This window comes from Balearica regulorum, chromosome Z (assembly GCF_011004875.1).
Source record: "Balearica regulorum gibbericeps isolate bBalReg1 chromosome Z, bBalReg1.pri, whole genome shotgun sequence".
Lineage (NCBI taxonomy): Eukaryota > Metazoa > Chordata > Aves > Gruiformes > Gruidae > Balearica > Balearica regulorum.
Genome location: NC_046220.1, coordinates 30393953 through 30928996, shown reverse-complemented (window position 1 = coordinate 30928996; position 535044 = coordinate 30393953). Strand labels below are relative to the sequence as shown.

Genomic DNA, 535044 nt, shown 5'->3' with positions numbered 1-535044 from the left:
TCCTCAGGGCTCACTTCTTGGCCCTGTTCCATTCAATATTTTTATCAATCATCTGGAGGCAGGAGTTGGATGCACTGTCAGCAAGTTTGCTGATGATACTAAGCAGGGAGATGCTGTTGACTCGAGCAAGCAAGAAGAGGCCTTGCAGAGGGATCTAGATACATTGAAGCATTGGGCAGTTTGCATCTTGGACCAAGGAATGCCAGGCACAAGTATAAATTGGGAGAGGAGTGGCTGGAGAGCAGCCCTGCAGGAAGGGATCTGAGGGTGCGGGAAGACAGCAGCTCAGTATCAGTCAGCAGTGTGTCCTGGCAGCCACAAGGGCAAACCCCATCCTGAGGGGCATCAAACACAGCGTAACCAGCCAGTCAGAAGAGGGAATTATCCCACTGTATTCAGCGTTGATGCGGCCTCACCTTGAGTAGTGTGTGAGCTTCTGGGCCCCACAACTTAGGAAAGATGTGAATGCATCCAGAGGAGGGCTGGTGGAAGGGCTGGAAGGCAAGTCCTATTAGGAGTGGCTGAGGACTCTGGGTTTGTCTCATTTGCAGACAAGGAGGCTAAAGGATGACCTCATCGATCTCTACAGCTTCCTGAGGAGGGGAAGTGGAGAGGGAGGTGCTGATCTCTTCTCCCTGGGATCCAGCAGCAGGACTGTTGTAGTTTAGCCCCAGCTGTGGGGGCTTTAACATTTGGTCAGCCCTGGAGTGGTCAGGCAGTCGGACTAGATGATCGTTGTAGGTCCCTTCCAACTGGAACTAGTCTAGTCTAGTCTAGTCTAAATCAATGTTTGTGAAAGCCAGAAGACCACCAGAAAGTGGTCTTTGCCACTTCTGGAAGCTGTTGCACCTTTGGAAACCTTAGCTACATTTCCCACTGGCAATCCTTTCTCTTCTGGGACATTGGCGAGCATCTCTTCACGGGCTTGTGACGGCTGTGCTCTGGGTTGTGGCCACTCAGGTCTAGAAGACCTGCAAGCTCAGGGATACCACCTCCTCTCTGGGCAACCCACTCCAATGCTTCATGATCCTCACAGGGATTTTGGTTTTGATTGACTCCTTATCTATCTCCAGCCTGAACCTCTCCAGTTTCAGGAGATGCCACCACCTCTCACCCTCCCACCAGGCAGTGCTGGGATGAGCCTGCCGTCATCCCTCTGCTGCCTTCCTCACGGGCACCGGGCTGTGCTGTGAGGTGCCCCAGCGCCTCCTCTGCTCCATGCGAACCAGCCCTGACCCCACAGACCCTCCTTGCCTCCCCTCAGCCCCTCCGCTTTGTCAGCCTCCCTCCTATTTCCAGCACCCCAAATGGGACGTGGTGCCTGCATGAGGCCTGATGGTGCTGAGCAGAGGGGATCAGATCACCCTTGTGCCCTCTGGCTAGGGGAGAAAGATGGGAGAAAACCCACGAGAGCGAGCCAAGTGCTGCCTGTGACCCCCGTGGGAGGAATCGGGGGAGCCCAGAGGGCTGGCCAGCAGTGCTGGGGTGTGGGGAGAGCCTGTGGCACTTTGTCCTGCAGCCTCCCAGGGAGGCTCCAGGTGTTACCGAGGGAACCCCCTTGCTGCATGTGCCCGGTGACGTCTGCCCCGGCCAGAGCGACCTGGTGGGGCCCTGGGAAGACATGGTCCAGGCCTCAGTGACTGCCGTGAAACACCGATGCTGAGCACAAGACAAGAGATGGGGGACAGAGCGGGCACTGGTGTTGCAGTAACGCCAAATGCGTGTGCTGGGGCTGCAGCACTGATGGGACGAGCACTGTGGTCAAGGATGGCCCCTTGTGCGGTCCCTGAGTAATGGATGGTGACGTGCCCGAGTGATGGGTTCTTTTGTCACCAAGGGATAGCTGTGATGTCACCTAGCAACAGATTGTGACCAGGTGCATCTCACTGCTTATATCCGGGCGCAGAGTCCCACCCAGCTGGCTCATGTGCAGACTCCGGCTGAGCAGTTTGCAAGGCTGGAGTGTTGAGCTAAGCCTTGGTGCTGGTGGAGTGCTCAGGAAGTTGTTCCTGTGCTCAGTCCCAGAGCCATTAGAGGACTTGCCCTGGCCCTGCCAGGCTCAGTCAGCCAGGGCACCGCGGACGTGTGCTCGCAGCAGCAGAGGTGAGCTGGGAGGGTTTCCTTCTTGGGGGACCTGGGGATTTCTTCCACCCCCTCCCCGGGCCAGCCAATGACCGTGGCCTCTCTTCCCTTTCTAGCGCAACACCCGCTGCTGCAGCGCCGGTCAGAGGGGCCAGTTTGACATCCCCAGCTCCTCCCAGCCCACCACAGCATGTGGAGAGCATGGCCACGGAGGTAGACAACCGCTGTCCAGTATGCCTAGATAGCTGGGACGATGCCGCCTACGTGATGCCATGCTTCCACAGATTCTGTTATGCCTGCATCCAGCGGTGGGCTGACAGCAAGCCCGAGTGCCCCCTCTGCAAGAGGAGAGTGCAATCCATCGTGCACTCAGTGCGAGCTGATGATGATTTTCAGGAGCATTTCATCACACCACCTGCAGCATCATCAGTTGCTGGCCACCAGGCAGGAGGAGTTCCTGGCCGTCCAGCTGCCCACAACCCTGCAGCAACAGAACCTGCGCCTGTGGAGCGCCAGCTGCCCGGGCCTCCTCTGGGTGGCCTCCAGCCACACACCTGGGCGTTTCTTTTCCAGGACCACCCTGCCCTCCTCCAGCTCCTGCTGCCCTGGGTGCGGCAGGAGCTGGGAAGGATCTTTAGGAACCGGCACTCACGGGCAGCCATAGGGGAGGACCTTGTCATGTCCGCCCTGGGCCTCTTTGGGCTGCACGAAGACGTCCTGGTCCGGCTGCTGCGGGTCAGCCTGCAGCATCACACAGAGACCTTCGTGCAGCGGCTTATCAATGTCGCCATGCAACGCTGCAGCAGGGAGGCCTGCCACCTGCTGGATCTCGAGGACGGCCATGCTGCTGAGGAGCGGGAGGACAGCCCCGCGGCTGCCCCTCGTCCTGCTGCCTCCCGAAGGGGGTCTCCTGCCCCTGGCCCAGCCCCCTCCGGCAGCCCTGCTGGAGCTGATGAAGAGGAGCGCCCCAGCACCTCAGCCGCTGCTCTTCGTGGGGGACCCAGCAGCCGCCCCGACGCTCCCGTTCCCACCCACGGGGAGCAGGAAGAGCCGCACGCAGCTCCAGGGCAGGCCGTGGCAGGTCCATCCACTGCCAGCCAGGGCAGAGACCGCTCCCCTGGGAGACCACGGCGACCCCCGAAGAGAAGGGCTGGCAGGTCCCAGGACTCTTCCCAGCCCCCCAAGAGGCCACCCCGGCGGCAAAACTAGAACCGTGCCCCGGGAGCTGCCAACACCAGGGCCCGGCCAGCAGCTGGGGCACGTGCCCCACCCCTCATCACCCCACCTCCATCCATCCATCTCCTCACCACACCCTCTGCCCCCACATCCCCCCTGGGGCTCTGCTCTCCTACCAGCCTGCGCTGCCCAGTGCAGCCTCACTATGGTGGCACCCACCCCAACCGCTCCTCCTGCACAGAGTCACAACTTGGTGCTGCTCTCTGCATCAGCCCAGGGTCGCACCCTGCCAAGGCAGGAGCCCCAAGAAGTTCAACAAGGGGCAGCGCAAATTCCTGCCCCGGGGAGGGACAAGCCCAGGCACCAGCACATGCAATGGGCTGCCCAGCTGGAACGCAGTTTTGCAGAAAAACACCCTGGAGGTCCTGGTGGCCACCAAGTTCATCAGGAGCCAACAGTATGCCCTTGCCACAAGGAACGCTAACAGTGTCCTGGGCTGCATTAGGAGGATTTTTCCTAGCAGGTCGAGGAACACGTTCCTTCCTCTCTCCTTGGCAGTGGTGAAGCCACACCTGGAGCACTGTGCCCAGTACAAGAGAGAGATGAACATACTGGAGAGAGTGCAGCAAAGGGCCATGAAGATGTTGAAGGCGCTGGCCATCTCTCCTCTGAGGAAAGCCTGAGTGAGCTGGGACTGTTTAGCCTGGTGAAGAGGAAGGCTCAGAGGGGATCTCATCAATGTATTAAAAGGCCTGAAGGGAGGCTGCAGAGAAGATGGAGCCAGGCTCTTTCCGGTGGTGCCCAGTGACAGGAGAAGGGATACTGAAGAGCAGTCTGGACAACATCTTGGGTAAGCGTCTCCAGCTGTCTCTGGTGGAGCAGGCGGCCTTGACAGCATGACATCCAGAGGTCCCTTCCAGCCTCAACCTTTCTGTGATCCTGTGAAAGTATTTGAGTTGTGTCAAGAATCTATTCTAACAACTTCATTTTGGTTATGTCAAGTGAAGAAAGAAAGGAAAGTAGTACAGTTCTGCTCTGCTTATACTTATGCGCCATCCTCAGGACACGTACCAGGATGTGTGACACCGGTGCAGTTTCTGCTACTAAGAAAATGGACTGAAATCTAGCGCTGCTAGGAAAGACCCATAACCATTGTGCTATGGAATAAATATTTTCTCTCTTTTCTGCTGATCTTGTAGTTCTTATTTCAGTTGAAAATGTTCAGTCTTCTTGACCTCACTTTGTGAGTACTTCCCAGTGTTGTCCTTGCCTTCAAGGATAAAAAAACCCAACAAAACACAACCAACAAACTTTGAAAATAAATTATTCACAAGGGAACATCAACAACAAAATCACTCATCTCTACTTCCATTATTAGAAATAATAACATATCACGGCCAGTTGCATGAGCTGGTAAGAATGCTTTGGGTACAGACAATGTGTATTTTTTCTGGTATAAGGTATTGACAATATACTTCTGGAAAAAAAGTTTCTCATATACTTCCTGCTATCCAAAACTAAATGAAGTTCAGTGGTTCAGTTAGGGATGCAAAGGGCGGGATCCAAAATAAGTTGTAAAATGATGACTGCGTACATCACTTAATTCTAATCCCTTCTGTATTTGTGCTGAGACAGTTAAATTACATCAGATAGCAATGTCCTGCTTTTTCTGTCCTCTAGTGCCATGGGCTTATCCATGGCCACACGCTTTGAGGTGCTCCAGCATGACCTCATACACAGCCACTGATGCTTCCAGGGGGACCCGCTGCAGCACGGACTTATCCTTGGGCCACAATCCCTTCAGAGGAATACCTGCTGCGGCACAGACATAACCCCGGCCACAGATGCTTCAAGATGTACCTGCTCTCGTTTGGACTTATGGCCACAGGTGCTTCGGGGTGCCCCATCACACACCAGATTCCATCATCCAAGAACAGGATAAAATACAGAGGAAGACAGCCCCTGCTCCAAAAGCTGGCTGCGCAAACAAGAATTGTTGAGTATTTACCTTGAATGTTTACATTCTTAGGGGATTAGGAAGTATCCATAACAATGGGGCCTTGTTAAATTGGGAAAATATATTGAGGTGGAATGCACGCTGAAAGAAAGAGGAGAAAAAAATGCCTCAAAAAGAAAGTAACTTCTAATTTTTTTTAAATTGCTTGGTTAGATATATTCTCGTCACTGTTAATAACAAGAGACACAAGGTGCTCGTAGTTCAGCATTTTTTGCTGTATGAATAATGCTACTGCCAGGTATTTCGGTTAATGTTCCCACTAGAAGAAAACTCCTCCTCTTTCAAAGGCAGTAGCTCAAGCAAACTTTGGTTCTGTAACCCTCCATGGTTTGAATAATAAAAATAACAATTTCAGTATTTTTTCTTTAAATTTAGAGTCATCCTTCAAATGTTCTTCTTGCATGGCATTTATTGTGGACATTCTTGGAATAAAACTAGTAGCTCAGACCTGATAAAAAAATGCAAAGGCTTGCTGCCTTTCTCCTTTACAACGTTACTAGAGATGGAGACGAGACCCTGGTCTAACGATGCACCTGCCCTATTGCTGACAGATAGACGCAGAAAAGGCTGTCAGTATGTCACACTCTGCTGTCTGCTTATGTTAAAACCACAATGCCACCAAGGAAAAAGTCCACACATTCATGGGGTGTGCCTGGAATATTTGGGGCATGGAGGCTCCCCCATGTTGTAGGAATTTGGGGTTGGCCCAGTTAGTTACAGCACTCACTATCCTTATTGACAGGTGCTTAGGGAAACGTAGCCATCTACAGCCTCCCTACTTGACCCCCCTGTGTGTGAGGGGTTCTTCATATGAGTTCAAGTGCCCAAATGTTACACACATACTACCCAGAACTGCTAGAGATGAAGAGAAGCACCTTTCTGAGAGAAGCACCCATTCTTTTTTGCTTCTGAAACCAAGGGAGTCGTACCTACTCTTTGCAGTCCCTAAAGTCAAAGAGTTATGTATGGCACGAGGCAAACAGGTAGATTCGGGTTGACAGGAGTATGAGAGACCGTGCACATGTGAGATTTTGTACGCATGTGTAGGTCTAATCTCTTCACCGTCTAGTATGCCAAGATGCGTTCCGGGTAGTGTAATTCTACCTAAATCTGGTCTGTCTGCTCTCTCCCGGCATCGCACAGCTGACTGACAGGTGCACATGAAATCCTCAAGTGGAGAGATGCCTCTGTAGATATTGCAAGTGAGTAAGGTAAAGACCTGATTGCAGCCGGAGTGTGAATCAGTAGCCAGACATCGCTGCTTTTAGGTCAGTTCAAGTACTGCAGTAACAGAGACCAGGAAACCAAATCCTGTGATTTAGAGAGCACAACAGCCCAGACTCCGCGGCTGCGTGTACTGCATTATCTCATTTCAGTAGCAAGACAGATCTCATCCACTGGAAATCTGACCCTTCTGGGCTCTTCGTTGAGAAGTCAGGCCTCAGCAGGCAGGGTAGCATAGAAAAGACACCATCCTTTCTTAGAGTGGGGAAAAGCTGTTTCTTTGAGACAGTCAAAATCATGGGCTGAAGTTTTCAATGCCATAAGACAGGCAGCCTCTTCTCTCGTTTACCTTTCTTCCCCGCTTCCCTCTCCTTCACCACCTCCCAACACACCCTTTCCAGAATCTTTATCAGCATCTAGTGAAGCCGCTGTGAGTGACGATCACTCTTCTCCTTACAATGACAGTAGCTAAATCCTCCTTACAGGTCAGGATATTTTAGCTCATATTCCGGGGAACAAAAGGTGCCCCAAACGACTTGGGGCCAGAACTTCAAATTGTGTGCGTAGTGCAGGATCTGGCTGATGGCTTATGCAACATCCGTGAAGAGAGAAGAACATTGCGTGCCAACACACGCAGTAAGCTGGACTGAGCTAGGGAGAGGGGCGTAGGCAGAGCCACATTGCAGCTCTGTGAACACGGCCTGTTCAGAGTCTCGATTCTCTCCTCCATGAAAGTCACTGAAGAGTGCGAGCAGCTCAGAAGCAGATGCATCATCAAGCCACAGGTGGCTATGATCAGGTGTTGTGTAAGACACACCTAAGACACAGTTAAGCTACAATTCTTCTAAAGTTTCTACAAAGCTATCTGGATGAACGGCCATTTCCAAATTGCAGTTTGTTCTGAAATTCAGCCTCATTTCTTGCCTTCAGCTTTATAAAGAGAGGCAAAAATACAAATTCTTCAATAAGAAATGTATCACGAGTAGTTTTAAGAAATTTTATTTCAAAATGGACTTACGTGTCTGAAAAGGGAGCTCACAGCAGCAAAATTAGCTGTATAATTACGTATGCTTATGCTGAGTAACTTTTTTAAGTACCTCAGAATCTATGTTCCAGAGCTCATAAATTAACATACCACACTCTTCCAGCAAGATTTACGGCTTGTCACCGGGAGAGCAACAAACCAATTTTGCCAAAAGTTTTGGTGGCACTGAGAACGCCTAGCTGAAAGTGCAGTGCCATGTAGCGAACGCTGTCATAATTGATATGGTGGCCTGGGTTAAAGAGAAATCTTGGTCTGAACCTTTCTGAAACTCAGACTAGGGTCTTGTTTGTATACCTGCACAAATGTTTCTAGAACTTAACAACCCCCAAATATTTATGAAATAAATTGCTAATAGAGACCATTTGGCAGGCCAAGCTCAGTCTCTTATTGCACTTATGATAAAATGTGCTATGGATTGGTAAATACTTCAATGTTGAAGCCAAAGTGTTCAGAGATGTCAGTCGTCTTCACCTTCAGAGAAAAAGCAGCTTACTCCTCTCTCTCCCTTGCAGTCACTTGAGCATCTGGTAAAGTCTGCTGGCTGAGCAAGTGGAGTGATTTTTTTGAAAGTGCTTAGGAACATGTAACGGCTACACAAATAGACGGTGTATTTATTTTGGGAACCTGCTGTTCTCTCAGGGCGGCTGTGAATTCTTCAGTGGTGTTTTATCATCTGCTATAAGCACTGGGCTTATGATTTTTACTGAAGACACTTAGATTTGCAAGAGAGCAAGACAATTCTGTTATTGCAGCAACTGAAACAGGTTTTGGTTAGATACTGCTGAACTTTTGGGGCTTTATTTTATTTCTACTTTTGCCTCTTCTCTATTTATTAATTATTTTTGTCTCAAAGGCATTTGGCCCTTAAAAATGATATTGGAAAACCTTTCGGCCTTGACTGGGGCAGCTTGAGCCAAAACCAAGCTGCAGTCACAGTCAATGTTGAGGAGCTGGCCTCTCAAGTGCTTGGCAGCCGTTTCTAAAACCGTTCTCCACCGTGCTCTCTCAGCACCTGCCCACGCTATTGAGTTCGAAGCAGGAGCAGACTTTTGTCCCTCAAGGTCACAAAGGAGTTCTCCTGACATCCTCCTGAACCTGAATCTCACTGGAAGAGTACGTGTCATTCCTTTTAACTCCACTCTCTCTGCAAACGTCACTCACTGCCTGCCTCTTTGCACTGCAAATGAGCAGGGATGTCTTTTTGACAAGGCCCAGCAGACTCACTGAATAAGGCATAAACAAAGACTGAAGTTACAGAAACTTTAGTTAACTTTTCTACTGTAACTCATCGCAATGGATGAAGGTCCTTATTCATAAGTCTTTCTCTTTGTCTGGAGTATTTCCAGTATGTAAAATAGGTACCGTATAAACACGCCTCTTGCAATATAACCCCTTTTGCCTTAAATACATTTATTCGATTGGAAATGGCACAATCAGCAGCATTTCTTACATAGCCGTGTCTAGATTTAAGGTTAGTTAATATCCAAGGCAACAGACCTAACAAAAAATACATAGAGATGAGATCCACAATACGCTCCAGAAACATGTATATGCCTTGCATGTATTTATCTTCCTCCTCTTTAGGTGCTTAACTGAAGAAGCATTCTTCTCTTCTTTGGCTAGTTCAGTGTGTGCAGTTAAGATCTACAAGAGAGACAGGAAGTCATTGCACTTTGATGTCAAAAATATCCAGAACCGTTCTGTTTCCTGAACTAGAGATAGCTGTATCTTCATACACAGAATTATTAGCTCTCCCTTAAAAAAAACAAACCAAAGCAAACCAAAATAAAAGCCCAAACAAAAAAACACTCCCCCTTTCTTTTTTTGGACCTGCTAAGTAAGGCTTATTTCTTGCTCAATTCTGCCACAATTATTCATTCAAATATCTCACTGTCTGAGAGGTGAGTTTGATTTACATGCAGCTATTTTCTTGGGAGACTATCCTCTTCCTGGTGAAATCAGTGATGAAATTTCTACTACCATTAGCTGATCCATCTATAATCATCAGCCAAGTAAAGCTGGTACAATTCAATTTCTCCTCTTGCTATCAAACTTTCTGCTTCATGCAAGTTTCTCTGGCCTGAGTTTAAGGCTGACAAATCTTCTTGAATATAAGTCTCTGTAACTGTTACCTTTGTTCATATCACCCAGCCTTAAAGGTGTGACTTTTCTCCCCACCTTGTCTTTGAGGAAGATTAATTTATAGTGAAGAAGCTACAAACAAAATAACATCACCAAAAATAAAAAAATAAATCATTATTTCTAATGAAAAACAAGCCCTTTGCTTTCCTTCTGCAGTTCACAGAGATAATTCTGGATCATTTCTGGATAAATGTCTTGAGTCTGAATCACCCAACAGAAAAGAAAATCACCTTTAAAGAAAATAATTGTTCGCAAGTAGCAATTCTTTTTCTCAGTCAGTACTGACAGGAATCACTCTGTTCCCTTCATTGGCATGTTTAAAAATTGTTGCAAAGCCCCCTAGTATTTCACAGCTACATGTTTCAAATGCAACCCGTACACTATCTAGGGAAAATCTATTTTATCAGCTACTAAAAAACCCCAATTATAGAAATAACAATTAGTACAGCAATGTGCACAGAAAGGGATTAAATCTATATATAATTCACAGATCCTTTTGCTGTTGCAGATGGAGTTTTGCCAATCTGAAACTTCCCAGACCATCTTGGAGAGGAAAACGCATGGGACGGTGCCGGCTAGGAGCAGCTCAGGACACCATGGAGGAAGCCTACTCCCTTACTATCGATCCACAGATGGACCTAAAGGAAAATAGAAACCTCAATTAGTGGTCAGCAAAAGGCTGTTACGGAACAATAGTGAGCTGACTACTTCATTAAGGGTATTGCACTGGGCAGGTTTGAGGTTCCTTCTTCACGTTTGTTCTTGGCAGTTCATCTCAACTTTCAAGTCACTGGTAGGGCTGCACACAGTATTCATTCACTGGGGAAGGATGATTATCCTAAATGGAAACCACCTGTGCCCTGCAACTAGAAGATGAGAATCACTGTCCTGCTCACTTTTGTTTTCTCATCTTTTTGCAGTGTATATGAGGCATTAAGTAACTTGATTTAACAGGGCATTGTGGGATGGAGTGGGAAGTGGCATTGCGGTAACCCCAGACACATGTGCTGAGGCTCCAGTGCTGCTGAGTGCTGTGGGTGAAGATGGCCCACTGTGACATCCCCAAGCGATGGGTTCGGATGTCACTGAGTCCGCAAGTGGTAGGTTCTGACGTCACCGAGTCCCTGAGAAATGAGTTCAGATGTCATTGAGGAATAAGCTGCAATGTCTTCATTGGCTCTGATAGAGGATTTTCCCCAGCCCTGCCAGGCTCAGGCAGCTGGGGCACCCCAGAGGTGCGCTCGCAGCAGCAGAGGTGAGCTGGGAGGGGACAGGTCACCCCGGGGAGCTGGGAGGGTTTCCTTCTTGGGGGACCTGGGCATTTCTTCCACCCCTGCCTGGGCCAGCCAATGACTGTGGCCTCTCTTCCCTTTCTAGTGCAACACCTGCTGCTGCAGCACCAGTCAGGAGGAGTGGCTCAACATCCCCAGCTCCCCCCAGCCCACCGCAGCACGTGGAGACCATGGCCACAGAGCCGGACAACCGCTGTCCAATTTCCCTGGACAGTTGGGAGGAGGCCAGCTACGTGACACCATGCCTCCACCAATTCTGCTACACATGCATCCGGCAGTGGGCTGAGAGCAAGCCCGAGTGCCCCCTCTGCAAAAGGAGGATCCTCTCCATCATGCACTTGGTGCAGGCAGACGACAAGTTTGAGGAGCATGTCGTCACACCACCTGCAGCAGCACCAGTCACCAGCTGCCAGGCAGGAGGAACTCCTGGCCGTCCAGCTGCCCACAGCCCTGCAGCAACACGACGATGGCCTGTGAGGGTGGTGCCTGGGGCTCCTCTGGGCGACCTCCAGCCCAACACCTGGGCATCCCTTTTCCGGGACCACCCAGCTCTCCTCCAGCTCCTTCAGCCCTGGGTGCGGCAGGAGCTGGGACTGATCTTTGGGAACCGGCATTTACGGGCAGCCACAGTGGAGGGCCTTGTCATGTCCCTCCTGGTCCTCTTTGGGTTGGATGAAGATCTTCTGGTCCAGCTGCTGAGGGCCTCCCTCCAAAGCTGCACGGTGACATTTGTGCACAAGCTTATTGATGTTGCCATGCAATGGTGCAGCAGGGAGGCCCACCATCTGCTGGGCCTGGAGCACGGCCATGCTGCCAGGAGGTGGGAGGGCAGCCCCGTGGCTGCCCCTAGTCCTGCTGCCTCCCAAGGAGGGTCTCCCATGCCTGGCCTGGCCCCCTCTGAATCAGCCAACAGAAAAGAAAATCACCTTTAACAGCCTTGAAGGAATCAACGTGGGTGACCTCCTCAGCACCGCAGCAGTTGCCCTTCGAGAGGGTCCCAGCAGCTCTGCCCCTGCTCCTATACCCAGGGAGCAAGAAGAGGCGCAGGAGGAGCCCCAGGAGGCTGTGGCACGTCTGTCTACTTCCGGCTGGAGCCAGGAACGTTCCCCTGGGGGACCACGGTGACCCCCAAAGGGGAGGGCCGGCAGCCCCGAGGCCTCTTCTGCAGCCAAGAAGAGGCCACCCCGCTGGCAGCACTAGGAGAACACCTCAGGTGCTGCTGAAACCAGGGCTGCTGCAGGTGGGGCACGCGCCGGCCCTCAAGGGCTCCCGGCCCTCTCAGTCTAATTATCAGAAAGAAAATAAAGGCTTGAAAAATGCAGAAAAAGTCTTGGTGTTACTAACAGTGCAGGTGGCATTGCTATCCCCCCCTGTGCTGCTTTCTCCCCCTTTTCCTGGGGCTATGCCCACTGGTTCCTCTTGCTGTCCTTAGCCAAGCACCGTGGGGCTTCTCCCTCTGGTCTCGCACAGCCTCGTTGCCCTGCTCTGACTATCTGCGCTCCCTGAGTGCATCTCTCCCCAGAGCACAGCGCCGTGGATCTTGGCCTTCTGCTCTTGCAGGGCCCTTTCCCTTCAGCAAGGTGCCATGGCGCCTGGCCTTGTGCTCTCGCAGGGGCCCTTTCCCCTCAATCGAGCGCCATGGGTCCTGGCCCTATGGACCTGAAAGGCTTCTCTGCGCTGACCTGAGCGCCATTGAGTCACGCCGGCTGGTCTTGCTGGGCCCTCTTTCCCCTCATTCAAGTGCTACGCGGACACAAGCTCAGAAAGATGGACATGCTGCTGCCCTTGAGCACAGGCTTTCTTCCTGCTCTTCCAGATCCAGCCTTGGTGCGGGCATTTCCTCTCCTCTGCTTGGAAATGACCCCTCTTTGGCAGATGAGCACCGTCAGCTCCCCAGCGCCCTGGCCACTACCCCCACCACCCCTTCCCATCGCGTGCTCTCTGCAGGACTTCCCCCAGCACAGCTCCTCTCTACTGTGAGTGAACCCTGCAGAAATGGCAGCGCATCTCCCCTCTCCTCCCCAAGGCCCCCCGCCTCCTCTCACACTCTGCTCCGTGACCCCTTCTGCAGCCAAGCCGGCCATGCAAGATGAAGATGAGGGGAGGCACAGAAGGTGGCTGCTGGGTTTGGCACCAAGAGCTGCTGCCAGGCCCCAAAGGAACGAAAGGCTAAAGCTCAATGAGAGTCGAAACTGGCCAGTGTTGTGTCAGACAACAAGAAAGGACTTTTTAATGATGGTAGTAGCAAGAGGAGGAAAACACTGGGCCGATACTTGATGAAGATGGTCCCCTGGCAAACAGAGATGCAGTAAAAACGGAAGCATTCAATGCTTTCTTTGCCTCAGTCTTTAATACTAACGATAGAGCTTGGGCTGCCCGGTCCTCCGAGTTGGAGGACCACGACTGTGGGAACAGTGACTCATCATTTGTGGACCCTGAAATTGTGGGGAGCCGGTTGCATCCGTTGAATGTTTGTAAGTCCATGGGGCCTGGTGGGATTCATGCCAGAGTACTGAAGGAGCCAGCGCATGTTATAGCGGGATCCCTCTCAGTCATCTACCAAAGGTCTTGGGCACCTGGGGAGGTCCCTGCTGCCTGGAAGCTGGCCAACCTTATTCCCATTTACAAGAAGGGCACGATGGAAGACCCAGGAAACTACAGGCCTGTTAGTACCTGGAACAATGATGGAGAAGATCCTACTGGGTGCTACTGAAAGGCATTTCAAGGACAAGGCAGTCGTCAGGCACAGTCAGGGCAAGTTCACCAAGGGAAAGCCCTGTCTAACTGATCTGAGATCCTTCTACAATAAGGTCACCCGCCTAGGGAGTGAAGGGAGGGCAGCGCATGCAGCTTTCCTGGATTTCAGTAAGGCTTTTAGTCCCTCATGGCATCCTTCTGGTCAAGTTGTCCAACTGCAAGATAAGCAGGTGCACAGTGCGCTGGGTGAAGACATGGCTGAATGGCAGGGCTCAAGGGGTTGTAGTGAATGGGACCATATCTGGCTGGTGGCCAGTCACAAGCACTGTTCCTCAGGGCTCAGTTCCATTCCATATTCAGTGTCTCTTCCATGCTCCCCAGGGCATAAGTCCATGGGCCCTGCTGGGATTCATTGCAGAGTACTGAAAGAGCCAGTGGATGTTACATGCTGGGGCACACGTAGCTGCTGGGGCATGCACCATGGCTGAGGATGGCCCATTATGGTGTTTCTAAGCAATGGGTTCTGATGTCATCGAGGGATAGGAGAGAAGTGATTGTAACTAAAATATAAATTCCCATAATAAGAAATCTAGTAAAGCGTGCCTGATGGGTTGTTAAGGCTGTAAAATTGGAGTAATTTGTTGGTGGTAGCCAGAGGAAGAAGGCAGAGGGGCTATCGATACCCATGCAGCTGACAGTTTGTACAGGTGCGTGAGACAGCATGCATGTTGGGGTGAGGGGGGCAGCGAGACGGCAGGCCCCCAACAGCGCTACCCCGCGCCGGGCAGAGTCCGTTGGCCCGCCCTACCTACCCTCCCTCCTGCCGCGCTCCCTCCCCGCGGCCTCCCGCGAACGTGGCAGAAGAGGCGTGCTGCTCCCCGAGGCCGCCATTTTGGAAGCAGGGAACAAGCAGCAGTAGAGCCACGCCGGGCGAAGAATGGCACCCCCCGCCGACACCGCAGGACGCGCCTCCTTGGGCCCAGGGGCACCCAGAAGCACCCGGGTGCGCGCCAGTAGCGCGACGGAAGGGGCAGGCAGCAGGCTCCGTCGCCAGGCAGCGCCGCAGGAGACGTGGCAGCGCGGGGCGGGGCCGGTGCGGCGCAGTGCGCGGGTGCTGCGGTGCTACCGCTGCTGGGAGTTGTAGTCGGTGGCGGAGCCGGTCAGTCCCTCCATTCATCGCCGGCAAGGCCTCGGGCGCGGCCTGCCCGCTAGGCGAGCGCGCCCGGGTGGGCCGCGGCGAGAGGAGGCGTTGGACTCCGGCGCTTGGGTTCGGTGAGGCCGCGTGTTGTGGCTAGCAGAGGCGACGCGTTGGCATCCGTCGTCCCTGGCGGCGGGGAGGGAGTGGCCGGAGGGTTTGGGCTGGGCTTGGTCGGGGGGCGGTGTCGGCGCCCGGAGCGGTGGCTTACCCGCGGACCAGGGAGACGGCTGCAGCCGTTGGGGCTTGAAGCGGCTGTGGCGGGTTCAGAGGTTAAGGCGGCGGTGGGGACGGCAACGTGGAAGGTTGTGGCAGGCAGGGCAGGCGGTCGCGGGGGGGCCACTGAAGTGTTTCCCTGGGGGTGTGCGGGGGGGGGGGGGGTCGGGGGGAATGCTGGCGGGGACCGCACCGCCCTTTCTGGCCTGCCGGCCTAGGCCGCGCCACTCTGGCGGTCCGTCAGCGCCGTGGCCCTTCGGGGTAGCTTGCTGGCCCGACCGCGGGTGCGTGTGTGTGTTTGGGCGCGTAGAGGTCTCAGGCCGAGGTCCGGGAGCCGTACCAAGACCTCCCGCCCGGGCGCTTCTCCTCTTTGGGCAGCACAACCTGTGGCTGCACGGAGTCAGCACCTCACCGGGCTCAGTCCTGGAGAGTTGCCACGGTTCTGACCCTGCTAAGGGCAGTCTGGCTTATTCTCCTATTCTGAACCGTCTTGTCCTTCTAAAGGGCAGCAGCAGCTCCTGTCCTCCCTGCTGACAGGAACGTGCTTTGGGGCTTATTGTAAGGTTAGGGTCGTGGGCTATGAAGGCAGATCAGGGTCCTCACGGCAGGACTCCTTACCGTTTCAGTGACTAGTGGTGTTGCAAAGACAAGCGTGGACCAGCACTCCATAGAATTTCCATTTGGCTGGTCCTGATACCTTGTTAGGTCATGTATATTGTTCTGCTCTTGTGAGTCACCTTCTGAGTGATCAAGCTTTCTCCAGGCACTGTGTAGAGAGTTCAGATGCTTGCCCTCAGGGCTGTGTGTTCCAGCCTTGCAGCTAGGGATGGAAATGCTGATTCTGGTAAACCCATGTGGTTTTAGCTTGAATTAGCATGATTGACAGTGGAAATCCTTACCCTTGAGGATCTATTGGTATCTTACAGAAGTGATGCTTCAGGAAGTGTATTTGTTATTATAATGTCTCTGGAGGCATTGTTCAAGTGATTTGCCCTTTATTTATATGTTTTACTTAATTTTATCATCATGTGAAAAAAGCATCGTTTCTTTTGGGGGAAAATCCTCTGAAAGTCCTGGAGCTGTTACATCACATCATATGATATAGCTATTGCTGTAAATTGGTAGGATGTACATGGTTTTGTTTAGCTGTTTCTTTGATGGTTTTATGTAGTCATGTAACACTGTATACTAGGTCAGTAGTTCTCTGTGGTCATCAGTGATCTGGAACTTAATAGTCGGTGGAGCTACATAAGCTTTGTGATATTTAAAATAAATATTTCATTATAAGGATGTGTGTGGTCTGGAACAAATCCTAAGGGTTGGCAGTGTCAGTAAGAATGTGGGAAACAAAATAATTCTCAAAGATCAGCAAGCTTTTAGAAAAACTTCCTATTTTTTATGGTATCTATGGACTACAATAACTCTGTCTGCAGTAGTCTCAAGATGAGGCCAAACCCTTCTGGCATGCCTGGTATTTCAAGCTGTCTTGGTACTGCATTAAGTCTGAGGCATACTGGATTCTGCTTGGTAAACAGACTTTTTTTTTTTTAATGGCGGTATTGTGATTAACATTATTTATGCTATGAATATAAATCAGGTATAGGAGAGTTTTGTTCTCTCTTTTTCCTTTTATTTTTTTCTGTTTCCTGATTACCACTCTTTAAGGCTTTGGACTTTAGAACAAGCCATTTAACACCAAGTGATTAAACTGATGATCCCTCTATGCCCTTCCATTGGCTTCAGTGAGGCTTTGTATGTCCTCTGGGACCTGGCTGCATTTAACAGACCAGAGTCTGAAGGAAGTTTTATACCTGCCTTTGTGCTCTCCCTTTCTAAAATGGAAGAAATGAATGTAAGGAATTTTTCAGATGAAACTTTAGTATATGAACAATTCAACTCTGTTGTTGATTTGTGGGTTTTTTTTAAAGTGTTGTCTTTTTGGTTGCTGTCAGCTTCACTCCGTTTTTAATAGCAGAAGGTTTTCCTTTTGTCATTTTCTTTCTTGTTTTCTTCTTGGTCATTCTGTTTTTATCTCTCTTGTTCGCATCTTCATGAGTTTTTGGGCTTTTTTTTTGTAGGCTAGTATGTGCCTACGAATCTCTCTATTAGTTAATGCAACTTATGATGCAACGTTTTATTTGAAGAGATTGTTGCACTGGGCATGGCTCCAAACAATTGATTTGTTCAAATAAATAAATAAATGACTGCTCCTTATTCTGGACAGTTGTCAACTTGTGCTTAGCTATTAATAGTGTGTGTAATCAGTACTGTTCCATACAATTAAAATAGTTATGCCTATTATGATTAAAGATGAGAAGTTTAATAGCATTTGAATTTAGTATTCCAGCCGTTGTTTTGTTTCATTTTAGGCTCTGTTTAGAGAATAGTTTTGCCTCTTAGGGTTCTTGAGTATATTACGGAGTTTTTTTTATTAACAGGAGCATCTACTGAAATACAAGAAGCCATTAAATAAGGATGACTGAAAATAAGGCCTCATTATAAACTCTGAAGTATGACTGCTTTCTAGATAATGTGTTCTTATTCATGTGAAATTTGCTAATCTCCATTTGTAGGTGATAGTTAACTGTGAATTTTTATATTTTAGAGTAATAACCTGAAGAATGCTTTTGAAGTATGGTTATATCGTTAGGATTATTGCCGAATATTAATGCAAATGTAATTACTTCCTATTAAACTTAAGCCAAAAGATGAATAATTTGCCAATTCAGCCTTTTAGTCTCCAAATAAAATTATTTCATTCCTGCTTTTAACACAAGCCCTGTTAAAATTAACAGTCAGAACTTTAGCCTGGTTTTCACTATACACAGGCCTTGCATTTGGGAACTAGGTTAATGGCTGAGATTCAGCTGGTGAGAACCAGTAAAATACAGTTACCAGTCAATGAGGGGTAGACCTTGTGGGTATACTATTATTTTCATTGTGTAATGTGGGAGTTTAATATCATCCCTATAGTGTCTTCATTAGTACTGAGAGGGTTTATTTATTTTTTTTAACCAAGTGATGGAAGCAAACAAAATGTATGCTTCTACTTCTTAAAGGGGTTATTTTAAGGATGACTCATCATTGGCAATGTAGGTTTTTTTCCTGTGTATTTCTCTTTTCCATATCCCTTTTTTACTTTAATGTAAGGATAAGACAAAATTTTCTTCTAGCTAAATGTGGCAAGATTATGAAATTTATTAAATCAATTTATCATCACAAATCACTAGATGGCAGTACTGCTATTATTTTCACCTAATTGCCCATGCTTCAATTTGCCTATCTCAATTTCTCCTTTATGTCTTCAGTTTAGTAACACAAAATGTTCTGGTTTGCAAGAAGATGAAAAAGTGACTTCCTTATGAAGTTAGGCTGAATTTTCAGGTGGTATTTGCTGCAAACTATGTGTTTGTGGCTTGGACTATGGAGAATTATTACTATTACTATTTTTTTAAATCACTGAAAAGACAGTCCAGTTCCACACCCAGCAGTCATTAAGGATTTGCAGACTGATCTTGGGGAACTTTTTCCCTGCAAGTCCCATAAGGGAAGTTGGAAACCCTCATTGGAAACTTCGTTGAGGACTGAGCACTGTTAAAGTCTGTGGATTGCTTGGGTTTTTTGCCCTCCATGTTCTTCTTCCACCCCAATGCTTCCCAGTTTCTCATGTGTAACTGGCTTCAGGTAAGTCATTTAGATTCAAGTGTTAAACCATATGTCCTGTAGGATCAGTTTCAATTATATGTAGTGCTGGATTCTTTCAACACTATGAGCTATTAGCTTGAAATTACACCTGTCCGTACTTCTTGCTTTCCTTACTTGTATATTCCCTCCTCTCACGTCTCATCTTTCTCCTTAACCTTATTCTTTTTTTCCCAATTATTTATGTTCTTTTCTTGCAGCATTTGCAAACTACAACTGGCTTATGTTGAGAATTCAGTGTATAGAAAGCTGTTGTTTGTGCTGGCTTCATGTTAGTCCCTGCCAGATCAGAAATTCACAGTAAGATTATTGGTTGTGTAAAGGGAAAAGGATAGAGGAGCATTTAGGCTTCAGGGCTCTCTAATTGGCAGCAGGATGCGTAGATGGAAGGAGAAAAGAGTAAAGAAAAAGTTGAGAATTGGAAGAAAATACTACAGGCTATTGTGGTTGTACATTATGTGAGAGAATAATTTGTAAACTCCTCTAGCAAAAGGTAAGGAGAGATGTTCTTTTCCCTAGCTAGTGGTAAAACACTAACTGATTATAGTGGACAATATATGAAAGAGTATGGGATGTATTAGGGTCAAAGGATAAAATTTAAGCCAGAACAGAAGGGAGATAGCAGTATACTCCTGACTGGGCATCACTCTGAGGGTATACAGCTTACTGGGGGACACATTGCCTGTGGGTGCACACCTGGACCTGCATAGTCCAAGGGAATGTAAATAAGCCCTACAACTGGCAGGATTTTCCTCCCAAGCGTCCATTTCCTGGTCAGGCTGGATTTGCAGATGGTTGGCTCTCTCAGAGAGGCTTACAAGTAAGAGGAGAAAATGTGAAATACTGATTTTTTTTTTTTTAATTAAAATTTTTAGTCAGTTTCATCATATTTCAGCAACCAACTCAAAATTTTTGCAAGTTTGGGATTGCTGTTTCTGTTTAATGATCGCTTCACTTTTCTCATTGTTAAGTTAATAGACAAAAGCAACTACAGAGTTGTTTACATCTCTACTAATTCCTAACTTCCAGATGCTAGTTAGGTTACTTTTTGGGGGGTTGTTCCCCCCCCCCCCCCCCTTTAATAGCTCTGTGAAGCTTTGAAAAAGCTTTCCACAGAGTGGCTTTTCAAAGAATCTGTATAACTTTTTCAGTCATTCTACATGGCCACAGTATTTGTTTTTTAGTAAGCACCTCTCAGCAGTTTTTAATCATGGCATTAGGTAAAATCAAGCAGCAGATTAAAAGAGCCTTGATAAAATGTTTCTAGGAGGTTTTGGTCTTTAGTGCTTTAGTTGCACAATGGAAAATTCTTCGCAGTGTATAATTGGAAGAAGGATTACTTTAGAAATACTTCTGTGAGGGGGAATGTAAGCTCCTGCAGCTTGACTAAAAGACAAAATCTTATTATTGCAAATTCTTCCACTTAGTGAAGTTTAATGGAGGACTCTGCAGTTCCTTTCTGAGGGATGATGAGATGTACTCATTCTGCAAGCCAGTCTGTTCTCCATCAGGCAATTACTGACTCCTTCATTTAAAAGCTTCACTTCAGATGGGATGAATTGAAGAGGTACTTGGAACCTAAAATCCCTCTGTCATTAAGAGTGCTGCACATAAACCACATTTACTTGCTTTCTGAGGCTGGGCTCAAATGTTTAATCTTGAATTACTTATGCAAAGCATACTGGTTTGTAAAAGGGACTATAATTTCTCCTTTGTGATTTTGATGCTTTCATTTGTTTTTGAGGCTCTTTGTAAGCTTGTCAAGACTAACATTGACATCCTACTTTTTGTATTTTTCAATTTGGTAATAACAGTAATTTTTCCTCCATATTAAAATTGAGTTGTATACATATTTAAAACAACAATGAGGCAATGAGGGTTTTTTCTTTTTTGAAAGAGAGGAAAACCCCTGTATTTTTGTAGGTGGAGTTCTTTTTATATACACATGGGTACTTTCACTCAACACGTTATCTAAGCCTTTTCCTTTGTTAATTGTTAAAGAGAATAAGCTGGCAGTCCTCAGTAGCTGCTGATATAATGGATATGATGGAAAATGTTTGCTTCTACCTATTTTTCATACATAAATTCCTTTATATAGGATTTTTGTGTCATTAAAATTTCCTTATGAATTGTTACATCAGGGAGTGGTACAAATCATTTCTGTCTAGTTTACCAGACTTGGGCAGAAGCAGGGGTCTTTTTAGCTGCCTCTGCACTGAAGAACAAAAATCTCCAGATGTTCATGAAAGTCTTAATTTCTTCCCCCTCTCCTTTTCTTCTCCTAAGCACTTTTACATTAATTTAAGATTTTTAAATAAACATATAGCTTTATCTTACCAGACATAGTGTATTTTAAAGTTTTACTCAAAGATGTTAAAAGATACTTCAAACATAATCTGGCCTTCAAAATAAAAGCTGAAGTTTTCAGTTACTTTCACTTCTGATAGTCACCAGAGCAGTATGATACTTGGATTTTACAGGTACTGTCTGTACTGGAAAACTTGTTCAGTGTAAATTAATTTCTGTGTAATTTTATTCATGTTATAAGTGAATTTCAGCTGGTTTCATGTGGCTTTTCTGGAGTTTTATTTAGCTGACCCCAAAACGCTGATCTTTTAAGGTAGACAAGGTCATGGTTAGAGTTAAGGTCACAGAGTCAGGAGTCCTGGGCCCTTGCCAGCTATGCCACTGTTCACGGTGTTTGCACTCAAGTGTGATGGTCAGGACCATCTGCTGAAGTGTTTAAGCCCGAGAGGGCTACAACTTTGTCGGTAGTTGTCATTCTTCTCTGGTAGAAGGGGGAGACTTCGGTCCTCTGTTTTGCCTCTTGCCACCTTTTGCATCCTGTCATGCATCAGCTCTGAAAATAATAAGTCCTTGTTGGAATTACTACAGCTCAATAATGCAGCAAAACACTACCCATAGTTAAGTTTTTCTTGCAATGGGGTATGGGTTTTATGATCTTTAATTACTTCTCTATTATTGCCTATCTAAGTACCACCAGTATATATTGGAAGCAATAACTGGGCATGCACAGTCAGGTTTTTAGAAGAAGGCTTGGCGTTTCAAGTATTATCAGAGTGCTAAAAATAAAGGGAAGATACAGGAGAAATGACACATACTGGATAATTATGTACTTGTAATCAGTAAATTTTTTCTTTTTTCTAGAGTTTGCATTTGAACTACTTGCTCTGTTCAGGATTGTAAATCACTGTGTTGTGGCCTTTACATTCTAATTTAAAATCTTTTCCCTTGTTTCTCAAGATACGCTTTTTTTTTTTCCCCTCACAGCTTTTCGTAGCTGAAGGAAAATGATGGAAGAGAGTGGAATAGAGACAACTCCACCTGGTACGCCCCCACGAAGCCCAGCAGGGGCTGCTGCTGCTGCTACACCTGTCTCATTAGGTACAGAAACTTCCTCACCAACTTGGTCATGTTTATTCATGTCTTTTGAAGCACAGTAATTCATCCAAAGATGTTGCAATCACCATAATTACAGTGGTCTTCTCCAGTCTAATTGGAAAAATTTAAATTGTTGCTTTATTGTGGAAGTGTGCTTCTTGTCTGACATACATCTGACACACAGAATATTTTAAACATTTTTTTATTCTTGAAACTCTTTTATGAAGTCATGTGGATGCACTTGTGTTTTTTAAGGATGTGGGGCCAAGGAAATAATACTTTCTGGTACAGCGCACTGTTAGATGAGCAGCATAGAAGGGAGTTGAAACAAATTTACAGTCTTGTCAGGGATAGTGGCAAACCTGGATAATCACTTGGTTTTTAATATTGTGAGTGGTAATCAAAGCACTTAATCTGATTTTTCAAGAATCTGAACACCATATTCTGAATATCAAATATTCAATTTTCTGACATATCTGGTATTGTTATCCTGAGTCACGCTACTGCAGTGGACTCCAAAGTGGGGTGCCCTTAACCCCAGAGGGTGTGCCAGGCAATCCACTGGGGTACAGGAAGAAAATATTAGAGCTTTCAGTAATATTTATTTTATCTAAAATAAGAAAAATTAAGCTTTACTAATATTTAATATACTGCTCGACACTGGTGTCCTCACTCAGTTTGTCCGTACATTGAACATTCACATGTCCTGAGGGAGAAGTGGATGTTCCATGATGCTAAGGGATTGACACTGGCACCCTCACTTGTTAACACACTTTCATCATGTTGTGATGCCTTGCCATTTGTGTGCCGCCTTAAGTGGATTTATGGGTTATATTATCTAGTTTTAACTATACTAACCCTCACAAAATGAACAAGTGACTTAAAAAAAGATTCGTGCAAAGAGACCACAGATAGAAAATACTGCTAAAAAAATTTAAGCAGCAGCAAACAAAAAGAATATGGAAAAGCTGACACTTCTCTGACTCCCAGTACAAGCTTTTTGCCGTTGTTTTTACCTCATAGTGTGGCTAACAATCTAATCTGATTTGACAAAAAGTTGGCCAAAAAAATTTCAAAATTTTCAAGAGAGGAATTTGAAATATTGTTATGGTTTAGCCCTCCCAGCTTCTCATGAAAATTAACTCTATCTGAGTGGAAAAACCAGGAGAAATTTAAACTTACATCTACCATTGTTAATGATGAACCTTGCCTTAAGTGTATATTGTGCCTTGAGATATTAACTAAGGATAGTGTGAAACCACTATGATTAGCAAGACATTTAAAAACTAATCAGAACATGAAAACAAACCTCTAAAAATATAAAAATCTATTTTGTAATGTTTCAAGTCATAGAGTACTCAATCCAGTACTTAAAAAAATTCAGCAAACTTAATGATAAATCTTTAGAAGCCTCTTTGGAGATTGCTTACCTAATAGTGAATACAAAAAGCTATTTACATTGGGGAAACACTTGTTCTTCCTGACATGGTAAAAATGTCTGAAATAATAAATGGAAAACAATATGGTCACAAGTGGCATTTGTCAGCAAATATTGTTAAAAGACACACAGAAAACATTGCTGAAGATTTGAAGAAACAAGTGTTAGAACAAATTACAGCATGGGGCGTTTGCTGTACAGATGTTCCTAACATGTCTCTGCTTATGGTTTTTGCTAAATTCTGTTTCAATAATAAAATACACAAGGAACTACTATAATGTCAAATGCTAAAGGAGGGATGTGCTGGAGAAGCTATATCTTCAACAGTAAATGACTTCTTTAATAAAAGCAGTGCTTTTATTAAAACTGTGTAAGTGTAACCACTGGTGGAGCAGTTGCTTTGACTAGCATAAAAATGGACTTTAGAATAAGGTTACAGAGATATCACCACACATGAGATTTATTCACTGCCTCATTCGTAGTCAAGTTATTGCAGCAAAGAAACTGGAGCTGGAAGTGCACAAAGTGCTACAGGATGTCATCAATGTGCTTAATTTTATAGAAATTATCTTTAAATAGTATATTTTTTTAACAATACTTTGTAATGACATGGGAGGTGACCATGAAATTTTTTTGTATTGCACAGAGGTTCGCTGGTTGTCATGTGGCAATGTGTTTAAAAGAGTTGTTGAACTTAAAGATGGCATGAACTCTTTTTCTTTTTACAAAAAGACGAGTCTCCCAGATTTGCTGATATTTTCTGTGATGACAAGTGGCTGTCAGCAGTGTGCTACCTAGTAGATATTTTTAAAAAAAAAAAGGGGGGGGATTCATAATTTGTCCCTTCATATTAAAGGTGATGTTCTAACAAGGAGTGATACAGTAACTACTTTTTGTAAGAAAGTCATGCATTTGAGAGAGCGTTTTGAAAATTGATATTTGGAAAGATTTCCAGCGCTAGGCAATCCTGTTGCCAAAATCAATGCAACTGTCACGTATAAAAACGGTCCAATTTGTACTGCAAAGAGAATTTCCTGACCTGTGTAAAAGTCTTCCAAATGAAGAGTTTCAGTGGGTTTTGAACTCATTTGTTAAAAATAACAAAGTGCAAACCTTTTGATTTGTTTGCAAGAACAATTGATTGACATCAGGGAAGGCGGAGATTTGCTAGCTCCGTTTCAAGAAAAACCTTCGTATAATTGGTGAGTGGGAGTGGAAAACAAATAGCATGATTTAGTAAGCACAGTGAACAATGCACTTCTTCCATTTGGATCTATATATCTTTGTAAGGTATCTTTTCCAGCTATGACAGCCATTAAAGCCAAGTATCAAAATAATCTGAACATAGAACCAGGCCTTCAAATTGCTGTTTTGTGAGATGTTAACCCAAGATTTAAAAAATAATGAGGCTTCAATCACATTGCTCACACAATACAATTATTATTAATAATTTTTAATGTACGTTAACCGTTATTAACATACTGTATTAATAGTATATTCATAAAACAATTTTCAGCAGGATCAGAAAAGTTGAAATTTTTAAATTAATCTTTATCTCATCCTTTTAAAATTTCTATTGTGTATGTTTTATAATATGCATAATATGCTAGTACAGTGGTACATGTAAATAATTTATAAATAAAAAAATTACATATATTGGGGAGGTGCATGCTCAAAAATTTTTTTATTGATAGGTGTGCATGATTAAATTTGGAGACCACTGCATTAGTGTAACTTGGGATATCATTTGACTGTCATTGATATTTAGGCTGAGGCCAGTTTGACGTTTGAGCTGATCCAACAGCTTACTGCTGTCAAAAATGGTAATTTCCGGTTTTCTGACTTAATTTTCTGTTTAAACTTGGTTTAGAGAGCAAAATTGGCTTATCCAAAAATCAGCTGAGGGCCAGACTGAAACAGAGAAAGCAAAGGGATTAGGAGGCTGAGTGCCAGGGAAGAGGGGGCTGCCTGATGTTCAGCCCATCTCATAGAACCATACCTCTGAGGTAACTCCCACCCTCCTAGATATTATGAGTGTACGTTTTAAGATTAAAGATGGACACTTCCTGCATCATCATTATTTCTGTTGATTAAGCAGTCACTCAAACAACAGCACTAGCTAGAAATTTCTGAGGCAGACTTCAGCTGCTATAAATTCAAGATAAGTCAAATGTTGAGTTATGTTTTTAAGCTTATGACAAATAGGATCATGCAAGAAAAAGAGATTACAAGATACTATCACCAAAAATTGAGCACAATTGGTATTGTATGCAAACTCAAGCAGAACTAAAATTCACTTTGAAGGGAAAAAAAGCAGACCAAGTCAAAACATATTTGTAAAATATTTGAACAATTATATAACTGAATTTTTGAGATTAAGGCTCAGCATTTCCAAAATTTCTTTTTTCTTCTTTTTCCCTAGCTTTGTCCAGTCCCCTTGCTACACCAAGCATGTCATCTTCTCCTGCATACTCACCACCTGTGCCAGCTGGAGTGCCTTCGCTTCCTCCTCCTATAATGACTTCAGCTTCTCTTCCAGTTGTGCCTTCTGCAACGGTTTCTACTATTGCACCACCTCTAACTCCTGCCCCACCTCATGCTGCCTCTTCATCTTTTAGTACCTCCATGTCCCAGTTCTCTACACCTCCTCCATTAAGCTCTGCTACTGGCTCTAGTCTTCCTGCACCTCCTACTGGTCCCCCCATTTCGGGATTTTCCATATCTTCAACCTATGATATTACCAGAGGACATGCTGGTCGAGCACCACAGAGCCCACTGATGCCATCATTTTCTGCACCTCCAGTCACAGGTAACTTTTTGTATATATGCTTTCATGTTTGTGAGACAGGATGAGGGATCACCTGGGTGGCTACTTCACGTATCTGCTAGAGTCCCGCAAGTTCAGCTTCTTTATTACTCCGGTTACGCTTAGTTAATGTAGCTTCACTCAGGAGAAAGGAGAATAGCCTTTAAAGTACAGTCATGGTCTAGGACAGAGAGTCCTCTTTAGTATAGTTCTGCTAGCACTCAGGCTCACAGAAAAGTCTATGTTTGAGAGCATTATTTTTTGTTAACTTGCACAGGAAAGCCTGGCTGAACATGTATACATATCTGTTGCTTAGATCAGAGAGTCAATTTCAGCCGTTACATTTCCACAGAATGATACAATATCTCAGGCTGTAATCTCATAATTTTCAGGTTTTTGTTCTGAAAAGCTGTCTATAAGAAGCCATCCATCACATGACAGCAGCTTCTATTTTCTTGTTTCCAGGTTAGAAAATTTCTTACTTCTCTCTCTTTGTTCAGAGAGCAACACCCATTCCTCTTTTTGCTTTACTGAGGCCACCTCATGAAAATTTGAAGACAATAAAAAGCACGACTGTTAACTGACATGCTAAGAAAAAAAATAATTGTTTAATCTTATACATAATGTACAGGCAATCTTGGTTCTATTAGCAGATATTGTTGAACTTACTTACAGTAGTTATATCTGCTAACCTTTAACAAGCATAATTGTTCTGGGACCTTCAAGAAATGAAGTGAATCAGCCCAGTATTATTCTGTTCTTCCTGCTTATTTTCCTGTTAAACAATTGCATGTTGCTACAGTATAACAAATTAAATGCGGTATAATAAATGAACACTTGAGTCTTATTTTTCTGTCTTACTAGGTGTTTTGGCAGATCCTATTACTCAACAAGCAATTTTCTCATCACCTTTGGCTCCTGGAACTGGTTCTGCAATTACTTTTCCTGAGGAGCATGAAGACCCCCGAGTATCTACTGCCCAAGGTGGAACACCTGCTGGAGGACTGTGGGGGTTTATAAAGGTATGGGGTTTTGTATATTACGACGAATTACCATTTTTTACTGGCTATAAGACATTAGATTTTTAACTGCGTGTTACTACTGTCCTCATGTGCAAGGTGGCTGTTTTTAATAGTGATATTTGCTGAAACTATGCTTTTGCTCTTCCTTTATGTAGAAGAATGAGGACTACATAAATGCAGGTATTCTATGTGTTCATTTTAGTGCTTGTGACAGGAAGATATACGTACCTAATAGGTTTGTCACATGTTCTTAAATCACATGAAGCTTCAGAACCTCTTTAAGACCCAAAAGCTAATTTTTATTTTACAGCGACTGGATGCAGAAAAAGATAGTCTCTTTTACCTCACCAGAATTCTTTGCATATCCTGTTTCTTTGTCGCTTCCTAACAGACTGAATTTGCTTTCTATAGGATGCAAGTCCTGCCTGTTTTAAAACAAACACGTCTCTTCAAGGAGAGACGAATACATATTTATCCCACCAAGGAACAGTTTCTTAAGAAGTGTCTAAGATATTTTGTAGGATTTTTCTATTTGCTAGAAGGCATGGAGTATATAGTGCAGAACAGATACACCTTGTGGTGCAATCTAATCATACAGAGGAAATAAGCAGCAACATCAACTAGTAGAATTTCATTAGCCTGTAACCTTTTTGGAGCTGTGACAAATGCTACATATAAGTAGCATCATTAAGATTGTGGCAAAAAGATCTAAGGACTGTATGTGAACACTGAACTGTCTTCAAGAGCAACACCATTTTCTGTACTGTGTCATACTAAACATGAAGGAAGAATCAAGAAGATTTATGTCCAAATGGGATTGAAGAGTTTTGGAGGGACTTTCAAGGCCTTTTGAACAAGAAAATCTGGGAAAATAGGTTGTGTGACACATGACAGAGCGAGCCCTCCCTTAATCCAGGAATACACATTATGACAGTGATATGGTCCTAAAGAGCATGATTAATCCTCCATCAGTACAATGATAGCAGAGTTGTTATGCTGCCCTTGTAAAGGAGAGGTGTCTTCTCATGATCATAAAAACACATCATCTTTCTTCCTTTAAGTAATAATGTCTTTCGGTCATCATATTCCTCTTAATATTTGCGATAGATGGTAATGTTCCAGAAGAGAACATTTTTCTTCGAACGTGATTGTGTAGCCCTTTTGAAAGTACCAGAGCTTGCAATTGCAAATTAGTTGAAAAGCCAATCTAATCCACATTACTGTTGTTTGTATACCAGTAAGATCCAAAATGTGTCCTGTTTCTATTTTTTGGAGAATGTGTATCATTGACTTCAATAATAAAATCTAGTTTTTGGTTGAAGTACGAAGCGTTCTATGTGCTCTGCGTGTTCAGTGACTTCTGAGAATTTCCTAGGTGGAAGAATGAGGAATCATTAGTTGTACTGAAATCATCAGGTTTTTGATGTGTGGAAGCACACATCAGTCTGGTTTTTTTTTTAAACATCAGCCAGAGTCTGTGTGACTAACTAGTAATTGTTACAGAAATGCATCCTGGATTCCCCGTTGAAGAGCTTACACAGTAGTGGCAACCAGTTATCTTTACTTCTGTTCTTGAAGTAGTTTGAACTACCCTTTTTCCTCTGGTGTTCTTTGGAAATCAAACACCTTTCTTCCAGGTTTTCTTCAAGCTAGATCTGACAATCTAAAATTGACAAATTAGTGGTCTAGAATCAAATGAGACTGTTTTGGTTCCTTTGATATGTCAAAGATGGCTAAGCAGTCTCATAGGAGTTCCAAGATTGGTTTCTACATAACGTATCAGAGGCAGGGTTGGATACTATTGCAGTCATTGCACCTGACAGCTTTAATATTAGACAGAAAGCAGTCTGTTCACTAAAGAAATTTTATAAAAGGTTTCTGCAAAGTAGTTTCCGGTGATTTATCTCTCAATTATTCACTATTGGTAACTTTCTTCTTTCAACCTGTGATCTTACCTGAATTTAAATAAACATTTGATGAGATACATTCATTAAGACTATTTGCAAGACACTGGACAGTGTTTGTCTTTATATTTAATGAACTTTTAGGTCTGTCAGCAGCTCCACCTATGATTTGGCTGGAGAATGTAGAACATTTTTCCAGCAATGTTTAGCATCTGTGTATAAATTGAGGACTTCCAGCTCAATGTACTTGTTAGTAATGGGCCATTCAAAAATAGGTCCTATTGTCTTTAAGAAGGTCAGAAAAGGAAGGCTCTTCAGCTTAAGTTATCGCAGTTTAAATCTAGCTACCTAGTCTGATGATACCTATAATGAGCATTGGGAATCTACAACTATGCTAAATGCTCAAGACTTCTCGTCCCAGAATAGGACTAGATCAAGCATGTTGCCCACCATCACTGATGGGGCTGTTTCTGCATTAATGCAGAAGAGGATGGTAAAGACTATATTTGAACTTTATGTTGTAACTGAAAAGTCATGCACTGATAGTTTCAGCTTGCAGCATTTGTGCTGAGGAGTGATATACAATAAGTTACAAAGTGTAAATGTGGTAAAAAGACCATATTTGGGCATTTTTTGGTTGGTTTTGAACTGTAACACTTTGAGGTTTTTGGGGATAAAAACAGAAGATAATATGGAAATCTATTTGCTTAAATTTAGGGTGTAGCTGAGAATCCCATGGTGAAGTCTGTTCTTGACAAAACCAAACATTCAGTGGAGACCATGATCACAACACTGGATCCTGGCATGGTTCCGTATATCAGTAAGTATTTGTGCCAAACCATTAAGTAATACATGTAAGTGTTAGAGAGGTTAATACAATAGCACTCTGCACTTGAGGTTTGTACATGTAGTGCGTTAATTCAAAGTCACAGTAATGCACTGATTTCTCAAGTGTATTGTCCAGTGAAACTCTCACTCTGGAGGCTGACTTTTTATGTGTGTCTTGAGGTTTATTTGACTTTTGTATTCTGCTATAGTTCAGATAGCAGCATAGTAATATCCTTTAATTCAGATTGTGAAAGATGAGAAAGTTACATAGAAAAAACAGTGAAGAGACCTTATCTGTAATCCTTAAGTTGCATACTGTTTTCTCTCACTGTGTCTCTATTTAAGCCTTATGGAGTTGATTTTAAAATACACTGTATGTATTCTGTTGGATCACATGCTTAAATGCTACTGTGTAAGCTATCACATTAAAGTTAAAACAAGCCAAAAGGTAAGCATACTCAGAGAGACATAGGACAGAGGTGTTTACATCGCTATTGAGGCTTTCTTCTGATTTTCATCTGTTCGCTTTTCTAGCCTAATAGTATTTATACTATTTTTAGGAAATTCGGCAAACTTGAAGCAGTTCTTGAATCAGTTAGTAGGAATGTTAAATTCTAAAATGGTCTAATGAAGTCTGAAGTATTGCTGAGCATTGAGCATGGAATGAAAAGCATAACATTTCAATTACAGCTTGAAAATTAATAGGAAGGAACAGCATTATGGTATTCATCATTTTTTGTTTTACTAGAATACATTGCATGTCACACATAACTGACCTAAGATTACTACTTCATTAAAATGGGGAAACAAATGACATAATTTGTCAGGGTTGTGGTTAGGTTTTGGATTTTGGTTTGGTTTGTTTTTTTTCTTGTTGTTTGGTGTTTTTTGGTTGGTTTTGGGCTTGTGTTTTTTTTCTTCCAGCAGTCGGTAAGCAGTCTCCCTTCTTAGTTGTCCCAGTAGTGCCCTTTGTCTGCATGTAGGTGAGGCTGGTCAGGAAACTGATAAGGCTGAGAAGAAACCATTAAAATGTTTTTGCATTTTGTTTTTCTGAGCCTTTATTCAGTTGGATCTAGTCTGTGATCCAGCTAACCACATTGCTGCGCTATTGTACTAATTCAGTGGACTATATGTGGAATGAAAGGGGACCATATCTCATATGAGGAAAGGGTGAGAGAGCTGGGTCTGTTTAGCCTGGAGAAGAGAAGACTGAGAGAGGATCTTATCAATGCTTAAAAATATCTAAAGGGTGGATGTCAAGAGGAAGGGGCCAGACTCTTCTCAATGGTGCCCAGTGACAGGACAAGGGAAAATGGGCATAAACTGGAACACAGGAAGTTCCATCTGAATATGAGGAAAAACTTCTTCACTTTGAGGGTGACTGAGCACTGGAACAGGCTGCCCAGAGAGGTTGTGGAGGCTCCTTCCGTGGAGATACTCAAAACCCACCTGGATGCAATCCTGTGCAACCTGCTCCAGGTAATCCTGCTCTAGCGGGGGGGTTGGACTAGATGATCTTTAGAGGTTCCTTCCAACCCCTGCCATTCTGTGATTCTGTGACTGTGTCAAGGCAGCTTTTGAATATTGCGAAGAATGGAGACTCCACCATTGCTCTGGGCAACCTGTGCCAGTGCTCGGTCACCCTCACAGTAAAAAAGTTTTTCCAGATGTTCATATGGAACCTCCTGTGTTTCGGTTTGTGCCCATTGCCTCTGGGTCTGTCACTGGGCACCACTAAAAGAACCTGGCTCTTTCCTCTTTGCCCCCTCCCTTCAGGTACTTGTATACATCAGTAAGATCCCTCTGAGCCTTATCTTCTCCAGGATGAACATTACCGGCTCTGTCAGTCTTTCCTTATACTCCAGTCCAGTGGTTGATCTAGCTCAGTATTCTGTCTTCAGCAGAAGCAACAGGAGATGCTGAATGGTAAATGACAGTAGATATGGTGACTTCTGCAGGCCTTTCCCCTTGTATTCCATCATCCACAGCCATTGGACTAAGGATGACAAGAGGCACGTCCATACCTATTACTCTTAATGCCTGCTTGTGGACATGTTGTCCATTAATTTGTCCTTTACGCTTGTTGATGCCACTTTATTTATGCAGCTTTCACTGATGTCATATTCCATGTTTGAAAAAAAGTTTAAGCTGTTAAGAAAACTTGTCACAGCAGGGACAAGTTTTATGAAATGTTTTTGCATAAATTGTTTGACAATGAAAATGATCCATCTGTGGTAAAGGCAGATGTGAGGTATAATTGAGCTCATCTTGAGTCTTTTGTAGTAGTTTTAGATTTCTTTTAATTCATGAACTGTTTTGTTTTATTCTAAAAAAGCTTAGTGAAAACTCATCCTTCTTTATGGAGATATTGCCATGTGGAAATCTGTCAGAAACACTTATAACAAAATATCTAAAAACAAGATAAAGCTGTAGGGAGGCAGGCAGGCAATAAAATGATACTGATAAAATTCACAGTCCGACAACAACTAGAAAGTAGTTTTATAGCTTATGTAATTTGACAGCTAGTCACTGGAATTTATGAACTGCATCTGCATTCTTGGTCTTTTTCATAGGGAAGAGTTTGTGTGTAACAACAACATTCCTTGCCACCTCCCAGTGGTTTGGTAACACCAAAACATCCTTAGAAATGGATGTCTCTCTTGTTCTCCTAAATCCATGAATTGTCATCTTTAATGCGTGGTATGCTTTTTTTCAGGTGCTGAATAACCATCAGTTCCTGTTGTCTGTCATCTGTGAATCACTTGGCTAGTCATGTATTTTTTAATTTTTTCTGCTCAGGAAAGAACTTATGTACAGTGCATGAGAAAGAAGACCAGCTGAAGTATAGGCTTAAGATGTAGAGTGTATTTGAACTAGCTTATAATAGGAATGAGAAAAAATACATGCATATATATATATATGTATTTTACAGAAACTGGGGGAGAACTGGACATAGTGGTTACTTCTAATAAAGAGGTAAAAGTTGCAGCAATTCGAGATGCCTTTCAAGAAGTCTTTGGAATGGCTGTTGTTACTGGAGAGGCTGCACAGTCTAACATCGCACCCCAACCTGTGGGCTATGCTGCAGGTTTAAAAGTAAGCTGATATATAACAATACTAAAGTACCTCCAATGCACAAAGACGATGTGGAAACTATAGAATCATAGTATGGTTTGGGTTGGAAGGGACCTTAAAGATCATCTAGTTCTACTTTACAGTAGTTTCAAGGTGTATCAGGCATTTATTCTTAGTCTTTTACTAGCACACCCTGTTGGGAATGTTAGAAGTTAAGAGACTCTTTGAGAATGAGTTGTTTCCCCACTAGTTCTGTTGATCAAAGATAGTTTGACCAACGCTTGTCGGGGATCTTCCCCAACAGATCTGTGTTATGTTTAAAAAGTAGGAATTCACTGTGCAGCCTTGTAAATGGCTGTGCTGGCCCAGAGGAAGTGTTAGCAAAGGATGTTTCACCAGATTTTTAAAATGTACATGTTTGTCACCTGTATCTAGGTGGAACCACTTCCTTGGCCAATAACTAAAAACTCTGAAAACAACTATTTAGTATTCTGTTTCTTAAATGTGAGCAAATAATTTACTCATTAAAAAGGAATTATTTTCTCCTAACTGCTGTGGCAGTGTTCACAGCTGAGTAAAGCTTATCCTCATAGCAATGTATTAGCTGATACAATTTTATACTGAGGTAAAGGAGAAAGATATATATGTTCATTTACCTGTTTCGCTATTGCACTGTAGTAGTATTTGTATTACGGCTTCAGAGTGATAACAGGTTTGAAGCAAATGATTCCTACATCTTAATTAGATATGTACCACAACAAAGAGATTTTCTCTGTTGGTCTTGCAAAGTTGATCCAAAGCTCTTAAAGGATCTAAACCCAGCAAATCTTAAGCTGCAAAGTGAGTAACGGAAATATATACTAGTGCTTTAACTAATAGTGAAACTTGGCACAGTTCGGGTTAGGAATTCTTTGCATGCTAATCTAGGTCATTTTCATGGAAAAATAACACACTAAAATATTTAATTAGTTTTTCTGTAGTTTTTGTTACTGGTTGGAATTCTTATTTGGGAAAAGCTATAATGCTTTTCATGAGTTTTGGGTTTTGTTTTTCTAGTGTTGAAATAAGAGTCAATTTTCAAAATCTCTCATATTTTCTGTTTAACTTGAAAAGTATGTTCTAGATTTCTTTTTGCATTCATCTGTAAGCATTGTACTATGTTTTGATTCAAAGAGAATGTTGTCTAACAGTTTATGTTACCATTTAGGGAGCCCAAGAAAGAATAGACAGCTTGCGTCGGACAGGAGTAATACATGAAAAACAGCCTGCTGTATCAGTAGAAAACTTCATTGAGGAATTGCTTCCTGATAAGTGAGAACTTTAAATATATTTGGGGGGCGAGGGGAAGGAACATTCTTGTGGACTCATAGGGGCCTATAAGGAGTTGCTGGCAGTATCACTTGAGCAGAAGGAAGGTGAGAGTCACAGCCTTCAGTGTTGCTTTGGTAGACTTGATTTTGGTGATGATGTTCACATGCTACAAAGATGATGCAAGTGAAGTACTTCTTCCTGTCTTGCACCACTGAACTCTTAACATGAAGCTTAAAATTGGAGTTGTACATTTCTTTTTATAGCAACATCCTTGCTTCCCATGCTTTAAAGAATAGAATACAATTTATATGTAGACACATATATAATATGTATGAAGCAACTAACTACTGTTAGTTAATTATTTTTCTTTTAAAGTCTTTTCTGATCCTTGGCCTTGATTTTGTGTTTGTGCTTTCCCTGGAATATGTTTCTCTTGTGGCAACTCAACTGTAAAACTGTTACAGGAATTGAATACAGTGAGGTAGCCCTTGGTTTGATTTCGATCATGTCAGTGTTGGATCATGTTAGTTTGTTGATAGGGAGAAATGATTTAATGTTCTTGAAAGCTAGATAGGGAACCATTTTGGGTACTGCTTCAGTAGCCTTTACTGTGTCTGCTACAGCAGGCACCATCTTTTCTGAAAGGTTCAGAAGTGTTTCTCTGAATAAACCATTTAAATCATTGTTACAATATTAGATCTACCAGAAAATCTGAATATAGAACATGAATGATAAATAGGTTTATTTTTTTTATTGTTAGGGAAGGTTATCTTAATGAGAAACATTCTTTCAAAGATTGAATGAAAACTGTAGCATAATAAATACAGGCAAAAGATCTTATCTGCACTCATGCCCACCCCACCAGCTTTCTTTGTTTCTTTGATGTTTCATGTATTTTATATAGTTTTATGTATAGTATGCATTTTACATGCATACGCATGCACTACAATTTTTTATATATATATAAAATATATCAATTCATATACATAAATATGTATATGCAAATTTTAATTGAAAAATACTGGAACACTTTGAGATAACACTATTACATTATTTTTTACATTTGTAGAGTTTGTAAAATGGTCATAATTTAACTGCTAACATGTTTTTCAATTGAGTGATACTCAGTAAAGGTAAAGTACCTTGCACGTCATTGCAGATGGTTTGACATTGGATGTCTGATTATTGAGGATCCAGTTCATGGAATTCATCTGGAAGCTTTTACCCAAGCAACACCAGTGCCTTTGCAATATGTTCAGCAGGTGAGGTTTTAATTTTCTTACCAACATTGGATTAACAGTTGAGACATAAGACTTAAGTTTTCATTTCATTTGTGATGTCAGTTCTTACTGACAGTAGTTCTACTTGAATGGCTTAATTTATAAAATTAAAAACTATATAAAACTTACAGAAAACTATTTTTGTATCATGTTTATGTATTACCTAAAAATCTTTGGGCATTTCTGGCAAAGCAGTTACTGATCAAGAGTCTCATTCTGCAATACATGGCACTTGAAAGCACTAGGTTTACTTTCTTATTAATGAAGAATAAATATTCCAAGAAGAAATTAAACAAGAGGAAATATTAACCAGGAAGAAATTAACCACAAAGAAGTACTCCCTCAAAAAGGAAATATAACTTTAATTATTGAAATATTGTCATCAGTCTGGTTCCATGACTCAAAATTAACCCTCATGAATCTTTACCTAGATAAGAATACTCATTCTTCCTCAGATGCGGAAGGAGGTCTTTGCAGCTTAAGTAATGCACTAAGCAGCTGCACCTAGGAGGTGCAGTAAGCACTCTTATCCATCCGAAGGCTTGATTTCCTTTCTTTAACTTACTTCGCATATGTATTGGAGTTTCATCTAATGCCAACAAAACTCTGTAATAGTGAAGTGTCTGTGTGCACACATGCACATGGTAGCAATTCAGTGAAGTAGCTAGCACTTCATTTAGGTACAAGATCTCAATTTACAAATTGAGATCTTTCCACTCAATTTTTAATAAAGCTCATAAAACCTTGGTATTTATGTTGTTAATTAGCAGCAAACAGACAGCATACAGTATGGATTAGTATTCTCAAAACTCATTCCTAACACATAAAGGATACCCATTCTTCAGATCTGTGCTTGGACTTAATTCTACCATGAACATACAAACTCTCACCTAAAAGGCAAGACTGCTATCCTCTTCTGACTGCTATTCTGACAATAATGTAAAATTTCTGAAATGGAAAGGTGTAAATCTTGGAAATATTATGGTTCATCCCATAGAAATAGTGCAGTAATGTGCAGTTCTTAAATATCACCAATAGAAGTTTTTAATGAAATTGTTTACATTTCTTTGGGCACACACTGGGAATTACTCCAAACTCCAGTCAGTGCATGTTGCCTGACAGCAGGCACTGTCATACGTTAATTAACTCTGGTGTGAAAATTCTTTTTAAATAAATGTTTCCGTGAAGAATTTCAAATTCTTGGCTTTGATCCTTAAGCTCAAATTGGGCTTTGATCCTTAGGGGGTTGTTTTGGGGAAAAAAAATAGTAACTGTTTAATTTTTTTTTTTTTGTAGTACCAATTCCAATTGAGTGAACATTTGTGGGATTGGTTTTAGTTCTTGTTTTTCAGAATTCTTACAACTTTGAAAGCTGATGAGTGGAAAAGGAGAAATACTGCTCTGTCTCTCTGTAGTTTTCCAGAGTGCTTTTCAAAAAGAGTGGAGAAAGATGTGAAGCTACAGGAAAAGATGTTAATTAAGCAGATAAAATTTCATTGACTAGATGATCATTAAAGGTCGCTATGATGCCATGAAAATAGACACAGCAATGTGAAGTTACTGCTTAAATAATTGTCATATTCTCTATGGAGCATTGATATGAACTGAAAGATTTTTTTTAAACATAAAGCACAATACATATCTTTAATTTTTGTTTCACAGAAAATTCTCTATTTTGTCATTTTAAAAGTATAGTTAATAGCTTAAATTTGAGGGTTTTTTCCCTTAGGTAAACATGCTTTGTAACTTTGAAAAGTAGTGTTTACTTCATAATAGCAGGAAACGTTCTTGTTTTAACTCTTATGCAACCTATTTAGTGTATAGCTTGGCATATAGTACAGATTCAGTGAAACTGGAAGCCTTTAAACTTGAATTAGACCAAACTCTGCTCTCCTATTCAAAGAAAACTGTCCTTTTATATGCATCAACAGCAAAACATAGCTTTGTTTCCTACTTTCAGTGTTACATTTTTCCTAATCTTGCTATTATATATTTCAGTTAAGTTGCGCATAACGTGCGGTGTGTCATTGGGCTTTTCATTGTGTGTGTGTGCACCAGTTGTTCCCACTATGTCTCTTCTAGATCAGAGTGGACTTCTCTCAGGGATGTGCAAGAAATATACATTTGTATAAATCCAGTCCAATATCTTTACTCAAAATCTAGATTATGACAGGAAAAAAACAGCAATTGAATAGTTTAAGACTAAGAACAGAGAAGAAATATGTGTTGGGCAGGCAATGTTATTTGTTATTTACAGTACAAAAGATTCTCAAAATTCTTGCTAGCTATGTGTTTTATTGTTCTGTGTAGTGGAAATAGTGGTAAAACTGTATAGAATATATACTCTTTTGTTAATGTCTTTACCAATAGCACAGTTTTCTGAGCGCATATGAGACTCATTGCTGTTCATAACTCTAAATATTACTTGAGGAAGTGAAAAGGTGGATTTGAGGGCTTGCTTTGAGAACCTTTTTCTGTTAAGAGGCCAGATATCTTGTTTTTTTGCTGAGCCAGAAATTGCAACCATGATGGGGAAACCATTGCAAGGTTGTTTTTTTGTTATTTGCAGTTTACTGATTCTTTAGCAGTAAAAATACCAAATAATTAATTGATGAAGTTATATGCAATTGTGGATCATAATGGAGATACCGCAATCAGATATTCAGTCCCTAATTGCAGCTAGATGCACTCTTATTTACTTCTTACTGCCAATATGTTCTGACTAATAAGGAAAATTTCCTGTTCCTTTGCTTAAGAAATCTGCCTTTTATGTACCTCTTGATAATAAGTTATGTCGATATTGGAGCGGACTGCATAATCTAACAAACTTATATGTGCTGTTATGCAAGACAGCAGTTTAAGGAAGGCTGGAACACGGTAATGAACTTTGATGTGCTGTAGATGCACTGCAGACAGACTAACTCAAATATTTGTCAAATTATCTGTATGAAGAATTGGGCCCAATATGCAATGCTATGAAGAACTGACTAATACTAAGAGCAGTCTTACTGAGGCTAAAAGCTTTCTACCCTTCATTGTATGTGACAGTGACCAGAGGCGGTTGCCTAGGATGAGCATCAGACCAGATAAATGCAGTGATACTTCCCCCACTGTTTCCCTTCTGTTTCCAACTTCAGGGAATTACAGTATGTAATCCCCTGTGATCTGACACAAATATCTTGGTCCTACATTTCTGCCAGGCTCAGCCTTTCTCTTGTATTTGGCTACTTGCCTGCTTCAGAAGGACACTTCAACTGTTTTTAAAACCTTTGGAGGGTAAGAGACATTATATAAATATGTATTGTTACTGATTCCATGTGTTGGCTACTTTAAGAGAGAAAACTACTTCCTGGTAATGGCTGAATGTCTTTACTCTCTTAAGCATCATATTTTAGTTTTATACTGTTAAGATGTCATTTGGATCATTATATGTACAAGTCCAAAAAGTATAATTGGCTAGGCAAATTATGGGGCAGTCTGAAATTTGGATTCTGATACGCTTTAATTTGCCATGTCGTCCTATTGATATAAGAATGATTACTTATGAGAGTCAGTAATAGTGAAGATAGAAACAAAACTACTCATTTCAAACTCTTTCAATAATCACTTCTCAAAATGTTACACAGGCTAAGAATCTCACTCCTCAGGACTACAATCTGAGATGGTCAGGCCTGTTGGTGACTGTGGGCGAAGTGCTTGAGAAGAGTATAATGAATGTCAACAGGACTGATTGGCACATGGTATTCACTGGTATGTCCCGTCGACAGATGATCTACAGTGCAGCTAAGGCTCTAGCAGGAATGTACAAACAACACTTACCACCCAGGACCGTTTGACAGAAGGCTGATCCATGACACTAAGGAATACTGGGTTTGATTCTGGAATTGAAGTGAAAGCTACATATTCTAATTCTCAGAGGATACAATGCAGATTTGTAATCGAACTGTAAACTGTGTTTTACTTACTGAGAAATGAAGGTAATTTCCAGTAGTGGAAATGAGCAATTGCAATTTTTAACTACTATATAATTTCCAATATGATTCACAAAACAGGAAAATAGAACAAATGTATATTTATAACTGGGACAAAAATAGCATTAGTTTGTAAAGTGGAATGTGCTATTATTTGACACCTTATTAGGCATTTGCTGAGATATTTTAGTTAGTATACTTTTTTAAAGAAAGGGCACATTGCTATTTCTATTATATTAGTAATACAAACATGTTGACAGCATAACATGTATGTTATATATGCATTTCAATCCAGAGAGACTACTTTTTGTATTAAATGTTTTCTTGGGGCCTGTGCTTAGGTAGTACGTATATAAGTTATCAGGAGTGATGCTGAGTAGTTTTTACAGCATGAGTGAGCCGCTGAAGAAGAGCACAAATCCATGCCCCATTGGTTGAAGTCATTGTTAAATAATTTTGAAATCTCATTTTCCATGCTGCATCTTTTTTTCTTTTTGTAAAAGTAATGAAATTCATGTCCAATTAAAACACTAGACAAATTTCAAGTTGCTTCAGTTTTAGGTCAGGTACCATATATGCATGAAACTATTTCCACAGTTTCAACAAAATAATTTACTCCAGTGCTTCCAAATTTTGTATTTTGTATGGAATTATGTAATTTCTTCTGTCAAGTTATGGCTGTCAGCATTTTGATGTGGAAAATGGTGAGATGTGTATCACTTGCTTTGCTGTCCTGAGTTTTCTAAACATTTGTAAGTCTTAAATGCATTCTTGATGTCATGAGCTCACTGTTTCTTATGTAAGTCTTCAGTGGTGTCTGATTTTTTTCATGGCTATAAATGCCCTCTTTCCATGCTCACACAATCTTAAATCTTTATTTAGAGATATGGAAATAATTGTGAAGAAAATATTTTGATAATAATACTTTTTTTAAGAAGTTATGAATAAGCAAATGCTTTTTGTTTGCGATAAAGAAGCAGTTTTTCAGAATATATTGCTTTGCCTTTACCTTTCTTAGATGCTTTCAAAGAACATTTTTATATACAATATACTGTTAAGCCAGCTCATATTTGTACCCAGTGAAAGCCTGTCTATTTGCAAATAATATATTTTGCCTTAATTGGCTTACTCTGTAAATCACTTGAATAAATGTTTTTTTCCTAGAGGATGCTATCTATTTTAAAGGTTTATTTTTTAATACAGCTGATGAACATCTGTTTATTTAAATTATATTTGCATTTTCAACTCACAAATTTGGCACATACTTAAATGCCTGTGTTGTCTGAAAAAAAACCCAAAACAAACAGAACCTGGTGCTTGAGGTCTCTCGCTGGGAGCACTTCTTCATATCGTAAACTAAAAGGATGATACAGGGACTTCTGTTTGTCATTGTTCAGTAAAGGCTTGTATTGTAATTTCAGTTTGCAGTGTATGGTATGTTGGATGCTGCCTTTTTATCCTGTGCTTACAGCATCCTCCATGATGCAAAGGAAGAGGACATGAAATCACCAGTAGGTGTAGGTCCCCTGGCATAAAACTGAAGAGGAATTTCCATTTTCTTTCTTGTTTTCGTGGCCTTGGCCTTCATTGTTTTTCAGAGGTGGTAACAGTGGAGGTAGAAGGCAGCTTCTCGTTTTGCAGCACCTGGTTTATTCTGGTGACATTCGCCCAGCATTCCAGCTATCTTACGAGGCTGCTAATGTCCCATACTCCAAGGCTGCCCTGGCCTGCCTTAGAGAATATTTAGTCTCTCTTCTCCTGTAGAAATTTGCTTTCTTTATGCCACTGCCCGGCCTTCTCTCTGTGTACTTTCTCCTCATGGTTGGGTGCTGGGATATGATGTGATCAAGTGAAACTGTCTTTCAGAGATTCGAAATCTCTGGCTCGATGAAGGTCTTTTGATGTAGTTCAGCTGCTCATCCAAGAATTAAAATAGCTCAACTTGGTAACTCTCAGTTAGTTCCCTCCCTTTACTGAGTATTGTATGTTTATGTATAAAAAAGTAACATCCTCATGTATAAGCCAGGAGCTCAGCTTCTTCCCTGAGAGGCCAGGGAGAGGAAAAATGACTGCAATATGCTCTGGAAAGCTAATATAATTTGAAATTACTTCCTATCTGAGTGAAGTCCTTTTTCAGGGTCTGAGTTGCAGTTGGCATGGATGAATTCTGGAGCAAGTTAAAATAACATCCAGCTTTTTACCATCTGCTGGGTCATGTGGGCAATAATAGGAGAGGAACCTCAACAGGTAGGACACTGACATCCTGTGTTAAATTTATATTGAAATCAACTTAGAAAAGCAGGTATCAGAACACCTGGAGAAAAGAAGACTGAGAGGGGATATTACTAATGCTTATAAATATCTAAAAGGTAGATCTCTAGAGGAAGGGGCCAGACTCTTCTCAGTGGTGCCCAGTGACAGGACAAGGGACAATGGGCACAAACTGGAACACAGGAGGTTCTATCTGAACATGAGGAAAAACTTCTTCAGTTTGAGGGTGACCGAGCACTGGAACAGGCTGCCCAGAGAGGCTGTGGAGTCTCCTCTGGAGATACTCAAAACCCGCCTGGATGCAATCCTGTGCAACCTGCTCTAGCAGGGGGGTTGGACTAGATGATCTTTACAGGTCCCTTCCAACCCCTACCAATCTGTGAATCTGTGAATACATTTGGCCACATAAAGAAAATTCTCAACAGCTAGTCATCACTGGATGCAGCTGCAGAAGCCATTTCTGCTACTTTGTTAGTATAGGATAAGTTGCTTAGTATAGTATAGGATAAGTTTGCTCAAATACAAGTGTCAAACAAAAGATCAGGAAAGCTTTCACATTTGAAGATGGTGGACATCAAGGATTGCTGAAAATGGTTCTGGAAATACGTCCAGAAGGGAGGGAGACCAGCTATATTAATTGCTGTGTTTTATTTCCGCATTTGAAATTGCTGTTTTAGTTGTTTACTGTATCTTTTGTAGCAAGCAGTAGTGAAAGCAGTTTTTCCATGATCATGGACTTGTTCAGTACTCTTATGATGTTTTGGAGGTACTTGCCTCAGCAAGGAAATACACATTGATAAATGACATTGTAAAACGGATATAATTTGGCCTGACCCACTTGTATTGTAGCTCCTGCCTCACTGCAGTCAAATGTAAAAGCACTATAATCAGCCAGGAGGAGGAGGCCAGGCTGCGAAAGATGGTCTGCATCTGTCGGTAAGCAAAAATGTAGTAATAACTGCATGCTCTGCTATGGCGTTGGTGGTATTGGTTGTTTTTGCTGCACATCTTTATAATGATACTGTCATTTCATTCATTGCCAGCATGTGGTCAGTTTGGTTTCTTGGGATGGGAATGTGACAGAAGATTGCACCTGTGCTTCTCAGCACTGCCTAATCACTATTTCATGACAAAGATATCCTGATTAAAAACCTTCACCTGCCTGTGTGCATGCCAAAATGTGTAATTGTCCATTATACTACCATTTTTTAAAGAGCATTTCAGATAAATGTGGCCAAATTCTTCCAGTCTGCATTAAATTGAAGCAGGTCTACACGATCTTTAAACTGAGGCACTGTCTTTAAAATCTTGGAGATAGCTCATCAGCTCTGCTATTGCCTGGTACCCTAAGCAGGCACACTTGCTGCTTTTGTGCAGCCCCTCTCATGCTAAGTGTTCAGATGCGCTGCTCTGCACACGTTAAGGTAGTGACTCAATGGCTGGATTTTAGTTGTTGTTAGGGGAATTAGTATTTAGCAGAGCTGTGATAAATCTAAGTTGAACTTAAGAAGACCTGTATAGGATAATAAGAGATGGATCAGTCTTCAGAAAAATTTTATATATTTTATATAAGATTTTATATGTAGGAAGAATATTGACTTTTTATTCTGAAGCTGAAAAATAGTTTCAGGACTTAACAAAGTTGTTCAAAGAAATGAGAGCTAGCACCTGCTGGCAAGTATCGAAGCCTCTGAAATTCCTTCATTAAGTGATGCCAGCTCTAAGAGTCAGTCTAAGAATTTTTGTTTCTTTCTGTAAGTGATGTTTTAGTAGATCAGAGAGAAGCTAAAGATATTTTTCCAGCTTTTTCATTCTAATTGGTTTTCTTGAAGGGGAAGAAACCTGCTATGTCAACAGCCATCCTGTTAAAAAGATATTCTGTGTCACACAGACTTTCTGTGACAAGTTACTCGTAGTGGCAACTATTGAACTTTCCCATTTGTAGTAGGACATTTGGGTAGTTTTTATTATCAATGAGCTTAGGAAATTCTGATATTTTTTTTAAAAGTATTTTTAAATAAATGTACTGTGCCCATTTGGTCCAACTTCACAAGAAGTAACTCTCCACAAGAGGATAATATTTAAAGAAACTAAGCAGAAAATGTAAAAGGATGGTTCAGCTAAGGAATATTCCCACAAATATTCCCATGCAGTGATGAGGCTGAAATCTTCAGTGGGCTGAGAGGTTCCCAGCAGCAGAATGAATGAATTGTGAAAGCTGGGCCCGACTCTGTGACTAGGAAGCAGGGAGACCAAAACTGAGAAAGAGAATTTCTCAGAGGCTTGCTGCAAGCACCTGGTTTGCCTGCCTGTCTGGTTCAGAAATGAGTGTTTAGGAGAGAGTGAAATATTTAGACTTAGTTTTATCTCTTTTTCCCAATATTCTGGTCCAATAGTTAGTATATCCATTCTGTAAAAAAAAAAACAAAACAAACAAAAAAAAAACCCAAACCAAACCCCCAAAAAACTCCATTATTTTGGAAAATCCTGTAGTTTGCTTAAAAGTTATCCAACAGAGGTCCAAAGTGAAAGCTTTGCAAAAAAAAAAGCCAGATACTTGTCTCAGTAGTGGTATCCTCAAAATGAGGAATGAGTGCCTACCAGTTACAGGTGTACCTGTGAAGCAAAGTGTGCATGAGGTGGCAGCAGAGATAAGCTTACATTTACATGTGCTAACTCAATCTAGTTACTGCAGATGACAACAGAAGGAAAAACGCAAGGATGTATTTGGGCTCTGGATACTTTTAGGATGGTTGATACTCTGTGATGAAACCCTTGGCTCTGCTTTTTCAAAACACTTGCTAATTGTGTCAAGATACAGGCAGCAAAAGTGTGGCTATGTGTGCTGCATTTCCACCTTTAACTTATCATGGTGCCCTGCCCTAAGAATACACAATACAGAATAGCAAAGGTTAAAATAAGATGTATGCTGCAAATACCTGCTGGGTCAAATTCAGTCCTGTTGCAATTTATTTGATTTCACTAAAGATACAGCAGCCATTAATAAGAACAAATAACTATTGCTTATTGTTTTCAACTCTTTGATGTGTATAGGTAATTTGCAGAATAGATACAGTGGCATACCCTCTCTGTAAGATTAGGCAGATGAATTTTAGGCATGTTGTCACAAATGAGGATTTTGAGGGAGACTGTGACTGGGTTATCAGTAGAGAGGAGCTAGAAAGTTAAGTGTGCAAAAACTGCTTTGCTTGGACAAAACTTTTTTTCTGGACTTTATTTGCAGAGTCAGTAGTCTGAACAGTCCTGGTTCTGGCAAGGATAGAGTTAATTTCCCAAGGAGCCAGGACAGGTGAGCCAAGCTGGCCGGGGGCTATTCCATACCATGTGACATCATGCTCACCATAAAAGGGGGCTAGTCGGGCAGGGGCGGGTTCGGCGCGGGTTCGGCGCGGCGGGTTCGGCGTGGCTCTGGGACAGGTCGAGCGTCCGGTCGGTGTGGAATCGGTAAATCGTTTTCTGTTATCACCCATTGTTACTATCTGTTATCAGCACTGCTGTTGATTGTTTCCCTCTCCCTTGCTGTCCCAGTAAACTGCCCTTATCCCAACCCTCGAGGCTTTGCCGTTGTTTTTCCATTCTCCTCCCCATCCCGCCGGGGGAGGGGTGAGCGAGCAGCGAGTGGCACTTAGCTACCGGCTGGGGCTAAACCACGTCTGGGGCTAAACCACGTCAGTCCTTTTTGGCGCCCAACGTGGGGCTCGAGGGGTTGTGATAACGACAAGTCTGACCCAAGTGTGTTAAAGAAAATTGTCATAAGAATTTATGTTATTGAAACAGTCACTGGTCATAATGATGTTCTGTTTGGTTACATGGCTCTGGTTTGTAAACCCGTGTTTACTCTATGCAATCCCTGTGGTGCTGTTTATCACCTCTGGGAGAGGGGTTCCTGTTCTCATATTGTTGTATTGTGTGATAATGACTTATGATAAGATATCATCGACAGTCATGAGTCTGAGCTGGTATGCGTATGTAGCATTTCGGTCAGGCCCGTACCTCAGTCAATATCGTTCAGAATTGATTAATAATTGCACCCAATCTATGGGGAAGACGGGGGGGATACCTTCTCCCACTCTTTCACCTCCCCTTTTCCTTTTTGGTTGGTCACGACAATTTTTGAGTATTTTGAATACCCTTGGAATGTTCAGGCCAGTATATTCCTATTGCTAGGTCCCCTGAATGTTTTCCAACTCCTGTTCAGGCTTAGCAAAAATCTTTTCAAGAGTACCACCCAGGGATCTTCCCCAAGACTGAATGGTCAGGGCTGGCATGGCATGTGGGAGAGTATGGGCGGGTATCTAGAGACCTTTTCACCCCCAATGGTTTGGAGCTTCACTCCTGAACAATTGCAAGACCCTGATAAAATGGTAGAATATTTGAAAGGAAAATGCTGTGGGGATTCTAAGGAGACACAACTTACTGTGCTGTACTGGGCCCTGGCCACAATCTATCAAACACTGCTTGACAGTAGACAGCACCATCCAGAGGGAGAGAGCGGACCCACAGGCACTGCAGCTGCCCAAACCCCTGCAACAGGCACTGCAGCTGCCCCAAACCCCCGCAACAGGCACTGCAGCTACCCAAACCCCCGCAACAGGCACTGTAGTCGAGCCAAAAGATCAACCCACACCAGTATCAGTATACACAAAAAGAAATACACAAGGAAATCAGTTTGCTTAGTGAAAGATGATGATGAACCGGGGCCATCACGAGAACAAGAAGAAGAGCCAGAACCAGAAGTGATTACTCGATCCCTGTCCCTGAGTGAGCTGCGAGATATGTGGAAAGATTTCAGCCGCCTTCCAGGGGAGCACATTATTACCTGGCTGCTCCGCTGCTGGGATAACGGGGCCAGTAGCCTGGAATTGGAAGGCAGGGAGGCCAAGCAGCTAGGATCCTTGTCTAGGGAAGGGGGCATTGACAAGGCAATTGGGAAGAAGGCACAGGCCCTTAGCCTCTGGAGGCGACTCCTGTCAAGTGTGAGGGAAAGGTATCCTTTCAGCGAAGATGTCATATGTCGGCCAGGCAAGTGGACCACTATGGAGAGAGGTATCCAATATCTGAGGGAATTAGCTGTGCGGGAGATGGTTTATTATGATCCGGACAATGCACAGTTGCCCACAGACCCCGATGAAGTCCACTGTACCCTACCCATGTGGCGAAACTTTGTGCGAAGTGCACCACCGTTGTACGCCAACTCACTGGCAGTAATCGACTGGAAAAGTGGAGAGGGACCCACGGTGGACGAAGTGGCTGGCCGACTCCGGCGGTATGAAGAGAGCCTTTCTTCCTCCCTCGTCTCGGCTGTGGAGAAACTGTCTCAGGACGTCCAGCAACTCAAAGAGGATATATCTTACTCCCCACCTGTACAGACCCGCATTTCAGCTGTTAGGAGTAAGCATTTTTCTGCTCCAGAGAGGGGATATAGAGCATACACACCACGAGGTATCCTGTGGTTTTTCCTGCGTGACCATGGAGAAGACATGAGGAAATGGGATGGGAAGCCCACCTCAACCCTGCGGGCACGTGTACATGAGCTACAAGGCAAGACAGCTGTAAAAAGGGACTCTTCCAGAAAGAATGCTGCTCCAGTTTCCACCGGGCAGCCCCCCAGACCAAGTGGAAGGCCAGATCGCACTTCTGATCCTCTTGAAGGGACTTCTAAGTCCTTTTTGCAAGAGGTGAGTAGTGACTATGACAGCAGGATTAGAGGGGCCCTGCCTCCAGCCAGGTGGAGGAAAGGGACAATAGGGTTTATTGGACTGTGTGGATCCGATGGCCTGGCACATCGAACCCACAAGAGTACAAGGCCCTAGTGGACACTGGTGCACAGTGTACCCTAATGCCGTCGAACTATGAAGGGGTAGAACCGATCTCTATTTCTGGTGTGACGGGGGGATCCCAACCGTTGACTCTGTTGGAGGCTGAAGTAAGTCTAACGGGGAATGAGTGGCAAAAGCACCCCATTGTGACTGGGCCAGAGGCTCCGTGCATCCTGGGCATAGACTACCTCCAGAAAGGGTATTTCAAAGACCCAAAAGGTTACCGGTGGGCTTTTGGAATAGCTGCCTTAGAAGCGGAGGAAATTGAACCATTGTCTAGTTTGCCCAGTCTCTCGGAGGACCCTTCTGTTGTAGGGTTGCTGAAGGTTGAAGAGCAACAGGTGCCAATTGCTACTACAACTGTGCACCGGCGGCAATACCGCACCAACCGAGACTCCCTGGTTCCCATCCACAAACTAATTCATCAACTGGAGGGTCAGGGAGTGATCAGCAGAACCCACTCACCCTTTAACAGTCCCATATGGCCAATGCGGAAGTCCAATGGAGAGTGGAGGCTGACGGTAGACTGTCGTGGCCTGAATGAAGTCACACCGCCGATGAGTGCTGCCGTGCCAGATATGCTGGAACTTCAATATGAACTGGAGTCAAAGGCAGCCAAATGGTATGCCACAATTGATATCGCTAATGCATTTTTCTCGATCCCTTTGGCAGCAGAGTGCAGGCCACAGTTTGCCTTCACTTGGAGGGGCGTCCAGTACACCTGGAATGGACTGCCCCAGGGGTGGAAACACAGCCCCACCATGTGCCATGGACTGATCCAGACTGCACTGGAAAAGGGTGAAGCCCCAGAGCACCTGTAATACATTGATGACATCATTGTATGGGGCAACTCAGCAGAGGAAGTTTCTGAGAAAGGGAAGAAAATAATCCAAATCCTGCTGCAGGCTGGCTTTGCCATAAAACAAAGTAAGGTGAAGGGGCCTGCGCAGGAAATCCAATTTTTAGGAATAAGGTGGCATGATGGGTGGCGTCAAATCCCTATGGATATTATCAACAAAATAGCAGCCATGTCCCCACCAACCAACAAAAAGGAGACACAGGCCTTCTTAGGCATTGTGGGTTTCTGGAGAATGCACATTCCGAATTACAGTTTGATAGTAAGCCCTCTCTACCACGTAACCCAGAAGAAGAATGATTTCAAATGGGGCCCTGTGCAACGACAAGCTTTTGAACAAATGCAACAAGAAATAGTTCATGCCGTAGCTCTTGGGCCAGTCCGGGCAGGACCAGATGTCAAAAATGTGCTGTACACCGCAGCCGGGGAGAATGGCCCTACCTGGAGTCTCTGGCAGAAAGCACCAGGGGAGACTTGAGGTCGACCCCTGGGGTTTTGGAGCCAGGGATATAGAGGATCCGAGGCCCGCTACACTCCAATGGAAAAGGAGATATTGGCAGCCTACGAAGGGGTTCGAGCTGCTTCAGAGGTGATTGGCACCGAAGCACAGCTCCTCTTGGCACCCCGACTGCCAGTGCTGGGCTGGATGTTCAAAGAGAGGGTTCCTTCTACACATCATGCAACCGATGCTACGTGGAGTAAGTGGGTTGCACTGATCACACAACGGGCTAGAATAGGAAGCCCCAGTCGTCCAGGGATTCTGGAAGTGATCACAGACTGGCCAGAAGGGAAAGGTTTTGGAATGTCGCCAGAGGAGGAGGCGACATGTGCTGAAGAAGCCCCACCATATAATAAACTAACAGAGGATGAGAAACCATATGCCCTCTTCACTGATGGGTCCTGTCGCATCGTGGGAAAGCACGGAAGGTGGAAGGCCGCTGTATGGAGTCCTACACGGCGAGTTGCGGAAGCTGCTGAAGGAGAAGGTGAATCGAGCCAGTTTGCAGAGGTGAAGCCATCCAGCTGGCCTTAGATATTGCTGAAGGAGAAAAGTGGCCAACGCTGTACCTCTATACCGACTCATGGATGGTGGCCAATGCCCTGTGGGGGTGGTTACAGCAGTGGAAGCGGAGCAACTGGCAGCGTAGAGGCAAACCCATCTGGGCTGCCCCACTGTGGCAAGATATTGCTGCCCAGCTAGAGAAGCTGGTTGTAAAGGTACGTCATGTAGATGCCCACGTACCCAAGAGTCGGGCCACTGAGGAACATCAGAACAACCAGCAGGTGGATCAGGCTGCCAAGATTGAAGTGGCTCAGGTGGATTTGGACTGGCAGCGTAAGGGTGAATTATTTCTAGCTCGGTGGGCCCATGACACCTCAGGTCATCAAGGAAGAGATGCGACATATAGATGGGCCCGTGATCGAGGGGTGGACTTGAGCATGGACACCATCTCACAGGTCATCCATCAATGTGAAACATGTGCCGCAATCAAGCAAGCCAAGCAGGTAAAGCCTCTGTGGTATGGAGGCCAATGGTTGAAATATAAATATGGGGAAGCATGGCAAATCGACTACTTCACGCTCCCACAAACCCTCCAAGGCAAGCGTTACGTTCTTACAATGGTGGAAGTAACCACTGGGTGGCTGGAAACATATCCTGTGCCCCATGCCACTGCCCGGAACACTATTCTGGGTCTTGAAAAGCAAGTCCTGTGGCGACATGGCACCCCAGAGAGAATTGAGTCAGACAACGGGACTCATTTTCGGAACAACCTCATAGACACCTGGGCCAAAGAGCATGGTATTGAGTGGGTCTATCACATCCCCTATCATGCGCCAGCCTCTGGGAAAGTTGAAAGGTGCAATGGGCTACTAAAACCCACCCTGAGGGCAATGGGTGGTGGGACCCTCAAACACTGGGATACGCATTTAGCAAAGGCCACCTGGTTAGTTAACTGTGTTGGTTTTGCGTGGCAAGGTTTTGGTAGCGGGGGGGCTACAGGGGTGGCTTCTGTGAGAAGCTGCTAGACGCTTCCCCTGTGTCTGATAGAGCCAATGCCAGCCGGCTCCAAGACGGACCCGCCGCTGGCCAAGGCCGAGCCAATCAGCGCCTCTGTGATAACATATTTAAGAATGAGAAAAACAGTTAGAGAGCACTTTTTGCAGCCAGAGAGAGGAGTGAGAAGATGTAAGAACATCTGCAGACACCAAGGTCAGTGAAGAAGGAGGGGGAGGAGGTGCTCCAGGCGCCGGAGCAAGATTCCCCTGCAGCCTGTGGTGAAGACCATGGTGAAGCAGGCTGTCCCCCTGCGGCCCATGGAGGGAGGATGAGGGGGTGTAGAGATTCCACCTGCAGCCCGTGGAGGACCCCACGCTGGAGCAGGTGGAGACACCTGAAGGAGGCTGTGGCCCCGTGGGAAGCCCGCGCTGGAGCAAGCTCCTGGCAGGACCTGTGGATCCGTGGAGAGAGGAGCCCACGCCAGAGCAGGTTTGCTGACAGGACTTGTGACCCCGTGGGGGACCCACGCTGGAGCAGTTTGCTCCCAAAGGTCTGCACCCCGTGGAGGAGACTCACTTTGGAGAAGGCCGTGAAGGACTGTCTCCCGGGAGAGGGACCCCACGCTGGAGCGGGGGAACGATGAGTCCTCCCCCTGAGGATGAAGAAGCGGCAGAAACACCGCGTGATGAACTGACCGTAACCCCCACTCCCCGTCCCCCTGTGCTGCTGGGGGGGGTGGAGGTTGAAGCCGGGAGTGAAGTTGAGCCCGGGAAGATGGGAGGGGTGGGGGGAGGTGTTTTTAAGATTTGGCTTTATTTCTCATTCCTCTACTCTGTTTTGCTTAGTAATAAATAAGATGAATTCCCTCTCTAAGTTCGGTCTGTTTTGCTCGTGATGATAATTAGAGAATGATCTCTCCCTGTCCTTATCTCGACCCGTATGGGTTTTTTTCGTTGTACCTTTTCTCCCCTGTCTGATGAAAGAGGGGAGTGATAGAGCGGCTCTGGTGGGCACCTGGCCCTCAGCCAGGGTCAACCCACCACATTAACACTAGGGGATCTGCCAATCGAGCTGGCCCTGCCCAGTCAAATTTCCCACGCCTAGTAGAAGGGGATAAAGTTCCTGTAGTGCACATGAAAAATATGTTGGGTAAAACAGTTTGGGTTATCCCTGCTTCAGGCAAAGGCAAGCCCATCTGCGGGATTGCTTTTGCTCAGGGACCAGGGTGCACTTGGTGGGTGATGAGAAAAGATGGGGAAGTCCAGTGTGTACCCCAAGGGGATTTGATTTTGGGTGAAAATAGCCAATAAATTAAATTGCATGATGTTAATAGCGATATACTGTATCAATGGTATGACCATAAGAATCACCCAAAACTAATGAAGGATGGACTTTGAAACTGAACAAAGTGCCACGATGATGGAACTAGAACTGCCTTCAACTGGTGCCCAGAAACTTTATTGAAAAATCACATCTTTGACATCCAGACTGTGAGCATGGACCATACCAGATACACCAGCTGTGAAGACTCCGGATGCAGCGTGCAACAATCCAGCAGCACGCACCATTGCCCCTGCTCTGAGAGACTGTAATGGCAGATGGAACCCAAAACCATGGACTAAATGAACTCGACAGACATTTTAGAGCGATGGCCCATAGAGTAAGGCAATGAGTTCTGTAAAATAATCTGGGCATGACGCAGATGGTATGGAATAAGGGGTGGATGATGTCCTGGTTCTGGCAAGGATAGAGTTAATGTCACAATGAGCCAGGACAGGTGAGCCAAGCTGGCTGGGGGCTATTCCATACCATGTGACATCATGCTCACCATAAAAGGGGGCTAGTCGGGCAGGGGCAGGTTCGGCGTGGCTCTGGGACAGGTCCAGTGTCAGGTTGGTCGGTCGTCGGATCGGTAAAATCGTTCTCTGTTATCACCCATTGTTACTATCTGTTATCAGCACTGCTGTTGATTGTTTCCCTCTCCCTTGCTGTCCCAGTAAACTGCCCTTATCCCAACCCTCGAGGCTTTGCCGTTGTTTTTCCATTCTCCTCCCCATCCCGCCGGGGGAGGGGTGAGCGAGCAGCGAGTGGCACTTAGCTACCGGCTGGGGCTAAACCACGTCATTGCCTTAGGAAGTATATACTTATCCCAGCTCTTATGCTGTGGCCTTAGTCAGACATTGACTTTAGAAGTCGCTGCAGTGACTTAAGGTGTTACAGACCTGTTGGTGGAGGTTTCTGCTCCTGCAGATTTCCTAGCAGAATAAGCTGTCTCTACTCAGGATGAGCTGAAGTTACCTGGGGCGGCTCTCTGTTTTAGCTGCAGCTAGGCTCAGTTTGGCAAGTTACTGTTCTGGGCCTGGCCTTGGTTTTTTCATCACAGCACCATTTAGAGTGGCATGTCTCTGTTAAAAAAACCTCGGTTACAAAATTCCCCACACACTTGTTGAAACTAATCTGGTAACTTTCACCCAGCTGCCCCTCTCAAGATTTGCAATAAACATCTGTGATGTTTAGAATGGAGCATGTGGAGTCTCCTGAAACAGCAAATACAGTTTGGCGGAACATCTTGATCCAGAATCAGAAACAAAACAGCCTCAATGACTGCTCATACACTTTCTAGAATGTTGTCCTTTAACAAAAGGTTTTTAGAAATGCCTTCCAATACCAGTTTTCTTTTTTAGATACCTGCTTAATTTGGGCAAGATAGTGAGCAATGGCAGAAAAGGGCAAAAAAAAGAATGAAATAGGAAGGATGTGAAAGCAATCAGGAGAGTACCATAGAAGTAGGAACATCTAGTGAGGAATGGAGGGGAAAGTGTACAGCAGCTTAATAGTCTTTTATTCAATGCACTGGATGCAGGAGATGGTAGAGGGTAGTTGAGAAATAAGATGGGAACATGGAATAACTTGGATGTGTCTGCTACTGCTGATTTGGGGCAGCTTTAGAAGAGAACCAACACAAACATACAAGTCTTGCAGTAGAGAGGTTTAGCATAATTGCGATTCAGTATCTGTGTTTAATGAAGCCTGCAAGTTGCCTTTGATGTTTACCCCTTGCATGCAGCATAGGGTAGGTTTTTCAGTGAAAGTTTTTCAAGTGGGAGGTTTTTTTGAAGAGCTGTAAGTATAAACCTGTGAAAACAAGAATTTTAGTAAAAATTCTTACGGATATTTGTAAAAGTCACCTTTTTTTTTTTTTTTCATAATGGTATGAAGTGATATAAACTTTGCAGATGGAAAATAGGAGTTTATCATTGCACAGTAGTCACTCTGAAAGATAGACCTCTGTGGGTCTAGTTTACAATCACATTTAATAATTTTTGACCAAACAATTTTTTTTAAAAAAAGCCTTTCTTCATTTCCTACTGTTGGCAGACAGTGGAACGAGCAGCAAATGAGAACATTCTGTATCCCATCAAAAGTTGTTAACAGACTTGAAAACCATAATAGAACAGCTTCAAACTTGGTTAATTTTCGAATGTGGATTTTAACTCCAAGAATTAAGTCTGTCTGTAATCTATCAAGAACTCCCATTTTGACATCCTGAATCTCAGACCATTTGGCTTTTACTTTATGGCTCTGTTCCATTCATAGTTATACAACTAAGTAAAAACTATTCACATAAAAGTAATAGTGTATAGAGCTATAGTTCCTAAAAGGAAAAAAATCCAATTGGTTTGATTTATCATCTCATTGTGCAGAATTCTGTTCAAAGCTTTAGATACTCCAGCCAGTTGACTTTGTAAAGCAGCCAGACTATGACCTGGCAATTAAATTGTGAATACACAGTGCTGCAGAGGAATAACAGATCCAAAAACACTCAGCTGCTGCTTCTGAGCTACTGCAGTGATTTTTCATATACTGGAATCAAAGTAGATGTAGCTTTAAAAATGTTACAGGCAAATTTAAAATATTTTGTGTTGAGAAAGAGATTTCCTATTAGCTTTGCATTCTACAAGTGTGAGTGAATGTAGACATGGACTTTCCTGTAAAATAGGGAAGTACCTCATATAGTAGAGGAGAGAGCAGGTGAGTTGGTTTTCCAAGGTTATGCTGACTTTATTACAAAATTACACAGAATTCTGTATGTTGATGCCTTACATTGTGTGCAGTTGAGTCAATTCTGCTCTGAATTTCATAGTACTATTTCTTAATGCAAGAAAACACTTACCTAACAGGATACTAGAGGGAACTTGTTTCTTTTCAGCTTGATAAACAAAAAGCAGCATAGCCCTGCTTGCATGCTAAAACTAGTTTAATGATGTCTTCTAGTGAGAAGATGAGTAGATAAGATATATAGGCTTAATTAAACTCTCTTGACAGGCTATATTTACCAACTTGGGACAGGCTGTGAACAGAATGGCATTTAACCGCAGTGAGAAGCACCCTAATTTATTTTTTCCTCAAGTATCAGGGAGCTGTTCTGTCTGCTTTTACAACACACCACACATAAATCCATAGTACTTAAGGATCATTTTCATGATCTAATTCTCACAGTTGTGGGAACAACTGTTGCAGATAAGTGGTGGTTGTTCCATGAGTTCTTGGCAAAGTGCAGGAAGTTGTATTTTGTGTAAGGAAGAGTACTTCGACCAGTAGTGGGATTCTGATATAGCTGTGCCATCCAACAAGAGGTAAAAAACAGTATCTTGCAGAGCAACAGGTTTAGAAAGTCTTCCCAGACAGGCCAAACAGTTATCCTGCAACCAGCGATATACTTGAGATGTTGCTGTAGGATACTGCAACTTGGTTTTTTTCCAAAACCAAAACCAAAACAAAATCAACAAATGTGTCTGAAGAGGAAAGGACAAGGGAATATTTGTTTTGAATGTAATGGGAGCTACTATAATTAATAATTGCACTGTTACATGGGTTTTTTCATCTGCGGATCTCAGAGTATTTATAAAAATGCACATCCCAATACTTAGAAGGTTGTAAGCAATATAAGCTCTCCCTGTCCTATGTAGATGCAGTCCTTTGTATCTGCAGAGCTTATTTTCTTGGACATTGCAATTCAGTAATACTCATAGAAAATTTGGCCTTAAATTGATAAGTCTAAGAAAGTAAAAATATTACTGGGGAGAAGGTGTTTTGGGTTTGTCTTTTTGAAGTGCTACAAATCCCATGAATCTATGAGGGCAGGTTCTTTTACCACCAGTGACAGCCAAGTAAGTGAGCAAGTTGGAACCACTGCAAGATTTGGAGTGAGCTCCCAATTTCTTCTTTCTTTCTGGGTTCTTAAGTGCAAGCAAAAACCAAAAGCTGTTGCCTGCAGATCCCATGGCTGAATTCGGGTGGATTTTGGAGCTTGTTTCTGGTTTCCATTAGCTGTACACAAATGCATGTGTGGTGGGAACAGTACTTTTGCCATAGGAAGCTGCAGAAGACCTAGCCGATGAAGAAGAATATAGTATAAAGCTGAGGGGGAAAGGAGGGATATAAGCCTAATTTAAGATGGTATAGAGTAAAATAATAAGGATGAGGAGTTGAAGCTGTATTTTGGGGACTAAGAGTGTGAAGTAAAGGGGGGTGGAAGCATGTGGGTCAGATGTGATGCAAAATTCAGCCCCTCTTGATGATGGTATGTGTTGCCATATCTTCTCTTGCCACTGTAACCATCCAAAATAACCTTGGAAGCTACTGCATGAGCAACTTTGTTTTTCTTACTTATTCTTGGAGAACTGTCTGATACTGGGTAGGAAATTGTTGAACGTATGCATTTACAGATTAATTGGTACAGTGAAACAGAATAAAGACTAGCTTTATCTGATGCACATGAAGCAGTACTAGCAAAGTCTGTACAATACCTCCATAAAGTCATGTGTGTGAATGCACACAGTTTTAGACAAAAGAAACAAAAACAGTGCTACCTTTTCTTAGGTTCATTTCTAATAGTAAAGTTTCTCCTAGTATGAAAGGCAAAGTTTTGTCATTTTGCCCAGAAAAGGCCTTTGTAACATTTTGGAGTGTTCTATTTAATTAGCTTTGCTAATTTTAGTTACCTCTCACGGCAGCCTGTTTATATTACCTACTATTTGCTCTCTGTTTTCTTGATGTGGAAGCCCACCTCTCCCATTTCTGTTAAATGAAGCAAGACTGTTTTTAGTCAAACTCTCAGTCTTTGCTAGTTTAAATCAGTGTTGTTGTATTAACATAAGTGGAAACATAGAAGATCATGCAGGCTGATGAGGTAGTCCCATGTTTTCATGATACTGATTTGGTTGCATGTAAAGACAGCAGGTCATAATACACTTTTTAGAGTTCTGCAGAACTGGGTAATACCAAACCATTGCTCCAATACAATTAAAGGATATGAAAAAATGTTTTCTTTGCAGTTTGTTTTGACTTTTGAGTTACGGCAAAACCAAAACAAACTGGGTTTGAATCCACAGATAAAAAGTTGAATGAAACCTAAGGTTAGAAATGTCTCATAGTTTTGGGAGCTGAAGAGAGTTCATATGCTGCCCGGTATTTTGTAGCCTCAGAAGTTACCCTGGCTACTCATTGGCTGTGATCAAACCCACCCTTCTAGTTAGTGCAGCTGAACTCATCTGGCATTAAAAAGAAGAGCTGAATAAACACTGTTTTGTGAGAGCAGATCTCTCCAATCAGTGTTGACACATGTTTTCAGGATGAAGTTGAGCAGAACATTCTGCCTCTGCCCATATAGCATCCTTCAAACTGTGGACTTGCCTAATTACCTTTAAATTTAGTTTTTAAAAGAAAGCCATATTTCTGCTGAATTTTTTGAAGACATTCAAAACACTCATAAAATTGCTACTTGTAGAGGAATTTCTCGCAAATTCCTAGTAGACTGGTACAAATAAAATAGTTACAATAATATAGTTTCAGTGCATATCTTTTTATTTGCTTAGCTTTGTATAGTGAAGGGGAAAGGTTTCTTGGTAAAGAATGTAATTGTATATCCTACACATCTTTAGTGCAGTAGGCACTGTAGGAAAACAGCTCAGAGGCAGAACACATAACAGTCATCTGTAAGCAACCACAACCACCATGTGACGTTGCATACTCTACCTAGATATCTACATAAAAGAGACTGTTGCTTGCAAAAGTACCAGAACAAATAAAAGTTGTGTCTACCCACGTTTAGACTCATCCCATTGTGTTTGAGTATCCTAACACATGAAAGATTCTATTTATTTATCTCTTACTTTATTCAGTGAAGATATAATATCTATGGGAGGTTACATTGAAAGAATCCAAATATTTGACATTCCTCTAATGGGAGGTGATTCTGCTCCTCTACTCCACTCTTGTGAGACCCCACCTGGAGTACTGTGTCCAGCTCTGGGGGCCCCATTACAGGAGAGACATGGACCTGTTGGAGCGAGTCCGGAGGAGGGCCACAAAGCTGATCAGAGGGATGGAGCACCTCTCCTATGAGGACAGGCTGAGAGAGTTGGGATTGCTCAGCCTGGAGAAAAGGCGGCTCTGGGGAGATCTAATTGCGGCTTTCCAGTACCTGAAAGGGGCCTACAGGAGAGATGGTGATCGACTGTTTGTCAGGGAGTGTAGTGACAGGACAGGGGGTAATGGGTTTAAGCTGAAGGAGGGTCGATTTAGATGAGATGTTAGAAATTCTTTACTGTTAGAGTGGTGAGGCACTGGAACAGGTTGCCCAGAAAGGTTGTGGATGCCCCATCCCTGGAAGTGTTTAAGACCAGGTTGGACGAGGCTTTGGGCAATGTGGTCTAGTGGAGGGTGTCCCTGCCCGCAGTAGAGGGGGTTGGTACTAGATGATCTTTGAGGTCCCTTCCAACCCAAACCATTCTATGACGTGGGGCTGTTTGCTGAGCAAGCTAGAGTGCTGTACATGGAACAGCAACCCCTTTCAGTTTCACTATGCCAGTGTTTTGGTGATGGCAAGTTCATATGGAGCAAATGCATGTGTTTGCTTCCTTCCTTCTTTGCATGTATTTAGCAGTATTCATATGACAGCCTTAGTGCTGTACTTCTAAATGGATTTTTGGGTTGTACTGGGCTGAAAGCATTTGGCATTTTAAATTTTGTATGTGTAAACCCTCACTGTGTATTTTCTTCTGTGTACTCCTCTAAAAGGGAGATAAGCTACTCTGAAACCAGTCCTGTAATTATCCACTCCAGGGATACCAATGCCAAGAAAGCAAGGGAAAACACAAGAGGTGCCAGACCCCTGTGTCAGCGGTGCAGCTGTGTGTACGTGGGGTGTCTCTGCTGAGCATGAATGCTTGTCTACATCTGCCATGTTCTGCTCCAGCCAAAGCCAAGGGCAGAAGATTTTACAATTGCTTCTTTTGAGGGGATATTGGTGTTATTTCACAAGCACAGCTGATGAAAACTTCAAAATAAAGATAACGTAAGGCATATGAACATTATGTGAACATGGTCTTTGTGTTTCCTAACTTTCTCACACTAGTTATGCTGTCTCAAAATGAAGCACTAGTAGTTTTGTTGGTTTTCCGGGTTGGTTTTGTTGTTGAGTTTTTCTTTTAACCAGGACACTTCTATGGTTCTCTGTTTTATTTACAAACTCATGTTATCTGCAAACCTCTTTATCAAGCAGGAGAGCACAAGAAAAACAAAACAAAAAAAATTGTGCTTCTGACAGATTTGTTCAGCTGTGCTTTTAACTCTCATTTCCTGATTTGTATTAGTTCAGCCATCCTACTCTATCTTTCTGTTAATGTCTCCTCAACCCAGTCTGATTCACTGAAACTCCTTTGCCTCACCTCCGTTTCTTCTTTTAATTATCTTCATCTAGTTTTATTGGCTTTCTTCCATTTTAGAGAAATCCTACTGCTGTGGTAGGCCTGTCATCCTCTCCCTGGGTGCTGTTAGTGACCTCTTGATTCCTCCAGCCTTTGACAGTGTTTCACTCTACCCTTACGCTTTGAAGAACAACTCAACAACTCAGTCAAAACTTCATGCTTTTTCAGCCCTCTACCTTTGCCTTCAGCATCTAACAGCAGTGAAAAGGGCTGATCTGACAGTCACAGATAGATGCTTACAGCTTCAGGTTGTCCTGATGTTGTGTTTCTGTGTAATGTTTTTTTCTCATCTACTTGAGCAGGTCTTTATATATAGCAAGGAACGGCTGTCATTTGATAAGAGTAAGAGGGGGACATGCAGGTAAAGAGTCGTGATTTCATACAGAGGAGGGCAGTGTTGTTCACGCAGTAACGACCACAGTAGAGTATGCACAGGAGACAGTATGAGGCTGTAGTCTAAGACATGTCTTTGATTTCAAAACCTCGGTTTTGGCAAGTTTTTAATACATTCACCAATTTCCTGCTGGTCTTTGGCTCCCACACTTCAAACCTGCCAAGTGAGCAAGAAGATAAAACCTGAGGATTTCCAGAGCAGCTGCATGTAGATCTTTAAATGGTTTTCGAACCATATTCTTTAATTCAATTATCATAAACAGAAGCAGAAAAAATGATTATTGCTGTTTTCTGAATGATTCAGGTATCATTCCTGAAAAATAGGTATGGGAGAAAGGGTCAAATTGTGGTTTTGTTGAGTCAAGCTACAGCTCATTTAAGTAGCCAGCAGAACTAACTGATATGTAGTATATATCAGATGCAGTCAAAGCAAATATGCTGGTGAACTAAATCCTGGTAAATCCAAAAGTATGAACGCTTCAGAAAGAGATTCATGGGGAAATATAAAACACCATTAATCACAAAGATGCAGATACAACTGTATCCCTAAATACTGCTAGAAAATGGAAGCCTTAGCATGCGAAGCATCACTGTGTGCTGAGTTGTTCTTGTGTTATTTTGTTAAGGGTCTGCTGCTGACCAGTGTCAGAAATAGGAGGTATAGCTAAAGGGATCTTTGACCTGGCCCAGCATGGCTGTTGTGATCTTGTGTTGCAAGACAACCACTGACAAAATCATCTCAGACTCTCTAGAGAGGTTGACTAAGCAAATGGGTTTTCAAGTATTTCTCCATAATTTTTTCAAAAGCTAGAAATCAAACACTCATGCGGCCTATATTCTAGTTCTTATTCATGAGAGACTAAGAAGGTAATAGGTATTTGTTTTCTTTGACTCTACAGAGCAGTGTCTGTACCTTTATGATCACTTAATCTGGTGTACTCTCATTTATTTCTCTCCTTTCTTCTGAAAACAAAATGCCTCCTGGCTTCCTCCTGTTCTTTTCTCATGTTCGCCCTTTTGGCTGCCCAAGTTCCCCACAAATGAAATATTTGGGTTTTACTACTAGATACCAAATAGCCTAATGCTTTCCATTCATTCATTTTCTTGCTTGTCTGACAAGATAGCAAGAAAGCAATTAACTAAAAGATAACATTTGCACCCCAAAGCCTGCACCCTAGGTTGTTTCTGCTTCCCCTTGGATCTCAGATTCCTGCAAGGTTGCACTGTGGGTGGACAATCAGTAGTGGACTGGAAAGCAGCCGTGTTATCAAAGCATCAAGTAAAGAAATGGCTCCTGTTTTCAGTGAGACATTTGAGGATGAATTCCAGGAGGCAAACCTGCTCTCCTCCATTTTATTGTGGAGGGGAATAATTTGAGCCCATCTGCTCTACAGCAAATCCAGATCGCAATTTACAGCGGTGCCAGTTCCCCAAACCAGCCTAAATTGCAATCATTACAGACTTGTCTTGTACTGTCAGTTACTGTCTCAGTAAGCAAGGAAAATACTGTCCAGGCCTAGTAAATTATCACTAAAATAAATATTTATGGAAATATATCTATCAGATCTCCTAAAAGAAAAGATATTGACAGGCATTCAGGAGGTATCAGAATAAATAAAGCATAGTATAAAATAAAATTAGGAGATATGAAGGGCTGATACTAAGCACAGGCAAGCAGTCTGAGTTTGGTGACTTGATGATACTTTGTGGTGGAAGAAAGAAATGTGAAAGGGCTGAGGAAGGGCATGAAAACAGCTTAAGTGACTTTGGATGGGACAAACCAGCTCAAGGACAGACTAGGCGAAGCAGAGGAAAAGTATATGTTGCCTAGTCTGAAGTTTGCCTAGTGTGCAGTTTGCCTAGCATGCTGCTACTGAGGTTTGGTAACACACCTCCCCTTTGCGTGTGCAGACTCAAACCCACAGAACAGCTGTTGAAAAGGGGGAGGCAGGAGGAGAAGGAGAGACAGCAGAAGAACTAGTCAGGGATCAAGCATTGTCTGGGAAGCTGGTGTGATGAGCATTGCCATCATTTTTTGCAACATAGGACTGTATAGCTTGAGGGTGGCATTGCAGCTGTCAGATCCCTTCCTCTGTGGTCGCACTGCACAAGCGTGTTCATTTGTCAAGCTCAGCCCTGAAATAACATTTCAAGGCTTTCGCCAGCCACAGAGTGATTACATCCAAAACATGTCTTTGTTTTGGCCCTCATGTGCTAGACTTAAACTATGCCAGACATCATGAGGCAAAGCACAGTATGGCAAAATCAGTGATGCTTATGAGTGTGCTAGGGGTTAAACACACTGCAGGGCTGTGCTTGAGCCTTTCCCTCGATTCTACTTATTTACTAATGTAAGTGTTGCTTAAAGACCAGTTTACTCATGCTTCTTTAACAAAGGAACCTCCTAGTCTAGTCACCACTGACAAAACTCTAGGTATCTGGTAGTTACTGGCCTGGTTTAAACTGGCCCACCAAATGAAGAAGCTGTAGTGGCTCAACCTATAGAAACTTGGGCAAAACAGAGCAGAAATTGTATTCTCATCAATCAGAAGTCTGATTGTTTGTATTACTTTGATCATATAAATATGCACACATATGTATGTATATGATCATATATATGTATAATAATTATTAGATATTTTGTAGATTGTTTATAGTATATAAAAATATGTAAGTATAAAAAGGGCAAATCAACCTTCTCATTTGAATACTTTGCCTTTTTTTTCCTCCTAGACTATGAGAACTGTGTAGAAGGGATTACATTGCAAGCACAACTCTAAACTATAACACACAACCTTTCATGGCACCTTGGGCTCCAAGGCAAGGAAAGTTTCTGCAGACAGGAAGGAGAGCTGGCTTTGCTGTACTTTTCTTCTGTTAAACCAGACTAGCACAGACATACTACCAGTGTTTTGGCACTGTAGGAAAGACTGGGCCTTAAATTGTCGCACTGGTTTAAGATGCTGCTAAATGGGATGACGACCTGTTTACGTGATTACTTCTGACATGACAAATACTGTTAATGCTTTCATATCTGAGCAGAGATATAGTAAGACAAATGTAGAATTACTGCTTTTTGGCTTGTTTCTGTGCATGTTCTGCATAGTGGACATATGTGTTTGGGGGAGCAGAAAGCACTGCAGCAGGAATTTCATATTTCATTTTTCCCACCATATGAACTTGACCCCAACTCATTCTCTGGTTAATTAAGAGAACTCTTGCCAAAGTCATGTGGAAAATTGTGGTTACTTTCTGGGCATTTGACACTTGATGAAACATAACTACTCATTTTCTTCGGTTTGTATCTTCAAATTGAATGTTTGAGCCATAGTAATGAGGCAGACCACAGGCTATCTGCTTGAATAGAATTAATGTGCTGTTGCTATTCTCAGTAATGCATTCTGACAAAAAACCCCATGGTGTATCTACTTTCAATAAATACTGGTATATTGCTTGTTTGAAGGTCATTTTGACCTCCCTGGAAGGCTTGCTATGCAAAAGCCAAATGTGTGTCCTTCCTAAGGATCTCTGTGTCTGCAGAACCAAAGCACCGGGCAAACGCTTGTCAATGCTGTCTGGCATCCAGATGGTAACAGTTCACGTCTCCACATGATGGCGCTGGATGTCAGGGGACCACAGGGTCTAGCCCTACGAGGAATAAAGGACTTTGATTAACCAGCAGTAGGGAGATAAGCTGTCTGCCATGTGGCAAATAAATGTTAAACATACTTTAAAAATCTGAGATCTCCTGGTCAGTCACGAATCTGAACACTAATGGTAATGAAAAAGTACATTTAGCTTCTTTAAATGTTAGCAGTGCAGTAACTTCTGTCCAAGATTGTGACGTGTTTTGAAAATTGTTTCCTACTGTTTTCCTCTCCTGTAGCTGGTTAACTACTGGTAAAAAAGTAGTCTTGCAGTGTGAGGGGAATGTAATAAAGTCCTACTGAATGTTTCTCTTCAATTGTTTGGAAATGCTCAGAGATTAAGTTTTGGTCCAAACAGATGTGAAAATACTGAAAGTATTTAGGCAGACAATTTTAATCTGGACCTGGAGGTCTTATAAGTAAAATTGGCTTTTTAGTCAGTTTTGCTTTATAGCTAAACAAACAAAAAAAACTCTGATTAAAAAATCAAAAAGATCATTCCACCATGATGATATAACTTCACATCTGCAGGAAATCTCTCAATCTCTTATCCTTCCTTCTGTGAGGGAATCTTTTTTCTGTAGATGTTTCCTTAAACATTCAGCTCTTTTCAGGGCCTCAGAAAACTTTTTGCTTCCTTTTTTTTGGCGGGAGATATTTTTATTTATTTTGGGGGGCATTTTTAGCAGGTAGTTCCAAAGAAATCAAAACACACTAGATAAACAGTGGTATACAGGTATTTTTAAATTAAAGAAATTAATTAAAACCAGGGGGTTTTAATAGTGCTCTGTATTTCAGATTTAACCCACTCCGAAGTAGCACCTTGTAGATCCTTAGGCAGTTTAAAGGCATATAAAACCAGGGAAGCATAACTAATCTACAAAAACTGAGTATTTAGTCCATTGTATCAGGCTTCTGGAGAAAATACTGGAAATAATGCTTATTTACTGGAAGATCTTAAATAGAGGCTGTAGCAGATAAAACTAATGCCCATTACTTCCCTTAGCCATATTAATCAGTATCGCTTTTCTCTTTTCCAGCTCTGACTCCAAACTGCTATGACAATGTCAGCCTTGCTACATTGACAGTGCTTCTCCTGTAAGTCAAATAATATGCAAAAATTAGCAAAAGTCTTATCTCTTTTATACAAGAGAGACTTTATTTTCTTGGATTTTGAACTAGATGGAAAAGAAAATACCATCAGTTTTCAGTATTTTTAAGAAATACATATGGGAAAAGGCAAGTCTATTTAGTATCTCAGTGTTATGGCTCTTTACAAAGGCATTTAGATAGATAGTGTGCATTTAGCTTACAGATAGCCCATTCATTTCACTTAACTAGATGTACCTGGTAATGTTACTCAGAGCTTAGTCATTGGCCTAGGCTAATTATTTCTCTGTTAATCAAAAAGTAAATGTCAGGTTATTTTCTGTTCCTATTAACCCCATGCCTATTCCTGCTCAGGAATATACACTTTAATACAAAACTTCCACTTCCTTCAGTGTGAACTGGGATTCTTGGGAAACAACACAAAAATGAGTGTTTCAGACACTATCTGTGGCATTTACTCCCATCCTGTCACTACCATGGAAATATAAATTATGGTTAACAAATAGTCACAATACAGTCATTGAACAAGAGGAAACACCTGGATCCAAGCACAGCTGGCAAGGAAACACGCGGCTCTTGTCCATTGCAGACAAATGCTGAGAGGTTGCATGATCCCAGAGTGGTTGTGAGGAAACCCAATTCCTAACACTGTCTTTATGGGAAAAATGCCAGTGATCATGCATTTGAGAACAGATCTCTCCAGAGGGAGTACCCATGCCCACCACACACAATTTAATTGCATGCCAAATTAGGGTCTTAAAAAAAAAAAAAAATCTCTATTTGTATCTCCTTGATGGTATGCAGAGGAAGGGAGCTGCAGGGAAGGTGGAAGTCAAATCCTACCCCAGTGTGTTTTTTCAAGTGTCAGAATGTCATGTTGTCTTGAATACCATGAAAACCGAAGAGTCTGAAATTCCCCACAAAGACAAGTTCTGGGAGAAAAACAGCAATCTTCCAAAATAAAAATAAGCAAAATACACAAAGACAGATGGATTTTGCTATAAATTTTCTATTCTGATATAATTTCTGCCATGACTGAAGTGATTCACTCTACTGCTGGTTATATATCTATACTAACAAACCTGTATATATCCTGTCATGCACACTTTCTTTCAGTCCAGAAACAATTTTACAAAGAAGTTGTCCTACTCCTTTTTGAATATTTCTTCACAGTTTGTCATTAGAAATTGAGTATCATGTCTTCATATAAGTACTGGTAAGAAATGCTAAATAAGGGAGTAATAGCATTCCAATACTTTGAAGTAGGGAAATATGAAGATGAAATAGTTTTAACAGAATTTTGAAAACAAAAGGAACAAGTATGCAACCCCAAAAATATCTATAATTAGCATGTTCACATTGCAGAATTTTTCATCTCTCATTCATTGATTGTAATAATAGCACAAAATTAGAATGCACTAATCCACATATCTTAAATTTTATGTTAGCTTATTTTTAACATATTATAATTATGACAATCTGAACTTCAACCCATTTCATAGGTAAAACTGGAAAAAATCAGACTAATTAGTTTATTAAGCAGAGACACCTAGGATAGATTGTGGGAACTAGAGAAGATGGCTCTCCTAATGCCAAAGTTCTGCTTACAATTCTATATTAAATTAGAACCATGTTTTCCTGCAGTCATCTCGTGTTTTTTCCAGAACTGCACAGACTTTCTGGGGAAGTAGAAAATAATGAAAATCAATGTACCAACTGACAAGATTTATTGCACAGCTTTTTCTGATTGCTTGCTTAACATTTTTCCCAACAGATATCAGTAAGGATTTAATTGGTTAATTTTTTTATTCAGGTAAACGTCTAAACTATCTTTTGATGCTGGACTTGCCCATAACCAACAACGGCTCATGGGACTCAGAGGCTCATCTGTGGTCTCTGGAGATGGATAGCCATATAAAGGGACACCAAGGACCTAATTTAAATGTTGTCATTATCTGGAGTACTTGTACTCATCCTGTGATCAGATACATACTTCCAGGTCTTTCCTTTCACTTGTTAGTCAATTCTCAGCTACAAACATATTTTTTTTATTTGTCCCTGGGTGCATAGCAGGGGTCTCTACTCTAAAATTGAACCCCATTTCAGTTACTTGTGTCCTCAAGTTTTCTCACTTTTTATATGACATCTTGTTCTCTCTTCACAAATATCTTTGTGGTCTGCCTCTCCTATTAGTTTTATTTTATAAGTGTATTTCAGATTTTCATGTTCTTACTGTCTCTCATATATGGACCGGAGAAGAAATGCTACTAGCGCTAGCATGCTCAGCTCTTCCAAGGGCTAATATCCAGTTTTATTCTTTATTTTATTTTATTTTATTTTATTTTATTTTATTTTATTTTATGCCAGCAAAAGACCATTGTACTTATACTTGCCTTCGGTAAGGGCATAAGCTGAAAACTGGAAGTAACTTTAGATTGTTTCTTAGTTCTTCCAGATCTATCAGCTTAGTTTAACTGACTTAAAGACTCAGGTAGAGTCCATCCATTGAGAAGATAAAGCTTATCACCAACCATGTCTCAAGGATCCAAACACAGAGCAACCTATTGCCCTTTGTTCTATTGTCCTACTTTTGTTGTTTTCCTCCAAGGAGACAATGACTTCCCTTGGAGATAACCTGAATCTTGTCTTCTTTGTCCACACTCCACAATACACTTATGCTTGACCTATTCTCCTCTAGCACTGGGGCTTTAACAACGTCATTTGTCAGAAGGCCATTCTGTGTTGCAGTCTCTCTTGAGCCTTTGGCTGCCCAGTTCCTCTTTTCTTGAACCCTAATCTCTGTTTCGTCAAGATTTGCTTCCTTTCTTTTCTCCCTTGATGCATAGTTTTCTGTCAGTTGCTGCTCCTTTCTTAGAGGAGCAGCAAACCTGTTTCCCTACTTCGCTTGATCTTTTATTTTTCTTTGACTTTGTGATCAGTTTTCTCTCAAAAGTTACTTTCTCTTTTTATTGCTGTGTACTGAATCAGCAGTTGTCTGTTGCCTGTGTAGTTAAGTTTCATTGTTTTCTCCATCACATCTTCAAGCCCATATCTAGTTTACTATTGTCTCCAACTGTGATCACACTTGAGACCATGAATTTCAGTATGCTTATGTGGAAAAGCAGTTTTATCAGGTACCTAGTTAAGGTTGACATATGTCCTGCAGGATCTGCATCCCATTAACCTCTTTGGTTTTGGCTGCCTTAGAGGTCCTTCTTGGTTTTTTTGTCCCTAACTCCCAAGAAACTATGACATTTTCTTTAAAGATAATACGTTTCTGTAAGTGCATTTTCAAAATCAATATTGGATGAGTCCAAATGTTGTTTTTCTTTTATATTGTTACTTTTGGTCATAAGGACACTGGGAAAACAGAGAACCTATCCACAGATGTCCAGTGGATATCTTAGCAGAAGAAACACAGCCTTTTTCATCAGAGCATTACAACTGCACCTTAAGGTCAGTCAGTCACAGATTCAGTGATTCATGGTAAGTGGTACACAGCTTTCGTGTGAAGGTTGCTTGTGTACTATAAAGGACATCTGGTGTGGAGCTCAAAGCATTTCCAAACAAACTTATATCTGAAGATGCAGTGTAAAACAGCTTCATAATATGGTGTCAGTATTTCTTGGTGGGTAAGTTCAGCAATGACAGTGATTTATGATACTGCTCTTCTGAAACCAACTAAGCCCCAGGACTGCCAAATTAGATGAAGGTGCAAAGAGAAGCTCTCAAAATAAGGTTGTGTGGTTTCCCTCTGTGTGAGTCAGAGCACCACTTAAGAGCCTCCAACTACTCAAAAACACACCTGCTTTTCTTTCCCAGCAAGCTAAGACAATGCTGCAAACATAAGCTTCACAATTGTTTCAATATTTTATATCTTAGGTTTAAATGCAATTCACGTTAAATGTGGTTTTATCATCTGGGAAGCCTTAAGGGCTACAAAGGTCTGATGTAATCAGAAAGCTTTATTGATAAATGCTTATGCTTGTGCTCATGAAGGCAATGAAAGACTCTTTCAGTAGCATTTTCAGTGTTCATTGCAGCAAGCTGCAGTTAAAAATCACCCCAGTATTTTTCCTGTGCCTGCCTTTCACAAGACTGCAGTCTGCCCTTTACAAGGCTGAAGGTCAAGATGCTGGAAGTTGGCTTTCAAAATACTGTATCATGCAGTGGTTGAGATTAATCAGAACAATTTAAGAATATTGAAAAGATTTTTAAAATACTGTGAATAATTTTGCAGCTTTATGATGTATAATGAGATCTCCCAGAACAAGACTTATCCCTCTCTTTTTTCCTTTGTATTTAATCTTTGACATATCAGATATATCAAATGAATCACAGAATCACAGAATAGCCCAGGCTGGAAGGGACCTCAGAAGGTCACCTGGTCCAAAATTTGTGGGAACAGGAGCATCATGTGATTATCCAGCACCCTGTCCAATCGCATCTTGAAAATCTCCAGTGATGGGGACTCCACCATATCCCTGGGGAGGTTGTTCCAGTAATTGATTGTTCTCACTGTAAAAATTTGCTTTCTTAGTTCAAGATAAAATGGTTTGCATTTCGTATTAAAGTAATTTAAAGAGGACAGAGAATATGAGGAGGACCTTGGATATTCCTTTTATTTTTCTTTAAATGGATAAAGTAACATTCTGGGGCTGTAGATTTAGCATATCATATCAAATTTAAAAACGTCACAATCCTATTTTTCACTCTGGAGGTATGTGATAGAGAAGCCATCTCCCAAAACTCTGGCACTGGAGTTTTCTCTTAAGTTTTGTTCTTGTGACCTTACAGTGAGAATATAAGAAAAATGAGGCCTCTAGGAAAAGGTGAGGTTTTATCTTCTTATTCTCCTGCATGATAGCAGATGTACAGACAGCTCCACCAGGACCAGAACCAGGGCACTTCACAGTTGACAATGTGACTACTGGAGCTGCAAGGGGTGTACAAATAGCGTAGAAAAGTGTGAGTATGGATGGCTGGGAATCTTGTAGCTTGCCGTAATAATTGTGGTCCTTTACCAGAAATGTCTTCAGTTTATGGCATGATTACAATCTGCATACCTTAATATATCTTTGTGTTTGCAGATATGCACACATCCTGTTAGCTGGTATTTTCTTGTGACTTCTTTTCCAGTATTTTGAGACTCAGAATACTACTGTCCCTTCCTTTCAGTCATTAGACTCTTGCTGTCATGTGCACTTAACTGAAACCATGGTTTTGCAATTAACTGTCCTTCAAACCTCCCTCCCTTTTTTCCTGCAGCTTTTCCCTATCTCCTCATACAGCTTCTTTTCACCTCTCTTCACACATGCAGCCTAACTGTGAACTCCTGAAATCACTCTGGCCCATCTGTGACCAGCTCCCTTTCAACTTTGATCTATTACAGTCCTACTGCGTATCTGCTCCTTGAGGTATCGACAGCTGTGGCACACCCGTGGATCCTCCCATCTGTTTTACTCTCTTCCTTTGTCCATCTCTAAGGAGAGGTGACTGCATTGTCATTTTCATCCCCAGCTTTGCAGAAAGGCTTAGGATGCAGTTTCAAGCTGCAGCTAAGCCAATCTAATAATAAGCTGCTGGTGAAAGAGACAGTCCTGCTTCTCTGTCTTCAGGTTCCTCCCTGTGTGCCCATCTCCCTTGAGATGCTAACTGATCTGATGAGAACATTTTTTGTTTTGTTTCATTTTTTGTTCCCCAGATGGATTCTCCATACCTGATTTATGCTGTAGTTGCACAACAACTGTGTCTGATGCAAAGGGAGTGGTGGCAATCTTCGGGGCTGGACAGCGGGGTGGGGGCGAGTTTACCCCTTTTTGGCTGTAGCTCACACACTGACTTTGCTGCAGTGTGAAAAGTCTCTCTCAAAGCAAGAAGTAATGGCTGCCTACAGATTTTTCCAGGATAAAAGATCATCAGTTCCTTTTGCCTGGTGGCTGCAGTGGAAGAAAGTACCAAGTGATATGGGCAACCCAGACAAGATTGTAGGAGGGAGTGGAAAGGAGGAGGGTTAACTACCTTTCACTGCTGCCTGTCCAAAAGCAGTCTATAATAACTTAGATTCTGTTTGTGATTTTGGTAATTTTTTATTACTGTTTCAAAGCAAAAGAAAAAGGCAGAAAAAATTGTGTCACTTCAGTTCATTGCTGATTTTTTAAATATCAGCGTAAACAAAGTGAAGGCTCTATAACCAATCACTTTTCAAAATAGCAATGAAGATGGGTTTTATTGATGTAGTAGCAGATATAATACGATTCAAATTAAAGGTTATAAATTGTAGGTGTATTTCTATTAGTAAATGACAAATTTGCTGACGTGAAAAAATGTAGTAGTACATAGGGAAGTTTTCATGCTTCTGAAATATCTTTTTCAATGTACATTTGAGGACCTGGCATATTTTTCCCTTGTTTATCACAGTCCAAGAGCATGCTACCTTTTGTACAGAATCCTTAAGATTAATTTTAATTAATGTGTTCAAAGGAAACCCATTACATTTGTTACCATCTTTTAAAATAGAATTAAATCAGTTGCCCCAGTCATGTAAATGTGAACATATCTTGAATGTTAATTAACTGCAGTGTTAAATAGCTCTATTGTCAGTCTGTGTGTGTCTCGTTATGTGGGCTCACATGCTTTTAGCTTTAATTAAGTAGACTAATTTTATTTTCAGAGGATTATAAATTCCACAAGACAGGACAGTAAGAGGTAGCATTACAATATGCTAGTTATTGTGCTATTTGGAAAAAAGAATCGCATAATCTTTTGTCACGTGAAATCATTATGCTCACATTTGAAATTTATTGTTTGCAGACTTTGTGCAAGTAGTATTCTCTTACATTAAATAACTGCTTTTATGAACATTTACTTGAATTACCTGATATTATATTCTGTTGTTTTCTGATGCAAATACATAACATTTGTGTATAATATTATATCAATGGCAGCATTTAGCTGTGGGGAAAATAAGTTCCATTTCGCCCATGTCAGTGTGACCTGTTGTGCTGTTGGGTGTGTAAAACATTCATTATGGAACTTCTGTGTTTTTTACTGAAAAAGCACTGTCACATTTGGCATTTCTGCGTGAGCCAGCAGGATGACTTTCATTCCTTTAAGGCCCTAATTTAACCGAAACAGTGGATAAGAATCACTCGGGCGTTACCAGCTTCCTCGGCTGGAATTCTGTAGCACATTGTATAGAAAATTTAACCGTATGGGTTTATTCTACCTCTTCCTTTCATGACAGACTCTCAAAGGATGACATCATTGTGAACAGAGGCAGCTTTTGTAAAGGAAGCAGGATTCTTGAAAAGGAAAAACATACTCATCATCCCAAATTGTTCTAAAGGTCAGCAGTTATATTGCTGGTACACTCAACCACTCTGCTGAGACAATCCTGCCTCCCTTCTCAGCAGTAGCTCTCAGTTCTGCAAAGTTATTGAAAATAAGGACCAAATCTAACAGCAAGAAAGCTAGCATCCTACTCATTAGGCTCACACGTCTCTTCATACTCATTATTCCAAAGATCTTCATGTTATTCTGAGATGACTTTTAAGACAAGTGCAAATGGCAATGTTAGGTTGCATTTATAATTTCTTAAACAATAAAATTTGTTCAGTAATGTTACTCTGTTGTTTTGTTTGTTTGTTTTTAATGAGACTTAGACATAAAATGTGCCTCGACTGACATTACTGAACTGCATTATAACAAATCACAATTCCAATATAATGCAGTGATGTCTTTTGGAAGGCATCCTAATTCAAGCTCTTAATCTTCAGCATTACAGTTGTAAAATTGCACATTGCTTGTTTAATGACTAGTAAGTCTATGGATTAAAGATAGAACTATCTGTACACTTTTATTCTGCTGCATCTATGCAAAGTATAAGTTTAAATCAGTGTTTTTCTGGAGCTGCCAGTGACAAGATGTCTAGTATTCTCTTATGTGCAGACACCATCCAAATTTTACACAGCTGCCTGCATAAATCAACCATAGGAAAAGAAGAAGTTTTTATAAACCTTTATGTTTTGGCAGCAGAAGTGCTGTCATGTTATGTTAGGTGTCACATCTAGGCTGCATTAAGACCAAATTAGGAAGTAGAGAAAAATGCAAAGAAAGTAAATTAACTTTGAAATCCTGGCTCTTATGAGGAATTATGTCTATCATATTAGGGGTTTTGCTCTTTTTTGGTATTCCTACAGTGCACACTAAAAAATACAAATGAAGGAAAAATAAATCAATATTTGTGCGAGATAATTTGCAAACACAGCTTCTACGGTACTAGTGAAAAAGAGTGCATTGAATACCACCTCTGGTTTAAGATGATGGCATATGGCACATTCTAGGTATTACACTGAATTCTGTGGTGGCTGATCCCCATTCCTGACAGCCTTCAACGTCAGTCTGAGGTGAGTGACTCAATTTGCACTTCCAAGTAGTTTGAAGCAGGACAGCGTTTGTCAGCTTTTGTGGAGATGCTTAGGAGGAGTCTGAAATGGGCACCATGAGGCACAGTTGCACAGAACTGAAACACAGAAATAGGAATGTGAGAGTTTGATTTATGGCTACCTATATCATACTGATGCTTTAGATACCTCCAAAGAAGGTGCTGCCACCCCACAGCTTATCCTTGTTCCCTTTTCCCCTTCCCTTCTTGAGATACAGCAGACCTTCCTGCCCTAATGCTTGCTACTTTCACCCTGTTCTTAGCCAGATTTTAGAAGTCTCTGTAGATTAAGATCATATAAACATATGTCAACATTGACCATCAGAATATGGATGATATTTACACTGAAAGCAAAACAAGATCTTTCATGGCTTTCTCTGGCCAAGCTGGAATTCCAGGCTCACTGGTTTGTGCACTGGTTGGTGCTAAAGATTACAGCAGTAGATGCAAACATGAGATAACCACTTATGTTAGGACAGCAGAGCAGGGAAGCTACACAGTGTCCTAAGTAAAATGCAGTTATAATATGACTTTTCCTTCAGTCATCTGAATATTTTACCCTCTCCAACATTTTATCCTTCCCACTTTGCCTTGGCAATGGTGGATACTTGCTGTCCAGGCTGAGGCACCCTTTAGAAATGCTCCAGTTTTTTATTGTTTTCAGTTTTAATTGGTCCTGTAAAAATAGTTTTAATATGTCAAACCCAACAGATATGGGAGAGCTCAAGCAATTGCCATGGAAAATGCTGGCTAATATTTGGATCACAGATATGAAATTCCAGTGTAAAAGTGTGCTAAATAGACAAGGCAGGGAAACAGGCCGTGTCATGTCTTCTTCTGAGCTTACCATAGGGGAGCCATGTGTGCTCCAGATAGTTTTACTAATAGGAAGTTAGGAGTCATGTTGCTTGCCTGCTACCCTCAGAAAATGTCTAAACTACATCATTATTATTTTGAATGACCTAAATTAAGGAGGATATTCATGCACATTCACACACCTACCAAAGAAAACATCTCCATGCATGCACAAAACAAGAAAAGCAATGGAGTTAGTTACCCTGAAAAGGCAGTGCAGTTGACTCAGAGGGGGCATGAATATAGCAAGTGGGTTTATTTTGCAAAACGTCTTTTGTGGGGGAAGTAAGGGAAGTGGTAGTGCTGCAGGGCCTAGGAGGATGAGCAGGGACTGGAACCTCCATGTTCTCCAAGAGATACCTGATGTGACTCTGTGCCTGCAGTCAGGATGTTCACAGCACTTGCCAGAATCAGCTCGTACTTCCAGTCAAATGCATGTCACAAGGAAAGATGCTTTCAGATGTTAGTGGCAACTAAAGCCATCTGCAGGGGAAAAAAAATATGATTCGGTGTGTTAAGCAATTTAACTGGTGACCTGTGGGCCAAACACACCTGGCCTAGCCCCCCTTCCTGGTGGAGAAGAAGAAGGATGTGCTGGGCTGCAAATGCTGCCATATCAGTCAAAATCTTTCTCCCTTGCCTGACACAGAAAGTCATGTCTTGGCATTGGCTATAAGTGTTTGGGGAGCTCAGCAAAAACATCTGGGAAAGCAACCTCTGCAGCAAGAAGCAAGTTTGCAGGGTCCTTTCCCCTCTGTGTATGTATGGTGGTGGATGACCTGCAAGTGGGATGCCTGCTATCGAGTATGTGACATACCGCTGCTTGCTTAACAGGTGGGAAGCAGCACTTCAGGGCCCCCACCTCCATCTTCCAAAAGTAAGTAACAGATCTGTGAGCAGACAAAAATAGAAACACACTAAAAAGTTGGCAGGAGTGTCTCTTTAGTCACAGTGAATGTCTCAGGATTGCATTTATGGCTTTTAATCAAAATTTGTTTGTTTCCTGAAAGGCTGACTTTATTTACACTTTTTGAAATGGATATAGATTTTGGAACTAAAGCACATCTAAACATTAAATATAACTATCTTCAAGACTCCTTTTTCAAAAAGTTGTTAAAACAACTTTATAGCAAAGCAAGTCAAGGCTATGGAAAATATTTTAATGATATTGGCTGAGAAAATCTTTCTTTGAAGAGCACTAAAGGAACTTTCCTATTAAATATCTGGAGATGCAAATTAATCCCATTACTAGTGCTGTAGGAAGTTACCTGAAATACCAATGTATTTCTGATATTTATTTCAGAATTTTCCATTATTTCCATTCAAAAGCGTTTGTGAAGCATAAGAATCTAAGAGTTTGCAGCCTCTGGTGTTGGAAGCCAGGATATGATGCAGTCATTGCAAGCCCTACGAGAGCTGGCCCTGTAGCATCTCTTAAACTCAAAATTCACACCCAAAAGCTTTAGCTGCCTAAAGCAGCATTAAGGGGACTATAGGAACCTGACTCTGAAACTAAGATCCAAAACACTCCCTGGCTAATAACTGCTTGAACTTACTAGGCTGTACTCCTGTCTTGGTCAAGTTGTACTCCCAACTTGGTCAGAGACACCAGAGGGCTTTTCCACTTATTTCCTGGCTCCTGTTTTAATCTTACTGGGACCAGATCCTAGCAAAAGCACTGCATACGTCTCCTCTGGGGTCCAACTCACACAGTGTGGCAGCAGCATCTGGCTTTTATATGTTAACCAGGTAGCTCCCAGGATTATTTCTGATTATTTTTTTGTTTAATACAATGGCTACTTAATATAAAATGCATATAGAGTGATAGGAGCAAACCTCCCCTTCCGTGGAAGTTCCTTCATTGCTGGATTATAGATTCACGCTCTTATGATCTTCCTGTAACAAATGAATCATGCCTTCTTTTCTTGCAGACTTGCTCTGCTTCTTGGAGCTGAATGGATGACAACTTTTATCACAATGAGAATTGTTTAAAGGGAAGTAGGTGATTAAGAGTTTCTTCATAACAAAAATGTACACCCCAGAAAGCACACCGGCGTGCCTGGATCACAGAGCAGTGGTGCTGCAGTAATGTGCTACTGAGTCTGTTAGACTTTGTGTGATGAGTACTTAAATGCAATATATAAAGCTTCTGTCTGATGTTACGAAATCCCTATGCGAGAAATCTTCTGGGAATGTAATCCAGCCTCTTTTGTCAAGTCTTGTCATGAAACTTCCAGACAAGGAGGGGTTACTAAACCTTGTCAACTATCCTTCCAGAAGTTGTTTGCTTTAGCAATGGGGTGAATTAAATCTAGCTGTGCAGAGTTCAGGTTCAGAAAGTGGCAAATCCCCAGAGAATTAAAAAGGAAATTACAAGTTGTCTCTTTAAAGTCACAGAATGAGCGATGGTGATGGCACTAAAAGGGAAGCATAGGAAGGGGCCCTAGGACACCCTTTTTGAAGTTCTTCAGAGCAATAGATTCTGAGGGATTCAGAGGGTGCAGAACACAGAGTCAGACTCACCTATGCCCACGTGTGCAAAGGAGAACAAGGAGCTGAAAAATTCTTGCTGAAATGTTTTCCTGCTTAGGCAGAGGTATACCCTGATGTGAGCATAATGCATTCATACGCCAGACTGCCTTATGGTTTATACTGAGGGGTGTATCTGTGTAACTACTCTGCAAAGCAATGTGCTGGCAACTGAAATAGTTGTACTCACACAGAGTATTTGTGTGTGCCGAGCCTCAGTCACTGGATAGCCCTTGTTAATTGTTTACCTTGCAAAGGACAAGGTGCTGAGGGAGACCCGCATGGAGGTTTTGATGTGACAGCAAGAGGAGGTGCTTTCCTCGTTGTTTATAGCTGTATAAAGCCAGAGTGTGAATGGGTTTAAGACAGACCACCCCCAGGGTGCATGGATGTCTCTGGTGGTCTGCATGGGTGTCCACAAAATTACCATCTCTGTATTGTGGTAATCTGAGTGGCAGCTTTGCATCATGTCTGCAAGCATATTTTGTCATATTATATACCCAAAACCATGGTCCCACGCTCCACAATGTTGACCCTGCCAACCACAATGCTGTTGGCAGGGTGAATGTTTTAAAATAGAGGATGCTTCCACAGGAAAATCCTCAAGGGGCAGAGAAAGGAAGATAATTCTCGCGAGCTTCAAATCTATTGTCCATACCAGAGGCCTGAAGGAAATATGAGAGGAGAATAATAACCCATATTCTTTTTTTGGTCTATGAAAATATGTGATTCTGAAAACTGAAGTTCCCTGTAAGAAATCAAAACAAATCACATTCTGTCATCCTAAAATGGTTTGGGGTCTCTCTGTGTGTGTATTGTGTGTGTGTGGTTGCTTTTAAGTAGAAACTCTCAGAAAAAAAACCAAAACAAAACATAAAACTTTACTTTTTTTAACTGGCCTATCTGACTGATATTCTAAAACTGACTTCATTTTTCTCATGGGAAAGGAAAACAGGAACCTTCCTGCTTTGGTTATTTTCCCTCAAAATAAAAAGCAATTATATCAAGGGAAGCTTTAGTATGTGGCAAAACCCCCTAGATACAAGGTCAGAAGTTAAGCAGTAAATGTTACAGACTATATCCTCTCCCATTGTAAGGTCAGTTTATTTTCTCAAGACGTACACCACTGGCATTCATATAATCCACTACATTTTAAGAAGTGTAAAAGATTAAAGTATTTGGATGAAGATCACAAATTGTAATCAATATTCAGATGACTGATAAAAGGAGTGTTAATTGGCATTAAAAAGACAGATCACTCACAACAGTTAATAAAGAAGAGAGAAGCACTAGCATGTCTCATTTCACAAAGGTATGGGAATACCCTGTGGTTGGTGTTTTTTGGTTGTGGGTTGGTTGTTTTTGTTGTTGTTTTTTTGTACACCTTTTGAATGTTAATGTTCTGCTGAAGATGGTTTCAGACAGGCTGCGAGGAGACTGCTGTACTCAGCCAAGCAGAAGCCATTGAAGAGTTGCTGAGGCAGAACTGAAATTACAGCCTCACTTTAAAAAAAAGACAGTATTGTCAGCTAATTACTTCTAACACACAAATAGGATTCTCATTCAAGTTTGTGGGGGTTTTTTGTGTAAAATTATAAGCCTTCAAAAGGTAGCTTTTGAACTTGGGTATTCACCGGTTCCTTGGCAGTCCCTGATCCTTTTTGCCTAGAAATACAAGAAAGGTGCAGAAGAATGGAAAATAAAGATACTTCTAACTACCTGTAACTGCTGCAGTGGGAAATGGGTCAAATTGCCTCTCAACTTGATGAAGGTATTTGTTTCACAGAAATTGATTGTCTAATTTTCTTCATTTATTTGATAGTTATAACCTTTATATTGCATATGCCTGGCTAATACTATTATGTCCTGCCTAGCAGATCAGGATTACTGATGTTAGACTTAAAAATAACAATAATTAAATGAATGCATGCTGATATATTGTTGTGTATTCCCTGTTTACTTTCTAGAAAGTATACTACAGTTCATCTTTTACTGATGCCAGAAAGGGTAGTATAAAATCTATTTCTTGTCATTTTGAGCTGCAAATATTTTTTTGGTAAGGATTTATGACTGTTAAGACAAAAAATTTTCAACTTGCTGATTCATGTAGGATCCAGCCTATAAGGATATTAGCCATGTTAGTGACCTTAAAAGTGCTGGCATTTTTGGTTATCTTATTACTACTATACATTTAAGGTATTGACTGTGGAGAAGGGTTGCAATACTGATGCCTGTGTATCCGTACATCCTCTTTTCAAAAGAAGAGTGTATACAGAGGAAGGAAAACAGTCTGTTGGGTGCATATTTCAAACCATTGCACAGATTCCTGGATAGAATATTGATATTGATGTTTCACAGATTCCTACCTTCAGATCTTCACAAGTGGTATCTCATAAAGCTACCAATAACTTTAGCAAATGCAGTGAGTAATTCTTTGACCTTTTTTGTTCATAAATCATCCTCACACAGCTTATGTAGAGGGAGTCAAAATATTATGTGTGCACATTAGCACACTAAAAGTGAGCTTGCATTTTAAACATTCCACTGCATCAAGTAAAAGGGAGGTGCATGATGTTGGAGAGAGTCTGCAGAAAAAAGAATGGATTTCTTTCTAGCATTGTTTTATTGCTAAAATTAACCCTATCAATTTGCTTTAACAATGTCAACAGCTGAATGGTGCACCAAGGGGCTCTTTTGGCACACATAGATCTGTCCTTAAAAGCTGTTGAGAGATGATGAGGATATGTGCCTGCAGGGGAAAGGCAATTTCAGCTTGCTATGACATTTGTTAGAAGAAAAGGATGAAGTATAGGTGAAAAAGGCATTGTTAATATATCCATTTAGACTACGCAGCAAACAATAGTACAGGCTACAGTATGAAGGAACATAAGACACACTTGGGTACAAGAGAAGGGCACGTGTAATTTAATTTGTTAGCCTGGTACTTCTTGTAATGAAGTTCTGTTTATTTAAGGTAGGTTTAAAATGTCAATCGCAGCAACTGAGCTGTGAGTGCATGGAAATATCTTTGCTCAAATAGTTTGTGTACAGACATTTGAGCCTGAAGAAACTTGCCATGTGTTTTTGTAGCTAAGGAAGTGAGTAATCAGTGAAACTAGTATGGGTGGTATAGGAAAATCATGCACATGGTCTTGGCACAGCTGTGTGCTTTCTACATTCCATGAGGTATTTCATAATGGAAAACCAATTGCTCCACTAATATGGGAAACCTGCAGATCAGGCATATGTTGTGAAGTACCCAGTGAAGTCACAAGACCTTACAGATTAGGCCAGTACATCTTGAGTGAACACGAAGGACAAAAGAAATTCCCTGAGTGTGACTTAAAAGAGGGAGGAAAATATTCTATTTAATGTGTTTAAATGTCTTGATGTTTAATGTATTGATGTGTTTATTACTTAATTGTAATTTTTAATCGATCAAATTTTACAGGACCAAAAGTGTAAGTGGGCAAGATGGTAATTAAGTCAGCAAAACTGTATAGCTAGCTGCACTAGCAGGAAATTTGGCCTTGTGCCTAGTCAGCAAGGCTGCAAGACCCTGTGACTGAAATGATTTTCTGCTGGCCAGATTCCTTCTTTGAACTTTCTTGTTTCAGAGGCTTTTCTGTTCATTTTATGTGATTTACACAGAACATTGCACAGTGAATGATCTGTCAAGAAATAGCAATAAACAGACACTGCCAGTCTATATGGTGTTTCATTGCTAATGTTTTTAATTAAAACATTTGCTTTAAATTCATGCACACATAGATTGTGTATGTCACAGTTCAGTCTGGATTTCTTCAATAGTTTCTTGAGTTCCTCAGTATTTTGAAAGACAAAGGGTCAGCAATGCTAATCTGCGTGTACCTCCAGCTATGTTGGAACAATTTACAGCAACTGAAGGTCAGCTCCAGAGCTTCTCTGTCTCGGAATATTCATGCCTTATTGCAGCTACATGGATGAGATGATATGTGAGTTTATGAACAGGTAGGATACAGAAACTGTCAAAATGGGTAGAAGTAAGATTCTACTCGGCAGACTGGGAAGTGATTTCCTACAGTCTCTTTGGCTGTGACTACTCACCAACATACAAGTCTTTCATGGTAAGAACATAAGCATACGGGTGTTGACACAAAATGCAATTTATGTTGTATATGGTAATAAAGAGGGGGCAGTTTAAACAACAGAACAAAGCCAAATTTAATAGTAACTATGTTGTTTCTAGAAGTGCAGATCTTAAAGCGATTCTTTCTATTAGTCCTATTGTTCTCAAAGTAAGAAGTTTTAAATTATTTATCACCAGAATTCATTATTTCCTTCACCAGCTATCACCCCTCCAATAAAAGTCTGTCAGCTTTATTAAATTGGTTGTTCATAAAGTTTTAGTTCTCTATCAGACAGTCCTCTGCATTTTTTATCAGCTGGCAGCTGAGACATTCTTTCCAAAGACTGGAAGGTAACATTTTTGATCTTTCTATCCTTTCCATCATAAATTAGATCAGGTAATATTAGCCATGCATTTCCAATATTTTTGTTGTTTTAATGCTTTCTCTATTTTGTTTAAAATACAGAATAATCCTGACAATATTCTAGTATGACTGTGCTTTCTTAATCCACTTATACCTATTTACTGTTGTTACTGAGGCATGCTTATAAATCATTACTGACCCCAGGCCAGTGACAGAGTGGTTATAATCATGTAAAAGTTTCACCTGTGCATGCTATATTGTGCATTGTGTTCTTCTACTTTCTTTTCCTTCTTCTTACCATTAACACAACATGTTCTACTGAGACAGCATTGTCCTTCAAGCAGTTTTGAAGCCTTTCCTTTCCAGGGGACACTATACAGGTAATTTCAGTGGTGCTGATGACTATGCCTAAGCTGACCAGGCATCCAGCAGTGCTTCCCTCCCACTGGAAGCAAAATCCAGCTTGCAAGGGAGGAGGAAGTAATGGTAAGCAGACACCCAGACAGACAGTCCAGGGAGTAGATGTCCCAGGCTGGTGCTAGCACAGTATAGGCTCTGCTGTCTTGGAAACAGCCAAGTTCACTCCCAAATCCTGCTGATTATCTTGATGTGGTGGAGCTGGTGACATAAAAAACATTTTCTTACCGTGTTTTTAAGCCTGATTCTGATTGTAAGTAATAGGATGAACTTGAGATAAATTACTACTTACTTCAGGCTGCTTTCCTAAATTTTCTCTCATTTCAAACACAAATTATTTTTACCTTTCCTTCATAAATGCTGTAGTTACAGACACTGAATGGTTGCTGCTGTCCATCGTGTGGGACACATGCATTTTATTGGCCTGCAGCTGATCCTGGTTCATCCCAGCTCAAAACTGGTCATTGTGTATAAAACCATAAGTGCATTTCAAACCCCCCTCCCCCAGATTAAAGTAGCATCAACTGCAAGTCCATCTATCCTGCAGAAAGGCATGCAAGTTGCCATTTCTGTGGGCTACCCGCTGCAGCAGTGTGATTAAACTCCTTGTTTTTCCCCTTGCAGGAAAGAAATGTTCTACCCAAGTCCAAATGATCTGGTAGGTAGGGAGAGGTTACTGCCAGCTCACGTTCTAGTGGCATTTAATATTGGTGGCTGGATTCTGCACTGCCAACAGAATGGTACAGGATTTCTAACAGGTGTCTCTCACAGGGGCAAGTAGACCTGCTGTCAAGTTCTTTTCCACCTCATTTTTCTCCGTTAGGAGAAAGTTGTATTGAAGTAAACAAAAGGGCTATTCACAGTTAACATTGCTTCCCCCTTGCCCTACAGGTAGCAAAGTGCATCTAAATGGCTTCTACTCTGACCTCAGCAAACTGATGATGAAAAGAAGGCGACTGTGGGATTATTTGTTTCAGCTTCTCTGGATGATGGATGGAGAGATATTCACTGCCACTTTGGTGCCATCTGGGAACATGACACCAAATTATAGCATGACCCTGGAACAGAAAACAACGTTTGCCTTTGTAATTTTGTTATTTATTTTCTTGGGAATCCTCATTGTTCGCTGCTTCCGAATTCTCCTTGACCCCTACCAGAGTATGCCAACCTCAACCTGGGCTGATGGACTTGATGGACTGGAGAAAGGCCAGTTTGACTATGCTTTTGCTTAGAGATTGAGAATTATGGAGGCATATTTACCACTCTGATAAAGAGAGAAAAATCCTGGAATGTCTCTTTATTTTGTTTCTGGTTTACATTTTTTTCAAATATCATAGGAGTTGCAACATATGAATATGCACACAACGAATTTGATTGTAATTAAATACCAAGTCAAGTTAAATTTTTGTAGGTAGATTAGTGAATCTCCTTGTTGGGAAAAAGATAAAGGTTGCATTAGCAGAACTTTTCTTTAGAATACACTGGAACAATAAGTAGTGTATGTGATCTCTTATAACCAGTTAAGTGACAATAGAGCATGTCTTCTCTTGCATAGCCTTTTTATCATTAACAAGAGTCTGCGGAGGAAGGTATCTTACAAATCATGTAAGAATAAGTTTCTATGATCTGTAAGAAGTAAATTAGCTTTCCAAGCTCCACAAGACTCTTCTCACTCTGTCTCCCACGCTTCTGAAGACAAGTGAGGAAGTGTCCCCTACCATAAGATAAGATTGAAAAGCTAGAAAACTTCAGGAGAAAAAAAAATCCTCCATGTTTTCCCAGGTATTCAATAAGATGCTCTTTCTTAGCATTAAGCAGTGATTAAGCTACTTAGTATTAATGAATCACTGACTGTAATCTTTGTTGTGAATAAGATATGTAATAATTTTGGCCTATCTTGTCTTTTTGTGCCCAAACTGAGTTTTATTAAGATAGGTTTTTGCATTATTCTAATAACAGCTTATGCAAACAAATTTCAGTCTTGCATGTATTTCAAACCCTGCATTTCCAGCATTCACTCAGTCTCTTTATTCGGTGTGTAGATCATATTGCATCATTTTTGTTTCCTAATTGGATGACTGAAACATTGGTGCTAAGAACCAATAAATAACCACCACTGTCTTTACCTATAAATGTCTTTGAATGTATTTGTACAATGAAAACTCATTCCTCGAAATCAATGCAAACAAAAATCTATCTGCATGATTGATTGGGGCAAGAGAGATTTAAAAAACTGCACAAAATTTCGTAGAACTTCTTAGAGTCCAAGTGGATGTTTCCAAGCATTGCTTAGCAGCATTGAAATACTATAGTGGTAACAACATTTGATATACTGCCACGAGGGAAAAGGCCACGCTCTTGAACACAGAAGAGTCTTGAAAAAAGTCCTAGTGTTGCTGGGCTTCTTAAACATTTCATGGAGTGGGGAAGGGAAGGTGCATGCTGCCTGTTTTCAGACAAAGCTTTAGATTTAGCTATTTTACTCATACTATAATAATGACAAGCAGATAGGAAGTTTTCCTTTGTGCTTTGGCTTGCAGCCTGTAATGGAGGAACAAAGCCAGCCCTGTAGCTGGTACAGCTGGGGCTGTGCTGACTCATCCAAGCTGAGGCTCTTACTCTAGCCATGGCACTTCAAGCTATTTATTTCCCTTTGCTGCTTGTCCTGTCCATCGGTTAAAGGTTGCAGCTATTTGTAGCAGAGGCAGTGGAAGGAGGGGTGGCTCTGTGCCCTGGCCTTCACAGTTCACAGGAGGGCAACCAGAGCCCCAAACGCAGCTCCCTGCTGAATTCACAGAAAGAAGCTGGGCTCTGTGATCTGTCACTGCTGAGATAGGAGCACAGCGTGTTGCAGGGGTGGTAACCTTCAAGACGGAGTAGGCAGAGGGGGACAGGAACACAACTCTGTTCTCCAGAAGCCATGAGGTACTGGCTTTAGCCAGGTGCCAGGGCACCTAGATCAAAGCAAACTAAAACTTTCAGATCATTTCCCGAAGATAAGGACAGTGTGGCATAAAAGAAATGTTCCTGTCGTTGCACCAGTGCTGCCTAACACGACAAATGTATTGTCAATATTTATGAAGCAGCAGTAACAGCATTGCTTCCTCTGAGATTTCTCTACTGTGTCAGGGTGTCTTTCTGAAGAGTCTATAAATTTTATTTTCTTTTAAAAAGAAAAAGACTTTTCCTCATAATCGCCCCTAAAGAGGGCGGTGATGACTCTGGTCAAGAGAATGTAGCACAGTGTTCAAATGAGGCAATTTGATTCTTGTGTGGAGTTTGCAAGTTGCTAACTGAGAACTATTTTGGAGACTTAGCTAGCCAGCATCTCCGGTATGTTTGGAAGCATTCCAAGGATATATTTTTGTAAACCACTGGGATAAGTCAGTCTACTAAAGGGAATTTAATACTGCTGGGCAGTCACTTTAAGTCAGCCTATTTGTGGATGTTGCTAAATTGACGATAGCAAAGATAGGAAATTCACACCAGTTTACCCACTGCCGCAGAGACTTTTTCCTTCTCACTCTCAAAGTCTAACAGGAGTTTTCTGAAGACATGTTGGCAATTCAGTTTCGTGATAGCTCACTTTTCCTTTGCCTGGAGAAACCAGACCAGACTTTGAATGGAAAGAAAACAATCCCAGTCCACAAAGTAGCCTCTGGCACATCACTATGCCTCACAAGAATATGTATTTGCTGTGGAGTGACCTAAAATATTAATGAGACTGGAAAGGGAGCTAATGTGTGCTAATGCAGCTGTGCTCAGGCAGCTCTGCAGCTCTGCATCACTCTGGTATAGGCTTTTGTTTATTATATCAGTTTCTGCAGAAAATCCTGTGCAATCTTTAAATAGTTTTTTTTAGTATGAATATTTCTTGATATAATTTAAGCAAATATACTTTACATACTGTGGAGAAAGAAGGAATATGTGTAATTTTTTAATAAATACCACATTTATGTTAGTTTGTTCAAACTACAAGGAGTTTAATTCAGAGGGCTACTGGGGAGAGATAAAGCCAAATAAGGACAGAGTTAAAACTCTTTATTGGTAGACACCAGGGAGTGAAGCTGTTTTATTCCAATAAGGATTTCAGGACTTTTATATTTCAGTCATGACCCTTAAATGAAAGCAGTGGCCTAACAGCATGGAGCAGAGATGGGAGTCTGTTCTCAGCAATGTCTGGGGTGCATGTATGTGAGAACAGACCTGATGCTGCTTCTCCACTGCAGTCAGAGGTTTGGGTGCTACTTGTGCAGACATGAACTACCTTCAAAGTAGCTCAGGTGTCGGGAATGATACAGCCACAGAAATCCACAGCTCTGCACACTCTGCAAGAGCCACGTAGGGGTTACTGCTGGATATGTACACGTGTGTTGGACCTGCAGTGAAATGCATCTGCCACTGCCATGCAACTAGCAGGATCTGAGCTCTCTTTCAAAGGTAGGTGAAGTTGGCATCCAGCAGTACGGCTATGGTAGCTGGGAGAGAAAAAGAACCCATCAACTGACTGATGCAGTTGGCAGCAGGGCAAACCTCACTCACCAGATATATGGTTTATAGAGTTGAATGGACTTTAAAGTTTACAAGAAAAGAATTTTGTGTAAACAAGAGGAAATATGAATACAAACTTGTCTTATTTTTACTTTTTGTTCTACTGCTATATACTCTGAGCAAATGCATAACACTTGACTTTGACAAAGCGGTCTGTGAAGCATAGCTTAGTCAGTTGTTATCACACATGCTCCCCAGAGAGCGGCCTGGAGGTACCTGATGTGTGGCTACATGGCCCTGTGAGCCTAATGGGATTGGCGTACAGGGATTTTGCAGGTTTGGATCTCTACACAGAGATGCTAGAGCTAGACATATGAGATGTGGTCTCATGGGACACTTTCAAGAAGGCTAGCTTTGGAGTTGCAACCTCTTTTCTGATCTGTAGAGTACTTGGTAGGAATTTATACTCAATTTGGTACAAAGATAAACAAACTTGCCCATGATAATGACTACTGAGAAGCAGCCCACAAGAACTGCAGGAAAGAAGCTGCAAACCTTTGATCTGCAGCATAACTGAGTCTGTGGCCATGACCTGAATTTTCTCCAACACAAAATCTTAGTGTTTTTCATTCTGGTTTATTGAAATATGCTTAGTTTGTATAATGCAGCAAGTGTTTATTCATACTGATGTAGTTTGCATGAAAATAAAGCTGTTGGTTTCCCACAATGCACATTCTGTTTTCAGTGCTTCTGGAGTTCTGCAGCAAAGTTTTGGACTTTTTTTTAATACATAGATTGGGTGTCATTTCTGCAGCATTTATATGTGAAGCTGCTATGGCTCCTGTTCTTTTGTCAGTGTCACTGTAAAAGCAGCTGAAACTGTAGCAATTTTTCTTTTTTCCTTCTTGGCACACTAACTAATCAATCCCCATAATGCCCTTAGATGTCTGCATTGTTATCTTCATGGTCTAGAAGGAGCAGCGAGGAGTGAAAGGTCTTTTTCAAGGCAGAGACAAAGATGACTTATTATCAGTGCTAAGGCATGATCTGTGAAGCATAGGCTTCTGTCCTGCGTTGAAGTCACTGTGTGCTAGTGTGGTGGTTTAATCTTGGCTAGACACCAAGCCACTCTATCACTCTCCTCCTCTGCAAGGCAGGGAAGGGAGAAAAATAAGATGGAAAAAAACAACCCCAAACTCTTGGGTCAAGATAAAGGTAGTTTAATGTAGCAAAAGCAAAAGGCTGTGCATGAAAGCAAAGCAAAAAGCAAAAGAGTATTCTCTACTTCCCATCAGCAGGCTATGTCCGGCCACTTCCTGGGAAGTAGGGCTTCAGTATGTGTACCCCTTATTCCAGAAGACAAACATTGTAAAAAAAACACAACGAATGCCCCCACCCCATTCCTCCCCCCTATCTCTCAGTTTCTTATTGCTGAGCAGACGTCATATGGTATGGAATATCCCTTTGGCCAGTTTGGGTCAGCTGTCCTAGCTGTGTCCCCTCCCAAGATCTTGTCCCCCCCCCCCAGCCTGCTGCTGGGGAAAAAGAAATGTTGGAGAGACAGCCTTGATGTGTGCTGGCACTGCTCAGTAGTAGCCAAAACACTGGTGTGTTATCAACACTTTGCTTGCTATCAATAGATAGCATAGCACTGTGAGGGCTGCTGTGGCGAAAATTAACTCCATCTCAGCCAGAACCAATACAGCTAGTCAACAGGGTAGTAGAAAATGCATCCTGATATAACTGTAAAACATAGTAAGTCCTATCACACTTCCTTCTACTTCGTATGAGCTCTGTTTTTTACTGTGGGAGAACTACTGGTGTGGCAGCTGCACCCAACCTGCTATTTAGACCAGTGCAAAATCTCCAAGGGAAGTGGGGGATTTGGTGGAGTGCTGCGTCCCAGCAACTTAATAACCAGGGCCAGAACTACACTGTACTTCCATGTCATGGATTTGATTTTCAGTGAGATTCTTTACTTTTATCTGCATTGGTTTAATAACTTACCTTGGCTCTTAAAATTGGTATTAGAAGTTTAAACACAGAAAAGTGATACGGAGAATTACATCTAAGGAGAAAACTGCTTTACATAAAATGAAGCCATGGCAAAAAAAAAATTCAGATTTGACTGTTTATTCCATATGAGAAAAAAATAATAAAGGCCCAAGTCAGAACATCTAGGGATTACACCTTAGAGTAAAGTATATTTAGTAACCCCCAGTCTGAGACAGGAGAAAGACTCACACATAATGCCAGCCCCTCATCTTTGTAATTCCATCACTGATGCTGGTGATCACTTCAGACTCCAGTGTAAATCAAAGCAGACCTAAAGGTCTTTAATATTGTGACATTAGTCACAGCATCCTTACAACAGAAAAAGTAGTGTATTTATGAAGTTTTTGTAGTTGGAGGGTCACATTCTTAAGAGCTGATCCCCCTGGCTTTGGCTTGATCCAATTGACTTCAGCTGCATTATTTTAGATTAACATCAGTGCAACTAAGAATCAGGCTCCAAATTTCTGAACACATATAGCTGCATCACAGAACTGGTAGTGCTATACTGATGTTTAATATATGTGCAGTCAATTTTTTTTTTTTACCAACTAGTTTTTAGGAAAAAACATCATTGGTTGTTAAGCTTTATCAGTCCTATAAATGCCATAACATACTATGGTGACAACATGTTTTCACAGGCTTTCTGATATGACAGAATGTACCTTTATTCATAGTGTTTGCTAATTAAGGGGCCAGTCTCATAAAGCAGGCATTAATTTAGCATTGATAGCACCATTTCTATTCTATTACTCTGTTTTTCGTTAGGTTTTACAACTGGTTGAGATGTTTGTTTGTTTTGCTTTTTTATTCGTTTACACTTTGGATAGTTTCTGGCAGAGAAATTCTGTTTCCTATAGAATTTTGATTTGAGGTTATTGGAACGTTTTTACTAGTGCCTTCTAGTCAATTTGGATAGATACAAAATATGTCACTTGTGTAAAGTTTAACCAGCTGTTAAAGAAAAAATCTTGCTGATACTTTCTGTATTTTGTCTTTTATGGTCAACAGCAGAGTCCAAAGAGTTTGATAACCAGAAAGGAGTGGCCACAAAACATTACTGCATATATGGTTATTGTGTAAAATGAGATGTCTCCTCTGTTTACCATCTGGATTTCTTGGTGCCAGGAGACTGCATTACACATTGCTGCTTCTCTTTCTTAAAAATGAGATAATTTTTTTTCTCTTCCTACCTTGTCATTTCATATTTTTCTGCCTTAGGTTTTGGTTTTGTTTTTTTTCCTGTAGTTCTTCCTTCTGTTTGGGATTCCAAGCTCGGATGCCTCTGTCTGCTTATTGCCCAAGCTTTATTTCTCCCAGAAAGGGTCATTTCCAGGTGCAATCAAGCAAGAAGACATGCTGCCATGGCCAAGGTAGCAAAATATACAATTAAAGAATTGCAGCAATCAATAACAGCTTTAAAGTGGCGGAAGAATCGCGATTTTGATCTCTGTCTTCCATACGTCCATGACGTAGCTTACGCGCTACCTGGTCAAAAGTATTATTCTTAGTCATTGTAGCTCTTTACTGTAAACATGGACCGGTTACTTCTGTTAATTATGGTTAACTTCAGAAAACAATGTGACTGGGATGTGTACAAAAATGCAGCTTCTTCCCCTGAAGTACTATAATACGTTGGCCCTATATATCTCACTAGCATTATCGTAACACAGTGTAAGGTTACCTTATGATGCAATGTTTTCAACTTTTCTGGAGCTTCTCTCTAGCCTGTATAGAAAAATGGGTGTTATTAAATTAGGAGAATGCTTATATATGCAATAATTAAAATGAAAAGTTTGAGGTAACTACAATGTATAGTTCTGTGGAATTGGATTAACCGTAAGTACTGGATGGTCCATGTGTTGCTGGTTACTTAGCAAAAATAATAAACAAAATCACAATTTGTTAAATGTATCCTGGAGATTAAGACACAGATGGAGAGAGTTCTTGCCTGAAACAAATGGATAATGTAGAAATACCATATAGAATGGTATATCAAGACTAGGAAGTCTCCAATGTGTTTAGAAAATAATTATTCACAACTGCTACTTATTACATTTAAAAATTGTTTATCATCTCAGGTATGTAAGTACTTCCTTGACTTCAGTGCGCTGAAATTAGCTTACATGCCTTGAAATGTTTCTTGGTCTGTTAAAACTCATATTTATCAAAAGATTAAAATTTTCTGATTGCATAAATGCAAAAAATAATCCAATGCATTTACGTAACAAAGACATGGTTAATCACATACAACTAAACATGTGACAGTACTACCTGAAGCAGTCACTGCTTGGACATAATGTATAGAGCATGTTTTTTTAAGATGAGAGTGAACAGCATAAAATCCTAATGTAAAAAAGTACAATAGCTGCTATCTCAGTATGTGTACTTGAAATCACTCATCTACCCTTCATTGTGGAGTTTGTATTTATATCTGCATTACATAGACATATATAGTATGTCTACTATGCTTGCAGTTTGTGTAGGAAAACACAACTAAACTTTGGAATAAGAAAGAAGCTCAAATGTTTCTAGTAGCCTAGCCACAGCACTAAAAAGCATGGTTTGGCTCAGCACTGAACAGATCCTGGATACCTTCAGCAGCCCTTGCTAAGCTCTTTGTCAACACCAAGACACAGATTTTACAGTTAGATGGGATAAACTTCACAAGAATCCCCAATCCCTCTGGACTGTAGTACTTGCCATAGTCCATGTAACTCTCAGAGTAAAAAAATCCCTGTGCCTCTTCTCTGTGATAGTTGTATATTTGGATGACTGTCAGGATGTAAAAACAAAAATGAAACCCTGGAAAAGACCCATTCATTCTCTTCATAGAACAAAAAGAGTGTCTGAGAAGCATGGAGTAATGCTAACATACAAAGGATGCATCAACACCAGAAATCAAGAAAAGATTTTGGTTTTTTGGGGTTTTTTTTTTGGTTTTTTTTATATGCACATTAGTAGCAGCATTAGCAAAAGTTGTTGATAAATACATAGAGTCACAGAATCACAAAGGTTAGAAAGGACAAGGGGAGGTCTGGTTAGATGAGGTTGCTCAGGGCTGTGTCCAGCCGGGTTTTGAATATTTCCAAAGATGGAGATCCCACAGCCTCTCTGGGCAACTTGTCAAGTATTTGATTGTCCTCAGTTTAAAAAAATCTTATTGGAATTTCCTATGCTGAAACTAGCGTGCATCACCTCTCATCCTTGTGCAGCTCCATCTTCTCTGCACTCTCCAGTGGGGTCAGCTGTAGGCAGCAATAAGGACTCACCTGAGCTTTCCCTCCTTCAGGCGGAGCAAACTACTTCTTCAGCCGCTCCTCACACATCAAGTGCTCCAGCCCTCTGATCAGCTTGGAGTCTGCTGGACTTGCTCCAGTATAGCCATACCTGGGGAGCCCCAAACTGACCACAGTTCACCAGACGTGGTCTCACTAGTGCAGCATAGAGAAATATCAGTGTCGTGGACCTGCTGGCTGCACCCTTGCTAATACAGACCAGGATGTGTTTGGCTGCCTTCGCCACAAGGGCACACTACTAGCTTATGTTGTTTTCTTCACAGCAACACTGTTCAGTAATTCAAATGCATTTTCTTGCAATGTAAGGATCACACTGGAAGCTCGACTGCCTGAAGTCTACTGCCGTGGAGGTTATTTTCTGGGGGGTTTTGTTTCACGCAGGCAAAATTAAATAGTAGGTGGATTTTTTCTTTGAAATTTTCACCTGTGAGTTTTCAAATTAAAAATCCAAAGAGGCAATTGTAGGTAATCTAATTTTCCTCATTTTCTCTTTGTGGAGAAGTATAAGGGCTTATTTGATGATTCAGTAATGGCAGTAGGAAAATAAACCTATTTCCTTTTCATTTATAGCCCCTTACAAATCTTCCTTGCAGTCCCTACCCATTAAAAAAAACCAAAATAAACAAACCACCTACAACCCAAAAAACCCACCCCAAACCAAAAACCAACAAAACAAGAAAAAACCCCAGAAAGAAATCCAACAACGGGAAAAAAACCCTTTTCTGCAATCAATTTCAATGGCCACTTGGGCATGCAAGGATAGTTCTTGTCTTAGCATTGGTAGCTGAAAATGGGAAGAGGACTGGTCTGGAGTTTACTTACTCTTCACAGAGCTATTTGGTAAATCCTTTCTAATAACTTGAGTAGCTAACTATATTACTTACTTTGGTATAGCTCATTAGCTCTTCCTATACTCTTCCTAATATGCTTAGACCATTTTGTCATAAACAACATTAACACTGTCAAATACCAAAGTATTAGGTAGGAACTGATGGCAGAACTGATCTTTTCCATAGCAGAATAGGAATATTGGTTTATGATATAATGGTTTTATGAGTGTTGCCTATGTACCTTTTCATTCCAGGAGCTAGCTTATGAGAGCAAGGATTAATGACAAATCTTTATTGCTCCTGAAATGCAAATCCACCTACAAGTAATCATAAAGCTGTTTTTCCCACCCTGTCAAACACATATGTCAAATGCTGGATATACCAGAGATTGTTTGGACAAGTTTTTTGGTTTCATTTTTCTACATACAGTATTTGGGCTTTCAGCACTTCCACTCTGCTTATACTGTTTAGATTATATGCACCCGGGGAAAGTGCCTTTCTGTTGTACATGAAGAAGTACAGCTACCATCTATAGTTTGAATAGCAGAGTTACTAGAAAGAAATATCTGTGCTGAGTGAGATTAGGTCTACATAACTCAGTTTTAAGAGAAGTAATTTTTTTTTCTCTACAGATCTCCATTATTCTTTATTTTTTTCCAGAGAAAACAAGAAGATATATAAATATTTTATTGAAAAGCTGTCATTTTCTGCTATTTTTCTTTCAAAAATTTGGAATAGGAGAGGAAGAGAAAGAGGTGCATATTTCTCAAATCCTTCCTGAGAATAGGGTTGATGGGAGATGTCTCAGTTAGGACCCATCTTCTCCCTCTTTAGTTGTGAAAATTCATTATTTCTTTGGTAAAGCAATTTTGAAATCTGCAGGCCCTCCACTGAAAAGAAAATTTCATCTCTATAGAATCATGACACAGGAAGGTCAATAAGCTAAGCAAATACACTGCGAAGCAGAAGCTGCTAAGAGAGGGTGGTCTGCTCATGAGCTGTGGACTACTGATGTAATTTTATTAAGTTTATTTTGTTAATTACTATTATTCATCTAGACCACTAGACAATTTCATTGATTTCAAATTCCAAAATCAAGACAAATGTGTAAGATCTGTATTTTGACTTTGCTTATTCCAGGACTATATATGATTTTCACTGATATGGTCATATTAGGGGTAAAGAAAGTTCACATATAAGATCAATTCTGCGTGGTTAAGGCCGAGTCTCCTCAGCTCTAGGCTGTATCATACTGAATGTAGATTATATTTTTAGAGGTTGAACTCCCACCCAGGAGAGCACATGCAGAAGTGGCAGCATATAAGGGACTTATCACAAGATAGTTAGCAAACAAAACACACCTCCTGCCAGCTGATCCCCGCTTGCATAGATTCAAGAACAGAGCTGGACGTACAGGGAATTACAGACCTGAAAGTCACAGCACACACAAAGCCTAAGAGAGAAACTAAGACAGGTACTATGTTTCTTTCAGATAGGATAGCCTGGTCAAGGTTGCTCTTCGTAGTGACAAAGTGTTTATGATGCTGAAGGGCTTTTGTAGGCTACGGCTGTCAGTGTGGTTTTTGTCAGGGTTATCATAGAGGTGGGAGCACTGATAGTCTGTTTTATTTGTTTACACATCTGTTCCTTTGAATTGTGTACAATAAAACAAAATTGGACTCCACAAATATCCTTCTGTGCCTGATTATAGAATCAAGGACAGTACAAACTGCTGGCCTACAACAGCAATTGGGAACTTGATAATTAAAACTAAGGTGTTTTATAAATTGAAAAGAGTTAAACATTATTGTTAAGGCAAAAAATCCCTTCTTCAACTTTCAATACCAGATGAAGCAATCTCTTTTGCACCTTGATAACTATAGAGAATTAATTATTTGATTGCTTGTTACCAGCTCTATATAAATAAACTACAAACTTGTACATAGATCTACCAGAGTGTGATATCAATGTAGTATAAACAGCAAGCTAAAGCAGAACACATCAGAAGCAGCACAAATCAGGAAGAAATATGTCCAGGGAGACAAATGAAAGCCTCTTCTGACATGTGCATGTATGAGTGAGAAAGAGACAAATATTAACTCATGTGCCCTATGCACAGTGGACATTACAGAGGGGTGAAGGGACGGGAAAGAATACAACCTGACAGATTTCAGAGAGGTATAGACATTGGATGCAATACTCTTACCTGGAAAAAATGAACCATTGTACTTTGAGCTGAGCTAAGACTGCAGGAACAGAGAGCTGCATTTGACAATTGCAATGCTAAATTTGATGGAATGTGAAGATAGAGTATAATTTTAAAAAGCAGCTATTTCTATTTTGTTTTAAATTAATGGGATTATTCTATATGCAGTGTAATCCATTTCAGGCTATTCATTTGCATCTTCCAGTTTGCCAATAAAAAGCATATAGAAAAAAGCTCATAATTTGTCAAAATTTTTCCTATTCTTGTCTAACATACCATGAGCAACTCAGTTCAGAGCTTGTTTTTCTTAACATTGTTCTGAAACATCACCCTTGTTTATCATATCTGGTTAGCCATGCTGAAGTGCAGTATGCAATTAATTTCAAGCTAAACAATTTTTACTGTACTAATTCTGTCTTGAAAGTCTATGGGGGTAGATCAGAAGTATTCTATCCTATCAGCCATAATGAACCACTTCAGATGGCTCAGATGTGCTAGTCACATCTTTAACATGAAGGATAGTATTCAGCTAGCCCTGGGGTTTGTGCTTTGCCATAAAGTGGGCACCACATTAGTTGAGTCTATTTGATAGTACAGTTTGTAGAAGGCTTTGTAGAAGAGTTACCATAAAACTAAAGCTAAATTGGTCAAAGGCAATTTGGGAGGGAAGGATGCCTAGATGGATGATGGAGAAACTGGGCCTTTTTTCACACTGTATCAATAACCTTTAATAATATTCCAAAAGCGGGTATCTGCACACTATAGGCAAGGAAATATCTGCCATATTTTGTGAGTACTTGAATGAACATTGATTTGATTTCTGTGTGTGAAGTCTTAAAAACTAAAGTAAAATAGTGGTTATTGAAGTGCTTTTTCCCTGACTAAAAATGTGATTAAATTTGAACATTACAAGTAAATTGCAGACATACTACAGTCCTTGAAGTCCTGATTACAATTTTCCTGTGAGTATTAAACATTTACTAACTCCATTATTAATAGTATTCAGGCAGCTACTTTTAGTTATTTTGTACACCTAGTAATTTGTTTCTTCCCACTTTTAAAAAGTTACAAATAATACAGATCTTTTGACATTGGTGATAACTTGGAAAACAAGATGTAAAAATAACAATCCTCCAGTATGTCTAATCCATTTAACTACTTCACATGATGTTGTCAATTAGTTTATGTGTTTCCCCTCCGTATTTTAATGATAATATTTCACATTTGCAACATATATACTTGGGTGTACTAGATATACCCATTTTAATTAGATAATGTGAAAATTAAACTGAAAGGGACAAAGACGTCCAGTGTTATTTTACATAACTAATGTCTATCTTTAGCATATTGTGTAAGAATTGGAAAATATAAGCACAAGCCTATAAATATGGTAAGTTGCCCAATTTTCAATCTTTGCAGTGCTGGATTTCAAAATTGGGTGATGTTTACAAATTATTCTGAATGTGGGGCTATATTTGCGTTTGGGACAGACTTTGAAAAACTATATACTCACTCATAACAGATGTGAGGCTGCTGCAACTATACTGTGAGATCTCCCAGTTGACTTCTGAGGAGGTGCTCACTTCACCTGGTGTAAATGTCAAGGCTGTTCTGTGACGCTGTTATTTCCCAACTGACTCCCTTTCTTCTTTCCTTGAGCATTGTTTCCCTGTTCTTGCAAAATATGCAATAAAGTCCTTGAGTATCTGGTTTTTTGAACAACTCTAGATTTATCCTTTGGAACTAGAAATATTTTAAGACATATAATTGGATCTGTGCTAGCACCTCTGCTTTTCTACAACAGTATTTGCTTAAGCACTCTCCCAGCCCCTTGTTTTGGGCTTACCACAGTTTGGTCTGGACTTGAGATGGAAAATACCAGTGATTTAAGACTTTCCTGGCATCTTTCAAATAGTGGGATCAATTGGTGTCTCCTGTGGTGCATGGAAGTGCAGCTAGACTGTCTCACTTTCTCTACAGCTCTCTATAGCCCCAAGGAACAATTTTTTCTGTCAAAAGTAGCTGGAACAGTGTGTGCAATGCTCCATCACTCCTGCTGCTGACCTCTGGAGAAAGAAGCACAGCTTCTGTATATTTATTTCAGCAATTTTTCTGAACATTCATTTCCTGTAATCTGAGTTCATGCTGGGCTTTTAATTGTGTTTTTAAGCTTAAATGAGGATAAGATTAAGCAAAATCCTTGAAGGGGAACCTTAGCCTAAGGGACAAGGCAGTAGTCATGTGCTGCCACTGGTGGGGACGCTGTCCAGGGTAAATGCATTGTATATGTGCTATTATTGGAGATTTCTCCTCGTGTTCTCCTTTTTTTTCAGCCTCTCCTTACAAAATGTAAAACCAATGATGATACATCTGGACTGTAAGTATAAAACATTTAATGCTCACATTTAGACAAAATTTCGTTGCCAGTCTTGACATTTATGAGACTAACTAAAGTTCAATCTTTCCTGAGCAGAAGATTCCTTATTCAAAAGCAATTGTTACAGCAGCAGTACAGTTATTTTAAAAAAAACCAAACCACTACATTTGGCTCAATTTATCATTCAATTTAAGGTTGTAATAATGAATTAGACAGAAAAAAATAAATAAATTAGACATACCAGTGTAAACCAGTGCAATTATTTGCTAGTGTAACTATGACCTAAATTACTCCTGGCAGTAGGCTAGGTGTGGAAAGCATGTAGGAAAACTCTTTGGCTCATGCAGATTGGTTTGGCCATCCTTCCTGGCAGTACAACTCATGCACTGACGGTAAAGGTGGCTGAATTTACTGAATGAATTAAAGTATTCCCTCCTAAACAATGACGATAATCATTTTTGCAACACTTCAGAAACACGCATTTCTATTAAACAATGAGATGCGGACCAGATAGGCTCTGATACAGATGCATGACAAGGTGTGAAACAGATTTCTATGTGTTGACAGCAGGCTGATTAATTTGAAAGCATACATTTGCTGGGTGCAAAAGTTAATGAGCAGGTCACTCCCTGACTGGATGGAGTATATTGGATTTCACTGAGAGGGGTAGCTCTTTGCTCACAGTTGCTTTGAGGAAAAGGATAAATTCTCTGGCATGGTCCTATCTGAGGAGAAGTAAATCTGTCATGCAAGGTAAACTGAACAGCACAAAGGAAGAAGGGTTTATTTTCACCACTCATGATCCACAGAGCAGTGCTAGCAATTCCTGCAATTATACTAGGAACATGAACAGGATGACACACTGGGGTTAGTGGGCTGTCTATAATACGTAATGACTACAACGTCTTGGAAAGTGATAGACAGAATCCAAAAAGGGCACATCATTATGGTCAGAAAAAATGCAATAGAAAGACAGGGAAACATAGCCAGATTGAAAGAAAAGGGAAACAATCAATCTTACACATACTTAAAGAAGTGTGCAACAGGACCAAACCTACATGTACACACACAAAAAAAGAAAGTGGAGTAAAAGAAAGTATACCTCAACACAAAGAAACCACAGGAAACTGTGTCGTTACACTGAGAGATCACCACTATCATTGCAAACCATTTACTATTCATTAACAGAGATCTGCAGTGCCTGACCACCATTTTAAACTCCACCTGCTCTTGCAAAATGGAAGCTCAGCATCTGTAGCAGTACTGGCTATTTATGATTTGTTTGCCAAAGACTACATAGTGCTGAAGCAACAGAGATCATGTACTGTTTTATGTAAACCTGGCCATTTTAGAAAGAACAAAGATTGCTTCCTATTTCTCTGAATGTATCATTTCAGAGGAGGAGCCATTGTTTCCTGGGATTTTTTTGTAACAGAAGAGTTCAAGCAAACCAAGCAGTCTTTAGAATATATACTGAGTTTTTAAATGCAAATCAACGAAGCTGTTAGATGTTTCTCAACCCATATAAAGTTATCTGAAATGGGTGTTGTGAGGGTTGTCTCTATGGTAGCACTTTCTGGCATGTCCTGGCTGTTTGCAGTAGGTGATGGTTGAGGATGTGATGGGCGGAGATGCACAAAAGTGCCTGTGTTCTGATATCTGTTAAGCTGTTAAAGAGCTCTTTAGTAAAAGAGAGTGTTAAGACTCTTTTATAAAAGGCTTAATTTAAGGAAAAGGTGCAACTTGCAGTTCTCTATAAATGCCACCTAACAACTTGGCTATCACATCAGTAATAGCATTTTCATCTGTATTTAACCTCTCACCTGAAATAGCACATCTTGGCAGCAGCTAGTCAGAAAAGTATTAAAAGACATGCTCAGTTGGCATGATGGGTTTCTGACTAGAAAGCCTGTTCAACTTCAGGGTAGGATACACTTAGTTCAGCTGGGAGGAAGGGGGAGAAGGGAGGCGATGTCTAGATGGGAGGGATCAGCTGACTGACTGGTTGACCTTGAGTGATGCTCCCTAGAGTTCCAACTATTGCTATGCAATGGTGAGGGTTTGTAAGGAAACCTGAGAGAGAAGGGAGTAAGAAGGTAGTATGTAAACTAGAAGCCATGAGAACAACGGGGCTTACCTCCACTGCAGCAGGAGGCCCAGGCTGACTAAAGTCTCTGACTCATAGCCCTGTTTTTGAGCTGGGGCAACTGCAGGTGTTTCTGATTCTTAGCAGAACAGCTTTAGTCCTAGTAGGACAGAGGGAAGAATGAATGGTATGGGCTGATATCTGAATGTAAACTGAAATCTCTGGTGGTCTGAGCTACAGTGGTGGGGAAAATAGCCCCTTTGACTACTTTTCTGTAAATCTATTCAGGGTTGTGAGCTTTGCAACAAGGCTGATGGTGGACTGTAACTCCAGGGAGTGGGAGACACTCTTTCTTGTGGTACAGATCAGTAGTAAGGATCTGCAAGTCCTCCAGGGGACAGCCTGTGAGCTCTCTGCCCCTTGAGTTTGCACTGATAAAGCAGGATGAATGTCTTACTCTGTCAATTGTGTGACCTCATAGACAAGATGGATATGTCACGGCAGAGATGGCACTGACCACTCTTTTTTTTTTTTACTCCTTTTTTTTATCTCCTCCTCCCTCCCACATGGGGAGGCATAACAAGGAAAGAGAAAAGCGCTTGTGGACATGGGATTGCCCACTCAAAGTAGGCAGCTGATGAGAAAAAAACCTGTTGTTTTGGGATACTTGCTGCTTGTAAGGGGCAATCATCCTGAGAAATGCAGAACTGGTCTAAACTTGTTTGAATTTTTTTTTTCTTTCATAGTATCAGCAAAAGAGGTATAGACTCCAGAAGAAATGACAGTCCCAAATTTGCTGCCATTTAAGGGTGCTGAAGGTCTCAGCAAATGGTATTTTGTGTTAGAGACTGGTCAAGGTGCAGCTCTGGGAAGAAAAAGGCTGTGGGACCTTGAGGTATGGCAGGGTTTGCATAAGGTTAGGGAACTGTGAATACTGAATGTATGAAGGTACATACCAAACTGAATGTATAGATGCTGTGGGATATTTTCCTCTAGGTAGAACATTTTGGGGGTCGCTCAGCTGGCAACCATAAATCATGTCCTATACTCATGTACAGCTGCTGGAGTGTGCCTGATTTTATGCATACATCTGTGTGCGCATGCATGTGTGTGTACATGTACACACACACACACAGACACTCTGAGGTCATGCAGTCAAACAAGATTGTAGCCTGCTGTTACAAACTTATACAAAATGTCTGCTGTGCTTTACCTACAACTAGGGCTAATATGCTGACTGCCTGAGACTAATATTTGGCTGTTCCTTTGCCTAATCATTTCAGGTTTGTTTGCCTCCTACTTCTATGTGCTTCACACTTAATTTACAAGTGGCTAAAAGCCAGTTTCTCTGAGAATATGGTCCCTTTGCAGAGGTTTTCAATTATTTATGCCTTTCTTCAACAGTACATCTATTGTTCTTCTGCCTTGACTGCAATGAATCCTTGTTTCCTCTATGTGAGGGGTATTCTCTGTTATACAAGGATGCTCCATTTTTCACAATAGCTGGTCTCAAATTACCAAAAAGCTAGACAATTTTTGTAGGTGATGATTTAAAGAGATCTTTGTTGGAGCACATAACTTTGGTGCAGTGGGCAGAGTAATAAATCTCACAGAAAGAACTTACGTGGGGCAAAAGAGTGACTGATTCCCCATCAAGCTGTGAATATTTGCTGACCAGATTATTCAGTGAAAATTATCCTTAGATAGTGGTGCAAATCCCATTTTTTTTAGGGATAGAAATGTCATGTGCACGGGTAATGCCCCATGCTATTTTCTTCTTTTATCTGTCTGCAGTCTCTGTTTTTGCTTATCCTCATAATTTTCTTCACAAGTGACCAGATGTCTAGCTTTTTTAACTGGTTTTAATTAACATTTTTCTTTTCTCTTGGCTTGCAACTTTCAGGCCTTGTTCAGAACAAGGCTATTCTGGCCATGCTTATAGCAAGCAATCTTGTTATAGATCAGTTATGTTGCTTCTGCTATGACTTTTTCTCAGATTTCTATACTCTGCTCCAGTTTAAATCTACAACTTTTCTCTTAGCTGGTGTATTACAATGTCTCTCATTTTATTCTTCTCTTTAAATGGTTTTTCTATTCTGACTCCTCTCCTTCAAGCACTGTCTTGTTGCTTGTCTTCAATCAACTTTCTTCAGCTGTTTTTTAGCTTTTATTATAATTACTATAAAATGTCCTCTTTGTGTTTAGAACATTTGTGGAAATTTTCTCTTCTTTTAACATTGATCCCTTATCTACCTAAACAATCTTTCTGTCTTCTATCTTCCTGAGATTGAAAACTGAGGGAGAAAGAATTTAACAGAGCATCCTTTTTTCAAAAGGATGTTAAAAAAATAAATAGAGGTATCACATGCATGTTCTACTGGACAATGTTGAAAGTCACCTAAAGCTTTAAGCAAGGAGTATTGATACAGATGGTAGATGAAACAGCAGAATGATATAAATGAGCACAAATAGTAGTTTAAACAAAATGTGTCTTTCCCTTCACATACTTAATTTTATTTAATGAACTATTAGTCATAGTTGTCTAACCATTTTTAGCAGTGAACTTTCTATTTGATGAATTCTGCATGTTGGTCAAAGGAATATGCTGTATTTATCAACCCTAGGCTTTTGCTGGGTATAACTTTATCATCAAATCTCTACATAAATCTTATGAGACCACTTTTCCTGCAGTTTTTAATAAGTTAAGTGAATCTTAAATAGGTAAAGCTGAAGGGGAAAATGATCCTTCTGTCCACAGCCATCAACAACAGGCAGAATTCTTGGCACATATGTATGCACTTCTGCTTAATAATAGAAATTTTTTTGCAGCTTGAAAGCAGTACAGTTGTCCAACAAACAAAAATTGTTTCAATCTTAGTGTAGCTAACTGTCCATCTCAGAATTTCCAGTTTACTTATTTTGCCATATAAATGGGCAAAACTGGTGTATGTGAGTGGGAGTATATGTATGCTAAGTACCTATTCGCCTTCCTCTATTCCAAAGCACAAAACTAAAACGAAGAGCCAAAGCACCTTGCAAGTAAGGAATTGATCATAAACCATGTTAGGACGCTTCTCTAGAGAGTTTGAATAATTATTTCCAAGGGTAAGGTATGAACGGACAAACACTTTTAAATCCCTGCTCTGTTTCCAAACAGTAAATGCAATTTTTAAGTTAGAGGGTTTCTATATATATGAGCTATTCTAACATGACACATCATTTTCTAAGCCTTTCAATTTTTTACTTTCTAAAAGCAGCCATGCCTGACTGTAAAACTATTCCTCCTAGGCTCCTTTTCCTATTGAAATCAGGAAAATTAGCAGGTGATTTTTTTTAACGTTCATGGAGGGTGGTCACAGACTGCCCATCTGTAGGTCTGTAATGTGTTGGTGCTTTGCAAAGGTGTGTTTATACTTTTCATAAAAATACTTGTTAGTGCAATGGAAGAGCGATGAAACTGTAGAGCTGTGTCTGAAAAATTATCCTAGTGTTATTCAGCAATGAAGACTGCTGTACTAAATTTGTGTTGCTGCTATCAGTCACTTGGCACTTTTAATATTTTTACTTACTCTGTTCATATGTAAAACTTCACCCACTGGTAAACTTACTCTGCCAAAGTTGTTTTCTAATGTTGAAAAGGCACTATTATTAATGCTGTGAAAGCATATGATAAATGCCTGCCCAATGCAAAGAAATTGTGAACATGCCATTGTAGGCTTAGACTCAATTTTGCTGCTGTAAGTGGTTGTTTTAGCTACTGAAAACCTGATGCTGAGAAGTTTGTAACATGATGACATAGAGGCAAGCGTTGCTTTTGTCCTAAGTAAGTGAAATAATAATTTTCTTCTTTTGTACCACTAGACATGAGTAGCTTCATTGCTATAGTTTCTTTCTAGTCATTTAGGAAAATCACCTATCAAAGCAGGCAATTAAATAGCTGTGCTTCTTTACCTATAATCTGGATAAAAGTGCTGACCCTTCTTAGCTAAGAATGTATATTTGCTTCAACTACAGTAAAAAGAAGTCTGCATGTGAGGAACTTTGGGATCCTTGCATTTTAGGGAGGTCGGGAAGACAATCTGACAGAATTACTGATCCAGACACTAATTGTTCAGATAAATGACATAAATTACCCAGCTTTCATGTATCTTCTGTTATATAAACCTCTCTTTTAAAAATGAACTTGAGTCTGGTTGCCTTGTAGCTGGAGGGAGAAACTGATAATTAGGGAGAACAATATAATAGAGCTTAACAATGTATAAGTCAAGGAAACATTAATTCCTTAAAATGCAAACAAACCCCCTGAAAAGTCAGCCAAAAAGAGGTAGGAAAGGGTGGGAACCAAAACAATGTTGTATTCTTAGAATTTGCTATGAAGACATACCCAGCACGCATACTCACCAGAAATCTCCCTTTAGACAGACACACAGAAAAGAAGTTGTCTGTTGAGCTAACATATTGCTTAATCAAGGTTTCACAGCCATTTGGAGAGTGATTAAATTTTGACTGAACACATCTGACTATTGTAGAAACCTAAGCTCAGAAACCAAGCTTCTGCAATTATGTTATCTGTCTCCCTTGATTTTTAAAAGTTTTACATTTTCAAAAAGGGACAAACAATATTGCAGATAAGCTTCCACAGAAATAGAAGGTAGAATACAGAAAAGGTGCTGATTAGAGTATCCCATTTAACATCACATTAACTTGAGCTCTTTTCTATGTGGCCAACCAGCAGGCCAAGAAGCCTTATCATAGGTATGTAGATCAGACACAGATGTGGATAATGTAGATCAACCCTCACTTATTGTCTTTTGCACTTGTGGAAGGGAACTGAGTGGAGAAAAAAAACCCAAAAAAACCCCAGAAAATGCTGATGGGCAATTTCCTTCCAGTACCTGAAGGGACCCTATAAGAAAGCTGATAGGGACTCTTTACAAGGGTATGTAGTGACAGGACAAGGAAGTAATGGTTTTAAACCAAAAGAGAGTCGATTTAGATTAGATATTAGGAAGAAATTTTTCGTGGTGAGGCACTGAAACAGGTTGCTCAGAGAGGGTGTAGGTGTCCATCCCTGGAAGTGTTTAAGGCCAGGTTGGATAGGGCTTTGGTTTCGTGGAGGGTGTCCCTGGCCATGGCAGGGGGTTTGGAACTAGACGACATTTAAGGTCCCTTCCAACCCAAACCATTCTATGATAATAGAAAAGCTATGAGTTGGAATTGCTCTAGTGCAAGTAAAAAGGAGAAGAAACCAAGGCCCATTTAGTTCTTCTCTGTGAAAGACTTCTATTGAAGCCATTCTTCTGTGTGTAACAAAAAAAGTTATAGGTGGCTTTGCAGTTTCAGCTCAAACTCGGCTGTTGGCTGCTAAGAGAACTTCGAACATGATTTTGGAGTCACTTTTGGCCTATTTGATCTCAGCAAATTATGAACTACAGCCCATGCATTCTCAGCTGGAGCCTCCAACCTCCTCAGTGAGAATATAGGCAACAGTGCTGGGAAGATATACCTTAGAAAATAGTGAGTTCCACTCATGACAGAAATCCTAGCTATTGTCCTTTCTTTTCTAGGTTCTTTGGGAAAACATGCACTCCGCCTCTGAACCATAGGGGAGGAGCAGCAAGAAAATCAAGGCTTTGGATCAGCCTTACAGCTGGTGTGGGTAGAGCTCAGCAATTTCTAAGACCTTCCTCTATTTGAGAATATTTTGAAAGGCTGTTTGCATTCTGGCTGCCAGAAAGAACTCAAGCTGAGTTTCATTCCCCTCCCACTGCTTTTTCAGTTATTTACAACTGACAAGGACTCAGAAAAGTCCCTTGGTTGGCACATTTGAAGGACTATGAAGTTCTGGTTCTCCTGCAAAAGAGAGTAAGCTGCAGAACTCCCAATGTACTCTTGCCCAGAGTTCATGCATCGCTAAATTAGTGTGATCACACTTCTGAGCTTACATGTTGTGGCTTCAAGACAGATTTTTACGTAACCCATTGATACCTATATAGTAAAGCTGATAAAAGTCAGAATTCCAGCTGGAAACATCACTGACTACAGCAGCATACTGTACTATGTTTATAGATGGGCTAGGGACTTATGACTACCTGCAGTATTCAAATCCTAGACTATTTGCTAGAGCTTTTCCTTTCTAAGGAAGAAAGAGACAGTAGTTCACAACTAACTCACAATTAGTCCATGATGATTCTTGTTAACAACGCTCATAATGAAAATCTAGCTCTTTCAGAACATGTGCCAAGGAGAAATTTCCAATCTGATGCTATAGCAACTACTCATTGCTTTGCTTCATGTGAAAGCAGATTTGTGCACTCAGTTTCACTTCACTATTATCATAAGTAGCAACTAAAATGAATTAGAAAGTTCTTCAGTTTTGATTCTTATCTCACCTGTAACAGTGCAAAGTAAGAGCAAGTCAACAGGTGGATTAATTAATTAGAGAAATTTAATTCATTTATCAGAAAAAACCCAAGGGTTTACAGCAATGAGCAAAACATGTTGGCAGAAAAAAATGGATGAGTATAGCTATTGTTCTTGAGATGGAGGAGTCTGAGATGTAATGACTTTTTTAATGTTCTGGACTTAAAACTGCAGAGGTTCAGAACAGATTTACTAGCAGGTCAGCTGTACTTACCTTTCAGGGTGACCCCTCTTAGAGGAACTGGGGAGACAGCTACTCATGGTCCCCTCCACTAGCATCTGGTCCTAATCCTTTTGACTTATTAGTTGTTGTCAGGTGTCCTATCTCCCTGATAAGTGAAAGGGCTTTGTCAGTGTGCTGTTCAGATAGCATTGTCTTAATGGAGATTGATAAAAGGACTGTGAATAGTGTATGTTGCTTTGGGCAGTTGGTACCTATTTTGGAGCACACATAGTCAGTATGGTAAGCAGCTGAGTGGCAGACCACTATAATGTTGTAAGAGGACATTCCTAAAGCAAAATTTCACTTCCCTCTCATAAGGTGGAAGCAAAGCTATACTATATCTAAATACCATTTGATATGACAGTAAACATACACCATTGTGGTTGAAACACGTAGAGAAGCTTGGACAACATTGTGCAGTACAAAAGGTGCAAAAGGAAAGCAGGTGTAATTAATATTGAAAGCTCTGACACCTGTAGTTGCTAGTGTGCTGTGAAAATAAGACTAATCTCAACAAAGAAGCCACAAGAACTGGATTCTAGTATGTTGAATTGATGGAAGAGTTCATCACTACATTCAGTGGGAAGAAAGAATAATATTGCTGAGGGCTTGAGGTATGTTTGAGTTTATTTTTTTCAAAAGATGTTCAGTGGTGCTCAGGTGCTACAAAGTAGACATGAGAAACGTTCTGAGGGGAATCTGAGCTTGCAGTTTGAAGTAGAAAACTTATGACTCGATGGTCTCTAACATGATTTTGAGAAATTACTGCCTTATTTCATCAGAGCATGAGGACATGCTGAAGTCCTCTGCTGCAAGCAGGACAACTAAGTTTATAGTTACATCTTGTTGAACATCAAAAAGATTAGACAGTGATTTTGACTTATCTGTGAATTTTGAGTGGTTACTGAGTTCATGATGAATGAATGAACCCACATGAATTCTCTGTGGATTTTGAATCTATATTACTGCATTTATGACTCTCCCCTCCATTTAGAAAACAGAGGCTCTATGCATTCTTACTGCTATACATTAACTTCAAAGCTATGAATTTGTCAGTATATTTATTAAATGTCCAAAAGTTCTTCATTGAATAGTCTTTTAACATGCTGTCACTTCAGATTCTTGACAGAAAATGGAAGTGTGGGAGGGCAGTTTATTATCTCACAATTCACCTTTCTTTGTTGGCAATGTCAGTATTGATCCACCATGGAATATTTATTTTGAAACCTGAGGTTTTTGCAAAGTATAATCAATTTCAAAATGTTAGGTACTCGCACTTCCCTGATGTGTGAAATATTACTTGATTTTTCAATAAACTGTACTTTTAACTATGACTTATGAAATATGGAAACTAGTTCAATTTTCTGGGAATATGGAAGATTTTGATGCCTTATATAGAATTTTAAACCAAACAGATACAAAATTATAGATATCTATACATCTTTGCAAATGCAAGCTTCAAATTTACAGCTTGTGATCAAATCTAATTTTACAGAAAGACATTCTTTTCCAAATTTGCTTTCCATATAGTCATTGTTTTGTTGAAAGTGGACAGTGCATCTTCAGTCACTCACAGCAAACCATGGCACTGTGCCCTAGTCCTCCATTGCAATATTAATGCTGACTTACTGCTTTTAGTAGTTACCTGTGTCTCATTTAACATAGTCAGGGTACCTAGCTCAGCTGAACTGCTTTTCCCTAATAGTTTACCTCTTTCCTAAGGTCACTGTGGTACCCAGTAATATGTTTTTTCCTCAAAAGCAACTAAAAAAAAGTCTTTTCTTAAGGTCAATTTTTTGCTTATAATTTGTCCCAGAAATGGGGGAATAAGAAACCTAAAGGATAGGTAAGATTTTGGACTACAGTTTTCTTTTAGACTGTAGCCACATGATTTTTAAAAATGCGTCCAGGAAATTCAGGTTTGAGATATTTATGAATGTTAAGAAAAGGTTTTTCAAAACACAAAATATACAAAAATATACCCCAATGCTATAGAAAATTAGCATATAGCTACATTATTAGTTTGAAGCAGGTGATACATTAGGCTTGTGATGAAAAATTTTCTGTCTTAGAAACAGATATATTGCTTTCTCATTCTAAGATATTTTGAGAATTCATATGCTGCAAACCAGTGACTGAATTAAATGGAAAGCCACATGGCTCTGATCAGCCAAAAGAAGGCTGTACTCATTAAATATTCAATCCTAAGTGTGCTGTCCCTGAAAACAAAATAATATAATAATGAAGCTCAATGTCCTCACTAGCTTTGCCATTTATGACTGAGTATGGGTTGAATCATGACAGTTTTTCTCATTGTTATGAAAGCTCAAAACATTTCTAAAGAAATATTTTCCTTCATGAAAATTGATGTTCCCTCAGTAACTTCTGTGGGGAAACAATAACTTCTAGAATACTTTTTTCATGGGTTAAATCTTAAATAAATCATGTTTTGCAATCAATTTGGCAATTGATTGACTTTCAGGGTGCCTGTATGGAGCTATATTTCTGACTCATCATACCTTTTCTCCTAATCCTTTTCTGCAGGACTCACTGCACAGAGGTATTACGCCTCTTGTAATGCACAGTAGTTCCTGCTTGTCTTTCTGATTCAGTTCCACCACATAGAACAAAAGTTGGTTTTTTATTACCCAGATAGAATAAAAATACTTTTTTAGTTGGCCTAGCTGTCGTTATCTTGTCCTTTGCAATGCATGAGAGATGGAGAGGAGCTGAGACATCTGCTAGGTTGTAAGCCATAGCCTGAACTGAGTCCTTCCTGCTTGTGAACAGATGGGAAGTAGTTTCTACCCAGACTCACGGGGCAATGATTCATGCAAATTGCCTAATATTACTATGCTTCTTTTAAAATCATAATCTTATCACCCATTGTGGACAATTTGCAATGAGTGTAAAAATTACACTATCCTGAGAGAAATGAAGCAGGCTGTTCACCTCCAAGAGCCACTTTGATTAGGAGAATGAGCAGTAGACATGGAAATAACATTTTTTTCCTGTAGGAAATGTGAGGCTATGAGAGCAGGGGAAAAGAGTTTTCTTGCTAAATGTTAAATTGTTAAGAGCCTGAGCACTGCTTTGGCTGTGTAACAGTTGCTGGCTCTCCTTTGGTGGCTGTTAGGAGATAAGAAACTAGCATAAGACTCTAAAACAGCAATGACATTGAAAGCAAAGGTGGCTTGTTAACCAGACATATCTGGTTGTAGTTCCATGTGACAGCCAACAGCAGCAGCAGTTCCAGTGGGGACAGGCTGTAGCTGCATGGTCACCATGACACCAATGGCACAGACACGAAAAGCAACACAGGCCAGAGAGTAAGAGGAGGTGATTGATGGTTAGAGTGTGAAGCGATGATGCATCACCTCCTGTAATTGGAGAACATTTCTCTTAATGTGGTAATCTAACAAGGCATTGTGCATGTAATATGCCACTGTTTGTAATACCAGATAGGGAAAATATGGTTATGATATAAAAGGGTATCCTTTTAGCTTCCTGTTACAGAAGATCCTAGAGAGAAAGGATTATATTAGACACCTTTAATGTGCACACAGTGTGTTGTGTATAAAATCAGCTTCTGTTAAACAGTTGGTGAGCTTTAATTCCACTGGGAATAGACATGCTGTGAGCACTAATGAAATAATTTTTCAAAGAATCCAGCTGTTTCATGTATTCTAAAATATCATTGTAATAAAATAGATATTTTCAAAGACCACTGATACCTTGTTTTACTAGAAACAGGCTATGAGGTTGTTCAGCTAACTGAGGGCTTTATCTAAAACCCATCAAACATGGTGTAATATTTCTCATTTAGTTCACAGGGGGTAGGCCTCTGTGGCTAAAGTGTACTATTCTGGGATATAAAAGATTTATTATTAAAATGTATATGAAGAAAGTAAAATACTTTTTATAATTATGCCTTCAAAACCTGAAATTACATCTCATTTTTTACTCTTCTTTTACAGAAGACGAGAAAAAAGCTCATTAAAACAGTTTCTATGATAAGATTCCAATTCACAGTTTTGGTAAATAAATTTCTGTTGGGAGATGAAATTACTTTCATAGTGATAGCAAAATATAGAAATACAAGTAAAATTATCCATTGCAAATGACACAGAAAAACATTTTAAGGTAACAAAAAACCCAAAATGCAGCTTTCCCGGATGATTCATTTCAACTTCTGGTTTATTCTAAGTGTTACAAAAGACTGGGGTTTAATGTTGTTATTTTATGGGTATACTAAGGTGGTATCTCTCAGTATCAACAAGCCACCTACCAGTCCCACCTGGATCATTGTGAATCATGTGTTCCTTACAACCACAGGTAGATGTTAATCGCAAGCAGAAGATAAAAGAAGATTTTTAGCTGTTTGCCTACAGTTTCTGTGCTCACTGGTACAATATCAGGCAATTGTGATTTCATTAAATGCTTCTTCAGTTTCTTTCAGTCTTTCTGGCTAATTTTGGAGTGTGCTATTATCTTATCCTTCTTTCAGTTCAGTTATTTTATAACACTCCAATTAGATCCATCTGTCAACCTTGCACTTTGTCTTGCCTTTCTTGTACACGTGGAAGGCTCTGCCCTTGTAGATAAGAAATGAGCCATTTTTCAGAGGATCATTTACCACCCAACAGGTGCTGCTTTCAGGCTTATACCAGGTTTCTAATTCTAAGTCCTTGAAATTTGGGTCAGCAGAGGCAGAGTTATAATGGGCTCCCAATCCTTTGTTTAATGATAGAGGCATTTTATTTTTATGATTTTATCAAGCCACTTGTACCAGGGTAAAATCAGAAATGGTAACTTACTATGAATATAATTTTGGATCCACAATCTTCATTTACAGTACAGATTTTGTGGAAAATGGTGATGTATTCCTTTCATACACAGTTTTAATTCTGACTTTTTTTGGGTTTTGTTTTTTTGTGAGGTGGTTGGGGTTTTTTTCACTAATGGTCCTAGAATTGACATTCAGCAAAGAAGTTCCTTTTTTATTTTTGGAAGTAGTTATAAATTAATTATACAGTAATTACACAGCATATCTTGTTTAGAACCATATTTAAAAAATTAAATTCTTAGTCTCTTTAAGATTTAGTTGCCATTAGTACAAACTTATTAATTCAGGGAGGACAAAAAAATATGGTGATTAAAATTAGTATATTTTTATGTATTTCAATTTCTTCTGAGAAATTAAATATTTTCTCATTCACCTCAGTGGACAACCTCTGTCATGTTTACCCTGGGCACCACCACATGTAATATATATCTGAGTTCCTGTAGTATTAGCTTAAGGGACAGTTTTTTAATGTGTTTGGATTGGAAAAAAAACAATGGAAAGTGGCTATGTATTTGTGCATACATACATATATATTCACACATACAAATTACATTTTAAAAAATGTAGCTCAGATTTAGGCATAAATCCTGCCCTCACTGAATGCAATGGAAATGTTCATATTGATTTTGAAGGAAGTAGAACCAACTCCATCTAAATTAAGATGTCAGCTTTGTAATGAGCAGTTTTTACAATAGAATATGTGGGAGTCTGTAGGGGTAAGCAACACAAAAAGGTTAACCAATTTGGAATGGTAAACAAGTATGATTTTAATTAACAGTTTGTTGAGACCGTGGGTGGATTTTTTGGTCTTGCATTCCTCCTTTTTTCTTCAGGCATTAGCCAAATTTCAAAGAGACTATTGTTTAAGTTTATTTGTGATTCAGTGGCTGACGAAAGGAACGCTGTATTTCTCTATTTCTGTACTTATTTACACTCTGTAAAAGCATATTTTTGTCTTAGCTGTGGCATGCCAGGTCAGTTAAATAGGAATTTCAAGGGCTGCCTGGAGGTGGAAAGAACAGTGACCAATCATCATCCCATGTCCCTTCCACTTGCTCTGGCAGCTAAATAGCACGCTTAGTACTGTGCTGTCATTGGGAGCTACAAAGACAAAACCTCCCCGTCTCCCAAGCAGCCCTCCCCCCAACATCATTTAATTGTTTATTGCAATTAAAATCTTTGCCTGGAACTTCCAGTAAGCTTCCTGAAGTCCAGGTCTTATCCAGTTTCCTTATATGACATAATGTAGTGACCAGATGCCAGATACCTCTCTCCCTTGAAAAATCTTGTCACTTATTCCAGAACCTGAACAGAACGGTTAAGCTTTGGAAAATCTGGTTCCAGGTTTGGAGGCTGGTTCTTTTAGAAGCTTTGAATGATGGGCTTTATAGACATCTGGATTTCAAGGAAAGAACTAGGTAGTTTCTTTAAATTTGTTGTAAGCTGTAGGTCAAGATTCTCTCAGGTTTTGTAGTTCAGTCCCAGATTTATTTTAAGTACAATTCAGGTAAGTACAACTTTGTCGATTCTTGTAATTTTTTAATACATTATATTTAGTATGACAGCACCTTGTAAAATTTCACCTCTTTAACCTGAGGGCTGAGTGAAGGGAAGAGAATTATTTGCACTGCATAGGCTACTATGACATCTGCCAAGTCTATCTGAGGAAAAGAGATCTGTCCTATGGTTCTAAATAGACCTTGCAATTTACAAGCAAATTGAATCCTGCTCATGTCCCTTCACCTCTCTGTGTGGAGTGATACCTAGCTAAAAGGAAGTCCTCTGCATGCAACGTACCTTCTAGTTTCATAGCAATCTTTTGTAGTAGCTGAAGTAGCTTACAAATAATTTTCTTAGTACCTTTTCCTTACGGTTTTCCATAGTATATGGTATACACTTCTGAGAGAGAAGAACGTTTACACCACCTGGGTAAATGAATTACATGTCTCCAAGGTGTTGCCAAGACTTCAATGCTATCCTGCTTTGAAAGACAAAACTGGCTAAATCTGATCTGCCGACTTCCTGCAGACTGCAAGATATGGCTAGATCCAACATTGGGAATTTATGTTTAGATGAGCGCTAAGGACATTTTGGTTACAGCAGAAGACACTTTTGAGGATTAGGGGATGACTTAGGTTTTTACTTTGATAAATTTAACTTCTGCTTTTTTTTCTATTGCCTTTCATTTTTCTGAAAATATTATTTCATTTGGCTGTTGTAGATACTCCATGTATAAAGCAAATGGATTAAAAACTTCAAAATTGTTCACAACAGACAACTACATGTACACAATATCAGAAGGATGTTGTTTTTCTCTTAAAATCACACACACACATTTAGAAGAGAGGGAGGCATATTCTGCATTGATCACATATAAAAAGTAAAAATCTTAGCTTAAAATGACTTGGTAATAAACTAATGTTGAGGAAACTGTGATTTAATATGGAAGTGAACAAGGAAGGGAAAATCAGTTGCTATTGTTCCTAGCGTGGAATCTTTGCAAATTACCTGCTCACCAATTAACTTCACCAAGGTTACCTGGGAAAATGTTTGTGCCCCTTTAGCATTACTTTAATGGGGCTATAAATTTAGTCAATGGCTTGCAAACAAGCAAATCCCTGTGTCCCAGTTCCCTTCACTTAGACTAGCCCAAAAAATACTCCTAGACTGCTAAGAACTTAATTCAGAAAGCTCAGAGAAATGTGATAACTTGAAATTACTTTGTAAAAAGTATGCCTCCAGCAAAAAAAATCCCACTAATTTAAACTTATATACAATTTAAGAATAGTTTCAGTATAATCCTGCTTAGGGGCAGGGATAAAATAAAAAGCACTTAAGTCCCTATTTTTTCCTGTGATTCTATTATTCAAATTTTCAGGTTTTCAGTTAAAATTCTGAATTCAATCTGCATATTAAGATGGAAACAACCCAAAACTTAACTGATAAATTTACAGCTGCTCAAACTTTGGGGTACTATTCAGACAGGTCTTAGAGGAAATTGACACAGTACATTAAAGCAGTTCAAGTATACATTGTGCGGATTTAGGATTAATAGAGAAATATCTTGATTTGTTTTAAGAAAATCTGAAAGAAAATATGTTTTGTCTTTGCTACTGGTGAATAAGAAAAAATCAACAAAGCTGTTTTTCCAGAGAAAGCATCATTCTTGCAGTAATTCTGTTGGGGAAATAAGTAGAAAAGGGTACATATCAGAGGAAAAATTCTGAATAGTCCTAGGATTGAGAAATGTTCAACGAATTTGTCAATGTCTTGTTTAAATTAGCAGCATTGTAGAGTCACTACTAAAATGACAAAAAAAAAAAAAAACCCCAAACCAAAAAGCAGCATCCTGGGACCCTGCTGTCTTTCTGTGAGCAGTGTGGTGGTTTTGCTCCCTTCAGAACTGATGCTGCATTTAATTTTCTGCCAACAAACAAACAAACAAAAACAGCTTAAGTAAGCCACAAGCAATCTGCAGCAAAACTTTTGTAAGATTATAGTCATTAAAAATTCTCAGTCAGGGAGTGCTTCATAAGGACAGAATAAATTAACACAACCAGTATTTATGTAATCATTAGATTATAGATTGATAAGATCTTTGCTTGAAAGAGGAAGCAAGTTAAAACATGGAAGTTGCTGGTGGGACAACGAACTGCTAACAACCAACCGCGTGAAGCAGTAACGTGTACACTTACAGGGTATTCTGCTAAAGCCGCACGGTCCTTGTACACCCAGAAGACCATGAGAAACAATATTTCATGCACTCATGTCAGTGCCATTCTATTGTGTTCAGATCTTCCCACAGTCCATGAACAGAGGAAAAATCCTTAAAAGTTTCAGGATATTTTCCCCACTAACCCACTGGAGCAGTAAAAAATATCCAAGGAAGACCTCTAAACCTAAGAGCAGAAAAATCTTGGGAATAATTCTGAAATAACTCTTCAAATGCATGGGGTGTCTGAAACATCCTGCTTTTCTGAGTCACTGGATGCTGAACAGCTGTAGTCTGCAGGATAATTAGGCGATGAAGACAAATTATAGAGGCCTCTATGCTCTCTGACCCTTTGATTCATTTGGGATATATTAAGTCTTTATCTGGGCCTGAAATTTTAGCTCTGCATATTTAATTGACTGAGTCCTTTCATATTGATTCCTGCTTTATGCATAGGCAAGACAAATTTAGCTCATGTACATGAATATGAAATATCACCTTGGTATGCTATCACTCACCACCTTTTAATTTGGTGTATGACCTTTCTAATAATTTATAATTAGGAAATAGTATCGTAGATACCTCAAGTGTTCAGGTGTGGTGGGTTCACCTTGGCTGAGGGCCAGGTGCCCACCACAGCCGCTCTATCACTCCCCTCCTTCACTAGACAGGGTAGAAAAGGTGCAACGAAAAGCTTGTGGGTTGAGATAAGGACAGGGAGAGATCATTCACTAATTGTCGTCACGAGCAAAACAGACTGAACTTAGAGAGGGAATTCGTCTAATTTATTACTAGGCAAAACAGAGTAGAGGAATGAGAAACAAAATCAAATCTTAAAACACCTCCCCCCACCCCTCCCATCTTCCCAGGCTCAACTTCACTCCCGGCTTCAACCTCCGCCCCCCTCAGCGGCACAGGGGGATGGGGAATGGGGGTTACGGTCAGTTCATCACACGTTGTTTCTGCCGCTTCTTCATCCTCAGGGGGAGGACTCCTCTCATCATTCCCCTGCTCCAGCGTGGGGTCCCTCTCACAGGAGATAGTCCTTCACAACCTTCTCCAACGTGAGTCTCTCCCACGGGCTACAGTCCTTCATGAACTGCTCCAGCGTGGGTCTCTCCCATGGGGTGCAGACCTTCAGGAGCAAACTGCTCCAGCGTGGGGTCCCCCACGGGGTCACAAGTCCTGTCAGCAAACCTGCTCTGGCGTGGGCTCCTCTCTCCATGGGTCCACAGGTCCGGCCAGGAACTTGCTCCAGCGCGGGCTTCCCACAGGGTCACAGCCTCCTTCAGGTGCCTCCACCTGCTCTGGCATGGGGTCCTCCACGGGCTGCAGGTGGAATTGCTACACCCCCTCATCCTCCCTCCATGGGCTGCAGGGGGACAGCCTGCTTCACCATGGTCTTCACCACGGGCTGCAGGGGGATCTTGCTCCGGTGTCTGGAGCACCTCCTCCCCCTCCTTCTGCACTGACCTTGGTGTCTGCAGATGTTCTTACATCTTCTCACTCCTCTCTCTGGCTGCAAAAGCGCTCTCTAAATGTTTTTTCTCTTTCTTAAATATGTTATCAATCACAGAGGCGCTGATTGGCTTGGCCTTGGCCAGCGGTGGGTCCGTCTTGGAGCCGGCTGGCATTGGCTCTATCAGACACAGGGAAAGCTTCTAGCAGCTTCTCACAGAAGCCACCCCTGTAGCCCCCCCGCTACTAAAACCTTGCCATGCAAAACCAACACATCAGGCTACTGAACAACAGAAAAAATTTTGCTTGAGACTCTTTGAACTGCAAATGCTGCTTATCACATAATGACAATAAGTGGCTATACCTTTCATTTGATCTAAATTGAGTCAGCTTGATATTAGCTTGGGCAGCCAATTTGGAGAAGTGTTGAAGTTGTGCTGTGGAAAGATTCATCCTAATCTGGGGCTCTGACAATTTAATTTTTCAGGGCTGAACAGAGACTGGTAGGATTGCTTTAGATTTTGAAAGTGTATATTCCATAAAGGTGGAATGTTTTCATAAATTTCAAAAGGGCTTAACCTGAATTTTCCTCTTAAATAGTCAATTGGCTATTGCAGGTAGGTATAAAAGGTCTTAAATTTTTACACTGGAACATCATATGCTAAATAATAGTTTGTAATTGTTGGTACATTGGCACTGGTAATATTTGACATTTAATAAGGCATTAAAAGTTCAGGGAACAGCATGAATAAATTTTGATAGTCATTACAAATGGTGCATATGTCAGCCAAAAATTTGTTCAAATATATTTAATCTGCCTAGTATACTGAACTGACTTCTCTTCAAAAAAAGAGAACTCATGAGATGGATAAACTGAGTTATGCTGCATTTTTGGGCCTCATGCTCTATTCACTAAGATAAGCAATGGAATTGGCATTCAATTCAAGTGAGGCAAGTCCCCTCACTTAAACCCATGTAGTACTGGCATAACATGTTTGTCCTTAAGCGTCTGTCTGTCCTTCTCCAACATGGATAATAAGTCCAATGATCATGCTACAGTAGTTAATGTGAAGGAGACAAAAATAATGGGACATATGTTCAGTATATGACATTTGAGACTTCTGAAAAGTCATTTGTCTTACTTCACACTTCACAGGCTGTAACTTATTTAAGAACCACCTTCTGGCATGTCTTCTTTGCTTTCTCACAATTTGAAAGTGAACACTCTCTTCTGAGGACAGTCATCGCTCACATCCTCAATGTTCCTGTCTGAAATAAAGTTAATGTCCTGCCTTGTAAACAATCTGCACAAGTGAATTGTTCTCATGGGAAAAAATCAAATTGGACAGCTTTGTGACAACCAGACCACTGGAGGTCATGGGAAATCTAGATTTTAATATGTTACTAAAGTTTTAGAGCTAGCCCCTTGCTGCTGCAGAGTTGACATAGATCTGTTGACTCCCAGAGAACAGAACTGATTGACATAGCTAAAATTCTTACCTTGAATTTTCCTTAGAGTGTAATGTCCTGCTTTAATCACCTTTTGGCCTACGGTGCATCTTTCAGACCAGAGAAAAAACTACTGTTTTGCAGTTTGCTATGTATTGAAGCTGTATGTTTTGAAGATCATAATTTTCCTATTTCTACTCATTATAACCCCTGTGTTCTCCTTCACATAGTGTCAAAACCAGCTGCTTGGTGGATAGAGCTCCTAGTGTGAAATTTGCTCCTTATGGAGGGAGGAAAGAAATGTGGGAACATAAAATACCTTGGCTTTCATCAAGACATTTCTTTGCCTTCTGCATTTAAATACCAAGTACTGTCAAGTGTGAGGCCCAGCATGCCTGCTACAGGTGCCTTATATAACCCAGGGCTGAGTTGGTCTAGAAATTTTGATTGTTTTTTGTTGTCTTGCGAAGTGGCTGGTTTTCAAGGATTTTGTCTGTTTTACCAGTAGAGATTCTAGTATATTAGTTGTGGCACATTTCAGATTGGTTTTCAGACTTTTCTCCATGCTTCCTGATTCTCACAATTCTCGTGTGTAGTTCACTTGTGTGGTCTTCTGAAGGTGATTGTGTTTAGCAGCAATCATCACTGTGTTTTCCATAGTTTTGCTCTATTCCATATGGCTTAGCAGAGGAAATATAGTAATGATTTGATAGACTACAAAGGCAGCAAATGTCTTTATTAATGGCAAAATACTTCTCATTATCATTACCTACTTAAAATCGAATATAGCACACCAATAAAGCAGCATCTAGTTTTATCTAGATGTTAGAGAATATGTGACACATCTCACCCTTCACTCCAGGGCATCAGAATTATATGTGTAACCCTGAACAGGAGAGGACTTCTTTTGACCAAAAAAAAAAAAAAAAAAAAAAAAAGGTATAGCTTTTATGGGATTTATTCTATTTTCTGTTGAATTTTAAATTTGTCTTCAAGTTCTTTTCACTCACTGTTTTTGTTATAACACTTGAATTTGAAGTTTGGACAGCAAATTTTACTTTGAAGCCTGAAATTAAAAAAATTGAGAAAATTAAATTCCTGGAGAAAACTGATCTAGTTCACTGCCTTGCTTTTCTGGACATGTGAAAATATGCGCCCCAATCACTTTCTAGGAGTACGTAGGCTAAGCTTTCTTTCAGATCAACTGTCTCTGATCAGGAAAGGGGGTGGGGTTGGAACTGGAAAAAAAACAATTACACTATCAGATTGTAAGCTTCAATTTCTTTGATTATTTTTTTGGCCCATCTTTTCCTTCTATTCTTCTTCTTCTTTCTTTTGTATAACATTCCCTCAAAACTATCTGTTTATTTACTATTGCTTTGAAATCTTGAATTTACAAAAAAAAAAAACCACAACCCAAACCAAAAAAGTTGGATATGTCTTATTTCACACTATTCAGTTACCTGAAGAACATTTTTTATAGATTTGAAGTTCAAAGGTAGCACAATTTACCATATAAAAGGACAATAGCCAACAAATAATTTAAGAGTGCAAATTAGGCTTTTATAGTGAAATGCTGGGTATCTCAATAGAATATAATATAAACACTGCTTCCATAAATGATACTGAAGTAACACAATGAATAAATGAAATACTCTTTTCCGTATAAAAGTAAGATAGTAGAAGAGGTCTGATCTTTGCTATGATGAATTATGAAACTTTGCTATAACTAATTATAAAAATCTCCTTAACTATATTTTTTCAGGCAACAATACTAAACTCTAGTGTATTTCAGGAACTGAAGTCTAGAATAATAGTCACATGAGTACAATGGAAATCTAGCTAAATCTAGGAAATCTAAATAAAATAATTTATTTTCCATCTTAAAAAGGGATTATAACACCAGAAGAAAAAACCCTCCTTAGATGCAGATGCTAACTGCAACAAAGCAACAGAGAAAACCAAACTTCATTTGTCTAGTGCACTAGCAGACTTCATTCAAAGCCTGTGGAAGGTAAATAAAACATTTCACTGAAAGGTATTGGCTTTGGATCAGGCCTGTTATAAACTAATTCTCTTTGTCTTTCAGTCTGAATGTTGACATTTTTTATATACTAGTGGAGAATGCAACATTTTTTGTGGGGGTTCAAAATTCTCGGGCAAAAATACTCAAAAACTCACCATTACAGGCACAGTGTGATGGATGCTGTAAACATCTATTTCTGTGCCTAATATTATGCAAGGTAATGTGTGGAATCCATGCACACTGCTTGGAACACATGGGTTTTCAGAACTCTGTTACGTTCCATCATGCTCTAGTACATAACCTGACAGCAGAGCCTCGAGGCTACAGAGTCACTGTGGGTGCATCCTCTTTTGTGTTCTAGGTGGTAGTGAAGAAATGTCATTTCTTGTGTAGACCTGCCGTACAGCAGTCTGTACCTAGACACTTGCTCAACTTAAATTTAGTGATTTGAACTGGTGGGATTACAGTATGAGAGTACCAAACAAGGCAAACACAGGAAGTGAGTTCATACCTAAATCACTGACTTTCAGCTGCTATAGTATTTGTTCTGTATACAGTGGTGTGCAGACAGATTTTTGACATTTAAAAGATATTTCTTTTGTTGTCCCTGTTACATGCAGAAGGACTGGATGATTTCCATTTTAAAGGAATATCCATCAGTTTTGTATCTTTGCAGTTGACAAAGCTATGTCCTACAGATGAAGTTTGAAATCTATTTAATTATATTCTTTCAGTGCTTCCAGATCAGATCAAAATTCCTCCTTCATAGTTCATACTACTTCTCAAAAAATAATCCTATCACATGATTTATAAAAGTTACAGAGTTGTTGATTGCTTTGAAGTAATGCTAACTTTCATACCATTGGATTCTGTAAAGAATGTCAAATATAACTGACAAGTAAATATGGAAAAAAAGTGTAAGCACAATAATAAGTATAAACATGCATTATCTCAAATTACATTAGCTGTTCATTTATAGTTTAATTTGCCAGGAACATTTTCTCAGAAAGTAATGACTTGATTTTTTTAGTACAAGCCAAACTCTTAATTGTTTAAGAATAGTAGCAGAGGAAAAAAAGGATTTAACGAAGAAGATATTTGTAATTCCATCAACTGAAAAAACATTAAAATTTTTGTTTTCCTCCTGCTTTGGGTACTTTTATATGAGATGCTTGAAAGAAGTGGATCTGCTCCAAAAATTTAAGTCCTTGTACCCATTGATAGACCAAACTGCAAGCATTCACAAACACATGACAACATGTGTCTTTGTCCTATGGTCATCTGGACTAGGTTCCTGATGTACTTGTGTGCACTGATTGTGTTACCAGCTGCCTGAATTTTAGTTATATGATGAGAGGGATGGAAGAATGACATGAATGGGAAAGCAGCAGGAATTAATATATCAGAAATATTTCTGTGTCATGATTCTGGCTGACTGGCATCTGAGTGACTTTTAGACAAGAAAAGGGCAAGTAAGGGGACAGGGAACAGGTTCTACCAGTCTAGATGTGGCCACTGTCCATCTACAGAATTTTATTTTATATTTTTGCCTTTAAGCATTTGTCAATACAATAATATTTATTTTCAGGTATCTGATTTACTATTACATAATATATCATTCATATTTGTCTAAATACAATTTATCTGTTAAAACCCAACAATTTATGATGTGTCTTTAAAAATGCAGATTAGAAAAAAGCTGGATGTTTGTATATTTTCAATGGAGATACAGAAAAAATGTGCAAGATGAGAAAAAAGCAAAAGGAAAAGATTACTTAAAATACATGTCAGGAAATTTAAAGAACTAGATGAGACATTCCAGACTGTTTCAGATAACTCAGGAAAGTCAGAGAGATTCCAGTGGACTGAAGAAGGACAAAGAGTACATCTTGAGAAGAGAGGAATTATCTTGGGAATTAAAAGCCAATTGGCTTAGTTATCCAGAAATATACTGGAAAGATATGAATCAGTTTGCAAGAATTTAGGGAGTAATAATAACATAAAAGATAGTCAACATACTTGTATCAAATAAAAAAATCATATCTAGTGCTGTTCTTAGGTAACATATCTATCAAAGAGGATAGGAGAAAGTCTGCATTGATTTCAGTAAGACTTTTAACAGGTCTGTGTGATGTTTTCCTGATAAACTAAGGAGGTAAGGCTTCATGAAATTAGAATAAGGCAGAACTATTCCTGATTGTAGAACAGCCCTTAAGCAAATTTTTAATAATTTTCTGTCAGACTGAGAGATATCTCAGGTTTATGGGGCTATATGGAAGATTTGGGGACAGTCTGGTCAATTGGAAGACAATCTGGTCTTTTCCAGGCCTTGCTTACATTGTAACTGCTGTAATGACAGAGGAGTGCATTTATGATCTCTGATCAACAATGAGCTATGAGGGTCACAAGCACAGTGTGAGTAAGCCAGAGATTGATGACAAATTGCTTTAAAATCAGGTAGGTGAATTCATAAAAGATAAGCTGCATATACATAGCATACAATATTACCATTAGGAAGCACCCTTGCAAAATGAAAAATAACTGCCCATGTAGGAGTGCTGTAGGAAAGAATCTGTAGGTTGCAGCAGATTACAAAACAAATATAATTAAAAATGTAAAGTATTAGTTAAAAAAAGAAGACATTTCCTATGTATTTGTGGTATTGCTACATGGAAGATGTGGAGGGTTACAACGCTTTGTTCTGGCAATGCCTTGGGTATATAGAATGTCCAGCCTAAGATGCTGTATAAAGAACTTGATATTGAGGAGATGTTAGAGTGATTGTGTCAGAAGAGATCTGCAATATGCAATTTTAAAGGAATTAAGTTTTCCTAACCCAAGTAAGAGAAAGCAGATAAAGGGCATAAGTTTCTCTGTGACCCTGATGACTGGGGAACTAAAGAAACACAATGAAGGGCCTGTAATTAGCTCTCCATTATCTAGGATAGTTAGGGATGTAGGTACCTTAAAGAGAAGAAATATCTGGATAATATGAATACTATGTGATACACAGAGAGCACCCACACTCAGTTCTGCAAGGCCATCTTGGTTGCTTTAATGCAGTTCCCAGAACTCTAGCTCTGGTGAGACATATTGGCTCAAATGAAAGGCAATAAAATTGCAGAAACCATCCAAGTGCTATTCACTATGTCATGTTTTATCAGACTTTTGTAAACTAGAGTAGTGGGGACCACAGAAGAGAGATTCCCAAATCTTTCAGTCTTCTTGTCTTGGGTGTTTCTTAAAAGTCACTGAAGTTCTGTGTTGATTCTGCAGGTAGTTTAGCTGTGTTCATATGGCAGGGCTCACAAACTAGTAAACCCTACATACCCCAAACTGTTACTTCATCAGACTGACTTTGGGGTGATTGTCAGCTAAATACCCAAAAGTTGATTGAAAACATCCCTTATCCACATGCTCTTTGCCCATGTTGCCTATCCCAGTCTGCCAGACCATTTGTTCTGTGGATCTATACCATTCCCACCAGAAATAAAATTACTAGTGTGACCATAACTAGTATGATAGGAAAAGATCTTTATCTGAATATCTTATTATCAGAGTATCCATTTGAAAATAAACACTACCAGTAATAATCGTCTTTATACTACACTTCTTTCCTGCTCTTCTGCTGAGAGTATAATTCAGCATGATAACAGCAGTTTATGTCCCTTGTTTCCAAATATAGACATTTTCTATTTGGCTATATGAAGAAAACTGTTGTTTGACAGACAGAGTTTATCAACCAAAAAATCTACTTTATTATTGTTAAGACATTTAGCAACAGTCCCAAGACAATATATGTCTAAATCCTAACAGAATCACTGTCAATAGTGAATTGTTCTACATTAACAATGAAGTTATGCAGTATGTTCCATCTCTATATTAGATTGTTATTTTATTAGATTGCTGTGTATGATTAAGTTGAACAGCTTTAAGAATTTAAAGTATCAGCATCAAGAGTTTTAAGCATATTCTGTCAACATCTTTATCAGCCAAACTGGATTTGTCAAAGTTGCTTTCTTCTGTGTAAGGACTTGTAGCAGGCAAAACAGCCTCTAACTGCACTGTTGATACTATTTAATATGGTGGACAAGATAGCAGTATGTGCAAGCTTTTTTTTTTTTTTTTTTTTTTTTTTTTTTTTTTTTTTTGAGGGGGGAGGGTGAGAGCGACAACAATGGAGAACTCCAGAGAAGATGAATAACGAGGAATGATACAACAGACTTCTAGATTATTTGTTAGTTTTTCTTGAAATGAGGATTGTCACAAAGCCCTCTTTGCCACAACACAAGACAGTTCTAGTTCTTCATTTCTGGTTCATTTCCAGATCTTTCTTTTCTTCTGTTCCCAGGTCATAATTTCTCCAAATATCTTATGCCTTACAAATGCACACCTTCCATTTTTTTCTCTCTTTTTTTTTTTTTCTTCATTTGATCTAAACCAACTCTCCTTCACCATGTCCTACCAAGCATGGGGATTCTCAGTCTTTACATTTTTTTTGCATATATACTAATGAATATTTGCCCTTTCATAACACTGAAGTATATTTCTCCCTACAGAGTTAACTATCCCAACTCTGTGTAAAATACGAGTAGGAGGACAACAGTGTTTGGACAATATTATACCCAACAATTCAATTTGAATCCTGTGAATCCTTTGATTTTGTCCATAATCCTGCATAGAGGCTAAATTTTTTCCAGTCTGCACACTGTTTCTTCACTGAAACATGGAGTTTCTGTGTGTGTCCTTCAAATGCAGCCAAATTCCTTCAACCTCAGCTGATTCCCAGATCAATGGAATTTCTTTGTTGTGAAAGTGCATTCCATGTTCTTACCTACTTTGTCAGTAGAGTTCCTCTTTCTATTGGACATAGTAGCTTTGAAGACCAAGACTGAAAATCTGATCTTTTCCTTATAAAGAAACTGTAGTACTCCAAGCAGAGATATGCAGAAAAGTACAGAACTGAACTGGACTCATTTCTTGAACTTCAGTTTGATTGTTTGATGAAGTTTTCTACTTAAAAAGTCCTCTTCAGCGCCAAAATTGGGAGATAGATGACAAAACCTTGACAGCATGATTATTGATGTGTTGGGTCAATGACAGCATTTCTGTGTGGTCTGGACATAATGAAATGAAAACTTTTTGTTCACCAGATTCTTCTCATGCCCAAACAGAAATGTTAGACTTCCTACTGAGAAACACTTTTCTCCAAATGATTCTACCTGAGGCCACTGAATGATCTGTCATTTTAGCACTTAGCATTTCTTCCCATTATTATCTCAAGGTGTTTTTCAATGCAGACAGTTTTTCAAGGCAAAAACTTAAAATAAAATTATGGAGTTTATGAGTTATTTGGCAATTACCCAAAATAAGATGGAATGTTGTTCACAGGCTGCCTTTATTTGTCTATAGTTCTGACTCTGCTCCACTAACTGTACTGTGAAACATCATCAAGGAACACAAACTGCATAAAGCAGAACTTGGAAAAAATTAAGTAAGGATGGATTTAAAGTTTAATCAAATTCTCTCAGTAATCACCCACTGCTGACAGATCTACAGTCAGTGAAAGATCTATTTTATCTTTCTGCTAATGCAGATTAATCCGTTCTAAGCTCTTTCAAGCATTTAGATCAGTACTTGCTATGAGGCTTTCAGCCTATGCCTTACTTTGCCACTACAGATTAAAACATTGCTGACTGTGAATTTGCTCCAGATTTGTACATCCAGGAGGCCTGGAGATATATATATATAATTAAATATTTCATTTAATTCATTCTTTGTTCCTTTGGTATGACCCATAGTCATTAAATTCTGAGTACTATACCACTGACCTAAGTCCAGGCTGATTGCCCTAGAGAGAATCAGAGAGACTCTCTCATTTTGGCGTAAGTGCTCTCTTAAAAGGACTAAAAAGACAATTTCACTGTTAAGAACTTTCAGCTGGCCACTGACACAGCACAGCACTGACAGTCTTGAAATCCCTTAGTGATGTATGTCTATTAGGGAATGTTTTCAGTAATCTTAAAGCTTTCTATGATTTTGGTTTGGCTTATGTACATCTTTTCAAATACAGCTTTGTTGATTTTCCAACTGTGGTCTATTACTTCTGTCCAGCACTGATAGAAAAGTATGTCCTTCTGTTTGCTGAATCTGCTTTATGAATGATAGATCTGAGTAATTCAGGGCCTGACGCAAACATCTCAAACTTTGGATGTATCAAACTGAGAGTCAGTGTGGACATATTACTAGTGATTTGATGAATTTAAACTTTGAAAAGTTTCAAAAACTGAGGGAATTTATTCATATAAAGTAAAAAAATTAGCTGTGAAAACATCAGTCTTTACATTTATCTCTTAAAGAAAAACAAAGTTAATGGATATAATGTATTCTTATTGAGGGCTGGAACACCTCTCCTATGAAGAAAGGCTGAGAGAGTTGCAGTTGTTCAGCCTGGAGAAGAGAAGGCTCTGGGGAGACCTTGTTGTGGCCTTTCAATATATAAAGAGGACTTACGAGAAAGATGGAGACCTTTTACCAAGGTCTGTAGTGACAGGACAAGGAGCAATGGTTTTAAATTGGAAGAGGGTAGATTTAGACTGGATATAAGGAAGACATTTGTTATGATGAGGGTGGTGAGGCACTGAAACAGGTTGTCCAGAGAAGTTGTGGATGCCCCATCTCTGGAAGTGTTCAAGGCCTGGTTGGACGGGGCTTTGGGCAACCTGCTCTAGTGGAGGGTGTCCCCGCCCATGGTAGGGGGGTTGGAACTAGATGATCTCTAAGGTCCCTTCCAACCCAAACCATTCTATGATTCTATGATTCTGTTCTCTAGTGAGCTATGAAATTCTCATTTCAAATTCCTACTGCATATTATTGAGTTATTTTTTATGCATAACCCTTGCATTTATCTAGATTTAAGAAAATCAACTTTTACACAATGACGTTACTAATAAAAGTGCAAATAATAGAATGATTGCATGTGTTTCCAGAAGATCATTCTGTAATATTTAATACTGTAACTATTTAAAAAACTTCCATCATGTTTATATTCTTTCAGAAATTTATTCTATTAGTATGATATCCTAATTATTTCTGGGAAGAAGTTGTGAGCTCATAGATAGTATTAATATCCAGGAGGCATTTTGAAGGTGTTTTTTTGTTTGGTTGGTTTTTTTTAAATCTAAATCTTTAGTCTCATTGAAGAAAGAAACTTCAGACACTGGCATTTGGCAAACTGGTACCTAGAGTTCTTTAGATATGCTTTTGACCAGCTGAGTCTCTCTGTCCATGGGTCTGACATTGGTCTTGGCTTGGAAACTGATTCTCTCTAGGACTGACGCCCTTCACTGTAAATCCTTGCTAGTAGTGCTAATTTGTTTGCATTTAGCAGGTGGAGGGGACTCAACTAAAGCTAGATGTGGCAGTTCTCCCCAGTGGCAATGGAAGAAGAGCAGCTCCTGGCTTACCTGGAAGCTTGAATTCTATCTGAGCAGAGTGAGACTCCCAAGTCCATAAAAGGCTGTGGGACTGCCTAAGAAAACCAGAGGAATATTGTCATTTTTCTATTAACCTCTTTTAGGTTAGTGTAAGTTCTCAGGAAACTTACTTTCTAAGTTGTCTTTTCAAAAATAGAGAATAGGAGTGTATCATATATCTTTCAAGCTTGCCATTTTTACCTCTTTGCCATACAGTGTACGGTCATCCTCTTGCTTTTGAAAGCAGTATGTTATTAAGACATGAGAAATCCCAATCTATCAAACCAGTGTTAGAACGACAATTTTGATGTTAACTTCAGAGAAGAGTTTGCTGGGTTGGACATGAATGCTTTACAGCAGCCTTAGCCAGAACTCCTGGCATCAGTTAATTTACACCGACAGGAGATTACGAATTTTAGACTGTGAGTGAATTTCATTTTGTTTGCTTCTTAATCAGATTGTAGTAATTGGGGTCAACAGCACTGCTTTCTTACAAGCTGTCAGCACAATTACCTAGCATTTGGTATTCTGAACAGACATTGTGCATATTTGTAGGACTGTGTAAGTAAAAACAGGTCTTATAAGACTATGATTGCAAACACGTATGTGACATAGCACTTCTTACTCAAATCTGATATTTTCCTTATGTGCTACTACAGTGTTTACTGTTTAGAAAACAAGCCTAACATTTCAAATAAACAAGGTCTTGCTGGACTAATATGTATGCTCTGTCTGTGCTGCAGAACACAGCAGCACTTGGCATATGAGGCAGAAAATGTTACAACAGTTTAACAGTTTAGAAACGTTTACTTTGCTTAGTAACATGTAATCAAAATAACAAAAGCCACATCAAATGCCAAGTTCATATTGCCAAAGAAATCAGATAAAACTTAGACCTACTAATTTGCTACTGGTCTAGTCTTTCAGTGAGGACTTATTCAATAGGTCTGACAATTTTCAGTGAAGGGCCTCTAACAAATAGTAGCTTAACCCCTGCCCCCCCACTTCTGAAAATGCTAGAAAATTGAAAGACTGTCCTGGTGGTCAATCAACTACAAACCATCATGCAAAAATAATTAATCAAATCTTTTACAATACTAACTTTATGAAAGAAAAAAATAAAAATATGCAATAGTGTGGTTGTGTCCATCCCGATAAATTCCTATAATGACCTTAGGTATAGTTGTGGCCTGAGCCACTTAACCTTTTCAATAATTCCTGTCTGAGCTTCAGGAACTAGCAAGGGCTACAGATCGTTCCAAATGAGTGCTTTCCTTGCAGCCCCTGTGGTTTGGAGACTACAGAATTTAAGAGTATGTTGAAGTTTTCCTTGTCAATTTGTTTTAGCATCAGATAACAACCTGGACTACAATTAAGCTAATAGTATAGATGCAACATTAATGTGATGGCCACATAGCCAAAAATGTAGGCAACCCAGTACCTTCTGCAGTACACCAGGTAAAAACAGTAAGAAACTAGGTAACATTCAAGAGAAGTTTGGCTTGCATACAGTAGCTGAAACCAAAGAACAATATGTAGCATTTTCTAAGTGATTAGCAAATACATAGACTTTGGGTTGAATAATTAAAAACCGGGAGTATGAATCAGTGTCAAAGATGATTTTTATGAAACAAGAGTCAGATTGTTACAAGAAGCTGCATCTTTTTTTTAAACAACTCTTTGAAAAATTGCAAAGCTTGGGGGAAAAATGTAGAAATGGAAGCTGGCATTCTTTTAGATTAAGTGACAGCATGTTCAAGACGCTTTTATTGTAACAAAGTAAGACATAAAGGATAGCTACCTGCACTTAAATATTCAACTTGAATTAATTTTTAACATTTCATTAGGACAGAGTTTCTTTAACTGCTGCAGAAATGGCATTACCATTAATCAAGTAAAGTCATCCTAAGCAATTTACATGAAGCTATTTTTTTCACTCAAATGCAATTAATTTGGTTATTTATTTCCTTTTAAATCAACATTATAATTACATTTTAATCATAAAAGCCACATTTTACTTCATGAATTACAGCATGTGCATATATACTCTTGTATAGTAGATGCATAGATGTCTGTATATTCTTTGTGTAAACTAGGCTATATACTGTATGGGGGCATCTGCTCAAAAAGCTAAGGAAAAAGTCTTTTAACAGAACATATTTTGAAAAGAAAAAGCAAATCACCACTGGGTGCCACTGTTCTTCCTTGCCAGCTTGTCCATCTTGTCTATCACTGGAGAATGATTTTAGCAGTAAGGACATGATCCAGAGCCCATTCAGTCAGTGGCAAAACTCACAAAAACTTCAACAGCACATGATGAGAATCTAAAAGAGATGTGCCTCCTGCATAACTATTATAAAATATGGTAGTTGCTTGTGCAACAAAAATCTCTGGAATTTTATTCCATTGCTGTACATGGTTTTTGAAAGTAGCAGCTTATAAGAGCTAAGTTGGCAAGCATTTGGCATATAAAAAAATTCATGCTCTGGTCCTGAATTCCAGAGAAGGCAATGATCAATCTTCTGCTCACTTCAGCAGAATCATAGACAGACTCTTAGAAACCAGTTCTTCATATGTGTAGTGAAGCTATAGAGTCTCCTTTCATTCAGAGATGTATGTTTCAAAGCATCCAAAAGAAGCTGTAATTCTGTTTTGTATTCCTTGTAAACTGCACTATTTGCCATGCAATAACACTACATTATCCTACAAGGAGGATGCACAGTGGCTGCAATTTAGTAATACTGGTATTCTTCCTCTCTTGGCTTAATTCTCCAGTGCTAATACTGTTGATTTATGAAGGACTCTGAGTACTTAGATAAGCTGTTTCCTGGCTATGTGCCTTCCTTTTCTCTGTCTCCATAGAGCCCCAGGTCATGAATGAGAAAGGGAGAGCATTGTCCTAAGTTTTAAAAATCAGGTTAAAGCTAAATACCTTTGGCATTTGAGAGATCTTTTCTGGATGCATATGTTACACAATATTATCTAAATGGTACAGCAAAGCTAGAAATACAATGTTCAGAAGTACATTAACTGACTAAGGAATGTAAGGCCAGACCTGTAGAGATTTTAAAATGTCTACGAATCCAAATAGTAGGTTTTTAAAATGCTTTAAGGTCAATGCAAGGTAGATCCAGAACATCCTGGGCATTGGCATGTTCAGCTTTTGGGGATCCCGTGTCTAAAGGAATTACCTGTCCTGAGCTAGATATATAAACATCTGTGGCAGACACAGGAAGGAGTCTTCACCTTAGAATGGGGTTCATAGAAGTCAATAAACTGAGTGGAAATTTGCTTAAATTCAGCTTTGGGAAATACTGATAAAAGCTCTCAGCTCTCAAAAGTAGATGGGTGCCTCAATCTACTCAAGAATATTTCCTTATATAAAGCAAGGTATTATTCTTATAGAACAAGTGTTCTTATTGCTGGGCTACATTTCAGCACCCAACTGAATTTGCTCTAACTTGCATAAAGGAATATTAATTGAAAAAGAGATATTCCATATTCTCTATCTTATCTCTCCTGCTCACTGAGGTTCAAAGCCAACAGTCTGGTGAATTGGGTGTTTGGGAAGTTTTGCACATTTCTGCCAGAAACACAGGGATGCTATAGTTAAAAGACAAGTGTAAGGGATTTCAAAGTTCTCAGTGGCATCGTAATGTTGGACATAGCTATTCCATTCCATCTTTAAAATCTAAGATACTTTTTGAACCTAGCCTTTAGTACTGTGTTGGTTTTGCGTGGCAAGGTTTTGGTAGCGGGGGGGCTACAGGGGTGGCTTCTGTGAGAAGCTGCTAGAAGCTTTCCCTGTGTCTGATAGAGCCAATGCCAGCCGGCTCCAAGACGGACCCACCGCTGGCCAAGGCCAAGCCAATCAGCGCCTCTGTGATAACATATTTAAGAAAGAGAAAAAACATTTAGAGAGCGCTTTTGCAGCCAGAGAGAGGAGTGAGAAGATGTAAGAACATCTGCAGACACCAAGGTCAGTGCAGAAGGAGGGGGAGGAGGTGCTCCAGGCGCCGGAGCAAGATCCCCCTGCAGCCCGTGGTGAAGACCATGGTGAAGCAGGCTGTCCCCCTGCGGCCCATGGAGGGAGGATGAGGGGGTGTAGCAATTCCACCTGCAGCCCATGGAGGACCCCACGCCGGAGCAGGTGGAGACACCTGAAGGAGGCTGTGGCCCCGTGGGAAGCCCGCGCTGGAGCAAGTTCCTGGCAGGACCTGTGAATCCATGGAGAGAGGAGTCCACGCCAGAGCAGGTTTGCTGACAGGACTTGTGACCCCGTGGGGGACCCACCCTGGAGCAGTTTGCTCCTGAAAGTCTGCACCCCGTGGAGGAGACTCACGTTGGAGCAGTTTGTGAAGGACTGTCTCCCGGGAGAGGGACCCCACGCTGGAGCGGGGGAACGATGAGTCCTCCCCCTGAGGATGAAGAAGCGGCAGAAACACCGCGTGATGAACTGACCGTAACCCCCACTCCCCGTCCCCCTGTGCCGCTGGGGGGGGAGGAGGTTGAAGCCGGGAGTGCAGTTGAGCCCGGGAAGATGGGAGGGGTGGGGAGAGGTGTTTTTAAGATTTGGCTTTATTTCTCATTCCTCTACTCTGTTTTGCTTAGTAATAAATAAGATGAATTCCCTCTCTAAGTTCGGTCTGTTTTGCTCGTGATGATAATTAGAGAATGATCTCTCCCTGTCCTTATCTCGACCCGTAAGTTTTTTCATTGTACCTTTTCTCCCCTGTCTAATGAAAGAGGGGAGTGATAGAGCGGCTCTGGTGGGCACCTGGCCCTCAGCCAGGGTCAACCCACCACAAGTATACAAAATATGGTTTAGGCTTTCAAGGATTAGATAAAAAAAAATGTTTTGGTATATAACTCTTATTGAAATTCATGTCTGGGGAGTGTTTGGTGATTGGAGTCTATGTGTTTAATAAATTGTTGCAAAAGGGAATGTACTTTGGCATTTCTGAAAATACCTTCTATGTATTTTTCCTATCTTTCCCAGGACAGAGTCCCCAGTACTGTCTACATGCTAATGGTTGAGATGATAGTATCAAATACAATTCAGATATAATTCCTCTGTATTTCATTGCCTCCTTTTTGTTACTCTTCTTTTATTCCATCATGAAATGTATAAGAGCCAGGTTACTCCTTGGACTATAACACTAGCTGAAGGCTTAGCTATGTTAATTTCAAGTTAGCCTAATACCATTTACAAGAGTCCTCATCTCTTCTCTTGAACAGAATAATAGATGCAGTTATGCAAAACTGACTCACTTAAAATATGAGCAGAAAGCAGCAATTGTAAGGCAAAAAAGAAAGGGTTGTTCTAGGTTTACAGAGTGAAAAAGCTCTGATGAAACTATACATAATAGGGCTCATATAAATAAGGTTAAATATTTTATAGGCTGTTTATTTTGTAAGACTAAACTATACCAGTGAGAACGGGACAAAACAGATGAGTCTTTCAAACAGCAGAACAAAACTCCACATAAAAATTATACCTCTGCACTTAAAATTTCCAAGTGGCACAGAAACAAAGTGGGTATTTTTGGAATTTTATCATAATAAATAACCTAATTTCAGATACTCAGATCATTCAGTTAAATGTTTTTTTAAGTATAGGTATTGTGTCTGGATTTTCATAATAAAACGTTTGTTTAGGTGGGCAAACTTACTTTTAGTTAGGTATAGTTGTTTGAGTGCATTTCAATTAACAAATTAATCTGTGGGTGATTTAATCTGAAGGGGTATTTGTTGAGTATTAATGTAATCAAATATACAGCATTTCCAGTTGGAGCCAGAGAGAACCACTTGTCTTCGCCTTGCAATCCTTGGTGTCACTTGAACTGCTCATGTGACAACAGTCTCATATGAAAAGAGACAATAAGCATTGTTGGCCTCACATATTAATAAATAAGAGCCACAGTGTGTGCAAACAAAGGCTGCTTCCTGGAACATTGTGTCACAAGATTCCCAGGGTCAATCCTGATGGCTTTACTCTGATGAAAAGCTCTGTTGAAATCAATGGGCTTGATTCTCCTCACATTAATTTTACACTACTGCAGTGACATTACTATTACATAGTCCCAAATTCTGATCTCAGTTTTGTTAGTGTAATTCAGATCAGAAATGACCTACTGATCTGAGAGCTATATCCAGTGTCACCCTTGGGCTCTCTAAAAAGGCTCATGTGAGCCAGGAAAATGGGCCCAGCTGCCATTGGGAATCTTTGCAGAGCTGTAATTAGGTAGTAAAATATGTGTGAGTCACCATAGAAGTAGTGAGAGAAGAGCTCTTAAGGTTTTTAAACGTGTGTCCCACTTTTCCACTGAGCAGGGAATGAATGGAAAGTACTATGTGTCTGTGTCTGTGGGGCTTACAACCCCTCTGCTTTTTCTCTAAACTCGGACAAGTTACACTAAAGAAGAGTATTTTTGCTTTCTTGCTTGTGTCCTTTTGAGTGCCTTTCTTGCCAGAAGGGTTCACTTTTTGGTTTGCTAAGTAATAAAAGATAAAAAACTATCACATAAAAGACAGACAACCAGAAGCAGGACAATTCTCTTAAAAACAACAGGCACTCCTGAGGTTTGTACCCTTAACTGATACTGGCTGCTTTCTAAACATTTCTAATATTTATTTTCTAGACTGCTAATAAACACATACGTGTTATTCCTCAAAAAAAAAATGTTAAAAGAATGGTCTTTGATAGCACGTCTATTACCTAGGAAAACCTAAAATAATCTGGTTAACCAGTGTTTGTTCATGTCGGGGGGTTGTACTAGGTGATTTTTGAAGGTCCCTTCCAACCCAAACGATTCTGAAATTGGGGGTGGGGGCGGGGGTGTGTGTGATACTACACTGAAATCAGCTTTTTAACCCCTCTGTATTATTCTCCTCTCCATTACTCATCCATACAGCTTGATTCCCTGTTATAGTACTACCCCATAACTTCCTTACATTATTTTGGTATGAATCTAGTACAGAGTGCAGCGTTGTCTCATGGGATATTTCCCAATTAAAAGCAATTTGGTGAAAAAAGTAGTTGGAGCCCTAATCTTAATGGACAACCTGAGGAGAAAAACAAGGGGAATTTCTCTTTGGGAGTACATTTTACCAAGAAGAAGGAAGCCTGTAATAAACCAAGTCCTAGTCCTGAAATCCTTCTGGGGTTTTATACTTCTAAAACTCTGCCAAATGTACAGTAGAGGTTGTAACTAAAATATATCATGCTATTGTAGACAGCTAGTACTGACTGATCAGTGCTTGTAAATGAGCTGATCGGCAGTCTGTTCACTCTTACTTAACCTTAAAGTTTATGAGAATGTCCAGACAATCAAAATAAAAGTTTTGTGTTTTTCCAAAAAATATGTCACTAATATTTCACCACTAGCTGGTGCAAGTGAATAAAAAAAAAATAAGAGGCATGAGTTCTTACCAAGATTCTTATCTTCCTTCAGAATGACTAAATACCATGGGTTTCTGTTGTCTACTTTGTCTCCAGCCTCCATCTCTAATGGATCTGAGCAGACTGTTCAAGTTCCAAGAAATTCCGTTGCTCTTAAGAGCCCCAGAAAGTACATCTAAGAAGGTTTGTTTCCTTTTGGTATTTGACCACTGTCAAACAGACAAGATTAATGCTAAGAAAAGTAGCAATGGAACTTTCCTTATCTCTGATTTTATTATTAATTTGGACCTGCTTGTGTATGCATCAGACTCCTGAAGACTTAACCAAGGCCTAAGGTAACAGATACAAATCAGTAATATCTACATGTGCGAATGTATCTAATTCGTTAAGGGTTATCAATATGCCCATATACACATATACTATATTTAATACTAATATAAATATATATATTTAGTAGTAAGGCCAGTTGTTGCCCCCTGAACTGGAAGACGGGGAAGAGGCGCAGAATGAAGACCCCATAATCCAAGGGGAAATGGTTAGTAACCTTGCTCACTACTCAGATACACAAAGTCTATGGGGCCAGATGGGATCCACCCAAGGGTACTGAGGGAGCTGGCGGAAGTGCTCATCAAGCCACTTTCCATCGTTTATCAGCAGTCCCGGCTAACCGGGGAAGTCCCAGTTGACTGGAGGTTAGCCAATGTGACACACACCTGCAAGAATGGACAGAAGGAGGATCTGGGGAACTACAGCCCTATCAGTCTGACCTGAGTGCCAGGGAAGGTTATGGGGCAGATCATCTTTAGTGCCGTCACATAGCACATACAGGACAACCAGGTGATCAGGCCCAGTCAGCATCGGCTTATGAAAAGCAGGTCTTGCTTGACTAACCTGATCTCTTTCTATGACAAGGTGACCCGCTTAGTGGATGAGGGAAATGTGGTGGGTATTGTCTACCTGGACTTCAGTAAAGCCTTTGACACAGTTTCCCACAGCATTCTCCTAGAGAAACTGGCTGCTCATGGCTTGGATGGGCGTATGCTTTGCTGGGTAAAAAACTGGCTGGATGGGCCCAAAGAGTTGTGGTGAGTGGAGTTAAATCCAGTTGGCCAGTCACACGTGGTGTTCCCCAGGGCTCAGTACTAGGGCTAGTTCTGTTTAATGTCTTTACCAATTATCTGGACAAGGGGATTGAGCGCACCCTCAGTGCCCTTAGTCTGCGGATGACACCAAGTGGTGTTGGTGTGGGACTGTTGATCTCCTTGAGGGTAGGAAGGCTCAGCAGAGGGATCTGTTCAGGCTGGATCAATGGGCTGAGGCCAGTTGTATGAGATTCAACAAGGCCAAGTGCCAAGTCCTGCACTTGGGTCACAACAACCCCATGCAGCGCTACAGGCTTGGGGAAGAGTGGCTGGAAAGCTGCCTGGCAGAAAAGGACCTGAGGGTGTTGGTCGACAGCCAGTTGAATATGAGCCAGCAGTGTGCTCAGGTGGCCAAGAAGGCCAACAGCATCCTGGCTTGTATCAGAAATAGTGTGGGCAGCAGGAGTAGGGAAGTGATCATCCCCCTGTACTTATCATAGAATCATAGAATGGTTTGGGTTGGAAGGGACCTTAAAGATCATCTAGTTCCAACCCCCCTGCTGTGGGCAGGGACACCTTCCACTAGACCACATTGCCCAAAGCCTCATCCAACTTGGCCTTTAGCACTTCCAGGGATGGGGCCTCCATAACCTCTCTGGGCAACCTGTTCCAGTGCCTCACCACTCTAACAGTAAAGAATTTCTTTCTAACATCTCATCTAAATCGACCCTCCTTCAGCTTAAACCCATTACCCCCTGTCCTGTCACTACACTCCCTGATAAACAGTCCCTCACCAGCTTTCCTGTAGGCCCCCTTTGGGTACTGGAAAGCCGTAATTAGACCTCCCCAGAGCTGCCTTTTCTCCAGGCTGAACAATCCCAACTCTCTCAGCCTGTCCTCATAGGAGAGGTGCTCCAGCCCTCTGATCAGCTTCGTGGCCCTCCTCTGGACACACTCCAACAGCTCAATGTCACTTGGCACTGGTGAGGCCACACCTTGAATACTGTGTTCAGTTTTGGGCCCCTCACTACAAGAAGGACATTGCGGTGCTGAAGTGTGTCCAAAGAATAGCAACGAAGCTGATGATGGGTCTAGAGCACAAGTCTTATGAGGAGCGGCTGAGAGAACTGGGGTTGTTTAGTCTTGAGAAAAGGAGGCTGAGGGGAGACCTTCTCACTCTCTACAACTGCCTGGAAGAAGGTTGTAGTGAGATTGGTGTTGGTCTCTTCTCCCAAGTAACAAGCGATAGGATGAGGGCAAATGGCCTCAAGTTGTCGCAGGGGAGGTTTATACCGGATAGTGGGAAAAATTTCCCCACCGAAAGGGTCGTCAAGCACTGGAACAGGCTGCCAAGGGAAGTAATTGAGTCACCATCCCTGGAGGTATTTAAAAGACATGTAGATGTGGTGCTTAGGGACATGATTTAAGTGGTGGACTTGGCAGTGCTAGGTTAACAGTGGGACTTGATGATCTTAAGGGTCTTTTCCAACCTAAACGATTCTATGATTCTATGATTATCAGTACGATAACTATAGCCCATGTCTATCTAGTTCTGCCTGTCTACTGTGTCTTTTTCAACACAAGACTGTATCCTTGGAAAAGTTTCAGTTTATTGCTAATAGAAATGAATACAAGCACAAAGAAAGGGAGAAAACTGCATATTCACTAGTAACTTGAGAACTGCCTGATTTATTAGTTGTTCAATTGATTTTTCCTCTGAATTATGCTGACTCCTCTTTCTGTGTCAGTACAAACAACGACGAAATTCAAGGTCAAGTTCACATTAACATTTGAGTAGAATCATTCCTCCGTCCTCTTTTGCTGATCTGAATTCATGACATAATTTTAGTTTTTAAGAAAATAAAGATAACTATAACAATGACAAGTTTATCTCCAGTTTCAAGCAGACTATCTCTCCCAGACACTAGCAAGTATAGTTCTCTATCACAGATCTTTACAGGTGATCATGGATTCCATACAAATATAGACTAAGCAGATTTTTAGTTAAATGCTGAAAGCCTAACACATTGTGCCATATTCCTATCCTGCTGTACTACCCCTGACTAGGGAGATTACTGAGAATACCTTTGACCCTTCATTAAATCGTGTAATGGCTCCAGAATACTTGATATAGTATAAATAAAGATTTATGCTTGGCTGTGGCAGTACCATATTTAGGCCAGTGCCCATTTAGACTGTTTTCCCTCTATTTCTTTGTGAGTTCAGGTCTATAAAAGCAATACGGTATTTCAGCTCGTGCATTTCTAGGGGATTATTGTACTTGATGGGTGGTTAAGCATCATTCGATGCATGCAATGATTGCCCAAATATGCACTGCCTATTGTGTTTTAGTGTTTAAATAGAACACTGGATCTAATGAGGATAAGTTTGTTTGAAGTAAGGTAGTCTTAGCAGCAGTGTTTATATGTGAAAGCGCATAAACAATATTATTTCCATAGAGCCAAAATTCTGTAGAGCCAATTCCTTCTCTACAGCTAGTTCTGTCTGAACACACGCTTAAGTTTTGTGTCATACCTAACTGATCATAGGATCACAAAATCATAATTATTAGTGACAGAGAAACCTATTAGGTAAGTCCCATGGGGACCAGCATAGCATCACTGACATAGTAATCTCTTATAATAAATGTAGTCATACAGCTAATGTAAGTAATTGGAACTTTCTATCTCTCTATCCAGTTAATTCTGCCTGAATGCAGGCTTAAGTTTTTTGTTATACCCAGATGATCAGAGAATCCCCAAATCAGAATTATCAGTGATAGAAAAAGCTATTATGCAAACCTCCCAGGGAGAAGCATGGCATCACTGACACAGTAATCTCTCATGATAAATGCAGTTATACAGCTAATTTTAGTAACTGGGACTTTTTTCAAATAAATATGTTACTTCTGAGGCCATTTGTATCTGATGTCACTACAAGAGAATGGTTCTGCAGCACGACTTCAGCTTTGTTAGTGAGGAAGGAACATGAACACTGGTACAGCAGTGCTGTATTTGGAGCAGCATATTGGCTTAAAGAGAATGGCAAAGATATAACAAATCAGCTTTTGTTCTTGTTTTTTCCAGGCAGGATGTTTGCCTCTGCTAACAAATTACATAACTGATGGCTTTGCTTAGTCTTAAATGTCTAGCTCTCCGTGGTGTGAATGGCACACAGAGATATGCTTGTGCCTTCAACACACAATATAGTTTGTGTTTCTTTCTGTTTTCCTGTGGATTTTTGGGGTTGGACAAGTAATTTATATCATTTTCCATGTGAAACTTTTCAAAGAGATGTGTAGGCTGTATATTCATTGGAAACTAATCATAGGTAAAATGACTGCCAGTTAGGCTGGCATGTAGGAATTCAACATGCTGCAATAGAACCACACACAAATACAAGCGTGTTGGTGTCATGCCCCATGTACACGTTGGCCTGTTCTTGTCTATGATCAGTAGAACAAGCAGCGTATCTCAAGATTTCTAAATCAGTAAATCATTGTATTATTCCACACATTTCTGCAGAAGATGATGGACTAGCTTGCCTGCCAAATCAAGAGATTAAAGAAACAAATGCTCTACAGCAGAATGGCTCTGCTCTCAACAGCCAAAGGTATCTGAACTCCTGCTGTGGACCAGGTCAGTTTCACTGGGAATCACAGGAGCAGTGGGGTCTTGCTTCTCTCAGTACACAGGGTTACAACAGGTAGACACAGGAAGGCATGCTGCCTGCCTACAGATGTTTTCCTTCTCTTCTTGTTGAAAGGTGCCTGACTGGAGACAATCAAACAAAAGGCTAAAGCTGACCGTTAGGCTGTATTTTGACTGAGTCTAGACCCTGAAAATCTGGTGTGACCATGTTCTGTTAAATGCTTGCAATGGGGATCTGTTCTTCCTTAACCAGTTGTTAAGTGACAAGCAGCAATTATCTGATTGTGCCTCTGTCAAATGGCTGCTATTAACAGAGTTGTATTTGCTTGGTCTTTCTGGTACAGACTATGGAAGAGATCTCTGGGTTACAAGGAGAGGCAAGGGAACTCCTCTTGACTGCAGATGTATGACAAACCTTTGCAGGTGTCCACATTGACCAGACTGTCAGGAAAAGGCAGATCTGTATGTTGGCATCTAATCTCTTACTGTTATCCTTGGCCTTTTCATCACCTCTGTGCATTGCCAGCTGGTTTGCTTGATCCTGTTACCAGTTCCTGCTACTGACACAACACTGTGTAGTTTAGAGTTTCTCTGTGAGAGATTATAGCCCTCATATCAGGCCAGTGCTGAACCTAGATTCTGACACAATCCTCCTTTAGATGTGAAAAAACCCCAGATCTATCACTTTTTTATTGAGGCTGAAATATGTGTTCTGTTTTACTTAATACCAGACAGAAGAGTGCAAGCAGTGAAACTAACAGCTGGAGATGGGACTGAAAATGGTGAAGTCCCATATGAAGTTTAGGCTTCTGGTGGCAAGGCGGAGCGGGTCACAGTACAGTAAGAAAGGAGAAACATGTGTTTGAGAGCATGTACTTGGAAAAGCTTATGGAAGGGTTTGGAGGAAAATCAGGTATCAAGTTTGTGACTGTAGTGTCTGCACATTTTTGCAGCGATTATCTTTTGTTATCAGTATTCAGGAAAGGTAATTTGAGGTCTGCCTTAGACCTCAGGACATGGTGGCGAGGTTGACTCAGATCATTTTAAGGTAAAAGGCTGCAGTAAACACAGAATCATAAAAATGTCAATCCATCCTCATAACACCTGCAAGAATTAACTATCACTTCACTGTGTGCAGTCAGCAGTTGCCTAATCTCAGTATCATGTATGCCACACAATAGCAACTGAAACATGTTAATAGAATAGGGAATTTTAGCAGGTAGAATAAGACAGAATGAAACCAGAACACCAGGATTTACGTACAGCATATCTTACAGTGCTGAAAAACAACAACAACAAGACCTTAAATGTCCACAAATAACAAGGACCTTAGATTTTTTTGTTCTGAAAGATGACCTACAGCATAATATCTGATAATGCTTAATAAACGGTGATTTAGCATTCAGATTCAGAACATTACTTTTTTATTTGCACTGACCAACTTCCATCACACACAAGTGTTTTTAAGGTATCACACTCCAGATGTGTTAACATATACACACACGGCCTAAATATGGACTGAAATGCTTGCCACAAACATGTGAGTAATAGAGTGGAATGACAAAAAAAAAAAAAAAAATCTATCAGACACCTACCTGATCCATAAAGATGAGTTTTAGCAAATAAGTCTGACTTCACATAGTATTTTATCAAAAAAAAAAAAAAAAAAAAATGCTGGTCATATTAAAAAAGGTTTATGAATTTTAAGAAAACAGGAAGTCTGAATATAGTTTTTCTAGATTAAAAAAACTGCCTAACCCACTGAGAAACTGATTAATACAATCATACAATCTCACCTAACTTTAGCTGCCTGAAAGGTAGATATTGGAGTTCATATCTGTGTAGGCTTCATCTCCAGTCAATGGAAAGATACAGATGAAATCAGAGGTTTGTTCATATGCTTTCAATGTCTAGGAACTGTCTGTGCTGATTACAAAGAGACAGAATTTGATTTTTAAACCAGGTAGCAACTGCTCATACGGCTCAAGTTAAATGAGAAGAATCCTGTGCTCAGACTCCAGAACTGGAGTGATACCAGAAGACAGACAAATACAGTTAGTTTTAACATCTACAGTAAGAATATAGAGGATAAGGAGTTCTAGTATTTTATGACCTGCAAAAAAATCGCATACAATATTTCAGGAAGAGTATTCAGGTTCATACAGTAAGCAGCTACACACTGGAGGAATGTTTCTCTAACTGGCTGATGCAAAGTAAAACATAATATAATGTGTGACAGAGATCTGTACCATTGAATCTTCTTGTATTAGCAATATTAATGCTTTTGAGCACCGGCATCTTTTGGCCTGGTGCAAATTTAAGAAAGGATGTATTTAGTGCCCAAGGTAAGAGATGGCCTTGTTTCTGTGTGGGTGAATTAGTGCACTTCAGGTAGATCTAACACAGAGATAGAGCGTGCTTGAGGATATAATGCAAATTTGCCACAGTCACCATTAAAAATACTTTGCCAAATATGTTTTTCATAATGAGAACCCTATAGAGATTTCCATTCATAAAAGATAACACTTAAAACACAGAAGAGACCACCACGGAAGAACATTTAGCAAAGAGGGCTGTGGGAGAGATGAAATGGAAAGTTAAAAGATCATCAAAAGCCTTTTATTTAATATAAGTAATACATTCTGTAATAAAAAAGCCTTTTATTTGAAAACAATCCTGGTGGAGAAAGATATGCAGATCTTATCTTGACTGCATTGATTTCTAGATCCTGACATTTTGGATTCCTGATACATATATCTACTTTGAGTGATTAAAAGTTTTATTATTCCTCTCAAAGGATAACTCAAAGGCTAGAAGCTACTAAAATTATTTCCACAATGATTCTCTGGCTTGTTCAGGCCATAGCCAAATCATAGCCAATATTCAGCTATCAATGGAATTAGTGGAAACTGTGCCTAGCATGACAGCTTTTGATTAGATTGTACTTTGTCCTTTTTTACTTTGAAGCATTTTAATCTAAAACCTCAAAAGCAGCTTGCTGAGGAAAGAAAGCGAGGAGGAAGGGAAAAAAAAGACTTTTTTTCTGTTTTCCTAAATTAGGCATAATACCTAAACTAGTTTGACCAACTCTGCATACTTCTGTGTCTGGAAATACCTGCTCTAGGCAGCGGTTCAGCCAGTATTTTTAAAATTCTTTTATTAGTTATACTGTCAGCAGCACTGGTGTAACTCAACCCTGGATGGGATTTGTGAATTTTGTATGGTTTAGCTGAGACTTGTATTTGCCACAAAAGTCATCTGCCCTGTCCCTGTGGTGTAACATCTCCCAGACTCACCTGGAGCCTTCTCTTTATTGGATTTTGAAGACAGTACAGATCAGATTTTTGTTTGCCAACAAGTGAAGAAAATTATCAAAATTGATTTATGAAATAAAAGGGAACTTGATACGTATATGTTTGTCTTTGTTCTTTAATGATTTGGTCCTTCTTCAGTACCTGAGGACATCTACAGACTCATACCACTGTACAGATCACAGGGGCTATAAATATTAAACAGCTTATCTCTAGAATGAAAGGAAAAATGGAACTATGAGAAAGTATACTCTGTCTCTCATTTCTGAGCAACTTAATGTTTCATAAGCTAAGAAATGCAATCTTGATTATTTATTTATTTATTATATTCCAGGTCAATTATTCCAATTATTCTCAATTCAAAAACTTTTTCAACAGAGATGACATTGATATGTTTGTCTTATTGTAGCTTAAGGAAACATGGAAATTGAATCCAAAATGATGGCCAAGTTTTTGTGAATTCAATTCCAGGAGGCCAATACACACTTTATGTCATAAACTTTATTAAGTGTTGCTAAATCCTCTTACAGCTTAAGGGCAGCTTAATTTTCTTAGCTTTTCAATAGCCCTAAAACAAGTTCTGCTTGGTTTGTCCCACTAGCAGACAAGTCGAAATTCCTGTAGAAGTCCTCTGTGAAGGCTGTTTTGCCCAGGAATATTTGGGAAAAAAAATAAAAAGGAAAGTTTAAAAATTAAATGGATTATTATAACTTACAATTAGATGACACCAGATTGGCGTCACCATTCAATATGCTTAAGGGCAGGGCTGCTACCTAGAGAGACCTAAACAAACTGGAGGACTGGACCGACAGGAACCTCAGGAAATTCAGCAGCTGCAAAGTCCTGACCTGGGACTGAATAACCCCTTGCAGTGATACAGGCTGGGGACTGTCAGGTTGGGGAGCAGCTCTAACGAAAAGGTCCTGGGGGTCTGGGCAGACAGCAAGCTGAGCCTGTGTCCAGCTGTGTTCTGTATGAACAGGATCATGGCTAGTCAATTAATGGAGGAGTGTCCTCATCTATTCAGTACTCATTAGACTGCACTGAGATACTGTGTTCCATTCCGGGCCCCCAGTATGGCAAACACATAAACAAACTACATCATTAAGTTTGGCCAGGGACCACTGAGATTATTAGGGCTGGATCATTTGTCCTGTGAATGGAGGCTAAGGAAACAGAGCTGATTCAGCCTGGAGAAGGGCTGGCTCAGGGGACACCTAACAGCAGCCTTTGGTGTGTGTGTGGGGCTACTGGAGATATGGAGCTGGGCGTTTCTTAGTGGGGCATGGTGGGAGGGTGAGGGACAAGAAGGGTAAAGACCAGCTGTAAGAGTGCCCTTCCGCTAGAAGGCTAGGCAAGCAGTGGCACAGGCTGCCCAGGGGGATTGTGCAGGCTCCCTCCATCCTCAAAGGATTGCCTACCCCATCTGGATGAAGACCTGAGCAACCTGGTCTGACCATGGCTATGAGCAGCACAGTGCACCAGATATTTTATTTCTTAAACACATAAATATTCCTAAATAAATAAAATGTCTAAATAAACTTTATCATTATATCTCTTTTTTTTATGTCTTGCAAGCCTTTTAGTAGAATATCCTAATTATAAATCACATATGACCTAGTTTTCCCTGTTGCTTTTGCTTAATATCCCGGTTCACTTATCTTGAATGATACATGAAAGTAGCTTGGCACTGGCTGTGCAGGCTAAGAAACCCAAGGTTGTGCTCTTGTTTTCTCTCCCCATCTCTCCTCTGATGTGAATGTTTTATTAACTGCACAACCTGCTGCTGTTAGTTAATATGCACTGAAATAAATTTGATCGCACACCCCATGTAAAAGGAAAATTGCATTCTCTGCAGCTTTTTCTGGTTCATCAGTCAAATCTGAGCCAAAGGAGCATGTTGCCTTTTCTGGCCCTGCTGTGTTCTGTGCCACTGGGCTGCCATTAATCAAACTGGGCTGTCAGAGCAAACTCACAAACTTCAGAGAAAACCAGTCTCGCAGCTGACAACAGCCTGACCACGTGCCTTATTAGGAAGCTGGTAATAGACTATGGGAAACTCTTTATAAAAAGGTGAAGAATTTGAAGCAGATGATACTGAGTGGTCATGCAGGTAGTCATACCACCAGAGGGGAGCTAAGCTGCCAAGCCTGAAACTTGCTAGTACAAACCAGTTTTCATTTAATTTTCAGTTTTCACAAAAACATGACATCTGATTTCTGCACGCTGCTCAGGGAAACAGGAAAATATTCCAGCATCTGTCTTAGAGCAAAAGCAGCAAGTAAAATCAGCAACACATCTCAGGACGTGAGCTGCAACTGCAGAAAGCTCCCAAAGGAGAAAATACCTCAATGCAAATAGTGGAAATTTTTTAAAAAGCCAAATGAGCATGTGCAAGACCTCTTTCAAACCTCCCTCTCCACCAGACAGTGTGGAGGGCTCTTCCTCTACCTTGAGGGCACAGGCAGGGTGCAAGGCTGTGTGTGGCTGTGCAAAAGCTGCTGCTAGTGGTGGCATGCTTGCCCTAGGCTCAGGCTTCCTGCCAGGAGGTCCAGCTCACCTGTGCCTGAAATGTGGGATGAGGCCCTGCTCAACAGGAGGCCAGCAAACCAAGGCAGTCTTGTGAAGATGCTCTGACAGATGTGCCAGGCAGCTGATGTTAAAGGCAGCTTGAGTCGCTGTAGCACTCAAAGAGACGGACATCTTAGTGCACAGTCATGCCTTCCTCCCCACAGCCCCTTGCTAATCAGCGCTGGGAGCTGCCACCACCTGCCATGGCAGTGCGGTCAGCACGTGAGGCCTTGGATATTTGCCCCCGCTTGGCATCTCCCTCACTTCAGCATTGCTACCGCTCCCTTGGTGCTGCAATTTCCACAAGAGTTACTGGCTGTGAAAGGCTGTAGCTGTTTTATTTTGTTTGTTTGCCATTTATTGCGTGCAGCCTGTTGTGTTCCTATCCAAGGGTGCAGCTTGGCAGCAGAGGAGGCCACGGGCTCGGCTTGTCCTTGCTGGGAAGGACGGGAGGCTCCTGACAGAGCAGGGGGCTGAGCCCTCCCTGGGGGAACCTTGTGGTGGGAGCTGGGACAGTAGTGTGAAGAAATGACCAGGTGAGGAGTGAGCCCTCAGGGACAGCTAAGCTTGCCAACCCATGGGAAAGAGGAGGAAGCATGTAAGTAGCCAAGTACCTCAGAGGGGAGAGGAGATGGCCATGGCCACCTGACTGTGACAGCACTGAACCCGCAAGAACCCAGCCAGTCGTTTTGCTGCTGGGCTGCAAACAGGCAGAAGAAAAGAACATGGCCTGGAAGGCACAGTGAGAGAATCTGTTTACAGTCCTTTTACTTCTGTTTCTTCTCTGTTCGACAGCCTGTGTCGGTGGGGAATGCTCGGCTTTACAGGTGAGATGGGGCACTCCAGTGTGAGGCCTCCTCAGTTTGGCCTTGACAGCAAACAAGCTTCATCCAAAGGTATGAAAGGTGAAACAAAAAGCCAATGTCCTCTAACACACACTACATCCACCATTAATCAGACACAGCAGGAGGTGTATCTCCAGCAGGTTATGTGTACAGCATGTTTTCATTCAAATAAAGAAGCCCATACTTAGGAATTGTGTGGAGCTGCCTTCCCATGATAAATGGTGAAAATTTGCATGAATACCCAAAATTAAATTTACAAAGTTTCATATATTTGTGTGAGGAGAAGCAGCTTGCTGGTCTCCAACAGCAGAAGCTCTAGACCAAAATCTCTAAGGGAGATGATGTGAATAAAAATTAACAAACACAAATCCAAGTCTAAGGTTAAACTGAAAAAGTAGCATATGGGAATCCTAAAATAGCAGGCTTAACCATGGGAGAAATTACAGTTGTTTGCAGTGGTTTTGTTCAGGAGTGAATCCACAGATAGCAAAGCACCAGAAACTGATCCTTCTGCAGCTGCACAAACCCTCAGTCCTGCGGATGAACAGAAGGATCTATGCTTATAGCTCAGCTGACAGCATGTTTGGTGAGATAATGGAGAGCTGCTTTTACAAACCACTAATTCTAGGCAAAAACAATTGCTGCCATATTTAACTTCAAATAGATGCCCAGTGACAGTCTGTGTAGGTGCAAGCAATTAACATATTCTCTGCATGGTGTGAATTGCTCCTGTCACCAATGGCTGTAAAACTGAGTGTGAAGGACAGCTTACTTGAAAATCAGGTTTTTATGGGACACATAATATAATTCAAGGGGGGAGGAATCAACTTAAATGTTTAGCAGTTCAAATAAACCTTTTTTTTTTTTTTTTAATTTAGGTTTATGTGGGGAAAGATGGTGCCTATTACCATAGAATCATAGAATGGTTTAGGTTGGAAGGGACCTTAAAAGATCATCTAGTTCCAACCCCAAATATATTAGTTCTCTGTGCAGAACAGCATCATTTCCAGTTTGGATTAATGGGAAGTGATTTCAATGGATTTTAGAAGAAAATAAGTATCCTGAGTGCAGTTCTCCATTTTTTTCTCTCCTTTTAAAAAATGCTTTGCAGAAAATTAAAATATCAATTATATTTTTAGTCTGACAGCTCTAATAAGACAGAGCTATAAGACCAAGTGTCACAAAGAGCATTTGGAAATAGCTACTATTAAAGCAGAATTTTTGAAACAATAGTATATGCCAGAAACTAGGTATGTTCGAGGATAACTTAACAGAACCAAGATCCCAAGTTTTAAAAACCTCAAGAACTGTGAACAAACGTCATCTATGGTAGCTAAAGTAAAATAAAGAGATTTGTGCCAAATTCTTTTTGCCTAAGTTACATGTAGTCATTTAAGGACAGTATTTCAAAAACTAAATATTTGTCTTCCTTGAGACTGGCTATGTGATATTTCCTGCAGAACATTTGCACAACGAATCTAAAGATCCACTATTAACTGGAAAATGATCTGACATTGATCCAACGCATGCAGGTTTTTCACTCAGGAAAATTCTTTTAAAATGTTAAAGTAATATTTCATAGCTGCAGATGCAACTATTTACTCAAGTTCCAAGGAAGACTAAATTAAACACTTGGAAAAACCCCCCAAAACCAAACCAAAAGAAGCCATGCTTTTAAGCAGAGCTCACAACCTGGCAAAAATCAGCAGGCCACATTTGAGAACAGATTAATTTATCCTTAGCTAATTAGCCTGTAGTTCAGCTGAACTGCCAGCACCACTAACAGTCAAGACATATCACAATGGATTGTTCTGTCTGTCTGATAAACTCATTCACTGAGCATGTTGATTTCTGGCTGTGCATGTACAATAAAATCTAGCCAGTCAATAGTGCTACTACTCATCTAATTCAGGTCATTTTCTGCCTTTTTGTTATGGCTTATTATGTGCAACCTACTTTTTGCATCATTCTTTCTAGTTTGAGGAGTCTGGCAGTCAACCAGTATGTTCTAGTTCTTGCTCTGCTGCTTATTATTTGTATAGTATTAGCAGCTCTGACTTCCATTTGCCCATTTGTAAAATTGGAATAGTATATAAAGTCTTTGGGGATCTTTTAAATTATAAAGTAGTTCTCACAGTGTTAACTACATACAGTGCAAGGGAACATAAAACTATAACCTTCAAGAAGTACACTGTGTTCATTTAATTGTAATGATGTGCTGTGGCAAGCATAAAGTTTAATTTTGATCTGAAATATGTACAGATATAAAAGTCATCATTCAGCAAGAAGTCAGTACCTTTTGTCTTTTCAGTTTACAAAGAGATTAAAAGAATCGAAAATTTAATGGCAAGAGTTTGAAGATCGTGTAAGTTTCCTTTTTATTCAAAATTACCTAATAATGTACATATAAATATGAAAAATATTGAAGTCATTCTATAACTAGTCTACTATAACTAGAGTAGGCCTTTTTTGACATAACTATGAATAAATCACACACTTGCTAAACTACTGCTTTCTATAGAATCAGAGTCTGTTTTCATTTATATCAACCAGTCATTACTGCTGACATTAACGAGAACCAAATCTGGCCCTTTGTACTTAAAACTTAACAGTATGCTGAATGTTAGTCGAAATATGGAGACAGCTTGCTTTGAATCAAGGTACACAATTAAGTTTAACTGAGTTATTATTTCCTAAAAAGCCAGTTCTTAGATTCAGAGCAGCATAAAACCTTTTCAGTTTAATTTCTGGTTTTGTTAACAAATAAGGTAAAATTGAAAAACTATTTCTTTAAAACCTGAGATAAATTATATCTTGCTACCTGCAGAATAAGAATGGAGAGTGTACTCTCTTTTTAGGAGTGTAATACAACTAGAAAGTAAACATACTTCTCACTGTGAGCAAACAAAGAAGTACTGTTCATTAGATTACAGCAAAAAGGAAACTTTAGAGAACTGGGTTAATCATGGCAGTTAGACAGTCTGAGAAGAGACATAGGAACATGACTTCCACTAACTAATGTCATGACTAGGACTACACATACAAAAACCACATGCAAACACATGCACATGAGAGAGAGTTTGAGAGAGAGAGATGTTTATTTACTACAGCAACCTTGGGCTGTAAAGCGGGAGATGGGAAAATTTTCCATGTCATTAAAAGGACTTCAGCGGTGACAAAAGAATTTACTCCACCACTTCCTCCTTTCTTCATTATCTTTTCTTTTTAAACAAAACTTTCTAATAGATAAAAATATTGTACAACATAGGATTGGAAGAGATCTCAAGAAATATTTTGTTATTGTTGTTAAGGTCCTGGCCTATCTTTACCTCTTGGTTTTCGACAAACGCAAGTTTAATGTGTCATGAGGACATAAATATTAAATCCGACAGTGCAGGCTTTCAAACATGTCCTATTGGAAAAATATAATACCATAGATTTCACAGATTATATATTTGTCCAAAACTGGCATTAGAAATTGGGAAAATAATAATTGTGTATTCAACTGACTGCATTCCCTGGAATATGACATTGAAATAAAATCAGCTAGCTACTGTGAGGTGAAGCCTGCTCAGGCAACATCAGTTTAAGCCATGGAAATCAGTCTAATAACTTGAGAGTCATATGGTGTAGAAAAGAGCAGAATTTTGTACATGAAGTCCTTTTTTTGGCTTTTCTTCAGGAACACTTATTTATAGCCCCATTTTCATCCAGCAGTCCTGGGTATCATTTTCATCATCAATACCACTCAGGAAACATCTTTGCCTTGAGCAACCCAGCATTGTCTCCAAAGCTGAAAATAAGAAGAAATGTATAGACAAAATAGCTTAGATTTTCTATAATCTTATTTTCAAATATTCTGAGTTTTATGCATGGGGACATGGCAGTTCAGGAAGAAAAAAAAAAACAAACCACAAAACGCCAACAAAACCAAACCCTGTCTTCCTTTGCCTGTAAGTGCAGCAAAATCCTCAGGAAATAAAGTGTCTTTTCATAACTATGTTAAGTTAACAAAAAAAAAAGAACAAAGGCCAAGAAGCAGATACGTCATATAGGCTATAGAGTGAACTCCTTCCTCACCAAGAAATACTGGAAATTACCAAACAAGGAAGATGATGTATGTCCTGGTTCTGGCAAGAATAGAGTTAATTTCACAAGGAGCAAGGACAGGTGACCCAAGCTGGCGGAGGGCTATTCCATACCATGTGACATCATGCTCACCATAAAAGGGGGACTAGTGGGGCAGGAGAGGGGTGGCACAGTTTCAGCACGGGCTGAGCGTCTGGCTGAGCGTGGGTCAGTCCTTGGATTGGTAAAGTGTTCTCTGTTATCACCCATTGTGAATATCTGTTATCAGTACTGTTGTTGATTGTTTTCCCCCTCCCTTGCTGTCCCAGTAAACTGCCCTTATCCCAATCCTCGAGGCTTTTGCCGTTGTTTTTCCGTTCTCCTCCCCATCCTGCTGGGGGACGAGTGAGTGAGCGGCCACGTGGTGCTCAGCTGCCGGCTGGGCCTAAACCATGTCAATATACAATAAAAGGGTGACAAGAATCATACTATGTGCTGTTACTTCTTTTCAGTCTGAAAACAACCTTAACAGCCGCCATCTGAAAGCAAGCCCCTGAGTGTTGCATATTTCTGAAACTACAGGCTGAGGCTATTTGACTTCGTTACATCATTGCAATTTTACAACCATTTTCATTGCTTGGTCTATGAATGTTTTGCATATGTATCTTTGCTTTGTACAGAGGAAATTTCGCACCCAAAACCTCAGTGACAGGAGGATTTAGGTTGCCAAACTAGCAGGGCCAACTCCACCTTTAGAGGCTGATCTCCCTAGTTACATCCAAGCATATTCTCCCAACAAGAAAAAAGTCAGATTGTACACTTTGTCCTCCCTGCCAGCATTTGTATCGAGTTACTCTCTCAAGTACAGTTGTTCTGAGTTTACACAGCCACATGACCTGTGTAATTCAGTGCAATGTTTTCTCAGCTTCCCCACTGACAAAATATACACCAGAAAGAGGCTGGATGTTTAAAGCAGTCTTAATACAAATTTACTTTCCTTGACACATTGCTTATTCTGGAAATTTTAATTGCTCTGTAGCTGGTCTAATGATAAGCGCTTATGTTTTTATCCTATTTTCCTACTTTGACAGCATTTGTTACATAAGTGACTTAAAATTAATGAACCGCCCAAATCTTAACAGATGGATTCTCATTCAGACTTTCTTTGTGCTGTTTTTGATTTACTACACTATCTTCAAACAATCATTAGGCAGTTTTATATGACAGGTTCCAGAGCCCTAGCACCTTTTTCTTTTGTTCCATATCTTATAGTAGTTGTTCATATGGGAAATAAACAAAAAAATCTTAACTGTCATTCATTCCTCTCATATCCTTATTTGCCTTTCCTGCCACAATCTGGAATCAGTGATTAAATGCCTCTATTACACAATACTTAACCTGGCCAATACCTGATATTGTCAAGTATTCCATATTTAATATGTAGTAGAATATCTGGTTATAGATATACAGTTGTTAAGAATAATGTAGTTTTGTGGTTTGACTTTTTAATCTATATAAATGTGAAAAAGTATGTTCTAAATGAAATTCTTTAGTGGCAGAAAACCAAAACTGTAAAGCAGTGCTATGGGGAATAAACATGATGAGTTAGAGATCTATGTGCAGTTGCAGGGCTATGATCTTGTTGGGATTGTGGAGCTGTGGTGGGATGGCTCCCATGACTGGAGTATTGCAATGGAGGGATACAGGCTTTTTAGGAGGGACAGGAAGTTGAGATGTCTGCTTCTAGATCCCTCTAGAGTCCTGTGGGATAAGGCTCTAGAGGGAAGAAGAGCCCAAGAAAGTCGGTTAATATTTAAGGATCATCTCCTCCAAGCTCAAGAGAGCTCCATCCTAACAAATAAGAAGTCAGACAAAAATGCCAGGAGTCCTGTGTGGATGAACAACTAGCTCCTGGCCAAAGTCAAACACAAAAAGAGGAAGTCATGCTTGACCAACTTGATAAACTTATATGATGAAGTGACTGACCTGGTAAATGAGGGGAGAGGACTTCATTAAAGCCTTTAACACTGTCCCCCATAAGATCCCCATAGACAAGCTATTGATGTACAGGCTGGATGAGCAGCCAGTGAGGTGGATGGAAAGCTGGCTGAATGGCCGGGCCTAGAGAGTGGTGATCAGCAGTGCAGTCCAATTGGAGGCCGGTGACTAGCACTGTACTCCAGGGGCCAGTACTGAGTCCAGACCAGCATCTTCATTATTAAGCTGGTCGATGGGGCAGAGTGTATCCTCAGCAAGTTTGCAAAACTGGGAGTGGCTGATACACCAGAGGGTCATGCTGCCATCCAGAAGAACCTTGACAGGCTGGAGAAATGAGCCAGTAGCTCAACAATGAGTGGTGCAATGTTCTGCACCTGGGAAAGAACAACTCCATGTACCAATACATGCTGGAGGCACCCAGCTGAAAAGCAGCTTGGCAGAAAAGGGTCTGGAGCCCTGGTGGACACCAGGATGAACATGAGCCAGCAATGTGCCCCTCCTGCAAAGAAGAATGGTATCCTCAGCTGTATTAGAGAAAGTGTTGCCAGCAGGTCGAGGGAGGAGATCCTTCTCCTTTATTCAGCTCTGATGAGGCCGCACCTGGAGCGCTGTTCTGGGCTCCCCAGTACAAGAGAGACATGGACATATTGGAGAGAGTCCAACAAAGGGTCACAAGGATAATTAAGGCACTGGACCATGTCTCCTCTGAGGAAAGGCTGAGTGAGCTGAGGCTGTTTAGCCTGGAGAAGAGGCTTGGGGGATTCTTATTAATGTATATAAATACCTGGAGGGAGGGTGCAAAGAAGGCAGAGCCAGGTTCATTCCAGTGGTGCCCAGTGACAGGACTAGAGGCAATGGGTGTGAGGTGAATCACAGGAGGTTCCATATGAACATCAGGAAACACTTTTTAACTGTGAGGGTGACCGAGGACTGGAGTAGATTGCCCAGGGAAGTTCTGAGGTCTCCATCCTTAGAGATGTTCCATAACCATCTAGACACTGTCCTGGGCAAGTGGTTCTAGGTGGCCTTGCTGGAGCAGGGAGGTTGGAAAATGAGACCTTCAGAGGTCCCTTCCAACCTCAACAATTCTGTGATTCTGTGGTACTTAACCGATACAATTCCTTAACTGCTTTTAATGAGCAGTTAAAAAATTCTCTGTATTACAGACTGCACACTGACTGTGGCTTGACAGCAGAAGAATGGCCATCAGATTTAGTATTTTGGGTAATAAAGAGAATCCCCTACTTGTACCCACCTACACTACACATCAGTTTGGTTCACAAGTGGCTCTAGTATGCACAAACTCCAGATTCTTTTCAGAGGGACCTAAACTGTAAGCTGTGTTCAAGATGCACCCCAGCCTCTAAGTGGGACATACAGATTCAAAGCAACAACTGTGGAACTTTGTGCAGCTCTGGGATGTATGTACAATGTGAATGTTAAGTTCAGAGGGGCAGAGTAAATTTAGTCTAAAGTAAAAATCCCAAACTCCATCATGTGTTGATGGTGGCGGTCTCAGCAACACCACCTTTGAGTTACTGTTTGACTCCTGTTGCACCATATTTCTTGCTAACTTAGACATAGCAGAAATACCAATGATTATGGCTAGTCTCTCTAGTGTTATGGTAATATCACTCTTAAAAAAATACATCAGAATTGTAACTGGGATTAAAAGTGACAGGTTTGGCTCAAATTATGGTGAGAGTCTTTTGTGACATTTCAGAACACATTGTGCAAAGTTCTTGCCTTTATGTTGCTGGAGGCTAGCACTGGCTGTTTTGATATTTTCTTAAGAGCAGAATAGCATTGTTTCATGGCATTACAGGACAATAATAGCATTAGTTAGCCTCTGGAACCATCATCCATTCTGTTGACATTATCTTTTGGCTCTCTATAATGGATTTAAAAATCAAACAGGAGTGTTATATAACATGCACTTTATAACATTACTGTCTTGTTATTAAAGATCTCAGCTGACTTCATATGTGTAAGCAATTACTTTATAGCTGCTCTAGAGAGAGCTCTCAGATGAAGCTTTCATCAGATCCTCAGGGGCTATGTCTATGTCTTCATTGCTGCATTAATTCAGCTGATCTGCCGCTGAGCTTGGACATTTGTGGTCTGCCACATTGCAAAGCTGTAGTTGCTGTATCCTCAATGGCATTGTCATCACTCTGTTAGGACAAAAAATGGCTGCACTCTAACATATCACAGGTTCATCTAGCCCAGTGTCCTATGTTCAGCAGTCACAAGCAGAGATATTTGGGAAAAGTGTAACAGCATACTGTAGCCATACTTCTTCAATATTCCCAGCTATCAGTAATAGCCAGTTCAGGTGTAATTTAAGATATGCACCATAAAAGTTGGTATCTTTTCATTTAATAGTCCTTGAGAGATAATTCCTGTCAATTTGTCTGATCTTTTAAACTCAGTTTTTTTGAGGGAAGGGAGATGCACAACATCCTGTAGCAATGAGTTCCACAGCTTAACTGCATGCTGTGTAAAAAAGCCACCTACTTCTTTTTGACTAAGTACTTCATAATTGCATTTAATGCACATTCACTCTTGTACTAGGAAAGACAGTAAATAATCATCCTCTATTTGCTCTTTCTGTTTAATGCATGGCTTTATAGTCCTTAATTATATCCCTCCCTAGTCATTTGTTTTCCAAGCTGAGATATCTACACAGGAAAACTATTCCATATCTTTGGCCATTCTTTTGCCCATTTTCTATAATCTTTGGTTCTACTATATCCTTTTAAGATGAGTAACATCTTAAAATCATAAAAAATGCACACAATATTCAAACCTTAGGTATTGTAACGCTGCATTATGTATGGTAAAACAGTGAGATTTTCTGTCTGTTCCCTGTTTTGTTTTTCTGTTATCAAGAACTGATGTAATGTTTTCACAGAACTAGATAAACTATCATAAACATAAAATCCCAATCCTGATTGTTATTAATCAACTTGCATTCACTGTACATGTAAATTTAGGATTTCTTTTTTCCTGTGCCTCACTTTGCTTTTATCTACACTGCATTTCCTCTGCTATTTTATTGTCCAGTCACCCTTTTCCTTCTCTACTTATTTATAGCTATTTTTACTGTCCTGAATAACCGTAATTTAAAGAGAAAACTTTGTCACCTCCGTTTGTCACTGTTTTTCTCAGATAATTTATTAACATGCTGAACATTCTGTCCTATGTCATTAGGACATATTCCTTTTCTTCATAGGAGTATGAGCTATCTATAACTCTTCACTTTACTGTTTGATAGTTCTCTGTTGTCTGAGCTCTCAGCAGGGGAAGGTACTGGAAGTCTCTCAGAACTGAGCGATTTACACGGCAAAGTCATTGCAAATTGAGTGGTTACTAAACCTAGCGAAAGTTGCACCTGGTCCCAAACTGACATTTCTTCTTAGTTTAAATACTCCTTGTAATGCCCCTGAATTGTAAAGCAAGATTTACAAGAGCTGAAGGCCTTATCTAGCCACCATAATCTGTCATACTATCAGCATAATGACTCTGGGAATCAGTTCTGCCTATAAAAGACTGGCATGCTTCAAACAGTCTCAAGCGTCAAAGTGTTTCGTACAAAACACACTTTGAAGTTTAATCATGACCATAAACACTTATTGCTTTCCTTACTGTATGTGTTCAAAGATCATGTATTGTGTATGCAGTGCAATGGCATTATATGAAAGGACTGGGACATTTTTTTCCCCACATTTTTCTCTTGTCTATATCCTGCAAAGATATCCTTCCTTAATAGGATATACTGATTTATTTTTGACTGCCATAACTTTTAAAAGTAGAAACCTACTTTGTCATCTAGAGGCCTTAGTGATCCTGGAAATGAAAAACATAACAGGAGACTACAGTAGATCGGGAGGACAGGAGAATCAGGGAAGAAGTGGTCATTATACAATAATTAATTAAATACTTCAAAAAATTTTAAAACTTTTAAGTAGTCCAAATAACTTGTAATCACATAATTAATGTTTAGAACATTGAATAATTATTTTTAAAGTTTTCTTTCAAATTTGCATTGGACTAACTCTGTAAATAATGATTTAAACTCAACACGAGAATTGCAAAAAGCTGTTTTCTCTCATACAACCTGATGTAACCTCTTACAAATTAGGAGTCTTTAGAGGTCATGTATACAATGGAATTACATTTTCAACTAAGTATTCAAATTCTTTTTACCATTTATTCATCTCTGGTGTGGTAAATAACTGGGTGATTTCTAAAACATACAAGCAGAAGACAAAGCTCTTAGTAAGCCTAAAGAGCAGAAAATAGATACCTATTCACAGCACTATGTACTTGCGTATCTTTACAAAGAGGAGACCTTCTACAGGGTTCAAATTTGCAAGGTGGGAAGACAGCATGCTTACTGACCAGTAAGGTGTCTATAAACCTTTATATACACTGTAAAGTGTATATAAACTAGCACATGAAGATAGAGAGGGGTTGAAGTTGCTTTCATTTCAGCAACATACTGATTTGTCCAGTCATGTTATAACCTTTACAAGATATGTCTTCTCTCACCTGTATTTGGCAATGCCTCTGTGCAAAACTAGAAATACTTCAAACTTGGTCTTCCCTCCTTCAAAAAGGAATCATATAGAATAATTTCTATCATACAGAAACTCCTAAATTAAAAGCATGAAAGTCTGGATGGCAGAGCTTTTTAATATAAACTGTGAAGGTCATCTCTGTTGTCCTCCTGAGAGGCAGGTAACTACCTCCTTTCATTTCCATGGGGTATTCATCCAGAAGATAAATGAAAGTATGCTGTTTTGAGATATAGAGGTAAGACATTTTTCACAGCATTTCTCACTTCAGAGAGAGAAAGATGTTCTGACTGAGAAGCATGACATTTTAATATGCTTGTAGATTGTACGTGCATGGTCTTTTGTCACATCTAAAATTTCTTTGAGGTCTTGAGGGCAAATTCCTTTTCTCTGTTACACGGAAATGAACTTCATATTTTTCACTGAATGTTCAATAAGGAGATCTGTAATAGGATTCCCAGAGTTGTGCAGCTCTGGAGCACAAATGACTGGGTTTACATCAGAATGGTATCAAAACTGTTATCTGAAAAATCCCCCAAATGGGTTCTCTGTGTAACTATTGCTCTCATGCTACACTGCAATGCCTTTTTGGCTCAACTATCATTGTGTGCCACAATACGTTATAGAAGACACAGTTCAGGAATACTACCCATAAAAAAGAAGAATAGGAAAATATAGAATTTGAACTACTTTTTGCCAGAAGCACTGTAGAAGCTCATGCAGAGACAGAATAATGTCAATCTGAAACAAAGCATCTAAACTCTCAGATTAGCAAATATGACTTTATTATTAGTGTCAAAAAGCCCTGAACTCCACTATTGCTGCTGCTCCATCATTTCTACCCTGTCAGGTGGAAAGCTTAGACTTCCAGAATTGACTTTCAGAGAAATAAATCTTCTTTTCATCCAGATGCCTTTCTCACTTTTCTGTATGACCTCCAGAGACTTAGGTATTGTTTCAATGCTCTATAAATAACAATATGGTTTGCTTGATTAAATTTATTAGCAATGCATGTAAAAATTTATATGCTAATAAGATGCAGATACCAGGTTCTTAGCAACCTGCTTTTCTCAACCCCTCTTTTGTGAAGGTTAAGTTTCTATGCTGTGCTCCTTTATATTTCTTGTGGATTAGTGGGAAGGAAGGGGACTTTTAGCCACTAATTCATATATCAGTATGTGAAATCGTTGCTATTTGGTTTACTCTCAAAAATGAAAAAGTGCTTACAAATGCACCCTTTTGCTTTCTTTAGGACTTTTATGTACAATAGATTTGAGATTTGTTTTCATACTGTAATATTTTGCACAAACAGTGTTTATGCCATGCCTTTGCTCTTTTTTAAAGGGTGTAGCTAGTGCAAGTAACCCACTGCTGATCTTGTAACTTTATAGAGTAGACAAGGTTTTTGACACCAAATGCTGGAAGCCATGACAGACAGAATGGCCCATCTCATTAATATCTAAAGGGGAAGACCCCAACACGTCAGAGAATGGACTGAAATTTTGGGCATTATTTTATAAACTGAATTCAGTGGCAGCCAAAGGAAGCATGACCAGCAAGAAGTAAAAATTGTGAGGTGGGCTACATGGGAAAAAGGGGAATGTTTCTTTTAGAACATAGGGCCATTGAAACTGTGCCAATTAGAAGGCTGGCTTTTGCATTATTTTGTGTACCTTAGTAATAGTATGACTTTGGAGGGTGCTGAATGCAGGATTGTATGTAAAGAATGCAAATACAGGCTTTTCTCAAATAAAAACTAATTTAGGTTGTACCAGACACCCTGAAAAAAACTTCTTGTCTACAGATGAAGTCTGTAAATTTTGCTTCTATAGTTTAAGTAGGCAGTAGTAAGTGATTTTGGTTCTACATTTGTGTACTACCATAGCCATAGTCAAGGTTAAAGACTATTACTTCTACATGCTTTGATGGTAATAAGAAGAATAAAGACCAGTGTGAATATACAAACTGGGTTTTCAAACTGCTTTAGTTATCAGCCTGCTTGGATCAGGAACACATAGAAGGCAGCTGTCAGAACTGTTGCTTGACTCACAAAAGCCATGATTGAGGGAGAGAAAACTTGATACCCGCTTCATGCTTTTGCTACTTCACTTTAAGGATATTTAGAACAAAAGGAAAGCAAATGAACTACTTCCTAAACACAAATAGATAAGGTAGGGAATTAATGCATCCTGCAATCGAGTTTATATGTGTGGGATCATCCTTCCATCCCACCATTTCCTGTCATGCATTAAGCATCTATATTGCTAAGCAAGAAAATAAAAGAAAAATACTGGTATATTCCTTGGCAAAAGATGCAGACAATTATCTTCCTTACTGAAAAGCTCTTCAATCTTTTTTTGTTTAAATTGCTTTGGCCTACAGTGCAGCTCTGTGGTTTTCTTACTGTCTGTTTGTTTTTATCATTAGACCATGCTGGAAGACACCTAGGAATCCATTTTCTCTTAAATGATCTCTGCAAGGGAATCTCATGCAGAACTAAAGTGATCCTTACATTTGCTATTTCTTGCTGAGGTTTGTACGGTAGTCTATTGTGCAATTAGTAAATCAGTGTTTATTTTTGGTTCTTTGCTCATGTCTCCAGACAAGTTATTCTTTCTTTTATTTATTGGAGTCTTCTGATTTAATTAGTAGAGTGCTAACACCACTGTCTTACCAGAACGAAAGTCATGCAGAAGTTCTCAGGAGGTGATTATTTAAACTTGTGGAGTGCTATGTATAATTAATACTTTTCTATCGCCACTCTCGTTAAGCAAGTATATAAGACAGAGAGACATATATAGTGCACTGGGCAACTTTTTGTCTGGACCGACCCTATAAGCAAATACTTTGAAAATACAGGAATCCTCTCTTGACTCCAAAATATACATGGTCCTAGGGGAAGGGAAGCCTATATAATTGATCAGCACATTTTTAATGAATTTTCTTGTGATGATGTAATTTATATGAATTACTACAATCCACTAGGATTTGTAACCAAGCAATTTCAACATTATGTCCAACACGATATCCGCATCAAATGTTGAACTGGCCTACCTGTGTTGTGCCAAAAACTACAGCCTTATCTCCACAAGCTTTTTACAGAAGATAGCTCATGTAACAGTCTTCCTACCATAAGAAGTACCTCTTTGGGAGCAAAAGCAAAATTTCAACTTGTAGTAAGCTTATTGAGGAAAAAAAGTATAGATTATAATTTAGTGCTAGGGTTTCTGATTGCAGGTTTTGGATGTGTACTTCCTTTGTGTCTCACACATCCCCTTTTATGCTAGAGTTTGCTTAAGAAATTCTGTTTGTTTTCAGATGTGGAACTAGACTCCATGACTTGTTAAACATAAAGAGCTATGATGCTGTAACAAGGAAATTCTGAAGAGTCTGGTTTGGTTGTCAGGGTGTTGCCAAGCCATTTCTGTTTTGCTTGAAGATAGAGGCATGCTATTGTAAAACACATATATTATACGTACTTGTAGCACTGCTGACATTTGATCTAAAACAGCACTTTTGTTAGAGTTTGGGGGGGCTGTGTAGCATACAGCTTTCCTCAGCTCTTCATCATTTGACACAGAGGGTATTGCAAATGCAACTTGATCACTGTAATAAATATGCGCCTGTCTGCTAGTGGGTGCTTGAAGCACTGGACTATGAATATTTGACTGCTTCAGAGTTACTCCAGGCAGCTACTAGTTAGAAAATTTTGTGTAGCTGTAAATTGTACAAAAGCCAAGCCTGAGTTACCAGTTTATATAGTTTCCTCTAATGCATGTATATCACTATGATGTCTGCAGTGTATGTTACAGATGTCCATGCTTTAGTAAGATGATTCTTTTATGATTCTTTTGCAAATACAAGTCAGAGAAGTGTTTTGTTTTGTTGAAGGGAGGGAAACTGTGGGAAAGCACTGAAAATCTGTTGCTCTGAATAATCTTTCCTGCGTCTTTGCTGCACATTTGGTTGAGTTAAAGCAGAACCTTACCACTGTATTATACAGCCAGTGAGACCACTTAGCCCAGTTTGCAATGCCCCTTCACCTGGATATGAGATTTGTATTTGACAGTGGAAAGACAAAAAGACAGGTTCTCTGACAGTATCAATGGAATAAAAAAGTTATTCCCATAGCCTCTCATTGGAACACAGATTACAATGACTGTCTTCTCTTAACCAGCACCACAGCTGAGCAAACAGTAAGCAAAGTGAATAGTAGGAAATCTTTATCAAGCAACAGCTTTAACCACTGTTTGGTTCTGCCAGTGCAAGGAAGGAAGATGGTGGAAGAAAACAGCTGGCCACCTATAGCTGCCACAGATTTTGAAATAAAATTAATGTCTGTGCAGATGTAGTGATGCTGGCACTATTAAGCCCACTTTTGTGGGAATGCATATAGGATTTATATTGATTTATGTAAATGTGGGAACTTCACCTATGGCAGTGGCAAGCCCCACTTTACAATGAAAAGCTGGAACTAAGTGGCATGGGACAGGGAGGAGACTGCAGAACAGGGCAGCGAAGTACTCATGACCTTTACAGGTTCTTACTTTTGAACAGCCCACTTGATATTTTTTATAACTAAAACCAAAAAAATTAAGCAATAAAGCCAACCACTGCTGATTACTAACTGTAAGGGTACCTAAAAATATTCTTATATGTATCGCTACACATAAGAGGATTCTGAGTTTTCAAAGTTAACTTTATGGGTGCAGGTGATTATTCCAAACTATAGCAAGAAAAATCAGAGTTAACATCTCATTTAAGTGAGTTAATATGCATAGTATGTGTGCAGGCAACTGCTTCCTGGTAGTAGCAAGGGTGCTTTGCTGGATTATCCTACATCTCAGTCAGGTGCTTACTGTGTTACTACAATATCTGACCTTCACTCTTTCTCTCTGATGCCAGCATTGCTTTTTCTGTGAAGGTTTTTCTTGGCAGATACTCAGTAGCATTGCAGAATCTTTAGAACAAATTAACAGCAACAAAATCATAGGACTGATCAAGTGGTGTAACGGCACATGTAAAAAACCTGTAAGATTTCAGGAAAGAGCTTGGTCCAGTACCCCTTGAAACCATTAAGACCTTCTGCTGATTTCACTGGAAGATGATTTGCCACCAGGAAGAGATCATTAGCAATTTTTTTTTTTTTTTTAAGTTGACTAATTATTAAATCATGGACACTATGGCTCTTCTCCCTTTTTATCCTCCCAATTTTTTCTTGATGGCCTAACCTGGCCTGCAGGTTAGGCCAACTTAGTTCTCTAAGTCCTATTGTATAGTGACTGTATACTGGATTTTTTTCTATTATCCTTTTTTAGCAAAGACCACCATAACTTTGGGGATTATTTACTTAAAAGTTCTTGTTTTCTATTCCCAACAAACAAGGATTCAATAGACTTTGAACATGACTTTCTATCACAGTTAAAAGTGTATGAGAGCTTCAGTAGGGATTTTTAATAATGTTATACTAAATACTACTTGGATTGAATCTTTCTATTGCAAACAAAAATATGTCTCTTCAACTTACAAATATCTTTTGGTGTGTAGTTTAAGTACAACACTGCTGAGACTTTTCCATTGTTGACTAAAGTGCGAGGTTAGCATTTTTGCTATTTAAGACAATTATAACTTTTCCCTTTCTGTCAACATGACAAATAACCAACATCACCTTTACTTCAGCAAAGTGCTTATGCATTTATGTCATCTGAAGAATGCAAGTTCCATCAAATTAAACTATTTACATTCTTAAAGTGCTACATATGCTTAAGTGCTTTTCTGGATTGTGCTCTGGTAATTACTTTTGATCTCTGCTAACTTAAAGGAGGAAGGAAAGTCTCTATCCCCCATCCATTCGAGAAAAGTATACAATAAACTAGCAGCACTCTTCCTTTTGAACCTCTTTCTGTTTGCTGCTATTCCTCTGTTAGAAAGAAGTTCTTTAGTCTCAAAGAAAGTGGGAGTAATACAGATCAAAGCCCTGCTTGTCTTGTGACATTAGGCTTAAACTCTGCCACTGTCACAAATTATCACGTTCTCATCTGCAGCAGTGCTTACTATATGCGAAAGATTGCATTGAAACTTTTGGGAATAGTCACTCTTACAGGAATCTGCAATAAAATTGTGAAGGAAACCGGTATGATGGTAGTTTCTGTATGCTTCTGCTCAATTCACTGTTACACAGCCTGATTAAAAACAGACTTAAATGCAGAGACAGTAGTGGCTTTATAGAAGGTTTAGGGAAGTTGTTCTATACTTACATGCTTAAGGGGTTTGTTAAATAAGTTTAATAATGCTTTATGTTTTCCTAGTAACCCCAGACCATTATGAGATGGTTCTTTGCCACAGTAGAATATTGCAATCCTCCCACTACTGTGTATCATACAGTATACTAAGACCCATCATGTCAAAACAAAGCCAAATGTCAGTTTTTAATTAGCCATATTAATAGTAAAGGCTGGTTGTCACAGACATGCTACCTTAGACTTCAGCAAAGTAGTTTAGTTTGTATTTATCATTTTGATGAGGGACTAGATTTAAATTCTTTGAGCCTTAACAAATTTTAAAATGCCATAAAGATGGGAAAGGGTTACAAAGACAGTTGATATATAACCCTTCTGCCTCTAAAAATTTAATCACTGTAAAAGAATTAGGTGAGACTAGAAGAACTTGTTTGGCTGCACAGTGTCATCAACACTCCCTGACTTGTTACTTTCCATGCTGGACCTAGACAAGCAGAGGTAGATCAAATCTTTCATTAGAACAGGAATGTACACAATTATGCAATAACCTTTGTCAGTGACCTGACCTTTTCAGGTTAGTTTCTCTCTTCAACTGAAAAGGCACTAGATATTTCTAACCTACACATTAATTTAGTTGTGCCATTGTATGCTAATAGAGGGTCTGCATGTCCTTTACCATTTGGCTAATTAATGTGGTGTCCTAGCAATGGCCTGTGAGTGTGGGCCTGTGCATGAAAAAGGGAAATGAAAAAACCCAGAACGCTGAAGCTCATCAGTTTATTATGAACAGAAGACATGACTTTATAGTCATTTCCTTGCTACAAAAAATATATATAAACAAAGTGTGAACTGTAACAATAATTATACATTAAATCATATGTAAATTGGTTCTGTTTTTTTCCCCCTGACTCTTATCATTCACTGAATTATTTGGTAACATTTTGTTCAGCAAAGCAGTTCAATGGTTCTTTGTTGTCTAAGCAAAACAGATTCAGCACCTGAATCTCAAACAGGTTGTAGGTACCTCGTGCAGACTTGTCTATCTATCTTGGAGTTTTTGACATGACAGCACTTCTAACAGGGCTTCAGTTAACTTGTGCTAGATTCATATCCCTCAAGTAGTACAAAGAATGCTACCCAAGCAATTATGAGGCTACTTATGAAGGGCTATGTATTTCTCAGAAAGAAACACTAGCCCTCTCATCAGCATGAGAGGCTTTATAGTGAAACTTGCTCATGATGTCACAGTTATGACCTGGAATGGCAGACTTAAATGTTAGATGCTTTAAAATAACATCCAAAATATTTGCTAAGGTGGGAAAAGAGTATTCTTTGCTATCTGTAGGCTCTAACTCTGTTTAAATCATAGAAGGAAAGAAGAGCTAAGTTGAGTGCTAACAGTATGGAGGCTGTGATTCTCATTCACTACCTTCTGGGGCATATATAATTCCTCAATGAATTCAGTAGGAATTTTCCTGTTTGTAAAGAGTTGTAGAAGAGGCCCAAACGTGTTACCATTGGAGCACAGTAGACAAATTGTCAGAAACAGAAGAAATATTAACTGTACTAGTATTTGCAAAGGTGGATTAGTTATTTCCATATGAGATATTATCTGGTTTTCTACAAATCTTGCTATCAGTTACATTCCCATCCAATATTTTCTGTATTCCAAGAACTTCTGTTTACATTGCATTTAATCAACTGTTAGCTTTATTGCTGCTTAATGACTACTTTGCTAGGGCCTAATGGTTGCTCAAACAAATTGTGGTTTCTCCAAAAATGTGTAGTTTCTCTACTGTGAAACCTCTAAAGTTGATGCCAAGCTGCAAACAAAACAGCTGTCCTAAGACTGCATTAAATTAACCTGATATCTTCCTGTAAGGACTTCCTGTGGAAACAGCTTTTTGTATTATATCAGTAAAGTGGGAAAACGAGATACATTTCTGAGAAGACACATATTTGTAAGTGCCATTGACCAAACAGGCCTCTAACCCTTGCAACATGAATGTCTTGGTCCATATTGTGTTCCAGCATTGTTTGGGGAAACCCTTAGTCTGATTAGGTGGTCTGGCAAAGTACTCAAAGGATCATCCAACCTAGACTCTGCTGAACTGGTGATAAGTTCTTGGAAAGGACACTTTGCAAACCAGTCCCTTCCAATTTATGGTAAAGAACCCGTTAGTTCAAGTTGAACTAGCTGATTTTGTATAATGGGAGAAGGTCATGCAGGTGTCTTTCAGGTGACCAGAACTAAACCTGTTTTGTTTCATACACCTTTATTCAACCATGTATGCATGTTGTGCTGGTTTTGGCTGGGATAATCTTCTTCATAGTGGCTAGTATGGGGCTATGTTTTGGATTTGTGCTGGAAACAGTGTTGATAACACAGAGGTGTTTTCATTATTGCTGAGCAGTGCTTACACAGAGTCAAGGCCTTTTCTGCTTCTCACACTACCCCACCAGCAAGTAGCTGGGGGTGCACAAGGAGTTGGGTGGGGACACAGCCAGGACAACTGACCGAAGGGATATTCCAGACTGTATGACATCATGCATAGCTACAAAAAGTAGGGGAAAAGTTGGTGGGAAGGCTGCTGCTCAGCACTAGCTGGGCATCGGTTGGTGGTGAGCAACTGTTTTTATTTGCATCACTTGTTTTTCTTGGGTTTTATTTTTCTCTCTCTTTGCTTTTGTTTCCTGCCCCCTTCTTTTCCTTACAATTTATTATTGTTGTTGTTGTTATTATTATTTCTTTTTAATTATTAAACTGTTTTTATCTCAACCCATGAGTTTTCTCACTTTTATGCTTCTGATTCTCTCCCCCATACCACCAGGTAGGGGGGGAGTGAGTAAGCAGCTGTATGTTGTTTAGTTGGCAGGTGGGGTTAAACCACAGCACATATTTAAGTGTGCTCTCATTCATTTCAGGAAGTTACAAATCTGTCTAAAATCATACGTGTACTAACCAAGCAAAAGCAATTCAGATTAATAAACTGATAATTTCAAGACTTGGCCATACATAAGAATTCAAAGAAACACACGATTTTTTATAACTAGTCCCCTTTTGACAGGCTTATGCAGACCTGAATGCGTTGACAGCTTTCTGGGTTATTTGTCTTCCAAACAAAAGTGAAGACGGCTGTCATAGTGCCCCCAAAGCATGTATCATAGCCGCTGTGTTTTTACATTATGGAATATCATGTGCTGTTTGGGTTTTGTGCCATAGGGGTGTTTTTGCTTCAGAAACACCACATTTTCCTTGTTTTTACTGAAGAGCTGGAAAACTAGCAATAATATAATGGGCTGAAACTGGAGGTGCATACTTGCTGAGAATTCTTTCACACTGTTCCCCAGTACAGAGTGTCTGTCCCAAGGCTAAGTATTGAGTTTCCCATGTGGGTGTGATGACTTAAACAGGTTTCAAAGCACTGAACATGACTTGTCTAAACTAGGTCTTTCCAGTTAACTGTGCCTTCAACTAATTCCTACTCCACTTAAGAGCTGCTTGCCCCCGTAATGCTGCTACTTATTTTATCCTACAGTAATAGCCTACTTTTTTGCTACTGTTGAAACCTCCAAACCAAGTCTTCAGTCCCATTTACTATTTCTACTGTAGCAAGGCCTGGCAGCTCCTTTCATGCTTCAAATCTCAATAGTGTTGTACACAAAGAGATTTCTAAACTTATAGCTCTTCTGCTATATTTACTGTACTGAATAGAAGTTCCTCCAACAAGCTTCTGATTTCATATATAAGCAGTTAAAGTCATGACTTCATACCGCTGATGTGGAAGAGAAAATTAACAGACTCTCACTCTCAGAAAGGGGGGGATGGGAAAGAATCTTTCAGAGTCTTTGTGTATCATAAAAACTTCAACTGTGACATACGTGGACCATTTTATTTGGCATGGTTGATGTTTAAGCTAAGAAAAGTGTGCCTGTGAGAGAGAAAAAAATTGTCTTGTTTTAATGAGATGAGCTTTTTCAGGGGGCACACAAAATTGCTGGTCTTTATGTATTTGTTTTATTTATTGTTTTGTACAATGTTGTGCCAGCAGTGATTCTGGAGACTGACTGAGTCAGCAGGTGCCACAAATACAAAATAACGATGGAAAAGAAAAGAAAGGGCTCAAGAATTGCTTTTTTACACTCCTTGGGATAGATTAAAAAGACGTGATATCTTTCTCTTCCCTCTTTATCAGAGGGTCTTTTGCTTTTCCTAGGTATACATTCAGAAGCCTCAGAACAGTTTTTTTCCGAAGTGGAACATTGACTTTGGAAAGAAGCAAATGGGAGTATCCATAAAAATCTTTGCAATTTGTAGCTATATTTATGTTTCATATTGTGCTCAATTCGTAGCTAATAAAATAATTATGAAAATACAGTATACTCAAACAATATACTCTTTCTTGGTGGAAAGAAAAAAAATACCTCACAGTAATTCTGTAGTTTGGAGAAAGAAAGAACTCTCAGTTCTTTCTCATATGCACACCCTCTACAAGTAGAGTCATATTAAGTCTCATCTGATTTGATGTTGATTTACCACAGAAACTTCAATAAAGACTTGATGCACCCAGTTTTCAGTTCTTCATTTGGGTGACAGCTTATATTTGGGTGAAACTTTATACAGCTGAAGAGCATCAACATTTTAAATTAGATTTTAAGACTTTAAAAGGGAGATTTACATATTTTATTCCCATAATTTCTGAAAATGGACTAATCTAACTTTAAAGTTTGTAGTACTCTAAGACTCCCTTTTAACAAGTAAGGGGAAGCCTCTTTATCAGTTGTTGGTTGTCAGGCTAAGAATCTATGGATTGGTTTTTGCCTTCATTTTCTTGCTTTCAGTTCTTAAACAGTGCTGGCCCATTGAGAATACTCCACAAAAACACTTAATTTATCAGAAACTGGTTCTGAATATTTAAGTATGTGATAATCAGTTTTGAGGATTTGGTCCACAAAGCAGGTAAGAGAAATAATACTGTTCTTAGCTGAGGCTTCATTTTTTTGGCGTGCTTAATAAGATATCAAGATATCAAGACCTATGGGTCTTGATAGTCAAGTGGAAACAAGCTTTATTAAAAAATCCAAAAAACAAACAAAAAACCCCCATCAAGACTCCCCCCCCCCCAAAAAAAAAAAAAAACAACCCACAAAAAACCAACCACAAAAGCCTGTGTGTTTCTGTGAATGAAATTTAAGCTGATATGGGAAAGGATTCTACTGTACTTGTGCTGTTTGCTTTGGCTACTATTACAGAAAATATTCCAGTGGTGAAATCAAAGGTTAAATGTAACTGGCAGGAAGTTATAAAGGTGAATTGCATAAGATGTTGCTGAATAACAGGAGTTTATAACAACTATTGCTCCTGTTCAGAGTCCTTTAATGTGTTGTACAATAGTAATATGTAAAAGACTGATTTTAAAATTTAGTGTGATGAGTTTTTCAGATTGAGATGGTACACATTTATAGGAGTAAGTTTCATGGGGAGGTAGAAATGAAGACATTTCATCAGTTTGAACAATAGGGTATTATATGTTGCTTTATCTAGACTAGTGTTTCTTTTGAGTTCCCCATGTTAAAGCAGTTTGGGAAACAACTGAAGGAACTTGTATATAGCTAGTATAGCTTGTTGCAACTGCAGAATGAAATAGCTAAGCAAATTTATTGATGCTATACATCTCTGTATTTTACATAGTGAATATGTAGCAGCACTGCTTCTTCATAGTCTTCTGTCCAAGCCAGTCAAGAATTTAATCAAGACTAATTTAACTATTGAATTGTTGAAATATGAAGAAAGCTAGTAATATATTCTGAATCTTTGCTTTTATTATACAATGTGAGTACAGATAGGAAGCTTTTCTTCCAACATGGGCAACCCAGATGCAGGGTATCTACTGAGCTAAGACACTTGATATTTAGTATGTATCCTTGTTAAGATTTTTAAACTAAGTGCACACAGTTAAAATTCTTTTTTTCTGACATGAGACATGTCACATTCAGAATTGTGGCCTGATGTATGGGAAAAGGAAAGGAACAGGGATCATCAGATCTCACAGTTTTGGAAAGGGCTAAGGAGTAGCACTGCCATTTCAAGAATGGACCATCACTGTATAGCTCACCTTTAACTACAGTATAGTTTAGTGCTGTTTTGTGACCTGGCTGCTCCATGTAACTCCACTCTGAGTTTGTTGATGGATCACTATCAGACGACTTTTCAGATAGCTCTGTTGAAAGGAGACCATTACTTACTTCTGGAGATGACTGAGCTAGCTGATGGGCAGTAGTAAGCTGAAAAGCCGCCTCTGTGAGTCTCACTGTCAGTGTGTGAGATATATTAAGCTTGCATGACAAAGTAATTTTAAAAATAAATTACATCCACAGGTCACATTGTTAAGAGGAATGCCTTTCTATGCTATTAAATGCAAAATTAGACCTTGTGAGATGTATGACAGTTATTTAACAGCTTAGAGGTGTAAGGGGAGATTTTCCACTGAAACTGGCAGAAGGAATTCTAATAAGCAAATTCAGCTAATTTAGTAGTCTTCTGTAAAAATAAATAAACACTTGTATTAGTCACTATTAATGGTAAGGATATAATTTTAACTCTAAAAATTTTTAGCTTTTGGTTTAATTCTGACTACCATAGACAGCTTTTCTCTGTTGTATTTAATGCATTTTAGCACTAAGATTTTTCAGATCTTTCAGCAAGAGTGAGAGAGTCCTTCTTAGCACAAGAGAACACACTGAGGTTTGAGATTAATTAGATGTAACCATGCAGATATTAAATTTCCTATGGCATTTTTCTTTCAAGTTCTAGGCCTATTGAGTTTTCTACTTTGCCCAGAGACTAATATAAGCTTTGTGGTTACAGCACAGCCACTTTATAATGAGCAAACCAAGGAAAATTTTAAAAAGTCCATACAGATGTAATTGTAAATATCTACAATAAAAGCTGTCAAGATACGGTTCTATCACAAATGTTAAAGTGCATCATAATTTTAAATATCCTTTGATGCATTCCTTTATATAGATTTTACATAGGCTGAATGAAACTGAGATTATTGTCAGTTCCACTGATGATATTAGCGTAGCTATACTGACAAATTTCAATTTCATTCAGCAAGCTCAGATTACAGAGAGAACTTTTCATTTAGAAATGACATACTGGACATGATTTCATTTAGAATACTGTATTTGTCTCCTGATAGGATTATTTCCTATTAATTTCTTTTAAAAAAACAACAAAACAAAACAATAAAAAAACAGTTGTGAGTACAGAATTTAAACACATACTTTACTGTGTCAAAGCATGACTGGTACTGAAAGAGTACTGAAAGAAGGCCTGTAACACCAGGCATTTTGTAATTAAAGAAACGTACAATTAAATAATTCTCAAGACTCAGTTATTGTCCATTTTTTTCCAGCTTACATGTTCTATATGTGCAATTCATTAAGATAAATATGCTCAATTTTTTCAGAACTGGCTTTGTCAGCTGTCACTAGCTAGAAGAGTTAGTTAATAAGTATTTACCATAAAGCACATTGCTTACGTAGCAGAGTGTGGCATATGAAAATATAATTTAGCTAGTCAAACAAAAATGGTATTTATCATGATATATATTTGGTATACAAATCATATCTAAAAAATTTTTATTGTGTATAATAATTATAAGGTTTTGTTCTTTATCGTTTTTTATTCCATTATTCACCAACAACCACCTTTTAGTCTTACGTGAAACAACAGCTCACTTTTTAAAGGTGAAGCTGTAAAACTACATATTTTCTTCATTTAGCTCCCTGGGCAGTGTCAGGGAGGATATCTGTTCATTAAATAGTGTCTGCTTATTGCTAATTCTAATTTGGACCACAGAAGCACAGAGAATTAGTTTCAGGCAGCACCTAGCAACATAATGTTTAGAACTACTGACTAAATTCCTCCTATGTTTACAGGAAGAGTAAAAAAAAAAAAACAAACTGCAAATTAATTTTAAGTGTGCAGTATTTGTGCTACTTTCTACTTCAGTCTTTTGATGGGCATAAGAGTTTTTTTACTTACTATAAAAGGAGCTCTGCTAGGCCTTTCATCAAATAGAGATTCTGCTTGGCTGTGTCCCTCTTTTTTACTACCTTATGTACTGTTAACCATAGAGAATTTGTAGTCATGTTTCTGCATTTCAGATCATCCATCAACTGGACATTCTGCAATTGAATCTGCTTGAACCATGTAAAATACTACCAATTTTGGGGTTTGGGGATTTTTATTTTCTTGGTTGCTCCAATGCATTACAGTATCTAAACAGAATTACTGCTTCTGCAGTCCTTTTCAGATCAAGAAATCTCATTTGTACTTATGTACTAACCCTGCTTCTTTGGAGCTAGGCTGTTACAGAGCAGGTCTCTAACAGAGGCTCCCAAACTTGACAGCATTAGGAAGATTCTTGTAGGAGCCTCACTGTAGGAATGGAATAACAGCTCTTTTCACCCAAACATATCATCTATCCCATTCATTGAATGATTTGGGGAAAATATATCAGAATTTTCTCCTTCAGCCACCTGTTTCTTTAAGGCATTCTGCCAAAAAGATGCACAGGATTCAAGCTTGTTTTGATGACTGATAATAGAAAAGGATGATTCTGAATTTCAAGGGCTGTAATTTAAAATGGATTATGTTAGCTGCACAGAGACGTTGGTGTTCAATAAAAGAAAGCAGAAATCATAATTCACATAGAGGTATTGGCTTGTGTTGAATTATTGCTTATGCTTTGCCTGCTATCAGTGAGTCTGTTTGCAGTGAAAAAAAGATAAGGAGTTGCCAACCATGCAGGTTTAGGGCCTGAATCATCCCAAGTATAAGAAAAAACAATTCAAGCCGGAGCACGAGCCAGAGGACTCAGGGGAAGGGGAGAAAAAGGCTGTGTAAACACAGGCCTGGGGTAGAAGCCTCCAAATGAAAATTAATCAGTATACAAAGGCTACATGAGACTGAAGGAAACAGAAGTGAAATTAAAAACAACATTAAAGGAATCTGAAGAAGGAAGGCCAGGAATTTGAATTTGATGAGCAAAATGAGACATGTCCAGTCCTTGACTGGAATTCAGCTTTCCTCTCCAGGTGTAATGTTCTCTGATATTGTTGCCTGAGGCTGTCTTACATAGGATTTATAAAACAGCTAAGAATTCTATCATACTACCATAGTAAATTCAAATTTAACTGACAGCTAAGAATCACCTGCTTGTTGTGTTTCTGCCTTTATTTAAACTTTCCCAGTTTAAATCTCTTTTTTAAATGTTATTTTTATATGCTATATCTAGTCCTGTTGATAGCTGATACAGTTTTCCACAGTGGAATTCCCCTTCAATTCAGATGAAGAATATAGGATTTCCCATTTTCCACCTATGGATTTCCTGATTATCTGGTGATTCCAGATGTACAAACAAAAGCCGAAATTGGGGGTGTTTTATTTTAGGCATGAAGCCAGTGTGCTTTTCCAGATTTAGCCAGTAACTTTTTGGCCTCTGTTCTGTTCTGATTATAAGTGAGGCATATCAATGTTGCCTAACTGTGCATCGTAACAGTGAGACTTAGATTCAGTGAGACTTCATGAAGGTTTGGCAGAACTTGTTTCTGATTCATCAGAAGTGATGATGGCTTGAAAATTGTTTTTCAGTCATGGATAATAGTTTTGGTGAGTTGTTGTAAATTGACTGTTCATTTGGGCAAATATGAAGCAGAGCACACTGGTGAAGAGATTATATACATGTCCATGTTAAAAACATAGAATAGTATGCATCTGTATGCAATCTAGTAATTAAAGACTGTCTCAGTACATTTCCAAGCAGTAGGAAACATTCACTTCTACATTTGCTGACCTATAGTGTTTAAATGAAATTTTACTCCTGTAGTGTTTATATTATGGACTTTTCCCTAGGAAAACTCTTGCTGCTAAGAGGTGCTAAGGCCACCATGGTTTTGTTGAATACATTTGTTGTTGATGCACACTGCTAGACAATGTTATAAATATACATATATATATATATACCAAAAGTCCTTTTAGAAATATTTGGATTGTTAGAATGCAGCATTTTGATATTAAGAGTCAATTCAATTCAATTTTGTCGTTCAGAAGCCAGTTTTGCATCATTCAAAACAAGCAGTTTATCTTCATATATGACAAATGCACATCTTTCACAAAAAGTCAATGGTCACTGAAAAATGTCCAAGTCCTTCTTCCTAAAAATTTTGTTAATGATTCTCAGAAGGAACAAAGGTCTGTGGAATAAAAATTAATGGTGTTATTCATGAATCTAACAGGATGAATGTGAGCTACAATGAAAAGATTTAGGAATAACATTACTCTTATTATATTTATAAGACATAGTGTCTGGCAGGCCTTGAAAGTGTACTGATTTTGTCTAAGGCTTTTTTCATCTCTGAAGATAAACATTGTATGTCACCTGATCCCTACAACCATGGATGTGTGTGCTTTTCTGTCTTGTCAGTTTAGTGTTCATTGCATGTGTTTCTTACTTTTTAAAGAAACTGCATTGTGCAAAAAAAAAGAGAGTATGGTTCCACTGGCACAACTCAAGCAGGAAACTGACCTCACTATTCTGTAGCTAAAGCTAAAGACTCTATGACAGAAAGCAAACCCCTAGAGGTCAGTATAATCATAGTAACATTAGCACAGAGAAATCTAAGTTTAAGTAACATTAAGCGTAAAATAAGCCAATTTTAGAAAAGACCTTACACTTAGATTATGATCTGTCCTTAAGTGACCCCTCTAAAGCCATACTGAATATCACTGATAATTCTTGGTACTACAAGCCGTCATTGTACATCAGAACACAATGTCAAAAGGTTGCCAAAGTAGAACTGGAGCTCTGAGAGTTGGTCATCTTTGTAGCCAAGAGACGGGAATGGGATGAATTGATTCACTTGGAGGTGGAGTGCCTCCAAGGATAGGCTAGCTGGTGCAGTAAGCAGTGAGGAGCATGCCAGCCCTTGTAAGGTAAGAAGGATAGTATGGAGGGAGTCAGCAGCTGAGGTCAAAGCAAGCTGGCTATGGACAAGGAAACTAACCAGAAAATAAGCTAAAAAGAAACTGTGCTTGTCACAGTGACTTGGACAAGGTGACAAAGTTTGCTAAATATAATGGACCTGCTATCCATATTAAATGGTTGAAGCCCTTATATTAGTGACAGCTACAGAACAGACACTGTGTTTTGTCTATGTATTGCAAACACTGTCTCAAAAGAAGCTTTCTCATACACTAAATGGAAACAGATCACTTGGAAACTCTCTCATTCTGAAAGAGTAGGGCAAAATGCACTCCCAATATTCATAACAAATGCTATAGCAAGGGCAAAGTAAGCATTAGATGATCCATCTAGAACAAAAAAAAAAGTTTTGTAGTATAAACTAAATTGTTAAGAATATTTCACTTTAATTTATAAACACTCTACACTACATATGGTTCAGAAGAAGTTTATGACATGGCTGTGCTGTAATCTTGCACATGTTGATGGAACTGAAGCCTGTAATACCTACGTTCAGTAACTGCATTAAAACCCAGATGAATTTACTACCAAACAATGCACCATGACATGAACCAGGAGCAACTCTGCAAATGTCATAGGGGCTGTATCTAATTATGCAGCCTAGGATTTGGACTTCTGGCTTTTATGTGGTTCACTAAGGTTCCACAAGATGGTTGTATTTGTTCCCATGGGAATGTGCTATATATTGCCAGCCAAGAGAACAAACCATGTGGCATAATGGCGCTGGGACTTCACTATTCTCATGTTCATGCTTTGCAGATTATGTAAAGTTCATATTGAGCAGATTTTCCAAAATATATTTAAAGCATTTAATAGGTGTGTCCTCTATAGACAAAGTGTAAAGCTGATTTTTTGTGGTAGTGACTAAGTGACAGAATACACAGACACTTAATGCAATTGCCTCAGCAAAACCATCTCATGTTATTTCAGATATTTTAGAGTTTGCACAGGCCTGTCAGATATGATACCCCAAGAAAATAAGGAAGACTCATGCTTTTTTGAATTTGCATATAAATGCCATGTGGGAAATCCTAGGGTGTCTCAAATGTCACTAGGTGCCTGTGTTTAGGCAACAGTATCAAACTTTCACTGTTCATATATTCCCTTACCACTGATGCTTACTGGCAGCATATGAAATAATTCAGTTTTATCCCTTTTGTTGGTATGGACACAGTCTTACCTCATTACAGTAGTTCTTTGTGTTAACTTCATTGAGTTTTCAACACTACTTTTCAAAACAGGGAAAATTCCAAAACAAATTGTATAAGAGCTTAGATAACAATGGCTTCAAAAGAGAGCATTAATCACGACCTAGCCCCTGGTGCCTGAATAACTTTCAAAAGGAGATAAACAGTGTTTGTTTTGTGGTTTTTTTCTCAGCTCTACTATCCAAACTTAACTTAAGCCTGGGGCAAAATGACCTTTAAAAAAAAAAAAAAAAGTTGAAGCTGAGTTAAAAAAAAAAAAAAGAAACAAGGAAAGAAAAAGAAAGTCTGTAATACTCAGAGTCAAAAAGAGTAAGGCGGCCTGCACCAGATCTCATCCTAGCCCACACCAACCTCATAGTGTCATGACATTGACTTCTGGAGGATTGTGTTGAGGCAGTTGAGAGCAGAATTAGTCCAGTGCATGATACTGGAAAACCCACTGAATTTACTTCAGAGAGATTTTTAAGATATAAAATTTTAAAATAACCTAATATCCATTGTTGGAAATATGTTATTTGGGTATATAGAAACTTATTTTCCTCTTTCCCATTTTTGTCACTGAAGTAAGTAATCTTCTGTTTATGACATGACAGTTTTTTTGACAGCACCTCAATATGATGTCACTGAGAGATGATCAACATCTGAACTAGGGAATAAAGAACTAGAAAGGAGGGAATAAAAATTTATTAGGTTGAAATATTATTTAGTATGGGTAGAGTTCTATTTTTGGAGAAGAGATGTTATCAATGAGACTGTAAAAAGGCATTAATGATTCAATTAATTTCTGACTATCTATTTATTTTTTACTTTATAAAAAGGTGTTTTTTCTGAGTATTATATAAACCATTTGGTTGAAAATATTTTATATTGTCCTTTCCTACACAAAGACCTATAGATGTGAGCAGGATTTCTGTATATTCATGTGGGAAAAAATAATGTGCTGCAACAGCATGCTATACAGAATAACTCAATAACAGAGTAATTCACTTTTTTTGCCAGCCATGGCCACTTTCAATATACGGACATTTATGCAGGCAAACAGTGATTATTTTAGATCCTCTAGTTAGTTGCCTGGTAAAATGGAATGAAAGAAAGACATTGATAAAGAATTTAAATTCTTCATTCAGTATTTGAGTTATCAAAGAGTCCAGAAAATCTTTGTAAATGTCTGCCAGAAAAAATGGGGTTATATATTATTAGCTAATGTACTATAGGGTGCACTCTGAGAATTTATATATATAAAATAAACCCACTTATTATATTTTGACGAGGTAATACACACATTTAAAAATAATCTCAAATTTTCTCTGATACTTATAGAGAGAGATCTCTTTCTACTAGAAACACAAACCCATTTTTCTGAGAGCTACTATTATATTGATTCTGCCTTCTTTATTTTTCCTGATAACTATTATTGTATATAATAATATTTATATATATTTAATTATTATTGCTCCATTCTATTAGGAGAGGATTTAGGGTAAAGCATCCAACTACATTGGCAACAGAAAAGGATTCCAATGAACTACCACTTTCAATTTGTACGTAGATCTACCTGGCAAAAGCAGAAGCCAACCTGCTCTTGCTATGGCAACATAAGAAACTGTGTCCCTGGCAGCAGAGTCTGTGTCCTCATTATTGAGGGACTTTTCACAGGTGATGTGCTTTTTACATGAAGCCCATCTTCTTAGCAGCTCTCTGCTTATAGCAATTTCTGTGTGATCTGATTGCACAGGAAGGGAGAAAAAGCAGGCAGAAAACTTCCCTCTCACATTTGTTGATGGGTAGCCTGCAAACTTACAGCTGAGACCCATTTGTAATTGTCTACTTTCACAACTAGCTTCAGAATGCACTCTTTTTGGTTTCTACACAGTTACATGAATACAGTTTTTCATATATGTGATTCTTGTAGAAATCCTGTTCTCCTGTGTGCTTCTTTCACATGTTTTGCCTTTATTATTTTGCAAGAGGTTTGCCCTCAAGAAGTAAATGGACTGAAAACAGATGTGTGAAAACTCAGTTTGTTGCTTGCCCCTGTGAAGGTCAGTGGCAATCAGTGCCTGGGAGAGTAGATTCCCAGGCAGACCATTGGGTGACATTTCGTCTGTGCAGTTCTTTCCCACAGTTTATGGAGCTGATTCAAAGCTCATGGAATCACTGGGAATATTGCAGTTATCTCCTCTATGTCTTAGGTCAAGTCTTCCAAGTCTCAAAAGAAAAGCATTTGTGGCTGGCACAGGTTATTTCATTAGAACACTTGTGTCTCTTATGAACTGGGGAGTGCTTTTATTGATTCAGACAGCATGATCTGGGAAACATGTGACTGTGGCAATGCACCAGAAGGATTTTCAGAAGCACCTTCTCCTCCTGCCACTTTTCTTGAGCTTGTGACCTCTGTGACAAGGAGACAGCTGAGTGCCTCCTGCTCTCTTTATCCCAACGATTTCTTCTGCCTTCATCCCAGTTTGTTTTTAGTTAGACAATGTAAAAACTATGACGTCTTCATCATTTAGAATTTGTTCGTTGTGGTTTTCCCATAATTTCCTCAAATACAGATGTGTTTAATGCAAGTGCATGTTTGTATTGTTAGTTTGCACTAACCGCTTTTTCTTCTTTAGAAATATAGAACTTTCCCTTGAGTGCAAATGAAACAATTGGTTTGAATAATGTCTATTTAGTAATACAGCTATTGCAGCCATGATGCTGTAAAAATATGAGGCAGGGCAAAATTTCTAGGTAAGGTAGTATCTTTTATTAGACCAGCTAGTTAGTACAATTAGAAAAAGCAGACAAACTTGTAGGCACACAAGCCTTTCTCCAGATTTGAAACTGCAGTCTTACTTGAGTTCTTTCTTGTGTACAGTATCCAAGAACTGCCCTTTGGCTACACTGATGTAGTCCTTGAATTGTAGAATATTCATATTTCCACTACCTCTGCTGTTTAATTTCCATTCAATGAGTGGTTCTGAAGGGCTATATAGGTTTTCTTTCTGAAAGACAGACTTTATTATGTTATATAGTCAAAATAATGCCCAGAACTGGCATTATATCCACTTGATGATGTCCAATTCAATCTACAAATTTGAATGGTGTTAGAAATGGCTTCCTCTTGAATGCAGGGTGTTCTTTTAATAGGTTCAGGGAAAAAATGCTCAGGTCTTCACTTATTCGTATGTTATGAAGGTATTTATCTGGACAGAAAATTCAGGTTTTTGGAGAGGACAGACTGTTCAGCTCAGAATGGTGGGGTTTTTAGATAGATAATATAGGCAAGCAGAATGGTTTCCTCAGTCCCTGCACTAGACTGATGGATGGTGCTGTGATTTTTTTTTCTTTCCCCTGACAGTTTGCTTTTTGCTGTGGTAATCTGTTTTGTCTTACACCTGTTTTAAGGCAGAAGTTCTCCACACTGAGTCAAAATCTCAAAAGTAATAGTTATGCTGTTACAATGACTGCTATCCACTCAGCTGCAGTTGAACTAGGAGAGAGCAGAGGTGAGGGTGCATAACATACAAGATTCTTGAGCTTGCTATTCCTTAGATTCTCCTAGAGTAGAAGAGCTCTGCTTTTTTTTAAAGGAAACTTCATTGCTTGTTCTTGTTTTTCCAATTTTTGTAGGAACTCTCCCAGAGGAAAAGCGTGGGTTGTATCAAACTCCGTCTGACCCAGCTGTGATAACCATCTTGCAGATCCTTATGGCACAGAACAAGAGTTAGGGACTAAGACCTTAGGGAATACATTTGAAATGCTGCCAATTTAGCCAGTTGCTTCCTATTCCTGAATTAAGCTGCAATCTTGTCAATCAAGGAGCTGGATAGTATGGCAGCACAGTAAAATGTGATCCAGAAAAGAAGAGTTACCATAGTAAGAAACTGCTGAATCTATATTAGAGTATTTGTTTTGCACAGAGCAGCAATTCTTTTTGCTTACTTTATAGTGATGTTGTTACACAGGAACAGAGGCACTAATGACAGCTTTTGAGTCACCTGATTTAGTCCTCCGAAACAGTAATTTTTAAACCCTGAAAAAAGGTAAAAGCACTGAACTCCAAGGTTTGGGTATTGGTTCCCACCAGGGGATGGGATGAATAGCAAAGCTGTTGTCTTGAGCTGGAAAGACAGTTCTGAATCTTGAAGGCAGAAGACACAAGCCTCCTCCTTTCAAAAATTCATTTTCTTTGGAATAAAAAAACAACCAACAACAGAACAAAACAACTCTTCATATTTACTAGCAAAATGATGTTTCAAAAATCCAGAAAGTGTCCAAGTGCCTATTACTCTAGGTTCTGGGGAAGTGGGAAACTTTAAAACACTCCTTTTCCAAAATTAATATGAAAGTCTTTGCTGTCTCTGTTTTCTGATGCTGAAAAAAGAAGTAGAATGTAGCTGCTTCACAGAAGTCTGAAGTACATAATTTCGGTAGGCACTGCAGATATTTCGAGTTTTAGTTGACACATACTCAAAAATTTGAGAGTTGAGTTAGAAACTTGACAAAGAAGCTTGTAAGATTTTCAGGATTTCCTATGTTCAGCAGGAAGAAATTTTTTCATGTCTGTTCCAATTTTGCTGAAGAGAATAGAAAACAAAGTTACCTTTCTCTTCTTTGAGTTTTAAATTAGCTGTATCCTTTGAACTACTTCTTGTTCAGGTTGGCCTTCATTTCAAAAGATCTGCTATTCCTTTGCAAATTCAGATCAAGTCTGGAAAATGTTCTGATCAATGTAGATAATCAGAAAAATGTTCATCTTCATTAGGTAGATTATCCAGCACTTGAAACTTAGTTCTGTTTTACAGAAGAAAAAGAAAGAAAGATGATGACGACGATGATAATGATAGTAATAATGCCTGCTTTTATTTGCTTCATAATAAATTGTAATGAAAAAATATTGCAAGGTAATGAAGCATTCAATTGGAAAGAAAGAGGAAAGGAGATAATGTGAGTATAAAACTGGCACAAGAGGAAAGTGATAGAAATCCTCAGTTCTGTTTATCATCTAAGCAGGGAATCACAAATTTTTCTGCTAGGACATTTTAGATCTAGAAGTGCCATGTGAAAATCTGAGCATTTTCACTGATTTTAATGGAAGAACTGTAGGACTTTGGATGTGATTTAGGTGTCTGGATATCTTCCTGCTCACTTTGGAGAGGAAATAATAGACAGACGGGCATAGTTCCTTTAAGCTAAACCAGGTTGTAACTGAAGTAGGTGAAGTTGCACCTGTTTACAACAATGTGGTTCTAGGCCTGTGATAACCATGCCAGATAATAAGGGGAAAGCTGATATAATCATGCATATTTACTTTTGGTATCTGGTAAATGCCAAGAACAATTCACAAAAAAGCCCTACAAGATTGCTAGAGATAGTCAAGCAAAATGATTTTATTTATTCCATAAAAAAAATCATATTTCTTTTATAAAAGAAAGTGATTATGAGAAAAATTATGATCAAATAGACTGAAAGAATTGTCTATCCAAGTTTCAATATCTCAGCAATAGAACAGACAATGAAATAAACATGGGAATTGCGGGGGTTTTTTTCAATAAAACAGGCATCTAACTAAAGAAGCCTCAATACAGGCTTCTATTTTGGTAGGAAAATAGCCTAAAAAGAATTACAGCATGACTGCATAAGCAGTGTGAGTTTTAAACTTATATTTGTGGATGATGATTAGACATTATGTGGATGGTAATTAGACAATATGAACTCAGAAATCTTATATCCCAGGTCCTGGGCTCACTATAGATATAGGACCAACTTAAAGGAAGCTGTGAAGTGCAAACACTAAAGAAGAGGTGGTCATATTACTCATATTAAAAGTTTTCAGCTCATATGTGAAATTCAGTATTTATTCTGAGTTAGCAAAAGCTCTCAGTGATTAGCTGAACCAGTCACCAATTTTGAGGCATTGACCATGGTGAGAAAGGGTTAAATGTGTTCTCCTGTCTGACAAAGACTGATCATGCCTCACCCAATCCAAATATAAGGGAAATATGAGTAAAGAAGTGAGAAGAAGAAACCTGGTATGATTTGAGCAGACCTGAGACAAAAGCCCCAGGGGCCTGTAGGTCTGACAAATACTAATTGGTTTTTGAACAAAGTCAAGCCCCAGGAAAGGGCAAAGTGTTGACAGTCACTATGTATGTGGCGGTCACTATGGATGTGACTTATGAAGACATGTACCTATTTCCCATTTATTTTAGTGGTATTTAAAGAGGTACTTAAATGTTTTCTTTAATAGTGGTAATTTTCTAAAGCAGGAGCTTTCGTTCCTTTACTTTTGCACTAACAGGCAAAAAGACTTTCTCAAGAAAAAAATCTTTCTGTTGAATATGTCTTTTAGTTAGTTGGTCAAAAATCTTAGGACAAGCCTGATCACTATTGACTGTGATAAAAAAATACTGCTTGCTACTGTGAAGGTAAAGAGTTAATAAGCTCTTAGAAAATGTCTGTCTCCTGGACCTGCTGAGTGAACTTGAAGGTAGCGCAGATATATTGTACCTGAGGTATCCAGCTCTAGACTGGACATAGGAAAAATAACAGTCTTATCAGCAAAAATACTTATTTTAGGGTAAAAGTTCTCAGAACAGCAGAGATGTAACTAATGACTGTTTGTCCAAACACTCCTGGGAACTGTTTTTTATATGTGAATGAAAAAATCAGATGGCAGCAGATGACAGTAAACAAACACAAATGCTCTCAAAACATAGCTGGAAATTGTATTTTTCCATATTATGATTGAAAATGTCCAAACAGCACTACTGCTGATGCTAAAAAATGATGCCCTTGATAGAGGTGGTAAGGTATTGTTTTCTTTATCAAGCTTCATATTACCAAATTACATTTTTAAACTAGAATGTTTATACACAATTATTGAGGAAAACAACTTCAAAAAAAATCTACACTGGTCAAAACAGCAAGGCTAAAAATGTTGGCAAACTCTCATGTTGCTTACAGACAAAGAGTTTAGGAAGAGTTCTATTACAAAAGAAGATGGTGATTGTAGACCTTTTTTTTTTCCTTCTGAGTTGTTGAAGATGGAGGAGTAGGAACCACTGAACTATCATTAAGGTCATTAAATAGCACTTGTTTTCTTTTAGAATGGAAGAGGAGGCTAAAAAAACCCCCCAAACATGAGGAATTAAAATTAAATTTAAAAATTGTAAGGGAAAACTGTTTCTTTATATACATGAAAAATATTTTATTCTGTGGTAGTGAATAACATATGAATCAGTGATTTCTAAAGGTTTGACATTTGAGCAAAAAGATGAAGAGTCAGATCCTGAAGTCTTTATTCAATTTTCCCTAGAAATAAATATGCACTGATGCCTTGGCATGCCAAAGGGGTAAAATGTGGTGGGAGAAAGGGGGACATGGAGGAAACGGAGAGGGAGAGGGAGAGGGAGAGGGAGAGGGAGAGGGAGAGGGAGAGGGAGAGGGAGAGGGAGAGGGAGAGGGAGGGGAAGAGAGGGGAGGAGAGGACATCAAGATTTGGGGTGAAATGGCATAGGCCTGACGACAGAATAGCAAAGCTCATTCACTTTGAGTGGCCTGTAAAGTTATCAAGTACAATGAAGAACAATTAGGTGAAACTACTTGTTAAGTGCTTTTAAAGAACAGACAGAAGTCAGTCTGCTTTACTTCAATTGGCACAAGAGCCTATGCGAATGGAAGAACAATTGGTAAATTCTAAAGAATAATAATTTTCCCTAAAAAAAAGAAAAAGAGAGAGCAAGATAGGGAGGAAGTTTTAATCTCTAGTGATTTACAGAAAACATAATAGAGGAAAATGCAAAAGCCTGTGTCCTTGGATGTGGATCTTGAAAAGTATGATATGAAGATTTTAAACAAACAAACAAACACAAAAAACCCCCACCCCCCCAACAATTTATTTTCCACTTCCTTAAATAGTGTTTATGAAGTCCATTCTCATCTGTTTATGTGGACAGACCCTATTGGACTCCAACCTTCAACAACTCACCCCCTGAATTTATGAAATTCTATACTCTCAAAACACTCATCATATTTGGCCATGAGAGCTGCAAATGTTGTACCAGGTGCATGACACATGGTTAAGCTATCACACTTCATAGCATAACTTTTCTATATATGAAAAACCTTTATCTTCGAAAGGAAAAGGTGATAAGATTAAATGTCCTTTGCAGAGGTCTAGGAAAGGTGTTTTTTCTGAGCTTATGCGGTATTCCAGGACTTGGCCTTATGGCCTTAGATATTCAGACAGTAATCCTTTCTCTTTGGTTTAACTATTTAACATAAAAGTTCTAGACAACAATTGAACAAAAATATTTATTTCATGTATTCTCTAAGAGTTATGCAATGAACCAAAAATTATAAAATTCACAGAAAAGGTCTAAGGACATTGTCACTAACACAGATTGTTGATTGATCAATGACATGGTAGATACTGATGTGATTCGTAGCACACTATAGTTGTTCACTAAATTACAGCAGTGCGTGGGGTATGTTGATGTAAATTTTTAGTGAAGTTACCTCAACATGTATTGTTTCAAAAAGTCCTGACTTGAAAAGGAAAAGAATATCTTGTTTCAGAGTAAAACTGTTATTGTTCTGGTTGTTTTTCCAGATGCCTGAAGGATATTGTGGCATAGTTACTCTTGCCACAGGGATGGGCTGTCTGTTCTGTGGACTACAGGCCTCTAGATTTTCATCTTAAAAGCAATGGAAACTATGCCTAGAATTTTACGTTAGGAATGATTGTTCACATCAATCAAACTGTTTCATTACGATGTACAGTGTGTGACTGTGATTGCAAAAGATAGTCTTAAGGGCTTATTCTTATTTATAAATTGCTAACTGCTATACATCACATGTAAACATTATACATATGTTTTATATGTATATATAGATATATATGCCTAAACATACAGGTATATACATGTAAAGAATGCACTCACACAAGTATATGATTAACATATTGTATGTTGCATTTATATTATATATAATATGTATAATTTAAAATTACACACATATGTATGTAATATTTTCGAATGGAAGGACCTAATTCAGTTGTCTTTATTTAAATAAAATTTGTTTCATCCTAAGTACAAAAGGATCTTTTCCCTGAGTGAAGAATGAAGAATTTAAGTTGCATGGATAATAAATATTTATTAAATGTGAATGCTAAGAGCAAGGTACAATGCTTAAAACATTGATAATTCTAATATTCAAGGTGCTATTGAATCACTAAATGCAGCAAATACAGGACCACCAATACAAATTGGGAGGCTGGATATTTTGGAGGGTGTTTATTTCAGAAATTCCTATATAATGAAAAGATTTATTAATGGAATGGAAATATTCTTTGGAATACATTGTGCAAAGTTCTGAAAAGTAAAGTTTCTTTGTCATTATTCAACTTTACCCCTAGTTATACCTCCATTTCCCATTTTTGCAGGTCCTTGACTAAGACGACATGGGTAAAGAAGCAGTCCACCTAACAATGCAGTTACAATGCCACCTGAGAAACTTCAATAAAAAATTTAAGAAGTGCATTATCTTGTATCTCATGTGCAGCCTTTTAGGAATTAAGCCCATTCATGAGCACAACCTCTTCCATCCCAAGAAACTGCTGTCCTTTGTTTATTGTGGAGCATAATGCAACTGATGATTGAAAATTTCCCTATTCCGGGTTTCTACAGGCTGGCTACCTTATTCACTTTGTTCTTTAAAAATAATGCATTATTCATAATGATGCTTTCAAATCTGCTTTAATCTGCATTTATGTGATGAAGTATATGCAGCTGTGAACAATCTTTCATTTAGCTTCAAAATAATTTGGCATTATGCAATAGTTTACAGGGGTTTATTAACACAAGTTACAGATTATTTTGATCAAGATAATCTCTGTTAACAGCTAGTCTCTTTATTACACAGTATTTTTTCCTCCTGTAATATATTTTATTCTTTCTTTGCACCAGGTGCAGTGAATAGAGAGTACTTTCATGTGCTATAAATACAAAAAAACCCCCGCTCACCTTTCTTTTATTATTGTCTTCTTCCCTGGCCAGTACAGCCGTATTTAAAAATATCTATGATATAGTTCCACTGTGAGCTTTGTAGTTTGTGGTTTTTGGATTGACTATATTGCTTCTTCATGTCATATTAGTGCAATGTGAGACTATTTAAATACTGAACAGTCTTCTTGTAACTGTATGCTAGAATTCAAGGGTGTTTTGTTTGTTTTGTTTTTGAACAATAGTGGGAACACTAAACCAACATTCCATTAATTTAAAATATTCCTTGGTTTGGAAGAAAGGAGAAAACATCTGAGCTCCAGGGAGAATGCTATTAAATTTTAATTTAAAAAAATACTTAAATATATGCAGAAGTCTGCTAGTGATAAGTGTATTATTGTATAATCAAAGATTTTCATCTGAAGGAGGGGAAATCATTTAAAGGCTAAAATCACTTAATAAGATGATGCTCCACCCTACTGAGCATTATATTATTTGATAACTGTCTAACTGTGATCTTTTCCCAGATCTGAGTGCCTATTAGAAATGATGGATTTTATGGCTTTATCCATGCATGAATGCATGGACATGCATGAAAAACATTTTAACCGTTCATGATGTCCAGAAGACAGAGCTTGCATTTTGAGGAAATATCTTAGCTTCTCCTCTCTCCTCCTAACCCCTTGCTGAGATTGAATTTTTTGTGCTATGTTTCCAGTAAGAATAATGCTATAAGATTTGCCTTGCCAAAAATCTAAAATAACACCCTTGTCTTCAGCATTTTAACTTCATCTCTATTACTACTTTGAAAAGTGAACATTCTCATTTAATTAGACTGATACTTGCATATATTATGTGCCTCTTTTTACCAGTAATGTTCTTTTTATTATGACTGGATTAAAATCTTCTATTAATTTTCCATGGTTTCTCAGTGGAAAATGATTTGGGATTTGTTTTTGAAAGCTTCTGCTGCCTATGAAAACATCCCAGTATCAAACTGCAAAAGTTCATGTAGGGAAATGCTTGGCTGGTGCCTAAGTCGTAGCTTAGGTAACCAAGCTGACTTTTCTATGAGTTGGGCTTCCCAGCCTGACTTCATTGTTCATAATACCTGGTGGCCTTGAAACCACCAGAATCTGTTCCCTGAGAAGGAAGACTGCTATGAAGATTCGTAGATGAAACCCAAGTTGTCTTTAGGGAAAAAGTGGGAAAGTTCAACCTCTGAACTACAAATGCTATGATGTAGAACACTGTAAGGCTTCCAAATTGAAAAATATTACTTTGGAGTTTCCCATCCCAAACTGGAGATTTTCACTGAGGGGAAATGGGGAAGGAAATAGGCACACTCTGCCCCGTCCTCACCAAATCAGCTCAGAGATAATATTATCGCATTTTATTTCCAGCAGCACTGCTAAACCAGGACAGTTTTGGGAGAATGAGTGAAAGTCTCTTAATTTTGGTCCATCACCTCCAGAACTGTGATAATTCATATTAGTTGCATTCTGCAACCATCAGTGTAAATGTTAGTCCGACGTCTTTGAGAGAACATGCCAATCTCTGTTCCACTGCTTAGCCTATTTGAGAAGAGAGATATTTACCTATCCTCTCAAAGGTGAAACAGAGTAATGCATGAGTAGATGAAGGGTACTGGAGAGACAACTAACAAACTTTTGATTCATAAACCAAGCCTATGTGAGATAAGTTAAAGACAATTAATACTGACAGAAATCCCAAGCCTATTTTTTCAGAGATTTTTCAAAGCTGAACTCAGTAGTGAATGCTACCAAGTCATATCCTATGTTTTTGTGACTAGGACTTAATCATGACATCAACGTTATGTTAGATCGCTAATCTGTGTACACAGATGTGCCTGGTTGGAACACTCATGTGTGGTTTCTGCCCTTCTCATACCTCATAAATGCATATGAGGAACAGCCAGGAACTCTGCCTTATGTTCCTTGAATTTTCTCCTTTGGGGATCTTCACAAGGCTAGAGCTTATTTCAGTTCTGAGCTGGAGATGAACTGTTGTTCAGCTGTTCTACGGATGAGGAAACTATGGTACTATGTTTCCTTTCCTCCAACCTATGTTAGTAGAGCCATTCAGTCAGCTGTAGATGAACTGGCCACATGGCACTCAGGCATGACACAGCCTGCATTATGCTGTAAGCATGCAAATGTAAGAACAGTTCTTGCCTGTGAGGTCTAGTTGCTCCAAATTGCTCATTCTTGATTGTTTTTGCTCTGCTCTGCTTTCACCATCAGCTGGATTCATAGTTCACATCAGCTTACTCAAGCAAACATTCCAGTTGTATTGCCCCCCCACACACACACCTGAGAAGATGGAGTGAAAAAAGTGGGGGTATCTCAGTTACCAGCACAGATCCAGATTACATCTAGGCTTTTGTGTTTAGAACATTATTGCCTGCAGCATTTTAGAGAGATTCATCACTGTTGCTTTCTGATGCACCTGATATAGTCAATTTCCAGTGAATAGAGTAGTGATTCCATTGGGAAGTACTACTGCGTGACAAATAGTTAAGAGTAAGGCTTATATTTTTCAAGTGCCTGGTTTTGTCCAAATGAGTGCATTCATTATTCTTTTTTTTTTTTTTTGTATTTTCAACTGGAAATTTTTCTCCCATGAAATGGGAGACAAAAGTTCCTGGTAAAGCACTACCTCTTGTCCTGTGTGCAACAATTTTATCTGATCTTCTAACCTATGCTTCATGATGAATACTGAGTAAAGTATCACATTTCTTTACAGCTTTGTCTGGACCACAGTGATAATGATCTCTTCTTGTGAAGATATCTCTTGCAAGGCAGCTGCTCTCCTTCACTGTGAAATCTGCCATAGACTCCTCTCCAACTACATTCACTGTGTGATTAATAATATTTGGTGCCTGTTCATAGATCCTACATTTTGGACATACACCCTTCTTACCGTCTTTCTTTGCTTTGACATATGTCGAATAGTACTATTTAAAATCTCAGTTTCTTTTTTTTACACTCTATTGTGCTATTTACCTTAGAATCTGCTTATAATGTGCCACTTCCATTTCCTTACCTTTTTAGAAAAACTGTCCATGTGCTTCTTTTCTCTGGTTCCTTCTCTATACCACCTGTCTGATGGACTTGTGGTCAGGAAGAGAATACAATTGATTTGGTTTTGGAACTTGCTTCCATTTCCAGTCAGTTCTTTATGTACCTTAAATAACACTTTTACTTTTTTGTCATTTTATATCCCTGTTTCATTCCACTCTTGATGGCTGTTAGGTCAGGAAACCTAGCCAGGTTTCCTTTTCAGTGACTTTGCTATCAACAAAATGAATATACAGTGGAAGTCCAGTACAACCATTATCATACAGCATCAGATAGTTGCTACTGAGGGGTTAAAACTTGCTCATTATCACTTTACATTCTGTTTTCATGAACATCCCCATTTTCCAGGGTTAAAAGCCAAATGGAAGTGTAAACTTCCATCTGATGTATGTTCACAGTTATGAAAGAGAAGTTTGAAACACGACACATTATTGTAGAAGCACAGAAGACAGAAAAGAAGTATAAAGTTTCAAATTTTTGTAATATCTTTATTTTTGGAGAACTCAGGACTTCTGAAGGTAACTGAAAATACTGTGTTATTGACAGAGGTTTCTGGAGGTCAGTTAACAACCCAGCACAGCAAATGACTGACTGTGACTGTTCCTGACACTGGTGCCTGTGGACTTCAAAGAATAAAATATCAAGGTATGTAAATAAATCATAGGAGCCAAAGGTCTGGATTAAAACCACCAAACAAACAAACACCACCCCCACCACCACCCCCCGCACCCCCCCCTGCAAAACTAAAGCCTTTCTCTTATGAGTGGCAGGGCTCTTTCACACTTCATCCTCCTGGGTGCTTGGTTAAAAGAGCAGCTGGACCTCAGAAACATACCATGTACTTTCCTTCCCTTCCCTTGTTCTTTATTAATGAAAATATTTGGATAAAAAGGGATCCTTGTTTCCCAACAGTTTATCCGCCTCCCCTGTTTATTCTCTACCTGGTGTCATAGTCCTCTGAGTTTTGGCAGTGTAATAATTTCCATAGCAGTCCTGCTGTGACGTCACAAACAGAGGATTAAGATTTCAGACTTTTAATAAGTAGAAAAAGAAGGATGAATACTTAAACAAAGACTCTGTCTTCAAGTAAATATCCTTAGCAGTGTACAATAAGGAAAGAAGAATAGGGGAAATCTCTAATACCAGGGCAGAACTGTATAAGAACAGTGTAGCTTTTTCAAACTTTTCCACACACTCCCAGATGGACTTCAGAAATGCTATTGCCTTTTGTTTTTATCCTCTGCTAGGAAGCTGGTTCTGTATTTTTTGGGCAGAAGAAAGCCCTTGGCAAAGTTTCAGACTTGAATGAATTAGATTTTAATGACCTTTTTGTAGTGCTAAATGGCAAGATCCCACCTTAAATATAGGGCTGGATTCCCAAAATAGGTAATGCCGAGATAATTCCTCTCAGAGGAGGCAGAGCAAGGTGGGTATGAGGTGGACTGGGGAGAGCCAAACATTACTGCTGCTCAGCATGTTTAGGGCTGTGAAAAAACATCCAATGTGAATCTAAGGAGACCATCAATTATAGTAGTCTTTAAGGTTATTCTAACCTGCATTGTGGATCACACATTTCTCTAAAACAGATAGGTGGGTTAGACAAATTGGGTGAGTTAGTCAAGCACATAAATAATTGAGCTTGTAAGATTTTAATTAAAAGCAGTATGAAGCCTATGAAGCAATTAGAGTTTGAAACCATGAATACAAACCTCCAGGTGTAGCTTACATACCTCCGATGCAAGTTAGAAAGAACCACTAGCAGCCAGATTGTGGCATCAGTATTCCCACAGGGTAGTTATTTATTCTCCAAGTAGTCCCTTTGAAACTGAGTGTGTTTAGAACAGCAAAATCTGTTCTAAATAGCTAACGGCAACAGACCAGGTGGGAAACAAGATCCCTCTGAAAAATTGTGGTTCCAGATTTTTCTCATAACTGTGTTACAATTAAAATAAGGCTTTAAGCGAGGTGTGTTTTTACTATTGCCAGAATAATATTTCAGTGTTAGCTGTCCAAGTCATAGCATTTCACACGACTTCATTGATAGGATGGTACAGCTATAGCCCTTGTGAAATCTGCATTTGTTACTGATTGAACTTATAACTTGCCTGAGACAAAAACGTACTAAAATAAGAAGCTAACCATGAGCTAGTTTTAAGACCTGCAAAACATAATGTGCTGTTTTCCATGGAACATGAACAATAACATGTTCCACCGCACTTCTACAGATACAGTAGGAACAGAATTTTTAAGCTTTGGTTAAAAGAAGCAGTGCACAGTTTAAAAAGACTGGTACTTTACATAGTATATTTGATTTTCCAACAGTGATAGTGTCTTATGTGAAATGCTTCTCACCAAAGCACTGAATGGCTTACTCCAAAAGTACTACTTGAGATGTTCTGACACTGATCATTTTCTTACTTACACTGGAGTAAAAGAAATCTGCCAAGCATCTGCTTTAAGGGAAAACCAGGTCCTTCATACGTAGTACCTTGCTGTGCATATGCAGTTTCTTATACAAGTTCAGTAGTCAGAGCAAGGTATAAGGTCACTATACTCTGCTGCTATGAGTGCCCTCCACAGTTCTAGTTAGTCTTGTATCAGGAGCAAACTAGAAGCGTGCTGTGTTGCAATATGTTGCTGGATGCAAGAGCTTTCCAGAACTCCTTCTTGTATCCTTCTGCATCACTGGGACAAAGCTGTCTGCCTACCTGTATGGTTTCTTTCTTACTTCCATTTTAGAATACAAGATGTACACACCGGATAATCTATCTGCTGTTAAGGAAATAAGTCCTAATTTTCTGAAAATAAAGCACAAAAATAAAAGATAGCCCTTGAGTGGACTGGATTAGCAGTCTGCTACCATCTAATTCAAGCAGGTTTTCAGGACTGCATTTGCATTTCATGTATATATTACATGGATAAATTAGTAATGCTGTGATGTGCTTACTTATGCATGCCTGTAGCAAGTTATTGTGTAATTTGCCTATACAGTGGTTTCACTCGCATATAAAATCATTACAATTATATTTGTAAGTTAAGTGTGTATTTATACACATATGTGGGATAACTGTATACACATTTTTTTTACTATTTGGACCATAAATTTTTTTCAAGTGAACATTTATCTTACTCATTTATCCACCTAATTTGCGTATGTCTTCCTTCTGGGTGAGAGCTATTGTAGCTTGCAAATTACTTAGTTCTTATCTACAGTAGAAAATATGTTTGCGGGCATTTGTATAGCTCTATACACCAATTTGTGTAATCTGGTAATGTCAAAACACTCACACCTTCTCTTCATTACAGTTTCTATTCCTGATGGTTAGAGTGCAAACCCCTCCACAGCTGAGGTATTCCCTGTAGCAGTTTAGCTATGGCAGCATAGTCTAATCAAACATTTCTACAGCTTTTGGAGTAGTTTTCGGGTGGATATTGAATTCTGTGTTACTATAGGTGAATTTACAATGGTTAACATTACTAGTTCAAAGCTAGCCTGTTTTTCCCTACTCTATGCTAAGCATGATCCTATAGACATATGCAAAGACAACTAGGGAAGAAAAAAAAGGGAGAATTTAACGCCATTGGGGGCATTTGGGAACTTGGGTGTGGGGTGGGATGTTGTTTGTTTGTTTGTTTGTTCTTTCTTTCTAAGAAATTCATTTCTTGGTATAAGATGCTGTGTCAAAGGCAAGGAGAGGAAAAATGATAGCTGAGGTGATTGTTGAAGTAACATTAAATTGTTTTCTCTGCTGTGTCAGAGTGGAAGAATCAGGTCTCTTAATTGTAGATCCATTACATCATGGCAAGTGGTGGCAGGTTGCAACTGCAGGTATGTGGCCTTAAGCCATGGGGTAAACCCCTCTGTACAGGCACCTATTGTTGATTAGTTGTGTGCCACCATAGCTCCCATTTCCCTTACCAGCTCTTCTTAGTGTCTGTTCCATATACATAAACAGTCTCTCTACTTAATGTTTTCTGCTCAGGGAGCAGGAGCAGACCAAGACAGGATGAAGTAGGGAACACAAGCTCAGCAGAAAAAGTTATTATGGTATTTGTGTAGCAAGTAGATGACTGATGGTTATGAGACACATCCCAGACTGGGTAAAGCTAGAAAGGGACAAGATGCTGAGAGTGTAAGAAGAGAATAATGATGAGTGAGCATGACATCGGAGTGGCAAGACTGAGGTTGAGTGAAAAGTGGATATGAGAAAAGAAAATTAACATATATGCCTTTCTGTGCACTTGTGTTAACTAGTGTATTTTCAGGGATTGAAGGTGCATGACCATCACTCATAGCATATAATCAAAGTATGCTATGGAAGCCCTGCTATAATAGTCCTTGAGATTCTTTAATTGAAGGAAATTTGGTAAAGAACTTGGGAATTATTTGTTCACAGGAACCAAATTATCAGACAGCAGTAAATACTTCAAAGTCCCCAGCCTCTCAGAATCATTGGAAATCAGGACATGAGATTTAGTGTGCTGAATAGGAAAACTACATTTATTTAGACAATGTGAAAAATAATCCCTAAGGACTTAAAAGAGGGATTGTCTTTCCACAATAACATGTGTGCAGGTGCAGGTGTAAAGGTCTTTGAGTAGGAGTTACAGAGTAGACTTTTCTTAACTATGGACAATGCAAGAATATACGTTTTAAATCTCAGACAGGGTCCAATATAGAATCATAGAATCATAGAATGGTTTGGGTTGGAAGGGATCTTAAAGATCATCTAGTACCAACCCCCCCTACTGCGGGCAGGGACACCCTCCACTAGACCACGTTGCCCAAAGCCTCATCCAACCTGGTCTTAAACACTTCCAGGGAGCGGGCATCCACAACCTCTCTGGGCAACCTGTTCCAGGGCCTCACCACTCTAACAGTAAAGAATTTCTTTCTAACATCTCATCTAAATTGACCCTCCTTTAGCTTAAACCCATTACCCCTTGTCCTGTCACTACACTCCCTGATAAACAGTCCCTCACCAGCTTTCCTGTAGGCCCCCTTCAGATACTGGAAAGCCGCAATTAGATCTCCCCAAAGCTGCCTTTTCTCCAGGCTGAACAACCCCAACTCTCTCAGCCTGTCCTCATAGGAGAGGTGCTACAGCCCTCCGATCAGCTTCGTGGCCCTCCTCTGGACTCGCTCCAACAGCTCCATGTCTCTCCTGTACTGGGGCCCCCAGAGCTGGACGCAGTACTCCAGGTGGGGGTCTCACAAGAGCGGAGTAGAGGGGCAGGATCACCTCCCTCGACCTGCTGGTCATGGTTCCTTTGGTGCAGCCCAGGACACGGTTGGCTTTCTGGGCTGCAAGCGCACACTGCCGGCTCATGCTGAGCTTCCCATCAATCAATACCCCCAAGTCCTTCTCCTCAGGGCTGCTTTCAATCCATTCCCTGCCCAGCCTATAGTCGTGCTTGGGATTGCGCCAACCCACGTGCAGGACCTTGCACTTGGCCTTGTTGAACTTCATGCGGTTTGCACGGGCCCACCTCTCCAGCCTGTCCGGGTCCCTCTGGATGGCATCCCTTTCCCTCCAGCATGTCGACCACACCACACAGCTTGGTGTCGTCGGCAAACTTGCTGAGGGTGCACTCAATCCCATTGTCCATGTTGCCGACAAAGATGTTAAACAGTGCCGGTCCCAGTCCCAACCCCAATATGATTTTAGGGTAGTCCTAGTTTGGATTAGATTGGATAGCCTGCTGTCATTCCTATTTTAGCAGGATTCATTTAACTGTTTATTCCTGAAAGGTTAGACTTCAAAACTACTGCTTATGTCTCATGTGGGGCTGAAGGACTACATGGAATGCAAAATCAGCTTAACTTACCTTTGTAGATGTGTAGTGATACGTTGCAGGTGGGCAATGTAATGCTGTTTCAGCGGGGATAGCGGCTGCTGCAAGCTGCATTTCAAGCCTGAAGCTGCACAGGGTCATTATGGGAATGAGTGCTCCCCAGAGAAGAGATGCATACAGTTTCACCATCTTTCCTTTTGCTGTGGAAAGAGAGGATGCCATAGAAACCACTCTCTCGTTTCTGATACTTTTTGTTGGTTCTTTATCTGACTTTCAGAACAATATTGTTCGAAGAAAAAGGTAGGGATTAGCCCAATGTAATTTAAAAAATTTACTATGTATAGTGCCTCCCAAAAATCTTAAATATTGAGGATCTCCCTGCTCAGACTGGACTTCACAGATTTCAGAGGACTCTTCTGAAGAGGGATATTTTCTTCTGAACGCTTGCCATAATATTGTTCCCTATGCATTACTGCTGATGATTGCCAAAGCAGTTGCATTGCAGTAGTCCTTTCTGCAAAATTTTAAAACTCTTTTGACATAAAATAGCTACACCAATATTAAAAAACATCTATTAAAAAAAATCTGGAAATCCTACAGCTTTGCAATAGTAATAGAACCATCAAACTGGACTTTGCCTGCAGCTTCCACTGAGGAAGCAAACTGAGAATTGTGCAGGCAGGGTGATTCAGAGAGCAGGAGTCTTTTCTGGAAAGCAGAATAAAGTTGTTACGAGTTAATCCTTGGATGACCAGAGGAGCTGGATTTAAGCTATGTGTTCCTATAACAGCCTGACAGCTTGTTTTGGAACATCATCTTACCTTTTTTTTTAATTAACAAGGATTAATGAGGAAAAAAAAAAAAACCCACAACACAAAACCAGTGTAACACTATCTGAGAACTCAGACATTAAAGGATCTGAAAGAAGAGAATTTATCTGGTGAGCATGTTGTGGGTTTCTGACATCATTGTGTTTTTTCATCAGGCTGCTCCTCCTCTCTCACCTTCATGAAGTCACATACTGTGACTGTCTTAGAAATACAGTCCTTGTTCTGTAATGGTTGGGTTGTTTCCATGTCTTGCTTCTCTTTCATTACTCTTCTTTTTCCTGAATCATTACAATAGCTTTGTTCTGAGGATAGTTGGGGGGGGGGGGGGGGGGGGGGGAAGTATTTGGGTCTGAAAATCAGAAGAATGTGGAGCTTTGTGGTGCCAGGTTTAGTCTCTTATATCAAGAAGAGAAACTTTATTTGAAATTAGATGAATGAGGGATCTTACAGGGATCTTACATTTTTAGAACTTGCTCAGCTCCTTTCACAGACAAGAAGTTAGTTTCTAGGAGACGCAACTATTATTTGATTTACACGTTTTTATCAAGTGTATTGCAACTAATGATCAAATTTATTGTGTTTATCATAGGAAATGAATACCCCTTCATTTGCAGTTTCAAGCTTTCCTGAGAAAGTATTGTTTGGATGAAGCATAGATCTGTACAGAACCACTGTGAGCTTTTTGATGAAATATTTTCATTGGTTTCAGTGGAAGTTTAAGTAAGGCACTAAGGGCAGTTCCTGCAAAAATCTTATAATGAGTACTGCCTGATTTTCTTTCAATTCTAGAGTGCTTGCTGAATGTTCAAAACCTAAACTGATTTGGACTGTAACTTGTGGTCCTGGTTGCAAGACAAGTAAAATATGTTCTTGCCTCTCAGTTTGCAACACTATGTTTTGAGGCATTTTAATAAACGTAATATAGCTATGTATGTCTCTGTATTTGTAGTCTGATCTGGGAAAGGAGAGTCTTTAAGCCAGTGTGTAGCCTCTTTAAGCCTTTTACAGCATCAAATTTTGAGAGAGCAAGAGTTAGTAAAAAAACATGCATTAACTTAAATGAGGCAAGATATGTAATATATCTTACAATATCTAATATATCCAATATGGCAATATTATAAAACCATTAAATGCTGTCCTAACTGTGGAAAGAGTAGTGATTATAAATGGTTTTCTTTAGTTTTTAATTTTGGAAGTTTGTTTTCATGAAGTAGCAATCTACTATTTTTTTTTTCATGTGATAGAGAACTGCATGAATCAGAAGTTGTATTTTAGCTTTCTAGCATTTTGATGCTATAGGAGTACTGCTGTCAGAACTTTGTCTCTGGAAGTTCAGTTTCATGTTTTAATTCTCCTGTAAGCCCTATCTGATGGGGTTTTTTTTAAACAACATCAGGTAAAATTATAGTAACCTTAGTACATTTTCTGTTAAAATCAAAGCTAAATAGAAATATGTGACCTAAATATTTTTATGAAAATATTTTCTGGTATTTGCTTTAGTGCAATTATTAGACAATATAATTTTTCAGCATTGTGCTGAAGAAGAATAATTATAAAACAAATCTAAATTTTCTGTTTTCATTGGTCAAGATGAAAGGAAAATCAAATCACATAAATAAGAACAGTAGTTTTGTCTAACAAAAACATCAAACTGTAGAAATAACTGTTCAATTTGTCATATATGTTTTCTTTTTAATTCTTAATTGTGGAAGAGTATAGCTTTTTAGGTCTTATGAAAAAAGTATTCTGCAGACAGTTTTCTGAGCATACTTACTAAAATTAAGGGATTGAGTCATTGCTAAAATTGGTAAATCTTTTACTGAGTAACTTTAGAAGCTTCACTTATACTTTCAATTAATTTTATTATTTTGACTATTATTTAATTAACTAATCAATCCAAACAATGTCAAGTGCTGTGCAGTCACATGACATGCTGAGCTAAAAATTATTCTGGTCCTTTCAGAACTTGCAGTTTTACAAAGATACAAATTCAACAGTTGAACCAAAATATGGTACACCCAGATCCAAATCTCACCTGGTAAACTCAGGGGTAATATTCGGTTTAGTAGAAATAAAGTCTGTTGGTACTGAGAACAGAGACATTTTATTCTTCACAGAGAGTACAAGGCAGCTTAGAGCCTGACAGAGGTTGTTGAAAGTCATTCTGCTGTGCTCAGGCATTGCAGCTGGTCTAAAATTTCTATCATTGGATCTCTGGCTAGTGGAATAATGTACATAAGATACAGTGCTATCATGTCAGATGCTGTGAGGGGCATATTAAAGATACTAGAAAACTTGGAGCTCGGAATTTTCATGGAGTTTTTTAATTTGTGTGGTTGATAGGCCTGCTATTTTAATGTACTGTAATTCTTTAATTATTTCTCTGCATTACTATGCATTTGTGTAACTGCAATAAAATACAATTATGAAATGTGTAATATGTGGAAAAAAAATCAAATATGTTCACTGATTCAAAATACACAACTGTCTCTTACACATAGAAGATAAAAAAGAATATTAAAAAAAGCCAAAAATCCTCATGCATGTTACATTATTTCTCTTTCCTATACAAAGTTTTATATGGATCTGTTTAGACAGGCATTCTAAGGAGTTGGATTGTTTTGCTTCTTTAGGTAAGTAAAATGAAATGTATTAAGAATTAAATTTTTTATTAGAATGTTAGTACACATTGGTGAGTTACCCTTATATCCAAATAGCATACAGTTAAGGGGTTCACAATGTGATCAGCAGAAAAAAAAGTAATGCCTTCAGTAACAAGAAATTATGCACTATGGTAATCAGTCATTTTATCAAAAGGAACCAGCAGGAATGCTAGACCTCTAAGGTTAGTCTTATTTTTAAGAGGTGAAGTATGTATATCAATAATTCACATCAGAGTTGCCTACAGTAATGAAATTTTGAAAGTGTTTATAAATTTGATGTGGAGAGACTGCAGAGGCTAGGCATGAATTAATCTAGAAGAAATGCAAATGACCCTATGTTGCCTTATTGAGCAAGCTGCAGTGGGGAACTGGATATTAACACTGTTGGCAACCTAAATGAAACATTTCATAGTGCTTTATCATCAACAGCACACAGGCAAGGGTTTTTCACATACTGCTGCATTTATATATACTGTAGGAAGTTACCTACTTTCAAATCCAGTACATGCAGTAATATCTGCAGAAAAACACTAATGTGGCTCCACTGCAAAAGGAAAAAAAGGCTAAAGCAGTGGAAGCAAGACTGGTTAAGTGTTTGAATAATGTGGATACTAGTTTTTCAAGGCAAGCTACTGAGAAATATAGAGGCCAACAGTAGAAATAGAGAGCCCAGCAGTAGTGTCTACATGGTCTCATGAACGAGGACTTGTTTTAAACAGTGTGGAAATATTTTCATAGTGCTCAATCTGCAGCTTTCGCTCCTTAATGTGTCACAAGGAAGGATTCCTGCCTTATATTATTGCCATCTTCCTCTGAAGAATATCCAGGCTGATAGTATTAGAGAACAAATAATGTTTCTATAATATCATGAAGATCAAGATACCAAATCCACCACAGCATCAGGAAAAGAATTCCTTATGTCCTTTAATTTGGACTCTAAACTCTTTTTGTTCATGTTTGCACAGTAATATCCTCACTGAAATTTTATTTCATATCTTGGAACTCCCAGATGCTCTAACAATGCAAATATCAATATTATGAAGAAATAGCCATAGTAATAATTTTCTAATTTGCTTTAAAAAGGGGGGAAAGGGCTCAGAGGCTATTAAACAGCTTTAGCAGACAAAAACACTTTTCTGTATGCGACTGAAAGATTTTATCTCTTTTTCATGCTAAATTGTACTTGTTTGTTAATGATCACATTCAGATTTCTCTTAATAGGGAGGGTTATCCATATTAAAGAATAATATGGGATATCAAAGACACTCAGCATGTGGGAACATGCAGCCCAGAAAGCCAACCATATCCTGGCTGCATCAAAAGAAGCATAACCAGCAGGTTGAGGGAGGTGATCCTGCCCCTCTACTCTGCTCTTGTGAGACCCCACCTGGAGTACTGCATCCAGCTCTGGGGGCCCCAGTACAGGAGAGACATGGACCTGTTGGAGAGAGTCCAGAGGAGGGCCACGAAGCTGATCAGAGGGATGGAGCACCTCTCCTATGAGGACAGGGGTTGTTTAGGAGTTGGGGTTGTTTAGCCTGGAGAGGAGAAGGCTCCAGGGAGACTTTGTTGCAGCCTTTCTGTATAGAAAGGGGGCTTATAAGGAAGATGGAAAAAGACTTTTTACCAAGGCCTGTAGTGACAGGACAAGAGGCAATAGTTTTAAACTGAAAAAGCGTAGATTTAGACTGAATACAAGGAAGAAATTTTTTACGATGAGAGCGGTAAGACACTGGGACAGGTTACCGAGAGAAGTTGTGGATGCCCCATCATTGTGTGTGTTCAATGTTAGGTTGGAGTGGCCTTTGAGCAACCTGTTCTAGTGAAAGATATCCCTGCCCATGGCAGGGGGGTTGGACTAGATGATCTCTAAAGGTCCCATCTAACCCAAGGCATTCTATGATAGTTGTGTGCTTCTCCATTCACAAGATAACAATCTACTTCAGTTGTGATTTCCTGTTTGTTCCCCCATAAGTTTGGCCTAAGAAATTGATTTAACCTGAAAAGTGTTAAGAGTTACTGCTGCTGAGTAACAAGATGACTTGCCAGACTATGCTACATAAAGGTGCTTTCCTTATTTAATTCATTTATTGCCTAAATAATGAGAAGGCTGAACAATCAAGTCTTTACTGAGCAGCATTGAACAATATGACAACTGAGTACATGTTTTCAATGTAAAATATCACCTGAAGATTCCTTGCCTTTTAACAAAACTGATCACAAATCTCAAAACAAAAGAAAATGCTTATTGACCTTTTTTCTTGACCTCAGAGAATGCTGACTTGCACAGTTGAAATAAAACATAGATTTGGCTTTGTGTTTGAGATTGTAGTGAAATATGATACTACTCCAACCTTCTGGTTTTGCACTTGCTGCTTAGATGAGAAATGGTGGGGCAAAGAAGAACGTTTCTGGAAGAGTTTATCACTACTTATGTAAACAGGAAATGATTGCCACACAGAGGCACTGGTATGTTTACCATAAAGCTTCAGTGCATATGGTGGGAAGGAGACAGATTTACACCACGGAGAAAGCCACCTCTTTTTGGCAGTGCCTGGAGCTTTCTAGGTGGAAAGTTTATATCATTGATCTTTATTTATGGAAAGTTTGTTGTCTCATATACTGTGTGGTGAAATGTTCAGCATTTCTTATATGAAGCCCTGCTTTCTGTTAGAAAGAATACTTTACATAAACAGATAAGTTGCAGAAGCATTGTGGATTTTATTAAACTTGAGTTTCCCACTGAAGTTGATTTCAAGTGTAACTGTAGAGTTTTTTTCAGTTGGTATTAACAAAACCAAAGCATTAGTGAACCACCTTGTTAAATGATAAACTGAAGCTTACCATAATTGAATTTTAGACGTAATTGCCTGTAGAAATACAAGAGGAATATATCTGATACACTGAGGGAAACTGTATTTCTGTAGAATATCCCTGAAGATACTGTCCCTTATTTCCATGTGACTATCCTAATAGCCTAGTGAATTCAAAGAGGAGTAGTAATCTGGATTATGTATTCTTCTTGTCAGGATGTCCTGGTTTTAGCCTCCCCGAGCATTTGCATTTCTGCTATAGCTGAATGAAAGCTGTGACTAGGCCAAATGTATTAACAGTCTTGTGGATTGTCCAGTCCTGTTCTGGCTAACATAAACTGTAATTTTGCATTTATTTGGGGGGTTCAGAGGACACGTAAATGTAGCACTAACTAGTTCCACCAGCTTCACAGCATTCTTGTGCCAGGATACCAGCACGAGGCTGCTCTAAAGAGCCACAGAATAAGAACTGGTTTCTTCACTTTTCTTCAGGTAAGGAAAAAAATAAAGTTGTTTAAAAACAAGCAAGGAAGTGCAAACTTTAGAAATCCCAAGTCACAACCAAATAAAAAAACCTCACAATGCTATGATAACCGAAGGGGCCATTTTTCAAGGTGATTCAGATATTTTAGGGCAAGGAGGCAGACAAAAAATTGTGTTACTCCCAATGGTTTAGGTGTTTAAAACCCCTTTAAAAATCTGCCCTTCAGTCACTGTGTACTGTCCTTAGTTATGAGAACACTTGTAGCCATTATTTTTAATTCATCATTTTTTTCTCAAGTTCTTTAGGATATATAAATGCTGTGAATCCTGTACTTAGCACATTTCATATGCTTTTCTTCCCGCTGTCTCCCCGCTTTTGTTCTACATAATTTTCAGGAACTGGGGAAAAAGGGTCATTTTCAACAGTATGGAAAAAATGGATACTAGATTTGAAGATTTTAGCATTTATCATTGTTTAAGAAGCTAACTAATCATCAGATATTCAAACTCATTCTATGGTAAGCCCCAGAGATTCTTCTGTTCCAAATTCCTCTCTGTCAGTGTCATCACTGTTGTTAGCTGTTTACAGTAGCAATAGCAATCTGTCTTCACATAATTGGTATCAAAATATTCAGTAATAAAAAATTCAGATAAAAAGGAATTAGAGCTCCTCAGATACAGCTAGTGTAAGTTTAACTTCAGAAGTTTTCCAGCAGGAACCTATGCTTGTCAGCATAGGTTGCAACTCTTTAACCTGTTTTTTTACTTTTCTAATAATACGAGTAACAAAGTGACTAGAGGAAAAGGAAATTTCTCACATGCCAAGTGAAAATAAAATTGAACAGACCTTTTCTGAAAGTTTACTTTAAAGGAAAACATGACAGAAGAGCTCTGTAGAGATCTCAGACCAGTGGGGGAGAGAGACACAAGGCTTTGTTTGATTCTGGTGTCATCTACTCAAGTTTCACTGTAGCATGAGAAGATAAAGCAACTGGAACAAACTTCAGAGTAAAGTGAAAAGAAGATGCAGCAGCTGGTAGCAGATTTTAAGTCCAGGGCTATTCTGGTTGCTAAAATCTCTTAAAAGTATTTATCAGAAGTACCAAACGGCAATAATGTCAGGATAAATACATATATATATATATATAAAAAACTTCTGGGAACTGGAACTTTCTTAATTATTGAGTTTACCATATGATGTCAAATCAGCTAACGTCCACACAGTTCTCAGAAGTAAAAGGTACACTAGTATGTTTACCAGCAATAAATAGAACTTCTTCCTGCTTCGTTATATCATTTAGAAACAGAAACCCAAGAAATTTCAAAGCCAAATCAGAAAATGGAGCCTTCATTATAAGTTTAATCATATAATTAGCAATGTATGAATAACCTTGGATGATGGAGACACACTAGATGGAAAGAATGCGGCAGTCACATTCATTAGAGAAAGTGCTGAAAAATAAACAGAAATACTAGAGTTCAAAGTTACTAAGCAACTGCATTTAAAGGAAGAAATGTCTAACACTGCATTTCTCTTTGGGAGTCCTAGTTATTGAACTGACTGAAAAATTATTGCTAAGCAGTAAATTAGCCTGGGAAATTTCTTTAGATATTCTTTCAATTTTGTTGCTATTGCTTTTTACTTTTTTCTGGAACATATTTCATTAACACAGTAAATATTTATAACACTAAAAAAGACAATATAGGCAAACTGTGGTGGGATAATTCTAGTCAAGTGGCCAAATTCCCTAAGGATGTTTGTTAAGATTACAAAAATCCATGAGAAAACACAAGATCCATACCTTCTCTCGTGTCTGTCATTGACTAAAAAAGGCAATGGAAATACCAATTGATGTTCCACCTTGCTCAGACAGCATGGTAGGAGTAATCCTTGGTGAGAGAAGATTTTTTGAAAAAGGAAAGAGAAAATTCAATAAATTCAGAACCACACTGTGTCTGACCCCTGTACAGAATGCCAATGAGCTGACCAACAGCCTTACGAATGTTATAGGTCAGTCAGAGTTGTAGCCTAAACACTTTCCTTGATCTTCTTCAGACAATTAAATCCCACAGGCTGGGCAGAGGTATGGTCCTGACCACAGTTCATCAGCAGCTCAAAGCAGAGGAAAGGGGAGGCATGTTACTCCTTGCAAAGCAAGGTCTTTTTGTGGGCTCAGGGAAGACATTTGATTCTTATATGATCTACTGTTTAGTGGCACAGTATAAAACAAACTAAAATATGATATCATATTCATACTCTGCAATCTGTAAGGACAGCTTGTATCTTCACAGATAGCAATCCTTTTTCACAACAGTTTAAATGTAGTCTTTCTCGTATAAAGATTCCATATGATGTAGAGTCTCTCCCACAGACTACAGTCTCTCCTACATTGTCTTCTAGAGACTGATGTACAGTTTCTCCTAACTGCCACTTATTACTACTTTTTTTTTTCCCCAGTTCTATAGCTTCTTTAAGAACTGTAACTTATTTCATTTAATGAACCATTTAATCACAGTATGATGAAGAATGTTTAGGACGACTTTGTATCATTTTAGGGCATAGAAAGTGAGCTGTATGAATAAGGACATTAAGAGATATGAAACTACCGAATAGATCCCATTCATGTGACATTTTAATTTTTTCAGATGCTGTGAGATGATATATCATAATGTCCATTAGCCCCTCTGGACTTTGAGGCTGCTGATACTGTATAAAATCAAGCTCAGGGTTGGTAGAAAAAATATCTAATCACTTTTCCACTAGAAAAATCTGCTGTGACAGAAACTTCTTTGTTAAAAAAATCATAGCAGTTTGATCTAATATTTTTTGTAAAAATAAAAATTGGAAAATGTTTTAAAAATATCCAAAGACCCATTTTCATATTTAAAATGTAAATGTTATTGATAATTTCAATATAAGTATTTGCTTTTGACATTTTTTACAGTGTTTCAGAGGGATTTTAAGTCCAAATGATTTTTTTTCACATTTATTAAAGTAAAATACTTATGTTGGTCCAGTTTGGTCTTTCCAGACATGTGAAATTATTCATGAGCTTGAAAACCAACTTTCTGACAAGCCATAATTAAGCTTGTGATAGAAAATATGAATTCATAAACTATAATAATTAGCAAGATTTATAATATTGCATAAAACAGTGAGTAACTTCAGTTAGTCACAGAACAAACACCCTGTAGTCATGCAAGAATTTTATAAATTCACAGAAAAGTAAAAGCTATTACAGAGTCAATAAGTCTCCTTCTGGAGTGATAAAGCATTATTTTCAAAGCCACTGTCATCAAGTTAAATGCACATACTTATACTAATAATTGCTATAACCTGCAATTTTATTTGATGTATCTTGTATTTATTTCACTGGGATAACTATGACCCAAAGTACGTGAAATGTACAGAGCAAATATCTTTACATTTCCACATACTTTACAAAGACATGCAAGCATTAAGATTCTTAGTTGGCAGATACAAAAGATTATGACTTGAGTAAGTTTACACAGGCAGACCAGCAGTTATGAAGCTGGGCAAAGAGCCCCATACTGACATGCTCTGAAAGCCCTGTCTTCCATGTTTCCCATCAGAAATTATCCAACTCTAGGAAAGTTCAGGAACTGTTCAGAACAGCCTCTGTCTGCTTTTTGTACAGCATACCTATAAAATTCCCAGTGTGCAATATTTTAATTTTTCAGAATGACTAGATTATTGCTAGTTATCACCTAGGTCCTGATGAAGCAAAGAGCTTAAGCATCATTGTTAAACACTTTGACTTCAACAAGCTTTGAGTCAGTTGCTTTTTTTGTATGGATACTCTTTATTGTAAGTGTTTTCTGATACAAAACAGAGTCTAAGCTGGTTGCATTGCCTACTTGCGTACAAATTCTGTAGTTGTTTTTTTTCTCTATGGTTGGTTACCAAATCCTGAAGCATGGGACTTGTTCAAAGTGTCCAAAGCAGCATCATATTGCACTGCTTATTAGCTAGCATGCCATGTATACAATATATGTGAAGACATGATGCTGCAAGGAATTTGGTGCCCTTAAACATCACTCCTTTGGAGCTAAAGAAATTTAAATCTCTTCAGAGCAGTTATATTAAAGAAACATCCTACTTAAGTGCAAAAATGTTCATTCTGTTAAAATTCTTCCTGTGATTTAGAAACAAAATGAATGAGCTTGTGACTGTAATTACTTCTACAGTAGAGTCTAGTGTAATATTTGCTTTATTTAAGAAAATTTCAGCAGAGTAAGCTAAACATTTAGTTAACATATACAGTTTAAAAAAAAACAAAAACAAAACCAAAACCCCCCCCCCAGCCAACCTTCATTTGTACACTTTCTATAGAAAACACAAACTTCAACTAAAACAGACATTTAGAAAATATCTTTCAAAAATATTCACAAAGAACGCAGCCGAAAAGTTAAGCTGAGCACTTGTGCAGGTCTACCACTATTTTATTCCACAGGCATAAATAACAACCCGATATGAGGTTTTCTCTATTTAGGGTAGGCAATCATTCTGATTGCACTCTGCTGTTAATCACTTAGTTTGTTTTTCATATCTCTTTGCCTCAGAAATGTTTAGTGTGAGATGAGATCATCCCATACAGACATGCTAATGACTAGTTTCAGCACTTGAAGAAAGAAAATCTCAAATGAAAACATTGCGCAAACCGAAAAGGTTTTGGCACTAGGTCTTAACTACAGCAATGTAGTTATGAATATGTTTTTTGGGAAAAAATGTTTTTCATCAATACTTATGATTGGAAAGTTTTTCACAATAATTTACTTCCAAGTTGTTTACAAGGGAGTGAAAGTGAAAGCGAGAGTGAAAATGAGTGTTTTATCAGTGACCTGGGAAATAAATTAGAGTATTCATGACAAATCTTGAATTAAACATAATAAAAAAGCACCATTTCCCAAAGATGTAACCAAATGTGTTACCAAATGTGGAGCGGATATATGGGAAAGGCAGTTGAGACACACAAGGAAGTAAAAGAAATAGAGCTGGTCTATGCCTCTCCGAAACTTAGAAGCTATTGTCTGAGTTGAAAAATGACCATTGTCATTAATATTAAAGTCGTAAAACAGGTTGTCGGATATGTGTGAGGACTATGGGGAAAGTAAATTATTAAGCTTTTCCTAAGCCTTGAATACAACAATTGTTCATTTTTAAAGAATATGCCACTGAAAGGACATGTTTGTACAAGGATGCAAGTAACTTTGCCCTTTACTATGTTTTGGTTCCTTCTAAGGAGAAGTATGATGAGTATGTATCAGTTGTGGGAAAACAAAACAAAAGTAACATAGGATGAAAGAAGAGACCTAATAATTGTTTTAACATATGTAAAATGAACTGTTTGTATACAAAACACCAGATTCATACTGGTCTATTTCTGCTCACCACTGATGGTATGGATTATTTTACTACATTATTTATTCATATTTATGTATTTATATTAAAGGAAATGGGGACTGATCCTAGGACTTTTGAAACTGATGCAAAGATTTCCCTTTTTACTTTGCATTCATTGGATCCATTTCATGGAGGATACAAGAGCAAATACTTGTGTACGTGGGATATGGTAACAATTATTGGAAGGGAGGTTTATATGTCTTTTTTAGGGGGGCAGGGGTGTAAATCAGTTTGCTGCATGGAAGTCATGGCGCTTCAGAAGGAGTTCTCATAAACCTGTCTAGAACAAGGAAGGACCGTGAAGGCTTAATTGCCCTGACCAGCCTCACCAAGTATCCATCCTCCAAACTCTGCATCCATCAGCCCAGGAGCTCCATTTAAGCTCAGGCCAAGGTGCCCTGCTCCTTACCTGACATGTGGTCAGATCTTTTCTGGATTTGCAGACTGGACTTGCCACGTTGATGTGCCTCGCAGTAGTCTGATGACTGCTAGATTCTTGGTGGTCATTGTTGCTGTCACTAGCTTGCCCTGCTCACCTTGCTCATGTATGGTCAGACTGCAGCTTTTTTGGGTGGGCACCTGCGGCTCCCATCTGTTGTGGAGCAGCCCCACTCTTGCTGTTCCCTGACAACAAAATCAGTCTGTAAATCTAGGGTGCAGGACAGTTGACTACAGATTGTTACAGCATACCTTACAGAGAGAAAGTAGTTATGAAGATAGTATCATCTATTTGGCAGTTGTTGTTGTATAACTTATAATGCTTTATCCATGTGCTTTTAGAAGGCTATGACAGTGAAAATGAGACTGCAGTCAGAAGCTGTCTTTGCCAGAAGAAGTGGGATGAAGGTCAGGAGTCAGTCTTTGTGTCCATGCATGCCTGTTATACAATGTGGCATACCAATGCTCACTCAGAAGAAACAAGGCAGCAGTGTCCCAAGGGAGGTGACAATCTAGCTTGGAAATGGCATGGAAAAAGGGACATATTTTTAAGGTGCCTTAATCTTCTTTGGTTAAGGGGGGGCAGATCTTAAATCCTTAGGCTTCCTTTGAAGTTATGGGTTGTGAGAGGACTAGAGAAGGAGGTAGTAGCCATCTTAGATAACGGAAACAAGATAGACTTCATCTCAAAGGAGGCAAATTTCATCTTAGTCTAAGAAAAAGATACAGAAACTGAAGTGCTAAACAGAGAAGGAACTGCAAACCAGCATTTTTAGAGGAGCATATTGTTTTCTCCAAATCTTGCCTGTCTTTAAAACTCACTGAGAAATCTGACACAAGAGCCAGCATCTCATTTCCACAGGCACACTGGAAAAGAAAAACAGCAATACTGAGACCTCTAATACAAACTGCCTCAGTGTATCTGAAATATAAAAAAGCAGACCTTCATACAAATTGCAGGGACTTGTTTGACAGCTGGAGAGAAAAAAGGCATTGAATACATGCTCTCTCCCAGACCGTTTCCAACTTGTTTTAGAGGTCTGCATCCTCTTCTGGATGCAAGTGTTTGCAATAATTTTCTGTAAGTGTAGTCTCCTCACTGTTGTATGTACAAAAGTAGGCATCTCTTACGGAACTGCCAGTGGAATAGCCAATACAGTAGCTTAAACCAATGATACTTTAGCCAACTTTATTGCTGTTTTTCCTTCAAGAAAATTATCACCTAAGGATGATACAGTTTTGGTTTTAAGTCACTGAAATAACTCAAGATGCATATAGAAGCCTCAGCAGGGCTTTCAAAAGCTGGCATTTATCTTTAACTGAATTAGATTTGCAGAGTTTTTTGCAAGTTCTGCATAGGCATGTAATCTTTAGATACCCTAATATCTTTAAATATCAGCACCTTGAAAATATTGATATAAGCCTTCAGGGACATCCTTTAAGTAAGTAATAAGCCCACTTTGTAGAAGAAAACTAATTTCTTTCTGCTATTTCTTTTATTGCACATGCTTACTAATTTAAACAACAAATGGGTCATTTCAAGCTATAGAGTGAGGAAAAAAAAAAAAGAAGTTGGTATGAGTGCTACAACCTCTGCCAGATTATGTAGAAAATGAAAAGTGTGCATTTCAGCAGTGGTTTAACATCTAAGTACTTAAGCATTGCTATCAAATACAAATGATTGAAATGTGTACGCTATTATTTCTTCAAATTAACACAATATGGCAATATATGGAGAATATATAGAATGCTATTTTAGTTTTATTTTTTAACTCTTGCAAGTAGAAAAGCTCGGACTGGCATTTTTGCCCAATATTTATTATAACTGTAGGATGGAATGCTATCTAAATAAACAGCTCCCATCAAATGAGAACTTTATTCCCGCTTGTTGTCTTTGTGGGTCTGCAATAATCTTGCAATTTGTAGGACATCTTGTCTCTCTGTAAACTTCGCCACACATGAAGTTCAAAAAGGTATGGTTTTGCTATATTTTGTGTTTTAAACCTGCAAACACTAATGGAATGAATGATGCAAGCACTTGGGAAGAATGATCATTTTCCAGTTTACCCCCTAATACACTTGAAATTATTTTCACTTCAGTCACTAGCGTCACGCAGTTGAACCACACACAGCAGTCAGTAAAGGCACTCCCCTCTTGGCTACATGTCTTACAAGGCAATAGGTCCCTCTTCCTCCTTTTTCTTCTTTGCCCCAAACATGGGAATTTCCATGCAGCTTCCACTCTCAAGAGACCACCCACCCCCAAGTGCTGACAACAGTTACTACATACTCAATGTGCATTTCCCAATAAGGAATGAAGCCAAATTCTTTGACCTTTCATTTAGCTTTCACAGTAGTTTTGTTCCACTGACAATGCATAGTCCTGCTTAGCTAGGTTCTGCAAGACTGGCTGTAAAACCACTTTTAAGGGTGAACATTTATTTACAAGTGGCATTGCTTACTCACCATTAACCTTTCAAACAGTCAGAAACCAGGAGCTGAGTATCATAGCTATGAGTTTAAAAACAAACAATTGGGATAATTAGGCTGCTCCCCCCCACAATGCTCCCCTCTGACCCCTGCTTTCATGGAAAGCATCGTGGTGGCACAGCGTGAAGCCATGCTGAATTCTATACGTAGCTTTGAGTGCTCCATATTGAAAAGCAGTAGGACACGAAAAGGTTCACATAATCCAAGCAAAGCAGATGATCCACAAACAGGACTGGAGGCGGGAACACGTACACTGGAGCTCCTCACTTTGGAAAAGGCTGAAAGAGACCCAAACAGCAGTCCATAAAAATCACTAGGGACAGGGAAAAGGCAGGTAGGCAATAACTGTTGATTGGCTCTTCAAATACAAGAATTAGGAAATGTCTAACAAAACTACAGTCTGGTGGGTTCAGCTAAAACAGAAGGGAGGTAGGTTAGGTAACTTCTTACCAATGGAAGCAGGGAAAGATGAAAAATTTCATGTATTAAAAAAATGACCATACAAACTCAATGGAAGAAAAATCCAGCATGGGCTATTAAATATACTGGGGGAGTCCTTGGAGCGGCAGCTACTGGAGGTTGTGACTTTTCTGGGAAAGTATTATTACTAAGTGATGTTTGTATCTTCTGTTCTTATTTTAGGCATCCAATGTTGGCGGCCATTTCCTGCACACTCCTCATTACTCCAGTTGTTTTTGTGCTTCTCTGCAGATTTTGAAAAGACAACACTGACACTGCTTTTTTTCTTTTTTTAATTTCTGCAAGTATCACTGCATCTGTCATCGTGACTGGAGTGTTCTGTCACTGAAAGTATACTAAATATCAAACTCGTTTCCAAACAAGCGGGATTCCCAACAGTGCATGTTTGATTCACTCTAGTGTTTTAGCAATAGCTGTCCTTATCCCTCAGGATAATTGGGAAGTCCCCACTTCTGTCCTGCATTTTGCTACACTGCAGTGATACTCTAAATTTGACTGCTTTATGCTTATCCAGCAACATCAGTGAGGCAAGTCTTGCAGACAAGAACTGTCAGTTACATAATAGCTTCCCTTCACAATAAATCAAGTTGAATTTCTTTAGCATATTTATTCCTACACATTTTAGGGATTATTTAAAAGATTCCATGCAAGTAGCCATATTACGTAGTGGATTTTCTCCCATTTGCAGGTAGGATTGAGCTAGAACTTGGCTCCTTGCTTCTTGCTGGCAGCTTCCCCTCCTCATGGGCTGGAGAACCACAACTTGAGAAGCTACAGTGGAATTCAGTCCAATTAAACTTGATATTTATTGTGACCCTACTAATTTATTCTGCCAAGAAGTTTAAGTGAGTAGCTTTACAATGACCTAGGAGGAAGGCTGTGTGACAAAGTAACTTAAGTAGAAAATTCTGCCTATTTCTGGTACTGACTTCAGCTGAATGCTTACATGGAGCCCTGGATCCAATGGAAAGAGGAAGGCCCCAAGAGCTGGATTAAATAGGGTGGAAGCTGTCAAAATAAGCAAATCAGCTTATACGGTGGAGACTTGAGCATTTGCCATGCACACACATCAAAAACTAGTGAGCGCAAAGCCACAGAGGAGACACACAAATTCCTTCTGAACTTCCCTGAAAAAGGCTACAGGGGCGGAAGGGGGCTCTGAAAGTGTGTTCGAGGTGACTGGAGAGAGTCTAGGTATTTCAAGCACAACATGCGCATGCCAGCATCTGTGCCAGACCGTGGTATATGCAGTCCTGTAGCCTAACTACCTATTGACCTGAAAATTTTCTTGCCTGAAGATCAGTGCTTTGATCTTTTGGAACAGAAGTGAATCCTACATTGAATTTTATGTAACTTTTGTGCAACTCCCCAGTTGCTATTTTTCCCATTTTTCAAATTTTCTTTGCCATCTGTGAACGTGACAATCAAGCTGATAACATTGTATACGTGCTTTTTGCATCTCCTGAGGAGATGAGGAAAAAAGGTACCAGCTAGCTGGCTTAAGAGTGAGCCATTCCCTTTACCTGCCAGGGAGAAAGTTAGAAAAGTCTCCTCAAACTATTTTGTTTTTGAAAGGGATGAATTATTTTTCCTGCATTCCTGCAAGTAGAGCGTAGTAGCACTCCTCTTACACATGGCACAAAGTAGTATCCAAAAGTCAGACTGAGAACAAGCTCCAGAGTTTTGACTTTGACTTGACAACCCTGTTCAAACAGGAAACACTGAAAAACCTTCTCAAATACAGATTATTCTGTTCCTTTGATAAAAAATAGAAATAGAAGTAGAAAAACTTCACCATCATTATAGGTGCAGTTTTATGATTCTGAAAGTAGCTGCAAGCAGAGCCTCTAGAAAAGGCATATTCCCTACAGGAATGAAGCAAAATTCCTATGGTGCGATCACAAATTATTTTGTGCCTCAGAGTAACCTCCTTTACAGCAGAACTCTTTTTTTTCAGCCTTCCTGCGTTGTTGAGACACCCAGTCATGGGAAACAGTGATTAAACCCCTCCTCCTAACACATTGTGGGAAGAGGCCTTTCAGTTGCTACCATGGCTACAAGATGTAAGCCAAGGTCATTGTTATGATTGAGGCTGTGTTGAGCCTGGTTTGTTTTTGTTGTTGTTGGTTTTGGTTTTTTTTTTTTAAAATCAGCAGCTGTTGCATATTAGTGAAATTAAATCATGATTGAGGCAGATATAAAGTGTAGGATTTTTCTAATTCAGGTGAATCATGCTGATATTTCTATATCTACTCTGTGGTCCAATCTCTGAGCTTCATTATCACCATACTTTAAATACTTCTGATGGTCCTGCACCATTAAAAAGGCTATCCGAATGTGTAACTTCATATGGATAATTTGAAATAAACTGGTAGTTACAGAAGTGAGTTAAGTCTGCATGTTTGCAAACTTTGCCATATTTTAGAGATGCATTTTCTAAAACTAATGACATTGCTGGCAATCTGTACTTGTGCTTTATTTAAGTCGTATTATCCTCTGAATTAATCAGATTTATCAGATTTATTGTCAGTGGATTTGGTATCAGTCATTCACAAGCAATTTCCAAAACAAGATCAACAAAGAGACATGGTGTAAAAAATAAGGACCCTTCTCTTTTTAACCGTAAGGTTGATTTGGCTATTTTTGTTGATATTTCTAATTTTTAAAAGTTGCTTATAAGTATCTGGACTGTGAGAAAATCTGTCATGTATTTTAAATGAGGCATCTATGCTAAGGACCACTTCCATATACCTGGTTAAACCGTAGTGTAGGATGCAAGGAGCTGGTCCAATGCTACCTTCTTGTTTTTCAGCCCCATTCAGGCAACAACAGAGGTAAACCCAATTCCTAGGGTAAAATAAAGCAGATTCAGCATTGCTTTATTGTATATGAAGTGGGATTATTTCCTCAAGTAGCTCTGAAGTGACTTAATGCTTATATTGGTTAATACTGCTGCAGCAGTCTAGCAAGGAGTTTGATACAGAGCAGAAGCCAAGGCAGTAAATATGATATGGTACGATACTGGATAAGACACTAACTTCTTTGGGGTAGTTTTTCCTAAACATAACAGAGAACTAAAGTATAAAAAGCACAACCAAGTAATATTTCACATTTTATTTACTTCCTATTTCTAAAAGCTGCTTTTCATGTGTATCTTTCAAAAATACATAATAGTTCTGACACGCATTTATCACAGAAGAGAAATATTGCCAAGGTGTATTCCTTTGCAGAGAATTTTCCATACTTCTGTGTTCTCCTTTAAAAATGGTATAAAACAACATAACTGACATCTCTAGATCAAATATGATTAGTCTCTAAACAGCCACTTCCTTAAAAAAAAATTTTTATATATATATATATATACACACACATATAATCAAAACTGTGCTTATCTTCCACTTCATGTGGGCAGTCATGTAATACATGTTCTTAAATGCATCCCTACCTTAGTTAAACCTTACAGTGCAGACTCTTATTTTGCATTGTTTCCTTTCTGACAGTGTTGACAGTAAGCCAAGTGAAGAGAGAGAATCCCTATCTTGATATATACTGAGAAGTTCATTAAATACATCACTTTTCCAGGACTGAATTATTCAGTTTCAGAAAAGCATATGGAATAGAATACTTCAGAAAGAAGTCTAAATATTAATTATCTCTGTACTCTCAAGCCTTAGCATATTGAAATTTTTCTGAATGTAAACAGACTGAAGATTTGTTAGTAGGGAGAATACTGAATGACAAATTCTTGGGTAAAATTATTTACAGGAATATAGGAAATGAGTCAGGAATCTCAGGAAAAAAGAGCTATCTTATAGGCATCTGAAAAAATGTCCAAACTTTTTTTTTTGATGGAGAAAGGAAGGGGAAATGTATCAATACGAGTTGCAAATCAAATTCCTAACTTCCTTCTTAGCTGCATACCAGCTTTGTCTTAAATTTTAATGCTAGGCACCAATGGGTAGAACATGCAAAGGAGAGAAATTGTTTGGCTTTATTCTGTATATTAAAGAGTCCTTGATGCAGACACTGAATAGAACTGGAATAAGTAATTTGCTCTGCTTCTGACATTCTTTGGAAATATCAATAGCACTGCACAGAAAAGGTTTCTGAAAGCTGCTTCAGGAGCTTTTCATATGCTATGCAGAATGCATTTTCATATGCTAAGCAGAATGCATTTTCATATGCTAAGCAGAATAACAGAATAGTTGGTATGTAGTGACTACAGTTTTACATGCTAGGAGGAATTCAAAAGGTTTATGAAAAGAATATTTACTATTTATTTCTAGGTTTTATCTTTATAAAATAAATGCAGGAAATATGGAGAGTTAAAAGTGTAGGAGCAAGTTTGAAGACTAGAAAAATCACTTTATACTCTTCCATTTGTTCTAAGAAAGGTATCAGGGCACACAATCGCTATGTAACTATTGTTTAAACTTAGATATTTTAAAGAAATGGCTTTCTATTGGAGGGAAAGAAGATTTCAATAGCATCATCCGGTACATTCTTTTGGGATGACTTGCCATTCACATGTGGCAGTACATGAGATGGATGTCTTCCTGCATTCTCAACTCTCTCCCTTTTCTTGGTATCCAAGAGGTACTAAAAAGTCTGTGATACTTTTGCTAAGATCAAGTGGGAGAAGTTTCCTTCTAGTCAGAAATATCATGTGGATGAAGGACAGGGCAATACTGAGCATACCTTTGATGATACATTTTTGTTTTACTTACAAGTGAGGAACTCTCACTTTTAAGACATAAGTTTGCAGACGACACCAAGTTGTGCAGGAGTGTTGTTCTGCTTGAGGGTTGGAAGGCTGTACAGAGGAATCTGGACAAGCTGGATAAATGGGCCAAGGCTAATTGTATGAGCTTCAACAAGGCTCAGTGCCAGGTCCGGCACACCTGGGTCACAACAACCCCATGCAGCGCTACTGGCTTGGGGAAGAGTGGCTGGAAAGGCCTGGCAGAAAAGGACTTGGGGGTGTTGGTCAACAGCTGGCTGAATATGAGCCAGCAGTGTGCCTAGGTGGCCAAGAAGGCCAACAGCATCCTGGTTTGTATCAGAAATAGTGGTGAGCAGGACTAGAGAAGTGATCATCCCCCTGTTCTCAGCACTGGTGAGGCTGCATCTTGGGTACTGTGTTCAGTTTTGGGCCTCTCGCTACATGACAGACAATGAGATGCTGGAGTGTGTCCAAAGAAGGGCAACAAAGTTGGTGAATTGTCTGGAAAACAAATCTTACGAGGAGCGGCTGAGGGAACTGGGGTTGTTTAGTCTGGAGAAAAGGAGGCAGAGGGGAGACCTTCTCACTCTCTACAACCACTTGTAAGGAGGTTGTAGCCAGGTGGGTGTTGGTCTCAGAATCATAGAATCATAGAGTCATAGAATGGTTTGGGTTGGAAGGGATCTCAAAGATCATCTAGTTCCAACCCCCCTGCTGCGGGCAGGGACACCCTCCACTAGACCACGCTGCCCAAAGCCTCATCCAACCTGGTCTTAAACACTTCCAGGGGTGGGGCATCCACAACCTCTCTGGGCAACCTGTTCCAGGGCCTCACCACTCTAATCTAACATCTAATCTAAATTGACCCTCCTTTAGCTTAAACCCATGACCCCTTGTCCTGTCACTACACTCCCTGATAAACAGTCCCTCACCAGCTTTCCTGTAGCCGCCCTTCGAGTACTGGAAGGCTGCAATTAGATCTCCCCGGAGCCTTCTTTTCTCCAGGCTGAGTAATCCCAACTCTCTCAGCCTGTCCTCATAGGAGAGGTGCTCCAGCCCTCTGATCAACTTCCTGGCCCTCCTCTGGACTCTCTCCAACAGCTCCACATCTCTCTTGTACTGGAGCCCCCAGAGCTGGACGCAGTACTCCAGATGGGGTCTCACAAGAGTGAAGTAGAGGGGCAAGTATCAAGGATGAGGGAAAACAGCCTCAAATTGTGCCAGGGAAGGTTTATATTGGATATTAGGAAAAGTTTCTTCACCGAATGTGTCATCAAGCACTGGAACAGGCTGCCCAGGGAAGTGATTGAGCCACCATCCCTAGAGGTATTTCAAAGACATGTAGATGTGGAGCTAGATGTGGTTTAGTGGTGGGCTTGGCAGTGGTGGGCTAGGTTAATGGTTGGACTCAATCTTAAAGGTCTCTTCCAACCTAAATGTTTTTATGATTCTGTGATTCTATGAAGATGAACATAGAGAGAAAGGGCTTGTTTATTCAGATTGTATAATTGAATTAAAAACCCCTACATTCATTCATATGGGCAAGTTTTACTGGCATAGTGGCAGTAGAGTTGTTACTGCCCTACAGAGAAGTTGGTCAGTTCCTCTGTGTAGAGGAGCCTCCATGCTGCAGAGAGCAGCTGCTTTTAAGGCCTTTTCCTAGATTTGGAAGATAGAAGGGATATGCATCTTTTTCAATTAAAATATTGTAATTTGCTTTAAAATCAGCCCTTTAACAGTAATTAGATCCAGTCTGACATCTTTATTTCCATTTTAGCAGTTCAGCTTATAGCTCCACAGTCCACAAATCCATTCAATTTAACTTGGAAACATCTCTTTCTCTTAGTCCTAAGAGAGCACCTACATCCACAGCTCTAAACTATTATTCTCAACAAAGCAAGCTCTTTGAAAAGGTGATGATTCCCCAACCACTCCATTATCAGGAGAAATGGAGATAGCCTGACTGTTAGTTGACACAGATTGAGAATGGATTGAGATATACTTGGAAAAAGAATCAAATTTCACTTATAGAGGCCTTTTTCCCCAGAGTAGCTATAGCTTAACGTTATTGTAATCCTCAAGTACACATATGCCAGCAGTAAAAGAGCCATGCCAAATGGAAGTGCAGGCTTTAAAGAACAATACATGCTAATACAATACTAAGAAAAAACATATACAGATGAGTAATGAAGTTGGGTTTGGGGTTCGTTTTGTTTTGTTTTTAACATAGCCCTACTTAGGTTAAATTACTAAGATTATATTTACTGCTGGTCCCCAAAAGCAGCATCAATTCTTGAGCTATATGTATATTTAAAGCCAAAGATGCTCTTGCCTAAAAATATCTCCAACTTTGACTATAACAGAATAACTATCTTCCATTGTGTAATGGTCCCAGATTATGATTTAGCAAAACAAACAGAAAATTACCTGACTGATTCTCTGTAATTTTCTTAGTGTATTTCAGTCTTTCCAAAATGGCAGAAAAGTATTTTAGGTGTGTAACCTCTACTTTAGATAGTCTGTGTTCCCTAAGAAATATTATTTATTGAAAATTAGTACTAGAGTATTTTCATACCAGAACAGCTCAATCCCTTCTATTACAGTTCTCAGAATGGGTGATGATCACAAAATGAAGAGTCAGCCAGTATTGTTATGCTGTCATTTCGTGTGAGACCTTGTGCATTATTTACTACCCATTATTGAAGTTATGTTGTACATACATACAGAAAGATCAATTTTCTCCTAGATTTTCCTCTAGTAGTCTCATGATTTTAGAACTTCTTGCAACATGATGGAATCACCCTCCAAGCTCCTATGTCTATTTGCTCTTGCAAGCTTTTAACATGACTATTTCATCTTTAGGTGCTTATTACCATTAATGACTTGTCTCTTGTTTGTTTATAAATGTTGCTTAATAATATACCGTGAAGTTAGTTAGTAGTTTTCCTAATTGGGGAGCAGTAGGAAGGTAGGAAAACATTAAAATTAATTCAGAATTGGCAGTTTTGTAATACTTAAGGGGTATTTTTTTCAGAATATTTAGCATGTAATAAATCATAGAAAAGTCAAACTCTTGACTTCAACTGCAACAGTCATTGCTCAAGTCTACTGCATATCAGACCATATGTGTTTTAAGTTTAGCTCCCAGAATGCAAGAAATGCATAGCATCTGGGAAAATGTGACTGGGCCAGCATTGCACACCATTTTATTATTCAAGGTGACATTCAAGTACCATGAATATGAAACTGGGCTTTTTTCCTGATGGTTTTTTTGCTTGATTTGCTACTTACCTTCGATTACATGCAGTAAGTTATACAGCACAACTCTAGATTTCTTATAGCTTGAAAGACTAACACGAGTATATGATACTAGCAATGTAATGTATGCATTATGTATTCTGGTACAGATTTACTATATGTTGAATAAACATTTCAGGTGTTGGACTTCTTAGCTTTGGATAAAATTTATAAATTAGTTCTGCTATTAGGCTAGTTATTCATTATTTGAATGCATTTGAAAACTAACAATCTAATGACTGCCTATGGATTAATAGCAATGCATATTATTTTGATAATTAAGTTTGAGTACACTTACTTAATCCTGCACCTCTAATTCTGTGATATATGATTCCTAATACTGAAAATGATTTAATGCATATTTGTATGTACATCTTGATGCAAATACAATTGTATGGAGCCAGAGTCCTGGCCTCTGAAGTACCTGTTTAAGTCAAGTATTTCACAAACTCTTCTCCTAAAATTAATGTCATGGATTATGCTGTTCTTTCAGCCATGTAGCTGAAATAACAGTAGGTCTCATTAATTAATTAATGAGAAAGAAAAGACAGAAAAGAATCAGCTTATCATATATTCATATGATCAGCTTGCCATACACTCAAGAGTTTAGTCATAATAAGGTGCTCTTACCATGATGTGAACTTTCAGGATACAGGATTGAGCAAAATGGGTGCAGCTTTCATTCTAAAGGTCAGGTACTGTTGAAATTTCCACAGAGAACATAATTTATTTTACCCTTTGAATTCTCAGCTAGCTGAAACTTGTCAGTCAAATCCAGTTAAAATCTCTGATTGTCAGGTCCTGTTGGTCCAATATGTATGGCTTTTTAGCTGTTGATTGGTGAAAACCTACAGAGTTTTAGAATAATGTCTCATTTGAAATGGGTCATTTCCATGCATAATCATATTTCAGTCTTAATTGCTATAAGTGCCAGGCTTCTCTTTCCACCTTTGAATTGAGAGCATGTTCTGTTTTACCAGTTTAATTTAAAAGCCAGAAAGCCATTTAAGACAGATGATCATCCCAACAACTGTATACAGTTTAAAGATGGTGGTGAGGAGGGAGGGGGGAAGAGAGCTATATTGTAGTTTTAATGATATAAATAAGCACTAGCACAGTTTGTTGATTCATCTTTGCTTATAGTGGGGGCTTTTTTAATATTATAGCAGTATTTGAGGACTTCAAGCAGGACTGCATTCTTAATCTGTTACACATTGGGCAAACATTGTAAGAAACAGTCTGTACACTGAAAAACCTCTGGTCTAACCTGAGACAATAGTAGAATCATGAAGAGAAGATAAGAGGTCATAGCAAAAATGTGATATCTAGTCATTATATAGCCAGCTGTTGATTATCTTAATGTGTTTATATACTTCTGATTAGCTTAATTTTTATTTATTGCACCTTTCTTTCGATATATAATCATCATGTCTGTGTGGACTTTGCCAATATGCTAACACACAGAAGCCCAGATTGCATCATCTATATTACAGAGCTGTTACAGACCTCTTGTTAGCAATGACTGTCAGAGAAACTAAGCTGGTTTACAGATAACTAATTGAAAGATGCTTATCAATGCTTATTATGAAGAAGCCTGAAAACATAGAGGGCAGGTTTAAAAGCTTATCTTAGTAAGAGTAGTACTGTATAAGTTCTGCAACATGCGTTAGCAGTTATCTCTCACATTACTGCAGCAGGTTGACTGGAGCATGACAGTTTCATTTTTCATACAAAGTAAACCAGGCAAATCTGTGCAGCTGGTAAATATTACAAAAAATAGAAGAAGTGAAAATCCCTTAGTTGTCTTTGGCCTTCTATCCATTTAAGCAGAAAGTAAGTCTGGCAACATTAATTTTCCACAAAATTAAGAGCAAAATAAAGAGAACACATGATTCACAAAAGATGTAGCTTCATGTTTTATTATGTTTTCATTTTCTCTCAGGACTACAAGGCATTGTGCTTCTGGCGTTAAGATACTCTTGAGTCAAAAAAGAAAATGTGATATTCTTCTTGACCCCTGCACAAGTAGTTAGAATGGTATTTGTTTTCAGTGACTAAGCACTGGGTTAACCATGCCTCAGATTAGCAGAGCAAACCATCTGTTCTGCTTGAAAGTTTACAGGTTTACAGGCTTTAGCCCATAAATAACCAAGCACATTTTCAACACACAAGAATCTTGAATTGCATTAATTAATTCATGAGACATCACAGTTGAAGAAAATGTGTCCAGTTGATTAAGTTCTTGGATTAGAATCAATGACTTCATTGCTTGGACATATTAACTTTCTAAATATCATCACTGTGGGTTTCATTACAGAGAACACAATAGATTGCACATGGCTGAGTGAGATACACCCAGGAAGCCAGTCACTTTTAGAATTAATATACAGTCCTCCATGAATCAAGCTGTCCTGCTGGTGTTCTGCAGAAAGGGAGAGAAGGACATACCTGAAGGCCCTGATTCACAGCTGACATTCAATCTGACCTCTCTTTCACGTAACATGAAATGAGTATGACAGGCTGAATGTTTGTTTCAGTTTAGCTTATGTGCTACTGTGACAAATTGACAGGCAAGATGATCAAACCCCGGGGAGGAAATAAGGAGATGTGCATTTGGTAGTTTCAAGGAAATCAGATGGTTTGACAAAAAATTTTTCACTGACAAATGGAAGATTTTTGAAACTTAACTAGAAATTAGTTGTCAGATGTATTTTCCTTCTCTCTTTTCGTCTTTCTGTGTCACCCCATTATTCTTTTTCCCCCACTGAAGACAATGTAATGTAGTATTTTGGGCTTTTTTTTTTCTTTTTTGTCCTGTTTCCACTTGAATCTTTTTCAAAGTGAGAAAAGTTTGGTGAAAGAAAAACAGATTACTTGTATTTTTCTCTCCAATGTTCATATTTTTATAGCTTGGGAGTTACATATTCTGCCACACTCAGATGCAAAAGAGAAAGAAAAGCAGCAGAAAACTTAATTTGTATTAAAATAAACATAATATTCTGGAATGAAAATCAGAAAATGTTTTTTACAAAAAAACTTTCTCTTTTTTTTTAACTACTCTAGTTATAGGAGGTGTGGAGTTTCTAGTGTAAGTATGAACTCTGCAAAACCTTGAGACACTCGACTCAAACTAAATGTTGCCTTCATTTACAAAGAGGTGAGCTCTTCGCTGATGTCCCTAAACATGGTGATAATACTGAGAGGGGTGTCAGTCAAGTGGGCTGTTATTGTGGAATTGCGGTGTGTTTGGGATGCTCCAAAGCTACAGTGTGTATCACACTATCTTGTTTTGGTTTAATGAATTCCTTGGTTTTGCTTTTCTTTTTCTCCCTCTTCTGTATCAAATACTTAATTGCCTCAGGTTTTTATTCCGGTTTTCAATGCTTTTCTTCTAAATTTTTCTTCTGAAAGAAGAAAGAAATACATCTTTCTGAAGTAAAGATGAAATTGGTCGATAGTTACCATTCAGGAAATATGCCTGACTCACTGTACAAATCACCTATGCAGCAGCTACTGCTGTCCTATTTGGTATAAACTCGCTGACAGATATTGCAATGTAGTTTAGCCTGGCAATGGCTTCATATGATCATGCAGAGGTCAGCAAGCTTCTGAAATGTTCTCCAGAACGTCCTCTCTTGTTGCACCAGTGGGTTAAAGTACAGGCTCCCTCAGAGCTGAGCAACAGCCTACCTCTACCAGATCTTCCTTCACCCCATGGTGGGTACAGTACACAGCGGACCCCAAGCGCTATCACCTTAAAAATGCAAGCATTGCATGCACATCCTTCCCTCAGGCACTCTGCAAGTCTAGTGTACTTTTTTTACTGGATTTCCTGTCAAGACTAAAAACTAGAAGAGCAAAGATAACATTATATGCTTCCTAAAGTATTTAAAATTCCTCTACAAAGACTGCCATTTCTATATCATCATATACAACTTTCTATTTTCAGAGTTAGAAACAGTTATTTTACATGACATTATTTGGTAGCTTGAATGGACACATGGTTAGAAATGTTTTTTCTCTAACTAATGGGGAGCTGGATTCCTGATGCAAAGCAATATGCAAAGTGTTGAAAAGATAAATAGCACTACTCTATTAACATCTTAATGAACTTACTGAAAAGCCCATCCGATGTCTTAAATTCACATTTCACATGTGCTGAACAGTTTTGTTTCTTTTACATTCCTTTGAAGTCCTTATTTGCAAAAGATCATCACAGAATTTTTTTTATCATCTCAAACATTACGAGCAGTTGCATGTCTGACTCAAGGCATGCTACTGATTGCTGATATATAGCATACCAGAGAGAAAACAAAGTACCAGGCCTTTGTCATACACACCACCTGTTTCAGAAACTGTCTGTCACCAGCCTTTTGAACTTCTCATTTTGTTACAGACATGACATTGAGAAGGAGGAAAGGGAGCTGGGGAAGGGCAGTAAGATTTCAAGGCAAAGGCTCCAAAACCAAACTGCAGCTTCCTTCCAGCTCAGGGAGTACACCAGAAACGTCCCAGCCTGAAACAAAGCAGAGGCAGGAAGGGTGAGGTTGAATTTTGTGTTTTAAAGTCTATCTCATCTCAGTTCCACATGAGCATTTATTATAGATCAGGCCTGAAACATAGTTATTTCTGCATCAACAGAGATGAGACCAACTTGTTTCAACACTTACTTCATAAAATAGTTGTGCAATTTCATAGGAACACCCTTAGAGGGACCATTTCTATGGCCTATTTAATCTGTGAGACTTATGACAATTATGAAGAAACCAAATTTTAAATCTAAGCCCTTTGACAGGGACTTAAAAGACTGAGTCGAAACTGAGTATTTAACTCAAATTTTTGAAAGTTCTGTCCTTACATTGTAATTTCAGGAACTGAATTCTAAACTCCGTTAACTCCATCAGACTCACTGTTTAATAAAGTGAGATGAAGGCATTTAATTTTTCATGTTCATTGTTCAGATGGGGTAATTATCTATAAGATAATTATAGAAATAGCTCCTCCGTGATGTCAGTGTTTGTATCACGGTGTAGAAGGCTGGTATGGTTTTGCCCCAGCCAGCAGCTCAGCACCACGCAGCTGCTCACTCACTTCCCCCCCAGCAGGACAGGGGAGAGAATTGGAAGGGTAAAAATGAGAAAACTCATGTGTTGAGATAAAGTCAGTTTAACAGGTAAAGCAAAAGCTGTGTGCACAAGCAAAGCAAGACAAGGAATTCATTCACTGCTTCCCATGGGCAGGCAGGTGTTCAGCCATCTCCAGGAAAGCAGGGCTCTGTCACGCGTAACGGTTACTTGGGAAAACAAACGCCATCACTCTGAATGCCCCCATCCCTCCTTCTTCTTCCTCCACTCCCTTATATGCTGAGCATGACATCATATGGTATAGACTATCCTTTTGGTCAGTTGAGGTCAGCTGTCCTGGCTGTCCTCCCTCCCAACTTCTTTTTGTTTCCCAGCCTACTCACTGGCAGGGCAGCACAAGCAGCAGAAAAGGCCTTGACTCTGTGTAGGCACTGCTCAGCAATAATGAAAACATCTCTATATAACCAAAACATCTCTATATTATCAACACTGTTTTCAGCACAAATCCAAAACATAGTTGTGTCTACTAAGAAGAAAACTAAATGTCCCCACCAAAAGTAGCACAAAGGCTAAGAACATTATATAGAAATTCTATCTCACAACACTAAGTTATGGATCCTGGAAATATTAATACTATGGATTGACATTTTTGTTCACAGAACTTCCCATGGATCAAGATTGAGAGCCATAAGCAATATTATTACTTAGTCTCGATTTTTTCTGGAGCAACTTAAGTGGTATCCATGGGTTGGAATACTTCTTAGATGGTTTTTTTTTTTTTTCCCCTCTCATTTTGGTTATATGGATGGAGAGGCATTTACTGAAGAGCTTTATTTAAAAAGGTCCTTATGAGCTGAGAGCAATCATCTATGCACATTCAGAAATCTCAATGAACTGGAGTGCTAGGATTCTGGGAAAGAAATAGGATTGATTTAATTGCTTGAATTGTGGTTGTTGAGGTGCAAAGAAGCTTTATGACTGAAGACTGTCATATCAGTAAGCTGTTTAATAAAATAAGAAATAGTATCCTAAGGACACTTGTGCAGCTTAAAGGAAAGTAAGTGTTGTAAGGCACATTGGAGACCTTAAAAAGCAGCGTTGGCTTGTTATGATTGTAATTCATATTTACGTCACTTTGGTTGTCACAGGCTCAGAAAAGCCAGAAAAACTGAGTCATCCTGGATAATACCCAAACCTCCCACATACAACCTGGGAAAAAACTGTCCTTTATAAATACATATCTATATTTATATCTTAAATATCCTACCCATTTTCTGGAGTTACTGTTTGATATCCTGTTGTCTCCATGTTGCAAAAGCCTAATTATGCATGGCAAAATTATAAATAATATATTATTTTCTACTTTTTTTCTAGTAAGAGCTTAAATTCTTAAAACAGGTAGGAGGCATTTTCTAATAACATATACATTACTGAGAAAATTAAGAAATTCATAGGAAATCACTGCTATTCCGGTACAAAGTGCATTACTCACATGTTTCTGCATACTGGAATTCATCTTCCAATATAAGCTCTAAGGGAATATGAATTAAGTATTCTCAAAGTATTTAATACATCCCAGAACTGTGACTGAGCTACAACTGGACCTGCTGGGCAATTTCTCATCAGTAACTCCCCATGAAAAGTAGGGATAGTTACACAGAATCAAGCTGAACTCTGAGAACCCTACGGGCATTCAGTACAAATGACTTACAGCTGTAGCAGATGTTGAATCATACCCAAAAAAGTATCACTTAGGTTTTAGGATCAAAGCTGGAGAACCCTATGCTCTGCTATGTCTTCGCTGTTCTTGATAAAGTTGCTTTAGTTGATTTTTGTAGAATCAGGAATAGATGCTTTATTTGTATGTTTCCCCTGTGCATACCATGGACGGTAAACCCTTCACATGAAATCATCTGATAGCTAATCTGTATGGTACCTACGAGGGCAAGCTTTATAAGTACACCACTTATTGCTCCCTTGTTTGGTACTACTGACTGCCAGTGTAGCTTGTTACTAATGGAATTTGAGTTGTTTAAATGTCATGATGTTTGGATTTGTTTTGTTAATAATCAGAAGGTATCGTGCATTCAAATGAACCTTGGTAAAATTGTCATATCTAACCTTATCACCACTGTACCAATTTTCACATGTTGTTTCTGGATCTGAACTCTGAATAAAATGTGCTTTTATGGTATCTAACAGACAATGGAGCCTCACAGCAGCTTATGAACTGCTGGATTCTTTTAAAAATTAAGCTGGCAAACATTTAAGTGTAGAAAGTGCCCTTTTTAGAAACTTGTTTGCCCACCTACTAGATTCTCATAATCTCTCTTTTAATTGCTGTAAATTTATTGGATTCTGACAGAAAGTTGCGAAACATACCTCTGATGATTGCATATATTCAAACACATTTAGATAGCACTTGCCTAAAGCAATCAGTGCTGTGAAAGCAATCCTTATGTAAAAGAGGCAAAACCTCCCTGTAATCTAAAAAAGAAACAATGTTCTGTCATCTTCAAAAACACACAGTCAGTCAAACACTAATGCCAAGCATGCTAAAACAGTGGAAAAACCCCAAGCACTATAAGTCATCATTCCAGTATCTTTCACAAATGGTTCTTGCAGCTTTGAACTCATGTGACAAGAAGACACAAGACCTCAATCTTCTCCCTAACTGTAACAATAAAATCATATGCCACTTGGAACATGTAATTTAATTTCTCTGTTTTATATGCAGGATAAATGTTTTCTCATGCATTAAAAAGTTCTGAAATAAATGTGGAGCAGTGCTGTGTCAGTGAAAAACATTATTGGAATAGTATCTACAGGTAAGTGAGAAGTAAGGTATGTAAGGATAGGTTTCTCTCTTATATTTTATTTAGCCAGCTGGAAAAAGATTTGCACAGAATGTTCTATAATCTAAACAGTTTACTTGATTGGCTTATAGGTCATCAGTTCCTTTTTTCTACAAGATGATCAGCATTCACATATCACCTTGCCATAATAATTAGTATTGGCCCCTGGTTCCTGCCTATTCTAACAGTAGAAGGCATGAAAGAGGTGCCAGTAATGTCAAGAGGAAAAGATAGAGGGGAAGGAGTATAATGCAAATTATAATTTTAGGGAAGAGTGGGTGGAAGTCACTAATATTATAATGAGGAATTCCTTAACAATAGAAAGTTCAGTGACCTATTTCTATCTTAAGTATTAATTATGACACTGGCGTGTCTCAAACAGAGCGCTTCCAGTGCACAGCAGATTCTGCTTGCAAAATCCATTAAATAACAATATGAGAAAGTGTGTGACTGGCTAGCCAGTAATTTGAACATGTGTGCCTTCTCTCCACATGCTGGCACTGCCTCTTGCTTGAATTTAGTAATGCAGAAGATTAAAGCTGTCAGTTACATATGAGGGTTAAGAACTCCAAAAGGATTTACGATCTCTGTGTAGTCTCCAGGGAGAATAAGCAGACTATTCACTGCCAAAACATTCCTAAGCTGCCCTGCAGTGAGGAGCATTACAGGAAAAGTACCAGAGTTAGACAGGGGGAGGGGGAATAGCAAAGGAATAGGGAAATGCAGCTGTCAGCATCTTACCTGCTATGTCTATTTTCCATTGTTACTTCAGTGTACTTCCTGTTTTCTTTCAAGAAATGTATTGTAAAATTGTTTTAAATTTAATGTAAAGTTGACTTAATTCAAGTTAGAGAGTATATCTTCTGCTGCATATAGAAACTTCCTTCGAATAATGATGTTAAAGAACTTAGAAATAATGAACTACTAAGAATAGTAAACTACTAATGAAGATTGCTTCTCTTGCAATTTGCATGTTCATTGCCAGGAATCTAGCCTGAGCTAATATGCATCATTTACAAGTCCACTAATGGCTGAGACAATTTTTGTTCTCTAGTGCTCTCCTGGATAATAGCGCTTATCAGACTGTAATTAAAGATTAGTCTTTCAGTGTCTGAAAATCAGGGAATATAATTTTATTTCAGCTCCTATCATTAAGGTATGAAAAGCTTCTGGAATTATCACAGTCCAGTCTCTTGTCAAAACGTAATCGTATTGTCTGCCTCCCCCTCTGCCCCAGTAACTTTTGCAAAAATTTACCAGTTAGCAGAGATCTTTCAGTCACTATTTTCTCAAAGGCTTTGAGAATGAGTTGTTGAGAGGACAAAAACCCCAGCTGAGGAAAAAAACCTGTGATTTGACTACAGATTTGCAATTGAGACAAACTGCTTATGTGCCCCAGCTGTGTGAAGCCTCCAGCTGGAGGAATAGGTATCTTTTTAAACACCAAAATCAAGCATCGATCATAGTACATTCATCCTATTGCTTGCTGAGCAGTTTGCTTTTCTACAGCTGCATTCAGATTATGGCAAAGGTGAGGGTGACAATACAGGTTTACAAGAGCTTAAGTTAACCCGTACACTTATTTATGTGATTCACATCATTTTGGTTAGGTCTTTAAAAATTGTCCAGTCTGCATCAAATCTGCTGCATTAGAATACATTCCGCAAGGGTCAACCCAACCTTGAATGTGAAGGGGGTGTTGTTTTTCATTGCACAGCTCTTCCCCACTAGTTTTGTCAGTCTCAGAAAGAGAGGAAGCAGTGTTTTGTCAGTCTCAGAAAGAGAGGAAAACAAGCCAAAGGAAGGGTTTCACTGTCTGGCACAGAGAAGGGCCATGACAACTTCACCTGAATAGCCTTTGCAAGCATAACATTACATGTCCTCACTTGTGTAGCAATTTATATCTTGTTTGCATAAGGTGTGTGAATGAGATGCATCTTTCCAGTGAAAGGGGAGCATTTCTGAACAGTTATGTAATAAAGGTGTCAGTGTGACTGTCGGCATGCATAACACCAAAGGAAAAGGAGAATAGTGTCTGAAACTGGAGGAAACATGAAAAAGCTTAAAACTCCTCTGTAACTCCAAATTAAATTTCTGTGCATCTTTGGTCAATACTGTTCCACATTATAAAACATTTGCAATAGGAAATGCAATCTGGTGCAAGTTATGCACAACAATCCAACTGTGACTTATGTTATGCAGCCCTGAGTACTGCTAAAACTGGGTAAGCAGGGAAAGAATTTGATACCTCTGTATATTAGACTGGCTCCAAAACACACCTTAGTATATCTGTGAAGCAATTTTCTTATAATTTCATTGGGTGTTCTAAGCAAATGAGCATGTGTAACTATTCATAAACAAGAGAAAAAAAAAAAAAAAAGACCACAGATTACCTAGAGATTCAGTTCTGCATAAACTCTGTAATTTGGCACAGTTTAGCTGTCCAAATGGCTCATTGAACCTGGATCATTACATTGGCAAAGAACTGTTCTGGAAAAAAATTCGTGAGTTGAAGGTATAATCTAGCAAGACCCAGGATGCTGATGTCAGTTCCAAGCAAATAGGCAGTTTCTCTATGGAACACATGTATTCTTGGCTAGCACTAAGACAGTGCCATAAGGAGCTGTAGGAGGATAGCAGATTACAAGCCAGGATCTCAGAGAAAGTCAGAGGAAGGAAAAAAGCAGTAGTCGTGGGGAGTCTGTCTAGATCCAAAAGCCTCTTTGGAATGTCTCTGAAGTTAGGAACTGAGAAAATACAGAAGAGACACAAGCGAATTTAGTTTCAAATTATAGGATGCTTCTAGTGTTATCCCTATCCTTTCCATGGCAGATGTAACACCTTCACAAATTTTACGACTCTTTCTGTCAGGAAATAAACTGAGGCAGTACTGCAGCATCCCCTTTTTCTTTTAGTTCCAGTGCTGAGCCCAGTCTCAGTTCTGTCGCCCTTCAACACCTGACTTGGCTCCTCTTCCAGCAATGCAGAATTTTTTAGCCTTGTCTGAACCCCTTTCCAGCATGGTTCCTCCTCATGTGGGCCAGAAGTACAAAGCAGATGGCTGATAGCAGTTGACAGCATTGTGTCTCTAGCCACTGACTGAATATGCATAAAATTCAAACTAAGAATAAATATATGAAATACAGTAAAGCAATCACAAAATTATGATGAATACAGTTTCTTCCAGCACTTCACTGTTAGACACTGAAATCATGTTATTTATTAAAGAAAACTGGAAAATAGTCTCAGGATTTGTTTGGTAATTTATTGCTTTACTTTTGTAGTCTCATAATCAGGTGATAGTAATTTCCCTGTATTCCCTGCCAAATTCTTCTATGGTTTTCCTGTTCTGGAGTATGTCATTTCTTGGGATTTCTTTCAACTAACTTTATTTGAAAGTTAGATATCTTGTATAAATTCATCATCTAGGTGACTTCTCTAATTCAAAGACAGGAAATTCCCACCTATCTTAGATTTCTATCTTAACGTAGCATGAATCATCCATTGCTGGTGCTTATCTTTCTCCATTAGCATAGTGTGAGAATAGACAAGTAATTTAATTTAAACTTGATGTTAAATTTAGATGGCTAAAGTTAGGTGTGATAAATCCCACCCTTACAGACTTTAACAGCAGCTTAAGTTACACTTCTCTCTCTCTTATTTCCAAATGGGAACAGTTTAGGAATATTTCTAATTGCTGATACCATACAGTCCTTGCAGATGATCCCAAAGCAATCAGATGTGAAACTAGTTTATAAATATTTGTTGAGAATAGAAAAACCAAGCCAAATTTTTTTGTTCCATGGAAGATTTTGATGGCATTCATGGATAGAAAAATTTGTTACTGATTTGGGGCAATTTCTTGTAACAGAGGACGATACTTTCATCTTCATTGGTATTGTTTTGTAGATTGACTCTTTTAACAAAATTTAGCACACCTGATTGCTGTATTACAGAAGAGGCAATGTTTTCAAGCTGCAGATACTAAATCCATAGTAGCTTAGTGTTCAAGAAGTATGTGGTTAGAGCTTTGGTTAGAACTCAATTTTTCTGAAGTTAATTTTGGGAGGGTGAGCCCAATTTTTAAACATACTACAATATTGTATTATCAACAATTCAGATAAATCAGTCTGTAAGTGAATAGCTTTTGTGACCTCTCAAAAAACTGTTGTGGCCAAATACTGTTTCTTACAGGTATTTATCATTAATTACATTAATGTCCAGAAGATGTTCAAAACACATTGACTTGACTTTTTTTTTTCTGGTCAATATTAAGACCATTCTGCCTATATCAGCAAGAGTTAGGGGAATATAACAAATTTTTAACCAAAGCTCTGTTTAATGGTAGTTCTCAGTTTGAGAGGCATGCCATTTATTTTTCCTATTATGAGTTCTGATACTCCTACTAAAGGGCACAGGAGCCTCCATTATCACAGGAAAATCAGTTCCTAGGTATCTTTAATTAACTTTGCAGAATAATGGGATGCTTTTGAAAGCTCTGGTATGAATGACTATTTGAGGTTACCCTAAAAAACCAGCAGAAAATCTAGGAACAAAGCCTACTTATTCTCAATCTGCAGTTTCAAATATGTTTTTCTGGTTTCTAGGATTAGTTTTCTACCACAAAATTGCAGCAATTATAATTACAAAATACCAACATCTTGTGCCTTAACTACAGTGTGTATTCAAGGGAGTCCTGGATGCGTAGACAAAATTCCCAGAGACATCCACAAATCAGTGTAAAAGACCTGGTTTTGTTTACCTCCTCAGTCCATTCGCACATTTTCTTTTTTTGTAAATTATTAACTGAAATAATTAATTTCTTACCAATAGTGAAAAAAAGCAAACACTATGTGATCATGACTTTGACTTCCAACCTTGCTCAGGCAATAAAGCAAAAGCTGAGGGCTACATAACTAAAACATGTACACAGGCTCAAAGAAGAGAAAGCTTCACAGAGCTACTATGTGTCTTCAGAAAGTGGCTGGCAGATAAAATGACTAAGGAAGAGCTCCAGCAGTGAGTTCTGCAGTACAGCCTTTCAGTCCATCAAAGGGCACATGCTTAACACAGGTTTCCCCACTTTTTATAAGGAAAGAGCAAGAGACAGGCTGGTTCCTTGAAAGTAGCTGATCCAGAGAGTGCAGCAATGTTTTTCTTCTTGCAGTTGGGAGAATGCTACCATCACTTTAGTCCTAAAAGTGCACTTAGTGAGAAGGACTATAACATTTAGGAAATGTCTTGCTTTACACGTTTTGATTGTTTGTATTACTTCAGAGCTATCTGCCATCTTGCTAAAAAGTGACTTCATCTCAGAAACTTGCAACAAGTAACAGCCAAGTGTCAAAGAATGCAAACAGTAAGATAGTGTAGAAGTTTAATATTTACTTAGTGTTTTAAAATAGAACATCTATTCCAACATACATAGAGTTTAGATGCCATGGAAAAGGCAGAACACTTGTCTGAGAATCAGTGCACTATGCAGCTGTTCTTACCCTGTAGCTTTTCCCCTGCTGCTTTTCTGCTTTAAAGAGATATCACAAGCAATTGTGTTTTCAGGTTAATTTACCCATTGCCTTATACTTGTCAGAGTCATCTCCTTATCTGGGATGTTGAGAGATAACTGGAGGATGTGTGTAGCATCAAACAGTTGCAGATTTGTGTAAAGTTAGTTTCTTGTTTATGTTTCCTATGAATGACTCAGAGAATTTGGAAATGGGCCCAAATCAATACAGTTAAATATATGCATTGTGTAAATATATCACATGCCAAAGAGAAGCATTAAGTGGGAGGGCATTGGACACTAGAAAGGTTTTTGCTGATGTTTTGTGCATCAGTACATCCTGTAAAAAGGAAAGATAATTACATATGTGGGCACTTTATGGCCTGTTTTTTCAGAAATTATAATACTAATAGCTAATAGGTTTCTCATTCATCTATTTGAGTGCAGGTTCAGACCTTTGCTTCAGTCTTTTATTATTCAAAATCTTGGCCACAGATATTCAGATGCTGTTTTCTAATCCATGCCTTTATGTTTCAGGTTGCAGTTCAGAATAAGGATAGCACAAGCCTGCACCACAAACTCCAGGCAGTCCCACAGGCACTGGTGTTTCGGTTTTTCACTGGGAGCTGAGGTTCCTACACACTACTTGGGAGAGCTGTTTCTCAAAGCAATGGACTTTCAGAAGATAAAGCGAGCTTGAAACAAAAGCTTAGGAGGTAAGCTTATGACTAATCTGATTCAGCCAGCTAATAGGCATGTCTCTTCCCAAGATAATCAGCCTTCAATCCTTTCCTGGTGGTAGTAATCATTCAAGAAGCTTAGTTTGGACCTGGTAAACCCCGTACCTATCATTCACTCATGCTGGCTTCCTCCCATGTATTCCTTGTTCCAAGTGTTTTCTGCACAAGTCCTCTGCTGTCTCTTACCTGTTAGGGACCTGTCTTCTATCATGATACCGTTAAGTAATAGTTATCAGGCATGTTGTAAGAGTGCCAATGACAAGGAAAGGCTCCCTGGGGCTTATGTTGTGAATAGTCAACTGTGGCACCTGTAACATGGCCATATACGCTGGACTGAAAGTTCCTGGGTAGTCCTAATCCTCAGCTGTGCCAGCAACTATGTTATCGTGAGATCCAGCTGCAGTCAGCCACCTCTAGTCCAGCCAACATCCAAACTAAAACCATTGGAAGCTCCTGTCAACTGCTTTTAAACTCCCAGAGGTCTTTCCTTTTGGACCCTCCATGTGTTTTCTGGGGTCCAACCTTTGTGAAGATTTTGACTGATGGTTCATATCATCAGGAGGATTGGCCTAAGGAATTGTACCTTTTCAGCCTAACTAAATAATCCACTTCAGGGGCCTTGGGATTTTTTGAAGTTGGGTTCTGCAAAACATTTTAGCACTGGGGAGGAACACAGTGGTTTCTAAATATGAAAAGGCAGAGAAACAAATGGCAGCAGGCAGTCCTCTTGAGTAATTCTGAGGTTTTGTGCTGGATCAAGATGGGAATGAAACCTGAAATTGCTATCATAATTTGTATGTCAGCCTTTCTTCATCTTTTTTATTAATTGTGTTTGTTCCAGTAATGACTGAAGAGTAAACATGAATGGGGCCTTACTTCTACAAAGTTAAATATGTAAAAATGTATATTGTTGTTTTTTTAGTGCTTTGTATCTAAAGTACATTTGGAGGGTCTCTGAAGTACATGTTGTCCTGCTTGCAGCCAGCCAGTCAGTAAGATGAACAAGCATTCTGTGCTATGCAAAATTGCTATTCTGGTAACATTGCACCTCCTAAACGTTAGGCTGAAAGCAATTTACCAGTGTACAAACCTGCATATCCTCAAATAAGAAAGATCTTGTTAATGTGGAAGTAGAATGGTATGAAGATTGAGACAAACTCTAAATGACTAGAATCATTCTATTAAACACAAGTCAGCATAACATAAGTAAAATTAAAGTTTAAAAATGCTCAGCAACACCTTGCGTTGGTCCAGGTCCACTTTGTTCATATTAACACTTGATTGATCCTCCTGAGAAGGGTCCCTGCAACAGGAACAGAAAAAATTCTCACTTCTGCTCAGGCAAATTTGCAGAACACTTGCTTCTGCTTCTGCTTCACCTAGTAGTTAGTAGGGCTGTCGTAAGCATTTGGGTGGCCCTGTCCATGTGCACTTAGTGAGAATGGACTCATGATGCTTGAAAAGCAAATACAGTTGCACAGGTTCAGAAATGTTGATAGTGGCAACTGGCTTCGAGGGAACCCTCTGTCCAAGGGTGCAAGGCTCTAAGACCATTTTATTGTCAATATCACTATGAAAATGAGTATTGTTTCTAGCTCCCTCACTATCGGACGTCTACTGAATAGTTCAGTACCCTCAATATTACTATGCATACAACTTCAAAAGATCTCAGCCTAAGGTACATTCTTTTGTCTCCCTCTGTAAATATTTAATTACTGGGTCACAGAATAATATCCAGTTGACACAAGCATGCACACATCCTGGTGTCTACATTTCTATTACCTTATAGTCACACAATATTTTATGAATGCTGTGTTATAAGACATTTGAATATTTTGCATCACAGGAAAATCACTGTGCAGCATATTTGGTATTTTCATAAAGATATGCAAAAATCCGTAAAGTTATCACAACCTGTTAGTGTCTGATAATTAAAATGCAATTTAATAATATTATAAATCTATTGATATGCATAAGAAAAATATAAAAAATTAAACTCTCAAAATTCAGTGATCCACTTTATAGAAATTGGACATACAGAAAAGATATTCCTGCATTATAAAATATAACAATGCATGGAAATATTTATACTGCATTTACCTTAGACAATGTAACTCTAAGCTCTACTGAAGTATATAAGATTTCATCAAGATATGTCAGGTAAATTGTTCAGGTAAATTTGGATAACAGCAATACAACAAATCTAACCCAATATTCAAAACACAGTGGAATGTATATAAAATCTTAAGAACTCCGCATGACAGATATTTATAAGTGGTTTGTTTGGATGTGTGATAGCTTGTTGCATTTTTAACATTTTTAGTAGAAAACAAGTAAACTCAGAATTCCAGAGGTGAAAAGAAATGTGAAAGTGATTATGCGGAAAAGATGGCATTGTCTCTGGCTTTGTTACTATTAAAATGAGTGTTTCTGTAAAGAGCCACTTAACCTCCTGTGCAACAAAGTGCTTCAGCATATGCCAACATTTTAGCACCAGCTAATTCTATTCCTGCTCAAGAAAACACAGTCAGTTTTAACAGAATTTTAAAAATTATAAAAACTGTAAGTTTAAATGTTTTTACTCAAAGCAACTCTTCTGACACAGAATTCTACGTCACCTGAATGGAAATGCCATAAATTAACAGGAAGCAGACTTCTTTCACTCTGATGATTTTTTTGATAGATCATTTTTAAATTAACTTAACTTGACTCACGCAGCACTTGGTTTGATGTTGCTCTACTGAAATTAATCAGTTTTCCTATCAATTACTCATGAGGTTTAGATTTATGTTTTAAATTTAAAAAAAAGAATAAAACTCATATTTCAGTCCACTCCACAGTGACTGCTACAGTAAAAAACCAGGGTTTGTCTAATGCAGATTTCTAACTTTTAACAATGTAGATGATAATGTTTTAATCTAATTTCCACCAAAACTTAATAAGCAGCATATTTCAAACTCCAAGGAAAATCTTGTATTCCCCAAAGTGCAAGTTATCGAAATACTTCATAGCCCTAACAATAGCCTTCTGGTATTAACAACCTAAAACGCAAATAACATCCACTGGCTATTTGTTAATTATGTTTTTGAATTGCTCATTGCTCCTCTAGAGGATATATTCCAGGTTCTGATTTCTATTAATAGATGCTGCTTTGGAAAGCATAAAAAACCCTCTGTCCTATCCAGCCTGTTTATACCTAAGACAGCAAGTCCTCTTCTTTTAGATCATCTACGCTCAATAAAATACAACAAACTGCTGCCCTTCCATAACATATATGGAATATCCATGTGAATGCACAATATGTAGTCCTTTAAGTTTTGTGAAACCATTCGTGAGCATTCAAGAAACGTGGAAGACTAATTAATTTGATGCAGCAGTTGTATTTAATGCTTTCATAGACTTCAGTGTTCTGTAATCCTTCAGGAATTGGTTAGGTTCAGTTCAAAGGGATGTTTATCATAGCTATCTAAATGTCTTGAGATTAGACTAGACTGTAAGTAACACAAGGTGAACTTTCTTACCACGTATCTATTAATTTCTCTTTTGATCACTCAGAAACAATTCAAGTGCAATCAGAGTCCGAGCCAAAACCTGGAACTGTGGAGCTATAACATTTACACATGTTTTGATAACAACTATTGAATTTCAGAAGGTTCTGACAAAAGCTCAGATCTGCTTTTGTTTTTACCTCTTCACCTTTACTGAACTGACTGATTCAAAAGAAGGGTCATAGCTATGTAAGTTTTCTCCCCAGTTTTAGGACCACCAAGAATGTAACAACTAGTCCATATTACAGGAGTTCAAATATTCTGTCCCACCACCACTGTTAAGTCCCCACCTCTTTCTACACCCAGGAGGAGGAAGAGAGATTATGAAGTACCGACTTCCCCATGCATGTTTCCAATAGAAAATGTAAGATATATTTTGAAAAGAAAGAAGATGTAAATGACAGCAACAATGATTTAATCCTGAAAATGCTGTGGAATGACCTCTAGGAGATGGAATATTGCTATGATAAAACCAGATATTTTAAAAGTTACAGTACTTATTCATAAACTATTATAATTATGGTATAAGTAATACTATTAAATTAATTGCTCTTTTTGCATAACCAGGAGATAGCCTCTTAAGAAGTCTTAGCCTGTTTTTCAAAAAATGTCCTTGAAAAATACATACTGACAGCAGACACAAACATTTACATGTTGTGACTTGTGGTACAGATAAATTCTGTAAAAACATATTACGTAAGTATTGACAAGTTGGATAAGAATGTAAAGACCGATCCAGGAACATGTATCTGCTACTTTTGGCACAGAATAAGCCTGACATTACACCTGCCCTGGCTAGGTGAAACATTGTCTAGATACAAAAAGGCAGAACAAACACTAACAATGAAGCTTTCATGTGAGGAGCTGGAGAACTATGTGGTGTGAGGGTAGGGTAGATAGAAATGTCTGTTCAAATGAGCTCTCCAAGGGCAAAGCATCAAAGCTAGTTAAACACCAGTAGAGAGAGCTGGTGGGAAGTCTACCATTGCAGGTTTTATTAACAGGTTAGACACATATCATGAATGTCATTGGTGCAGCTGATTTGTCTTACTCCAAAGCAACAATTACATACCTTCTCAAAATCTGTTTTCCTTCCACCCCACCCTGCCTGTTACTGTCCTCATGATCTTAGTCCGCTGCATTTTTTTCTTGGTCAAATTTGCCTCTCTGGGTCATCTTCAGCCATTGGAACTAAAGGCTGTAACAACTCTATTGTTTCCTTTCAAGAGAGAAAAATAACCAGGAAGAAACCTAGACACACTGAATCCAGATGCAAAGATTTTATTCTCTAGTGGTAGAATCCTGTGTAAAACAGCTCTCTTCTCACAAACATGGTGACAAAAACCTGTGCTCTCCTATCCTTGCCTGACAGTCTCTGCAATCCTGAGTCTTGACACAGACACCAACATACCTCTTGGGTTTGTGTGCCAGCTACCTCATTTTACAAACTTTAAGAACTTAGCTAGCCTATCTGCTCTCCATAGGTAGTAGGAGTTAGGACGCTCCGGGGAGTGATTAAACCTTGGCTAGGCAAATTGCCTTCTAGAAGTGCTCTCCCTACCAATGTCAGGCTGACTCTGGAACGACAAGGCACCTCCCCTGAATGGATTCATTCACTTCATGTGAATTGAGGCTTCTGTGAGTAAAATAAACAAATTTTCTCAGAGAACGGGATTGCAAAACTAAAGGACTCTTGGAGTTAACCTTTAACTTGAATGGCTAATCCAGTCTTTTATACACTGATAACAGGCAAGTTCCTAGTGTTCCCATAAGAATAGGAGAAGGTGCTTTGGCACAGTCAGGATGTAGGATGCTGGCACTGGGAGGCAGTTCAGATAGGAGCTCTGGAAGAGGCTGTTCTGTTGCTGTCTTTGGGCAGTTCCTGCTTGGACTAGTGCTGCAATGCAGAGTGCCCACAAGGAGAAATGAGGAATAAGAGCAGTAAATTTATACACAGAGAATGGCTCTTGGCCTGCTAAAAGCTATGTTGATGCTGATGGCTTTGTAAGCCTGATGGTGGGGAGCAAACGAAAGACCTGGCTCTTACTTACTGTGGGGAGGGAGAGAGAGGAAGCAAAGGAAGAGCTTATCCCCACAGCAAAAGAGTAGGGCAAGGGAAGGGAAAGAATTTTCCCTGCATCTTTTCCCAAGTTAGAACACCACTGAGGAACCATCTGTTTGATTTAGTTCTCTGAAGGTCATTTGCACCCTGGAATCTTACACCTGTATTTACCAGGCATGAAAACCCAAAGCACAGCACTTCTTTTGTGAAATTAAGAAGATAACAAATGAGTGAGACCCAATTAGCCACATGGCTTATAACATTTTGGGCAAATATATATGTGTACATATGTAATTTTCTAATACTGTACTGCCTAAATCAGACTGTCAGAATTAATTCATATTTAACTAAAGAATTCCTACTTTCCTGCATAATAAATAAATAATAGCTTTTTTCCAGTTTGCATTTCTGGCAAAGTTTTAATGCAAAAGTGTCGATGTTTTACCTCCCTTACTTACCCACAGTGCCTATGCATTACTGGGATACATTTTGGTTAGTGTATTGTTATGATGAATCTCTGCGGCTATTTCTGAAAAATCACTATTTTGAAGAAATGCTACTTCATATTTAGAAAATACATCTTAGGAAAATAAAGCTGGCATAAAGATATCAACCTAGTAATCAGATTCAGAATGAGGCAAAATGGTATCAACTACCACCAGACTAGTCTCCAAACTTGACAAGAATTTGTACAGAGGTTATAATATGTCACAGAGAGAGCAGGACTGAAAGAAATGGATTGATAATAAATTTTGACTTTGGGTTTTCTTTTGTGCATTTTTTTAAATAATAAATTAGCCAAGGATTTCAGCTTTATTCAATTTTTTATCAATTAGATTAAAAAAAAAAAGCAGCACAACATAAATGTAACTGAACATTGTTTCAGAACTGAAACAATGTCTCTACACAATAATGGAAATATTAGCCAGCAGAATCTATATTTTATATCAGTAATGCATTTTTCCCAATATCTGCAGAATGACTCTACTGGTAAAAAATAGTTCTGAAATTTGACCTGCATCCAAATCAGAATGCAGGTGAAGAAACCAAGACTGCCTTCAATTGTGTGTGTGAAATGTTTCACATTCAATATGACATTAGCCAGATTAAAACCATGAATTTTGGTACATCTGGATAGTACAGAAAGAGGGACGCAACAGCTGCAAAAACTTAAAATGTATTATGTACTGTAACTTTTTGTCCTGGATTTCTAAACTTTCTGCCTTTGGCCCTGACCTTTCCTTCCTGTGCATATTGGATAAACAAAACTCAATTTTTTTACTGCAGAACTCTCAGTGGATCAGATTTGGATTTAAAAGTCAGTCATCTTAAAGAAATTTTCATTCACACACCAAAAGAGTATTATTTATCAAAAGAGTAATTTTTTTCCAGAAATGTAAGAACTACACTATGCAAAGTATTCATAGCTAACACAACACTTTTAATGTAAAATTGTTTCCTAATTTCATTGTCCCCAACAGTAAAATCATTACATTATATAATGTTTTAAAGTCACCCTGGTTTCTTTGAGAAAAAAGTCATCCCTTACTTTGGGAACAAGCTGATATATTGGGGGGTTTTAATTGAAAAAAAAAAATTAATGAAATATCATCAGAAATCTAGCTGAAGAGAAGACGTAAATTCATGCAAAATTATTAGATTATGAAATCAAAGTTGCAGTTTTCACAGAGCACCACTAAGCATAAGTTTTCAGACAATCTTATTAGGGAAGGCCTTTCTAATGTCTCCATATATTTAATAATGCTTCCACTTTATAACCAAGATACCACAGTAATCTTTCATACATTGACAAGACCATTTATTTGTATATATTACATTTGCCAAATGCCTGAGATGTCTACACTTCATCAAGCTATACAAATATACATATATTGACAGGGAATCATGGAATGTGCAGAGTGACAAGCCCTACCTTCCAAAATCCCATATTCAGCATTTACTTATTTGATTTGGTAAAACAAGGAAACACCTGCTCTCCTGTTGGAACATGAAAATTGGTACATTAATATTCTACCTAAATAGAAATAATTGTCAAATTAGCAAAGTAATGGTGGCATCCACATTCTAACAGAAGTAGGAATTTTGAAAAAAAAAAAAAAAAAAAAATTTTCTAGTGTTATATTTCTGAAGTGTGTATTCCCCTTCACACAAAATATGTTGTGTGTTATTTTCTGCAATAGCTGTAATTAGAATTTAAAATTTACTAAGAGTAAATAATATGTAGAATATTTCCTCATATTTAATACAAGAACAAGCTACAATGCCTATGGATGGACAGTTCCATTGTACATGACAGTATATGTTCATCTGAGGAGTAGGAATTATAAGGTCAAATAAAAAAACCCTGTATGAATATTAAAAGAATCTTTTATGGAGTTCACTGTCTGGCTCACAACTAGGCTCAGTTGCTAGAAAAATAAATTCAAGGAAATTCAGTGTGTCATTACTCAATTCTATTTCCAGTTTCTATTAAATACATTTCCGTACAAAAAAAGAGCAACTAAATAAATAACCTCAGTGAAAACATTTAAATATGTCTGCTGAGAGGTGAAATATTTCAATCCGGAACTCTAAACCTCCTCTTTAGCTTTTTTTTTAACCTTTTTTTTCCGTGTACCAAACTGCAAAATAATGTTTAATGACGGATTTCTTTTAGCAATCTACCTCTGTTTGGCATGGTTCTTAAACAAACTGCTTGACCTTAGCGGACCTGGACAGGTTTAATGCTAAATACACTCTTCAGTGAATAGCAAAGGAGATAAACACATGCTTACATAATTTGCCAAGTTAGGTGTCTAGCTATGTATATATACATTTATTTCAATGCAGTACAGGTCATTAAGCAGTTTTTAAAATTCAGTGGCCTAGAGGAGTAGTGAAAACTATAATCTGGGATCCTACACCTTTCAGCCTGCTAAGATCTGAGCTGTATTACTGGAGAAAGACCAAGAGGAAAGACAGAAGCAAAACAATATAAGAAATATAAACCAGAATACTAGCAATAGCTTTAGCAGAAACAATCAGATAGAGATTCAAAATTTCACTTGTAAATGAGACAAGACAGTGACAGAATGAAGGCAAATTCTTTTCTAAGGTGTGACTTTGCTATGGGAGGTAGCTGGTCACACAAAGAACAGCCTTGTGAGGTTTGTCATTACGAAGCCAACTAGGAGGACAAAAATAATGAAGAATCAGTTATCATGTCTATTACAAAACAAGACAAAAATATTCTTTTACGAGATCATACCATACAGGGATAGGAGGAAAAAACACTGCTTACTGACAGAATAAAGAGATAACAAGAAATACTGAGCAATGCAAAAAGATAAATTTAGATGTTTTTGCATTTTGATGCTCTAGTTGAGAAGGATAACCAGATTAGATTAGATGATGTGCAGAGACAGCTGCAGGGAAGTATTGCTACTGCATTTCCTTCCAGCCCATTCTGAAAGATGAAGGAGTGCCTATGATATTAATTCACTTTGACATAAATGGGTGATGACAATAGACTGCAATGTGTGTGGGTGATGCTTGCCATATGTTTTCTGACACAGTTGAAGTAGTTATTTTTGAAACTGGATAAAACCAATTTTAAAATAGGAGACAGAAATGAGCTACAGTTACAGAAGTTCTCTCTCTTGGTCTAAATGAACTGTTTACAGCATGCTGTGAAAATAGGAACTGGGTAACCAATCAAAGCAGGAGCAAGTTGGTATCTGTTTTGCTGGAGTTTTATGTACCTTTCATCAAGGGGGAAAGAAAATCAAAAATGTAGATTCTCTTTCAAACATTGCTGCCAGAATTTGCATGAGATTTTGCGCCACTAGTTTAGTTTCTCAGAATTTATAGAGGTACCTGATGACCACTTTTGCCACCAGCTACCTTGGAATAGGGATGTTTTCCTAGGAGAAAAAGCACTATATAAAGTGAGATAATGCAAACATTACCTGGAAACCCAGTCTCTAAAAATGACCAGTGCCAGCAGCAAACATGAGGAAATTCAGAGAAGCAATTAATACACTCATTTGGCAAGAAATTCTTTCTAATCCTTGTTGGAGTTCACTTATACTTTGGCAGAAACAAATTAAGATCTTTAAAATTTTCTTCTGCTGGAAAACTGCTAATATTTTTATTGGTCACTTGAATGGCTAGTCATTTCTTCCCACCTGCCTAAGTCTATGGCATCTGTATCAACAAGTTAATTATGCTGTGTGTCATTACTTTTTAACTTAATTGATTGTCCCATTCTAGTAGGAATTAGACAGGAGCTCCCTATTTTCTCTCTTCCATTGCCTTCCAGCATTTTCTAGACCTCTAATAAACCCCTTTCCATCTGACCTCTCTAAAAACCCACAGCCTTTTCAGTCTCTCATTTCCTGACTTCTAAGTACTTTTATTCCTCTAAAACTGGAAAACTTTGTCTATTGCTTTTTAAAAAATTTTATTTTTATGCAGACTAATCAATCAGAACTGTATGTATGATTTCAAATGGCGATGAGTGACTGATTGAATATTATTATAACAATTTACTGTGGTTTTATGCCTTTTTTAACTGCTGCTGCACCATGTTAGGGGTTTTCATTAAGCTGTGTTAATATACTTCACAATTTTTTTTCTTTGAATCATTCATGTTTACTTAGGAGTGTCATGTACATGCTATCTTTTCCCATGAATTTTCATCAACATTAAATTTCCTTTGCTCTCCCAGAGACCATTCATTCAAGCCACCCTGAATTTATCCTAGGGAAAATGTTTAAAAATACTTTTAAGGATAAGAAGAAAAATGTTTAGATCCTACCCTATATAAAGACATGGGGCTACATTTTTTTATAAAACTTTGGTGTAATGATTTTCAGAGGTTAGTGATAAACTCTTTGAAAGGATGCAGGTGAGTCACTATCTAAGCATTTAAGGACTTCAAGAGCACATATAAAAATACCCCAAGAAAAAAGAACACTTAACCACAATATTCAGCATTGTTCAGGAATACAGTAAATTATACAGCAGCTTCTCCTGCCAACATATCTTAAAAAGCTACACAAAGGACCTACAACTAATATCTATAATGCAATCTGTAGTTGTAAGATAAGTTCTAAGACTGAAAGCAAGGGAAAAACAAGTGCATTACTACAAACCTGTGTTTTCAGCTCCCACTACTTATAAGATTATAATGGATTTGACTGCCTTTGGTATTAGTAATTTCCCAATGAATCTGTGGGTGGAACAAAAATGTGGAAATGAAAACTGAGAGGTTATTGTATGTTCAAAATATCCACCTCCACTCACACACAGTAGAGATTTGATTCAAGCTGTCATCTTTCCATGCCTCAGTGTTCCCATTTGTAAAATGGTTCAAGTCAGAATATGCTCTTTTTACCACTATTAAACTTCTCCCACCTTAGTTTCCTTGTGTTCCCACATTCATTTCCTCTTCTGAAGATGAAAGGACAGAAATCATTACTAAAACTGCTTATGAGCAAGCTTACTTGATTCCGTCTCAATGGATGTGCTCATAGGTGCTAATCACTCCCAAGGCTGTACACATGCTGGGACACAGTCCCCTATGCAGCCATGCTCAGCGATGCAGTAAAGGTCTATCTTCTGTGACTGCTCAGCCAGGATATTAATCTTCTAATGCCTACCAAACATCATAAGCATCACAATTACATCCCATACCTTCCCAAGTATTTGAATATGAATTAATGTTAAATGAGTAGGAGAAGATATTGGTGACATACAATAGTAGTGTAATCTTGCTTCCCCATAACCTTAACTTCCTGAACACATAAGCTCTTGAAATTCATAAAACAACATGTAAAAATGTATAATGAGTGGATAAGTAATATTTTATGCTGCTAACATACAGGTTGTCATATCAGAGGAGGGTATAAATATTGCCATTCAAACAATTAGACTTCTCTGTCCAGTCTGTACTATCCAGTGTTAAGCGGTTATTTTACACTACTTTGTCAAATACTTTTATGGCACCTACCAGCAAGAGCCTGGACCAAAATTTGGTTTAGATTTCTAACCATCTTAAATAACATCCTAGAATTAATTAGTATCCATCTTCCTGGAATAAATTTGGTAGTAGAAAAGAATGAAAAATTCTTGCATTGCAAGAACACGTAGTATACACGAATCCGTTTGGCAATGCCTACTCAGATTCCCACTCTTTTAAAATGCATGTTAGAACTTCTGTTGATGAGTGGCAGATCTCAAATCTAACTCAATTTCATTTAACTTTCATAAGGGCAGCATACAAGATTTGGCAAGTTTAAGCTGGAGGAGTGCTACATGTAAGGAGTCCACTGATTCTACATGAATACAATGCAAAGAAAGTATCACTAAGATATGACTGGGATCAAGTAACATCAGGCAGTAACCATGAAAAACTCCTTAAAAACACTCAAGCTAATAGTTACACTTTACAGGCAAATCATAACCATTTGGAACATGAGAGGTAGTAAAATTGTTTTAACAGCCATGGTCAAAAAACAGCAAAATAAACCTACACAAACCTGTCAGCATCATTTGGACTATAGAGGCTGTGAATGCAAAATGTCATCCTGTTAATTTCTGTACTTTCCATTAGTTCCGGATTATTGTTTACAAGTATAACCTTACTTTGGAATACTATGATTTTCTTGTTTGCCTTTTTTTTTGAGAAAACTGTGTTATAATAATCCAGATGTACAACAGTTGGTCAATATTTAAACCATGCATTTCACTCATTTTTGATCAAATCATTTCAGACTGAGGGGGGCTGGGAGGCAGCACATTGTGGGTTCAGGGGAAGAGTAGCTTAGGATCCCATACGATTTATTATGGGATGTTTGGAGAGGAACCAAGGGTGGGAAAAGGGAGTTTAGGTCATCCAGGGAGGACCAGGAGTGGGAAAATGAGGGGCAAAGGGACAAAAAGTGGCAGAAAAGTAGCTGGTGGGTATGCTTGTCAGCCATGCCCTGCACCTGGCCAATGCAGCCTGTCCTGGCAGCTCGCCAGAGCCCTTCCTCACTCTGTCGCTGATGGCTCTGTGTGTGTGCACGCAGATGCAACGGTCTGTTGCAGCAGCTGGCGTGGGGCTGCAGCCTCAGGGGCCGTATGTCCCAGTGCCAGCAACTGGGAGACTGGGATCCAGGGGCCACTGCTGGGCAGGCTGAGGGTCTGAGCAAGCTGCTGGAGGGACCCACCTTGTCCATGCACGTGTGTATTTTGTCACTTGCGGACCCCTATCCTGCTCTGCCATAGAGAGGAGCAGGATAAGACCCTTGGTGCTGCCTGTGCCCGTGTGAGTGAGTTGGGTGTCTGTCTGATCCGTGTGTCCGGACACGTGTAGGTATGTATGTGGTGTGAACCTGTGCTCTGTGTGCGTCTGCCTGCTGGGAACACGTCTCCAGCCTTGCTGCTGGTTGGACCCAGTGACGTGGAGCTGAGCAGCCTCGCCTCTCCCAGGCTCTTGGATCCAGCAGGATGTATTTGCTCACATACTTTGTTTCCTACACTTTTTGTAACTTCTGTCACTTCACCAATCAGTTGCTAAACAGTAAGTACAAACAGTGCTGGGATATTTCTTGTAAATGTTAGATGGTTTCCCTTAAGAAAAACTCAGGGAGAAAAAAATAATGTAAAATTATATATTATAATAAGGCAGAACAAAAACTAAGAGTTTTCCAAACACTGAATGAAGTAGGCAAGGTGAAAAAAACCAAAATGATAACTGCACATAAATGATTGGTAACTTCCACTCAATTTTGATAATGGAGATTTATAGAACATGCAAGCAAAAAAAACCCAAAAAATAATTTAATGGATTGACTGTCATAATACAAGAATTAAAAGAAAAGGACTGAAAATTGATTGTATAAGTAGAATGTGGTTAGCTGGCTTGAGCTTCTGGAAATACAGACATCTTGTCTGTGGGCACTGGTGGGCTGCTGGCCAACCCACTTCCTTAGGCTCCTTTGTATAGTGGATGTCTACTCCAAAGGATATCCATTTCAGAAGCTAATGCATGGAATAGAAAGATGTGGAAGTTATTTTATCTTCAAGAAACATGATTAAGTAACCAAACAAAAATAAATCACTTTGAAAAGGAAAAATAAGAAACAGAAATCACTTAGATACACCCCTGAAGTGTAAAGCAGTTTCTCATCCCTGTATTCTGGCTATCTCATTTCTACATATGGAGGACAATCTCCAGAAGTTTAATGTTTGGGACAACTTCTTGCATGTAGTTCTAGAAAGCAAAGAGATAAACTGAAGAAGGAATTGAATCATGCAAAATGGACTTCATTCACGCAGAGTTGTCAGGAAGGAAGTATCAGAACAGGCTCCTGGCTCATGGAGAAATGAAATAGGAGAATCTCTGGTGAGAGAAACTGTGTGAGCTCTGTCCTGAGCTACTTGGCTGCAATCTGCATGCAAGGTTTGGAATCAAAAGTAGTGCTCTGTGGTCTGGACTGAACAGTTACTGAGCGTTCAGGCTGTCCATATTTCAGCAGCACCTCAGTGCTACCCTGCAGCTTCATCTACTATAAAATTCCATAGAGATTGAGACATGTAGAAATGAGTAAAACTAGAAACATAACAAAAAAAAATTCACAAAGAGTATAATTTTGCTTTGAAGATACACTGGACTGCACAAAAAGCCTGTATGTTTGCTTATTTATTTACATTTCCAGAATTACTGCAATATGTTCATCTGTATTCTCAAGTTATTCTTGATGTAACTGCCTATAACTACAGCAGTTTAAGATAGCAAACTCCATCTCCCCTTTGAATAATTTCTTCTTCCTAACGCATGTACATACACACTACAATTTTCAAATGCTGGGCAAAAAAAGGAATGAGTCAGACATTAAGTGCTCTGGATGATATGTGATAATTAAAGTCCATAATTATAAGGTCTTCACATTTAATCTCACTTTATCACATGTAGACCTTGGCAATGGTCTATAGAGCCTGTGGGGCTTCTCTGGTCTTGAATGGACTGATACCAGCACAGGATGAAAGGCAGTCTCTTGGATACTAAGACTACCAGAACTTTAAAGATAAACCAGCACCCTAAAACTCGACATGGAAACTCACAAACTCAGGGTAGGGAGCAGGTGCTGAATTTCCTTCCTCCAGCTACCAAAAAAGCACGGCATCTTGCAAAAATTTCCATTTCTGGATGGACACGAGATATACTCTCCACCTCACTCCTAAGTAAATGCATTGCTAACAGAGTATTAAAAATTGAAGTCCTTTGAAGAAGCTATCCAAAATCTATCTTGCACGTCAGCCTTCAAACTGAGGATGTTAGGAATACTGAAATATTAGAAATAACTACAGTGATTATGGAGGTATTCTCATCACCACCGGGTCAATAAAAAAAAGGCAGTGTTGTGTTAGGGCAGTGGAATACTGAAGACACGCATGGACACAGCAAAAGCATGGTTGGAACAAGAAAGGCCCCTGAAACAGATTGTTCTACCACCACATCTGGCCACCAGCAAACAGGTTTCATTTCTGACTGTCTTAATCATAGGATTTATCTGGCAGGCTTTCAGAAGTGTTGCTGCAATTACGTTTTTTTCTTTTAAGCTAGGATTAGTATAATACAAATACAGGTAAGTTGCCACATGACAATACAGTAGTTGTCAGGACTTCATCCAGGTTTCTGGGAAAAGAAAGACAATATTACTTAAACACCGATTTGGATGAACACCTGTAATAATTAAAAAGGACACAATAAACAGCACAGTAGTAGAATATAAATATTAACTGTGCCTCTATTTGTTATGGAACAGGAAGGAAAAAAGAAGGAAAGAATATAAAAGAAGAAAAAAACGAAGGAAGACAAGGAAAGAAGAGTCAAGCTGTGTGCTGACTGGGAAAATGTAGCATGGGACCATGATGCAGAAACAACATTTTTAGATGCTAACAATGACTGTATCAAGGAGCAATTAGGTAGGTGGTATACATGAGGGGAAATAACCCTCATTATGTTTCAAGCAGCAAAAACACAAGACCTGTTCCAAAATTTTACCACTGAAATACCTCATTGCAACAGTGACTAGTTTGCCCTGCAGAAACAAAAAGTATGCAAAACCCCCAAATTTACTGGATCTATGCTCAACAGAAAAAAATAAAACCCCCAAAAAAACCCAAAACCAAAATAAGGAATCTGGTCAAAGACAAAGCTGGAGAGAAGACAAAAAAGAGTTAAGTTCTTATAGGTGCTGATTGCTGAAAAATTCCATTTTGGAGAGACAAAGCAAATTTATACCACCAATCAAGAATGACTGGAGAAAGGTTGAGAGGGAGCTGGCACAACCAAACAGCAGGAATAAGGCAAGTTACTAGAAGAGAGAAGTAATCCTTTGAAAAGCTGAAGTTGTGTCCAAATATATTAAACCCAAACCAAAACAGCATGAGATTACTGCCCAAATAGAACATGCAGGAAAAAATTACAAAATTAGTACGAAATCATTCATTACATTATCTAGAACAGCAAGCCTGTCAAGAGTCTAAGGCCAAAGGATGATGAAGATATAAAAAGAGCACTCAGAGAAGATAAGGCCCTATCAGGCAGGCAAAATGAGTTCTTGTCGTCTGCCTGTACTGTAAGATGTTACTCTGCTGGAGCCCTTCTTTGCATGGCATGAATAGGAGGGATCCGCCTGAACAGAAACAAGGCAACAGGTCCAAATGGCACTCAATCCCAAGCTCTAGAGGAACTCAAGGATGAAACTATTGAATTATTAACTCTGATGCACAGCATCTTAAAACCAGTTTTGTGCCCGAGGACATGAACTTTGGAAATGAGATACCTATTTTTAACAATTTGAGGGGAGATTTGTGGATCTACATGCTTGTAAGTCTGGTGCCTGTCATAACACAAATCATGAGAAACTATAAAAAAGCATAGAATCGGTGGACACATGGGCAACTATGATTTTTTGAGTGTTAGCACAGCTCTCGCACACTGGGAGTACACCAGTTCTCTGAAGCAAGTAGACAAGATATCTTGCCAAAGGCTTTTAAGAAAACTAAGGATCAACAAAATAAGAGGGACGGTCCATGTTTTGATAAACAGCTGATTTAAACACATGAAAGAGAATAGGAGTAGGTGGCCTGTTCACCCACTAAAAGGAAATCCATAATGTACTCACAAGTTGAACACTGTGTGCACATCTCAAAAAGGATCTAGTAGAACCAGAGAGAAGCAAGGATGTGTGGAACAGCATCCACAGGAACAAGGACTTAACTAGAGTTCTGCATGGAAAAGAGGCAAATGGGAGAAAGATCTAGTCAATGTCTAAGTTTATAATAGCCATAATGTCCTAAAATGGCTGTATTTTCCAGTGTTTCATATTGGATATCAAATGAGCACTATGGAGTATCCAGTGAAGCTGGCAAATGGCAAGTTCAAAGTAAAAAAAGGGGCAATTCCTCACACCACATTGTCCCTGACACAGGACATTGAGGAAGCTGCATAACATCAGGGGGAAAGCAGGCAAGTTCATGGAAGAAAAAGCCCCTCTGGCTTGCTTAGCCATGCCTTAGGTGCAAAGTGTTGAAGACTGGGAAAGTACCCGTGCGACCTGTGCTTGCCCTGTTCTTAGGCAGTCTTTCCTTGGTGGCCACTGCTGCAGGCTGGTTACTGAACTAACCAAACTCTTTGTCTGGAAAAGCTGTTCTGATCTGACCTTCTCACATGGAGGCTCGTATGGATGTAAAATTCCTTTTACCAATGCTGACAGCCATTCTCACAGACCCTTCCAATGCTCTTGAGTGTAAAAGGTTATGTCTGGCAATGAAAGGTACCTCTGATAATGGTAAGTCATTGAATCAACTGCATCTGATATTATTTTGGTATGTGCATGTATTATACCTGCATAAATAAACATTAATCCAATGTTCCCAAGTTTTTAAACTACCAAAACCAAACTTGGAATTTTCAGTCAGCTTTTGCATCTTTGACAGGACAATGAAACCCTCCACAGCTCCTCCCTCCAGAGTTTGTAAAGAAAAAAAAAAGAATTTGTTAATGTTTCTATTTTGTTCACCAATAATATCCAGACTCCACTGTGTTAACGTTTTAAGTAGTAGTATGTCAGAAACCATTATGTACTCTTTTAGGGCTTTTCTGTGCCCCATTTTCTTCCATTTAGCACACTTCCCACCCAGTTCCCTCTTCCTTCTTCTAAGAAGGAACCTCTTCTTGAAGCTTAAAGTGCAAAGCTCCATCTGCCATCTGTTTCACCTAGACTGGTGCTCTGGTCTCCTTCAGTATGAGTGACGCCAATCTGATCACTGATTCTGGCAATGTTTGAGCTTATATGTTTGAGCTTATATGTTTGAGCATTGCAATACTATAAACAAAGATTAAAGAGGCACTGATATCAGGCAGGCTATGGGCTTCACAGCCAATACACATCTAGCTGTACATATAGAATGCTGTTTAATTTGAAATAGCTAAACATCATAATACAATCCCATCATCACCAACTGTATCATGAATATGGGATTTCACAAGTTGCTTCCCTCCTCTTTTCTCTTATTACTTATTTATACAGGAAACTGACAGAAATAACCACTTCCAAATCTAAATTGCTTCCGAACATCTTATCATATGACATTCTATGCAGGTGTTGATCATGCAGTGTTTCTGTCTAGTTATACAAAGTGTACCGTGGAGGATTTTCTTCGCACATCATCTGCTGTGCTAGTGCTGTTTGTGTTCAATTCCGAATCAAAATCCTTTATTCTGACTTGTTCTCTTTATCATTCACTGTTTTTCAAGTCCTTGCTCCCTGCCAAAAGTAAAATTTTCACCATGGTTTAATCTTTTATTTTCTAGCTCGCTCACATATTTTTATTTATTCCTTACACTTCGAAAATTTGCTTAATCCTGTCTTTTAATGTTACTCTTAGGAGTTTTGGAGTCCATCAAGGAATTTCTCAAACAATGTTAAAGTACAGTGTACCCATCTTTTCAAACTACTGAAGCGCCCTCAGCTCTTCTACGCATGTACACATCCCTGAAATTTAAATACTTCTTCCTCTAAGTAACTGTTAAGAAAAAGAAAGCATTGTTTTATAAGTCCAGTCCTTTTCTGTTGGATTGCTACCAAGTTTGCTGTTAATTTAAATAAAACAGTAGAGATGCAGTGAGCTAGAAAATGGATGATGGGACTCAGTTTGCTAGACAGAGGGGAAAAATATACAAAATTGCTCATCATTAGGAAAAAAAAAAATTCAAAACAAGCAGTATCAACTGTTTTTGAAATAACGAGGTGCTACTGCTTGGTAAGACTAACTTAAGCGAATGCTTTGCTCTCCTCGTTTATTCCTCCTTCAAGGCACCCGTAGCAAACATTCCTGTGCATCCCCGGCATTTACTGGTCCACATTTGCCCGCAGGCACACATCTCATCTTTGCACTTACTCATCCAAGCCGTACATCCGGACCCTTTACACCCGGACATCGTTAAGGAGCAGCTAGGTGGCGTACGGCCAAGACCAAGATGAAGCGGCTCAAAGTGGGAGTGAGGGTTTCGCAGGGCTGCGAGCAGGCGAGGGACCGGAGAGCGAGACAGAGCCTGTACCAGCGGCCGTGGTCCCCGGGCGGCCCCAGGGCTGCCCAGGCCTTGGAGCTCCGCAGCCGCCTAGCCTCCATCCCGCGGACAGCCCCCCGTCCATCAAGCGCTTCGGGCAGTGACTGGAGGCGAGGAGGAGAGCGGACAGTCACGTGCGGCGAGCCGCTCCTCCTGCCGCGACACCACGAGCGGCCGGGAGACAGCTCGGCTTCCGCCGCGGGGGAGGTGGAAAGGCGAGCAGAGCTCGGAGGGGCACAAAAGTCCTCGCAACCGGCGCGGCCCGCGCATCCCCCGTCGCCGGCCCTCCTCTCGCGAGATGTAGCAGCGCCCGGCGGGCTAAGAGGCTTTGACAGGCGGGCGAGCGCTGAGGCGCCGCGGCCCCCCGCCCCGAGCCAGGTGCTGCCCGCCCCCCGCAACTACTCCCCGGGTTGCCGCGGGGCGGATGCGGCGGCGGCCATAGTTTGGGCCGGGAGAAGCCGCCGCCCTCCCCGCGAGCGCCGCTGGCGGGCCGGGGAGCCGCTCCCGCCGCCGCAGTCGGCAGCGGGCGGAGCCTGGGGAGCAGGCGGCGCCGGCGGCCGACAGCATCTCGCCTCCGCCCGAGCGGGGAAGCGAGCGAGCTCGACGAGGCGGCGCGGGCCGGTTCGCGTCCAAGTTCCTGCCTCTGCGCAGCGGGGATCAGGTGGAGCGGGCGGAGGGCGGGGGTGGGGAGGCGGAGGGCACCGGGGGCCATTTCCTTGTCGGCTCCGTCGCTCCGCGCCGGCCGGGGGCCCCGCGCCGCTCCTTCCTGCTGAAGCCCCGGTGGGCTCGCCCTCCGCGGCCGCTCCTACCCGCGTGGCGCTGTCAGAGCGGCGGGTGGCGCCTTCGCGTAGCGGGCGCGCTTGGTGGAAGGCGAGTGGGGGCAGGAAGGCGGTAAGGGCGGAAGGAGAGAGCAGCCGGTGCAGGGCGAGAAGGCGGTGGGGCTGGGTCTTGCTGAAGGGGCGCGGAGCGGAGAGAGGCGTAGCCGCACCGGCGGCATCATCACCTGGCGCTGCAGGCGGGGGAAGGGCGGAGCCTGGCGTTGTCTGCGGCGCGCTGCAGCCCCGGGCGCTGGTTGGTTTAAAGCAGCGGAGCTGCCGCTGCGAGGGGTGTTCAGAGCAGTTGGGGCCGCCGTTGCGCGCAGTGCTCGATCAGCGAGGTGCAGGCAATGGAGGGCAAGCAGCAGCTGCCGCCCGGCCCCACCGTGCCGGGGGTCGCGGGCGAGGAGGGGCGCTCGGGGGAGGGCAAAGATGCAGTGGGCAGACCGCTGGGTCCCACGCCGAGCCAGAGCCGCTTCCAGGTGGACCTGGTGGCCGAGGGCGCCGGCCGCACGGCCGAGGAGCCCCTGAAGGCGAGCGGGGAAGGTGGCGCGGCGGGGAAGGGCAGTGAGGAAGCCAAGGGCAGGTTTCGGGTGAACTTCGTGGACCCATCGGCCGGCGACGAGAGCCCCGGCGAGCTGGGGGGCGGCAGCTTGGAGGGTGGCAATGTCAGCTTCCAGAACGGCGGCGACACGGTGCTGAGCGAGGGCAGCCTCCACTCCGGCGGGCAGCACCACTACTACTACGACACCCACACCAACACCTACTACCTGCGCACCTTCGGCCACAATACCATGGACGCCGTGCCCCGCATCGACCACTACCGCCACACAGCCGCCGACCTGGGCGAGAAGCTCCTCCGGCCCAGCCTGGCCGAGCTGCACGATGAGCTAGACAAGGTGAGCGGCCGCTGCATACCCCCGTCCTTCCCCGGGCCGCCTCTGCGCCGGGCGGAGAGCGGCCCGGCCTCCGCGTTGTGCCCCGGCGGGGCCGCCCTTGCCGCTTGCGCGCCTCGGAGCGTGCCGGCGCTTGATGTGTGTCGACGGCGGTGCAAGGAAAAAGCTAAAAGCTCGCTGAGCCTGGAGGAGGCGCAAACACTGCGAATGCATCGGGTCGCTTGCCGATTTTTTTGTTGTTACCGGTTTTTTTCTCCCCTCGTGACGCAGGGGGGTTTTTCACCCCTGTATTTTTGGGAGATGATCCCCATGGTGAGAGGTAGTTACCGCTGTAGATTTGCGGTGCAAATGTTTTCTCCGTAACCGAGAGAAGATCTGTTATAGGCGCAACGGTTTTTCACTTCTGGCTCATATCGCTTTCAACAGATAAGGGATTTGTATTAGTTTGGGAAGGGGAATTAAAATATTTGGAAGAGATGTAAAAAAAAAAAAAAAAAAAAGAAGGATGTGCTGGCCTTTAATAGCGACAAGAGGTTTGTCTCCTAACCAGCTGAAAATGCCTGCCTGTCCCTGCGCGTGCAGTGCCGAACCAAACCGCCTTCGGCGTGATGCTGAGGCTGTACAGATACAACTGAGGCTGCTTCTTCCTTAAGGAGCCTTTTCAGTCATACTGAGTAGCCCTGCGTGTGAGGGCGTCGTGATCAAGGCTTCAAAATTTTTGAAGCTGTGCGTGTCAAGGTTTTTCTATTTTAAACTAGTCAGTATGTTATTGGAAACGAGTTACAGTGAAAACTTGTGTGCATTGTAGGCTGTCTTTATTAAAAAGCAAATTTTAGCTGAACCTGGAATTAATGTAATGTATTTTTTAGGTCATGATTAAACTATCACGACTAAACTAAAGCCAGACCAAACTATTGTAATGCTGTTTTCTTGCAGTCTGAAAATTGCCGCTTGGTTGTGCTCTAAGAAATCATTGTACTATTGGGTTTTTCTGCTAGGTTTAGGGAAATAAAGGAACGTACAGGCCACATCCTAATGATATGAAGAATATTCTGTTTTCAGAGCTTCTTTCATCCCACCTTTCACTCCTTATAGGTGGACTTCCCTGAGAAAATGTGTGTTCTTTTGAGACTGTCCTGTTTCACACCATTATTGGGCAGAAGGGTTTTTTTGGGGGGTGTGGTGATTCTTGAAGTGTGGGGTTGTTTTTTTTTTTTTTTGAAACTGACTCTTCATCTGTTCCGATAGAAATAATTGATGTGCTATAGAGATACTTCCTTGCAATATCAAAGATTAGATATAAAAATAATTACTAACTGTAAGAGCAAATGATTTTTGCCTTTCAGGTCCCCTCCTGATGGAGGTAAATGATGTTCTGTAGTCTGATGCTAAATTAGTATGGAATGGAAGTTGGCAATTAGTGTCTTCAGCATGGAGTTAGATGTGTTATAAATAAACCACTTAATATATGTGAAAACACACTGATTTTTAATTTTTTCCCCAATTTCTGACTTGTGGTCCATGATGTGATGACCGGGTCTTTACATGCTCTGTTCTATGAGTAGAACATTACTTGAATTTCTAAGCTTGGCAGATAGGTTTTCAGTGTGTTTATACTGCAGTAGTCAAGAAAGCTCTTTATGACACCAGTAAGACATTTCAGTGCAGAATCTGACTTATTCTGGAACTATAGTGTCTAAAAGCGTGATTTCTTCATGTTTCGTAACTGCTTGCCATGCTCTGTATTCTTGGTAGGTTATGGTGTAGAGGAGCTGTAGATGACCTAATTACAGGATCATTATCAGAACAGTTTCCTTGTGAGGATTGATTAACTCAAATTATCTACTTCTCAGATGTCACAAATTTGTTATGCAGTGTGGATAGGTGTCTAGGTGAAGATTTTTTTTTTAAAGTGATGTCCTGTCTGCTGTGCCCTCCTCCCTACCACCAAAAAAAACCCCAAAAACCATCAAAACCAAAAAGTTAGGGGATGGAATATGGAATTCAAGTTACACTTGATATTATACTTAAGTAAAATTCTCATGGTATAAACTTAAGAAGTTAAGTTCTGCATGGTAACTCAAGTTGTTCTATTGCGGGATATTTCATTTCCAAAGCAATTGGCACGTTAGCAAGCATTTAGGCTTATATGAAGAAAAGAAGCGATTATTTTTGCTTCAGACTTAGCAAAACAGTTTGCAAGATAAAGTTGAGAACACAAAAGCTTTTAGTAAGGCTGTATCATGCATACTAATAGCATTGGATACCTACTTTTTTGCCCATCTCTGAAGTATAAATATACCACATGTGTGATTATGTACTTGATTTCTGGCCACGGAGTGCTGGTGGCACTTTTAAATCATGATGGCACCGTATATGTGAAAGATGTTCCCAAAGCTATTGTGCTTTTTTTTGCTGTGTTTCAGGGGGCTTATTGTCTCCATTCCCAAAGTGACTTCAGTTCCTGCTGACTAACAATAGTGGTCTCTAGTGTTGAATAATACTATGCGTTACAGAAGATACTGTGTTTGCTTTTAAGAAATTGAAAAATTAAGCTCCCTCTTTAGCTGTGGTTTCTATATTAACTTGTACAGCATGTAAGTCAAAGACTTAGTAGGGCAGCTGGTACAAACATCCTGGTACCATTATATAAAATTTGTATTATATAAGGATTTATTATAATGCCCCTGCTTCTTGACCTGGTACATCAATGTTGGCAGTTACTTTGTGTTAAGACTGACCCAAAAAATGTGTTCACCAACAATGTGGTTCACTGCTTTGAATGCAGCAATTTCATCTTGCAGTTAAAGATTGTGCTATTCTTTTTAAAAAGTAAATAAATGATGTGAGGCATTGTGCAGTAATGTTGATGCTAGTGCCAATTACGGAACAGGTTTTTTTTACTTAGTTTTGTTTACAAGCTTCATATGTCTAATTCTTCTGTTCTCACAGAAAAGCACTGTTGGAGGAAGATTTCGCAGTTTGAGGAAGATGCACATACACATGCAGAAGGGGTTCCTTTTGAGAAGGGTTTGCCTTGCTGTCCTGGTAGGGTCGGTGTCTAACCACCTCAGATTTCAAGTGGTTGTTCCAACAGTGGCTTTCCTAGCAGAAAAGAATGGGATTGTTCTTGAAACTGGTTGTGAAAACACAGCTGGGTGATGCTGCAGTGGATGTATTGCTTACTACTGATCTTGGTCTATCATGTTAAATTTCACATGAGGGGTCACTGACTGCAGATAGTAATCAATCTGTTGCTTACCCAATTGGTGTGCATTAATCTTAATCGGCTTTAGAGAGATGATAGAGGGAATTTGGTGATGTTGTTACAGTTGCTAATCTCATAAATAAGATGATAGTTTGCAGGAGCATTAGTCTCTAGAGATGTAGAGGTGAGAGGATGGTTATTAATGAAGTGGGAGGGAACTGGCATACCATGATATGTAGGTTTTTGTTGCAGTTGCAGCGGTGTCCCCTGCCCTTTTGAGGGGATCTGCCTTCAGATAGTAGGAAGATTAAAAGCATCCTAGCTTTTCTTAATTCTTTTTTTTCTTTTTTTTTTCTATCTTGCCATTTAGGAATATCTGTTTTCCCTAGGTCAGCTACATCTGTAAGTAAATCTATAGCCTGTAGAAGACATTCCATCTGCCTTTGTCTTCCTTAATGTAAAAATTACCATGCCATAATGTCATAGACCTTATGGTTCTGGAAGATGAATACTTTTAAAGTAGGCAGAATTGGAACATGGTTTAGTAATCCACTACTATGCATTAATTTATAATTTTTCTGTATAGCATTACCTTAATTGGGGAGGGGTTTTTTTGGAAGAATAAGCTTATCAGATCAGAATCACTTACATATTGTTAGGTTTTTTGTGCAGTCATTTATAGCTGTGCTAAGTAGATGTTATGTGAACCAAGCCCTCTACTGGCAGCTTTGTTTTGTTTGTTGAATACTCACTTAGAGTACTAGTTGATTCCCTTGACAGGCTAGAAGGTAGTGATCTCAGAGGAAGATCTTTACACCACCCCCACTCTCCCAGCCCAAATAAAAAAAAACCAACACAACTGAAAACAACAAACAAAAAAACCCAAAGGCATTTAAAAACACAAGTGTGCTTTGTTTCCTCCCACACAGAAATCCATGCACCTGTTCTCTGAATTTGGAGACAGAGTAAGAAGACATTACTGATACTCTTGATGCAGAATTGAGATTTCTATTTGTTTTTACTCAAGTTGGATGACTATAATTTTTTTAAACTGTCGTTTTGGCTTTGATTGTATTTTCTCAGTCATTGCAGTTTTTCCTCTTATGTGGTAACTTAAAATGGTTAACTTAAGCACAGTGAAAAGTCTGTGTATCACACTGCTTTTTAACAAAGAAGGTATTCTCTCTTGAAAATGTTCAATGACTGCTGCACCTCTAACATTTGTGGTTAGGGTTCCTGATTTGCGTCTGCTTAGCCTGTAAAGAAAACAGAGCTCAGCTAAAGATGCATAAGAGGCTAAATGATGATTCTAGGCTGTCAGGCTAGCTGACAATGTTATGTAAGGTCTACCTTTTAAAAATGCTTCCTCCCCTCCCTGCTGGAAGACCCTCTTTGCAGACAGTTTTTATTGCGCTACCTTGCTGAATCTTGCTTACAATCAAGAGGTCTCTTAGTTCTTGAGTCAGTATGATTTAATTCAGATGGCTTCTTTTCCTTCTTGCTTTCCTTTATATTTGTAAGCAGAACTTGAAATTTCTTTCTGAACTTCATTGTGATAAACTAAAACATCTTTTAATCTTGGTCTCTGTGCTCTTGGTCATCCTAGAAGCCTTTAATTTGTGACTGCTCTAGTTCATCACTATTGAGAAACAGCTCAATGCACCTGTACTCAGATGAGGCTTTACTAGCATCCTGCAAAGTGGTGTTTTTATGCTTTTTCAATCTGTGTGGAAAATCCTCACTTTGCTTATCCTGATACCCCACTTAATTATCACCATCTTCATCAAGGGAAGAAAAAATAAAAATGTACTGCTCTGCTTCCAGCACTAAATCATATTAGTCAGCCAGGGTTTGTATTTTATAAGAACCATGTGTATTTGTCATTTTACAGTGCCTGATGCTTCAGCCTTTCTTATCTGATCTTTGTGATAAATCTTTAGTCCAAAACACCTATAATGAAACTCTTGAACTGTTTTCAGCAAACTGCTAATATTGTTCTTACTCCTTTGTTTTTGTTTTTTTCCAGAGAAACTGGAAATAACTGAATGCTGTTAACAGGTTACAGTATCACAATAGAAGTGTGGGCTGCTGCTGGAAGGAGTGCTTCTGTGCTCTCTTTTGTGGTGATGTTTGTATTTTTGAGTTGGATCTGGGAGCGAGCTGGTTTACAGAAAGGAAACGCTCCCCAGCTGCAAAATCTTGCAGTGGATGTGGTGAGTCAGTTCCCCAAGCTAATATACCAGTGGTCTCCACAATCTTTTGACCGCATGCTCGTATCAATAGAAAAATTTTTGAGCATGCACCCCTATTAAACATATATTTTACTTATAAATTATATACGTGTACTACTGTACTCCTATTGTGTATGGTACAAAATAAAAATTAAAGCATAAGATAAAGATGAAACAAACACTTTCAGAAAACTTTTGTACTTTGTTAACATCAGAAAAAAATTTTCTTCCCATACTCCCAATGGGCTGTCTTGTGCACCCCTTGGAGACCACTGCAATGTGCTCTGTGCCCCTTGAGTGCTCATGTCAGAAAAAGAAGCACTGTAATTAGCCAGAACAGTACAACTAGGGAAGGAAGGAGGGCGAGTGCCTGTTTGGAGGAGCTTGTCTGGGTGTTTTTGGTTTGTTTTTTTTTTTTAATAAGCCAATCTTAGCTGACATTATCAGTATCAATGACTAGTTCAAGACCAGAACGTGAAAGAATAGCAATAACTTCTCTCTAGCTAGACATCTTTTTTTTTTCAGCATAAGCTATTTCAGAACTGATTAAAGAGGAAGGTGCTGCAGAATTCATCTTCATATTGACTTTTTTCCTTTGGAACTGCATTTCATTAGACCTCACATGATTCTCATTCTTGAAGAACAGTCTTGCAGAGGAGGAGGTTGGCAAGATCAATATCTTGGAGTAATTCAAACCAGTGTGCTACATTCTCTGTTGTATCCTTCAGATTTTTTCCTAAAGCTCCATATCATAGTCATACATGGGCAATCACAAACCCATTCCACACACGCCCCCCGCCTTTTGATATGGGTAATAGCAATTGCAATATGGTCATTTGTTCACTACTAAAATATTTTTTTTAAATAGTTGACTTAGAATTGTTTGCTTTTCAATATTTTTTGAAGTTATCCAGTTGTTGTGGCTTGAGATCTTGGAACATCTTTGATTTATTTCTACACTTCAGCATGCCTTTTAGGCCTAATAAAACTTACTGAGAGTTCTTTTTATGCATAAAAACTAAGATGCATTATCTGTGCCTAATAAACTTAACTGACTTAAGGATGCAGTGATATAAAAAAAAGTACAAAATTCCATTCTAACAAGGAAACCTATCTTTTTCATCTTCATTTTGGTAGTTAATTTTGCTTCTTCAGAAGAACTTCTGTTTCAGACTATTCAGGATTTTTTTTTTTAATTCAAATAAAATAGCTATAAAAGAACCCTGTGATGCTAGGTTATGTTTCAACCTACCTGGAGGGTTTACACCATAAAAGAGACTCCTAAAACTATTTAGAGACTCCTAAAACTATTCTGAGTAATACTGCTCTGGAGCTCTAAGAAGTTTGGTAACTTTGACTTGAATGTAGTGCTGTACTGCCTGAACGTACCAGCTCTGCTCAGTGCTGGCTCAGGGGCTGTGCCTATAGCCATATCCACCACTTCATGGCATGATGTTAAAAATTCAGGCAGTACTTAATTGGTTTTTAAGATTATTTCACTGGGCTGCTTAGACAATAGGTTAAATGTAATTTTTCATGAACTTAATACACTTAGAACTAGACTTAAAATGGGAAGTTTTATTAAGGTTACTGCTGCATACTGTGGTACACTTGTTCCCCATCCCCTACCTCTTGAATGGAAAGTGTGTGATTCTGTTTTGCAGAAGTGGATGAAAACCAAAATGTGTTAAGAGCAGGAATGCTTCAAATTAACCTTTTTTTTTGTGGGGGAGTGGATATGGAAGAAGACTTGGGAGTATGCTGTGTTGAAAACTAGTTCTTGAGCAGGATTGAAACGGATTGTCTTTTGTCGTTATTTACAGAACACTGTATTTTTTTGGACTATACTTGAACATGCAAAACTGCTGTGCAAGAGGCTTGCCAATAGGATTTAATTCAGCTGTTAAGCAATCAAATGCTGCCTCTGCTTCATTCTGGAGAATAAGAAAATTATATGAAAAACTTAAAAGGTGTCTAACCATTAGAGATGTATCAGGATTAGGTTTTTCAGATAATCAAGTGAAAACTACCTGTGTTCAGAGCCTGGATCTGTTTTCCTGAGAAGTATGACTTCTCTTTTCATACCAATGGATATCAAAAGGATTATGATGCTCAGTGCATAGTAATGAATAATTACTTTGATAATCTTTCATAGTACAATTGTTCTTCAGGAAAGGATCAAATACATGGGGCGGGAAATTGCACAAGTAGTTTGGCTCTAGAGAGGGCACGAAAGAAGTGATCCATCAAAAACAGAACTGAGGTATATTCTCGAGATGTGAAGTAGACTACAGATGGTTTTTTTTTTTCCTCTTAAAGTGGATGGATTGGTTGCCCCCACACTTCTGCAGGAAGTCATGCCTCCTTTTTTGGCAAAGGAAGTCTATTTGTTTGGGGGTTTGTGGTTTTGTTTTTTTGTTTTTTTTTTTTTAAATGTGGCAGAACATGTTGACTCTTCTTGAGAGGAAGGCCTGACTGCTGACAGTATTTCTGTATTACAAGTAGTACATCATACTACTTGTAAGGATTGGGAGGAAGAATGAGGAGGAATGGATGATTCTCTATCTCTTTAAAAGAATTCAAGTAAAAATGGCTTTTACAATCAGAATATATATACACACACACTCTCTCTCACAAAAATTGCTTAGTGTTTCTCTGTTAAAAGCAGTATTGAGTTGCAAGACACTGAAATACATGCTGATGGCAGAGACGTGTAGCTGGTTAATTCTTCAGTTGACATGTTAATTGTAACTATAAATTTCTTCTGTTTAACATTGTTCCACTGTAATCAAAGTACAACAGACCTTAATTTCAGCTTAAGGTAACATTAACATTCTATGTTGGATACAATCTCTTTTAAAATCTCTGGAAGTAGGTGCCAAAAGTATTTGCTGCTTTATTTTAAATTTCTAGTTGTAGAGAAGGTAATATAGTCACAGCACTTAAATTTTGGTCTCTTGGCTGCAAACCTGAAAAGGATTTCCTTTGAGTAACCGATGATTGAAGCTGTTCGTGTTTGATGCCAAGGAATCCTGAGTTTTAAGAACAGATCTTATTTTGTCTGGGTAATTTATCTCCTGTTGCTGTGGCTACCCCCTGGATGCCATTTAATGGGTTAGTAGGCTTTTTTTAGGTTATGACTGTAGAGATACTGGAACCACAGGTCAGTAGCAGCATTTTACGCGAGCTTCAGACAAGGAGTGGGAATTATTCTATTAGCAGATTTGCTGTAATTCATTCCTGGTTTAAAACCAAGCTATAAAGTACCTAATAGGACTGCTGAATTTTCTGAACTGTAGTCAACAGCTAGTCATTGCACAATGTTCCCTGGAAGTGTATGGGTTTTGAGTCTGTTATTTAAAGAAAATGCTAAGAAGTTACTTAAGCAGACTGAGATGTCTTGAACATGTCTTCAGCCATGCTTTCTTCTGCATGTGCTACCTGACTGGGTTTTTCACGCTGGTAGCTATACTACTCACTCAAGCTTCCTATCTAACTCCTGAAAAACTTGAACACCTGAATCTGTGTTGCTAACTTGGCAAGTTTATTTTTTACTAACGAATTATCAGGAATTTGCAAACTATTCCAGGTGTCTCTGGAATCTCCTGTGTTCACTTGGGTTATCACCCTGTTTGAAGTACCAAAGATTCAGATTGTTACATCTGTTGGTAAGATGTAAATTCGTGATTTAATTAAGATGTAGAAAGTGAAAAACTACTTTCAGTTTCAGAATTTACACTTTCACCGCTCTTTCATCAGAATGAGGGCTAAGTATGTTGCCTTTAAGGTGGGATCTAGATAAGTTCACCACAAATAAATGTGCTGCGTGACATACACCACTATCAAGAACTCTCAGTAAAACTGAATAGCAAATTGTACTAATGAGAAACTTTTCCATGCACCAGTGTATTTCAACCTGTGTGTGGAAAATCTCAGATCTCTTCTGGCGAACGAGTCTTTTCTCATTACTAATCCACTTCTAATAAATGTGGAGGCTATTCACAATTGGCACAAACAACTTACTGTTATGATCCAGTACTGGAGATGAAATTGTAGGTTATCTGTACTTTTCAGAGCACTGTGAAATGGAAATGTCTGTGTAGGAATAAAATTTAACTGTTTCCTGGCTAAATTCCTATCAGTGTATGATAGAATTGTCAACATGTAAATGTATCTTATTTTTCCTTCAACAGTGCAAGTGAACACTATCACTCTGAGTGTTCTTTGGAGTGATTAGATGAAAGACACTATTTTGATTAAAAAGTTGTGTTAATAACATTTCTGATTTGAAATGCTAAACCCATCTATTTTCTTTCCTTTTTGTTACACCCCCTCCAAATCAACAGTATGTTAGTGTTTTTTACTGTTTATGAAGATCTTACTGTACATATATTGCTGTTCTAAAATATTGCTAGTGTGTTTTTTTTCCATTCAGTATGTGACTTGAGTAGAAGCATTGTTTCATCATGAGCACAAGCATGAAAAATACTACGTCTGCTTTAGTTACAGCTGAGACCACAGTGGTGCTTTCTTAGCCTCACAAGGGCTGTACTTGGAGCTTTGTGTAGGTGGAGTTCTTCCATACCCACACTCTAACATCTGTTCCCACTGATGCTTTATTGGGCACCCACTAGCACTGATAACCAGCAATAACCTTTCAGTTATTACATTTTGCGTGTACTTCAAAATATTTTCCTAAGAAATATTACGTAGTGTGGAGAGACAAGACATACAGAACAAAACTTTCTTGTGTTCATAGTGTGCATATCTTGGAGCTGATCTGGTAACTGATAACTCGAATATCAGTTGTGAGCCATTATCTCATTCCCAGAAGACAACAGGCAAAGCTATGGGTTTACTTGAACACTATATTAAAATGCATAGCTGTTACATGATGGTTGAGGTTGGAAGTGACCTGTGGAGGTCATCTTGTTGATGTGTGCAGGTTCTACCAATACCTGGCCAGCCATAGTCCTGTGCTGAAGTATGTAATTGTCTTACACTAGATAGTAGGACTCCCTTTATGTAATGCTTTATACTTGCAGAAAACTCAGTTTTACTGTGGTGCTTTTCTGTGAGAAATAAGAATGGATTTTATATGAAGGAGTAATTATATATAGTTACTGTTGCATGCTTGATTGGAGGTTTTGTTGTCATGGTGGTGAATATGTTTATTAATCTGTCCTTTGCTTTAATGTAACTTTTTTTTTCCTCCCCACTTCTGAAGGTGGGTGGAGGAGAAGTGGGGAGAAATTTGTGGTAAGTGGTGCTGGAAACAGCAGAATCTGAGAGAGACATTAATACCTAGAAAGAGTTTTAAGGTTTATTCCTGCATTTATAGGAAAGTCATCTGAAGAACAAGTACTCAAGGGTATCAGAGCAAGGCAGTATGTAAGCTTATTCTTTTCTGTTGTGAGCTTCAGGTGTGTCTGAGTTGGGTGAGGAGCCTGATTAGAGGGCTTTCAGTTTTCTCAGTTCTGGTTTAGGCAGGTCAACATAGGCTTAGCAAATGATTGGGTTGTATGTATTAAATTAAAACTAGTTAATTATTATTCTACTTCTTGACATAAAGATGGTAGAGTTAACTTGCAGAAAATCTTAAATGTAGCAGCATGGTAATTCTCTTCTTTGGTCCTCACTGTTTTTCTTACCACTCTAAATGGATCACACACCACTTCTTGCTTGATTGGGTTTAGGTTTGAGTGCCTGAGTAAAAATAATAAGCAAATCAGTAGACTTACGTGGTCAACGGCTGTGCAGCTCTCCCAAGAAGTTACAGCAATTTTTTCTCTTCTATCCAAAAGAGCTGCAGTTCAGCAAACCAGGTAATTCCCAGTTATGTTTCTTTTTGTCTTCTGATGTATATCAGGCAGCTCCGGGGAGATCTAATTGTGGCTTACCAGTACCCGAAGGGGGCCTACAGGAAAGCTGGTGAGGGACTGTTTATCAGGGAGTGTAGTGACAGGACAAGGGGTAATGGGTTCAAGCTGAAGGAGGGTCGATTTAGATGAGATGTTAGAAAGAAATTCTTTACTGTGAGGGTGGTGAGGCACTGGAACAGGTCGCCCAGAGAGGTTGTGGATGCCCGCTCCCTGGAAGTGTTTAAGACCAGGTTGGATGAGGCTTTGGGCAACGTGGTCTAGTGGAGGGCGTCCCTGCCCGCAGCAGGGGGGGTGGAACTAGATAATCTTGAAGGTCCCTTCCAACCCAAACCATTCTATGATTCTATATAACACATTATATACATATATACACACATATAAAGAGATATATATATATATGTATAAACATATAGAATAGATATGTTTTGATCCCTTCTGGAGACAAGAAAACCTGCTGTTTAAGAAAGGTATCTGTTAAAGGTAATGATCTGCAAACAGATCGTGATTCTGCCTACTGATGGAAAGCTTTTGCTATACGGGATGTCCAGATATGTCACAGGTACACCTGTTTTTATGAGAATTCCATAATGTGGAGTCAGTGAGAGAAGCACTGACAGGAATCTGTGCTAATGTCCTTTGGGTATTGATCTTTGGTTGACACAGTATGATTTTAATTTTTTTTTTAAATCTGTAGTCCCAGTTTCTGGAGAAAATTAACCCTATCCTTCCTGAAACCAGGACAGTGTTTACTGCTGATTGTAAGGGGATATGGGTGACACCCTTTGTAAGTGACAGTTCTGTAAATATTTCCTCTGGACTCTATGCTGATGGTATATTTGGTATTAATGTATCAGGAGGAGGAATTTAGTAAAGTAACTCACATTAAACTTTCTTATTGTGTCCCTTCAGCACGGAACATTCTTAGAAGCATGATTTGGGTCCAGTCTATTTTCTGTTTTACATAGCGAAAGGGAATTCTGCCCTTTATCTCATTGGGATTGAACCTGTAATTGCTTAAACATTTTCTAAGCCCTCTGGGATGCAGGCCGCTTCACAAATACTGCTTGAGCTGGTTTGTTGAATAGTATTCTCTGAATGCTATTCAGTCTTTCTAGCATATTCATTCTTTATACTTGTTGCCTTGGATAACTAACATACTTTGCTTTGAGTACTTCCTGCAGATTTCTTACAGCAAGTGTTTAAGTTGAGTTACATGTTTAGGTATTTATCTGACTTGGCAAAATAAAACTGTCTCTTGAAAGGCGAACATGCAACAAGTATGTGTTTATACGTGTATTTTTAATAGATGTCAAACTGTTAAGACCCTGCATTGTGAGGCTGACAGTTGAGTTGTAAAGAAAAGCCATATGGGAATGATGCTTTCTACATCTGTCATGCTTCCCTTTTAAATGGGAAAGAGTAATTGGGAAGAGACTTCTCTTTCCTCCTTCTCCCTGAAATGCCATGCTCTCACTCTCCTTTCTAGCAGCATCACCTTACAATGAATAGTAGAATAGTTTGCAGGGAAATGAATAATTTATTTCCTGAAAAACTGATCAAATGACAGCTAACTCTGAACTACAGGAAATGCTAGCTGAGACCAGTAACTTGTGGCAGAACAGTATAAACTTTCAGATTAAGCAATAAAACTTACTGTGTTGTAGAAGTCACTGCATTTGAAATCTTGTAGCTCTTTTTTCTAGAAGACCAGATGTTTGTTTCTTAGGGCTGCAGAACTGATTCTAAAAAATACTTTCTACTCTGGCTGCTAACAGTTTGCTCTAACTGAAGCAGAATACCAAAGTGATCTGTGTAAGTTTGGTTTATATTCCTTGAAATCTGTGAGATGTGCCTCATACAAGGAACATAAAGGAAAAAGTTAAAACTTCTGCTGTGTCATTCTTTGATTTTTCTGTCTGCACAAGCAGATGGGTTTTTTTACAATGTGAGTATCAAATGCCATCTCTACTCTGTTAATCACATAAAAGATAACTATTTTCCCCCCCACCCAAGGAGCCCTTTGAAGATGGCTATGCAAATGGTGAAGAAGGCACACCAGCTGGGGAAGCAGTTGCCACTTACACACCTGATAGCAAAGGGGTGGTCAAGTTTGGCTGGATAAAGGGTGTATTGGTAAGTTTGATGTATTTATCTCACTTTCTTAGAGGTATTATCTTTCTAATAACCTCCTTTTTTGAGAAGGATTGTGATAATACTGTATAAAGAAAATATGTATGAGAGATGTGAAAAATGCTGTAATTTTAAGAAGGATTGCTCTACTTGCACTACATTTTAAGGAAGTAAACACTTTAGGACTTCAAGTTTTAAAGAGATCGTGTTTTCTTAGCATAAGTCTTACAGTTTTGAATTTGCATAATTTCCAAGAACGAGGAATATTATGGAAGTATTCATATGTGGTAGAAAAACTACATATGAATCTTAAGTTACAAAGACAAATGCAAATGGAGAGAATACAGTTAATGTCTGTTCACTTTGGATCTGTAAAGTTTTGGACTGAAATGTTAGAAAACTTGGATTTTTTTTTTTTTAATTTAGAGAAGCAAAAAATACTTTGAGGAGAGTACCTACCTGTATATGACAAAACTTGACCAGGATTAAGTATTTAAATCTTGTTGAATCTTTTAGAAAAAGTAATTTTCTCCTAAGTGTGGAAGTCTTTAACACTGAATATAATATAGTCATGGTAGAAAAAACTTAATGTGTCCTCATTTGGAGTAGTGAAAAATTAAGGGTGACATAGGGGATTTTATTACAAGTAGATATTAATTGATTTTTAATATTTTGTAAAGAGAAACCATGATTAATATGTATTCTCCAAAGGTGTAAGAATTTATAGTGGTGGCTGCAAATGTAACAATTGGTTAAAACATGCTAAATGAGCATTCAGAATACCTAGTTCAGCAAGCTTCCACTGTGCATTAGCAACTCCCTTACAAGTCTTGAAGTAGTCATATTCTCTACCTTGGGAGAAGGAGAGTACCTGTGGTAGCTGTGAAACAGCTATTACGGACTTTTGTTGATGTACCTCAACCAAGGACAGAGTTGTTCATTTTAAAGTAGCTCTGAAGCTGGCTTTGAATTTCTCCAAACCCAAATTCTGTATTGGACTATTTTTGTAAGCAGCTATTCTAAGTATTAGAGAGTTATGGGATAATTGTTGCTGACCATTTTCTTCCACAGTCTATTTAAAAGTTTCAGGGAGGAGGATCTCCTCCTTTTCAGTGGTTTGAAAGTTATAGTTAGTATTTCCTAGTAGGTATAAGCTGTTTAGATGAATATTTCCAGCTCAGGTGAATTACATTCTGCAAAAGACTTTTTAATTAAAATCTCTGAAAACTTCTTACTTTTGTGGTTTGGAGAGGTCCTTGTCTCCCATCTAGTCCTAATGACCAGCTAAACTTTTTGTAGGATTGATATCATAGAGAGCCCTAAGACCAGCTGTTAGTATTCGGTCTAAACTCTGTACAATGCAAACTATTTTTTATTGAGGGCGAAGAGTTTAAAACACAAGAATAAAAAAAACCACACGCCCCCATCCTGTTAGTGTGCAGCTGTGTTGTAAGGTACAAAAGTTATAGGACTAGGATGTTGTGGGCGTTGGTTGTTTTTTAAGAATGAAAAAAATACTTAGTAAGGTATTGCTTTAGTGCATTTCTTGGGAGATTTGTGGGAGATCTGAACTGGGGTTGTAGACATCACAATCTTATTTTTAGTCAAGTGTTCTGTAGTATGAGTTTTGGATCCTGAAGGCTGGGGTCTGAATTATTTTCATTGTTGGTCAAGACGTACTACAAGTGTCAGGTATTACAGTACTGTAACTTTTATGTTGAAGGCAGCAACTTTTAAATCATATTCAGGTTCCCTTTTAATTGTTTTAATCAAACCTAAACTTGTCTAATTAAAAAACCTATTCCTGTGAAATTTGAAAAGTGGTAAGGCAAGACTACAAGATAATTTCAACAACATTAAAAACTGAAATGAAAAATTAGTGGAAATGACTGCAGTTGTAAGACCTAACCGATGTAAAATTTCTGTTTTATCTTAGGTACGATGTATGTTAAATATTTGGGGTGTGATGCTTTTCATCAGACTATCATGGATTGTAGGACAAGCTGGGATAGGTATGTGTACTCATGCTATAATTTTATTTCAGTGACTTTTAAATGCGATCGAAAAGAGGTGTTGATCCTGAGCTTACATTATAAACAGGGGTAGAAAGTGACCTTAATATTGCCAGTTTTTAAGGTAATTTACCTTTACCAAAACTATCAGCAGTAGGAAGTTACTTAGACTTTTTCATTTAGCTACAAGGCATATAATTTAAAATTGACATATGTCTTCAGTGAACTACAGAAATAAACTTTTTTATCTCTGGTTATTGAAATCTGCATATAGACTGTGTAGTATATAAATGGTTTTCTTCAAAGGCTTGACTTAGTATTGGACTGCAGAAGGTCTCTCATCTACAAAAGTCATGTGTTTCCTTGAAGGTCTAGGATACAGCTTTTACCCTGCTGATTAAAGAGAACATTTATCCAGTTTTGTTTGTATCCTGAAAACTTCTTTGTACAAAAGGGAGTGAAGAAGCCTTTTGCGTGAATGTGTGGAATCGTGCATGGTAAATTTGTGTTGTGTTTGCAAGATTAAGTCTTTAAGTTAAATTCAAGATTTGTACTTCTTAATACTGCTGGACTCACACCTTTTTTTCCCATCTTTTTCCAAAAGGTCTGTCTGTCTTGGTTATTGGAATGGCCACTGTTGTGACAACTATTACAGGGCTGTCTACTTCAGCCATAGCCACAAATGGGTTTGTGAGAGGAGGTAAACCAATTTTCATAAAGCTTTTTAAAGCTTTCATCACTCTGAAGCATACACTTTAAGGATAGAATCTCCTTTATTTTCTGGGTTTTTTTTAGCATCAGGGATAAAGCAGGATGGATGAAATGTAGGGAAGAGTCTGAGGAGCAGAGCCTCCCCTATGTTCTGTATTTGACTAAGCAATCATGTAATTAATGAAAAGTTGGTAATTAGCCTATTAATTTGATTTGACTAGTGGCTTAATTTTCCTCTATGAAAGAAACATTATCTGTTCTTAATTCTTGGAATTAGAAACACTTTGAGACACATATCCAGGAGCGAATAGGGTCTTAGTATTCTGCATCTGCACTGGTTGGTTAAGAGCGTGCATATGTGCTTGTGTGTGCTCATGTGCTGAAATAAAACTTACTGATGAAAAAATACGTCCTATAAAAGGATAAACTGTATCTGTATGAGAGCATGCAAAAGGGCATGTTCTTGGTCTGTTGTGAAAGAAATTCTCCAAAGTCTCAATTATCTTCAGCTTTCCTGAGGGTGATGGTTTTCATCCTCTGTCATGGTCTATGTGCTGTTGTCAGCAATTCATGCAAAAGGGGTTTATAAGTGGTTGGTGCCTTTGACATGCTCAGACTGCTTTGTGACATTACAAGACTACTACTAGTAGAAAATGTGGTGGTATTAAAATAGAAGCTTGTAAAATTCTCTTGATTAAAAATGAAGAGAAAAACCTCACTATTACAAAGTAAACAGACCCAACGTGAAGGTTCAGCTATGAGTCTTAGTGTTATGTCAAGCTTAGTTTCTAAATGTCTTGGTTTTTTTCACGTTGCATTATACATGCCGGATTTTCCTGTTCTTATGAGAGCTTTTTTTTTTTTAAGGTCTTTAGACTCATTCTTGCAGAACAATACTTCATTAGAAAATTTAAAGTGCTGAATGGGAGGAACTGTAGAATAAAATCACAGTTGTTCCTATGAAAATCTTACAGTAATAATTTTATGTTAACATTTTCATTTGCAAAATATGTCAAAGCTGGGTACCTACATAAGTTTTTCACAAGAACTGTAATGCAGTGAAATTAAGGATATCCTGTTGCAAATGTTTAACATCCACTCAACTTCTTCAGACTGGAGCATGATGATTTTTTTTTTGAGTCTAGAAGGCATAGCTTTCAATTGGAAGAATGTGCCTTTGCTATATTTTTTAAAATTTTACTCTTCTCTAATGCTGTAGATACTCAGTTTTTCATTTGTCACATGCAGGGTTTGAGATGTTGTGTTTGTCAAGCTCAAAAATACGAAGAATAGGGTCTGAAAAATAGAGTGGCCACGTGATTGTTTTGAGAGTCCTGTTGGAGGGCAGAAAATTTCTTTAACAACAGAGCTTTAAGAAACAGGTCATGGAGGTTTAGAACTTGAGTGGGTTTATTACAGTCTACTTTGCAAATTCTTGAGCTGTAGCTAATGCAAATGTGTAATAGTAGAACTATGTGCAAATGCTTTGAGTAGTGTGAAATAAAAAGCCCAGTAATACTGCTATTTGTTTCACATTTGTGTTTTAACCATAGAACTGGTTGCATAGCTGAATTATATGATGTGGTGCATGAGTCAGGTGATTATTTCTGACTGGTGTCTTAAAAACTTGAAATGCATTCCTGAAACTTCAGCATGCCTATTTCTACAATGCTGAGTTTTGGGTTATTTTTTGATACATCAGGGAAGATGCAAGAATAAATAGCATCTTGATTATGTAAACTTTAAATTGCTGATGGTTGTCTATTCTCAGGGTCTTTCATGTAGTGAATTTGCTTTTGTTTTTTTCTTTCAGGAGGAGCATACTACTTAATTTCCAGAAGTCTGGGACCAGAGTTTGGTGGTGCCATAGGCCTGATTTTTGCATTTGCCAATGCTGTTGCAGTAGCAATGTATGTTGTTGGCTTTGCAGAGACAGTTGTGGAGCTGCTCAAGGTATATGGATGTTAGTGGTTATATTGATTACACTGTCCTTTCTGTAAGTTTGAGCTGTCATCTAATCATTGAATAGTTTGAATTGGAAAGGACCTTTAAAGGTCATCTACTCCAAAACCACTGCAATGAGCAGGAACATCTTCTACTAGGTCAGGTTGCTCAGAGCCCCATCCAATCTGACCTGGAATGTCTCCAGGGATATAGGGCATCTACAGCCTCCCTGGGCAACCAGTTCCAGTGTTTCACCACCCTCATTGTAAAAAATTTCTTCCTTCTATTTAGTCTGCATCTACCCTCTTTTAGTTTAAAACCATTACCCCTTGCCTTATTGCTACATGCCCTATTAAAATGTTTGTCCCCATCTTTCTTATAAGCCCACTTTAAGTACTGAAAGGCTGCTATAAGGTCTCCCCAGAGCCTTCTCTTCTCCAGGCTGAACAACTCCAGCTCTTTCAGCCTTTTCTCATAGAAGAGGTCTTCCAGCCCTCTGGTCATCTTTGTGGCCCTCCTCTGGACTGACTCCAACAGGTCCGTGTCTGTCTTGTACTGGGGCCCCCAGAGCTGGATGCAGTACTCCAGGTGGGGTCTCACAAGAGCAGAGTAGAGGGGCAGGATCACCTCCCTTGACCTGCTGGCCACGCTTCTTTTGATGCAGCCCAGGATACAGTTGGCTTTCTGGGCTGCGAACGCATGTTGTTGGCTCATGTCTGGCTTTTCATCCAGCAGTACTCTCAAGTCCTTCTCTGCCCGGCTGCTCTCAATTGCTTCATCCCTCAGCCTGTATTAATATCAGGGGTTGCCCTGACCAGTTCAAAGACTTGGAATGAGGTACAAGGTTGTTACTGATACATCAGTAAAATATTTCTGTAATTCAGTAGCTTTTTTGTAAAAAATTATCGTTGGTGTCAAATGGCAGCTTCCCACACTGTTTGTGTCCCTGAAAAAAGAAAATGTATTAATCAAGCTGGCTGTTGAGAAGAAGAGTGGTAGTATAAGATACATGACTCAGAATCATAGGTAGTTAATGCTGAGTTTCTTATTAGTAAATTGTTTCTTGTGATAGTTATATTAAGCTCATTTTCAAAGGAGTTCTGCTTGTTGAAACCAATTCCTTAACTTAAACACTGCCCAAGTATTATTTGCCTGTTGGATTTTTTGATTAAATGTAATACTGAGAACAACTCTACCATACTTCTTGTAGATGGGAGGAAGTTTGGAATACAGTAAAAGAATTGAGAGTAATAGTGAACAACAAGTAAAATACATGTGTAGGTATGCAAGATGGTAGCAGTTGCCTTGCTCATTTATCTAATTCTCTGGCAGTTGAAGACAGCCCATTCTCTCTGGGGATAGGTTAGGAATAGTAATGATCTTTTCCATTTAGAAGATTCAGTGATTTAAAACAAGGCAAAAACCAAATTACTTGTGTCCATACAGGGAATTAAAAAGAAGTAAGTTTATGGTATAGAGGTTAATTCTATTAATAAATTTCAGTCAATAAAATGCTGTTCTGCAGTAGGGAAGATAAGTACTTGATAAAGTACGTGACTGTGTTTTTTTCTGTTTGTTTTGTTAGGAAAATGGAATGTTGATGGTTGATGAAATGAATGATATCAGAATCATAGGGGCTATCACAGTGGTTATATTGCTGGGTATTTCTGTTGCTGGAATGGAATGGGAAGCAAAAGTAAGGAACTATCACCTTTTCTTTTATGCTTTGCTTCATAATTTTGATTGCATTTTCTACCTCAGCTGTTTGATTTATTTTTAATATATTCAGTGCACTCAGTATTGCATGCATAGTATGTTAAAGTCAATCAGCAGGCAGTTTTTATGTCATATCTCTCTTGTCTAGCACTAGCCTAGCATGTGCAGGTCTGGACAGCATTTCAGACCTTTGACCGCTTTGCTCCACTGGAAGCTTAAGCATCTGTGAGAACCTAAAAACCAGCATAATCTACTTTTAATGACAGTGTCAAGTAGGGTAACAGTATTACCCTCTTCTGGGCAACTACAGCACAACAAGAAAAGGTAAGAGCATTAGCATGGGAATTTTCCGTCACTGGGAACTTCAGATGAGCTCTGTGGATGAAAAACACAGGAGTGGAGCTGAAGCCAATCTAAAGTTATGTAGTTTCTGCGAACTCAAATCCAGTGTTCTTCGCATACGCTCTGTTCTGGTTTTATTTTCGCTTGGAAACAGGCAGTGTGATGCAGTCACTAGGCCCAGCATTGAGGATGGTTGTGAACGTTGGTGATAATGAATGCATAGGAGGCAGAACCTACTTTCCTCATCTTCTTGTGGCTGCATGGCCTTAGGTCAGCTCTGACTGGAAACACGTACAGATCCTAGGATACCTTAATATAGAGATCGCCTTTTTAATTTTCTGCTCTGCATTACAAGGCAGTGCAGCTTGCTCACTCTTTAGTGTACCTGGTAGGCTTTTTCTGAATAACCACCCACAGTGTGCTCAAAAATAATTAAGAAGAGCCTCAATTGGTCTCCCTTCCTGTTCATAGTTGGCTCACAGTAGGTCCTGTTTTCTGCAGTGAGAGGCAACTGAAGGAGCTTCTTCATAAAAGCATTACAACAGTTTCTGTTGCTCCTGCATCAAGATCATGTCAATATTCGTAATTGAAATGAGAGAGGATTTTTTTCTCATAGTTGCTTCTAGACCTAGAAATAGGGATCATAGAAAAAGGAAGTGAAGATCGAGTGCATTACTTAGACTTACCACAGAGACAAAAGAGTCTACAGACGTTAACTTTGGCGTGTACTTTTAAATTGAAAACTTCTGTAAAAATTATTTACCTTTCTCAGGTAGTCCTTTGCTGACTGTAACTTCAATTTTTAATGGTATCTTTATGTATCCAACTTTGAACAATACTGTCCTCCTTCATCTCAACTGTTTAGTTTTTTCTTTGTAAGGAATTAGTGGTTATTAACCCTTTAGCCACTGTCACTTAAAGTCACAAGAAATGTCTTGGTTTTGCTCTGTAGCATGAGCAATTCTGTAACAATAGCTTGCATAGAAATACCCTGTTTAATGTTTCTATATCAAACCTGAACTGTGATATCACTGCAGTGTCATCCTTACTAGGAAATATGTAGCATTCAAAAATCCTGTGCTCAATGCAAGAATCAAGGCTTGTTGGCTTGATTTTTGCATCATGGAAGAAGGAAGGTAGGAGCAGGGGTAAGCAGCTGAACCTGCCAAGCAAGCACTTCATGTGGGTTAGCATAGAGCTTAGCATAGCAAAACACTAATACTTGCCTCTTGATTAAAGTATCTATGATGTTCTCCCATGACTTAGAGAATGCCTTGAAGAATGGGACAAGGGGAATCTCTAATAATGCCCTTGAAGTAGACCTAAAAGCTAAAAGTGACTGGGATTCAAAGGAAGCTTGCGTAAAAAATGACTTTTCAGTTTGTGATCTCTCTTACCATTCTCCTTGTATTAAAGTCTTAGAAACCCATTCTTTGTCTGAGACTGTTGAATGTAAGGAAGTGTTGTGGTTTAGCTGCAGCCGGCAGATGAGCACCACGTAAGGAAGATACTCAGAAAATGCTCTTAGCTTTAGGGAGAAGTCTAGGTTTGTTACTGGATAAATCCACTTGTGGCAGTTGCTCTGTGTTAACTTCATGTTGAATTCTCTGGGCTTATTGAAGACTTCTGTAAGCACCCAGCTGCATCCTTACACTTCTCACCTCTTCTCTAGGCCTGGCAAAGGAGAGATCTAAATATGATGCACAAACTGTTTTCTTCAGGTGGTCTTCTAACTCTGCTCTTGGCTGTTATGCTCTGTTTATTGCTGTACTACCCTGTCTTCTTGCAAGGCTGTGTGAAATGAAACCTTTGTTTTGTGACAATCATCAATGCCACAGGACTGTTGCACATCAAGTTCTGATCCTAGGCCTAAAAATAAGTCAAACTACAAATAGCTTCCCCCAAGCCACTTGCATTTGCCTTTGTAAGGAATCAATGCAAAAGATAAATAAGCGGCCACCCTGCCCTGTTAAATGTAAAGCCTGAACCATCTCTTCAATGCCTAGATCTATCTTTACTCACACTTTTGAGGCATTGAATGGTTTAAAGTACTTGTTGTTCCAAGTGTAACGTTTGTAATGATTTTATTGAACAGTGGCTAAAAATCTAGGTTGTAATGAAAAAAGTCTCAAGAAAACTTGAAATTAACAAGTAATTGTGATAGCCTGCAATTTAGTTTCATAAATAAGGGTTGAGAACATGACAATGTAACAAAGCAGTCTACTTTGTTGCATAAAATAGCAAACAAAAGCTGTTTGATTCTGGATGTAATAAAATTCCTGTAAAATAAATACCACATACTAAAGTGTAAGGCGGAAAGTATTATGATCACGGTTAAAAGGCAATACTCAAAGCATTTGTGTGCTTTTAGCTCTTTTCTTTTGAATTTCTTCAATCTACTTGAAGCCTTCTTGGAAGGCTTTTAGAGAAAATATTTCTTCTAAGTATTTTGTCTTTAGATGTATAACTGTGAAGGGTATGTTAATAACAAATTCTCTTTTGAATGGATGTTAAACTTAAAAATTATTCCTATTTCTGAAAAATCCTGGTACATGTTCTCTCCAGCTTGCCTTATTTGTGGAAAACAAACTGAGCAGACTAAGCTGAATTTGGAATCAAGTAAATAGTTACATTTTAGAACACAACATTGATGCTTGAAACTGAAAAAGAACAAGTTCTTCTGTCTGATTGCAATCATTGTATTTCAGGCACAGATAGTCTTACTGGTGATCCTCATACTTGCTATTGGAGACTTTGTCATAGGAACATTTATTCCTTTGGATAGCAAGAAGCCCAAAGGTTTCTTTGGTTATAAAGGTACGTTGGAGCAGTTAGTATCATAAACAATATCTTTGCAAAGAGGAGACATTCTGTGATTAAGTTAATCTGAAATAGTTTATAGTCCTATGTAACTACTCAGATTTTTTTTCCCCTGTTTCTTTCAAACTTGTGCGTTTTTGTTCCTTAAAGCTATTGGGCCAAAACTTGGTCCTGTTTGCTTAATATTGATTATATTAAATTTAAAAAAGCTGGGTGATACTGTAAGTACTTTTCTTTGTTTTAAAGGCTATTTAAGTTTATTGTGTTGATTTTTATTTTGAATTGAAGTGATGAATTGGGACTTAAATGTTCTATGCTTAATTTTAAGCTTTTTCATGGATCTAATAAAGGCTGGAATGGGCTGATACTGTAGCTTCGATATGAATGTTGATAGACTTAAATCTTTTTCTACAGCTGAAATATTTATGGAGAATTTTGGACCAGATTTCCGACATGAGGAAACTTTCTTTTCTGTATTTGCTATTTTCTTCCCTGCTGCAACTGGCATACTTGCTGGTGCAAATATCTCAGGTGATCTTGCGGTGAGTAGTGAGTTAGCAAATATTGTTCACAAACACTGAGTGTACATTTATCTCTGTCATCACTGTCCACTGATATTTTTTTTTCAGGATCCTCAGTCAGCCATTCCTAAAGGAACACTTTTGGCCATCTTAATTACTACATTGGTTTATGTTGGAATTGCAGTATCTGTAGGTAAATAGACAATGTTTTTAAGTTCATTCTTTCACATTCATTTTAAGGGTGTGTTTTGATATGGTTTATGTAAAGGCATTGTGTAATTGACTTTCATGCATGGGAAAGTAATAGCCAGAGGTTTCTAACTTTTATTGTTGGACGTTCAATTTTCAGCTGGTTTTAGGAAATGAAAAAACTTTCTAAGGCTAGTGACAGCTTCAGACTAAAGATGACAAAATAATTCATATGGATGTTTCCTCATTTGTTGCAGTTACTTATGTTACAAGATTTTACAATTTAGCAATGGGATAATCCCTGGATTAGAAAAGTGCATTTTCAGAAAATACTCATTGAATGAACATCTGTATTGGTTTGAAGATGTTGGTAGTCAGCTACTTACCAGAAGTGAATTGTGGGATAATCAAACAGCTCTTTGGTGAGAATGCATAAGCAGTAATTCCCTAGTATAGGGAGGAGAGTGAGTAGTGGCCAGACCACTTTCAGAAGTGTTGTCATGTTCAGAAACATTGTCTGTATTTCTTCTCATGTGACAAGAGGAGAAACAGTCACAGACTGATCTGAGTCTTGCATAACCTCTCTTACTGGTCTTCCCCACTCCACACTGTTTTTCCCAGGTTTTCCAGAAGGCTTCAAGTAGATTGAAACCAGGTTTTTCCCACCAATGAAATAATTACAATCTTATGTTCTGAAGATTGCTAGAATAGAATCATATCTTGCATATTTCTTGCCTATGATTGAAAATGTTTTTATTTGTGTGACATAAATTAGTTTCTGGCCGCAGTAATCAGCTTTCTTATATGAAAGACCTTGCTTCATCTTAGCTGTGTTGCCTTTTGAATTAAATTCTCATAAGAGTACCATTGATCTTACCACTAATGATACTTCCTTTCCAAAGACACCAGTCTTGCTAGTCTACCTCTGTTGGCTAACGTACTGTAGGTCTGCCAAATACTTGCTCTGTAGTGATTGTGCTTTATGCAGCATAATGACCCACGCTTACTTCCTAATTAGATTGACTGCAAAGACCTCTGCTGCCAAATGAGAATACCTTAGAACTTGAACCCCCATGAGAGCAAAATGCTCGTTAATATTCATTTGTTAATGGAATACTCTGATCATCTTTCAAACATGAAAAATCTCATTTTTCATATTGCGAAAGGAACAGTTTGCAAAATCAACTGAGCATGAAATTGATGCATCAGAAATGTCCTGCCTTAGTTGTTCCTATAACTTACACTTAGAATTTTGCTAGTTAGAAAAGGCTAGTGCTATTGAGGAAGTCAGAGATTGACATGAGTGAAACTTATCTTTTCTTGACGCATTGGATAAGGAATTGGACAAATACAAATACTTTTATTTTTTTCCCCACACACTATTCCCCACTGTAAGTTTCCAGAGTAGTGATAAGCAAGTCATTAAAACTTTGAAGGCACTAGTAAATGTCACTGAGTAGTCTTGTCTGAAGGGGAAGGTGTTCTGAATTTAGCTCTGTATTTGGATGCTCTGTAGTAAGTAAGAGGGTTAAGAAACTGAGTAGAGAAGGCTTAGAACAGGAAAATTGCTAGTCCTACTGCTAAAGCTGGGCAGCCTATTTCAAAAGGATAACAACTGTGAGGAGAAAGTGTGCAGTTCGGTATTTTAGCAAGGGACAAATGCAGATGTGCAGGTGGCAGGATGAAGATCGCATAGGCAGCTTTTATATCAAAATTCGTGAAAGATATATTTCAAAGAACAACATTTATTGCTTTAAAAACAAAGAAAGCTCTAATAAAAACTCCAAACTTCTGAGTAGTGTTAAGACGTGCTTTCTGTATACAGGGAAGCAAAACAAATTAATGAGAGCCTCACTGTAGCTGCTTGTAGCACTGGAGAAGTTAAACGCTCTCAACTGCAGTCTGAAGGACTCAGGAGGGTATCTCTGGAATTCTTGCTGGTTGCATGTAGTTAAGAGATAATTTGATGGTCTGTTAACCTTCTCATGCTTACAGCATGGTAGAACTTTGTTTGGCAGGAATGTGCTTATAATTGCCTATGAAAAGGTGAAATCCTGTTTTTACAGGAAAGAACACCTAGAGGTTCTTAGGGAAAATGTTGCCAGAATCTTATAAATAAATAAAACTTCTCTGAATGAGGGTTAAATAAAATGTCTGGGCTCTTACGCAGATTTCAATATCTTCCACTGAGAATGCAATCTGCCCAGCTGGCTTCTGTTCTTCATTCTGTCATAGTAAGGCTCACATTAAATTTGTTCATAGTGCCATTATCCCTTTCTGTCATACTTTGTGTATGAAAGACCTGCTAGCCGATTAGATCTGAACTATGAAAAAGGGAATGAGGAAGAGGACGGTGAAAGTGCACTGTAGCTATTTAATAGGTTGCTTAACACGTCTGCCACTACAATCTATTACCAACAAAATGTTACCTGCAAATAGTTCAGCTAGTAAGTATATTGTCACATCCATTATATATTCCTTGAATGGCTGGGGCAAATCTTTGCATAGTGAAAGAAAAGCTTTTTCTCATACAGCTTTTAATTCCATTTGCAACAGAACAATAACAACAAACCCCAGCCCTTCCACATACCCACAAGAAAAGCATAAGACAGGTGATCAATATAGGAAACTCTACTGAAATTTAACTAGCTGACCCTAATAAGTAACTGAAAAATAAATGTGCAAAGAATTAAGTAATGTCCCCCTACCAGCACCAGGTGTTACTGTGGACTGTTTGTTAATAAAGTTCTAATGGCTCAGAAGCAGTCTAAATATGGTATAGGTATTTAGGAATTCATTTTCGCAATGAAAGGGAGAAAAGTTACATAGATAACAGGGATTGTTACTGGAGAAACTTAAGTTTAAGCTTGCAGTGCATTTGTGCTCTCCTTATTTTGCAAGTAAGTAATTTAGGTCCTCAGTAGTCATGTGGCTTTGTTCCCAGGTGCTCCTTGTCATTCAAGTTCCTAAAAGACCAAATTAATGGAATTCTATTGGCTACTGCTCTGTAGACTACCCTCTTCTCTTCCCAACTCCTTATTTACTTCTGTTCCTGGAAATATTTGCTAGTGTCCAAACAATTTGACTACCTCAACTATTAAACAATAGAATGCTAAATAATAATTAGTCTGCTCTGGTTTGTTTTGTCCTTTGAGACAAAAAAAACCCTTGAAGTAGAAGACTTGGTGGGCTTCTTAGTATTTTTAGTTTTTTGTAGTACTTAAGGGCTGAAATGCTCGTGTTTTCAGCATTATCTTGACCAGTGAAATTACAAATAATCATAGATTATTTGAAGACGGCGTTATAGAAGACGGCGGTTCAAGTGATAAATTTAATTATAAAAAAGTGGTAGGAATGGGACTGCATGGCTTTGCTTTTAACCAGGAAACCAACTTAAAATACCGTAGTCACATACGCTTGTTTAAGCATTGAAAAATGGCTTGCCAACAGGCTTTTGTGACAAAGTACTTAATTTTTTGAATCTCTGAACCATATTGACTGGAAAAGAAATAACTTCAACAGTACGCACATGTGTCTACATACATCTGTACATAGACTACAAAAATGCATTCCTCTAGGAAAATTGACAAAAGGGGAAACTATAAAATCAAGTGATAGTGAATAGTACTAACTTCAATTAAAAAGCTATATGGAAACTCATGATTCAGAGAAATAATATGTTGCGCTAAAATTGTGCTTTAAACCTTTTTACAAGTCTATTGACATTGTTTCCTCTGTGCTAAAACTTTCCTTTTCTTATTAGACTCAGTTTTAATAAAAAAACTGGAGATCATCTCAGGCAAGAGAGCAATTAGTTTGCTTGTATGTTTTTGTTCTTCATAGTGAAGATATGCTTAATACTGAAATGTATTAAAATGTAAATGCCATATTTTAATGTTGTTCTGTGAGCATACGCTTACATAAAAAGGGAATTCAGCTTGGGACATGTCCTTAAGTTCAGGTTCAGTCTGTTAATGCCTTTTTTTTTTTTGTGATTGTGTCCACTCTAGGTTCCTGTGTAGTTCGAGATGCGACAGGCAATGTTAATAACACCCTTGTCGCTGAGCTGACAAATTGCACTACTGCAGCTTGCAAATTAAACTATGATTTCTCATCCTGTCAGACAGGGTGTCAGTATGGGCTGATGAACAATTTCCAGGTATAAAACTTTCTCCTAAATCTGTTTAGTGGCTTTTGTGTTTGTTCTTTTTTTGAATTGCATATTAAGAAAAATCATAGGCTAAAAATGCCTGTCTATCCATAAACATACGGTTTATCTGGAATAGTTAAGTACTACACTGTAGCTACTAGGTAGAAGAACAATGTAACTATGTTAAAAACTTCTGGCTGTTTATGCACAGGTGGTAAAATATTTATTCTTTTTCTGAGTAAACTGCTTATGTTAGGTGATGAGACTGAATGATGACATTCAGGTATCTAAAGAGAGAAAGTTGCAGTGGTGTGGATGGAAGTACTCATTGTTCAGTATGTGTAGTAATCATAGGTAGCCTCTGTGAATAACTTGTTCCTTATTTTTTTAAGTTTCTTAGAAAATATGTTTAAGAATGTTTTACATACTTGTCACAGTATCTTCTTTAATGGTAAGAATGTTGTGAAATCTCCTAAAATCTGATATTACTGTATTTAAGAATCCCCTAAAAGTCATGGCGTAATTCATAGTCTTCAACTTATAATTCACAGGTGATTGGGATGTCCATGAACTATTGGTAAAGGTTTGAAAGAAACCAAGGAAAACACTTATTGCTAATTGACTTAAACTTGCTTTGTGCTAGTCCATCTTTGCCCTAAATTTTTCTAATAGGCATACGAAAAATTGGCTAGTGATAAAACTGAAATCCATTAATGAAAAAGGTATCTGGCTTGTGGGTTTTGATCAGAAGTACATGTACCACATATACTCCTTACTCCTACTTACGTGTTAGGCTGACAGCCTTAACTGCAAAGCTAGGTGGAAAACCTGTTTTGTACATGCTGAAACAATGTTGCAGTGAAGACCATTCCATTAGAGTAAAATACATTTTTATAATGGAATAATTTGAGGATCTGTGTGGTGTTACTTTATTCTGGTTTAGAAAAAGTCTCTATGTAGGAACACTTCAGAATTGCTCTTGTAGAAGTAATTATTCTGCAAAATCTGATGACTCCTCATTTGTTTAAGCTTGAAAGAACTCAGTATATCATCAAATTACAACTGAGAGTCACATAGAACTGGTTTCCTCTCTCTTTCTTTAAGTCAAAACTTTGGTAAGATTGCTTACCATGAATGTTACTTGTACTTCTAATAAATTAGTCATTAATGTTCTAGTTTCTTACCATTTGGCCTAAAGAGTACTATCTCCTGACTTATTCTTGCTTCTCTCTGTGGAAAAGCTAGTGGGTTCTGAATAGCAAAAGTCACTTTCAAGGCCAGGGGGCTGTACAGAGAATGCAATGCCCCTTATGTCCCCTTTTTTGTTGGGGTTTTGAAAACTTTGTCATGGAGACTGCACAGCATCTCTAGGCAACCTGCTGCAGTGCTTAGCCACCTTCTCTGTGGAATTTTGTTTTTCTAATACCCAGGTGGACTTTTCCTTGCTGTTTGTTGTGGATTGTGGGTGATTTTTTTTGTGGGGTTTCTTTTTTTGTTTTTCTGCTGTCGTACTCACAGCTTTTGCTGTGCATCTCTGAGAAAAGTCTGATTCTGCCTTCTCAGAAGTTGTCCAAAGGAATTCATTTGCATGAGAGTCTGTATACCTATAGATAAACAGTTGTCTATTTTTTAACTGAACTGCCCTCAAGTTAGTAGCTCCTAAGTTGGTAGCTGTAAGAAGAAAATTTTTTTTATATGCGTGTCATGGTGGTGGGGGTGGGTGCTCCAAGCTTATGTACCTCTCAGATTCTTCATGCAAACTTTCTGTAGGTTAAATTCACTGAGAACAAATACTTCACAAACATACATTAATCCATAAAGTGAGTGAAAATTGTTGCATTTTTCTTACAGCTTCTAAACTTGCAGGTTCTGAGGTTGAAAGTGCCAGCTTACTTGTGTACAACCTGATGACTTTATCACTCTGGTAGACTTTGTGCTGCATTCAGTTCCTCTGGCAAAGAATTGATTTGAAATTAGGCAGCTCAGGTTTTGAATGTGTTTGGGCAGCAAATGGATGACTTGTGGTATGATTTACCTGTGGAAAGCTTAATGCTGAAAAACTTAAAACAAGAACATTTGGTGAGACAGGCTTAGTCAGACTTGCACAGAAAAACCATCTTTTAGTTTCTCTTGTAGTCAATGTAAATACATTCCAGGTCCTTGCAGGCTTCAGACACTTCTCTGCTCAGTCTCAGTGACACTTCTGTGCCCAGGCTGTCACCTGGTAGAAAAGTAACTTCAGAAGCTTGTTTTGGGCTCTGTAGCCCCAGCTTGGAACTTCCCTAGAGTAAGTTATAGCTTTGGGTAATTTAAATGCATAATTTGGTCAACTTAGGATGAAAGTTGAAAGTAGCATGAAAACTTCATTCCAGAAACAGTGTAAAAGTTCTGCTTAAATATTCTTCCTTAAAAGGAAGGCAATTGTAGAACAATTGAAAAAAGTTAGGGGAAGTTAACACTTTGTCCATACTCATTATAAAAATCTAACTTCAAAGAAGCATCTGCTTAGTTTCATGTGGCATTTTTCTGTGCTCTACAATGACTGGACCAAAGAACTGGAGCTGTAGTCAAAATCGAATTATACCAAGTGTTTGAAATTTAAGAAACTGTCTTAGCACTACGTGCCAAGCCGAACATATTGAGTCCCTTATCAGCAGTAACTATATATCTATCTCACCACGCCTGTGATAACAAGGTGTGGTGGGTTGACCCTGGCTGAGGGCCAGGTGCCCACCAGAGCTGCTCTTACTCCCCTCCTTCATTAGACAGGGGAGAAAAAGTACAACGAAAAAAAAGCTTATGGGTTGAGATAAGGGCAGGGAGAGATCATTCTCTAATTATCATCGCAAGCAAAACAGACCGAACTTAGAGAGGGAATTCATCTAATTTATTACTAAGCAAAACAGAGTAGAGGAATGAGAAATATAAACTCTTCAAACACCTCCCCCCACCCCTCCCATCTTCCCGGGCTCAACTTCACTCTCGGCTTCAACCTCCGCCCCACTCCTCTCTCCATGGGTCCACAGGTCCGGCCAGTAGCTTGCTCCAGCGCAGGCTTCCCATGGGCCACAGCCTCCTTCAGGTGCCTCCACCTGCTCCGGCGTGGGGTCCTCCACGGGCTGCAGGTAGAATCTCTATACCCCCTCATCCTTCCTCCATGGGCTGCAGGGGGACAACCTGCTTCACCATGGTCTTCACCACGGGCTGCAGGGGGATCTCTGCTCCAGTGCCTGGAGCACCTCCTCCCCCTCCTTCTGCACTGACCTTGGTGTCTGCAGATGTTCTTACATCTCACTCCTCTCTCTGGCTGCAAAAGCTCCCTCTCACTGTTTTTCTCCTTCTTAAACATGTTATCACAGAGGCGCTGATTGGCTTGGCCTTGGCCAGTGGCAGGTCCGTCTTGGAGCCAGCTGGCATTGGCTCTGTCAGACACAGGGGAAGCTTCTTGCAGCTTCTCACAGAAGCCACCCCTGTACCTCCCCCGCTACCAAAACCTTGCCACGCAAACCCAACACATAAGGCAATTCTTCCTAGGTGTCTGTCCTCTGAATTCTGTGTGATCTTTCAAGGATGAAAATTTCGGTACTATAGGTAACTGCACATGTGAGCTCCTTGGTGTTGTGGTCAGGAGGTTTGGATTATGGTATGTACATTGGGAAGGAAGGGATGTCTAACACCATGGCATGCTGGCTCTGCTGAAACTTGTTTCCCTTTTGCTCCTTTAACTTAGAAGAAGCTTCCTAATGTCTCTTACATTAATAAGCTAAGTCGTAACTTAGAGGCTTCTAAATGGACAAACATTATCTGCATACGTAAGGACAGGCTGAGATTATCTGCATTATCTGCATCCTGTGAGGACAGACTGAGAGGGTTGGGATTGTTCAGCCTGGAGAAAAGAAGGCTCTGGGGAGATCTAATTGTGGCCTTCCAGTATCTGAAGGGGGCCTACAGGAAAGCTGGTGAGGGACTGTTTATCAGGGAGTGTAGTGACAGGACTAGGGGTAATGGATTCAAGCTGAAGGAGGGTCGATTTAGATGAGATGTTAGAAAGAAATTCTTTACTGTTAGAGTGGTGAGGCACTGGAACAGGTTGCCCAGAGAGGTTGTGGATGCCCCCTCCCTGGAAGTGTTTAAGACTAGGTTGGACGAGGCTTTGGGCAATGTGGTCTAGTGGAGGGTGTCCCTGCCCGCAGCAGGGGGGTTGGTACTAGATGATCTTTGAGGTCCTTTCCAACCCAAACCATTCTATGATACATCTTAATCAGATTTCTCTCAAAGTTATAAAACAGATGTGATATTAAAAAACAGTGTATATAAATGGAGGCAATGAACAGAACCTAAAAAGAGAACGTAAAATCTGAGTAGATTCTAAGAACTAAATAGCAAGAAATTACTGCAAGTCTAGTAAATGAAGGCCTTGAAATAATGTTTTAAATTGGATGGGGAGAAAAGTGTTGGAGACTTGTATGCGGATTCTGTCCGTAAGTCCTTCCAGCAAAGATTGATCAAGCCATTCTTGCAGGGAAGAAATTTTCATGCTGCTTCTAAGATGATTATTCTATGCTTGTTTATTGTGTTGCTATAGCAAAGGTTTTTTTCTAAGACACTTGTCAGTAAAGCATTTATACCATTAACTTCTCTTCTAGTAATACAGTGTAGGGTTATTACAAACTGGCATTTAAAACTGTAAGTTTTTCTGTTGATTGTAAAACTAACTTAAACTTGGGCATCGGATGGATAGCTTAATATATGTATTAGTAGTTTTATTCATCTATGAGTATGTCCTACCTCTTTTTGTTGTCAACTACAAATATGCTTCAGGAAAATCTCTCTTCATTCATTACACTATGACAGCCTCCTCACTCTCATCTTATGCACCTCCAATTATTTAATTTCTCATTTTTGGCAAGGCATGCCTTGAACTGACCAATGAAACCTGGTGTAGCATAGAGATTCAGTTGACTATTTGAGATACCCAGCAATCTTTGTCTATCTGTTCTGGAGAAAAAGGCTAACTTTTATCATTCGTTTAGCCCTAGGAATATGACTCGGACTTCATCAGTCACCTGTTTATTGTTTCTAAGAGCATGTCCTACCTAGTAAGATTGCTTTAGACAGCTAGATTGTACCACTTCAGGTGACAGTAACTTAAAATATGGATATTTCTGCATGATCTTGCCTTCCTTCAGTCCCTTTTCTGATGCTGTAGGTGAGGTTGCCAGGATGAAGGTTGCAAGCTATCAGTGCAAATGGTGCAGAACCTCATTCTGACACATGGTGCTTGAAAGGCACCATGCTGGGTTTAGTCTACAAACAAGCTTTTTCAAGGTGATACCGAATTCTTAAATACTGGTTATCTTCAAGCAGCTTTTGTTTCAAAGAAAAGTATTCTGTTAAACCATGATTGTTTTTTAAATACGTAATTCTGTATCTTAATTCACTTGACACATGCAAAGCTAGATGCAGCTATGGTATGGATGTAATCAGTAGAACGGTAGAAGAGGGTCTTTAGGCTATATGGCAATTAGACGCTACTTGGTTCTAATTTAGGAATTTTTAAGTCTTAGCAACATTTAGCTTACTGAGCATTCATCATTTTGTTACTCATCCAGTCTACCAGTGATTGCATATTGTATTTCACTCACTGGAGTTATAAAGATGTTCTAGGATGTGATCTTGGGGAGATAGGAAGTAAGTGTGTCCTGTCCCTGTGGTTCTGAAATGGGAAACGAGCCTAACTGAGAGTGATGGGAATTGTTGAGAGAGACAATTAGCTTTCCCAAGATGTTCCACAATTTCAGTTGTTTTGTCATGTGGGCTTTCTGAGACAATGTTATGCAGTGGTAGGCTAGTCAAAATATGTAACAAATTCCAATGTATTTTTCTTCCATGGTTTATTTTTAATCCTCTTATGTGCCCATGGAGACTTACGCTGTTGATTTGTTTTGACCTGAGAATTACATGGTTGGACTATATATTGTGTGAAAAAACACCTTCTCTTGTTGTGAAATTTTTTTTATATCCTCTGATTTGTCCTTAGTTCATTGATATGAATGCATGATATTCAAAGGGCTTTTAAGTGGAGGGTACACTGTATTTTATTTTTTGTTTGTGTAGTTAATGTTATCATCCACTTCTATAGTATCCTTTTTCATATTCTTTAAAAAAAAAATTTGCTTCCAGGTGATGAGTATGGTGTCGGGATTTGCACCACTGATTTCTGCAGGTATTTTTTCAGCCACCCTGTCTTCTGCATTAGCATCTCTTGTGAGTGCACCTAAGATCTTCCAGGTGAGTATGGAAGCAAAACTATAATCTTTTAAAGAATAATTTCAATTGACTTTTGAATCAGAAGTTTTGGAAGGGGACTCTGACATACTGCAATGATGATTCATACCATTTAACATCACTAGATTGATCTAATATTTACATGTTGCTTAGAATGGGAAAACAATGGGTTACTGTTACTAAATGTAGCCAGATTATAATTTGTTCCTGATCTCATGCGTTTCTGGTTAGTTTAGAGATTAGTTATTGTGTAACTAACATTACAGAAATTTAAAAACTCCTTTAGATGCTTTTTTGTTGTAATGGTTGAGCACATACAAAGATAAGAGATTAGTTTATCTCTCCAAGTAATCACAGGAGACAACATGAAGTACAACCTGTAGGTGTGGAATCTTAATCCATATTAATAGATTATCAAAATAATTGTGTACCAGTTATCATGTAAATAATTTACATTGATGTTGTTGGTGTTCCTGAATGCATTTTGCTTTACCTTCTTTTCAACCATTTAATCTCACTGTCTTACAAATTCTCTTTAATTGGGTAAAACTTTAGTGTCCTCTAATGACCTTCTTTCCCAAAAATTCAGTAGGAAGTCAAACATAGAAGGGATTTTGTTGCAGAACAGAAGCATGAGTATCAATGCAGAGAACTAGTATATACATTGGGCAAACTTTCCACGTTCTGAGAAAACTTAGTCTCTAAAGAAAGACTCTTTATGATTGTAAGACACCAGTAAAGCAAAATAGTCAATTACTCGCAGAAGAGCAAAGCATGTTCTTAGAGATTACTGAAGGATAGAATATTGCAAACGCAAAATGTCAAGATGCAAAGACCATTAAAAATAGAATTAGTACGTGAATGCTATAAACCATCTTCTTTCAGGAAAATAATATGCAGTGGGAGACAGCATTAGTAAGCATTATACGAACACAATTTGAACAAAATGCATGCTGACTCTTGAATCTTGTTTTTTCTTAGGCTTTGTGCAAGGATAACATTTATCCAGGATTTCAGATGTTTGCTAAAGGCTATGGGAAGAACAATGAACCACTGAGAGGATATCTTCTAACATTTTTAATTGCTCTTGGATTCATATTAATTGGTTAGTTTGAAATTATAATAAATCTCAATATCCTTTTGTCCTTTACAAAACATTCTATTCCATATCATGACTTGATGACAGTGTCATAGATGTCTAATGCACAGTTTAATTCTAAGCCAGCATTCTAAATCTATTTATTTCAAGGGTTACTTTCGCTGATCTTCTAGATACAACTCTGTCTAGAACTGCAATAAATTTTGAATTGAACTGTAGCAGTACTGCACTTTTCTTAATAACCACAAGTATCTGTATTTAGATACTATCACTAAAAATACATCTTTTGCTTAAGGTAGAGAGGTGTTGTCTTGTAATATGAAAGTTTATTTCAGATTTTTAATAATTAAACAGCTTCAGTAAATAGCAAACTTGCATGAACAATACTTTTTAAAGTGTGTTTTCCTGTTAAGTTACAAACAATACAGATGAATGCTGATGCTGCTGTTGCTAAAGGTAAAGATAGTCTAGGTAGAATTAAATGTCTTCTATGTAGATGGCAAACTAATTGTGCTGTGTCTGTCCATGAGTCCTGTATCAGTGCTTTTAAACTTCTTTTCCCAGTTTGCTCTTTCATACCTGCCCAAAGTCTCCTTAAAGCACAGGAATACCCATGATGTCCCTACTGCAGCATGCTGACTGGAAGTTTGATTACAACAAGTAGAAACATGCAGACTAACATGGCACATTCTGCATTTTGATCACTTTTTTGGATGGTGAAAGTACACATATAAATATTTTGTACCATGCTGCCTCAAAGAAAGGAGAGTGTCAGGTTCTTCCATCTCTTTCACTAAAGAGGGTGTACTCATCACCGCTGTGATGGCATTAGTGTGTAATTATGCACTATACTAGTACCATTAATGCAACTTTTCATTTAAAATGCAGGCTGATTAACATGTTTGTCACATGACTGACACTAACTTTGTCTGCTGTTGTCATTCACCATGGTTGATTGTCTCTTAAACTTAGTAGTATCTTGTTCTTTGCTGTTTTGAGAATTGAGCTAGAGATGTGCTGTGAATATATTAATGCTCTGTGTACTGTTCCTGATGTTCTTCAGAGCCCAGTGCACTGTTTGATCAAGCCACGATAGGAAAGAAATATTCTCAATTTTGAGAAAGTATGTAGTGCTTCAAAAGCGTTAGTCTTTGAACGCTTGGTAGTGTGGAAAAGTGTTTATATTTTTAAAAATAAAAGTTATGCATCCTGACTATTAGAAGATAACTTAGCTAGTATCTCTATGGTCTCTCGTTTACTCTCTATTGAACAGAAAGGACAAACTGCTTCTCCTTAGAGTACATCAGAAAATAAAGTTGTTTGTATGAGATTTTTTTACTCTGGATTCTACAATGCCATTGGATGATATCTTTCATAACAGCCTCTTTGTTTTTTGTTTTACAGCTGAACTGAATGTCATTGCTCCAATTATTTCTAACTTCTTCTTGGCCTCATATGCCTTGATTAACTTCTCTGTATTCCATGCTTCTCTTGCAAAATCTCCAGGTAGGAACTACATTTTGAATGTAAGAGTTTAGCCTGCAGTTTCTTTATGCATAAATACAATTTAAAAGTTATTAATGTAAATGATTGTTTAATCTATTTGACTCATTGTGAATGTGAATTACAAGTGTAATATGGTGTGTACTTGAGTTTTCTGAAATTTAGAGGACTGAGTGATGCAGTAGGGCTTTTGAGCTACTAATTTTGTCATCTTTGCTGAGGGAACATAAGATGATTCTGTGTTTACTCAGAATCTCTTGAAGAAAGCTTTCTTGCTAATAGAGTATCTGGCATTCAAGAATCACCCTTTTGTCATCTTTGGATTTCCCTGTTCATATGTTTCATCTTCCAGTCCAGAAGAAATTGGAGTTGCAGGTGGTATTGCCACATTTGCTGTAGGAGGCTAGTTACATTACAGGAATAAGCCAAAACCTAGTACTTGCAGAACAGATGTATATTGTACCCAGTCTACTATGAGTTTGTACTGAAATAATGCCCTTAAAAGTCTCTTAAGTTGCTGAACTGGTAGATAACACTGCTTTGCCAGAGCACGTGCATAACTTTTTTTACGCAACAGTTCTATGTCTTGTTAATCTTGGCTGTGTTAGTGGGGGTATGAGTGTGTATTTACCTGATTTTGGATAGTCTTGTGACTAATAAGGATTTAAAATGGTGACAGTCCAGTATTTTGACATATTCAAGTTCTATTTGGATATATCTGTCCTTTTCCTTTTCATGTAGTGACAATTTCTGGCCATGTGTAAATAGTAAAAATACACAGCTAGAAAGTTAGTAGTAAGATGGTGAGTCATGAGCTGACGATTCATGTTATGCTACCTTCGAAAGCAAAAATCAATTGTCAGGCAAGCTATTGCCAAAGGTTCCTGTAGCCTGATTTAATAGACGTACTGGCACGAGCATCTGCAAACTTCCCTCTTGAGATACGCTTTTAGAGAGCGAAACTAGGAACAGTTACATATCTATGTAAGAAAGACACAAATTCATTTGAAAGGTGTTGGAAAATTGAAAGCATAGATGTACCAAGTCTTTATTTTGTACATTACTGAAACTGTTACACATCCACAAGAAGTGTGATGCAAAACACTAGGGAAAGAAAAAAGGAATAGCACCTTCCTTCCCTTGGAGTAGTGATTAAATTAATTTCCTCCCTCTTTTCTCTTCTGTCCTCCAAATCATATTTTGACTAGGCTGGCGCCCTGCTTTCAAATACTACAATATGTGGATTTCTCTTGTTGGAGCTATTCTGTGCTGCATTGTGATGTTCGTCATTAATTGGTGGGCAGCACTTCTAACGTATGTCATAGTTCTTGGACTCTACATTTATGTCACTTACAAGAAACCAGGTGTGTATAGGGGCTTCTTTTGATTGTGCTGGGGGAAGAAGGATGTAGAACAAAGAAAAAAGTGGTGGCCTTTAAGAAAAAGAAAAAGAGAACTTATATCTGTTTGGCCGACTAATTTAAATTTCTGTTCCAGGCTTTTTAGTTGTAATGAAATGTAATTATGTCTATATAGTCACTGCTGTTGTTTCCCCTCCTCCCTAATTATCAGGATGCACGCCTTGCACTTAGACAGATATTTGAATGAAAATCAGAAGAAAAGATGTGTATGGAATGAGTTTGGGTTGCAGCAACAAAGGCACTAGGAAAGCATGTTATGTTTTGATAGAAAGTGAAGGAGGATGCTCCCTTAACTTTCTGAATTAAAAAGGGATTTGAGTGGTGGTTGTTTATTTCAGTAAGCCATTCCTATAGCTATGAACAACAATTTGTAAACTTTCTTCCCTCTTCTAAGAGCACTGTGTGATCATAAATGCAAGATGGAGCAGAACTGCACCAAAAAGTGTTCCTGAAGTTGAAAATAAGGAAAACTCTACATCTGAGGCTATGAAGCTAATGAAGTACTTGGATGATAAATTCATTGTAGCTATCAAAAGATGTATATGGGAACAAATAAAGAGGAGACTGGGATCTTCCATTTCCTTATAAAAATAATAATGTAAAAGGAACTGCTTAATCTAGCAGTTTTTCACTGAAAGTATATGACTTTGTTGAGGCAGTATTTTGAGGTTTCTTTTTCTTCACTGTGATATAAAATAACTACACATGGCATTTTTTCCTGAAGTGTTTTTTTTTTACTCTGAAGTTGTCACAATCTTTGAAATGCTGGGGGGAAAAACCTCAGTTCTTCCTTCCTGTAATTGTAAAATACCAAACTCTTACTTGTTTGCTAAAACTTTTACAGAAATATTTTCTTTAAATATAATTGCTTAGCTGTAGGGTTTGACTAGTATTTTGTAGAACATACCAAGGTGTAGCTTAAATCTTCTGTGTTTTCAGTTGATATTTAACATTCATTTTGTGATCGTGTAGTTTTACAATGAACAGCTTTAAATAATATATTGGAACTTCAAATCTTCCAACAGATGTGAACTGGGGATCCTCAACGCAAGCTTTGACTTACTTGAATGCACTACAACATTCTATTCGGCTCTCAGGAGTGGAAGATCATGTGAAAAACTTCAGGTAACAGTTAGAAGTAATTTCCTATGTCTTTAATACTATGTATTCAGTAGGGTAATGTCACGCTGTTTGCTGTGATGGTTTCTGTTAAATGCCTGTTCACCTCCTCTGGGTAGTAACAACTTTGAATTTCACCACTGTGGACATACTCTAGACAAATTTACATTAGCATGTTATTTCTGATTAAGAGTGCACTTTACAACCAAGTAATGGATGATGCCTGCTTATTGTTAGATGCCTCATGGTTTTCATTGTGAACCGTGAATTTTGTTCCTCTTTGAAACTGAATTGGAAGATATGCTCCAAACTGCTAATGAGCATTCAGTCCATATGCTTGGGATAAAACTGATCTAACCTAAAATCCCCAAGATCTGTATACTGTGTATGTTGTCCTGAACAAAAGCTATTTCACATTAGACATATTCTGTCATTGTCCTTCAGTAATGGCAGACTACATGAGTGTTTCTCACACAACTGGAGAGAACTGATTTGTTGTCTGCTAGCATGGCTACTCAGAAAGGTCCAACTCAAGGATCCACCTGTAGTATTTATATCACTTTTCTGGAATAAGCTATTGTAGAAGAAAGATGCTTCAAAAAATTGTAACAAAAGTATTGATTTACATTCCTCCAAATAAATAGAATTGTAGATTCAATGATGTAGTCTTGTACAATCCCCAAATCAACTGACTCGCCATAGATCTGGCAGCAAAGTTAGAGCCTACTTTGATGTTATATCAGATTGCTCAGGGCCATATCCAGTCAGGCTTTTGAGTATTTCCAAGGATGGCAGTTCTGTTGACCTCTTTTCAAATAGAGCAGTTACCTCCTACATGTGACCTATGCTCAGTACAGGATTTACACTATTGACACTTAGTCTAGAAAATCTCTATCATCCCTTGCAGCTGTATAGTTGTATTATCTGTTATCCTCAGTGTATTAGCAAGAGAATCTAGCTACTAAAATCTTCTGTGGTGTGTGAAGGCAGACTTTGCATTCTTAGGGCAGAATTTAAAAAGGAGTTCATGCAGAGACTCTTGATACAGATACCATTCTGTGAGGTTAAATCCAGAATGCAGAATCAGCAAGTGTAACTTTCTGCTTGTGCTGATACAGTAATTGAATGCTGTGCTGATCAGTATGTGTTTAAGATTGCACTGGAAGTATTTTAGCTCTTTTGTTTGGCAAGCTAGTATATAGCTTTCTGAGTTCATTCCCCCTGTACTCCTTACTGGTGAGGCCACACCTTGAGTACAGTGTGCAGTTTTGAGCCCCTCACTACAAGAAGGACATTGAAGTGCTGGAGAATGTCCAAAGAAGGGCAGTGAAGCTGGTGAAGGGTCTGGAGAACAAGTCTTATGAGGAGCAGCTGAGGGAACTGGGGTTGTTTAGTCTGGAGAAAAGGAGGTGGAGCGGGGACCTTATTGCTCTCTTCAGCTGCCTGTAAAGAGGTTGTAGCCAGGTGGATGTTGGTCTCTTCTCCCAAGTAACAAGCAATAGGATGAAGGGAAACAGCCTCAAGTTGTGGCAGGGGAGGTTTATATTGGATATGAGGAAAAATGTCTTCACTGAAAGTGTTGTCAAGCACTGGAACAGGCTGCTCAGGGAAGTGGTTGAGTCACCATCCCTGGACGTATTTCAAAAGATGTGTAGATGTGGAGCTTAGAGACATGGTTTAGTGGTGGGTTAACAGTTGGACTCAATGATCTTAAAGGTCTCTTCCAACCTAAATGATTCTATGATTCTCTTCTATGATTCCAATATGGAAAACGAGCTGCAGCTGCCATAGAGATTGAGACAGATCACTTTAGGTGATAGGAAAAATTATTTCCTGAAATGAATTCTCAAGTCTGGACACTTAATCTTTTAAAATTGATTAGAAAGTCATCTAGAGTAATGTACTTGCAGTTTTTTCGCTCTGGCTTCTGAATGATAGTAATTAAAAAAAAAAGCGTATGATTCCAGTTCTTGTTGGACACACAGTCTAAGCTGGAAAATGCAAAGGTATGTGATTTAGATACGGAGGAAGAAATTAATCCCTCTGACTTAGTCTCGTCTACAGTCTGTTTCTGATCTTTTAAATTTGTAGTGGGATTACTACGTTTGCAACCAATTAATCATAGGTGTGCTGATGGTTATGTAAAAATTGATCTTTACTTAATTTACATAGTCTTGCAGATGGGGTTACTACCTCTCCAGCCTCTCCAGTGATGATTATGTTCTTATGGCCAATATTTGGAAGAAACTTCTTTCTATTAATAAAAAAAAAAAACCACACATGAAACTTCCAGATGAAATGAATTCCAACCTCTTTTTCTCCTCATCTATTCACAATTCTAGACCTCAGTGCTTAATTATGACAGGTGCTCCAAATTCACGTCCAGCTTTGCTTCACCTTGTCCATGCTTTCACCAAGAATGTGGGCTTGATGATCTGTGGCCACGTACATATGGTAAATGTATTCTATCTTTACTTAAAGTTATGTTTTGCGTTTGGTGAGGGGTTTTTTAACCTATTTGCTTTTTTTGGTTCTTGTTTGTGTGGGGTTTTGTTGGTTTTGTTTTATTGTGGTTTTTGTTTTGTTTGTTTTTTCAATGAAAGTATTGTTAGACATGAGAAGTGCAAAGAGAGACTTACTGGTAGGATCCACTTATGGGTTACCACTATTCCTGTTAGGTATGTTACAGGAAAAGCTTTGCAAAGTTAGTTTCTTTGGTCATTTGATGCTTAAATGCTGAGGAAGTGTAATAGGAAGTGCAGATTGGATTAGAGCCCGGGTCTCTCTGTCCATGTGTCAGAGTCTCGTGCAGTCTCTCATGCTTTGGACAGAGCAGTTGGTCAAAATAACGCACAGCACACAGCTAGATTTCCTTTCAGTGTTACTGTGTCAGGGAGATAGATTCCTGTGTAGATTTCTTGCAAAGCATGGTCTAAAATAGCAGACTGTAGGGGTTGGGGGGGCGGGGAGGAAGCAAGCTTCAAGTAACTGTTCTTCAAAATCATGCTTTTCATGTGTTGTCTTAACTGTGGTATAAGGTGGCTGTCATACTGTGATCCGTACCAAAACTTCACTTAGCTACAGAGAGGGTGTTGCATCTGGTAAACATTGGTAAATATGTTTTAGCGTATTGGGATTGCATATTTTAGCTTCATGTTTTAAGGCCAAACTTTTTTCTGTCACATCACTAAGAACATTTAAGCAAGTGTAACTTTAAATACAAAGAGTCATTACTCTTAAATATGTGTAAATTTATCATACTTACTAAATATGACTTCTGATCTAATGAACAGAGAAAAATAAATCAAGTTAATGCAATTCACAGAACATATATTTTGTTAAGCAAATATTAGCCACTTTTGTCTTCAGAAACCTTAATTCTCTTAACCCTTGTCTATACAAACTTAAAATTTCAGTAAGTGCAAAGAACAAACTGAGTAATGCTGGAGAGTATTCCATCCACAGATGGAATTACTGTCTTTCAAAAGTAGGGCTGTACTGAAAAGAATTAAGGTAGTGTCATCCTTCTTGTAGGAAGGCAATTCTGATTAGAGACTTTTCTGGAATCATATCCGATCTTGTTCAGCTTGAAACAAATAGTCTCATGAAGCCTAATATTAAAGTCATTCTGTATTTGTGTCTGTTTCCTTAGAAAGCCTTTTCTCTTTAAAACTACCTTATGCTTTGGAGGACAAGCTTGTGCTACGAGCTGGGGAAGTGGGTTGTGCTCTGCAGGAACAAGATTGCTAAAGTTTGAGTAATCGTCTTCCTAAAAATGAGAATCTGGTCCACTCTTTGATGCTGACAATGTCTGGTATTTTGTCGTTTTGGGTTTTTTGATAGTGTGGAAGCATGTTTTGAGGTTCTTCAAGTTTGAATAGGATTCTAGCAGTGAAATTAAAAATAAAAATGGGGGGTGTCTTTATTACTATTCATGCTCATAATTCTTGTTCCCTCTCCTCTTTTTCACTTTCTTATTTTGAAAGGGTCCTCGGAGGCAAGCCATGAAGGAACTGTCAACTGATTTGGCTAAATATCAGCGATGGTTAATTAAAAAAAAGATGAAGGCTTTTTATGCGCCAGTGCATGCAGAGGACTTGAGGGATGGAGGACAATACTTAATGCAGGTACACCTCTCGCAAATATTTTTTTTTTTTAAATGGAAGTGGTGAACATGAACATCAAAATTAGAAGTGTTTTTATACTTCAAAGTATTTTCATTTTGCAAAGTTATCTTAAGACTTTGATGAAAAATACTTGGTCTTCTGCTTAAGAAAATAAAAGAACCTTTAGTTGTTTCAGTAACGTGGGTTTTTAAAAAAAAATAATTTTTTTTCTTCTTAGGCTGCTGGTTTGGGTAGAATGAGACCTAACACCCTTGTTGTTGGATTTAAGAAAAACTGGAGACAAGGTGACATGAGAGATGTTGAAACCTATATCAATTTATTCCAGTAAGTAGAAAATGCAGAGATGTAGTTCTCATGTTCCATTTCAGTACATTTGGAAATAAGTCAAGAACATCTTAATTGGATGAAGTCTCTTTCAGGTAGACTCAGATTTTTCTGTGTTGCTGATCTAGCATTCTTCAATACTGTCTTTTTCTTGATATGGAAATTAATAAAGAAGTTTTTTATAGTTTAAACAGATTTCTATATAACAACTCAGTGTCTAGAAAGAGTTGTGCAGTGTGATCTGATGTTTAAGAGTTACTGTTGTTAGAGATGGAACTAGAGTCTTATGTACTAGTCTGCTGAATTCTTTAAAGCATAGTTTCTGTTGAAAGCAGGGGGTTTCCAACATTTCTTCTGTACAGATTAAGTGTAGTAGAGAACGAATCGACTCATGATGAAGTTCTATCTTCATTAAACCTTGCTGTCATATACGAGAAATATTTTATTTGCAAGATACACAATACTGACACCCAAAGTAATACAGTAGTCAAAAAGGAGATGGGAAAAGAAATCGAAGTGTAATCTGACAGTACTGAAAGGCACACCAGTTCTGGCTGAAAAATTTAATAGAATAACTTGTGCTACAAACACTTAAACCTCCAAAACTTGCTGCTTCACTTACACAGAGAGGTTTTTTTGTTTTCCTTATGTGTTGTTTAGCCTGCTTCATTTGTGCTTTACACTTCTCGTATATTGTGGATTTAAAAGAAGAGGAGGATGGTGAGTTACAGGCAGAGATTAGAAAAGGAAAAAAAGAAAATACACTCCCACTCTCCCAGCTCCTTAAGAGAAAAACAGGAGATCCAAATGCAGTGAAAAATAAGGAAACATGTTGGTTAGTTCTTGGTGTTCCTTTTTTTCCTATTTTATTTTGCAATGGCTTGTGCTGGAAGATCTCTCAAGTGCAACAAGTCATGTGGTTCTCCACATCCCAAAAGAGAAACCTCAGGAGGTAGTAACTGTACGTCAACTATATTTCTGGAAAACCTGTGGAAAATTGAAAGCTTCTGAAGCCCACAATAGAAACATATCTAATCAGTACAATTTTAACACATTAAATAATGGATTTAAAATGTTCACTAATGGGCAAAACACTTTCTTCTTAAACCAACCTCAATTTTTCTTGCATTTATTATAAAATATGTTGATACTTGGAACATTTCTAACCAAGTCTTATTACTTCTAAAGAGAAGTGTTTAATGAGTGAAATATTGAGAAGATTCTCTCTGTGGAAATGACATGGGAGGGAATTCTCTAATTTATGGTTGTTTGTAATGAGCTCTTATATTTAAAAGACTGATGATTAATGGCTAATACAAACTGTATGATATTGTTAAGTTCATGTTTTCCTATGTTATATCTTGGAGATTTTGTCCTTCATTTTACTCCATTTTTATGCAGCCATTTATTCAGGCTTCTTGTTTCTACAATAATGAACGTTTCCCCCTTTTTAAAGGAGTGAGTTCCTTCTCCATCAGATATAATGGGAATAGGCATATTATAGCTTACAGCTGATTTTATTCTAAATTACAACTTCATAGCTGTTCTTAATACTCAAATGTTTTGGAAAGATGTCATAGATTTTTAGTTCTTAGATTAATGAGATCTATTCAAAATAAGTCCCTTCATGGGGGGGAGGGGAGATAAAAATTTAGATTTCTCAATGTGTTTTGTCATTTGTACAGACCTTAACTCACCTGTTCACGTTGCTTTTATTTAATCACTGTTTACATAGGGGAGAGATGGAGGAAAGGGAATAGATACCCTTTCTATCTCTTGCTTTTCAAGATACAGTGTTCAGTTCACTGATGCAGTTGATAGTTTGGAATTGAAACTGAAATTGTAACACAAATTTATGTTTTGGGAGTTTAAACGGCAATGTTTAATCACTAGAATTTGTTCAGAGTGTGTGAAGTAGGTCCTTTGGGAAGGAGAAGGTTGTAAACTACTTTTATTCTTTTTGTTTAGTGATGCCTTTGATATTCAGTATGGTGTAGTTGTCATCCGCCTAAAGGAGGGCCTGGACATTTCTCACCTTCAGGGCCAAGGTAACATTTATTTTGTTTCATCTGGTGAATAGTCGTTCTAATTCCCTTTTAATACTGCTTTCTGAAAATATTAAATGAAGATAAGTCATAGGAAAAAACCAACAAAAACCAAAACACCACTCTTATAGAAGAAAAATCATTGAAATTAGTAAGTCTGAAATGTAAAATAAGAATAATCCATGTTCAGCAACAGAACTTGGTTTTCTGCATGTTTCAACTTCCTGTATTTGTAAGCTGTATATAGTTGCTTCCCAAATATTTACTATTTTACTGAAACAAATTAAAGAGGCTGCCAAACTGGTATCAAGTATTTGGGACCCAAGTCTTAAAATCATGAAAATAACAAATGTTGCATGATCCAAGAATGCTATGGGTCAGGTGTGGGTTGCCAACTCCTAAGCACACTAGTTTAGAGACCTCAGCAGTAGTCTAAGTTTGGAAAGGTTTTCTATTTTCAATGTAGACAACTTAATTATGCTGTGTAGGTAGTGGTCTTAAGCCAAATAGTATAATTTCAGTTAAACTTCAAGCAGAATAATGAGGGAAGCCTGTGAGCTTTGGCAGCAATTGTCTACTGAATTGCTAATGTGTAATTTGTTTGTAGCTTGCTCCAGTGCTGCTACAATGAGGAAGAATGCTTGTGACATGCTCTGTAGGGGGGCATCTTCCTGAAAGAGGGGAGGTTTGTTCCTTCACTGGAAACATATGAATGTCTTAAGACTTAGAGAGAGGCAGAGAGCCTGTCACTGTGTGCAAGAGGGCAGAGAATTATGAGAAACATCAAGGATTGAACCTGCAGTGTGAAAACAGCATTGCTCAGCGGACTGGGAAATAGAACACCAAGTCTTAGTATCCACTGGGGACTGTGAGTTTGTTTTGACAGCTACCAAGTAGCTCCACTGAAGCCAAACCTGGAAAAAACAGCTTGGCTGTTAGACATACTTGGTCTGGGCCCTGTCTAAAGCTCATCTTCTTCTTGGAGTTAGAGTGGAAGTGGAAAATGTTTCACAAAGTAATTTTTTTTTTCTTGGTTGTACTTCCTCAGTATTAGCTAGCTCTGTTTTATGTTTAGCCTGTGGTAATGCAATCAGCACCCAAAATCTGGGGAGGAACTAGCAGGAAATTAGAGCTCGGCTCAGAGGAGGAGCCTCTTTGTACTCTGAAGCAGTTCATGTAAGATTTTTGTTGTTGTTTTCTGCTATTTTTTTCCCTCTCTTCACCATAGCATAACAGCTGCAGTAGAGTTTAACCAGCTGTGAACCATCTGTATATAGTCATATACGTCTTTTGATACCATGTGGAACAATTCAGTGGTTTATAATGTATTTCTTTGCTTTCTCAAAGAAGAGTTACTTTCATCCCAAGAAAAATCTCCATGTACCAAGGATATTATAGTAAAAGTGGATTATAGCAAGAAGACAGAGACAGACACTTCTATAGCTTTTGCTCCATCATCTAGTGAAAGAACTCCCACTGTACATAAAGGTAACTTCTAGTTAGCAATGAAATTTGAGTTCTCACTGTTTCTCTCTCTCTCTCTCTCTCTCTCTCATTCCCTCTTCAGTTCCTCTCTCCCTTCACCAAGGAATTATTTAAGGGATTTTTGTGTCTGTGGAACGGAAACGTGTTGTGCTTAGACATGCTGTTGATGTCTAATCACTTACGTACTTTGGTTTAGAGCTTACCAGTATGTAAAGTAAGTCTTTCACATCTAGTCCCTAAATAAAACAGGTGATAGACAGTGACCTACAATGGATTTTCTTTGTTAATGAGTTTGACAAGCATTAAAAATTGCTTGAGAATATGCCACACATTTATATAGTAAGTGTGATTTGAAGGCTGCTAAATTTATGAGGAATTTTTCACCTCAGGCTAGAAAATTGTATGCATGTTAACAAACACAAATCATTCAGGATATTTTGACATGACGATAATTAACTTTCTTTAAGCTTTTACTTTAAAAAGGAGTGACTTAACAGTTGAGTGAGTGATGTAATTATTTTTTTTTTTTTTAAAGTACAAGTAAATTTCAGGATCTGGTAGACTGCATTTGTGTGCTTTTCTTTGTATGAAAATCCATTTCATTCTACACCTTTATGTTCTCATTTCTTTCATATACACTAGTTGTGTTTTCATTAACATCACAAAGGAAATTAACCTTTTTATTTTGTATCTTTAAAAATCTTCCAGAGGAGGACGAGGATGGAAAGACTCCAACACAACCACTGTTGAAAAAAGGCAGGCATTTTCCACCTTTTTGTGTTAAATCATTCTTTTGCATTGTTAATTTCAGTTTTCCTTTTGTACTTCTTTCTACACATATATATGGGAGAGAGGAAAATATAAACCATGCAATGTTAACTTGTTTCTTCATATCTACTTTGGAATGTGCTTCATCTTTAGGGATTAATATGTGGAAAAAGGCAACTGTGTGGAAATTCCCAGAACAAGTTGCTACTGAGAAAGGATTCTGCGTGTGTCTAAGATATGTTGGCTGGTGTTGGGTTTTTTTTTGGGGGGGGGGGTTGTTTTTGGGTTTTTGGGGGTTTGTTGTTGGTGGGTGTTTGGGTGTTTTTGTTTTTTTTTTTTTTACTTTAGCTCTTAAGTAATATTTGAAATGTGTTCAGGAGCCTGCTTAGTTCTTTGTCCAGGTATCTGTCTGAGTCCTTACTTGATTTAGGAGTAAGGGAAATATTATCTAATGGTATAGTCTGTTCAGTAGGTCTTCTATAGTCACAGTTGTTCCTCTGTTACTTGGAATTGTTCAATAGCTTGCAAATTAAGGCATGATATAGCCACTCAGTGAGATTAACATCTGAAGTAATGCAAAGTAGTCATTCAAATAATCAGCATTTTGACAGATGAATTGAGCAGTTTTCACTTCCTGGTTTATTTCAAACTTTTTGAATTAAGCAAATATTTTTGTCTTAACTAAGACTTACCTAACTTTTTTGGCATTTTCTTCATAATTTAAATAGCTAGAAGCTGTTATGTTTTAATAATGGAAAGAGAGATTACATATGGAAGCACAACATGGCAGTTTGGAACAAATCCCAGTATGTAGTAAAATAGTACATTAATGTAAATCAGTCACAGATGTACTCTAAATTTAAAAATTCCTAATAAAATAAGGACTGAGATGAATATTCAACTCCTGGTTCTTGTTCAAACTGAGACTTTAATTAAGGGAAAGGAGTTATTTTTTCTATATTTTTTAAAAAAATACACTTGCCTGTATTAGTCTAATTGAAAATGCCATTGTTGTCTTGTTCTCAGCAAATCCAATATCTTTGTCACACAGAATAGTCTATATTGTGCTTCAGAGCCTAGCACATGCAGGCTCTACTTGTACTTGTTGCAAAAGATAGAATTCCAATATGCAGAACTAGCTTTTATTTTCACTACATACTTAAAGAAAAATGGATTTAAGAAAAGTGCTTAGGACATGGCATACTTGTAAATTACTATCTATACGTTTTTAGGGAAATTTTGTCATATTGCAAGAGGTAGCAAGTGTATGAGCTAATGCTCTGAAGTATGTATGCAAGGTTAGTTACATTGTCCAGGCAAATGACTGTATAAAGATATTACAGATCCTTCATTTGTCAAATGTCTGCTAAATTACTTTGATATTTAAATCTTTAACTGCTGAAGCTGAGTTTGCAGACTCCCTAAATATACCTAAGTTTACATCCATTCACTCAAAATTTGGAATTGGCTTAGGGGAGGAAGAAACAATTTTAATTTAAACTTAGAGATACCGCAACATATGAAGAAGTTGCATTTGGTGAATTTCAGGGTGATTAACCAAAACACTTAAAAAATGAAATTTCATCATATTTTTTTCCAGATTCAAAGAGCCCATCTTCTCCTTTAAACTTGGCTGACCAAAGACTTCTTGATGCTAGTAGTCAGTTTCAGAAGAAACAAGGGAAAAGCAATATTGATGTCTGGTGGCTCTTTGATGATGGAGGTAATGTGCTTTATACTTTGAAAACAAATGTTGAAAAAAAGGATTACTGAAGTTATTTTTAATTAATTGTTAATAGATATCTTTCAGTCAGTTTATATATAGATTACAAATTTGTGCTATTAAAGTCTAACAGGATGCTATGTTTTCTGAATCATTCTGAAATTCTGGTCAAAATGCAGGTTTGACACTGTTGATTCCGTATCTCCTAACAACCAAAAAGAAGTGGAAAGACTGTAAGATCAGAGTGTTCATTGGTGGAAAAATAAACAGGATTGATCATGACAGAAGAGCGTAAGTTTACCTTTAGAAATTTCATTTAAAATTCTAATAGAACATGTTACACAGTAGATTACTTTCTCTACCTAGTAGCTTTCTTTCAGTTGTTCTTTGCTTCAGGTGTATTCATATTCTATTTTCTTTCTCCAAAAAAGTTCCATTTCCCCTAAATTATTTTGGAGGAGATGTCAAGTTAAACCAATTTGTCTGCAGCATTGTCTGACACTAACTAATATTTTTCTGAGGTTGTCTTTAAGGGAGAGCTCTTCTCTTAGCTTTTTATGGGTTTAAAATGTTTTGGGTTTTTTTTCCAAAGCATATTGTTGATTTATAGCCATATGCCAGGTCAATTTGATTTTTTTTCTATCGCACTTACGTTGATTTTTTTTTTTGGTCTTAAACTAGTGTTTTTATTACCAAACACCTACCTGTTTACCCTGTGAAATAAATAAGTATCTGATCATGCATAAAGGCTTGTTTTTCTGATACAGGATGGCTACTTTACTGAGCAAATTTCGGATAGACTTCTCGGACATTATGGTTCTTGGGGATATTAATACTAAGCCAAAGAAAGAAAAGTAAGTCTCAGAAAAATGCAACTTGTTTGTTAGTTTAATTCTTGATGTCTTTCATTAATTTGGAATACTTAATTCTTTCCTACATAACAGTTTTGATATACTGATTCCTATGACATCCAGTGTTTCTTGAAAATGCAGGAAGTAAATTAAGCATTAAGTCCTACAGCCAAGAACATAGAAGTTTGTAGTTTTTAAATCCCAGGCCCTTAGATTGTAACATGAAATTTAGAAAAATACAGTTTAAAAAAATGCAATTTGTCTGGAGCAATCTCTTTTTTAAAAACAGAAATGCTCACAAAACCTTAAATGGTCTTTTAACTTGGAGTCTTAGTTTAACATACCAAAGCTTGGTTTTTTAAATAGCCTGATCTATTTTTTGGTTTTTTTATTTTGGTGTTTTGGGGTTGGTTGTTTTTGGTTTTATTTTTGTTTAAATTGCTTGGACTTTTAATTTACACAGGAATGATCATACATGTGATATTTGTGATTTTCAAATTTAAAAAAATACTAATTGTCGATGACTTTCAGTACAAATTTGTAACAGAAGGTGTAAGATCTAAAAATAGCACCCTCCTTTTCCTTCAAGTTGTCTTTAGTATGTTGAAGTTGTAAAAATATCTTTTTGCATGGATATGCATGTATCTGAATAACTTGATATGTCATGCAAATTAGGAAATACTGTTTTGCAACTTATGTAAATCGTAAATGCTAATATGCATTCTTTTATATGCTGCTTTTTAATGACCTTTTCTTAAATATACAGAATATATCAAGCAACTAAAACAGTAGCATTATTTCTAGCACTCTGCTGCTTTTGGATGTCTTTGCTTCTGGGAGCCTGCTACTGTAAAATGTGTAAACATAGAGGTTGCACACATTTATCCATTAAAAAAATCGAGATTTAGAATTACATGGAATTATTTTTATTTCATAGAAGCAATCCATGAGTTATTTCTTCTGAGAGCATTCTTTTATATCTGTGGATGAATTCCCTGCAATATATCCAAAACCTTTCTAAGATAGCAGTTGGCATTAACAATAGATGTAAACTAAGTGGAGGAAGATGATTTATATTTAAATGTTGCTGTGTTGTATAATAGAATATTGTTAATACTTTTCTTTTTATTCAGCCAAAAAATAGCAGATCACATTTGAGTTTTCCCTTTTGATAAAGGTGAAGACAGCGTAACTTCAGTAAAGACCACAAAGGGTAGAAAAAAGGATTTTTCTAGTAGTGTGGGAGTTTCCTGGAGGAACGGGAACACCTCAGTTAGAAAATGGGCATGGGGGGGTGTTTAGTTATGCAGAAGCTAACATGTTACACATACAGAGATTACAATATATCCTAAGAGTTTATTATCATTAATGTTTGTTAAACTTTCCACACTGTAGTTTGCAACCACAGAAGATTGGCAATACCTTGTCATCTTTATAAAAAAAAATTCAAATAGCATCAAATGTAGTTATTTCATTGGATGTAAGGCATACATTGCAGTATGTTCTGCTAAAAATCTGTTTTATTGATCTCACATGCTGGGGCTATTCAAAGACAAATTACTTTCATAACTTGTGGCAGCCTTTGTTTGCTGTTCAGATATCCTAATGTGGGTAGAGAAAGTAGGGTAATGTAAATTGTTCTTCCTAGTAGAAATGGATGCCGCTTTAGTCTTCGGAAGGTTTTTTCAAAGTTCTTGCTAAAGTTCAAGTCAATTCAAAGTAACACCTCATATTCTAACAAGTGCAACAGGAAGACTAAACAAGATGGCTATGGTTATTTGCATTTGAATGTGGCTCTTGGACTGTATTGGAAAGAATAAAGGGAAACAAAATAAAAACAACAAAGCCAAAATCCTAGTGGCAGTAGTGTGAGACTTCATAGCTATTTTTTTTAGTATGACATGTAAATTTCTTCTTTCAAACTGAATTCTGAAGAAGCTACTGTTAGTTACTATACATTTTCTAAGGCAGTACTCTTCAATTTTCAAACAATTACAGTAAAACTACCAAAAGTTATTGTTTGTGGTTTTTGGTTTTGTGGGGTTTTTTAAGCTGGCTAAAACTTTCTATTTAGTTGCACTATGAACAGTGACAGCTCCTAAATATGTCCCTAATTGTTTGTTTGAATGATAATGTCTGCATATACAAATAGCTGATTTGATGTTTTAACTGCACTTGGCAGGGAAAAAAATCAGTTTTATTTATTTTTACATGGTAATAAAACTTACTTTCTGATATCATGAAAGTTATTGCTGACATACAGACTCATATCTGTTTTAATATGGATGTTCACTTAATCATTCCAGTATTGCAGCTTTTGAAGAAATGATAGAGCCCTTCCGACTTCATGAAGATGATAAAGAACAAGAAGTTGCGGACAAAATGAAGGAGGATGAACCATGGAGGATAACAGATAATGAACTTGAGCTTTACAAAACAAAGGTTCTGTATTCTTTAGAGTGTTATGTTAAATGTTGTTAAACTTTTTTTTCTCCTACTGCATTTGTGGATGTGATATCAATGAGTTCACACCTAAACTGCTTTCCTACAGTATTTCAGCAGTTAATTTAGAGTAATATAGTCTATATTCAGCTGTTTGACATTTTTGACCAAATGACCATTTTTTACTTTGTTAATTAAAAAACCAAACAACACACTATATCTAATTGTGGTGTTAAGGAGCAATTAAAGGTTTGATATATTTGGCAAGCAGTTGTGTGCTACAGAGACATCAGAGGTACTCCTCCTCAAGTGCTTCTACGGAGGAGACTTAGGTAGCATCCTGTAACAGGATGCAGATACAGACAAGTATCTAAAGAAAGACTGGCTAAATTTTCAGTGGTCTGAAGTTCTTCAGGATGGTTCTGAGTATATTCCACCCTTACCTTTTTTTTTTTGCTGTCTCGGTTTTTTACAACTTGAGGATTTGTAGTAGAGAGGAAATGGGATTGGTAGGTCATTCTGCATTGTAAATGCTGGGGGGGGGAGGGGTGGGGGGGTAACTAAATGTTTAACAGGTAGGTGCAGATTGACTGGCACCTGCTGCTGAGATCTGCTTACTGCATATCACCAAGAGGCTGGGCTTTGGAAGATTTAATAAAGTACAGTTACTTTATAGTTAATGAACTGCTTGATGCCTTCCTGTTCCTCATGTCAAAACTCATTTCAGTGAGATAACTGAAGTGATTTATTCTTTTGTCTGCTAATAGCTTAATTATTTCTGCAGACACTAGCTTGGAGGCTAACTAGATTTCACCTCATCTGAGAACAATAGAACTATAAGAAATGATTAACTCAAAATGTTTGCTAGAAAGTCAGTTGATGTAAAAGAGAACTGAGGAAGCTACCTCAGATGGTAAGACAGGATAGGGTAGTAAGAACAGGGAGGTGCCTTATAGGGATAGGCTTACCAAATGAAGATGGGGCTTCACTTCTGTAAGACCTGCTCACTATGAACCTAGAGAATATAGTTAAAAGAACCTGGAAGACAGCATAAGGGGCTCTTGCTTCCCAGCTATGGAGGATGGTATCACTATTAGATGAACTATCTTAAACTTAGCTTTCATAGTACTTGGCTTATTTGCATATTTTAAGCTTACTGCTTTCTTCTCTCCCAGCCTTGCAACCATAGGTATTTCAGAAAAGTGAATAAATTGCCAAACTGAGGTGGAAGTACCTGCCTTCTATAAATGACTCGTACCAATTGATCATAACTGGTTTTCATTTTTCTTGAATAAATAAACTTTTTTTAGTTTTATTTAAAAGATCTTCCTAACAAGTTTCACTTTAATTACAGACTTATCGCCAAATTAGGCTAAATGAGTTGCTGAAAGAACATTCAAGTACAGCTAACATAATTGTCATGTAAGTAGATGATTTGTACTGTTACCTTAATTGATATAGAAATGCAATTTGAAATACATGTAAATACAGGTTGGGGAAAAAGCCTGTGCCTTGACTTACTCAAGGAGGTTTCAGTGCTGAAAGTATTTATTAGACATGTGGAGCTACTGTAGTGATGAATGAAAAGTGGCGTGTGTAGTTTTGTGCTTCTGATACACTGGTTTAGGTGATTACCTCCACATTTCTACTGCAGCTCAGGATTCTCACATTCCTTCCACGCCTGTGTGCAACTATTTCCCTCTCTTTCAGGTCCTTCCTTTCAGTTCTTTCTAGGAGATATCTCTAGATAAAGCTAGATCATCATCCTGCTGATGGAATTACTTTTGGTGTAAACCAGCAGAATGCAGATCATAGGTTCCTTCACTGTGGTTGCCTTTAGGAGCCTGCTTCAGAGCTCCATGAAGTAGTACTACAAGTGAAGTTTGAGTAGGACAAATATAACTTACTGGGTTTTTTTTAAAAGGAGCATGGCTTGTTTTGGAAGGATTGGGAGAAGGAATATTAGACTGCACCAACCTGGCATTGTAAGAAAAAGCTGTATTTTTAAAATCTTGAAGATTCTTTCAGGAAACTGTTGTCAACTGAGAAAAAGTCTCTATGAAGCTACCTGAATACAAAAGGGTGGTAAGAGGCCAAAAGCGAGGGGTAAATAGATGTAAAGGCCTGTGGTGCTTAAGATAGGAACTCTCAACTCATTAACTGAATTGGAGGGGGCGGGGGGACAGAATTCTAAAAAGATCAGGGAATTTGACTTAATATCTACTAGTTGTAGAATCATATTTTCATATTTATGTGGTATGACTTGTACTTAACCAGGTTTCTCTAATTGTTGAATGCTTTTTTTCCCTTGTGAATTGTAGGAGTTTGCCAGTTGCACGAAAAGGTGCAGTTTCTAGTGCACTATACATGGCCTGGTTAGAAGCTCTTTCTAAAGATCTGCCACCAATTCTCCTTGTTCGTGGGAATCATCAGAGTGTTCTTACCTTCTATTCCTAAGAGTACTGCACATGGGAGAGCTATGATGAAATGGTACTTCAGTGCCCAGGGGAGAGTGACTGATATGGTCTATAGTTTATTAACATCACAAAGGCAAAAAGTGACTCTTCTTTCACTGTTTCACTGACTTGAAAGCACACAAGGAAAGTCACTGTATTTCTAAAGTTGTGACATCTTCAGTTTTAGTCTGTATTTTCTGTAATTTAATCTTGCTTAATGGGGGAGGATTCTTTGTTAGACTGAAGAACAAGACAAGCTTTTTGTTTGCTATTTGAATAGCAGCAATAAAATGTTTTATTTTTGATCAATGAAAGGATTATAGATTTATAAAAGCCTTTTAGCCTTGAGGTGCCTTCTGAAATTAACCAAATCTTATCCGTACATCCTATTTTGTAAATTTATATAGAATGTCAAAATCTGCCTTCAACTAAGAGTTTAAATCAGACTTCCTTTTAGTTTCTAGTCTCTTCCATATTTCAGTAAAAATGAATGCTGCTTTTCAGTCTTCCATTGAGCTATTAGTTCTTAGTACTGTATGTTTTCTATTGTCATAAAGTTTTGGGGTTTTTATTATATCTGTTAGATTTAATGTTGAGAATTGGGGCAGGTCGGCTGAACTAAAATTCCTGATGTTATTGTCAAGACTGTACTACTAAATTTTGTAACAAAGTAAAACTAATTCTACTAGCCAAAAAGATCCTTGTCTCAAATTTGACAATGCGTACTACTTTGGCACTACTGAGATACACAGCCAACATTAGCTACCTTGGTGAAGGATACTGGCCAATCTTTGCTCTGTAGCTCTAATACGAAACTGAATTCCTCTTACTGGCTGAGGCTTTTCATCTTACTACAAACTAGAAGAAAATAAAAAGACCTGTCCTAGTTCTTCGCATATTATGTTTTGGTGTCACTCTCAACTTATTTTGAAACAAAACTCAGCTTAAGGCTTGAATGGGGATAATATAAGCAATGTGATGCTATCTAACAGAAAACAGTAAACACTATGTGGAATCTTGCTATCCAATATGAAATGTAAAAGCTACAGTTCTCTCGCATTTTTCAACAAATGGTTAAAAGGACCACTAGTTACTACGGGAGATGTTTTTAGGTCAATTCATTCAGTTCTCAGAAAATACATTTAGTCTTACTCAATAATACTCAGGTTTGATCGTTTAGCAATTTAGATCTATTCCATACATCCGACTTTATACATTTTCTATGTTCAATAAAGAAACTGCCAATCTTGTGTGCCCTTTCATTGTATATTTTGAAAACTTCATAATTTAGTCTACTATGAACATCTACAAAAGAAATTTCACTTGAGCCTTTGTATAAAGGTTAGTAATGTGAACAGTTTTTTAAATTCCTATATATTTTGGATAGAAAGGATTGCCTAAAAACATTTCACAAGCTTTTGATATTAGAATTGGACATGCTACTGGATCAGTTTACCAGTGGTTGAGTGAGTTTCATTTAAGAATGCACAGAAAAGGTGTATTTTTATGCTAAATACAAGATCAAATTGAAATGTAACTCTTTCTTTTGAAGGAAAAGCATAATCATTGTGTGGCAAGGTGGAGCTCTTCAAGTTGTGATTAAAGATAAAAATATTCTACACAGTGCAGTATACACTGTTGTCAGGTTCTTGGTAAAATGCAGAAAATTTTTTTGCTGTTTCTGTCAATTGGATTTGAAACTATTGAATCATTTCACTTAAGAAAAATAAACATGCATGTTTTGCTGCTAAGTGTGAGATAACTGATGCCAGCATGAACCTAGCTTGTTATGATAAACATTATAAAACAAGACAGTTTGCAGTAAAAGTGCTGTTTCCTTCCAGGTGAGGGGGTGGGGATCAAACTTACCAATGTATCTATTACAGGTTTTTAGGGGATAAGGATGTCGCATTGTGAATATGGAATCATTGCCATGTTTCTTCTTGTTTTGTGGGTTACATTCTTTTGAACAGTTGGACAGTAAGGCATGGACTTAATGCTGCTATCTTAAAAAAAAAAAAGTGCACAGCTACACTTATTTAAAAGGTTTTTTGCCCATTCAGAAAACCATTGCTTGTGATCTGTAACACAGAAACCAAATGAAGTGTGTGTATACATGCATATATGTGTATAAAATTCTATAAAATGTATCTAAATATGCATATGGGGATAGTTAAGGTAATGTCTGTGAAATAACATAGGATGCTTTTCACATGCACTCTCAAAAGTCCACTAACACTAGGCATGAGGTCAAGTTTCGAGATTATTTGCTACACTAAAATTTCAAGAGTTAATGGTAATTGCTTGTAACAGATCTCAGTTAGTGGCAGTCACTCTAACTTCTGCTTTTGACGCCAAATTTAGTTATGTTCCAATCATTAATTACTTGAAAAATGAAATCACACATGGCAATTCATACATTCTATAGATAGGTTTCTTTCTATGGGTTTAGAAATACAGTAATAGCTGGAGAAAATCAGTTATTTATTTGATCACTTAGATTTGTATTTAGGTTTCCTTTTACATACATTCTTTTTATATGCTTCCTCACATTACATATTTAAAAATAACTGAAGCTAATTTAAAGATTTGAGCGTTAGTGGGTAATGGCCCACTTGAAGATGTAAGATTTGATACTGTACTGTAACTGTCACACACAAATGCTTTTCTAATGTTTTAACGTAATTATTGCAGTTAATACTTTGTACCAGGGGGATGTCACTGCAATAAAAGGAAGTGAATTCAATATAACTATCTTGTGTAACAAAGCCTTTTTTTATTTGTGGGGGATAGGGAATAATGTACATAATTTAACAGATTAATGCCAAAAATAGTTCCTGATACATGAGTATGCTTATTGCGCACATCTGATACTTACCTTTATTGTGGAATTTGCATAGGACCATGAGTAGAATTTAAAGGCATTCAGGTATCTCGTACAAGGAGACAAATGTTTTGTTCTTGGGGGAATGTTTGCTGCTACTGGGTTAGGAATAGTGGTGACGGCATATGAAAAATAAACCTTGTTTGACTTGCTGAAATTTGTCATGATGTGCCAGACAATGCAGACCAATATGCAATATGAGGTGTGTTTAAACTGGAACATTAGTATCTGAAAATTTGTTTCTATTACATATACAATTTGTTTTGCTTCTGAATACGGTGAAAGACTGTTAGCTCCCCTTTCTCCCTCAAAACTGCCCCCTGGAATATGAGGAAGTATGTTGGTAGAATAACTTGTAAGCAAAACATGTTTCACCTTCACTGATCTACATTCAACTAGAAACAGGTTGGAAAATCTAAGTTTAAGAGCATAATGAGAAATGGCAAGTTGTTTTCTCAGCTGAGGGTCTGATGAAGAAAGATGAAGAACTTTAATCTCATCAATTTTGGTGTTTCCCAGTGTAGCTAGGTGACTGAGAATTTTTAGTTTAAAATTAACCTCTAATAAATTCAGACCTTTACTATATAACCTTAGTTTACTAAATGCTCTGCATTAGGTTGACGGAGGCTGATGCCTGCATTTAGGAGAGGGGGAAACAAGCTGGTGGAAGTCATCACTGTGTTAACTCTTGAACTGGAAGAGTAAATGTTGAAGCAGTAGCATGCATCTCCAAACAGAAGCAGGGAAGATGTTTCTCTTGAAACATGCCTTTTATGCCCAGAGCTCCATCTCACAAATGACAAAGTGTACTTCAGGCTGTATATGTAACAGTTGCTGATAAGGTGCACAACCAGAACTTACCTGTGTGACACTCTAAGTCAAGCCTAGGCCAAGTCCTTACATCCCTGTTCTTGCTGGTGTAGTAGGCACAGATTTGAGAGCAGAAAAAAGAACTGGAGAACAGCTTCTTTGCTGGTCTCACCCTTGATCTGCTCAGTCTTCTAGAAAAGGTTGGCTTTGCAGCTCCAGAAATCGGCATTCACTCTGCCCTCTGCTAACCTGCTTCACGGCTTGTGCAGGCCTAGGGGTACTAAGCTGCCATCACACAGCCATGTTGTGACATGCAGCCATGTTTACCTGCATATCACAACGTAATGGCGAGAGGCAAAATGGAATCATTCAGGATTTAAAATATCAGGCAATGCTATATTGAACTTTTTAACTTGCGCTCCAGAGAGTCCCCTTTCCCGCCCCTCAGAGCCCTGCCGCCCGCCGTTAACACACATCCCCCACACACACCCCGGCACCGCCCCTGCCGGCAGCTCCGCGCTTCTGTTGGCTGCAGGCGTCTCCCCTTGTCCTCCTAGTGGCTGCAGGCGTCTCCCCTTGTCCTGTCGCTCGCGGCGGCCGTTAGACCGTCGGCCCCGGGCCCGCTGTAGTGGCAATGGGGTCCCTGGCTGTGCGAGGTGTAGTATAGCCTCTGCGAACACCTGCCCTCCCTGGCTTGCCATAAGCTTGCCCTTTTGTAAAGTACTCTCATGTTTGCTTATGCATGGTGGTGTGTGCTGAAAATGTTATTATGCTTCAGTGAAATCTCGCAAAATACGCTATTAACAGGAATCTAATGGCAGTAGCAGTGGACGTCAAAGACGACCTCAAAACCCTGCTCCCACCCAGTCATGATCTGGGGGAAAACTGACCTTGATAAGCTGTAGTCAAAAATTCTAGTGTGAGGTTCTGGGTGCAGGCACCTCGTCTTCATAGTCCCTCAGTTCCCCTCCACAGTAATAATTACAAAATCCTGCTAGTAAAGCATGCTTTTTAGTGAAAAAAAAAGACGAAATACTTTCTGTGTAGAGTTTTCTAGGTATTCGAGCTACAATAGTAACGCCAGGTGGCACTATTGTCTTTCAACATTTCAGGAATGCCTGAAACTGCACTGGCTAATACACTCTTCTTGCACTGTTCCTTCGGTTTCATGGGCTAAACGACTTAGTGCTTTGAATAAACTTGACGCATATCAGCATAATAGTATTCTTTTGCATTAAATTTTTCATAATTTTGACTGTGGATTGGAGAAAAGTTTTATATTATTCCCATACACGCACCTTGTGGGAAAAGTACTCAGGTTTTGTTCTAAAGGATGCAGGAATCTCCATGCAGATGCTGCCCGTAGAGTTCAAATAGCCTTTTTACCACGAAGTAACCACCATTTCATAAAGCACTTTTCTCTGTGGCTATTTCCAGCTGTGGTATCCTTAGCAGAAAGATAAATGCTGCAGGCAGAGAGAGAACAGATGTTAGAAAACAAAACAGGCATGTCCCATCTAGTCTCAGAACGATCCCTAACAGGTATTTTTGCTTCATAAGTAAAAACAAGACAAACGTCCATGACCTTCTACAAGTACAGAGGCAGGAGCAAGATGGTAAAAGCACGATGTCATCCCAAAATATTCAGGTACTGACTATTTAAAGCACTGCAAGAAACTGAATAGTGTAGCACAATGCATTTCAAGCTTATTAAGCTTGAGAATAACTTTATCACTGTTGAAATGTTTTACAACTAATAACTAAATCTTGGAACATCTCTCTGCAATTAAATTTGTCTCTGCAAAGCAGATGGTAAAATGGAGTCACAAGCAAAGGATTTCCACAGGCTCTGGCTGAAAATTTAGAGAGCTCAGATTAGCCTTGAAACACCCTCACTCCCAGCCCTATATGGTCATTCATTCTTTCAGACCAAGCTGCCTGGCTGGCTGGTTTAACCACAGTGTTGCAAATTATAGGCATTCTTGAACAATTCCTTTGTGCTATTGTCACTAATTACACAGATTAACATTTAGAAGAGTATTTAAAAAAAATTATATATGGAGCAGGGAATGGGATATATGTACAAAAGAGTATGCCAATGTTAGCCTATGTGTTTTATAAATATTTTGGTCAATCATCTCTGATGAGCAGTGAGGGTAAAGAAAAAAAAATCAAAACACATGTAAAGTACAAAAAATGTAACACAAAAGTTAAGCATTGTTTCTTGTAGTAAAACATAGTAGTTTAAGCACCAGTAACTTAGAAATCATAGCAGGTCAAAGCACAGTGCCTGCCAAGAGGAGCTTGCACCTCAAAGGAAATTATATTTTATGGAGTCAACCGACAACAGTCATTCACACTATTAATATATGAAATCAAGGCTAACCACAGAACAGTGTGGGGTTTCCCATGGGATTTTGGCTAACCTCATATAGAATTTCATTTTACTTTTGATTGCACAGTTGAGTGTTGTTAATTTAAAGAGTCTTTATTCTCATTAAAATCTTTCTGTATCCTTCAATTTGCAAAAGTAGTATTTCAGACATGGTAGAATTTGTTGGGAAAACTCAAGGTTTGACAAATACATGCTAAACTTTACTAAGCACTCTTTACCCATGATATTTTTAGTTTAATTGTATTGCAGGGTTTGGGGCTTGCTGCTTGCTTGTTCTTGCCATGTTTGTAAGCACCTGGAAAAATTTGGCTTGATTCTCAGTTGGGACCTGGGAGTCACCATGATGCAAATAATTCCAATGGGTAAAAAATAGAAGTTATGATTACTTGTTAACTCTAGGAACTGAGCATCCTCTCTAGCCAGAAAACTGATCTGACTTTTTCCATCCTGTACTATTGGCCTGAAGCTCTTGGGTCATTCTAGAAAACTCATTCTATCCCAAGCACAAAATATTCCAGTATTAGTATATGATTTGGAGTTTCTCTTTGCAAATGTATCTGTGCACCATCAGTCCAAATGCGTCATAATCAAGAAATTTTCACTTTCCCAGGATTAAGCAAGGTTAGTTATAAAAAGTGTCTTTTGCTACTGTAGTTTTGACTATAAATAAAGGATGATAGGTCCTGAATTTGTGGTCCTGTCCTTATTCTGACAATAATTAACCCTATTCTGTGGCAGCTTTTATGCCAGGAAGTGACTTAGTGGCAGATTTGGAATTCAGATCAAATCCTGATTTCTAGGTTTTGCTGTGAATGCTAGGAATATTCTCTCTTCCTTTCAATGGGAAACACTTTTAAATTAATTATTTGTAATTACTTCTAACTTTGAAACATTCCTGTGTTGTGGAATAATTGTGACAAGTGGCGTTCCTCAGAGGTCGGTACCGGGACCGGCACTGTTCAACATCTTTGTCGGCAACATGGACAGTGGGATCAAGTGCACCCTCAGCAAGTTTGCCGATGACACCAAGCTGTGTGGTGCAGTCGACATGCTGGAGGAAAGGGATGCCATCCAGAGGGACCTGGACAGGCTGGAGAGGTGGGCCCGTGCAAACCACATGAAGTTGAACAAAACCAAGTGCAAGGTCCTACACGTGGGTTGGGGCAATCCCAACCACGACTATAGGCTGGCCGAGGAATGGATTGAAAGCAGCCCCGAGGAGAAGGACTTGGGGGTATTGATTGATGAGAAGCTCAGCATGAGCCGGCAGTGTGCGCTTGCAGCCCAGAAAGCCAACTGTGTCCTGGGCTGCATCAAAAGAGGTGTGACCAGCAGGTCGAGGGAGGTGATCCTGCCCCTCTACTCCACTCTTGTGAGACCCCACCTGGAGTACTGCGTCCAGCTCTGGGGGCCCCAGTACAAGAGAGGCATCGAGCTGTTGGAGTGAGTCCAGAGGAGGGCCACAAAGCTGATCAGAGGGCTGGAGCACCTCTCCTACGAGGACAGGCTGAGAGAGTTGGGCTTGTTCAGCCTGGAGAAAAGAAGGCTCTGGGGAGATCTAATTGCGGCTTACCAATACCTGAAGGGGGCCTACAGGAAAGCTGGTGAGGGACTGTTTATCAGGGAGTGTAGTGACAGGACAAGGGGTAACGGGTTTAAGCTGAAGGAGGGTCGATTTAGATGAGATATTAGAAAGAAATTCTTTACTGTTAGAGTGGTGAGGCACTGGAACAGGTTGCCCAGAGAGGTTGTGGATGCCCCCTCCCTGGAAGTGTTTAAGTGTTTAATGTGACTGAGTAGCGCTATTACTATGCTTCTGTTCAGTGTTGCATGCAGCAAGTGTTGCTCCTCTTCTCAGGTTGGATGAGGCTTTGGGCAACGTGGTCTAGTGGAGGGTGTCCCTGCCCGCAGCAGGGTTGTTGGAACTAGATGATCTTTGAGGTCCCTTCCAACCCAAACCATTCTATGATTCTATGATAATTAATTGTTACTGATAAAGAAAAATCAAATACATAAGACAGCTTGTTCCTTCAGTCCATAAACATAAAGTAAGATACAAACTATCTACTTCCTATCTAAGCCAACTGGCAGAAGACGAATGCCTGTGAATGAGATCCTATGGTTCTGAGTTCCGTTTTGGAGAGGACATCCTAAGTGTCATAAAGGAGTTTTAAGAGGATGGGAATTTAAATGGAAGCCATTAACTGGCACATTCAATTCACCTAAGGACAAAAGAAAGAACATGGATTAGAGAAATTAGTGGTGTGCGTGTTTTGGGTGTGAGAAGAAAATTGGGAACTCAGGGTATGGACACAAGGGGTAGACTGAGAAGATACATGAACCATGGAATAGAATTGAGGTAAATACATGACTGTTGAGAAGAGGAGGAAGGCCACGTCTTTGTCATCTGTTTTTCTCTCGCTCTTCTGGAAAGAAATGAAGGCATTGTGTGGAAAGGTAAGTTGACATAAAAAGGCACCTGAAGTGCAGATGTGGGGTCTTACTCAAATGAGAATGCATCTGAAAGAAAAGCTTTATAGTGGAGGTAATTAGCATAACATTTCGAATTATTTTTCTTGTTATTTCCATTTTCTATCAGAGCTGGTGTGAGAGTGTGAATGCCCTCTGTGCATACTAAATTTTTTTTAAAAGCACAGTGTACTATGGAAGTGCTTAAAGCATTTTGCTGTTTTTTCTCACTGTTTTTCATCCTTTTTTTTCTTCATAATTAACCATTTAGTTATGGAATACTTGATATTACTTGCATGACTGAAATTTTTGTGTTTTGACAGCTTATGTGGACCATATTCTGGACTCTGCTTCCTGTTGCTTTTTAACAAATCTTGCTTTTTGTCTTGGTCACTTCAGAATATTTGTTCTTGGTTGTTTTCATAACCATCTTTCATCCTTCTGTGTGTTTGTTTCATGTAGACTGTGTTCTATGTCTGAATGCATAGTTCTTTAATATGCTACTACAGCAGCATGTGACGGAGTCTCTGTGTATTTATGAGGATTGGTGATGGATGTGCTGCTCTTGGAGATGAGACTGGTGAATGTTTTGGAGAAAAATATTGGAGAAGTCATGATGACTTAAAAATTGAGAGGCAATTTTTAAAAAATTGATGGCTGAAAGTGAAAAATTAAGAAAATCAGAGTGGTTAATTAGGTAACACTAGACAAAAGCAAAACTAAACAGCTTTCCTAACCAGCTGATAGATTTTTCACAAAAGAAAATTATATATTATTAACTGATAGTGTTGTTAATCTGAAGGGAGATAAAGGACTGAGAGAATTCAAAGTGATTCCTTCTCATGTCTAGAACACATTTCTATTAAATTCATTTTGGAAAGTACAGTCTGAACAATAGCGAAGGTAGATCTGGCACTGTGACTGTAACATTTTTGCATGTTCTATGGATAAGTAGATATGAACCACTTATTTGTTGATGTCTGTCTGGAAACTTCAGAAACATTAAAAAAAATACTGCTTTCTACAAAGGATGGGTTTGTTTTATTTTTTTAATTAACCATACCAAGTTATATATGTATTTGAGGCCCATTTCATGTTCTCTTTTACTGGCTTTTTGTCTCACAAGCAACAATGTTTTGGTGGGTTTTTAATGTAACTTCATGAGAACAAGAGCTTTTCAATTATTTGCTTTGCTGGTGCTCAATTCAAGCATTGGTTACTGTGGTTTGTTTTTCTTGGCTATTTCCTCTGGACTGTGCTTTCCTTAAGAACATGTGTCCTGATGAAGGGTAGTTTAGTTTTCCTTTCACTGAAAGAAGTTGGGGAACATACAGGAGTAGACAGGACGTTAAACACAAACACAAATACACAAGAGCCAGTTCAGTCCATTTAAAAAGGAAAGGACAGAGTGGCAAGACACTGAAGTGCCTTACAGCATGTTGAATTCACATCAATAATGTGACTGAGTAGCGCTATTACTATGCTTCTGTTCAGTGTTGCATGCAGCAAGTGTTGCTCCTCTTCTCAGGAGAGGAGGCTAGCCTAAGGAAGTGGTGGATGTAACTCACTCCATTAAGAAGGAAACAACACTCATCTGTGGTTAGCTCCACATTCCACAAACTCTTGTATTGTAAAGTGGGTACGTTTATAAAATTTACATCTGTGTTCTCAGCAGCTGAAAAATGACTTATAACTATCAAATTTCCTTTCAAACAGTTGTCTTCTACTTTCATCTTGGCTTGAAAACTGGATTCCAGGACAGTTACCATTTAGCCAAAAAACAGTTGTTTTGAGACTGAATGGATCTTATTATTCTGTGGGATACTTAGAAATAGTGTTTCTTTGCATCATATGGTAAGCAGGCAAAGGAATTTCCATCCATTTAGTTAACAGCATGTCTGGTATACTCGATATTTTCCATGGAGTAATATTAATAGATGGGTTACATTAAGACCTATCCCAATGAAACTCAACTCTGATTCAAGAGCAGCTATTTAAGACCATCTTGGTGTGCTTGATCAGTGTAACAATAGTACACATTGTAAGGATTTCACTGAGTTTTAGGCATATTGAAATCAAAGGCTTAAAATACTGTGCATTATGTGTCCAAGAATTCAATGGATGATTCAGGAAAGTGCTTTTCTACAAAGTTCAGAGGCCTGTGGAGAAACACATTACACTTTCCAGAGACGGGACTACTGTTGACTAAACTGGTGATGTTAGTCTTACGGCTCAAGAGTGACAGACATAGAGTTGAGGTATATCAGTACTGAGTTTGGCCTGAAAAATACCATAGTTGGTTTTTTTGTTTTTAATTTGTCTTTTCTAAACTCTATGCACCAGTTGATAAATTGGTAAATTGGCATTTCAAGCTGAATCGTGATTCTTAACTATCAATTTCCAGTCTCTCAGCTAACAAATATCAGATCTTCTCAGGCATTTATATTTCATTTTTGGTTTATAACTTAGAACACCTTGTTTTACATCTAGTTGAATTAATTCCTTTAGATGAATCTCTTAGCAGTATCATATCTTACTAACTTTGTACATGGCTGGAAGATAATTTGGAAAAATATTCATTGATCCAGAAATAGACAACTTGTGGCCATTTAAAAATACTTTTTCTAAAACCTGTTTTAAAAAAGAAGTGGGATCAACTGTGTCATCCAGTTTGGTTTTAAATTGACTTACTTCTAAGTGTATTATTCATAAGTAACCTAGTTTACTTTTCTTCATAAACAATAGACATTTGATGAAATAATATACCTTTGGGAGTAACAAAGGGAAGAAGCACCTGCACTTTGACATGAAAATTATAGATGGAACTAATTCAAAACAGATGCCACAAAGAGTGATTTGTACAGAAAAAAAAATATATTGGGCAATTCAGCACCCAAGGCTGATGATATTAATGTACCTAAGTTTATAGTAGAAACAATGAGCTGAAACACCTGGTATGGGGGGAGATTTGATTATCTACTAAAATGCAAGTTCTAAGGGAAGGTAATTTGGTTTGTTTTGGTTTGTCTTTTTTATTACTTCCTCTTTTCTTTCTTCCACTCCGTGTTGGGAACTTCATAAAAGGTTTTAGACTAGACAGGAAATGTAAGCCATCGAGTAGGTTGTTTTGTTCAGTTAATGCTGGGAAATTGACAAAAAAAAATTATTATAGTGTAAGGTGTTCAAATGATAGTTTTTAAAGCTATTGGCTAGAATTTAGCTTCAGCTTTACATGAGCTGTTAAGAATTCTTCCTTTGAGTTGAAGATACTGACCCCAACACTGAAACAGGACATATTGCTAGTCATATTGCAAGTTCTATGGAAGCTGAGACTTTGCCTCACCTGTGTGCCTGCATGTTTTCTGAAGAACTGGAAACTTTGTGGCTCTTGTAGGCTTATTGAAAAATATGAAAAGTTTAACTGAAAGAAACTGAAAATTTAATTGAAGATCATATGAACATGCTTTTTTTCATAAAAATGTAAAGATGATGCTATTAGTAGAACTGGAATTTTCCTGCAGATTTATTAGTCAATTTTCTATCATAGCTTGACAATCCAGGTGAACAAATTTTAATTTAGAAAAAGTCTTTCTTGACAGAAGTAATAATAAATGTGCAGTGACTTAGGCTATTGGAAGCCTTATCTGAGACTTAGAAAGGGACTTGAGAAGACATACTGAGGGAAAATAAAGACTGCAGCAAATTCATGAATGAATATATTAGGTTCTTCAACTGTGTATTTGAATCAATGCCATGAAAATAAGGCATCCAACAACACTGTGCTGAATAATAGCAGTCATTTTACAGTATAATGGCCTTCAAAAATGTGACACAAATTATTAAGTTAGTGTTTGCATAATTTATGAGTAATTTAGATGGAAAAAGAAAGGAACTCTGTAACTGCTAGATGGTGTGGAACTGCAGACTTTGCTCCAATACTGAAGCTGAAGATTGTGGTTGATCATAAAACTGGGACCTGGAAACAAGTGCAATTTGGATGCTGAGGATGCAAGAGCAGGCCAGGCTATGCATTAGGCAATGCTGAGTCAGTAAGGTTGAAAGGGAGGCTTGTGCTGGCAATTTAAGTTTTGAGAGTTCAAGCATATAATATGAAGGTTATATGATATCAAAAGCCAGTTTGGAAGAGGTAGGAATTGTTGGGGTTTGCCACAGTTAATCTCAAAATTCCTAAGTCTGATCACTTCATCACAGGTTAATTGTACACCCAGGGAAAAAAAATGTGCACAAAATGATGATGTAAACTTCCTGTCTCATTAGAGCATACCAGATGTGTTATATTTGTACTAAACAACTTTTCCTGGTTGATGTTAAACTTAAATGTTTACAGGTGATTCAGGCCATAGCTCACTTGTGCCTGGCAATCTTGTGTGGGAGCCATACTGCTCAAATGTTTTCATTGTTTCCTATCTCAGATGCTCATAATTGCCTTTATTTCTGATTTTTAAGAATTTATGACTTTCAGAAATGTTACATGAGTGGGGAAGAACAGTGCAATTACCTTTTAAGCTTAAGGGTGAACTACTTTGCAGGCTTTCTGTTGTATCAGTAACTTTTTAATCGGTTATTTCTTGCCTACTTTCAGCCTTCTGCTAGATGATTTTTCTGGAACAGACAAAAAAGCAATGAAACTTGTACCTTTTGGTGATATGATTGATCTATGTGCTGATTTTTATCTTAAAACTACATTTAAAAAAAAATTGAATGTGCAGTTGAAGGTTATGGCTTGGTTGTATTCTGACACACACACGCATGCATGCATGTGCGCACCCCCACCTCTCCTTTTTTCTTTCTCACTGGTGAATATAGGTCTAAAAGCATGGGGCAGTGAGAACAATGAACTTCCATAAGCTATGTCCACATGAAGAACAGTAAGACCTAGAGATATGGCAATTATTTTACAGCATTCAGAGATCCAGGTTTAGGCCCTTGTATTTGCATCGCTTAGACATAATGCATTATTTTAGCTAATTAAGTGTACTGGGGTTGGGGTCCTGTCTTCTTGAATGCGTATGTGTTCTTTGGCTTCAAACCACAAGATAGGCCTTGAGAACATATCTGGTATTCAGGTGTCAGTTCAGTGATCTGGGCTAAAATTAAAAATCTTTCAAAAATTCAGGTGTAGCAGAGACAATAATTCATCAGTCCTCTTCATTGCAGTGAAGAGGGAGTGTCTGTGTAGCTATGTGCATAAGTATGTTCTTGACGTGGTTTAGGCCCAGCCGGCAGCTGAGCACCATGCGGCCGCTCACTCACTCCTTCCCCAGCGGAACGGGGAGGAGAACAGAAAAACAACAGCAAAGCCTCGAGGGTTGGGATAAGGGCAATTTACTGGGACAGCAAGGGAGGGGGAAAACAATCAACAACAGTGCTGATAACAGATATTAACAATGGGTGATAACAGAGAACAATTTACCGATCCACCAACCAACCAACCGACCGACCACACACTCCGCCCGTCCCGGTATTGCGCCGAAAACCGCGGCCGCCCCCCCCTGCCCGACAACACAACCCCACCGCCCCCCCCCCCCCCCCCCCCCCCTTTTATGGTGAGCATGACATCACATGGTATGGAACAGCCCCCAGCCAGCTTGGGTCACCTGTCCTGGCTCCTTGTAAAATTAACTCTATCCTTGCCAGAACCAGGACATTATCCACCCCTTATTCTATACCATATACGTCATGCCCAGATTATTTCACAGACACCATTCTCTTACGCCATGGGCCATCGCTCTAAAGTGTCCATCGAGTTCATTTAGGCCATGGCTTTGGGTTCCATCTGCCATTACAGTCTCTCAGAGCAGGAACAATGGTGCGTGCTGCTGGATTGTTGCACGCTGCATCCAAAGTTTTTTTTTTTCACAGCTGGTATATCTGGTATGGTCCATGCTCACAGTCTGGACATCAAAGATGTGATTTTCGATGAAGTTCCTGGGCACCAGTTGAAGTCAGTTCTAGTTCCAAAGTCCATCCTTCATTAGTTTTGGGTGATTCTTATGGTCATACCATTATTACAGTATATAGCTATTAACATACAATTTAATTTATTGGCTATTTTCACCCAAAATCAAATCCCCTTGGGGTACACATCCGACTTCCCCATCTTTTCTGATCACCCGCCAAGTGCACCCTGGTCCCTGAGCAAAAGCAATCCCGCAGATGGGCTTGCCTTTGCCTGAAGCAGGGATAACCCAAACTGTTTTACCCAACATATTTTTCATGTGCACTACAGGAACTTTATCTCCTTCTACTGGGTATGGAAGTTTTGATTGGGCAGGGCCAGCTCAATTGGCAGATCGTGTTAACTAACCAGGTGGCCTTCGCTAAATGTGTGTCCCAGTGTTTGAGGGTCCCACCACCCATTGCCCTCAGGGTAGTTTTTAGCAGTCCATTGTACCTTTCAACTTTCCCAGAGGCTGGTGCATGGTAGGGGATGTGATAGACCCACTCAATACCATGCTCTTTGGCCCAGGTGTCTATGAGGTTGTTCCGAAAATGAGTCCCATTGTCTGATTCGATTCTCTCTGGGGCGCCAAGTCGCCACAGGACTTGCTTTTCAAGACCCAGAATAGTGTTCCGGGCAGTGGCATGGGGCACAGGATAGGTTTCCAGCCACCCAGTGGTTACTTCCACCATTGTAAGAATATAACGCTTGCCTTGGCGGCTTTGCGGGAGCGTGATGTAGTCGATTTGCCATGCTTCCCCATATTTATGTTTCAGCCATCATCCTCCACACCACAGAGGCTTTACACGCTTGGCTGGCTTGGTTACAGCGCATGTTTCACATTGATGGATGACCTGTGAGATGGCGTCCATGCTCAAGTCCACCCCTCGATCACGGGCCCATCTGTATGTCGCATTTCTTCCTTGATGGCCTGAGGTGTCATAGGCCCACCGAGCTATAAATAATTCACCCTTACGCTGCCAGTCCAAATCCACCTGAGCCACTTCAATCTTGGCAGCCTGATCTACCTGCTGGTTGTTCTGATGTTCCTCAGTGGCCTGACTCTTGGGTACATGGGCATCTACATGACGTACCTTTACAAGTAGCTTCTCTAGACGGGCAGCAATATCTTGCCACAATGGGGCAGCCCAGATGGGTTTGCCTCTGCGTTGCCAGTTGCTCTGCTTCCAACTGCTGTAACCACCCCCACAGGGCATTGGCCACCATCCATGAGTCGGTATAGAGGTACAGCGTTGGCCACATTTCTCTTTCAGCAATATCTAAAGCCAGCTGGATGGCTTCACCTCTGCAAATGGGCTCGATTCACCTTCTCCTTCAGCAGCTTCTGCAACTCGCCGTGTAGGACTCCATACAGCGGCCTTCCACCTTCGATGCTTTCCCACGATGAGACAGGACCCATCAGTGAAAAGGGCATATGGTTTCTCATCTTCTGTTAGTTTATTATATGGTGGGGCTTCTTCAGCACGTGTCACCTCCTCCTCTGGTGACATTCTGAAATCTTTCCCTTCTGGCCAGTCTGTGATCACTTCCAGAATCCCTGGATGACTGGGGCTTCCTATTCGAGCCCGTTGTGTGATCAGTGCAACCCACTTACTCCATGTAGCATCGGTTCCATGATGTGTAGAAGGAGGCCTCTCTTTGAACATCCAGTCCAGCACTGGCAGTCGGGGTGCTGTGGTGGGTTGACCCTGGCTGAGGGCCAGGTGCCCACCAGAGCCGCTCTATCACTCCCCTCTTTCATTAGACAGGGGAGAAAAGGTACAACAAAAAAACAACTTACGGGTCGAGATAAGGACAGGGAGAGATCATTCGCTAATTATCATCACGAGCAAAACAGACCAAACTTAGAGAGGGAATTCATCTTATTTATTACTAAGCTAAACAGAGTAGAGGAATGAGAAATAAAACCAAATCTTAAAAACACCTCCCCCCACCCCTCCCACCTTCCCGGGCTCAACTTCACTCCCAGCTTCAACCTCCTCCCCCCTCAGCGGCACAGGGGGACAGGGAGTGGGGGTTACAGTCAGTTCATCACGCGGTGTTTCTGCCGCTTCTTCATCCTCAGGGGGAGGACTCCTCTCATCGTTCCCCTGCTCCACCGTGGGGTCCCTCTCACAGGAGACAGTCCTTCACGACCTTCTCCAACGTGAGTCTCCTCCATGGGGTGCAGACCTTCAGGAGCAAACTGCTCCAGCGTGGGTCCCCCACGGGGTCACAAGTCCTGTCAGCAAACCTGCTCTGGCGTGGGCTCCTCTCTCCACGGGTCCACAGGTCCTGCCAGGAGCTTGCTCCAGCGCGGGCTTCCCACAGGGTCACAGCCTCCTTCAGGTGCCTCCACCTGCTGCAGCGTGGGGTCCTCCATGGGCTGCTGGTGGTATCTCTGCACCCCCTCATCCTCCCTCCATGGGCTGCAGGGGGACAGCCTGCTTCACCATGGTCTTCACCACAGGCTGCAGGGGAATCTTGCTCCGGCGCCTGGAGCACCTCCTCCCCCTCCTTCTTCACTGACCTTGGTGTCTGCAGATGTTCTTGCATCTTCTCACTCCTCTCTCTGGGTGCAAAAACACACCCTAACTGTTTATTTCTCTTTCTTAAATATGTTATCACAGGGGCGCTGATTGGCTTGGCCTCAGCCAGCGGCGGGTCCGTCTTGGAGCCGGCTGGCATTGGCTCTATCAGACACAGGGGAAGCTTCTAGCAGCTTCTCACAGAAGCCACACCTGTAGCCCCCCCCGCTACCAAAACCTTGCCATGCAAAACCAACACAGGTGCCAAGAGGAGCTGTGCTTCAGTGCCAATCACCTCTGAAGCAGCTCAAACTCCTTCATATGCTGCCAATATCTCCTTTTCCGTTGGAGTGTAGCGGGCCTCGGATCCTCTGTATCCCCGACTCCAAAACCCCAGGGGTCGACCTCAAGTCTCCCCTGGTGCTTTCTGCCAGAGACTCCAGGTAGGGCCGTTCTCCCTGGCTGCGGTGTACAGCACATTTTTTACATCTGGTCCTGCCTGGACTGGCCCAAGAGCTATGGCATGAACTATTTCTTGTTTAATTTGTTCAAAAGATTGTTCTTGCTCAGGGCCCCATTTGAAATCATTCTTCTTCCGGGTTACATGGTAGAGAGGGCTTACTATCAGACTGTAATTCGGAATGTGCATTTGCCGGAAACCCACAACACCTAAGAAGGCCTGTGTCTCCTTTTTGTTGGTTGGTGGGGACATGGCTGCTATTTTGTTGATAATATCCATTGGGATCTGACACCGCCCATCATGCCACCTTATTCCTAAAAATTGGATTTCCTGCGCAGGCCCCTTCACCTTACTTTGTTTTATGGCAAAGCCAGCCTGCAGCAGGATTTGGATTATTTTCTTCCCTTTCTCAGAAACTTCCTCTGCTGAGTTGCCCCATTCAATGATGTCATCAATGTGTTGCAGGTGCTCTGGGGCTTCACCCTTTTCCAGTGCAGTCTGGATCAGTCCATGGCAAATGGTGGGGCTGTGTTTCCACCCCTGGGGCAGTCCGTTCCAGGTGTACTGGACGCCCCTCCAAGTGAAGGCAAACTGTGGCCTGCACTCTGGTGCCAAAGGGATTGAGAAAAATGCACTAGCTATATCAATGGTGGCATACCATTTGGCTGCCTTTGACTCCAGTTCATATTGAAGTTCCAGCATGTCTGGCACGGCAGCACTCATTGGCGGTGTGACTTCATTCAGGCCACGAAAGTCTACCGTCAGCCTCCACTCTCCATTGGACTTCTGCACTGGCCATATGGGACTGTTAAAGGGTGAGTGGGTTCTGCTGATCACTCCCCAACCCTCGAGTTGATGAATTAGCTTGTGGATGGGAACCAGGGAGTCTCGGTTGGTGCGGTATTGCCACCGGTGCACAGTTGTAGTAGCAACTGGCACCTGTTGCTCTTCAACCCTCAGCAACCCTACAACAGAAGGGTCCCCCGAGAGACCGGGCAAACTAGACAATGGTTCAATTTCCTCCACTTCTAAGGCAGCTATTCCAAAAGCCCACCGGTAACCTTTTGGGTCTTTGAAATACCCTTTCTGGAGGTAGTCTATGCCCAGGATGCACGGAGCCTCTGGCCCAGTCACAATGGGGTGCTTTTGCCACTCATTCCCCGTTAGACTTACTTCAGCCTCCAACAGAGTCAACGGTTGGGATCCCCCCGTCACACCAGAAATAGAGATCGGTTCCACCCCTTCATAGTTCAACGGCATTAGGGTACACTGTGCACCCATGTCCACTAGGGCCTTGTACTCTTGTGGGTCTGATGTGCCAGGCCATCGGATCCACACAGTCCAATACACTCTGTTGTCCCTTTCCTCCACCTGGCTGGAGGCAGGGCCCCTCTAATCCTGCTCATCATATTCGCTGCTCATCTCTTGCAGAAAGGACTTAGAAGTCCCTTCAAGAGGGTCAGAAGTGCGGTCAGGCCTTCCACTTGAGCTGGGGGCCTGCCTGGTGGAAACTGGAGCAGCATCCTTTCTGGAAGAGTCCCTTTGTACAGCTGTCTTGCCTTGTAGCTCATGTACGTGTGCCTGCAGGGTTGAAGTAGGCTTCCCATCCCATTTCCTCATGTCTTCTCCATGGTCACGCAGGTAAAACCACAGGACACCTCGTGGTGTGTATGCTCCATATCCCCTCTCCAGAGCAGAAAAACGCTTGCTCCTAACAGCTGAAATACGGGTCTGTGGGGGTGGGGAGTACGATATATCCTCTTTGAGTTGCTGGACGTCCTGGGACAGTTTCTCCACAGCCGAGACGAGGGAGGAAGAAAGGCTCTCTTCATATTGCCGGAGTCGGCCAGCCATTTCGTCCACCGTGGGTGCCTCTTCACTCTTCCAGTCAATTACTGCCAGTGAGTTGGCGTACGATGATGGTGCACTTCGCACAAATTTTCGCCACATGGGTCGGGTACACTGGACTTCATCGGGGTCTGTGGGCAACTGTGTGTTGTCTGGATCGTAATAAACCATTTCCCGCACAGCTAATTCCCTCAGATATTGGATACCTCTCTCCATGGTGGTCCACTTGCCTGGCCGACATACGACATCTTCGCTGAAAGGATACCTTTCCCTCACACTTGACAGGAGTCGCCTCCAGAGGCTAAGGGCCTGTGCCTTCTTCCCAATTGCCTTGTCAATGCCCCCTTCCCTAGACAAGGATCCTAGCTGCTTGGCCTCCCTGCCCTCCAGTTCCAGGCTACTGGCCCCGTTATCCCAGCAGCGGAGCAGCCAGGTAATGATGTGCTCCCCTGGAAGATGGCTGAAGTCTTTCCGCATGTCTCGCAACTCACTCAGGGACAGAGATCGGGTGATCACTTCTGGTTCCGGCTCTTGTTCTCGTGATGGCCCCGGTTCATCATCATCTCTCACGATGCGAACCGATTTCTTTGTGTATTTCTTTTTGTGTATAGGGGCGACTGATACTGGTATGGGTTGATCTTTTGGCTCGGCTACAGTGCCTGTTGCAGGGGCCTGGGCAGCTGCAGTGCCTGTTGCGGGGGCCTGGGCAGCTGCAGTGCCTGTGGGTCCGCTCTCTCCCTCTGGATGGTGCTGTCTACTGTCAAGCAGTGTTTGATAGATTGTGGTCAGGGCCCAGTACAGCACAGTAAGTTGTGTCTCCTTAGAATCCCCACAGCATTTTCCTTTCAAATATTCTACCATTTTATCAGGGTCTTGCAATTGTTCAGGAGTGAAGCTCCAAACCATTGGGGGTGAAAAGGTCTCTAGATACCCGCCCATACTCTCCCACATGCCATGCCAGCCCTGACCATTCAGCCTTGGGGAAGATCCCTGGGTAATATTCTTGAAACAATTTTTGCTAACCCTGAACAGGAGTTGGAAAACATTCAGGAGACCTAGCAATAGGAATATACTGGCCTGAACATTCCAAGTGTATTCAAAATTCTCAAAAATTGTCGTGACCAACTGAAAAGGAAAAGGGGAGGTGAAAGAGTAGGAGAAGGTATCCCCCCCCCGTCTTCCCCATAGATCGGGTGCAATTATTAATCAATTCTGAAAGATATTGACCGAAATGCTACGTACAAGTACCAGCTCAGACTCATGACTGTCGATGATATCTTATCATAAGTCATTATCACACAATACAACAATATGAGAACAGGAACCCCTCTCCCAGAGGTGATAAACAGCACCGCAGGGATTGCATAGAGTAAACACGGGTTTACAAACCAGAGCCATGTGACCAAACAGAACATCATTATGACCAGCGACTGTTTCAATAACATCATAAATTCTTATGACAATTTTGCTTTAACACACTTGTGTCAGACTTGTCGTTATCACAATCCCTCGAGCCCCACGTTGGGCGCCAAAAAGGACTGACGTGGTTTAGGCCCAGCCGGCAGCAGAGTGCCACACGCCGCTCCCCAGCGGGATGGGGAGGAGAATGGAAGAACAACGGCAAAGCCTCGAGGGTTGGGATAAGGGCAGTTTACTGGGACAGCAAGGAAGAGGGAAAACAATCAACAACAGTGCTGATAACAGATATTAACAATGGGTGATAACAGAGAACAATTTACCGATCCAACGACCGACCGACCACACACTCTGCCCGTCCCGGTACTGTACCGAAAACCGCGCCGCGCCCCCACTGCCCGACTAGCGCCCCGCCCCCCCCTTTTATGGTGAGCATGACGTCACATGGTATGGAATAGCCCCCGGCCAGCTTGGGTCACCTGTCCTGGCTCCTTGTGACATTTACTCTGTCCTTGCCAGATTCAGGACAGTTCTTTGGTTTGTTTTGGCATTTTGGTTTTTGGCAGCTTCTTAGTAGTCTTTCCCTAGGGCAAATCTTAGTGGCAATTGACAGGATTTTGTTGAGTCTACATTGGGCAAGAAATACTATAGGATGAAGTATAGAAATATCAGATATTTCTATAAGTATATAAGCAGTATAGAAATACCAGAATTGGATAAAATTGCAGTAATGTAATACCACCAGCAGTAAGAAGATAGATGACGTTACTGTTAATGTAAACTTAATAAAAGTATTTCAGATTTACTTTATGTAAGAACATCTTTAGACATAGGATTTTCAAATGCTGACCACCAAAAAACAGTGCTGTTTTGTTTTCTGGTTCAGATACAGTAGAAATCTAGTACTCCAATCTAGCAGTTTTCTTGTCTGGACTTTGACAGTCTTAGTGTTCCCTGTGCTTTAATACTCCTGCTGGTAAAACAGTGAGAGTGGTTATACTTTTAAATTATTTTAGATATTAAATATAATTTTGCCCTCTCATGTTTTCCTTCTCTCCTGCTGTAAGAGGTGTGAATGTACAGTTGTGAATCTTCATCCCCTCAGAGTAAAGTTCATAAATCCAGCCTTTTTCTTGGATTTAAGACATGTCTGTTTTGCAGCAATGGTTAGTTTAGGTGCTTAGGCTTCATTTATAAGGCATGGGAAGAGTTAAGAAACACACTTAGGGCAGTGAGATTTTTGCTGCATTTAGTTTTGCAGTGCATTGCAACTCCTCACTTCTGTGGGTTTAGCACAAAGGCAGGTTCTTCAGCTGTCAGTGTGTGGGCAACATACATTACACCAAAGTTTAACTGGTGATTCCAAGTCAATCTAATAAAATCTCATAGAAAAACAGTCCTTTCCAGAATGCTAACTGAAGAACCTTGCCTATGAAAGACTGTTACAGGCCCATCCTGTCAGAGAAGGAACTTGAAATAACTGGGTGTTTGAATTGCTGTAGCATTACTGCTGGTTAGATTAGGAGGTGTGGCTACGAAGAAAGGACATGATGTGCTTGGAAATAATTACTGGATGCTTAGACTCAGCAATACAGCCAGCAATACTCCTTTGTCTATAGAATTGGAGCCACGCCTGAGGAAGCAGGAGGAGCCCTGAGGGTCTGTACACACTTCTTAGACACTTTGACACATACATAGAAGTCAAACACTCTGGAGCATTTCAGATAGAAGAGGAGACATGCACTCATTGATGGGCCTGGTAATGTCGTGGGGTTATAGTAAATGATGCTGAACTTTAGCGTTGGCATGCTGGGAAAGCAAATGTTTAGATCTAGCGCTGAGGGGCTGAGCCCTTCTGGTAAAGCTGGAAAGAACTTAAAGACTTTCCTCAAAAAGAAATTTTAGGTTATCAAGTATTTATTACATATATATTTTAAAATTATTATGATGAGAAAGTATCATAGACTTGTTAGAATAGCTAGACTGTATTGGTGAAGTCCCCACTGCCTAGACCTAGCTTAGATGTTACCTTTACTCACTACAATCTTGCTTTAAGTTGCCAAGAGATTTGTATTGCGGCCTCACTTAAATAGCAAAACAATTTTCATCTTACTATTACCAACAGATTTGGAGGTTTTGTAGCTTTCTGGAACACGAGTCTTTCTGTGCACGTGTAGTCAGCTTTCTCATTAAATATTTAGAAATTAAAAAGCTATAAGCTATTTAAGGGTAGACATTGGAGAAATGGGTATGAAAATATATACTATGATGGGCTGGGTGGAAAGGAAGTGGCTCTGTTTTGGATGTCTAGCCTGGGCTTTTTTTTTAATATCTGAGACTTTTTTTTATCTGGATTTGAAGCTGGGAGTGACTTCCTTCTGAGTATTGTGCATAACTGTCTTGTGCATTTTAAGATGGTAGATGATAATGCTGCCTTTCTAGTAAAGGGATAAGGTATTTTTTGAACTTTGTACTTACGTATGATTAGTTAACACAGGTGTTATCTGATGATTTTTTGTTTAGAAAAAAAGGCTTTAAATCTACCAAAAGTGCATAGCACATGCAAATAATCTCTGTCTACCAATAAAATCCTTCAGAAAGTGTATGTTCAGAGGAGTCATTAGTAAGAGTGTTGCTACTATTTTCTCTCCTTTTTTGAGAGTTGGCAACAAAGGATAATACTTCACTGGGTTCAGTCTGTTGGCTTTTCTTGCACTGTTTCCTGGAAAGCTCTCATTTTGAACAAAGAGTAGCCTTCTTGGAAACTAGCTGTTAGAGTTGTTAAGACAAGTCAGTGCTGTACTAGAAGTATTTATTAGACTTCTAGAGGTACTTTTATTTCTGTGGGCATCAGTCATTTTATCCAGAAGCAGTTTTGAATCATAATGAAACTTGCATGATCATATTTGAAAGTAATGTCAAATAAGTCTGGTAATTTCATATTGTCATGTTTAAATTGATGAACTATTAAATGTCAGATAAATCTGAATACATATGCATACATACATGAATACAGATGCAAACAACTCCCATCAACTAAATCAGTAATTATGAAAACAATTACAATACCATAATTTCTGATTATTTTCTTTCTTGAGTGAAATTTAAGTGTATGATTCGTTTAAAAAACTTGCATTTCTTTTATTACTTTATGAATATTTTAGGGAAGAGGAGAGGGACAGCAGAGTGGCAGGAGAAGTATGTTAGACTGATCTTTGAAAGCATGGGGAAGAGCACTTTTATGCTGAAAAAAGCTCTCAGACACTAGGGAAGCTCATTGTTACTGCATCCAGTGATTAGAGCCTTAGACCTGCAACTTGGCTTTTAATGCAATTAACTAGTGAAGTGCTGCTCCTCCAGAAGAACAGCAATACACTTTGTAGGGCTAATTCTGCTCGTGCAGACTGTCTCAGTCTTACATTATATTCAGAAACTAAAGAGTAAATCTAAAACAAGCATTTTGCATCTTAATTTAGTGCTTAACCCAACGTGTCTGATTTCCCTTTCACTGGCTATTATTGCTGTGACAAAAATACAGTCAGTATTGGCTATTACTTAAAAACAATCACCAGTTTAGCTGAATGGAATAAAATGACGGTGTAGCTTATGTGATCAGGTCTTTGTGGAAATCTTGTGTACCTAATGAAGGGCATTCAAGGAAGGGATTGTGGGCAAACAAAAGTATCTTCATTAATCATCATACCAGACTTTTGCTGTTCAGGTAGGATGGAGGTTTTACACGCCTACTGTTAAATGTTTGGGGATTTTTTTTTTTTTAGAGCTGAATTATCAAACTTCAATTATGATGGTCCTTCAGCCCTCATTACATGGATAAGCAAAACCTGCAAGACCAGTCCACTTGAACCTAATATATGGCAGATTTTAAGAGAGTTGAAGCAGACTTTTTACTTTGCAAGGATAGTTTAATTCCTGTGTTTCAGCTCTGTCATGACAGAGAAATGAACTCAGCAAATGCTGTATAACCTTAAATGGGAGTGAAGAAGAGTTTGCAACATACCAGCTCCTCTTTCCACTCTGCAATCCTTCAGATTTACAATTTGATGCTTATTTTGTGTAAAGAACACAGACATTTCAAAGAAAAAACTATCCCAAAATAAGCTTTATTGCAAGAAAAGTGTTGTCTTTTGCTGATACAGACCTTCAAACAAGACTTTTTTTTCTTACAAACATTTGATTAAAAATGTATAAAGTTTCTTTTTCTTTTCAAAATCCCCAAACTCAATAAAAGAAAAGAAAACAAAAGAAAAGAAAAGAACAATCACTGAGTATAACTTGATATAATCTTTGGTCAGCACTGATATGTGACTGGAGTCAGCATATGCTTTGGCTATTTTCACATATGAGATTCTGTTACATGACTAGTTACAGGCACCAGCTGTCCAAAAAAGCACCATTGAAACATACACTTAACATAATGGTACAACATTAAAAAAAAAAAAAAATTACTAAAGCAAACTAAATGTCAACTCATTGTACAATCATCTTTCTTACAAAATAAGCTATGATAAAATGAGGCGTATGGTGTATAACTACAGTATTAATGAAACTTCTAACAAATGGATTTCAAATACACATTTTCCTTCTCTGCGCTGCATAATTAGTTTGCACATATGGCAGTCCTGATACAGCTCTCACTTTTTAGTAAATGCACCATTAATTCAAGCCAGCACCAAACAGTATGAAACATCACGTGTTCCCTTCACAGAGACATTTTCTTCAGCTGCCTACAGTAATGCAAGTTTGTAGAGCACCCTTTCTGAGAATGAGGTGTGGTTGCATGTGTGGTTCCTTGAGGTTATTTGAAGGAAGTACAGTATAGTTTGGTTCTGCAATTCTAATGGTATTGAAAGCAGTCAAGGTATTTTGCTACAGTGGTTGTGCGTCTTCTTCCATTATTTGATGTGGTTGATTCAGAATACAATCCTATTGAGCTGCTGTGAAATGTGGTCTCTACAGAGACTGATATTGTAATTCTTGTCCTTTAAGACTCTTTTTTTTTTAATAGTCAAAGTTTTGCGAGAGCACTTTAGAATATCCAGAAGATGTACTTCAGTGCTCTTTCAGCTCTGATACATTTTAAGATTACTTATATACTACTTGGATGACTGGCCCAAATACAAAAGGAAACATCTTTCAAATCTATTTTTTCAATTAAGAAAGTACTTCTAAAATGTTATACTTAAATGTATAAATCTAAAGAAAAGCAAATTTCCCTTTCTGTTTACATAATTTGTTATTTTCTCCATATATTACTGCATTAAAATAAATAACTTCTATTTTTTTTTTAATTAGGAACTATAGCAAAATACCCAAAGTGTTACAGACTGCTAACAGGAAAAAAATAGCTCACATTTTTTGTGCCATTTAGTGCCATATGATAACTTCTTCAACTTTAGCTTTTTTAATATACTTTAAATTGAGGTTATATAAAAGATACAGTAACCACGATCGTAATCAAAGTTTTGGCAGTGGCAGAGTTTAAGTTACCCTCCTACAAGGGTTCTGCAGTCTCAACAGGATGGAAAGAAAGAGGTCTTCCCCTCCCCCTTCCTCCCCCAAAAGTCAGTGACTGTTTCAAAAGCAGATATGCTCAGGTGGCTAGATAGATGAACGAAAGTGACTGAAGAACTGGACTCGGTCTGGAAGATGGCTAGTAGAGGTCTATCCACAGCCTCATTTTGAGAGCTTCCCCAAGCTCTCCTAGGAGGTAGTTGTCCTCATTGCCGTCTTCCAGTTTCTTTAGCTCTTTTTTCTTATATAGAGGAATGCTAATGATTTCCAGTGTGTGAGTTCCAGGCACTGACTTTTTCTTAACTGTGTGCAAATAACTAAGTCCATTCCTCTGATGGATTTGAAAGATGCCATCATCATTGCCATATGAGATGATGTAGCGCACATGGTTGGTGAGGGGCTCAATGGCTGGCATGAGTTCTAGGATGTGCTCCTTGTTGTCAAGCCTGGAAATGTTGACTCTCATCTTCAAAGGACTATCCACGTCTAGACTTTCCAAACTAATCTGCACACTCTGAAGTAAAGGGGCAAAGATTGTTTAGAGTAGGAAAGAAACAGATATTCACTTGCATTGAGAGAATAATAATATGTGATTACTAAGTTTCTGCATTTCTCAAAAATCTAGTTGTGAAAGAAGCAACTGTAAATCCTTTCCACCTGGGAGAACTTGATTCCACATAACACACCCTGTAAATCTTAAAAGCTTCTCACACAGGCTTAGCAAGATAATTAAAGTTACAGCATCAGGTCTACAGAGGGGGCTCAGATTTCAGATTCTTTTCAGAATCTGTTTAGCTTCATGCTTGCAAAAAGTCTGTGTAAAGAAGAGACCTATGTTTACTACTGCAGTAAAGACTGTGTGTGAGGCACAGCCTTATTCTTATGATCAACTTCAGTGAGGAACATTACAGAAACACATACCACAGCACTGTATGGGAATTCCCTGAAACTTCTGGTAAAACTGTTTTAATGAATCCTGGCTTCTAAAAACAAGCAGGCTCAGCATTTGGTGATGAGGAAGTATAGTGATTATAAAGGAAACTGAAGTAAGGAGAGAACTGCTGTACTGCTAGCTTTCTACAGAAAGGGCTAGTATGTCACGTTGTCCAACTACATCCTATTTGGACCACCAAAAGGAGTGTGGGAAAAAGTCCCAGCATTGTTTTTCCTGATAAAGTAGTCATATGTTCTTTTTTAATTTGAGCTTCAGTATAGTTATGCTGCAGGTGTGAATTTGTCCAGAGGTGAGAGCTGTGAGCTGTGAACACACTTGGGGGCAGGGCTGAGAATGAATGCATTGCTAGGAAAGCCATCTTACAAGCAACAGCTTTTGAAAGTGCTTCTACAAGAATATATATAATATATACATATATATAACATACGTAGTCTTTAGGAAACCTGATACTAAGCGAGGTACATAGCTTACATGTCAAGATCCTTTCACGCCTGTAAAGATAGCAAAGGATTTGCCTCTCTGAGGTAATTCTAATCACATGTGAGTACATATATGTACTATTATGTATTGTAATTAAAAACATATGGTGAAAACAAGGAAAATTTGTGGGCATGAGCAAGTACCATAGTGTTTTAAATACCGCACCGCATAGATATCATTCGTGATGAGCTTATTTCTTTTTTCACCCAGTTTTATGGATTTGAAACCTTTCACTTGTATGGCTCAAGTAGTTCTAGTATTAGAAGCTGAAAATGTTAATGCTATTAAAAACCCCATAATAACAAGATACTAGAATTATGAACTAGAAATGAAATTAACTGTGCAAAAGAAAAAATGCTTTTCAAAACATCCATGTATTTCTGTGGTGGGTTGACCACAGAATTCAGACTGGAACAGATCCAATGGGAGTGGCGGTGGGGAGGGAAAAGTGGTATTTGTGGGAAGTGTGAATGCGTGTGGGGAAATCAAACATTTAGATTTTAACTACAACACTATAACCTTTAGAGCAGGAATTACAGGGTTGCTGGCTTATTTAGAAACTTTGCCAATACAAGAACTGGCTTTGATGGCATCGTGCTAAGTAATGTGTACTAAGGCTGGAGCTTCTGGATTCTTTGATGTCCTTACTCTTTTAGAAAGGAGACTTGTGGCCCCATTCTTTCAATGTAACTTGTGTGGCTAGCACACTTTACCACATTACCATTTTAGTTGAGGGTTTGCATTTGCCTGTTTGTGTTACACAGTTCTTGTATTACTGAAGGAAAGTGTACTACACTACTGAGGTGTGTCCCCACCTCTAAACTAAGTCCATTTCCCATCACTGCAGATTTCAAGATGAGAGCTAATGCTACAAGACAACATCCTATCATACAGAAAATGCAGATAACATATATACAGGTATGGTCTTCTAACTTTTGGGAAAAAAAAGCATCTAAAAGGTGTAAATAGTAGGGCTGTCCTTTCATGAGTATCCCATAACCTATTTTTATAAGCCTACAAAATGCAGTAAGAAAAAAAAATTGTCTGAAGTGTAACTCTCTACTACCCTCAGCAATTTTGCAAATACTGGACTTAAGTGTATCACCTAGGTCATGAACTCTAGTCCCCGCAATTGTGAACAACCATGCAACAGACCTGCAAGGAGATCTATTTAGCTGTCCCAGACCATAAAATGCTGTCCAGTCTCCTCCTGACAGCAGAACAGATTGCAGACATGACCAGTTTCCTAGCTCTCTGTAATTATGGGAAAATTAATTCCCTGAATATATTTTGAGGAACTAGACAACATCTCGCACTACAAAGGATTCTTTACAAGCTTTAAAAATTTAATCCATCTGTAGTTATTGATGTATTTCTGATTGTCACATTGTTCCTGCCAATAGGATCCAAGTGTGAAAACCACCAAGGCAGGGGAAAGACTTTCGCCATTGAATGTAGCCTGTTAAAAAATTCCCTTCATTTAGTGATAATCGTGAATATGGTATCTCTGAAAATATCTCGAATTACATTATAGTGCTTATTTATCCTGGTACGTACAGTGTCATTGGCACTTCTCTTCCTCCTGTTGTTCTTTTTGGAATAGCCATTGATTTTGCACTCATAACATGCTTCAGGGGACAAAGCATTCTCTTCATCAGCATCTCCATTCAGTGGCAGGTACTGGCCTTTGTTAAATCCCATTCCTGAGACACAGTGGCTGTTGAATAAAAACCATCTGTTTTAATTACTTCTTGCAGTTTTATGAACTGTCCTGTTAAATGAAAGTGAGTGTATATAATCTGTACTACAGTGTCTGTACCCCCTTCCTCTCCCTTCCTTCAGCAGGAAGTCTGTGCATTAATTTTCTTCACACTAGTATCGCATACTGAATGAAATACAACCACTGGCTAAAGGCCTATAGGCTCTTCTAATTTTCATTTACAAGTTTTACAAAGAAACAGAACAAAACTGAATTTGGAACTAAAGAATTTAGCCATTGTCATGTACCAGAACAATGTTAATTTGTGTTTAATGTTCTGGGTTGATTAGTGTGGCTTAAAACACTTAATTATCTCAGTACAGATGGTACCTATCCTTACACAGTAACAGTCTTCATTGAGCAGGTTTATGAAGGAGTTCTTGAGCTGATACTGGGGAAGTAAGCAGAACTAATTGTTTAATGTTGCCTCTATAGTAGATTTAAAATGAGTGCCATGCTACATGCACACACGTCTTTTTTTCTAGCTTATGGATATTGTGTGCAAAGGGAGTAGAAGGGATGACTTAGTAGTGTAACCGTGGGATAGGGGCCATGAGACACAAACTATAGAATCAGGTTGAGATAATTAGTTTGTAACCAAGGTAATAGGTAATGAAGCTAACTGACCATGGCAAGGTACAATGCTGCTATGTTCCATGTACAGTCCCTACCAAACTGAACAATAGGTTTGGAGATATTAATCTTATGAAGTAAGTTGCTATGGACAGGTGCAGCTACAACAAGGATACTGCCCATGCCTGCATGAAGGGGGTCATCCAGCGGACATGGGTGCAAGACCACTGACGACCACCAGAGACCCTTGAGGACCACCAACTCAAATCACTGAGCATGCATGACGGGGAGGAGAATATGGAAATGAAGTCTAAGAAATGATTATCATAGGACTGCCTTTTCTGAGAAAGATGATGAATATGTATATTTTGATTCTGTATAAGCTGTATGTTGGTGATCACCTCGCATGCACGTTGGGTGGAGCTATCCCCCGTGCATCCAGCGCTGCAATAAAGAATGCCTGCCTTTTAACACTGCACTGGTGTTATGAGGTTTATTCCCGGATTTCGGTGACAGTTTTTGGCGACCCAGATGGGACACTGCTTTCGAACCTCGACGGATCCGTGGGATCGCAGGACCTCCAGCCGGCACTGGGGAATTCTTGGGGAGAACCTCCGATCCCCGGACCGAAGAGCTTTGAGCAAGACCCCTGGGAGAGGTAAAGGCATTCTTATTTGACTTAAATATTTGCTCTTTTGAATATTTGCTCTTACCATCATGGCGGGACAGGCCCGCACCAAGAGCACAAGTTGAAGGCCTCATTCAAGGAGCCCCGTGGCTCTCATCACCGTGGCGGGACAGGCCCGCACCAGGGGCGCACGGGAGGTCTGCTTGTAAGGTGCGGTGAAAGCTGCGCAGAGTTGGGCTAGGGAGACGTCTCAGGTAAAAGTCTCTGCTAGGCGAAAGCCTGTGGAGCAGGGCCCACAGGGGAGGGGAAGCCTCCAAGGTTGAGATTTCTCTTACCACCGTGGTGGGACAGGCCCGCACCAAGATAAATCTCTGAGGGAGCTCCAACACGGGTTGGGGTCCCTCTGACTAGTGCTTGTGATAGCGCACAATCACAACCACTGAGTCCCTGGGAGATGGGTACTTTTCCGAGTAAGAAACCAAACCCACGAAAAACACCACTGGGATGTATTTTAGAACATTGGAAAGATCTGGGAAAAATTGATCCTTTGACTCGGAAACAGCTGATTGAGTATTGTAATCACTGGTGGCCACTGTATACTTTAGCGAGTGGGGAAAAGTGGCTGGAGAATGGGACATTGCAATATAACGCAATTTTGCAATTGGTGCTATTTTGTAAGAGGGAAGGTAAATGGAATGAAATGGCATGTGTGGATTTGTTTTTCACACTGCAAAATCATCCGGAATGGCAAAGGCAATGTGAATTGGTTTCATCTAGTTCTGCGATAATGGCATTAAAGGGGTAGGAACCTGATAAAAATTTGAAAAAAGGTTGCTCAGCTTGTGACATTGGTAAACGGTGTTTTAAATGTGAATTTGAAGATGATGATGTTGAATTATTGGTTGCACCTCGCAGAAGGTTAGGAAATGATCAAGGGGATCAAAATCTGGGGGCCAATAATGCTTCTGTCCCTCCTGTGGAAGGGGAGGCAGAAGGATTCAGCCCTATTGCTGGGAGGACAAGGGGAAGAGGGGGAGGAGACGGATTAACTCCCCTCCAGGCCCCTCTTCAACAGGCAGTTGGTAATGAGGGTCTGGTAATGGTAAAAGTTCCCTTCTCAATAACTGATTTAAGACCAGGGAAAGAAACTGCAGGCACTTATCCAGATGATCTTGAAAGAGTTGCCAAAGTAGTTGAAACAATAATCAGAACCCAGAACCCTGATTGGGAGGATTTTAAAGTAATATTGGATACTTTGTTGGAAGACACTGAAAAGAAAATGGTGTTAAATACGGCCAGAAAACAAGTGGAAGGAGCTCATGCTAATGGGATTATACAAGGGACAGTGGACCAGAATTTTCCATCCACAAAACCTAAGTGGGACCATAATCAACTGGGGCCCAGAGGGATGCTGACTAGATATCAGAAGTGGATTTTATTTGGTGTTAGACATGCAATGCCAAAAGCAATTAATTGGTCTAAACTTTATGAAGTGAGACAAGAATTAAATGAGTCCCCTTCAGCCTTTATGGAAAGACTGAAGGTGACTGTGAGAAAATATACTAATTTGGACCCAGAGAAGAACAACAAAAAACAAAAAAAAACCCTCACAAACAAAACCACAAGCAAACAAACAAAAAAAACACCACGGAAGAAGCTATACAATTGGCCTATATATTTATGGGACAATCAGCCCTAGAAAAAAAACTCCAGAAACTGGAAGGGGCTGAGTCCAGAGACTTAGGTAAAATGCTTGAAGTAGCCTGGACTGTGTATAACAACAGAGAAAAAGAAAAAGAAGTCAGACAAATGCAAAGGGATGGAAAAATTCTGGCAATCTTGACCGAGAATAATAAACATGTAAAGCAAAACTCAGCTATAAATCAGCAGAGGTTGGTGGTGCGACGGGGTGAAAAGAAAACTGGCCTTTCTTGAAACTGTTAAAATTTAAGCTGGGAAAACAGTGGGTAACACATCAATTTTTGTACATGCCTGAATGTCCATTGCCTTTATTGGGATGAGATTTATTAAGTGAATTAGACACACAAATAATTTTTAAAGATGGAGAAATCAGATTACTGATTAATACCAGAATCAAAGCCATAGAGGCGGGAGTGTTTATGTTACAGGATTCCTCCAAAGAGGAAGAGATTTCAGAAGCGGTGGACAATGCAGTAACCCCTTTGGTATGGACAACTGAAGTTCCAGGACGATCCAAACTGGCAGACCGGTAAAGGCGACTTTAAAACCTGGAGCCAAGCCGGTAAGACAAAAACAGTATCCTATTAAGTTGGAGGCTCAGAAGGGATTAGAGGAATTAATTACAAAATTTTTAGAGTATGGGCTGTTAGTGGAATGTGAATCAGAATACAATACCCTTATATTACCAGTAAGGAAATCAGGAGGTAAGGAATACAGATTGGTTCAGGATCTGAGGGCCGTAAATCAAATAGTTCAAGATATACACCCAGTAGTGGCCAATCCCTACACTTTACTGACATCTTTGAAAGAGGAACATAAATGGTTTACTGTACTGGATTTAAAGGATGCCTTCTTTTGCATACCTCTGGATACAAAAAGTCAAAGCATATTTGCTTTTGAATGGGAAAGTCCTGCCACAGGACGAAAAACGCAGCTAACGTGGACTGTACTTCCACAAGGATTTAAGAATAGCCCCACAATATTTGGGAATCAGTTGGCAAAAGAGTTAGAAATGTGGAAGAAACAGAATCAAGGAGAAGGTATATTATTACAGTATGTAGATGACATCCTGATAGCAGCAGAAAGTAAGGAAACATGTTTTGAAATGACCATCAGTTTATTGAATTTCCTGGGCCAAGGAGGGTACAGAGTCTCCAGAAACAAGGCCCAGATAGATAGGAAAAGAAGCAGTGATTTATTTGGGATTTGAGATATCTCAAGGACAGAGACAACTGGGAAATGAAAGAAAAGAAGCCATTTGTCAGATCCCCGAACCTAACAGTCCAAAGGAACTGAGAGCCTTTCTGGGAATAATTGGGTGGTGTCGACTCTGGATTCTAAATTATGGTCTGTATGTGAAACCCCTATGTGAAGCCCTGAAGGAATCTAAAGACCAATACTTGATTTGGACACCTGAATGCCATAAATCATTTAAAAAAACCTCAAAAAGGCATTAATGATGGCCCCTGCATTGGGTTTACCTGATCTAACCAAACCTTTTGAGCTGTTTGTACACGAAAGGCAACATCTGGCCCTTGGAGTGCTGGCGCAACGGCTGGGATCTTGGAAGTGACCGGTGGGGTACTTCTCCAAACAACTTGACACCGTGAGTAAAGGATGGCCGGGATGTTTGCGTGCCGTGGCAGCAATGGTGCTGCTGATTCAGGAAGCTCGAAAATTGACTATGGGCCAAAAGATAGTGGTATATGTACCGCATATGGTAATAACTGTCTTAGAACAAAAGGGGGGTCACTGGTTATCCCCTAGCAGAATGTTGAAATACCAGGTTGTCCTATTGGAACAAGATGATGTGGAATTAAAAACCACAGCAATTGTAAATCCAGCAATGTTCCTGTCAACAGAAAATCCTACTGAGAAATTGGAACATGACTGTCTGTTAACCATTGAACAAGTTTATTCCAGCAGACCGGACCTGAAGGACGAACCTTTGAAGGATCCTGATCTGGAGCTGTTTGCGGATGGAAGCAGTTTCGTGCAAGAAGGAAAGCGAATGGCTGGGTATGCTGTTGTTATCACCACCAAGATACTGGAGTCAGGGACGCTACCTGCAAATACATCAGCGCAGAAAACAGAATTGGTGGCGCTAAAGCAGGCCTTACGGATGGCAGAAGGGAAAAGGGTAAACATATGGCCGGATTCCAAACATGCATTTGGTGTGATCCACGCTCAGGGAGCTCTCTGGAAAGAAAGAGGACTGTTATCAGCCCAAGGATCACTGATAAGGCATAAGGAGGAAGTTCTTCAACTCCTACAAGATGTGCAGAAACCAAAGGAAGTGGCCGTAATGCATTGCAAGGCTCATCAATTTGGTCAGACGGCTGTAAATATGGGTAATCGGTTGGCGGATAAAACTGCAAAGGAGGCTGCTGAACAAGGTATCCTTGCACTAGTACCAGTGAAACAGGTAAAAATTCCAAATTTAAAAGCAAGATATAGTAAACTAGATGAACAATTGGCAGAGCATTTAAAGGCATCCCAAAATGTGGAAGGATGGTGGGTAACACCAGAAAATCAGGTAATAGTAACTCCATAAGTTATGTTAGAACTTGCAAAAGAGAAACATGAACAGACACATTGGGGTGTAAATTCTATGGTTACAAGTTTAAAAACATCTGTAATGTGTATAGGATAGGAAAATATGAGTGGAAGTATTGAAAACTTATTATTTCAAAACTTCCAAAGGGGGGAAATGTAACCGTAGGATAGGGGCCGTGAAACAGAAACTATAGAATCAGGTTGAGATAATTAGTTTGTAACCAAGGTAACAGGTAATGAAGCTAACTGACCATGGCAAGGTACAATGCTGCTATGTTCCATGTACAGTCCCTACCAAACTGAACAATAGGTTTGGAGATATTAATCTTATGAAGTAAGTTGCTATGGACAGGTGCAGCTACAACAAGGATACTGCGCATGCCTGCATGAAGGGGGTCATCCAGCGGACACGGGTGCAAGACCACTGACGACCACCAGAGACCCTTGAGGACCACCAACTCAAATCACTGAGCATGCGTGACGGGGAGGAGAATATGGAAATGAAGTCTAAGAAATGATTATCATAGGACTGCCTTTTCTGAGAAAGATGATGAATATGTATATTTTGATTCTGTATAAGCTGTATGTTGGTGATCACCTCGCATGCACGTTGGGTGGAGCTATCCCCCGTGCATCCAGCGCTGCAATAAAGAATGCCTGCCTTTTAACACTACATTGGTGTTACGAGGTTTATTCCCGGATTTCGGTGACAGTAGCCTGTCCTTCATTTGCACCTCTGCTTTTCAGTCTCACTAGGGTCCAGTGTTTTTATAGGCTTCTGAATGTGTCTTTGATGAATGACTGTGTAGAGATACTCACCCTTGTCCAACTCTGTAATAGCCAGGTGGACAGCCACAGAGATAACCACCTTCAGTGTTGGAACAACCATAATTGCAGGGGTTCTTGGTGGAAGAACACTCATTCACATCATGGCATGCACCGGAGAATTGGTCGTAAGAAAATCCAGATGGGCAGGCACACTTGTAACTTCCAAGTGTGTTGTAGCAAGAAGCAGAACCACATGCGTTAGGATTGGAGCATTCATTTTCATCTAGTAAGCAAACAAAAATACATTGGCATCTTATAATCTGATAGACTCAGGCAAGTATGATGTAGCTAACAAATCAGAATATCTGCAAGTCCTAGGTCTCTTGTTACATCCTTAACTTCATGACCCCACAGAGACTTGATCACTGAAGAAAGCACATTGGCAAAGGTCCCAAACACATATAGCTAGACTGTAATGGTATTTTAGGATACTGTTACTGGTAACCTTATACTGACATAAAGCTCCCCTTTTCTTCAAGGTACATCTGCTGTTTTGCTTAGGGGTCCTCTTTCCCCTGGCAGGGTACACTCCTACAGCCCACAGAGGAGAAATGAGCTGCAACTCCAGTCATACCTTGACAATGTTCCTGGGCACCTAGTGACGGGGCGAAGTTAGCACATACTTGTGGAAACCTGCAGGCTCTGTGGGGCAAAAGACAATCTAAATAGCCAACCAAAAAGAAAGAGAAAAGGAAGCATTGTCTTCACCTTGTGGGTATTGAATTAAGATACAGAGAAGATGACTCCTCCAGTCAGTGTGATTGATTTGGTTCCAGGCTATATTGTGAAAAATGAGTGAGGAAAGTAGCTTGTTGTATGGAAGATCATGCTTTTGTTAGTTGGCACGTTTTGCTTATTTCTTTACCTTACCAAGGTAGTGCATCCCTGTAGGTGTTTCCCTCTCCAATACCATTAGCACATGCTTTACCATTCTTTCCTGCAGTTACTAGGAGACATTCTTTTGAGGACTATCTGTAATCATGTAACCGTAGGATAGGGGCCGTGAAACAGAAACTATAGAATCAGGTTGAGATAATTAGTTTGTAACCAAGGTAACAGGTAATGAAGCTAACTGACCATGGCAAGGTACAATGCTGCTATGTTCCATCTACAGTCCCTACCAAACTGAACAATAGGTTTGGAGATATTAAACTTATGAAGTCGTTATGGACAGGTGCATCCACAGCAAGGGTATTGTGCATGCCCGCAAGAAGAGGGTCACCCAGCGGACACAGGTGCAAGACCACTACGACCACCAGAGACCCTTGAGGACCACCGACTCAAATCACTGAGCATGCGTGACAGGGAGGGGAATATGGAAATGGATCCTAAGAAATGATTATCATAGGACTGCCTTTTCTGAGAAAGATGATGAATATGTATGTTTTGATCCTAGATAACTTGTGTGTTGGTGATCACCTGGCGTGCACGTTGGGTGGAGCTATCCCCCGTGCATCCAGCGCTGCAATAAAGAATGCCTGCCTTTTAACACTACATTGGTGTTACGAGGTTTATTCCCGGATTTCAGTGATAATCAGATGCTGTAGCTGTTTTGCAGTTTTGTGGGAGTTCTTTGTTGTGTGTTCCTGTCACTCCCATCTTTGCTTTCTTTGCTGTATTAATAACTAGTAATAAGAGCAGTATTAAGTAGGGAGTGATGCTGGTGGTTGAGACTTCAGGAAAACTGCCTGGTGTGCTACTTATTGTAAAATTTGTATGCCTAGGATCAGGACACTAAGATCAACCTATAAGAAACATATGGCAGTGTTCACAGCCATCCCCTGATTATGACACCATTGACAGAGAACCAGGAAAGCAAACTTGAAAAGGTAAAGATGTTGTTATGGTGCCTTGTGAGCAGTACAGGATGTGGTTGTTTGGGTGTGTGTTGGTTTTTATTTAAAAAAATTTAAAAATCCTACATTTCATTTGGTAGGGGACTTAGCTTAGTTCATGAAACACAGAAAAGAAATGGACTGAATGAGCTAAACCTACAGTAAAACTGCTGAGCTGATTAATTTTTCCCTGTTCCCTGCCCAAAGAACTAATGTGGGCCTTAAGACTGTATTTTGGAAGTAGGAAACCCTTAATGGCTATGTTGATAATTTTTTCTCCCCATTCGTTATAGATGCTATTCTGTAGTATTCTCAAATTGCTATACAGATGGTGATTCTTACTGATGAAAGTTGAGGGGGTTTTGGGGTTTTTTTGAGGGTTTGTGGGTTTTTGTCCTGCTTTCAGGAATTCAAAGAACACCTTTCGACCTTTCTAACATGGGGATTTTTCCAAGGACAAGGGAGTCAGGATTTAGGCCTTACTAGGAAAACTCTTTGTCACACAGAGTTTCAACAGGATGAGTGTGTTTTCCTGTTACCTTATATCAGTGATTTATGTTGGGAGTAATAAGTGAATGAAAGAAGGGGGAGAGAGGAGAACAAGATTTGTGTCTGCATACCCTTTGTCCTGCCCATTCTTGTCCTCACCTCACTATAAACACTATGACGCCTTTGCTGTTTAAATGTATTTTGTGCTGCTTGTTTCCTTACCAACACATTGATTCCACTGGTGATGCTGAATATATCCTTGTGGGCATCCACATCTATATCCACCCAGGATGTTTTGACAGCCATGCTGGCACCTATGGTTTCCATCACATTCATCCACATCTTTGCAATTGGGAGAGAAGTAGAACATGAAAGAACACACAATTACACACATTGCTAAATATGTTTCTCACTTTGATCATAACCATTGAAACACTAGTATTTGTGACAGAAGAGTACTGCTGTAAGATGAAAGCACCATTCAGGCTGGTCTTTTGGAAAGCCTGAAAGTCAATTAATGTAATATTCTTTCTATCTATTAGTAATCTGACTGGAGCTTTTGAGCCTTTACATTACTCAGATTTGGAGAAGAAATACTATTCCTGGTAGTCCCACATGATGTAGCTTTGATGTAATGTTTAGAATCTGAATGGTTTTTTATTTCAGTTTTCAAACCAACTATGTAGGACTAAGCTTTCAGTTTCCTGGAACATATTGAGTGTTTGAGTATGAGGAATACATACCAAATTTGGATGCAAGTTCTTACCTTTGCAATTAAAAAGAAAAACCCATCTTAAAAAATCTCTGAGGTATATGCAAATGAATGAGAAATCCACAAAGAAAAAACAATACGTAAAACACTCAGTCATCTGAAATAGTGTCTGCTATAAGAAACAAGTAGAATGTAAGCAGCCTAATGTGTCAGCTACGGTATGCAGTTCTACTAGAAAATAAAAAAAAACATGCGTGATATCACAGACTCTAAGTTACATTCTAGTTGTCCACAGTTTGAAACACGTTTAATGGAACTGTGATGTTCCAAAGCCTGAGGTGCAGAAAACCATTGGACCAGGAACTGAAAACCGTCATTATCAGTAAGGGCACACAGAGCAGTTCTGATGTGCTAGTTGTGTACGTGTCTTGTGAATGCTTCGATATGTATAATTTAGTGTTTTGTTTCACAGGTGCTAGGTAAAGCACACAATAAGGATGAATCTACTTTATGAGAATGAAGTAATCTGACAGAAGATAATGCTTTCTAAAACTTCTGGCTGCACACATTCTGCACTGTTACTTTAGAAATAGGCTTTAAATATCAATTCCTGTTTTAAATGCTGTATCAAGGTAGCTGACATTTTGAGATGTCATAACATTGTGTGTGTATACCTCTGCATTTCTAATTTTCAGCAGCCAGATGGCCTAGTACTACATTTTAATTTCTTCTTTGCTCAATATCTGAGGCCCATGGAAGAGTCTGGAGCTTTCAGATAGAGATTTCCTGATTGGGGCTCCCTTGGGGCCAACAAAGACAGATGGAGCTCAACTTCTGAATGTGTATGTCTATGGTAGAAGAGTTAAAGTACGAATTTAGAATCTAATCTTAGATACCCTCAGGTGGATGATTACATTAGCTGAAACACAATTGTAGAGAGATTGTGTTTAGACTGTATGAAAATGAAAATGAAAAAGAAGAAACAACTAGACTTAGATGCATAAACCTATGTGAAGATGAAATGGCAGCCTGGAAAAAGTTCAGCTAAAAAGTCACTTTTATTCTAATTTCTGTAAGAATTACTCAGGCAGTATGTTCTTATATAGAATTATGCTTAAAATTACTCAAACACATTCCTATTTCTCTTTGGTATTTACTTTTACTATGGCTGGTGCCCTGTTTTATCTATCTTTGACATCACAGGCTTCACTGGACACAGAAGTAAGGATTTGCACCATAAAAAATTTTGACCTTTGCTAGCTACCTTCACAGTTTAATCCAGTAGAATCCAGAGAAAATCCCCTTTGACATTCACAGGTAAAACTTCCAGGAGTGTTTTGGCAAATTCCTTTTGATCCACAGAGCGATGGCTGAGAACCACATTCATTGTTATCTTAAAAATGCAGAGGAGAGACAGAAGGTTGGTGTACCTTGTAGCAGGATTTTAGAAATGTTCATATATAAGAGGCTGAAATCCACAGAGCTGCAACAGTTTATTTTGAAAATGCAGCTTTTCATATTTAAATGTCAGATGACCTGACAACTCTTGCAGAGCTATGAGTAATAAATTGGAAGTGCAAATTGTAATTCAGTTGTAAGTGTGAAAGGTATCTAATTGGTGATAGTGGAAAAATGCTGCATTTCTGTTTTAGCTGAACTAAAATAGTTTCAGTTGGCAAGACATATGCTTAAGATCTAAAGACATCTGTATTTATTAAAAAAGAAAATGCAGTCTGTTTTGTTTAACTACATTTTAAATCAGATTTTAATACTTTACCCCTTTGTCTCCATGTGGTTATACTTGGAATACAATAACATGTATTAAATATGTACAACTGTTTACTAAGCAAGAAAATACAAATGGTAGATAGACTGCTTTTGCTTTAGCTATAATTGTTGCTTTTCAAAATCTGTTTCTGGACTGCTGACCTTATTGCTCTGCATTATTACAGTTCATACAGAGCAAAAGACATGAATGAGAATTGAGAATGTTGTCCTTATAGAAAAACTCATGCAAGAAAACTACTGTGTTTCTTACCTATACAAGCTGTATGATGTTGTGTAAAACCAGGTGGACATTTGCATGTGAAGCCTCCAAGGGTGTTGACACAGAGAAATTGACAATTATGTTGTTTGGTTTGACATTCATCAAGATCTGAAAGAAAGAGATGTTGCCTTAAGAAAAGTCAACAAAAAAAAGATGTACATTTAGTCTAACTTGATAAAATTACCACATTTCAAAACAATTTCCTTTTCAGTCATGGTGCAACAAAATTAAAAGTCACTGTGTATCACTTTCTTTACCTTTACATGTCTTTCCATCTTCTTGAAGGATGTATCCCCGAGGACATGAGCACCGATAGCTCCCTTCCGAGTTCTTGCAGATAAAATTGCATAGTTTAGGAGACTGAGAGCATTCATCAAGATCTAAAGAGAGAAACTGTTAAGCATCTATTACACTGATTTCTTTGTCTTTGAAAGGTATTTTCTAAACAGCACTATATTTAAGAGAAAAATGTTTGTAGAAAAAGTCCTCAGTTCACATTTGTTCAGAGTTCCTCTTTCTTTCTCTATGGATGTGTTGCTGTGGACTTTCTATGGAGTTGCCACTACAGTGACAAACCGAGTGTCTTGAAAGAGTTATACTAAAGTGAGAGTGGCATTAGTATTTTAATCTAAGTATTTATCTTTGGGCATACTATGGTATACTTATAGGTGTTAACCAACAGGAAAGTGGGAAAATGTAGACCATGAAATAATGAGCTGGTTTGTCAGTCAAAATGTTTATACAGCTGAAATGTATTTCAGTGCTCATTCTACTGCAGGAATATTGCCACTACAGCTTGTTTCTTGATTTTCCCAAATTAAATACAAAAATAGAAGTGCATATTAGGAAAAGAAAGATAGAAAAGAGGTAAAAGAGAGAAAAAGAAAAAACTGGTTTGATACAAAGGTTTACAGAGGTTGATATGTCATTATGTACCAATTAAAAAACATAACTGAGAATTAAGATGCTGAATCTTACCAATACAAGATGTGCCGCTAATGTCAGTGGTATAGCCAACTTCGCAAAAGCATCGGAAGGAGCCCATAGTGTTAATACACTGTCCATTTCTACATGGGTTTGGCATGACCTTACATTCATCAATATCTGTACAGAAAATATTAAATATGTAATCTTCCAGTTTTAAATTAAACTTTTTTCTTCTCTTTTTGCACAGTTCCTTATCATCATGCTTCTGATAGGAACTTTACCCTTTCTTTGTCATTAAAAATGGATCTGAATTCAAAGTCAAACATTCTTCAAACTTTCATTATTGTCTTTTGTATCAAAACATTCCTGCTGTTTCATGGGGTAATCAGTTTCCAGTTTTGCTAAGTCAAAATACAAAATGCATAGAAGTGAATTTTCTTATGACCAGTTAGATGATGTCAAAATTTTTTTCACCACAATTAAAAAATGTATGTTAGCTTCTGCTTCCTGTGTGGAAATAATAACTGCAAAGCATTCAGTGACACTATTATTAGAACCACTGCTGTTGCCTCTGTCATGTATGCAACTTTTCAGCGTACAAAAGCTTTGGGATCATTTCTAACTTTTAGTTTGTTTGGTACCTGCTGTTTTAGATCCCAATCCTGAAAATTCTAAACAGCTTGAGTATTCCGGTTGCAGCTACTGTTTAAATGTGTTTTTAATTTCTGGTCTCTTGGCAACATTTGAAAAATCAAACTATTGTTTTGTAGGAAATTCTTCAAAGGAACTTCAAAGAGAATTCTGCATTTTCTTAAATATATAAGCATATCCATTTCTCCTCTTCTGCCCCTTTTCCTCCCTGCAAATACCTCTTCCATCTGTAGTATAGCCTGGTCCATGTGGACAGAGTTTCTTATATTGGGTGGTTCCGGGAAGTGGACAGAGCTCACACTGGTTGCCCCAGCCCCGGCCTCCATCACAGCAGCACTCAGATTTAGTGACAAGATTCTGGCTGCTTGAAGCCATCTGACACATTGTCTGTAAAACTTCAGCAAAGCAAAACCCTTTGCGATTATCTGTAAGGAAGAAGTAGAGAGATCAAGATAGAGTAGGAGATAAACATCTGATCCATTAAGCATCTGATGTATTATTCTGGCTTTCCATCAACACTAGAGCAAGAACTAGAAGATTATTAGCAACCAGTCTATGAAGACTATTTTGACTTAGCCTTTCAGATTTGTTGTGTCTTCTGATAATCTGCTGCCATTCCCAGTGTATTCCGGACATCCCTAAAGTTCCATACCTGGATGAGTTGGACACGAATTTTACTTGCAGGAAAGCTGTCCCCAGGGCATATCTGGTGAGTTTGCTTGATAGTAAAACAGGCTGTGGGCCAAACTGAGCTTCCACTTAAGTTGCCTATGTTTGACTTGCATTTGAATGATTTACTTGGAATGGGATTAGAAGTCTGTTCGTTTTACTGGCCAAAATATCATGTCTGATCTTCTATAATTATCCTGATGTGGTACAAATGACAAAATCCTTAGCATGTAAAAGTGTCTATACAACTCAGTACTTTTTCACTGGCACTCCTAGTTTTCGCTGGGGAAAAAAATAAAAATATGGCCTTACTGTTGATCTGTCCCTTTCTAATTATATTTTCCTTAATTTTTAAACATTTTGGTTAATTAATACCTGTCAGTCATGAAAGAGGAGCAAAACTTCAGAGTCATTAAGCTCCTTGCCACTTTCCTTCAAACAGGCAGCTGAGGAGAGCAGAGATCCCAGCTTCCAGTGACAATGGAAACTAAATTTTGCACAGATGATATCTTCTAAATAGGCTATGTCACCTTTCTTATTTGTTAATTAAATTGGAGACATTGTCAATTATAGTTGGACAGATGCTTATGTTTTTAAATGAAAGATTTTATTTTTTTTCTCTTAAAGCTAAAAGTTAAAATCCTTCAGATCCCTCAGAATGTTTACATGTATCAACACCCAGCTGATCTTCTCTTTTACAAGTATGAGGAGTAGAATCTGTACATTTCTTACATGAATCAGGTAAAATGTGAACTTTGGCTTTGCGCAAAACTTACTTTCGGTGCCCCATAACTCAACTGTTTACATCAAATAAAGCTGTTGTCACTGAACGCACCAGTTGTGTGAGACAGCATGTTTGCTGTAGTAATTTGCAAGACTCAGCAGATTTCTGTTCTCCCAGTTAGGTATATTGTGCAGGTCTTTATGCATATTATGATTTGAAGAACATATAATGCTTTGTCCCCAATTTGAGATGTGGAATGAATTCTAATGTGAATGGAATATAAAGGTTTGCACAATATATTTTAAATAATGTCATCTAAGACTTAATGTTTGTGCTGTAATTACTAAGAAATACTTTTTTTTCTGCCAGGCTTATTCTTCATTGTAAATTCTGACCCAGGAAATCCTAAAGGAAAAGTAGCAATGAGAAACTAACCCAAAGCATAGTTTCCAGAAAATAATAAGAAAACCATATATTAAATACAAGAAAACAAGAATGACCTCCAAACAGGGTATTTCCTTGGCATTAACAACTGGCTGGGGTTAACACACTGTGGCATCCTCTTCCCATCTGGTCTTAATCCGTAGGAAATTCCCTGCTCTTCCAATGTTATTGCTTTGCCTGAAGTCAACATGCTACTAATGACAACTTACAGGGAGCTGTTTTTACAGTACTTACATAAGATAATATACAAGTATTTTTGATGCAAGAATACTAATAAATACTCATACAGTTTCAAGTATTGTAAAACACTTTGAAGTATCTACACTTGAACAGTGATAATAAGAAAGTAAGGTTTTGCAGTTTTGTTTGCTTTCTATAAAGGGAACAATGAATTTTGTAGTACAAATGACAAGTCTGAGCATATTGAAAAGGAAATACAAGTTGATGAAGATAAACCCCTTCATCAACATTTATTATGCAGACTCGCCTCAAAACTTTTTAATAGATCTTGCAATTCTTTTGTGAAATCCCAATATTTTGTATTCATAATCACTGTCTGAATTAAAAGTATAGAAAATTCAGATGACTCATTGCAGTACTGAGGTGTTGATTGCATTCTGAATATGCAAACACTTAACTTTGCTCTGCATCCCAGTTTTTGATCTATCTAAGGTAACTAAACTCTGCTTCTTCTTTAAAAAAACCCTGTATTTTGTCTGGATAGTGTTGCTCAGCACTGTATTTATGTCCTTTGGAATTTAGACACTTCTATGTGATTAGTAGACTCAGCTGACATTTTCAAGATGATCCTCATTCCTATGATTACTTAATGTCATATCATTGTTTAATTACTAAGGAACATAATTTAATTTCTGTAGATATGAGAGCTGTTAGGCACTTAGAAGCCTAATTTACACTCTGCATCCTTTATACTTTAATGTAAGACGAAATGTATATGAAAGAGGCATTTACCAAGACACTCAATGCCTGATGGACTTGGCAGGAATCCTTCATTACATTCACATCGGTAGCTCCCAATAAGGTTCATGCAACGACCATTTTCACAGATACCTGGCTTGGTGCGGCATTCATTTTCATCTTTACAAAAATAAAATTAAACCAATTAAATAAATTATTACAAGAAAATATATCAAGCTTATAAAATTTATTAATTATTCTCTGTAATATTTGCAAAATATTTGCAAGAAGTAGAAAATGAACAACTGATTAAACCCGGAAAGGACTTTCCTAATCACACTATCCTATTCCATTTCTTATGTACTGCATCCTAGGACAAAAGCTTTAATCCTTGTATGCTCTTTGCAACTTTTGCAGAAAACATTTGCAGCAGAGCAAATTCTAGTCATAACTTTTACCTGGCAAATGACATTTAAATAAAATTGGAATATATGCATGATTTGATTAAGAAATTTCCACTTTGCAATCATTAAGGGTCTCTGAATACGTTTGACTTCTGCAATCAGTCACATTTCAGTCCAAACATCATTTCCCTGAAACAGTTTACAATCCTAGTGCACTTTCTTCCGTAGCTAGTGGCACAGATATTGTAAGCATTTACATAGCTTTACAGATGTTTAAAATAAAGTCTCAGAAAAAACTCAAGTGATTTAAAGGCAGCATTACATGGCAAAAAAGGCAAAATTCTTGTTAACATTGATTATTTCCCCTGAAAAAAAAAAAAAAATCTGTAAAAGAGAGTAGTCATTCTCTTGCTGAAGGAGCACTGTTTTAAAATATTTTCATTTAAAGTATTCACTGAGATGGATGCTTATTTTTTTTTTCCCCTCTGAGCAAACGACATCCTCAGCTACTTCTGTCCACAGAGAGCTTTGGAATGGTCTTGGGTTTTTTTTATGTACCAAAAGAAAGTATAATTTGCCAAAATGTAGCTGTTGTTTCCTCCTCAACTTATTGAAAAAATGATGGTGGAAAGCTGTTTGCTTACTTAGATAATGGAGAATTATTTTGAACTATGGCAGTCTCCACATCTTTTGTTGTTCATGGCTTTTATATGTTGTTTCAGAATCTTACAGCTTTAACTCTCTAAGGAACTGTGACATTATTTATAAATAGTATTAATGCTAAAGGAAATGTAACTTTTTGTTTATGACAATTCTGCCTCGTAGTCAAATTAGGTCTCTTTTGCTTGGCAACTTAATATTTTAAGTCTAACAAGTGTCTGAAAAACTTTCTGATTTTGTTGTATAACAAAAGAAACAAAACTAGACTTTTTCTTCTGAAGTACTTATGAATCATTCAGAACTACTTTCAGATAAGGCTCAAACCTTGAAACAAAAAAGAGAGTTTAAGATGTTGTACATCATTCGTGATCTTAAGTTCCCTTTATGAATTGCTGTTTTCTAGTTTGCTGTATACATAAACAGAGAATTTTTCACTTGTTTGCATTCCAGTAGATGTCTTCTTCCCTTTCTAAGCTTTACCTGTGCAGCCTTCTCCATCAGGTCTCTGGGTCATTCCAAGAGGACAAATGCACATGAAGGTACCAATCAAATTTTTGCACACCATGCCTCTTGATTCACAGTCATGGAGACCTTCAGCACACTCATCTAGATCTGTAAAAAAATATGTATTTTGTGTTTGAACTTCCTTCCAGTAGCTTCAGTTACTGAAGACAACTAGCATTTTTTCAAGAAAAAGGACATATGGACTTCCCTAATAACGAGCCTGGAAGAAAATTCTGAGAGCTATGCTTAATTGCAGTTGTCTTAATCTTTGTGAGCTGTATCATCTTGTCATGGTAAAGATGAACTTCATCACTGTGACCTTCTTGGTTTATAATCCCCATCAAGGGGGTACACTTAATAACAAAAACACTACATACTGGCCTTACACGAGTTCTGAAAGAGTAAATCATTATCCATTGGACTGTTTGCTACATTCCACTGAGAGGATGAATGCAAGATACACAGAAATATTTTGATTATGCTTTGGCCTATACAAGGTGATGGAAGTTAGAGAAAAGTGTATACGTCGTACCTTTGCACATCTTTTGGTCTTCTCTTAGTTCATAGCCGACTGGACATGTGCATTCATAGAAACCGTAAGTGTTGATACAACGAAAAGCACACAGCAAGGGATTCTGAGCACACTCATTTATATCTGAACAGAAAGGAACAAAATAATCATTCTCTACTAATTTTTAAACAATCACCAAGGTTTTCTTATACCTGTGCTTCTCTTCCCATCTAAATGTATCAGAAATGCAATAATTCAAACCAGAACCTTGTGGATGTGTGGTTTTGAGTAGTCAGAGAAAATTGAAGAAAGCTCTGCTTAAAAATAATTGCATAATAAATATGGAACAACCTGAGCTTAGAATGACAAGTTGGGACAGGCCTATTTCAGATTTTTATTATATGGTCATTTTTAAATGTATTTTTGTGTGATGAGCGATGTGGGCTTTTTTCCAATCTTAAAAAACTGAATTCTTGCTTCAGAAAGCAAATTAATTATGATTCATAAAATATAAAATTTGTAAGAAGCATCCTGATCAACATCCAATGAGAGCAGAATTGTTGTACACAAATCCCACACTATGAAAAATAAGAGGTACTTAATGAAACTAATAGGGGATTAGATTAAAACAGATGAAAGAAAATACTTCTCTAAGTAGTGACATTCTGGATCTTGCTGCCACAAGAGGCTGTGGAGGTCGATAGTATCGGTGGATTCAAGATGGTACTGGACAGCTTCTTGGACAGAAGTATCTACCTGTCTATAGGTAGATACTAAACCTACTCTGCAGGGATGCATCCCCCAGTTTATATCATATTCTCCCTCTATCCTCAGCTCTTGTATTAGGGGAGTGAACTGCAGAAAGTTGTTAGTCACGATTGTAAGCTGAATTAGCATTTCAACTATGAGGTTTGAAATAATGAACTAGAGGGACCAGTGGTCTGACTTCACTTTATTACATTCAGTATAACTCACTTCTTACTGTAAGTGTGGTAAGTGGGTCAGTTCATAACTCCTCTGCCTCAGTTACAAAAAATGCTCTGCAAATTCAGGCATTTTTGCCATGTTTAGCTATACCATTTCTGAGGATATTTTGGGGGCTCAACAGTCACTTTTCCCTTCCCTGCCCCCTCGCCCCCCACCCTTTTCCAACAGCTGAATAGCATAACATACCACATACCACAACATGCAGTTTGGAAAATCCTGTGATAAACTAAAAATACTGCTTAAAACAATTCAGGACTTCTTTTTCAATTACATATATCAGGCAGAGACATTTTTTTCTTCTAGTTATTGTAGTACTAAAGGCCTTGTTAATAAAGTAATTCAAATACTGAGGAATGAAGAAAAACTAAAGAAAAACAAAAATAAAGAGGACAAGTTACCTTCACAATTCATCATTGGGCCTGGTTCAAATCCTTCGTGACAGCTGCACTCAAAACTGCCGATCACGTTACTGCACGTACCATTTCCACATGGGTTGCCAATTGAACATTCATCAGTATCTGTATATAATGAGTAAACACAAACTGAAGAAAACTGGGACACATTTCAAATTGTATTTGAAATCCAAGTGTTACAATTCTTATAATTTATGAAATATGGACACACCGATGCAACGTACTCCAGTGTAGTCTAAGTTGTATCCCATGGGGCACTCACAGCGGAATGATCCATCCGTATTGATGCAGTGACCATTTGAGCAAATCCCAGGGCTTTCAAGGCATTCATTGACATCTAAAAAGCAGAAAGATATTAGCAACCACTTAGCTGATGCATTTCCATATCAAGTCTTAAAAAAGCAGTTAAAAAACCCAAAGCACCCTATTCTCTTTTTCTCTAGCCAGGCAATTTCAAAGGTAAGCTTTTAACCATCATTTCATAATGGCCTACATTTATTAAAGGTCAGCCTCTTGTCACCTGGGGCTGTGAGGAGTAAGCCATCATGTACTATAACATTCAAGTCTAGTTTTAAGTATAAATATTTTTTTTATTATTAGGAAAAAGAATACCTACCTTCACGTGTATCATCAATTCCAGGAATAGTTCCATGACCATATGGACACAGGTCCTGAAAAGCAACTATAGAAGTATGGGTTTTTTTTAAAAAAAAAGATTGAGTGAGGGAGAGAACCATGACAGATCATTAAAGCCACCCAAAAATCCTCTATATCACATTTTTCAAAACTCTCAACTGTTTAAATCACAGTCATTATGCTGTCTTGCCAGATGCAAAAGTGACACTGTCTCTGGGTCGGGGAAGCAGCACTAGAACTCATTGAGCTTCTGTGTGCGCGTGCTTGGTGCCTTTCCCTTTCAGTACTTGGAGAAAACCAAGAACTGAAAACTGTTGATTACTTCAGGGATTCTTGGCACTGTCCCATTTTGCTCTTCTCTTTCGCCTAAAGCAGGCTAGATCTACAGATAGAGGCTACTAGTTCACTTCTTTACAGAGGAAAAACAACTCTATTTTTCTTTTTCTGTGTTTTTTTCTATTTAATTTTGTTCCTTCTGTTGACCTGAAAATAGTTCTAGAAAAGGCCATTAAGAAAGAATGCCAAAAAGATCTCTCCTAATGATCAAAAAGGTACCCCACAAATGTGCTTTTCCTTTTCTCCCACTTAAAAAGGCTTTATTTTAAATCTTGATGTATACCTTCTTCTTCCTTTGGACAGAGCTCACAAGGATCACCCCATCCTTCTCCTGGCATTTTACTGCAGCAACACTTTGCCTTTGTGGTGTTGAAAGCCTTCGGCACTGAACATTTCCCATTCTCAAAGTTAGTGAAACAGAAGCTCTGGCGAGTATCTAAAAAAGAAAATACAGTTACATGGAGATAGCACCTCCTTCCTAGTTAGATGATGACTGCCTGGCCCTGAAAGGAATATTGTTAAGCCTGTTCTTTACATACGATTTAGAAAGCACTTTCCAAACCTTTCAGGGGCATAGTTTGGAAGGGATCTACAGAGTATCTGCTATCTGATAGAGTTAAGTTATTACATTCTTTAATCAGTAACTTACCAAAACATCTTCGTCCATTATCAGACAGCACAAAACCTCTGCTATCTGATAGAGTTAAGTTATTACATTCTTTAATCAATAACTTACCAAAACATCTTCGTCCATTATCAGACAGCACAAAACCTGTAGGACAGATGCACTGGAAACCTCCTGGAGTGTTCGTACAAGAGCCAAAAAGACAGATGTTGGGATCCTCACTACACTCATTAATATCTGTAAAGTAAAGGAGAAAACGTTCACTGTAACCCCTTTGGCTGTGAATTCCTTGGTTAAGAAAGACTGTTTATTTAATTATTTAACTTCAGCAGGAGATGCTACTCCAATAGAGCACCCAAGCGATAAAGCAGCTTGAAGGTTCCACTATTTCAAATTAGAGAATTTCACTGGCATGCACTTTCCTCCAAATATCATTCTCTGTTCTTTGTCATATTTATAATATAGACATTAAATAAATGCTTTCAGACTAAAACAGAGGAGAAGACATATTTCTGATACGAAAAATACTTTTCTGTAAACATTAAACATCCAAAGATGAATTTTAAAAAAATCTGTATGTTGAGGGTTCTTTGTAATTAAAGGTGGGCTTTTTTCATATTGACTGATTGATTCTTGAACTGAAACTATAGCTAGTTATTAGTAGAGGGACACCTATGTTTATATTTATATATTCAGATTTATTTTTACCAGTCTTCCACAGTCACTGTTGATATGTCATTTAAATTTTTTTCCTGTTCAAATGCATAATTTAGAATATATTGCTATGACTATTTAAATGTGAGATTTAGACTTTTTTTGAAGTGGAGATCTTTTTATAATTATTAAAAACTTAAACCAAAATAAAAGAGTACTTAATATAAATATCAAATGCCTGTAGAATTGTGCAGCTCAAACAGTATCAGGCTGCATACCATGCATTAGTATAGACAACAGAGAGAGTAAGAAAAGTAATACATTAATAGACCTTTAATTTTTCATACCTATTATTTTACAATCATTTTAATTTATTCTATTCTGCAAATACTGGCAGAAGATATAAGGCTCCTTGCTGAAGTAATTTGTAAAGGTAATTATAATTTAATAAATTCTGAAGTGTATTTTAATAATCTTCAAGGCTATACCTGCAGTACAACCCCTCCCGAATCATTCTGTAAGGGATATTAAAAGAACTGTCACAGAGACCTATGGTTGTATAAGTGTTCCACAATAATATCCATATTGATCTTAATCGAAGTGGAGGCAGGCATAGGTATTCTCCATGAAAGTAAGGTCCATGGATGGATGTTGAGTCACAAATTTGTAGCACCATTTGTCCTGATATTTATTGGACTCTACTGTACTAAATCTTAGAAAACTGATGTGTATTTGGCAGATAATGAAACAATGGAAATGCAGTCTTTATCACTAGGAAAATATAGTGATGGAAGTAGTCATGTAGTAGATTCTGTGACGTTACTTCTGAAAAATATGACCTTGAGTCCCATTTTCAGAAGTTATTACTAGGTATAGCACATGAACAAACCACTGGCATATGGCCAAACTCTACAGTAGCTTTCCATGGGCAGGCTCTTACTATGTGAAGCATCTTAAGTCAGCTTATTTCAGTGAAAAAAAGCTAATTATTTTCCCAGTTAGTGTTGCAGAAAAAATCCAGCAATTCAGCATTAATGGGATGGAAAATCTGCTCTTTTGAAGTACTGATTGTTACTGTAATGAATGGCTTGGGACTAGTGGAAGAAACACTTCTTGTGGCCATGATGACTGGTGACTAGCCAGACTGTGGAAGTAAACGAGTCCTTTCCCCTTCATTCCCATAAAATGAAAGGAAATATATTATACGGCTAGGTGAAAACCAAGAATTTTTCTGTGGCTCCCATCTGTTTTGGTTTCTCCTGCATAAAATCACCCTTAGCTCAAAAAGTAATCTAGCCATTGCCAACCTTCACATCACAGATGTAATAAATTCTTAAAAAGCTGTTTGCATATGAGATCAATAGAAAGTCATGGAGAACATATGTTGCAAAAGCTGTCATAATATTCAACAAAGTATTAGTACAATCACATGTGATCATCTAGGCATTTTATAGGAACTTTAGTCTGCAAATTTTCTGGACATATGGCAGAATGAAGAAAAAAAATGCAATTAAGTCCCTTTTACTCAGTTCGGGCAAAAATCTGTTTGGCAGTCACTGGTGCTGTCAAAAACACCAAGAAGTTCTGTAAGGATAATAAAGTGGCCATAAATAGTGATATTCCCAGAAAACCAAACACTTTCATTTGAAATTTATGATTTTAAATTCTAGGTGATTTGAATTCATCTCAAACATAATTGCTAATATGGAAACAGCAGCTGCCAAAAGGAACCATGAAGTTGGCAGGCAAACTGAGCATGGTGGCATGATACAAAAGGATGAGAGAACTCTGGGGCTTAGAAAATATATCCTATTGTTCAAGACAAAAATTAAAAAAGGTTCCTGCGATCCAGTTCCTGCACCCATACAGATTAGGTGGCTACAGGCCAAATCTTTATGTCCTCACCACTGTTTTCTTCAGTCCATACAAGGACAAGCTGCTCATTTATTATTGGAAGTTATTTGGATGAATGTGTGTCTGGGCTATCACACCAGCTAACTTCAGTCATTTAAGCTGAAAACCGAGTTTCTTAATACAGTCACTGTGGAGAGATAGGTGCTTGCTCTGTCCTCTGACAACGCAGAAACCTAAAGCTTCTAGGTTAGCTACCTAAAACTAGTAGTGTGCACCTTCCTTGCCAGGTGCCCTACACAGTTATTTTACATGCCCAATAAATTCGCAGTGTTCCTGTGCTTTGCTTTGCTGGAAAAGGGAGTTGTAACTGGGATGTATTTCTCATTCTCTGCCACACTAAATTTTAATTAATTGTGTGATGATCAGCTCCTGAATGATAATCAAGGCTTTAAATGCACAAGAACACGCAAACTGATGGAAGGTCTGCTGTATCCTCTTCCTCCTCCTGTGAATCTCAGAAAACACTTGTTAGAAGAAAACAATTTAAGCAATTGTTCCCATAAGCTCCATAATTTTATCAAGATTTTAAAACCTCATAGCCCTCTGACATCAGAAGCTTAGTTCATGCATTGATTACCAATAATTACCTTTCTGTAAACATTATGTAAATGCAGTACCAGGCTGGTTTGTTTTATGAATGGCATTAAAAAAAAAAAGTGAATGAAAGACATAATACCATTTTTTTAAAAAGTAAATATTTTTGTTTGCATTAATGGAGAAGTTAATGTACAATCTACAGTACAATATAGTACAAAATATCTTGCCTTCCATTTTTAAAACATATTTCTGAAGAATTTTCCTACTTACTTATTCCCTGTTATCACAATTTTAAGCGGGCAACATTCACAAACATTAGGGTGTACAACTATTTTCCACCAAATTAGAACCAGATACTTTTTTCTATTTTTTAAATTGTTCAGAAGCAACAATGACAACTTGCCTTACCAATACAACTTTCACTTTTTACTTCATATCCTGGTGGACAGATGCATCTGAACGATCCTTCCAAATTTTGACAGGTACCAGGAGAGCATGAACCAAGCAGTGCCACACACTCGTTAGTATCTTTAGAGAGTAGATGGAATCAAGAAAGGTTTAGAATCATATAATTCTTATGGTAACAAAGCAGGCTTATTCATGAAAAAGACTGTAGGATTCGTTTGTAATTTTCTTTTCCTGAGGCATGTAAATGCTTGAAGATCAACAACTATTCCAAAACCCAGTTACTTCTACTGTGTTTTCATTAAAGTTACTGTTTGTTGGTTTAGGTTTTTTTTATACTTAGATACTCGGACTGTGTTGCTTCCCTCTAGATGGGAGCTAATAGTTTGATTATTTGAGCTGATCAGTACTTTAACATCTCCATGTGGTATCATACATACCAATGCAATTCTTGCCATCCAGATTAAGTTCATATCCTTCATTACATAAACATTTGAAGGAACCAATTTCATTGAAACACCGTCCATTTCTGCACACCTGACCAAAGAGGGAACTGCACTCATTGATATCTATAAAAAAACCCCCAAAAAACCCAGAAGCAAGAGTTGAGTCCCAGCATAGTATATACAGTATGTAATAAACACACTCAAGTTGCAATATATATTTCTGTGGAAAAGGCAAATCTTGCAGCAACAAAGGAACAGCTGACAGCTAGTTGAAAGCAACTCTCACTTAAGTGCATTAAGGTATATGTTCTATTTAAACAATGCTCTTTTTTTATAGGGTATTATAATTTTCAAACTTGCAGCATTACCTCAGCCACTGCATCTGGAGACATGCGATTACTGCCAAGTGACTGTATGATACTAACTCCAGACACAGAAAAGAAAATGTTACATGGAGTATTCTGGATTTTATCTGGACTTATATGTGCTCAAGTTTCCTGCTAAAACCTGTCTTGTCATTTTCAAATTTTGGAACATGTCATTTGCCTTCCACAGGACGATTTTCTCCTTCATAAGTTCTGAAGATGAGGTTTGAAAATGCTTATTATTTTGTCAAGCTACTTTAATAATGCAGACTTAAAAGGAGCACTGCATAAGGAAAAACACAGATGAGAAAGTGTCAGAATAAATAAAAAGGAGATTGCGTAAGCATCATGGTGTAAGAATAACTTACACTTCGGTGTCTCAAAATACTTGAATTTGAAGGATGAAAACTAACATCAGTTTCACTGAAGAGGTTTTAGTTTTCTTCAGAAGCACTAAATACCAGCTCCTGAAGATGTACGTTCTGCTTCAGCCAGTATAGCCATGTCTATATTACTAGTTTATTCCATAGTGCATTTCTTCTGTGTTACAGTTCTACAAGCAGAAATACCTCCCAAGTATTATATTGGTATGGGCTAAATTCCCTTTGAATGACTGGGAAAGTTTCTAAGACAACCCTGAGGGTCTCCAAGCTGCCAGGAGGAGTGCTAACAAAAGGCCAAGTCTCTGAGTCAGTTTGGGCTTCTTGGCCTCCTTGAAGGCATAGCCTGGAGCAGAGGCGCTGGATGCTCCTGGCAGTAGATTGGCAGCTATACTTGCCAAGGGAAAGAACCTCCTTGGCAAATAGTGCCATTCTTTGGCAGCAGACTTCTCTTTCTTGAACAAGTTTTTAATTTCCTCTTTCCTGGACACGGAGAGGATTTAAATTACTTATTTAAGATGTTTTAGTCTCTCCTGAACCAGGCAGGAACCAGTAGTCTTTCTTCTGTAGCAGTAAGGAATGAAAAACCTTCTCTTTTGGCTTACGCTCTGCACAAGGGAGAAGATCTCCAGAGACTTAGAAGCCTGCTCTTCAGCCCAGGAAGATTTTAGTTGCTTTATCACAAGTATCCAGGAATTTAAATTGTCCAAAACCATCAGATATTCTGGTGCCCTGCTTTAGGGAATAGGAAATAGCAATGCCTTTATAGACTCTGTGTAAGCGGAGTTCATCTTAGGAGAGCAGATTTGGTAGATTAGTTGCAGCTTTCTTACTGCTAGTCTGCTTCCTCTTTCACACTGTGTGCAAGTGTAAAATAATATGGTGAAATAAAGAAATGATTTTATGTTCATGAGGCAACACTTGTGGTGTGATATAATATATGCTTAATGCAAGTGGTGCCTATGGAATGTGCCAGTAGTCAAGGTCAATTATGGTAATTACCCAGGAAATCTAATGGACGTGAGGGCTGCATTAAGATGTCAGTGAACTGTAAGGTTGCCCCAGTGGTCCAGAGATTTAGGGTGTGTGTTATCTCAAGCTGGCCAGTAAAAAATATTTTGAATTAGTTTAAAAAATCATAATAATGATTAACCTTTAAGGCTTGTAACAGTATAAGTTACTGCACTTAATTAACTTTATTAGCACCCTGACCTGTCTCCTGTTTGAGTTTTAACTCTATACCATCGTCTTTGGCATAGTAAGCCAGGAGCAATGAACATAAGGTTTGGATTACATGACCTACCCATACAATCATTATTATGAGTTAATTCAAATCCTGGATAACACAGGCAGTTATACGATCCAACTGTGTTTTTACAAGTTCCATTTCCACATGGATGATGTTCACATTCATCAACATCTGCAAAAAGAAACAAAACTGTATGTGGGAACTGATTTTCCAAGGTATGTATTAATGTGTTACCTGTGGACAGTGAAAATATTGTAAACCTCAGTCTCTCCTTTCATCTATCACATTTTGTATCTATACTACTTATTTTTACAGCTTCTGGGTACAAATAGGAAAATGTTACATGATGCATTTTTTATATGTAGTTTAAAATAAAAGATACTGTTACATGCAAAGATAATAGTAAGTGCATGTGCAGTATCTCAAAGCATTCTGTCTTTGTTTTCCATACTAATATTTCTTAATTTCTTACTGTACACTAATGATCAGAACTTAGTGCAAAGGATTGAGTGTCACTGCCCTGGAACTATCTCTATTTTTATGTACACATTTTACTCTTAAGCCCACCAAAACCTGTTGAAAACATTCTATAAAGTTGTTTTGGGTCATTGTTCACAAGTCAGATTACATATGTATATATATTATATCAATACTACATCCAGAATTATAAAGTCTGCTTATGAACTCTTGGAAACATCCTTTGTTAAAAGGTAGTAAAAGTCAATGTTTCCTGCTGTGTGTTTCAGTAATTTCTGGAGTTTCACGGGCATCTGGAAGGTATTTAGATCTTGTTCTCCTAATTCTTGTGGACTTTCTGAAACATTTTATTTATTTACAGAATGTAAACATTTTGTTGTATGGATCATTTCCATAACCTGTCACTGTCTAGATTTGTATTTCATAATACAGAATTTTTAGAATTAGTTTTAGAATTATTTAAGTTACTGTTTTGAGTAATCAGGCTCTCAAAATTTTGGATTGTTAATACAAATCACTTTCGCACATATCCTGCTCAGATGGTTTGACAAATGTGATTTAGTCCAAGTATGAGAAGACTCAAGGTGTATATTAATATGTACTATAATGTGAATAGATTTTAAATGTCTGTTTATAGTTGAAATTGGAACACACCTATGTTATAGAAGACTGACTTCTCTATAGCTTAGAATTGACATTTAGATGATCATTATTTCAAAAATCAAAATAATTTTTAGCTGTTTTTCTCAAAGATAACCAAATTCACATATGCATTGCATTTTCTTTTTAAAACCCTGTAGAACTGATTATGAAATGCTAAAAGAACAAGAAAAACACTCTTATTTTGCAATCTTACTTCTTATATCATCTCTATCATGTCATCATTTTAATACAAAATGAATATAGATTTAAGTTACATTAAATGTAGAATTCTGTTTTTTAAATGAAACATGAGCTCAATACATTTCTAAATAATTGAAAATTATGGTTTTTTTTAATCTCCAAACTCTACCACTCTGTTATATCTCCTATAAACTTCTCTGTCAAATAAGCCACTATGATGTATTTTTGTGAAAATGGGGTTAATATATTCTTCAGTAACATGGAGCTATCTCTGAGAATATTGTGATTTTTTTTTTCCTCAGACTAATACATCCAATCCAAGGACAACTTCACATACTTTATTCACAAAAATCCAAAACTATGGATCAGTCTTTAATGTCACCTTAAACTCCTCAAAAAATTAGAGTCATGTCCTCCTCCTTTAAAAAACAAACAAATCAACTACACACAAAAGCATATTCTTTCCATACCCATGCACATTGTCTGGTCTTGGGATGCCTTAAAACCATTGTGACATAGACACTGGTAACTTCCTTGTATGTCCACACATAAACCATGACTGCAAACATTAGGAATTTCCAGACATTCATTGCGATCTATAACAAAAATATAAACCAGATGGTTCACATTATTGACTTTTATTATTCATTCATTTTACACAAATATGTTTTTACAATGTTGTTATTATTATTAAAACCAGACTCAAAATTATCCATAACTAAACCCGAATCATAACAAAACTTCATTTTATAGGAACTTCTTGTGTATACACCTCGAGGTCAAAACTACTGTTAGGATTTGGTTGATATATCAAGAATGTTCTTTAAAAATTTTACCCTGTCTTTTCTTCCCTTCTACAGAGCAGCAGGGCTATAAATTAGAAACTGTGACATAAAACAGCAAAATATGCAAGGTAACAGAAAATAAATGATGCTTTTACCCTTTGAAAGAATCTTGCACATGCCATTGTTTAGGTACAAACAGATTAAAATTGATGAGAAAGGTCAACTGATTTCTTACCAACACAGGCACCATTGGGTGAAAGTTTAAAACCAGCAGCACATTCACAGCGGTAACTACCAGGACTGTTGATACAATCTGCATTTCTCTGACAGAGACTGTCTCCATTGCTGCACTCATCAATATCTGAAATACCAAGTGTCATGGTTCAGACATCAGAAACCACAAGACAGTTACATCTGCCTAGAATTTAGTCTGTATTGTCCGTCATGTGCAAGATGAATCTTTGTCCTCAACAAAGCATGAATATTCTGACCTTCAGCCTCCTGTGCCGTAAACGCAAATGAAAAGCAAAATCAATACAATTACATCCATAACACACTTTTTGGATGAAGGAGGTTCCTGCAAATCCAACTTACTACACATTGAAGTGGCTAAGCAATTTTAAATGTCTGCATAAAGAAATTAGGTTTTGTATTAAAAAGTGTTCCTCTGTGCCTTTGAACTGAAATAGTAGCTGCACATTTGCTTAGCTTTTTAAGGTGCACATCTCAGCACAAGACCCTTGGATACCAATGACAAAACTTCTATTGACTTTAGGACACACTAAATTTCACTATTAGCTCTATGAAGAGAGAAGTGGAAAAAATCAAGGAAACTTTTCTTTGAGAAGTTTTAAGAACAAGAATTAAATTCCCTCCCTAAAATAAAGTAAAATTAATTAAAAGCATTTCATTTACTTGCTATTCAGGAGTCAGTGAATTGCTTGACACAAAACTATTACAAATTTTATTAAGTTTATATGCATATGTATTAAAGACAAACATGTCACCAACTGATTTATAGACCTGACTCCTACAAAAAAGCTTACAGTCTGTCTCTTAGATTTTGAAAAAACATGTGAATTAAATGTTCCACTTATTTCCAAATAAGCATGCTTATGGGGCCTACGTAGAAAATAACTCTGTTTCAAATCACCTTCACAGACCAAGAGCAGGTCATTGTAGCTGAATCCAGTGGGGCATTCACAGCGGAAGCTGCCAATCTGATTGATGCAAACGCCATTTGAACAGATTCCTGGGATTTCCTTACATTCATCAATGTCTGAAAGTGAGATGAGCTAGTCAAAGTACAGTACTTGATGGCTTTACGGACTGCTTGGATTCTCAATTTCACTGTGCTTAAAGTTGAGTTGAGAATTTCCTTTTAACATACAGAAATTGTATACAGGATATAAATCTAAACATATACCCATTATGAGAGAAAATAAATTATATGAAGTTCAGGAAGTGATCAAAACAGAGTAATACTAAACGTTAGACAAGATGCGGAACTGTTACAAATGTGCAGATAAGTCCCACAACGTTTTTGAAGCCCAAACCTTTTACTTTACCAAGCAAAACTCAAAAAAATTAACTAGGATGGAGGGTGAGCAAAAGATCATAACAAAATGTACAAATAAAAAAATATAAATCAGAAATATTTTACATAAAAATTGGTCGCACAATTTATGTCACCATTGTAACTCCACAAAGAAATTGGAACTTTATTATGTGAAATGTTCATTTTGGTACCATTCAGCAGCTGCAATAACCTGGTGCAAAACAATTTTTGGTTAAAATAAGTTTAGTAAAACTTACCAACAGCTTTTCCAGTACGAATGTCAAAAGTGAAACCAAGAATATTCCCACATATGTTCTTGAATTCAGCTAGAGCAAAACAGAGAACAATGCATTTTAGTGAATATTTATAAATTTCCCAGTAATTGCTTGTAGTCTTCTCAGCTTTTCAAGCGCTGATACAAACCAAATATACTCAGAAGACCCACTGCCTCCTGTACAAATTGTATTGAAAACTCAGACTGCCAATAAATGAACGCAAATTGAAACACTAATTCATACTTCTCTTTTCTCAGATCTTTGCACTTCCACACATGAGGAAATGTCTGGTTTGGCAAAACAGCAGTTCAGTTTTTGTTTTAAACAGAACTCCTTAACTTACCTTTTAAGCTTTATTCCTGCTTTCTAGACATCTGTAGAGAGAATCTGCAGCAAGAGTTTCAGATAAGAGAAATAAATGTAACTCACCAGTATCTAGCCTTCTTTGAAGATACTAACTCTGTTCTTTTCTGCAGAGATTACTGAAGCTTAGTTTGACTAAACTTTAGAGCAGAATCGACACTCTGCTTTAAAAAAAGATGCTCAAAAAAAAGAGCATTGTTTTAGTATATTCATTTTATATCTTCTTTTCCAGAGCATCTTGAGGATGGGAAATGCACAGTACAAAGTATAAAATTAATGAATCCTTGGTTTTCCATGCAAGGTGCATAAAGTTGAGCAGATTTGCAACACACAGAGAAAAATTTCTAGCATGGAATCTGTTAATTACTGCAGGATGTAAGAAATAATTACTTCTTTAAAAAAAAAGTGTTTCTTATTGTATTGGGTTTGCATGGCAAGGTTTTGGTAGCATGGGGGGCTATAGGGGTTGCTTCTGCGAGAAGTTGCTAGAAGCTTTTCCTGTGTCCGACAGAGCCAATGCCAGCCGTCTCTAAGACGGACCTGCCGCTAGCCAAGGCCAAGCCAACCAGCAACAGTGGTAGCACCTCTGTGATAACATATTTAAGAAGGGATAAAACACTAGTGGGAGCTTCTGCAGCCAGAAAGAGGAGTGAGAAGATGTAAGAAATTCTGCACACCAAAGTCAGTGCAGAAGGAGGGGGAGGAGGTGCTCCAGATGCCAGAGCAGAGATTCTCCTGCAGCCTGTGGTGAAGACCATGGTGAGGCAGGCTGTCCCCCTGCAGCCTATGGAGGAAGGATGATGGGGAGCAAATATCCACCTGCAGCCTGTGGAGGACCCCACGCTGGAGCAGGTGGAGACACTTGAAGGAGGCTGTGACCCTGTGGGAAGCCCACGCTGGAGCAGTCTGTTCCTGAAGGTCTGCACTCCGTGGGAGAGACCCACATTGGAACAGTTTGTGAAGAACTGCAGCCCGTGGGAAGGACTCACGTTGGACAAGTTGGTGGAGGACTGTCTCCCATGGGAGGGACTCCACGCTGGAGCAGGTGAAGAGTGTGAGGAGTCCTCCCCCTGAGGAGGAAGGAGCGGCAGACATAACATGTGCTGAACTGACCACAACCCCCATTCCCCGTCCCCCTGTGCCGCCGGAGTGGGAGTAGGTAGAAACCAGGAATAAAATTAAGCCCAGGAATAAGGGAGGGGTGGGGGAAGGTGTTTTAAGATTTGATTTTATTTCTCATTGCTGTACTCTGTTTTGCTTGATTATAAATTTGATGAATTTTTTTCTAAGTTGAGTTTGTTTTGCCCATGACAGCAATTGGTCAGTGATCTCTCCCTGTCCTTATCTTGACCCACGAGCCTTTCGTTACACTTTTCCCCCCATGTCTAGTTAAGGAGGAGGAGCGATAGAGTGGCTCTGGTGGGCACCTGGCCTCCAGCCAGGGTCGACCCACCACACTTATAAAGCATCTATGCTGGCATGAGATTTTACTGGTAAAACAGTGCTTTCCAGAAAAAAAATAATCTATTACCCATTTACAGTACATTGATAAATTTTGATCTAGGTAGAAATACGAAAAAGAACAGGCCTACAACTACAACTATGTCAAATTTGTAAAATACTGACTACTAGGAGCAAAATAATCCCAATGTGAAGACACAACCACTTTGAATGCATGGTTTGCTTTAAGTGGGTGTTTGCAAAGAATAACCATGCACCTGCTATTCAGCATCTTTTTAGATCATATCAGCATTCAAATTCTCCAGAAAAATAATAAGTATCTTTCAATATTAAGTTTCCAAACTATTGTTAAGGAAGAATTCCAAAGCATGTAGTAGATATTTCTACATTCAGGGCATTAAGCCAAGGTAAAATATCCTTCTAAGAACATGGATAAAATTTACAAAAATGTCGCATTGACATAAAATTCAAGGGGCTCTGGAAGTGTAATGTCTGGAAACTTCTGTGAGTGCTTGGTCCAGTGTTTGTGCTGCTGAGGACCTACAGGAAGCCTATTATCTATCCAACGACAGGAAGCTTATGGAGTCTACCTTTAACTCACCTTTAAACCTGAAATGCAGACGAATTATTAGGCATCTCCTCTATCATCAGAAGAAGAGAAAGGAGACCCTTCTGTTTTCCTGTGAGTAACAATCTTTAGAATGGTGATAGTTTATTTCTCTAGTGGCAGAGGTTTGAGTTTCTTGATCGTGTACATTTTAATGTCACCTCTTCAGTAGCTTGTAATTTGTAAAGTTTAACCACTGGGGTTATAACTTGAATAATTCTTGTCTCCATTACACCAAAAATTCTTATTTATGAAAATTTCAGCAAATGTAGTTGATCATTGCTTAGAATGAGATTTGGCAAAATATTTTTCTCACATTGTAACTTTTTGTGTTACTTCCTGTACAAGTTAAGTAGGATCCAGTATACCTGAACTTCAGCATTTTCTTTCATCTGTTCTATTGTTTAATGACTGTTTAATGCCTATTGAGGTTATTCTTGCAGTATAGGATACTGGGCCATAGAGGTCCCTGTTGTAATGTTCTACCATCCAGCAATTTTCTGCTCTTTTATAGTAAAAAGTATAACATTTGAGGGTTAGAAGACAGTCTTTTCTGCAAGGAGCTTTATACCATTTATTGCTGTCAGTAAACCTCTGAAACACACATACTAAATAAAAAGAGGGCCTTGCGTTCACTACCCTGTCTCCATGGCTGATGATAACCTACTCCTGTGATAACGCCTAACACATCAGGTCTGGGAGGATGAAGAAGAGATTCTGAGGGTTGTAAGCCTTCTTTGGTTCTGTGTTATGCTACCTAGATGTTCCATGCATTCTGTTTAATAGAGTTTTCCCATATTTTTTTCAGTTTGCACTGTGTAGAAAAAGAGCGTATAATTAGGTAAGAACTGCATGATAATGCATTTATACACAGTGCCAAATTATCCATACACAAACATGCCAGAAATTTACTTTCTGAAAGATTCACTTTGCACCAATGACTTAAAAAATATTTCAAAAACCCATATACTATTCACTATATTATTTTTTAGGACAAAAAGTTCTACCACGTTGTGTTGGTTTTGCGTGGCAAGGTTTTGGTAGCAGGGGGGCTACAGGGGTGGCTTCTGTGAGAAGCTGCTAGAAGCTTTTCCTGTGTCTGAGAGAGCCAATGCCAGCCGGCTCCAAAATGGACCCACCGCTGGCCAAGGCCAAGCCAATGAGCATGTCTGTGATGATAACATATTTAAGAAAGAGAAAAAACAGTTATAGAGAGCGCTTTTGCACCCGGAGAGAGGAGTGAGAAGATGTAAGAACATCTGCAGACACCAAGGTCAGTGAAGAAAGAGGGGGAGGAGGTGCTCCAGGTGCCGGAGCAAGATTCCCCTGCAGCCCGTGGTGAAGACCATGGTGAAGCAGGCTGTCCCCCTGCAGCCCATGGAGGGAGGATGAGGGGGTGCAGAGATACCACCGGCAGCCCGTGGAGGACCCCACACCGGAGCAGGTGGAGGCACCTGAAGGAGGCTGTGACCCCGTGGCAAGCCCACGCTGGAGCAAGTTCCTGGCAGGACCTGTGGACCTGTGGAGAGAGGAGCCCACGCCAGAGCAGGTTTGCTGACAGGACTTGTGACCCCATGGGGGACCCACGCTGGAGCAGTTTGCTCCTGAAGGTCTGCACCCCGTGGAGGAGACTCACGTTGGAGAAGGTCGTGAAGGACTGTCTCCCGGGAGAGGGACCCCACGGTGGAGCAGGGGAACGATGAGAGGAGTCCTCCCCCTGAGGATGAAGAAGCGGCAGAAACACCGTGTGATGAACTGACCGTAACCCCCACTCCCCGTCCCCCTGTGCTGCTGGGGGGGGAGGAGGTTGAAGCTGGGAGTGAAGTTGAGCCCGGGAAGATGGGAGGGGTGGGGAGAGGTGTTTTTAAGATTTGGTTTTATTTCTCATTCCTCTACTCTGTTTAGCTTAGTAATAAATTAGATGAATTCCCTCTCTAAGTTTGGTCTGTTTTGCTCGTGATGATAATTAGAGAATGATCTCTCCCTGTCCTTATCTCGACCCGTAAGTTTTTTTTTCATTGTACCTTTTCTCCCCTGTCTAATGAAAGAGGGGAGTGATAGAGCGGCTCTGGTGGGCACCTGGCCCTCAGCCAGGGTCAACCCACCACACACGTAAACAGGAAAAAAACCTCTCTGAGGTCAAGCACTCCTGAAATGATCAAACCATAAAAGAGTCCTGTAAACACATTGTTACCTCATAGCTGTGAAGCGGCTTTTTACATTTCCTTGGGTGAAAAAACAAACAAACAAGAATGATTATTTCTGATTAAAGTCTGCATGGTAATGGTTACGATCTGTATAATATGTAAAACCAAGCAATACAGTCTTTACTAACTAAAGTCATCAGAGATTGATTGTTAAGCATAAATATACGAAAAGGAAGAAAGAGCTCTGTTCACCAAGGAAAAAAATGCAAATGCATTGGCATGTAAAGTTTATTTAGAGGAACAATATAATTCTCATCAGAGCAGAATAATGCTCCTAATGAGCTACTGGGCTCAGTCTAGCAAACTGGTTAAGGTCAGTGTATTATAACCCCTGTCTGTGATGTGTAGCCCCCACTCAGATTTCAGAACAAATGATTATACCACATAAGTACAGCTATTCAATGATTTACACTTGGAATTTGTGTTTGATCCCTCACGCAATCTCTTTCCACAGTGAAAAAGGTTCAACCATGTCTGCAAATACAGTGAAGTCATTTAAAAGAGCTAACATGGCAATATTGAAATATTTCAGGAAATATTTTAACCCCGTAACTGCTTGCAGACTAAGTGCTGTTGTCTTAACAAATCTTTAAAAGTTGTAGAAGTTTTTGAGAACTTCAGTCTTACTAATTTAAAAGAAGAATTCTTTCTTCCATCCAAGGATACTAATTGCATGAATCACTGCTGGTACTTTGTTGTACTTTTCTCATCATGTTGTCATCATGATGACAATTTTATGACACTGAGATAAATGACTATGGGAAAGAATTTTATGAGCTCTCTGTGATAGCAAACATGTATTTCCTCTCTCAAGCTTATTTCCATCTCCCATTCCTGACTGCTAGGAACACTCCTTCATTCTCCCTCCTCCCACTTAAGAAAGAAAAGAGAGAAGCTGTTTTTGTTCCAGGCAAGGTACTCCATAAAGATGAATTGAAAAAGAACTGTGCCTTATTATTTTCATGTCCCTTTACAGAAAGGTACTTCCCTTTACAATGCCCTGCTTATTGAGATTTTAGAAGTTCATCACCTTCAATAGAGAAAATGTAAAAGCAACCAAGAGGATCACACTCAGATGTGAGACACAAGTGAAAAATCTGGAAAGGCAATACACTCAGCAATGAAAACCAAACTTTTTGTTCTTACAGATTAGGACTTTGAAAGATCATGGAAAACAGCAGAGGTGCCTGAGGACTGTAGGAATGCCAATGTCACTCTGGTCTTCAAAACGATCAAGAAGGAGGACCCAGCAAACTACAGGCCTGTCAGCCTCACCTCCATCCCTGGAAAGGTGATGGTACAACTTATTCTGGGGGTTATCAATAAGCGTGTGGAGGAGAAGAAGGTTATCAGCAGTGGCCAACAAGGATTCACCAGGGGGAAATCACGCCTGACCAATCTGATAGCCTTCTATGATGTCATGACCAGCTGGGTGGATGGAGAGCAGTGGATGTTGTATATCTTGACTTCAGCAAGGCTTTTGACACCGTCTCTCATAACATCCTCCTTAGCAAGCTTAGGAAGTGTGGGTTGGATGAGTGGAAAGTACGGTGGGTAGAGAACTGGTTGAATGGCAGAGCCCAGGGCATTGTGATAAGCAGCACAGAGTCTAGTTGGAGGCCTGTATCTAGTGGTGTGCCCTAAGGGTCAGTACTGGGTCCAGTCTTATTCAACATATTCATCAATGACCTGGACGAGAGGACAGAGTGTACCCTCAGCAAATTTGCTGATGATACTGAACTGAGAGGAGTGGCCGACACACCGGAAGGCTGCACTGCCATTCAGTGAGATCTTGACAGACTAGAGAATTGGGCAAAGAGGAACCATATGAAATTCAATAAAGGCAAGTGTAGGGTCCTGCACCTAGGGAAGAACAACTCCAGGTACCAGTCCTGGTTAGGGGTTGACCTGCTGGGAAGCAGCACTGTGGAGAAGGACCTGGGAGTTCTGGTGGACAACAAGCTCTCCATGAGACAGCAGTGTGCCCTTGTGGCCAAGAAGGCCAATGGTATCCTGGGGTGCATTAAGAACAGCGGGGCCAGCAGGTCGAGGAAGGTTATCCTCCCTCTCTACTCTGCCCTGGTGAGGCCACATCTGGAATATTGTGTCCAGTTCTGGGCTCCCCAGTTCAAGAAAGACAGGGAACTACTGGAGAGGGTCCAGCGGAAAGCTACAAAGATCATTAGGGGACTGGAGCATCTCTCTTATGAGAAGAGGCTAAGAGACATGGGTCTGTTTAGCCTGAAGAAGACTGAGGGGGGGATCATATAAACACTTATATATATCTAAAGGGTGGATGTCCAGAGGAAGGGGCTAGAATCTTCTCAGCAATGCCCAGAGACAGGACAAGGAGCAATGGGCACAAACTGGAACTCAGGAAGTTCCATCTGAACATAAGAAAAAACTTTACTCTCAGAGTTCCAGAGCACTGGAACAGGTGCCCAGAGAGGCTGTGGAGTCTCCTTCTCTGGACATATTGAAAACCTGCCTGGATGCAATCCTGAGCAACATGCTGTAGGTGATCCTGCTCTAGCAGGTGAGTTGGACTAGATGATCTCTAGAGGTCCCTTCCAACCCCTACCAATCTGTGAATCTGTGAAACTGTGACTACCAGGATAAATATATCCCCAACTATGCAGTAACTAAATTAATTATCCTGAATTAATTATCCTGGAAGACAGACCAGGCAGCAGGTATCTCTTGTCAGCCTGTATCTTCGACCTCAGTATTATTGCCTGATGACTGCTTTCCCAGAAACCTCAAAGTGACAGCTTTAGAGATGGGAGTTCTGTAATCACACATTCAGAAAATTTGCTTATGCCTACTGTGCCACCCTAGTGGGTCTTACCTAACACAAATCTTTGACTTAAATCTAAATAACTGAAAGTAATTCTGTGTCCATACAAGCCCTCTGAAAGCCTTGGTATTTGTTAGAAAGAAAGAGTAAAACAACCACAGCATCCATTTTATAGAGCTCCATCACCAAAAAAAAAAAAAAAAGAAAAAAATCTACACAATTAGATCTACCTACTAATACCTAACAAATACCCTTTTAGCTACAGGGCTGACATACTCTGGCTGATGGTGGGACGGTCAGTCTGTACTTTCCAAGCCTTTTTATCTTCTCAGCGCACCTGACACTAGTTTGCTCCCTTGCCCTTGCCTTCAGGGGCAGCTGAAATGGAAAATACGCATGTTCTTCCTGAATTTTTTTTTCATCCGGGGGAATTACTGGTGCCTTCAAACTATTCAAGCTGTATCTTTCCACTCAATATGGAGTGATACTTCTTCCACTTTCAAGTGTGGAAGAAATACTTATTCTTACTTAGCACACCAAGACTTAATCCAGCCAGTGACAGGATGGCAGAGTATTGTCACTCTGCTTTGGGAGTACAGCCAAGGTTTTTTGGGGCTGAAATGTTAACTTTAGCTAATAGGTCAAACGAGCAGATGAGCAAAGAAAGTAGCAAAATGGGATGATTACAGTAGGCTTTACCTGTTCCTGGAGTTGGACATGGTTCACAAGGTTTGTTCCAGGCTTTCCCAACATTGTATGTGCAGCAACACATCCGTTTGGTCACATTGAAGGGCAGCTCATTCTCACAGGATGTGCCATTATAGCTTCTGTAGCAAAAGCTTTTCCTCATGTCTAAATGTGAGAAAGGAATCACTTACAAAGTAACCAACAAACTAACTCAAGTAAATATCAACCCCTTACCAACCTAGACAGTGGTTCATTAACTCTGGCTTCTGAACGCAATCCAAGCATATGCATGGATGCATTGAAAAATAATATAAGGATTGAAGTAATCTACAGTCTTTGTTTTAGACTTACCTGAAATTCGACATATATTCAGTTTTCATTCAAAGACACAAAGTAAACCCTACTATTTGGAAATGACCAGTGAAAATAAAAAAAGATTTCTTAGTTCTGTTAAGAAATAAGAGCACTTGCACACTGCATGTCAGTCATTGGGATCCCTTCCTGGCTACATGACATAACTGTCTGGAAGTTAAAGGTAGGAAAAGCAATACAAGGCTTTAGAACTGGACTCATCTGAAAGGAAATTTTAAGCAGAGAGTCTGGCCCTGAAACAGTCTGATATTCAGACAGTTCTAGTAAAGATGACATTTTGCATACCCATGCAGTTATGTCCTCCGTTCACCTGCATATATTCAGGTGGGCAAATGCAGGTGTAGTTCCCCAAGGTATTGTAGCAGGTGCCAGGACCACAGACACCAGGATGTGCAACACACTCGTCAATATCTAGAGATCAAGTAAAAACGCTATAATTAACAAGGGAAAAGAGGACCAAGTCCTAGCAAATGTTTCTGAGAAATATGACCATAACAAACCATGCTAAGATAACAAAAATGTTTCATTTGGAGGCTCGCTTGGCAAGTACAGCTCAGATTTGGGTTAAGCAGCTATTGTAACAGATATTGTAATACTGTTAACCACTATTAAGTCCAGCCACTGAAGTAGAAAAGAACATCCTAAATAAATTCAAAGGTGTTGAATTTACCACTGAAACTGGAGCACCTTGTGCCCCATCAGCTCCACAAAAGACATTCACATTCTCTTCTCACAGGAATGTTACTGTCACTTTTCAGCTTTGTTAATGTGTTCACTACTCCACTAAGAAATTACTTTTTAAGTACTTTATTTAGAAATAGGCAAGCCAAATAATCACATAGTCTTGCTGGTCTAACCTTGGATTTTCTTATGTAAGGCATTTGGGGTGTAAGCCTTTTTTGCCCATACAATTTTAATTTAAAACTCACTTTGGTCAGTTTTGTTCACCTGAGCTTAGCAAAGCCTCAGGATTCACAGGCTCTGTTTTGAAAGAAGACAATTTTTTTTCTTTTTCTCACAAAGTGAATGAAGAAGGGGAAGCTGACTTACAACACTCCAAACAAGGAGAAACCATGAAAGATTCTTTATATTTTTGGGTCTATTTACAATTTTTGGTTCTAACACTTATGACAAATCTCAAACACAACAGGAAGACCAATGTTAACTACTTCACTTTGTGTAAATTAAACTGCTACTCTTGAAATACTGCTAAGAGGACATCTTTTCTCACTTAAAATAGAGGGAGCCTAGTGAAACTAGCAGGAGATACAAGGTGTTGAAGTAAGAAGCCAAAAATCATGAATAAACCACCTTAGTTTACAGAACACACATAGCTGAGATCTATCATGCAGAAATAAACATTAGTATATTCAAGTATTGCACTTCAAGTTTTATATTAATCATATTACTGGTGCCAAAGATAATAATTTTAGAGAAGATTTTAGGTAAGGATGTGTGTACCATATCCACTTATGGATTTAAGCCTAAAAATGACAGCATTTTTCATAATATCTGCACTATGATAGAGAAGGAGGTTCCAAGGGACTCAACCTTCACAGATTCTTGTTTCTTCACTGAGGTAGTAGCCTTTTGGACATTCACATTGGAAGCTGCCAAAAGTATTGATGCAATTTCCACCTTGGCAGAGACCTGGCAGTTCCTGACATTCATCAATGTCTGAAAACAGAGAAAAAACCCCACCATATTATCACTCTAGAATGGAAAGAAACAAGAGATTTTAAGCATTCCCCTGATATTCTACCAACTAGTAGCTTTTAACTGTCACAGTGATTTTTTATTTTTTTCCTTCTAAATTGCACTTCATGAAAGCATGGTTGAGATGCACATTCTCTTCCACTTAAATAGCTCTTCAGGAGTGCATTTCAGCTGGATGAGTCCACGGACTTCGACTTCCATTACTGTTTACAGGAATTTGGCACCTAATTCCTCATTTGTGCACACTCATTGGAACTGGAGCTTCTTTGTCCAATGAATATCTCCTGAAACTTACACCTTCCACTGATAAGCTGTCATTTTCATAAATGAGTTATCCTTCAAGGGCCAATTTCAAAAGCCAATTCAAGTAAGGAGGCACACAAAAGGTATGTATCAGCTTATTTTCCTACTGAAATATTGTTGGACTTCTTCAATGTTCTTTTACAGTATGACTTTTCATCATGTTGTTGTCCAATTCATATTAGCAAGGGTTTTGCTTTGAACTAAATGTAATGATTTCTGCAAAATATAGTTCTTGCATACATATCTCCGAAGATGACAAATTTTTTATTACCAGCTATCACAGTCATTTATGATAAACTCACCTTCTAAAATAATAGTGATGGGATTTGGTCTGAATCCTTCTCCCCCTGGACAGAGAGTATTATATTCTGCTGAAGTAATGTATAACAAGAGAGAGCACGTCAATCATATGAAGAATAAAATGCTAACAGAGAAACATAACATTTAATTTGTGTTTTTAATGAGTCGTCTTCCCCACGCTCAGAGGTTTTCTACTCTTCTTGACCTATTCACAGTAAATAAAGTAAGCGCATTGGATTAGTAGAAAATAGAGGTAAGATTAAGAGTTCTGCTTAAAACATTACCATAACCTCAGATACTCTTAAGGCAGGCACAATGTCGTTTTCTCCATGCTGTGCTTTTATAAAGACACGTATTTTGTATTTTGACTAGTTCTTTAATATGAAATGCCAGTATACTATCAATAAAGATATGTATTAAAATTGGAATTCATACTATTATGAGACTGTTAAGAACAATATGCTTGATGTTTCTGTTGCATTACTCCTTCAGAGAACTTCAAAGCTCTATAAAATTGCTAAGTATCATCGGGCAAGAGTTTTGAAAGTACTTACTGCTGTTTACAGGGGGACACGTCTCACAGGGGTTTCCCCAAGCCTTTCCTAGAGAGCAGCAGCATGAGGAACGACTAACTCCAACCCCAATTTCAGTGTTGCAGGATAGGCTCCCATCCCCTCGTGGTCCATACTTCAGGTAGCAATTGCCAACACGGTTATCTACATTTAAAGTACATATGATTACAGCTGCACACATTGATCCGGACAAAGGAACAGCAGGCATTCATTTTAACATTTCATACCTAGAAGCAGTAATTCAGATAACATTGTGCTTTTGAAGTCATTGGCAAGCTCAAAACACTCATGTACACAGACAATTTCTCATGTTGAGAGAGAGAGCAGGGAAAACAAGTAGCTTCACCTTCCTAAAGTAGCCAGAGATGAGCTTAAAATGTTTGCATGTCTTCCAAAGACACACCATGCTCTGATGTAGCACATGCACTATTCCTAGTCTTTCATTCCAGGAAATATCAGAAAACTTGCTGCAGTTTGCTGTTAGTATTTCTTCTCTATATTCTGACCGTGGCTATGACTTTTTCTTGTGGAATTAGAAGAATTTACACAGTTTTCTATGGAATCACATAACAAAGTCATGTCACTGGAAGAATTCTTCCACTGCCAAAGAAATTATCCAAAAATCATTAATATTGAAACAAATAATCTGAATGTGCAGTAAGTTTGAGGAAAATTAGTTTATTAGTTCACTCAGTCTGTAACTTCAAGATTTACACAACTGCTGGTACCAGTAGAATAAGCAAGGAATCTAACAGAAGTAAAGCTATGAGTTTTCTTACTGCTGCACATATATGTATAAAATATATGTATAATATAAAAATACAACTTCAAAATTAATTTTCAGACTGAATATTTTTAAAGGGTCTTAACATCAATCAAAAGAAAAACTTCAAGCTTTCCAAAGGATTTAAATTTACTCAAATTTAAGCATTAATAGACAAGTTTGGGTGAATCTTTCTGCAGTTTTGAGAGCATACTGTAGCCAATATTGTGAAAAAGGAGGGCCCCACATATTCTACAACAAATTTCAGCATCTCACCATAAATGCACATTGTTGTAAAGCTCAGTTAAGAATTGAGTGGCAGAGGCATATGTATTCTGTACCTCTGAGCCTCTGATAGAAAGAGAAGAAACTTCAGGTATATTATCTTTATCTCCCTAGAGGCAAGATTTACCTGAGATCACTGATCAGTGTATGTTAGAGTGGTAGTCCTTTCTTTTTTTTTTCCCTAAGGCAATATTAGAACAGAGTAAAATGAACTGCCTTTTTAAAAGGGTACATCTGGTCTGCATTGTGGACTTGAGCTAAAACAACCCAAATGTGGTTATTCTGAGAATACCTATCTCCTCCTGTTCTTAGAGGAACTACATTTTCTCTCCATTCGTGATAGCATGATACATCTGCCTTTTAAAGAGAAGCTAAGAACAGATTTGGCTTCATTCGTCTTGGAAAAAGTGAAAAACAATGACCATTTTGGAAGATGGCTTCAGCCCAAGACCTCAGGCTCATTAAGAACAACTGGAAACGAGAGACCTTAGAACAAAGGCAGAGCCTGGAATTGTCTAGCAGTGTATCGATACCAAGTCCATTAAGAGTTTTAGGTTTTGGTTTACTCCTCACATGAACTGTCTTGACATGGCACCATGTTCCTCTTTGCCAAGGACAATATTTCTGTTTCTTCTGAAAGGAACTGGAATTTAAATTCCTCTGCCTTTTTTTGCTCAAGCATGCAAGAGATGGTGCTATGGAAGAGAACCAGAAGCTGCTGTCCTTTGATGAGAAGTTTCTGGAACATTTTTCAGCATAACTTGTGCATTCCAGAAGTAAGAAACTTTCTTTTTTCTTGGTGAGCTCTACTAGCCTTTGGAGTTTTTTTTCCAAATGACTACAAGCTTACAGTGAAAATTGGGTAATGTTTTACCATGTGCTAGTGACACAAACATAATTGCAAGTGAGGCTGCAATTTGGAATTGCAGTCCTGAGACTATAACGGATCACAAGCAAAATTAACTTCAGTTCTTCCCTCTTTGGACTAAGACAGTAAAGTAGATATACCCAAAGCATACCAAATCTAGAACCAGAACCAGTGGCAACTCTCTGTTCCCACTTCCCATGCAAAATCATTTAACCCTCTGGAAGTATTACAAACGAGAACTGCTGGTGAAAGGAAAAAAAAAAAAGGCAAAGCCTAACAATGACTATAATCGTATAAAATAGTGTAACTAATAAATGAGGACTTCATTTCTATTATCTTACTCTGATGATATTTCATGGGAAGGAGAGGCTTTGCTTGCCCCTGTCAAAAACAAAAGCTGAATGTTCATTGAGGTTTTTTTCGCACTTTGTCGTAGAAACAGGCTGTAGAGAGAATGGAAAGTGTACACCCGAGGCTTGCGGCTTCTCCCACAGACAGGTAATGGATTCCAGTTTTGCCACTCTCTGAAACTGAACTTGAAAAAACCCCCCCAAAACTCAACCTAAGAACCCCATGTTTGCTCAGAGGGCTAAGTCTTGGGTGTCTCTTTTCTGTACAATCAGTCACTGAGAAACTAAAAACGCTTCTTACACAAGGGAAGGGAAGGGAAAAGGTCTTTGAAAGGAAAAAGGAGAGACAGCTCTAGTAGTATTTCCATAGGACAGAAATAAGGAAGTATCAAATAGTTTTTCTACCACTTTCTTATTCAACATTTTTTCTTCAGAGAGGGAGGGCTTGGTCTCTCATTTGGGACTCTAGAGTTGCTAGATTTACCCTTGAGTAGGTTCCCTTCCACTGTGGAGGCTTCCTTGAGGAAACATGGGACCTCTGCCAAAAATGTCCCAAAGTGGAGTGCCAACTCAAACTCCCATTTTATAGCAAAACACAAGTCACCTAGCAGTAGGATAATTCATTCTCATAAGCTTCTTCAGAGATCATTTAAATTCTTGGGTCATAATTCAGTGCTTGCAAGGCTGATTATACACAGCATCTAGTTGTAGGAAAGAAAGAGGATCTTAGTAGTTACATGCAGAAGGGGAGCCAATAAGGCAGAGTTTCATTGCTTTAACTGAATCTTCAGATGAGGCAAAGCTAAAAGTTTAAGTCAGACTACAACTGCAGAAGAAAAGTATTAAGGAAGGAATTGTCAGAAGTCTATGGGAGACAAAAACACAGGTTTCTAATTCAATGAGAATACATTATATAAATGCACTTCATCTTTAAAATTGTCAGTTTAAAGTTTTAGAATAAATGGGTCAAGACTGTGGACATCTAAAGGTCTCAAACAGGACTTGTTTCTAGCATTGAGAGAAGCAACGGAGGCAATTCATAGGCAGAAAATGGAGAAATATGAAAAAAATGAGCAATAAAATTTGTTCTGAAGGAAAACTGCATTTCTTTAGAAATTATTTCCTTTGAATAAATTTATTTGCTATGACACTGTAGTATTATTGCAAACAGTTAGAAAATGGATGGAGTTTTAACTACCAGTTCAGGAGAATTTGAGCCTTCCCAGGGTAACAAAATAAAAAGGCTGTTTTCCAAATAAAAAATTTAGAAGGATTTCCCAGGATCATACATAAATCCTTATGGCTGAACCTTAGCCCCTCTTCTCAACCCCCCTCTTCCCCAAAACATGCCTAGACTGTTAGTATATACTCTAATCACATGGCAGTCTTATATAGCAATGGGGAAAAGTAATGAAACTTCACTTTAAGTCTGTATAAGCTAGGGAGAATTACATAAAATAGAGTAAAACATGTATTTTACTTTGTTTCCAGCGAAATGTGTACCACAACCACTTTTAATTCCAGTTTAGACTTAAGCTAAACACATAAATTAGTCCCCAAATACATCTAGGATTAAAAAATGCAGGTTTTTAAATGAGAATTGTTGACTGTCAGGAGAATGGAAATACAGATAATATGTGTTCTGACAAATTTTAAAAAGGTGTTATTTTAAAGAAACCATAAACACCATTAATCAGTTAAAATAATCAACTCCATCTCTAGAAAACTATATAACAGGATATGCAGCATGTGGAAGTATAATTTTTCTATCTTGCTCGTCATTTGCATCAAAACAGACATCTTGACTGTGATTTCTAAAGTAATAGTTCAGGCAGCTTTTACTTACCCACACAACCCACTCCAGTAGGATTCAGCTTGAAGTCTGGAGGGCATTTACACTCATACCTTCCAGGAGTATTTACACAAAGACCATTAACACAATTAATGGGATCAGCACATTCATCGATATCTAAAATAGGAAGGTTACATTTATAAATCTGCTCACTGGACAGAAAAGAATGAAAATTTCATTTTTAAGACAAAACAGGCAAGAAAATTTCAAATGCAAGTGAATTTTAAATGAAATTGAACAAAAGAACTGCTAATAATTCACCAAACATTTAGGAATAACCTTTGTACAGCTGCATATTTAAGAAGCTATTCTTTTTGTTCCATTCTTAAACCAACTCCAAAGCATGCAATTCTACACATTGCTTGTTTAGCATGGAAAAATGCACTCTCATTGTTGTAAGAGAACACAATGCATGTTTTCTGAACTCATCTTTAATTTAACTTAGTGCAATTAAAAGAAAAAAAGAGTAAGTCTTTAAATATTTCTGAACAGAAGACATATACCTGTACAGTTTCCCCCAGTTCGATCTAGTTCATAGCCATCATCACAGATACAATGAAACATTCCTGGTAGATTATTACAGGTACCAAATACACATATGTTCTGGAAGGAGCATTCATCAATATCTGAAGGAATATATTAAGAACAGAAAGTTACATATCATTACCATATTAATATTAAAATAATGTGTTGTACTACTGTAAGCAGAGGAAGACACATGTAACTTAAATATATTTTTAAAAGTAACACTGAGTAACCACTTTCGGCTTTGTGTAGAATGTTATAGCTAGGGATTTGTGAGGCATTCCTCATTTAGCTGCTTGTTATTTATTCCTGTTTTACCTAGTGTGAGGTAAAAATAGTAAAATTGACTTCTCAGGACTCAAAATGAAAGCTAAGTCAAAAAGCCAGCAAGTTCCTTTCAAAATGTGCATTAAACTCAAGTATAACATCATACAAAGGTGCCAGTCATTTCCTAGCTCATACTCTGCAATGTTTCTTACTAATGGCAAGTAAAATTTTCAAAATACCATTCTCAGGAAAAAAAAAGTGTACTAAGAAGAATGAGAGGGAGTAGGCATCACCTGTGTCCAGTTCTGGGTTCAAGAAAGACAGGGAACTACTGGAGAGAGTCCAGCAGAGGGCTACAAAGATGATTAGGAGATGGAGGATGTCTCCTATGAGGAAAGGCCGAGAGAGCTGGGTCTGTTTAGCCTGGAGAAGACTGAGAGAGGATCTCATCAATACTTATAAATATTTAATAAGTGGACATCAAGAGGATGGGGACACACTCTTTCAGTGGTGCCCAGCAACACGACAAGGAGCAATTCACACAAACTGGAACACAGGAAGTTCTATCTCAATATGAGGAAAAACTTCTTCACTTTCAGGGTGACAGAGCACTGGAACAGGCTGCCCAGAGAGGCTGTGGAGTCTCCTCCTCTGGAGATATTCAAAACCTGCCTGGATGCCATCTTGTGCAACATGCTCTAAGTGATCCTGCTCTAGCTGGGCCGTTGGACTAGATGGTCTCCAGAGGTCCCTTCCAACCCCTACCATTCTGTGATAGTTATATCTCCTTGGAGAAAAAATACAGAGAAAAGGAATGTGCAAAGCAAGAATTAGCTATGATTTTCTCAAGCCCATGTTAAACTAGTTATATAGTAACTCCATATAGGTGAGCTAAAATGCATGTAAAGGACTGCCTGTGTGCTCATGTAAATTGAAGATGAAATGAAGTTGAAAGACACTGACAGAAAATTAGATTACTTTGTCCTCTACAGTGCTAGAAAAGGAGTTAAATATTAACAGCACCGTGTGCAAAGTTATGGTTTTAGACACAAAGTATAAAGGACTTCTAAGATAAAGGTAAGTAAGGTGAGAGGGGAAAAAGACCCTGCATGTTCTCTTTGATAGCAAGACTTTTAAGTTGCCAAAACAAAGTACCTGTGCAAAATGCTAATGCAACTCTAGCATGTACTAGTGAGCTATTTTTAGCAGAGACAGGAAAGAGGCAAGCATTAATACCATTTTACAATGCACAGCTAACTCTTCCTTTGAAATTCTGTGTACAGTGCTCTGTTCCAGAGTGATGAACTAAAATTTGACAAGGCGTAAAAAAGAGATATTAAAATTATTACAGTGATGAAATATCTATTTTGAACATGGCTTGCTTGCCTTAGCCAAAGCTTGAGAAGTGATATAATGCCTCTTTATAGGAACATATGAGAATGGGTAACTTTTGAGGGGGAGAAAGAGAGATACATTTTTTAAGGGAAAATGAAATTTAAGATAAGTGCCTAATTAAAGTGACATGGTTTAGGCCCAGCCAGCAGCTGAGCGCCACGCGGCCGCTCACTCACTCCTTCCCCAGCGGGACGGGGAGGAGAACGGAAAAAAAACAACGGCAAAAGCCTCGAGGGTTGGGATAAGGGCAGTTTACTGGGACAGCAAGGGAGAGAGAAAAAACAATCAACAGTGCTGATAACAAATATTAACAATGGGTGATAACAGAGAACAATTTACCAAACCAACGACCCACCGACCAGACACTCAGCCCGTCCCGGAACCGCACAGAAACTGTGCCGCCCCTCCCCTACCCGACTAGCCCCCTTTTATGGTGAGCATGATGTCACATGGTATGGAATAGCCCCCGGCCAGCTTGGGTCACCTGTCCTGGCTCCTTGTGAAATTAACTCGGTCCTTGCCAGAACCACGACATTATCCACCCCTTATTCCATACCATCTACATCATGCCCAGATTATTTCACTGACACCATTCTCTTACTCCATGGGCCATCGCTCTATAAAGTGTCCATTGAGTTCATTTAGTCCACGGCTTCGGGTTCCATCTGCCATTACAGTCTCTCAGGGCAGGAACAATGGTGCGTGCTGCTGGATTGTTGCACGCTGCATCCGGAGTATTTTTCACGGCTGGTGTATCTGGTATGGTCCATGCTCGCAGTCTGGAGGTCTGGAGATGTAATTTTCGATGGGCACCAGTTGAAGTCAGTTCCAAAGTCCATCCTTCATTAGTTTTGGGTGATTCTTATGGTTATACTATTAATACAGTGTATAGCTATTAACATTGTACAATTTAATTTATTGGCTATTTTCACCCAAAATCAGATCCCCTTGGGGTACACACTGGACCTCCCCATCCTTTCTCAGCACCCACCAAGTGCACCCTGGTCCCTGAGCAAAAGCAATCCCGCAGATGGGCTTGCCTTTGCCTGAAGCAGGGATAACCCAAACTGTTTTACCCAACATATTCTTCATGCGCACTACAGGAACTTTTTCACCTTCTACTGGGCGTGGAAATTTTGACTGGGCAGGGCCAGCTCCATTGGCAGATCCCCGAGTGTTAACTAACCAGGTGGCCTTTGCTAAATGTGTGTCCCAGTGTTTGAGGGTCCCACCACCCATTGCTCTCAGGGTAGTTTTTAGCAGTCCATTGTACCTTTCAACTTTCCCAGAGGCTGGTGCATGGTAGGGGATGTGATACACCCACTCAATACCATGCTCTTTGGCCCAGGTGTCTATGAGGTTGTTCCGAAAATGAGTCCCATTGTCTGATTCGATTCTCTCTGGGGTGCCAAGTCGCCACAGGACTTGCTTTTCAAGACCCAGAATAGTGTTCCGGGCAGTGGCATGGGGCACAGGATAGGTTTCCAGCCATCCAGTGGTTCCTTCCACCATTGTAAGAATATAACGCTTGCCTTGGCGGCTTCGCGGGAGCGTGATGTAGTCGATTTGCCATGCTTCCCCATATTTATGTTTCAACCATCATCCTCCACACCACAGAGGCTTTACACGCTTGGCTGGCTTGGTTACAGCGCATGTTTCACATTGATGGATGACCTGTGAGATGGCGTCCATGCTCAAGTCCACCCCTCGATCACGGGCCCATCTATATGTCGCATTTCTTCCTTGATGGCCTGAGGTGTCATAGGCCCACCGAGCTATAAATAATTCACCCTTACGCTGCCAGTCCAAATCCACCTGAGCCACTTCAATCTTGGCAGCCTGATCTACTTGCTGGTTGTTCTGATGTTCCTCAGTGGCCCGACTCTTGGGTACGTGGGCATCTACATGACGTACCTCTACAACCAGCTTCTCTAGCCGGGCAGCAATATCTTGCCACAATGGGGCAGCCCAGTTAGGTTTGCCTCTACGCTGCCAGTTGCTCCGCTTCTACTGCTGTAACCACCCCCACAGGGCATTGGCCACCATCCATGAGTCGGTATAGAGGTACAGCGTTGGCCACTTTTCTCTTTCAGCAATATCTAAAGCCAGCTGGATGGCTTTCACCTCTGCAAACTGGCTCGATTCACCTTCTCCTTCAGCAGCTTCTGCAACTCGCCGTGTAGGACTCCATACAGCGGCCTTCCACCTTCGATGCTTTCCCACGATGAGACAGGACCCATCAGTGAAGAGGGCATATGGTTTCTCATCTTCTGTTAGTTTATTATATGGTGGGGCTTCTTCAGCACGTGTTACCTCCTCCTCTGGTGACATTCCAAAACCTTTCCCTTCTGGCCAGTCTATGATCACTTCCAGAATCCCTGGACGACTGGGGCTTCCTATTTGAGCCCGTTGTGTGATCAGTGCAACCCACTTACTCCACGTAGCATCGGTTGCGTGATGTGTAGAAGGAGCCCTCTCTTTGAACATCCAACCCAGCACCAGCAGTCGGGGTGCCGAGAGGAGCTGTGCTTCAGTGCCAATCACCTCTGAAGCAACTCAAACCCCTTCATAGGCTGCCAATATCTCCTTTTCCGTTGGAGTGTAGCGGGCCTCGGATCCTCTGTATCCCCGACTCCAAAACCCCAGGGGTCGACCTCAAGTCTCCCCTGGTGCTTTCTGCCAGAGACTCCAGGTAGGGCCGTTCTCCCTGGCTGCGGTGTACAGCACATTTTTTACATCTGGTCCTGCCTGGACTGGCCCAAGAGCTATGGCATGAACTATTTCTTGTTTAATTTGTTCAAAAGATTGTTCTTGCTCAGGGCCCCATTTGAAATCATTCTTCTTCCGGGTTACATGGTAGAGAGGGCTTACTATCAGACTGTAATTCGGAATGTGCATTTGCCGGAAACCCACAACACCTAAGAAGGCCTGTGTCTCCTTTTTGTTGGTTGGTGGGGACATGGCTGCTATTTTGTTGATAATATCCATTGGGATCTGACACCGCCCATCATGCCACCTTATTCCTAAAAATTGGATTTCCTGCGCAGGCCCCTTCACCTTACTTTGTTTTATGGCAAAGCCAGCCTGCAGCAGGATTTGGATTATTTTCTTCCCTTTCTCAGAAACTTCCTCTGCTGAGTTGCCCCATACAATGATGTCATCAATGTGTTGCAGGTGCTCTGGGGCTTCACCCTTTTCCAGTGCAGTCTGGATCAGTCCATGGCAAATGGTGGGGCTGTGTTTCCACCCCTGGGGCAGTCCGTTCCAGGTGTACTGGACGCCCCTCCAAGTGAAGGCAAACTGTGGCCTGCACTCTGGTGCCAAAGGGATTGAGAAAAATGCACTAGCTATATCAATGGTGGCATACCATTTGGCTGCCTTTGACTCCAGTTCATATTGAAGTTCCAGCATGTCTGGCACGGCAGCACTCATTGGCGGTGTGACTTCATTCAGGCCACGAAAGTCTACCGTCAGCCTCCACTCTCCATTGGACTTCTGCACTGGCCATATGGGACTGTTAAAGGGTGAGTGGGTTCTGCTGATCACTCCCCAACCCTCGAGTTGATGAATTAGCTTGTGGATGGGAACCAGGGAGTCTCGGTTGGTGCGGTATTGCCACCGGTGCACAGTTGTAGTAGCAATTGGCACCTGTTGCTCTTCAACCCTCAGCAACCCTACAACAGAAGGGTCCTCCGAGAGACCGGGCAAACTAGACAATGGTTCAATTTCCTCCGCTTCCAAGGTGGCTATTCCAAAAGCCCACCGGTAACCTTTTGGGTCTTTGAAATACCCTTTCCGGAGGCAGTCTATGCCCAGGATGCACGGAGCCTCTGGCCCAGTCACAATGGGGTGCTTTTGCCACTCATTCCCAGTTAGACTTACTTCAGCCTCCAACAGAGTCAACGGTTGGGATCCCCCCGTCACACCAGAAATAGAGATCGGTTCCACCCCTTCATAGTTCAACGGCATTAGGGTACACTGTGCACCCATGTCCACTAGGGCCTTGTACTCTTGTGGGTCTGATGTGCCAGGCCATCGGATCCACACAGTCCAATACACTCTGTTGTCCCTTTCCTCCACCTGGCTGGAGGCAGGGCCCCTCTAATCCTGCTCATCATATTCGCTGCTCATCTCTTGCAGAAAGGACTTAGAAGTCCCTTCAAGAGGGTCAGAAGTGCGGTCAGGCCTTCCACTTGAGCTGGGGGCCTGCCTGGTGGAAACTGGAGCAGCATCCTTTCTGGAAGAGTCCCTTTGTACAGCTGTCTTGCCTTGTAGCTCATGTACGCGTGCCTGCAGGGTTGAAGTAGGCTTCCCATCCCATTTCCTCATGTCTTCTCCATGGTCACGCAGATAAAACCACAGGACACCTCGTGGTGTGTATGCTCCATATCCCCTCTCCGGAGCAGAAAAACGCTTGCTCCTAACAGCTGAAATACGGGTCTGTGGGGGTGGGGAGTACGATATATCCTCTTTGAGTTGCTGGACGTCCTGGGACAGTTTCTCCACAGCCGAGACGAGGGAGGAAGAAAGGCTCTCTTCATATTGCTGGAGTCGGCCAGCCACTTCGTCCACCGTGGGTGCCTCTTCACTCTTCCAGTCAATTACTGCCAGTGAGTTGGCGTACGATGATGGTGCACTTCGCACAAATTTTCGCCACATGGGTCGGGTACACTGGACTTCATCGGGGTCTGTGGGCAACTGTGTGTTGTCTGGATCGTAATAAACCATTTCCCGCACAGCTAATTCCCTCAGATATTGGATACCTCTCTCCATGGTGGTCCACTTGCCTGGCCGACATACGACATCTTCGCTGAAAGGATACCTTTCCCTCACACTTGACAGGAGTCGCCTCCAGAGGCTGAGGGCCTGTGCCTTCTTCCCAATTGCCTTGTCAATGCCCCCTTCCCTAGACAAGGATCCTAGCTGCTTGGCCTCCCTGCCCTCCAGTTCCAGGCTACTGGCCCCGTTATCCCAGCAGCGGAGCAGCCAGGTAATGATGTGCTCCCCTGGAAGATGGCTGAAGTCTTTCCGCATGTCTCGCAACTCACTCAGGGACAGAGATCACATGATCACTTCTGGTTCCGGCTCTTGTTCTCGTGATGGCCCCGGTTCATCATCATCTCTCACGATGCGAACCGATTTCTTTGTGTATTTCTTTTTGTGTATAGGGGCGACTGATACTGGTATGGGTTGATCTTTTGGCTCGGCTACAGTGCCTGTTGCAGGGGCCTGGGCAGCTGCAGTGCCTGTTGCGGGGGCCTGGGCAGCTGCAGTGCCTGTGAGTCCGCTCTCTCCCTCTGGATGGTGCTGTCTACTGTCAAGCAGTGTTTGATAGATTGTGGTCAGGGCCCAGCACAGCGCAGTAAGTTGTGTCTCCTTAGAATCCCCACAGCATTTTCCTTTCAAATATTCTACCATTTTATCAGGGTCTTGCAATTGTTCAGGAGTGAAGCTCCAAACCATTGGGGGTGAAAAGGTCTCTAGATACCTGCCCATACTCTCCCACATGCCATGCCAGCCCTGACCATTCAGTCTTGGGGAAGATCCCTGGGTGGTACTCTTGAAAAGATTTTTGCTAAGCCTGGACAGGAGTTGGAAAACATTCAGGAGACCTAGCAATAGGAATATACTGGCCTGAACATTCCAAGGGTATTCAAAATTCTCAAAAATTGTCGTGACCAACCAAAAAGGAAAAGGGGAGGTGAAAGAGTAGGAGAAGGTATCCCCCCCGTCTTCCCCATAGATCGGGTGCAGTTATTAATCAATTCTGAAAAATATTGACTGAGGTACGGGCCTGACCGAAATGCTACATACAAGTACCAGCTCAGACTCATGACTGTCGATGATATCTTATCGTAAGTCATTATCACACAATACAACAACATGAGAACAGGAACCCCTCTCCCAGAGGTGATAAACAGCACCACAGGGATTGCATAGAGTAAACACGGGTTCACAAACCAGAGCCATGTAATCAAACAGAACATCATTATGACCAGTGACTGTTTCAATAACATCATAAATTCTTAGGACAATTTCTCTTTAACACACTTGGGTCAGACTTGTCGTTATCGCAACCCCTCGGGCCCCACGTTGGGCGCCAAAAGGACTGACGTGGTTTAGGCCCAGCCGGCAGCTGAGCGCCACGCGGCTGCTCACTCACTCCTTCCCCAGCGGGACGGGGAGGAGAACGGAAAAAAAACAACGGCAAAAGCCTCGAGGGTTGGGATAAGGGCAGTTTACTGGGACAGCAAGGGAGAGGGAAAAAAAGCAATCAACAACAGTGCTGATAACAAATATTAACAATGGGTGATAACAGAGAACAATTTACCAAACCAACGACCGACCTACCACTCAGCCTGTCCTGGAACCTCACCGAAACTGCGCCACCCCTCCCCTACCTGACTAGTCCCCCTTTTATGGTGAGCATGATGTCACATGGTATGGAATAGCCCCCGGCCAGCTTGGGTCACCTGTCCTGGCTCCTTGTGAAATTAACTCTATCCTTACCAGAACCAGGACATAAAGGAAGGTTTCTAGGTACCTTGGAGTACAGCCACGGAATAACCTCCAAATCAGGTCATGAAAGTAACTTGTGTTGAGATGAAGCTTTATAAAGTTATGGAAAAGACTGTATCATTGAGAAACTAATGTACTGACATCTCAAGGGATTTTTGAAGAAATTGGATTAATTACTTGTATTACAATTATTGTACTACATCCAGGCTATAGATTTTGTCTCTTGATTGCAGAAATCAGCCAAGGAGTCACCTTATCATAGGACAAATGAATATATCAACTTAAAAAAAAAAAAAAGAAAGAAGACAGCTTCTTTTAAGTATTCACCACCCAGACCATTTAGTTCTCCAATAGCACAATTTAATCTATGGAATCTCTGTTGGGATCACAGCAATATACCAAGCATTTTTCCAAAATTCTTCAATTTATTTTTCAGAGCATCATTGTGGACCAATTGAAAAGCCAAATGTTGGTGACCCGCTGTCCCAAAAATTAGAATCATATTGTTTTTCGAAACATTGATTGGCTGATGTCTGTTTGGGGATTTTTATTAGAACATTGGCATGACTAATATGACTAACTAACTGAGCTGCACTGAGAAATTCAGTTAAAGATGATTAACAATACTTGGTAAATACTAACAGATCTGACCAAAACAACTGCGTATCTAATTTTTCAGAAGCATCTGTAATTTTTCTACAACTAGAAGTCTGATTCATACATGTACACCTGTATGTTTGAACATGTCAAGATATGGACTGAATTTTAGAGACTAGATTTTGGAATCTGGTTTTAATGTCTCATCAAGAATTTTGATTTCCTAAGATGTTATGAGATTTCTACCATTAAATATGAAATAAATTAAAAAGCTTTGGAGCACCAGCTAAAAAGCGTGTCTCTAATATACAGTTCTCTTAGATTAAACAAACAAACAAAAAGACATAAGAACAAAACAGGGAATAGAAGCTAATTGGACCAGAAAGATACTAATTCCTTTTGCAATTCAGATGATCTGGTACAATATTGAGAGTGAAAGGGTGATGATAAAAAATCTCCAATATGCATTTTAAGGAGTGATAAAGACTTGTCAAATGTAGCAGTGATTTGCCTACTTCAATTTTCCTGAAAACTTTTATTTTAAAATGAGGTCACTTAATGCAGTTTGTGTCTTCTATGTAAACACACTAAGGAAAACAGTGGTGAACACAGGATTTTCCACACACTATTCACTAGTGACAACAACAAGAGAAATAATTAAAAAAACCAAAATTAGTTAGCAAACCTGTACTCTGGGATTTTTGGACCAAGGCCAGGAATGCTTCATAAAAAGATGAAAGCTAACTTCAACATATTTCACACTGAAAAATAATCCTTGCTTGAAGAAATTACTTATATGTGAAGCTCGTACTGAATATGTTGCTTCCAGGTTGAGGTCCTTCCAGCACTACTTCTTGTTTCCTTTACAGCAGCCAATCCAAACTCAGAAAATGAGCTTGAAGTACCAGTGGCTTACCTTGGCACAACTTGCTGTTCGAGGCAGGAGTGAATCCCATCTCACATTCACAACGGTAGGCACCAGGGATGTTCAAACACTGTCCATTTTCACATAGATTAATATTTTCTGCACACTCATCAACATCTGTGAGAGACAGAAAATTCATCTGAAACTACGTTTCACTAGCAAAATACAAGTAATATTATCCTGATGCTCAAAATAATAGTGCTGTTGAGTATGGTTGATATAAAACAAAACATTTACACCTCAAGATGAAGTAAATTGAAAGAATACAGAAAACCAAACATAATGCCATTTCCAAAATTTTCCTTTTATTCTGCCATGATTTCTTACTCTTTGTTTTTCATTAACAGATTTTTTTTTTTTTTAATAATGCAAGGTTTTCAGGTTCTTTACCATTAGCTTTGACAAATAAGTTGAATACTTTGCTTACAAAGTAAAACATTATCTTCTGATATATACTGCTATGTTACTTTGATATAAAACCCATTCAAAGGCAAATTTTCTTAAGTGAATCATACACAGAAAATTATTTTCATAGGCATTTTAGAAAATATTCTTTGAGGATTATGACCATTACAATTACCATTTGCACACTAGTGGGAATTCTTCTAGTATGCCCCAGAAGTGATTTTTTTTTTTTTTAAGAGCTGTAAAAGAGCAGAATGACAAAGGAAGGCATTCACCATTGCAGTCATCATAAGGACTCATAATTTTGTCAGATATGCTCATGATTGTCCAAAAAATTTTTCAATATACTTTCTTCATTAGTCAATCCTTAGTATCCCATCTGATTTTTTAAAAACAGAAGATCTGAAACATAGCATGTTAATAATAGTGATGAAAGTTCTTGTTCATTAACCACAAACTTGAGAAGAAATCATAAGAAATAATACTAATCAGAAGACTGTCTTGCTAAGGTGTAAATTAATTTTGATTTTAAATTAGCCAGTTAGCTAATAATGAATGCATTCACATTAGTTTTGAGGTATTTTACTATCATTAGGATGCATTCCTTCAAACCTTCAAATTTGCTGACCACATACAGGGCATTAGAAGTCAAGAGAAGAGATATTGTTGCATCTGCACTCTGTAAGTGATAAAAACCACATAGAATCATCTAGGTTGGAAAAGGCCCTTAAGATCATCAAGTCCAACCTTAACCTGGCACTTCCAAGCCCACCACTAAACCATGTCCCTAAGCTCCACATCTACACATCTTTTGAAATACCTCCAGGGATGGTGACTCAACCACGTCCCTGGGCAGCCTGTTCCAGTGCTTGACAACACTTTCAATGAAGACATTTTTCCTCATATCCAATCTAAATTTCCCTTGATGCAACTTGAGGCCATTTTCCCTTGTCCTATCTCTTGTTACTTGGGACAAAAGACCAACATGCACCTCACTACAACCTCCTTACAGGTAGTTGTAGAGAGTGATAAGGTTTCTCCTCGGCCTCCTTTTCTCCAGACTAAACAACCCAGTTCGCTCAGCTGCTCCTCATAGGACTTATTCTCTAGACCCTTCACCAGCTTTCTTGCTATTCTTTGGACACCCTCTAGCACCTCAATGTCCTTCTTGTAGTGAGGGATCTAAAACTGTAAGGGCCCCCCTTAGTGAGGGGCCCTTAGTGGGGGGTCCTCTCTGTAAAGCCTTCCTACCCTTAAGCAGATCAACACTCCCACCCAAGTTGGTGTTGTAATGTTTAATATAAAATCTTTACACTTTATATAATCCTTTACATGTCAGTTTATTTTACTTGCTGTGTGCTAAACAATGCTCATTCTTAATAGTGAGCATTCACCAACAAATTTAAATACAGAAATCATAGGCAATATTTTTCAACTGTAACTTGTTTTTCTTTTTAAAAAGTCCTGTGTTAGTGATTAAATCCTGTTCAACTAATACAGTGAGGGGAAAACAGATGATGGCTTCCCTACCCGATACAGACCTACAGGTCTACAAGACATGAACCAGAACAGACAACAGGTGTTTTGTGTTCTTGACTGGAGACCCTGCTGCTGCAAGCAGCACATGCACATTCAAAAAAATTGGCATGACGAAGAGGAGGAGGAGGATAAAGCAGCAGACAGGAACTTCACCCAAAAATTTGGCACACGAATCAGAAGAACAACCAATTGTCTTTGTTAGCATTTTTTCAGCAGATGGGAAGAATCCTGATCTTAAAAGACAATTTTACATATATTATCTTGCACTTTGGGCTTAGGTCTAATTTGCAAAGCTTCTCTACAACAGAAACAATCAGTGACAAGTCAGCTTTCACAGAAACTTCTTACCAGAACAAGTAAACCCATCCCCAGTGAATCCTTCTGCACAGGCACAGCGGTATGACCCAGGGATGTTCACACACTGAGCATTCACACTGCACTGGTGGGTCCCATTGGAGCACTCATCAAGATCTGCACATTAGGGACAAGAGCGCAAGCAGTACAGAGCAGTTAGTACACTTGGCTTACAAGTAACTGTCAAGCTAACAAGTGCAACTGCAAAGATGATTTATGTCTCCATGAATATACGAAGTTCTCATTAGAACATACAGGGTTAATCTATAGTGATTTCATTTTAATATTTCTTCCTTTAAATTAAAATGCATGGTATTGGGTCAAAATGTTTCCAAGCAACAGATGGAATTCAGCTCACTCGTTAATCGAATGTTAATATGCTATTAAAGAACTTGAATTCAAAATGAGTTGAAAACCCAACAAACCAAAGAAATACACTGAGGTGAAAATCTGCCATACATTTGGAGAGTCTTCTCAAGTAATAGAAGAATGTGACAAGAATGTAACCTCATGAAAGTTAATGCAAGGTTTTTTATTTAGAGAAAGAGAGAAAGAGACAAAGAGGAAAAAGGGAAAAGGGAAAAGGAAAAAGGAAAAAGGAAAAAAGGAAAAAGAAAACCAAACCCCTGAAACATAAGAATCTTGCATACCTATCTATCCACAGAGTGCCACAGATAGAAGATTAATATTTTGTTTCTAATGGAGCCATATCACATGCTTTCATTTAAAAAAAAAAAAAAAAGAAAGAAAAAAAGAAAAAAGAAAAAGGAGAAAAAAACGCTTTATATTCTGTATACTTACCAATACATTTAATGCCATTTCCAACCCATCCTTCTCTGCAACTACATTTAAAACTTCCTGGTACATTGACACATGAGGCATGCATGTCACAGTTGTGAGCACCAATTTCACACTCATCCACATCTACAAGCACAAAATAAACTATTAGTATGTACATCAAGAGCACTGAAATATTACAAATTATGTTCCTTTCACATGTTGCTTACTTCCACTGTTAGTGTTCACAGTCCTTTAAAAAATGTTCAAGACTACAGAATAATTCAAGCAAGTTACTTTGTATTATACATTAATATAAAATACTGACAATTGCCTTTTCATTTTATTCTTTGTTTGTGAACATGACAAAATTCATCTGCTCTCCTACAACTGCTTTTCAGTTTGAAATTAAAGCTTTTTTCTAGACATATTAAATATGCTGATCTTTCTATATCTAAAAAGGGCATAAGACCTTTGCGCACACAGGCATGTTTCAGTTATAAAAATGATTAGTCCAAGATTTTAGTAATTACAAAACAAATTCTTAAAGATCACATTATAGGAGAAATTCTGTCAACTTTCCCAGAATAATAATTTTGGATTAACTTAGCTTCCTGAACACAGTAGATCCAGCTTGCACAACACAAGGTATTGCTTAAGTACCACAGGAACTCATGGAATTTGAAACTGACTAACTGATTCTTTAAAATTTGTTACCATGGGTTGAAGGATGGCATATACTTTCCTTTTTACATATCACTTTTTTCATAGTTATTTTTCCCTTTTGTCCTATTCTTAGACTACAGGGTCATTTCCTGCAGCTTTAGTTGACAGATGAGTTCATACTTAAAGTATATATGACAAATGTGTACTGCTAAAATATTTCTAATACAAATGCAGCTGTGCCCACCCAAGCTATGTTTCATATCACAGACATTCTCCCAATCTACACTGATAAAAATTTTGCCTTTAAAATTACGGTTATGTAAGGGGCCTCTCGTATCATATTGATACTTTGTCAAGGAACATACCTTTTCAAACTCTGGACATATGCTGACAAATGTAAAATACTTTTATATTTACTATTATGTACAGATACCAATCTCTTACTTGTGTATGAACACTTGTGAATATATTTTACCTGAAAGCCAATCAACATATGTGCACATCATGACATACATGTTGGAAATTTACATTACCTGTGCATCCAGTGGTTCCTTTCTTGACTGAATATCCTAGCTGACAGTGACAAATGAAGGACCCTTTAGTGTTTTCACACTCCCCAAACATACAGATGTTGGAATTTAAATCACATTCATTCACATCTGTAAGTGCACATAAATTCATTATTAGTTGAACATTGCTGTCATTTAACAGCATTCTTTGTCTTTTTGGAATACGTTAATTCAGGTGAAAATATCAGAAGCCTGGTCCACCCCCACAACATGTGGCATTTATTAATCTTCATCATAATATATTTCAGCTGTTCCATTCTGTATTCCTTTAATTCCCTAAAAACAAGTAAGGATGAATGTGTAGTCAAAATACCTCAGTGTTTTCTAATTTGCTTAGAATGCTAATTACTGGACTATGAAGTCAATTACTTCTTACAGGAATAATTTTAAAGATTTTTTTAAAAAGCACATTCTTGATCATAATATAGCTGTAATTTTCAAAGAAGAATTTATAAAGTAAATTGATAACTTTTCCTGAACTGGTATTATCTATAGGTTTCAATTTGGATATTTTGATTGTTATTTAAAACTGAATAATGACATATACAGGTGTGTCGATACCTCTGAACAGCATTTGTCAAAATCATAAAAAATAATAAAGTAAACTCAATCTTTTTTTTTAATAAAACTCCAACTTAGAAAAGACAACAAATCTTATGAAACAAACTGGTGTAAGAACAAACTAGAATTGGGCACCTGTCCAGCAGGTAACTTAGGAATTACATATGAGTATTCTAAGTCATACTGCAGTGGGGCCACATAGCTCAAGAGCTTTTCAAATACCTTGTCCAATATTTCCATTTATCCCTTGAAATGATATTAGCTAACAGTATTATACTATGACATTAAAGGCAGTCAGTGTACCGTGGATGAAAAGGCATTTCTGCTATTTGTAGTTGTCCCTTTGAGTGAAGTAAGATGTCATGTAAAGCAGCCAAAGCAGAGACCCACATCACATACAAATTAAAAGTCTATTAACAGGGATATAATTAATGTTAGCTTGCTTTAAACTCGAATATAAGCATGCTAAAACAGTGTAACAACTAGCACTAGCATTTAAGTATTGTGTAATACTGCGATGGGGTAGCCAGACATAGTTTTGCATAAGGATGTAAGCAAGGAGACCACCAAAAGGACAGAGAAAGATGGGTGTAGCTGCATGTAGGACTCATCAAAGTCATAGAAGTTGCCAAAGGACAATATAGGCACAAGGGACTGCATATAGGCAGCAAAACCTCCAAGGTACACCAGAAGAATGACTGGCAAGACAAGAAAACAAGATAAGCCCTACAAGGAGTAGAAGACACCCCCTTTTTTTTTGTGAGGGGGGCAATAGCATAAAAACATAAGCATGGAAAACTGGAGAAGAAAGAAGACAGATCCACTTCAGTTCCAGCTTTTCTTCTAGACAAGTGCTCAAGCCCAATCACCTTGACCTTTGTGACTAAGCAACACCAAGGGCTGGAAGCCAGTCAATGCAAACAACACATAACAGCTCTGTGGTATTGTATACTTGCATATAATTTAGAATGTGATTGTTAAAAACCAACAGTTTTGTATGTGCAGTGACAATGATCAATATTGTGTAAGAACCGACCAATGGTAAATGTGCTATTAAATGAATTTAGTCAAATGTAGGTTTGTATTTTAAAACAGGGCTGATTTCGTCAGTCTTCTAAATACTCTAATTACAGCAACCTTTATTTCCCTAGTATATTCAGTTGTCACACCATGAGGCAAAGGAAAGCTGCCATGCTCTAAGTATCCTCATTTGCAAGAGCTACAGACTTATCTCTGTAGTTCTGCTTGCTGACACACCCTTGGAACATAAGAATTGGCCTGCTTCTTTCAAAACCTCACTGGAAAAGCCTGAACTGTGATGCATATCAAATAGGGAATTCTTAACACCACAAGGAAACGTCAAACTCCTTCTCTTAGGAGCTCATGGCTATGAGTAGCTCTGACATAGCCTTCCATTTAGGTTTCAGAGAATGCTTATAGATCACTGCCAACTTTTTAGTATAGACCTATATTTACCACTCTGCTGTGCCATTAGATAATGGATATCCAAGAAAAAAACATTATTAATGACCCCAAGTGTATTTGTGTCTGGTGGGCAAATTCCTTGCTGGCAAGAAACAAAATCCCTCTGATTGTGAAAGAGGCTGAAAAACTTCAAGACATTTCAAGAGAGGAAGAAAAATCAAAATGTCTCTCAAAGCTGAGGTTAAATAGGAATGAAAGAACAGGTCAATAACCTTTGTCCTAATGCTGTTGGTGAAAACCAATTTGGGAGCAGGTAAAGAGCAGAGACGTTAAGAGCTTGAGAAGAAATGCTTCCAAAAGCTAGAGCTATCTCTGGCACGTACAAAGAAACAAAGCCACTGCAAAGGTAACATTCAAGGAGAAGTCACGCTGCAGGTGGAGTGGGGAAAGACCCTTGCAGAAAGAACGAGTGATAAGCCACAACCAGCAAAGTTTTCCCACAACCATAATAGTCACAAGGAAAAACAAGGCATCAGGACTGTAGATGTGCTCTTGTGCCAGACTCCTCTCCCAGACACCTCAACAATACGCCTGCTCAGCACTTGCTGCCTTGATGCAATCTGAAGTTCAAGAGATCTAAGTTTGCTACTGATATCTTCCCAGTTTCACTGAGCATTGCATATATGATGAAAACTTTCCACTAGGAAAGAATAAGAAGAATAAGGTATTTTGTACCTGAACTGTGTTTTAGATTCTTATGCTAAATCTTCAATATAGGCTTTCAACTATAATACAAGGCTTTAACATTATTCCAGAATTAACCTCATTTGAAAGCTAAGTAGTTTATAATAAAGATCTGTTTAAAAACTCGTAGCTAAAGCATAGTCTTATGAGTTACACCTATGTCAACTTTTTGACTTTATTCAAATAGCTGCAATTTTACACTAGTTATATGTCAATGATCTAATTTCACATACTGTCAAATAAATACAAGATATTGCAAATATTTCTGCTGAAAAAAAACACCAAGTACTTTGTTGAAAGCAGTGTTAGGTCCATTAAGAAACTGTAGTTACCCCAAAGGCTTTTTGACAAAGTGGATGATGCTGTTAGCAAGGAAAGCAATTACATACAGGGCAGAAATTCACACTTTCTTACTGTAGGTTTGTAACCTTAATATCATATACTGTTTTCCTAGAGAACATTTAAGAGCAGTTGTGTATAAAATAAAAAAAGTATTCTGATTTTACAGCTACTAACATGGCTGACATGAAAAAAATATTGAAAAGATAAGTTCTAAACTTTCAAGTTGTTTGTGTAAATGTGGAGTACATGCACAAAGCTGAAAACAAGAACCTGGAATAACATAGAAGTGAAGGTGAAAAGAAAATCTTAAATTCAACTCTAACTATGGAAGGAAGGAGACAAAACCAGCTCAGGATGGCTTTGCTCAGCATTGCATATAAGTAGTTTCTCCTCAGTGTGTGTTTCTGTATGAGTGTGCACACGTGCAAAGTGAAGGTTTATTTGACAGATGCTCACAACATATAAAAAGATGCTATTAGTATAGCAAAATCACCTTAAAATATGAAACATATGAAACTTTATATTAAATGTAAAAGAACTTCATATAAACACCAAGATAAACAAAACAGGTTAATTTGAGGAGATAATTTTATTTTAATTTCTTTTATAATTACTTATGATAACTTTCTGTAGTTGAGGGAATAAACTAAAACATTTACAAGGGATAGAAGAAAAAGCTGGGGCATTCAAATAAGCTCTTCTCAATAGAGATGTTTTAGGGGAATCATACCATTATAATTAAATTACTCCTATTTTTGGAACTATATGATTTGATTAATCTTTATGGACTTTTCGAATTTTTTTTTTCTACCCTTTCTGACATCTATAGTGATAGGCAAGAAAGATCTACAGATTATTTTTTTATATAATATATATAGTTTCAATACCCACTTTCAAGGATTCAGGAGAACATCCTAAAACATTAGCTGCAGAATTTTTAGACTTACATTAAATTTGGTGCATACAGCTTCTTACCAATACAAGTTTTCATGTCCATAGAAGCCATAAATCCATCATAACACAGACAGCGATATTCTCCTGGAATATTAGTACATTGCCCACCATCACAGATATCTGGATTGTTTTCACATTCATCAATATCTGGGTAGGGGGGAAGCAGATAATAATTCTGTCATTCTGGAACAGATTGGCTAAAAGAATACCATGTTCATATTGGCTGAAAGATACGATGCTGGAACTTCTAAGATACTAAAACCTACCTGCACATGTCCTGACATCTGGCATTAGAGCATAGCCGTCACTGCAGCTACATTCATAGCTGCCTTCTGAGTTAGTGCAGTGGGTGTCACAGCCTCCATTCATTATCATACATTCATCAATATCTGGGGAAGCAACGTTAGTAGTAGTAAGTCTACTTTTATACGGAAAAGTGATCTCTTGCCATTTTACTTAGGAGATAAAACAGTTTATCAGTGATATGATGCTGAATTTTTATTTTCACTCTACTGTCTCTGATTCATGTTTTGTTCAGCTTTCTCTCAACTATTTTCATATGTGCGAGCAAGTGGCTACTTTCAGTTGTTGCTTTTGTTCAAATGTCTGACTAGGGATGTAAAAAAAATAGTACAAAAGACAACATGTGGAAAGGAAAGAAGGAAAAGTCCTGAGAAACTTAGGTTTCACTAAAACTTGAAATGTAGCACAAATTTATATTTTTGCAAATAAAAAACCCAACAGTGCAACAGATAAAAAAACTCTCAATACCTCTGTTCTCCTTACCAATGTGATGACAACTACATAATTCAGTATTACTATAGCAAAGGATTTAAGAGATGTATACAATGAGGAGAAAAAGTGAAAGAGAAACTATCAATGCATGGGGCTGTTCTTGCTTGATCAAGAAATCAAGCAGTATTTTCTGTTTGTTAGCTCAAGCCTCTCATTTTACTGGAGAAGTACCACAAGAATATTTTTTCTCAAAGTATTCTGCAGTGTTCAGTACAGCAACAACCTTTTTATACCTTCTTTATATTTCTAAGTTAAAAGAAGGGTCCATGATAGTTCATGATATGCCTAATAGCAGATGAGAAGGTGGCCCTGCTCAGTTTCAAAAGGAAGGTATGAAATTAAATGAAAACAAAGACAGATGAAAAAATATACGCTGAAGCACAAATACATAGGTGAAGGTGTACAACACTTGCCTATGCAACCTTGTCTGTCAGGAGTGGCCTGGTACCCAGAGTTACAGGAACATTGGTATGTTCCGACCATGTTCACACACTTGCCATTTCTGCAGAGATTGTCACTTAACAAGCACTCATTTACATCTGGAAAAGAATCACCCATATCAATTACTTGTTATTCAGAATGCAGCCTCTAACTGCTCAAATGCCAGAGAAAGAGGGTAAGAGGCAATGTTTAAATGTTTTAAACTGATGACTTTCAATTTCTCGTTTTTAACATGTTCCAGTTCAAGGTATTGAGCACTGAACGGTATGTTTAAGCCTGTGTTCAAAGTTTTATCTTTGTTTCTGGTCTGTGAGCATTAACTGCATGGTCTGCTGGTTTAAACAAACTCTTGAAGCAGCTATGCATCAAACACAGAAACCAAAGAGACAATATCATGGTTTTTGCATTTTTTCACCATTTTTGTGAATTATGTGCAGGAAGGAGCATGTGCATTTCAATAAGGGACAATTCTTTTTTCTGACTGTAGGCACGAAGTTCACTTTGTGCTTGTATGTATTTTACTGAAAGTTGCCAACATGAGTTGTACGGTCTTTTGAGTTGCTAAATAATCCCTAAGAGGCCTGGTGAAATACTTCTTTGAAGTCAACAGTGTTAAGGGCATTGCAGATTTTACAGGATCTGTTATAAGGTTTTAATTTGAAGATACTCATATAAAGGAGGAGCATGAATTTGTGTAAGAAATTTCTGAGACTCCATCCTTGCCAAAGACAAGAAGTTTTCATACCACACATGACCACTCTTCTTAGAAAGCAGAAGACTATGCTGAGTCGAAACTCACCTATGCATTCCTCACGTGATGGTGACAGCTCATGTCCCAAAGGACAGTCACACCTAAAACTTCCTTCGGTGTTCACACATGTGCCACCTCTACACAGCAGAGGGTTGCGTTCACATTCATCAATATCTGCAAAGAAACCATGATAAATAAATAGGAAATCATTACTAAGGAGCCACAAAGAGAAAAGCAATTCTCAGTGTCTGTAAGTGACAAAATCTGGAGGTCAGAAATAAAACGATTGTTTCGTTGAAGCAGTGCTGCTCTTTTCCTCATACTGCGTAACAAAGCAAACAAAAAACTAGACTTTATTAACCCTAAAAATGGGTAGTTTTCCCCTCAAGAAAACCAGAAACTCATAATTCAAAATTAAGTATTGTTAGAGACACAGGACACAACAAAAGACAGCAACTGTTTGGAGGGTTGCCATTTAGGACAATGTATTAATGTGATGAAATTTTCAAAAAAGTGCTTCTTAATGCAACGAGACACTCATTTATGTATGCATTGAAATTGTTGTCTATGGATGCCGTTAATGGAGATGTGTGTGTAAACTTTTAACTAAATGGCTATTCAGTTTGATAACTCCTGCGTATGTCATTGTGTGGCTGAGAAATATGCTTGCTACAGCTTATAATGACAGACTGTTTGACTCACAAAACTGATAAAAACAGCTAACGCTGTAGATGTGGATGAAGTATGATCAAAAGATGTTCAATGTGCAGGATGCGTTCACATTTTTGGACTTCCAGGAAGCATTATGGCTAACTATCCTTTAAACTAGACACTCAGATTGACAGACTAGTGTTATCTTTCATTAGCCTGAGAATTTAGCCAAGATATCATTGGGTTTTGCAGGTTATTCCCATGAGGGTGAAACTGCCTGACGATAGAATTCATCTCTTTTGCTATACTCCTGCTTGGATAGTTCTCGCAGCTCCAAAATGTTTTCATTGAACATTATGCAGTCCCTTTCTTAGTTCCTGTGAAAGGCTCTGAAGTAACTTCCGTTCTTATCTCCTCACTCTCTGCTTATTTCTCTGACATCTTGCTTCTCTATCTTACAGATAACATATTTCCACCATATGGTACTGATTCTCTGCACTTGTACTTTGTCTCTCTGAAAGGCTATTCAGCTTCCAGAGTTTAGCTTTTGTTATAGTCATCTGTGATTCAGGCAATGGTATTTTTGCTGACTTGCATATCATGTTTTGGAGTCTGAAAGCATCTCAATCTGCAAGAAATCAAATAAAGGTGACAGGCAGCCTGCATGGCCTCCTGGCACACAGGGGCATAGGAACACTTATTTGAGTTCAATTATGAGCACAAAAGCTCCTGACAAAACTCAAACACAAAAAGAAGCTTAAAATACGCAAAAGCAGGGACAAGTGATGCAAAAGAAAAACAGAGGCACTGTCTGAGTGTGTAGGAATGGGGTTAGGAAAGCCAAAGCCACCAGGAGTTGACCCTGACAAGGGATGTGAAGGGTATAACAGCAGCAGCAAAAAGATGAGGGGAAACAGGGGAAGCAAACTGCTGACAAAGGATGTGGAAAAGACCCATGAGTGCTCAGGGAGCCAGCCAATGTCATTTTGGAGCCACTCCTGACCATCCTGGAAAGGTCATGGAAATTAGCCAAGGATCTTTAGAGTGGGAGGAGAGGAAATGTCAATCCAATCTTCAAGAAGGGCAAGAAAGAGGACCCATTAAGCCTCATCAAGATGAAAATCTCAGACTTTACATTTTCATTATATATTTCATGATGTATCTCACGAAATACTCCACAACACTACCTCAAGATTTTTTTAAGGTGGCTAGTAACTTTTGGTGTCTCCAAATCTATTCTTACAACTTTAGACAAAGAGATGCAATCCTTCAGGAAATGCTCTCAGAATTTTTTGAGTCCTAGAAGATTCATGAAAAAGTGAATCCCACTACTTTTGAAACTCCAGCCTTCTATTCCTAACTTTACCAAATGTTTGGATACCTCATTAGCCATTTTTAAACTACATGAATGAATAGTTGCTGCAATTCTATAATATCTATACAGAAATGTGCAAAAGTAATTAGTAAAAAGAACAAGCAAAGCTATATGTATAGTTCGGTTATCTGAATCGTTTGTTCAAGGTGTCACAAAAGTTATACATGTAAAATGTTCACTGGAACAGAGCTAGTATAGTAGAGTACAGTCAGGCTTTGTACAGTAAATGACTCCAGGTCATCCTGGCAACACTTACCCATACAGTTCTTCATCATCATAAATCCACTTTCATAACCATCAAAGCACTCACACTCAAAGCTTCCAGGAGTGTTGACACAAGTACCACTTCCACATAAGTCTGGGGAGATCTGGCACTCATCAATGTCTATTTTATAGTAATGAAGAGGTAGAAAAATAAAACAGAGTTTAAGGTTATCATGCTTTTCACAGAAGTGAACACATGGCTGTTATAAATTAATTAATTAATCACATATAGTATATAAATCAAAACAGAAAAATGAAATTAATTTAATATTTAAATGAATATCTGATTATGTGAAACAGTTTGTGAAAGATTCATAATGCAATGCCTTCAGAGGTCTCAACTAGAGATTAAACTATGTAACAAGTAGGCTTCCATTAAATATAATTTAAGGTTAGATTCTAAGAAAATTACTAACTATAACAAATTCTGAGTTGTTGTTATTATTACAGAGGTACCAACTGACCTCATGGCTACAGTGCCATTGATATTAAATTGCTTATTATGAAGACATTTATCCAGTAATAGCATTATAAGCTGACATATACCCTTTCCATTAGGAATTAAGTAGCTCCTCTACAAGCTAGATTTACAGTTAATTGGTTATCTTATTAATTAAGTTTGAATGAAACTTACTGTGGAAAACTATAGCAGGTTTGTAGAAGGTAAAAGAGAAGAGAAGGAAGAGCTCTTTGGTAAGACACACTGGCAGTGAGGCAGGAAGCTAAAGAGGAATTTGTAATATGGATATGATCCACTGAAATAGGTCAGTGCTGAAGGAAAGGACTGGAAAGAAGAACTGGATAGCCCGTTATTTACTATCTCCTCACACCTTTCCAGACTTCTCTCTTCCTTACTCTACTGCCCATCCAGTGTTTTTGGGGTGAACTAGGGCTCAATCCCTTTGTTTCATGTTCTCCACTATACCCTCTACCTTCAGCTTCATTCACTACTGTGTTATTAATTTTTACATTAAGAAATCATTAAGTCTTTACAGGGAATAAAAATAACATAATATTTGAAACAATTAAAACATTAGTCCAGATGAGGGTATAGGATTGGATATGTCATCCAAGAAGTCCAGGGAGCAAGGAATCAGAGAAGAGCATCAATATATTTGCAGTAAGTTGTTGAGCTGGGCAGTAGACTCATTTGTTTAAGTGATTGAGGAAAACTACGCAAGTATAAGCTTAACTAAAGAAATGGCTAAAAATTTAAAACAGGGGTTTTTTTCACCATATGCAAGAGTCTCTTTTGTCTCTGTGTCACTCCCCATGGCCAGGTTTTTGCTGGGTGAAGATATTTCAGTCCTCACACACAGACGTGTGGAGCTGTTGTCCCACCCCTACATGGTGGGCCTGGGATGTTACAGAGTATCTGGCCTCCTGCAGGTTGGTAATTTAAAAAAAAAAAAGTCGTCTGATCAATAAAACCTGGCTCTCTACAGCTGCTCAGTGGAATATTTTTATCAGAACAAACTTTCAATGGAAAACAGAACAAAAAAAAAGAAAAGCTTTTGTAGGGAGAAGTTTTCTGACCTATTCCTGTTAGTTTAGAAATAAAGTTTGTTAAATGCGTTTCTCATCAATGCAATCACTATAAAAACAAGGAAATCACCAGTTAGGGCAACATTATCATCCAGACCAACCTCAGTTAACAGGCCTTACCACCCACACTTCATATTACTCAGACTCACTCATAGATGCCTGTGTGGTATAACAAAACCTCCTTCATTCTCAGCACTGAGCCAACCACAATGCAGGCATCCACGTCCTCATAACCAGAAAACTGTTAAGCTTATCTTCTGTTTCAGTTTTTCCAGGCAATAAATAACAAAATATTAAACTTTTAAATTAAATGCATGCCTTTTCTTGAGTTAACATTGCACTGATGTCAGAATCACAGAGCTGCCTCTTTGTGTGCATGGCTATCATCATCTAAAAGAAAATTAATTTGCAGTGTAGTCTCTAAATTCATTTGGTAATACAATGACCAGAGAGTAAGGAATGTAAATTAAGTTAATACGCATGTTAAAACATTGAACTTGGCTTTGCTGGTGATCCTTCTTGATTTTTGGGGTTGTACTGCTAGAGCATGACCTGACCATTTTTAACACCAATTAAAAAAATTCCTAATGTACTTATACAAGAGGAATGTTACATTTATTAAAGAATCACTTTCTGAAAGGGAAACTTAAGACAGTTGGCCATTCTGTCCACAGATTAAGCTCTTAGAAACTGAAGGAAATGAATGACATTAAGTTGCCAGATCACCAAACTATGTAACAAGTTCAAGTTCCTTTAAAATGCCCAAGAGACATGATAGAATTCTCATCACTGGATGTTTTCAAGATGGATAGTGTGCTAGGTAATCTCATCTAGGATCCCTTTCCCACAAAAGGTTGGAGCAGATGATCTTTTGAAGTCTCTTTCAACCTGGACTATTCTATGATTCTAGGAAAAACTGGAGAAAATGCAAGACTTACCTGTACAGTTTCTTTCCTCCATATCTAAAGTAAACCCGCTGTTACACCTACATTTGAAACTTCCAATTGTGTTTCTGCATTTACCATTCAGGCACATACCAGGGAACACTTTACATTCATTGATATCTATGAAATAAAAACAAAAGAAAAGAGTATTCTTACACCTGTTCCTTCTTACCAATTGTATTGGGCATAAAAGGCAGGGTTTGGGTTACAAGGCACTGGGGGGATGGCCTCCTCCTACACAGGTTAGGAGAATGGAAAAATGAAGCGGAGGAGGCAAGCAGGAGGGGACATTGTTGGAGACACGACTTGAGATGCACTCCTTGATGATCATCAAGGCAGAACTCCATGTCTGAGCCCATGGAGCTGACCAAGAATTAAATTCCTTATTTGTTTAGTAAATCACCACTGAACGTTCAGAGCTTTGCCTGAGAATAGTAACTCCTGAAAATCAGAGCTTATTTGTGGTGAAGCAGAGGTCCAATCTGTTAGTTTTCTCAGGCAACTCAACATATTTCAGCACAAAACTTTCAGAATACAACCTTTTAAAAATAAATACAATACTAAACCATTTCTGAATCACCTCAGCTTCTGCACACAGAAATTCAGTTTTTCTTCTCAGATCTCAGTCACCTATAATATTTCAGATGTGATTTCTTAACACTTTCTAGCATCTTCAGTTTTGTTTTTGCTCTACAGAAGGTGAAGCTAGCAAAAACTGGACAAAAGGCTTTCATTTACTTCTTTATCACTGCAGCTCCCCATTATCATTGCCCTTGTAATTTTAATGCCACAGGCACCCTTCCCTTTTAATCACTTATTAATTCTGCAAATCATAGAAAGAACCTATCCTTCTTCAGTCTCTCTTCCAGAGAACCCTGGCCAAATTTTAGTAATATTTTACATTTACATCTTAACTCCCCAATTTTATGGAACTTCATCTGACCTTCAGTTCACTCTTTGCAAAGCACTGCCTTAAAATAGGTGCACATATTCTGTTATTCTCATAATTTAGAGCTCCCCTCCCTTCAGTACTGTCATAGTAATTTCTTTTTTCTCGCTACCAATTTCAAACTTTGCACCTCTTCCTTTTAGGCTCCTGTAACACTCTTGAGCACCATGCAAGCAGAGAGTTTCCAAACTGTAAGGTCAGCTCTTTCAGGCAAACATCTTTATAACATCTCTCATCTCAAGTACCTAACAAATATAGACACAAATCCTGGCTTTTTCTTAGAATATTCACCCAGAGGTACCTATAATTCATTTTTAGATCCAAGAATGAACCCTTACCTTTATAAAATGGCCTGCCAGTTAGAATATCTCCCCTGTTGGAAAAGCCCGGACCTCTGGGGCACAGAGCCTCATATTCCTTGGTGCCAGGTTTAGGACACTCCTCGCAGTCGGAGCCCCAGGCAGCCCCTACAGCACAGCAGCAGGCATCCATACGAAACTTGCCAGGCACAGACTGAATGCACTCATCTTCATCCCATTTCAGGTAGCATTGCTCCATTCGGATATCTGCTCATTTTACAACAACAAATAGGTATTTTACCCTTTGTGAAGTTTTCCGGTTTTCTATTTCTATTTCTAAGGCATGAGTGCATGTGAGGATCAGTTTCTGGGAGACAGATATCTGCTCAACAGTCTACATTTCTGCACATTGTTCAACCATTTGAAGTTGCTAATATTGCACTATAGTTAAGTTTCTGGATCTCTGTTGTACCACATAAAAATACAAGCATTTCTTTTGCTGTCTCCCAATATCAGGATATACCATTACTCTGACATGATTGTCCTTTTTAGGTTTCTATGTGTATTTGATAGTAGAGAGACATGTATTTCTTTACTGTATCAGGTATTCTCATTTACAGATTGACTTGCATTCACAGCAAAAAAAAATAGTATTCCTACCTATGTTTATATTATTAAGTTAATTTAATAATACAAGGAATAAATTTAAAAAAATTATGACCATTGTTAGGCTTACTTTAACACCAGTTAGCAGTAGAAAACAAGATGGTTTCCAGAAAAATTAATTATGATTATACTCAAGGGTCCTATTTGCAGAAAAGTAGGTCAACCAAAAGATAGATCAACCAAGTGTACAGGCAAAATCTGTACTTGCATACTCAATGTTAGGAAAAGTACCACGCACTGGTCTGTATGCAGAAAAAAATCACCTTTGCTATATCTCACATACAGTAAAAAATAACAATAATAACCCATTTGAAAGCATCAGGACATTCTACACTTTTCACTTACTGGTATCTCAGTAAAGAAAAATAGTTTAAAAGTTTTAGAAAAAAAATCAGTATTTGTTAACATATAAATTTGATATAAAAATGGGTTGTTTAGTCTCTACATGCTAATTTCTACAACATAGGAGAATTTCTATGCCCAAATTCAAAAAATCTGACAAATAATATCAATAATGGGAAATGGACAGTATCGATTACAGTGCTAGAAAAGATGTCTGCGATACTATACAGAAATTCATTGGTAGCTTAATGCTCTCCAGGAAAAGAGAGTTATTTTCAGTCTGTAAGGAAGATCACAAGGACACACCATGTCAGATAAAATAACTTCTGGACATATTTTAGAGCCGCCTGACATGACTGAAACGGAATGGAGGTCAAGCTGTATTTTCAGGATAAATATAAGCATTAAGGTTTCATATGATATATTGGACTGGAAGTTAGGCTTTAGCAAACCTAACAGAACTTTTAAATGCTTAGTGCAAAAAGCTTTGGAGAAGATGCAAGATCTAAAAGTAACACAGATGAGTTGCTGAACTGTTTCCCACACAAGCCCTTCAAAGTTGTGCAGATTTATAATGTAAATTTACCCTATGCACTTCGGAAGTTAAACAATTTAGAAGCAAGTATAAGAAATAGAAATTGTTTAAAGAATACTCAAAGTTTCCTGTAAACTATTCCACACCGAGATCATATTTATTTTCATTTCCAGCGATTCAGCAAACATACTGTTAATAAATATTTGTTTGCACTAAAATCACTGTAGTGGATCCTTCAGGAAATAAATATATTTCAGAAATACATGGCGTAGTACACAGTGCTTGTGTAGCATAGGAGAAGACACATATCTTGTAAAATACAAGGTAATTTTTTCATTAAAATAAGAAAAGGGGTCATGGTTTTGAGGGTAAAAGAATCCTGTGTCTTGCTTGATGATGGCTCCTTTGTTCCAACTTTTCATTATATCTATTAACCACAATTAAATTCGCACCTGTCCTTATCAAATTTCTCACTGAGAAATAACACAGGGTTGATGGCCAGAGATGCCAGTGACTAGCAACAGAATTACTAAGTTTGGGTGCGTTTGGTGGAGTGTGTGGAGTATCAAGTAAAACCTAACACATAAAACTGCATATGATATGCACAAACATAGCAGATATGTGCATTCTGCGCAGACTTGGGTTTGAATTGTTTCTTTTTTTCTGAGACTTTTATACTGATCGTATATATATTTCAAAATTCTGCTTATTTTAAAAAAACACCTCTAGAATTATATTCACATTAAACCACTCCTCAACTTGGTAACTGTTTGCATCAGCTGTTGGGAAGGCATAGTGCAATTAAAGCAAAAGCGTTTGGTTAAATCTGAAGCTGCTTGAGGAAAGAGAACATTGTTGAAATACACAAAAAAAAGGTTAGAGTAGGAAAATCCTTGACGTGAAGCAAGGGCTGACTTTTTTTTTGTTCTGCTGCACTGTTTTCTTAAAATAAATCAATGCTGTCAGTAATCATATTTTTACAGTCCTTAGAAAAGGGAAGAAAAATTAATACGGATTCCAGAATCTATTGTAAACATCCAGTACCCTGACTTTATCTTTTTTCATCTCTGACCATTGATTTATAAAGATGCAGATTAATAACACTAACTACACTTGCTACAGGATACTTCTGTTTTCTTGAACTTTCACAGCCGTTCAGTATTTTTTTATACCTAAAGTATTTCCTAGAGAAATGTATGTCTTCATGGACATCATGTTTTGTCAGTAGAAGATATTAATTTGAACAACAAAGATGAAGTCTTATTTTTACCTACACTCATTTTGATTACTCTCAGGCAGACCAATTTGCACCAGCATATTTGTGCTGCGTGGTAGTATCTGAGTTTCACAAAATGGCTAGATAGCAATAGAGAAAAGTACTATTCACACTGCATTACAAGCTGCTGGCTGACCAGCTGACTCCTTATCATCCAGCTCCCAGTGAGTCAGACATTTCTGTTCATCAATGGGAGTCAGACTAAAGGCAGCACTCTAGCAAAACCTATCAATTGCACTGTGGGCAAAACAAACATTCATGTTCCCCCAAGGGAAATAGCTCTTCCCTGAACTGACACAGGCATTTGATATCTAAGCAGGCATAAACTAAAACATACACTTAACAAAGTGCTTTCAGAAAAATTCAGAAACAAACCAAACATTCTTTCACACCCCTCTGAGAGTAATTTTGGACAACAGTTGGGCACAGCTAAAAAGCTGGCAAAGTTGACTTGAGTGTTACCTAAACAAACTCGCCCTGTTCCGTCCAGTGTCAGTCCTTCAGGGCACTCACAGTGAAATGAGCCTCTGCTGTTAATGCACTGCCCGTTGGGACAAACTCCCGGGAAAACATCACACTCATTTACATCTGTTGGGGAAACAAAGAGTTGAGTTATATGCAAACGCGAAGGAGACAGCTACAGCTTTACTGAGAATTTAACCTACATGAAGGAAAGTGAGAGGCTTTCATGCATACTGTATTAGGGTCTGAAAACTCTGTCCAGCTCTGGGGCTCCCAACATAAGAAAGACATGGAGCTGTTGGAGAGAGTCCAGAGGAGGGCCACAAAGATGATCAGAGGGATGGAGCACCTCTCCTGTGAGGACAGGCTGAGAGAGTTGGGGTTGTTCAGCCTGGAGAAGAGAAGACTCTGAGGAGACCTTATAGCAGCTTTCCAAAGTACTCTAAAAGGGGCCTACAGGAAAGCTGGAGAGGGACTGTTTACAAGGGCATGTTTTGATAGGACAAGGGGTAATGCCTTTAAACTGAAAGAGGGTAGATTTAGATGAGATATAAGGAAGAAATTCTTCACTGTGAGGGTGGTGAGGCACTGGAACAGGTTGCCCAAAGAAGTTGTGGAGGCCCCCTCCCTGGAAGTGTTCAAGGCCAGGCTGGCTGGGGCTTTTAGCAACCTGGTCTAGGTGTCCCTGCGCACGGCAGGGTGATTGGAACTAGATGATCTTTGAGGTCCCTTCCAACCCAAACCATTCTATGATTCTATGAACACTATTCTGAACAAGCATCTGGGTCAGTCTCAAGGGACTCTTGCAAGATCTTCAACTCATAGGGCATTACCATGCCACATTCTCTTCTCTAAGACAAGATGATGGATATGGCTGGGAGAAAGGAATAACTGAAGGGATTAAATGTATTTTGAAGGAGTTCAATTATCTTTGTTATCATTTCGATATTCTCCAAAAACCAGCATAATGTAACACCTCTCAACAGTCAGTAACTGTTTGTGAAGGCATTCATCTAAGGTCAATATGATTAAGCCTGACAAAACCAACAACATAATAAATCCCCTTTATCTCATTTTCAAAGGAGAGGAAGTGACATCTTGAGTAAGAAGCAAAAACTTCACCTTCACAGGTAACACCCTTCACTCTGGCAAATCCTCTTGAGCAAGCCACGTCTGGAATCAAGCCAGAAAGATATATCACTGCTTTAGAATGATAGAAATACAGGAGTAAATAATTTAAAAATAAATGTATCTTTGGAATTCTCTAATAATTTGACCGTATAAGGAGGTGAGTGCTCTAGCATCAATCAAGAAAAGTACTGACTCATACATGTTATTTAAATCAAATGCATAGTTGAGGAAATGAAATATTAGACAATTACTTTCTCATGTGCTTTCTTTAATGGAGACCAGAATGCTTAGCATCTAATCATATCAATGTCTGCACTCAGATGTAGCTGAAAGGTAAATTTCCTGTAAAGTTGCCTGAAGATTTAAAGCTTTAGTGATGCCAGTTATCACTAAAGGGTTTGGTTTTTTTTCCCACTGCAGTTTAATAAAGAATCTGAGTAATGACATTATTTTAGTATATGCATGTAAAATGCAGCATGATGTAGTGATATGAAAACTTGCTGAAATTTAACTAATTAGAGAATAGGAAATTAAAAGGCCAAATGTACCCAGTCTGAGCTGATTAGCTCTCTAGATTGATTAGTTTTTGATTAGTTTTACCAGTCTAACCTGACCATGCTGCTTCCTGGAGTTCAAAGTAGTATCTGGGTTGATGCTGCACTACACAGTTAAGAGCTCTGTTGGATGTTGTTTGCACCATGCTTGTTAGATGGGATACATGTGCCCACAGTTTTGTTCCAATTAAAAATGAAAGGCTGAAACATCCTAACACTGGTTCAGCTGCAAGTGGCATTATTCAAACCTTATGGAGAGAATGTGGCATAGTATTTTTTCCACAACTAGAGCACACAGTTAACATTCCTGCTTCCAACTTGTAGACCTAGCCCTGCAATCTAATGGTAGTACTATTCTGCAATCAATAATGGTACATAAGCTATGTGTTTGAAAACAGCTGGAAAAAGCTTTAACAGCCTGCAACATAAAAAGCCCTCAAGACTTTTAACAGATATTTCACTTTTCTATTGTAGTCCATATTTCCCTACCCCAATGCACAGTCCCTGTGGAGAGGAAACACATGTAATTATTAAAAGATTTATTCACATGTTATTTCCTGGGAACTTCCAAGTTATTAGAATGATCTCTGACGGTGGAGATTGCAAGTGATCCTAAATAAGACAACTTAATTTCATAGGGGTTTTTTTGTTGCTTGTTTGTTTTCTATACAGAAAATGATGAGAATTTATCTAGCGGTACTTCCTCTCTTCTCCCAAAAGATGCAGGATATGAGAGCATACCTAATTCACATCGCTCACATGGGCTGCCCCAAGCTGCTCCTAAGGTAGCACAGCATTCAGATTTCAGTGTAGCACCATTGATGTTGACTTCACAGCGACTGTCTTGGATGTTAAGCCAGCAAGTCCCCTTCAGGCTATCTGCAGTGGAATAGAAAACAATATGGAACTGTCACAATAAAAAGAGCTAGCATGCCATGTTCATGCCACTGTAGAGAGTACCAAGGGAGTGCATGCTCTCTTTTAAAAGAAAACCTTCCATCAGAGTAATTTTGTACATAGTTTAGAAGTGGTGGAAAGGAATAGCACTATCACTAAAAGTGAGCAACAGAGCACACTGCTTGAGGCATTTTATAGTCTAGGTCCCACAGCTAGCAGAGGTTCTCCAGATACTACAGATTCATTTATTTTTTCTAGTGACTGATCAGTCTAAAATACACAAGTTAGAACAAAAGCAGAGATCACAACCTGGGACTCCCCCTTCCAGCTCACTGCCTGAACCACTGGCTTATGAAATCCAAGTGCTCTTGCCTCTCCCTCACTCAATGAACATTCAAGGTTGTCAGGAAGGAAAAAAAGATAAACATGTGGGGAATAAGGGTGTGCTATATTCTTTTAGGGATCTGGTCCTCCTGGTACGTTAGATGTGCTTTGAACACACCTGTTAGGTTATACTCCACTCTCTGCTCCTGAGAGCTCAGCCCCAGCACACCCAGCTCCTGAATCACAAATTGGATTGCCAGGCTGGGGGAGATTTTCAGCCACAAGTGTCGTCTCTGCTGCCTGAAATCTTCCGGAATTCTCTTTTAGGTACCCAAATCTTTGAGTCTTAAAATCTATGCTTTCAGTGCCCAATCTCTTTTTTAAAAAGTCAGTTAGATCCTAAATCAGTTACGTACTTTAAAAGTTGTACCTACAGCACCTTTGCTCAGTACCTCTACCACGTTACACTCAAATGGTACAAAATTTCTTGAAGCAGACAACAACTTTTGTGGGCAGATAGAAAAAGTAGTCTATGATTGGGAGGTCAGCCTGGGGAGAGTTTGAAAGTGTGCGCATACGTGCATACTCAGAGTTCAAAGCTAAGCAAGTGGCCCAAATGAATTTAATGAGATGACTAATGAAAGAGGAATAGGATTTGGCTTTAAGATTTACATATATTATATGTACAAAAAGCCAGACCATCTATTAGGTGCTCTTGATCAGTATCACTAATACCTCACGTTTAGGAGTGATGTGCTTAACATAGAATCATTCCAGCTTATTTTTTTTCAAACTTCAACTTTTCTACAAATTGTCATGTTATAAAATTATGTAGACCAGAGAGAACAGAATCCTTCTTTGGATAAAGGAACACGAAAAAAAATTGTCCCAAGAATGTGACTGGAACCAGCCCTAGAAACTAGGTAATGTACTTCATTAATAGTTAAGTGTAAAACAGTTGTATTATTAGGTTAATGTTGGTCTCAAACATACAGGGCAGAAGACCACACTTAAATAACTGCCCAAACCAATGAGTGGTATAGAAGAGTGGAAAAGGCATCTCTTCCACACTTTGATCAGCCATTAACTAACAGTCAAGTCTTGGGTTAACATAAGACCTAAGACGAAACCTGGGCAGTGGTTTGCTGGGTCGGCTCTTATCCAGTCATGGGATGGGCATATCCCTGGTCATCATACATCCCAAATTCAGGGACCAACATGGGGAGAGGGAATATAGGTTCTTTAGCTGCTCTTTTACATCCAGCTTTCTGCCCATATGTTGATGTCTCTGCTTTATGTTATCAAAAAGTAAGTACATCCATTGTTTTATTCACTAGAAGTTTCTTGATCTCAGTATTATTTATTTTTAGTAGCCAACTTTACAGGATGGAGAAATCAAACTAATATCTCAAAAATTATTTAAACTATACAAATTAACAAGTGACTTTCCTCACACAACCTGCATCTACTTTATCCTGCCAAAGGCTGCTTGTCTTATCTTTTTCAGGCTATGAGTTAATTTCTTTTATTTTACATAACCTCTCTTGTCCAGACAAAATCTGCAGTGGGCAGTCAGTGTGACTTTTGGTGAAAAAGTTAGTATCCATCATGAAAGCATTCTTTCTGTTACTTGCATCTCTGATTCTGACTTGAAGAATATATGCATACTACAGGCAGATGGCAGCCTACTTATTGTACATAGTATGAATTCCACAAATCTTGACTAAAACATGCATAAAAAGCCTATATTAAGTGCATATTTCAAAAAGCACAAATGGCAGTGTTCCTACTGCATGATAGCAATGCAACACTTATACCACCGATAGAGGCATTTCAAAAACAATTCCACTTTTTTCCTCTAAGAGTACAGCCTCAATCTTGCAAACACTGTCAGTGTACAAGCAAAATAAATGCAAAAGATGTCAACATTTTTGCCGAATGCTATTATTGTAACTTCTGAACTCACAACCCTCATTTGCTGGAGGTTTGAGCTCAAACTTGAGTTCAAATGTCACGACTTGAATTCAGACTGTAATTTGAGGAAGTAAGTTTTCCTCTACCCAGGAAAGGTCACAGAAAGAGATAAATGGCTCACACCTACACTCAATTTCTACAGGTAATATGGATGCAAATGGCTCAAATGACCTGTTTTTTCAGCCTTGAGGATGAACAAACTGAGCAAAGGAACCAGAGTAACTGACAGACTAAAGTCTTCTGTCCACAAACTGAGTAAAGAACATGCATCAGCCACATAGCTTCTCCATATAAGATCAGTCCAATGTGCTGTACATGACCTGAGTCCACTAGACAGTGAAAATTAGCAATAAGGCCAAGTAGCAACAAACACAATGGAGCAACAAATTGTAAAAATAAAATTAACAATTATGTTCTTAATTCTTTCTTATTCTAATATTGTTGTCGTGCTTTTACTTAAAAAATAAGTGCCATTTTTACATTCAATAACTTTAATCATCCATTATGAAACAAAGGAAGAAAAACTTATAATGTAGGACTAATTCTGATTCTGACATGACAGCAAATTTGAAATTAAAGAAAAAATAGAGAGGGGTCAGAATTTGACATTACCTTACTTTGATCATTCATATGAGCAATACAACATGTTCCCAAACGACAACACTATTTTAGGCCTGTATTTATATTTTTGTGTATGCTTTTCCTATCTGATGCTACAGGAATGCTTTACAGGAGCAATCTGCTAAAAAAATTAGGGCAAATATATTCAATATACAAGTGTTTCACCGCAGTGGTAATGGGAAAAAACAACTTGCTCTTCTGCGTAGAGATATAAAATGGCATACATTCAACAAGAGCATTTGCAAGGTTTTCACACAATAAACTACCTATAACTTCCAACTCCTTACTCACTTTTCAATAATCCAGTCTGCCCTCCTCTCATCATTACCGATTCCAATGGAAATTTTGCCAAAGTAGAAAAACATATAACTGAGCTCTAGCAGTATAAATCTGTACGTCTTGCATTATCTGTACGTCTTGCATTAGCTGTAATTCTGACCCTTCTGTCCTAACATATTCTCACCTGTAGTACAGAAAACTCTTCCTGAGACAATTTTGGTCAGTGAAAAAAAAAAAATGATTAGGCTCACAGTATATAGCTAGCTCCTATTCTTCACTTTTTATCGGATTGTTCAGGTTATTTTTTTGTTTACATTTTTTGTTGCATATCACTAATATTCAAGCCAAATGGGACCTCATGCTGTGAACATCCCAATGGAAATCATTTGCAAAGTAAATCCAGAACATTGTTATAATTAGACCCTTAGTGAACTTGTAGCACCTTTGGATGCAAGAACACAAGAAGATTAGAAATAAGCGGTACAAAAAAGCATAGGTTAGTGTGGTCATATAAAGAAATTAGCACAATGTAAACAAGAACAAAAACAATACTAAACTTTACTGGCCAGTGGTGCTACAAGGAAATCTAAGAGAAGGCTTAGGCACAAAAGTAACATTCACCAAAAAGACTTATTAAGGGATAGACAGACTCCATCATCAAATGGAAACTTGAGTCTTTGCATTCAATTTCCTGTCTTAAGAGAAACTTGTCAAGGCAAGAAAGCTGAACCAAGAACACTACACAAATCTGTCTTAAAATAAAAGGAGTATTTAAAATTAACATAATCCAGTTATTAATGACACTCACACCCAGTTTATGCCACATATCCTACAATGCCTTCAGTTGAATGACCCAAATAAGATGAAACAATGGCAGCTTGTGATCACCTGAGAAGAATAAATGTTTCCAAACCTTTGAGTTTTCTAGGAAAGGCATGAAAAAAACTTTAATGAATAGTTTCCAAAGATAATGCCAATGACATCTCGCAGACAACTGTTGCTGCTAGCTCCAATAAAATCTGTGCAGTGCTCTGTTTTTGTTTTCAGTGCAATAGAATTCTCAAAGGATGATAACTTTTTTTTTTAATATATATATAGAGAAATAAATAAATACAATGTGTGTGTGTGCGGGCGCATGTGTGCGTGTTTTGTGTGTGCGTTTATGCAAAACCAATAGAATACTCATGTGTCTGCTCCTGGGGCAGTGATCCAGACAAAGTCAGATCTGTCTGACTCACCTTTACCAGCTTCCTACAAAAGAGCTAATGTATGAGATTGTGCTATAATGCAAAAGTCATTAACATTTCCTTATAGCTAGGAAAGTCATTCTTCACAGTTTATGAAGAACGTCCTAAACTCTAGAAGCCATGTGCTCTCCTATCACTATTTGAGTATATGTTCCTACAGTTTTACTTGTTTTCTTGTGTCACATTTAAAAGTGGCCGAAGAACCGAGTTGGCATTTCTGCTTTAGGGTTTCTCAACTACCAGACTAATCACCTATAGCTTTACTCATATTCTCATTCTCCCAAAGGACAAGATAATTCTTATTAATAATAAGACATCCCCACTTGCTCCCACCAATCGATCGATATCTGCATTTCACCACTTTCACCATAGTTTGGAATCCCTCATGAATTATGTTTCTCCAGTTTGTTCCTGCTCCCATGGAAGCAAACAAATTAGTACACATTTGTTTGGTCTCACCTGCAGAACTACACGTATTGCTTGTTACCCTGAGGAAATTACCCAAATACATTATTTTTTTGCTAATTAATCAATATTATCAATGTTTTTCAAGTTAGTAAGAAAAAAGGGAAAATACAAGGAGGAAAGACCCACCAATACATATCAGTCCTGTAGAGTCCAACTTGCTGCCAGGTGAACATTCGCAATTGAAAGATCCAAGATTGTTCCTGCAGGCACCATTGACACAGGGGCTGTTTTCACATTCATTTACATCTATAATCCAGAAACAAAATATACTGTTAGAATTACGAAGTGCTTCTGGAAAATATACTGTATAAATCTTGCTGTGGACCATGATTTGCCAAGACCGCAGGGTATATATGCCTCCCCTCCTCTCTGTATGACATTCAAAAGATATAGGGACAGGTAGGTAGCATGTATGTGCACATCTATAGGAGCGCATATTTTGACAGTGTTACATAAATAGCTCTTTTCCACAAAGACAGTAATTTCCAACAACTTGGACCATAAAGTTTTTCAGCATCAATTATAACTGTCCTGTGAGAAAACAAAATTCTTTTTTTTTCATAGGAAGCAATGCATTCCCAGCCACAACATGCAGTGCACAAACAAAGGCCTTGTTGTTTCTGTCATTTATGGCTCAATGAGGCTTTGGAAGAATTAAGAAAACCCTGTCAGAAGCAAAATATTACAATGCTGGCTGTGATTCCCTAGTTCTGGAAAGCATTCAAGAAATAGGACTTAAAACTGGAAGACTGTAAATGGTACTTCTCTCTGGCCCCTAACTCCTTCTATTTATTACCCCTGTTGAGTTTTTTAAGCCTATTCACATGTAAGAATAGGACCCCTGCAGACAGTATTATTTGTTGTTTTTTTTTTTAAAGTGAAATAAGTTTTAAGATTAAAACAGTACTAGCAAATTCTTTCAAAGAAAATTGCAGATGGATATTCACCATTTCTTCCTAAACTCAACCAATTTAATTTTTTAATTTGGGTCCTGAATCAACCCATAAGTTCTAATCCAACTAAATAGTTCCTTTGGTGTGTCAGAAATAAAGCTGCTTAGTGCTTGCTTATGTTTGCTAGTAGTGCTTGAGGAATAATGTCATATCCATAAACTAAAATAGCCTCATGTACGTTAATTATAAATTAATGCAAGATCTAGTTAAAGCACTGGAAACAGTAATAGCATCAAGAGAACATTTTCAAGACAAACTAAAATAGCTTCCTTACTTTTCAGAAGTCATGAAAAAGGTACCATTTGCTATTTGATCTGTTATGATGCATCAAGCCTTCATCTCACTAAATGTATTCTTTAATGATCTGTGGTCATAGGAAGGAATGTGTTTAAAATACCAAATTATGCAGATATCATTAAAAAAAAAAGGAAAGAAAAGAGAGAGATGGAACATGCCCAGAATTCAGTAAATTCAGAAAACTGTGATCTCTCTATTCATGCCAAAAGCAAGCACTTAATTTAAAAGCCAATTTTTACAGTCCCTTTACCTAATGGAATTACCTACACAGAGCAAATAGGACTTGTCCTTGAACACCCATGAGTTTTTGAATAGCAACAGAGCTTTACACTTGTGAACTCTACTCTTAACATTGTGGATTACCCAGTTTACACATTTATCATACACAGATCCAGAGATATAAAATCTAGGAGGCTTATCGGGTCAAAAGAGTGTGTTACATGAACACACCCACACAGCTTCAATGGCTGGGCTAACTGTGTTGGCAGTGCCTAAGCACGTAAGCACCATCCTACTTTGGGCTGGTAGTCCCACAGGGCATTAGGCAGAGCTTCCACATCTCTCTGCAAACAGCCTGCTTAGACACAGTCATGTTGTCTCAGGCTGGGTCCTGAGCCTCCTTACTTTGGAGAGTGCAGCACAGTGTATGAGCAGGTAGGGCCAGGCTGGCTCTGGCACTGCTCATGTACTAACTTGATGTGCTGGGAAGTGCAGTAACGAGGTAATCAGGTAGATCTAGAAAGCCAGTTAGTTCTGACAGAGCAAGCTCTGCGTTCCTCTGCATCTGAGCTGGCATCTGGAGAGCTCACCAACATTTATCTATTCTGTATCCCTTCTTCTCCCTGTAAATACATTTCACACCTTATTACCTAAGGTTTTATTACCCAAGGTATGCTCCCTGCCTCCCTTGCCTCCTGCTCTCTCCTCAGCCAGCAATACCTGCTGCTTTTGCAGAGAAACCAAATATCTGGTTCCCATAATTAGAAACAGATCAGAGTGAGACAAAGAAGTAATTTTAAATATGCACTATATGTCGAATAATCCTCCATATAGAAATGCTGTCCAAGAAAGATACACTTTTTCTTTTCCATCTGCTATCTTGCTTTCAGCAGTTTGGCTAGCTTTAAAAAAATGAGAAAAATTGAAAAGACAGGATAAAGTAACTAAATTTAAGCTATACATAGTTTCTTCCTATCAAAGGCATCAAATGTTCACTGTCTCTTAAAGTCCAGGAACAAAGGGATGCCCAATGAAGATAGCTGGCAGCAAAACAAGTAGAGAAATGGCTCTTAACACAACAGGTAGAGAAATTGAATGGATGCTGAAAGCTTGCATTAATCAGTGGCAGTCTGGACCAGTTCCTGGAAGATACATTCATCAAGGTCTGTATAAGGTAAAGAGCCTACTTCTGCTGTCAGAAGTCCCAGCTGGGGATGCATAGAGTATTTTTGCAATGTAATGTTGTATACTTGCTCTCTTGTGGGTCAGAAAGATCTTCCATCAGTCTCTACATTTATGTCTTTGCTTTTATGTAGATATGATTGTCTGGCCAGTCACTTGGAAGTGCTCTTCCCTGCTTTTAGCTAAGATGCAACTTTAAAGAAGATCCTGTGAGGGACCAGGCATAATCTGTGCCACAGAATCTTTGGGGCTTTTGGACATCAAAAATAGTCTCCATGCAAAATGAGACTTGCAACCTGGCCACATCTGAGTACATTTTCAGAGTAAAGAGGCACCACCCTGACACAAAAACTACTCAGGAAATTTCAAGTTACAACAGCATAGAAGAGCAACAGCTTTTTAGAGAAAAGGTCACAAGGTTTGCATGTTTCTAAACACACAAATCAACATTTTCTTAAAAATGAACAAAAAGTTTTGTCTGAATTTTTTAAAGGGAAAATTAAAATCTAGTCTGACTCAGACACCCAGTGAAGAACATTACAGGTCACATGCTTGAAGTCTGTTGAAAACATTCCTCTTTCATCCTTCCTCCTCCTTTTTCTCCCAGTCTCAGTTTCTACCCTTCTCAAGTGTCAGTGCCAGCCCCTCACTCATCCCACAAATAGTCACTTTCCATCTTCTGGGATGAGAATGGCAGAAGTTGGTTGCCAAGACTTGGGGTGAAGGAAGATGTATTATGGAACCAGGCTCCTCTTCATTTTACTTTGCCCTGATGCAGGTGACGAAATACTCATCCCGTTTCTCTCTACAGAGTGGAAAGAGGGAGAGCAGTTTTCACTGAGGATTAGGGTATGCATGTCTGGAGGCATTAACTTCTGGTTGTTTCTAAAACGATCTTGTGACTATGCTCTAGGCCTCTAACCCTGAAAAAAACGGTTCATTACTTTCTGTATTTGACATGCTTCAGCACTATGCTAGGAAAAAAAGAACAAAAAAGAAACAAAACAAAGAAACAAAAACTAAACCAAATGCTTTTGAGTATTAACAAGTTTATAATATTGCATTGACTACTCCTCAAAACCACCATTCAGGAAAAAAAAAGCACTTCAGCATTAGTGCTCTGCTGAATCAGGTGAAAAAGTGTCATATGCACAATGTAAACAAACTAAAAAAATTGTTTCCATGCACCTACTTATAACAACATGAAATTGTAATTTTAATAACAGTGAGCAAGCAACCAAATTGATTTTAATTCCATTTTATATTTTAAAATAAAAGCCACTATGTATGAAAATATTTATCAGAGTTTTTTTTTAAAAAAACATTTTTTTTTGTAAGTCAAGTGACTGTACATTATAAATATACAGAGAGACAAAAATTGAAACAGTCCACTATACATTCCTGGAAATGAACTTCAAAGCACATCTGGTTTACATTTAACTAGTTATGTCACTGGAAACACAATCTAAGCCCCACAACTTGTTGTAAAAATCTCAGCTTTCACAGACTTTGGAACTCCCCCACTGCCCACAATAAATTGATAAAGAATTTCAATTTAATTATAAATGAAAAAAGTGAAGGGTTTTCCTGTTTCTTCACAGTTCCTGTTAAGAGTTATATTAAATAAAAATATACTGGTGAGTAATAGGCATCAGAACATTTTCAGAGCACAACGCAAAGCTTCTGGCTACAGAAGTTTTTTACAACTAGTGAACTTGTAACTCCAAACTGAATTACATAGTGTTTCTTTGAAAACAGAATTTGGACAGAAAGAGATGAATTTATTCCTCTACTCCCAAACCACTCAACATGAGAAAAAATGTAATATATTTAATAGGTTTTATAAACAGTTTTATACCAAACCCCTCCTGATCAGCTTTTTTTACCTGATCAGCTAAATTTAAACATCAGTCTATGAGATTCAAGATGAAGATGACAAATCTTTCATGACCTATGTATGTAAGTTAATGTAGGTAAAAATATTGAAAGAAACTGAAAATCCTTCAGATTCTGCTTTACAGACAATTAAAAAATGAGAAATATTTTAGGGTGATTATACTAAACGATCTTCAGAAAGGAAATACTCTTATAAATCTGAAGTTTTAGTTAATGATTAGTTGGGGGTTTTTTTCTCCCAAATGAGAAGACAGGATTTTTTTTTCTTCCATTAACAAAAAGTTTTGTTATTTTAAATATTATTTCAGCATTCATGTCTAATCAGAAGCTCATTGATCAGAGTTCAGCAGACATACAGGATTATGAATTACAGCCAAGAGAAGCAGAGCTGCTGTTATTCTATGAAGACGGCAAAATATTCTCCTTTTCAGTAACAAGCTAAAACTGATGAAGACCATGAAAGGAACATAATACTGGCATAGATCTATCCTTTTTCAGAATCTTTCGGAATATCAAATAATACTATTTCATTAGTCTTTGCAGAAGCCACAGTACAAATACTGCAAACGTACAGATGCATGTTCTTTTATGAAAAGTAAAAAAAAAAGTTTAAAAAATGAGATTAAATGTATTAATTAAAATCTCACCAAACCCACCAAATAGAAACCCAAACCACCTTAATGAGCCTGAATGATCACCTCAGTCATTATTCTTTCACAACAGAACAGATTTTAATTCACATAACACTGTGCTTAAATAAGGTGTGTGTGCACTTTCTAACTCATGCTCAGATTGGCTCGAGTTGTGAAATATCTCAGTTCCCATATTACTAGATGAGGCACTATGTTAGTTTCAATCAATCATATTGGTTCCTTATTCATGTTTTTATAATTGACTCATAAACTGGTAATTTGCGGAATGCACCTAATTCACTTAGACAAAACCTAAAAGTGGTCTCATACCTCAGAAAAATGCGCTAAAGTGTGCAGGGGACATGCCTGCCATTTGGATTTCTGCTAGTATCTTCTCTTCATATACTTTCATGTAAATTCTATTTTATCTTAACTGTAACTTTTTTTTCAATACCATGGTTTTGCAGTCAATATCAGCTGGCAATGCTATCTGAAGAAGTCACCCTTTCCTCAATGAACTATTAATTCAAATGAACGAGCAAATTCACTTCCACTTCACAATAAATCTCCACTTCACAATAAATCTCCCTCATGCTATTCTCCACTTACACCCCCTTCAGAAAAAAACTAAGATAAGGGACTCCCAGATTTGATTCACTATATCATGATTCCCAAACTTCTAGCACAAGAGAAAACACACTGCAATAATGATAAGGATGTCCAGAAGACAGAAAAGATCATGTTTTTCCTAAGGCTGTGGTGGTTCAATGCAACCATTTGAAACCACTTTGTTGTTGTTGTTAAATCCTTATTTTGAGCCTTTATATTAATATTACTATTATTATTACTATTAAAAACAAATTTACATTTTATATTTGAAAAATTAGATACATTTTATTTCAATAATTTTGGCTAAGTTGTTCGCATTCTCACATCTCATTCATCTACATTTTGGTCACTGTTATACTCTGAAGTTGATGGCCTTCCATCTTGATAATTAACATCTCCCTTTACCATACTATTCCAGTTTTTCTGTCTAGAAGATTCGTTAAGAAACATGCACATTAAGAGCAGACAACAAACTATTTTCACAGCTAGAAATCTTCCAGTGCACAGAAATCAAATATATAGACAGACCCTGAAAAATAAATTTCACCTGCATGTTGTTGACAGATCCTAGGCATTGAGACAATTTAGCAGAGAGCACTACAAATCCATGGCAGTATGATACAAGAAAATCTCTAATCTGAACAAGTGCTACTAAGTTGTAACATACAGGGAGAGAAGAAATTTTAACTTTTAAAAGTGACCTCTGAAACACGTATGTACTGAAATATAAAGGAAAATAATTTCTTTTGAACAGGAGTGAAGAAGTGAATGATTTGATACTGCCAGAATTTAAATAATTTCATGAGATATTTTGGATATTAACACATGTTCACTTTCCAAACAGTTGGAGACATTCAAAGCACTATTGTCCCCCCACGTTGCTTACTTCCACTCCTCTGCTGAAAACTGGCAAAGAGTGCATGAGTGCTCCTCATCTGCTTCAGTGCAAAGTTAGCCCACTCAGCATATGCTAAGAAAATTGTTTAAGTTAACCTGGCTGATCTTACACAGCAAGAATTGTTTACAGAGTGCTTCCACTTTCCTTTCTATATGTTTATTTAGCTGTATGGCAGTAACTTCTGTCTGATTGGTAAAAACAAGCAGCAGAGGACATTAATGCCTTCCACTGCTTCAGACAAATGTCATCTGGACGATGACATTGATTCACATAAAAGGTATTCCATAACAAAGGATTATAGCTTCCCCATCACTCACTCAATAGCAAGATTAGTTATTATAAAAACTTTCTAATGATAGCAAATATTGAGATTTACAGATCATGGAACCAAATAAAAAATAATGCAAAAGACCAGTAAAATTCTATCACTCTGAATGCTAATTACCATTTGAGACAAAAGCTAATGCTTCTATTTTGACTTTTTTTTTATACCTTTGCTTAGGTTTTTTTTAATAATGAAAACTTCTCATTAGTTTCTGTTATGTAACATTTTCATTGATCTAACATCTGTGTTCATTAATAATATAAGAAAACAATTTTGATTATACCATAAAAACAAAGGACAATTCTAGTATCACTAGGCAGTCATATCCAGATCCTGGAATTCAAACATCACATAAAGCATTACAAATACCAGAATTTGATCTACAATTAACTATTGCCACAGACAGAAGGGAGAAAAGAAAGAAGAGACTCTGTGATCAAAATAGATGCATTTCCCTAAATGATAGACCAGGTGTCCCTGCTACATGATCACAGGCAAGTCTATATTCCCCTTTATTTCAGCTTAATGTTTTATCTAAGGAAAGGGAAATATTTTTATATAAAAATGAACTGATTACTTTGAAAGAAATCCAATGGCAAGACCCAACACAGTAAAAAATACTGCAGAGAAATTACAAGAGGAATGCAATGATTTACACAATACTTTAGTTCTGTCTTTTTCTCTGGTATTCATCCAGATTTCTCTGAATCTTTTGTGATTATTTAGCTTTAATATTATATAACAAGCAATGAAATTAACACAACTTGCAGATTTTTCACCTTCACATGTGTCTGTCTCAGTGCTGAACACATAACCCTTTGGACAAGTGCAGCCGTAACTTCCAGGGGTGTTTCGACAGAGGCCGTTATCACACAGCAGCCCATTCACTGAACATTCATCAATATCTGTAAAAAGATGAGTTAGACATACCAATGAGTGCAAATGCCATGAGATGCCTTTACCTCCACAAGTAGCCCCTGTTGCTTTCAATTAGGTTGCTGGATATGCAGTTTTCTACAGCAGTGACTGAGCAAAGAAAAATGCCAATCCTTAGTTTCAAAAGGCTAATTCATTTTCAGATTCTTATTACCAAAAATTCTGTTCTACTTTTAAAGTTTTTCATTAGCATGCTCTACAAATAGTTCATGGTCAGTCTTAAAATAATAATTATGTTTTTCTGGAATGACCTTGGGATCTTTGTCAATTTATCATCATGACAACTTCATGAAGGTCTGTTTGCTTTGAAGCCAGCATTGTCTTTTTTTTTTTTTTTTAAACACACAAATAACGGTGTGTTAAATTACTGTTCTAATTCTGTTTTATGGGCAAAAATTGATTTTGTTATCCATGAAGCGAATATATGCATTAAAATCTAAATTGTATAGTTCACCTATGGCAGATATCTCAACATTACACGCATGTACCTCCCCTCCAGAGATATACTGTATTAAAAAAAACCCCTATGATTAAGACCAGGGTATCAAGCACACTGAATAGGAAAAAATAATAAATTAACATCACTCCTTAAACTCCTCTTGTATTAACTGCAAATAATGCTAATAAAAAGAAATCAATCTTCCTCATTGCTGTATGGTTTATTTGTAAAAAGAAAAAAATATGATTTTAAGCTACTTTCCTTTAATGGCCATCACATGTCACAAATACTTAAGCTTATAGAAGAATACTGACAGGATAAGCCATAATAAACCCGACACTTTATCCTGCTTCAGCGTGTCTCCTCTATTTTGACTGCTTGATTTCCCAAACTTAACACTGCAAATGAAATCTTAAATCAACTAGATTAGAGAGTTTAAGCTTAAAAATAAAGAAGAAAACCAAGAATGCAATATAATTACAATCTGGAAGCTTTTGGTTTCCCAACTACATTAGATTTTGCAAGCTATGCTTATAAATTCCTTTAGGATTCAGACAATAAAGTCTAAGTTTCCCCAGACGATGAATCCAAGATTTAACTTTGGCAGATGTAAAGAAGCTTTTCTAAACTAACCTGCCCTTAATCTAACCTCATCTGATTTTAACTAAGCAAAGGACGATGGATTTGGAATTTGATGTTTTCAAGAGCAACAGACTTTAATTTTGACCTTGTTGTCATATAGTTCTTTAACCCAAACTAGCAGTGTTATGAATGTATTATTTCCTTCAACTATCACAGAATATCTTCAGATTTGGACTGTAATGTATTGTGATATGCACTGTAAAAACACAGAATGATATAGCTTGTGCTCTAAAACCACTTAAAACTGATAAAAATACAGTCTGCATTCTGTATGATGACCATTTTTATTTCCTGGCAGCTCATAATCTGTATCATTAATCAAAACATTTCAACCCTTTATTTCAGTGATCATAATTAATTTTTTTCACAAAAATTCTCATATCTAAGAATAAATGCATCCTCACAGTTTGTATGCTCTATTTTTATTTAAATAATTAAAGACATATACCTATACTAGTACCATATAATTTCAAGTTTAACTAGATAAATAAAATCCCTTGCCATAAAATCCATTTGGAAAAGGAATATTATGTGAAGTATTTTAGAAAACCATCAACAGTTTTCTGCAGCACTGCCTTTCCTGCCAAAAGGTCATATTTAGGGCCTTTAGAAAATAACTAGCTGTAAAATTCCTTAAGTCAATGTGTTGGGTTTGCATGGCAAGGTTTTGGTAGCGGGGGAGGTACAGGGGTGGCTTCTGTGAGAAGCTGCTAGAAGCTTCCCCTGTGTCTGATAGAGCCAATGCCAGCCGGCTCCAAGACGGACCCGCCGCTGGCCAAGGCCAAGCCAATCAGCACCTCTGTGATAACATATTTAAGACAAAAACAGTGAGAGGGAGCTTTTGCAGCCAGAGAGAGGAGTGAGAAGATGTCAGAAACTCTGCAGACACCAAGGTCAGTGCAGAAGGAGGGGGAGGAGGTGCTCCAGGCGCTGGAGTAGAGATCCCCCTGCAGCCCGTGGTGAAGACCATGGTGAAGCAGGCTGTCCCCCTGCAGCCCATGGAGGAAGGATGAGGGGGTGCAGAGATACCACCTGCAGCCCGTGGAGGACCCCACGCCAGAGTAGGTGGAGGCACCTGAAGGAGGCTGTGGCCCATGGGAAGCCCGTGCTGGAGCAAGCTCCTGGCAGGACCTGTGGGCCCGTGGAGAGAGGAGCCCACGCCAGAGCAGGTTTGCTGGCAGGACTTGTGACCCCGTGGGGGATCTCATGCTGGAGCAGTTTGCTCCTGAAGGTCTGCACCCCGTGGGAGAGACCATGCTGGAGCAGTTTTTGAAGGACTGTAGCCTGTGGGAGAGACTCACATTGGAGAAGGTTGTGAGAGGGACTCCATGCTGGAACAGGGGAATGATGAGAGGAGTCCTCCCCCTGAGGATGAAGAAGCGGCAGGAACACCGTGTGATGAACTGACCGTAACCCCCACTCCCCGTCCCCCTGTGCCGCTGAGGGGGGCGGAGGTTGAAGCCGGAAGTGAAGTTGAGCCCAGGAAGGTGGGAGGGGTGGGGGGAGGTGTTTTTAAGATTTGGTTTTATTTCTCATTCCTCTGCTCTGTTTTGCATAGTAATAAATTAGATTAATTCCCTCTCTAAGTTCGGTCTGTTTTGCTTGTGACGATAATTAGCGAATGATCTCTCCCTGTCCTTATCTCGACCCACAAGCTTTTTGTTGCACTTTTTCTCCCCTGCCTAGTGGAGGAGGGGAGTGATAGAGCGGCTCTGGTGGGCACCTGGCCCCCAGCCAGGGTCAACCCACCACAGTCAAGCAGATGAAAAGAAACTCTTTTATTAATTTGTGTTTGCTTTGCATCACTAGGTAGGAATGTTTGGTATTAAAATTATACCACAGTTATACAGTCCTGGTTTTCCCTATCAAAAATGGTGGGGGTTTGTTGACCACAAATACCAGTGACAGGTCAATAAACGTTTAAGCGTAGAGAGCAGTAATTGCCCCAGATAAACACATCAGATAGTAGGATGATGCTTAACACTTTGTAATAGTTTTAGATAGATTTCCATTAGCTTTTAATACAAACAAACTTCAGTTTTCTGTTTAAAATTACAGGACTATAACAGGACTATAAGCAATATTATTGTACAATGTACCTGTGGTATAATACTCTTTTTTTGGATGTAGGAATTCCCGAAAGAAGAAAAGTACTGAATTTCATGTATGACCATGAACAATAAAATTAGTTAGAAACATATAATACATTCCTAATCACTTGCAGAAAAAGTATCTAGATACTGCAACAACAGTCTGGTATAAACCCAAACCAAACTACAAATGACAATTAAAAGTTTCTGAAGTTAATCATTCCTGTATACTGGTGACCTGAAATTATGAAGAATAAAAGAATAGCTGTTGTACTTGAGCCCAGTGTTCAGGCATGATTTGTGAAATCCTAAGAGTGGGTCATTGCTTCCTTCATGAGCTGAAGCTTTCAGAAATTAGAGGACTAACTGTGCAGCAATCCATTCTGCTGTGCTTGTATAACTCAGACATATCAGGAATTATTGCATACCAGATTGTATACACAGGCTGCTAGTTATCATTCATTATGATAATGATACACATTTGTTACATTTTACTATGCAAAATCGTGGCCTTCAGTTCTTGACAAATAGTCATCCAGCCTTGAAAGGGACGCATTTTAGGTGGTCTTGACAAATGTTACACATTAAAATATAAGACGAACTAATCCATGCTTTTGAGAAAATTAATTCATAACCTGTAATGATATCTCCTGCTTACAGTTCCCAAACAGTAATACCCCCCACCAAATAACAGAAAAATACACCAGTCAGAATATTAGCTATGCAGTTTCTGAGAAAAGCAGTTTCATTAGAGATTTTTCACATTTTCACTGTAGCTTTAAGAAGTAAATGTCTTGCAACCAAAATTCTGTCAATTCAAATTAGCGTCAATATAGTGATAAATTATTCAGCAATAACAAAAAAAGTGAGCAACTTACTTACCCACACAATTCCTTCCAGAAGGATCAAGCTCATAGCCACTGTTACAGTTACAACGATAGCTGCCACGTAAGTTTTCACAAATTCCGTTGGAGCAAATATCAGGATCCAATGCACACTCATTAATATCTATATTAACACAACACAGAATTTAACCAGATACTGAAAGAGATGAAAAACCTGATGCTATGATAGATGTGGACAACATCTGACTCTCTGGATGGAGGCTGTAAGCAGAGCAAGGGTATAGCAGGCGCATAGCCAGAAGGCTGAAGGAAGCGATTATTCCCCTCTAATTGAGACTAGTGAGGCCAAACAACCTGAAATATTGTGTCTGGTTCTGGGCCACTTCATGAGGTTCACATAGGTCCACTCCTCAAGCCTGTCAAGGTCCCTCTGGATGGTATCTCTTGCCTCTAACGAATCAACTGCACCACTCAGCTTGGTGTCATCTGCAAACTTGCTGAGGGTGCACTCAATCCCACTATGTCATTGATGAAAACATTAAACAGTATTGGTTCCAGCAGGGACCCTTGAGGGACGCATCTTATTACTGGTTTCCTCTTGGACATTGAGTTGTTGACCACAACTTTTTGTACATGACCATCCAGCCAATTCCTTACCTATCTAACAGTCCATCCACCAAATCCATCTATCTCCAATTCAGTGGACAGAGGAGAATGTTGTGGGGGTCTGTATCAAAGGCCTTACAGAAGTCAAGGTAGATGGTATCAGCAGCTCTTCCCTTGTCCACCGGTGCAGTCACTCCATCGTAGAAGGCCACCAGATTAGTCAGGCAGGATTTGTCCTTGATGAAGTGATGTTGGTTGTCTCTAATCACCTCTGTCTTCCATTTTTTGACATAAATTCCAGGTGGATCTGCTCCATGACCTTATTGTGCACTGAGGTGAGGCTGACTGCTTGGTAGTTCCCAAGGTCCTCCTTTTTACCCTTTTTTAAAAACGGGTGTGATATAGTCCCTTTTCTGCACTCACTGGGGACTTCACCTGCTGTTTTTCAAATATGATGCAGAGTGGCTTAGTAATTAAAGCAGCCAGTTCCCTCAGGACCCTGGGATGCACCTCATCAGATCCAATGGACGTATGTGTGTTCAGGTTCCTCAGGTGGTCTTGAAACTGACCTTCTCCTGTGATGGGAGGAACTTTGTTCCCCCAGTCCCTGCCTTGATGTTCAGGGACTTGAGAGATATGGGAAGAATGATTATCAGTGAAAACTCAGACAAAAAAATTGTTGAGCACCTCAGCCTTCTCTGTGTCCATTGTCATTAGTCCTCCTGTCTTATTTATCACATTGGTGTGTGTCTGTGTACATTTTTTGCAATCTCCCTTTTCTGACCAATCACCTGCAGAAGCTTGTATTCTTCACATTCCTTGACAAACTGAGCTCCAACTGTTCCCTAGCTTTCCTGATACCATCCCTACACATCTAAGCAGTATCCATATACTCCTCCCAAGGTACACATCCCTGATTCCACTGCCTATGCATTTCCTTCTTACACTTAAGTTTGACTAGGAGGTCCTTACTCAGCCATGCTTACCTGCTTTCCTTGACTAATTTCTTACACATGGGAATCAAGAACTTTTGTGATCTAAGGAAAATGTCCTTAAAGAGCTTCCAGTTGTTCTGCTCCTTTATCCCTGAGGGCAGATTACCAGGGGATTCCATCTACTAATTGCTTAAACAACTGAAAGTTCGCTCTGCTAAAATTCAGGGTCCTGGCTTTAGTCTTCACCTGGCCCATATCCCTCAAGATCATAAGTTCCACTAAGGGCACAATCACTGCAGCCCAGGCTGCCATCAGTCTTGACCTCACTAATCAGTTCATCTGTGTTGGTAAACAGCTTCTCTTCTGGTTAGGCAATCACCTGGATTAAGAAATTATCCTCAGTGTGCTCCAAGAGTCTCCTGGACTTGCTGTGCTGCTTTTCCAGAAGATGTCAGGGTGACTGAAGTCCCCTAGCAGGATCCATGCCTGATGTATAAGAAGAGGCGGGGGGACTCGACTTGTTTAACCAGCAAGAGGGAAAATGAGAGGGACATCTAACAGCAGTTCTCTGATGTTAATAGATGGTTACAGAGAAGATGGAGCCAGACTCTTCTTCTTTGAGGTACACAATGACAGTGCAAGTTACCATAGGGGAAATTTTAACTGAATGCTAAGAAAACAATTCTTCCCCAAGAGTGGTTAAGCAGTAGAGCAACCTGCGCAGAAGGCATGGGAAATCTCCTTGGAGATTTTGCAAACTCCACTGGGCGAGGCCTCGAGAAACCTGATACAACTTTGAAGTTACTCCTGCTCTGAGCAGAAGGTTAGGTTGGATGACCTCCAGATCTCTTTTCTAACCCAAATCAATGGGGAACTATGTGTTTGCAAGAATACCTTCATGCAAATATCTAGCTTATGCATTCAGTGCCTGTGGTTTAAAGATCTAGGAAAGAAGTTATAAATTATTAGGTGACACAAATACTTTTCCTAATGCAGGACTAATGCTAGGTCACTACCACAGCATACCCAGTCTTACAGAAATTATAGCATTTGTTGGAAATTTAAATTTTTTCTCAGATTGACAGAATAGGATGATGAATGAGATATATTCACTGAATTTACAGTCCCAAATAGAACTTCTCTGTAGTTGGAAAATTCTAAAATATTCATATGAACTATAGGAACAGGAACAAGCTAGTTTTAATTTTTTTTTGCCTCTGAGGAAAAGAGAGTTTTTCAATATTAAGTTATTTCTTCCCATACGGTAAGCCCATTACTTTAAATAGGTCCCTTTCCAAACCCTGGAAAGAACAGTAGGGGTGCTGGCCTAGCTGTGACTTCATAAAAAGCTTGTTTTATACTTGTACTGCTCAACTTTTTATAAAGGACATTTCCTCTTTAATCACAGTGCAGTTCAGATCATGATTTACATAGATAACCATTTGAAAAACCATGCTATCCCTCGATTAAACTCAAAGGTATGAGACATCTGAAAATCTCATAAGAAAAAATGAATTAGCATAATATTTCAGTTTTATGTTTTCTTTTGAGTAAAAAGTTTTCTGTAGTTTACTAAACTTGTTTGGATCTTGGGGACAAGCCACACAATTTCATGACTCTCCTTATCAAATTAGTGATTTCAGAAGGTCCAGCCCTTCCTGTTACTTTTGATATTGAACCAGACTGCAAAAATCTCTGTCCTCACCTATGTCGGTATTTCTCTCATATGAAAACATGAAGATTTTGCGCTTGTTAATCACAAGCTGAATGAGAGGAGTAGGGATGTGGTGATGGACTGCAATCTAATTAACAACCTATATATCAACTAAAAGTCAAATAAAATCTCTATGGCAAGAGCTTCACTGAGAAAGTGTATTCCCACTCACCCTTGATAATGAGAATGCATGAGTAACACAACAGTGTTTTTATTAGGGATTGAATGTGAGATCAGTATTCCTCTCCTTTAGGAAATGGAATTGGCAAACAAAGCCCCTTGGTATAAGCAGAGGTAGGAGAAGCAGCAAGAAAATTGTCTGCAAGGTCACTGCAGAAGATATACAGAAAATACTAGGGTTTTCCTTAGAAATCTAAATAAGGAGGAATTTTAGTTGAGACATGAATCCCTGAGAGATTACAATCTTTATCATGCAGCTGGTAGAAACAACAAATGGTTTTATGTTTTTACTGAGAAATTGTATTTTTCATGTATCCAAAAGAACATATAACCTCCCTACTAGACTACATGCAAATTCTCATGGTAGGATGCTGTTTGTACAACAATATTATGGTACACTGCCATTATTTCTCCATGAGATTTAGAGATTCTTCAAATGGACCTTGTATAATTCACTGAAAATTGAGACAATTTACAAATGTTATGGATTTCAAATTACTTGTAAGTCTGGGAACATGTTAAGCAATGAGCTCATAGAGAAGAAAAAAAGTATGCATATAGACTTACAGTAGTGAACAGGAACAGAATTTCTTTTATTATAGTACTATTTTTATAAGTTATGTAGTTACTAAGTATAATGATCAGACAGTCTCATTCTGTTCCTGCTGAACTGAATAGGAGCTTTAATGCTGACAAGGATAAAAGCTATATAAATTAAATCTGGAAATATTAAATGTACAGTATATGCTTTAATTTGGCTGCAACTTTTTAACTCATCAGGGAACTATCTAGCAATAAATCATAACATTGTGTTCCAGCATTCCTTCTTCAACCCACTCTACTTATTTGGCAGCTGCAGCATACACCACCCCTACTTCAGGCCTGGCTCAGCTATAATTTTTAAAATCCCTCTCTCTGTGGTTCTTGAAAAAGGAGCTGGAGCTTTACAGTTCCCAGTACTAAATGCAAGCGCTCACTTTCAGGACTTTTTTCCAAAAGGATCTTTTTTAGTAAGTTCCCTTCCAATTCTAACTCACCAGAGAAATGATCTCTCCATGGAAACAGCCCATGTAGTGAACACTGGATCTGGAGTAAAAAATTGCTTTATTACTATTCCAGCTGACTGAAAATCAACTGCAAATGCAAGTGGCTCCTGTTATTCCCCAAATGAGGGAGAACAATCTTATTCTAACAAAAAAAAATAAAAATAGGTCAAACCTTTAAAATGGATGACTGTTTTTTTCTTGTCAGGGTCAGGCAAATTCCAATGTTGTAGAGAATTAACTCTGGCCTTTTCTTTAGACAACACTTAATTATTATATTTTGATAATGAAAATACTAAAAATCAACATATTAATATCGAGGCAAAAAACTCCACTCTAGTATGTTAAAGAAAAATATAATTCTGAGTATATCTTTTTTTTAACCTTGAATCATATACATTAAAGAAAATGTGCAACATACCTCGTCCATCCACAGTAATACCTATTCCACTGCTACACAGGCCATGGAATTCAGCTACTCAATTGAAGCAAGAGATGTTGAGGAAAAAAGAAAATGTTATTTCCAGTGTTTCACCTTCTTTAATCCTAAACCAAATCCACTTGATCTTTTTTCAAAATAATTTTTCTACAATGTAACTAACGAAATGCCAATGTTCACGTGAAATAGCTATTCATAGATAATACAGCTAAATAAGTCAGGTAGCATTCCACCTTGAACATTCACATATATACAAAACCAAAATTTGATAACAAGAACTAAATACTGAAGCAATTTCATTGTAGTCTTGACAGTACTGTCTCCTCAAGTTACTGCTTTTAACCATAATGCCACTTTTATTTCATCTCTTCTAAATAGTTTTCTGCTGTCTCAGAAAATGACACTGAAATGGAAATACTGTCTAAGACACATCATCTCAGCTCTGTAGTCGAGATTTTTTTTTTAATCAATCCCCAGGTTATTTGGAGAATTGATTCTTATAAAATGAAATACAGATTTGTAAAATTAACATGGGCTGCTCTTTTAAACTGGACTGATTTGACTAGGAAATTTACAGATCAGAGAACTCTGCTTATTCTCTTTAAAGTAGTATTACTTATAGCCAACACTTAATTCAGGGACACAACTTCATCCATAACATACTCATGTCCTTCATCTTGAATTTTGTCACTGTCTGGACAGCTCTGGAACTAGGTAATGTCAACGTTACAATGCATAAACCCACAAACACTCAATATAAAATACCAGAGAGTTTTTCTTTAAAGGAGAAACCATTTCTACAATCAGTGTGCAATTCCATTAAGTACCCTATTCACTTCTCTTTAAGGCATGAAATAAATGAACAACCTGATCTGAACAAGATTTTTTTAAGTCTTTGTGTTCACTGTAGTATTCAAACAAACACAAAATCTTACCTGAGTTTTTAGCAGGGCAGGGGTGACATGGCTCTCCAAAACCATAGTCAGGATTGGCACAGCAGCATTCAGACTTTGTCACAGCACCAGGGAAAGGATGGACACAGGCTCCTTTTTTGATGCTTCCATAGCATGTGCTACGCATATGAGTATCTAAGAAAGGCAAGCAAAGATATAATTTCTTTCCTTAGGCTGAGAGTGAAATGTATGCATATTATCTAAGTAAGAGCTAAAAAAAAAGTAATTGTTCAACAAAATGACTACATGTGGATTGCTCTGCTACAATAACCCTGATAGCATCAAGGCCAGTTCTCAAAATGTTTAGCTCCCAGACCTGTCTCCAGAGCACTTTAAAACCACCTAAACTACCATATTGTGGGCAAATTTAAAAGCATTCCATAGGACTCAGTAAAGATGATCAACACAGCAGAGCAGCTTTGTAAATCCATTAACTCGTATCTCAATAAGAAACACAGAATGGCTTAAATCAGTATGTGGTGAACAATTTTTCCCTTTGAGAAGTACTACAACCATAACCCGGCCTTGCAGATCTCATTTAATTCCCAAATGGTTCCTCATGTAGAATAATTCGCCAGCAGCCCAGGGCTGGTAATATGGGAGGCTACCTATTTCCAGAAGGAGAGGCATAGCCTCCTACTGTATTTATAAATTCTGAACAGAAATGCTATTTCAGCAAATTGTTCAGACCAGCATTTACATGACATGGCTGTCTTAATAGGTTTATGGTAAACTACCGCCAGTGCTGGGTTAGGATATCAGAGAGGTCCAAACACCTACCTAGCAGCAGCAAAAAGCCACTACAGAAGTTACAGTGCCATCCCTGTGGAGACGGCTGGAAATGATGGCCAGGACAAACCACCACTTACTAAACAAAGAAAGCAGATAATACATGGGAGGTCTCCAACCTTGAAAACCATACCATAAAAGACAGCAGAAAAAATTATACAGGACAGCCACATAGCTGTAGGGCTCACCATGTACATACTGCCAATCTTGCAGCTGATTTAGTCATAAATCAATTTGACTGACTCCTATACTTCTATAGACACTTGTTGGAGCTACAGAAATACTCTGTTTCAGGCATCTTTATGGACCAGGCCAGAACATGGCTTTAATTTATGCTCCTTGTCAACCTCCCAGTAAAACTACCATACATTATGGCCTGGACAAAAGCCTGGGTGCATTCAGAAACTGAGTAGGGTCTGGGGGAATCCAGACAGTTACCTACTTAAAATATGACCCCAAAACAACAAAGAAAAGTTACATGAAAAATCTTACAGTGGTTGTTAAATATCCTGTGCCAATCTGAATAAGAACTGGCAATTTCTTCTGTGTTCTGCCTGCTCTTTGTAAGCTGGCTTCTACAAAACAGATTGCCTGTACATAAATGTTTTCTCTTGGTTTTGGGATGCCATAGAACAGATAGTTCTGGAGCACAGTTAAATGTGGCCCAGATTTCAGGACTTATTCCTTGCCAAGAGTCTAGGTGAAGCCAGTACAATTTGCTTGCAACTGACAGCAGGAAAAGATTATTATGCTTGACAACAATCAATAATTTTTACACAAGAAATGTCTGTTCATGTACTCTGCAAAATAATTAGTTGCATCACACCCTCTTCCTCCACCTCCAACAAATCCAGATGCCACTCTGCCATGCCCTGCCATGAATAAAGGGGCTTTGATCATTGCTGTGTCACAGAAGGGAAGGCTTCCCCCTAGTTACGTGTCTGGAAGAGAATGGAAAAGCAATTAAAGGGAAGAAAATGGCACCAAGAGAAACTGCAGGGGGAGAAAAGAATGGAAATTGTGAAAAAAATACCCTGTAGGAAAGTCCTCAAAGATGTGAAGTATAGGAAGCAGCTAGAGGAAGCTACAGATGTACCTGAGCAACTGCTCTGCATAAGAAGAAAGCAAGTGCTTTTCTACATAAACCAATGTTTTTATAGAAGCACAGAGAATTTGGGGACGATTGCCTAACTAGTTATAAGAAAACAGTCTTATCTACAGTCGGTGATTCACAAAGCCTATGTAGGATGAAGAACCATGCTGGCTCCCCTAGAACCAAAACAGTGATCATATGACAGGAAGAATGTCCTCCCTGGGCTATGCTTCCCATGCTGATAGCAAGGATGAGAGACAGGCACTGCTTTGTTCATGGTTTAGTTGCTTTAGGCACCTCACCAAGGTCAGGTTCCCCATGTCACAACAGTTCTGAATGTGCACCTAACTGTTGAACTTATGCTGCTGCCCATGTATATTTTGATCAGCCTTTGGCTACTAATTTCAGAACACTGGACAACTTATTTTATGCCTTGGATCAGAATTTAGCATTGGTACTGCTGTAGCTGTGCAATTGTTTATGGGACACTCCACTGTTTCGCAAAGAACAGCATTTCTAGACTCTTCAATGTTGTGGTATAGCACTTTAACATCTGCAGATGTTATCACCACCATACCTGTGGTCAAGGTCAGGTGAACCAGTGGCTGACCTATTCGCAGTGAGAGTCACTGCACCCATCCAGGTGCCTTAGAAGGTCAAACTATGCAATGCTCATGACACGTACTTTGAGGTAGGGTTCTGCAAAATAACCAGAGTAAAATAAAACCTAGCTATTTTGTCCTGGATGGCTATAGCTTTGGGCAGAGATGTGAACTGCAGACTGAATTATAATTAAAGGTGTCTCAGCAGAGAACAAACACATTGCACAAAGCTATACACATAGCTTAGTACAGGTTCTGAGGTGATACACAAAAACACACAGAGCCAGCTGAGGTATCCAAGCATAGAGCTGCACTTAAAAGTATAGCCAAACCTGAAATTCCTGAAAAAATTAGTTTGGCTCTGAGCATTTATCTAACTGTTCCTTTTCCAAGCATTTGTTCCCCCTCGCTGTACTTTTTCCCAAACTTGTATAACATTTTGTGATTGACTCTGCCATACTTATTAATACTAAATAAAAAAGCAAGTTATTCTATGAATAGTCCCACCAGAATCATATGCACTATTCAGAAGTAAAATACAACTCAAAGTAAGTGAAAGAATTGGACTGTAGGTTCTTTGATTTTATATTTTTGCTAATCAGGTAGCACTTTTGTGGGAATACTGTAAAAAGAAGCCCCATGTAACTTACTAACTTTAAGACTACAAACAGTCTTCTAGCAGTCAGAATGTCTGAAAAGTATTATTCAGCTCATGTAATATATGGGACAGAATAGCCAGACAGAGAATTCCTGTAGTTAACACAGCATGTGTATGTCTATATAAATGCATATATATATGTATATAGACACACATACAAAATCCTGAACAGCAGATTGGCTTGGAAAGTCTATTCTAAAGGTCAGGTATGAGGATATTTTTGTAATGAAATATTTGAAATTTCCTATGTTACTTTATTCCTGGAATAATTACATCATCTTTTTAAAATGAATTTTCCAAATAAATTATGATTCCACCTTATGATTCTCGTCATATTAAGGATATTTCCTGTTGAAAATGTAAGCTTTCATGGTAAACCTTAAAGTTATGTGACATGTGGAACTGAACATTTTCAAATAAAAAAGTGTTCACAGCTGATGGCCAACTTTAGCTGCTAGCACTGTGGTAGTATTACATAAATGAAAGCATAGAAAATTGAGCACTGCATCGATTCTTTGCAACTGTATCACCGACAGGGGTAAAGATGAGGCCAACTTGGACCACAAAAAGGGTACTGAACAGCTTGTACTCAAATTTGATTTTGCTGCTGTGCCACTAAGCAGTGAAATTCCTGTATTAAAAACAGTATACCAAGCCTTTTCTCATTGTTTTATCTTTTCATTGCTTTTCACCAAATGCTTAATAAATCAGAAGAAAACAACTTGGCTACAATACACGAGAGAACAAAACTTGATTTTGTTGGTTCAATGTTTGGTGCAGTTTTTCTTACTAAAAATCTCGTTTGTTCAAAGCAAGTACTATTTGGGTTCCAACTGAGAAGGTGTTTTGGCTTTTTAATAGCCTATTTTTAGGCCATTCTGAGTTTTACTCATGCATTTTTTTAAACTGAAGTAGTAACAGATAGGGCCAGCTCGCACAGGCACTTGATAGGAATGCTTGTGCTAGATTTTATTTTAAAGGATGATGAACTTCTGCACAATTTTAAATTTTATTTTAAATTAATTGAGAATAGCAACACAAGGATGTATTATCTCACATCTCTTTGGTACGAGATAACCTCCCAACATTGTGATGAAGTCTTTATCTGGATAAATGCAGATAAGACACAGGCAGGTAAGACATACATGCATCCATCAGCAAAAACAGTTATAGCACTGATTAATATATACAACTACTGCAGATCTAAGCCAATGTTTTTCCCCTCTGCCTTTACTGCTTCATGAACCTGTCAAACATCATGACATAACCAGCTGGCCTGATCTAATACCAGCTCCAATGGCAGTTCAGTAACTAGCAGCATCTAGCACACAAGGCCTTGTACCAAAAGTGAGGCTAATACGTTGTGATGTTGCTAGAGGTGCACTTTTCACTCAAGGAGGCCTCATTCCAGGCACATTTGCCTGCTGAAGCTTAATGCCATGCCCATCCACTAACTGAGCCTTGTGTCACCAATATCCCTGATGATAGATACATTCATGAGATAGGAGAGAAGAAACTCAGGGGATACAGAACTGATGTTCTGATATGCAGAAGAAGGGAAAGATGGGATCTCCTGTGGATCAAATTGTTTTAAGGAACTTTGTAGTATCATAGTCCCTAGTGCATGTAGTCCCATCACTCAGAATTTTTTATAAAATGTATATTCCTCTCCACCCTCTTCATCAGCAATCAGTAGAAAACAAGGGACTGAATACCTCTTGCCCTCTACCCTTATTTATTCTTCATCAGGTTGAAAATGCTCCATTTCTCTCTGGTGAGCTCCCTGAAGCTACACTAGAGCTCCTGGTGGAGTAGGGTGAAGAGTCTCTTCACTGTCAATCAGCAATATTTGAGAGGATAGGAGTCCGCAGTTCAGATTGTATGACAAAAGATTATTCATCCGCAGACTAGAAAAGGTATGCCTCAAAACCAAAAAGAGATGCCAGGAAGAGTAAATACTGTAAATTTAATTTATAGGAATAACAGGTAAAAAAGAGGTGGTGTCACTCTTATTTCACAGAGGAATTTAAGCTTGTCTTTTAACACTTGTCTTATGGGATAGCATAATGCAAGATTTCCTAATAATTCTTATTAATGACATTTGAGTTCACAGAAACAAAGTCTATCTAGTTTTCACTATTTCTCCTGCTAGAGTTTTTTCTTTTTTAACACTATGGTACAGGGAGAATAAAATGCTTTCACATTAGAGAAAGAAATGAAGAGAGGAGTCCAAAAAAAAAAAATCAGTGTCGCAACCATTTTAGTGATTTGGAGTGGATGATGCACAACTGAATATAAGTATGAATATACATACATACATGTCCTGGGCTGCATCAAAAGAAGTGTGACCAGCAGGTCGAGGGAGGTGATTCGGCCCCTCTACCCTGCTCTTGTGAGACCCCACCTGGAGTACTGCATCCAGCTCTGGGGGCCCCAGCACAAGAAAGACATCAAGCTGTTGGAACAAGTCCAGAGGAGGGCCACAAAGCTGATGAGAGGGCTGGAGCACCTCTCCTATGAGGACAGGCTGAGAGAGTTGGGGTTGTTCAGCCTGGTGAAAAGAAGGCTCCGGGGAGATCTAATTGCAGCTTTCCAGTACCTGAAGGGGGCCTACAGGAAAGCTGGTGAGGGGCTGTTTATCAGGGAGTGTAGTGACAGGACAAGGGGTCATGGGTTTAAGCTGAAGGAGGGTCGATTTAGATTAGAAAGAAATTCTTTACTGTTAGAGTAGTGAGGCACTGGAACAGGTTGCCCAGAGAGGTTGTGGATGCCCCCTCCCTGGAAGTGTTTTAAGACCAGGTTGGATGAGGCTTTGGGCAACGTGGTCTAGTGGAGGGTGTCCCTGCCCATAGCAGAAGCTTGGAACTAGATGATCTTTTGAGGTCCCTTCCAAACCAAACCATTCTATGATTTTTTATATATATATATATATATATACATGCACATACATGAACACAAACACACAGCAGAAGAAAAGACAGATACTACAGACTTATCCTAGAATAGATTCTCTGTGGTTTGATGCGAACATTATCTACACGGATGTAATTTGATGCATTTCTTTAATTCGACAACCTGATAATTCCACTTACTTTTCAATGAAAAAAAATCTCACTTACCTACACATACACGACCATCAACTCCAACAGCCAAGCCAGGTGGACACTCACACCGAAAGGATCCTTCAGTATTTATGCAATGACCATTCATGCAAATTCCTGATGTCTGACATTCATCAATATCTATCAGGAGGCAACACAATTCAACAATTGTTTTTAAGCAAGATTATTTTTAGAACACTACCAAATGACTTTATGATAGCAGATGAATCATCAACATATCCTTGTTTTGCTTCCAGTAAAAAATCTCTTCTTGGAATTACACTAAATAATCAAAATTCCAGCTGTGCATTGAAAAAAACAACAAAAAAACCCAGAAAAATTGTAGGTTTAGAGGAACTTCAGATTCTACATTAGGCAAAATTTATGATAAATTTTCCCCCTTGTACATCCCATGATACTACAACTTTGCTTTAAAGTGTGGTTAAGGAAGCACTAATCACAGAATACCTATATGATGGTAAATTTTAATTTCAAAGAACTTTTCAGTGGTCATCAATTTCTTTCTAAGTCAACAGCCCAGCTGCATGTACATCAAGAAAACCACAATTAATAGAAATGGTTCAACTTCAAATCAGAAAACTAACAATTTAGATGATTTTGCATTTACTAGAAATTATTCAAGCCCAAACTTACTTCTACTGGCAGCAACAGGTATCTCCCATTAGTTTAATTAAACTGAAGCTAAATCAGACTCTATTCTTAAAATGTTTAATATAAATTTTCAATCACCACACTTCTTACAAAGTTTGTAATGCTATGTGGCAAATACAATGTCTTAAGTGTTATGCACTCTGAACTGCCAGAATAATGATGTGGAAAATGTACTGTGTGTGTGTTCATCAATGTAAAATCTTTTAAACCTTTTAAATTTCCCATATTGCTGCTCACTTCACCACTTCATGAAGGCTCTGAACATTTTGCTACATTTACAATGCTCCAAGACTTTTCAAAAGCTAATTTAACATCTGTTGTAGCTTTCACAATACTATTAAATAATTCAGTTATTTCTTTCTGTAAGTTAAAGACCTATTTCTATTCTAGGCATCTTAAGAAATCTACTGTAATGAGTTAGTAAGGTATTAGTATGATATTAAATCCATGTGATGAGATTGCCATTCTTGCATGAATGAATGGACTGGAAAAGCCATTTTCAATCAAGATTGTCTTAATGTGTTACCCCTCAGTTCCACATACCAGTACAGTAACGCCCACTTGGAGCCAGAACAAATCCTGGTTTGCAGATGCATTTAAAACTCCCATCTTCATTTATGCACATCCCATTTAAACACATGTTTGTAGTAGTACACTCATCATGGTCTGCAAAATATTGCAAAGAAAACTGCTTATGGTACCTCACCTTACGGAAGATGACAAAGTAAAAATAAATGATCAGGACTGATGTGACATATTCCTTCACTTGAAGGTTAAATTCTACTCATAACTCTGATGAAGTATCTGAAGATTTTTCACTCTATAGACAAAGTAGCAATTTTTTTCCTGTTGTAATCAGTTACTTTGTGTGTTTCAGCAGACCATGTATGGAAGAACAGGGTGTCTTTCTTTCTTACATAAAAGCATAACAAACTTCAGTCACCTGACAGAATTAAAAGCTTGTTGTTTAGGAAAATTTTTTTTGACACAGTGCAGTCAAAATTAAAACCAGTTATTTCTTCAGCAGTGCTGATATATGGACCACATGCTACGAAGCTTAAGGGAAAAGTTCCTGGCAGTGGGACTCTTGAGGAGATGTAGCTTCAAAAACAAAAAGTTTTCTCTGAAATCATGCACTTCTGTACAATAACTATTTGAATGCAGGGGCTATAAGTTCACCTCAGGCTGTACCTTATTTCACAAAAGGTATCCTTAATGATCCTTAATTGTAGTATGAAGTACAATTTCTAGCATTGGCAAGCTAATGCCTGCCCTATTATTTATAGGAGTTCTTACCCACACAATTTTTTCCATCTGTAGTCAGTTCAAACCCAGCATTGCAAATACACTGGAAACTTCCATCGGTGTTTACACACCGGCCATTTTTACAAAGAACACCATTCTGAATGCATTCATCTATATCTAAGGAAAAAAAAAATAATCACACAATCAGAGAATTACTCTAAGATAAGAACATACATAGTGATAATTATTGCTTTGAAAAATACTGATGTGTTATTTAAATCTTACTTAGAAAAAGGTTTCCAAAGATGGTTAAGAATTTATTCTCATTGCGTCAGAGACAGGAAAAATATTATTTTACAGACTTGCACAATAAATGCTACAATGCTACATTTTGTGATGCTCAGCAATTACTTTATGAAGACTTTTAAAAACCTACTCACATATTCATCTGCATGCATCCATAAATATATACCTATACTGATTTTTTTGTAGAATTTCCAGCTGGGGAATTACCTGGCCAAGTGACAGATATTCCAGAATAATGGATAAACATTAAAAGACAACAACAAAACAAATGGAATGGTAGCCCAGGACTAGAGCTCCCATTAATATAGCAAGTGTTGGGATTTACTGAAATAACATTGCTAAATATTTTTTGAACTCCAATGGGATCTGACATAAGGAGTCGGAACACCTGCAATGTCAGTAGATATGAAGTAAATTTTCTTACCAATGCAAGCTTGCTTAGTAGGAGTCCTCTGGAAACCGATATGGCACTTGCAGTAATAGGAACCAGGTGTGTTGACACAGTCTCCATTAGAGCATGGGTTTGATGTGCATTCATCAATATCTGTGGGCAGCACAGAGGAGCATTAGTGACTTCACAACATATACAACATTTTTTTCAAGTCTAGAAGTTTCTAAATGAAAAAGACAGTAAGTAACAGTCAAATGCTAAATACTAAAACTTGTTCTTGGTGCAAAATCATTACTTTTCTAAGAACATAGATCTGTTCTTAGTCCAACTAGGCAGACATTATTAAGAAGTCAAATGCTACTACATCATTTATATGTTTTTTGAAAGACAAAAGGAAAACAATGTGTGAGAATTTTTAGGCATGGAATCTGACAGTTGCCTAGTGAAAGTGAACACTTTAATCAATATAGTGTTATTTAACTGCATGACCATTCATTCTTGTTCAGAATAAAACCAATCAAATCAAAACTGGCATTTTAAAATCAGAGCAAATTGTGGCATCCAAAAAACCCCCATTATATCACAAGTTTATTGTAGAAATGTGAGGAGGGGCCACACACCAGCAGGAGGGAATCTTAATGAGACCACAGTCTGTACACCACATTTATGCCCCATTGCATCCTCAACCCCAGTCTTTGCATTTGAGTAATGCCAGACTTAATCTAGCCCTTCTTTATAATGTACCCTATTCTGCTTTCCAAAGGTTTTTGGTATTTGGGTGCAACCAAATACACTTTAACCACCTTAAATCTTAGGTAACTGCTCAGAGGTAACTCCCATTTGACTCAAGCTTTTGAAAACTTTAACTCCTTTCAAGAACCCTTCCTAAATTTGATCCCCAGCGGTTACCCATGAGTCAGCTGTGTCTTTGGCAGCCGAGAGCTGCTATTCCCAGCTCTAAAAGAACACTGATTGTTCCTCTCCATTATGCTCCTCTAAACCCTCCCAGGATCCTTGCCCTCTGTGATCTAGGGAGCAGAGCGAGTGCATCCCTCTGGTCTAGCAGGTAGGACTGCTGGCTTAGTCTCTCCTGCTGCTACCAGAGTAGCTCATCTCTGCTACAGGTAAATTCAGAGGTTACAAACTAAATGGATTTGTAACCGATGTGTTTAACTTTTTAACCATGGTGATGGGATCAAGATGAGATTATTAGCAGTAATAAGGAATGAGAAAAACATTTTAGGAATGAGAACCTGAGAGGTTGGTATGTACCATGGAACTGATAAACTGCATGGTTGGTACATGAGCCAAGTAATATTTCATTTTTTGTCAAAATCATGTCCTTTGAGTGAACTTTGTTCATTATAATCTCATTATAATACCAAAACACACCTCCATGCTAAAAGTTACCCACCTCCAAGGTACGACCACCCCTCACTGGGCATGCTCTCTGAATTTCTTTAAGTCTATAGCTTTAAAAGCAAAGCGAGAAAGTTTTACACCAATCATAACGAAGTAACTATGTAACTATGTGATGTAATTGTAACCATGTGTGCATTGAGAATATAAATATGTGCATGTTCGTAGGCTAGGTATGCACGTTAGGTGGAACTATCCCCCGTGCATCCAGCGCTGCAATAAAGAATGCCTGCCTTTTAACACCACATTGGTGTTACGAGGTTTATTCCCGGATTTCGGTGACAGATTCATCGATGAAATCCCCCTTTCTTCATGAATCACCTTTGCTAATTTGACTTTTATCACTCCAGCTATGTCCTGCATTTCCCTTATAGGTCTGAAATTACTCATCTCTTCATTTAGGTAGGCTTTCACACCACAAAGCCAACACTGATTTGTGGGGGTTTTTTGCATCTGGCTGTAAGCTGCCATAGGAAGTTGCGGCTAAATAAAGCCACTGCTGATCGGTTCTTAGTAATGATGATTTTCCCATGCATTTTGTAGTTTATGCTACCCAGGGAATTTTGCTGATCATTTGTACTCACCCTTTATGAGGTCTAGTTCTAAAACTTAGTTCACTGTATCTTGGAAATAATGGGATGGAATGAGAAATTAAACATAAGAATATTTATACGTTAGATAAATGTGACTTCTTGAAAGTGTTGTGCCATGAATGACTCGATTCTAAAAAAACGGCAAAAGGTTAGTTTTGTTCTAATTTAATCATAAACAAGACCATACATTTCACAGGATTTACTGTGTTAATGTATACATAGTTAAAACTAAGAGCATCAACATACATATCAAAGAGAACTAGATTTACCCAAATCACTGATTTAATGAGCTGGTGCCTAGATACAATCAGACTGATTTGGGTAAACACTTGAATGAATAAAGGCAAAGAAAAGGGAAGAATCAAATACTTCCTCTCACACATATTTAGCTCATTCACATTTGCATAGCAGCTGATAGCACCAATCCAGTAAAGCCACAAGAATGGAGCAAGGTAGAGAAAACAGAAATTCAGTGTGTTAAATACAATGAAGAAAACAGTAACTATCTCTATACTGCAGTAGACTTCTATGTAATTATGCTAGTTACCTGCTCTCATGCTTCTCTATGGTGCCTGACTGTTGGGACGCTCTTTCACATGAGTGCTAGATTGGGTATTTTTTCCTCAGTGTTCAATTGATATGGGGGGAGTCATAGAGGATCACACATAATTCTTTCAGAACAAAGTCCTCAGCTATGAACAAAATTTCAAACTCTAAATCTCATTCACATGAATGCCTTGTCAAATGTCTTAATTCAAATGACATTACTGTATATTTATATTGCTTTAGTATAGGGGAGGATAGGGGGAACTTCTAAATACCACATATGGCACTCATCTGTTGTGTTTAGTTCTCCTACAGAGAATGACATTTATGACTTTATTATAGGCTTCAACTTGCTTTATCTGTTACAGAAAACTTGTTGATGCTAGAAATGGATCTCACTGTAAATTAATTTCTAGATTGTACAGCAGGAATGCAGTGTTCCTCTATGAAATAGCTGACTTAACCTTAGAAAATCCTTCCAAAGCCATATGCATCAGATAATTTCCATATAAAATATTCATCTTAAGATGCTCTTATATAAGCTCTTGATAAAAGAGGGAAATGGTAAATATATGTTTATATAAAGAAGTTGTTGGCTTTGAGTTTGCAATGCAAGCATGCATATTCCAGCAGTATAAACAGGAAACATCTGAGACAGAGATATTTAACCCATTTATTCTATCTCCTAGCACAGCCCACTTCAGTGCCAGATATTTCTCTTTTGCCACTTGCATCACACTTATTTCCACTTTTCACTGTTTCATCTGTAACACTTGTCAGAATTTCACTAGACACAATATGGAATTTCCAAAACCTCCTTAAGCATTACAGTGATGAGTCTGAAGATACATTACAAAACTTAAAATATGGAGATTTGTGTTCAGTATAGCATCGCTACAGGCTTGCTGCCACTTTAAAAGTCTCTACAGTTTTATCCAGAGTTTTTATAAATAGAATGAAATAAGGAAAGGCAATAATATTACAGCTGTCTATTGGCTTGGGGAAAGGGACTGGCCATTCAGTGTCAGATCACTTAAGACACCGTCCTTGATCCATCAGGAATGTTCCACCATGAAAGCAGCATAATACAAGTTGAGGTCAGAGAGCAGTATGTAACACCATTATTTTTTTGATTTGGCAGTATAAGTCTTTTGAATTAAGACTTTTCTTTAACTCTATACAAAAATATCTAACATTTCTGGCTTCTTGATTTATTGCTTCGGGAGTTCGCAGCCAGAGCGGTAGAACAGGACAGAAGCAGTGTTCATTTATATACCATTAAGCTTACTCCATGCAATGAAATGTTGCTGTTCCCAACGCCCCAAAGGCTGTTCTTAAAGTAATGAGAAGAGTATCCAAGTTAGATTCAAGCTAGTCTTTAATTTCGTTTAATATGTATCAGTACATACAGAAATTCCATGCAGTTAAGTTTGCACCCACATTTCCAAGACAACTTTCTGTGTGATTTATAGCAACTACCATTCACAAATCACCAATTCAGTTTGGCACTTAAGATACTATGGCTACTTCTTTGTAATACAATTAGAAAGTAACAGTGAAACAAGGCTGTGTTACCTAAGATAAATATTCACAAAGTATAGTCTCTTACAAAAAGCCTTCTGAATACAAGCAGCTACTCAAAAGGGAAACCACTGAAAATAATTAGTAATGACTGACTTGTTTCACACAATAAAAAATAGGAAAAATGACACTTAAACTTACTGGAAGCCATTATTGTGTTGGTTTTTTTCCCTTGCTTTCAATCTAGGACATCATTGTAGCTGGCACATTTTGTTAAACCAGCTGAAATTTTTGTTTTGATCCCATTGCATCCAAAATTGCCTCAGTTTTCAGATTACTGTTTCATGCTGAGGTGTGCATTACGAAGTCGAGACAAAGTCGAGACAAAGTTCGCTAAATGAATACACCTTTTTCATGGGCACATAATTGTGCGTTAGAGAATTAAACAGGCCAACGACTTTCTTTTTCCATGCACCTATCAATCTAGTCTCACAGTTTTCAGGCACTTTAACCTCAAATTGAAAATCAGATACAACCTTGCTATTATCACAAGCTTGGAGTGGAAGGTGAACAGCAAGGCTCGTGGCCTAACGGGTGACCCCACAAAAGATAAAGGCATAGAATGACAGCCAGCTTTTAAGAACACATTATATCTTTCTGTCAATAAATTTCAACACATAGACATGTAAGTCTGACGGACCTTTTCAACCACTGATGGTTGCCCTACTTCATTTTTTCATACACCATTTCTTCAATGAGAATTGAAAAATAAAAATGTTTGAATTAAATCAAATCAAATCCATACAGCTTTACTTGCTGCAACCTAATTATAAAGGGGCACAAAGATAAAGCAAATTAAGCATTTCACAGCAGGCTCAACCACAGAATTTAAATCCTGTTCTGGTATAATCCCAAAAGCCACTCTCAGATGAAATTAGTACATCAAGAATTGGTCATATAGGCTGGGAAGCCAAAAAGGAGCAAAAGGCACCATTTTTTTTGTGCTCATCGTTATTGAAAATGGTGTTCACTAAAAGCATAAGTCTAAAATGTCTCCCAAGCTCAGGTGAGGCCTTTTGTTTATCTATTTACCTAAATTTCCTAGTATTATTAACTCCTAGTAATTAATCGGGTGTTACCTCTTATTTAGGAGCTAACCTTACCACCTGCATCAAAATTTGCTTTTGTTTGACTTTATTTTCCACAATTCATTCTTTCCTAGACTCTTAACTTACATATGCTACATTATCAATATATGCATTTGATTAATAATTAAATGCTTGTAATAGTATCAAATCATACTAATTTTTCATCTCAGCATTGCCATTTATGTTCCGTGATTTACAAATTAAATAAACCGGCTTTATGAATTTAACAGCATTCAAATCTCATATGCCACTTAATCACACGCCACCTTTATGCTCTCTGCTGATATGAAGCACAAAGCCGCTCAGTCAAATGTATCTTACCTTAATGGGAAATGATTTTAGGGACAGGTCACACTGTGCCTTCCCATGATATACAGGCTCATTTTTTATAGCTATATGTTCTTTCAGTATATTTCTTCATCCAGAATAATTCTTTATAATCATGAGCAAGAACTTATCATAATCATGGTCTACCATGATGTTATTTATCACTGCTTTTTAATGATTTGAACACAGGATGGTTGCCTCAAGAAACACAGTTTAGAAAGGCCTTTCACTTTTTTTCAGTTGCTAGCTTTGTAAAAGCCATATATTCAAATTTTTATCATTACTCATCTTTATTTCTTCATTTGAACTCAGAAAGAAAAAAATAATAAAAATGTAATAAGTATGTTGTGTATTATCAAATAGATAACAAACACCTGTGTATTTCAGATATTTTCAACTTGCCCCCCCCGCAAGTAAGAAAGAATGAAAGAATATGAATACAAGCTGTGAACTAGATTTCATCAAGAAAGATTAGTTCAATATGTAGCTTTCAGAAGATGCTCAGCACATTTCAAGACAATTCTTCAAGAGTCAAGATCCACCATAGTTGAAAATATTATTGATTTCAGCGATGCAAAATTTAGTGCTAGTCATAAAAGTGCCAGGGCTCTCCACAAACTATAAAGAAGGAATAGCCATGCAAGACAGATTTATAGTAAAACTCCCACTCCCCACTTATAGCTCCTGAGGCCCAAGGATGCAGCAAGAGACTAAGCCTCTTGAATTTCCCAGCCAGAGATCAGAGGTACAGAAAACTCTCACCCAAACAGAAAAAGCTGAAAAAGTTGGGCTTGCTATATCATAGAGGACAAGTTGGAAGAAAAATGGTAACAGCCTTCAAGTACACAAAAGTGCAAAGAGGATGGTACTGAACTGCTTTCCTTATATACTATGGATAAGACAAGAAACAATGAGCTGAATTTTTTTGCAAAATAGTGTTTAAAGATTAGACGTTCTGAATACTTTCTGGAAGCTCAACTATTAGATCACTGATCACTATTAGATCACTTCCCCCCGGCAACTGCCGGGGGAAGTGGTGGAATCTCCATCAACTATCATTTCTTAAGAAGAGGGTGTACAAACAGTTGTCAGGAACGATACAGCTATAACTGACCTCCCTGGTACAAGAGAATGGCCTAGCTAACAGGACTTGCAAACTTTCAAGTGTGCTATATCAAGTTGATTTGAGAACGGAAAACAGGGAGGTTAAACATGGTAAGAAACAGGAACACTAAAGGACAAGTACTATTCAACAGTTGTCTATTTGATTTTTCCAGAATGCAGGGTGCCAAGCCAGGCAGGTCCTGATACTTAGTTCGCAATTCAGCGGGAGGTAGAAGAATTTGCAACTCAAGAGATGCGGTGCTCCCAGCTCAGCTTCTGGTTGATACCTGCTCTGCTGCAGGTCTGTCAAAATCTGCGTGTACTAGTCTCTTGCATACTGTAAACTGTGTAGTCTTGGATTAGATTTTTTTAAGGATTCACGTAGCTTCAATTTTCTGCATTCCTTTGTTTCTATATTTTCCTCTAATCCACAGGCACACTAGAAATTGATTCTAAAAGCACAGTTTCAGTGAGAAAGAGCTCCTTATAGTATTTTTCATTCACAGATCTCAAATCTCTCTATAAAGAATCAGTAAGCAGATGTTCAATCAGAAATATAACCAGACTCTAAGTAGGATGCCATACTTTTTCTAAGCTGTATCCTGCATACAGGATTCTTCTCCACACAACTACCCCACAAGAACCCCTAATTTCGTATTTTCCCTGGAATATCTGATAAGGCTTTGACACAGCAAGAGTGAGGTTCACAGTAACTGAATAAAAGTGCAGAATCCCAAATTCAGCTCTTGTTGTAAAAAGTTAGCATTCAATATTTTCATATGAAAGGCAAATATAGCCAAGAGTTAATTAATGCATTTTTTAAATGATTTTGTATCTTTCAAACTATCATTCATCTTTACAAGTAGGTAAAACATGAATTCTACTGTTTATTATCTTGAAAATAACTTGACACTAACTCCTGTAGCAAAAATGAAGCTATGTGAGCATAACAAAAGAGAACATGCGACAGAACTTACTTTACCGAATGTGAAGACAAAAATGTACAATACCCATCGAGTACAGCAATACTCAATACCAATATTTGCAATTAAATACTTCTTTTTTTTAAGGAAACAGACAACTCAAAATGAAGATTTTGAATTACTCTAGTGTAAGTAATAGTACGATCTTTGCAAATTCTTTCACAAGAGCAATACCATTAAAATTAGTATGTACGTGGGAGAAAAACAATATACTTTTTTTTAAAACAAGATTTAAAGCGGAAAAATATTAACATTATAAAAGTGAATAATGGATTTCAGAAATGTGCACTTACCAATACAATCTCCATTTGCATCCTGTTTATATCCCATATTGCACTCACATCGGTAACTAGAAAGGGTTGGTATACAACGTCCATTTAAACAAAGGTTAGGGTGGTGCTTACAGATGTCTATTGTCTGATTCAGTATTGCTAATAAAAAAAAACAGAACGTGAGATAGATATTAATATTTTCAAATAGAGGTAAATATGAAGATTATACATGGTTTCAGAAAGTATGTTATCAGGTGCATAAATATATCCATCAGATCAAGTCTTTTTCTCAAGAATTATCTGTTGGCATGACAATAAACTAACAAAACCAAACAGCTCTCAGAAAAAAACCACACATTTGACAAATAGTCCTAATTATTATTTACCATTTATGTGTATAGCCTGATAAGATTGTCAGTGGCCTCATGAATAAACCACAATTTGGGTGAAAGTTGAAGCAGTCTGTTCCTATGTGTTTCCTATTTTTGGTGTACTTTTCTTAATAATATTCCTTGCATTTTATTGACCTTATGGTTCTGATCCTAGGGACATGCTTACACGTTTGAAGCAACTTTACATATATGAGACTTCCCTCTGAATATTATTCATCTTGGGCTTTCAGTCAAGGCAGTGTTCCTACAGAGTAGGTAAGTTTTATATTTGGAAGAACAAGGAGAGAGAACAGTTTATTTTAAACCCTGCTGTTTTTTTTCAAAAGACTTAGCAATTTGGAGTTTTTTTAGTTCTGACCCAGCAGGGACAGCACAGGCTCAAGGACTCTGTAACTGAACTGAAGGAAAAAATTCCTGCTTCTGAACTCACGTTAAAAGAAGGCCTCCTGAACTTCCTAACGTATCAGCTGAGGTCTCTCAAATGTGCTTGAATACAAAAGTGTTTTTATGTGTTAAGAACACCATAGCATTTTCAGACTGAAAACTACACAGAAAAAAGGAAAAAATAGGAGGGAACAAGAGAGAAACAAGTCACAACAATGTAAGTACTTACTTAGACCTGTAATTATTGGTCCAGTGGGACTTTGATCATCTGTCCCTACCCCTGCTCTGCCTACACCTGGGGAGAAACCATTGCTTCCAGGGATGGGAATGAATCCTGCTCCTCCTGGGCCATAGCCATTGCCACGCAGAAGGAACCCGTTTCCTCCTGTCCCACCACCTCTGGAACCACCTCCAGCAAAAGCACCATCCACACAAAGTCTGCGGTGTTCATCTATTAAATAGGAATGCACAGAGAAGCATAAAGTAAATCAATCCTTCAGAGTCAGCTTATAAGGAAGATACAGACCTTCGTATGCTACAATACCCAGACACTAACTCCTTGTTTCTTTGATTTTATGTGCTCCCTCTCCCGCTCCTAATCTCAGGTAAATCCCATGATTGTGACAGGTGTTAATTTAAGGAAGGACTATAAAATTAATAAAAGAAAATACTGTAATTTACAACTATTTGTTGAAAACTTTTTCTTGATGTGTTGCCAGTAGCACTGTAACTCCCTGGTCACTCAGATATCTTGATATAGATATACTGAAAATATGTTTCACTAGGGATGTGGACTAGTGTTCTGTGAGCAGAGTTGAAAGAATGAAATACTGATGTATTTCTAGTTCAAAGTAACCTAAAATTTAACAGAACAAGAGAGCAGCTGTTCCTTTAAATCAAAATGAACTATGGACCCTCAGAGTCATTTCCTCTTTGAGCCTGACCACAAAACCTTTCCCATTTCCCAAGAACTACTTCCAAAATCAACAAAACGATGTTCAAGAAACAGTCCCAAACAATCATGGACCAGAAAAAAATGCTTCACAGATGGTAATATCAGTATTAAAAACTCAAGAATGAATAATAATGTAATTCTCAAGTTTCTTTTTCCATTTAGTCTACATTTTAAAGCAGCTTAAAATATTCCAGTCACCTCCATCCTAACTAGAATAGACAGCAAGAAGGTGAAAACAAACCAACCAACCAAGCCACTCACCTGACCCTCTGACAGGACACATCTCTGGAACAGACCTGATGGTCCAGCACCGGCCAGACTCACAGCAGCACTGCCTTTTGGTGAACCTACCAGGAAGCTCCTGTGCACAGCGGCCATTCACTATGTTGGAGAAACATGTACTTGCCCTCTGATCTGGAAGTTAATTTAAAAGAAAACCACAAATAGTAACAATGAACTGTCAAAATTACTTTCCCTTATTGAATTCATGTAAGGACTAAAATCTTTAAAAAGTTGTTTTTAAAACAACAGACAAAACCAAACCCAAGAAATACCCCAAAACACACACAATAATGATCCAAGGTGATCAGCACCAAGGCATTCCACATTTGGTTTACTGCAGGATCACATATTTGCAGTGACTCTAGTCTTGCATTAATCTAACATACAATCTCAATGTCTTCTGAAGCTAACAAGAAATATGGATGATACAAAAGATACAAAGCAATAAAAATAGAAACTAGATAAAAACATATAAAAAAGCCTAGTAGGGCAAAAATAGAGACATTTTATGCAACAACTGCAACATCAGTAAATGAATTCAATTAATTTTTCCTTGGTGCAAATGTATCTGATCGAACAAATGGTATCCAGTCTGCTCTGCTCAGCAGACTGAATTTACAACAGTATTTTTAGTAGTGCCATGTGAAAACTATATAAACATGTCAGTGTTTATTATATTCTAGTTCTTTCAAGGACACTGCCTAGATCTTTTATTGTCACATTCCTGAATGCTGACTAGGAGAAAAGTTCAATGAATTTGGAAGGACATAGTACTGATTACAATAACTGAGCACATTCTGATATTTTGGTTAAAAGCAAATATTTATCTTTAACTGGGAAGAATAAAATAATTTGTATCAGTAAGAATTACATTCTTCACTTTTCTCCTAAGTAAAAGAGAAATTATACTTCTAGCGTATACTTTCCAATACTATAAACATTTGAGAGAACAAGAACTTTCAGACACATGTTCATTTAAGGGAAGGAGACTGTGACATAAGGACCTGCCTTAGCAGACTAGAGCATGCGATTTGTCTGCAATTGTTTTTGCCAGCTGACTTTAGAAACCTGACGTGGTTTAGGCCCAGCCGGCAGCTAAGCACCACGCGGCCGCTCACTCACTCCTTCCCCAGCGGGACGGGGAGGAGAACAGGAAAAAAAAAAAAACCAACGGCAAAAGCCTCGAGGGTTGGGATAAGGGCAGTTTACTGGGACAACAAGGGAGGGGGAAAACAATCAACAACAGTGCTGATAACAGACAGGAACAATGGGTGATAACAGAGAATGATTTACCGAACCACCCACCCACCCACCGACCGACCGACCGACCGACCGACCGACCGACCGACCGACCGACCGACCGCACACGCACCCAGTCCCGGAACCGCGCCGAAACTGCGCCGCCCCTCCCCTCCCCGACTAGCCCCCCTTTTATGGTGAGCATGATGTCACATGGTATGGAATAGCCCCCCCCAGCCAGCTTGGGTCACCTGTCCTGGCTCCTTGGGAAATTAACTCTATCCTTGCCAGAACCAGGACATTATCCACCCCTTATTCCATACCATCTGCATCATGCCCAGATTATTTCACTGACACCATTCTCTTACGCCATGGGCCATCACTCTAAAGTGTCCATTGAGTTCATTTAGGCCATGGCTTTGGGTTCCATCTGCCATTACAGTCTCTCAGGGCAGGAACAATGGTGCGTGCTGCTGGATTGTTGCACGCTGCATCCGGAGTATTTTTCATGGCTGGTGTATCTGGTATGGTCCATGCTCGCAGTCTGGACATCACAGATGTAATTTTCGATGAAGCTCCTGGGCACCAGTTGAAGTCAGTTCCAAAGTCCATCCTTCATTAGTTTTGGGTGATTCTTATGGTTATACTATTAATACAGTGTATAGCTATTAACATTGTACAATTTAATTTATTGGCTATTTTCACCCAAAATCAGATCCCCTTGGGGTACGCACCGACCTTCCCCATCCTTTCCCAGCACCCACCAAGTGCACCCTGGTCCCTGAGCAAAAGCAATCCCGCAGATGGGCTTGCCTTTGCCTGAAGCAGGGATAACCCAAACTGTTTTACCCAACATATTTTACATGCGCACTACAGGAACTTTTTCACCTTCTACTGGGCGTGGAAATTTTGATTGGGCAGGGCCAGCTCCATTGGCAGATCCCCGAGTGTTAACTAACCAGGTGGCCTTTGCTAAATGTGTGTCCCAGTGTTTGAGGGTCCCACCACCCATTGCTCTCAGGGTAGTTTTTAGCAGTCCATTGTACCTTTCAACTTTCCCAGAGGCTGGTGCATGGTAGGGTGTGTGATACACCCACTCAATACCATGCTCTTTGGCCCAGGTGTCTATGAGGTTGTTCCGAAAATGAGTCCCATTGTCTGATTTGATTCTCTCTGGGGTGCCATGTCGCCACAGGACGTGCTTTTCAAGACCCAGAATAGTGTTCCGGGCAGTGGCATGGGGCACAGGATAGGTTTCCAGCCATCCAGTGGTTCCTTCCACCATTGTAAGAATGTAACGCTTGCCTTGGCGGCTTCGCGGGAGCGTGATGTAGTCGATTTGCCATGCTTCCCCATATTTATATTTCAACCATCGTCCTCCATACCACAGAGGCTTTACCCACTTGGCTTGCTTGATTCTGGTGCATGTTTCACATTGATGGATGACCTGTGAGATGGCGTCCATGCTCAAGTCCACCCCTCGATCACGGGCCCATCTATATGTCGCATTTCTTCCTTGATGGCCTGAGGTGTCATGGGCCCACCGAGCTATAAATAATTCACCCTTGTGAATTTGGACTGCGCTGCGAGTCCAAATCCACCTGAGCCACTTCAATCTTGGCAGCCTGATCCACCTGCTGATTGTTCTGATGTTCCTCAGTGGCCCGACTCTTGGGTACGTGGGCATCTACATGACGTACCTTTACAACCAGCTTCTCTAGTCGGGCAGCAATATCTTGCCACAATGGGGCAGCCCAGATGGGTTTGCCTCTACGCTGCCAGTTGCTCCGCTTCCACTGCTGTAACCACCCCCACAGGGCATTGGCCACCATCCATGAGTCGGTATAGAGGTACAGCGTTGGCCACTTTCTCTTTCAGCAATATCTAAGGCCAGCTGGATGGCTTTCACCTCTGCAAACCGGCTCGATTCACCTTCTTCTTCAGCAGCTTCTGCAACTCGCCGTGTAGGACTCCATACAGCGGCTTTCCACCTTCGATGCTTTCCCACGATGAGACAGGACCCATCAGTGAAGAGGGCATATGGTTTCTCATCTTCTGTTAGTTTATTATATGGTGGGGCTTCTTCAGCACGTGTCGCCTCCTCCTCTGGCGACATTCCAAAACCTTTCCCTTCTGGCCAGTCTGTGATCACTTCCAGAGTCCCTGGATGACTGGGGCTTCCTATTCGAGCCCGTTGTGTGATCAGTGCAACCCACTTACTCCATGTAGCATCGGTTGCGTGATGTGTAGAAGGAGCCCTCTCTTTGTACATCCAACCCAGCACTGGCAGTCGGGGTGCCAAGAGGAGCTGTGCTTCGGTGCCAATCACCTCTGAAGCAGCTCGAACTCCTTCATATGCTGCCAATATCTCCTTTTCAGTTGGAGTGTAGCGGGCCTCGGATCCTCTGTATCCCCGACTCCAGAACCCCAGGGGTCAACCTCAAGTCTCCCCTGGTGCTTTCTGCCAGAGACTCCAGGTGGGGCCATTCTCCCCAGCTGCGGTGTACAGCACATTTTTTATATCTGGTCCTGCCCGGACTGGCCCAAGAGCTACGGCATGAACTATTTCTTGTTGCATTTGTTCAAAAGCTTGTTGTTGCTCAGGGCCCCATTTGAAATCATTCTTCTTCCGGGTTACATGGTAGAGAGGGCTTACTATCAGACTGTAATTCGGAATGTGCATTTGCCGGAAACCCACAACACCTAAGAAGGCCTGTGTCTCCTTTTTGTTGGTTGGGGGGGACATGGCTGCTATTTTGTTGATAATATCCATTGGGATCTGACACCGCCCATCATGCCACCTTATTCCTAAAAATTGGATTTCCTGCGCAGGCCCCTTCACCTTACTTTGTTTTATGGCAAAGCCAGCCTGCAGCAGGATTTGGATTATTTTCTTCCCTTTCTCAGAAACTTCCTCTGCTGAGTTGCCCCATACAATGATGTCATCAATGTGTTGCAGGTGCTCTGGGGCTTCACCCTTTTCCAGTGCAGTCTGGATCAGTCCATGGCAAATGGTGGGGCTGTGTTTCCACCCCTGGGGCAGTCCGTTCCAGGTGTACTGGACGCCCCTCCAAGTGAAGGCAAACTGTGGCCTGCACTCTGGTGCCAAAGGGATTGAGAAAAATGCACTAGCTATATCAATGGTGGCATACCATTTGGCTGCCTTTGACTCCAGTTCATATTGAAGTTCCAGCATATCTGGCACGGCAGCACCCATCGGCGGTGTGACTTCATTCAGGCCACGACAGTCTACCATCAGCCTCCACTCTCCATTGGACTTCCGCACTGGCCATATGGGACTGTTAAAGGGTGAGTGGGTTCTGCTGATCACTCCCTGATCCTCCAGTTGATGAATTAGCTTGTGGATGGGAACCAGGGAGTCTCGGTTGGTGCGGTATTGCCACCGGTGCACAGTTATAGTAGCAATTGGCACCTGTTGCTCTTCAACCCTCAGCAACCCTACAACAGAAGGGTCCCCCGAGAGACCGGGCAAACTAGACAATGGTTCAATTTCCTCCGCTTCCAAGGTGGCTATTCCAAAAGCCCACCTGTAACCTTTTGGGTCTTTGAAATACCCTTTCCGGAGGTAGTCTATGCCCAGGATGCACGGAGCCTCTGGCCCAGTCACAATGGGGTGCTTTTGCCACTCATTCCTTCAAGAGGGTCATAAGTGCGATCAGGCCTTCCACTTGAGCTGGGGAGCTGCCTGGTGGAAACTGGAGCAGCATCCTTTCTGGAAGAGTCCCTTTGTACAGCTGTCTTGCCTTGTAGCTCATGTACGCGTGCCTGCAGGGTTGAGGTAGGCTTCCCATCCCATTTCTTTATGTCTTCTCCGTGGTCACGCAGATAAAACCACAGGACACCTTGTGCTGTGTATGCTCCATTCCCATCTCCGGAGCAGAAAAACTCTTACTCCTAATGGCTGAAATACGGGTCTGTGGGGGTGGGGAGTACGATATATCCTCTTTGAGTTGCCGGACGTCCTGGGACAGTTTCTCCACAGCCGAGACGAGGGAGGAAGAAAGGCTCTCTTCATATTGCCGGAGTCGGCCAGCCACTTCGTCCACCGTGGGTGCCTCTTCACTCTTCCAGTCAATTACTGCCAGTGAGTTGGCGTACGATGATGGTGCACTTCGCACAAATTTTCGCCACATGGGTCGGGTACACTGGACTTCATCGGGGTCTGTGGGCAACTGTGTGTTGTCTGGATCGTAATAAACCATTTCCCGCACAGCTAATTCCCTCAGATATTGGATACCTCTCTCCATGGTGGTCCACTTGCCTGGCCGACATACGACATCTTCGCTGAAAGGATACCTTTCCCTCACACTTGACAGGAGTCACCTCCAGAGGCTAAGGGCCTGTGCCTTCTTCCCAATTGCCTTGTCAATGCCCCCTTCCCTAGACAAGGATCCTAGCTGCTTGGCCTCCCTGCCCTCCAGTTCCAGGCTACTGGCCCCGTTATCCCAGCAGCGGAGCAGCCAGGTAATGATGTGCTCCCCTGGAAGGCGCCTGAAGTCTTTCCGCATATCTTGCAACTCACTCAGGGACAGAGATCACATGATCACTTCTGGTTCTGGCTCTTCTTCTTGTTCTCATGATGGCCCCGGTTCATCATCACCTCTCACGACGCGAACCGACTTCTTTGTCTATTTTTGTGTATAGGGGCGACTGATACTGGTATGGGTTGATCTTTTGGCTCGGCTACAGTGCCTGTTGCAGGGGTTTGGGTAGCTGCAGTGCCTGTTGCGGGGGCCTGGGCAGCTGCAGTGCCTGTGAGTCCGCTCTCTCCCTCTGGATGGTGCTGTCTACTGTCAAGCAGTGTTTGATAGATTGTGGCCAGGGCCCAGTACAGCACAGTAAGTTGTGTCTCCTTAGAATCCCCACAGCATTTTCCTTTCAAATATTCTACCATTTTATCAGGGTCTTGCAATTGTTCAGGAGTGAAGCTCCAAACCATTGGGGGTGAAAAGGTCTCTAGATACCTGCCCATACTCTCCCACATGCCATGCCAGCCCTGACCATTCAGTCTTGGGGAAGATCCCTGGGTAATATTCTTGAAACAATTTTTGCTAACCCTGAACAGGAGTTGGAAAACATTCAGGAGACCTAGCAATAGGAATATACTGGCCTGAGCATTCCAAGTGTATTCAAAATTCTCAAAAATTGTCGTGACCAACTGAAAAGGAAAAGGGGAGGTGAAAGAGTGGGAGAAGGTATCCTCCCCTGTCTTGCCCATAGATTGGGTGCAATTATTAATCAATTCTGAAAGATATTGACTGAGGTACAGGCCTGACCGAAATGCTACGTACAAGTACCAGCTCAGACTCATGACTGTCAATGATATCGTAAGTCATTATCACACAATACAACAATATGAGAACAGGAACCCCTCTCCCAGAGGTGATAAACAGCACCGCAGGGATTGCATAGAGTAAACACGGGTTTACAAACCAGAGCCGTGTAGTCAAACAGAACATCATTATGACCAGTGACTGTTTCAATAACATCATAAATTCTTAGGACAATTTTTCGTTAACACACTTGGGTCAGACTTGTCCTTATCACAACCCCTCGGGCCCCACGTTGGGTGCCAAAAAAGGACTGACGTGGTTTAGGCCCAGCCGGCAGCTGAGCGCCACGCGGCCGCTCACTCACTCCTACCCCAGTGGGAAGGGGAGGAGAACGGAAAAAAAACAACGGCAAAGCCTGGAGGATTGGGATAAGGGCAGTTTACTGGGACAACAAGGGAGAGGGAAAAAAAACAATCAACAACAGTGCTGATAACAAATATTAACAATGGGTGATGATAGAGAACAATTTACCGAACCAATGACCGACCTACCGACCAGACACTCAGCCCGTCCTGGAACCACACCGAAACTGTGCTGCCCCTCCCCTACCCGACTGGCCCCCTTTTATGGTGAGCATGATGTCACATGGCATGGAATAGCCCCCGGCCAGCTTGGGTCACCTGTCCTGGCTCCTTGGGAAATTAACTCTATCCTTGCCAGAACCAGGACAAAAGCAGATTGTAAAACATGCCAGAATCCATAAAATCATAGAATTATAGAATGGTTTGGGTTGGAAGGGACCTTAAAAGTTCCAATCACTCTGCCATAGGCAGGGACACCCTTCACTAGACCAGGTTGCTCAAAGCTCCATCCAATCTGGCCCATCACTTCCAGTGATGGGGCATCCACAACCTCTCTGGGCAACCTGTTCCAGTGCCTCACCACCCTCATCGTACAAAATTTCTTCCTAATATCTAATCTAAATCTATCCTGTTTCAGTTTCAAATCATAGGTTTTCAGTATTCCTAAGGCTAGACACATTATATTTGAAGTTTGGCACTCCTCAGATGAACCTGGATAACAAAAGCTGGTTACATTATGTAAAAAAATTATCCACATGAAGTCACTTGTAGGTCTTGTGTTGCTACTGGCTTACACCATTTATCTATAATTCAGAAATCCCTTCAGAATTCCCACCTCTTTCCCAACATGAGAACAAAGTGCTTTGAGATGTCTGAAATAAGAAAAAACATGAGAACTACAAAAGTTCACTGTTATTAGTGATTGTTAATGTTTTTTCACACATGTATGCAGCATTTTTAGTTAATTCATCAGAAAGGTTTATACCATATATTTGACATATGCAGCTGTAAAAAGGAAATTGCCACATGTGAAAATAAGCACACATCTTTTTTATAGTATAAAACCAGGTTTTAAATAAATTGTCCTGTAAAAGCTGCAATCTACTGAAATCTAATATTTGGGTTGTTTTATTATCTATTCTAGACAAATTAGTGGCACATTAGCACACACTACTTAATACCGTCTGAGTTTACATGTGTGCTTTATATTGGTCTCTAAAGGTTACATTAACCTATGTGAGATGGAACTTGAAATATCAAGTAAGGAACAATGCTCCTTTAGAACCAAAGTGACCTTAGATTTTGGTTTCATCAGATGCAGGTTAGAGAAACAAATATAATTAACATTTCCTATGTTTGTCTAGACAACCAAGAGATATTAATTGCTTTTTTCCTAAGAACATCCAGATCTTGGGCAGGAGTTCTCAGGCTACATTACAGTCAACACAGAGGGATCTACTATCTACATAAAGATGGTTGCACCGGCAATCATCTTCATCAGAGGATGTTATGAATTTTAAGTAGCTGGATCAGAGATACTAGTGAGTTAGCATATAGTGAGCTCCTGTGGCAGGGAAGTGTGCTAGATGGTTGGGACAGAAGTTCTGCTGCTGCTGTGTATAAATTGCCTTAATAACCTTGAGAGGCCTAAAAGCCTACAGGGTGGAATACCTACCAATACAGTGGGAGCCGTCCATGGATGTGACATAACCCCGTGGGCAGATGCAGAAATAACTTCCCACGGTGTTAGAGCATTTGCCGCCTTCACAGATTCCTGGGATGATGCTGCACTCATCAATATCTATCCAAAAAGGAAAGGACATAGGTTAATTAGCAGAACATTTGAACATACTGTATCAAAAATGGGGAAAGAGAGTTTCTTCTAAAAGGAAGTTGTTATTCAACTCAGATTGAATAACGTATTGCTAGTGTTTGCATACTGCAAATAATTTTGCTTGCCATATAATGGAGGCTTTCCTTATACATTCAAGGAGCACACCACTTAAAGTCACAAAGCACTTGAAAGCAGTCTGGGATTTCCTCTAAATGACACATACTAAGTGCCACCTCTAGGAAGCGCACAACAGTTACAATGCAATACCAAAATACACATCCTGCTTTTGAGCTGAAGGAAGGAGGATGGTACAGCAGCCAAGCATGACGTCTTCTGCAACTGCAGAAATATTGCTCTTCAGATCTGAGTGTTTTCTGGCATTCTAATACTCCAACTGTAAGCAAGAATTTTGGCCAAGTTCTTCAAATGTTGCATTTTTATTTTTTCCCAGATATTTTTAATCCATTCAGATGTTTCTGCTAACTAAAAGCAGTGGTCTCATCTGAACACTGAAACAACTTTGTATGTAAATACACATAAAATGAGATGTCATCAAGCTGATAAATGAGCTGCTGTACATAACAAGGGGCTGCTAGGGCACTTGACACCAGGATTGAGAGTACCATGTGCTGTCCCAGCACAAACTGGAAGCAAAATGAGGAGCTGAGGCAATGAGAAGCAATAGGAAGAAGTCGTCTGACTGTATTTTTAGAGATGTGAAGCATAGCAGGGCAAACTGGAATGGAAGAAATACAAACAGGAATAACTGCTTGAGAGTAAAGACTATGTCATGGCCACTTATCCAAATGAGCCATTTTAAGTAACTGCTTCATTCTACAACTGCAACAATCTTTAGACACATGAATACTTTTTAGGGTTGTTTTAGTAACCTAATTTTGCTTTTAAGTGACCTCTGTGCATTAACTTTTTGAGTGAATGTGAACCACGGCCCAGGTTTAACGTGGGAGGCATTCTGAGAAAACATGGGAAAACACGGGCCAGCTTTCGAATTGGCTTTAGATGAGTTGTTTTCCAGTTGGAATGATATGATACCACAGGTTTTGCATGGCTTGATACCAAAGATAGTCACTGGTACATGACTTTGGGTTAACTTGTTTCTAAAAATCTGGAGGCAGTATTAATTTAAATTAGCTTTCATATTGTGAAACAAAAATCAAAACAAAAAAGTCAGACTGTTGAACCCAGACTGTCTCATGTCAAATAATGCAGGAGAAGCATCAGAAAGAGTGTATTTCAGAAATTATCTTGTGACAACATTGTGAGGGTCTTCACATTCCTTGTAAGAAAGCCTTTGGACCCTACAGACCGTTCCTTGCACTTTTACAGAGACTTATCATTTCCTTGGACCAGTCACTCCAGAAATTCTCTTGAGATGAATGATATTTGAGAAATAAACTTAACCAGCTATTTTTTCCTAGGAGGCTTTTATGTGATGAATACTTTCCTCTCTCCCTCACTACATTCTCCACACTGAAAACTCAAAGAAAAGGAACAGTGCCAAAAAGATCTGGCATGCACAGGGACTATATTAAAAAGATAACTCCTTACTATGGGAAGGTCCACGCATGAAGAACTCCATTTATATATGAAACCTACAGAGAACATTCAAGTACTGAAAAGAAAATTAAGTTTTGTAACAAGGCCACTAAGAATGTGAAAACTGTTCTTCATAAAGTGAAGGTATGAATAAAACAATCCCTCTCCCACTAGCATGTCATTTGCAGTAGCATTGTAGAAAAGACCATTTATCTTACAGGTAACATGTCTTCAAACTTCCTAACTAGTCCATACAAAATAAGCATCCTGTGGCCTTTTTTGTTTGTTTTACACTATAAAGCAGAACCAGAGGAAGCAAAAATTTTGTCTTTTTAATAAGGTTATTTAAGCATTTCAGAGGATGCAAAAAGTTTAAATTTTACATTAAAATAGTTATGAAATGATGACTATTCCCAATATTTTAGACATCTGTTCAAGTATGTACAACAGAAAGTGTAAGTTTTGCCAAATCAAAACACTCCTAAGAAATAATGCCTTTAAGTAAGACTTCATACTTATGCACTGCAGAGATTCCAGAATTCCAAATGATGGTATAAATCAAACCCAAATAATTCCCCAGGAAATCTCTGAAATCTTGCATTAATTTACTCTATTAAAGACAATACATATAATGTGGTGAAATGCTTACCATCTGATTTAATCCAATGAAATGAAAACATGTGTGTAAATCAAAACAGAACCGGAAACAGCTGCATGCCTTGTTGAGAGCTTTCATGCAGTACAGATAGCAACCCATAAGTGTTTTAAATATGAATACCATCTTCTGTATACACACACAGTCTGAAACATCACATCAGAAAGACGGGCAAGCAAACTGGACGAAATGAGGACTCTGCAGGAAGAGCTTACTTTTCCTGGAAAGTGACACCTTCCCAATGGTAGAGTCACTGGATGCTCATGCTAGAAACCTCCCTTATTTTACCATCCCTTGAAGCACACCTTCGATCTCAAGGAAATACTACACTACTCTTTCATCACAACTGTATTGATTCCAAAAATAAGTTCCAAGACTCATTCTGAAGTTCAGAGGCATCAAACTTTAATAAAGATATCACCAGCATGGTTATCTCAATTTATCAGCAAGGAAATACTGTCTGAAGATGCAAATGCTGTACACACGAACGAGATAGCACAAAGGTGGTAGCATCCGCCACTAGTGAGAGATGAGCAAGTTAAATTTAAGTGTTCCTGTGCTAGGAACTAGTTACATAGAATTTTCAAAATACATATTTCATTCAATCACCTTCTTAGAGAGTAAGTCTTAAGTGTTGTAGGTTGCATAGCACTTATTTATTTATTTTCTTTTTGATAACTGAGGTACAACAGCAGCTACTATACATATGAAAAAAACCCACAAGAAAAATGAATCTATAAAAATCTGACTATGAAAACCAGCAGGCACTTGAAAACTGAAACTTTTCCCTTCATTTTCACTCTGTTTGGCACAGGTACCTGCTACTTTAAAGGCAGTAATCTTAATTACAAGAACACAACACCTGATCTTCTACCAAAGGAAACCAAATTCCAAACTAGTTGTTATACTGTACAAAGCCCATTGAGGTAATGATTACGTAGAGTTTGTAGCTCTGGCAAGTGAAGACATAGGAAGGAAGTAGTTAGCCACTTCTGCAAAGCTGCAGGACCTAGACCATCCTTTTCACCTGGCTACATGCACAGGAGTTTAACACTGTCTAGGGCTGTTGTCCAAGAATGACAGGGAGCTGCAAAGGGAGGAAGTACCTTCCTGAAACCTGGGCAGTGACCAGAGTGGAAGACTCCACAGTCTTCTCCATGTGGAGAGAAAAACATATTTTAACCAACCAACACAAAGAACCCTTGTGAAAGAATAATTTTCTTACTTACTGGAGCAGTTCCAAGTCAGTGGATTTTTGGTTTCACTAGTTTTTGAGCTAAATCTCTGTCTCCCCTTCTCCATCCCTGGTTCTTCAATGTGCAATTATTTCAACAAGACCTCTGTTACCTCTGACTGGAAATTCTGATACTTTACCTCAGGAAGAGCTATTTTTAGGGTGGCTGATTGAAAAAGTTACTCAATTTCCTCCCTTCCCCCTTCCAAAATACATAAATTAATGGTCTTGGGGGAAATGCTCCAAAAATAGTAAGAGGAGATGCTGTCCTAATGGTGAAAAAGACTGGTGGCGTGAATGGCTGCGGTTCCAACGTTACACATGAGATGAAAAAGGCAGTCTCAGTGTGAGAACCAACTTAAACATGTGGCATAAACTTTGCAGGTGTGAGTATTAATAGGCAAGTTTCTGCCAAAAAAACCCAGCCTGGCTACCTGTCATCCAGAATTCATGACTTTTACTGCCACAGTAAGCAGTATTTTATGAATAACTGAATTCAAAGTACCAGAAAAGGGGTTCTCAGTTCTGAGTTCTGAAAAAGGGTTCCCTGAAAATAGTTTTAGCCTATAGTAATACCTGATAGTATCAACTCTGAATAACATACAATGTAATGAAATTATACATTAAAGCAGGAAAACTAGAAATAGAACTGTTTCATTTAAAAGGTTCATTGCATTTTGGTGTCACGTTTTTTTTAAAAAAAAAGGAGTTGGCCTGTGTCATATAGTCCTAGCCCTTTGATGTCAATAGTACAACAATATATCTTTTTGGAAGAGCATCAGAGGCATCTTACCTCCTAGAGTACTTTTGACTGTAGCGGGTGTCATAACTAACTACATTTAGTCAAGGAGTACGATGTATTTTCAATTTGAGAAGAATAAGTGGAACACATTTACTAGATCCTTGAAGTACTAACAAGTAGTAGTACACCTCTTCTGTAAACCAGCAAGCATAACTGAAAGCTAATTTCTCTTCTCAGTTTATCTATCCATGTCTGAACAACCTATAGATGTAAGTTCTGTTAATTCTGGAATACAACATTGTAGAAATGAACAGAATGTAATTCCTAGAAAGACAATGAAAACTCAATATATTGTAGATCAAGACTTTTAGGCCAAAAAAGAGAAGGATTTGGGGTTTTCTTTTGTTTACTTAAGATATCACCTCAGTGCTCCAGATACCTGGAATTTGGTACAACCCCTGTAATGACCTTTTCCAATTTTTTTCAGCTCTGTGCCCATTCCTTGAATCCTTCCATGACTTGCCCAGTAGTGGAAGGAGTTGTCCTGACTACTGTGGAAACTCTATAAATCAGGAATATAGAAAAACTTATAAATAAAATGAGTAACATTGAACTCTGAGCTGCATTAATTTTAAAGGTCATATTTTCTCAAATAGCCTAAGCTACCTAGTTATATTTCTACACATGAGGGCACATACAGTTACACATACAAGTTGCTCTCTTGCTTTGGAAATCCTTTAAACCCTCTTTACTGATATACAATTGCCATCATTTTCTGAAAGGTCAGTGTCAGTAAACTGTAATCTGAGACTCAAAATAAATCTGATAAACCGAATATATGATTTTTTACTGATTTTGGTTTTTTTAAAGAAATATGGGAATATAATGCAAGCAAACAGCCTAGCAAAGCAATGTTTATTGCTTAGAATAGTTCTAGCAAAATCCATTATGGCACAAAAAGCACAACATGAACATTCCTACTTATTCTAACAATAGCTATTGTTTCCAGGAAGAACACAGAAGAAAAAACCCTAACCCACAAAATACATTTGGATGTTTAAGAGCAAAGGATATAGCAGAGGATCTCAAATCCCTCTGTCTTAAGTAGAAGACTTGCTGTTAAATAAAGAAGTTCTGAACAGTTGGTGTAAGATTCCAGCCTCTTCCTCTTAACACTGGACCCTTGTCTGGTTACTGACTCCAAGTTGGATTTTGTCCTTTGTAGCCAGCAAATAATATTCAGTCTGGTTTTCCATACTTAAAGATGAGAAAGGATTGAGCAGAATACTCCATACTACATCACTTCTATGTAATATTTTAAATAAAAAACTTAATTAAAACAATGCAGTTTCTGTTAAATAATTTCTCAGCGCATGTGTTCTAACTCAGGAGACCAATTCCTTATATCCTTCCCAGTGGCCCAATCCATATATAGAAACAACCTAACTTCACTCAAATGACCAGTCCCACTAACTGCAAGTGTAATTGTTTGAAGGACTGGCTGTAGATTTATACTATAAATCTCTGTAATGGGTTGACCCTGGCTGGGGGCCAGGTGCCCACCAGAGCCGCTCTATCACTCGCCTCCTCAGCAAGGCAGGGAGGGGAGAAAGGAAGATGGAGAAAAACAACCCCAAACTCGTGGGTCAAGATAAAGGCAGTTTAATGTAGCTAAAGCAAAAAGCCGTGCGCGGAAGCAAAGCAAAAAGCAAAGATTATTCTCTACTTCCCATCAGCAGGCTATGTCCGGCCACTTCCTGGGAAGTAGGGCTTCAGTAAGCGTGCCCCTTACTCCAGAAGACAAACATTGTAAAAAAAAACCAACAAATGCCTCCGCCCTGTTCCTCCCCCTATTCTCAGTTTCTTATTGCTGAGCAGACGTCATATGGTATGGAATATCCCTTTGGTCAGTTTGGGTCAGCTGTCCTAGCTGTGTCCCCTCCCAAGATCTTGCCCACCCCCAGTCTGCTGCTGGGGAAAAAGAAATGTTGAAGAGACAGCCTTGATGTGTGCTGGCACTGCTCAGTAGTAGCCAAAACACTGGTGTGTTATCAACAGTTTGCTAGCTACCAATACACAGCACAGCACCATGAGGGCTGCTGTGGGGAGAATTAACTCCATCTCAGCCAGACCCAATACAATCTCACACTGAGAGATTATGAAATCTGAAAGCCTTTATTAAAAATTAAAAAAAGCCTGACTAAAACTATGGCTTGGCTTTCATTCTCTGCTCCATTCCTGGAATAATGTAAGCATGGTATTATGCTGGTATAATTTTGGCATTAGCAGCTTGGCTGTGAAGCATGGGGAAATGGACAAATAATAATTTCATTATGTTTTTTTCCCAGAAAAAATGGTACAAACTGGGCACTGACGGTTGTTGTCTGCATAATTCCCCGTGGAGAATTATGTGACCAGGGAAGTCAGGGGGACAGCTGTGACCAGGGACTAATTAGTACCTAACAACTTCTGTTACAGACAGAAGTTGGCTTAGAAAAAACAAAGCCAGAACATATGACCTGTTCCGCAATAGGCTGCCAACAAAACAGGAAATGAAACCCCATTGATTGCTGAGCTATGAAATAGTAGCAAATATTTCAGATTTCAGATGATGTTTCACTTCTATTATGTACGGTCCCATGAGCATCACAGATTTTTAAGCAGATATGCGTTAAAAACACATTCACCTTTTCCTGTGGATACTATCAGGGAGAGCTGTTGAATAAATTTTTTAACAATTATACCAAAGCTTTAGACAGGTTAAAGAATTAGAAGGCAAAGAATGCTTTAATTACTGTTTTCAGAAGGAAGGAAACATGTCACTGAATAAGTTCTCCTTTTGGCATCAAAGCTGCAGTGCAGATGCCAGGCAGAAACATATATATAAAATGACCTGGATTTTTAGGCTCTCTATGAAAACATCTATTTGATGTATTTTAACTGCATCCTTGTCTGAGAGGAGGTATCAGGTGTCCTTCAGATGGAGCTCTTCTAGGGTTAACAGCAGTTAAATCATGAGCACTGCCGTGGGCAGATTGCAGACATCATCAGAACAGGGACTTCATTTATTGAACTGAGACAGTAGTCCATCATAAGAGATCTCCAAATACTGTCTCTGCTCTGATGATATATTTATCACTCACTGTGAGGAACAGGGCCTAAGCATAATGTGGGCAGCACATCCTAGTAAAATCTTTCTTTTTTTGTGGGAGGCAGAATGGGAATGTAATCATAGGTAAGAACTAGTAGGATTTTTCTTGCAAGGAGGTGAAGAGGAAGGAGTGGCTGGGTAGGATACAAGAGATGCCCTCAGTGAGGGATCAGCAAATAAGAAAGAGAATTGTAATTAGAAAGAAGAGGGCAAGGTGCTGTGTTCACCCTTCACAAGAGCCCTCCTTTGCACTTGCCTGCATTGGAAAAAGTGGAAAGGAGGTAACTGAGACCACGTATCCACTGCTCCTGCTGTTTTTAGAAAAGGACATCATGCTTATCAGCGTGGCTTCTTTCTCCACTCCACTTATGTGGAAAAAAGCCCAAAGGATGAAGCATCCTTTTCCATTCATTGTGAAGGTACCCACTGGTTGGGATGAAGTTTGAAAGTTTTGATTTCTTTCGAAGGCATGGCAATTCACTCAAATCAGTAAAGTGTTCATCAAACCCACAAAAACTCAGCAATTTTCTATGGCATTACTTTAAACTATACAGAATTTCTGCTCTTAATTGTATGAACATTTACTGAATAAACATGGTCTATGTTTATTAAATTATGCTTAATAAACAGGGTCTATTTGACTTTACATCTAAATAAGAAGGATATTTCCTATTTTTTTTTACTTACTCAGGCTCTTCAACACAAACTATACATAGCAGTAATTTCTTACATCCATTACCAAACCTGTCACATTTGCTTTTTTGCACAGTAGTCAGTAGGCTGAAAATACTTACCTGTACTAGAATATTTTGGACATTTTTGAGAAAATAAACAAAATCCTAGTAAGTCAGTTGCAGTTATATGCTGCTTACAGATGCACTCTTTATCAATAGTTTTGAAACAGGATAAGCACTTGAGTCAGACAGGAAAAACCATCTAATGCAAAATATGAACAGCAAAGTAGAAACACATAATGCTCTGAAGAAAAAACAAAAAGCAGTCAATGCAACTATTCAGAATCTTTTCTTTCATAACTAAAGCACTCTAATGCTTTACTTAACCACTTTTTAGGAATGTTCTCTGACAACATCACTTACCATCACATTTTTGAGTTGCTTCATTCTGTTTGTGACCAGCAGGACACTTGCACTCGTACGAACCTACTGTATTAATGCAGTTTCCTCCTTGGCAGACTCCAGGGATAGCCTGGCATTCATCAACATCTACAAAGAAAAAAAGTATTACTTGACATAAGATACAAAATATCATCATGGCTTTTGCTGACAGACAGCTCTGAAATTATTCTTTAAAATAACCACACCGCAAACCCCAGCACATTTCTCCACTTCAGCATAAATATAAGATATGGCAGTAACAGCAGTAATGTGACTCAGACCTTCATGTGTGTTGCATTTGATTCCATATAAGCTCAAAATGTATTACATGTGTTGACTTATGACTTACATAGCTTTAAATATTTAAGAAGTGTATTTAAATCAAGTCTGCACAACTTACTGCTGTTATCCCATGCCCTCTGATCTTCCTTATATATGGCTATATATATATAAGATGCAGAATCTTATTTTTAAAAGATCTCTACTTGTACGTATAGTCCACCTTAACTAGGTATGATAATTCTTGCAGGATATTCTTTCTGGACAGAAGTCAAACTACTCAAGTCTATAGAAAATAGGTGCTATTCTGCCAGGGTAAGTTGTATGATCTGCATAACTTTATTTACTGATGTAATAAGTAGGACTAGAATTTCATAGATTTCTTTAGGCTGGACTGTCAATGTTAAATAAGTGCTCTTAGAAAATACATTGACATTTTCACTTTACATCTTACTTTCAGTAACTTCCCGTTGTATTTTATTATGTACTATTTCTAGTTTAAATTGTGTCGGGATTTTTGTTGCCCACTCTCATTTGTTTATACATAAACCATTTTGTATTTCTCTAGGTTTTTACACAAAACTATCACATGACTCAATGTGTAAGTGCAAATCAGTAGTTAAAGTAATACCAAGGATCATAGACGCCTCTATGAAAGAACCGGTGTTAAAGCAGATTGAAATTCTTTGTACACAAGGAAAGGGAGAACAAGTTCTACACTAGCACATAATACACATATTATATGTGGGTATTTAGCTTCTCATTAGCTCTTTTAAAAATTTCAATTAATCCATAGCTAGCAGAGAATTCAGAATTAAGCAACCATACTAATTCCTTCACAGCAAAATTTCACATGCATTCAAACGTTCATAGAAGAGAGAAGACTTGGAAGTTTTGTTCCAAAATCTGCAGAAGCTCTTCTGTGAGATTTCAGGTAATACTTCTCGTCAAACAGTTTGGCATTTCACAGAAGAGGCAAAATCTGATTTTGCTAGTTCTCCACACTGTGAAATAGAAATAAAGGAAAGTGTTCTTTGCAGGTCGTAGAAAAGGGAGCCACATGGCTTCCAAGGAGTTTACTCTGTGCAGAAGTCCATTGCATACTACTTTATCCTCTTGGATTACAATTGAGTATGGAATTCAATTGTAGAGTTAAAGCAATATACTGCCTATTTTTAAAAAAAAAAACATTTTTATTTCAGTCTTTTCTCTGCTATGATTTAAATGCCTATTTAAGATTACTATATCTTTGAAGCATTTAGTAAAAATATTTTTCATCTTTTTCCCCCCATATTTTTCATTAGTGCCAAATAAACAAAGAATTTTAACCATTACCCTATTTTCCATTTTCAGTTAGTTTTCCTGTTAGCTTGTATGCATTATTAAATGAAGCAGCTGGTAAACTTTATTTAAGATGCAGAAGAAAGCATTTCTTTCCTCTTCACATTCTTGTTAATTTTCTTTCTCTCTACCTTTTCCCTTCCACAAACAGCTCTCTGCCACTAAGAATGTAGAGTACAGTGAGATACAGATAGCGTAGGACAAACATATTAATAGTAGAATACAGTACTCCTTTTTAAGAGGATATTCATTATCTCAAAGCCCTTACAATACACTGAAATTCCACATGAGTTTGTGGATTATAGTACTTTCTCAGGTTTTTTTTACTCCTGGTGTTTGTGCAATAGACAAAACCTATGATAAAAGCTTGTCCATTCACCCGCTTTTTCATTTAAGCAGATATGATTGCTCATGGTCAAGGAAGAAAATATTTTTTTTTTTAACCACTGGACTTGATTTTAAGTGCATTTGCTGGAGAAGTTTGCATTTAGTTCCTGAATCTGCTGATTCAGTCAGCACAGTGCCATGTCCAAATGCAACACTTGGATTGCAAATAGATTAAGGACTTTATCAGAGGCATAAACTTTCTGCAACCATTTTTCTTTGAAATAAGTAGTACTTGGTGCAATTTAATTTGCCTGGAAAACAAACTTTTCTCCTCTGAAGTATTTTAAAGACTTTGGACATGATTTAGCAACATCTAGACCGAAGATGGGGTCCATCATTTATTCAAACCCAGCCTACCCAGTAGCTCTTATCTGAGTAAAGCTAATGCGGTCTTTGTCTTTTGACCCTTGGGCCTCAAAATGCATTCATCACACGCAGTATGTCTCTGCCTTGTGTCATTTATTAATGCTTATTTAAATTAAGCCAACTGTGTACCTTTCACTGTTTTGTAAGTCAAAGATGTCAAGTAATAGTAAATTAATGGCAGTAGCAGCAGGAAATGAATACTTTCCAGAAACAGAAAAGGTATCACTAAAGCCTTGAAGCGAATAAAATTTTAAGATCTATTGATTCCATTAATTTCTTTCAATTCCAATCCTATGGTTTTAAAAGGACAAATAAATGTCAAGCTCTGCTGAAGTCTGAAAAGCCAATCCCAATTATGCAACACTGTGCAGTGCTTGTCCAGCAAAGAGATCATAAATGGTATCACTATGAAAGGTGAGATTCTGCAAATCTTTGAATCACATACACTATCTTGCTTTTCTCTGCTAATATCAATCTTAATTTGTAAGGGCTTATATGTTAACTATTCTAAGTCATATTTAAATGTAAAGAGAATAAGTATATTCAACTTCAATGTTAGCTTAAAAACATATATACACAGTAAAAGCCTGATGCTTTTTTTGGTCAGTAACACCTTTTGATGAAAATCCAAGTTTGTTTTAATATATCATTAGTGTTTTGGAACTGAGTAAAGTCAGAAAGGAAGAAAGTGTTTTCTTAAACGGGCATACTTTATGAATTGCTTTCCAAATGCCATTTTAAGACATAAGAATATTTTTTCTGAAAATACAACAAATTTGAAATAAGGCATATTTTTATTTACTTTCTATATCTTTGACAGTCAGGCTAAGCCAGACAAGAGTTTTAGCAATATTAAATACCAATTTACTCAGATTTTTAAATCACATTAACACAATAAACTTTTTGCCATAAAATTAGATTAATATCTCTTTAGATACAGTTCTGCATACAGAGATTCAACGCTATAGATTCGGTAGAGTGTTTCCATGTGTTCATAGACTTGATAATATCTGGCAAATGAAACAAGGTTCTTCACTTTTGCAGTTTTCTCTGCAAAATGCCTGAAGGATTTGCACAGCTAACTTTAAACATGTACCTTTGAAAACACAGCAAAATTGAACTTCCCTTTCTGATGAGTGGACTGTTTCTCAAAAACCTCTGAAGAACCAAAATGTTCAGGAAAAATAAATCCTCTCAGATTTTACAAAACAAATTTTGGAGAGTACACTTTTTATTTAAAATGGTAGTAATAACAATTACCTAAATACAAATTTGCCCTTGAATTCTACCTATAATATGTATGTGGAGTTTCTTTGCAATGGATTTGGCATGTGGGAACTAAAAAGTAAACTGGTCATCAATACAATGGAAAACTGTTGGTTCTTCCTCTGCATCCTAGAAAACAGAAATACTACAAATACAAACACACAACAGAAATAATTCTAAGCTTTCTAATTTTTTTTCCTGTTTTAATACTTATTTGCATGACAGCAGTATGGGCTCCTAGATGACACTGTTAATACTGTCAATAAACTTGACAGATTAATTCCAAACACTAGATTATGTAAAAATTATCACCTATTACTCCTCATTGTGAATTTGAACCTTCATCTGTCTTCTCTCTTTTGTCCAGTCCACGTCAGTGCCTTTAATAGTCAGTACAGCGTATTCTACTACAGAACAGATTTTTGGGATATTATCTCCTGTAATGGCTATATGTACTTAACAACGTCAGCAATGGTAGCAGGAAGAAGAACCTTCACATTTTCAAAAGCTATTCAGCCAGAACTACTTTTTCTCTCCTTAGTGCAAAAAATTAACTATGTGAGGGGAAAGGGTGTAGCTGAGAAATGGACTGTTGAGGAATGCAGGGAGGAACTGAGAAAATGTCCAACACAGGATTTCTACCATTATGCTATTCCTAGGGCTGCATAGCAATGACAATAAAGTACTTTCAAGTGAAACATTTAAGTTCCTCCTGCCTGAATTCTTGGGAAGAGGGATGTCTGAACAGCTGTAATTCCTGTTTAAGCAATGACTGAATCAAAACTGTTGGGGAAAAAAAACAAAACAAAACACAAAACCAAAAAATCTGAATTTTGACTGATTTTGCTTCTCTAATTTTTTAAAAACTATTCATAGTAATAATGGAACAACAATACTACCATAATGTTCTACACAAGCACATTTCTCAGAGAACATAATTAATCCTGAAAAGCTGCTGAAGATTGCAACGTGCACATCCTGTGAAGAGTAGGAGCAACTTCATACTCAGTATTTACATCTTGTCACACTCTGACATCTAATGCATATTGAAATTATGACCTATTTTCCAATATTAAGGCTTGCAAGGTCTACTGATTTTGACTTGCTCATATCAACTCCCAAAACAGGCTATCTGCTGATTTAAGTATTCACTTCAAAACTGCAAGCACTCAAACTATGGACTGAGTGAACCTCATCTAATTGATATGTGACAAAGATACAGTTTTACTGAACAACAAGGGGATTTGTGTTCCTTTAATAAAAGGCACTGTAAATCTGATGTCAACAGCAGAAGAAAAGCATTGAAAAGCATTAGCCAGATCCCTGTATTTGTTTCTAAAATCCTCAGAGAAAAAAAATTAATGCTAGTCTCATCTGACCTTTCTACATGAAATGAAGCCTCCTCAGATAGGCGTTATCACACTTGGAGGACAACTGCTTCCTGAATTGCTAATACTCCTCCCAGGTTAAAAGTTTTGTAGCACCCCCCCAGAGTTTCATCTTGACCCCTTTATTTTCTTCTTCAGTTTACTTCTGTGCATTCATACCTGCTATCATTATTGCAGCTTCTGTCTATGCATAACTCATAGATCTACCAGCCTTTACTCACTGTATTTGGATTAAACTCTCCATTCACCTTTCTCTGCCAGGATGAATCTGGCATAGCAATTTTAAGAGTTGATTATATTTCCTTGCAGTATTGCAGTGTAGTGGCAAGTACCTCAGACCCAATTTGTTCAGCATACTCATTGGCTCCCTCCGAGACCTTCTACTTTAAGTGACTGTTTGAGGGTTTTTTGACTCCTTGTGAATAACATTGCTGCATCGCTCTTTTCTAAGATTTTCATACATAGCTGTAGCAAAATCTTGCAGCTTATTTCTACAGACTATGTACCCTAATACAGAGTTTGGAAAGGTAAAGTGTCTCCACAGTGTTAAGTGCTAAATCCAGTTCCTTCCTCCAGTAGAGTGGTTTGATAATTCAGGACAGAGTAGACAACATGCTATCAACCTGCAAACACCACAAAACTTACATCAGGAGGAATTACTGAGAGCTTAAAAGGGACTGTCTCGATTGTTAGAAGTAAAGGCAATGATTTTACGGAACAAAGAAATTCTTCATCTCTCCTTTTATCTAACTTTTCTTCATCTGTTTGTGCCTTACCATTATCTTGTAACATCACACACCGACCTCTGCTGACATAAATACCATCAGATCTTCCTACATAGTAATAATATTGTTCATCCATCACACAAACTAGACTACCACATTGTTTCTATGCTTCCCAGTAGAATTCAGCCATGATGTTAACTGCATAACTTAAAAATATTTGCCATACTGGCCTAAAAAGAAAACACAGTATTGTGGGCATGGGTGCTAAAGAGCTCTACTGATCTCTCACATAATTTAAATGAAGCCACAGAAGCTATGCCAGGATCAGTTTGGCAGAGAAGTTTTAAGAGTTCATTATATCTAGCCAACATCTCCGTCATACAAAGGACTTTGACTTGGAGATTGTAACCAATGTGCATGCCTTCAGTATGCTGTTTCTGTTTATGACATTGTTATGAAAAGAATGTCTAAAACATACTAATCACTTCAAGATGAACAGTCGAACATAAACTGTTATCATAGCTAGAGGCCTATTTCTGACGTATAAGGAAAAGCACAATCAAATATTTCTCCTTGGTATAATTTGGATGCTTTAAGCAGCATAAGCATAGAAAAACAAGAAAGCAAATATTTGAAATGAGGAAAAAGGGATATATTTTTGCTTAAAACTAATCTAAGTATTTTAAATAAAATAGATGCCTTTGCTAAGATAATGCTGTGAGGAGTTCCATAGAAGTGAATTTGAGCTAATAACTTCAGTTGTAATTTCCGGTCAACCATACCACTGTGTGAATGAAAACTGAAGGAAAAATCCAAAAAGATGTTTCATTGAGTTCTAACTTCTAAGAATTACAAATCTTACAACATCTTAATTTTCTCTCAATTTTTCAACTCAAGTTCATAGAGGACACTTACCAAGAACTGTTAGGAGGAGATCTGAAATAGAAATCCAGCCAAACAACTGACTTTGTTAGATTTGTGCAATTTTAAGCCACTGAACTATGATGCAGTGTAGGGGAAAACAACACTAAGAATAACGCTGCAGTACATGGGGCCATGGAGAAGACTGAAAGAAAAGGGATAGGGAAATAAAAGTGAGAAAAGGAGAACATAACCTAGCCTCTTTTGAAGTAGTAAAGGAGTAACTTTCCTGAAATCTTTTATAACACCATGAGCAACAGAACCTGCCTGAATCAGGATGTTTTTCACTGAATCACAGACTGGTTGAGGTCGGATGGAACCTCTGAAGGTCATCTGGTCCAACCACCCTGCTGCAGCAGGAACACCTAGAGAACGTTGCCAAGGGTCATGTTGAGACGGCTTTTGAATGTCTCCAAGGATGGAGACTCCACAACCTCTCTGGGCAACCAGTGCCAGTGCTTGGCCACCCTCACAGTAAGAAAATGTGTCCTAATGTTGAGGAGGATTTTCCTGTGTTTCAGTTTGTGCCCATTGCCTCTTGTCCTATCACTGAGCACCAGTTTGAAAGAGCCTGCCTCTGTCCCCTTTGCACACTCCCTTCAGGTATTTGTGTATACTGATGAAATCCTCCTTGAGCCTTCGTCTTCTCAAGGCTGAAGACTCCCAGCTCACTCGGCCTTTCCTCAGAGGAGAGATGCTCCACTCCTTTTATCATTTTCATGGTCTTTCATTGGACTCCCCAGAACAGAGGAGAGATCCAGTAGCTCCATCTCTCTTTTTTTCTGGGGAGCCCAGAAGTCAACAGAGCCCTCTCAAATCTGGCTTCATCAGAGCTGAGGAGAGGGGAAGGATCACTGCCCTTGACATGCTGGCAATACTTTTTCTACCACAGTCCATGATACCATAATCTTTCTTTGCTGCAGGGGCACATTGCAGGCTCATGTTCACCAGGACCCCCAGGTCCTCTTCTGCAATCTTGCTTTCAAGATCATCAGCACCCAGCAATACTGGCTCCTAGGGCTGTTCTTCCTCAGGTGCAGGACTTTGCACTTCTCCTTGTTGAAATTCATGAGATTCCTGTTGGCTCATTTCTCCAGCCTGTCCAGGTCCATTTGGATGGCAGTATGACCCTCTGGCATATCAGCCTCTCCTCCCAGTTTGGTGTCATCTACAAACTTGCTGAGGGCACACTCTGCCCCATCATCCAGCTCATTAATGAAGATGCTAAACAGGTCTAGACACAGTCCCTGGGGCACAGTGCTAGTCACTGGCCTCCACCTAGAGTTTGGACTGCTGATCACCAACCACCCTCTAGGCCCAGCCATTCAGCCAACGTTCCATCCACCTCACCATCTGCTCATCCAGTCTGTATATCAACATCGTATGGGAAACAGTGTCAAAGCCCTTTTTCTGAATTACCTAACAGAAATTCTTGGTAACACGTACATACACACAAACAAATCCTGCTACTGTATGCTTTTTGTTATTTTGTAAATAGGGAATTGAAGTAGAAAGTTCTCCAGCACGAGAGGGAATCAACTATATAAAAATTTAGAGCAGATCATTCTAGTTGTCCTGGTTCTGGCAAGGATGGAGTTAATTTCACAATGAGCCAGGACAGGTGACCCAAGCTGGACAGGGGCTATTCCATACCATGTGATGTCATGCTCACCATAAAAGGGGGCCAGTCGGGCAGGGGCGGGTTTGGCGTGGCTCCGGGATGGGTTGAGTGTCCGGTGGGTTGGTCCTCGGATTGGTAAATCGTTCTCTGTTATCACCCATTGTTAATATCTGTTATCAGCACTGTTATTGATTGTTTCCCTCTCCCTTGCTGTCCCAGTAAACTGCCCTTATCCCAACCCTCCAGGCTTTGCCGTTGTTTTTCCGTTCTCCCCATCCCACTGGGGGAGGGATGAGTGTGCGGCGCATGGCCCTCAGCTGTTGGCTGGGGCTAAACCACGTCAGTCTTTTTTGGCACCCAACGTGGGGCTCGAGGGGTTGTGATAATGACAAGTCTGATACAAGTGTGTTAAAGCAAAAGTGTTACAAGCATTTATAATGTTATTGAAACAGTCGCTGGTCATAATGATGTTCTGTTTGGTCACATAGCTCTGGTTTGTAAACCCGTGTTTTCTATGCAATCCCTGCGGTGCTGTTTATCACCTCTGGGAGAGGGGTTCCTGTTCTCATATTGTTGTATTGTGTGATAATGACTTACGATAAGATATCATCAACAGTCATGAGTCTGAGCTGGTACTTGTACGTAGCATTTCGGTCAGGCCTGTACCTCAGTCAATATCTTTCAGAATTGATTAATAATTGCACCCAATCTATGGGCAAGACAGGGGGGGATACCTTCTCCCACTCTTTCACCTCCCCTTTTCCTTTTCAGTTGGTCACGACAATTTTTGAGAATTTTGAATACACTTGGAATGCTCAGGCCAGTATATTCCTATTGCTAGGTCTCCTGAATGTTTTCCAACTCCTGTTCAGGGTTAGCAAAAATTGTTTCAAGAGTACCACCCAGATATCTTCCCCAAGACTGAATGGTCAGGGCTGGCATGGCATGTGGGAGAGTATGGGCAGGTATCTAGAGACCTTTTCACCCCCAATGGTTTGGAGCTTCACTCCTGAACAATTGCAAGACCCTGATAAAATGGTAGAATATTTGAAAGGAAAATGCTGTGGGGATTCTAAGGAGACACAACTTACTGCGCTGTACTGGGCCCTGGCCACAATCTATCAAACACTGCTTGACAGTAGACAGCACCATCCAGAGGGAGAGAGCGGACCCACAGGCACTGCAGCTGCCCAGCCCCCTGCAGCAGGCACTGCAGCTACCCAAACCCCTGCAACAGGCACTGTAGCCAAGCTAAAAGATCAACCCATACCAGTATCAGTCGCCCCTATACACAAAAAGAAATACACAAAGAAATCGGTTCGCATCGTGAGAGATGATGATGAACTGGGACCATCATGAGAACAAGAAGAAGAGCCAGAACCAGAAGTGATCATGTGATCTCTGTCCCTGAGTGAGCTGCGAGATATGCGGAAAGACTTCAGGCGCCTTCCAAGGGAGCACATTATTACCTGGCTGCTCCGCTGCTGGGATAACGGGGCCAGTAGCCTGGAACTGGAGGGCAGGGAGGCCAAGCAGCTGGGATACTTATCTAGGGAAGGGGGCATTGACAAGGCAATTGGGAAGAAGGCACAGGCCCTTAGCCTCTGGAGGTGACTCCTGTCAAGTGTGAGGGAAAGGTATCCTTTCAGCGAAGATGTCGTATGTCGGCCAGGCAAGTGGACCACCATGGAGAGAGGTATCCAATATCTGAGGGAATTAGCTGTGCGGGAAATGGTTTATTACGATCCAGACAACGCACAGTTGCCCACAGACCCCGATGAAGTCCAGTGTACCCGACCCATGTGGCGAAAATTTGTGCAAAGTGCATCATCATCGTACGCCAACTCACTGGCAGTAATCGACTGGAAGAGTGAAGAGGCACCCACGGTGGACGAAGTGGCTGGCCGACTCCGGCAATATGAAGAGAGCCTTTCTTCCTCCCTTGTCTTGGCTGTGGAGAAACTGTCCCAGGACATCCGGCAACTCAAAGAGGATATATCGTACTCCCCACCCCCACAGACCCATATTTCAGCCATTAGGAGTAAGAGTTTTTCTGCTCCGGAGAGGGGATATGGAGCATACACAGCACAAGGTATCTTGTGGTTTTATCTGTGTGACCACGGAGAAGACATGAGGAAATGGGATGGGAAGCCTACCTCAACCCTGCAGGCACGCGTACATGAGCTACAAGGCAAGACAGCTGTACAAAGGGACTCTTCCAGAAAGGATGCTGCTCCAGTTTCCACCAGGCAGCCCCCCAGCTTGAGTGGAAGGCCTGACCGCACTTATGACCCTCTTGAAGGGACTTCTAAGTCCTTTCTGCAAGAGGTGAGCAGCGAATATGATGAGCAGGATTAGAGGGGCCCTGCCTCCAGCCAGGTGGAGGAAAGGGACAACAGAGTGTATTGGACTGTGTGGATCCGATGGCCTGGCACATCGGACCCACAGGAGTACAAGGCCCTAGTGGACATGGGTGCACAGTGTACCCTAATGCCGTCGAACTGTGAAGGGGTGGAACCGATCTCTATTTCTGGTGTGACGGGGGGATCCCAACAGTTGACTCTGTTGGAGGCTGAAGTAAGTCTAACTGGGAATGAGTGGCAAAAGCACCCCATTGTGACTGGGCCAGAGGCTTCGTGCATCCTGGGCATAGACTACCTCCGGAAAGGGTATTTCAAAGACCCAAAAGGGTACCGGTGGGCTTTTGGAATAGCCACCTTGGAAGCGGAGGAAATTGAACCATTGTCTAGTTTGCCCGGTCTCTCGGGGGACCCTTCTGTTGTAGGGTTGCTGAGGGTTGAAGAGCAACAGGTGCCAATTGCTACTATAACTGTGCACCGGTGGCAATACCGCACCAACCGAGACTCCCTGGTTCCCATCCACAAGCTAATTCATCAACTGGAGGATCAGGGAGTGATCAGCAGAACCCACTCACCCTTTAACAGTCCCATATGGCCAGTGCGGAAGTCCAATGGAGAGTGGAGGCTGATGGTAGACTGTCGTGGCCTGAATGAAGTCACACCGCCGATGGGTGCTGCCGTGCCAGATATGCTGGAACTTCAATATGAACTGGAGTCAAAGGCAGCCAAATGGTATGCCACCATTGATATAGCTAGTGCATTTTTCTCAATCCCTTTGGCACCAGAGTGCAGGCCACAGTTTGCCTTCACTTGGAGGGGCGTCCAGTACACCTGGAACGGACTGCCCCAGGGGTGGAAACACAGCCCCACCATTTGCCATGGACTGATCCAGACTGCACTGGAAAAGGGTGAAGCCCCAGAGCACCTGCAACACATTGATGACATCATTGTATGGGGCAACTCAGCAGAGGAAGTTTCTGAGAAAGGGAAGAAAATAATCCAAATCCTGCTGCAGGCTGGCTTTGCCATAAAACAAAGTAAGGTGAAGGGGCCTGCGCAGGAAATCCAATTTTTAGGAATAAGGTGGCATGATGGGCGGTGTCAGATCCCAATGGATATTATCAACAAAATAGCAGCCATGTCCCCCCCAACCAACAAAAAGGAGACACAGGCCTTCTTAGGTGTTGTGGGTTTCCGGCAAATGCACATTCCGAATTACAGTCTGATAGTAAGCCCTCTCTACCATGTAACCCGGAAGAAGAATGATTTCAAATGGGGCCCTGAGCAACAACAAGCTTTTGAACAAATGCAACAAGAAATAGTTCATGCCGTAGCTCTTGGGCCAGTCCGGGCAGGACCAGATATAAAAAATGTGCTGTACACCGCAGCTGGGGAGAATGGCCCCACCTGGAGTCTCTGGCAGAAAGCACCAGGGGAGACTTGAGGTTGACCCCTGGGGTTCTGGAGTCGGGGATACAGAGGATCCGAGGCCCGCTACACTCCAACTGAAAAGGAGATATTGGCAGCATATGAAGGAGTTCGAGCTGCTTCAGAGGTGATTGGCACCGAAGCACAGCTCCTCTTGGCACCCCGACTGCCAGTGCTGGGTTGGATGTACAAAGAGAGGGCTCCTTCTACACATCACGCAACCGATGCTACATGGAGTAAGTGGGTTGCACTGATCACACAACGGGCTCGAATAGGAAGCCCCAGTCATCCAGGGACTCTGGAAGTGATCACAGACTGGCCAGAAGGGAAAGGTTTTGGAATGTCGCCAGAGGAGGAGGCGACACGTGCTGAAGAAGCCCCACCATATAATAAACTAACAGAAGATGAGAAACCATATGCCCTCTTCACTGATGGGTCCTGTCTCATCGTGGGAAAGCATCGAAGGTGGAAAGCCGCTGTATGGAGTCCTACACGGCGAGTTGCAGAAGCTGCTGAAGAAGAAGGTGAATCGAGCCGGTTTGCAGAGGTGAAAGCCATCCAGCTGGCCTTAGATATTGCTGAAAGAGAAAGTGGCCAACGCTGTACCTCTATACCGACTCATGGATGGTGGCCAATGCCCTGTGGGGGTGGTTACAGCAGTGGAAGCGGAGCAACTGGCAGCGTAGAGGCAAACCCATCTGGGCTGCCCCATTGTGGCAAGATATTGCTGCCCGACTAGAGAAGCTGGTTGTAAAGGTACGTCATGTAGATGCCCACGTACCCAAGAGTCGGGCCACTGAGGAACATCAGAACAATCAGCAGGTGGATCAGGCTGCCAAGATTGAAGTGGCTCAGGTGGATTTGGACTCGCAGCGCAGTCCAAATTCACAAGGGTGAATTATTTATAGCTCGGTGGGCCCATGACACCTCAGGCCATCAAGGAAGAAATGCGACATATAGATGGGCCCGTGATCGAGGGGTGGACTTGAGCATGGACGCCATCTCACAGGTCATCCATCAATGTGAAACATGCACCAGAATCAAGCAAGCCAAGTGGGTAAAGCCTCTGTGGTATGGAGGACGATGGTTGAAATATAAATATGGGGAAGCATGGCAAATCGACTACATCACGCTCCCGCGAAGCCGCCAAGGCAAGCGTTACATTCTTACAATGGTGGAAGGAACCACTGGATGGCTGGAAACCTATCCTGTGCCCCATGCCACTGCCCGGAACACTATTCTGGGTCTTGAAAAGCACGTCCTGTGGCGACATGGCACCCCAGAGAGAATCAAATCAGACAATGGGACTCATTTTCGGAACAACCTCATAGACACCTGGGCCAAAGAGCATGGTATTGAGTGGGTGTATCACACACCCTACCATGCACCAGCCTCTGGGAAAGTTGAAAGGTACAATGGACTGCTAAAAACTACCCTGAGAGCAATGGGTGGTGGGACCCTCAAACACTGGGACACACATTTAGCAAAGGCCACCTGGTTAGTTAACACTCGGGGATCTGCCAATGGAGCTGGCCCTGCCCAATCAAAATTTCCACGCCCAGTAGAAGGTGAAAAAGTTCCTGTAGTGCGCATGTAAAATATGTTGGGTAAAACAGTTTGGGTTATCCCTGCTTCAGGCAAAGGCAAGCCCATCTGCGGGATTGCTTTTGCTCAGGGACCAGGGTGCACTTGGTGGGTGCTGGGAAAGGATGGGGAAGGTCGGTGCGTACCCCAAGGGGATCTGATTTTGGGTGAAAATAGCCAATAAATTAAATTGTACAATGTTAATAGCTATACACTGTATTAATAGTATAACCATAAGAATCACCCAAAACTAATGAAGGATGGACTTTGGAACTGACTTCAACTGGTGCCCAGGAGCTTCATCGAAAATTACATCTGTGATGTCCAGACTGCGAGCATGGACCATACCAGATACACCAGCCGTGAAAAATACTCCGGATGCAGCGTGCAACAATCCAACAGCACACACCATTGCTCCTGCCCTGAGAGACTGTAATGACAGATGGAACGCAAAGCCATGGACTAAATGAACTCGACAGACACTTTAGAGTGATAGCCCATAGAGTAAGGCAATGAGATCTGTAAAATAATCTGGGCATGATGCAGATGGTATGGAATAAGGGGTAGATAATGTCCTGGTTCTGGCAAGGATAGAGTTAATTTCCCAAGGAGCCAGGACAGGTGACCCAAGCTGGACAGGGGCTATTCCATACCATGTGATGTCATGCTCACCATAAAAGGGGGCCAGTCGGGCAGGGGCGGGTTTGGCGTGGCTCCAGGATGGGTTGAGTGTCCAGTGGGTTGGTCCTCGGATCGGTAAATCATTCTCTGTTATCACCCATTGTTCCTGTCTGTTATCAGCACTGTTGTTGATTGTTTTCCCTCTCCCTTGCTGTCCCAGTAAAATGCCCTTATCCCAACCCTCCAGGCTTTGCGGTTGTTTTTCCGTTCTCCTCCCCATCCCGCTGGGGGAGGGATGAGTGAGCAGCGCGTGGCCCTCAGCTACCGGCTGGGGCTAAACCACATCACTAGTCAACTTTATGAGTTTGCTAAGAAGGATCTTAATTCTATCAGAGGGATCTGCTTATGCATGCAATGCCTGCAGTATCCTGGCTGTGTTGTCTCACATGGATTTTGGAAGCCAGAAGATATGGATACACAGAGACAGAAAAGTACGTAGACACTTTATGAAATCCAAAACCAAACAAAACCAAAAAAAAATCTGTCACCCAAAATTATTTGATCCTCTGATTATCCCCAGATGGACTGGGGATTGATTGATCAAAAAGCATTTTGCTCTCTCTGTTAATTTATTTCATTATACAGATCATAATCAGAAATCAAAGAACTGTGTTGATCTACAGCACCCGATTTCAGCCCAAATACTAACCTTACTCTGCACAATTAACAGATGTAACACTCTGCAGGGGGGTGACGCAGATGGAGGGGCCACGCTTTGGCTGGTGTCTGGCCTTCCCTTGCGCTGGGCCCAAGCCGGCCTGGCAGCAGTGCAGCGGCATGGCTAGGCGGTGAGCAGAGAGCCACCAGGAAGGGTGTGACGAATCACTACCTGATAGGCCCATTCGAGCACTCCCGAGGAAGGTCAGGCCCGCACCTCGGTGGTCTCCCCTCCACTGGGATGCTGGGTAAGGATACTTTCCTCGGAACTGAATGATACCTATTAGGTAGACTATAAGGAACAGAAGCAGAATAGTCCCACTCGCAAGGTGGTATGTTACCTACTTAATAAGTGCCTTATCCTAATACACCTCACTTTGTACCTCGGACTCATAACCTTATTCCTTCATGGGATGGATAGTGGCAGAAGGCCTGACTGTGACACAACATGGCATAGAGAGCAGGGTCCGAGGATGACAGGGTAGAGGTTTATTTTGGTAAGCATGGGATTCCCCTCCTGGCCCTGGTTTGACAATGCTTGGGTCCAGGGCCACTGTTCTGAGTGGGACCAGGTGAAAAGCCATATGGACCTGGGACAGGGAGAAGTTAAAGATGGAAAAGGTAAAGGCGTCATCTGTAAGATGTTGGTGTAAGGCTCTTATAACAAGCGAATGTCGCAAACATCCGTCTTGACATCGGCAGGGATGGGCTGATGACGAGGGAGTGTCAACCAAGAATGGAACTTGTGGAGGCAGGATGATGTCTTGGGAGCCAACTCCCCTATTCCTGAAACATGCAGACAAAGATTATCCATCTTCTGTGCATGCATGCCTGTAAAGGATTATCACTCGGTCAGCCCCAAGGAGGGGGGACAGTGAGACCCCTAAAACCCCCACAACCCACCAACTCATTTCTAGAACATTTCTGAACATTCCTGAGCACATACTGCACCTGCTCAGTGATGACAGACCCCCGCCTATGGGGCAGGCACGTTGGGTTACAAAAAGGGGAAATGTAAGTTTTTGGCATGTGCTCGCCACCTGAGGACTACAACTACGACCAGAAAAGAGCTGAATCCAAGGGTGGTGATATCTTTTCTCTTCTCTTTTTTTCTCTCTTTCTTTTCCTCTCCACCACTGTCTTTGTCTCTAACTTCATTTTCGGCACATTAGGGTAATATTGTTACAAGTTTTGCTAAGCCATTATCTTTCATAATTCTGCTAAGTTTTAAGTATTGTTATAGCTTTTGCCAAGCCGCTATCTTTTGCAGTTCCACTGAGTTTTAAGTAAATTTGTGATTTGTTTGAACCTCTAGAGTAATTGTCCTTACTCCTGATTACCATGCAGAGAATTAAAAAGTTAACCTCACCCTTACCCAGCAAGTGGGACGGGACGGTTGGGTGCATGCTGTGATACCAATTGTAATGAAAAGAAGTGATGGGAAGACAAAAAGAGAGAACTGCTTGCTCAAATTGAAAGGTTACAAGAGAAGGTGCAACGGCAAGAGAAGCAGCTGTCGATGCAAGGTCTAACTTTGCAGAAACACAGAGAAAATGAGAAGAGAGTAGAAGATAAAGTAGTATAGATGGTCAGTGCTAACTTGGAAAAACAGGGCAGGACTATGGATGCCCTTAAAGTGCAGGCCCTAATATGAGATCCTGAACACTGGAATGGGGACATTTGGAATGACCCTGATGAAGAGCCAGGTGACTGGCCAGACACACATGATACCGCACAAGGAGTCTTTCCCATTATCAAACATGATGTAAGTGGGGGGACAGGTGGGAGACCTGCCTGGGATGTAGTTAAGACCACTGCCTTCCCCTTGATCTGGCCAAGATACAGAGGGAGTTTGGTAAACGCCCTGATGAGTCTGCAACCAAGTGGGTCAAATAAGTTCATGAGATGGGACGTGATTGAATACTTTTTGATGAAGAGGAATCTCAGGAGGGAGGCTGGAGAGCTGGCGTCTTTTTTTGTGTAGGTCCGGGAGTGCTATGTTCCCTGACCACCAAAGTTGCCTGTTGGGCATGGGATGTCCGTAAACTGGAGTGAGGAGAACAACTACATATTGCTCGGTCTGCTCAGGAATTGGCTAATAGACGAGTGTAGTTGGCTGTTAAACAGTTTGTTGATCACAGGGGACGCAATAACGACAGGGAAGCTTCAGACTCACCATTGTATCTGATTGTAACCTCAAGAAATTAGGACTGCTCACACAAGGTTGGAGCCCAGCCTTAAATTAAACTTAGTACCACAAGTACCTGGAAAGGATGCAGACCGTCTGCCCACCAACCCATTTTATAAAGAAGACAGAGAGGCTCTAGATGCCCCACTGGCAGAAAATGGCACCCATACCCCGTCTGGTGTCCCGCGTATGGCACCTTAAAAGTTTTTGAGAGGGACACCAAGGTTGGTCCACATGGCATTATTGGACTGGGTCCTAATAGATTCCCTGTAAGATGTTTGATTGACACTGAAGCCCAAATTTCTTGTTTTCACTCTGCCTTAATGGCAACCCTGGCTATCTCTCCCTGTGCATGTGTTCACTGCCTGGCAGCAAATGACACTACCTCCAGTGGCGGGTAGATCAGGCTGTTCCGGAAGGGCTTGGTGTAGGGTTGCTGCTGGTAGCATGTGGCCAACTAGTTGTGTTTTGAGCAGCATTGCAGGTGCCTGAACCATGCCAATATGAAGTGGCTTGGCCTCTTTTTCCTGATGGCCATTAGTTCAGCCCCACAGACAGATGCTTCCACTCAGGAAGGGCCTAAAAGTAATGTAGTCTTGGAAACAGTAATGGATTTTGCACAAGATGTGGGCATTAGTGATGGTCCATTTTCTGCCTGTATTGCCACTCTGACATCACCTGAGAACTCGCCTTTACACCTTTATGGCTCAGGCATTGACATATCAGACTTAATAGCGAACATTTCCAAAACAGCAGTTCCTCTCAATACCACTGAACATGTCCAGGTGTGTTGTATACCTCTAGCTTCAGGTCCTATGCACTTAAGCCTGAACGACAGTGAAAGCTGCCTGGAAGGGGTAGATGGCTGGACTACCCCCCACCCCCCACCCCATTCTTGGGACTGGGGTTGGACCACCCCAGGCAGTGGATCTAATTTAATCCAGCTTAATGCATTAAAGCCTAACATTTTTACTTCCTATACAATGCAAGACTGTGATATGACAGACAGAGGCGAAACATGCAGCGGTACTCTGTGCAACACTGATTCAATTTAGAAGCAGTAAAACAGGGATTCCCACACTCATTTCAAATTTCTTGCTTTCAAATACAAGATGTTTCCTGGTACATCCACTTAGGAGGAAAACGAAATCTAACTATGTGGGCCCATGGACTGAACTACTCTAAGGTCCAAGAGTTTAAACTCATCAGCCCACCTCAAGGCAAGTGGGCCCTCTGGTCTCATACTATACATGTTTTATTCACATAGGAAAAGAATGCTTCCTGGGTGGTACAGATGCCCCCCGAGAACAGTATGGCTGTGTAGCGATGAATATGCCTATTCCAATTTGCTAGAAAAATGAAACCTGGGAAAATGCCTATCAGCCAGCCACCTGCATCCTAAGTACCATTTTATTTTGCCCTAGGAAATGGATGCCCCATATATTGCACACCTTAACTGGACATAACTATTGGGTAAAGTAAGAAACATACTTGGGAAGAAATGAGTGTGGTTCAATGGCTGAAATCTGTAACGAGATGGGTGGCTGACTGGTTTATTCCAGATAGTAACATTAAAACTAACATTATCATTGGAGATACCCTCATCCAACAGTGCCAGAACATCTTTCATATTGGTCAACATACAGTTGGAAGCCACTGGCAAGATACTACTACAAAACAGGCTGGCGCTAGATGCCCTCTTGCTCAAACAAGGTCAAGTGTTAGACTATTGTATCTCAGACTCAGAACATTACTCCTTCAAGGAGCAGATATCAGCATAGGGTCTGACCACAGCACTTACTTGGTTTCCATTGCTTCTTGGGAAGGTTTTAAGAAAATACAGCCTGGAAACTGTATTTTGTATTTTGTACATGTGTGGCAGCCTGTAACATAAAAGTAGTACATTCTCCTTCAGGAGTTCTAGTATCCTCTGTTACTGCATTCTTTGTGCAGTTTGTTCTAAAATTTAGCCAAGCAGCTACAGGAGAACAGATACCTATCTCAGGTGGATTGCAGTCACAACAGAAAGGAGGATCAGCACGTATCTTAATATCACGGAAAGAGATATTGGATAAGGCAAGAACGCTTTCCCATTTCTCAAACATTTTATGAATCTAAACATAGAAGACTACAGTCCTCCCTTACTCATGCATTTTCTAGCCCTGTACAAAGAATCCAAACAGAGCATTCAGAAGGTTCACTATTTGCTTTATCTAAATGATGGGATTAAAAAAAAAAAAAAGGTCTGTACAATAACTCCCAACCACTTCAGAAAGAAAACAACTCAGTAGCAAGAAATAGTGAATTTTTTGGTAGAATGAATGAAGTATATATTAGTTAAGGGCTACAGCAACATAAGCCAGTTGGCTGATCGGTGCTCTCCTGCAGTATCTGATGGCTATGCTCAACAGACATTCTGACCTTTTCATGTTCTATATTTATAGCTCCTTGGTTGGCATTCATTTTTTCCAGGCATTCAAGTTTTATTCTTTAGTACACTAGCTAAAATCTGAAAGCAGCAAAGCATATCCAAATTTTATCAAAAGTAAGACATAGAACACACCCAAGGAAAACAATGAATTTGTTTTAAGTGGATGCAAGGTTTTCACGATGTGCATCAGCAACACAACAGTCATGCACAATTTAAATCAGAAGGCTTACCTTGACACGCTCCACTGCGAATATTAGGGATGAAGCCACGACGGCATGGCTGAGGCTGAGCAGGGCACATTTCACAGGGGTGACCCCATGCACGCCCAATGGTTGCACAACAGAGGGCTTTTGTGCAAACAATTCCAGTCAGCTGGCCCTGACACATCTGGTTGTTAACTTGTGTGAAACATGGGCCTGTTCTGTAATCTGGAAAAAAGGAAAAATCACCATATTATACGAACAGTGTACAAGTAGCTATAGAAAGAATCCATTTTTAATCCAGTATGTAATGTACCTAAATTAAGAAAATTTCAAGAGGACCTGGAAATTTAAGTTATGTTACTACTTACAGAAGTAGCGTGACACCTTCCACTGAATGTAATGTTTTTCACAAGGTTGTCTTATCTTTTAATTTATTTCTTTCTGATAGATGCAAGCAATGAAATGCAGCTGGATCCAAAACTGATCTGCGCATTGACAATGTATCCAGTAAAATCCATAATAAGTGGAAAGTTTGACAAACAAACAAGCAAACAATCAAAAGAGCAGATCAGATTAAGCAAGCAAAGACTGGGAACTGGTTTCCTTGTTCCTAAGTTACTTCATGGCAATTCATGGGAGGGAACTACAGACCACAGCAGCCCCACATTTGTTCACTCCACATTGATCAAGGTCCATGCCAGTGACCATCACAGAATCAACATTCCTGCAGGAATACTTAGTGCAAAATAGTGCTGCCTAAGGAGAAACAATTGGTAAACCACCATTTATTTTCAGAGGAATAACATGAGATAATACAACCTATTCAAGCTATATTGAGTACACTGAATATAGCATACAAACTATTTGAAAATATACTCCTAGTCAAATTCCTGTAAATAGTTAACTCATTAAGGTTCAACCAGTATAAAGAGAAAGATTTTTTGACCTTATGAGGTAATACAACTGGGAATAACAATTAACTGAAATTCTCTAGGAAAAAAAGAGGAAAATGCAAAGCTTCTGCTCAGACTCAATCATGTGAAAGAAGGCATAACAGTGGCATTATGGCTATTCTTTTTTTTCCTACTGAAAACAGACTCCAATACTAATATGTGATTGACACACTTTCTCTAGTGTGCAATTGGTCTTACAACCAAGCTACAAATGAGACAATCAATGCCTTCTGAAATTTGATACTTTCACCCTGAAGAATAAAAATAAGAGCTTTGACATGTTTGGAAAGGGAGAAAATGGTCTTCCCAGCAAGACCTCATATTAAGTTTTCTTTGCCCTGAGACCAAGGCTCTTAAAGTAAAAGCTATCTCAAATAGAAATAAGTGTTCTGCTCCCTATCTTTGATAAGGTCCATTCATGTATCAGACAGGGAAAGACTTTTGCACACAGGTATTTATACACATTGGCAGTTAATTTCACAGTTAATTTAAAGTTAATTAACTTTATTTAAAGTTAAACAAACACATAAGTATCCATAACAAAAATGCCTTAACAATAAAAGGAGATTAAAAATCTTAAATACTCGGTAAGGACTGTGAATTTTAATCTTTCCTGATTTTCATTAGAAAATAATCTGCAGAATTATATCTTTGAGCTTCCCCTGTGCCCATCAAACCACAAAGATACTACTTTTAGTAAAATAGGTACTTTATAAAAGGAAAAGGTTTCAGTGATCTTTAATCCAACATACTAGAAGACAAGCAGCTTTACAATGGTCTCAGTTAATTACATCCAAGGCCCTTGCCAAATCAGAGAGAGCTGAATTTTTAACATAAAATACAGATCCTGATGACTGATAGCAGAACATAGCGATCTCATCAAGCTATAGCCTCACATGAGAATGACAAATATTTGAAACACAAACTCCAACCATCACAGATTTAAATTCCAGTAACTCACTGTAATCTTGTTTGGATTTTAGTTAAGAGGCAAAGGTAAGGAAAAGAATCCATCACAGACTATGACTGTATACTTCTTTCATATAAAGTTTACTCAGGTGTCAGAAAGATTGAGGAGAAAATGTGATAGGCTACATTCAACCTGCAAATCATCAACGATGGTCAGTTTGCTATCAGAAGAAAACCAGAACTGCTCAGAATTTAAGAACTGAAAGAAATGGAATTAAATCCTGACTCCAGTGAAAACAAATGGGAATTTGGCTATTGAATTCTATGACAATACTATTTCATTCTTGGAAAACAGCATTGCACTCTTATAGCAAATAGTTGTATTATAATTTATTGCCTTATATTATCTGTAAAAGCATTCTCTATGTCACACAGCAGAAGTAATGAGCTTCATATACAAGGAAAAAGCTTTTACTACTGCTCAACAAGCAGACTCCCATTCCAGTGTAAACTAAGTTATATACACCACTAATATGATAGTAATACAAATGATTAAACTCATTTCATTTCCTCATTAATGACTGAAGTACAAATAATAGGCAAATTCTGGGAATGCCTGTGGTCTAGTCTATGTATGGGGAACTGATTGCTTGACTCTAACCTGCACATTACAGAATTTTTGCCCAAGTGCTGATTGCAGTCAGATCAATAAAGATTGAGTCTTTTTTTGAAAAACAAGATTGATTTTAGACTCATGAATGAGATTCTCAAAAACATGAAGTTGAAAAAGACAAAAGGATGTGTATGGGTAAACCTGAAAGGACCACTTATGAGCTGCAAGCAACACTGAGAGTCCCATTATAAAATGTAATCACTATCAGAAGAAAGTAAGATTTCCAGTAGCGCAGGAAAGCATGATCCCTGTATTCACACAGATCTGTATTGGAATACCAAATCCTGTCCTACTTCTGAAGTTGTATTCTGCATCAGCCCATGTAGGCACGGATCTGTTCCTGGAGGGCTACTCAATGTGCAATTCCTCTGCAGAACTTAAGTATGATGGCTGGTCGTGCATTCCTTACTCCATGCATGTCCAGTTCTTCATGGGGGAATGCCCCTATAATGAAATCCAATAATGATTTATTATGTAACTCTAAAATTTCCAAAGCTTACATTCACCAAAGACTGATAGTCTTCTTAAATCCAAAGCTCACTTTTGAATCTCCATTCAGAAAATAAGTAGTTCTGCTGGACAGTATTGTATTTTTGTAGCATCTGTTCTCTGAGGTACACATTTTTATAGGACCAATCTTTGGATAACATGAAGCAATTAACATTAGAAGAAGAAATACAAATTATGTATTTTTCTGCTTAATGGTTGGTGATCCATAGGAATATTCTGACCAGAGATCTTCCAAGTTAAGAAGTTTGGAATTCAAACAAATAATATTAAACTTGGAACTTAAACTTGAGTTGTAAATTGTATTTGAGTTCCGTTACCCTCCCTAAGACCTAAGTTGATTATGTGTATATTCTGTCAACCCTAGTAATGAAAAGTTCAGTTTGGAGAGTGTGATGAAAGAAAGATTAGAGAATATAACCAGACTACAGAGAGTGTTTGTGCAAGAGAATATGAATGAGTTACATACAAGAAGGAGTGATACCAATACACCCATTGCTTAATATATCCTACTAAGTATTGAACATCTACTCTGGAAACATATATATTTATATGTGCCTACCTGTGCTGTAAAAATGGAGAATGCATAAATTGTAATGTTTAGATTCTATAACCAAGCAACTTCCATCAGTGTAAGTCTACAGGAGGGCATCTAAAAATTTGACTACTGCAACTTAACAGTAGAACAAACACAACTATTATTAAACTTACAGGTAGATTTAAAAAAAAAAAAAAAAAATCAACCCAAAACGCTTAAATCCTGAATGATACTTCAGAATAATGACATACAAGCAACAGATCTAAGCTCCTAAGAGAACGTGTGGCTTATATAACTTTGGGCTATGGAAGCATAAACCTAGCAGCAGACCATTACCAGATAGCAACAGGGAAGTAACCTGCTATCTGCACCCAGAAAGAGTGGTTCTTTGCACAGCTTTGGCAACTGCATTTCAAACAGGATGCTGGAAAACTAGAAAAATTATGCAAAGAGTCAGAAGAATAAGTTAAGATTTCAGAAGCATGCTTTATACTAATATTAATATTTTAAAATAATATTGTAATTAAAAAATATCCATAACAAATGTATCCATTTTAAAAATCTTTATCCATTCAGTTTATCCAAAATGAAGTCCAAAGGTAAAGGGTCCGAGTAGTGGCTGGTTTTCTATCCTAAGATGAAAATGTAAGATTTTACAGCATGAAGTGAAGGCAGGAATGTTGAGGCTAATAGTAAAGTACAGCAGTTTACATAAAGTTCTTTAGTCACATAGTGTAATTTTACTTACAGGAAGCAAAGATACTAAAACTAGATGCCATTCTGAAGATACTTTGTAGTTTAAAATGAAGCTGTGCATTTGATTCAGAAATTACCATGTGAGATTCTTGGTCTGTTTTATACAGTCAGACTTTATTATTATAATAATACATCTGACCTTAAAAACCCCAAGTTTATGAATGAATTGTCTTTTCCATATTGGTTTTCTTGTCTTATTGTTAGGGGTTTCTTCATTTGCTCCTTTCCCAGCATTGCTGCTGGAATAATTTGCCAGAAAAAACATATGTTAGAACACATGTTATAAATCATTTGTTGCTTAGAAAGGGTAACTGCTTTGGTGAAAGAAAGTGATTTTCAGCACATATGTGTTATGCATTTTTTTAACCTCAGAAAATTATATTCAATATGCACCATGAGTTGAAGAATGACAACCATTATCAACAATTTAAATTGTTAATATAATTAAATTTAATAAGAAGTACTTTTTTCCTGGCATCAACATAAAAAAAAACCCCAAAACTGGAAATAGCATCCTGGACTTCTAGATTTAACTATACTACGGCATTTCTATTCTTTCATAGAAGTGTGCATTCTGTATTCACAAATGGGACTATCCAACTTCTTGAGGTCATTTTCAGTAATTTCTTTTTAAAAAATTGTAAGTCTATTCTAATTCTACCTGTAATTTAAAAAAGGCTATTTGACGGGGAGCCTGCCACAAGGATTAGAAACGTAAGAATTCCAGTGTTGAGCATGGTCCAGTATCCATCTATTTTGTTTTTCTTCCTGTACCTCTGGCCAAAATTAGATGATTCAGATGAATGTGTAAAAAGCCTGCTGTAAGTAGACATGGGATAATCTGTCTTCCACATTAAGTTTCCTTTTGGTGTGCAACATCCACTAGCTCAAAACCTGAAACACAATGTTTAACATCCTAACTACCCTTTGTTGTCATTCAGGACAAAACATTAAAATATTTTGATACACATATAAGGATCCAATTTCTATCTGAATTTTGTCACAGTCTTAGGCTCCACAGTTTCATACTGTGTTAGCTAACTACTCCTGTCCATTAAAATTTTACCTCTTCTCAGTTAACTAAAAAGAGAAAAAGTGAGACATAAAGAAAAGTAAAAAGGCATCTAGACATGTTGGAATGTCCATTGCAAGTTATCTGGAAAAATATGAAAACTTGAAGTTTCTTTTTGTGCGAAAGCACAGACTGAAATTTTAACTGAAGGCTCCCAATCCCAAAATATTGTTTCTGTGTAAAGCCCAACAGTATTATTCATGGTGCTGTAGCAGTCTCCTGCACATACATAAAGACTATCTAAAAGCTCCGTAAGGGTAAAAGGACATAGACTGCAGTGCTAGAGCAGCCTATTATCACAAATGCTGTATTTCATGCCTGTGAGTGCTAGAAAGATTAGCAGGAAGGAACTGTGAAGTCTCTTCCATAATTTTAATTTAAACAAACTCCATGGAACCATAGCTAAACAAGGAAGCAATGTGTCTGGAAGTAAATATTTTATTTTTATTTATACAAGCTATTTGGAATATTGACACTTCTATTACAAAAAATAAAATACTGAAAACATTAAGCATGCTGATCAGTATGAATCACATGAGTGAGTAAAGGAGGAGATCTGAGATATGTCCTCCCACCCCCGTCAATTAAAGAACAAAACCTAATACTTGATATATCTGTTTCACTTCCTTACAAACCAGATTTGCTTTTCATGAGGACTTTTTTCAGAACCTCTCTCCTATAAGTATGATTTAGCAAATATTAATGAAGGGATGAGAAAATAAGTCATTTCAACTTCCACCACCTCACTCGCAGGCTCAAGTACAGTAAACACCTTATTATTATTAATGATACCTCAAAAATCTATTTCATACATCAGCATTATTAGATAAACAACCTAATACATGGGACCTGAACGATGGCAAGTAGCACCTGCTGTTAGGGTTACCAGGAACTTCATTCTCTTACAAATGAAGAATTAGCACAGTGTGTGAAAGTTCAAGAGACTGGACTCCATGTCAGGGAACCTTCAGTGTGGAGAGATTAAGTCTATATTGGCAAAAATCTGAAGCTAAATTCACCTTGCTAGAAGATGCTCCAACATCAAACATGCTAGGGAAGCAACTGTCTTTATTACACCTCTGATAGGGTGCTGTGGCAATTTCCCCATAATTTCCACTAACATTCAGAGGTCTCCAGGAACCTGAAATTTATTTTTGCTGCTTGTTGCAGCACCCGCTCCTTGATTACTGACCAGATTTTTCAAAGAAATTGTATCTGAATTTTCCCCTTTGTAATGTGAAATCCAAATGTTTCAATAATTAAAAGTATAATTGAGCTCCATCTTCCTGCAATGGGAAATCTCATGATGTGCGACTCCTATCATAATACCAGCAGGATTGGAAGAGCAAGGCATAACCCATTCTCCCACTGATTCTGCATAAACAACAACATTGCCCAGACCTTGTGTTTCCAAAAAATGGGAGATCAAGGCTTTCCTTGATTAACTTTTCATCTGAGTACAAAAGGGTTGGTAATACTCATAGTTTTACTTGAGTTCAGACCACAAATCTGAAATGTATACATATGCAAATATTATTCTTCTTGTTCAACTCCAACATCTGCAGATCATAAGTCACAGTATGCAAAAAGATACTTAAACATTAGAAAGTTACATAGGTTTGTTTTATTAAAGATTATCTAAAATTGTTTTTCCTTCAGTATTTTAATCATCTTAATATGGAAAATTGTTCTTTTTTTGCAGTAATGCTTAGCTGCCAACACTGAGGGTTCACCATAAGGGAGGTTTCAAAGGTAACAAAAAGTTAGATGAATTGTACTGATTCAGGCTTGATATAAATGAAGAGCATTTTTTTCAAAGGTGACATCCAACAAGTTACAGAAAAAAGATTGTTGGCTGAAAATGAGAGCCAGTCTCTCGGAAAATGAGAGAGACTTGGCAAAGCTATTAATTTCTCTTGGAAAAAATAGTCTATGGGCAGTACGGCTAGTTAGACTAAGTTCACATAAACCAAAGCCTGAATAATAAAGTCTGAGCCTGCTTCCCCTGACTTTTTTTTTAAAGAAAACTTGTGTGTCAAGTCCTTAATTAAGTATTTAATACAATTAAGTTCATGATTAATGTAAACAATGAACATCAATGTGTTTTAAACATTTTAAATAGTGGATAACTCAAAGTTGAGACACATCCTCAGATGGTTCTTTAGTCATTGTCTGAAGCAAAGATTTTTATAAAATGTATTTTGATATGTAATAGTGAGAAAGAGTGGTTTAGTTGAAAAAGGTTTTGGACATTTATGTTAAATATATCATGAAGGCTTGAACATTTTTATACAGCTGAGAGCTTTCATTTTCAGATTGAATCTTTACTACTGTTCTACTGGTCCCACATGACAATTTCGGACCAGCTCCTCCGCTGCAATACTTTTCATCACACAAACTCCTGCAATTGATTAGATAACTTAATATATACATAGCAATAAAAAGTGAGTGGAGGGCAGCTCTAAATGAAAGAAGAAAAAAACCCCAAACACACATGTTTAATGCAGCAGCCTACGTATGCTTTGTAGCTTTTAGCAAAATTCCAGTTTCCACCAGTACTACTGTCATGTCCATTCTAAGCACATTCTCATTTTCCTCTTGCTGGAAAAGCAAAAGCAGCGTTTTTTCCAAAAACAGCATTCCAGGGTTTGCACACCCATCTTAATATAATTGATATTCTGTCCATTTTAATCAGATAAATTATTAGTATAGTATTATCTGCAGATCTTAAAACTCTTTTTTTTTAAAATAAAAATAATTCATTGTTACGCACCTAAGCACATGGGAAAGGATGGCAAAGTACCAAATAATCAACAATTTTTCTGAAATAAAATGCAACTTTCTGTAATGAATCCGAACATTGATGAAAATTATTCTAATATTTTATGACAAAACATTTTGAAAAATATACACGCACAAAAAGCAGAGAAAGATAGAAACATGGAAATACTTTGCTTTTGTCATTTACAGAATTTAGTTGCTTTCAGAAGCATTTCAATATACTTACAAAGTTCTTGGAAGAAACATGTGCAATTACGGTATCATACACTGACTACAAAAATTCAGCTATAGAACAAAAGCTGGGAAATAAATATACCTGAATCTTGGTTCCAGCAAGATCTCCAATTTTGGTTTGTTTGGAGGTTCTTGTAAATGTATACATTTCCTTTATTTCCACAAGCCCTGCTACTATATAAAGTTTCCATCTGAGTTTGGATATTGGACTCTAATGAAATACCTCTATGAGGAAATACTTAACACACAATGAAATATTAATCATCAGTTATTACAAGAAGTTATAGGCTGAATTATCCCTGTGCAAAGTGTACATGGAGATAAGAAATCACAAGAATAATTTTTTGCGAGATTCAGCAGTTCATATTCTATGATTCTATGATTCTGCTACCCTAATATTAGCTTCTTACACCTTTACTTTGCTGAGATGTCTACAAAATTCAAAGCAGTGAAGTAACTCTGTGTATCATGCTGCCTACTGCTCTCTCCTCTTATGTTTCTCCTTTGAGTTAGAGGAATTCCCAGCATATGGGTTCCTTCAGAACTACAGCACAACAAATAATACCCGACTTCAAAGCTCCAAGCTCCAACCTCAAAACTTTAATGGAAGGGAAGCCAGAGATTTTCCTCTCCACCATAGGGTCAAGGGTGAGACCAAAGTCCACCAGATATCAGAAGACCAGAGCGAAGCCAAGGCCATTTAAATCCTCACTGGGAGAGCACGCTGTACTACCAACAAAGCTTTGCAGGTGGAACAGGGGAGTGCAGAAAGATTTTCTTTTACAGCTTGACAGATGGATGTTTGATTTTCAATTTTTCAATTTCCTTACCTACATTGGAACTCTGTACCCTGCACAAAACCTTGTATTCAGATTTCATTGACAAGACAAGATTTGCCCATATCATGACAAGAAAAAAATATTACTCATTAAAACTTGGGACTCTGGAAAGCCAGGCAAATGGACATCATATTCTTTAATTCTTTAATTAAGAAGTCAATACCTTGCTATATGCCTGCAAAGAAAATATGCTTCTTCTCTGGGCCATAATATGAAAACTTCAGTTACATCTTCCACAGACTTTTGGTTTCCTGCCCCAGGAAATCAGTGCTATTCAGTTCAACCTCAAAGGAACAGAATCTCTTGTCAGCAAGAGGATATGTAAAGATTCAGGTCTGCAGCTGCGATAAACTGTTAAGAGTACTGAAGAACAGTGTAAAGAGAACAGCATCAACTCCCCTGCCCTCACCCCCCTGGCTTTGGAATTCAGTGTCATTACTCATGCCAGAAACCAATCGCACTAATGAAAGTGAGGCATTTTATACTTGTTAAGATTACTTACATGGAGAAGGGTTTGCAGAACAGGTCCACAGCAAGTAATTATTCTCAGGAACTCCGATCTAACGTGGTATATTGGGACATATTTCAGCTAGCTGAGTATGAAAGAGCAGTCAGGACAATTTAAAGGTACAAATGTAGAGGTTTTTATAGCTGCAAATCTTAAAAGCAGCTAAATGTAACTTAAACTTTCATAGTAGGTGGATAAGTGGTCTGATGTTTTTTTCAACCCTCTGGCAATCTGTGTACTACTTTGTGAAGTCAAAAATAAGAAAGAAGACATAAAAGGAGATGATGTTTACATATTAGCCCCTAGCTGGCCACAACCCAGAGTCAGAACAAAGTTAGGCGGCATAACATACAATGGAGTCTCTCCTGAAGTTAGGTAAAAGTGAATGACTGCAGCCATGGAGTCTCTCCCATTAACTGTATTCTTCTTAGTATCTGTTTTAGGAAGGCTTTCAGAATGCATCCATACTCACAAAAAGAGGAAGGAAAATATTTCATAATCAATTCTTGCATAAATTAAGAAAAAACACGCAAAAAGCCTCAGCAGATTAGAAATCCTGTTAAAACCACAGCTGAATGCAATGGTCTTAATTGTTAATGTAAAGTAGGAGAAACAACTCTTTCACACATTGATGTTAGGAAAAAAACCCCAAATTTAGCTTGCAAGAAACATTTCCCCAGATGACTGTCTATACTATCCTGATACTTTGAGTTGATAATAAACTAAAACCCAGCCAGTTACTATTTACTAGAGTTCTCTTTGTGAAGAGCCAGAAGCATAGTTTACTCTTCTTCAGGTCTGGTTTTTGTTCAGCAAAACAAAAGAGCTTTAGAGATTTACCTCTTTGGCTTATACAATATTTTAGGTGGGACACTGTAAAGCTGGGTATCTTTTAACAATCAAAATATAGGACAGAAGTTAATTGAGAGGATTCAACTCTTCTCTCAATAAAGAAACAACTTACTGCTGTCTCTCATATACCAAGCTATTACTCTGAGGTGGAATAAACCAGCTTAATTTTAGCACTCCAGTATTTTGCAAGCTTGGATGCAATGTGGTCTTGATTGGCTTCAGAAAACTCTATCCCTGATAATACCTGGATAACTTTTTTCCATATAATTTTATTAGAGTAACCACAGCTTTTAAGACATTGTATAACTAATGCTTATGAAGACAGATATGGTTAAAAATTTAAAGTAGATCAAATTTAAAGACTTTTAAACCATTTTTAATTCATTTTACATTGAACAATGGTTTAAAATTAACAAATTTCTTTGATACACAATTGCTGTGCCACACTTCACTGTCAAAATCCTTAAGACTTTAATTCTAAAGTCCAATATGCTTTTCATCAGTTACATCAAGCTTACTTTTTGACTGTTTCAAGCTGAGTAACAGAAACATCTTCCAGCCTCTACCTTTCGGTTTCCCTTTTAGTTCTTATAGACCGGTTCAGTGCATCTAGTTAGTAAAACCAGAATATCTATATTTAAATGCAAACAGTGGTCCTAAACCTGAAGTCTGTTCTTAATCAAAACTCCCAGTAGCTTCTCTGGGATTTCTGCCAGACTCAGTAGTGCAGGACTGAACCCCAAAAGTCTCTTTTCATTGGTTTCAGCAGCTCCCTGGGAATCTGCAGAGACAGAAGATTCTTATCTCTCTGTCAGCAGAAGAGATAGTGATGACTGCAGCATGCTATCAGCCTTGTGAAGGTCACTCTATGAGGGGGAAGGCTGTACATAGGGAAGGACAATGAAGTCATGGCAGAGAAGGAAGGACATACACACGATACATTTCACCCTCACCAGAAATAAGTGGGAAAGTTACTCAAAAGTCAGTACTTTCTCAGATTAGATCTGCCAGCTGCTCAGAGCCCCTGCATTTTGTAAAATCTGATCTCGAATACAAAATTTGTCAGGGAGGTGGTAGCACAACAGACATAGTGAAAAATACCAGGGCATTCAATAAACATGGGAGGAGAAAATAGAAAAAGAAAATTATTTCCAAATATCTGGCTTCTGTCTAACCCCCAACCATAGAGCCACACATAGACTTTTGTGTGCTCCACACTCATCCTCCTAGCTCAACATTCAGACAGTTTTATTAAACTCCTTTTTTATTAATCAAAGGAAATATAAGGTTTACAGTGAATGACTATGCCGTTTAAGGGAAAAGTAAACAAACAAACAATCTTCCCATTTCCTATTTTTCAAACTCAAGTTTCCATGAGAAGAACTGTTCACATGTTATTGAACAATTTATCTATACTTTTTCTCTTTCACGTCTCGCTCAACCATTGAGCCCCAGTACCATATTACAAAAGAAGACACAAAGGAATATTCAAAGCCCTCTTTTCACTCTCTCCCAGCTCTAATTTGGTACCTCTGTGTACACAGAACACGCATACACACGCTCAAGGCAACACAACAATTCAACAGTTGTGTTGTATGATGATCCTCTTCATGGGCTTTACAGGAGAAAGTTAGATCATTCTATGTGACAGCAGTGACATAAGGTATGTCAGAGCAATGACGTACCTAATGCTATCCCTACACCCCACAAGGTTGAACAGTTTAACAATAGAATTCTCTTTAAGACTGCTGACAGTGTGTAAAAATGTTTTCTAATTTACATTTCCTGTTTCTCTTCCAAATGATTTTTTTTTTTTTTTTTAATACTAGAGTGACAAAAACCAGTGCAGATTACTGGAAGATTACTATGAATACCAGGGTGATATTGGGAGAGAGAGAGAGGAACCTCTAAAGCTACTCAAAGTATGAAGTCATTTGAAATTTTAATTGCCTGTGTGCTAATAACAAAAGCCTTTGTTAGCTTTTTTCTTTTGATTAATTTTTTTCGTCTATGACCCGTCTGCTATGAAGCAATTTCAGCTTAGCAATCCATTAATGTAGCATGGTTCAAATTTCCTGCCATTGTTTTAAATAGTAAAAACAACTATGACTATAGAGTATCAATTAAGTCCTTACATAGAGCTAAAAAAATCAAGGGACAAACACTAATCCTTCACACTACTTTAGTTATTATGAGATTTCCATCTCTTCTTGTTTCCAGCTTTTAAAACTGAATTAGCACTGCTGATGAGGATGAGTTGGCTCCTTGACTGTTTTGACCAGAAAAGAATCATGTAGGAATTTGTACTACTACATCTTTTTTAATTTAGATACATAGTTGTACGTAAAATGTATACAGAAAGGTAAGCTCCTTTAAAGGTGAAACTGTTGAAGAAAAATGGAAAAGTAATTGGGATCTGTGTCCCCTTATCACATCTGAAAAGACTCAGGGTTTGGTTTGTTTAATTATGTAAACCAGTCTAGTGAGAGGTATCTTTCCCTCCAGTCCTTCCTTCAGAAAGCATCCCATAAGCGTGCTTAATCAGTGTCTGTATGTTACTGTATTTTCAGATGTTACTAGAAACCAACGCAGAAGCAAAAGCATATCTCATGCATTCAAGCGCTTTTCCTTTCCTCCTTGGGAGGCCTTAGTTAACCTAACTGAAATGAATAGAAAGCTTTCCACTAGATTTCAATAGAGCTGGATTTGTTACAAGTTTTTGTGTTAGGTTTCTTTTACTTCTTTTATATGCAGTCCCCACCCCTTTGTCTCCTAATCCATTCTACTCATTTTCCTATGTTTGTTTTTTTCTTCTTAAAGTGTAAAGTGTGAGGAGAGGCAGAGTGAAAAACATCATACAGCTGTATTTTTAAAGTATCTACAAAATCTTGACAATACACAAAAGCATTAAAAATATTGCTTGTTATGGTGTCATATTTTAAAAATAGGCATACATCACAAGTAACTATGCTTTTGGTTCAGTTCATTGTAATTTTGAATGTTTGATTTAGACAATAAGCAGAGCAACTTCAGGCAGTGAACTGGCAATAGAGACAGAAGGGAATTGTAAAAACATAACACTATGAAGCAATAGAATTACACCTTTGGAGTGTAATGGCATTAATAAATAGGAAATGTACTGAAATACAATTACACCAGAAGAAAACTATATTACTTCTTTAAAAGCTCCTGTATCAGAAAATAAAACAAAAGGAAGTTTATTGGTTAGAAACATTTTTGCGTAACTAATGTGAAGATCTGTAGTTTAAATAACTTTCATACTGTTTTACATTGTAAGATACTCATTAAATTATAAAAGTTTTCATCATCTAGGATATGCTAGTAGAAATGAAATTATTCTCTAGGTGGAAAAGAAGAAAGAACTCCAGTTATTCCTACTGCCACACTCAAACTGTGTTTTGGATACCTTGTCAAGAGGAGATAAAAAGATAGCTTTACTCTGCTTATGATGCTGGCCCATCTGTGAGCAACCTCATGTCTCACAAAGTTAAAACAGCATTAGTCATCTTCCCTCTCCTGGTTTATGAGTCAGAATGATCACTCCAGCAACTTGCAAAAATCACAGACATCACTTACTAAAGCCCTTTCTTCCACCTCAATCAAAACATCTTTTCTATGGGCAAGATGTAAGGTTATACAGGAGCAACATCAGCCACTTTACAGTAATAAAACAATAATTGCAGCTTCCTGTGAAAATTCTTCCTCTGGCAGGATTCTGATGGTCTTGGGGAGCCTTAGAGCTCTGCAGTGGTACAAAGCAGCACAGTTCAGTCTGCGTTTGCAATAAGCAAATAACAGGGTCCAAAAAGAGGACTGAAAACAGAAACATTAATTCGTGTTCTACAAAATCACAAGAAGAGTGAAAATTTTACGTAATTACATTGAAATTAAATCTCTGTCAGTGAAGAACTCTACATTATACACTTTAACTGTAACATGGAGAGGGAACATTTTTTCACATATGTGCCTAAATGGTCACATTTGCATACAGCAGTCAAATAACCAAAGGAATCCTCTACCTAATGAATGTAAGATTAGATTCTAAATTGTACCATCTGAGACTTAATTTTGTGACACTGATCTCCAACTTTCAATCAGCCAGGATTTCAAAAAAATATATTGTTTCTCAGGAAAAAAAATATCTTACAGTTTCAAATGATATAATTTCTATACTGGAAAGTGTCTCTTCCATTGTAACATTTTATTATTTTCAGATGGTTTTGGTTTAGCTGGGAGGTCTTGCTTAAACTTTCCATTCACCATAGATATTGCAGATTAAGCTTGCATTCTACAAATATTCAGAAGCAATGAAAGTTTTTGGGCACCAGACTCCGTAGTGTGAAGTAGGTACATGATGTGTCTGGTAGTACGGTGTCTAAAATGTCACATTACAATATGATCCATCAGTTAAAATAGTTGAAATGAGGTAAAAAATTAACAAGGATTCTCCCTTTATATTTTTGCTATCATTTATGCTACAAGGCACAAAGGCTGAAAAGATCTGAAAAATACTCTCTATATCTAGCCTATAAACCAAGTTCGAAGTTTTTGATGCAAAGAGGAAACACAGCTCAAGGTCTTGAAGCAGATGAAGAGCAAAATTTTAGCTAACACATGAAAGTCACTTACTGTCAGTCCTAACAAGAAAACTGCAGATTCAGAGTAACACAGAGACAGAGACTCTGTGATACATCCACGCAGGAAAGACACACCTGCACTGAAAGTACAGGGAGAATAACAGAAACAGACTACTGTGTCTCACCCCAGCATGACAGGATAATTAGGAGGAAGAGCAGAACACAAAGCAAAAAGCAAGCTAAAGGGCTGGATGACAGCAGGGAGATCCATCTTTTTAGGCATGGCAGGGAATTGTTTCTCTGAAGTCAGAGATTTATAACTACAGAGAAAGACAACAGAAAGATTCCTGCATGAGAAAAAATTTAATCTGACAGTTCTAAGGTGTGAAGAGAAGGTCTGGACATCAGCTATAAACATATTTTTCCATGATGAGTTGCATTTATTGAAAGCACAATGAATTGGAGGTACTTTGTGCGCCTTTTAGTTATATTAGAGCCTGATTTCCAAGAAGCACCTGGAGCTCCTAATAAAGTCAGTAAGAGAAATATTGTTCATCACCTTTGAAAAATCAGGACATTTAATCTTACTTGATTCTTGCAGGCTAAGAATTAGTATAATGCAAGACAGATGTACAATAGCTTTTCTTGGTAGACAATGTTAGCTACTGTAATGCTGTACTCACATTAAATTGGTATTACCCACCTGCCTCCCAAGAGGAAAAAATCAAGCACAGAAGAGATCATATGTGGTCATTAGACTGCAAAATTTTCTATCCCTCCTCAGCCTTGATTAAGAATAGATGACCATGTTTATTAAGCCACTGACTGGAATGAGAAAATCTTTTGTCATCATCTACTTGCTTAGGACACATAATGCATGCCATACTTTACTTGAAAATCAGCTCAAAGCTCACATAAAATACAAAGCTGTGCAGATATGGGAAAAGTCTGCATTGTATGTTAAGGTGCACAGACAAAATACAATCCTCAGGAAATGTTTTCTTCAATTTGAAGATGACAAAGTATCCACCTAGTGATTTGCCCAATAACCTGCCACACAAGTAGTCAACAGTTTCTTTTTCAAAAAATAAGTTTCATACCACAATGGCAAAACACACAAAGACACTAAAAAAATAACAAGATTGTGACAGTACCACAAAGCCACGTGCTGAGGTGAGCATCCTTAATGGGTCATATAGAGCAGCTGAAGATTCAGAGAAGAGCAGGCAGACCTGTGCCACTACTCTTCTAGTAATATTTCCTTCATAAGGATTATTATTATTACCTCTTCTTTTTTTGTCACTCGATGTTTAAGTTCAGCAAGAACTCATATTAGTGATATCCCTCCTGCTTTGTCTGAAATTTCTCCAAAATCCTTGTTGCACAGCTTTTAACACCTCAGCAAGTTTAGCAGCATGTCATTTCCAGCCAATAACTTATTACATCTTTTTCAAATGTGCTGATAGTGTTACAGAGTGTCTAGCTCTGCTCCTGTGAACCAACGTGTTGAAATTTGACTATGAACTGACCTTAAGCACTAATGTCTTCATTTTCCATGGGGCTCATCAAAACACTTATCAGTCCCTGTCTGATGCAGATTTTACCATTTATTCATGCTGCTTTTATTCTATTCAATTTCATTCCTGATTGTTTTCCTTCCACTATTTCCAACAGCTCATTGCTTCAGAAGCAATATTTTAACTCCCACTTTATTTCTTATTTCCACTGACTTTTCTTTTGCTGTTCTTTTGGGATATTAATGCTTTGAACACTTTGCATATCACTGGCTATTAGTTGGCTAATTTAAGATAGCAATTAAATAATGAAAAAAATCTTCTCTGTAACAAGTCATCTGAAAAAAGGTCAGGAAGAGGCTTTTACAAACCAGTGTTCCTAAGGAGATATTTGCCTGAAAACATCATGATTTTCTTCTAGTTTTACTGGACCTTGAAAAGTCATGACTTTACTGGAAACATATTTAAGATTGATCCAACAACACTTAATCTAAATATCAATTACCATTAAATCACATTTTATTGTTATCAACTTAGTTAATACTACCAAATTAAGCTATTTTAGATTTCTGCTAGCACTTTGCTTTCTGTTGTATGGGAAGATAGATAACTTGTAATCTATGTCTACTTATCATTTACAAAATTTCAAGTCCTTAACTAAGAAATTTGAGCAAATAACACCCTTCCTTTCCTTGCGTTTAGAACAAACAGAAAATCCAGACCAGTAGAACCTTCATTGTCTCTTTGGGAGGAATTAGAGAGCAAAGCAGCCTGAGCATACAGCTTCTAAAGGAGGAAAAAATAGTGTCCTCCCAAGGACTCACAGCAAATCTCTTTCTTGTCAAACATTCTTTTTCATAATTTTGGTAAAATATTTTTCAGTTACATGCTTTGTGCAACATTTTTTTGGTTTGGTCATGTTTTTGCTTCTTCCCAAACAACAAACACGATGCAGTTAATTCTTCTCTGACTGTTTTTGATGATGATGATTTCTATCACTCTATGAATTATTAACTAAAATTCTTTCAAAGAATTTTAGTCCTAGTATACATATACACACTGATTTGTTCTTGTTATGCTATGTAACTGGTTATATGGTATTATACCTGTTTTACAGTTTAGATGATTCAAACATTTTTAAACAGGAAAAAGAAAGAGGAAATGCAACCTTCCAGGTTAAAAAATTACATTCTTTAAACAGCAGGAGTCATTTGCAACCACACACAGACTATGTCACAGCAGCCCAGTGAGTGTATAAGAACAAGAAGAATCAAAATCTGCTTTCACTCTGAAGTAAATATACATTTGTTTCTATTGAAACAACTCTATTAAATTCTTCATACATTTCCTATATTGACGTAAGGCCACAGTGGCATTATGGCCACACACAAAAGTGGTGACAAACAGGGCAAAGAGCATCACACCATTTAGGTATGCCAAAAGAATAAGAAGGCTTATGATGCTTCAGGGCAGTTATTCATCAATATCTAAAGCCATAGATAAAATGTGTTGACACCACACTAGACATGTCATAGAACAGTCAATTATTTAATTATGTAAGTTGAGTGATCTACAATAAATGTTCACCAGATCATTTAGACATCTTATTATGAAAATGTCCCGGGTATGGCAAAACCCAGAAGAGGTTCTAGGGGTTCTGGAAGTTAAAGGAAAGAAAACCAGTCCAACATCACCCCACAGAGCCTTGAAAACTTGTAAAAATGTGTAAATTGCCATTATTTCGCTATTGTCAGAACAGCAGCTTTTCTCACTGTTTTTAACCTGGTTTTATAAAACAACTCAGATACATGTGGTAACAACTGGAATAACAAAGCTTACACACACCACACACCCCCTTCAATGACTCCTTTTGCATATAAATGCATGACAAATCTTGCACACAACACTATTGGATTTGTAGTTATGACACTAGCTGAAACTGTCAATACAGGAAACAATCCAGGACATTAATGCTTAACACAGGGGAATCATACAAAACTGTTGTACAGAACTTCAGTGAGATCCATCCTATAGTGGTAGCATTTTTGTTTATTTTCAATTTGCTGCTCCAATAATTAAATTTTTAATTTAACTAATTTGCATTTCAAAAATTAATGTGAATTGCAATTAAAGTTGAATTCTGGAAAATTCCTATCCATTCCATTATTTTCTTTAATAAAAAGTCCACTATAAATCTACATTGTCTGAGAAACTTTTTTGAAGGTGATGTGGTTTAGCCACAGAAGGTATACTGGGTCTGGCTGGGATGGAATTAATTTTCTTCACAGCAGCTGGTAGAAGTGCTGTGGTTTGGACTTGTGACTAAAACAGTTTTGGAAACACACCAGTGTTTTGGCCATGGCTGAGCAGTGCTCGCACAGTGTCAAGGTTTTCTTTCTTTATCATTTTCCCACTCTGCTCTCCCAGTGAGTAGGCTGAGGAGAGAGGCTGGGACGACCAGAGGTGTATTCCATACCATATGACTTCATGCTCAGCAAGAAAAGCTGGGGGAAAGGAGGAAGAAAGGGAGAGGTTTATGGTTATGGCATTTCTCTTTCCAAGTAACGGCTATGCATGCTGAAAGAATGGGGAGTATGTGACTCTTTTTCACACTGGAAGGAATGCTGGAACTCACACAGGTTCTGGTATTCCCAAGTGATCTCATGAGTGAGGAACGGGACAAAGAAAGCTGGCCACAAGCACCATGGAAAAATGAATGACAAGGTGTTAAAAACGATTACAATGCCACTTGCCCACAAAAATCCAGAGCTACAAAATTAGCTGACCCTGGGAAAAAAATCGAGGAAATGTTACTTTTCCTGTTAAACTGGCTACTGGCAACAACAACGGGATCTAGGCTAGACCGCCTTTTTGGTCTGATTTTGTATGACGACTCTCCCGTATGTTGTGACTTCCTCTCCAGGCATTTTCAAGAGCTCTTTTCATTCATCTAGTGTTCTTGCATAATATTAACCTCTACTGAACATGAAAAGTGTTTCAAACTATACCTCAGCAGGACCTCTTTTTGGGTAGAATATTTCAAGTATTACAAGTTTTACACAAGTATTTATAAGCAATATAGAAATCCAACACAATTTCAAACATTTGTAACCATCATAAAAATAAACAAATTTCAAGGTTCCTGAATTCCCCAGAGGATCTCTCAAGCCTCCTCTACCACAATATTTTTAAATTTATCAGTAAATCTATTTGTCTAATTTGTCCTAATACATTCTAAATCACAAAAGCAAAGAATTCATTTTTTTTCTCCATTTTTACAGTACTTCAGACATAGGTTCTTTAATTTATTTCTGGTTTTTTCCAATTTTAAAATTTGTCTACAATGCCTATACAAGCAATACAAAACATTAGCACTTGCTAAATTTAATAAATGCTTTCCTATTCATTTGAATATTTCAGGGGGCTTTACACTTTCTCTGTTAAACACAAATCCCTGTTGACAAGTGTCTCAATTTTATTGTGATTTCTAATTTACCTAGATATTCTGCAAATATCTCTAGATTTTTTTTCTGGGTATGTTACAAATTAATTAGTTTAATAAAATTAATAATTTTCCTCATTTTTCTGAAGAAATTTTTTCTTCTGAAACTCTAACAAAACCATTATGGCTTTCCTCAGCTTCTGTAGTCTCATGCCCCAACCAATTAAAAAAAAACAAATCATATTCTAATGCATCTGACAAAGAGTAAAATTTTCACTGAGGAAGGAAAGAGAGAAGACTAGACAGAATATTCCAAAGACATCTTCTTCCCTCTCCTCTGCAACACATTCCTTACTCATGATTTTGGTCCATTGCTCTATATTATCAGACCCTTGTTTTACTTTTCAGTGAACGATCTCTAGATGCAGAACAGAACCAGTCTAAGTCCTACCCAACACATAAAACCTCCAGTATCCTGGACTTGTTCCTCCTGTAGGTAATAGAAAACACTAGTTTTCAAATATAGATTTTATATATATATGATACATCTATTTGCTGTAAGTATAGAGTATAAGAACTCTGCTAGTTCTTTCTTTCATTTCACAGTTTGGACCAGTGCAGCTACAGTGCTTCCCTTTTAAACCCTGACTTGAAGTGAAGAAGCTTTCCCTGTGCCTCAGTTGCAGGAGAGCTCCATTTCACTCTTGCAAAAATTCTCAAGTCCTTGGCAGACGTTATTCAAATCTACATTTTCATCTTTCTTTTGTAGACCTAGTTTAAAGGCATAAAACTTCTGCTTTTATTTCTAACACAAAGTACAATAACCCCACATCTATAGCACTTTAATACTTACTTGTCACATGCCTGAACTAACTGAAAAGTATTAAGATTTCGAGTGCTTCAAAACCAGCTACAGTAAAAAGTAACAAGGCTGCTTCATTGAAGGATTTTTACCTTTTTCTTTTGCTAGTGCTTACTGCTTGTGGATAGAAACATAGTGTCATTTCAATTTCGGGGGTTTTCCCTGTTTTTCTTTCTTTTCCTCCCCAGTTTCAGCTCTGGAGGAACTTGTAACTGCTCTATACTCTTCAAGATAGTTTCTTAGGGGTTTTGGAATTGGGAGGTGGGCAGAGGCTACTTCTGATAAATTCTGCTGTTCAGAAGTCACTCTGAACTAAGCATGCCCATAGCTACCTGCTTCCTGCAAGGTTTGATTTCTCCACAAAAAGAAAAGGAAGGAACTGTTTGTCCAGTCACAGCATATCCTTTTAAAAGCTACAGTTCCCTGCTACTGTTGGCTTCCCGTGAAGGCCCATATTTTAAGCATCCTTCCCTCCTCCCATTTGTAATAACAGGCCACAGGAACTCTCCAGATCAGGGATTATCTGCGGTTGATCAGTACAACAGCACTTTGACCCCTGACATGGACTTCAGCTCTTACCTAAATGATTGTGCTGCCATTGCATCTCTGAACTCTAGGTTTGGCCGAAGTCTGCTACCATGATCATTTTCTGTCCAAAATAGCATAACCAGCTTTGGTCTTCCGCATTCAGAGACAACTATACTATATTCACCGTGAGAATTATTCAAGTAACTTATAAGTATATGCTATATATTCCTAGCATTCTAGCTTAAACTGACTTTGTTTGCTATACCCATAGTTAGATACTTATCTAACAGACTGACTATGGTAATGCAACCAGAGGAAAAGTGGGCAAGAGGGAGGTAACAGTAATAATCACATCCTGAAGTACCCAAAGAAAGGAAAAGAGGGAAGTAAGAGAACGGTACTGACTGGGATTACACTACTTTCTTAATCATTACTGCCAATGTCATGTTCAACATTATCCATGTCCTTTTTTAAATTGCAAAATTGAGAAATTTTCAGACACCTGCTAATAACAAACAAACATACACTCTGTAGACCTCTTATGGGCTTTTTAATATTTTAGATAGTTATTTGTCAGCTTGTGAAAGGCAAGGGAAGGGAAGTCTGAAAACCTTGCTGTTAGAGATAACAATGGATGGCAAAACAAGGTAATGTAGTGCCAGAATCTTTTAATGCTAGTAGCTACTGATATCTAAAAGTATGAAAGCAGCTTTCTGAATTGCCCTTTGGAACTACTGTAATCTGTCAAAGACTGATGTACGCAAATATCTACAAATCTGAACCTATAAAAGGAAAAGGATTTCTCTGAACAAGGCTTGCACTTAACTGTACGTATTATAAACACCTGATGACACCTCCAGTCTCAAACAAACGATTAAATTAATTAGCAAATTCTTCTAACACAGATAATCTGACCTGTTTTCCTGAATGGGGAACTCACCTGTCAGATAAAATTTTATGTTTTATTGTACATATTTCCCTCTTCTATGTGCAATTGTTAACTCTTATTATCTCCAAGAGAAATTAGAGATGTGCTTTTTTATTTTAAACTGAAGCTTTTTTAAAATAATACCAACATTGTGGCATTTTGCTTATAATAAATTTCTACTATGTGTGGAAAAAGCTTACAGAAACATTTTTAACAGAAAATTTAGAAAATAAAGTAAGTAGGAAAGCATGGTGAAGATTGAAAATTTTAGGAAGATTCAGATTTTGTAGGGCTTTGAAGTACCGCTAACTTATTTTTTGTTAAATTGATTAAACTTCATTGATTTTAGTTAAATTACACTTCAAGTTTATGATGTAATTCTTGTGTTTACCCCAGCAGTGATGAACATCCCCTATGAACTGGACCATGTAGTCAGAGTATGCTACAATGAACTAATTTTTTTTTTTCTTCACTCAAAAGGCCCAGAATGACTCCTTTACAAAATTGCAGAAAATATCTCAAGATTATATGCTCCACTTCCCAATGACTAAAAGCAGACCGAAAATTAATTAAACTGGTGTTTAGCAGGTAAGTATTCCACTTACTGTGCACTGAAAAAAAAAAGACACCAGGACACATGGCTCTGGGGCAAGAGGAAAAGAAGAATGCATGTTGATATTTGAAAGCAGCATTTAGTAATTATTTTTTATTTAATCTTACTGCCTTCCTTTATTCCTGCCTTTTCCTAAAGTGCCCTGCATTTTCATTTATACTCACTCCTACAGGATGCAAAGTTCAACAGTCTTATATTACCTAAATAGTAACAGGCAGGATGACCCCCCTAGTTAAAACCTCAGACTGAAACTCAGGATATTTGGTTGACTGCTAAGTCTGCTGAAGCTTCAACAAGTAACAACATCACATGCCTCAGCCTGTCTTGGGGGCAGGGAAGAGAATAATAATACTTCCTTTGTCCAGTTAGCTCTTCAGAGCGGGGACTCGATTACGCATACGCACACACATCCTATCCTACATAAAGAACCTCTATTTCAGTTCAGGCTAATAGTAGCCACTATAAAGCAAAAACTAGCAAAACTGAAAAGTTACATTCCCACAACTCCTACAAAAAGAGAAGACCTCATTCATCAAAAGAGCATTTTTGCTGTTAAGCACCTGAAGAAAGTTTAGAATCATTGGGGGACAGCAAAGATAAACTAAGCAACCTGAGAAAATTTCAGGTCCTTTTATAACTGCTCGTGCAGCAGTATGCCACAGCTGGCAGACAGGAAACCTCTTGAACATAACCTGCCACAGCCTGCATGGCAAGAAGTTCTGCAGTTTATGAGATTACAGGGTTAAGGCAAATATACAAGATCTGAATACATCCCCAAAAAGTTTTCACTACTTCTTTGCATGGTACTGCTACCATCAACAGATACGGAAGAGTTGTGTTAAGTTAAAAGATCTTTTGAATACCCATCAGAGGAAAGAGTATTTTCTTAAAGAATTTCATTGCCTCCTTGCTTCATTTACATCTAATCACTGTCACTTAAGCACACACAAGCATCTTCAGCAGCACTACAGAATTGTATGGTTTCTTTATAATAAAAATATATTTGAGAACTAGAGTCCCATATAAAATTGTGTCAGTTTGCTATACAAGCTTAATTTTATTCATATGTATTAGCCAAAAATATCTTTCTAACTTTTAAGTGCCAATCAGTTTCTTCAATACAGCTCCACTTGAGTTCTGTTTTCTTTGTTCCTTCCTCTTTTGCCTCAGTTACTATATACTTTTAACACTTCCACAGAGAATGCTTTTTGCTTTTCCTCACCCCTTTCTCTATGCTGTCGATTAGCTTCTTCACCCTCTTCCCAGCTTGAAGAAAACCTTTTTTTCTTTTTTCCTCTTTCTTCCCCTTTTTCTTCTATTGTCCTAATACATAGGATCATCACTGATTATATTTGAGGTCAGTTACCTTCATCTGACTCTCCCCAATAGCAAAATAATGTTAGATATATGCTCTCTTAGCCCACAAAATGAACCTCTATTTCACTTACATTCTCTGCCTCAAACCTTCTTCACTGTCCTCTGCAACATCCTGTTCTCCAAACCCAGGGACGCTTCACTTACTCTGCTGTAGTCCCTCCTTGGTCTTTTCAACTTCCTGGCCAAGTTCTTCTAGGCAATGCAGAACTGGCATAAAAATTGCTGCCTTGCACAGAGGAGGGCTTCTACTGACTACATGGCTGCATCTATGCAGAGCCTTCCCTATTAACCCAGTAAGAAACTGTAGGGAGGCAGCTGCCCCAATCACTGATCTCCTCCATCTGTTATGTGGCATGGGCTCTCAATTCCTTGAGAGACAGAAATTCCAAAATTCAGATAGTCAGAGAAAGTGTCCAGACACTTGTACTGGGAATACCAGGTGCAATGCACACATTGGGCTAAGATACATTAGCAGTGTTTTTCCTCAAAATAACCCAAAAGCTTCCCACTTTCAGAAGTTCTCATGCTATATTAAACTATTATATTTCTTCATTTTTCCTCTTTTCTCACCTGATCAAGCTTGATAGCTTTATCTGAAATCCTCTCCCTTCTTCAGAAGGATATTCTTCCCAAGCTATACATTACTACTCAGTCCAAATCCTTTTGCTTTCCATTATAAGCCACTTATGTACAGAGTAAGCAAGCACTGTTCTTTTTCCTTCTACACAAGATGAAGGCAAACTTAGATAAATCTGTGACAGTATTCTTTTTTCCCACTGCTTCTTCCTCCTTTTAACACATCATAAAGAAGGAAAAAAACCATCATTGCTTCTCCACAGCTTCATACCTCTACAGATTATCAATTTAAAAAATGCACAGGCCATGTGCAAGTAATACAAATATCATTTGGCTCAGTCTTGAGAAATCAAAGGAACTGGTCATGCTAGAAAAAAACAGCTCTTAAATGTACAACTGAGGATGAGGCCTCTTAATCAATCTGGGTATTTTTTCCCCCTATTTTTTTCACTGGGAAAAATTCAACAGCAAAATTTCAACATTTGTTTTCTTCTTAAAAAAACCAAAACAAAACACAATAAAACAATGTGTTGGTTTTGCGTGGCAAGGTTTTGGTAGCGGGGGGGCTACAGGGGTGGCTTCTGTGAGAAGCTGCCAGAAGCTTCCCCTGTGTCTGACAGAGCCAATGCCAGCCGGCTCCAAGACGGACCCGCCGCTGGCCAAGGCCAAGCCAATCAGCGCCTCTGTGATAACATATTTAAGAAAGAGAAAAACAGTTAGAGAGCGCTTTTGCAGCCAGAGAGAGGAGGGAGAAGATGTAAGAACATCTGCAGACACCAAGGTCAGTGCAGAAGGAGGGGGAGGAGGTGCTCCAGGCGCCGGAGCAAGATCCCCCTGCAGCCCGTGGTGAAGACCATGGTGAAGCAGGCTGTTCCCCTGCAGCCCATGGAGGGAGGATGAGGGGGTGTAGAGATTCCACCTGCAGCCCGTGGAGGACCCCACACCGGAGCAGGTGGAGACACCTGAAGGAGGCTGTGACCCCGTGGGAAGCCCGCGCTGGAGCAAGCTCCTGGCAGGACCTGTGGATCCGTGGAGAGAGGAGCCCACGCCAGAGCAGGTTTGCTGACAGGACTTGTGACCCCGTGGGGGACCCACGCTGGAGCAGTTTGCTCCTGAAGGTCTGCACCCCGTGGAGGAGACTCATGTTGGAGAAGGCCGTGAAGGACTGTCTCCCATGAGAGGGACTCCATGCTGGAGCAGGGGAACGATGAGAGGAGTCCTCCCCCTGAGGATGAAGAAGCGGCAGAAACACCGTGTGATGAACTGACCGTAACCCCCACTCCCCGTCCCCCTGTGCCGCTGGGGGGGGCGGAGGTTGAAGCCGGGAGTGAAGTTGAGCCCGGGAAGATGGGAGGGGTGGGGAGAGGTGTTTTTAAGATTTGGTTTTATTTCTCATTCCTCTACTCTGTTTTGCTTAGTAACAAATAAGATGAATTCCCTCTCTAAGTTCGGTCTGTTTTGCTCATGATGATAATTAGAGAATGATCTCTCCCTGTCCTTATCTCGACCCGTAAGTTTTTTTCATTGTACCTTTTCTCCCCTGTCTAATGAAAGAGGGGAGTGATAGAGCGGCTCTGGTGGGCACCTGGCCCTCAGCCAGGGTCAACCCACCACAAACAGAAAAAATAAAATGCTTGAATCTTGTGTATTTACAAATCAACGACAAGAAGCTGACCAAAAGAACAGAATTGATAGGAAGTATAAAAGGTCATTGTATATATCAGAAAGAGTAAAGCATGAGCTCCCAAACAGGTTCTGTTGTCTTGTTAACCCAGCAGCAGGTCTCAAGTTAAATACCAGTCATTAGTTACTGCTCAGCCTCCTGTCTCCAGCCCGGAAATCAGTCTGCTTGGAGCCCAGATAGCTGAACAAGCAGTCACGTTTTATCATATAACTGAGGCTGGGAGGCCAATCTGAAGGAAAGCTACATATGTTCTATATTAGGAAGAAAATACCTAATTTAAAAAAACTTTATTTACAGAACAATAAAAAGTATGCATTTAAAACACAGCAATGTAAAAAAATAACAAAACAAAATCTCCTATAACTATGATGTGATTTGCAAGGGAAGTTCACATAACCTTAAACTGTAAAATTTTAGTTAAAGAGTTATGAACTATTGCTAAACTCAGTTTAAAATTAAAGAGGCATTTCTTACTGTAAAGTATTACAGGCAACTATTGCAACCAACAGATGAAGAAATTATTGCCTTTTGCATTTTGTTGGAAAGCATATACTTCTTATTAGGTTAAAAGTGTTAGTTACAAATTACTATTGAACACAATCAGCATTTAAGGTATCTTTTACAGGTTTTTAGGTACTCCAGCTCATGCAAAGCATAAAAAAATTTAACATTTACAGTTATTATATTGGAGATTTTTTTATAGTCATTACCGAGATATACTACAGGAGTTATCTTTCTTTAACTTAATAATAGTTCAATAAATTAGTAACTATTTCTTTTTTTGAATCTGAGAAAGTCTAGACAACACAAGATAAGAGACTAGGTGAAATTTTACTTAGCCCTGTCCACTGTTGTAAAAGCATATTATATTACATTATATTAGATATGCGAATGATATATGCAATTATATATATTAAATATATGTCATATTCTTGTGACAGTGACAGAAGCAAATTAGGCTTACTACCTCCAGTTTCAAGTGTGGAAATGTAAACTTTTGTTTATAATAACTCAATTTCCAAATAGCCATGTAATGTAGCTTAAATCTCATATAACAATAGCATTCTACACATCAAATTGAAAGGTGAAGACTTTCAAGAACAGCTAAGAAATATGGATGCCAAAATACTGGTGTTCAATTCCTTTACGTGGCTTGAATTTTGCAGCTTAAAGTTTCACAATGAATTGTAAGAAAGCAAACTTCAATGCTTTCATCACCACAAAAGTTAAAGTTACAATACCCACATGTACTAGAATCTTTTAAACAAGTCAACCTATTTCAAGTATAAGCATCATTATTAAAAAATCTGAGCCATCATCACAGCTGGAGCCTGTCATATGTATTACATGCAAAGTAGCTCTGAGAAAAGGACTGTGGGGGTCCTAGTAGGCAATAACCTGAACATGAAGCAGCAACGTACCCTTGCAGCAGAGAAGACCAGCTGCATGGGCTCTATCAGGCTGAGTGTAGCATCCAATCCAGGGAAGTGGCCCTTCACTTCCATTTGGCACTTGTAAGACTGTGTCAGAGCACTGTGTCCAGGTTTAGACTCCCAATACAAGAAAGAAATGGACATACTGAAGAAAGGCCAGGGGAGGGCTAACAAATTGGTCAGGGAGCTGGAGATCTTGCCCTCTGTGGAAAGGCTGAAGGACCAGATTTCATCCAGTTTTGAGAAGGTTTCAAAGAGACTTTATTGCTGCCTATAACTAACTTTCTGTTCAGAGAATACAGAGAAATTGAAGACAGACTCATGGAGGCCCACAGCAATCAGACAAGAGGCAACAAATACAAGCTAGAATATGCAAAATTGCAGTTAGATACTAGGGATTTATTTATTTATTTGTTACCACAAGAGTGGTCAAATAGTGGAACAGGTTGTCCAGAGATGTTGTAGAATCTGCATCCTTGAAGGTATTCAAAACCTGACTGAACATGGACCAGGCTGATCTGATTAGACCTGCTCTGAGCAAGTATTGCACTAGATGGCATGTGGGGGTCCTTTCTGATTTAAATTACTTTATCAATCTGAGAAGTCTACTTCTGCCCTGTATGGGTGTCTCATTCACTGCTAATGTGAACTAAGAATGTGACTTTCTATTTTCTATTAATGCAAATGATCCCATACCTCTTTTCAGTATTGACAATCTTTTGAGTATTTTAAAGGAGTAAGATAACAATGCATATTAGTATTCAGCATTTCACACTATCATTGCTCAGTTCTTCAGTACCATTTTTGATGAGAACATGTATTCACAGATACAACTTGGAGAAAGACAAAATATAATATTTCTTCTAAGCTCTTCAGCATCATCTTTGATTACTCTTGAAAATGTCATGTTAAAGGATGTACAACTTTCTTGTTTTGATAAGCAATCCTCACTATATCCACTCTTTAAAAATCCATTCTAAATAAACAGTAATTTGGGTTACACTTGTCAGTTTGATGCACATAGAATACGTTCTACAGTTACATCTAATTTGAGCAGTTCTACATTACTATATTTCCACAGTCTTGGTTTCAAAATACAAAATTCTGATTTATTAAAAAGCAAGAAGTATACATTTCTGAGAGTGGACATAGGTTTATTCTAACTCACTATATATGGACTTACGGCTTACCAGTACCTGAAGGGGGCCTACAGGAAAGATGGTGAGGGACTGTTTATCAGGGAGTGTAGTGGCAGGACAAGGGGTAATGGGTTTAAGCTGAAGGAGGGTGGATTTAGATTAGAAAGAAATTCTTTACTGTTAGAGTGGTGAGGCACTGGAACAGGTTGCCCAGAGAGGTTGTGGATGCCCCACCCCTGGAAGGTTCAAGGCCAGGTTGGATGGGGCTTTGGGCAACCTGTTCTAGTGGAGGGCATCCCTGCTCGCAGCAGGGGGGTTGGAACTAGATGATCTTTGAGGTCCCTTCCAACCCAAACCATTGTATGATTCTATGATTCTATGACTTAGTGCCCTAATTATTTGTAAGCTAATCACATAGTGTACTGCTAACGAAGTTTTGTTCAGCATCATTAAAACTGACTTTGTCAGTGTATCCCTAAAGGATGAGGTATTTCTCCACAAAATTTTAAAATAAAATCCTAGTTTAGTCCCCAGTTCATGAAAGCACTCTAAGTTAGGCCATGTGTAAGATGTTTTCTTGAATAAGAATAGGTTTAGGAACTGATCTCAATATTACGGTAATTGGTTATTTTTTTGCTCCATCTCTGACTTTCTCCTATAGGATAGAACTAACCAGAGCAAATAACTTCCCAAGTTTCTCTTATGAAAGAGGTGTTACAGAGAAAAACAATCCTTCAACTAGTTATACTTACACAATTCTAACACCATTAGCATTTTTGCTGTAATGTTGTTTCACATAGCTGAGAGCAAAAGATAGCTTATTTTTTAACTACTATATGAACAAAATAAGCAGTCTAAATTAGCTCAAATTCCTACCAATTGTGATAGCTTTGTACTTGCCAATCTGAAATGTGGCTACCAGACTAAAAAGGAAAACATTTTCTAAAATTACAAATACTAAATGGTTTACTGGAAGCTTACTGGCTCAGCCAAAAAATACACAGCATAAAATATGTACACACTGTATTGTTGCATGCAACTGCTCATAATTTCCTTCCTTATTTTTTTTTTTACCTCTTTCACACTGAGGGCCAGTAAATCCATAGACACATGCACAGCGATTAGGTCCAATACACCGTCCTCCATTCTGGCAGCCATTTTCACAGACAGCTTTAATTAACAAAAAAACGTTTTAAATGTTATAGTAATGATATTCCAAAGATTACCATATGCAGCATTCAATTTTTTTTTTTTTTTTCCTCTCAACTGCTCTAAGTCTTTCTGGACCTGAAGACCAAACTGATCTTCTTCCTACCCATCTTCACCAACAATAATGATTGTTCAAGTCAAATTCCTTTAGCCCAAATTCCATTAGTACCTGTTTAATGCTAATTGCAAGCATCTGTTTAATTAATCATATTCAGCATAGATTCTGAGCACATGTTTAACAAGTATATTTTTAAACTGTTGTGCAGATCTAGTCACTTATCATAAGAACTTCTATCCATCACTGAATTTAGCAGATAAAAACTATTTTGAGGTTTTTGAGCATATTAAATTGTGCTGTTCAGTCAGAACAGCAAGAAATCTTTCAAGAAGGGACGCTTGGGGATTCTGAGAGACAGATAATTCAAGTCTCAGAGTTAATACTGCTGGCAGAAGTGATGTTTAGAGCAAGGGAAAAGAGTTAGTGGTTTAGCTCAGTTTTAAGTACCTTCAAAAACTGTTCCTAAAAGATCCCAACAAGAAATAAAATTATTTTTGTGGGGTATAAATCCACAGTATATATGGATGGAGAAGGTCCTTTACAGTTGTGCGACTTTGGAGCACCCACTCATGCTAATTATCAATGGTGTGAATCAAGAACAAAGCCTCCTGCCAAAGCACTGAAATCTTCTCAATTTGACAGGAAGATAGTTCTTCAGTGAGGTTGAAAAATACCATTAAATGAGTGCTTTAACTAACTAATTCTGTATATTTTCAGGCTCATTGCTTCCAGGACACATAGCATTGTTTCAAATCAAAACTTTCACCTTCAAAGACAGCCCCAGCATTTTTACGTAGCTCTGAACAACAGTGAAGACATTTTGGTCTAGAAGTCTCTAGGCCACCTTCCTACAGAGGTGTCCCAAGTTTAAAGGTGGCATTTGTAACATATTTGAGTGTCCAGTGCAAAAGAATCCCAGCAACCTAGAGAAGGCAAATATTTCAATCTGGGGAAAATGTACACATGCCTCCTATATCAAAATGGGGAACATAAAATATACCCTCATGTGGAAATGTGACAAAGCTTTACTTCTTACAAAGAACTATAAAACCGAAATTTTACTAAGAATGCATATCTTATGCATAAAATGAAGATACTTCTCTGCCAGGGTTTCTTTACTGAATCAATGGACAATGACATTTTAGTAAGACAATCAACTTCAGCAGATTTAAGAAACAATTACATTTTACTAAAAAGAAATAAAGAGATATTTACATTTATTAGACATTCATTCTATACTATGTCTAGAAGAATAATAATCTTACTTGAAATTTTAACTATCCTATACACTGTAACCAATCTCCACAGATTTTCTGGAATGCTTGACTCACTGATTGAAAATTCCATCCTCTTTTCCTTTACTCACTGGTAATACGCCCTGTCTGAGAGCATTCATGTGTTGACTCAATACTTTAAAATTAGCAGGAAGGGGCCAGCAACTCTTAAAAGTAAATTCGATGGTGACTAGGGTCACCTTTTAGGATTACAGTTATTACCTAAAATTTTAGGGAATTTTATCCCAGTAGAAATAAAGCAAGAACAAGACTGCTCTCCAGCATTTGCAAAAATGACTGACACAAAAGTATGTTCTTCCACACTATTCAGTCTAACTGTTCTTTGCAGAGCTGCCTTTTGTTTGTCTCTAGTTCCTTCAGTCTACTCTCAGCAACTAATTTCTCAGCTTATTAGTAGCCTCACAATGCCCTTTGAGTCTTTCTTCATCCCTGCAGCCTTTAGTGATTTTTACTGTTCGCTAAAGGTGCATAGCTTGTAAACACTGTACTGTGATAGGTAGAGCTGTGCAAATAAGTGACTTTCTATGTTGCCTGCCAAACCAAAAAGGTATCCAAAAGTTTGAACTGTGCTTAATTTTCTTCCGTAGTCAAGTAAAAAACAGAAAAACATGCTTTAAGCTAGCAGTTAGGCTGTTTTTCTGAGGTGGAGAGACTTCCTCAAAGAGAATGAAAAATCAGTGATCATCTGTTAAGGAAAGTGGTATGTATACCACCATGTCTCCCAAAGCATTTTCCAAACCTCTTTGGTGAATTTGAGTTTTAGAGAACACAAATGCACTTCATGCATGAACTGACTTTCAGCTAAACACTATACCCCAAAACAGCATTAAATGTCTTGCAGACATTTCATTATATATTAGCATATTGGCTTTTTTATCTTCTACTCTACCTAAAGTAAGAAGGCTAACTTGCAGGACGTGGATTGAATTTCAGATGTAACAGAGCAGTTACTTACGCTGCCCACAGTAAATTCCAACGTAGCCCTTCTGGCACTGGCACCGGTCGTCCGTGCACGTGCCGCCATTCATGCACCTGATGCTGCACTGTTGTACTGCAACGGACCCCAGGCAGAGAGATACCAGTCAGCCAAAATACCACATTGGGAAGCAAATGTGGATAAACCAGAGACAACTGGAAGGAGACATGAGCTTTGCACAATACATGCTATGTATTTAAGCATACACTCAGGTATTCTTGGAACCAAAGCTGTCCCAGTTGTAGCTACTAGTCAGCCATTATTTTAAAAGCAAGAGTGAAGAGGTTTTTTAGAGTCTTCCAAGACTATATTTAGTAACTTAGAACTTTTAACTCTCTTGGAGGCTGTACAATCTTCATTTCTTAGGAAAAAGGACTGGATGAAAATGTTAATACCACACACATTTATATTTAAACTTGCTTTTCTCTTTAAACACACTTTTTTTTTTCAATTTGTCACACAAAGTAAACATGCACACATGGTGTATCAAACTTTATCAAAAACTAGAGATATACCACAGTGTAAGTTACATGCATATATGCAGTAATGACAAGTTATTTTTAAAGAATTTACACAGTAGTTATTTTTGAGTTGACACTCAAAGATAATTACTCAAAATGAAATCTCTAAGGAAAATAAATATAGTAAGTCCTTACTAGATTTTGATCCACAAGTAGGTGATATTTGTCCACTTGCACAAGTGCACATGTTAGGACGGGAACAAAATCCATCACCACAGCTATTTCTACAAATTGCTGAGGAAGAACACAATTAAAAAGACAGTGATTAACCCTAGTCTTAAACCACACACACAAAAAAGCCAAAAGTATGTTAACAGCTTCTTTAAAAGAAAAACAAACACTTGAATACTCAGTTCATTGGAGCAGTTAATATACGTATATACATGCAAAACTAATTGTAAGTTAAATAGAGCAAACTGAATTTTGGTATAATTGGTATCTCTGACAAAATTAAAGACCAACAGAATTGAATATGGCATATTCAAACACTGGTCTGACCACTGAAACCAGATAATCAACTCCTCTAATTAGAAATACCAGCCTATTACACAAGCAATGTAAAATTATTAAAGTTATATATTTCAGACCACTTTAGACTACTTTACCAGGAATCCAAGATTTGAATGGATATAAACATAATCATAAATGCCAATTTGTGGTATGGCTTCTGTCTTATAATTGCTATTTTAGAGGCATTGCACAGTCTCTTTTTTCTAAATTATCCATCCTTTACACAAAGCGGTGTTGTGGGAAGCCAATGTCCAAATGCTTGGCTTTGCAGATTTTGTGTAGTTTCTGTAAATATAGTTTTCTGTACTCAAATATTTCCACATTGTCATTTAGAAACTAACTTTATAGAAATCTCAGGGAAGCCTGTCCACACTATATTACATACGCACAACACACACCCCATTGTGCTATCCCCTGGTGCATCAAAGTCATACATGCCCTTCTCACTCACCAGCCAAGGGAGCTCTACTGCTCAAAGGAACAACAGAACCAGAAAAGACTTAAAGGCTAAATCTAGACTGTAAAGATCAAAATGAATACATTTAAGTAATCTGCTGGATTAGCAAATGCACTGAAAGATAGCCTGAAATACTAAGAGCCAGTACAGCACAGGAGGACCTCAAAAAACACAAGAGACCTCTTGTAAAGCAAAAGAATAAGCAAGAATCACAGTTTCTTTGTAAGTAACTCTGGGGTTTTGAAAGAATCAGATAATCTGGAAGTACATCTCCACTGAAAAACTAGACAAGGTAGATAATTTGCCAAGAATATACTGATTACCTAAAAAATTGTCTATAGACATTAAAAGGAAGGAAAAAACCCACACCTGGCCACATACAAAAGAAAGCTGAGATAAGACCTTTCCCAGAACACTTGTGCTCAACTTCTGATTTAGAAAAACATGCAACAACATGTTGAGACACAACTCCCATAATAAGCAAATTGCTTTCTTGCCCCATTACAGAATTCAAATATGCCCCCTGCAAAATTTACATGTTTCCCTTTGCCCTTTCTCCACCAAATCAGAAGCTCTGTACTGATGCCAAACATTACCAAACCAGATCAGATTTTGTAAACCCACGTCCTCCTTGACATACTCCTCTAAAGGCCACATTTTCTACACAAGTGAGGAGAAGACAAAGCCACATTAGTGGTCCACTGACACCACTCTGAAGGCATCAAAAGGATGCAATGTGGATCATCTGCATTTATACTTAAATTCCTCTGCAACTATGCCCTAAATGTGAAGCCATGAGAGGTGAAAGAGTTTGTTGGATTTCACTATTTAGTTGAAATTAGTTGAAATTAATTGAAATACTTTTTCCATTAGCAGATGTAAAAGTGAGCAACTCAGATTCAGTGCACTTGACAAACACAGGGAACAGGCCTCTTTTCCTTACATCACTGTTCAGTCCATCTTTATACAATGTAACTCAGTCTCCTGATTAAGCAAGGTCTACATTTAGACCATTTTGTTAGTTATTATCTGTTCAGGGCAAGTTTTTTATCAACTGAAAGCCCTATAGCTGAAAGCATACTCTAAATATGCTTTCATCAGGGCACTTTATTTTATTTAAAGAAAAGGGAAACCCAACTAGACCTTTCTTTTTTAGATAGAAGATCACTTCTAATCATAAATATGTCACAGATCACCAACAACCATCATCATGTTATCAACTGAAAACACAGTAAGGTCAGAATGGTTTCCTGTTGACCTACCACTAGGTGATAGATGTCTTTTCATGAAATAAGACTTTAAACTCACCAGTTATAACCTGGACTGCTTATAATCAATGCATCTCCAATAAAAGGTTTGCCAGGTAGTCTGTCATCCTGTGCAGGGGGCTTTGTCCGACTGAACAGCTCTAGCTAGAGGGACCATCATCTTCACAAATGTTTAACATGAGCATAGAAATCTGTGCTCTTAAACTTTTACCAAAAATACAAATAGAAAAGCAGGACAGCCAATCTTACAGATGGTCTGGCACAACCGGGCACCCTTCAAACATGCTAGAGAGCTGCAATTAAGCTCCAGGAAGTAAATAGGAGCTAAAGATGTCCTTTGTGCACATAAATCAATAGTGAGTCAAAGATTATTCTGGATGTGAAAAGACCTGAGATCAAGGTCTTTAAGAGGCACCGAGAGTCACAATTTAAGGATAATTTATAAGGATTTCTGAAAGCACCTATATCATCGTCTGTCTCTAATTTCATTGGGGCTAGATACCCAGCTGAGTTTGAAAAACTTATTAACAGCATATTAGGCATCCTAAATCTATTTGAGAAACTCCAGATTACATTTAAGTAAGCCACTATTGTAAGAGATGATAAATGTAAACTGAACATTCTGAGGAGCTCCTCTTATTCCACAGTGGTATCGATACCAGCATCTTCCTTTGAATGACACAGTTAACCTTTGCTAGGAAATGCTGGGTCAACCCTAAATGAAAATCAGCAATACATGGCATGGTTATAAGAAATACTGGCAAGGCAAATTTACTCATGTAACACAAATAGATGTGAATAGGCTGATAGCCCTGAATCACAAGGCCACAGCCCAGAGGCCGTGACTAAGTTTGGCAGATCTTGGCTTGCCATCCATTCCTTCCCTAGTTTATTCCTGTATGTCTGTAGTATGTTAGATGGACTATTGCAAAGACCTTCATTGCTTATGTAAAGGGCAATACATTCTTGAACCTGACTTCTGAAGTTGAGCATACTTATTAGCAAAAGGATGGTGACAGGGTAGGATGAATGGTAACAGGCTCACATTAAAATTCAAGGCCTATAGGAAGCATGTGTCTAATACCAGCTTTTATCTAACAGACAGAAAATTCAACTTAATTCTCTATTTCCTTTCTAGATAGACAATGTTTCCTAACCAGAGTATTGAGCAGATTCCCCTCCCTCCCCCCTTTTTTTTCTTCTTGTTTTTTTCCGAGCCATGTCGCCAGCCACATCTGTCAGCACGGTACCTATTATGACCAGGCAGTAATCCGAGTCTACATGCTTTATAGCTATTAAAACACAACTACAAATGACAGGCAAGAGCATCAGTACCCCAGATGTAAAAAAGTTTTCCATTTGATTGTAATTCCAAGCCTAGCACAGAAGTTTCACAAAACTGCAGATCTGATTTGGTTTATAGTAGCACATTTTGGCTTTTTTTTTTCTGTTACTATAGCTGATTATTTGATTTATGCAAGTTTTTTTCTTTTCCTTCATTGTCATGTTCTTCTTTGTAAAAAACTAAGTGGAGACATGCCTCTTACGAACACACCAAAGAAAATACAACAATTTGCCAATATTTCGATTACAAGAAACGTGGACCTGTAAATCCATCATTTTTTCTATTTTTTCCCTTTTTTTTAAAAAATAAGGCAAAAGAAAGAACTGAATACTCTTTTCTCCTACTGAATGGAGCAGTAACTCACAGGAGAATGTTTATTTTTATTATTACCACTAGGGCAGCAGAAACTTGAAGTCAGACACTTACGAACAATGCACTGATTTCCTCCAGGGAGCGTTTTCCACCCAGGGCAACAGTACGAATGGAATCTAGAGCCACACACATTAGGCCTGTCACATAGACAAACAAATAAATGTATATACAAAAATATAAAGCAGTGTAAATAGAATCCAAAGTTTTAGGTACACACAATGGAAGAAACCAGCCACATGAAACACAAAAATTGTATAGCAAAGATCTCTACAAAAAAATCTTCCCCAAAGGAACACAATACTCCTCCAAGAAGTTCCAAGCCATTTCCTTTTGTATTAGTTCAACTGGTTTGTACAAAGAGGAGAGGCAGACTAGGCAACAGTGGGCCACATTCATCCCTGGTGGAACTACAGCGGATAAGTGAGGGATGAGTTTGGCTCTACATTCACATAGTCTTAGAAGTCTTGCCATAAAAATTGGCTTCATGCTGCCATTTGACACAAGGCAGAGGGGATGACTGGACATAAACATTAATAAACTAATTCAAATTACCAAGAACTCCCCAAATGTAAAAAAAAAAACAAAACAAAAAAAACAAAAAAAAACCAAACAAAAAACCCCACAACATCAACCAGATTTTGCATAGTTTCTCAGTAGAAGCCAAAGTAAAGCGAAAGTCAAAGTATCTTAATATTGTAACATGCTTGAATAAAAAGCCCAATGTGATACATCTAGTAGTTGTAATGCAGCCCCACACAAGGTCTGCTTTTAATATAATCGCGCTAAATCAAACATCGTATTTCATAGCCGAGGACAAAATATCAAGTTCCATTCATTACAATTCCTTAGTTACGTAAAGGGGCCGGTAGGTAAGATGTACCGCAAGCAAACACGGAAACCGCAGGCTCGGGTTTGAGGTGGGGGGCAGGTAGGGGGCGGCCACAGGGAGGGGGCTGCTCGCTGGGGAGCGGGCTGCGCGATGCTGCCGCAGGACCGTCCGCCGGTGCTGAGCGGCAGCGGGGAAGGGCTTTCAGGCTGCGGAAGGCGGAAGCCCGAGCGCGGCGCGGCGCATCCCTACCCGCGGAGGAAGTTCTGCTGTCCTCGCCTGCGGACCCGGCCGGCGGCGCCGGCGCTGCTGGCCCCGTCCTCCCGGTACGCGGCGGCAGGATAGATGCCGCCCGCTCCTCCCGCAGGACGGACCCGCCGGCGGCTTTTGTTGCCCGGCTGCTCCCTGCGCCAGAGGGCCAGGCAGCCCAGCCACAGGAAGCAGGGCTGCACCCAGAGCCACCGCCGTCTCCCCATCCTGCGGCTGCCCCCGTGGGAAACGGCGGCGGCGGCGGGAGAGGAGCCGGAGAGAGATGTGCCTGTCTCGCACCGCCGTCAGCGGGCACGGCTCCGCTCCTCGTTGGGGGTAGGCTTCAGCCGCGGAAACTTTCGTCTCTCCTCCCCAGCCTGCCCTGCCGCCGCAGCCGTCAGCGGGACACGGTGATACCAACAGCGGGGTCCACGTCGCATCCCCCCCCCCCCTCCTCTCTCTCCAAAGAGAGGGGGGGGAAAAAAAAGTGAAAGAAGTTGAGTTGGTCGGAATTTTCCTTCCCCTCTCCCGAAAAGGAAATCCAACAGAACCACGTTGAATTTCCCTAGACAAAAACAAGAACAAGACGATAATTAAACGCGTCCAAAGAGAAGAGCCGAGATGGACTGAGACAAGAGCAAAAATCCCTGCCAAGCACAGGGGGCGGTTTTACAGTTGGCTGGCGGTGCGGGAGAGGCCGGGAGTCACCGGCCCCGCCTCCGCCTCCCGGCCGGTGCTGCAGCGGCCTCGGGGGAAAGGGGGCGAGCGGCTCCGCGGGCCCGGGGCGAGGGATGCGGGTTGCCGATGGCGCTGCCGCCGCCGGCACCGCGAGGCGAGGCTGGGCCAAGGGGAGCGGAGTGAAGCGGGCGCCGCTACCGACGCACACGTGGGGCTTCGGCGGGAGCCGGGAAGAGAGAACGGCGGGGGGGGAGGGGGGGGGAGGGGAGGAGAGGGGACACGCGGGCGGCTGCCGGAGAGCCGGTGGGACGCAGAGCAGAGGGCGGGAGAACGGTGCAGGGAGAGTTGGCCCAAAAGGGAATTCTGCGCTTTCCTTCGGCGCCCCCTCTCCTCCCAAACTTCTGGGAACTGTACTGTGAAATGTACACGGTCCTGCCTTTGTGGAGAGACTTAGAAGTAAAACCCCTACATGGAAAAACACCTGGAGTTCAAAAGAAAGGTCCAGGTCAAAGCTGCAGGATGAGGCCCGGCCCGCCAGGTGAAGCCTAGGGATGGACCTTTCACGTGGCCTAGTAAGGGCTAGGAGCAGGCACAGGGAGGGAGCCAGGCCACCCGCTCCCACCCTGTGGGAGGGCAGGGGGCCTCGCTGGGGTCAGGCACAGGAATGCCAAGCAGGGGCGTCTGAAGCGGGAACTAATTCCCATCTTGTATCCGTTCGGCCTTGTACACTGGTATTTTTGTCAGCAAGTTGACACATTTCTTCAAAACTCTTGAAAAATACCGAGAGCTAGGAGACTTTGAACTGTATTAGTTTGCAGCCTCTTTCAAGAGCAGTTTTTGCAGGTTCACACCTTAAAGTTTGACTTCTTGTCTTTGTGCTGTTTCTCTCTTCATAAGCATCTTAAAATGAATGCAAATAAAACCAGCTTGCCTAATTCTATACTTACTTTTAAGGCCAAACCCATGCATTTAGTTAGAAGTGCTGAACAGTTAACCAGGAGTAAAAAGCAAACAAAAGCAATGAAGACATGTCCCTGCTGAAAGTCCCTGTGGGTCATTCTGATAACAACAGGACACAATCTGGTTTTGTCATCTGAGAAGATTTGTCACTTGAATTTGTCGCTAAAAGGTTGAACACCTTATCATACATACCATGGCATCCTGTGGCAACCAGGAAACTTTCTCTTGTCTTGCAAAACAAAACAAAAAACCATGTAGCAGCTTCTTTTAGCTTCATGTGCATATTTTCTGTCACTTCTAATTCTGGAATGAGAAGCAGGAGCCATGCTTTGTTATCTCTGAAATCAAACCCACTAGCTAAGAGGTTGTGAAGCCATTCCTTTATTCAAGTCACTGCCCTGCCTTGATGGTCCAGTGGCTCTAACAGAGGCTCCATTTACAGGTCAATATTCTGACTGATCAGAATCTAATTTGTTTAAATTTGGAAGGTTGGCAAAAACTAATTTTGCATCGGAAGATCTGAGTCCTTAAAGGTAAATCCTTAAGAAATTAAGGGAAGTATTTAATGAAGAGTTCAGGAACCTCATGAGTATAGGTGAGGTTTGGAATTTCTTCAAAACAGAAGCTGTTAAACCTGTTGTGAATGAGATGTGCTTAACAAAGCCAGGGAGAGAGAAGGATTCCGTGCCTGTTTGGGTGAATAACTATCTCAAGAAAAATGCGAATAATAAGTAGGCAGTCTACAAAGAATAAAAAGGAAAGAACTGATCTGAGATAAGCTTAGGGCCTTGGATATCA

General features: G+C 39.2%; 4 protein-coding genes and 3 long non-coding RNA genes across 10 annotated transcripts; 6 read left to right on the top strand and 1 right to left on the bottom strand.

The window, feature by feature from the left end:
• The first annotated feature begins 15042 nt into the window (after positions 1-15042).
• On the top strand, positions 15043-41002 carry PRRC1 (proline rich coiled-coil 1). 3 transcript variants are annotated; one of them, XM_075739626.1, is made up of 9 exons: positions 15043-15142; positions 22080-22193; positions 26051-26437; positions 27299-27456; positions 30078-30180; positions 33121-33284; positions 34471-34574; positions 35734-35836; positions 39481-41002. In XM_075739626.1, exons 2-9 carry the CDS (start codon positions 22100-22102, stop codon positions 39688-39690), a joined length of 1323 nt encoding a protein of 440 aa, XP_075595741.1. In that variant the 5' UTR covers positions 15043-15142; positions 22080-22099; the 3' UTR covers positions 39691-41002. The 3 variants fall into 3 exon arrangements, with proteins under 3 accessions (XP_075595741.1, XP_075595742.1, XP_075595743.1); XM_075739627.1 differs by having other exon boundaries at positions 15110-15134; XM_075739628.1 differs by lacking the exon at positions 15043-15142 and adding an exon at positions 17530-17596.
• Positions 41003-82369: 41367 nt separating this feature from the next.
• On the top strand, positions 82370-82759 carry CTXN3 (cortexin 3). Its single transcript, XM_010304179.2, has one exon. The coding sequence runs from the start codon at positions 82370-82372 to the stop codon at positions 82661-82663; it is 294 nt and encodes a 97-aa protein (XP_010302481.1). The 3' UTR covers positions 82664-82759.
• Positions 82760-145193: 62434 nt separating this feature from the next.
• On the top strand, positions 145194-231021 carry LOC142599485 (uncharacterized). The gene is made up of 6 exons (XR_012833054.1): positions 145194-145296; positions 147557-147610; positions 209066-211127; positions 221320-221464; positions 224745-224835; positions 230903-231021. It is a non-coding gene; the product is annotated as an uncharacterized LOC142599485 (long non-coding RNA).
• A 20358-nt stretch (positions 231022-251379) lies between these two features.
• SLC12A2 (solute carrier family 12 member 2) lies at positions 251380-310311 on the top strand. Of its 2 annotated transcripts, none has more exons than XM_075740356.1 (27): positions 251380-252056; positions 265388-265507; positions 267441-267516; positions 268121-268216; positions 270041-270180; positions 271757-271867; positions 274938-275046; positions 275464-275591; positions 275679-275763; positions 279770-279918; positions 286093-286200; positions 287179-287302; positions 288701-288802; positions 290008-290163; positions 291246-291345; positions 293682-293793; positions 295326-295466; positions 295684-295790; positions 297759-297838; positions 299186-299323; positions 300029-300076; positions 301689-301811; positions 301991-302102; positions 302579-302665; positions 304969-305104; positions 306459-306526; positions 307426-310311. In XM_075740356.1, exons 1-27 carry the CDS (start codon positions 251508-251510, stop codon positions 307559-307561), a joined length of 3441 nt encoding a protein of 1146 aa, XP_075596471.1. In that variant the 5' UTR covers positions 251380-251507; the 3' UTR covers positions 307562-310311. The 2 variants fall into 2 exon arrangements, with proteins under 2 accessions (XP_075596471.1, XP_075596470.1); XM_075740355.1 differs by having other exon boundaries at positions 299183-299323.
• A 22476-nt stretch (positions 310312-332787) lies between these two features.
• Positions 332788-533526, bottom strand: FBN2 (fibrillin 2). Its single transcript, XM_075740354.1, is given in 67 exon segments — positions 332788-334378; positions 336857-337016; positions 343336-343567; positions 345891-346010; positions 347645-347773; positions 348419-348535; positions 348685-348807; positions 349406-349531; positions 350224-350430; positions 352815-352940; positions 354305-354436; positions 354861-354983; positions 356225-356344; positions 356451-356576; positions 356856-356921; positions 357495-357647; positions 357948-358073; positions 361350-361469; positions 361787-361915; positions 363841-363957; positions 365577-365702; positions 366127-366252; positions 367045-367170; positions 367707-367775; positions 375859-376011; positions 376504-376629; positions 377770-377895; positions 378540-378608; positions 379092-379253; positions 383222-383344; positions 383731-383853; positions 393447-393572; positions 395748-395870; positions 396555-396677; positions 397730-397855; positions 401813-401938; positions 402058-402180; positions 403000-403125; positions 403827-403952; positions 406061-406189; positions 408552-408677; positions 409845-410072; positions 413087-413212; positions 414209-414259; positions 415513-415650; positions 420708-420827; positions 428372-428497; positions 432582-432707; positions 437444-437497; positions 438397-438549; positions 444676-444798; positions 445873-445995; positions 446626-446751; positions 447305-447424; positions 455206-455343; positions 456190-456411; positions 457177-457329; positions 465768-465893; positions 474363-474488; positions 494234-494431; positions 524597-524692; positions 527040-527135; positions 527717-527815; positions 531588-531670; positions 532612-532737; positions 532739-532772; positions 532775-533526. Coding segments are annotated over 67 exon segments (8682 nt in total). The 5' UTR covers positions 532836-533526; the 3' UTR covers positions 332788-334003.
• Positions 343136-520562, top strand: LOC142599486 (uncharacterized). Its single transcript, XR_012833055.1, has 3 exons — positions 343136-343235; positions 430513-430840; positions 520430-520562. It is a non-coding gene; the product is annotated as an uncharacterized LOC142599486 (long non-coding RNA).
• LOC142599484 (uncharacterized) lies at positions 354009-369318 on the top strand. The gene is made up of 3 exons (XR_012833053.1): positions 354009-357826; positions 357913-363400; positions 363452-369318. It is a non-coding gene; the product is annotated as an uncharacterized LOC142599484 (long non-coding RNA).
• Positions 533527-535044: the final 1518 nt, after the last annotated feature.

Coding starts and splice junctions, on each gene's coding strand:
- PRRC1 (XM_075739626.1), top strand. CDS start 22,100: ATGATGGAAGAGAGTGGAATAGAGACAACTCCACCTGGTACGCCCCCA. Junction 22,194..26,050: donor TGCTACACCTGTCTCATTAG/GTACAGAAACTT, acceptor CTTTTTCCCTAG/CTTTGTCCAGTCCCCTTGCT. Junction 34,575..35,733: donor GAGGAATTGCTTCCTGATAA/GTGAGAACTTTA, acceptor ACGTCATTGCAG/ATGGTTTGACATTGGATGTC.
- CTXN3 (XM_010304179.2), top strand. CDS start 82,370: ATGATGAAAAGAAGGCGACTGTGGGATTATTTGTTTCAGCTTCTCTGG.
- SLC12A2 (XM_075740355.1), top strand. CDS start 251,508: ATGGAGGGCAAGCAGCAGCTGCCGCCCGGCCCCACCGTGCCGGGGGTC. Junction 279,919..286,092: donor GGCTGATGAACAATTTCCAG/GTATAAAACTTT, acceptor ATTTGCTTCCAG/GTGATGAGTATGGTGTCGGG. Junction 297,839..299,182: donor TTCTCACCTTCAGGGCCAAG/GTAACATTTATT, acceptor GCTTTCTCAAAG/AAGAGTTACTTTCATCCCAA.